At 35.2% G+C, this 556,976-nt stretch overlaps 13 protein-coding genes and 3 long non-coding RNA genes across 31 annotated transcripts; 4 read left to right on the top strand and 12 right to left on the bottom strand.

The window, feature by feature from the left end:
• Positions 1–52,322: 52,322 nt before the first annotated feature.
• On the bottom strand, positions 52,323–77,269 carry LOC102800862 (calpain clp-1-like). 2 transcript variants are annotated; one of them, XM_085491240.1, is made up of 12 exons: positions 77,004–77,269; positions 74,970–75,101; positions 74,187–74,318; positions 73,095–73,291; positions 72,633–72,801; positions 72,050–72,222; positions 71,427–71,504; positions 58,746–58,975; positions 58,506–58,642; positions 57,328–57,536; positions 57,016–57,117; positions 52,323–55,489 (listed from the first exon to the last, which is right to left on the bottom strand). In XM_085491240.1, exons 1-11 carry the CDS (start codon positions 77,166–77,168, stop codon positions 57,048–57,050), a joined length of 1,692 nt encoding a protein of 563 aa, XP_085347366.1. In that variant the 5' UTR covers positions 77,169–77,269; the 3' UTR covers positions 52,323–55,489; positions 57,016–57,047. The 2 variants fall into 2 exon arrangements, with proteins under 2 accessions (XP_085347366.1, XP_085347367.1); XM_085491241.1 differs by lacking the exon at positions 57,016–57,117.
• A 6,021-nt stretch (positions 77,270–83,290) lies between these two features.
• On the bottom strand, positions 83,291–85,018 carry LOC146733762 (uncharacterized). Its single transcript, XM_085490941.1, has 2 exons — positions 84,722–85,018; positions 83,291–83,867 (listed from the first exon to the last, which is right to left on the bottom strand). The coding sequence occupies exons 1-2, from the start codon at positions 85,016–85,018 to the stop codon at positions 83,334–83,336; spliced, it is 831 nt and encodes a 276-aa protein (XP_085347067.1). The 3' UTR covers positions 83,291–83,333.
• A 2,436-nt stretch (positions 85,019–87,454) lies between these two features.
• On the top strand, positions 87,455–114,463 carry LOC100376854 (uncharacterized). Its single transcript, XM_002730919.3, has 5 exons — positions 87,455–88,269; positions 105,451–105,558; positions 105,868–105,958; positions 109,418–109,502; positions 109,751–114,463. The coding sequence occupies exons 1-5, from the start codon at positions 87,643–87,645 to the stop codon at positions 112,497–112,499; spliced, it is 3,660 nt and encodes a 1,219-aa protein (XP_002730965.1). The 5' UTR covers positions 87,455–87,642; the 3' UTR covers positions 112,500–114,463.
• A 3,103-nt stretch (positions 114,464–117,566) lies between these two features.
• On the bottom strand, positions 117,567–132,871 carry LOC100375798 (septin-5-like). Of its 2 annotated transcripts, XM_002730912.4 has the most exons (12): positions 132,593–132,871; positions 132,404–132,429; positions 126,322–126,631; positions 124,876–124,962; positions 123,191–123,314; positions 122,268–122,402; positions 121,489–121,606; positions 121,081–121,182; positions 120,677–120,773; positions 120,490–120,541; positions 120,259–120,375; positions 117,567–120,028 (listed from the first exon to the last, which is right to left on the bottom strand). In XM_002730912.4, exons 1-12 carry the CDS (start codon positions 132,675–132,677, stop codon positions 119,839–119,841), a joined length of 1,443 nt encoding a protein of 480 aa, XP_002730958.2. In that variant the 5' UTR covers positions 132,678–132,871; the 3' UTR covers positions 117,567–119,838. The 2 variants fall into 2 exon arrangements, with proteins under 2 accessions (XP_002730958.2, XP_085347365.1); XM_085491239.1 differs by lacking the exons at positions 132,404–132,429; positions 132,593–132,871 and having other exon boundaries at positions 126,322–126,994.
• A 4,253-nt stretch (positions 132,872–137,124) lies between these two features.
• LOC100376704 (WD repeat and SOCS box-containing protein 1-like) lies at positions 137,125–164,480 on the bottom strand. 3 transcript variants are annotated; one of them, XM_006811734.3, is made up of 8 exons: positions 164,108–164,480; positions 149,047–149,218; positions 146,102–146,346; positions 142,774–143,006; positions 141,844–142,028; positions 140,853–140,966; positions 140,590–140,700; positions 137,125–138,643 (listed from the first exon to the last, which is right to left on the bottom strand). In XM_006811734.3, exons 1-8 carry the CDS (start codon positions 164,142–164,144, stop codon positions 138,481–138,483), a joined length of 1,260 nt encoding a protein of 419 aa, XP_006811797.1. In that variant the 5' UTR covers positions 164,145–164,480; the 3' UTR covers positions 137,125–138,480. The 3 variants fall into 3 exon arrangements, with proteins under 3 accessions (XP_006811797.1, XP_085347363.1, XP_085347362.1); XM_085491237.1 differs by lacking the exon at positions 164,108–164,480 and adding an exon at positions 154,744–154,861; XM_085491236.1 differs by lacking the exon at positions 164,108–164,480 and adding an exon at positions 153,134–153,285.
• Positions 164,481–169,532: 5,052 nt separating this feature from the next.
• Positions 169,533–206,729, top strand: LOC100376553 (synergin gamma-like). Its single transcript, XM_085490940.1, has 17 exons — positions 169,533–169,579; positions 176,076–176,104; positions 178,115–178,287; positions 179,095–179,201; positions 179,605–179,846; positions 183,808–184,191; positions 185,208–185,348; positions 185,617–185,896; positions 186,470–186,692; positions 188,354–188,549; positions 191,158–191,436; positions 193,164–195,164; positions 197,691–197,818; positions 198,861–199,011; positions 200,804–200,860; positions 202,168–202,259; positions 202,594–206,729. The coding sequence occupies exons 1-17, from the start codon at positions 169,569–169,571 to the stop codon at positions 202,831–202,833; spliced, it is 4,734 nt and encodes a 1,577-aa protein (XP_085347066.1). The 5' UTR covers positions 169,533–169,568; the 3' UTR covers positions 202,834–206,729.
• Positions 206,730–209,944: 3,215 nt separating this feature from the next.
• Positions 209,945–262,427, bottom strand: LOC146733761 (uncharacterized). The gene is made up of 3 exons (XR_014926626.1): positions 262,141–262,427; positions 244,397–244,558; positions 209,945–210,607 (listed from the first exon to the last, which is right to left on the bottom strand). It is a non-coding gene; the product is annotated as an uncharacterized LOC146733761 (long non-coding RNA).
• On the top strand, positions 212,588–346,528 carry LOC100376400 (RIMS-binding protein 2-like). 10 transcript variants are annotated; one of them, XM_085491229.1, is made up of 34 exons: positions 212,588–213,960; positions 252,159–252,278; positions 253,701–253,847; positions 259,018–259,203; positions 259,584–259,685; positions 282,408–282,533; positions 288,185–288,268; positions 290,541–290,630; positions 304,040–304,162; positions 304,620–304,724; positions 309,471–309,798; positions 310,769–310,885; positions 312,753–312,844; positions 319,013–319,237; positions 319,361–319,436; positions 320,526–320,555; positions 323,369–323,410; positions 324,281–324,517; positions 328,096–328,170; positions 328,497–328,670; positions 329,331–329,603; positions 330,555–330,716; positions 331,624–331,746; positions 332,249–332,425; positions 332,822–332,988; positions 334,070–334,114; positions 336,072–336,233; positions 337,270–337,440; positions 337,656–337,842; positions 339,224–339,633; positions 340,029–340,445; positions 341,146–341,277; positions 342,306–342,322; positions 343,418–346,528. In XM_085491229.1, the coding sequence occupies exons 1-34, from the start codon at positions 213,085–213,087 to the stop codon at positions 343,488–343,490; spliced, it is 5,871 nt and encodes a 1,956-aa protein (XP_085347355.1). In that variant the 5' UTR covers positions 212,588–213,084; the 3' UTR covers positions 343,491–346,528. The 10 variants fall into 10 exon arrangements, with proteins under 10 accessions (XP_085347355.1, XP_085347352.1, XP_085347357.1 ...); XM_085491226.1 differs by lacking the exon at positions 342,306–342,322 and having other exon boundaries at positions 212,591–213,960; XM_085491234.1 differs by lacking the exons at positions 212,588–213,960; positions 342,306–342,322 and adding an exon at positions 245,422–245,785.
• Positions 346,529–347,525: 997 nt separating this feature from the next.
• LOC100376246 (uncharacterized) lies at positions 347,526–380,355 on the bottom strand. Of its 2 annotated transcripts, XM_085491225.1 has the most exons (25): positions 379,931–380,354; positions 378,883–379,038; positions 373,875–374,090; positions 371,763–371,901; positions 370,976–371,195; positions 370,186–370,309; positions 369,448–369,613; positions 366,712–366,890; positions 365,879–366,022; positions 364,713–364,874; positions 363,931–364,046; positions 362,751–362,979; positions 359,889–360,171; positions 358,903–359,151; positions 357,929–358,085; positions 357,027–357,177; positions 356,182–356,415; positions 355,748–355,891; positions 355,101–355,281; positions 352,682–352,843; positions 351,577–351,740; positions 351,200–351,439; positions 350,507–350,659; positions 349,600–349,791; positions 347,526–348,801 (listed from the first exon to the last, which is right to left on the bottom strand). In XM_085491225.1, exons 1-25 carry the CDS (start codon positions 380,063–380,065, stop codon positions 348,763–348,765), a joined length of 4,335 nt encoding a protein of 1,444 aa, XP_085347351.1. In that variant the 5' UTR covers positions 380,066–380,354; the 3' UTR covers positions 347,526–348,762. The 2 variants fall into 2 exon arrangements, with proteins under 2 accessions (XP_085347351.1, XP_006811802.3); XM_006811739.3 differs by lacking the exon at positions 347,526–348,801 and having other exon boundaries at positions 349,427–349,791; positions 379,931–380,355.
• On the bottom strand, positions 380,197–384,035 carry LOC100376093 (SREBP regulating gene protein-like). The gene is made up of 5 exons (XM_078009685.1): positions 383,937–384,035; positions 383,675–383,831; positions 381,937–382,088; positions 381,343–381,456; positions 380,197–380,476 (listed from the first exon to the last, which is right to left on the bottom strand). Exons 1-5 carry the CDS (start codon positions 384,027–384,029, stop codon positions 380,390–380,392), a joined length of 603 nt encoding a protein of 200 aa, XP_077865811.1. The 5' UTR covers positions 384,030–384,035; the 3' UTR covers positions 380,197–380,389.
• Positions 384,036–384,259: 224 nt separating this feature from the next.
• LOC100375947 (E3 ubiquitin-protein ligase RNFT2-like) lies at positions 384,260–393,199 on the top strand. 2 transcript variants are annotated; one of them, XM_085491224.1, is made up of 9 exons: positions 384,260–384,334; positions 384,479–384,863; positions 386,447–386,523; positions 387,030–387,130; positions 387,729–387,882; positions 388,397–388,543; positions 389,395–389,460; positions 391,260–391,364; positions 391,573–393,199. In XM_085491224.1, the coding sequence occupies exons 2-9, from the start codon at positions 384,548–384,550 to the stop codon at positions 391,702–391,704; spliced, it is 1,098 nt and encodes a 365-aa protein (XP_085347350.1). In that variant the 5' UTR covers positions 384,260–384,334; positions 384,479–384,547; the 3' UTR covers positions 391,705–393,199. The 2 variants fall into 2 exon arrangements, with proteins under 2 accessions (XP_085347350.1, XP_006811800.2); XM_006811737.3 differs by having other exon boundaries at positions 384,275–384,863.
• Positions 393,200–396,092: 2,893 nt separating this feature from the next.
• On the bottom strand, positions 396,093–419,916 carry LOC102810183 (protein regulator of cytokinesis 1-like). Its single transcript, XM_085491223.1, has 13 exons — positions 419,722–419,916; positions 417,871–418,126; positions 415,034–415,267; positions 414,386–414,556; positions 409,026–409,175; positions 408,585–408,732; positions 407,593–407,729; positions 405,555–405,650; positions 399,771–399,917; positions 399,194–399,316; positions 398,403–398,516; positions 397,904–398,095; positions 396,093–396,555 (listed from the first exon to the last, which is right to left on the bottom strand). The coding sequence occupies exons 1-13, from the start codon at positions 419,733–419,735 to the stop codon at positions 396,481–396,483; spliced, it is 1,857 nt and encodes a 618-aa protein (XP_085347349.1). The 5' UTR covers positions 419,736–419,916; the 3' UTR covers positions 396,093–396,480.
• A 41,353-nt stretch (positions 419,917–461,269) lies between these two features.
• LOC146733760 (uncharacterized) lies at positions 461,270–462,197 on the bottom strand. Its single transcript, XR_014926709.1, has 2 exons — positions 461,991–462,197; positions 461,270–461,483 (listed from the first exon to the last, which is right to left on the bottom strand). It is a non-coding gene; the product is annotated as an uncharacterized LOC146733760 (long non-coding RNA).
• Positions 462,198–474,639: 12,442 nt separating this feature from the next.
• LOC102806746 (protein regulator of cytokinesis 1-like) lies at positions 474,640–486,804 on the bottom strand. The gene is made up of 10 exons (XM_085490939.1): positions 486,677–486,804; positions 485,029–485,284; positions 484,315–484,548; positions 480,984–481,154; positions 479,678–479,827; positions 479,237–479,384; positions 478,039–478,175; positions 476,112–476,207; positions 475,109–475,250; positions 474,640–474,650 (listed from the first exon to the last, which is right to left on the bottom strand). Exons 1-10 carry the CDS (start codon positions 486,688–486,690, stop codon positions 474,640–474,642), a joined length of 1,359 nt encoding a protein of 452 aa, XP_085347065.1. The 5' UTR covers positions 486,691–486,804.
• Positions 486,805–499,222: 12,418 nt separating this feature from the next.
• LOC146733759 (uncharacterized) lies at positions 499,223–538,178 on the bottom strand. Its single transcript, XM_085491222.1, has 8 exons — positions 538,079–538,178; positions 533,638–533,736; positions 529,537–529,635; positions 529,297–529,398; positions 521,045–521,143; positions 511,552–511,650; positions 510,411–510,467; positions 499,223–503,637 (listed from the first exon to the last, which is right to left on the bottom strand). The coding sequence occupies exons 3-8, from the start codon at positions 529,627–529,629 to the stop codon at positions 500,557–500,559; spliced, it is 3,531 nt and encodes a 1,176-aa protein (XP_085347348.1). The 5' UTR covers positions 529,630–529,635; positions 533,638–533,736; positions 538,079–538,178; the 3' UTR covers positions 499,223–500,556.
• A 1,617-nt stretch (positions 538,179–539,795) lies between these two features.
• LOC146733758 (uncharacterized) lies at positions 539,796–555,977 on the bottom strand. The gene is made up of 3 exons (XR_014926625.1): positions 555,876–555,977; positions 552,610–552,691; positions 539,796–539,929 (listed from the first exon to the last, which is right to left on the bottom strand). It is a non-coding gene; the product is annotated as an uncharacterized LOC146733758 (long non-coding RNA).
• Positions 555,978–556,976: the final 999 nt, after the last annotated feature.

Below are 556,976 nucleotides of genomic sequence, written 5' to 3'. Positions count from 1 at the left end.
GGACGACCATGAGGGCGCTGTTCGTATGACGTCATCGCATCCGATTATGAACAGCGCCCTCATGGTCGTCCCTATAGTCCATACTAAACTACTTACTGGCAATAAGAGAAGAACCTTATCATTAACTTGAAACTGTCTATTCTTCTTAGTTTTATTAAAGTGATGTCTATATATATCACTAGATTTATGCAGCTCTTTTAAAGCCATTTCGCAAGTTTGTTCTAATCTGTTTCTGAGGTCCAGAACATAAGTATATGTAAGTTTAGTTTCAGGTTCTACATTCTCATTAGTCCAGAGCTCGCGCAAGATTGCCATGGGGCCTCGAACAGTACGGCCATACAAAAGTTCAAATGGCGAAAACCCTAAGCTAGCTTGAGGGGCTTCCCTATACGCAAACAGGAGGGGGCTTATATAACGATCCCAGTCATTGGGCCTTTCTTCGCACATCCGGGTTAACATTCGTTTTAGAACCCCATTAAATTTCTCAACCAATCCATTAGTTTGCGGATGGTAGGGTGATGTCGTCATCTGACGCACGGACAACAGTCGGGATACTTCCCTCATGACATCAGAAATAAACTGTTTCCCCTGATCTGTCAAAATTTCTTTAGGGATTCCAACCCGACTATACATATTGACTAACTCCTCAGCGACAGTTTCAGCACGTATATTTTTGAGTGGAGAAGCCTCGGGATATCGAGTGGCATAATCCACGAGTACCAAAATATACCGATATTTTCGGGGATTATCAGACATAATGGGACCCACCAGATCTACGCCTACGCGCTGGAATGGTATGCTGATTAATGGCATGTGTCCTAAAGGGACCTTGCCTACCCTTCCCCGGGGCGTAGTTTTCTGACATACGTCACAAGATTGACAGTAAAGTTTTACATCAGCATGGAGGTTGGGCCAAAAAAACTGCGACATAATACGATCTAACGTTTTCCGGTGTCCCAAATGTCCTCCCATAATCGAGTCATGCGCAACTTTCATAACTTGTTGTCTATGTTTTTCAGGGACTATAAGTTGACTTGTTTCTTGGCCAAAATTGACTCGAGGAGATTTATAATAACGGTATAGTAATTTCTCTTTCATTCTAAATTGAACTGTAGCGAGTCCACCCTTTCCATTTCGTTGAATTTGGTTCGACTTGCATAATTTAAAAATTCTATCTAACGTTCTATCTTCCTGTTGGGCAGCTAAAAGCGTATCAGTATTAATTAGATTATCAAATTCATCAGTTTTAGCTACGACGAGAGGGCTCCGTTTCCGCTTTTGAGCAAAAATCTGGGCACGAGTTTCTACTGCACCAGCCTCGATTATACGAGAGCTCGATTCACGAGGGGTCTCATCGGGGTCCATTTGTTCAGACTGATTAATATTTTCTTGTGGCAACGAGTCACAAGGGCGAGTCGAGCCTCTTTCAGTTGTAAACGAGTTAACAACTGGTATCATTTGATCTACACTCTTTGAACGGTGAGGGCGTTCCGTACCTTTCTGCGTGTTTTCGCAGGTCAGGAGGGCTTCTGACCCTTGAGGCGCGATGGAGGAGACTCAGGATTTTGAATGTCTACATTCTTTTGGGAAGTGTCGGAGTCGTTTTCACCGGCACAAGCTTCATTGATAACATCCGTCTCAATGGCCAAATTGTTATCGTACTCCACTGCGTCGTTTTCACAGGTAGATTTATTTATTGGAATTGCACCAGTGTCATTAGTTTTTTTTCTAGGAATCGTGCCAAGTTGAGCTGAAATCTTCGAAGGACTACTCTCATTTTGGGTTATAATCTTTTTTCCAGACTTTAGACTACCCAATTTATTATTTTGCATAAAAATCCTTCTGGGACTATGCACGCTAGTTTTAGCGCGATTGTTACCAAAACTAGTCTTGACTGTAACCGGGGTATTACCACCATGAAAGTCTGCTTTTAAGACATACGCTTCCATCTCACACTTACAAGGAAATTTAGCACCTGGGATTTGACCAATAACCAAATCACACACAGGTGTTTTAAGACACAACGCATTAACATCGCCAGAATAAAAAGGGGTGTCGACATATAATTTAGCCATTTTATTTTGTTCGCCTGTAGAACGATTCATAAACATACAGGACTTTTTCTCATCGGTTAATTGGTGGGGCTTAACCAAACTTTCACGAATTATCACACCATCGCAACCCGTATCTCTAAGGGTTCTAACCACGTGACCATTCACCTTGCCGATAGCTATAGGCATTCGGCTATTTCCAATTACCGGGTCGGCGGTAGTTACAGAAACCAGCGACGTAACAGGTACCATTTCATACAATTGAGTATCCTGCGTACAGGTCACCTCTTGGGGGAGGTCACTGTCCGACGCTTCGGGAACTAAAGACTCGCTACTAGACTCGGGTTCCTGAAGTTCATCCCCTACTTTTACTAGACAACTATTGCTCATGAGGGGTTTTCCCGTAACGGAATGACGTGACGCATGGCATGCTTTTATATCATGCCCACGGCGTCCACACCGTCGGCATTGGGCTACACTCGGAACTTTGTTCGCAAATTGATTCTGATTCGCATTGCAACTATTTTGTTTCTGAGAATTAGATCGGGAAAAATTATTGGAATTTTTATTAAACGAAGAATCATATTTTCTTGCTTCTTCGTACATATCAACCTTTTTTACAAGATCCAAAATTGGAAGTTTATGGTTCTCGCGAAGCAAAACGCGGATCTCGGGGGGACGACAATTAAGCAACTGCTCTTTTAACAACAACTCGCGGAGGTTGTCGTACGTCTTTCCGATAAGTGACATTTCTACCCATCTATTAATATAGTTCTCTAACCTAACTAAAAATTGTGCACACGTCTCAGAAATGCCGCGTTTTGCAAAGCGCAATTTAGAACGATATCCCTCTTCCGTAAGATTGTATGCATTTTGCATAGTTCGTTTTACTACTTCCCAATCTTGAATTTGTTCCAAGCTCAACGAATTGTAAATAGAAAGGAATCTCCCAGATAAATAACAGCTAAAATTGCTCCCCCATTCGTTGCCTTCCCACTTGTTTTGGTTCGCATAAATTTCAAAGCGTCTCATATAGGAATCAAGATCTTCCCCCTCTTTGTATTCAGGTAAATTAGGGCGTTTTCCCGGGACATTATTGCGTCCGTCCCCCTGCAATTCGGCTTGTTTATTTATGCGTTCCATGTCGAAATTATGTTTTTCGCGCTGTTCTCTCACTCTCGCTTCCACGTCTCTGCGTAAGGCTCTATTTTCACGGTCTACTTTCTTCCACTCTTTTACCTCCTCTCTAACATACCGATTTAAGTCCTCCCCCTCATAACCCATAGCCTTCGCTTCGCCAGTGAACCTGTCAATAGCTTCCAAAGCAGTTTTGGGTTCATCCCAAGTACAGGCGACAGATCTCCCAGGGGACTTAGGTTTTATTTCTGAAGTCATATTGGCAACTACGATATCAACCCAAAGTGGAAATGACCAGAACACGGGATTGAAGGCCGCAAGGGGGAAATGGACAAAGCAAAAAGATTGAATTAGACCAGCGATGGCAACTTAAATAGTACTTAAAACTAGACAATACAAATTGTTTTAAAACAGAACCAAAGTGCAATTCAATAACCTGACGTAATAACGTTTTCAGAAACAGTGTATAACACGTGTTGTACATACGTATGATAAAGTGTTCGTTATACAAGGGTAGTATGATTTGTGGATATTGTTTTTTTTAACAATATCCCACCGCTGCCACCAATGTCAAGAGGTCTATATATATGTTTGTATTAAATCTGAAATAATTCATACGAAGCGAATGGGAATGCCAAACGGTGATTCGTATAACTTAAACTATATAGATCACACTTGTTGTGGGTTCTTTTCACGGGCCATAAAGGCTTGTAATTACTAGTAACTCAACTCGAACGCAATATTCATCACTGTAAAAGTGTATAAATTCGAACAAGCCAGCTCATGACCGGAGACGCCCGGTCGTCTTCGTTGATAACTCGCCAATTCACCACAATCGTGGTGGTAAACAGTTTAGCTGATTTTTCAAAAGATGGATATTAAATTCATATTCATCCCAACTTATTTGAATATTCTTTCTGAAATTTGAGACATTGTTAAAAAAAATCCTGTACAGGGATATGTCTGATGTTAACTAATAATACGCAATTATCCAGGCAATACTAGAAATTATTGCTGATACTAATTATGTTTTTTAGTTGGAAGTTGGATACTTGAACGTGTAGTTCCCGGGCGTGTAGATGTAGTAGACGAGCATAATCTTACTGTGTCATATGTTTTTCGTCTTAACCGTCACAGTCTGCTTCATTGAATGTTTAGTTTAATAATTGATAAACATACATTCAGCGTGACACTGTTGTTTAAAGTTGTGTTAATATAGAGATGATTTAAACTTCTCCTTCCGTTGCCAACGTATTTGATGTACGGGAATAGCATGTGTGTGCGTTTGCGTGAGTGAAAGATGCAGGTGAGATTTCTCGTAGCAACGTGTTCTATTTATTTCCAACGCGCGTGGTCGGCGCCTTTGATTGCGTTTATTTTGTTCTTTCATTCGCGAAATCTATCACTGGCACCGTTTATTTTGTCATGTCTCACAACTGAATGTTCAAGCTGACTTTGTTTGGGCTGTAACAATAGGCAGGATGGCTGCAACTTCAGTATGTTTTCCGTACCTCTGTTTTCAGTGAAAAAAACTATAAAAAAAAACAATTTTCGAGAGAAACACGCAAACACTTCTCTAGTTTGAGAAGAAAACAAAATATTTCCACACACAACTGGAAATAACTATGAAAAAAAATTATCGTTTTGAATAGGAATAGACAAGAAATCACTTTTATGCAAATTTGCCGTTTTAGAGCCTTCCATTTTGGCTTTATGCGCATTACTTTAATAAACGTCTGACAAACACTGGATCTATTTCAATTTTGTCACAGAATATTCTCATCTAGTATACCAATAACTGTATGTATCGCATTATTCGATGAGTACAATAAAAACAAACGGTAATTTATTCGCAAATTGAAAAGTTTTCACTTTTGACTCCCATTTCAAGAAAACAAAGGCTCGCATTGTACTGTCCGGAAACGGTCCGACCCCCAGCCAGCTGACCAGTTTATAACAATAGACAGGATGGCCGCAACTTCAGCATGTTTTCCGTACGTCTGTTTCCAGTGAAAATCCTTAAAAAAAACAAAAACAAAAAAACAATTTTTGAGATAAACACGCATACACTTCTCTAGTTTGAAAAGAAAAAATATATTTTCACACACAACTGGAAACACAGAGCTAACTAAAAATATACAACAGGTGTTCAAATGCCAACTTCATTGTTAAATACAGGTTTGAATATAAGCGCCCACGAGCCTGGGTCTCATCCTTAATTTCACACTACCTATAGCGTTAAAATGACAGGCACATTCATCTTTAACACCGTTTAGTGAGCCTCAATCGAGGAATCGTACAAAGACACTAGAAAAGTGTTTCTGATTCATCTTATATTTACACACATATGTTTAGGTAGTGTGTTTATTTATAAGTCTAGGCACAGACAATGTTGGCTTTGTTTCGTTGGTTAATTTAGCACAAAAAGGCAGATAGTATCTGAAGTATTGATGACGTCCGTAGAAGTGGATGAGCGCTGCCCGTGATTCCAAATCAGGCCATCGACTTTAGTAATTAGCATATAGCGTACTGGTGACATCCGGTAAAAGTCGGTGGCCGCGTCTCGTGAACCGCAAATGATCATTTGTCGTTGGTAATCAACGTATTACCCAACATAAAATGCCGTCCTAATACTTCGACTATTTTTGTTTTTAATTACGACGAGATAATCACACCAAAGAAATCTTTCCTTCTGAATTGCGTAAGTAAAATATGTGTTTGTGTACCATTACTGTTGTCCCTAGGCTTCGGTTATTATTTTTTTTTTTTTTTTGGCCACACACAGTGTATTTGTGTTCTAACCCACTCCAGCACCCACAGGCAACTTTTAGACCGGAATGTACGTCCCGGGAGGCCCCGGGAGGCCCCGGGCTGTGTTTAGTGGGTCCGGATTGGAACTACTGAGAGATATCAGCATATTGCGTAAAGCATACAATAGCAATGTCAATAGTTTGCCAACCCAGGACAGCCCACAAACAGACAGAACAGAATTTCTACTTGCTTTAAAGAAACAATCAGCAGAATTTTCCGGAGTGCAGAACGCACCTGATAGTTGCGAAGTTGTATATGGACTGCTAAAAGGTGAGCCACCCAATATTTTAATAATTATATTCATGAGTATACACATTCTTTTTTACACCCTGTAACCACAGGGATCCCAGGAACTATAATCAACTGTAATACGCAGTCTCTATGAGCGGGGGGGGGGGGGTTATCGGCTGGTATCTAGTGTAAGAAATAGACAAGGGATGAAGGCTCCAGCCAGCTCACATTTTTTAAACTCGAAAAAACAGACGAAAGGAATGAAAAATAAAATATAAAAAAATACCAGGTTGAAAAATATTAGTTGCTTCTTCAAATTTCGCCAAAGCCCTACCTACATTTTACCGATATCTGCAGAATAAATCGAGAAAACTACACAAATTGACTCCATTTATGAATTCCTAACGATTAGTCCGAACGCACGACACCGTTGGAGGCGTGGCCTGTCAGCATTTGTCAACAACCAATCACAAGACTGGTTGTTGTTACCGTCATTATGCTATACTCTTGGTGAAAATAAAAAAAACTTCTTCATAATACACTTTATTGTACTATGTGTGCTGGATAACCACTAATATGTGTATTTTTATGGCGGAGATTCCATGTTTTTCATGGTTCTCGATGGCTTCGTTTCAGTGCCAAAGTTTAACGCAAGCCATATTTATATGACGTGTATTTCAGGATTGAAATACTACCAACTAGACGTTGCATGTGAACCGAACAAAAACTAATTCATGACATGTAATAATTTGTTTTGTCATTTATTCAGGATTTAATAATATTTTGAGCGCGCCCAAGCAACTCTCTAAATTTCAATGACATTTCGCATTTTGTTGACCAAGCAGATGAAGTGTCGCTGCTTCTTTTTCAACTCGGTCAGGTCACGGTGCTGTTGTTGCTGTTAAAGATCCATTTTGCTTAAATATTACTTATCTGAGTGAGCGTACTTTCATGGCCACTAAAATTATATATACATATCTACATGTAGCCGAAGAACAACAAAAAATACAAATTGTGCAAAAACTGGGTGATATTATGATTGAATAAGCCACACAAACAGTAAAACACACTTTAATTTTAAAAGATTGATGATTATTTGAAACTCCAGGGAAACGAATTGTTTTGAAAACAAAATAATCAACAATGATCTAACCTCAAACTAAGTAAAGAATTTAAATAATTTCATCTCTCCATCCAGTGTTTCTATTGGTCAACCCTAACCCTGTAACAGTTAATTTTAGTGGCAGACCTACCCCATACGCAACTCATATAAAAAAATAATCGACAACATTTTCGAAGAAAAAACATGTTTATTTATCAATTTACAATTTCCAGTAAGTTTTGTGATAAAGCTCCACCAGCAAAATTTAGTATGTTTTTTAATGTTATCTAGTCTATGGCAATTCCACTAAAACGAAAGAAATTGCGCGACATCAAGGGCGTTATTGATGCAAGTCCGTCAATAATAGCAGTCTCGGTAAACAACACGGCAAACATATCATTTTCTCGTAATTTTCTCTTCACTTGACGAAAACACATTTCACATGAATTAAATTCAGGTGAGTATGGTGGTTGAAAAAGTAGCGTAACATTTCTTGTTGCCAACATTTCACGAAGCGCTGGCTCAGTTATTCGGACATGGTGAAAACCACAATTATCCATTATTACTGTATCGCCTGGTGACAATACATGTTGCCCATTCTCGTCGAATAACTCCATGGTCTCTTCAAAAAAATTAAGCATTTCGAGTCCATTGGAAGGACCGTCTAAAATGTTGAAGTCACTTACACCTCGGGCGTTGAGTAAGAGATTCACTGTAAAATTGACGTCAGAAGCATAGCGTTGAAACTCGACAGCTCTTTGACCGCGTAAACTGTGACCATAATTGCGATTTGGAGTCGTTCTCTTCACACCAGTTTCGTCGAAAAAGTGCAAAGTTTGTGGATCAAGCCTGAGCTGAGAAACAGTGTCTATATATTGTAATATTCGTTCCATATTTCTTTCAGTAACTTGCTCAGTAGGAGTTTGACTTATTTTTTTGAACGATGTACCATACGCACCGAAGGCAAATTTTCCTGTACGCAAATATTTTCCCTCAAGAGAGACATGCGTATTTCCTTTGCCGTTAGGGATGGTTTCTGTAAGAGACGAAATTCCATAAACTCAACGATTTCCTGTGTAGATTTCAGTCGACGACGGCCGCTACTCTTGTCGGAACGTATCCAACCGGTGCGACGGAAATGCCTCACAATCCCTTGGACCGTTGCCCTCGCTAGTCCAACTTCCTTGGCGATCATTCGCAAACTATTTCCATCAAAGAAAAGACGAATAATCTCCTTCCGAGTGTTTTCGTCTACACGCTTTCGCATAATAGCAATAATTTTATAGTCAGCGAGCAATTCAAACTTGAATCCAGAAACTACACTGAAAAAAACTAAACTGTTCTCGCGATGGTAATTCCATTATATGTTAGGGGTGTTGTATTACATGTTTGTATTAACAAGGTTTATTATATTAACAAGTAACCTGTAGAATACTGTGTGGGTAATATTTTTTATATTGATTTTTGTTGCATTTGCAGCAAATAGTTACCAAACAATGAGAAATCTATAGGATTGAATATAACCCACAGCTGGCTTCACATGCATAGTTCATAGTTCATATGGTGCTTACACCAGGATTTAATTACAGCACCTAGGCGGTGTGTGGTTACAGCTTAATGTTCCGAGTAATCGCAAGAAATTGACATGACAATAGAAATTCATTAAAGACTGGCACTCCCATGCAATTAACAGCGAGTGAAATTCCTGGGATTGAAACATATATTTTGAAGTCACTGATGTAGGCAACGAATAACTGCAAGTTGACATAAAGACGAGGTAGTTTATTTAATCAGTGGTCAACTAGAGGCTGAAATTATAATTAATTTGTTTATTTCAATTTCTCCTGACGTCAAATAGAATACACTGGTGAAACACGGTAGTAACTGTGGGTGAAAGGATGTTTTGGGGTGTAGTTTACATTGTATATGGAGTGGTAGGATCGGGTGTAATATGTTCATTTCCAACTATTATGAAGTCACGTAGAATTTCACTTAATTTATTTTTGCTGACATGTTTTCAAGCATTACATGTGAATCCAATTTTCACTGCGCTGTGTCTCAATAGAGTATGAGGGAAATGGCATATTCACTGGAATTTATTTCAGGGGAAAAATGTTTTCAGTGATAATGAAGTATTATGACAGATACCCTCCCCGTGGCTTTCATTGCGTATGGAAGTTATTTTCACGAGTGATGCGGTGTATCCTGCTGCCGTACTTTCACGAGCGAAGCCACGGGGAGGGTGTGGGGTTCTGTTATTATACATATGTCCCATATTTGATTATTTCACATTAAAAAAAGAACGTGCAACAAACCGGGATAGAAATTTAGATCGGGGAACCCAATTGCCCATTAATATGCTCCAAGACAGTGCTGCGACATAGCAACGCTTGTCAGTGTAGAACGCGTGTCGCTGTACGTGTGACAATAAAATAATCGGACGTCTAATTTGAGTCATTGTCCGAATAAATAACTCGTGGATGTTTAAGCGCGGTGGTCGTAGCGCAGCACGTGTTCGAATATCATGTAAATAAACAATGTATTTTACACGCGTTGTATACGTGGCTATGAGTCCCATATCGAACAGGACGCGACACGACGACTGTCGCCCTTTAGTTGGGACCACGACAGAACCAGAACTTAAACTGGGCGACTACGATACACGGTTGATGTTGAAGTTAAAAGTTCCTCCACAGATCTGTGCATTGGCAAACATGCCGTGCAACTGCGGTACTCCACTGACGGAATGACTTTCGTTGAAATCGGTCGTCGCTGACTCGTGAGCTGCACACTACAACCTCGTTTGTGATGTTGCTTGCTGGTCGTGGATAGACTGAGTCTTGGTTACCGGTTAAATTTTGCTAATTTGGCGTTGGTAATCTTTATTTGGAACTGGGTAACACCGCAACGTCGCCAGCAGAAACCTCATGGTATATCGATGTTGATGGTTGCGGCTCCATATTAATCGGAGATTTTACTGCGGGTCCAGGCAGCGGGTGGATCTTCCGAGAGCCCTTCAAGATTTATAAAACTTAGTTTCCAGGTGGTCAACAAACATTAAGTTCTCCCAATCCTAGTATTCTATGTGATGTACATCTAACATGCCAAAAATGCTGGTGAACGATTTGAACCTGACAAAAATACTTGAAATAGATACCAGGAAGGGGAGGGGGGTAAAAGAAAAGTTATATAACATTTTATTATTCAATAATTTATTAAAATACATAAGTTTGTCCAACTCCCTGTGATACAACACCTCAGACATAGCTCATTGTACTCGGCTTGAGTGTGGGCAAAAAGTTACTATTTGAATTTTTGATATCTTTTTTCATTAATGAGAAAGTTGACCCCGAAGTTAGAGTAACTGTTCAGCAGGAATGGCTTTTTAACTCTTCTGTGATTTTTTTTGGCTTGGCTGATTTTGTTCATACTTGACAGGCAGGTCGTACCATCACTAATTGGAAAAACAATCCTGATCCACCGCTACCATGGCAACAGCCAAAATCTGTTTTTTGAATACTTTCGCCAAATTTATTGCCTCCTACCAGTCTTGTAATAGCAGTGCCCAAATGATCATGCCTTTTATTTTGGCTACGTTGCGCACTGGTAAGAGATCACCGGCGCCGACATTGTTACCACTGTCAACGTATTATCCCAACGCAGCTTTGAACTTTGAATAAAATGTAAATGCTGCCTCCAATCTAGAAAATACTATCGCAAAACGGTTGGAAATAATACATTTAACGGCTGCATACGTCCTAACAATAAAATAAAGTGACTTCTAATGACTGCCATGTTATTTTGCGAACCTCGTATAAGATGCCCGGTTTTAGTTATAAACAGACGTTAGCTTCACGTTCATGTCCTTCCATGATAACAGCCGAAAACATATTGCTTGTTTTATTACCGGTTTTCATTGGCAACCGAAGTATTTTTATTTTGTAAACAAATTTTCGTCTGCTATTTTTATTCAGTTCAAATCGTTCAGCAAAATTTTTGGCATATTAGGTGTACATCACATGGAATACTACGATTGTGAGAACTTGATGTATGTTGACTGATTTTTATCATAGTACGCAGTACCAGGAAGTTACTCAGATCCAAATAAAGATTACCAACGTCAAATGAGCAACATTTGACTGGTAATCAAGATTCATGTAATCCATGGCTAACAAGCAACATCACAAGCGAAGTTGTAGCATGCAGTACTAGTAAGTCAGTGGAGTACCGCAGTAACACGGCATGTTTGCCATCAGCATTGTATTCAAACGAATCACGTGGTGTGCCGTTCTCGTTCAAACCCGGGATTCGATCAATAGGGGAGTCCCAGTAAAAAAAAACACATTGCAAATTATGCAAGTTCAACATTTTCAAACCAATATACTAAAACAGAAATGCTCAGCGATGCAAAAAGGGATAGATATTACTTTTCAGTATACACATCTCTGATTATACAATCCCTCTCATATTCTACTCCCAATTATTCCTGCGTAAAATGGAATAGCCACTTTCCATGTTGACATTCTCAGTAAAATCATGTGATAGGCTGCTACAATTGGCTGTTACATACTATTTCGCCGGTCTGGAAAATGTGTTTAATTAGCTCTCATTCAAGCGACAATGCACATTTTCCAGTGGGAGTGAACCTAGCTCGAATCTGCCATTAAAAAATAGGGGTGTTTTCAGCAAAAAACGAATAATCCTGGAATACACACAATATACTGAATTTTGGAACAAATCGTGCATTACTTACAGCAGCAGAATACCACGGAAATATCAGACGAAACATGAAAACACTATATATTGCATTTCAGCCTGAACCCTCTATATTGCAATTCAAGGATTTAACCCCATATGTGCATCCATTTCCCACCTTGGTATCATCCACCCCTGAAAACAAACTCTTAATACCACGCTGAAGCGTTTGGTAATGAAACGTTCAAAATAGAATTTATTTATTAGTAAATAAACGAGCATATCTATGCATGACATAATAAAGTGTCCGACAACAATAATGAATAAAACATTGTTTGACAAATGTTTGACTGGGCGCTTACACGTTGTAATAGTTGAACCCATCTGAAACCCCGGACCGTTGTTTTGATTGAACATGAACATGTGCTTTCCATCTAAATCACCTGAGCGTGCTCAAAACCAAAATATAGCAAGTACGCATGTATTTAACCTATTGACCCAGAAAAAGTTAGGACAGCTCATTATCTGCCTCATGCATATTTATGAGGGAAAAATACATAGCTGGGTAGGGAAGTGCCCCTGAGTGCTCAAAAGTGTGGCCAATTTTATAACTGGATAGTGGCAAAATCTATACCCATATTTATACCAAAGTACCATTTCTGTCCTCACTGTTTATTTCGAATAAAACAGTTACCTAAGGATATGAGGCCGGGATCTGAGGTGGAGATATTCGCTCAAATACGGACCCATAAATACACCAAATTGGGAAAATACTACCGATATTCATACCTATCTTGACCAGAAATAAGACCGATACTTATTTCTAATATTCTAAAAACGAGAACCACTTCAGGGGCACGTAAAATATGCCGCCACTCGAAAATCAAGCTGAAACCTTTTGTGTCAGCACAATTTGCCCCTCAAAATGAAGGAAATAGGTTGTAGAGGGTCTAGATTTCAAAATTCAAGGAAGAGTATGCCCCTGGGTCCTCTTAGTAAGCGAGGGGTGATGAGCAGATCTCGCCCCTCCATGGAAAACTTAAATTTCGTTCCGCCGCCTCTGTAAATCATAATAGCGACTGATTTGAATATCTCGGCAAAATGTATCCTTGTTTATATTACTGTGACCCCCCCCCCCCCCAATACGAGACCACAAAATCTTTGTGCGTGTGTGTTCTCTAGAAAAGTTTGTTCTAAATGATTGGATATAAATTGTATTATCTGATGAAATGTTGAAACCTGTCCACACAAATGTAACTTCCAGCCATATGCGCTAATTGTTGTAATCTTTCATTTTTGTTCGCAGTGCTGCGAAAACAGCACGGACAAGTAATATTAAAATTTACTGTTTTGTCTATTATGTTTCTTTAAGGTTTATGCACACTACGAATTGTTTCCATAAAATGTTAAGAAAATATTGTCGTAACTAATAAGCTTTTGTTGTGTGATAAGTAACTGCGATTTTTGATCAACATGAAACCTCAACCGCAGCCTTTCAAATAGAGTCTGCGATGAACCTCACACCAATGGTCTGACATTTACAGATAAATATCACAACTAGGTCTGTTTTTGGTTGTCTTTAAACTATTAGCCATTGTAATTTGATTACTTTTTTTTCTGTAATTTTTGTTGTTGTTGTAACCTTTAACCTCCTTCAGTAGGTTGTTATGAGTTAATAAATTGTACTGTATTGCATCTTTAGAAATACGCAATTTTCTATCAGTACCGGTATATAGCAATAACTCCAAATGTATTAGAACAGTGTACAGAACAGTGTTGGGTGCTTCCGCAGTAAGCTATTTTGGGGGTTATGTATTGCATGGAGTTTCATGTGTAGCCAGCTGACAATGAATGTTTGTTAGTTCATGGTATTATCAGCACTTTTAATATGAAAAACATTTAAATATCTGAAACAATTTCTTTTCATTGTAATGTTTCAGTGTCACTTTATTTAACCCATCGAGGGAAGGGAAATATTTCCTGGACTCGAGACTCAAGTTAACAAATGAAAATAGCTTATAAGATGATTATCAAAAAAATATTTTCATTATAAACTGAAATAATCTGGCAAAATATCTGTCCTGACGTTGCACCCACATCTATACAATGTTGAAAATTCCAGGTTAGCCAGCATTAATTTATATTATATCCAGTATACAGTGCAGTAATGTTGGTTTCCATACAGCTTGTTCTAAAGAATATAAAGGAAAAAATATGGCATTCTTTATCAGCATCCTCAGTTATATTATACAGGTTCTCTAATAAAACACAATTTGTTTTATAATAATTGTAAATGGTTGCAGTGTTATTCCTTACTAAATAAACTTGGTTCTGAATGTCCATATGATTTGTGTGACATATTAGACGCAAAACTGACAATTGAGATTTGTGTCCACAAAATATAAATACCGGTAACTGTACATCCACAATTATGAGCAACTAATTTAAAGGGCCAGTGAAAATTTGCACCACAAATTTCATCAAGTATCTTATATAGGTAAAGATAATTTTCCAAAAAAATTGAAAACAGTAAATGTGCTGCCTTCTAGATGACTAATATGGCAAGTGTCAGTTCTGCAGTAGCAATAATTAGCTATTTAAATTTGAAGTGACATACTTTCGCCAAATTTATTGCCTCCTACCAGTCTTGTAATAGCAGTGCCCAAATGATCATGCCTTTTATTTTGGCTACGTTGCGCACTGGTAAGAGATCACCGGCGCCGACATTGTTACCACTGTCAACGTATTATCCCAACGCAGCTTTGAACTTTGAATAAAATGTAAATGCTGCCACCAATCTAGAAAATACTATCGCAAAACGGTTGGAAATAATACATTTAACGGCTGCATACGTCCTAACAATAAAATAAAGTGACTTCTAATGACTGCCATGTTATTTTGCGAACCTCGTATAAGATGCCCGGTTTTAGTTATAAACAGACGTTAGCTTCACGTTCATGTCCTTCCATGATAACAGCCGAAAACATATTGCTTGTTTTTTTACCGGTTTTCATTGGCAACCGAAGTATTTTTATTTTGTAAACAAATTTTCGTCTGCTATTTTTATTCAGTTCAAATCGTTCAGCAAAATTTTTGGCATATTAGGTGTACATCACATGGAATACTACGATTGTGAGAACTTGATGTATGTTGACTGATTTTTATCATAGTACGCAGTACCAGGAAGTTACTCAGATCCAAATAAAGATTACCAACGTCAAATGAGCAACATTTGACTGGTAATCAAGATTCATGTAATCCATGGCTAACAAGCAACATCACAAGCGAAGTTGTAGCATGCAGTACTAGTAAGTCAGTGGAGTACCGCAGTAACACGGCATGTTTGCCATCAGCACTGTATTCAAACGAATCACGTGGTGTGCCGTTCTCGTTCAAACCCGGGATTCGATCAATAGGGGAGTCCCAGTAAAAAAAACACATTGCAAATCATGCAAGTTCAACATTTTCAAACCAATATACTAAAACAGAAATGCTCAGCGATGCAAAAAGGGATAGATATTACTTTTTAGTATACACATCTCTGATTATACAATCCCTCACATATTCTACTCCCAATTATTCCTGCGTAAAATGGAATAGCCACTTTCCATGTTGACATTCTCAGTAAAATCATGTGATAGGCTGCTACAATTGGCTGTTACATACTATTTCGCCGGTCTGGAAAATGTGTTTAATTAGCTCTCATTCAAGCGACAATGCACATTTTCCAGTGGGAGTGAACCTAGCTCGAATCTGCCATTAAAAAATAGGGGTGTTTTCAGCAAAAAACGAATAATCCTGGAATACACACAATATACTGAATTTTGGAACAAATCGTGCATTACTTACAGCAGCAGAATACCACGGAAATATCAGACGAAACATGAAAACACTATATATTGCATTTCAGCCTGAACCCTCTATATTGCAATTCAAAGATTTAACCCCATATGTGCATCCATTTCCCACCTTGGTATCACCCACCCCTGAAAACAAACTCTTAATACCACGCTGAAGCGTTTGGTAATGAAACGTTCAAAATAGAATTTATTTATTAGTAAATAAACGAGCATATCTATGCATGACATAATAAAGTGTCCGACAACAATAATGAATAAAACATTGTTTGATAAATGTTTGACTGGGCGCTTACACGTTGTAATAGTTGAACCCATCTGAAACCCCGGACCGTTGTTTTGATTGAACATGAACATGTGCTTTCCATCTAAATCACCTGAGCGTGCTCAAAACCAAAATATAGCAAGTACGCATGTATTTAACCTATTGACCCAGAAAAAGTTAGGACAGCTCATTATCTGCCTCATGCATATTTATGAGGGAAAAATACATAGCTGGGTAGGGAAGTGCCCCTGAGTGCTCAAAAGTGTGGCCAATTTTATAACTGGATAGTGGCAAAATCTATACCCATATTTATACCAAAGTACCATTTCTGTCCTCACTGTTTATTTCGAATAAAACAGTTACCTAGGGATATGAGGCCGGGATCTGAGGTGGAGATATTCGCTCAAATACGGACCCATAAATACACCAAATTGGGAAAATACTACCGATATTCATACCTATCTTGACCAGAAATAAGACCGATACTTATTTCTAATATTCTAAAAACGAGAACCACTTCAGGGGCACGTAAAATATGCCGCCACTCGAAAATCAAGCTGAAACCTTTTGTGTCAGCACAATTTGCCCCTCAAAATGAAGGAAATAGGTTGTAGAGGGTCTAGATTTCAAAATTCAAGGAAGAGTATGCCCCTGGGTCCTCTTAGTAAGCGAGGGGTGATGAGCAGATCTTGCCCCTCCATGGAAAACTTAAATTTCGTTCCGCCGCCTATGTAAATCATAATAGCGACTGATTTGAATATCTCGGCAAAATGTATCCTTGTTTATATTACTGTGACCCCCCCCCCCAATACGAGACCACAAAATCTTTGTGCGTGTGTTCTCTAGAAAAGTTTGTTCTAAATGATTGGATATCAATTGTATTATCTGATGAAATGTTGAAACCTGTCCACACAAATGTAATTTCCAGCCATATGCGCTAATTGTTGTAATCTTTCATTTTCGTTCGCAGTGCTGCAAAACAGCACGAACAAGTAATATTAAAATTTACTGTTTTGTTTATTATGTTTCTTTAAGGTTTATGCACACTACGAATTGTTTCCATAAAATGTTAAGAAAATATTGTCGTAACTAATAAGTTTTTGTTGTGTGATTAGTAACTGCGATTTTTGATCAACATGAAACCTCAACCGCAGCCTTTCAAATAGAGTCTGCGATGAACCTCAGACCAATGGTCTGACATTTACAGATAAATATCACAACTAGGACGAAACGAAACGTTGGCATGGCGACATCGATACACATACTGTATATGGCGCATTACGTGTGAAATGCGAGAAAGTTGTAAATATGCACAATGCTTTCAAAACCTTATGCTTTCACAAAGCTTAGAAGACAGGATGCCCATGCACGATTATTTGTTCAAATACAAATCTGCAATATATGACCCTGATTTAGAGCTTGTGCTGCTGGGTGTAATCAGACCAGACGTCACAAACATGATTTATTGGTTGTCATCGTGGGTGGGAAAGTCCAATAACGTGTCGGCAGATGAACATTTGTAGACGGAGTACAGTTCATATAGCTGACGGCCGTACGTGGCTACATGGGGTCGAAAGTTTTTTTGATAGTGGTTTGTCATCAGCTAGGTCAGTTTACCAGCTACCCAAGTTACAGTTGGTTTTCCAGTTCTCATCATGAATAACGGTTACTTTTGTTTGAAGTAGATATAAGACGCATAATAATAACTGTATTTAAATCTACAAATACAACACTATCAGATATTGACAACAATGAGCTAAAATCGTCACAAATGTCACGGATATACGATAAAATAAAAAATGTATTTATAAAGCATTGGATTAACTCAATTAATGATGATAACAGACAAAACACTAATACAAAAAACAAACTGAGGACTTACAAAAAATTTAAAACAAACTTCATTTTGGAAAACTACTTAATTAAGCTAAAAAATAAAGAACTGAAAAGTACCCTAACTAAATTCAGACTGAGCAATCACAGTTTAGAAATTGAAAAAGGAAGACACAACAGAATCAAAAGTAGCGACAGAATCTGCAAATTGTGTAATAAAAATGATATTGAAGATGAACATCACTTCCTCATAATATGCCCAGTATATAGTAAAGAGAGGGTCGTTTTATACAATGAAGCTGAACAGATTATTCCTGACTTTACTAATCTCACACCTGAAAATAAATTCATAAAAATAATGTCAAATAATAACTTAGCCATTCCTCTGGCACAATATCTGAAATACAGCTTTGCTATTAGACAACAGCACCTACCCCCGGTACTTAGTCATTGGCTTTTTTTTAATTTTTTTTTACACCTATTCATTGGGTTTTGTTTTTATATTCAGTTTATAGTTTTTTGTTGGTGTTTCATTTTACTTTATTATATATTTCCGTTACTAACTTTTATTCTGTTTTTAGTCTGATTTTGGTTGTCTTTAAACTATTAGCCATTGTAATTTGATTACTTTTTTTTCTGTAATTGTTGTTGTTGTTGTAACCTTTAACCTCCTTCAGTAGGTTGTTATGAGTTAATAAATTGTACTGTATTGCATCTTTAGAAATACGCAATTTTCTATCAGTACCGGTATATAGCAATAACTCCAAATGTATTAGAACAGTGTACAGAACAGTGTTGGGTGCTTCCGCAGTAAGCTATTTTGGGGGTTATGTATTGCATGGAGTTTCATGTGTAGCCAGCTGACAATGAATGTTTGTTAGTTCATGGTATTATCAGCACTTTTAATATGAAAAACATCATCTGAAACAATTTCTTTTCATTGTAATGTTTCAGTGTCACTTTATTTAACCCATCGAGGGAAGGGAAATATTTCCTGGACTCGAGACTCAAGTTAACAAATGAAAATAGCTTATAAGATGATTATCAAAAAAATATTTTCATTATAAACTGAAATAATCTGGCAAAATATCTGTCCTGACGTTGCACCCACATCTATACAATGTTGATAATTCCAGGTTAGCCAGCATTAATTTATATTATATCCAGTATACAGTGCAGTAATGTTGGTTTCCATACAGCTTGTTCTAAAGAATATAAAGGAAAAAATATGGCATTCTTTATCAGCATCCTCAGTTATATTATACAGGTTCTCTAATAAAACACAATTTGTTTTATAATAATTGTAAATGGTTGCAGTGTTATTCCATACTAAATAAACTTGGTTCTGAATGTCCATATGATTTGTGTGACATATTAGACGCAAAACTGACAATTGAGATTTGTGTCCACAAAATATAAATATCGGTAACTGTACATCCACAATTATGAGCAACTGATTTAAAGGGCCAGTGAAAATTTGCACCACAAATTTCATCAAGTATCTTATATAGGTAAAGATAATTTTCCAAAAAAATTGAAAACAGTAAATGTGCTGCCTTCTAGATGACTAATATGGCAAGTGTCAGTTCTGCAGTAGCAATAATTAGCTATTTAAATTTGAAGTGACATCCATGAAAATCAGTTGTCACTAATATCCTCATAATTGTATTAAAGTTGCCTACAGTGCATGTAAGTAATATACTGGAATGTGGTGGATACTTATGTCATCGTCATCTCAACATTTTATTACAAACTATGGAATTATAAACTTGTTAAATAGGTTAATCAGGTCTAGTGTGCAATGTCTTCATTATAACACTGTGTGACTATCTCTATATGCACTAGTGCTCCTGACAGGACTCTGTACGAACCTGTGAAAATAGGGCATCAAGGGACACCAACTACTTTCTGCATTTTCCTATACTAATGTAACATGCAAACTAGAAAAGCATGCACTCAGAATGTCAAATACACATGATATATACAAGGATGATTTATCTGTGGTTCCACAGAATTTCTGTTTTCTTAGCCATGTTTTTTTAGATTTATATATAGTTTAAGCTCAACAAAACAAAATAATGTTTCAGATCACCATGCACATCAGTCAAAGATTACATGTCAAATGTTTTTTTTGTAGTTGGCCATGGTAGTAAAGAAATGCATCAATTTTGAAAAAAATCATTTGGCCAGAAACAGTGTACAATGTGAGTGTACAATGTCACCTTTGACTTATTGTGGTACAATTAAACTGCTATAAATAGATAAAACCCAAGTTTTACTGTATTGCCTGCCCAAAAATACTATTAATAAGTTATACAGTCCTCATTGGTTATGAAGTTTAAGTCATTGCATAAAAAACAAAATCCATCCAAGAAGGGGCCTTCTGCAGTCATCTTAATAATATTTATTAGATGCATAAAATCCTCAGGGAAGAATAAAAAGGGTCTTACAAAAAGAAATTTAAAAACTATAATTTAAAAGAAAACAAAAAAGAAAACACACTATTCTAAAAATAAAAAACAAATCAAAAACAAATATGAATAAAAAATATGCATCCCGAGTTGTGTGCATGTTTAAAGTTTCAGGTTAACTATCAAAGTACTTTCAAGATGTGGAACCAGAATTATATTTGTTAAATCAAAAGGAAAGGACGCGCATCAAGGTTCAATATTAGTTTAGAAAGGCCAATTTGAATATGTTTAACGCATTTTTAGTACTAAATCTTGAATCAAGTAGTAGCACATGTTGTATGGTGTTTGAATTTGACCATTCCAGTGTTTCCAAGATAGAAACTTGTATTTGGTAAAACTGTATTTGGTAAAACAAAATGGCCACCAGTAAGCCATTTTTAATTATATCTGCATGTCTCGTGCATCAAGGTCCCATTCGTTTTCATTGTACCAAGTTTGAATGTAATCAGTCTATGCATTACCAAGATCTGTTTCTGAAATGGCCAAAACAGGGAATTTTGATGTATTTTTAGCACTAAAATTGCCAGTTTGTCCATGTTAAATAAGTCTGTATCACAAATGGATGTTCATATGTAAGTCTTATGTACAAGCCTATATAACAATTTTGTAAAAGTCTGGAAAACAACCAAATTTGAGGTGAAATCAGTGAATAAATTCATTTGCACAGAAATTAAGGGTGACCAATACATTTTCAAGACTGTATTCAGAAATGGCTAAATAAAATGGTTCATTACTATACACCCTTTTTCAGTTTACATGGTGGTCTATGGGGAAAACTGCAAACATTTAATGTGATGGTCAATTTTGTAAAAAAAAAATACCAGTTTTCTTTATACTCCAAAAAAATTAGAGAAAAGAAATAGAGAACAACAATTTTAATGCACCAATAGAGAAAAACTGTATTGATTATATATTTTAATATCAGTGACATTTTCCATCAACTGTAAATTCTGCATTACTGGTAGTAGCATTGGAAATGATGGGAAATGTTCTTAAGAAATATGTTGCTAACATAAACACTGTATTTGCTGTTTAATCTGTTTATGAAAATGATTGTTCAAACTACTACTTGTCCTGTTCAATATGGAACTCATGACATACACAATACGTGTAAAATACACATTTGTTTACAGGGAATGCGCAGCGACGCTTTAATGACCATGAATACATTAAATACAATTATTTAATTGGAAGTATGGCACTGCCAAACTGTGGTTATATTTATTCCCACTTTTAAGAAACTTTGTGCATGCAAATTTATGGGATCTTCGTTGATTTTATTATCAGGAACAACATAATGTAATTTTCAAGATCAAATAGTAAAATAATAAAAAAAACATAAATCAACAAGCATGCAACACAAGCTATTATATATTATTCCCTATTTTGAGTGACGTATCACTAGGAGTCCACAAACTTCAGATCTTCTGTGCAAATCAAAGACTCAGATTCCTATATTTCACATGGATGTTACCCTAATATTCAAAACTTGTAATGGTTGTCGTTTATAGATTGCATATGTGATTTGATAGCATACCATGTACACAGTGATGATTTGTGCTGTGAAATAAATCATTAATCTACTGAAAAACAAGCGACTTGACGGTCGAAATAGGTCCGCTGTCTTCATTATCATGGAACAAGAATCAGTGAAGTGGCATTGTGGTTGTAATATTCATAGTCAGTCATTTAGAAAACAATGCAGTTGCAGTTTCTTGCAGTTGCAATTATGAACTTTTATAGTGTTCATAAGGATAGTGCATTTCATTGGACAAACATCATTGAGGCTAAACTTAAGAAATCATGGATGTGCAAAAACCTGAGAAATAGTCGAGAAAAAAAAAATATGTTTTTGTTTGAAAATTGTGGTCATGTTTTTGAAATGTTATCTTTCCTGATATGTTATACATATATGTAATTGTTTTGTTACACCCAAGAACAAATGTTCAATAAATCTGTGCAGTAATAATCTTATGATCAGGTATAAAAGAGTCAATTACAAATGTACTCCAGTTTTACATAAGACATTGCTGAATGCAAGATCAATTGTTGTGCCATATATGTGGTGGCTTCTGAAATAAGCTGAGAAGATCTAAAAGTTGTTTCTAATGACTGTATCAATGATCTATTTATAATGACCGTCCAAATTATTATGTGTGCAATTTAAGGGACCTGATATAAGCAGAATAATCATCGCATTTTTCATCAAAAATACCAGTTACTTAACTCACTTGTGCTATTACATATTCAAAGTATAATTAAAGCTGTATTATGTTTTATATTTAGTTGAAAGCTCTCTGTAAATAGGGCTTACGGTTTTGAACCAGTAGTCAAAAATAACATTTTTTACCAAAAATGAGAAAAATGTTCACTAAAAATCCAAATTTGCTTATTTTGATACCAGTTTAACAAATCTGACCATCCAACGTATCATTGCTGGAAATATGAAAGCATTTGGACTTACGGTTTCGAACTAGTTGTCGAAAATAACATTTTTTACCAAAAATGACAAAAATATTCACTTAAAATCTAAATTTCCATATTTTTACACGAATTTAACAAATCTGACAGATGTATATATATAACAATTTTTTTTAGATGATGCCGAGCATTTTTTTTCAATTCTGACACCTCTTAAGGTAGAGATGCAGTTTATTTTGCAAATTTTGACAAATTTCACTTTTTTTTCATTTTTTATGGCATTGTATGAACATCTGTATTCTGTGAAAATTTGAAATTAAAATCATTAGTGGAACTCTGTTAAATCCAATAGCGATGTAAATCAGCATATATTTTTACTTAACTATAAAATATACATATTAGCAATTATCTCTTATAAACTTTATGCTTTGACCTTTTGTTTTGAAATTTTCACAAATGATTGACAATGTGTTTATCTTCAAAACGCCGCCGTCGGGGCATTGTTTTTGGTTGAACAGTGTTACAACAATCGTACAGACAACTAGCCTGGGTGTTAATTTATGCATAAACTTGAATTAGTGAAATTTGAGCTGCTTCCCAGGTAGACAGTTTTCAAGACGAAACTTTCTTCATAGTAAACAGATGTACCCGTAAACCAATTTTGACAGGAAACAGAGACATGGTTTAGAAGCGAATTTGTTTTAAATCACTTTTGACCAAAAAAAAAACATTTTTGTGCATATTTCAAACTACAATGTCCATAAAAAAAAAAACTTACAAAATTTTAAAATTCATACAATAAGCTTTCTAAAAATATATAGTTATGTGGACAAGGGAGGTCATCTTGGTTGCCTAATTAACTAATTAAAATACCTGTCTGGTAAACTGCATCTCTACCTTAAATATCAATTGGCCCAAACCTAATATTCCCCTTATATAGCTACAATGGTATGTTAATGATTTGTAAACACAATCACTTTTCTATTTCAAAACAATATTCCTTCCATGAGAAATCTCAACCCAGGCATTTGGGATGGGGGATTCAATTAGTCTCAAAAATTGAATAATGCTGCCTAGCACAAAGGGATGGCTGGACAAATGTGAACAATAAGATACAGTATTGTATTTATATATGCAATATGCAATATTATGCAATATTCAAATGCTGCACCTTTCACAATATGAATGATTAAAATATTAAATAAATGAATTTTCAGGACAGCTGATTCCAAAACTGTGGTGCACACAATATATTAAAGCATGCCTGAAAAATGATATTCTTCACTTCATGATTTTAAATGGTGGAATTTGAACAAGGTGGAACTACATTTACAATTATCAGACATTAATCTTTCTTGAACTTCTAGAAAACTAACAATTGATATGCAATCTTCAATTTTAATTAGTTCAAATTATTTTGTATCTTTCTCCAAGCAACCCATAGAGGGCACTGTGTATTTAAAAAACATTCACTGGTTTGAATTCCAGTGGATACTAAATAGAAATATTCATTAGGTTAAAAATTCACTTGTTTGAGAAAGGAAACTATACATTCTACTGTTAAATCATGGACCATTTTATTAGGTTCATACTGTTTATCAGCCATCCAAATCAGCTACTGGTAATAATTTAATCTGATTTATTATGTACATGCAGCATTTTATTTATTATAAGTAATAGAGATGACATCTATTAGTAAAATAATTTGATTTTTAATAAACACAAATTAGAAACATACATTGATCATTATTGAGAAAAAAATTGTAGCACCTGATGGTTACCAAAAGAAAGTTGTTGTAAAATACATTGCAGTAATTAGCCTGTAGTAAGCACACCAATCACTGTCTTTCTTTTATTTTAAGGAACTATTCAACATCATGAAAGATGTTTATTCCAATCACAGTTTTGAAATATAGGTTCTGTCTTGTGTATGGGAATGGGATTGAATGTTTTGATCACTGAAGCAATTTAGACCAAACATGCTAAAACAGAAACATGTTATGTTCTAAGATATCAAATTTATACTGCTCCTTATACCGGGGTATAAACCACTACTATACCAAGATAATAATGTTTAAAAATTACAAAGGTATGAAGTGTTGTTTTAACGACAACAATAATACACAGTCACCTGAGTTAGCCAGTGAAATTTGTTTACGTCTATATGTGGAAAGAATATTACCCAGTTCTTTAATGCTGTGTTCCCCAATCTTAGAAAAAAAAATTACCCCAAAACACTCAGGTCTAGAACAAGTAATATCAGGATAACCTTACATTTATTGAAACATGTCAAATTCCTGGAGAGGAATTAAACTGGTTTTATACAATTGTACCAGTTAAATGCTACACGCTAACATACTAGATGTTAAATAGTACATTGGAACAGTACATGCTTCAATGCCCCCAGACATCACTACCTAAACAAGGATTAGCTGAATTAAAAAAATAATTAATTTGTCAAATAATTTATTTATTCAACACTAAAACAAACTACAGTGAGTTGTTCTATGATCATATAACAATAAAAATAGATAAGATAAAATAACAGAATGCTAAATAATATTACAAACACGCAAAAGATCATAATAAACTTATACGGTACAATACAATACACTAGCTAATATTATTAAGAGGTAAAAATCACATTAGAGTCATAATTATGGTGGAAAGAATATTTTTAATTTTGGTGGAGCTGCTCACATCTCATTTGCATACATTTTTGTATGTATTGTGCAGTTCTTATTCCTGAACAATATTTCATGATTGCATTGAATTTTTCTAGTTCATTTAACTTCCTAAAATTTTGTATAATTTCCTTACAATACTTGAATAATTCAATTCTGTGTGTATTGTACAGACTGCAGTCCATAAGGAAATGTATCTCATCTTCAATCTGCTTTTTAGCACAGTGTTTACAGACCCTTTCATTCCTTGGAGTTCTGCAATGCCTGCCAGTTTCAATATGAAGTTTGTGATCAGAGATTCTTAACTGGCATAGGGCGTGTCTCAGTTTAATATTACTCATCGTTATTAAACATTTTTCCATTTTAAACTGTGTTTTGAATGTTCTATAATTTTCCGATTTGTTTGTTCCACCAATTGCTCTGTTGTCATCAAATAGAGCTTCTTTCCATTTTATTTTATAATTTTCTTTCAGTAAAGCAGAGATAGTCTTGGTTTGGTGCGGTTTCTTTTTTTTATTTGTTGTTTTATTGCCTTATCAAGACTGTTGTCACTGATTATTTTGTCGACATTTCTTGTCCACCTAGTTTTTACTGTATTGACCTCATCAAAGGTGCTTTTTATTAACTTGGGCGTCTATGGAAGTTTTGATCTGAACCAGAATTTAATTATTTGTGTGATAATTTTTATGGCAAGAGGGTATCTTCCCAATTCCCCTAAGATTGCAAGCTTAGTAGCATTCTTTTTAATCCTCAGGAGTAATCAGAAGAAAGAATAGTTAACAGTTTCAATAATATCGCTATTTTTAGTGACTTCCTCTCCCCATACTTCACACCCATAGCTAATGATGGGTGCTATCAATTTATCAAATAGGTTTAGAGCTATGCTTATTTTGAGGTTTGAGACAGAATTGAGTGTTTGTTTTAGTACGAACTTGTACTATTGTACGTTTGTTTCAGTAATAAGCCTTCTTCCCTATACGCCCTCTAGATAACTATAGGTGTCCTTAGAAGGGACATGCGCAATTAAATTGGGCTAGGAGTGGTATGGGGTGATGGTTTTGGTACAAGAGGACCCCCCCCCCCTCCCCCCGTGTTGGAGCACAGGAACTATGATCAAATTTGAAATTTTAAACAGCAACCAATATTCTTCAAGCTGGTATTTTTTTTAGATTTTATTTTTCATTCCGTTTGACTGTTTTTTCGAGTTTAAAAAATATGGGCTGGCTGGAGCCTTCATCCCTTATTTCTTAAACTAGATACCAGTCGATACCCCCCCCCCCCCTGCTCATAGGGATTGCGTACAGTTGATCATAGTTCCTGGGCTCCGACTGGTTGGAGGGTCACAAGTGTTCATAGCAAGAATGTCTGGAGAGCATTTATAAAATAAAAACGATTAAATAATGTTGGGCTTAAGTTACAGCTCTGTTTTACTCCTGAAGAGTATGGAAATCTATTTGTTATTCTTCCGTTTAACAAGCTGTCGAAGATTCGGGTCAACGCAACGAGTCCGATGCCAATAAATATTCCAATAAATGTCAATAAATCCTACGTTCATAAACATGAATAAAAATGCAAATTGAATCGCTATCTCGCGAGGCGATATTGGTTCAAATACTGCGTCAGGAAAACGTACGATTACTGGTAAACGCAAAACATCGAGTACACACTGCGAAGAAACCGAAAAAAACTAACAACTAACCTACCAGCCATTTTGTATAATGCAATATGGGTAATATGTAAAGTAGGTCGTATTCGTGAGGTCCTATTTGAGAGCTCCCAGATACGACCCAATGTGGCGTGCGCATACGAGGCGCGGAATGTAAATTTATTATTTTTTGTATACTAGAAGAAAACATACTACTAATTCAAAATTACGTACGTATTGGAGGCCGTGGCATGTGTGTTTTAAAATGATGTGTGCATTTAAAAAAAACGGCGTGACTGTGCGTTTTAATGGTATGTGCTTTAAAAAAAATCATGTGTGTATATTAAATGGCGTGGGTGTTTTAAAAAACGTGTTTTAAAAATGACGTGTGTGTTTTTAAAAATGGCGTGTGTTTTTAAAAACGACGCGTGTTTTTAAAAATGGCGTGTGTTTAAAAACGACGTGTGTGTTTTTAAAAATGACGTGTGTGTTTTTAAAAATGGCGTGTGATAAAAATAACTGTGTTTTTAAAAATGGCGTGTACTTAAAAACGACATGTGTGTTAAAAAATGGCGTGTGTGTTTTTAAAAATGGCGTGTGTTTAAAAATGACGTGTGTGTCTAAAACAACGTGTGTATTAAAAAATTACGTGTGTTTTTAAAAATGGCGTGTGTGGGGTCGAATGAAAATTTCGTGTGTGTAAAAAGAAAAAAACGCGTGCATTAACTTATTTATGCCTGTGGGGGCGCTGTTTTGAATGATTTTTTTTTTCGTGTGTGTGCAAAAAAAACGCGTGCGTTAACCTTTTTACGCCTGTGGGGGTGCTATTTGAGAGATTTATTTCATGTGTGTGTTAAAAAAATCGCGTGCATTAACCTATTCACGCCTGTGGAGACGTCGTCTCAAGTGGTAGCCATTTTCGTTTGTGGATTTCTATAACGTCAATAAGATACGTAAAAAGGAACTTGTCCAGCACGAACGTTTTATTCATTTTGCCCTATAAATTTACCGACACTGTGTATACCTCAGAGACCTGGTGATTTATTCGTGTGGTTGGTTGCTGAAGACAATGTGTGGACGTCTGGTACAATTGGGCAGAACAAAGTACTCATACTGGTCTCACTGATTTACCAGCATTTTCTTTCAGCATTAATAAATTCAATCTTCTCATCCTGAAAATAGCTGGACTGATTGATTTGATATTCCTTTCTCATTATGCATCTGAAAGAGTGGAGCTATATCAGATGACAGAAAGACTGTGAACATGACTTTTTGACAGCAATTAATATTGTTAAATGCGTGATAAGTGAAGCAAGTCGCAATAGAATAACTTCCTTTCCAGATATGACCTCTAAAAATTGCTGTAATAGTTCCAGATTCTGGCTTTACATCACACTAGACACTGCCTGGTAGAGTGTAGTTATTGTACATACTTCGGCAGTCAAATTTAAACAGCATGATTGACCAAGTAAGATATGTCATCTGACATGTTCATTATAAGACATTTTTAAATTACATTTTTTTTTACTCATTTATGCTTTTGCTAGGAATTCTTTGGTGACTTTGTTCTTCAGAAAGTAGTATTTGAGAAAGACAAGGAAGTTGATCAAAGTGAAATATCTGACATCAACGAGACTGAACTTCAAGCAAGATATGATGATGGCTGGGATGTATCAATCAGTGTTTATCATGAATGATCAACAAGCATTTCAGAAGACTACTGAATTATTCAGAGATCGAAAGATAAAGAACTTTATCTTGGGTAACATCGATGTTAAGAGAACCGAAAAACTAACAGTTAGTAGAAGCTTAATACTGATAAACGTTGCATCATTTAGTGCAAAGAAGGTAATTTCATTATTGTCACCAAATACCACAATGTTAGCTTTTATTGGGTTAAATCTACCAGCACCATGCTATATTGACTTCCCTCACCCAGTCCAAACCTTTTGTATACGTAAGTGTGAGTTTATGAAAGCAGATACTTCAATGTGTGATTTTAATATGGAATGTAAAATGATTTGTTCTCTGTATATTATGGAGAGTAGAGTCACACGCCTACAGGAGAATATTGGCATGATTCCAGGGTTGTCAAAGTTTGATATTGAGGATAATAATATAAGACGCCTACCACCATCTCTTAGTGCAGTGGCTGAATATGAACATTTCAATGTTAAAAGAAACCCTGTCAGTAATGTACCAAGGGAAGTCTTAAAAGAAGGAAAGGATGAAATATTATCTTATTTGAAAGATTTCTATGATGATGAAATGATCCCGAATAGCCAGGTTAAGTTAATACTTGTCGGTCATGAAGGTGTTGGTAAGACCACACTTGTGAAGGCCTTGGGTGGGAAGTTCCGGCAGGTCAAAAAAACTTATGGAATTGGAATTTCAGAGATTAAGCTGACAAAGAAATGTACTTTGCGTTCTTTTGATTTTGCTGGTGATGTGGATATTTTGGAATCTCACTCATTATTCATGACAGATGACGCAAGCTGTCTTGTTGTTTTCGACCTCAGTATATTTGGTGCAGGAAGTTCTCCAACATCTGACAGTCAGCTAGGCAGGGCATCACTCTGGCTTGAAACAATTCATTTGTTTGCCCCATATTCACGATGCATACTGGTTGGTACTCATGCAGATAATGATAAGCTAACTCCAGATATGTTAGATAATATATGGTATCAGTTTCGTGAGTTGTTGAATAAGGCTCGCAGGTCTCATACTGAATACCATGAACACAGTCATTTGCAAAATTGCTTAGTATGTCAGTCTGTCAGTAATCTGAAGAGAGAAAGTAAGTACAAAAAACTTGCTGGATATGTTGAAGTGACTCCCCAGAAAACAGTTGAATCAGGAAAGCAGAACAGAATTGATCATGTTTTAGCTGTACAAGATACATGTCCATCTCATGTAGTTCCTCATATAACTGGTTATTATGAAGTATCTGGTACTAAGGATTTTCCTGAGAAGGTAAATGGGGAAAGTGTATGCATTTCCCAACTGAAGGAATCAATCAGTAAAACTGCATTAGAAATTATAAATGATATTTATCCCGAGATTCCAGAAAGATGGCAGGATTTTAGAAATGAGTTGTATTCAGTGAGAGAGGAAAAAAATATGCTAGAATTTCATGAGTATAAGGAAATTGCATCAAGGGTAGGTATTACATCAGTCTATAATGTCACTCAGTTCCTATGTAGTCAGGGAGATATAGTGTACAGATACAGAGGTAAGTCAAATACTGATGGCACACTGGTTGTACTTGACCCACAATGATTAGCAGACCAACTGAGAACACTAATATCATTCAATGCAAGGGATGTAGCAACTGAAGGCATTCTAACAGAAAAGGAATTGAAGGATATTATTAGTACCGGTAAGTTTAATTATTCATTGATGTCATTATTTAAAGAAATGAAGATTTGTGTACCATATCAAGATACTTGGTCTGATTCAACTACCAAGGAGACTTGGCTCTTGCCTGCAAAATTGCCTGTCGGTGATCCAAGCAGACAGGTAAGCTATATGTATAAATTCAATTTTTTACCACCGGTACTTTTTTGTGATGTCATAATAAATGTTTTCAATAGTGGAACCAGAATACATGAGCCTTTTGTAGCACGTAACAATCTCATTTTTCATGCATCAATTCCTTTAAAACAGTGTTCAAATTGTGTTCGAGTTGACAAATCTGATGATTGGTGTTATGTACGGTTTGAGCTGATCTATCATTTGAATAGTATAATTTTAACTGTAAGAGGTGACCATCCTTGTTGCACTGTATATACTTTTCAATCCAAGATTGACAGTGTGATAAATGATTCAATGTATGGGGCTTTGAGTTCAGTGAGTTTGCCCACCTGCCCATATTGCCTCATTGATAGTAAGTATGACCCGGGTTACATGAAAAAGTCACATGGAGCTTATGTCTGTAGTAAGAGGTATCAAGGGCATATGTTTAGAAATCATGATGAATTATTACGATGTGTAGGAGTGGATAAACTTCAAGACACAAATCCTGGTTACACAATTGTCAAAACAATTGCAGACATGGAATGCCCAACTATGTTTGTTATTTTACCTATCAAGGAAATCAGTCTTGGTTGCAGAAGTTGAAGTCGCGCGTTTTTTCACATTTACGTGATGGCTATGCCGTCCATTTACTTTGTGAGAATTATGGAAAGCCTCATTTCCTATGCTCACCAGGCTATAGGATTCATAATGTTAAACCTTTTGTGAGAAAGTATGGGAAACATTTAGTGAGAGTCTTGCGATTATTTGGAAAGTTGTTACCACTGGTGCCAGAAGCTACACCAGTGGTGGAAGCAGTGTCAATGGCAGTTGAAGAATCATCAAAACTTCTGTCAGCTTTTTTGGAAGATTTTCAAATAATCTGTCCAGACCTAGCTGATGTCATAGATGAACCAGGACAAATGAAAGTTCTGGACTTAAAATCAAAGGAGCATCAACATAGTCGTAGTCAGTTTTCGAAGTTTCTTCATGTCAAGGCTGGCATGGATGATAATTTTGGTGCGTTGCGTGCTGTCCCATGTGGTGACAGAATATAGTGGTGTTGTAATGATCATTGTCAGAAAGTTCTTGCTTAAACATCAGTGTTTGACATTTATCAAACATTTTGCACCAGACAAGAGGGTGGGTAAAGTTGCCAATCCTGCTGAACGTGACAACAAATTTTCATTGTTTTTTTTGTCGTTATTTTTATCTTATGCATATCATCGTAGGTAAAAGTAAAGGCGTATGAGGGGGGAAATATTTGTCCTTTGTTGTTGTTCTTTTCATCGTTTTCCATTGTTTTCTGTTCTGGTTACAATAAGTTTTTATTCCATTTCTTCTTGTGATGTCAATAACTCGCCTTCAAATATTATCATTAGCTATGAAAAATTCATTCCAATTTTGGTTTAACTATCAAGTGCAATTTTCAAGATATAGGGTAAAATCTGCCTGAAATAAAACACAAAGATGTATAATTAAGTGAACGATGTGAAGGCATTTAACTACAGATAACAGATGTTAATGATATCAGCTCCAACATCTGTCAATTAGATATCATTTTATTAATTGAAAAACACGCCAATTCTTAGTTTTGTCGCTATATATTATTTGTACAATTCATGCTATATTAGTCCATCAGATAATTGGGATTTTAATACAGTACAGTATTTAAGGAAATTTTATTTAATTTTTTGCCAGTATTTCCATGCTCAATTTTTAGTTTTATTATTGCACTTTTTCAGGACTTTTATACTCACTTTTGCCATGCAAACAAGATATTGCATTGTTAGTTTGTATCCATCCATTTGTTATTTAATCTAGGTTCACTAGCATTATCCAATCACTATGAGCATCATTGTGAGTAAGTGGGTGGTGACAGTAATTATGTCACGTGACGTGCCCTTCACTGTAAACAAATGTAAACATCAACATTATGGCATGTCATCGACCGTTTTTCGGCGGACTGATTGGGCGGCCATTTTGTTTTGTTTTACTCATTTCTCACATACACTTTGTTTCAGGTTGTTTCAATTAATAGTACAAAAGCAAAACATAGTGGGTTGAAAGTTGAATTTTCCAATTGTCATGTAATTTAACAGGTTGACTATCATTTTCATTAAAAATACAATTGCCAATTACACAATAATCCAAAGCAACATTTCATCAACAGTTTCTCAGACATACCTAGGCTGATTTATTTTTTAAACTTGGTATCATCGTTACATATGAGAAGTTGCTGATGAACGTTATTTTGTTTTGTGATCTGGTTCAAAGTAGCTTCAAAGACAGGATTCATATGCAAATTTGTGTCAACCGTTTCTCTGGTCTGGTTTTATTTAAAGCAGGGGAATCGTCACCTGCGCATGCGTCAGATGGCCATAGTGTGTCATTGTTTACAAACAAGCATCTACCCATGAGCCTTTGCGTTTTTAGCATGTGGTGTTATCGTCGCTTGGGACGAAATTCTCGCGCGTGCGCAGGTGACCCTCTCGCTTTAATCTTTGTGTTGTCGTTTTATTTAGTTTCTCTAGATACACTTTCACTGATGTTGTCTCTACAAAATATAAAGGTGTGAATATTTATGTAGGTTCATTCAATATATCAATATACTTTATTCACAACCAGTCTCACATGTTGACTAGGCAAGTTTCATATAACCACTTTCATATGTGGTACTGTAATAATTTTCCCTTTCAGTTTAACTGAATTAAAGGTAGAATCTGTGACAAATGCTAAAAAAACTACTTTTTCAACTCATCATCATTTTGAGCACATTAAACATTTGACAGAATTGCGAGCGTCTACTACTACACACGCGCACACACACACACACACCTGTTACTAATCTTATGGTAATTAAGTATCTGTACTACCATGACAGAAAAATGAATCCATAAATCATAATAAAGTTCAATTGTATTTCGTTCACGTGTTCCTATTTTCAAATATTGCCATTCAATTCACGACACCAACTTTTCAATTTTGATACATTATTGTAGTTATATATGCCATGATGTTAGTAGATTTCCTTTACATATATATATATACTGATTCCTTTTCAAAACATTTGTATCATTTCCTACTGTAATTAACAAGAATCTGGTCATATTAATGTAGTCATGTAATTTTTATATTATTTATGATATCTGATAAATTATTGTATTTTGACTAGTATTCATCATATTTTTCACGAAACATATCAAATAATAATTTTCACTGCGAGATCCCACATTATGCGTGAAATCGAACGTAAAAACAGAATGAACAAAGCTAATTCGTCGCAGAGACGTCAAAACTTCGTGCAAGAGTATTTCCATGTTTAATAATGTGATAAACACATTTGATGATGGTTACTTTTGATGAAGTAAGTGTTTCTAAATGCTCTGAAAGCTTGGTATTTCAAACTATAAAAAAGTCAAAATCAAATCTGGCGTCTTTCACGCATTATGTCAAATCTTGCCGTGACAGGTAAATAATCAATTGAATACATGTATGTCCAAACATCTATGTTCCGTACATGTATATGGATACCTCTCCAATCAAATTAAAAGCCTACTCATGATTTCAAATACTCAGAATTTTCCAATAAATTGTGTACTTCCGAGCAATATAAGGATATTGACTTAAAAAAGTTGGGGTCACCAGCTTAATTTTTGATTAAATGATTGTTGTATTCTAGTGGATAGTTGCCATTTTGGCACTAATATAACTATTTTACCACAGGTTTCTATGGCATATCTTAAATTGTAGGCAGGTGACCTAGGCTGAAAAATATGTATCGTAAATTATTTTTGTTACAATGTGCTTTATAGAAGTGTTCTAAAAATAGCATTTTTTGAGTTTCTCAAAATACTTCACTGTAACACAAAAAATGCTATTTCATGGTTCCATATGACAATAGATTTAGGATGTCTCATAATAAACCAATGAACATTGTCATATGATTTATGAACAACTTTCACAAACATGAGTAGGCTTCTACCTTAATTGAGCATATTAAAAAAAATAAGTGTTTTACCGAGTTTTTCTTTTTTGTGATTTTAGTGTCATCAATCATTCTTTTGAAATTGTTATAGTTTTTAGTACATTCAGTTTAATATTAACATGGACAAATGTACAACCACAAAAAAAAATCTTGTTTTCTTTTGTAGCAGTGAAAATGTCTTTGAAAATGTAATGATCCATTGTCAAGTTTAGTACTAACTTTTTGAATTCCTGCTAAAAAACTTGGACCAAATTGTCATGTCATAATGATCTATATTAGTTACAGAATTTGGTAAATTTTGTTTCAATAAATATTAAAACTGAATGTTTGCCTCGAAATAATTTCATGAATTAAGAAATAATTCCTTATTCTTTGCAGCATTTGTTTAGATAGCAGCTGAATTAGATGTAGAATAATCTCTATGTAAAAAAATCTCCATACAATGCTTGAAGTTCAGAAATATTTATGTATTTTTGCTCACCTTTTTCCATTTGATGAATTTACTACAGATGTCGTAAATTCAAATCTTTTGGGAATGCATAAAGACTTACGTGATCGCTGTGTGTGTGTTGCTACACCCGCCGACAACGCAGCGTTTCCCCATAACGATTGTAGTAGCTTGTTGTATATGTAGGTTTACTAAACGCTTGTGTATGGAAAATTTAAAACAATCTCTGCTAGCTATCTCCTGCTTTATAGTCCCGTTGGTGGCGCCATTTCGGCAACACTTGAATGCTAAAAAAACTTGAAGGTGATGGTAGAGGGCGGGGGGGGGGGGCAATTTTGGAATATCATTGATTGTTTACCCAATTCAGTTACACTTTAATGGCAGGGAATATTGTACATTAGCCAGTTATCTTTAGCCAGATATCTAACAGCTTTCTCCTGTTTTTAGCCTTACATCCTATCATTAGATCCTTCTTTAGCCAGATATCCAACAGCTATCTCCTGTTTTTTGCCTTACACTCTATCATTAGATCCTTCTTTAGCCAGATATCCAACAGCTATCTCCTGTTTTTAGCCTTACATCCTATCATTAGATCCTTCTCTAGCCAGATATCCAACAGCTATCTCTTGTTTTAGCCTTACATCCTATCATTAGATCCTTCTTTAGCCAGATATCCAACAGCTATCTCCTGTTTTTAGCCTTACACCCTATCATTAGATCTTTCTTTAGCCAGATATCCAACTGCTATCTCCTGTTTTAGCCTTACATCCTATCATTAGATCTTTCTTTAGCCAGATATCCAACAGCTATCTCCTGTTTTTAGCCTTACACCCTATCATTAGATCCTTCTTTAGCCAGATATCCAACAGCTATTTCCTGTTTTAGCCTTACACCCTATCATTAGATCTTTCTTTAGCCAGATATCCAACTGCTATCTCCTGTTTTTGCCTTACATCCTATCATTAGATCTTTCTTTAGCCAGATATCCAACAGCTATCTCCTGTTTTTAGCCTTACACTCTATCATTAGATCCTTCTTTAGCCAGATATCCAACAGATATCTCCTGTTTTTTGCCTTACACCCTATCCTTAGATCCTTCTTTGGCCTGATATCCAACAGCTATCTCCTGTTTTTAGCCTTACACCCTATCATTAGATCCTTCTTTAGCCAGATATCCAACAGCTATCTCTTGTTTTAGCCTTACATCCTATCATTAGATCCTTCTTTAGCCAGATATTCAACAGCTATCTCCTGTTTTTAGCCTTACACCCTATCATTAGATCTTTCTTTAGCCAGATATCCAACTGCTATCTCCTGTTTTAGCCTTACATCCCATCATTAGATCCTTCTTTAGCCAGATATCCAACAGCTATCTCCTGTTTTTAGCCTTACACCCTATCATTAGATCCTTCTTTAGCCAGATATCCAACAGCTATCTCCTGTTTTAGCCTTACACCCTATCATTAGATCTTTCTTTAGCCAGATATCCAACTGCTATATCCTGTTTTAGCCTTACATCCGATCATTAGATCCTTCTTTAGCCAGATATCCAACAGCTATCTCCTGTTTTTTGCCTTACACTCTATCATTAGATCCTTCTTTAGCCAGATATCCAACAGATATCTCCTGTTTTTTGCCTTATACCCTATCATTAGATCCTTCTTTGGCCTGATATCCAACAGCTATCTCCTGTTTTTAGCCTTACACCCTATCATTAGATCCTTCTTTAGCCAGATATCCAACAGCTATCTCCTGTTTTAGCCTTACACCCTATCATTAGATCTTTCTTTAGCCAGATATCCAACTGCTATCTCCTGTTTTAGCCTTACATCCTATCATTATATCTTTCTTTAGCCAGATATCCAACAGCTATCTCCTGTTTTTAGCCTTACACCCTATCATTAGATCCTTCTTTAGCCAGATATCCAACAGCTGTCTCCTGTTTTAGCCTTACACCCTATCATTAGATCTTTCTTTAGCCAGATATCCAACTGCTATCTCCTGTTTTAGCCTTACATCCTATCATTAGATCTTTCTTTAGCCAGATATCCAACAGCTATCTCCTGTTTTTAGCCTTACACCCTATCATTAGATCCTTCTTTAGCCAGATATCCAACAGCTATCTCCTGTTTTAGCCTTACACCCTATCATTAGATCTTTCTTTAGCCAGATATCCAACTGCTATATCCTGTTTTAGCCTTACATCCGATCATTAGATCCTTCTTTAGTCAGATATCCAACAGCTATCTCCTGTTTTTTGCCTTACACTCTATCATTAGATCCTTCTTTAGCCAGATATCCAACAAATATCTCCTGTTTTTTGCCTTATACCCTATCATTAGATCCTTCTTTGGCCTGATATCCAACAGCTATCTCCTGTTTTTAGCCTTACACCCTATCATTAGATCCTTCTTTAGCCAGATATCCAACAGCTATCTCTTGTTTTAGCCTTACATCCTATCATTAGATCCTTCTTTAGCCAGATATCCAACAGCTATCTCCTGTTTTTAGCCTTACACCCTATCATTAGATCTTTCTTTAGCCAGATATCCAACTGCTATCTCCTGTTTTAGCCTTACATCCGATCATTAGATCCTTCTTTAGCCAGATATCCAACATCTATCTCCTGTTTTTTGCCTTACACTCTATCATTAGATCCTTCTTTAGCCAGATATCCAACAGATATCTCCTGTTTTTTGCCTTACACCCTATCCTTAGATCCTTCTTTGGCCTGATATCCAACAGCTATCTCCTGTTTTTAGCCTTACACCCTATCATTAGAATCCTCCTTTAGCCAGATATCCAACAGCTATCTCTTGTTTTAGCCTTACATCCTATCATTAGATCCTTCTTTAGCCAGATATCCAACAGCTATCTCCTGTTTTTAGCCTTACACCCTATCATTAGATCTTTCTTTAGCCAGATATCCAACTGCTATCTCCTGTTTTAGCCTTACATCCTATCATTAGATCTTTCTTTAGCCAGATATCCAACAGCTATCTCCTGTTTTTAGCCTTACACCCTATCATTAGATCCTTCTTTAGCCAGATATCCAACAGCTATCTCCTGTTTTAGCCTTACACCCTATCATTAGATCTTTCTTTAGCCAGATATCCAACTGCTATATCCTGTTTTAGCCTTACATCCGATCATTAGATCCTTCTTTAGCCATATATCCAACAGCTATCTCCTGTTTTTTGCCTTATACCCTATCATTAGATCCTTCTTTGGCCTGATATCCAACAGCTATCTCCTGTTTTTAGCCTTACACCCTATCATTAGATCCTTCTTTAGCCAGATATCCAACAGCTATCTCCTGTTTTTAGCCTTACACCCTATCATTAGATCCTTCTTTAGCCAGATATCCAACAGATATCTCCTGTTTTTAGCCTTACACCCTATCATTAGATCCTTCTTTAACCAGATATCCAACAGCTATCTCCTGTTTTTAGCCTTACACTCTATCATTAGATCCTTCTTTAGCCAGATATCCAACAGCTATCTCCTGTTTTTAGCCTTACACCCTATCATTAGATCCTTCTTTAGCCAGATATCCAACAGCTATCTCTTGTTTTAGCCTTACATCCTATCATTAGATCCTTCTTTAGCCAGATATCCAACAGCTATCTCCTGTTTTTAGCCTTACACCCTATCATTAGATCTTTCTTTAGCCAGATATCCAACTGCTATCTCCTGTTTTAGCCTTACATCCGATCATTAGATCCTTCTTTAGCCAGATATCCAACAGCTATCTCCTGTTTTAGCCTTACATCCGATCATTAGATCCTTCTTTAGCCAGATATCCAACAGCTATCTCCTGTTTTTAGCCTTACACCCTATCATTAGATCCTTCTTTAGCCAGATATCCAACAGCTATCTCTTGTTTTAGCCTTACATCCTATCATTAGATCCTTCTTTAGCCAGATATCCAACAGCTATCTCCTGTTTTTAGCCTTACACCCTATCATTAGATCTTTCTTTAGCCAGATATCCAACAGCTATCTCCTGTTTTTAGCCTTACATCCTATCCTTAGATCCTTCTTTAGCCAGATATCCAACAACTATCTCCTGTTTTTAGCCTTACACCCTATCATTAGATCCTTCTTTAGCCAGATGTCCAACAGCTATCTCCTGTTTTTAGTCTTACATCCTATCATTAGATCCTTCTTTAGCCAGATATCCAACAGCTATCTCCTGTTTTAGCCTTACACCCTATCATTAGGTCTTTCTTTAGCCAGATATCCAACTGCTATATCCTGTTTTAGCCTTACATCCGATCATTAGATCCTTCTTTAGCCAGATATCCAACAGCTATCTCCTGTTTTTTGCCTTACACTCTATCATTAGATCCTTCTTTAGCCAGATATCCAACAGATATCTCCTGTTTTTTGCCTTATACCCTATCATTAGATCCTTCTTTGGTCTGATATCCAACAGCTATCTCCTGTTTTTAGCCTTACACCCTATCATTAGATCCTTCTTTAGCCAGATATCCAACAGCTATCTCCTGTTTTTAGCCTTACACCCTATCATTAGATCCTTCTTTAGCCAGATATCCAACAGATATCTCATGTTTTTAGCCTTACACCCTATCATTAGATCCTTCTTTAACCAGATATCCAACAGCAATCTCCTGTTTTTAGCCTTACACTCTATCATTAGATCCTTCTTTAGCCAGATATCCAACAGCTATCTCCTGTTTTTAGCCTTACACCCTATCATTAGATCCTTCTTTAGCCAGATATCCAACAGATATCTCATGTTTTTAGCCTTACACCCTATCATTAGATCCTTCTTTAGCCAGATATCCAACAGCTATCTCCTGTTTTAGCCTTACACCCTATCATTAGATCTTTCTTTAGCCAGATATCCAACTGCTATATCCTGTTTTAGCCTTACATCCGATCATTAGATCCTTCTTTAGCCAGATATCCAACAGCTATCTCCTGTTTTTTGCCTTACACTCTATCATTAGATCCTTCTTTAGCCAGATATCCAACAGATATCTCCTGTTTTTAGCCTTACACCCTATCATTAGATCCTTCTTTAGCCAGATATCCAACAGCTATCTCCTGTTTTAGCCTTACACCCTATCATTAGATCTTTCTTTAGCCAGATATCCAACTGCTATATCCTGTTTTAGCCTTACATCCGATCATTAGATCCTTCTTTAGTCAGATATCCAACAGCTATCTCCTGTTTTTTGCCTTACACTCTATCATTAGATCCTTCTTTAGCCAGATATCCAACAAATATCTCCTGTTTTTTGCCTTATACCCTATCATTAGATCCTTCTTTGGCCTGATATCCAACAGCTATCTCCTGTTTTTAGCCTTACACCCTATCATTAGATCCTTCTTTAGCCAGATATCCAACAGCTATCTCTTGTTTTAGCCTTACATCCTATCATTAGATCCTTCTTTAGCCAGATATCCAACAGCTATCTCCTGTTTTTTGCCTTACACTCTATCATTAGATCCTTCTTTAGCCAGATATCCAACAGATATCTCCTGTTTTTTGCCTTATACCCTATCATTAGATCCTTCTTTAGCCAGATATCCAACATCTATCTCCTGTTTTTTGCCTTACACTCTATCATTAGATCCTTCTTTAGCCAGATATCCAACAGATATCTCCTGTTTTTTGCCTTACACCCTATCCTTAGATCCTTCTTTGGCCTGATATCCAACAGCTATCTCCTGTTTTTAGCCTTACACCCTATCATTAGAATCCTCCTTTAGCCAGATATCCAACAGCTATCTCTTGTTTTAGCCTTACATCCTATCATTAGATCCTTCTTTAGCCAGATATCCAACAGCTATCTCCTGTTTTTAGCCTTACAACCTATCATTAGATCTTTCTTTAGCCAGATATCCAACTGCTATCTCCTGTTTTAGCCTTACATCCTATCATTAGATCTTTCTTTAGCCAGATATCCAACAGCTATCTCCTGTTTTTAGCCTTACACCCTATCATTAGATCCTTCTTTAGCCAGATATCCAACAGCTATCTCCTGTTTTAGCCTTACACCCTATCATTAGATCTTTCTTTAGCCAGATATCCAACTGCTATATCCTGTTTTAGCCTTACATCCGATCATTAGATCCTTCTTTAGCCAGATATCCAACAGCTATCTCCTGTTTTTTGCCTTATACCCTATCATTAGATCCTTCTTTGGCCTGATATCCAACAGCTATCTCCTGTTTTTAGCCTTACACCCTATCATTAGATCCTTCTTTAGCCAGATATCCAACAGCTATCTCCTGTTTTTAGCCTTACACCCTATCATTAGATCCTTCTTTAGCCAGATATCCAACAGATATCTCCTGTTTTTAGCCTTACACCCTATCATTAGATCCTTCTTTAACCAGATATCCAACAGCTATCTCCTGTTTTTAGCCTTACACTCTATCATTAGATCCTTCTTTAGCCAGATATCCAACAGCTATCTCCTGTTTTTAGCCTTACACCCTATCATTAGATCCTTCTTTAGCCAGATATCCAACAGCTATCTCTTGTTTTAGCCTTACATCCTATCATTAGATCCTTCTTTAGCCAGATATCCAACAGCTATCTCCTGTTTTTAGCCTTACACCCTATCATTAGATCTTTCTTTAGCCAGATATCCAACTGCTATCTCCTGTTTTAGCCTTACATCCGATCATTAGATCCTTCTTTAGCCAGATATCCAACAGCTATCTCCTGTTTTAGCCTTACATCCGATCATTAGATCCTTCTTTAGCCAGATATCCAACAGCTATCTCCTGTTTTTAGCCTTACACCCTATCATTAGATCCTTCTTTAGCCAGATATCCAACAGCTATCTCTTGTTTTAGCCTTACATCCTATCATTAGATCCTTCTTTAGCCAGATATCCAACAGCTATCTCCTGTTTTTAGCCTTACACCCTATCATTAGATCTTTCTTTAGCCAGATATCCAACAGCTATCTCCTGTTTTTAGCCTTACATCCTATCCTTAGATCCTTCTTTAGCCAGATATCCAACAACTATCTCCTGTTTTTAGCCTTACACCCTATCATTAGATCCTTCTTTAGCCAGATGTCCAACAGCTATCTCCTGTTTTTAGTCTTACATCCTATCATTAGATCCTTCTTTAGCCAGATATCCAACAGCTATCTCCTGTTTTAGCCTTACACCCTATCATTAGGTCTTTCTTTAGCCAGATATCCAACTGCTATATCCTGTTTTAGCCTTACATCCGATCATTAGATCCTTCTTTAGCCAGATATCCAACAGCTATCTCCTGTTTTTTGCCTTACACTCTATCATTAGATCCTTCTTTAGCCAGATATCCAACAGATATCTCCTGTTTTTTGCCTTATACCCTATCATTAGATCCTTCTTTGGTCTGATATCCAACAGCTATCTCCTGTTTTTAGCCTTACACCCTATCATTAGATCCTTCTTTAGCCAGATATCCAACAGCTATCTCCTGTTTTTAGCCTTACACCCTATCATTAGATCCTTCTTTAGCCAGATATCCAACAGATATCTCATGTTTTTAGCCTTACACCCTATCATTAGATCCTTCTTTAACCAGATATCCAACAGCAATCTCCTGTTTTTAGCCTTACACTCTATCATTAGATCCTTCTTTAGCCAGATATCCAACAGCTATCTCCTGTTTTTAGCCTTACACCCTATCATTAGATCCTTCTTTAGCCAGATATCCAACAGCTATCTCTTGTTTTAGCCTTACATCCTATCATTAGATCCTTCTTTAGCCAGATATCCAACAGCTATCTCCTGTTTTTAGCCTTACACCCTATCATTAGATCTTTCTTTAGCCAGATATCCAACTGCTATCTCCTGTTTTAGCCTTACATCCTATCATTAGATCTTTCTTTAGCCAGATATCCAACAGCTATCTCCTGTTTTTAGCCTTACACCCTATCATTAGATCCTTCTTTAGCCAGATATCCAACAGCTATCTCCTGTTTTAGCCTTACACCCTATCATTAGATCTTTCTTTAGCCAGATATCCAACTGCTATATCCTGTTTTAGCCTTACATCCGATCATTAGATCCTTCTTTAGCCAGATATCCAACAGCTATCTCCTGTTTTTTGCCTTACACTCTATCATTAGATCCTTCTTTAGCCAGATATCCAACAGATATCTCCTGTTTTTTGCCTTATACCCTATCATTAGATCCTTCTTTGGCCTGATATCCAACAGCTATCTCCTGTTTTTAGCCTTACACCCTATCATTAGATCTTTCTTTAGCCAGATATCCAACAGCTATCTCTTGTTTTAGCCTTACATCCTATCATTAGATCCTTCTTTAGCCAGATATCCAACAGCTATCTCCTGTTTTTAGCCTTACACCCTATCATTAGATCTTTCTTTAGCCAGATATCCAACTGCTATCTCCTGTTTTAGCCTTACATCCGATCATTAGATCCTTCTTTAGCCAGATATCCAACAGCTATCTCCTGTTTTTTGCCTTACACTCTATCATTAGATCCTTCTTTAGCCAGATATCCAACAGATATCTCCTGTTTTTTGCCTTACACCCTATCCTTAGATCCTTCTTTGGCCTGATATCCAACAGCTATCTCCCGTTTTTAACCTTACACCCTATCATTAGATCCTTCTTTAGCCAGATATCCAACAGCTATCTCTTGTTTTAGCCTTACATCCTATCATTAGATCCTTCTTTAGCCAGATATCCAACAGCTATCTCCTGTTTTTAGCCTTACACCCTATCATTAGATCTTTCTTTAGCCAGATATCCAACTGCTATCTCCTGTTTTAGCCTTACATCCTATCATTAGATCCTTCTTTAGCCAGATATCCAACAGCTATCTCCTGTTTTTAGCCTTACACCCTATCATTAGATCCTTCTTTAGCCAGATATCCAACAGCTATCTCCTGTTTTAGCCTTACACCCTATCATTAGATCTTTCTTTAGCCAGATATCCAACTGCTATCTCCTGTTTTAGCCTTACATCCTATCATTAGATCCTTCTTTAGCCAGATATCCAACAGCTATCTCCTGTTTTTAGCCTTACACCCTATCATTAGATCCTTCTTTAGCCAGATATCCAACAGCTATCTCCTGTTTTAGCCTTACACCCTATCATTAGATCTTTCTTTAGCCAGATATCCAACTGCTATATCCTGTTTTAGCCTTACACCCTATCATTAGGTCTTTCTTTAGCCAGATATCCAACTGCTATATCCTGTTTTAGCCTTACATCCGATCATTAGATCCTTCTTTAGCCAGATATCCAACAGCTATCTCCTGTTTTTTGCCTTACACTCTATCATTAGATCCTTCTTTAGCCAGATATCCAACAGATATCTCCTGTTTTTTGCCTTATACCCTATCATTAGATCCTTTTTTGGTCTGATATCCAACAGCTATCTCCTGTTTTTAGCCTTACACCCTATCATTAGATCCTTCTTTAGCCAGATATCCAACAGCTATCTCCTGTTTTTAGCCTTACACCCTATCATTAGATCCTTCTTTAGCCAGATATCCAACAGATATCTCATGTTTTTAGCCTTACACCCTATCATTAGATCCTTCTTTAACCAGATATCCAACAGCAATCTCCTGTTTTTAGCCTTACACTCTATCATTAGATCCTTCTTTAGCCAGATATCCAACAGCTATCTCCTGTTTTTAGCCTTACACCCTATCATTAGATCCTTCTTTAGCCAGATATCCAACAGCTATCTCTTGTTTTAGCCTTACATCCTATCATTAGATCCTTCTTTAGCCAGATATCCAACAGCTATCTCCTGTTTTTAGCCTTACACCCTATCATTAGATCTTTCTTTAGCCAGATATCCAACTGCTATCTCCTGTTTTAGCCTTACATCCTATCATTATATCTTTCTTTAGCCAGATATCCAACAGCTATCTCCTGTTTTTAGCCTTACACCCTATCATTAGATCCTTCTTTAGCCAGATATCCAACAGCTATCTCCTGTTTTTTGCCTTACACTCTATCATTAGATCCTTCTTTAGCCAGATATCCAACAGATATCTCCTGTTTTTTGCCTTATACCCTATCATTAGATCCTTCTTTGGCCTGATATCCAACAGCTATCTCCTGTTTTTAGCCTTACACCCTATCATTAGATCTTTCTTTAGCCAGATATCCAACAGCTATCTCTTGTTTTAGCCTTACATCCTATCATTAGATCCTTCTTTAGCCAGATATCCAACAGCTATCTCCTGTTTTTAGCCTTACACCCTATCATTAGATCTTTCTTTAGCCAGATATCCAACTGCTATCTCCTGTTTTAGCCTTACATCCGATCATTAGATCCTTCTTTAGCCAGATATCCAACAGCTATCTCCTGTTTTTTGCCTTACACTCTATCATTAGATCCTTCTTTAGCCAGATATCCAACAGATATCTCCTGTTTTTTGCCTTACACCCTATCCTTAGATCCTTCTTTGGCCTGATATCCAACAGCTATCTCCCGTTTTTAACCTTACACCCTATCATTAGATCCTTCTTTAGCCAGATATCCAACAGCTATCTCTTGTTTTAGCCTTACATCCTATCATTAGATCCTTCTTTAGCCAGATATCCAACAGCTATCTCCTGTTTTTAGCCTTACACCCTATCATTAGATCTTTCTTTAGCCAGATATCCAACTGCTATCTCCTGTTTTAGCCTTACATCCTATCATTAGATCCTTCTTTAGCCAGATATCCAACAGCTATCTCCTGTTTTTAGCCTTACACCCTATCATTAGATCCTTCTTTAGCCAGATATCCAACAGCTATCTCCTGTTTTAGCCTTACACCCTATCATTAGATCTTTCTTTAGCCAGATATCCAACTGCTATCTCCTGTTTTAGCCTTACATCCTATCATTAGATCCTTCTTTAGCCAGATATCCAACAGCTATCTCCTGTTTTTAGCCTTACACCCTATCATTAGATCCTTCTTTAGCCAGATATCCAACAGCTATCTCCTGTTTTAGCCTTACACCCTATCATTAGATCTTTCTTTAGCCAGATATCCAACTGCTATATCCTGTTTTAGCCTTACACTCTATCATTAGATCCTTCTTCAGCCAGATATCCAACAGATATCTCCTGTTTTTTGCCTTATACCCTATCATTAGATCCTTCTTTGGCCTGATATCCAACAGCTATCTCCTGTTTTTAGCCTTACACCCTATCATTAGATCCTTCTTTAGCCAGATATCCAACAGCTATCTCCTGTTTTTAGCCTTACACCCTATCATTAGATCCTTCTTTAGCCAGATATCCAACAGATATCTCCTGTTTTTAGCCTTACACCCTATCATTAGATCCTTCTTTAACCAGATATCCAACAGCTATCTCCTGTTTTTAGCCTTACACTCTATCATTAGATCCTTCTTTAGCCAGATATCCAACAGCTATCTCTTGTTTTTAGCCTTACACCCTATCATTAGATCCTTCTTTAGCCAGATATCCAACAGCTATCTCTTGTTTTAGCCTTACATCCTATCATTAGATCCTTCTTTAGCCAGATATCCAACAGCTATCTCCTGTTTTTAGCCTTACACCCTATCATTAGATCTTTCTTTAGCCAGATATCCAACTGCTATCTCCTGTTTTAGCCTTACATCCGATCATTAGATCCTTCTTTAGCCAGATATCCAACAGCTATCTCCTGTTTTTAGCCTTACACCCTATCATTAGATCCTTCTTTAGCCAGATATCCAACAGCTATCTCTTGTTTTAGCCTTACATCCTATCATTAGATCTTTCTTTAGCCAGATATCCAACAGCTATCTCCTGTTTTTAGCCTTACACCCTATCATTAGATCTTTCTTTAGCCAGATATCCAACAGCTATCTCCTGTTTTTAGCCTTACATCCTATCCTTAGATCCTTCTTTAGCCAGATATCCAACAACTATCTCCTGTTTTTAGCCTTACACCCTATCATTAGATCCTTCTTTAGCCAGATGTCCAACAGCTATCTCCTGTTTTTAGTCTTACATCCTATCATTAGATCCTTCTTTAGCCAGATATCCAACAGCTATCTCCTGTTTTAGCCTTACACCCTATCATTAGATCTTTCTTTAGCCAGATATCCAACTGCTATATCCTGTTTTAGCCTTACATCCGATCATTAGATCCTTCTTTAGCCAGATATCCAACAGCTATCTCCTGTTTTTTGCCTTACACTCTATCATTAGATCCTTCTTTAGCCAGATATCCAACAGATATCTCCTGTTTTTTGCCTTATACCCTATCATTAGATCCTTCTTTGGCCTGATATCCAACAGCTATCTCCTGTTTTTAGCCTTACACCCTATCATTAGATCCTTCTTTAGCCAGATATCCAACAGCTATCTCCTGTTTTTAGCCTTACACCCTATCATTAGATCCTTCTTTAGCCAGATATCCAACAGATATCTCCTGTTTTTAGCCTTACACCCTATCATTAGATCCTTCTTTAACCAGATATCCAACAGCTATCTCCTGTTTTTAGCCTTACACTCTATCATTAGATCCTTCTTTAGCCGGATATCCAACAGCTATCTCCTGTTTTTAGCCTTACACCCTATCATTAGATCCTTCTTTAGCCAGATATCCAACAGCTATCTCTTGTTTTAGCCTTACATCCTATCATTAGATCCTTCTTTAGCCAGATATCCAACAGCTATCTCCTGTTTTTAGCCTTACACCCTATCATTAGATCTTTCTTTAGCCAGATATCCAACTGCTATCTCCTGTTTTAGCCTTACATCCTATCATTAGATCTTTCTTTAGCCAGATATCCAACAGCTATCTCCTGTTTTTAGCCTTACACCCTATCATTAGATCCTACTTTAGCCAGATATCCAACAGCTATCTCCTGTTTTAGCCTTACACCCTATCATTAGATCTTTCTTTAGCCAGATATCCAAATGCTATATCCTGTTTTAGCCTTACATCCGATCATTAGATCCTTCTTTAGCCAGATATCCAACAGCTATCTCCTGTTTTTTGCCTTACACTCTATCATTAGATCCTTCTTTAGCCAGATATCCAACAGATATCTCCTGTTTTTTGCCTTATACCCTATCATTAGATCCTTCTTTGGCCTGATATCCAACAGCTATCTCCTGTTTTTAGCCTTACACCCTATCATTAGATCCTTCTTTAGCCAGATATCCAACAGCTATCTCTTGTTTTAGCCTTACATCCTATCATTAGATCCTTCTTTAGCCAGATATCCAACAGCTATCTCCTGTTTTTAGCCTTACACCCTATCATTAGATCTTTCTTTAGCCAGATATCCAACTGCTATCTCCTGTTTTAGCCTTACATCCTATCATTAGATCCTTCTTTAGCCAGATATCCAACAGCTATCTCTTGTTTTTAGCCTTACACCCTATCATTAGATCCTTCTTTAACCAGATATCCAACAGCTATCTCCTGTTTTTAGCCTTACACTCTATCATTAGATCCTTCTTTAGCCAGATATCCAACAGCTATCTCCTGTTTTTAGCCTTACACCCTATCATTAGATCCTTCTTTAGCCAGATATCCAACAGCTATCTCTTGTTTTAGCCTTACATCCTATCATTAGATCCTTCTTTAGCCAGATATCCAACAGCTATCTCCTGTTTTTAGCCTTACACCCTATCATTAGATCTTTCTTTAGCCAGATATCCAACTGCTATCTCCTGTTTTAGCCTTACATCCGATCATTAGATCCTTCTTTAGCCAGATATCCAACAGCTATCTCCTGTTTTAGCCTTACATCCGATCATTAGATCCTTCTTTAGCCAGATATCCAACAGCTATCTCCTGTTTTTAGCCTTACACCCTATCATTAGATCCTTCTTTAGCCAGATATCCAACAGCTATCTCTTGTTTTAGCCTTACATCCTATCATTAGATCCTTCTTTAGCCAGATATCCAACAGCTATCTCCTGTTTTTAGCCTTACACCCTATCATTAGATCTTTCTTTAGCCAGATATCCAACAGCTATCTCCTGTTTTTAGCCTTACATCCTATCCTTAGATCCTTCTTTAGCCAGATATCCAACAACTATCTCCTGTTTTTAGCCTTACACCCTATCATTAGATCCTTCTTTAGCCAGATGTCCAACAGCTATCTCCTGTTTTTAGTCTTACATCCTATCATTAGATCCTTCTTTAGCCAGATATCCAACAGCTATCTCCTGTTTTAGCCTTACACCCTATCATTAGATCTTTCTTTAGCCAGATATCCAACTGCTATATCCTGTTTTAGCCTTACATCCGATCATTAGATCCTTCTTTAGCCAGATATCCAACAGCTATCTCCTGTTTTTTGCCTTACACTCTATCATTAGATCCTTCTTTAGCCAGATATCCAACAGATATCTCCTGTTTTTAGCCTTATACCCTATCATTAGATCCTTCTTTGGCCTGATATCCAACAGCTATCTCCTGTTTTTAGCCTTACACCCTATCATTAGATCCTTCTTTAGCCAGATATCCAACAGCTATCTCCTGTTTTTAGCCTTACACCCTATCATTAGATCCTTCTTTAGCCAGATATCCAACAGATATCTCATGTTTTTAGCCTTACACCCTATCATTAGATCCTTCTTTAACCAGATATCCAACAGCAATCTCCTGTTTTTAGCCTTACACTCTATCATTAGATCCTTCTTTAGCCAGATATCCAACAGCTATCTCCTGTTTTTAGCCTTACACCCTATCATTAGATCCTTCTTTAGCCAGATATCCAACAGCTATCTCTTGTTTTAGCCTTACATCCTATCATTAGATCCTTCTTTAGCCAGATATCCAACAGCTATCTCCTGTTTTTAGCCTTACACCCTATCATTAGATCTTTCTTTAGCCAGATATCCAACTGCTATCTCCTGTTTTAGCCTTACATCCTATCATTAGATCTTTCTTTAGCCAGATATCCAACAGCTATCTCCTGTTTTTAGCCTTACACCCTATCATTAGATCCTTCTTTAGCCAGATATCCAACAGATATCTCCTGTTTTTTGCCTTATACCCTATCATTAGATCCTTCTTTGGCCTGATATCCAACAGCTATCTCCTGTTTTTAGCCTTACACCCTATCATTAGATCTTTCTTTAGCCAGATATCCAACAGCTATCTCTTGTTTTAGCCTTACATCCTATCATTAGATCCTTCTTTAGCCAGATATCCAACAGCTATCTCCTGTTTTTAGCCTTACACCCTATCATTAGATCTTTCTTTAGCCAGATATCCAACTGCTATCTCCTGTTTTAGCCTTACATCCGATCATTAGATCCTTCTTTAGCCAGATATCCAACAGCTATCTCCTGTTTTTTGCCTTACACTCTATCATTAGATCCTTCTTTAGCCAGATATCCAACAGATATCTCCTGTTTTTTGCCTTACACCCTATCCTTAGATCCTTCTTTGGCCTGATATCCAACAGCTATCTACCGTTTTTAACCTTACACCCTATCATTAGATCCTTCTTTAGCCAGATATCCAACAGCTATCTCTTGTTTTAGCCTTACATCCTATCATTAGATCCTTCTTTAGCCAGATATCCAACAGCTATCTCCTGTTTTTAGCCTTACACCCTATCATTAGATCTTTCTTTAGCCAGATATCCAACTGCTATCTCCTGTTTTAGCCTTACATCCTATCATTAGATCCTTCTTTAGCCAGATATCCAACAGCTATCTCCTGTTTTTAGCCTTACACCCTATCATTAGATCCTTCTTTAGCCAGATATCCAACAGCTATCTCCTGTTTTAGCCTTACACCCTATCATTAGATCTTTCTTTAGCCAGATATCCAACTGCTATCTCCTGTTTTAGCCTTACATCCTATCATTAGATCCTTCTTTAGCCAGATATCCAACAGCTATCTCCTGTTTTTAGCCTTACACCCTATCATTAGATCCTTCTTTAGCCAGATATACAACAGCTATCTCCTGTTTTAGCCTTACACCCTATCATTAGATCTTTCTTTAGCCAGATATCCAACTGCTATATCCTGTTTTAGCCTTACATCCGATCATTAGATCCTTCTTTAGCCAGATATCCAACAGCTATCTCCTGTTTTTTGCCTTACACTCTATCATTAGATCCTTCTTCAGCCAGATATCCAACAGATATCTCCTGTTTTTTGCCTTATACCCTATCATTAGATCCTTCTTTGGCCTGATATCCAACAGCTATCTCCTGTTTTTAGCCTTACACCCTATCATTAGATCCTTCTTTAGCCAGATATCCAACAGCTATCTCCTGTTTTTAGCCTTACACCCTATCATTAGATCCTTCTTTAGCCAGATATCCAACAGATATCTCCTGTTTTTAGCCTTACACCCTATCATTAGATCCTTCTTTAACCAGATATCCAACAGCTATCTCCTGTTTTTAGCCTTACACTCTATCATTAGATCCTTCTTTAGCCAGATATCCAACAGCTATCTCCTGTTTTTAGCCTTACACCCTATCATTAGATCCTTCTTTAGCCAGATATCCAACAGCTATCTCTTGTTTTAGCCTTACATCCTATCATTAGATCCTTCTTTAGCCAGATATCCAACAGCTATCTCCTGTTTTTAGCCTTACAACCTATCATTAGATCCTTCTTTAGCCAGATATCCAACAGCTATCTCCTGTTTTTAGCCTTACATCCTATCCTTAGATCCTTCTTTAGGCAGATATCCAACAACTATCTCCTGTTTTTAGCCTTACACCCTATCATTAGATCCTTCTTTAGCCAGATGTCCAACAGCTATCTCCTGTTTTTAGTCTTACATCCTATCCTTAGATCCTTCTTTAGCCAGATATCCAACAGCTATCTCCTCTTTTTAGTACCATTGTTCTAGCCGGTTTAAACTGCTTGATCCCATTTTCAGATATACACCCAATGCTTGTTCTTTTGTTTAACAAAATACCCCATCACTAGTTTCTTTTAAGCATGACTTTATAGAAAACACCCGACTGCTAGCTCCTTTTTTCAACCTATCTGCCTTTCAAAGATGTTATCTGCAATGATATGACTACTAGCAAAAAAAGATGTATAATTTGACTAGGTATGTGTATAGGACAGTACAGGAATGCATAAACATGTGTTTATACCGGGTAATTATGAATGTTACTTTGGGTATACTTTGCAGTATTTATTATTTCATCATTGTTATTTATGTATTCACATGATTGATGCTGGTATAACAGAACACAGTTAGAATTTCATATTTCTGTTTATTTATAAAAGTATCAAAAACACAAATTCATACAGATACTGTAAAAATTGAGACACTTGAAAATATAAAATGTGTTTTTTTGTAAAAAATTTTCCAAAGTCCAAGCACATTTTGTTTTGCACATTCAATATTAAAACTATTTTCAAAAAAAGTACCATTAAATAATAATATCTCTAATAAGTACCCTGTTAGTAAAGTAATTTGGCAATTTTTTAATTCATTTAAACATATTTTTAATTGTGAGTCATTATTTACATAATAAAAGTAGCATGAAAAATAAAAATATGTATATACAAAGTATCTTGATATAATACAATTCATGTTAAAATTATCATTACTGTATTTGCTGTTTTAGTAAATGTATTTAACATAAATATATTTACAGAGGGCACAGTCAGAGTTTGTACGGATAGTTAGCAAACTTCCTAGGAATATCCTTATGAACATTGCAATATAGAGAGGGACTTTCTAATTGGCACTATCTAATGTTATGAAAACAATTTGCAAAATTTTGTGATAATCTCATTGCCCCTGGCACCACTTGATTTTGGAATTTTTGTTTAGGTATGTACTCTGGCTATGTAGTTTTCTTTTTCATAATGCAACATTGTTGTGACTGTACAAGAAAGTTATAAATTATCCGAACAAATCTTATTTACAGACGTTTCAACCGTTGGGGGGGGGGGGGTGTTTGGTTATTGGAACACTATTAAGGACTTTCCCATGAAAATTTACCCATACAAATCTTGGTTGCGCGGCTTGTGCCCATGGTAACATAAATGATCTGTAAAAGTCAACATGCTGCATTTTTGATATGGACCCTGTGCATGTGAGATAGAGCAAATATCGTACTACAAATTACTAAGTGAGATCTTTAGTTTATGACATTAGGAAGAAAGTTATCCCAAAAAATACAAAATACTAGAGATACTTAATTTGTACGTAAGGATCAAAGCATGCATGGAAGAAGCAAGATGTATTTGTATGATGATCACAGACTGAGTGGCTTTGTGTCATGCAATTGTGATAACAATACAGTCTGGTACAATACAGGAATACCTCAGTATGTATAACAATACAGTCTGGTACAATACAGGAATATCTCAGTATGTATAACAATACAATCTGGTACAATACAGGAATACCTCAGTATGTATAACAATACAGTCTGGTACAATACAGGAATATCTCAGTATGTATAACAATACAGTCTGGTACAATACAGGAATACCTCAGTATGTATAACAATACAGTCTGGTACAATACAGGAATACCTCAGTATGTATAACAATACAGTCTGGTACAATACAGGAATACCTCAGTATGTATAACAATACAGTCTTGTACAATACAGGAATATCTCAGTATGTATAACAATACAGTCTTGTACAATACAGGAATATCTCAGTATGTATAACAATACAGTTTGGTACAATACAGGAATACCTCAGTATGTATAACAATACAGTCTTGTACAATACAGGAATATCTCAGTATGTATAACAATACAGTCTGGTACAATACAGGAATATCTCAGTATGTATAACAATACAGTCTTGTACAATACAGGAATATCTCAGTATGTATAACAATACAGTCTGGTACAATACAGGAATATCTCAGTATGTATAACAATACAGTCTGGTACAATACAGGAATACCTCAGTATGTATAACAATACAGTCTTGTACAATACAGGAATATCTCAATATGTATAACAATACAGTCTGGTACAATACAGTCTGGTACAATACAGGAATACCTCAGTATGTATAACAATACAGTCTGGTACAATACAGGAATATCTCAGTATGTATAACAATACAGTCTGGTACAATACAGGAATACCTCAGTATGTATAACAATACAGTCTGGTACAATACAGGAATACCTCAGTATGTATAACAATACAGTTTTGTACAATACAGGAATATCTCAGTATGTATAACAATACAGTCTGGTACAATACAGGAATACCTCAGTATGTATAACAATACATAGTGTTCTATAAATGCACTATACATCATCATTGCACTCAGTACCTTGCTGTTAGAGAATACTATTATGGCAATTTTAATAAAGAACAATAGTGAACAATTTAACAATATTTGAGTATTTCCCGATGGTTTTTTTTTAAATCGTACCAATTAGGGTTTCAGATCTAAAAGAACAGTGGTAACCAGACTTTTTGTGACTTTAGTCAATAGCAACAAAGACCAACTGTTATGTACTGAAATGTCTGCCATTTTGTTCAAAAGTAGGTCAAAATATTGCAAATTTCCATGTCCACTATATATTCATTTGTCATCCCCCTTCTCAACACAATACTTATTACTATGGCAACATGTACATGTAGATCATAATGATTTTGCCATTGTATTCAATGTATATGTGTATAATTTAAATTACACTGTGTTGCTATGGACGACTCGTTCGTTCGTTTGTAAAATTCTAATGTCATACATATACAGGATACAAGTCACCTGACTTTAAATTTAGTTGTTTGTAATTGAGCTCGATCTTCCTGTTGTAGAATCACTGAATGCTTATTAGATCTTCCTGTTGTAGAATCACTGAATGCTTATTAGATCTTCCTGTTGTAGAATCACTGAATGCTTATTAGATCTTCCTGTTGTAGAATCACTGAATGCTTATTAGATCTTCCTGTTGTAGAATCACTGAATGCTTATTAGATCTTCCTGTTGTAGAATCACTGAATGCTTATTAGATCTTCCTGTTGTAGAATCACTGAATGCTTATTAGATCTTCCTGTTGTAGAATCACTGAATGCTTATTAGATCTTCCTGTTGTAGAATCACTGAATGCTTATTAGATCTTCCTGTTGTAGAATCACTGAATGCTTATTAGATCTTCCTGTTGTAGAATCACTGAATGCTTATTAGATCTTCCTGTTGTAGAATCACTGAATGCTTATTAGATCTTCCTGTTGTAGAATCACTGAATGCTTATTAGATCTTCCTGTTGTAGAATCACTGAATGCTTATTAGATCTTCCTGTTGTAGAATCACTGAATGCTTATTAGATCTTCCTGTTGTAGAATCACTAAATGCTTATTAGATCTTCCTGTTGTAGAATCACTGAATGCTTATTTTCATCAGCTTCACATCAGTCTGTCTATATTTGTCTGAAAATAAAAACAAAAAGAGACTTGTAATATACAATAACAGACATTCATTTCACATAGTCTGGTATTGTCATAAATAGGCAGATATTTTATTTAGTATGAATAAAAAACATACAATAAATCAATGGTCATGAAAACTAACAAAAAACTGACTAAACTAAATCTTAGAAATAAAATAAATAAGTTATCCCAAACAGTTGACAATGAAGCTATCTTTAGTGCCTAGCAAGCACTTACATTTTTTGAGAGTTTGTAACTTGCAATATCTTATTTCAAAATGACAAAACTATACCATTCAGGGTCAAAGTTCATGTAAACTGTGAATATATGTGGAATTGATACATAATAATAGCCCATTAGAGGGCAACTACATCTCTACACCTATCTTTTTACCTATAGTCATTTTTCAAAAAAAAAACACAGAGGTTGAAATTTAAAAAAAATAATACATGGTTGTCCTTATAAAAATAAAGTTTTCTAATGAAGTTTTTAAAACTTTGGAAAACCAAAGATATCTTTTGTCACCTTTCACAAAATATTTTTTTGCGGTTACTAAGTCAGTCAGATTCATGTCATGTTGCTTTCTAAATAACTTTTCAAAAAGTGTTAGTAATTATACTATGTCAGAACTATTTGTAGAACAAGAAATTTGTGAAAGTACCTCCTGGTAGTCAGTTGCTCAAGTTTGTGTAAAAAAAAGTGTTGTTTTTTTTAATTATCACATTTTACAGTAAGTATGGTAGATGGCTGAAATGAGAACTAATATTATTTCCTTGATTTTGAGTATCTTTTCAGTTTATGATTTTGTTCACAAAACCCAGTTAAAATACTGTAAAATCTGTATTAAAAGCTGTGGCTTCTATTAAAATGGTACAATGCAGCAGAGGGGATGCAGCTTCTATTAGAGAATCTACACATATGACAAATGATGAATATTTTGGTTCTCAATTGTTCAAAAAGAATGGGTGAGGCTTCTATTGTGGATGTGGCTTCTAATACAGATTTTACAGTAATATGGTCACTGAAATAATTTTTTCTCAAAAGAGTCAAATATCAATGAACATGGTGATATATAGTTTCAAAAAGCATGTGGTGAAAAAATGATATGCCGGTACTAAGATGGTACTCATGACTGAATTATGATGACTACTGTAAAACCATTTATTTTCACATTTAACCATTTTGAACAATTTCACTGTTTTAAGATCACAAACTGATGTTATTGTACACATGGGTTTAATTTAGAGAATTTTATTTATCTGCAAATATAATTAAATTAAAAACCAGCAAATACTTGATACATTTATGGTATTTATTTGTTTGTGAATTAATGCTTTAACATAAAATCACACCAAAAAACAAACATTTTTTTTACAGTTCTTCTTAAAAACTGTGTGTCTGAAATACTAAATTGGAATAATTTTCTTGTCCCTATTTATTATGTTGAATGTTCATGAATGATTTTAATTATTAATGAATAGCTTTTGATGGTGAAAACATTGGAAATCAGAAACGCCAAAACTGACCTGGCAGTCAATACTTAGAAAGAAAATGAACTTCAGTTAAAAATATGCAGCACACCACAACAACCTGTGCTCTCTGTGCTTCCTGTCCACGGAGGTAGCTCCCTTAAGACAGAATAACATTTGTTATATAAGTAAGTGGAGTTTGTGAAATGAGAGAAGAAAAACTGAGAGCAAAGTGACTTAAATCGTAAAGACCTTCTCGAGGAGCTATGGTTTGTTATTGTGCTTATCACTTTTTGCACTCACCATAATTTTTAGTAAAAACTCACAAATGCAGAAATCTTTGACAAAAATATATGTTTATATACTCACTTGCAATCAAATCGTTTTTCAGCAAATATCCTTATAAGGAATGAAGCAACACAATCTGGGTCAAAGGTCGATGGAATCAATACATAATGCCCAGGATCCAATGAGAGTCGTTTATTTACTTCACGATAATTAATATAAACACCTGACTTTGCTGTAGCGTAGTTGTACATGAAATGTTCTTTTGTTAATCGTTCATTGGGATTGTCAGTCTGTGGGAAAGGAGAATATGTAATCAGAGAAACTTGGTGAAATATGCATGGCATATTAAATACTGCAGAAGCATTTGTTGTCACTGGTATTAAATTTCAATATTATGATAACTCCAGTATATTTCACAGATTGGCCAGTGAAATATTAGGCTCTATTGCATTTTTACATGTTCATGCAGATTTATTTTACAAGATTCAACAAAGATTCAGCAGAGATGGCAAAATTAAAATAAAGACATTAACAGTATATACATATCAATATATTTATGCTTGATACGAGTCCCATGCTCAGTGTATGTATGGGCTGTACAATAACTGTATCATTATGAATTATCAAATTCCTGAATATTTCAGCTTTCAGAAAATATATAGTTTGCCTTAAATATGTTTTGATTTGAATTGCTCAGATCATTTTAACTAAGCGATAGGATTTCCCCTGCTGCTATCTTTATAGAAATATTACACAATCCAAATCTTGATCTGCTGCCAACATTATCAGCAATTTGTTTATTACCAGTGATACATACATGTATACTTAATATAAACAACAACAAACAACACTGTTATCTTATTGTCCAAAGTAAATGACTTGTTCTTGTCAACAAGTTACTGCAATTGTGATATGTTAACAAATGTGCCAGCTTACATTTCTGTACAAATGTTTAATACTTTAGATGTGCATTTCTATAAGTGCATATGCAACGACAAATGCATTTGATGAGTGCGGGATTATTCAAATATGGCTTATACAGATTATTACTCTAATAGTAATCTTATTTAATTGTGTAGAAATCAACAGACTTAGTATTGACTATTCTCGTTCAGAATTACAACATTAATTTGGTATTTTAATTTCAGGGTAAACCAATTGAACTTTAAACAATGATTGTATTTTATCAAAGGTTTGTTTGTCATAAATGTTTTTACACTTTGCATGTCACGTACTTTATTCAACAATGCTTAACATACCTTATAAAGAATGAATCCAATTTGGTGATATTTATTTGCTAAATGTTTGTGTTTTCGTCTATATTCTTGCATCAGAGCAACCACTATGGAACATTTACCCTGTTCTTCAATCTCATCAGTTTCTGGATTCCAGTCATCTGAGGTGAGAGTAAACAAACAATCAAACAATACTGTAGAATACTTTATTTAATATGGAATTTATTTCACTGACTAGATAACACCGAGACTAAACCTGCGTACCTGGCTCTGTCAGCGTAATGACAAATTGTGGATTTGTCACAAATTTGTCAATATTATTTCTACAGCCTCCAGCATTGACACCTTTAATCCAGGCACCTCGCAACGTTTTCAGGTAATACTTTTCTCCTTGGTTTTCGACAATGTCTGCAACGCCATCGCCGTCAAAGTCTGGACCAACAGTACATATTGTAACCTCATTAAAATGTTCACAGAAGTCTTCGTAAGAAATCCTGTAATAAATTGAAAATTTCTGTCATGAGTTAACCAATCAACTATTGCCCTTCGATGCATTCAATCAACTATTGCCCTACAATGTATTCAATCAACTAGTGACCTACCATGCAGTCAATCAACTATTGCCCTACCATGTATTCAATCAACTATTGTTCTACCATGTATTCAATCAACTATTGCCCTACCATGTACTCACTCAACTATTGCTCTACTGTGTATTCACTCAGCTATTGCCCTACCATGAATTCAATGAACTATTGCCCTACCATGTACTCAATCAACTATTGTCCTACCATGTATTCAATCAACTATTGCCCTACCATGCAGTCAATCAACTATTGCCCTACCATGTATTCAATCAACTATTGCCCTACCATGTACTCACACAACTATTGCCCTACCGTGTATTCACTCAGCTATTGCCCTACCATGAATTCAATAAACTATTGCCCTACCATGTACTCAATCAACTATTGTCCTACCATGTATTCAATCAACTATTGCCCTTCCATGTATTCAATCAACTATTGCCCTATCATGTATTCACTCAACTATTGCCCTATCATGTATTCACTCAACTATTGCCCTACCATGAATTCAATAAACTATTGCCCTACCATTAATTCAATAAACTATTGCCCTACCATGTATTCAATCAACTATTGCCCAACCATGTATTCAATCAACTATTGCCCGACCATGAATTCAATAAACTATTGCCCTACCATGTATTCAATCAACTATTGCCATATCATGTACTCAATCAACTATTGCTCTACCATGTATTCAATCAATTATTGCTCTACCATGAATTCAATCAACTATTGTCCTACCATGTACTTAATCAACTATTGCCCTACCATGTACTCAACTAACTATTGCCCTTCAATGCATTCAATCAACTATTGCCCTATCATGTACTCAATCAACTATTGCCCTATCATGTATTCAATCAACTATTGCCCTACCATGCATTCAATCAACTATTGCCCTACCGTGTATTCACTCAGCTATTGCGCTACCATGAATTCAATAAACTATTGCCCTATCATGCACTCAATCAACTATTGCCCTACCATGTATTCAATCAACTATTGCCCTACCGCGTATTTACTCAATATTGCCCTGCCATGTATTTACTCAATATTGCCTTACCAAGTATTTACTCAATATTGCCCTACCATGTACTCAATCAACTATTGCCCTACCATGTATTCAATCAAATATTGCCCTACCGTGTACTCAATTAACTATTGCCCTACCATGTATTCACTCAACTATTGCCCTACCATGTACTCAATTAACTATTGCCCTACTATGTACTCGATTAACTATTGCCCTACCATGTATTCAATCAACTATTGCCCTACAATGAATTCAATCAACTATTGCTCTACTGTGTACTCAATAAGCTATTGTCCTACCACGTACTCAATCAACTATTGCCCTACCATGTACTCAATCAACTATTGCCCTACTATGTATTCAATCAACTATTGCCCTACAATGAATTCAATCAACTATTGCCCTCCTGTGTACTCAATAAGCTATTGTCCTACCATGTACTCAATTAACTATTGCCTACCGTGTATTTACTCAATATTGCCCTACCATGTATTTACTCAATATTGCCCTACCATGTACTCAATCAACTATTGCCCTACCATGTATTCAATCAACTATTGCCCTACAATGAATTCAATCAACTATTGCCCTACTGTGTACTCAATAAGCTATTGTCCTACCATGTACTCAATTAACTATTGCCCTACCATGTACTCAATCAACTATTGCCCTACCATGTACTCAATCAACTATTGCCCTACCATGTATTCAATCAACTATTGCCCTATAATGAATTCAATCAACTATTGCCCTACTGTGTACTCAATAAGCTATTGTCCTACCATGTACTCAATTAACTATTGCCCTACCATGTACTCAATCAACTATTGCCCTACCATGTACTCAATCAACTATTGCCCTACCATGTATTCAATCAACTATTGCCCTACCATGCAGTCAATCAACTATTGCCCTACCATGTATTCAATCAACTATTGCCCTACCATGTACTCACACAACTATTGCCCTACCGTGTATTCACTCAGCTATTGCCCTACCATGAATTCAATAAACTATTGCCCTACCATGTACTCAATCAACTATTGTCCTACCATGTATTCAATCAACTATTGCCCTTCCATGTATTCAATCAACTATTGCCCTATCATGTATTCACTCAACTATTGCCCTATCATGTATTCACTCAACTATTGCCCTACCATGAATTCAATAAACTATTGCCCTACCATTAATTCAATAAACTATTGCCCTATCATGTATTCAATCAACTATTGCCCAACCATGTATTCAATCAACTATTGCCCGACCATGAATTCAATAAACTATTGCCCTACCATGTATTCAATCAACTATTGCCATATCATGTACTCAATCAACTATTGCCCTACCATGTATTCAATCAATTATTGCTCTACCATGAATTCAATCAACTATTGTCCTACCATGTACTTAATCAACTATTGCCCTACCATGTACTCGATTAACTATTGCCCTTCAATGCATTCAATCAACTATTGCCCTATTATGTACTCAATCAACTATTGCCCTATCATGTATTCAATCAACTATTGCCCCTAGGCCTACCATGTATTCAATCAACTATTGCCCTACAATAAATTCAATCAACTAATGCCCTACCATGCACGCAATCAAGTATTGCCCTACCATGTATTCAATCAACTATATCCCTTCGATGCATTCAATCAACTATTGCCCTACCGTGTATTCACTCAGCTATTGCGCTACCATGAATTCAATAAACTATTGCCCTACCATGCACTCAATCAACTATTGCCCTACCATGTATTCAATCAACTATTGCCCTACCGTGTATTTACTCAATATTGCCCTGCCATGTATTTACTCAATATTGCCTTACCAAGTATTTACTCAATATTGCCCTACCATGTACTCAATCAACTATTGCCCTACCATGTATTCAATCAAATATTGCCCTACCGTGTACTCAATTAACTATTGCCCTACCATGTATTCACTCAACTATTGTCCTACCATGTACTTAATCAACTATTGCCCTACCATGTATTCAATCAACTATTGCCCTACCATGTACTCAATTAACTATTGCCCTACTATGTACTCGATTAACTATTGCCCTACCATGTATTCAATCAACTATTGCCCTACAATGAATTCAATCAACTATTGCCCTACTGTGTACTCAATAAGCTATTGTCCTACCATGTACTCAATCAACTATTGCCCTACCATGTACTCAATCAACTATTGCCCTACTATGTATTCAATCAACTATTGCCCTACAATAAATTCAATCAACTATTGCCCTCCTGTGTACTCAATAAGCTATTGTCCTACCATGTACTCAATTAACTATTGCCTACCGTGTATTTACTCAATATTGCCCTACCATGTATTTACTCAATATTGCCCTACCATGTACTCAATCAACTATTGCCCTACCATGTATTCAATCAACTATTGCCCTACAATGAATTCAATCAACTATTGCTCTACTGTGTACTCAATAAGCTATTGTCCTACCATGTACTCAATTAACTATTGCCCTACCATGTATTCAATCAACTATTGTCCTACCATGTACTCAATCAACTATTGCCCTACCATGTATTCAATTAACTATTGCCCTACCATGTACTCAATCAACTATTGCCCTACCATGTACTCAATCAACTATTGCCCTACCATGTATTCAATCAACTATTGCCCTATAATGAATTCAATCAACTATTGCCCTACCATGTATTCAATCAACTATTGCCTTACCGTGTATTTACTCAATATTGCCCTGCCATGTATTTACTCAATATTGCCTTACCAAGTATTTACTCAATATTGCCCTACCATGTACTCAATCAACTATTGCCCTACCATGTATTCAATCAAATATTGCCCTACCGTGTACTCAATTAACTATTGCCCTCCCATGTATTCACTCAACTATTGTCCTACCATGTACTTAATCAACTATTGCCCTACCATGTATTCAATCAACTATTGCCCTACCATGTACTCAATTAACTATTGCCCTACTATGTACTCGATTAACTATTGCCCTACCATGTATTCAATCAACTATTGCCCTACAATGAATTCAATCAACTATTGCCCTACTGTGTACTCAATAAGCTATTGTCCTACCATGTACTCAATCAACTATTGCCCTACCATGTACTCAATCAACTATTGCCCTACTATGTATTCAATCAACTATTGCCCTGCAATGAATTCAATCAACTATTGCCCTCCTGTGTACTCAATAAGCTATTGTCCTACCATGTACTCAATTAACTATTGCCTACCGTGTATTTACTCAATATTGCCCTACCATGTATTTACTCAATATTGCCCTACCGTGTACTCAATCAACTATTGCCCTACCATGTATTCAATCAACTATTGCGCTACAATGAATTCAATCAACTATTGCCCTACTGTGTACTCAATAAGCTATTGTCCTACCATGTACTCAATTAACTATTGCCCTACCATGTACTCAATCAACTATTGCCCTACCATGTACTCAATCAACTATTGCCCTACCATGTACTCAATCAACTATTGCCCTACCATGTATTCAATCAACTATTGCCCTATAATGAATTCAATCAACTAATGCCCTACTGTGTACTCAATAAGCTATTGTCCTACCATGTACTCAATTAACTATTGCCCTACCATGTACTCAATCAACTATTGCCCTACCATGTACTCAATCAACTATTGCCCTACCATGTATTCAATCAACTATTGCCCTATAATGAATTCAATCAACTATTGCCCTACTGTGTACTCAATAAGCTATTGTCCTACCATGTACTCAATCAACTATTGCCCTACCATGTACTCAATCAACTATTGCCCTACTATGTATTCAATCAACTATTGCCCTACAATGAATTCAATCAACTATTGCCCTCCTGTGTACTCAATAAGCTATTGTCCTACCATGTACTCAATTAACTATTGCCTACCGTGTATTTACTCAATATTGCCCTACCATGTATTTACTCAATATTGCCCTACCGTGTACTCAATCAACTATTGCCCTACCATGTATTCAATCAACTATTGCCCTACAATGAATTCAATCAACTATTGCCCTACTGTGTACTCAATAAGCTATTGTCCTACCATGTACTCAATTAACTATTGCCCTACCATGTACTCAATCAACTATTGCCCTACCATGTACTCAATCAACTATTGCCCTACCATGTATTCAATCAACTATTGCCCTATAATGAATTCAATCAACTATTGCCCTACTGTGTACTCAATAAGCTATTGTCCTACCATGTACTCAATTAACTATTGCCCTACCATGTACTCAATCAACTATTGCCCTACCATGTACTCAATCAACTATTGCCCTACCATGTATTCAATCAACTATTGCCCTACCATGTACTCAATCAACTATTGCCCTACCATGTACTCAATCAACTATTGCCCTACCATGTATTCAATCAACTATTGCCCTACAATGAATTCAATCAACTATTGCCTACTGTGTACTCAATAAGCTATTGTCCTACCATGTACTCAATTAACTATTGCCCTACCATGTACTCAATTAACTATTGCCCTACCGTGTATTTACTCAATATTGCCCTGCCGTGTATTTACTCAATATTGCCCTACCAGGTATTTACTCAATATTGCCCTTCCATGTATTCAATCAACTATTGCCCTATCATGTATTCAATAAACTATTGCCCTACCATGTATTCAATCAACTATTGCCATATCATGTACTCAATCAACTATTGCCCTACCATGTATTCAATCAATTATTGCTCTACCATGAATTCAATCAACTATTGCCCTACCATGTATTCAATCAACTATTGCCCTACCATTTACTTAATCAACTATTGCCCTACCATGTATTCACTCAACTATTGTCCTACCATGTACTTAATCAACTATTGCCCTACCATGTATTCAATCAACTATTGCCCTACCATGTACTCAATTAACTATTGCCCCACTATGTACTCGATTAACTATTTCCCTACCATGTATTCAATCAACTATTGCCCTATCATGTATTCAATCAACTATTGCCCTTCCATGTATTCAATCAACTATTGCCCTATCATGTATTCAATCAACTATTGCCCTACTGTGTATTCACTCAACTATTGCCCTACTATGAATTCAATAAGCTATTGCCCTACCATGTACTCAATAGGCTATTGTCCTACCATGTACTCAATAAGCTATTGCCCTACCATGTACTCAATTAACTATTGCCCTACCGTGTATTTACTCAATATTGCCCTACCATGTATTTACTCAATATTGCCCTACCATGTACTCAATCAACTATTGCCCTACCATGTATTCAGTCAACTATTGCCCTACAATGAATTCAATCAACTATTGCCCTACTGTGTACTCAATAAGCTATTGTCCTACCATGTACTCAATTAACTATTGCCCTACCATGTACTCAATCAACTATTGCCCTACCATGTACTCAATCAACTATTGCCCTACCATGTATTCAATCAACTATTGCCCTACAATGAATTCAATCAACTATTGCCTACTGTGTACTCAATAAGCTATTGTCCTACCATGTACTCAATTAACTATTGCCCTACCATGTACTCAATTAACTATTGCCCTACCGTGTATTTACTCAATATTGCCCTGCCGTGTATTTACTCAATATTGCCCTACCATGTATTTACTCAATATTGCCCTACCATGTACTCAATAAACTATTGCCCTACCATATATTCAATCAACTATTGACCTACCATGCAGTCAATCAACTATTGCCCTACCATGTATTCAATCAACTATTGCCCTACCATGTATTCAATCGACTATTGCCCTACCATGTACTTACTAAACTATTGCCCTACCATGTATTCAATCAACTATATCCCTTCTATGCATTCAATCAACTATTGCCCTACCATGTATTCAATCAACTATTGCCCTATAATGAATTCAATCAACTATTGCCCTACTGTGTACTCAATAAGCTATTGTCCTACCATGTACTCAATTAACTATTGCCCTACCATGTACTCAATCAACTATTGCCCTACCATGTACTCAATCAACTATTGCCCTACCATGTATTCAATCAACTATTGCCCTACCATGCAGTCAATCAACTATTGCCCTACCATGTATTCAATCAACTATTGCCCTACCATGTACTCACACAACTATTGCCCTACCGTGTATTCACTCAGCTATTGCCCTACCATGAATTCAATAAACTATTGCCCTACCATGTACTCAATCAACTATTGTCCTACCATGTATTCAATCAACTATTGCCCTTCCATGTATTCAATCAACTATTGCCCTATCATGTATTCACTCAACTATTGCCCTATCATGTATTCACTCAACTATTGCCCTACCATGAATTCAATAAACTATTGCCCTACCATTAATTCAATAAACTATTGCCCTATCATGTATTCAATCAACTATTGCCCAACCATGTATTCAATCAACTATTGCCCGACCATGAATTCAATAAACTATTGCCCTACCATGTATTCAATCAACTATTGCCATATCATGTACTCAATCAACTATTGCCCTACCATGTATTCAATCAATTATTGCTCTACCATGAATTCAATCAACTATTGTCCTACCATGTACTTAATCAACTATTGCCCTACCATGTACTCGATTAACTATTGCCCTTCAATGCATTCAATCAACTATTGCCCTATTATGTACTCAATCAACTATTGCCCTATCATGTATTCAATCAACTATTGCCCCTAGGCCTACCATGTATTCAATCAACTATTGCCCTACAATAAATTCAATCAACTAATGCCCTACCATGCACGCAATCAAGTATTGCCCTACCATGTATTCAATCAACTATATCCCTTCGATGCATTCAATCAACTATTGCCCTACCGTGTATTCACTCAGCTATTGCGCTACCATGAATTCAATAAACTATTGCCCTACCATGCACTCAATCAACTATTGCCCTACCATGTATTCAATCAACTATTGCCCTACCGTGTATTTACTCAATATTGCCCTGCCATGTATTTACTCAATATTGCCTTACCAAGTATTTACTCAATATTGCCCTACCATGTACTCAATCAACTATTGCCCTACCATGTATTCAATCAAATATTGCCCTACCGTGTACTCAATTAACTATTGCCCTACCATGTATTCACTCAACTATTGTCCTACCATGTACTTAATCAACTATTGCCCTACCATGTATTCAATCAACTATTGCCCTACCATGTACTCAATTAACTATTGCCCTACTATGTACTCGATTAACTATTGCCCTATCATGTATTCAATCAACTATTGCCCTACAATGAATTCAATCAACTATTGCCCTACTGTGTACTCAATAAGCTATTGTCCTACCATGTACTCAATCAACTATTGCCCTACCATGTACTCAATCAACTATTGCCCTACTATGTATTCAATCAACTATTGCCCTACAATGAATTCAATCAACTATTGCCCTCCTGTGTACTCAATAAGCTATTGTCCTACCATGTACTCAATTAACTATTGCCTACCGTGTATTTACTCAATATTGCCCTACCATGTATTTACTCAATATTGCCCTACCATGTACTCAATCAACTATTGCCCTACCATGTATTCAATCAACTATTGCCCTACAATGAATTCAATCAACTATTGCTCTACTGTGTACTCAATAAGCTATTGTCCTACCATGTACTCAATTAACTATTGCCCTACCATGTATTCAATCAACTATTGTCCTACCATGTACTCAATCAACTATTGCCCTACCATGTATTCAATTAACTATTGCCCTACCATGTACTCAATCAACTATTGCCCTACCATGTACTCAATCAACTATTGCCCTACCATGTATTCAATCAACTATTGCCCTATAATGAATTCAATCAACTATTGCCCTACCATGTATTCAATCAACTATTGCCTTACCGTGTATTTACTCAATATTGCCCTGCCATGTATTTACTCAATATTGCCTTACCAAGTATTTACTCAATATTGCCCTACCATGTACTCAATCAACTATTGCCCTACCATGTATTCAATCAAATATTGCCCTACCGTGTACTCAATTAACTATTGCCCTCCCATGTATTCACTCAACTATTGCCCTACTATGTACTCGATTAACTATTGCCCTACCATGTATTCAATCAACTATTGCCCTACCATGTACTCAATTAACTATTGCCCTACTATGTACTCGATTAACTATTGCCCTACCATGTATTCAATCAACTATTGCCCTACAATGAATTCAATCAACTATTGCCCTACTGTGTACTCAATAAGCTATTGTCCTACCATGTACTCAATCAACTATTGCCCTACCATGTACTCAATCAACTATTGCCCTACTATGTATTCAATCAACTATTGCCCTGCAATGAATTCAATCAACTATTGCCCTCCTGTGTACTCAATAAGCTATTGTCCTACCATGTACTCAATTAACTATTGCCTACCGTGTATTTACTCAATATTGCCCTACCATGTATTTACTCAATATTGCCCTACCGTGTACTCAATCAACTATTGCCCTACCATGTATTCAATCAACTATTGCGCTACAATGAATTCAATCAACTATTGCCCTACTGTGTACTCAATAAGCTATTGTCCTACCATGTACTCAATTAACTATTGCCCTACCATGTACTCAATCAACTATTGCCCTACCATGTACTCAATCAACTATTGCCCTACCATGTACTCAATCAACTATTGCCCTACCATGTACTCAATCAACTATTGCCCTACCATGTATTCAATCAACTATTGCCCTATAATGAATTCAATCAACTAATGCCCTACTGTGTACTCAATAAGCTATTGTCCTACCATGTACTCAATTAACTATTGCCCTACCATGTACTCAATCAACTATTGCCCTACCATGTACTCAATCAACTATTGCCCTACCATGTATTCAATCAACTATTGCCCTATAATGAATTCAATCAACTATTGCCCTACTGTGTACTCAATAAGCTATTGTCCTACCATGTACTCAATCAACTATTGCCCTACCATGTACTCAATCAACTATTGCCCTACTATGTATTCAATCAACTATTGCCCTACAATGAATTCAATCAACTATTGCCCTCCTGTGTACTCAATAAGCTATTGTCCTACCATGTACTCAATTAACTATTGCCTACCGTGTATTTACTCAATATTGCCCTACCATGTATTTACTCAATATTGCCCTACCGTGTACTCAATCAACTATTGCCCTACCATGTATTCAATCAACTATTGCCCTACAATGAATTCAATCAACTATTGCCCTACTGTGTACTCAATAAGCTATTGTCCTACCATGTACTCAATTAACTATTGCCCTACCATGTACTCAATCAACTATTGCCCTACCATGTACTCAATCAACTATTGCCCTACCATGTATTCAATCAACTATTGCCCTATAATGAATTCAATCAACTATTGCCCTACTGTGTACTCAATAAGCTATTGTCCTACCATGTACTCAATTAACTATTGCCCTACCATGTACTCAATCAACTATTGCCCTACCATGTACTCAATCAACTATTGCCCTACCATGTATTCAATCAACTATTGCCCTACCATGTACTCAATCAACTATTGCCCTACCATGTACTCAATCAACTATTGCCCTACCATGTATTCAATCAACTATTGCCCTACAATGAATTCAATCAACTATTGCCTACTGTGTACTCAATAAGCTATTGTCCTACCATGTACTCAATTAACTATTGCCCTACCATGTACTCAATTAACTATTGCCCTACCGTGTATTTACTCAATATTGCCCTGCCGTGTATTTACTCAATATTGCCCTACCAGGTATTTACTCAATATTGCCCTTCCATGTATTCAATCAACTATTGCCCTATCATGTATTCAATAAACTATTGCCCTACCATGTATTCAATCAACTATTGCCATATCATGTACTCAATCAACTATTGCCCTACCATGTATTCAATCAATTATTGCTCTACCATGAATTCAATCAACTATTGCCCTACCATGTATTCAATCAACTATTGCCCTACCATTTACTTAATCAACTATTGCCCTACCATGTATTCACTCAACTATTGTCCTACCATGTACTTAATCAACTATTGCCCTACCATGTATTCAATCAACTATTGCCCTACCATGTACTCAATTAACTATTGCCCTACTATGTACTCGATTAACTATTTCCCTACCATGTATTCAATCAACTATTGCCCTATCATGTATTCAATCAACTATTGCCCTTCCATGTATTCAATCAACTATTGCCCTATCATGTATTCAATCAACTATTGCCCTACTGTGTATTCACTCAACTATTGCCCTACTATGAATTCAATAAGCTATTGCCCTACCATGTACTCAATAGGCTATTGTCCTACCATGTACTCAATAAGCTATTGCCCTACCATGTACTCAATTAACTATTGCCCTACCGTGTATTTACTCAATATTGCCCTACCATGTATTTACTCAATATTGCCCTACCATGTACTCAATCAACTATTGCCCTACCATGTATTCAGTCAACTATTGCCCTACAATGAATTCAATCAACTATTGCCCTACTGTGTACTCAATAAGCTATTGTCCTACCATGTACTCAATTAACTATTGCCCTACCATGTACTCAATCAACTATTGCCCTACCATGTACTCAATCAACTATTGCCCTACCATGTATTCAATCAACTATTGCCCTACAATGAATTCAATCAACTATTGCCTACTGTGTACTCAATAAGCTATTGTCCTACCATGTACTCAATTAACTATTGCCCTACCATGTACTCAATTAACTATTGCCCTACCGTGTATTTACTCAATATTGCCCTGCCGTGTATTTACTCAATATTGCCCTACCATGTATTTACTCAATATTGCCCTACCATGTACTCAATAAACTATTGCCCTACCATATATTCAATCAACTATTGACCTACCATGCAGTCAATCAACTATTGCCCTACCATGTATTCAATCAACTATTGCCCTACCATGTATTCAATCGACTATTGCCCTACCATGTACTTACTAAACTATTGCCCTACCATGTATTCAATCAACTATATCCCTTCTATGCATTCAATCAACTATTGCCCTACCATGTATTCAATCAACAATTGCCATACCATGTACTCACTAAACTATTGCCCTACCATGTACTCGATCAACTATTGCCCGACCATGCACGCAATCAACTAGTGCCCTACCATGTACTCAATCAACTTTTGCCCTATCTTGTATCCAATCAACTATTGCCCTACCACGTATTCAATCAACTATTGCCCTACCACGTAACACCGTACATACCAGAACTCTCCGTCATCTTTGTCCTTTAATTCCAATTGACCTTTGACCTCATCACTCACAAGGTCCCAAGTTGCAGATCTGTAAACATAATGATTTCATCAATACCATAAGTGTTTTATTAGTAGCACATGCACTTACATAAATAACAGAGGTGTCATATTGCGCTAAGATAAGATTTTTGGTTTACACAATATGTGCTTTTATAGAGTCGCGTTTAAAACAAATACATGAGTGGTAAAAAAGTACGTTCTCTCAGCTTACAACTATCGCTGATTTTTATGATTTCGTGGTCTGCAGTTTAAACAATTATGTGTTGGTATGGGCCAGTCAAAATCTTTCAAGAAGGAGGTGGCATGGGAGATTTGAGGGGGAAAGATTTAAAGCTGTTGTTCGTGTAAAAAAATCTACATTGAACATCATTGTACAGCAATCATTGTCACACAGTGTGCGTTTGAATTTTATGTGGATTATGTGTCTTTACATGCATTGTGAAGGTCATGTGACTTCAAATATAAGACGTTGCTATGACTGTGACACTTTAAAATGAAAGAAAATAAATAATATCATAAAATTATAATAATAACCCAAATTCAAGGCGTTGGTCTATTAATTACAAAACTTACTCATCACTCCAATTGCCATTCCATTCTGTGGCGTTACCCCATGGATTACGAACTCGTAATAGATTGACATAATCGCCATGTCTTGTCTGGACCCTTCTCACCGATGTCACTGTATATGCATGACCCGACACAAGTCCATGTTCATCTGCCTCGTCAGCTGCTCTCCAATCACCCTATAGTAGACATACATTCAAATATACATAGTGCTTTTAATTTAACATCATGTGGAACAAAATACTGCTGTCTACTAAACACATACATAAAATGTGAGGGTCATTTACCATGATAATGGACACCATATTTTTTTTTTCTGTGAACATTTTGCTGCATTGTTTTGCACATTTTTATGTATTTTTCGATAATTTAGTTACGAATACTGTAAATGCATTAATTATTCACTGAGTTTTAATTTCACTATTTTCACTGATAAGTAAAAACCAATAAAGTAACTCATTAATTACAGATGCTGATAAAAATTTTCACACTCTGAGAAATCATACTTCATACATTTCTATGGTTCTATGGTTAATGTGGTTTGACATGAATTTACTATATCAAACTTCTATATTAATAATTGAATTACCTTTTTATTGCAAGTGAGAAAGGAACCGTATTTGAAATTTCGTAATAATTGCCTGAATAATCCGGCACGCGGTTCTTTGAGATCACATCGTTCTGTTAGACCGCCAGTCATATCAATTAGTGCATCGGATGCCTGTCCACCAGCCAGACCTTCATATGAACCATGCAACCTGCAAAAAAACAAAAAACGATTACCAGTATTACTGACTGCTTTGATTCCAGTGGCTAGCCATGGAGAGATTAGTAGAAATAATGCTAGGTCATTAGTTTTTAAGTATGAGCTACTTAAGGGGCTACCAAGTATAATAAAATAAAATGAAATAAATTATAGATAAAGATAATATGGTTCTGTTCCTGGCTCACTGCTACAAAGTTATAAAGTATTCATCCTACGTCTATTGAGCTCAACAAAAACATTCCACAAATAAGCCATCAAGTATAATATTTACAACATAAAACTTACTTGGCATATGCTTTCTCTAGTAATGACACCCAGAATTCTTTAGAATTACTAGATTTGGCAAATATTACTTGGTCGCGTCTAACTGGTATCCGGTCGTCGATAATAACATCGACCCATTTACCAAAACGCCAAAAACGAAAATGAAATAAGCCGCAGTATTTTCCAGATGACCATAAGTACTGATCTGTGGGTACAACCTGCAAGTACAGAGATTGGTTTATAAATTATATTACAGTGAATTTCATAAAGGCATGAATGTTTATAGAACTTATTTATAGAACATCTACCCTGGAAGACCCACATGCTTCATTTGAATTGAAAAAATACAGTTTCATTGACTTTATCAAAATTGCATGCATTATTGTAACCAAAAGAAACAGAGTTAATGACGGGGACGACAACGACGAGAAAGACATTTTCCTCTCATATACCTTTCCCTACATTAACATTACGGGCAAGCTAAGAATTCTAGACTGAAGTCAACAAAGGCATATAAGTAAAATTATTTTTTATAAACTCAAATGACAGTTATATATTGTATAAGAATATGCAGTGACTTCAGCTGTTCTAATTCATGTATGATTGATTTTGTAGAGCTAATATTCATCAGAATTTATTTTCAAATAAATTTTAGTGACCTAAATGTTGCATTTTAAGATGACTGCTGCAGGAACTGCATTTTCTAATTCAATTACTGTCATCATAAGAATAATCCGCTGGATAATGTTTTAATTAACATCGTTATTTTACTAGCAATACAGCTATACAAATGCCTTATCAATTAATCACACTAAAAAGATACAGTTGTCAAATTGATTAGAGGTCGATATATTTGTATTTCTAACATCAATAATGAGATCATTTATCAAAAAATTAATATGCCCTGGCACTCACAAATCACATAAAAAAAAGGGCATGAGCCAATCAGAAATTGATTATCATGTAAGATGAAGTATGATTGGCTGAATCAGATACTATCCTTCGGCATCTACAATATTGCTGATTTCAACCAATTCCAATCATTTATCACTATGACAACCCTGGAACAGAAACTTAATACATTAAAAATTATTAAAAATATTCATAACTTACCTTTTCCATAAATCGTTTGTGTTGTGCGATTGATGCGCAAGATGACAGAAACCAACAATCTCCCAGAATGCCCTGTACTACATCATCTCGGCTGATACCATCGACTAAAAGTGAAGGGCTGTCTGAAATTTCCTGCAAAAACAATTATCAGCAATTTATGGCTTGGTCAATTTTTTTTTAAATTTCTGACTTTTGTGAAAAAATTATTGAGAAGTAAAATACCACATCTCCAGAATACATTATATTAATTGACACTGCAGACAGAGATGTGCATTTGGTGAATCTAAAGATGTCTCAACATTTACCAATTGTTATAGGATGACAACAAGGATGCTAACAGTAGTTCACAGATGGTTTTGTGTCTCAGTTCTTGTGAACGTTTATGCCTTGAATTAATTAAGATCCCAAACAAGCTGGGAACTATCGTTGCCGAAATTAAATATGTGAGTGTTTTGAATATTGTGTGAATAATATGGTATATACATTTGAATGCCATATATATATATATACACACCATGAAATAACACTGACACAAAATAGTTTCAAATTTGACCTAAAACAATTTCGCACCAAAATACCGACAAAGTTTTAGGTGTTTTTCCTGTAGCCCCATCACAGGTTGCATACGTGTGTTACATCAAATCATGTTTGCTATGGGTCCCATGCAACATATACAACACATGTATTATACTTTGTGTGTTTACATGAAGTTTAAACGCATGACGTGAGACGACTATGAGGGCGCTTTAATGTTAAAACTGGTTAACAACAATATGACAATACCTTTGGTCTTTTCCACACTATCCCATCAGCAGATTCATCACTGAAAAACAGTGAGTTTTCAATTGCAGGGAATTCGTCGTCTTCATACAACTCTCCCTTTTTCAGAACTTCATCAGCAATTTCCTTCCAATTCTTCCAAAAAACACACCAATTAAAATATATTTTACTTCTAGACTGATTATTAATGGCAGCAAATTTACCAATATGAATAATTAAAAAATTATGTATTATACAGCTTATTTATTACATATATCTTATATTATGTCATTTTAATTACTGCCACATACATTACAGTGAATTTCATGAAGGCATGAATGTTTTTTTTATGAAAATTTATAAAATATTTATAGAGCATATACCCTGGAATAAATCCTAAAAATATGCTTTAATTTTCTTAGAAGCCATTTGATAAAATTAAAAACAAGGTTTCATACAAGCATAAATATTTTAAACAACATTTGAAAAAAACTTTACCAATCACAATGTCCTAGCATTTGCACTTCCTCTATAGAATAACTTTCATATGAACAGCAGTAAATCGGCCAATGATTGGAGGAAAACTACAAAGACAATTAGCCAATGAAAGTGCTTCTTATGAACTTGAATGTTGTTTTATAAATATTTTATAAATTCCCATACACAAAAAAATGTTCATGCCTATGGAGTGCAATGAATATCATATACATGTATTTGTCAAATATATTTTCACTGATTAGTTTTAATCCAGTGTACAGTGAACAGCAGAAACCTGGGGACGTTATAAATATTTTTTAACTCAAAACGTCTGTTAAAATCCTATTGACAAATCCAACCATAGCTGTCTCAAAATGTTTTTACAAACAAAATAGTGACTGGAAATAGTGACTGTCAAATATTGAAATATATTCTTATGAACCTTTGCCTAGTAAAATTTACTTGGTGTATTCCTAGAATAGAGTAATGGCAGAAAGAAAAATTCACTGTCAAAGATCGTTATCCTTCTACCATAATTTTAATTTGAAGAAATGTGCTAATGACAGAATAAAAATAACGTAATGTGTAAATAACCAAGAATGAATTTGAGGCAGCTATTTCCTCGTTAATATTGCCATCATCCAATCAGCAACTTTCATTTTGAATACACTACATCACATTCATATATGATTGGATAAAGGCACGTCCAGTTATGGGCATAGATGATGTTAAGCTTTTGAGCCAATCACAATTACATATTAAAATTTGAATGAAATCTGAGGTTTGAATACTGAGGGTACAAATATTTACTTAGGCATTTGTAAAATATAGTACAGGTTTCTGAAATACACTGTAAATAAATTTCAGGCTTTTGGTTTGTGAATTTATTGTATTTTCAATGACTCATTACACAGATATTTTTACACAGACAATGAGAAACAGCTGAGAACCAATGGCCAACTTGAAAATGAATCTGAACTTTATCCAAATATATCATTGCCGTCCCAAGGTGGAATTTGTCAGGTTATCATCAAATCACACATTTCTCTAGTAGTAACTTAATATTTAAAACTTTTTTTGTTTTTTCATCTTCCAAAATAACTTTAGACCACAGTCACTCTAATTCAGTGACTGTGGTGTAAAGTTATTTTGGAAGATGAAAAAACAAAAACAAAAAACAAAAAACACTCTACTGGAGTGACTGTGGTCTAAAGTTATTTTGGAAGATGAAAAAACAAAAAAAGTTTTAAATACTTGTCATACTACTATTATACTAAACACCAAGTTGGTATATATTGCTTTGGTTATTTCAAAGATTTTAATTGTGTAGTAGATTACTATAGTAGTCGCTGTATTCGTCTACACGACAGCCCAGCTCCTATCCGGACCCAATACGATACGAAACCACGGCTATTGAAGCGAAGGTCGCTGTTGTGTTGTGTCACTTTCGCTTTCGAAGATTCGTAAGACAGCCTGAGTTTTAAACTTATAAATTGTAATATAAATCGGGAAAACATATTTAGACAACTACTAATACTTACGCACATATTTATCATACATAATAATATTATTGTCACATACCACAGCCACACCAAGGGCAAGATCGTCATCACCGTACGGTTCGGCGCGATCGGGGTTGTCGACAGGTTGTTCCTTGCCAGGAGGTACCTCATCGCTGCGCCAAGTATCTGTGGTGTCCTTGTCTGCCGCTAGCTTCCCTCCCGATGTACTGCCGCTACACCCCATAGCTAACTACACACGAACGGAGATAAATGTACAGTTACTCAAGCAATCAGATGTCAACGACTTCACGCTATGTGGTATATGTTTGTTCGTTGTAAAGCTGCTGGTTTCTAGGCTGCACGTAAATAGCTGTCGCGTAAATATACTTCCTTTCAATTAGCATATCAATGGTAACGTGACCCCGACGTGACCTCAAGAGTACCCCCATCAGGGCCGACTGGCGTTGTATCACACCAGTGTATCGCGTAGGCCTTGGAGAGTCATTAAAATCTGACTTTTTACACCCTTTCAGGCATAGTAAAGCTTAAAAAGTAATGCTTGAAACCTTAAGCAAATAACTTTATTATATGTGTATTTTTGAAATGCCGGCCATATCTGGGTGGTGTTTATAGTTTTTCACTAACTTTCTCAATGACATCATCACGTGACGAGGATAACATCGATCAACCCCTGTAACTAAAAATCATTAGATATGGCTGTAATAAAATTAGGCCGTGAAATTGTAAGGATGCACGCCCTTGAAGTTACATTGAATGAGGTTATTTGTCGATTATTTTGCAACAGTTTGCTTTAGATTGAATAACAACAACAATACCCATGAAAATACAAGGATGGCGTACACGATGTCATTTAAATTGACTTTTTGATAATAGATTCTGACTTTTCTAGCCAAAGCCCAGTTTCAAAACTTGAATTTATTAAGAATGCCAGAAGCAACGCGAATTTAGACTAACCTCATAAAAAACGTGATCTATCTTTTGGGCTTTTTAATTTTTTTGTTTTACTTTTACTACCGTTTTTGCCATTTTGTTTTATTGTGAAAACCGCAAAAACACACTCGTGCAATAACCTTGTTTTCAACCAGGTTGATTTTATATCAACTTTGAATCACAGTGTATTTTCAAGTTATTTGTAATACTTCCAAGTTCTGTGTAGTGTATATTGGAAAGATCAACTTAAATTAGAATGCTACTCAATGGTAAAATTACGGTCACTTTCTTTCATTTTTACATATATGTAATTTCCTTTCACATACAGACAAAGAAACTGAAATAAAAATATGAAGTCACTGTACTCGCCCTTAATTGTCATGGTAACAATGTATCTCAATATCTCACCATTTTGTTCAGTGACAATATAATGATGATGAATTATATCATAGTGATTTACAGTGTATTTGTTCGCGTAATAAAAAGCATAATTACTGGGTTTTGAATGACGAAATGTGTTTTTATTGTGTTCTAAGAAAACCGATACTGAATTTTCATTTTATGCATATTGACAAAAAACGGATTGACAGTGAATCAAAAACGTCAACATTGTTGCTAACAATAAAACAATTAATTGTAGACGGATATTAACTCGAAGTATTGTTACTGCTATAAGTCTAAAAGTCTGTACCAAATTCAATTAGTTCGACAGGTGTTGACACAGGCGGCGCTCTTCAATAGTTTGATACAGGTGACAGATGCATTAGTCTGTGTGAATTTATTTAATGTGAATTTCTAAAATACATAACAACTATACATGAATGAGAACCAGCTTTACATAGAAACACAAAAGCACGATAAATATATTTATGACGTCATTAAAATAGTATACGCCATACACATATATACATAAGTAATAATTTGTTTTGATGATTGGAGCGATATGCTAATTAGCTGAAATACACAATACAACGCCAGACGACGCACACAAGTCAATAAAATATTGAAATAGTACAAGGTCTATTTAATGCCTTAGGTTGCTGAGGGTCATAAACTGACTAATATAATGCGTATTCGGGTGTGCCTATTTTCACTTTATACCTCAAACCAAAATTTAATATCGTTCGTATGCTCTCATACTTGTCGCTGAAAAAATGTATTTCTAATTAATAACCTTAAAACTAAATGCCAATCTGAATATTTAAAGTAAATAAATATGCCATTATACTTGTGTCATTGATCGTAAACATCGCATATTGCGCCCTCTACCGACCGCAATTTGGAGGTCCATTGAGTTTCTGTTGTCCGATATTGTTTCCATGATAATGAATGTTTCACTATTGTCATATATTAAACATCTGAAAATAGCGATGTGTGTGAGTATAAATGTAGACCAACAAATGGAGGTGAATTTGAATGTTCCATGCAATTTATATTCATAACTAACCATTCTCGGTAGGCGTACAAGAATTTCCACGTTTCCCATATCTTTTTATAAAAAATAAAAAATGAGATTGAACATATTTATAACAATTTTGCCAGTAACCATTTTGTATTCAAAAATATTGTACTCAGCTTTAAATCATCCTTACCGCGTATCAATGCCTATAGTTTTGGGGGAAAGGTATATTTTCTTATATATTTGAAAGAAACATTTTTACTAAAAATCCTCCGAGTATATAAACTGCGTCACTAGACAACAACAACAACAACAACAACAACAACAAACACGTACACTCTTGTTATGAACGCGGTCAGTGACCTTTTTTTATTGCTAATATATATGAAATAGAACATAATATGAAATTTACAGGTTTTTATGTATCCATGGCAACCACATTAGAGTAATTCACATCGTAGCTTGTTTTTGACTTTTAGGTGAGGCCACAGGATATACAACAAAGGAGTTTATTTTCAACAAAAGAACCATATGTACTTCCGCCCTCGTGTCAAATGGCAAACAACACACGTGTTTTCAATTCGACTCGATATGTCCACAAACTATCGACATTGCTGTAGACATTACAACTAGTGACGGTATGTTTTTACGTTGCATTCCCGTTGTCATACGCAATTGTCACTGATTATTGAGATCACCATGACAAATGTTTAAGTTGGCATGGCAACAAATCCTAAAATATAAAAAATCCAGGCAATGTTACAAATGGCAAGATATATTCAATATATGGGTATTATAGAATATAATAATAATAATATTTATTCAATGTACAGAGGCGCGTCTTTTTAATATAAATAAAGTGAAAACGTCTAATAAATAGAGGGCTAATTGCTTGCCCGACAAGTGTAAATACAGTATTGGAGAACTGGAACTAGTCTGCGCATGATAGAAACATCGTGATGTCGGATCACCAAATTAATAAACATAATTTAGTTTCGTTGTTGTAATCACTCCAGTGATCAGTGATCACGTGATTTATATTCATGTTCATTTAAACCATGGTTTATAGGTCCATGCTTCATTTTTATTTGATACCATATATCAGAATTCAGCTGCAAATCAGACAACATGGAAACGCAAATTTAAGAAGATTTGTGGGGTACAGAGAACATACTCTCAGAAGTGTTCCATAACTATGAGTTAATTTACATGTGCAAAAACACGTTGTGATTTATTGGTGAATTTAACGAACATATTACTTGCTTACAAGTGAAAAAAAAATAGCATTGCGAACGTGGGAGAAAGCATTTCCAGGCCGTAAATACAAATCAGTGTCTGCGTGTGAAGAAATTGACACAACGACGAAGATGATTCGTGAAAAGTAACTTAGCTCTCATTGGCTGAAATTAAAGGATTCTCATTGAACTAGCGTTATTCAGTATAATCTTTCCTACGAATATATAACACGAAGTAATTATAGAGAAATGACATGCAATTAAAAATAGTAATATTAAACAAATACAAATATATATTGTAATTTCCGACAAGATTAAGACCAAATTGAAAATAAAATCTCATGTTATCAATAAAACGGGTTCATTGCCAATAATTTGTCACGAGTCGCTGGATATTTTTTTGTGAAGTTGCGAGATCTTTTACACTGGTTTCTTTGTGAACCTATTATTTCATATCAATAAATTTTACTCAGTAACTTCGGTTAAAAAAAACACATGTTATTATTAATTAATAATATTTGTATAGTGTCTTAATATATTCATTTTGAATTCCCAAAATGGATTGCACACATGCTCAGTGGAGCAACACTATTTAAATTCAACTGCAACTCCCTTAAACTAACAGGTTTAGAGCAGACGGGTTTCTATGAATTACGTTTGGTTAGAATTGAACTTTGACAAGCTATGCTTGGTATGCATATAACTGTTTCCAGTGTAGCATATAGAAATCAAATCTACAAAAATCGAATGCTAGCAATATATCACAATGTGTGCGCATGTGTATTATAAAATTTCAAATTTTCATTGAACGAATACTCAGAACAAGGGTCACGTTTTAAATCTATTGGCATCGTACCTAGGCTTTAGTTTAGTGGCGTAGTGAGTGGAACGCCACATATATTCTAGTCTATAATAAGCAGATTGCTAGTAAGCAGATTAGGCAAAGACTTAACATACACCAACTGAAATCAGGTGATGTCAAGAATCAGTTCATTCTGGAATTATTAAATTGGTTTAGTACCCTAGAAGACTTTAATCTACAAGATGTAAAATCAAAATGGGATAACATTAAGAACATTTACGTTGAAACTGGAAAAAAAGTTCTTGGTGTCAAAACCAGCAAATCCAAGGAAACTCATTGATGAGAGGAAGGAAATTCAGAAGAGGGGGCAAGAGGGTATCTGGTACAGTTTCACGGGAAATAAAAAGGGCTTTTTACAATTTACAAGGAAAAAAAGACGTTTTTACAGTTTACAGTGAAAATTGAATGTTTACAGTTTACAGAGAAAATAAACATTATTTTACATTTTACGGAATTCTCCGCCATTGCTGCGCTGTGTGTAGAGACTCATGCGCATATTACCCTCGTAAAGCTCTTCATTCGGTTAGAGAGCCTTTTACGTCTTGACATTCAATTTTGCAGTGAATTGTGTTATCTAGTCGTTTTACAGTTTCGAAAATGTAATTTTCCTGGATTATTCTTCACGACTTTTTTTATTTGGATGTAAATTCTTGTACGTACCGAGAAAAATGACACATTTTTACAGTATACGAAAAAAATATTTGATTGATTACGTTGTACGTCTAGCCTGTGATTACAGAATTACGGAATTTATTTTTTCTATTTACGTTGTACGAACAAAAAAATATTGCAATTATATTGAACGAAAATAACCCCCCTCTAAGAATAAACTGCTTAACACCAAATCTCAGAGACTTCAGGATCAGCTAAATGAATTGTACCGAAATAAAAACAAATAAGTTAAGGAATCCGCTAAAAAAGACAGAAGGAATTTTTTCAACAAAAAGACAGCTCGAGCAGAGCAGGCAGCAAAGGGAGGCTAAAAACACATGTAGAAGAACCATTTCCGCAGAACTTGCCCAAGCGAACCTGACCTGGAGTAGAGCAGAGATGGTGGCCAAGGATAGACAGGAATGGAAGAACCTGATTGCAGCCTTATGTCTCGGTGTGGGATGAAAAGAACCACACATAGAATGGAATATTTCTAGCATCGCATCTAGTAAAATGAAGTGGTGGGTGAAACACCGCGTAGAGTCTATATTAATGAGATCTTGGCATCGCCTCGTTTTCGTTAACAACTATCCTCGGGGCGGATATCCGGGCATTTTCACCGCCTGGCAACCCTCGCGGTGAAAACAAAGGCCCAAAACTCGCAGAAAACGGTACTTTGGGATGATTGTTGAGACTCCTCTGAACAGTGTAACAAGATTAGCCCTACGTGTGTAACATATATAAATTTGGTTGTTCAGGATTACTTCAAAGTTGAGTTTGTGTTGTTTTCTCGATTTTCACCGGCTCGACCGGCGTTCCACAGCAGCGCGCACAGAGCCCATAGAAATGCATGTACAGTGATGCGCGTCGTAGCAACGTGGAACGTCTTGTGACGTAGCTCCGCCCCGAGGATATTCGCATTGTGCTCTCACGTTTTCGTAACACAGTCTTTTCTCAGATATGTACTCCAGTAAAGAATTTCTAACCAATTCTTCTTTTCTTTAATCATGCAGAAGAGAAACAACTATTATTTTCAAAAAACAAAATAATATAAGATAAAGAATTGATTACTTTCTAACAAAATTTAGAAATGTTATAATTTGCAGCATATACATAAGAGCAGTCCGCGCACTGAATTTAGTTAATGAAATTAGGAAGTTGAATTGTTTTTAACGATCAAGCCTATAACAATAGGGACTATGTAGTTACATTTTAATATTGTAAATATTAATAAATTAAATATATTAATAAATAACGTTTATAATTTCTCTCCCTTCCGAGATGAAAAGATATCAAAATATACAATAAAGTTTATTTTGAGAATGAAAAAAATCCTTTGTTTGCCGTTGGTGGCGGTGGTTGTGGCGGCGGCTCTTCCGTGCCTTCCTTTTTGTCGGGACCTATCGTGGGCAAGGTGTCGCGAATTGTGTGCAGTATTCTATCAAAGAAACCTTCCTCCTCCGGCGATGCTCTTCCGTCAGCTTCGTCTTCGCGAATTACCAACGGTGAAGACGTTGTGCCTACATTGGTCGTCCGACTTACAGGTGGCGTCGACAACCCTGCGTTCGTTGGATCTTTGCGGTTTTCGATCGGTGACGCCTTGGTCGATGATGTCGTCGTCTTGCTTCCAGGGAGTGTGGTCGCCTGTTTTTGCTGCGGCGTTGTTCGCTCTTCGTGGTATTCCTGCGCAATATTTGTATATTGTGATTTCATTGTCAATACTTTATCTTTCACTTCCTCTGTGACCACGACTTGTTTGATGTAGATCCACTCCCACAACAGGATCTCAGTGTCTCGCATAGGCGTGTCCAGCGACTTACCATCTTTGTCTGTATCGTACATGTACTGTAATATAATGATTATATATTAAAATGGCGGTGGCCATCACGTCTCGGCGAGTTCAGTATGGGTCTCACGCGATGTACACAACGCGAGTAAAATACATTGTTCACACAAGATTTGAACTCCCGCTATATATTCTAATTTTGAATATTTCACACAAAAAACAACAGTGCGCGTGCGTCAATACTTGCACGTAATTAGGTAGTGCAGGTAGTGTTTACTGTCAAATTAATGTTTATATTTAACGATAAATCATACCCTGTTGTTTTTACCAATACGCAATATCAAACAAAATTATTTAAATATGCTAAAAAATTAGGTTACTAATATATAACAGTGACGCCCTTCATCACCTCCCAACCCCGCCGCGAAACGCCATACACCATGTCAGCAATTAGACCGTACGTGGTAATGCACGAAAACATGATGTAGACGTACGAGGCAAAGTCTCTGAGCTACATTGACATATCACTCACATAATTACATATAATTTGACATCGTGTGTATATATTGGTAATTTAACATCTAACATTTGCGTAGCAATTCGAGCTGAGACTCGCATTCTTATGAATACAAAAATTGCGCACGTTTTGAAACAATAATACCCGTATGTATACATAAAAGGTCCCAACGCTACATCGGGTTTTCGTTCAAGCGTGTGCTTTCATCGAAATTAAATTATGTAATGAGCATGTTTGCGTTATAGGGTCGGGTTGTCGATACAAGCTTCAATCGTAGAATCGAATATGTGGTAATTATATTAACCTAGTATCCACTAAGTTTCCATGGAAAAAACAAAATAAATAGTCAAATAATAATTCAATTTGGGCGGAATTAATAATGTCATATTGTCTCACCTCCATGTCCGTACTTCGTAACACCCGTATCAACTGTGGAAATACCAAGTTTTTAGCTTGTTTGACGACCGCCTCGTCTTGTCGTACGAACACGACGCCCACTTTACCGATATCTTGCGGGTAACTGGCGTAGCATAATGCCAGGTTTAGCTGTATGAACGGCACAGACGGTATAATGTACGGAACTTCAATGTTGGAGTCGATATCGTGGATTATCAAGTACGGATAGGATTCGAAAACGTTGGCGTTCTGCGGAATAATCTCGATAGCAGCGAACGTGTCGGAGTTATTCGCCATTGTTGTACTCAAAGAGCTAACCGCCGTCACACGTTCGTTGTAACTTTATGAGGCAGTACGCTGGTATATATACATATAAAACAATGTTTATGTTGCCAGCACAACACCTGTTGGCTATTATGAAATTAATATCGTCAATGTATTGCCTTAACTATGTCCCCAAAGACAATTTGCCTCGAGTAACACCATTTCTGACCTAAATTAAAAGTTAAATTAAATTATGGTATTAAAATAATTCTATGTCGTCAATGTTCCGATAAAATGTTGAGCTTGGTAAACCACGCGTGTACGCCTGCAACTGTCGTGGCATTGAGAAGGAGCAATGGTGGTGGTGGTGGTTGTAAAGATAGTTTGCTGTGACAACCATGGCATGGAGAAGGAGCGATAGTGGTGGTTGTAAAGATAGTTTGCCGTGACAGTCGTGGCATTGAGAAGGAGCGATGATGGTCGTGGTTGTGAAGATAGTTTGCCATGACAACCATGGCATGGAGAAGGAGCGATGGTGGTGGTTGTAAAGATAGTTTGCCGTGACAGTCGTGGCATAAAGGAGGAGCAATGATGGTGGTGGTTGTAAAGATAAGTTGCCACGATAGTCGTGGCATGGAGAAGGAGCGATGGTAGTGGTTGTGAAGATGAGTTGCCGTGACAGTCATGGCATAGGGAAGGAGCGATTGTGGTGGTTGTAAAGCTAAGTTTCCGTGGCTGTCATGGCGTGGAGAAGAGACGATGGTGGTGGTTATGAAGATAAGTTGCCGTAACGTACATGACATGGAGAAGGAGTGGTGGTGGTGGTGATGGTTATTGTTGTTGTCAAGATAAGTTGCCGTGACTGCTATGGCATGGAGGAAGAGCGATGGTGGTGGTGGTTGTAACGATAAGTTGCCATGACAGTCGTGGCATGGAGAAGGAGCGATGGTGGTGGTGATTGTAAAGATATGTTGCCATGACAGTCGTGGCATAAAGAAGGAGCGATGGTGGTGGATGTAAAGATAAGTTGCAATGACAGATTGAGAACCACATGTTGAGAAATATACAGGTCTCTCCATAGACGACATTGTGAATACTAGAGGTGGAACTAATTTGCATGTAGAGACGAAAAAGATGAAAATGGCGATTTATAGTATCTAGTATTTTGTTTTAAATCAAATAATGTATCCTGGCAATAATGGAAAAGTTGATCCAGTTGAGCGCTCACTGTATGTGCAGATACGCACTTTCGAATCCGGGACACGGTGTTTTCGCTAAAATTCAAATCCAAAGCTTTGTTACTCTGTGATACACTACTATGCAAGCATGGCATCAATTGTACGTTTTGAAAATAAAAAGAATAATGTGATGTCGCACATGGATGCACATGGATCAAGCCACGTCGAAGGCATACCTTAATTATTCAAAAAACAGTTTTTGAGATATCGCGATAAAGTCGTTCAAACTGACATTGCATATAGTAACCGCGTGAGGGCGGGATACATTGTGTGACGCATACATAATTTGTCTCAAGTGAGTCTAGTTAGAATGTAACGAATTACAACACGTCACATGATATCTACTAACTAGAAGTTATATGATGTACAAAAAAAAATTCAAAAATATAATGCCTTACAAAAAAACACTTTTTTTGTTTGACTTCGTGCAAAATACTAAATTACTGCGTTCTCTTTTAGTTCAAAGTTCAATAATCTGACACATTCCTTCTCCTTAACCTCCTGTATTAACCACTGACCTCATCATAGACTAGAATGGTAATCATCCATATCCGGTAATGAATGGACAAATACGAAGTGTGTATCATTAAAAGCGAGCTTTGAGATTAAAACATTGTGTGCTTCTTTTTTTTTTTCAAATCAGAAAAAAAAATCCAATGTTGAAAAAATAGTTGCAGCTCACTCGCCACACGGTTGTGTTCGATATCGGTTCCATATGACATGTACGCGCGATGCTTCCATGGGATATGGAGTATTTTATTTGTAAATAAATCATATGTTGCCTGTGTGATGGCGCATTTGATGGTAACGCGATATTGTGGTGACGGTAGCCACAAATATTAATGTGAAATGCATTGTCATCTGATCATCCTCCGTGGAATTTTAATATACAGATGTACATTGATTCACTCCACATCACGTCTAGCTTAACAAACTTGGTGTGTTGTGTAGCGCCCCCACATATCCGTGGGTGTCCAGGAAGAGAATTCATGACCCTGCCGGATATCAGCCCACACGATGCACCTAAATATATCTCCTGCATTTGAAAAAACAGCAAAGTATATTTCATATTATGTTATTCGATTTTTTTAGATAAAATAAAATAATAATATAAAGTATATTTATAGCCCAAAAGCTCAATTAAAATCTTGTACGGGTTACTATTGGTATGCAAAACGCGTACGTCACATGACTTGAATACCCTGTTACTCACAGAGATTCCCCAGTCTCCGGTCACGTGATCCAAGAGTACACATACTATTACAGCCGCTACCTGAGTACACGAACGGGGGTAGATTCGGAGTTAGGTATCCCAAATGACGTGATACGGCGTACAGTGCAAGCGAACGAAAGACAACATCGTACTTTGATGTCCTTCAAATCAACTCTGATTTCTTAATCGTAGTCGCTGCTAGCACCATGGCGGACCCGGATACAGAGGAGATCGTTGATCCGTACAGCGTGAAGTTCAATACGAAGTGGGAAGCCACGCCGATACGCGGCTTTAAATCTAATGTGGACTATATCTACGCTATGAAAGAAGACTTGGCAGAGTGGTTTAACGATATGTATAACTTGGACCTTACCGTCGAGACCTTTCTAGAGAAACTGGAGTCCGGTATCGTTCTCTGTCAACACGCGAATAATGTGCACAAAGCTGCCGTCGAGTACCGGAGACAGTTCGCCGAGTTAGCGGCGAGGAATGGGTTACAAATCCCGGAGACGGAAATAAGGTACAAGCCGTTAGCGCCCCCCGGAACGTTCATGGCTAGGGATAATATCAGCAATTTTATAACATGGTGTCGACATTCTCTTGGTGTAAAGGACGTGTTGTTATTCGAGACCGACGATTTAGTTTTACGGAAAAACGAGAAAAGTTTTGTGTTGTGCTTGCTTGAAGTTGCCCGGCGCGGGGCAAAGTTCGGCATGGAGTCTCCGACGATTATTCAGATGGAGGCCGAAATCGACGCCGAAATTTCGGGTGGTCCGAAATCGGAAATATGTGTGCAGAAGAAGAACTTTGATCTCATGTCGCTGGATGAATTGGTAGGTGAAAATATATTAAAATTTGTTGTTAGTAGTATTACGCCATTGCTTGTATACAGCTTTGTTATGATGTTAACGGTTTTGCACACCTTGTGCCAAGCTAATCGATCGTCACACGCCATTGTGAAACGGACACTGTACCTATTTTAAAAAAACAGCGTCACAAACGTATTCGAATTGAAATATACAATTAAATGTTTATGAGAAAATAAATCAATATAATTCGTAATACAAAAAGTCATTATTAAATGGCCGTGTTTACAGGGTTTTGTCATAATGACAATGGTTCTCGATACTTATTGTTTAAAAACGCTGGGCTTCACCTTGCGATAAGTCAACTGACTACACATTAACATGGCGTCCCCAGTAACTGGACTCTGTGTTGACAGATATACAAGCATTCTTTAAAGTTGAGTTGTACTGATATATTTTTATCGACATCAAATGAGTAATATTCACATCCGGTAATCCGATTTAAAACTTAAAACTTGTCCAGTTTACTCGGTTTCAGACCGGGGTCCTTGTTCGCGAATGTGATACAGTGATTTCCAGAAAGGTGCAACAATCAATGCAACGTATAAATGCAATTCAATACTAGCTGCACCGTGCGCTGTTTAAAGGCCCAGATATACTATAAATACGCTCCTAAACAATAGGGATTATTGCCTTGCTTGTCACGCTGTAGTAAACAGTTCAAGCCAAGCTCCAGTAAAAACGTGTTTTCTCGAACTTACAGGTCTATTATGTCGTGCCAAAGTGGATGCATGTGACTATGAATATCACAGCAGTGACTGTGTGTAATATTTATGACAATAAATTGTGTACGAGCTGAGATTTTGGCGGATAAAAGTAAAAAACATGAACCGGGGAAAGGGATGCGCGACTAATCTTGAATCTGCGTTACATCATCGCGAAACTCAATACGGGAAAGAAACGTTGTTGTTCGTGTTTTGGGTTGACTGGTAAATCACACTGGCATTAAGGGTGGATTAGGTAACATGATCGTGTTGTTTCATTATTTCATGGCCCGGTCTGTACGAACAACCAAATTACGTCATAACCCCCCCCCCCTCCCCAGATTACACGCCCCTATCTCATACTAACACGACGTCCGGACATTGTATATATTTTTTCGCCTGTACAGTTCTAAATGGATACTTTTGTTTGCAGCTGATTTTACTGTATGTTGTTCATACTTTGGTGGGAGCAATCAAACAAACAGCTGGAAGAGCCAAGTCGAGTTTAAATCAAAATAATCACATGATTTCAATCACGTGACCGGTCATTTAAAACCTATAAACGCATGTCAGGCTCAGCTCTCACGCCTTCTCTGTGGGCAATCAAATAATTTAAACCCGGCTAAAATCAACAACGTGTCGGTTACATCGCATGTACCAAGAAATACGATATCGTTGATATTGTTTTCATTTTCGTAGACAGCGCAGTAAACAAAGTTATAACAAAATCACACTCCTAGTCGCAGGCTTCGAGCGAAGTGTGATTGCTCATCACACAACGATTGTTAAAACGTTGATTACAGTGGGGTATTGTCTTGCATGGTATTGTTCATATTTACCTACTACCGTCCCTAGCACAATATAATAATATCGCATGTGTATGGTTCTCTTTATCGTGTTCTTTTATTCCAAACTATTATTTTTTTTTATTTGAGCGCTAATGTAATAATAAAAATAGGTCGGCAGCAATGAAAGCTCGGAAGTGGTCGGATCAGCCCTCCAGTCAGATTCAGCGAAGCAAACCCGGAGCGTTCATGCCTGAGGCGGTTCTAATACACCGGTGTTACTAAATAACTCCACAATAGAAGAACTCGAGGACAAAGCTAAAAGCAAACAACAGCCACTGATGGATCGCAAGTGAACTTTCCCAACTCAACGTGTAAAGTGTTACACCTACACTCGCGGAGATCACTTTCCTTGTAAAAGTAGTTCGCATTTGAATGATCGCAGTGAAAATGTTTTCCCGAAACACTAAAAAGGCAGATTTGACAGCTGCTGTCAACAACGCCGTTGCTAAGCAATGGCAACAGGACGCTGACTGGCCTCCATTATTTTACACTCAGTCCTGAACGTGTCGAAGCTTGTGCTTGCCCATATTCAGTAACTCAAGCAGCCGCTACTCTTTAATCACGTTAATCACGTTATACATGTGTAGTGCCGAAATGTTCTTATTTTAAAATTGGACCAGGCATCAGACGCTTTGATTACAAATAAAAAGCCCGGATGTTATTGCTGGCCGGAGAAATGCACATTCAAGTTAGCAACACCTTTCCGAATGTGACAACAAATAGTTCGTATGATGGTGCGAACAATCCATAAAGGCAACCTTTCGTGACCAGTCGGTGAATGGGCACAGACACGACGTGCAATTGACATAATGAGTGTTGGTACAGAGCCAAAAGATCACCCGTCAACTGCGGTACTGTACCAACGCCATGACCGAGAATAGGAATGATTTACGATAGACGCATAGCTACTTCAAATACGCAAGCATTCAGTGATCAGAAGTAAACTTTAAAATGACAATGTTTATTGAGATGTCATGGACATGTTGTAAGCGAAATCGTCAAAAGAATGACGCGTTTTTGTTGAAAAATATTTGTTTTACAATCATTCGTCGCGTAGTAACGACTGTATTTCATGGATGAATCGGCGTTTAAGGCAGGGTCGTAATAAAAAGTGGCAAACAGCCCTGTGACGTCACCAAACTTAGATGGCCATAACGTGAGTTAATATAACAATTTATATTAACACTTTGTAAAAGTGTACATCAAACAACTTTAAAATGTCGTCGAACAGACGAGCGTTGGCTAACGAGTGGGAGCAGACAAACAGCCATGTCCAGTCAAACGCCAACTCTAAATAAGTGTTCAATCATTCCAAGTGTACACACTGTTCATTGAAGACTCCATGAACTGACATCGGTGTAGCTGGGTTCGACGAATCCTCGTCCGTTGAGTCGGGATTAGTAGATAAAAAATGCTGTAACAGGAAAAAGAGGGACAGTAATGTAAACAATGACGGCGTGGAACCTTTTACAGGTGTTATTATATTCAATAAAAACAACACTGTCGTAGTTGTTTGTTTTGGTCACTTTTGAAAGAATGGTACAATTTTAAACAACAAGTTGCATTGAAGTCTGTTCATTTCGTAAATGAAAAAAAGTTTATACCCGGCGCCCCACGGAGTCTGCAAACAAACAGACTTTCAATCTTTTCACAACATTAACCAGGATAGGATTGTCAGATGTGGGTTCTATTGTGGGTGGGTTTGACTGAAGGGTGATTTCTACCAGACGTGTTTATAGAAGAAATTCATTGACAGTATACGTGTGGACCATGTATGACGTCATTTCGAGGTACCTACATCGTATTCATCGAAGAAGGTCTTTTAGGTTCTACCAATAACCAGTTTGACCTAGTGGCCTGACTATCGTCACGGTTTTAGTCAAACAAGGATTTATACTATGGAGCAGTTCTGACAGTCTATATTACGGTAAATTGAACAAATGCCAAGTAACGTTTAATGGTGTAGACGAGATAATAAAAACACACTAGGTTGTTTTCTTTTTAAATCGTTAATAAAGACCGTGACTCTATGAAACAGTGAGGCAAGTGTTTAAAACCCCCCTCTTCAGTTTACCAGGTTGTTGTCATTGGAATGCCGGGATATTCCTAGTACTAGTATTCTGAAAGCCATCCCTATAGGCAGATTTGCACTTTACATCTTGCGATTCTTCTTCTAACTGGATAATACAACCATTGTACGAGTATTACAATCACTAACAATTTAATGAAAAAAGAAGGATTTCTCTTTTAAAATGGATTTACACGAGCCTTGACGCCGAATACGTGTTAAATACAAGTGCTCGGTCGTGTTCGTCGTGTGCCCGAAGTCACTAGCCAGTTGATTGGCAACGTAGTCGATGCGACACATGAAGGACATAGAGTGTGCGTGAGTTATGGCATACCTCTGATAAAATATCGATAAGATTAATTTTAATCTGGTTTACACTCATAAGTTATTGATCATTTTATGGAGTTGGGCGTCTCCATGGTTACATGTGAAATCAAACTCAGTTATATATATATATAACCTTGGCAAATCATATGTCTGATTAATTAATTTACAAGATTAATAGGAAAAAAATGCAAATATGTTAAGATAGCGATTATGGATGATGGGAAACGATATGACAGGTTCAATATTAGTTTTTTGGCAATGAGAGATATCTACATTCGTAAATTGGTTACCGGTATGTATATATCGCAAAGTAAACACCAATTCAGCGCGTAAATCGGAGTTTTCATTTACAAGTCTTCTGGGGAAAGCAGTCAATCGTTGGAAATTTTCAAAACCCTTTTTGCACGTCATCAATTTTGAACACATATCTAATGATATAAATACAAACTGTATTTAAAAGATTTAAAATGGGAGGCCACGAACGTGGGTCGCTACCTTAAACACGACAGTGATGCTTAATGCCAGTCATATAGACTGCAAATTCCCTTTAAACGCTGTGAAAATAATGACAAATGAGTAAATCATAATGAAAATGTGAAGACAATCAAATCATTGTTTGTAAAGTTGTACAGTACGGGTTATCGGACATACTGTGCGTAGTTTGACAAGCTTTGAGATAAACATCATATTAGTTACAAACTACCTTTGCCCCTTAGATGTATGAAGGTGGTGAAAACGTCACATTGTCGTTGTATCCATGAATGGTTCGACCGGAGTCATTTTATTATTTCTTTGCAAAGTCGCTGTAGTGGAAAATAACGTTCTAGACGAAATCTGTATCTGTCTGTCTGCCTGTTTACGTGGCTGTGCGAATTGTTTGTTTTTTCCAGACGCGTATCATATGTGTTGTCTTGTGGTTAAACAGTTGGAAGCAAGTCTTCGATAATTTCGCTATGTTTATTCTTGTAAAATCTTAGAGGAGTGTACCATGGCAAAATGGAGGTGGTTCGCATTGTAAATAAATAACTTCGCGCCGTGTTAACGGTGTCGTGTCAAAGGTCATCTGAGAAGTGGCCGATCTCCGTGCATACGTGTTTATTCAGTAGGGAATAAATAAGAATGACTGCGGGAATTTGTTGTTGATTTAGGTGAACGAACTTACAAGGCAACTCTAAGATGACAATCGATAGAGATAACAGATAGTGCAGTAATTTGGCGCCTACTAAATGTTCGGTTCCCTAACGAGGGTATGTACGAAAGTAAAAAAAGAGTCCATTTACATAGCGCTAAGGGCTCTCGTCATTAGAAGCGTCGGGTAATTGCAGAAAAACAGTGCCAAATATATAGCCTTTTTTTTCAATGATGATTTCGCTGTGATTTTTTCATTTCCTCTGAGTATATTTTTCTCTAAGAAATAGGATTTTTTCCTGTGCAATTCCATCCCTAAGGGGCAGTTGCAGATCCAAATTTATTGCACCGGAATGTCCTTCACTGTATCTTAAGTTTCCTACTTCAGTTCAGCTACTTTAAATATGTTTTTTATATATATTCGTTTTTTTCCATAGAGACCAACAAAATTAAAAAAAAATATTTCCGATAAACCAGAGAGGTGAATAAACGTTCTGACGTGATTGTAGCACTTGTCTGAAGTTGCTAGACAGGATATACGGCCTATAACAAGGGCACATTAACAGTAGAGGGTGTATATCAATACATGTGAAGTGTTCGATATAATTTGTTATTCTACCAATAAATCACGCGTAAAAATGACAAAACCTTCGACATTCTTCCACGGATCGTAGTGTTATTTTTACAGTGCATGCTTCGCCACACTATGGTTCCTTTGCGCAGTTTATATAAATGTTGTTGACAAAAAAACTGATTCTTCTTATCAATCGGCCTATTTCACATTTGGCTGATCGTATTGTATTTATTTTTACCTTTTTATGGTGTTATATTCAGGGCTGTTCTCGGCGAGACACTCCAGACTCCGAGTGTTGAAGAGGTATAGTACGTGCCCATGTCGCTATTTCGCACCCTCCAAATCAAGTTTGAAGTCGTTTAGTGGATATTTTTAGTTTAAGGGCATAAACTTCATAAATCAACGTCTAGCGGCGTCGACATATATATGCCGTTGGGACGGCTATGTTAGATTCCCCCTAGAACGCAAAAACAAAAACACGAAGATAAGACGTGGTGCATCATGGGAGTAAATATGGCAGCCTTTTTGAATATGCAAAGCTTTATTTAAAAGGGTTTTAACTCGAAAACTGAATGTAATTCTTTGCAGGCATCTTCAATTTGTCCAATCATCTAGACATGCAAACGAAAAAGAACAGGACAACACATTTTGTTTTAACCCTGTACGCGAGATGGTGTTACCATCGCAACCAACGGTAACACAATTTTAGGACTAGCATTATGGCCGCCATTATTATTTCTAATTTACATATACCAAAAAGGTATAGGTTACACACAACTATTTAATTTTGCTTTAATGTTTTTTTGTTTGTTTATTTGTTGGACAAATGCTAGGTATTTTTCAATAGGCTCCTATCTTTAGTTTTTTTTTTATTTATTTAAAATGGTAGGAGTTTGACAACTTTGACAACATACCACATTGGTTGCTCTGACAACCTCGCGTAGATCGATTATTTCACCCATTGTGAAATATAAAACCCGACCGGCCCAGACTTTGTCTAGAATCTTAGACATTCTATCGTTATCAGAATGGTAGCTAGGACGGTTCTCGAGGACTGGGTATTGAGTTCAACTACCACACTCCATAGATGTCGCAGGTGTTGAGTGTCAGCCTGAGGTGTCAGCTACACAGACACCACAATATGACGTAGTACAATTGACTGCGTTGTTTACAGCTTTTGTATAATATAATAATAAATCGAACAAAGCCTTCGTCATTTAAACTGTGAATATTCCCTAAGACATGAATTAAATAATACTGAACACACCCGTCATACCCTAAGTTGCAAGAGCTGGAAAATCAGTTCCTGATATTTTGAAATAAAAATAAGTTAAAAGGCGGTGGTCGTCGTGCAGCTCGTGTTCGAAATTTCATGCAAACAAATAATGCATTTTACGCACGTTGTGTACGTCGCCACGTCTCCCACGTTGAACGGGACGCGGCGTAACCGTGATGACGACCATATAAAGCTGGAAAGTCTTCACCTGCGCATGCGCAGACGGCCCATGAGCTTTTGCGTTTTATTGTGCATCGCATAGGACTCAATTTCCGTGCCATTCTCCTTCCCAGAGTTCCTTGCGGTTAGATCACCGAAAGTATATTCGTAGAAATAGAACACTGCCTGGGAGATTGTTCCCGTGCATGTGCAGGTGAAGACCCATCCGATCTAAAATAATATAACAATTAAAAGATATCTGGAATGTTTCGGATCTTTCATTTACAATAAGACTATTTTCAGGGACTTAGTTAGCTCTAATATAGATACATTTAGAAAAATGTTACGATACGAGCACACGGTTGTAAGTTAATTGATACTATTTCGACAACTTGCTCTAATCATAAAGCAAGGTAACACAGTAAGTTAAAACTATGGACAGATGAGAAGACTTCACATTTCCTACTGCAGCAACAACTGAAATGGCCTAGTTCTTCATATCACGCCAGGAACACCAATGACGAGTAGTAATACATTTATAGTTAAAGCGGGAGGGTCGTCGCCTGCGCACGCGCGAGAATTGAGTCCCAAGCGATGATAACAACACACGCTAAAAACGCAAAGGCTCATGGATAGACGCTTGTTTGTAAACAATGACACGCTATGGCCATCTGACGCATGCGCAGGTGACGACTGCCCCGCTTCGTCGTTTTCGATTCGCGTAACATTTGATAAGGATCACATACAAAGCTTGTGCGGTGCTATATTTATCGACAGTCCCTTTATCATATAGTTAGAGGGTCTTTAATTACCTAGTTCATTGAAAAGGAAATAATCACTCTAAGTGATGTACCTATTTGCTTTTGAACTTGACGTTTTACTGTTTATGCATGAACTGGTGATGTTTTGCTGCCCCACTGCATTGTGGTCAATATATCCCGGAACAGCCATTCATATATTGTGTGTCTAAAGTTGTTTAACGTTCGCTGTAATAGTAAATAACGCATATTGATTAAAGTTCTTGGCGTAACCCTGTCGTTAGTATTACATTTGCGCGTTGGCCAGATGATGTTGACGTTGCTTTACTTTAATTTTTATTTATTTATTTCCTCCTTTCTGAATTAAGTGCAAAAATTGTAGACATACTTACTTTGTATCAAGTCAATTAGATAAATCAAGTAAAAAATTACATTACACAAATTACCGTAAACCCTACATGAATATCATACAAACAAGACATTTAGTTTAAAATATGCAGATAGTACTGTCTGAATGCGATAGCATGAATAAATTATATAAATTTCTTTTATAAAAATGCAAAGATGGAGAGTTTCAAGGTTGCTAGGAAGAGCGATCCTTTCAACTACTGTGCTAATGAATATTTCAAAATGTCCTAACACTAGGTAACTGTAGGTGCTGTCCATCCTGGGTCAGAATTCCTGTTCAGCATATTTATCAAGACGTATTTATGAAAGCTGATATGTGCTTGTATTTATACAATACATATATACATATGAGAAACTCCACAAAACTGATGACGAAACCATACATGGGTTTGAAACGACGCAAATGTAATATAGTCTATGCATTTATAGACTCCGTTTCGTGATGACGTTCACTCATGTGATCATACGAATAATGACACTAAAACAATACCACTACAATATATCTAATATATAGTACTTAAACTCAAATTCTCCCATGCATGGCACATATGCTAGTATCCAATACCCCATAACTCATTCATTATCACCAACATTCGATTCACTAAAACGGAGGCTAATTTGAATAGTGGGATTGACTGGAGTACATCCGGGCAATTCAGTCTCTGCAATGGGAGAAGAATGTGGCGTACATTGCAACTTCAAAATTTGCATTCAGTCACGGTCACTTGAACAACATGTTGAACACTAGTAAGACGATTATTGGTGTAAACACACAATCTTGATTGACTGGCTGTGTGTCTGATACTTACAGTATTAGTTTTTGTGATTGACATCATTATTTCGGATATATATGAATAGGTAACCCCTAAATTCAACCTTACTTATTGCATTTAATTACAGAGTTTCATCCTGTCACATATTCATATAATTCACCATGGCAACTGCGCTGAGTTTTCCCAATAGATGAACTCACCGGATACAGTAAATAGCTGTTGTTATTACACCAACATATGACATTGAGATAGAATGCCTCGCTATAAAGACCTGTTTGAATCCCCAGTGGTCGAACAATGGCGTTGACTTTTCAATTTTCGAAATCCAAGGTTTGCCACAAATACTTCTGCCCGTGTCTAACGATCTGTAAAATAGTATTAACTCTATGAGTGTGTTATAATTAATGTTGACAATAGATCAGTTTCTGTTCACTGCGATTTCTCGCGTTTTACGTGAAATCGAGCGTAACAACATGACAAACAAAGGTCATATCTTCGTAGTGGCGTCCAAACATCGCGTGAGATTCGACAAACGCGAAAGTATTTTCCACGCTATATAATGTGCTCTACAAATAGATGAAGGAATGGTATCTTAACGCAGTATTTCCCTCACAATGATCGGTATTTTGACATTGAGCTATAAAAATTCAAGTCCAAAATCAATTCATTCGATTTTTGCGGCAGACGCAATACGCAAGATTTCACAGTGAACGGGAAATGCCTAAGGTCGACGCCCTAGGCTATAAAACAAAGTGTTCGTACTGCATCTCGTGAAATCGTCACAAGGAAATAATATATTCCACAATACCTATAGATACATTTATTTCTATATTGAGAATCAAAATGTTGGATATTCTTGTAGTATGCGTGCTCCATTTACTATGTCAATACTGTTTTCAATACTCTCTTATACATACTACGATTTAAGGAGTCTAACGATATCCAGCAACTTGAGTCGAATATAAATGATGTATGCGATGGATACCTGAAACTACCGCAATTGTTGAAAAATGTGAACCGTTGTGATCGTGACTCATTTTTTGTTGAGCGATGCTTTCCAAACACAATTCTGAACTGAAATGAAAAAAGAAAATGAACAATGCCGATAAACAGTCATGCCAACTCTACATATACATTACATCAGTAGTGTCGAAATCATTACTGAGAAAAATAGCTCGGAAGTGTGAAAACGATTCGTACTCACAAAGCTCGAGTACTGATCAAATCGAAAATATATAAGAATTCGGGCATGACAGGAAATAACAGTTAAAACCCTGATAAGTGTTGACATGGGTCACATCCTTAATTTGTTATTGTCCGCGTAAACTGTTTGTAGCCATTGTTAATGAACCAGTAGACCGCACTATAAGAACGGACTATATTGTTATGACAAACATGTTAAACCAATTCGCTATATTTGAGCTTGTATACTTCGAGTGTATACTTATTCATTCATTCATTCATTCAATTGAGAAATAGATTCGTGAGAATGAAAATTAAATTTGAAGGGAAATGTAGCAATGCTAACATAATTTGGTATTCTAACAACGTGTCCAACGTTGCATCCGGGAAACACGCCCGACTTTAACCATGCTCTATTCGAAAAACTAATAAAAACATACACACGTTTGGTAAACATCACACATTATGAAATGACTTACGTTACAATTCACTTCTATGATGTATTGAATAGTTCGACTCTCCTCATCAGCTCGGCATGACTGATCTTATGTGTTTGTGCAGGCGAATGTCCGATATATTACGTCCGGATAGCCTCGCATTACCGAGACTATACATCATGAACACGTGCTGACGTGTTGCATAGCATTTGCCTGATTGTGCAATATATACCTAGCCGTATTAATATATGTTACACCTAAGCACAGTGGCAAAATAACCAACACACACCAAACCACCACTGCAATTAGTTACCAAAACATGTCTACTAATAGGAAGTGTATCATCAACGCATGTTTGTCGACACTTAGTTAAACACTTTAACGTAATCCCCAAAACAAGGAAAGCATACATAGTATACAACACAGGAATGAATGTAGAAATATGTATATAATTTAAAGAATATCAACGATACAAGCAAACATGGACGAGAGCATTCATATTTGAATGTCGTTATTCTCTACCGAATGTTGTTGAACATATTTATTATAAAAAATTTGTTTTTTGCAAAACCGTCACCCAATTACGCATGCGTAGTGATTGTTTTGGTACACACAATAAATCTACACTCTTCTTGTCTTTCAATAGTCAGCCTGAGCTACCAGTAATCAATTATAATACCACCACCTTGAAATGAAACGGTGTCATTGTCACTGGCACACCTTGTCATGTAGCATATCCCCATTAAAACCAACTAAGCGTCTTTTTGTCCTGAGTTCATTCACAACGTTGACTAAAGAACTTGAATGATGATAGAGCAGTCATTGAAACCAGTATTCCTCTTTAAATTATAATGTTTTCGTTGATTACCATGCGCAGGAGGTAATTCCCTTTGTGTATATAAAGTCTGTCTGTCTGTCTGTCAATGTCAGGCTTGTTTTGGAAGATTGCATTTGACGTGAAACGAACAAACGATTACATTGTACGAGAAAACACAATAGATGGCGTGCTACCACTGCCATCCACACAATAGCTATCAGGATGCTGGTATGAAACAATGATAACACAGCTATACCGGAAATGACGTATTTAATTTGAAGCAACAATGACAAACTTTTAGGCGTGGTTCTATGTGTTTCTATTGTGTTTGGTTCATTGATCATATTTGTTTACGTAAGCACTAACCACCACATAAGCATATTTACATATGCAAACAACATGTAATGCGAATTATACATAATTTATATTCAATTAAAATTTCCCAATTAGCTAAATTGGTAAATGACTCGATTATCATTCGCATCCAATTATTATTTTATGAAAGCCAGCCTCTAGATTTGACAACTCGGAGTGAAAAATAAAAATGTAAATAAAGATATACATTATATTGGCAGAGGTCGAGATTCGAGGAGTTTTGTAAACCTGTGTAAATTGGAAGGGAAATGTTTCGAATTCCACAAATCTCTCAAAATAACGTACACTGGTATGACAAGGTATAGTGTGTAGCACTGGCGTAGTGGTGACTGAAAGGCCTAGCACGACAAGTGTGCGTAATTAGCCAAATAACAATAGAATTTAACCTTGGGGGCTGCCAGTACAAGCGCCCCATACCTGACACACGGAACGAAAAACCACGGTAACTAAATAATACAACAACCCACCTCAATGAACTAAGGATACGTGCCGGGTTTTACAACTTCAAAGATGTTTCCACTTTAATATTTGTAATTACATCGGTCATATTAGATTGTGCATATCGCTAACACGTACAACCGGAATGTAACTTAACTAATGTGGGAACATAAACGGTATATTAATGGTATTGCATGTATGGCTTATCTGATGTCATGCAATGATGAGCCCACGGCTGAGGTCACATCCCTTTGTTGAAAATAGACTCTCTTCAACAATTCACGTCAATACGCCAATATTGACATTTTGTGTGTTATTTCATCTGCTACTTACCACGACATCGTGACAATTTGAAAATAATGAACGTCTAACGATAATCTGTATTTAGACTTTGTCCCGACTGGTTTCACGATAAACGCACAACAGATGATGCCATTGTACTAGTATGTCATTGTAGTTTTTCAACAACAATTGCAGCATTTTTGTTGATGTCATCGGCGTTGTTGGAGTCGAACAAAAATACTCCTGTCACGAAGTGTTTACGATAGTTTGGAGAATCCGTTTTTCTATTTAACAACTAAATGTGTGAAGTAGACAAAGGGGGCATGACGAACCCCTAGGCGTTTTTTCCGGCAATACTGAACATGAACCATGACGGGTCTATGTATGAATTCACTGTCAGTCCTTGTTTATCCAGCTCTCAATAGTGATGGGGTACATTCACGTCCTCTACCCTACACCGTCGTAATTTGGTTCTACAAACAAAACACATCGGAGGGCACTCGATTTCAAGGACAAAATGTTTAGTAATGATTGTCATTTTGAAGGTAATATTTGAAGGAAATCAAGGTGGGTCATCTTAGCTATCGCCTTTCAAACCTCAAGGTTCTGTGCACATATGTCTATCTCCTTTCATGTAGATTGTATTTTAACACAATGGCGCTGTTTTTTTAGGGAATCGGGGAAATACAGTTACATTTCTTACGGTTGTACATCATAGCCACGCACCAGTCTGATACTTTGGTAATACCAGTATACTATAGTAGAAATTACATCATACCTAAACAATATCTAATAAATTCATAATTGTAAAAAAAAAGAATTTACAAATCAAAGAAAACAAGTACAATACAATGGACTGATACTCATTACAACATGTCGAGTAAATAATACATCGGAGTACATTGAGAGAAAGATACAGTCAAGAAGTGATGCCATGTGTCTTGAAACTTGTCAGTCTTCGGCATAATCTACTGCATAAAGTAGTTTCTGTTAGAAACTGATTGTGTATGTCAGACACGTGGCGATGATGATATTTTTGAATCAGAGTTAGCATAGTTACAAGCCCATTATGTGTGCCAGCAAACCTTTTGAATATTAAGGCCTGTCGGTCTCTAGAAAATCATTGGGTCATTTGAAAGAGGGTTGACAGTGTTTCTTTAACCGTTCTGTATATCTACTAGTAACTGATATAGCGGATGATTTGCGAAATTTATATCTTAGATTTGTTTGAAAATGGATTTTATTACTGTAATCGAGCGGAATATATATGATGGTAATGTTATATATACATATATATATCACTTAAAGGTGTTTGTATTGCGAATGATGTTTCAAGTGTATTCTCTCCATTGGTTTATTTCAATAAATTAATGTCAAAGTGACAATTCATGTTTCAGTTAACTTCAGTCAAAACTCGTTATTTTGTAACATGTAGTGTGGAAGATTATTAGGAAAAACATAGGTTTGAATTACTGGCAATGAACTTTATAAATACAGCCACGCAAAACGGATGCAAATTGTGATCTCCTGGGACACGGAACATATTTTTCGTATTATAAGTCGACCAGCTGCGAGAACACAGGATTTAAATGTTTGTTTCGAAAATAACACATTTGATTGAGGGCAGCATATAGAAACATATATAGTAAGTGATTTCATGAAAGGAAACTATGAGTAAGATGCTATAATCAAAACAGAAATAAGCATATGCTGATTTTGGACACATTATCGACTTATCATAATAATAATTATTATTATATGCAGTACGTGTTGGGTTAAAATATTTCACGGAATGAGAATTTCAACTGTTTTATCAAGTGTGTAGACGACGGGAAACATGTTGTATCATTAAATGTTAAACCTGTTCATCTGGACAAATTGAGATGTAATTGTTGAAAGGACCCGCCATCAACCAGTAAAACCGTCTATTTAACTTTTATGGAGTGCAAGCCAACCTCATAAAATTACAAGAATGGCAAAACATGAATGAAACATTTTACTTCCATCGGCGTCTCTTGATATCGACGTTAATTGATATTGATCGCGCGCTTGAATCAAAAGACGACTTTACTAATAAGAAAACGCTGCCATTAAACAATGCAACAGTGTGCGAAAAGATACGTTGTTTATTTCCCCAACGATGTCTCGTTCATCTAGGTCAATCGGTCATTGGAGAAAAATACCCAGAGTCGGCAAGTGTATTTCCAAATGTAAGTTGAAGATTCCCCTGATGTACTAATATATTAATTTGATGTGTGGTTGTTTGGAACGTGAGGCAATACTGTCAGCTGTTAGCGTCTTGTGTGAAACAAACAATAAATTGATTACGCTCAATTGTCGTTGGTGGCGCTATTGTGACCAGCATGTCTCAATATCACCAAAGCTTACTTAGGCCATGGACACATCGTTTAGTCGATTCCAGTATCTTTGTTGCATTGACATCTTTGGATATACTTGAATGAATGATGCTCCGTGAAAAGCATGATATATCATGTAATCGGTCATAAAACGTGTCGAGGTTTTTATGAGTTTTTCTGTCCATATAATTTGTTCTACGCAAGGTAGTAAAATTGACATCTTTTAGGGGGCGGCCTTCAAACAAAGAATGGATATCGGACAGATTAAAGGCGGTGAAATGTAAAATACGATGTCTATGCAAATGTTACTTCTGTGTTTTATGGAACATCCAGGATCTTACCACGACGCCAAAATGTACCCTGGAAATATTTAGCGTGGAGTAAACCCCGAAAACGTACAATATACCACGCAAAGTGTTAACAGTTTCCTTGTAAGTCTCCGAAGACGACATTTTTCTAAAACAAACCAAAATATCTGCAGCTTTTTAGAGAATAGTTCACCGTCTCGTAACGTTATGTAACTCAAATCCCCTTTCACAAAATAAAATAATCAATCCCGAACACGCCGTGTACACGTCAGGTGTATATTCAACTATTACAGTTTGTCATGTAGAAATATCAAATCTCTCAAAAACATTTTTATTGATCGACGATAAACAAGTCTACTCTAATCATTCACTGATGAACTTTTACTCATATACGTCACAGACACGCTTCGTCGCTTGAGGGCGCAAATTAGTGCACGCTGTCCATAACTTTGATTCCAGAACGATTTTCCATTTTACATAGATAGAGAAAGTGATATTAAAAATATGTGATCATCGTAAAAATTTCCAAGAAAACTCTTAGGCACAATGCATTTTGTCAGTTTAATAACATATTTCTGTTTCCCGATACCTGTGTTTATTTCGGGGTTGGATGAACACATTGTATATGGAATTGACCAAGGAAATATAAACGTAATAGTATTAAAGTCACTCTGGTTTTCTGAAAGCTTAGATATATACCACAAACGTGTCATGGGGCATTGTATGCTTAGTGGAGTATATATTGACTATAGTAAAAAGAGAAATGAATTCAGCAGCGAAATGACTTGTGTTACATCATCTGTTTCAACCGTATTTGGTTCATGTTAAGTACTGTAGAATACTTTATTTTCGCTGAAGGAATGAGTCAGTGAAAATAAAATCCAGCGAATAAACACTTTTTCCTATATTTTACATTTAACTTGTCAAAAATCAGTGAAAATAAAATTTCATACAAAATACCCAAAATGCCTTTTCTGCGAAAATTAATTCCAGTGAAAATAAAGTATTCTACAGTAATGCAGAAACTGGTTTAATTAAAACGAGACTCCTTATGAGATGTGCCTGGACGCTATCTCACAATTTTAAAACACATGGCGATGTATCCAGCGTATGCAAAAATACAAAAATAATTATTGTTGTCATTGAATTTTCCGAGTAACGCAATAAGTACATGGTAACATTGCGCATGACTGAATACTTGACCGGAGTTGATGACCAGCACAAGAAATTTGGCAAACTGACACCGAAACGTATTGCAGAATTAAGGTGTACGATATGAAAGCAGTACATGTAACTTTATACCGTTGTTTAAAGAAAGTATTGTAACAATATCTAAAGTAACAAATCTATCTACAAATGCTGCTGCTCGATCTGGGATCGATGTTTGTAAAGTAGGGTGTCCTTTGAGATCGACACGCCTACTCGTCTCTCTATCCACTTTAGAAATCTCCCAGAGCCACAATATAACGTATCAATATTGGTGTCGTTTTTGTTCTACTATTGTGGCCGCGAACATGAAATGTAAACAAATAGATGTAGAGACATGCTTACAGAGCCAATATAGCGGGAGCACCGGGAAAACATGCTATTTAAAACATCATGCGTATAAAGACTGAGAAATAACACCTGGTAACATATTTCTACTTCTTTGCCGGAGCGGGGTTGGAAACACACTTTTGTACGATTCCTATCCAATTTCGTATCTTTTCGGGTCTGCCAATAATAGTAGCTGTGTAATGCCTACCGACTCATGATGAAATAGACTACACTGGGTTCCCGGATGAAAAGAACAAGTCTACCATGAATTTTCAACTCAAATTAATGGTATTCATGATACTCGGATATTTGGCAGATGTGATGTACGTGTCTGGAAACCAGAAATACTAGTAGTTAATTGTGTATTATTTATTTGTTATTTATTTACTCCAGGTGCGTGACCTAGTTAATCGATGTACGTGTCCAGTCCAGTTTCGAATGATTGAGGTGTCTCAGGGCAAATACAGAATAGGCGACTTCAATACACTTATATTTGTCAGGGTGAGTACGTTCACAGAATATTAAATGTCAATTTGAAGGTTTCAGTACCACGCGACTTTTTGTCTGATTTTTCATCAAATCAGCAACTCGCTAACGAAATCCTCGAAGCATCTCACACGACTTGAAAGACTTTTTATTGACGTTGCGCTCTTTTTACGTTGTAATACAGGTTTTAAAATGTTTAATGTAGTCTTATATATTCAGTCAGTCAGTCATTCACTCGAAGGGCAGATAATTCAACAGGTGGTTCTGGGGGATTTGTTGTGCTATAGCGCCACCTAAGGTCACTCGTTTGTTGTTTATTTTCAGATTCTTCGTAGTCACGTGATGGTCCGTGTAGGTGGCGGCTGGGATACCTTAGAACACTATCTTGACAAGCATGACCCATGCCGTTGTGCAGGTATGTACATTTCAAACTACACACACATTCCACGCGAAGTTCGACCAGACAAAACTCTAGAACTGGAAAAACAGTTGAGACAGTGTCCGCCGCGATTTTAATATTTTAGTAGTCTCATTCGTGACAGCACGAAAACGGATTACCATGGATCGAGTTTCACGTCGGGTCGACACAAGGGCACCAATACAGGGTCTATTTGCTGGGCTGGGCAACCGTTAATGACTCTTTACCTATGCGTGTTGTCCTGTAGAAGTATACAGCGTCTTTGGGGTATTTAAGCACACTGTACTGCAAGGTATATATATGTATTATTTGTATTAGTGTATTATATAAGTTTTACACATTGACATACCAGTGCTTATAAAGCTGTGATATATAAGCCGATGGTAACAATCATGACCCATTTAGAACACGCGTTGCTTAGCAACGATTTACAGAAGCCATTTTGTTATTTCTTGTGCACAAACACGTTTGGTATTTAGCACCGACAATATAAGACATTTGTAAACAAATGCGATTGGGGGTCAATGCCGACAGCATACGATAATGTCCTCCCTATCGACGTCCATTTAAACAAATAATATAGTTTTTTTTTTAAGTCGGTGTCTCATTTAAACAGAACTATTCAGTCAAATTAACTCTGTAGTTGATTGTTTGCTTTAATAACGTGTATTAATCGTCATAGTTCCATATTCCGATGGCAATTTAATGGCGTCTGCTTCCAGTTAAAAATTGGTTATACAAATGATTATGAACACGTCGCTCGATTTTGTTAATTAGAAATTGTAATAAATTAAAAATACGCAATTCATGTACAATTAGTCAGTTTTCCAAAGTTCACGTTTTACTGTTGAAATCTGTTCCATACTTTGTTCAGGTGCGTTTTTTTTTTGTCAATACAAAAAAATGTTTGGCTCGCGTCCAACATGTCGCATTCTTTCTCCTCATTATACCCGCCTGGCGCTGAGAGTCGTTACTTTTGTTGAGAAACAACGTGTAATTGTTCCTTTTAAGTGACCTGGAAATTTTAGACTTGGCACAAAAAGAACTGTTGGTCGTTGGGCATTACGTAACTAGACTCACGACGAGCCTCACAAACCGAGAGTTACTGAGTCTGGCGTACTGAGGCAACACAGAACTTCGCACTTGGTCCTACGTGTCCCGTCAAAGGGTCGTATATCAAGCTGTCAAAGCCATTAAGCACAGCCGCTGACAATGCCAACAATACCCTCTATATAACGTATACTATTATTTCGACAATAAATAGTTTAACGTTTCCTCAATCTCGAATTTCAGTGAATGTTTGTAGTAGACTTGTTTTAAAAGCTTGCCATGATTCCTTATGCAACGCAATCCAACATGGCCGAACTTTGTCTTATATTAGTATACTTAATATAAAGAAGCGAATTGAATATAAGTAAACAAGCAGCGTTTAGATTAAAATTTATTTACTGAATTTAAACGCAAAACAACTTTCTCCAATACATGTGGTTTTAGATACTTACTCAACTGATGCGATTAAAATCGTTTTCAACAACAAAACACACACACATGCACGAGAAATAACTCGGTAAACATACACACAAATTCAATAGATTGACCAGGCGTTTGACAATGACATTTCAGTGATTTATATAGTTTCCCATTCATGATTGTTCTCGTAATAAAAGTATCTTTGTAAAAAGCGTTTTGTTAAAAAGTAAGGGTAAATCATGTGACCCAGTTTGCGTCGATTGGCTACCATAATGATACATCTAGTCACAGTCCCTCACAGACGAAAATTTCGAGAATATGTATTCCAAGGTACCATGAATATTTCATTATGCTATTCAAGTCATTTCTTATTTAAGTAAGAAACTAATTAATTAATTAATCAAATGTCACATTGTCGCTATGAAATGTGTATTAACGCATAAGTAAAGCGTGCCATTGGTTGCGTTGACCTCCACGGTCAGGATCGAGGTGTATATATCCTTGGTTATTGTTATAAACACTTGACCCGTGTATGGCCATGATCTAATTAGAATAGCAAATCAATATATTCGACAATGTCTATATTCCATAGCGGAACGAACACATATATATTTTTGTGACAAAGGGAATGACAGGCATCACACACTTTTGTGTACTGAAAAAAAAAGTACATGGTGATCTGGCCTGATGTGTTTTATTTATGAATGCCCGCTTTCGTTTCAATTCTGTTCTTATGTGTGTTCACACAATCTAGAATAATTTGACAAAATGTAGATTTTGTTTCATTCCTTGACCGCATTTCAAAACATTAAATCTGCAGACATACCGATAAACAAATCGAGGCAATCAAATTACTGCCATCCACTCCCGATCACTATGGCATCGACCGCTTTATTCATTGTCTGCGTCAATTTGTCCCAAGACAGTCGTCATGAGATAGAATCTGTTGGCTGTAAAATAAGGCATATAAACTGCATGCTACTTTGCACACGGCAAAAGTCAAAAGGAAGACAAAGAAACTCGGTGGTGGTAGTAGTGGAAATGCTTGAGTGCGTCTTTTCGTGTTGCTTTGTTGTTTCATATGAGACATTGGATGATAAGTATAACCACTGAAGCAAAAACGAGAAACGCTGAACAAACAATCGCCACTGTTGTGTTGTGCCAGTCCTTGATATGTCAAAGGTCACTTATGACGAAATGAACGTCCCGAAGTGACCTGTATTGAATGTTATATATTCAACCAATCTTTATTAAGTCATAAAATAAGTTGCACATTATACACAGAATAGTTCACTCTTAAAATTAATCCAGTATGTACGATTGTAATCTATGTCAATCATATACAGTGTGATCCACATTTGTAATTTATGCGAAATGACAGTATTAATTTTACTTCCCACCCAGAACTGAATCACTGTGGTAAACAAAATTAAACAATTACTAAACAAATATAAACTATACTCAATATAATAATATTAATATTCATAACTTGGAAATGTGTGGTCCAGGTTCTAGATCTTACTGAGTAAGAAATTACAATGGGGATACACTTTCAATAAAATTATATTTGCTATGTTGGAATATTCTTCTAGATATATTAATTAATCTTTCTACCGAAAAATTAATGTCTACCTTCACTTTATATGATCTATAACTAGTACAATTACAATAAAAATATATATTTGTATCCAATGACACAAACAAACGATATAGTTGAGTTAAGTAGCTTAATTTAAATAAAATTCATTAGGTGAATTGATGTGGGTAACTCCGAAACCATGGTGCCTAGTGTTCCATTGGAATGACCGCCATAACAACAGGTCACCAGAGACCTAACTTGTAAACTATCCACTGTGTCAATATTTACTGTTCCATTTTATAGTAGCTACTGTCTATTCATAATACACTGCGCTGAAACACTACTTATTTATCTTCTATTGAATTGGGTTTGCCGTCCTAATTTTTGTTTCTTATTCTTATTCATAGGTCATAAAGCAGCTAGATTACATGACAATTTACGACGACAACCCTCACCATCAGGCTCAGATATGAGGTCATCCAGACAGCCTAGGCAAGTAATTATTATATTTAGGTCAAGCGATGTGTCTGAAATATTTGAATTGTTCTACTTTATTGATGGAGTGCATGGGTAAATTGTGAAATTTCAACATTATGCTTATATAATAGTTTGACTTCTTTAAATAAAGATATTTATAGCTACTTGCTCCTTCTCCTCACATCATTGTTTATATTTGTCCATTTATGTCCATCACATCATGTTTTAAAATAGGTTAATTTCTCCTGTTTGTCTCTCAACAGGACCACCCAAGAATGCGACCAAAGCAATAACAAAGTTCACCATCATTTTCATAGTACTGGCGATGTCAATGTTCAAAATGGTGATACTCAGAGAAGACCTTCTGGTGAAAAAAGCTACAGGAGTCCAAGAAGTTATCGATCAACATCACCGGCACCCTCATATGGATCCTCATCATCAACTCCGATGAGAAGATCAGGAAGTGTTGGAAGACTCAGTGATGAAAGGAGAACAACTTCAGAAGATTCATACAACAGACCGTCTGCGTACACAACTAATTATACTCATGATAGTGGAAGTCAGTCAATGAACTCAAGTTTAGGGTCTAGCCTACGCAATGGACTTTCAGATTCCACAGAATTTTATTCAAAATCAAATTCTGTTACTACAAAGCCACCACGTGCCCCGTCACCCAGAAATGTTACAAACAATGTAGACAATGCCACCAGGAGAGGCAGATCTAGCCCTGTACCAAATCTCTTGAGTCCTGACAGCTCAGACAGTGAAGGAAAAAGACAACATTACTGTCATTCATCTTCTCTTGACTGGAATCCAAGTGTTAGTTTGAATTTGTCACCATACGAAGTCTCTGGTAATAATACATTATCATGGACACGGCGAAACGAGGCTGCAAGAACATTGCCAGAAACACCAGCAAGAACATCGGGAAGATCAAGTCCTTCACCCGTTGCAGCATATATTAGGTCAGGACGATCAAGTCCAGCACCATCACATCGTTCTGGACGACAAAGTCCAAGCCGGATAGAAAATGACAGAGCAATGGAATCACCTAGAAGGGTCTCAGGTAGATCAAGTCCAAGTATGGTTGAAAGGAACAGGGAAAGTGGTAGAGGGAGTCCAGCTCCTATTGAACAAGAGCTCAGTGAAACTGTTCAGGGGAGATCAACAGGTAGATTAAGTCAAACTTCTTTTGACAGAGAACGAGACAGAGGACATGCCAGGACACGATCAACAGGTAGATCGAGTCCATCCCTCTTTGACAAGGAAAGAAACAATCAGACAGGACGTTCAAGTCCAATTTCAATGCAGGAATCCAAAACATTTTCAGGAAGAACAAGTCCTGGTCCATCATCTAGAGAAAGGCCAGTGCGATCAAGTTCAGCTACTCGAACAGGTAGTAGTTTTGTGGAACGACAAAGAGAGCGGAAAGAACAAATAGCAAATGCCAGATCAAGCCCAGCTCCTTCCTCGTCAATGTCCAGATCTGGAAGGAGCAGTCCTAGCCCTGTGGAATCACGCCGAGTTGTTAGATCATCAAGCCCAGCTCCATCAAGATCATCAATTACTAGCCGTTCTAGTTCTGTTCCAAGATCTTCCTCCCCAGCTCCAAGACCTGCTTCACCAAGTCGTTCTTCATCATATTCCAGGACAGCCCACAAACAAGATGTAAATGGTATGACATTCACCATATCAAGAACAGATGATGGTAATCACCAGGTCAACAGAGAAGGATATGGCGAGCATGAAAGATTCAACACAGCACCTTCAACGAGACATTCACGCTCCGTGAGATCACAAGAAGAGAGACAGATAGAACCATCAGCAACCAGTCGAAGAGCTAAGGAGAGAGAAGAGCGAGAACTTCAACGTAGAAGATGTCGGTCTGTATCCCCGGAAAGAGCACGTCGTAGAGAGAAGGAAATGTCACGAATGTCCGAAAGTCGAGATAAGGAAGATAAAACACAATATAGATATCGTTCAAAAACACCCCAGCCAAGAGATTTAGAAAAAAGGCAACTGTCACGATCACATGGTATTGAGGATGGGATAGCTTCTCATGAACGGCAGAAAAGTAAACAGCGAATGCATGAATCAATGAGACGATTAATCACAGGGTCCAAAACAAATAATGATGCTTATGATTCCGACGATGAAGCAGACGACAGTTCAAATTCTTCTGATCAACGACGATCACGAGTTCAATTTAATGACGGGTTGAATAAGAGCATCCGACATTCTGCTTTAAGACCATGTTCCCCGATTCCTAATTTTCATAAATTGGAACCAAGATTTTATATGCCTCCGAGGGCTGACCCTTTTCAAAGCAAACGCCCAACAAAAATACCGAAACCAGTTTTCCACGAAAAAGGTTATAAGGTTAAACATAGTCCAAGTGTGAACAATAGCCTTAGCAAACTCAGAAGTCGTGCCTCGGCACATCAGCAAAAACAGCAGCAGCAACCGCGAGCACGTTCCATTACAAGGACAAATAACAGTAGGTCAACAGAGACTGAGAGGAATACACAGCCTAGCAGTAAATCTGAAATCGGTCAACAATATACAGGAAAGTACAGCATGCATAGTGATAAAAAAGACACGGCACAACAGAAACCAGAGTCAATTAACCCCGTCTCCAGTGGGACAAATGCAGGCTTGAACACAGCTTTTGAAAAAGACCATGATGCATTTATCGAGGAAATTATGAATAAATATTCCATATTCACAAATGGGTACCATGACTCAGGATTCGAGGATTCGGTTAATCACAACAACACAGTTGCTAACAACAACAATGTTCAGTCTCCTGAACGTAAACATGCACCTATCAACATGGCTCCAGCACTGGTAACCGGTCGGTCGACCATTGTCAGGTCCACATCCTCGTCCTCTACAATCTCTGTGCCCGAACCAGTACGACCCATCACGCCCACACTGGAACGTCAGCAACGAGTGAATTTTGACGAGTTAGGTGTGTATGACAGTGATTCAACTGACACTGAATATTTCTGAATTTGAATATTCATTAGAATGAGTTTTGGTGTGCTCGCTGGATGTGTCAAGTCATAATAATATGCGTTGTCTGACTATGACGTCATTGACGGCATAACGGGAACAGCGTCTGCGTCGAAATTCACAATGTTATTGTACACGGTTGTCTAAATGTGATATTGTTTACAACCGATTAAAAACACCGTTTCAGTGAATAACCATGTGATATTGGCAGGCATATTTAATTTCGCACTTCATAGCATTTCAAATTTTATTAATTTTAATTCATATATTTTTTTTTATTTTTGCAACTGCTTTAAAAAAGTGTTGTTATGTCAGTTTCACAACAATAAGATGATAAGTGGATTGTCACGTGCGGGGAATATGCTAAGATTTGCCGACCATTCTTTTCAAAATTTCAAGGTGAACATAAAGTTGTGGAAAGAACAAATATGAAATGTGATTATGTGGTGTCAAACTATGATAGCTCTGTTTAGACATTCCGTCCCACGATAATCACATATCGTCCATTGTACCGTCCTTGGTTCGCGAATAAGAGTACTGCAAAATATGGATTTATTTTATTTACGAATAACAAACCTAGAAATTCTTGTATAATTTAATTCCACCCATTTTATGATGAGCATTGCCATTCGAAATGATTTGAAGTTTGAAACAACAAAACCACGTGACACGAATAGTAGCTTACCTTATGAAATATGACCTAGTCTCATAATTTAACACAGCAACCAGGTTCAATGTTTCCATATAATAAGAAAATGAATCTCTCCCTTTCAGGTGGTGAACTGAAAAGTGGTTGTTCATTAAACTTTTGAATGTCAGTCATAACGTTTAAATTACGTCCATTTGTTTTGAAATTAACAACTAAGTTTTAGAAAAAAAAACGCATAAATGCATAAACAATTATAAAATGTTACAGCAAAACTTTGGCGGAAATAACTGAAAATGAAACAGATCATGTTCTGGTTATTGACGCCCGCCATACATGCATGCACGCACGCACGCACGCAGGCTGAACTTAATATTCACAGTGCCGCCCAAAAGATGAATTCACTCACAAAGTTACACCTGCTTAAAAAATATCCGCAATTTCAGTACGGTGTCATATTTATTTTTTACTTTTCAACGGGAAGTTACTAAAAAAGTGAAATTCATCACAGGACTTTAAAAGCCAACTTCATGGTTTTATTTACTAAAATCGCTTGTGATTTTGCTATTATTTTTCACTTTGAATTTGAAATGTTGAGCCCAAAAATGTACAACCGGGCGTAAATTGAAATAATAGCCTTTGATCTGCCTTCCCTTGACAGTCACGGTGCATTGCACGTACCAAGTCATCAAGAGACGGTATTATAGTGATATATAATGAAGATATATACAAGGATTATATACTTGATATTTGTATTTATTTATTTGAATTCCTTGTAAAACAATGATAAATCAAAACAATATGTTTGGTTTCATTATCCCTCCATCACTATGGTTTGCGTTTTCCGGGTCAGTGAAAGCAGCAGTCCCAAATATGCAAATGAGTTATGCAAATAATAACATATATGTAAATTAGTTAATGTTTATTACTTTTTTCCCCGTTTTTGTGGGCACAAACATTATAAAATTGGTTATTTCGTTGTCAGTTTTTCTGCCATGTTATATTTGTTTACGATGGGATATGTACATATGCGCATGCGTGAACTATTTACAGTATTGCTCTGTTGTTTTATCTGTATATATATTAGCCATCGACTTTCCAACTCTTATAAAACTTATTTTGTTATCCGTCTCTATTACTTTGTACATTATTGCAAAATTATTTTAATACGTTCGCTCATTTTCTGTGCTATTTATGTATATTTTGAAGTGTTGATTATTTTGTATATATTTGATATCTAATGCAAACCAGTTTTATTCTGAGCGTGAACATATTTCTGATTGTGAAACAAATAAAAATTCCATTCCTACAAAGATTCTGAACGTGATTTGTTTTTGTATTCTGCTACATCCGGGGAATGGCCACGCTCTGGAGCCTGTCACCTAATCGGAGTAGACAACTATACCCTCGACGACGAACTCGCATACACTTGCTACGTTTTTAATTTATACCATTTTTATTCCCCTGAGCATGTTGGTAGGTCCTGACTCCATGTCCTAAGCATGTTGGTAGGTCCTGACTCCATGCCCTAAGCATGTTGGTAGGTCCTGACTCCATGCCCTAAGCATGTTGGTAGGTCCTGACTCCATGTCCTAAGCATGTTGGTAGGTCCTGACTCCATGCCCTAAGCATGTTGGTAGGTCCTGACTCCATGCCCTAAGCATGTTGGTAGGTCCTGACTCCATGTCCTAAGCATGTTGGTAGGTCCTGACTCCATGTCCTAAGCATGTTGGTAGGTCCTGACTCCATGCCCTAAGCATGTTGGTAGGTCCTGACTCCATGTCCTAAGCATGTTGGTAGGTCCTGACTCCATGTCCTAAGCATGTTGGTAGGTCCTGACTCCATGCCCTAAGCATGTTGGTAGGTCCTGACTCCATGCCCTAAGCATGTTGGTAGGTCCTGACTCCATGTCCTAAGCATGTTGGTAGGTCCTGACTCCATGTCCTAAGCATGTTGGTAGGTCCTGACTCCATGCCCTAAGCATGTTGGTAGGTCCTGACTCCATGTCCTAAGCATGTTGGTAGGTCCTGACTCCATGCCCTAAGCATGTTGGTAGGTCCTGACTCCATGCCCTAAGCATGTTGGTAGGTCCTGACTCCATGCCCTAAGCATGTTGGTAGGTCCTGACTCCATGTCCTAAGCATGTTGGTAGGTCCTGACTCCATGCCCTAAGCATGTTGGTAGGTCCTGACTCCATGCCCTAAGCATGTTGGTAGGTCCTGACTCCATGCCCTAAGCATGTTGGTAGGTCCTGACTCCATGTCCTAAGCATGTTGGTAGGTCCTGACTCCATGCCCTAAGCATGTTGGTAGGTCCTGACTCCATGCCCTAAGCATGTTGGTAGGTCCTGACTCCATGCCCTAAGCATGTTGGTAGGTCCTGACTCCATGTCCTAAGCATGTTGGTAGATTCTGACTCCATGTCCTAAGCATGTTGGTAGGTCCTGACTCCATGCCCTAAGCATGTTGGTAGGTCCTGACTCCATGTCCTAAGCATGTTGGTAGGTCCTGACTCCATGCCCTAAGCATGTTGGTAGGTCCTGACTCCATGTCCTAAGCATGTTGGTAGGTCCTGACTCCATGCCCTAAGCATGTTGGTAGGTCCTGACTCCATGCCCTAAGCATGTTGGTAGGTCCTGACTCCATGCCCTAAGCATGTTGGTAGGTCCTGACTCCATGTCCTAAGCATGTTGGTAGATTCTGACTCCATGTCCTAAGCATGTTGGTAGGTCCTGACTCCATGCCCTAAGCATGTTGGTAGGTCCTGACTCCATGTCCTAAGCATGTTGGTAGGTCCTGACTCCATGCCCTAAGCATGTTGGTAGGTCCTGACTCCATGCCCTAAGCATGTTGGTAGGTCCTGACTCCATGTCCTAAGCATGTTGGTAGGTTCTGACTCCATGTCCTAAGCATGTTGGTAGGTCCTGACTCCATGTCCTAAGCATGTTGGTAGGTTCTGACTCCATGTCCTAAGCATGTTGGTAGGTCCTGACTCCATGCCCTAAGCATGTTGGTAGGTCCTGACTCCATGTCCTAAGCATGTTGGTAGGTCCTGACTCCATGTCCTAAGCATGTTGGTAGGTCCTGACTCCATGTCCTAAGCATGTTGGTAGGTCCTGACTCCATGCCCTAAGCATGTTGGTAGGTCCTGACTCCATGTCCTAAGCATGTTGGTAGGTCCTGACTCCATGCCCTAAGCATGTTGGTAGGTCCTGACTCCATGCCCTAAGCATGTTGGTAGGTCCTGACTCCATGCCCTAAGCATCTACTAAAAACAATACATCATTATCTGGCATTGCTTCCTGAATATAAAAAAGGTGTAAGTTGATACCGCTCTTGTGACAGGCAATGTCCTTTGATGGCTCAGTTTTGAAGGCGTTTGGAAATTTGCACTCTGTTCATTGCGCGAGCGTCATTACATTACGTTACATTACATTACATTACATTACATTACATTACATTCACGAATCAAAAAAAATCAACATGATGAATTTTCGAATCTCAACAAGTCCGATGCCAATCTGACTGCAATTGTAGTGGGCACGCATGGTCGTTGCTGTAAAGTGGCGCCCTCTAGCGACAAACTACTCTGTTACATAAATTGGAGGATGGGAAGACAGTCAGAACGTATGTAGTTTGTAACAACAAAACCAAACAGAATTGTCTATTCAAACTACATTGCTCACACCCACATGCGTCATTTTTACTTCACGGTAGTGCTTCCTCGCTAGAGGGCGACTTATTGAAAAAATGTAATGTATGCATTAATGTGTGTCAGTTATTCTTGTTTATTTCTGGAAGTGTTGTTGTACTAGTACTTGGTATTCAATTGACCTTATTCGGAAATGGCCGTCGATGTCTCGTTGAGAGCAAGAGAGTCGTGTGACTTGGTCTTGCTGCCCAAACAATGTTCAATACTATAATGCTGACCTGTGTAACCATGGTACATGTATTTAGTACATTGGACGCGATAGTAACGGGGAACGCTACGCTCTCTCGCTCTCAAACGAGATTTCGACGGTCATTCGTGTTCTTTGCTCTGATTGGCAGTGTTTATGTTTACGCTAAACCGCTATTATACTACAGTATGGCAATCACAATTATATTTGCATACCTTGAATGAAGATCCAATGTAAGTTCATTACGACTACCACGTGATTTGCACTGAAATTAAACGTACCGTAACGATCCAGTTCTTGTCTCGGTCATCGTTATTGCGCAGTCTCATCTAAGCAACCTAGTCCATCACATAACAACCAATGTACTGCTAATATAGTGTACTGTATCAGCTGAACGCATATGTTATATAACCATAGCTACGCTGTATGACCAACTGAATGCCCCAGACCTGCTGACACAGCCTGAGACACGCACATTACGTCATTACCTGTCACCACGTTGTAAAGATAACACTGACTCTTCAATTGTAGTTTAGATGTATTTTTGTCAATTCATTGAAAATGTTACATAGCATAAAGAATAACTTTTAAAAGGTATTTATTTTATAAATTAACATATTTGCACTCACTGTCCAGTGTATGACCTACATTTCGCTAGAGCCGTCGGCTTTACCTAGGTGCACATACACACAAACTATGGGCATCATACAAAACAAGTACATCGCTTAAAGTAACAAATTGGTCATCATAACATAATAAAATCTAGCCCTACACAATTTGAATCAAGGTGGTCGTCGATCAGCACGCTTTCGAATTTCATGCTGACAAGAAATGTAGTTTACACGAGTTGTACACGTCGCATGGGACCCACATTGAACACGACGCGTCGCGACGACCTTCGACCTTTAAAATAATATTACGTTTGGAAACACACGGGCGAAAAAGGCAGTGAGCAATGCAGTGATATGCGAGTATTCTCGTTATAAATAAAACACAAACAATTACGTATATAGACATAAACTTTCTTCTTACGGGTTTAAATATAACCCTTATAATTTTACTGGCTCCATCCCGATTCGATTGCCATAGCAACAGAATAACAAAAAATTGTAAAAAAAAGTGAAAAAAAATCAACAACCTGTCGCAGGGTTTCCTGCGAATGTCGATAAGAGTTAAGACATTTATAATAGACACAAGCAATATATCTTTTTAATAAATGTGTGTCAGATTGTGAAGTCGTTCGTCATTTATTACATACCAAAATTTAAGAAACTACTTTTAGTGTGAACGACTACAAATCAAGACATAGCGGCACTGTGAACGGCGACCCTTTCACCCCTATATGTCACGGAAGCGCTTCGTCGCCGGAGGGCGCGAATCATAGAAATGATGTACTAATAGTGAAATCTGTAACCGGTGAAACGAGGCAGGAAATTTGATCGCACAGAATGTGACAACATTAAAAACAAGAATCCGTATCAAAATAAAACAGTATACTAAAAAATAAATATATCGATGATTTTGAATTTGGACGTTCCGACGTCATTGTGATGCAAACGGTAAATAACAATATAAAATAAAATAAGATAAGATTCTGCTTCAATCATTTGAAAAACTAAGGTAATATATATATATATATGTTTATGGAATAAATATGTATTTTCATGTTCGACATCCCTATTGCAAATGACGGTTGCTAAGGGTTAATAGTAGACAGTCATTACGACTTTCTTAATATGATCAGAGGTGCACATTTGATTCAAACGACCTCTAGCGAAGAAGTGATTAAGAAAGACTTTCAAAATTAAAGTCTCTAAACTAAATAAGATGCTGCAAATGTATTGATAGTAGTTTGATTATCGTACACTGTATGTATTATATAGAGAAATATCAACACGAGGTGTTGTAGAATATTATATATTTCATAGTTTGCAAAATACGTGCGTCTTTTTTTTGGTAGAATTATATGCATCGTATTATCACCTTATTTGATTTCTTAGAATAACTTAAACTATCACATGAATTTGGGAATTACTAGTATGTTAAAGCGGAGGAGTTGTCACCTTCGCATGCTCCAGATGGTCATAGCATGACATTGTTTACAAACAAGCGTCTACCCATGAGCCTTTGCGTTTTAGCGTGTGTTGTTATTGTCGCTTGGGACTCAATTCCCGCGCGTGCGCAGGTGACGACCCTCCCGCTTTAATTTACATCCAATGTTCATAGCTGGAATAACGACTTTGATCGCTGGTGGCGGTATAAGAGCTGAATATTTGGGAAGAACGTTTTCAGGGATAGTATTATGGCGAGACTTCATGTTCTGAATTATTTTAATAAAACATTTCCTATTCGCAGCGAGATCTCACGTTATGCGCGAAATCTGACGTAAAAGCTGAACAAACAAAGGTCGCATCGTAGTAATGACGTTAAACATCGCGTGGGATTCAACAAACATAAAAGTATGTTGGGGTATATCTACAGTACAATATCCCCTTTTTCAGAAATCGGCATTTTGATACTGAGCTATAAAAACGAAACTTAAATTCAAAATCAAATCGTTCGGCGCGCGCCTTTCACACAATACGCGAGATCTCGCATTGAATGGAAAATCCCCTATTCCAAAAACGTTGGAGTTTTACTCAAGTCACAAATTGGTGACGATTTGTTTCAGTTTCTAAAAATCGAAAGCACTACAAGAGTCACGTGATTATTGCGAAACTTAGAGATTGCCGAATATGGAAAACTGCCCGTTACGTCAGAGTATGTAAGCTGTGCGCGCATAGTTGACTGATTTATAGGTCCCTGGATGACACTCTGCCGTTTGGTTTTCTGTTGTTATTGTTGTTGTTCATTCCTTGTGATTTCATTTGATCCTGCATTCGCTGTAACATGTCTTGCATTCTCTTGATTTCTTCGTCTTTTTCTAACAATAAACGGTCCGTCTCTCCATCGTAACTTGCAGCAGAGTCTCTCTTGAGTTTACTGAGAAAAAAAATCACAATGCGATGTACGGTTACCATCAACCACGAAAAAGCAGTGCGATATGTTTATGATATACTATATACTAGTAATATATAATATGATATCATATATTAATGCTGATATATTGAAATAATATACATTTAATATCGATAATATTCTATCAATACGATATAAGATACTAGTACAAGATATATGTGATGTAATGTGATCACGTGATATAAATAACATACTTCCTGTCACGTGCGTTAACCGGATTAAATGGGTGACCAGTTGTCTTTATACGCTGGAGTCGATAATTCTCGTAATGTATATCACACGTCACTTCCTTTAAATCGTGCATATGAGTTCTGAAAATATACGAAAGTTTAGTCAGTGCTATCAAGTGAGGGCGCACTTGCAAAGACGAGAGCTATCACAGTGCGTGAAGATATGTGTCCAAAATAAATCCTGACGATAAATACCTTATAAGCATATTACGTAACTTCACGAAATCGCAGTGTTTTGGATTTTCAACTAAAATATAAAAAGAAAACAGATTTATCATTTCAATTACGAACAAATAACATGTTGTTTTTCAATCAATAACTATGTATTCCGTCAGCTCAGTGCTGGTTTGACAATGTATGTGATGTCATATTTATGACCTACCTTCTACTATGCCCCATGGGTAAAGTCTGCCTCGGACTCGTTTACCATTGGCTTCTACTATAGTATTGCTACCAATCACAGCAAAGGGTGTACTCGCCTGTAAATCAACAGATCAGACCCAGATAAACTCACAAAACATTTAAACATTCGATTGACTGATTGATTGATTGGTTGGTTGGTTGGTTGATTGATTGACTACAGGTTGTTATAAGTGTATAAGAAGTACCATGTCGGTTGTCGCATAGAAACAACAGTCTCAGCATGACAAGGGCAGGCTGACTCAACTGGAGAACCGCACATGCTAGCTGACTGTGGTTACCAGTTACGAGTAACCACGTGGCAGTCAAGGATGAAGAGAAAGCGAGAAAGGGACATTTATAAATTGAAAATGACAGACTATTGACCTTGAGTTCTTTGTCTTGTTGTTTGAAATCTTCATCTTCGTCTGAATCACAGTCTGGAAATTCATAGATCTGAATCCCGTGAACATCGAGATCGTCCAGAATCTAGTGCAACAAAAATAACAGGATATCCATTAATTATAGTTTATGTAGATTTTACGTCACGTGATGGACTTCGAAGTGCGCGTAGAGATGTTTTCACGTGAGAATACATTCCCATCATTAATATACACAACATTTAAACACTACACTCTATATGTTATATTATAATCATGTCTCGAACTTCGAACTACATATATTTGAGCGTTTTTTTAAATAAACATATCTTTTTCGGTCATGAAACTTTCGTTTTATGTTGAACATTTTTAATGTGTTTGCTAAACAAACAGAGCCGTGGCGATCATATCTTACCCTTCTCTTCAGCGTCTGCACTTCCAGTGGCGTCAAACAGTCTGCTTTAGCGATGACTGGGACTATATTCACTTTGGTGTGTAGCTGTTTCATGAATTCTACATCGATGGGTCGTAACCTGTAACAACATTCAAATTATATAAACACGGTGCATAGATAGGGTATTCACCAAAATAACCGTTAATAATTCTCTCGTTGCGCATCTTTTTAGTTTGGAACTGCTTTTTTTTCAATATTGGTATTTGGTATACCTATGAGCCTTGGTAACAACTGACTTATTTGTAGCTGGTTCATACCGGATTGAACTGGTTTACAGAACTTTTATTATATCAGCTATGCTATAGACATCTGTGATTCACAATGCCGCTTCCAAATTATTTCTTAGTTTTTATAACTAAAAAAGAAACAATTTGATTCATGGAAAGACTTCAGCCAGATTAAACACCTTGACCTCTTGATCCAGTTGTTAGTTTGCGTCACGATGACTCATAGCACGAATGGGTGACTCATAACAGGTGACGAGAAGAGCGCCCCATACGGTCATCATCAGTGCTTCACTGCCATACATACCCACAATCCACTGCGTTCTATTTTTGAATTTGGACTGCCATCACCTTGCATGTTGTGTATCAATGTGTTATCGGTAAAACAACTTGCAAAATTGTTGAAGCGGATATCCGTTTATTTATATGGAAATCAGTTTCCTTACTTTTATAGTGCGCATGCGCGCACAGGATTCTAATCATTATTAAAAAGACACGAGAAAAATCTTCACTCACCCTCTTCCATATGGCGATATAAAATACAAACAGCAATGTACTCTGTTGTCTACGATATTCTTACGATTCAAACCACTCTCGTCTTGAAAATATTGTTCATATTGTTTATCAATGTAGTCTTTTATAGGCTTCCATCTGAAAGATTCGGCACATAGTTCATTACATATATACCCACAATGCACCGCAAGCACGTGGCATACATTTGCATGGTGGAAAAGTGAAAAAACAAATTAATTAATTATCGTCTGTGATTGAAGATTTAATTAATTAATAAATTAAGTTTAACTTTAATTAATAAATAAACAAAAAAGCAAAACCAGCTGAGAGCTTAGCATACATGGCAATTATTCTAATTAGGAAAAGTGGTTTACAGTTACGAGATATACTAGTATATAGAAACATCCTGTATCTGGTGATTGAACAGAATACTATCACGTGACAACATTTTTTCTGTGAATACATTGTCACACATGCAACACAGTAACAAAATTGATGGATTGTAAAGCTGAGATATATCCCAATTGTGTTTCCCATGAAACTAAACATAGTAGTTATGCTGTACGTACATTTTATACCTTGTTCGCAATACTACGCACGATGATATAAAAAACGATTTAATCAATTAATTAAATTGGTTAATTATATATTAGCCTGACAAGGTCATGTGAGTTGCGCGGTACTCCAAACCCAACACGGTAGGGTTAGTAGGGTCTACTCACACCTACATGTTAGGCTAATTTATTAAGGGCGATGACTGAGCGTTATGATGCGGCTCGACGACCCCTAAATTACATCATACACATGTACAAAAGATACGCTTTTTAAAACTCAACAACAGACGATGCATGTTTGATAAATACACCTAGGTGTATGTACATTTCCACTTAAAACGCGACTGGTTAGATAACTACTAGTATACTCACGATTCAGACCCATCGACGGTATCGCCAAAACCCGGAGTGTCGACAACATTCAATCTTAATTTGATTCCTTGTTCCTCTATCTCTACTGTTGACTTCTGTATGAGTACGGTTTTACTGATGCGTTCTGTAGAATGGAGAATGCTTAATTAAATATCATTAAAAAAACGTGACGTTGCGATATGCATTATAATTGCTTCACTGAATACATGACTCATTCGTTAGATGACATTATTTGATGTATACACGTTATGGTGTATAGAGACATGTAGTGATTTAAGGTAGAGATGCAGTTTACCTGACAGGTATTTTAATTAGTTAATTAGGAAACCAAGAAGACCTCCTTGTCCACAAAACTATATATTTTCGGACACTGTAGTTTGAAATGTGCACAAAAATGTGCTTTTTTGGTCAAAAGTGATTTTTAAAAATTAGCTTCTAAACCATGCTTCTGTTTATTGGTTTATGGGTATATATGTTTACTATGAAGAAAGTGCCGTCTTGAAATCTGTCTACCAGTTGTCAATTTTGCAGGACAGCAGCTCAAATTTTACTACTTCAAGTTTATGCATAAATTAACACCAAGGCTAGTTGTCTGTACGATTGTTGTAACACTGTTCAACCAAAAACAATGCCCCGACGGCGTTTTGAAGATTGACAAAAAGAAGCTGAGATAATTGCTAATTTGCATAACAATTCACTCAGTAAGAAGTTTGCTAATACTCATAATTAAAATGGCTGTAACAGTTCCAAATTTAAATGTATTATCGTTTTGTTAAAAGTTAAATATAGTGCATAATATGGAGATCCCGTCATTTCTTTTTTCACCATGTTTCTTTTTTATTTTGTATGTACAGCCTTGCTAAATCTTGCCTTGCATTCAAAAGAGAGAATGTTTGCAGCTGTTATCTATATTTTAAAATCGTTTTTGAGTATGTTCCACTATTCACAATTCTACAAAATTTTAACAGTCTATAGCCAAGAATGTTTGGATAATAAAAAGCAAAAAAAAAGATTTCACTCCCAAGTGCCCACGAACCTGCATCTCTACCTTAAATACGTGTGTTTGTACACATATATACATCTACCATAATCTGTGTTTTAAGGATGATACTTTTGTTCGTGTGATATTATTGATCAAAATTTACCTATTCTGCTTTTCTGAAACTATATAGTATACCCCTTTTTATTTTGTACAATTTTGATATCCTATTTAATATCTCATATACAAATGTTTTTGCTGTTATCTGAGCTCGTATAGAACCCATTAAAATGCGTCTAAATTAGCCAAACTGAGGAAATATTTTTGTTTGGATGGCTTGATTCATGCATTTCTCTGCAATTTGCATAATTACTGAATTATTCAAAAAGTGTCCACATACATTGTGCAAGAGTCCACATCAGTCTGCACATATGACTTTTCAGAGATTTTGCGATACGCGTTATTTTTCTGAATTTGATGTTGATAGACAGTACTTACTTTCTATTATTTTAGTAAAACTTTAAGTGAGAACAAATAAAAAAAAATGCATGTTTTAAACTAATCAAACAAAAACATGATTTTATTCGAGAATAAGTAACAGTAACTTATACACATTTAAGATGTAAAATGTGATCTTTAATGAGAAACATAGGTAAATGAATATAAGTGGCAATAAACATGATTCCTTATCCTTAATTCTGCTTACCTTCTGCGCTGGGCAAAATTCTGTCTTTGTAGAGATCTGTAAGAAACAGACTGTTTACCAGTGTCGATTTTCCTAGACCAGATTCACCTGTGAAAATGAGAAGAATAACAAATTATTACGAGATGATGGTCATTTCAAATTAATAGTACTATACAACTGACTAGGGTAGCCATATTCGTCGTACAACGCGTTTTTGATTTTCCCACAATCCAATGCACTCTTCTAATGAAAATCACAAGTATGAGGTTTGACCTGGGCGCGACTTTCACTCAGTACAGCCGGTGACTCCTTCGATACCTTCCAATCAACTAAAAAATACCTAATGTGAGACCCATATATCTCGCGCATGCGTGGCACGACAACTACCGCCTTTTAATACGTCACATTGGACCTATATCGTACATGACGCGGTGTGGCGACTGCGTCTCTTTTAAATAATTTAAAATGCAACAAATCAGTCAGTCCTGTGTATTTATTGCATTTCCAAGTGTGTCGTTAACGCGAAAATGGGTCACGTATCTATTACATCGGGAGAGGTCAAAGGTTAACAAAGGTATGCGTGTTTTTTACTCAGCTATTGTTTTTTTTACTGTGATTTAGTTATTTCAAATATTGCTGCAATTCGCAAACCAGTGAGTGTATCGTTATTCCAAGCTCGACGGGTTTCTACTGTAGATACAGTAACAATTGAATAGAGGAGTTTAAGTAAAAATTTAAGTTAAAGAACGCAGAACAACTGTTCTAAAGACAATACGAGAAACCAACTTTGTTTTCGGGGGAGGGCACAGACATGTCAAGTGTTATTTAGAGCAATTCGCGTCTCAACGCTTTTCACCGAATCGTGAAAGTGCATTATTCAGGGGTTTACGGAATAAAGAGCGCAGTCATTTTAAAACGCTGTTAAAGCTTGATAATATGCGTTCGTCACGTCGGTTTTTATACTATATAACGACTAACTGGTAGCAAATCAATGGATTTCCTGTTGTTTTTCAAGTTTAATGCAATATGATTTCCGGCATGTTGTTTATTTGATGTGGAACGAAAAAAAAAATACTTCGCTATCTGATTTGAAAACATGTATATTAAAGAATATCAGCTCGATGTGACCGGCGATTTGTTGGTACTGGTAGAAATATACAAGAACAGTAAAGGCAGTGTCAAAATACATGTACATATATTAGAGGATTTCTCATTGTATTATTGTACTGCTTTGGAGGACAAGTATTTGATATATTGCCAATGTTTGCTACGCCGCCCGTTGAGTTGTTTAGTCTGCTTGAACCCGACAATATAATGTGAACGGGGAAAGTGCTACGGTTATATATTGTGATTTATTTTAAAATGTAGTTGGCGCAGTTATTTGTTTATACTAAGTGGAAATAACTACCCAGCTGTGACTCTAGGTGTAGACTTGTTTACATGAATTTAATATAACTACATACGTACCTACTACCATTAACGTAAACTCGAATCCTTTTTTCACCGATTTGCGGTGAACTTGATCGGGTAGCGTTGCGAAGCCGACGTACTCTCTTGAATCTTTGTCTGCCAATGACGACATCGATGACGACACAGATGTAGTCGAGCTGGATCGGCCGTGATTGTTTAGATCGCGAGTAGCGGTGCCGAGATCGCCGACGCGGCTGGAATACTCGCTTCTGCTGCTAGATAACTCGGTAGACCGGCTGGTGTAATCGGTAGACCTGCCCGATGAGCGGAAGTCCCGGTCTCTGGAAAGTGGCGAGGCAGACGGCTCCTGCGAAAGAAATGATACAGGTTGTGAACGTGATAACTTCAGCACTGTCGGGTTGAACTTCAACTTGTCTCCGAGAATAGAGTAAGATGTACTATCGTCTTCCTGGGAAGAGATGCCACTTTCGTCGGTAACATCTTCCATTTTGACTAGCCCCTTTGAGATACAGCAGTGATATGGGACACAACAGGTGACCTCCGTATCCACCCGCCTTTAAAGCATGTGATCACGTGACTGGTGAATCTCAACTCGGACTGGTCTGAATATCAGACTAACGATGGTAATTACGTCATTGAGAGGGAAATAGGAAGTGTACTCATGATTCACTGGCCGTAGAATGTACGCCCCACATACTGGTTTGTGTTGTCTACACCCCCGGCTCGCGTCGGTTCGTCCCGGGACGCCACGTCCTTGGCTTTGTTTTTGTGACAAACCGTATCTCTGATAAGTCATAAACATTCAATATATATGACCTTTAACTTCTCCTCAGCGACGAGATACGTTCAAGTATGTTGCTAGAGTCAGATCATGGAGTCATGATTGTTTTACACAAATACCCCCACCCCCGTCAATCGTTCAGTCTGCGTCCCGTACGTTTATACACAGTCCCGCAACACCTTGTATTGGTTTTGGTGGCGTTGAGGGACTGTGATTGAAACTAGCATGGAGGTATATGTTTATGATACTAGTTAGCATAACGTGAATGTCCCATTTCCGTATTCATGTTAAGTGCCCCCGTTATTTCGCAAATTCAATATGCATTTAAATATTTAAACAGAAAGTCGTCGTCGTAAATCTCCGACCGCTTTGTGAACTTTGGAGTATGGCAAAGTTACTATAAAAGCAGAAAGTTTATTCTCAATATATCGTTATAAATGTTGGAGTTTACATGATATAACCAACCATGTATGCATTTACCGAATCTTATACATGTTGTTGTTTTTAGCATTTTTCGATATAATTTGTATTTGTCATTATAACATCGCTAATTTTATTTCAAGGCTTTTATATTTAATTTACGTAATTTTTTTGGTAAATTTACCTAATTTTCTTCAGAATAAAATACGATATCATACAATGTTACTAGAAAGCATTTGGAAACCCAGATATTGTCACGTGATCCGGATTTTTCAGGTCCAACCGTGACGTCCTTCTTGTGGCCCTTTGCATTGTGGTACTTTCATCAACAGACCGCATGCGGAAAACTAATAACCACCGGCTCATCCCCTTCAATACGAAATTATGTGCCCGGCTTATAAAAAACGGGAAATTAAATGTATCATTCACCTCTCATAAATTAATAATAATTAATGATTAATGATTAATACTGAGGCATTAAATGATATATTGTTTTTGTTATTTATATTCAATACTTGTACACATATCGTACATTGTACTGTTGTGACACTGTACATTATATGTGAATGTTTTGTATTGGCGGTACGTACTATTAATGCAAAGCGCATGTACATTAGTATAGCTCATATCCATGTGTATTGAATACGGATTATCGAACACAAATGTAGACCTAATTGTCAATAATATCTAAATATTTTAATGCTTTAGTTTTCATTGTTATTTAACTTACTTTGTGTTGATATTTTGAGCATATGCTCTATGTTTTAACTTGAAATGAACTAGTAATGATTTCACATGTTCACGTGGATTTAATTTAGCGGATTTTACTTTCAGCGAAAATCGTGGAATTAAAAATTTTGAAAATAATTTATGCGTTTTAATATTTCTGTATTCTATTTTGACAATTATTCCCTGTGGATGATCTCAAAGGAGAACAAGACGTTAAAATTGAGATACACGCTTATTATTGAATTCAGCGTGAGAACAAATAATACGATTGCAAGTGTTGCTTATTTCCTTACATTTTACCCACAATCCAGCCGCGGGGATAGTTCCGGCCGTTTCCCAATCCAAATAAACTGTGGTTTCAATGACAACTTCCCGTGAAAGGCATCATTATTACAATTACGTTCGGTATAACGCTCGGAATCTAGTATCATGCTGATTTCCTCGCAGTTTACAAATGTCGTATAATATCTCACGTACTCCATCTTTTACGCTAAACATTCCTATCATTCTAATCATAGCCGAGTGACCAAGAAAATACGATACTAATGATTTTAATTCAAGCTTTGAAATCCAGACCATGTGACGAAAGCTTCAACAGCGATGCAGTATGGCAGTAGCAAGCCCTTTAATCCTGGAATCAATTCGTTTCCATGGATACCACACGCCATTCATAACTCCATAGACGGATGTGTCTCTGCAATTGTTATACCCATGAACAATATCCGACAATTTGAAAATTATCTGCGATGTTTATTGCACAAAATAAACACCGAAATTGGGGTAATTGGCGACGAGTTCGATAACACTATAGACTCAAAAATAAGCTAAAAGCATCATGCATGTTTAGTGCTCTCCCCTGAGAGACGGGAACGCCAGACGCGCGTGCATGTAGAAATTGATAGACCCCCTTGTTTAATACCGTTTATTTATAACCATAATACTACCTCTATTTCCAATCGACCTAAATGTATTCACATTATTCGATGCGTGCTGTACTAGTATATGGTTGCAATTTCCGGCGGCTTTCAAATGAGCCACAATCAACTTTAAATCTTAATTTATTACGCACGCCGACTTGAGAAATTCATGATGCATTCAAATGTTAGTGAATACAGATCCTATTTTAATTGATCTACTGTTAATTTACAATTATTCACAATTATTTACAATTATACAAATACTTTGTTTACGTGGTGTTCACATTCACATCTAGCAACAACAATCGCACAATATTATTATAGTATTTATTTTCCTGTTTAATTTTGTTTTACAGTAGTTAAAATTGTCGCATTTTTATTCCAATAAATTAATATGTACACTATTTCTCTTTATTGTCTTGCTACACACGTAGTGCCGTGGCCAGGGTTATAAACAATGCATTGTCACTTAAATGCACGGTAACAATTAATTAGTATGTTCTTCCACGGTTCATTATTTAGTATGAAATAAACAAATCGAACACAGTAATTTATTGTTTATTTTGATTAATTTTCGTTTTACATAAAAACAATATGCCCATAGTAATTATGTCTAGTTTGCGTTAGATATATTAATGTACACGTGTAAAGTATTTAGATTATTTTATTCAATTTACTGTTGTTTTATTATATTACATCGCATTTATGGTGAGATGTACATTCATATAAATTATACATGCATTCGCCGTCAAAACAAATTAGTAACGTGGAACGGTTCTTGCGATCACGCATGCGTCAGTGAGCAGCGTAATTACAGATGTCCCCGATGAACAGAGTCGGGAAGAATCATAATAAATACAGCCTGTCGTTAAATTGAGTTTGTGTCTCGCCGTAAACTCTATAAAGTCCGTGATTCGGCATTTAATACATCTGAAACACTTCGTGATATTTCCCTCCAATAAAAAAATGACATATTTAACCGTTTTGTTTATTTTTTGAGCTGTAAAATCGGACAAGCTCAGCGAAAAAGTGAAACAAGTCCATCGGGATTTGGGCCTCTTTGACATAACAACAGGATTTATTTCGCCATTTTTCCCACCCTTTAATGGTTTACTTTTCTGTCAGATAAAATGACCTGGCACTTTGAGCAGTAATAGTCATGCATACAGTTGGCTAGGACGCAGCACAGCCGTTGTGATTACTTTAACAGCTGATGGCGAATCAAAGACCTCTATTAATATACGGTGGGAAAGCTCACAGGGGTTCGGTGATACCGTACACGTATGCTAAGACAGAATCTATTAGGGAATATTAAACCGTGAAATTAATAGTTGAACTTACAAGTAAACAGTTACAGTCCCCTCTGGCGGCTGACGTTTATCACATAGTCCTGACTTGGAGTGATGCTGAGAAATGTGGTAATTTAAATCGGATCGCCCGCCGGAACGTCCTGAGGCAGAGGCGAGGTAAAATAAATCTACCACCAAATAAATGTGACTCTACTGGTTACAGTGTCGTCCACATATCAGTATTACTGGAGAGGGTACTAGTAGTTCATAAGTTTGTTTTGATTACTAGTTCATAAGTTTATTTTGAGTACTTCTCCAAATTAACGTACAATACTCAACGATGTGAATCGCACGCCGAGGTCTCCTTTAGGGGGGTTACGTGTTTATGTAGCTGCCTCGGCAATGTTATGATATGCTGCTTTATTAGCATAGAACTCAGTAATCCTAACCTGGGATATCCCTTACAGGAAGTGTAGATATCAGATATATATAAACGATACAGTACAGTATGTCTACTACACACACAGAGTTAATAATTTAATGAGTCGAAATCAAAACACAGTCATAGGACGTGGCGAGAAAAACACGCGCGACATAGACATGGACAGCTTATCTCGCTGTTTCTGGGGTCTGAGATACAAATCAATGAACGTATTCTTCATAGGAGATAAACTGAATCTAAATAATTATAATTATGTGACCACCAACTTACTTCAAGGGAAGCTTCGTATAGACTTTATATAAGAAAGACATACAAATGAGACAAACTTCAATTCAAATCAATGTGTGTTTTGAGTAAGCCAAGTTGGAATAAATGTATATTATTTATAATTGAATTAAAAGTACAGTCAATGCTCTAGCCACTCAGTGGACCATAAACAATACGGAATTTAAGTTTTGACAATTGACATATGTTGGTCTTTTGTCCAACTACAGCAATTATTTTACAACTAGGTTAAACGTGTATAATGGCATACGTGTATTTCGCGGAGACGGGGATTGTTATTCCACGGTTTTATAGTAGATGTCAGAATGAGATGACCTCAATAAACACACAGGTACATCTCTCGCGTGATATTGTCATAATTTGCCCTAAATAGATAGCGCATGCGCACCTGCTCCAAACACTGCGACAACAAAGCCCTTAACTCAGTATCCTATACTAGCAAGTGAAATGATCATTAAAACGATGTCACACTTACACCGGTCTTGCACATGTAATTATTTTGACGAATCCATATAGCACACAAGACGTTGACTAATTGGCAGATGTAGTACGTGACCTCAAAAACGGTTGAGATGAACCAGGGTATTTCAATGAAATTTATCACGTTATGAACTAGTGTCGCATTTCACGCGCATGTGTCAGATCAAGCTCCTTTTTAGCTCCATGGTCAGACATATCTTTACGGCTTCCTTTATGATTTGAGGGCCATCAGATTTTATTACCGCCAATATCCACCAAGTTCAAAAGTTCGCAGTCTTAGATGTGATAATGATAACAAAACAAAAATAAGATGAACTCAGCCCTTTAAGTCACGTGTCATTGACGCATCATGTTTTATTCATCATTCATCATTTCGGGAATGGAAACAAAAAAATAACATATTCCGGCTGCAAGCATGACGTCATATAAGAAATCCGTGACCCATTTTACCTACACGATGCTCCATCATAAATTCAATTTAATAATCTGACGTAACGACATGGACAAGTGAAAATAACCGTGCATGGTAATAACAAAGAAGTCGGGCGTGGATTTTTTAAAATGAAAAAAAAAAATAGAAAACGGGATCAAAATTTAATTAAGCCGTTTCTATGGAAATGAGATTAGGAGATTGTTAATAGCGGATCTTTAATATGATTATTTGGGGCCAAATAAAAGGTAATATGATAAATGTATGGAGTTCGTCATGCCGTAATAGTAATGGAAGAGAGTAAAACCGATTGAAAAAAAAACTAAAAATTAATCGAGAACTTACCTCTTTTTCTGTAGTCCTGTCATATCCTGATTTTAAAGCGTGAAATTCGGCATCCCCGACAACAAAGGAAAAGAAAGAGAGGACGGTTCCGATTATAAAAACAGTCGCTGTCAGAGCGTATGGCAAGACAAATAAGATATCTACTCAGAAAGTCGTGAGAAATGTCCCCACAGGTTAACTAACACTTACCGTTGCGTGTATATCCTGCGAATTTTGGCGATCCCGAGCTATTCCGACCCAGTCGGCCGCTGCTGTACGATGACCAGGAGTTCATATCGAAATCGCCGGAACAATAAGATTGTGAACGAATGAACAGACGCAGCAGGGCAGTAATGTATACAGGCTACCCACTTAATAATCAATCAGCTTGTGAGGAAACAGCGCCACCATTTACACACCGAGAATACTATGATCGTGGAGTGTCTCAGTGTCTACGGTTCACGTTGGTAGAAATCCTCGCAGTGAAACAGAAATAGAGGAGAGATTTGTTTGTGGACTGACAGATAACGTAATATCCGTGTTTTTGTTCTAATTTGTTTACGATTTCTGGTCAAGTCCTGACAACGGCAGTATTCAGAAATTCGTTGGCTGGTACGATACTCTGAAAAGCTGGACAGGATGTGAGTGAGTCAGCCGCCAAGTTGCGCTCAACTTGAAGTACGTGTTTATCATTTATGACGGGAAATCTATTACTCTGTTATTGTGGTGCCGTGTAGGTCACCGTGAATGGGTCAGCGACCACAGTGGGATTGAAAGTGATGGCAGTGAACCGGTTCTTATACAGGTGAAACAGTGCTTAAAAAAGTAAACCACACTAAACAATCATATCTCACCGACACATGTTTTAAATCCTAAACTAAACGAGTGTTGTCAAACACGCGAATCGGTGTACGTGATTGGGGGCTGACGAATGATGCGTTGTGAAAAGAACCAATCACAACAACTGTTATGACATCTCGTTCAGAGCTGACAGATGGAGTCTGTAATCACAGTGGTAACAATTACTTTTGATAATGGGTTTGTATACTTATTGTCATAACGGCTTGTCCGCAATGTGTGTTGTCAATAAACAATATATTCAAGTTACAATAACAACAATATACAACGGAACAATGTTCCCTTCAAGGGGCAGCTGCATACATCCCTAAAAGCAGTTTTATGTCACCTTCGCATGAGCGCGAATGTAGTTTTAAAGACAAATCAAATCAGCCTCTCAAGTTATAATGAAAAGTCTTTTAGGGACTGTTGATGGACTGTGGTCTTAAAACATTTTTTTTTGGAGTTTATACATAAAAGTCCAGCATTGTGTTTCAGTTGCGAGAGTTCAGAGGCGAGATACTTGATGCACGTTTTTCCATTGTTGGCCCGTCGAATAAATAATTTTAAAGCCGGGGAGTCGGCACTTGCGCATGCGTCAGATGGACATAGCGTGTCATTGTTCACAAACAAATATATACCCATGAGCCTTTGCGTTTTTAGCACGGGGTCGTGGGGTGAAGTTCCACATCCAAATAGGCCGCATAACTAGTATTCTTATTACCTCCATGGTCTTACTAACTGGAGCCGGTCTAACGTCAAATGTTAGTTATACCGCGACTCGGCGCCCTTTAGTCTGGTCACCTCCGACATAAAATTTAATCGGTATAATAAACAAACTATGAAAGAAACAAGAAATGTTAAAGCAATATTGGTTGTCTGAGGTTAAATGGCGGTGGTAATCGTGCTACGCATGTGTGGCATTTGTGTTGATAAACATTGATTTTCCCACAATCCAATGCGCTCTTATAATGGAAATCACAAGTACGAGTATGGACCTTGGCGCTACATTAGCTAAATACCACCCGTGACACTTCGATGCCTTCCAAACACCGAATAAATTACATAGTTAAAGCGCGGTGGTCGTCGCGCAGCCCGTGTTCGAATTTCATGTAAATAAACAATGCATTTTACACGCGTTGTGTACGTCGCTATGAGTCCCATATCGAACAGAACGCGGCGTGACGACTGCCGCCCTTTAAAGCTTGGTAACGCTTCAGTTTATACTCCAGAACAGTAAAAGTCGCCATCTTTGCTCATATACTGGTATGAGACTAGTTTGAAACCCATATCTCGCGCATGCGTAGCGCGACGATTACCGCTCTTTAAGATCAGAAATACTATCTACTAGTATTTTGAGTTTTGTGTAATCATTCATTGTGTAGATTTCTTTTAGTTTAAAACCATTCTAGTCCAATGAATATGGCTGGAAAATTTAATTAGTGAAACAAATGGATTTAATCATTATTTGCTGTTATGGTTTTCTCAATTCAATTTTGAAAGACAATACTAATGGACACAACCCAAGAGTGTTTATTTCCATTATGTTAAGACTGTGTAAATATGTTCATTGTCAGTGCCGTCAGTCCATGCTATTAAAAAGAGTTCACCGTCGTATCATGATTCGGGAGGGTCAGATTGCCGTAAATTTTAGTGAGAATATAATTTGTCAGCTGTTTCTAAAAAGCCAAATCTTACCCAACGAAAATAATCGTGTCACCAAGGCAGGTTGACATTGACAGCTAAGATTGCATTCCGAAAACAGCCTCACTAATAATTAATTATTTGTAGATTTAAAAAGTGTCACGTGAGATCATAGAATTATAGTCTACAGTTAAGTCTTGTTGGATTTGCTCACTATCTTCATGACGCAGAGGTGGAAATACTAGTATAGCCTAATAATTTTATTAAAAACGTTGCCATGACGTGACCGGGGAGTTGCCCTATCTAATATAATACGGGAACGTTCTAGTATATAGTACGCAAGCTTAAAAGTCCATGTAATAAATGACACGACTTCCGATTGGAAGTTGTGTCACGTGACGAGCATTTGACCCGTGGTTACTTTAGGTCACAGGAACTGTGCTTGGGTAGACCATGGAGCTAGATGAACTAACAATCGTGGGTACTAACATACTGTCCACATCTGTTTATGCTCAGATAATAATAAAACACTGGTTGGGAACGTTGAACTATTTTCTAAGCGATGTCTGCCACAGGTGAAAATAAACAATCAGCTATAGCCGAACGTTTTTTTTTTACTGGATCATTGCTTCCAAAATTTCAAAGGAGACTGAAAAGTATTTATTTAAATCTTCATAATATTGAAAATTTTGTCAAAGATTTATACGTCAGTTACAGCCTTCGAAGAGACGCAAGTTGTACTTATGAATTTATAATGAGGCAAATAAAATTATTTAACAATGTTGCTTTCCTGCATTTTCTACAGGTTTATCCCTTGATAGCGATACTCTGTAATTATAGTAGATGGTGTGGTTTGAATTCAGTCATTTTATCCACACTTAGTATGAATGTACGTTACTTCGCTTCGTAAACACATAATTCCAGGGAGTTGGGCTGAAGAGGCAAACCTTCATGTATTGTCGTAAACAAATCTTATTGTAGTTTTTTTGGTAAAATCGAGTCAACGCGTTAATAGTTTCAGAGATCGCACGTTTTAAACCGGGCTTAAACGCTGTCACTCGGCAACTATTCGCAATAGGGTTGTAAGTGGACTGGGAGCCTCAAATTAGTCGGCGCCATTGTGCGCGTCATCCTTTGACGCCATACACCAAAAAAACGTCAATGTGAACACAAGATTTTGAGATCTTTGTTTTTCCAATGAGTTAGCGAGACCATACACTAATATACAGTACTTTTTATAGCCATACATAAAAGTGTACAGTATAGAAGATTGCGTGCTTTTTTTTGCGGGGGGGGGGACACCATACAGGACAAGATAGAGATGTACTGGTATTATCTCCATGTATAAATAATATTAATATTATATTCTATCAGCATTTTCAATAACTCTAAGTACAGGGAGTTAGAATAACTTTATATCACTATGTATGAATGTTGACATGCATTTCTTTTTTCCAAATAAAAGTTTTCTATCAAACTGGAATAACAGTCAGTTAATTTCTCCTCCCTACACAACCAGTTTGTGATTGGTAATCAACAAATTGTGCATAAAATTACAATCCACCCAACTTTTGTCACCTGCCATGAAAACAACTTGCATCATTTTTTACAATGTTTATCGCAAAAATAGGAAACTTTGGTCAACAAATAATGAAATTCAAAATGTTGCACCATAATTTTGGCAAGGAAAAATATGGCACTCCACAGACCCCTCCCTAATAATAGAGTAACCCAGTGACAGAAACGTGCATCTCACATGAACTCTGGCAAAATCTTGGTGATATGTGGGTCACCTGACCATGCTTGTACTGACAAGGATGATAGTAAAGCAACAACACAAATAGTGAATACTGATAGCCGATGTATCTTAAAATAAAGTTTACTTTTTTTCTTTGCTGAGACATAAAGAAGTGCATTTTGCTGATTTGCATGAAGGACTAAATTACAGGAATAGATGCAAAGTAATTAGTGGGTTATGTCAGTTCCATGTGTTTATGATGTACAGGAAAATGTAGGTCTGTTTATGCTCTTAGCATGACTTGTTCCCAGCATGCCTTGCACTTGACTGTTGCCACAGTGACAATGATTGAAGGCCCACAGTCCCCATGCTGCATCAGTGTGCTATGTATACAATGCCTGTAAAAAAAACATTGCATATACTAAATTTGAATCTCGTGACTACTGTGGTGGATTGTATCACTGTGACCTGCACACCTACTGATAAACATCAATAAAACAAAAAAAACTACAATAACAGCATATTTTGATTTTAATAAATAGCATTTATTTATATGTAAGTTGCTGAAAAGATCCACTGAACAGCAACATCCGCTCTTTTTCTCCATCTTCTTTCTGTACAAAAAAAAACCTTAGCGGGAAACTTTCAATATGTTTTCCTTGCAAGCACTTCTCACCATATATTTACACGTCCACAAGTCTGCGGCCAATACACGTAATGAAGATAATAAAAAAAAAAATCCCCCTGGCAAGTACTCGTTTACTCTGACCCTAGAAGTGTATGACTATTTAAAACTTGAAATATTCATGATGTATTGTTATCTTGCTAACCCTAAGAAATTCCATCTGAGAAAAAATTAAAAGATATGGATACTGAAATCATGTGCAGTTCATGCATTATTAATCACAATTCAGTGAGTGTAGATCACACAAAGTTGTTCCAGAATTAAATGTTTGTTTAGTAATACGGTAAGTACAAATGTACTTTGGAATTTGTGGTCTATTTTATCTTCTGTTTATTTTTAACAATCGATATTTACTTATCAGGAAACACAAATCTGGACAAACTGTCTGAATTTCTTTAGACATCACCTTTTTTCACTTAAATTTTGGTGTTATATTTTTTCTATAGTTGTAGTTCATAATTGTCCAATGGACATGATTTCCTACTAGCTATAGATCTGTGAAAAGTGGCACCAGTTGAAATTGGTCAAAAGTCAAAGGTTGCACTCTGAGATGATACGTGTATTCTGAAAACCAATATACGATATATTTGATAGTGTACATATGCAATGAATTGTGGGAAATATCCAAATAGAAAGATCATGCTTGTCGGAAAATAACCGGAATAATTAGGACACGTTAATAATCACAGTAATTTGACATCTTAAAACATATTTCCCACAATTCCTGCACATGACATCATATGACTCCCTCCTAAAGGTCACACATCCTGGCACTTTCTATACCCTCATGATGTACCAGGATGTGTGACCTTTGACAGTCACACTGTCAACTGAAGGCATAAAATAAAGACCATCTAGCAAACAAAGAATACTGGTGACAAACATTTGAACTACTGCTCGATCTGCAATGCAATGTCTAACTAGAATTTCAGTAAATAAAATCACTCCCCCCTAAATTCATTTTACAAATTGCATTAAATGCCAACCCATATATAAAAAAAACGTACATTGCATGGAAATTTGTTTCCATGTCTTCTTGTTAAATGCTGTAAACTTAAAATATTACTAAAAAATGTAAATCGCAGTGAATCCTGCGAGAGTCAAGTCACTTATGCATGTTTAGTAAAATATGACTGCACATCACTGTGAGTCCAAGCAGTCCTCCCTATAGTTCAGAATGGTTTGATCCACCGTTCATTCTTTATATCTCAGGTAACATCTCAGACTTTTGGGTATGAACAGTTTTTCAATTTTATTCGTGTCATGGATCATTTTCCTGATGACGATCCGGCACAAGTGTTGAAGGGTTTGTACTTTCATCGGAGCAGCAAAGAAAAATACATTCCCATTTCTTGTTCTGAAAAAAAACCCATAAATACAAGATTAGAGAAATCATACACAGAAAATAACAAAATAAAACTTTAATTGTTAAAAAAATAAAAAATGAACACAAGTATTTGATAGAAAAAATCAACAATTCTTTTTTTAATGCAACTTCATCTTTAAAAAAAATCAGCTCAAACTAGATGAATAAAATTGTTATGACAAACCTCCTCCCCCATCTAAATGCATGATATTGGTCATTTGCATGTTATGCTATTTATTTATTGTCAGTGATGACGGACATGCTGTTTTCATAGTTGCCCAGCTTAAAGCAGAAAATAAAGGAATTTATATAGTTTTGTTAATTTTCAGATATATTGCCTACATGACTCCCATTCAGCATTTTTGATAATCGAATAAGCTTGTTTACTTTTAGGCTGCTATTTTGTTTTTACCCATGATGCAATGGAAGGTCAACGGTTACTACCGTAATACCCCTGAACATACAAAATCGGGAAAAATTGGGGGTGAGCGCTTACCCGAGGACCACCCCAAAAAAGATTTTAAAAAGTTGTTTTTGTGATCGTATGATAAGGTCAAATAAAGGAATGCTTTCGTACACTTTGTACACATACTTGTTTCTTGATTTATGCGAGGTTTCAATAAACGTGAGCACTCAGTCAAGAACTGTGGGAACACTAAGACACAGGGTCGAATTTCAAGAATAAAACCTGTTTTACTAGTATGTCAGCGAATGAAGTTGTATTACTCACTGAAATTGGCTACAAAGTATGGTAAGTATTGTAATCAATGCACGGATACTTTTTTAGTAATCGTGATCAGTGCAAGTCGAAACGGCCGGGAAAAACTACCGCTTGTAATCCAAGATGGCGATGACCTCATTAACATAATTTTGTTCACGCATGTATTGATACATCGCATCGTAATTACTGAAGAATAGCAGACAGGGTTATGAAACAAATAAACCTTTTATTACTGATGTGAAATGTTTACAAACTATTGTAAATACATAAACATATCCAAACGGCGATACATAAAAAAACAGACTGAAAATAAACTCTGGTGGACCTCATTAACATGGTTTATTCACGCACCCACACACATGACAAAATTACAAAAATAACGATGATGCAACATGTTCCTATCGTCGGCATGCCTCATTATGGTTATCGTAATGGACTTGAGGTCAGCAAAATGTTTTTTCTTCAGCGACAGAAAAATAATCCACATGACCGTAATGCCATAGCTGTGATGAAGGATGGAAAGAAAGTAGCAAGTTTACGACGTGATGTCTCAAAAGTGCTAGCTCCCGTTATGGATTCACAGTCAGCGAAATGCTACGTTTTGAAACCAAAGCTAAGTGCTTCAAACCACTCACCAAGGTAAGGATTATTGCAATATTGGATTCATCGTGAATGAAGAGAAAGCAGAACGTGTGCACCACATGCTGCGTGGTTCATCTTACGTCGTTAAGTTCCAATGAGTTTTTACGTAAAAACACAAACAAAGCGTCCCTTTCAGGGCCATCACACACTCCAAAAAGAGAACTACTGTAACAAACACACTATTTAAATAAATCAAATGCGTCCGTGTTTTTGACAAATAAAACTTTATTGTTGACCCCATTCTTGGCTAAAAATCACCCTGGGCGTTTAACCGAGGATGTCCCCAACATGTAACTTTTGTGAAAACAGGGGGGTGGGCACTTGCCCAGGAAGGGCACGTGCACGGGGTAATACGGTAAAAGTACACACTTTCAATACTGTTTTGTTTTTTTGCAACTGTTTATTATTTTACTGAATCACTGTAATTCAAGTAATTTCTTTTAAATTATAGTGAGATCTTGCACAATAATATTAACGGGACAATCCTCTATAAAACATTTAGTCAGAACTATCGAACCAATCAATATGCATGAATCTTAAGTAAAAGTATTATCTCGTCAATGGTATTACTTACCCAGTAGCAAGTACTCCACCGCCCGGTGAATAGGCACAGCATAAACCGTTTGGCACAATCGCTATTTGCTCTGGTATCTGCGTATCAAATAGCGACCAGAATCTCACGTACCTACAAAACAATAACATCCCAAAATTAACACATCATGAACATTACACATCTACTTGTGATCACAATGAATCAGACTCAGAAAACAATGAATTGGATATTGTCAATTCAGATACGCCTGGAGCGACAACTCAGACCAAGTGTCGGGTACTTACTTGTCATCGGCAATGGAAGCGACATGACTACCATCGGGGGAGAATGACACATCTCGTACCCATGTATCATTAGCACCACCAGCAAATATAGGCGAAGGAGGAGGGAATACATGTCTGCAACAAACAAACAAACAACTTGTTATTCATACATTGTGGATCTTGCAGTTTGACGATGGATTTCTGGTTTCCTCATCACATGGTGTATTGGGACAAGCACATATGATCTGATTTGATGTCTTATTTATGCAATATTCATCAAAATCATCCTCCAAATAAGCTATAATATATCAGCATGTTTTACATAAAACCAATATTAGAAGCTATATCCCTAGTAAAAGCTGCAGCCGTTCTTTTTGAAAAATTGCGACTAAAAAATCATCACTTCTTGTATGTCTAGATGTTCTAACAAAGACCATATCCCCTCTGTCATTTTACTAGAAGTTGCAGCTTTCGGCGATATTGTAATTGTTATTCTAAGTAACTATTAAAAATTGCTGGACATTTCAGGCAATGGCCCTTTATCATTAAGCACATAGCTATATGTATATATCATACATATCAGTACCGTAAAATCTGGATTAGAAGCCGGATCCCTAATGCGCATCGCATCCATTATTTTTGAACAATTGAAAACTAAAAAATCACAATTTCTCATATGTGTAGATAGAAGCTGCATGCATCCTTTCTGTTGCATTGTACTATGTTGATAGAAACCGCGGTTTCTAATACAGATTTTACAGTAGTAGCGGTTTAGTTTATCTGTTTACCTTTCACATCAGATCCAAGTTTGATTTGAAACAATGCTTATAATGCTGACCATGCATATATCACAAACCGAGTGAACCAAACAAAGCTACAATTTGCTAATTAATCAGATATCCTACACACCAAAAAACCTGAAAATGGTGCATTGAAATACTCTACACCGACATTACAGATTTCACTATGTAGAGAAAATATCAATACTGAATGATAATGATGCTCTACTTACCCAAATATTTTAAGTTTTTCACCGGTATAGGGATCCCATACAATAACTCGGGTATCCCATGATGCCGTTGCAAGCAGTGCGCCATCTGGAGAAAATCTACATGCTACTACGTCATTGTAATGACCGTCCAATCTCTTCCATAACACTAAGTCTTTTGGTAAATTTAAAACTTTCCATAAAATTATCTACAAATAAAGAAAACGCACAATAGCAATTAGATATATGATGTGATGTTGGTTAATGCTACATAAATGAAGTAAAGCAGATTAGGTTTTATCAGACTTTGCGACAGTTTATAAAAACAAATTCAGTTAGCTCTCTGAATACACTTGTAGTCATTTTTTGTACTAACTAATTTTTTCATATTTTTCTATAATTGCATTTTAAATTTTACACAAAATTGACATAATTTTCTATTGCCTACTGGTTATTATCAACATTTGTGAAAACAAAATGGAGGTTTATTCATAAAAAGATGACAAAAGTTGACTCTGGAGCTTCAAAGAGTCCATGACCTGAAGTGTATGTCTGAAACATGAACTTTTTGTATTCCACTTAAAGTGAGATCATATCAAATTCTGTATATCAAAATTAGGCAATCCTGCAAAACATTGTGCAGAATTTTGGAAGAACAGCACATTTTATCTTCATTTTTTTACCGCCCGTCGCATAACAAATCCAAGTTGCATTTTCGTGGGAGTATCATGATCAAAGTACCGAAGTCTCGCGCAGATGAGAAACAAGATTATACATGGAATAAATATTTATTTCATTTCTTCTCTTCGATCAATGATCTCACTTACAATTCTTTGAGAATCACACAAATCTCATGGGGAAAAAAGAATTAATTTTATTTTTTTCCCCGCCCTCCTCAAAAAAATTTCCTTATAAAAACTTGAGAAACAAGGAATAAAAAAAAGTCGGCCTTACCGATTTCCCACTCCCGACAGAGACTAACAGTTTGGTGTCTGGTGAAAAACAACATCCAAACACCCACTTGGGATGTCCTTTCAGTGTTATCGCCATGTTACCATCGTCATTGAGGTCCCATACTTTCAAGGTTTTATCTCTAGACGCCGAGACTAGCATCAGACTACCATCGGGTGCGAACGCCAAATCTCGTATCACTTCTTTGTGGTCTATGAGGTAATGTAAGATTTCACCTGTAAAAAATGAGATAAAAATTACAACCAGGATTTTAACAGGACTATATTGTTATGTCAAAAATTACAATACATACTGTACTATAAAAAGATGGAGTGGACTGGTTGCTGATCAAGCATGATTATAGTTTTAACTGCAGTTTTAATTTGTTCACAGCAAGCGAATAAAATACCAATACTATCAGTTATGATACGACTGCAAGCCCACAGCTACGCCAATAGACTGACCAACAAGCTCTAAGTATAAGATAGCTAGAATCCAGGGACAACACATGACATTGAAGCGTTATCAAGTATTTTTTTTGTTATCATCAAATGAATATGAAAACAGTGTTTTTGAAAACTGAAATATTCAATGTATTTTAGCCAAACAATGAAATGAATTCATGTGTCATTTACAATTTAATAAACAAATCCTCCACAACATACACCTTAAGTCCACAACAGCTGTGTTCTAGTGATCCAAACAAGCTAACTGAACATTTACATCATGTTCAAAATACAATGCTGAAATCCAACTATAAATTCTGTCTTTCTGACAGTCGATATGACCTGATTTGCTTTTTAAATGATGTGAATGATAAACAGATAGATATCACAGGCTGATTGGTCGGCATAAAATATTAAAAAAATGTTTCGGAATTTTCGAAATTTTTGAAAGCCAATGTTACCTTCCACAAAATAAAATCCACATAATTTTTTTTCAAAAATTTTGGTTAAGACTAATGTAGCTAATGGGAAATAACCTTCATTTGGTCCAAAAATAATTGAGAATTATAGAAAAAAACACAAAAATATGCAAAATTTTGGCGAGTAAAATCATAATGTTCAAAGGGTTGAGAATCTGAATGATAAAGAAAAATTTCACATTTTAGCCCCCCCCCCTCCCCAAATATTTGTTTTAGGTCTGTGAACACTTCATTTCAAAAGAAAATACTTGATACCTTATTAGGGCCAAAATATTATTAAATTGAAGGAACAAATAAAAATTCGCAAAAAGGCATGTCATCCACCATTTTCTTAATATTTCTGTACCAGAATTTTTATTCAGCCTTGCATAATAATGAAATATATTGGTTCGAAAAAATACAGTAATCCACTAACTGGCAGTGTCAGCAGCACTCACATAATTTATTTGGTTTAATTTAATTTACTTTAAAATTGAAAAGCTAGGAATACATTTTTATTTTTAACATTTATTTGACTATGGTGTATCTATGTCTACCATCAACATTCTGTTAAATAAATTAGACCTGATTGAGCTGTTACAGTGTGTCTTTAATTCTACCCCTAACCATTCAATAGGTTATCAAAACAACACATTGAGAGTGGATGCACGTCTGTCTTGAAATACTTCATTTAATCTAAGATGACGATTGCATCATCTGTTTAAACGGAACCATGGAACGTTGTTCAGCATTGTGAAACAGATCAAATGTGAACAACATATGTAGGCAATCAAATAATTTCAACTACAACACAAATTATCTTTCATAATTTTTTGCGTCTTCCGAATGATTTGTCGTGAATTAAAAAGAAATTCAATGTCTGAACAACACACTGATTATTTCAAAACCAAAACTTTCACTTGTTATTTCAAATCAAAAATTCCATGAATAATTAATCTCAATATGTACCGGTAATGCTTAGTGATGTCATCTGTGAATTATGCTACATTGTATAATATGATATTAATAATATTAATTTAGAAGCGGACGTGATCAGTGAATGTTCAATCTACTGAAGGCAGGTACCGTAGTCCTTGAATTTGAGAGGCAGGGGAGATTGTGATTGCAGTTTTTAAACACGGTCTCCGCTGATGATATGATTCTTGTAACGCAGCTCGAATGACACTTGCCAAGTGCTACGGGACAGCTCAAATGACACTGAGGGACAGCTCAAATGACATTTGTCACTACGGGACCTCACAAAGTGACATTTAGGCATCAGACTCTCCTCGCTATGTGTTAATCACGATAGAATTCCAGCTAATATAGTCTAGAATTGTCTGATTTCACCTGATGAAACAAAATTCTGGATACTGGGAAATGACTAATTTTCACTGGGTTTAAATTTCGCTGATTTAGCATTTTAAGCATATTCAGTTGGTTTTAAATTCACGGTTTTATCATTTAGATAATGTGTTCTATGCTAAATTTTACATTTTCACTGGGTTCTAATTTGGCTCATTTTCCAGTCAGCGAAATAAGCAGAATTAAAACTCAGTGAATAATTAATCCTTTTACAGTATTCTTTTATGGTACAAAGTTATGTATTGAAAACAAATAACATGTTATAAGTTAATGTTGAGTTATTACATGCTTTAATTTTAGTTAAATATTTATTTTACACTGTTAATTGTTATACCCCCCCCCCCCCCCCCCCGTAGTCCTGTTTATCCCATTGTCATGCAGCTTTGATGGGACACAGTGCCAGTAAAGTATTTTATAACCTGTAACCTGTGCAAGGATTCCTATAAAAACTTTTCTTAAGGCCGTTTGGTTATAAAATAAATATTATACATTGGCAGATAAACCAACATGACTGATACTACACGGTACATAAATAATATTGTTAGTATGTAGAAGTCATGTCTTTAGTCAGCCACCTGTTCATCTGCTATTTTAGATTGCCAATTTTTTTCTCACGAAAATAGACTACAAATATGTAGCTACACTATCACGTTGGATACAAATATATATATTGTATACGGGCAATTTTCTGACTATAAACCTGGTGGGAATGTCATACAATAAACATACATGTGCATTATCCACTTCTTATGTATCACATGACAATTCCTGACAATGCTAAACAACTGGGGTTTGCTTCACAGCCATTGATTTTATTATAGGCAGACTACTGTAAATGTATTAATTATTCACTGGGTTTTATTTTCGCTATTTTTGCTGATATAAAGTGAAATCCACTAAATTTAATCTACATGAACATGTAAAATAACAATAGAAATCATTGTTTCCTTTGTGAAATTAAAACACAGTGAATATGCTCAAAACATTAAAATAGGGAAATTAAATGTTAGTGAAAATAAATGATTGTACGGCATAAACTTGCGGAGAAGGAGGGCATCTTACCTTTGTGAATGTCCCATGTCTTAATTCTACCACTATGCAAACCAGTTGCAAGTACTAACTCTTCTTTTTTACCAACATTGAATCTGGTATAGTGAATATTAATGTTTTTCCTGGCTCGTTCTGGTACCGATGATCCAAACGCCATGGCCCAGACGATCTCGCCACAGTCAATAGTCCGGACATGCTGCATATAGTTGTTATTGTCTTCATCATTGTGGCGGTGTTCAGCTTTCAACGGAATACCACTGCAATTGAGTAAATCAATATCATGAAGTGGGAAATACTATAATACCAATAATTAGCTATGAAGCATTTAGCTGTTGTAAACGGCTATTGTCATATCAAATTTTCTTTTATTTTTAAGTTACTATGTATACACATGTATGTAGCCCAATTGAGAAAAGGGCTATGAAATTTACAGCCGGACTATAATTACGGAAACATTTTTTTGGATAGTTGGCTGGGTTACCAGTTTTAAGAGCTGGTAGTCCAACAGTAATATTGGGTAGTCTATCAGGTTTTATAGTAGGAATTTAGCAATGCGGAAAATCACCAATATGAATAAATAAATGTAATTTTTCTTAATTTATGTTGGACAAATTCATTTTTTTAATATTTTGTAAATTTTTAGTAGTTCAGGTGGACAACTAATTTTGAAAAAATGGTAGCCCTAGAACAAGATTTAGGTAGTGTATGCCTTGAACTACTGTTGATTTTGAGCCCTGTTACAGTATGCCACAATTCTGACAATAAATTGCATTTGTGTTGAGATTTTATCAAACTAAATGTAAGAAAACAAGAACTGAAACAAACAATGAATAACCACTGCCAATTAATGTCACATGACCAGGACGTGTAATCATGTGCATAGCGACATAATATGCATAGCAACAGATTCAATATAAACAAAGGCCTATATTATATTATTTGGGCATATCACCAAACTCAGGCCTTATTAAGTGTACACAAGTTGTTGTACTTGTGGTATTTCCATTATTCATAGTGAATCAACAGTGATTTTATTTTAAACATAAAATGTTTCTCTTGTGAACGTTCTTTAATCACAAAGCCGATTTCATGCTATTTTTGTTTAGTTTTATCATAATCTGTATTGTGTGACCACATACATCATATTTTGTCAGAATTTTGTAAATTTTGAAAAAAATCTCATGTTAGGACCAAAACCAAATCTTTTTATTTTGTTTTCCTGAGCATGACATGTCATGCCAGCTGATGCCAGTACTGTCATCAATTTACAATTTTCTAATAAACAAGGTACTATGAATTGATTTACATTAATTCACAAATTCCATATATTTACTATTTTACACTAAAGTCAACTTTTTGTCATCTTTCACAAAATTAACCTACATATTTTTGTCCATAATATTTCCAAAATCTGTATCTAAGCTTATAGACAATGTGAAATGACATTCATTTGATCAAAAATAAATGAAAATACATACTTCATATTAAATATAAATACAAAATTTAAGTCAGTTAATGGAGATAGTGTTCCACAATTGATGGAGATCAAACACCACAAATACATTTTTTTATTGTGTTGGCCTATAATACTGAAAAACTATTCTGAATAAATTATTTGTCAATGTATTCTTTTGTCCAACCAAAATAACACAAAAACTACTGTAAAACATGTTGAAAAAGCGGCATGCAATTTTAGCGAATTGTGGTAAAATGACGTAATAGCGAAATGTTGATTTAGCGAATCTCTCTTGTCATTGTTGATTTCTTTGTTTGGTGGCCATTTTGAATTGATAATAAAGTCATTAGCGACATCTTGAATTAGCGAATCAGTTCTCTTGCTACATTCGCGAAAAAGACATGCTTTTACAGTACATCACTACTCTTTCTGTGGTATCAGAAAAGTTGTTTTACTTATTATACACCTTGTAATGTTATTTCAGATTTTTTGACTGATCCAAGTATGAAAACAAGTTAAACACATGTAGTATGAAATAAGTTCAATACTTTAAAGATACTGGTTATTAGTTTAGCTTAGAGTCAGAAGGCTGGTCTTGAACAGAGTTATAACAATGCCATATAACAGTGACCCACTGGTAGATGAAGGTGTAGAAGAGTCTGAATATCAAGTTAAATGTAAACCAGTTTGATGCATGATCAACAGCAGGGATTTTTTAAACAAGGAAACAGGGGCGCAGTGCCCTCATGCCATGGCCATGCGCCTCCTTACCCTAGGAAGCAGATCGTCTAGCAACCATAAAATTCTGATTGACCAGGGATCACATGTGGCCACAGTATTCAACCCTATCTCCCAAACTTGGTGGTCGCACTGAACTGCAGTGCTCCCTCTTGCAGTTTTTTTCTAGAAAAACGGGTTTAGCCCACTGATAAGAAACATAATTACAAAGTGATCTAGCCCTTCCTAGGTCAGCAAGTGTGAACGTGGCTATAGTTGCTCTATTAGAAATGTAAGCCATGCACAACTAATACAGCAAATAGGTTTGACTGATGATGATGATGTGAAATAGTGAAGGTAGACATTTTGAATTTTGAGAAATATTTAATTTAATTTTTATTGGATTTAATGTTGCACACATACCTTCTAGGATTTTAAATAAATTTTGTTTATGATACATATAAATAAGTGGGCATAGCAGTGAACTATTGGGACATTCTAGGCTGCAATCAGAAAACAAGTTCTATGATCTGTATTCAGAGAGTGGCTAATATACAGACTGTTTAAATATGGACTGATATATTATATGTTCATGTATAATATTTGGAAGTTAAATCCAGGCAAAATGATTTCAAAAGTGTATTTGCATGTGTATTGAAACACGTCACTGACATACGATTGGATTCTGGCACATGGACCCTGATGACCACAGACCAAATATTAATAAAACTATCAAGACGATCACACTGGTTGACAAATTTGAATGAAAAATCTTGCAACTTACACTGTATTTCTGTACGGATCCCATGGTACAAGCCTCACTAGTCTATTCCCACATGACCAGGCAAAGTATGACCTATCTGGTGCAAACGTACACGTCCAAGACTCACTCCCAGCTTTGTGAGTTTGTCCTACATGAGCCTGGTTCTTTAAATCTGCTATCAAAGGGGCTTTTTCTGTAAAGCAATAAAACACATTGATTACTCAGTGATATTCAGCATTCTGAGTTGAGTACAACTCATCATCTTGATGTGAAACACTTTAATTTGTTGTGAAATTTTATTATTATTTATTCTTGATAACCTTGTTAGTAGCCAGTATTATTTTCATAGTCAAGTAAGCAACTGATTCTGCAAATTCACTGACCTTCACAACTTTACAACTACAGTGCTGTGACCCACTTTACTTTATTTTCGCTTTGAATTAATTTTCGCTAATTTTGCTGAAAGGATGATTCAGTGAAACTAACATCTAGCGAATATAAATTTTTCCCTATATATTTTACATTCAACGTCAAAAAGTAGTGAAAATAATCCCCATACAAAACACCCAAAAACCTTCTCAGTAAGTATTTTACAGTAATTAATTAGTATTATACTTTCTACACAAGTAATATAAAAAAGCTGTTTACAATAAACTAATTCATACATGTATTATGCGGGATATTTATACAACAAATTTATAATCATGTGTTGTGTTGTGATAAATTGTAGGTGTGGTGGTTTATTTATGCTTTGTATCAATGAACTAGTCTTGAATACTTCAAAACCTTGTTTTGTTTTTTATCAATATATTTGTGTGACTGTGTTAACAATAGGTCTTTTCAGTTCTACTGTAAATCAATACCAGTGTGCCCTCTAAGCTGATATGATGCAACACTGATTTACAGAGACATGCTGTGACACCATTGGTTATACTAATACATGTACCCTTTCTAGCTTCATGATCATACATTGATATAGCCTTTTTGATAAACACCTTACTATAGTTACAGAATTTGTTATTTAGTTGAAAGAAATTCACATTTTATAAACAATGTGAGTATAAATAGAACAAAATCAGCAGCCACAACAACTTCATTTGTGTCTCAAGTCACCTACTCTCTCTACTAGTCAACAAACTGGTTTGGAAGATTCCATTTTGACTTTGGAGTTAAAATCCCTACAAAATTGTTACTGTTACGAGGACACACTGACCACAGTGATTCCAGGATTGGCCGAGCCTCCAAATGAGGAATAAATACCCATGTTTAAGTTTTAGCGCAATGCACATTAATATAGAGTGAAATAGATACACAGTGATCTCACCATGAAATAAATATGATGGGCAGAAACATTGCATCAGTTTAAAACCCATGAAATAATTACTCATCCATGTGTGACTTGAGACAGGAAGTATTTTGTTTCCTTTAAAGTGAAAATAGTACTGTAAAATCCTTATTAGAAGCTTTGACTTCTATTTAAATAGTACAATGCAACAGATAGGATGCGGCTTCTATTAGAGCATCTACACATATGAGAAACAATGAATTTTTGGTTCTCAATTGTTTAAAAAGAATAGGTGCGACTTACATTAGGGATGCGACTACTAATACAGATTTTACGGTAATATGAAAACAAGTTTCAATTGTCACTTCAATTTTCTTACATTTTTGTGAGACAATTTGATCCAACGGGAGTAAAAAACCTGGGACAAAAAATGAAACCATGAGACAAATGTTTCATGTCTGGTGAGAACACTTGACACAGGAAGATGACACAAGTCATAATACAGGTGTCCTTGAACTATGCCTGATTATAATATAACCGCCATCTACCTACACTAGGATAAACTTTAAACATTTTATAACAGGAATGGTGACCCGTACTTTCAACTATGTAATCAGCAAACTAAAATCCTCTATACTGTCAACAAACCATCATACAAAATACAAATTAAGGTACTGTAAATACTCTATTAACTTGCGGTAGTAAAAATAATTATTTTTTTCAAGAACGTGAAATATCAAGATGCAAATAGAAATTATTTTGTTTTTGCACGAATTAATTATTGGTTGATATATTAAATAGTGATTTGTTGTTTTGTTTTTTCGGATGAAAATACGGTAAGCACAGACAGTTGTAACATTTGCCATTATATGATCAAGGTTTAGCAAATTTTGTGTTGTCGGATGGAGCTTTGTAGAAAGTATGCTAATCTGCCAAAAAGTAATGCTAATACATGTATATTAAACTTATGTCCAAGATAGACAATGAAAAAATCTAGGTACCGCGACTCTTGTTTTTAAAAAAAAATCACAAATGCAAGTTCATTGTTGAAATAATTTAGTTGAAATTAGAAACTACCGGTATGCAACTGGTCAGAGCTTTGTCAATTTGGTGGGCTTATACTGACACATATCCAAGCAGTTATCAGATTAAAGATGTGAATTGACTGAGGATATATTACGATCTATAATTCTTTAAAAATGTCAAAAGACCAAGAACTAAATTAAGATGCAACACATAGATGTACTCTAAAATTTGTGATAAAGCAGTACATGTTATTGTAAATTACTAGCTTCATGTGAGAGGCAGAAATCTTGACCATAATACATTTACACTTGTTGTTCCCAACAATGCATGGCTGTATGTATGAAAACTGCACACTCATTCTTCCTGCTTTGTGCTTTATTTATATTCTCTGCTGTCACCAAAAATAGTTGTCATGTGACTATCTTACTGCATCTATCAAATTTACATGAACAATTTCATTTGAAAATCTTGATTTTCTCTGGGAGAAATTAACAAAAATTTGATAATATTGGCTGTTTGAAAAACAACTAAAGTTTACAAAATTGTTTGCCTTTAATGAATCTCTAAAATTTCACTGACATGAAGTTAACCCCATTCCTTCCATCTCCCCCAAAGTATTACAAATTGCGTTCACATCAAATTAGAGTTGTTTACAAAATACTACAATGTCAATTGTCCAGTCTTAGGGGTTGACATTTTTTCCTTTTAAAAAGAGTAGATTAGAAGAACGCATATATTTACCAACTGCTGATGTGATTTCGGATAAAATGGCTGATTAAACACAAAATATGAGTACACTGCCCCTCGGTGTTGACTGTTGAGGGTCGATAATGAGATACGAATTCAGTCAAGGGTAATATTCCCATGATGACATGGTAAAATCCCGGGGATTAATTGCTGGTCCTTGAAACACAACAGCAGATAAAGCAATGTAGAAACAAACACAAATGTTATTTGACTTTGAATAGAGAAAATTACTGAATTGTCAATTGATTTTTATTTTCAAAGATATCCACAACTCAACAATTAAATGCAACAGTGTTAAACACCATACATGAACTCATTTTAACCTGATGGTATTTATATTTAGTTTTTGAGAAATTTGATAATGATATGACTATCTTGGCCACGTCAGTACAGAACAACAACAGAACAACATAAGGAGTATGACACTGAATAAAATGCAACAGTGTTAAACACCATACATGAACTCATTTTAACCTGATGGTATTTATATTTAGTTTTTGAGAAATTTGATAGTGATATGACTATCTTGGCCACATCAGTACAGAACAACAACAGAACAACATAAGGAGTATGACACTGAATAAACTTTGACCTAAATAACTAAGAACAGTTGATGTTTTCCTGAGGAATAGTATTTCACAAACGTCATCAGTATCAATAGAATTTAGTTTAATATCTAACCTGGTATTGCAAAACAACTTCAGGTTCCTTACTTACTGCCAAACCCATAAAAGTGTAGGATTAGTTATTAAAAGAAAAAGGGGCACACAAAAGGATAATAACTGAAACGGATATCTTGAGAAAACATGATATAAAATATTGAATGATTTAAAATACGGTGATGTTCATGACACTGCTGTTATTTAAAAAAAAAATGGACGAAAAACAACAAAGAGGACACATAAAAACAACACCAAATATACCTTAATGTCGGAACCACCATTACAGGCATTTAAACTTGAGTAGTGCTTTGTTCGGATTTACTGTAGCAGGAATTACAAACGACAAACCCCATCCACAGCTATAAAATAGTGAAAATCAAAACGATACCTTGTCCAATTCCAACGGCAACATTGTTTTTTCCATAGCCGGTAGTCATATATTCAAAATTTTGAAAACAGCAACAACAACTACTGCTTTATCCACATACTGTCACAGTCTGACGCAGCTGTGGCTAACAAACAAAGACTACACCATTATACAATGGGTAAGGCAATGTGGGGATCGCAGGGGCAACTCTGTGGTGAATTTACTAAAATTAACCAGATTTGTGATCAAGAATGCATGTTTTGTTAAGTTATTAAACAAGAAATAGATTTCTGAATCTGAGTGAGCTGATTTTAGTTCAAGCTCAGTTTAGAAACGATCTGAGGCTATCCATTGATTATCAGATTGTAAACACTATTCATATTTAAATGTCACACGCCTATAGAAACCAGCCAATCAGAACGGTTGACCTTCACACACACCCCCTTTTGCGTTGACATCACACTGGAACCACACACGTACTAAACCTTTAAGGCTTCAAACAACCTTCGTACAATAGAGATGTTTTCGAAAAAAACATCAATTTTTTTTTTTTACATACTCCATATTATGGAAATAATTTCTGAATTTCAAATCAATGAAAAAAAAAATAAAGATATATTTCTTGAACAACTGGAAACTGAAAAAAAAAATGCTCACTCAATATTATTATGACAGTGTTTATAAAAGGCACTTTGTAATTAGACTAGCAGCATTGTAGACAAATGGTGTTCTGTGGATCCCTGATGGAGTCTCAATGATTGATTGCTTCTCTTTTAAAGTAGCAGAAGTGGTAACGAAATTCAAATGGGGCACAACATTGCTAATTTAAGCAAAGCTGGCGCATGATACAATCTGTGACAAGGTAAGACACAGTAAGTATGAGCCATCCTGTGGCCATCACAACACATATGACCTTCCCCAAATACATACAAATGACATCTGAACCTTTTTTCAGTCGTCATCTCTGCCACAAAAAAAAAAAACCACCGTCCTCCATAACTTATTATAGGACACCACCCAGTCGGCCATCATTAGTGCAGAACATCCAACCACCTATTGTCTTGTCTCAAATCAAACACTCATACAAAAAACAATTCAGTAATTATAATTACTAAACCACACACTGCTCAAAATTACTTTGAATAAAATGCAACTTCGATATAAATAAAGTATAGACTGGCAGTTAATTCTCTCACGTTATATATTAAACACAGCAATTGCATCATCCAGCGCTTTGACTGGTTCAATCACCGACCCAAGAATGCATGGTTCAAATCAATGGGGTGTTTAAACTCTTACAAAGGCTCAGTATAGTAATATACACTGCAAGCACAATAACCAAGGTCACCTTCCACCATAAACCTGAACTGCCAAAAGTACACATACAAGAAAGTGCACAGCAACTGAGCACATTAGACATTAAAACACATTACTGAACTAAAAATCAACCAGAAACAAACAGGAAATTATGAGACATTCACATGATACCAGTGAATAACAGACCTTACGGTACACAACCAATGAAGTCAAATGCATATAAAAAATGTGTCGATGACTTAACTTAACTCAGCTGAAAGAGGCGCAGTACTAGACCGATAAAAAAAAAGTCAAATATAAATTGTTGACGTTACCTTGATGAACACCTATTAATTCCTGAGACTGATTCATCCGCATTTGCAATGTAAGAAAATTAATGGTAGCCAAATCGGACTAAAAATGATTACATTACACTTAAACAACAGGCCAAAACAGGATACCAGTGTTTAGACTGTTCCATTCTATAATAGGGATGGAAATGGAGAGGGGGACACTACCATAATTATAAACAGGCATATCACTTCTCTAGAAGGTTGTAACGATAGAGTGAAACAAGTTTGTTGTGAAACAAGTTTATCTGAAGTTCTGGTAAATATGGGAACAAATTTGTAACAAAACCAACACTAACTCTTGAACACATTAAAAGGTATTTCATAAATGTAGGAACTGACTGAGTAATAAAGTTTAATTAATCACTAAAAATGCTCTCACTGGTGTAGATTATTACCCTGCCCACAGTAATGCTCACCCCTAAATTATCCAGTGACAAGTTCATTCATTGTACTATAAATGCTTGAAATTAATGACATTTCCAATTCAGTCGTCATTGAGAGTGTACAGACAGATGTTGTGACTATTGGCATCGGGTTATATTTACACCATAGACTGGGTTGTCGAAATAAAAAAAAACAGCAAAAACCTGTTTAATATGAATACTACAAAAAAGTATAATTATACATATAGAATGTGGAACAATTGAATGTGGAATGGAGACAGATGGTGAAATTAGATCAGGTTATGTCAAGACTCAAGGTTATGTCAATAGTGACCAGGTTTTACTGGGGGGGGGGGGATAAACATGTTACCGTATTTAATCCGGGTATAAGCCCAGGGTCTTGAACATGGAAAATCGCCAAAAAGAAGGGGTGGGCATTTGTCCGGATATCCCCGGCAAAAAAAAAACGAAAAATCGCGAAAATTGGCAACACGCAGATCGAACTGCGACAGGTAGCAAAACGGCAAATAAAAACATGCAACAAAAATAAATGAACAATATGCAGCATTAGAAGTGTAACAAGAACTAATTTATTGCTTAGAATGTGACAAATATTAAAACCAGAAATAATAAAAATCGACAGTGAGGATTCATTTGAATTAGAATATCCCCGTTGACAAACACGCTGCCCCATACGCGTGAATTATTTCCGGTTTCGACAATTACCGGATCAACAGCCATACAAGATCAATAATAATTTACGCAGTAAAATTACGAAAGTTCATAGTTGTTAGAAAACAAAACCTTCTAAGATCTCTATTTGTACGTTCATTGCTATCTTCATAAAAGTCAAAACCCTGAAATTCCACTGTCGCGATTGAACTAAAATCCCTATAGCTTCGTCTTGAAGTTTGTTGATGTCGTCCCACACAATTTGGACTTATCACATTTAATCCACGGATTTCGCTGTCTGGTAGCTTGGCACTCTTAATTCACGTCTAATCAGAATAAAGAGACAAGAAAAATGGGGTCGCGGCAAACGACTCACACAATGCTTTTGTTTACCGTCTGGCAATCATCTTTGGCCTTTAAGCATCCGCTTTACCGATTGGCTAAGAATGACATCACTACTTGTGTTTCGTCATGGAGGTAAATTCAACATCGCTTTTTTATCAGACTAGGCGTTCGTTCATCAATCACAAATATTTAATAAAGCCAAAACAACGTGCTTTAAACCACTCTCCCAGGTACGGGTTGCTACAATATTGCAACATTGGTTTCATTGTCGGCGTCGCTAACTACCAAAACAGTGGTGAACGGGCTGCTCTATTTATGTCACAGCTATTTCGCGTTCACTCCTCGTTTTACGCAATTGACATTTATTTTTCAAATTTTGTTATCAGAATCAAAACAAACTGCAAGAAGTACACTGTTAATACAACGAACAAAAATAGGTTTTGTTTTTTTAATTTTATTACAGGTGTAGAAAAAACACCCCTGGGCGTTTGCTAGGATATGACCTCAACTCCTTTATTTTATCAAAAGTGGGGGGTGGGCGTTTGTCCGGGCATGGGCTCTTAGCCGGATAATTACGGTAAAATAATAAATTTTTTTAACCGATCCTAGAACTAGTAGCTAGCTCCTCCTTTGGACTACATTTGTATGTTATTTACTGGTATATTATATTATTATATCAGCTCAGATGAACTTATCTTAAAATAAGATTCTTAAATATGGAGCTACATCATGATCCCCAAACGCTGCCAGGACCAATTACAAATAAGGATATACAATGAATTTTCGAATCAACAATTCTGCTTTCTCCAATGCCAACGAACAAAACTTTTGTCTTCGACTGGCTTCCTGTTCCTGTCTTATATTTATATATTGACCATGCGGCTACTAGAAAATTTTAAAACTTTTTTTTTTTTTAAACTGGCTTTAGCGATCCTCAGGGATGGAGCTACATCACACGATGTTCCACGTTGCTAAGACGCGCACCACTGTACATGCATTTCTATGGACTCTGGGCGCGCTGCTGTGGAACGCCGTTCGAGGTGGTGAAAATTCGAGAAAACAACACAAACTCAACTTTGAAGTAATCCAGAACAACCAAATTTATATATGTTACACGCGTAGGGCTAATCCTGTTACACTGTTCAGAGGAGTCTCAACAGTCATCCCAAAGTACTGTTTTCTGCGAGTTTTGGGCCTTTGTTTTCACCGCCGTGGGTTGCCAGGCGGTGAAAATGCCCGGATGTCCGCCCTGAGGATTGTAGCTTTCTTGTATGCATTTCTTTCAATCCTATGTTAATGTCTTGCTTGTTATGCAAAGGGTTATCTCCCATCTTTAGTAGAGAAGCTGGCTTTAACCACAGTCTCTCTAGAGGGACTGTGCTTTAACCTTTAAGACCAGTTATGTGTAACTGATTCTAAAGGTCATATTACATGCCCAAATGTTATCTTTTGATTCAGACGAATCAAAAGCTATTGAATGTTTTCAATTTAAAGTAATTTTGATCAGATAAAATCAATTTAATGATTTTTATATAATTTGCCATTGCAGGTGTAAGTAATGATAACATATTTGCACTGTATAAGGAGCAATATAGATGTGCATATACCCTTGTTGTATACTGAATTATTGAAATTACTTATTTTGATCATAGAAATACACTTGAAATTACCTAATTGCATGTACTACTAATAGAGCAAATTAGGTAGTACATTCGGGCACAGAAATTCTATTCAACGTTTGGGACTATGTCAGATGGCTGTGTTGACCATTGCAAATCTGACACAACCACCATCATATAGCTGATGAGCTGTTATGATACTTGTTATAGTGGATATCAATTTTTTTTAAATTCTACAGTAAAAAGAAGGGAATTACTACGTGATTTATATTAGCCCAATACAAACTCTGTACATTGTATATCCTAAATAAAGGTAATATGCAGACATTAATTATGCATGCCTGGCTATACAAGTGATTTATTTTAGAATATTTTTAGAATACATGATTTACTAAATTATACTTATCACAATCAGACAAGACAACTGATAATTACAAGAATATTTAAACATTTAGTTTTTTTTTTCAGTTATTTATATATTTTGTTATTCTGTTTGTATTATCTAGTTTTATAGTTATTTGCAATTGTTTATAATATAATTTTCAGTTATTTGAATATTTTTGCCATGAGGTTATTTAGTTCTATTTATTTATATATTTTGCGATCTTTCTTAACTATTCAGTTATTTGTATATTTTGCAAATTTGTTTTTTATATTATTTAATTGTGAATTAATTTGATTGTAGACAATTTATTCATTCATTCATTCATCATTTATTTATTTATTTATTTATTTATTTATTTATTTATTTATTTATTTATTTATGCACAATGCAAAAATAACACAATTCAGAGAATGAGAGATAGCATCATCATTACATAATTTGAGAACAAACACAAGGGTCCAATAAGTGGAAAGGAAGGTTTCTTACAGGTCATATGTACTTTCAAACTGTGAGGGCGCTATCACACTTCTAAAAAAATCATGACATAACATGACATCATATCATCAAATAAGGAAGTTCATATCAATGGGCAATGGAATAATGGTAACATCAACATGAAAATTTGTACTACACTGTAATCTCAATATAATAAACACCTTTATAATGAATTTCCTGATATAATGAACACATACCATGTCTCCAAGTCGGCTCAAAACAAACCCTAAAATATGCTCTAGTTTGCAATTTTGTATCATACTAATTAAACAAGCATTTTGCGATGCAGTCCCTGGTGTGTTATAATATTACAGATCATAAGCATATAAATTATTGATAAAATTATTGTATGTGTGTATATGCACTATGATGTACTATCTATGTACATATAGTTTCAAGTTAATTGCTCAAAGCAAGTAAGATTTATGTGTCTAGAATAAACTAGGTCTCATGCCACTGGCTGCTCGTAGCCAATTTAAATTTAATTTAATTCAATTTAAATGCCTTGCAAGAACCAATGAAATTTTTTAAATATTTTTTTTCTCAGATGCTGCCAACATGTGGTCTTTTGTTTACTACTTAGCGGCTGTGTACCTGTGGGTTTATTTTGTGTGTATTTGGATGTTCTAATCTTGGTGTTTTTCCAGTGATTTCTCAAAGTGCAATCTAAATACAGTAGGTGTGTCTTGTTTACCTGAGATTTGTAAGAGTTTGAGCTGGCCAACATGTTAGTTTTTTTCATATGGTTGATTATTGGCATGTTGATTTCCCATTTTTGAGCCATGTTTTTAACTTTCTTCATCATTTTCATATAACAATCTTGTCATATGTTAACATAGTCATCTATGGAAATTAAATTAGTTGTATGAGCCCAATGGTGCTAGTTAGTCATTTTGAGTGGAATTCACATAACAAAGTGACATGCATAAATTACCCACCAAATTTGAAAAAGAAACACATGGCGGGATCTGGTTCCAGATTTGTCATAATACCTTGATTTTTTAACAACTAAAATAGTCAGCAGTCATTAGTGTTTTATCTGTCTGTGTCTGAAGAGAAGTGCTCATAGCACTTACATGTTATGTATGAGATTTATGTCTAAAACAGAAAACTAAATGGCCACCAGTCGACTATCTTAGACCTAATCACAAAATCATCGCATGTGCGTATGTATCTCTTTAGAGGTGTAAGGTTTTATGTGCAAGGTTGGAAGAGAATTGACGATGGTGTGTCTGAGACACAGTTTCGGACACACAGACGAACATACAGTGACTAAAACATAGTTCCCTGTTTCATCCAAACAGGAATGAAAAAGATACCGTATGTACAAGATTCTATGTATGTACCAAGTGAATTACATTCATGACAGAGACGTGGTTCTGGAGATGCAAAATTATTGATATTGATGCATTTTGGCATTAAAATGTTTGCTACTCAGCAATTATGAATCACAACACAAAACTAATGCATGTGGTTGACACAATGTATGATGAAATGTTGGAGATATCACTCAAGAAGAATTACAAGTATGAGAATTACAGAAATGCCCTACTTTGAAGATTTTTTAACACTAAAATGGCTGCTTTTCAATCATTTTAATGTGGATCACTAAACGAGAACACTGTTTGATGTGTAAAGTTTGAACATGATTGGCCCAAAGATGTCAGTCGCATGGTTGCATATCTGTTCAAAAATTCCTCTCACTATGAACCCGTAAGGTTACTCAACATCTTATATTACACATATATTAGAGGTTGTATATGATTGGGAACCACAGCAAAGTTATCAACCAATATTTTTTTTTTTTTTACAAATATTAAGATATTAAATTGTAGGTCATCTGCTTTGGTCAAAACAAAAGTATCGTAGATGCGCATTATGAAACTATGGTCATCACACGGAATGTCATATTCTTACATCCTTAACCACTAATGGTTTGATCACCTGGCCATGAGTACAAGATCACCAGTGTGGGATAAAATCGATCACACACTAGATGTATGTGCTTGTATTAAAACAAAACGAATTGATAATAGTAACAGAGGTTTTTCTAGAAAAAAACTGCAAGAGGGAGCACTGCAATTCAGCAGCGCCACCAAGTGGGGGAGATAGAGTTCTCCCTACCAGGTTAGGAAGTTTTTGATAATTCCATTGCTTCCTTGGGGCCAAAATTACCGTAAAAACTCGATTAATTCGCGGTAGTAAAAATCATTTTTTCAAGTGCGTGAATTAATAGCGTAAAAACGGAAATTATTGGTTTTTGGTGCGCGAATTAAAAGAGTACTTTTAGATCGATTCAAAAAAGAGCTGTTTTTATAAATTTATTAGTGATTTGGGTTGTTTTCCAATGAACACGATTACAGGGCATTTTTTTACTGCCTCTGAGACTCATGGCTAGTGACGTTCATGGCGTATAGTCTGGCAGAGAACACGCATTGCGTCAAGGACCACGCACGATGTTACACTTAAAATGAAACAGTGAAATGGCAAAGGTCACTCTGTACACAAACAAACAATGAACACGTGGCTACAAAGTAGCCGTCTGGCTGCACTACTTTTTTTTATTATTCTAGGCATCGCCCGGGAAATGTTATGGCAGATATTACGAAGCCCATCTTGTCTGGAAAAATAACCCTGCGTTGATAAAAATAGTCTCAGAAAATGTTTAGAAAAAATAATGTTTCGCGTTGACCAAATATAATCATGCAAAGTATAAAGTGTTTTAATACATTGGTGAAAGGTCGCACTTTACGTGAACAAGAACATGCACTAAGAAGGAAAAGCATGCCAAAGTCGAAACGGGTGCATCATGGACATGACACAACACACGCTGCGACAACTGAGTGACCAGCGACATCATTTTGGGACGCAATTGAACTTCAAGTACTTCTTTGCGAAACTTGCTGTGCGGCGATGCTGACATCAAGTGTGTGTTGACCGAAGTTTGATCCCAATTCACACACTGAAATGGCGCGTTACCTTAGCAACCTTTTTCTTTCATGTCCCGTGCGTCAATCTAGTAAAATTACTACTATATCCGAATGTACTGTAATTACGCAACTTGTGTGCAACTCTGTACTGGCTTTGAATATATCAACGTCGTTTACTTAGTGCACTGCTTTTATAATTACTCAAATTTGTTTACAATATTGTATCGGCTCTGAATATTTCAACTTCGTAATGTATTGCTTTCATGGTAATTAGTTTTTTTTAACTATTGTTAGGGCACTGACCTGGGGTATTGGGTCGGTGAATATTTCAATATCACCGACTTGATAATGCGTTGCATTCGTAATAATAATTACGCAAACATAAACATACCATACGTCAAATTAAATTTTACTACAATATAATAAACTCTGGGCAGCGCACTTCGATCGCATTATTCATGTACATTTGGGCTGAGCTCTAATAACCACACGTTTGAATTATGTGCGGCATTGGGCAATGACCTCTAGAGTTCATACACTGATATTTAAATTCGGGCCACCCAGCTTGACGCAAATCAATATAGTTTCATTTGTTCAAAAAATCTTTCAACTCTCACAAATACCATGGACGCGAAGACTTAACTGGGGGTTAAATGAAAGGGAGTGTTAGATTTATAGAATGTACATGACCGCTTAACTCTGTGTTTTTTACTGAATCCAGTATAATGAAAATGTGACACGAGGTCAATCGCCCGACCAATCAAAAACGTCAATTTACGCACCATAGGACGGTTCACTTAAATGACGTAATAGAATAATGTTGGACACATAGTCGATGCAACCCTGTGGACCAGCGACGAAAAAGCCCTGTACTAAGCTTTCCATCACGAAAATTCGTAATCAATGTGCTGACCGATGGATATTTATCGACTAAGTAATAATCTTGCCCAACATCTGTAGTGTCGTGGGGGAATGAAATCTTTACCAAACCTAAACTGCTTGCTAACTGAAAGGCTGTGTTGACGGAGATCATCTGCGATTGCGGCTACACTAAGTACTGACAACATAAAAACTCAAACAATGTCTTCATGCAATTTATCCACTTTATTCTGGCCTGCGAATTGATAGGATACAATTTAAACATGTTTTTGATCGCCGCAAATTAAAAGGATATATTTAAAAATCAGCGTTCGAAAATAAAATGGGTGCGCGAATTAAAGAGACCGCAAATTAATCGAGTTTTTACGGTACTATCAGACAGGTCACAGTTGAAGAATGTGGCCACATGTGATCCCTGGTCAATCAGAATTTTATGGTTGCCAGAGGGTAAGGGGGCACATGGCCATGGCATGAGGGCGCTGCACCAATGTTTCCTTGTTTAATAAAAAAATCCCTGAGTAATATCGACTGCATAAAATTTATTATTTACTAAATATATCATTATCTGTTTTGCTTGACAGACGTATATTCAGCAGATGATGGGGTTTTGGGATGCAGAATAATAAATCTGATAACTTGAACAGGTATGCATCTACTCTAAACATGTATCAAGCATGTGACACAAGAAAAAAAACCCACACACAAAATACCTAGTATGGTATGAGTGAGACAAAAAATACCAAACTTATGTCAAAGTTTGTTAAAAACGAAAGATATTTAGTTTGGGGCAACAGTGTCAAAGTGATATTTTGTTTTGGTGGAGAACACAGATTTTTAATATTCGTACTTGAAGAAGCATGGGCATCATCACATACCCGCTTTGCTTTTGTCAGCCATTATCATAAATAAAAAAACACAAAAATATGTAATTTGTTGTCAAATTTCATCAAAACATGAAAGATATCTAGTTTTGTGAGCAGGTGGCAAAAGCGCTCTTTCATGTTGTGGCGAAAACAAATTGTTATTATACATAGTTTGATGGGTTGTTTTTGCTCTTTCAGTCTCTCTCTCTCAAAAAAAACACACCTTCTTGTACAGCGGAGAGAGGTGTGTGATCTTATTTTTTTTTTCTTTGAACTTTGCCAATTTGAGAAGACCCCTTACTCATATGCTGGTTGTTCATATATAAATATAGCACAAGGACTGTAATTTAAGAGTCATTCAGTCAGAAGAGAGTGTCAAAGGCCTTAATTTTGTTGACACTATAAAATTATTAGATATTCCAGTGAGTATCAGTGGACTAATCGATAGTGAAATTCCCATATTAACAACATAACATCGCCCAGGGATATTGCGTCATGCGATGACTTTAAGAACCAGATTGGTAGTTAGAGGTTAAACAAGAGATGGTTGGAACATGGAACTTCGAGGTAAAACACTCTCAAATGTGATTGCTAAAGTAGTTCGCGACGTTCATGCAGTATCTTCCTGTCATTATGCATTTACATTAGCCCCAGTGCAGTGCTGATGAGAGTTTTCGTTCACAAGCGACAGTATAATATTGATATGAAAGAGCAGGCTTCGTAACAGTACTCCGGTACGATATAAAACACATGAACTACATGAAATATTGCTTACCTATTTCCCCTCGTGTGACATATTGAAAACTTGCCATGGTCCTTTATAGAATATAAATGTCACTGGTAGATGTCTCGAGTAGTTTTCCTTAAAATGTGTAAGATATGTCAACACTCATTCATTGACGAAGGACTGAATCGAATGCACACATGATTCGAGGATGAATGAGATTGGCTTGTGTTCCACTACAGTCTTTCTTGAAATCACACAAATTATCAAAATCTTCCGATGCTGCCTATTAGAAATATCCACATAGAGTTATGTTTAAACAAAATCGGCGTGAAAATTACGAACTAAAATGAACCTTTTCGTTCCTGGGTGTGTGTTACATCAGCACCGTACGTTGCCGCTCTCATGATCAGCATTGAACCAGATCGCAATGTCCTCTAGAGGGCGCATGAACTATAACATTACCAACAACGTGAATAAAGGAACACGTCGTGTAATAAAGTTAATATTTACTTTCCTTGTTAAAAAAACCACGCACAAAAAAAACATTCTGAATCAAACTGTACAATGTAGAAAAAAAATCTGTTTAAAAAAAGGCTGAGGTACTTTTTCTCTTTTGCTGTTTTTATTGAAGAGATGTACGGTAGCAATCTCTGGGATCGCGTGATGTCTCGGGACACCTCGGGAACACCACTGTTTATACTAACGTTTTTCATTGTTATTTAAATCGATTGCGTAAATTTTCCGTGAGGCAAGCAACAAAAAATGACACATGCAACTGTCGATAGCTGTTACTTCGTTGGGGAATTTCAATTCTAATTGATACAGCTATTATGAAAATCGTTCAAATGGAAAGAGAGGTCATTTTTACTGCCAACATGTCATCTGTTTTTTTATTTCAACGTACGATTGCACAAACAAGAGTATGCTAGAAAACATTTGTTCTGTGCTTTTTCTTGCACCTTTTACAGGATGTCAACCATTTAAAAATCGAAAGCAAATGTCTAGTTGTATTTCACAAGCAGTCTGACCAATACGTACGTTGTTTTCATAATTAGTAGTCAATGGGAAAATGTGAATATTTGGACCAAAATTGAGAAATAAATACCGACGAAAGGTGACCACCGAACTCGGCCAGATTTCTACTCGGCCAATGACCGATCACGGCCAGTGACCGTACTCGGCCAGCATATGTGCATAAGGGTGTCAATGATGCAACAGCGAGCGCTGTGTTACAGACTGTCAGAGTCATATCACAACAAAATATAAAAAATGTATGGGCGTCAAAGGGTGTCGATTTCAGTGATGCCTATCGTGCTTTGTTAATAAAAAAAGGGATGTCGATTTCAGTGACGAAACAGCCAGCGCTGTGTCTTTTGTCATATCACAGTAAAATGTAAAAAAAAATAGACGGTCGCCGCCGATATGATGTCTGTGATTCAATGTAATGTCTGTGTTTTTCCTTTGAAAAGAAAATTTGCGTCACTGAAATCGACAATGTTCAGCCAATGTTGAAATCAACAACATGTCGGAGAACCAGTAGCGTTTGTGTGTGTGTGTTTGTAAACTTGCGTTGTTGAAATCGACAACAAAATAGTCACGGGAATTGGCGACTGGCCGAGTTGTGCATTTTTTTCCTGGCCGAGTTGAAATCTGGCCGAGTTCGGTTGTATTCCGACGAAATGCACAACAAATATGGCAAATGTTAAAACATAGTTTGGCGGGGAAAATGTGACGTTTCATAAAAGTATTCGTCTTCGAATACTCAGTAAAGCCTGTTATTCATGTGTAGAGCAAAGTCGCTTGCTACAGTTACTGTGATGAAATCAAACAAAATAATAATAATAATAATAATACAGATCAGGGATTATACCAAACCGTTATATGCTTGACAAAAAGTATAATTTATCCTTACATACCCATGATCAATCGAAAGCCTTGCGAAAGACAATGGTTCTTATCTACAATGAATAACGACTGCGCAATATCAACAAAGAGGTTCCATCTAAACCGTGGTAACTTACCTGTATCTTAATATTTTATCGACACAGATTCTACAACAGACGATGATGCAGGGTGATATTTAGTACCAATATACAGAGTTTGAACACTGCCTCTCGTATGACTTGCAAACTTCACTGTGAGCCCTCGATCTGGTCTGTTGTTTGGAGAGCTATAAGCGTGATATCAGGAGATTACGTGACATTCGTGTGTGAACTTGTGAATTGTTTTTATTGTATTTTATCATTATGATAGACCCTCTGTTCTATCGTGCATTCTTATCCATACATACATTGTCTACGCTTTGAGGGACACAGTGAGAGGTTGACTCTTTTTTTTTTTCTTTTTTTTTTTTAAATGGCTATCTCATCCGACCGCATTTCAATGCCCGGATTGGACACATTACACGTTGCGTGGGTATCCAACATATACCATACAATACCCCAGACCATTCGTCCCGGTGTTATCGCTATCGTGTGGCGATAGCGATAACACCGGGACGAATGGTCTGGGGTAACCATACAAGTAGTTTTGGTGGTAATTTTTGTTTCTCCTGCATGCATACTGCGGGGCATATAGTTCGACAAATTTGTGATAGGTAGTATGCAACATTATTCGAGAAGGCATCCAGAAAGAATGAACCAAGTTTGACTTTAATTTTAACCGGGAATTTGAAATTTAGTAAAATATTTGTATTATTACAAACACCACGACCCATTGTTAATTCAAAATACCCGTTACTGTGTATACATGTACTAGAAATCAACGAAATCAACGATTTCTAGTCCCCTCATAGTCGACAGGCAAATTAGTTCAGATTATTTCTTTTTTAGTCTTTTGTTCTCTGCAACAGTATTTACATTTCCGCGCATGTATTTTTCTCTAACATGCTCTAAAACTATGTCTGATAAGTGATTAAGCTAGTTTTCAAAGACTAAACTGTCCTTAACTTTTTTTTTTTTTACTCTCATTGTTTTAATTACAGTTATAACAATGTTTTTCAATATTGTTATGTTTAGGATTTGTTTTATTCTATACTTTGACACCGAGACGCTGGAGTTAGACCTGTTTGCTAGACTCTTCATTGTCATTTCAAATATGGTTGTCTGTACTTTGACGCCGTGCCGCCAGACCGGAAAGTGTGTACGGCCTTTGCATTGTGCTAAAATGTAAGTGTTAATTGGTCGCATTCTTTCCACGAACTCCGAAAAGTCCTACAAAAGACGAAAAATAAGTCGTGAATAAGATAGTCATACATTCGTTGTGCATTTAATATATTAACGTTTATTACGCGACAAACCACAAATGTGCATTCAAACCCTGACTAAAACAGATTGTATTAGACGTTTATTATATGTCTGCGACCCGTACAGATTCACGGGCGGCGGCGGGTAAATGAACAAACATCTGTCGCACTGTGTCAAACACGGTGTTATATCGCGAAAAATACCCTGCAAAAGACGAAAAATAAGTTGTGAACATAGTCATACATTTGTATGCACCAGGGCCAGATCGTCTTTTTTTACCAGGGCCGCAAGCGACCAGGGCCGGATCGTCTAGAAATCATTTGTTCTCTGCAACAGTAATTACATTTCCGGGCATGTATTTTTCTCTAACCACGGAGGTATAACAGTTTCTACCTCCATGCTCTAACACTATGTCTGATATGAGATTGAGCTAGTTTTTAAAGACTAAACTGTCTTTAACTTAAGCTATGTTGTTTTACTCTCATTGTTTTATTGACAGTCACGTTATAACAATGTTTTTCAATAATGTTGTGTTTAGAATTTGTTTTATTCTGTACTAAAATTCTTTATTGAATCGTATCCTTGTTTGCATCTTGATAAAGTTGAACAATAAAGAAAGCAGGGAGAAACCATACACTTACACACACTTGAAAAACAATGAAAGACAATAAATCCATACAAACATATACATGTATGACAATTTTATAGTTAGTTTGTGTTCAAAAGGACGTGCAATGTTTGATACTCTGTTGTCAACTTGTTAATTTATAGTATAACAAAATCACGGAGTCAAACATTTTTAGTATATTTTTATCTGAATTAATGTTTCTCAATAGAGTAGTAGCACGCCTACGTTTTAGGTCTTGTTGCGTGACGTCAAATTTTCTTGTTCAACCCTAGTTGTGTACAATATTTTTGACCACACCAAACAACACGCTAAGTAAACAAGACATAAACAAAACCAAGTCATCTGTATGTAAACATAGAAGCATTGGAGATCATTTTTGTCTGGGTCTAGAAATGTTTTTATATCGTTTAGAAATAGATCAAAAAGTGGAGGGTTAGGCAATTCTCTTGTCTGATATATCTTTCCACGGGGAATGTGTTTGTCATGCCATTTTTTAACAACTCTAGTTTAGATTTTGTAAATAGCTTTAACTACTTTATAGAATTTACCAGTGATGTCAATTCCTGATATTTTGTTTAGCAAACCTTGGCGCCAAACTGAGTCGAAGTCTATAAAACAGACACAAATATATTTTCTATTTTGAAGGTATTTTGTTAATAGTTGTATCAGTACAGAAATGTAGTCACTGGTGCTAAATTTATGCATAAATCCATTTTTTTTTCGATTATAGTATTTATTTGTTTCAAAATTTATGTGAACAGTTTTCTTAGTGCATTGAGAAAGGTCATATCTTTATAATAGTTGTCTGGATCTGTTTTATCGATTTTTCCGTGAATAAATGTGATAATTTATGTTATCATTCTCTAAAATTAAATGGAAGAGTTTTTGTAAATGATTGTTTGGAACACTTCGCCATGTTTTTAACTTTTAATTACTAGTATTTTATTCTGCCTATACCCATATCTTTACCATCTGTAAGTTTATAATTGGCATTTGAATTTCCGTAACTGAGTTACTCAGAAATTGGGAAATCTAGATTTTATATAAAGGAAGCCATGGATTCTAGAAGGTAAAATTCATTGTTAATTCATCTTAAAAACGTTTTTTCTGCTATATTATCACACATTCCGTGAATAAATGAAATAAACATGGACAAAATAATTTCATTTTGAAAAAAATACAGTGTTATTACCAAATTCTTGAAATTAGAAATAACTAGATCAAAAACAAATAAATGAATGAATATAGGTAAAATAAAATGGTTATTTGTTTTTAATAACTGACATTAAGTCCAAGTAACTGAAAGATAATGTCTCATATTGCCCAACAAATTCATTACCATATTCTGCTCCGCTGTATGATTACTTATGTGTGTACAGGTACAGCTAATGTCAATGGGAAAACTCCCCCTGGGTCAGCCAAAATTGTCAGGAATACTTTAGATTCAGTCAACATATTTTAATTTTCTGTATTTATTTAGATTATTGATAATCCAGTAAAAGGTTAGCATGTTATGACTTAATGTACCGTTATTATTGTAAATATTGTAATTTACTTTATTAATCCGACACGTTCTTGACGAATATTTTTCTTTGTCAGAGGAAAGCATCAACGAACAGCCAAATATAATTTCAATATGGCGTACAGGTAGGATGTTCTTTCGTTTCCAGACTTATTTTAGCGTGCATTCGATTTGTTTCGCTGACAACTACTTTTATTGTAAAGTGTCTAATGTATGCTAATATAACAGTGGGGAGAATATTCGGACAATCGGTAAAATGACGACCTGGCTTGTTGTACGTAGTCTTTCTGGTCACCGGCGTCTCGTCTAATATAAATTATGGAAATCATTATTGACAAAAAAGGGAATATTTTAATATTTGTATGGGGATAATGTTCGAAGTATGTGACATCGATATTGTCATGTTTATTTTCCGCACAGTTTACCGAACAAATCGTTTCACTAGAGATTTATTGTAAATAGACTGCAATGGTTAATATTAACTTCCGGATTTAAAAATATCAGTAGCTTCTGTGCTTACAAAATACAAAATACTGCTTTGTTTTCGAATGACGTCATTAATAATTACGTAATATGATCACTTATTTGAGTTTTTTTTAAATTTGTTGAAAAATGATATAGTCCTTGATAAAGCACCAGGTCTGTTTTGTAAATATACCACCGTCCCTCAACATGGGGACGGTGCATATACCTTGTATCGCCGGGCCTCGTAAAGCTATGAGAAACCCGATGAGTGAGCTCTGTTTGGCCATATTTAACCATATTCCTTTTATAGATTTTTAGTTACGCACACTTTAAGGTAGAGATGCAGTTTATTTGTGAATTTCAATCAAAAATAGTTTTTTTCGTTTTTTATATAGATTTTTATCTAAAGAACATTCTGTGAAAATTTGACCAATGAATTCTTATTGGAACACCGTTAAAATTGCTGTTTATTTTCTGGTTAAAAATAAAAAAACACTCACACGTGGCAATGTTTATGTCCAATTGCCTAATTTGCATGAGTAACCAAATAACAGGACCTTTGATTGACAATATGCAAATCGAAATTGTACGGGTCATAGTTCATTCAATTCACGCGCATGTGCAATTATTCTCAAATCAGTTCTCGCTCGCTAGCAAACCAAACATTATATTTCCTCAGCGTTTTTTCCTAATTTTTATCAATACATTATGCGTGGTGTGAAAAGAAAGAGAGTTAGAAAGAAGATTCAGATGATTTGTATGTCGGAAGAGGCAAAAGCTACACTGAAGGCATCAGCCCACCGAACGAAAAACAAAATCGATGTGAGCGTCCAAACATGGCTTTCCCTGAAGGCATGAATCCGAGTTTCTGATTGACTGAGAGATTTTATTTTTAAATAATTGTTCTCAAAAAATAAACTGAGCATGTGAAGAATAATTTAACATTGTTTACAGTGATAACTGCTCATTGTCGAAACGAAGCTTACCCATTCACGCTAGTCACAATAAACATCATACTCTTGAATAGGCGTCAATGACTACGGTAAAACTTAGACTCTATTTTAGGCATCAGAAATGATTGAAATGTCCGAAAATGACGCCAAAATACACCTTAAAAGTCCCATTTTATTTATTTTTCTAAATCTCATCCCGACTTTACGGCAGAATCTGGTCCCTCAAATAAGGGACACGTGAGCTTTGATTCTAACCGGATATATTGCACTGGGTCGGGGAGATACAAACTTTTGTGTATCTTTTGTCCAATGGGTACCTGTACTTCGATCATTCGCAAGTTTTGCTAGGTGGTGCGAGACAGCTTTGTTTGCAACCGGACGAACTCCGTTTAATTCAATGAAGCAAACAACTGACAATGCTAAAATAAATTGCAGAGGTACGCTAAAATTAATTGAAAACAACCAAATAATTTCAATGAAAAATAAATCACAGAGAGAGGTAACTTGATACATTACGGTAACAACTCTTTTGACGCGCTGACCGCTTCTCCGCGTCTGATGTTTTGTTTTCCTTGTCATAATACTGATTGATGAAGTTGTTTTGATTTTTGAGTTTTTTAGCCTGCAACTCGGCCACGACCTTTGCTTTTTCCGTGAAAAATGGGGGTAAGTTTACGTCAATTTGACCATGGAACTATAGTTCCATGATTTGACGGACATTCCATTTTTGTTAAACTAACAAAGCACACTGTTTCACACTCCTATTTTTTTCATTTGCCGATTTCTATTCAGAAAAATTCGACCGCTCGAAAATGCACCTTAATTTTGCACTCTTAAAACATGTCAGATTTCCAACACTAATTATTTAAAACCGGTCGAAATTTTAAAAACTTGTACATTAGGAGCTGGAGCTCTCTTCTTGCAGGCGACCGTCGCCGGTAGTACAACAGCATGTTTTGTACGTACATCCGTGCGCTGATTGTCTGCGACTGTCTTAGAAAATCCCTGAATAAGGCGTTGCCAAAATCGGAAAAAATAAAAAAGTGCCTCCTTAAAAAACGAACAGAATTCAAATATTTCTTTTAACAAATATGTTGCACTGGGAAAAATGGGATTGGAAACGATGAACAAAACTTCTGTGCCTCGTGTTTCGATTCTAGGATTACGCGATTATTCATTATTTGCGTTCGCTTCCTGGAGTTGGTTCTCAATACTACATAAAAATCATCAAGGATAAATAATTTAATATCCCACTTTGTACTCTTCACGGTAAACCATAGGCTCTGAAATACTCGTAGATTTTTTATTGAAAATACATCGAAGAGAAGCCATGATGTTTTGATCGTGATAAAAGGTCACCTTCCTAGGACCGCCCCCTGTTTAATAATTCATGAGATTACCTCATATTTACTGGGCATTGCCACGTGTTTTTACCGACCCCATCAAAACACTGGTATGAATGACGTGTTTCTGATTTATAAATTCAAGAGCAGTTGTTCTGGTCCAACGATTTTACATAAAATGTCTATGTCTATAGGTTAACTTTCAATTTCAATAGTCTAGAAAGTATGACAAAGTATGACAAAGCAGTAATTCCTGGTTTAACGCTCAAATATGCAAATTAGCCTTTTTCTCGTCTTCTATTTTTGGTGAATTCTTGGGTTTTAAATTAAAATAGCTGATAGACGCTTTGGCCATTTGCCTCGAAATTTTCACACATTATTGAGAAGGTGTTCCCCCTTCAAAATGCGTCCGGACAGTTTATTACGGCGAGTGGAACAAAATTAACAAGTCCGCAATTAACATGGATATATAAATTATGCAAAAATAGAAAAGAGTGAACTTTGAGGTCATGCTGTGCGACTTTGAAAGCCGTTAGAGAGATGAGTGGACGCATTTGAATTAGTAGTATACCAAGGTATCCAGTGATGTAATTTTACCCACAAACGGACTTGAAGTTTTTAAGCTAATTTTTTTTAAACCACTTTTGTCCAAAAAAGCATATTTTTGACCCAAAATCAAAAACGCATTCTGGATATTTAAAATAAAAACAAGTTTTACAAAGTTTGTATAATAAGCTTTCAGAAAATATACGACATGTTGGATATATAATACCATCTTCATTGTCTAATTACTCAATTAAAAAGCAAGCCAAATAAACTGCATCTCTACCTTAAACTGGTTACAGCCAGTTGCCTTTATAAAACATTGATCACATTAGCTACAGGTAGCTGTAGAACACAGTAAGATAATTAGGGCTGAAATCTAACCACTTTCAAGAGATTACGAATCAAGATTCGCGGGAGGGGTTTTCGCTCCAAAAATTTGCAATAGTTACGAGCATGACCAAATGTTAGGATGCTCATTCGTCTTGTTGATATTGTGATGTCAGACACAGAAATATCAATCTGCACTATGAAAGTTTGAATATTGGTAAAAATAATGATGGTTAAATTAATGACCATTAATAACACTTTTATTTATTTTTAATGAACCCTATACAGTGACAAGCAGAAAGCTCTTTATAAACATATTTATATTAATTTGTAAATACCAACCATTAGCTTTTATTTAAATTCAAATATTCAATAATTATTTGCCTGAGGGTGCCATAATGCGTGCCCAAGCCTTCAAGTGATGTAGCAAATGTGAACTCCTAATTACTCAAAAATGAAAGGCTGATTGGATGATACTGGCTTATTAATGTTAATTGAACTTGCCATGATGTTGCCATAATATATTCTGGATGGGTCAATTTGGATTCTACCAGTCATTTTGATTTATAAAAAAATATATTTATATAATGTGTATAACATCTCCACTTTATGCTTTTGACTTTGAGGTATATTGGATTGGATATGGCTTTTATAGCCCTTGGACATACAGCAAACTCAATTATACAAGCATAGTCTTTGCCGTAGGACCTCAGATCTCAAAATCTATTGACCTTTAAAATAACTGTTTTGTCTACTCACATTGTACACTATGGTTCGTTGTTTGTTATTTTCTAAATGTGAATCTATAGAATGTACTCTTGACTGAATTTGTTATACTAATAATTTGCTTCAAACAGTAACAAAAATATATACTCGTGGGCACCTTGGATTCAGATTCTGATTTATTTTCGAATTCAAGTTTTAGTACCTCGTACTACATTCCCAGATAGCATTGTATATACTGTATTTGCTCTATTAGTAATGCATGTTCTTTCATATATGACAGAGGTTTGTTTATGGTCAAAATAAGTAATATTGGCATGCAATTTTGGGTTTACTTCTATTAAATATGCACTTCTAGGAGAGTAAATACAGTATTTATTGCAAGTGGGTTTCGAAAATGTTATTGTTTCATCAGTGGTTCCCTTATTCATCAAATTCTTACTGAAGTTTTGCTTGATAACATGTTATTTATTAATGTTCATTGTAAAAATGAATTTTTTGAAAAATTAAAATGAAAAATGAATAAGTTTTCTCTGAAAAATCTCCTAAAACAAGACTGGAAATTGTCTGACTACTAATTTGTAATACTAGTACCGATATATTGGTGGAAACTATGAGGTCTTTCTCACTAGAACCTACAAGTTTTATTTAAGTAATTTAAAGTTTGAGATAATATTAAATGTATTGATGGTTTTGTCTAGAGTACAATTCAGGTTCTGGGGTAAGAAAGAACAGAAAAAAAATACCATCATGAGGCGTGGCAAGAAATATCTACCCTGTAAAGTTTTAGTATTTGAATATAAAGCTTGTTTGTAGATTGCATACAAATGTAGTAATGTTGTATTATTTCCAAAAATAACACACAGCTATGAACGAGGAAGAGTGGGGCGGAGTGCTAATATGTATCCGGCTCCCATTCAGGTGATGTTTCATCTAAGGGGGAGGTAGGGAACATACTCAATCAAGGAGTGTGTCATCTCTCAGATAAAATAGCGTAATAAAGCTAATTTACATATGATGTTAGTTATGTCACACATTTATGCACATTGCTTCATAAAGCCATGCTTTTCAGCACTGAAATTAGGTTAATAAAACCATTATTTCAAGCTAATTATCATAAAGTAAATCATTAACGTTATCATGAATGTCATGTCATGAATTGTTTTCAGTCAACAATTTTCAAACTGAAATTGAAATTGGAACTCGAACTATTTTGCTTTTCGTAGAAGTTCTGATTTTTCACCTATGTTGGCAGACTGATATGTTAAAGGGCTTTAGTATCTTGGTTCTGCTTTTCAATGTGGATCTTGCTCAGCTGGTATTGTTAATTGTAGCTATGGACTTCTCAACATTTTTACGAACATGTCCTCCTTGTATGGGTCTTAAGCTTCTTGACAACACCCTTTAATAATCTTTGAAGCCGGGTTATGACTCAGTGTCATCGTCTACTGATGTTACTCAAAGATATTTCCTGACGAAGAATGATCAAAACCAAGACCTGTTTAGCTTTCCTAAGACAGCCAGGCTGTAACTGCTCCATGACAGGTTGTTCAGGGATGGGATTCTAGTCTATGTTTGTTTCATTGTTGTGGTGTATAATGTAAACAAATTAACATATTTATTATTAGAATTTCATTCACATGATGCAACTTATCCAAATATGGAGTTGTTAGTGAAAAACATGTGTGCAGTCATTTAGGGACATTTAAATTCTCTTGTTTTTGTCATAACTTATTTAAAAACTGAAGCACATCAAAAGATTTTGAAATATATATTTCTGACCATGTGTGAATCTGATGTTGAAGCAGATTTAAGAATGATAGAACTATGCAATCCCATGTGTCTGTTGAAGCAGCATTTAGGTTACATTGAATTCTCCATGTACATATTTCCATTTATTGAATAATCAATATTTTTAAAACAATAATTATTAACTCATATATCTACATTAAATTGAAGGCAATAATTATCACACAGCGAAGAATTAAAAAATTCTGTGTTAACAAGCATTGTTTAAGTCATTCTGGGTCATATATCAAGCATTATGTGACAACCTCAATCCTTTATAGTATCACAGTGGTCACATGCTTTCAAAATGTGCGTTATATCAAGCATATCACAGCTTGATGATTGTAGTGCTTTAAGTTTCAGTGAATAAGTTTACATTCTCACATGTCATGTGTGATAATTAATATTGTTTACTCAATTGAATACAAAAACATTAATAACACTGATCAGTTTTACCTTTTTTAATTTATTTTCAGACCCCAAATGTCTGGGCCAGGGCAACCTGGTAAGTGTTATGGTAATTTCTCTGCTTTCTTTCATCATACTGTAAATGCATTTCTGTAAAACCATTTATTTTCACTGACATTTAATTTTGCTATTTTGATGTTTTTATTATATTCACTGTGTTTTAATTGCACAAATTTGTCAAGGAAATAACAAGTTTTATTGTTATTTTACTTGTTCACGTAGATTGAATTTAGTAGATTTTACTTATCGATGATAATAGCAAAACTATAACAGTGAATAAGTAATGCATTTACAGTAATTCTTCACTAGGTTTTAATTTTCCGATGATAAGGCAAATTCGCTAATAGCTCAAGAAAATCATGTGAACATGTGAAATATATTAATTCACTTCCAATTTTGTGAACTTAAAATCCAGTGAATATGCTCAAAAATTAAATACCAGTGAAAATGAAAGTTTTACAGTATTTATGACAAACAATCGAAGATAAAGATGCGTTGAAATTTGAGTTCAATCTAAAGATATATGTTAATAAGTAGTTTCTCTGAACACACAATTTTTATTAGTCCTTTAGTCAAAGTTCTGCATTTTCTGACAGGAAAAGGCATTAAATGTTTATGTAATTCATTATGTGGCTAAAGTTGAGATAAAGAGATTTTTCCCTCGTATTTTCTGTGGAGGATGATTCAAATCATACACTTGTTACAGTATGTGTCTTAAAGCGAGAGGGTCGTCACCTGCGCACGCGCGGAAATTGAGTCCCAAGCGACGATAACAACACACGCTAAAAACGCAAAGGCTCATGGGTGGATGCTTGTTTGCAAACAATGACACGCTATGGCCATCTGACGCATGCGCAAGTGACGACTCCCCCGCTTTAACTGTATGATTGTTATGATTTTTCTTGCCAGACATTTGGTACAACATTTTGCCTAATATTTCAGATAATTTTTGACCAAATGGACGTAATTACCTTTTGGCTACAGGTCTTAATAAAAATTTTGGAAAATATTTTGCGAAAGGTGATGAAAGTTGACTTTGACTGTTAAATACAGTTGGGACATAATCAGTGGAATTGATTACTTTTGTTTCTGTGTGTATGTGTGTAGGTGGCATTCAAGTATTAAATTTTACAATACAATTAAATTTATTCCATGTTGGGTAAAATTTAAATCCATCATTTGCCTAAAGATAATACCAGATAACATACATATGTACAAGTATATCAATTAGTTTTCTTACTACTTGACCTATCATTACAAGATTTTTGACCCCTTGAATGGCAGATTCAAATTATACCCATGTATAATTATAAATGTATAAACATGCATAATTAAAAAAGAATTGATCATGATATGTAGGCAAAGGAAAATTATCCGTTAGGTTTAAAATTATTTAACATCAAAACTAAAATTTTAGAAAAAAATTATGATGAATATAATTACTGTAAAATTCTTTATTTGCGCTTAAAATTAATTTTCGCTATATTCACTGAAGGAATGATTCAGTGAAAATAAAATCCAGCGAATATACTTTTTTTCCTATATTTTACATTAAATCGTCAAAAATCCGAAAATAAAAACCATACAAAACATCCAAAAGGTCTCGTCACTGAAAATTAATTCTAGCTAAAATAAAGTATTTCACAGTATTTGGACCTGTCTGGAATTATTTCTCAGTGTTTAACCTTTTGAGTACCATCTAACTTTTGTTTTCATTTATAAAGAAAAACATGCCTATTTTTGTCATATTTGTTCCAAATTTTGATTAGGACAAGTAGACTATGGGAAATCATGTCCATGTGATTCAAAATTAATAAAGAAATTATAGAAAAAAATTTTGATGTGAAAAATTATGGTGTTGGGTGGGTTAACATAAATTAAAAATGGATTGCCAAGTCAGCTGTGACAAATCTACGTACATGTCATTTGAACTCTGACATTCTGATGATAGATCAAATCGCTTGGTGGATAATACAAGGAAATATGTCCTATTTGATGTCATATCGGAATTGATTTTTATTTTGATGTTTTGATTTGATTTTATAAGGTATGAATGTCGTAGGACATGGTAGACAACCGGTTGGAATGATACCAGGGGGTGCAACACCATACATGCAACAGCCCAGACCAGGCATGATGCCAATGATGTCATCGCTACCACCGCAGCAACAAATGACGGGGTATAGTCCTCATATGATGCCAGCACAAATGCAGCCACAGGTAAACACAGTCCGGATTTATCTCGTATTACTTCACTCCATGTGACTTACATGTATCAGGAACCTGTTAGGTCATCAGTTTATTAACTGTAATCATCAGATATAGTACGGCTTGGGCATAAATTAACGTTTACCTGGCTTAAAGCTGGCTTAAAGCGAGCTTTGTTTGCTCTCAAAACCGCAGCCTACATATGCTATGCAGTGTAATCAGTCTAAATATCTCTCATAGTAGTAATAAATTAATTATTAATAAAAATAATACTTACTTAAAAAAAAAATTATAAGTTATCTCTGAAAAGTCAGCTGGTAGCAAGCTTGGAAGTAACACTGGGGTTACAGTGTATGTTAAATACCATCCAATGTATTGTAGTATTTTCAAAATATTCTCATTTTTACTAGTTAGCCACGTTCAACATTCATATTTTTTTCTTCAAATTTTTAGTGCAACATTTTCCTAACTTTTATGTATTTTTCTATGAATATTTTTTGTAGCAAAAATTTACCCTTTTTTATTTTCATCACAGATAAACAAAATATTCTCATTCATAGTCTGTACTTTCCTTCAAAGTGTGGGACAAAAATAGCTGGATTTTTTTAGTAAAAGGTGAAAATTGATTAAAATTTTGTGTGTTGGCTCCAAAATTAGAGTTCATTTTCAGAAATATTAAAGAATATAAGAAAAATGTGAAGAAAAATTTGGCCGAGAAAGTCTAGTGGTGAAAAGTTTAAGGATTGATATGACTAACTTTATTTTAAAAAGCGTTGGTTATTTCTGGTAGATAAATTATTGTAAATTCTGGTTATCTAGGGTTACTACGTGCCACAGCAGGGTAATATTCAGATGCCACGATATCCGTATCCACAGCAACAGATTCCAGCTTACACGATGCATCAAAATATGCCAGTTAATCAGATGTAAGTAACAATCTCTTTTTGTTTTACTTTTATTGAGGTTGTCACTCTATTGGGTGTGCATAATTATGAAATAAAAACAAAAAAAAACAAACGTAATTTCATTGTATGTGTTACGAGGTGAGTCGTCATTTCGGTTTCTATGTTTAAAATTGATTTGTGGTTGTTTTACAGATATCCAGTATTTTTATCCTATGCGATCATAAATCATGTTAAGACCCAGAAGAGCTAATTATCACTTCCTCAATTCATACCATTTCAAAGAGGTTTTACCAGTAAAGCTTCTCTAATCACTCACATTGCTGTGTTCAGGAAAGCTCTTTCTAGGTTTCAGGCAATTTTAAATGGGGCAAGGCCTGATCGTGTACACTTACTTCCCTTTTTTCTCTGCTTTTTACTGGTCTAGGCCAATATTAGAACAAAATTTGACTGAAGAACAACGAAAACAGCTAGAGCAGGAGAGAAAGAATCGTTTCTTTCAAGAACAGAAAGAAAAATTGAAGGCTTTTGGTCAGATAGGTCAAGTTGGACTTCCAACGACTAATATGGCATCGCTCGAAGGCATGATGTCAATGTTTGGGAAAAAAAATAACAAACCTGCTGCCAACAATGTCATTGCTGACAACAGCATTGGACAGGAAAGGAAAAGTAAGTTTTATTTTGTATTCCCTAATCATTTCCCCAAATATGTAGTTTTTTTTTAATCTACAACTTGACTTTGAAAATACATACACAAACAAATTTGTAATTAGTGAAATAAAAATGTAAAAAGTAAAAATTCTAATATTATAATAAAAGTTATCATAGATGACGTCATTGTTATTTTTGTCATCTTTAAGAATGTGGAATTAAAATTTATGTATTATTATGTCCCACCATAAAATATTGGCCAGGTTTGATTTCAACCACTAGTTACATCAGAGCTTGAAATTAACCTTTCTTGGAAGGCTGGTGGGCTACCAATCTCAAAACTTGGTAGTCCTGTGGCAATATTGGGTAGTCTAATTCAATCTTAAGACTTGGTAGTCCTGTGGTAATATTGGGTAGTCTATTCCAATCTTAAGACTTGGTAGTCCTGTGGTAATATTGGGTAGTCTATTCCAATCTAAAGACTTGGTAGTCCTGTGGTAATATCTGGTAGTCTATTCCAATCTAAAGACTTGGTAGTCCTGTGGTAATATCTGGTAGTCTATTCCAATCTTAAGACTTGGTAGTCCTGTGGTAATATTGGGTAGTCTATTCCAATCTTAAGACTTGGTAGTCCTGTGGTAATATTGGGTAGTCTATTCCAATCTTAAGACTTGGTAGTCCTGTGGTAATATTGGGTAGTCTATTCCAATCTTAAGACTTGGTAGTCCTGTGGTAATATTGGGTAGTCTATTCCAATCTTAAGACTTGGTAGTCCTGTGGTAATATTGGGTAGTCTATTCCAATCTAAAGACTTGGTAGTCCTGTGGTAATATCTGGTAGTCTATTCCAATCTAAAGACTTGGTAGTCCTGTGGTAATATCTGGTAGTCTATTCCAATCTTAAGACTTGGTAGTCCTGTGGTAATATTGGGTAGTCTATTCCAATCTTAAGACTTGGTAGTCCTTTGGTAATATTGGGTAGTCTATTCCAATCTTAAGACTTGGTAGTCCTTTGGTAATATTGGGTAGTCTATTCCAATCTTAAGACTTGGTAGTCCTGTGGTAATATTGGGTAGTCTATTCCAATCTTAAGACTTGGTAGTCCTGTGGTAATATTGGGTAGTCTATTCCAATCTTAAGACTTGGTAGTCCTTTGGTAATATTGGGTAGTCTATTCCAATCTTAAGACTTGGTAGTCCTGTGGTAATATTGGGTAGTCTAATTCAATCTTAAGACTTGATAGTCCTGTGGTAATATTGGGTAGTCTATTCCAATCTTAAGACTTGATAGTCCTGTGGTAATATTGGGTAGTCTATTCCAATCTTAAGACTTGGTAGTCCTTTGGTAATATTGGGTAGTCTATTCCAATCTTAAGACTTGGTAGTCCTTTGGTAATATTGGGTAGTCTATTCCAATCTTAAGACTTGGTAGTCCTGTGGTAATATTGGGTAGTCTATTCCAATCTTAAGACTTGGTAGTCCTGTGGTAATATTGGGTAGTCTATTCCAATCTTAAGACTTGGTAGTCCTGTGGTAATATCTGGTAGTCTATTCCAATCTAAAGACTTGGTAGTCCTGTGGTAATATCTGGTAGTCTATTCCAATCTTAAGACTTGGTAGTCCTGTGGTAATATCTGGTAGTCTATTCCAATCTTAAGACTTGGTAGTCCTGTGGTAATATTGGGTAGTCTATTCCAATCTTAAGACTTGGTAGTCCTGTGGTAATATCTGGTAGTCTATTCCAATCTTAAGACTTGGTAGTCCTGTGGTAATATCTGGTAGTCTATTCCAATCTTAAGACTTGGTAGTCCTGTGGTAATATTGGGTAGTCTATTCCAATCTTAAGACTTGGTAGTCCTGTGGTAATATTGGGTAGTCTATTCCAATCTTAAGACTTGGTAGTCCTGTGGTAATATTGGGTAGTCTATTCCAATCTTAAGACTTGGTAGTCCTGTGGTAATATTGGGTAGTCTATTCCAATCTTAAGACTTGGTAGTCCTGTGGTAATATTGGGTAGTCTATTCCAATCTTAAGACTTGGTAGTCCTGTGGTAATATCTGGTAGTCTATTCCAATCTTAAGACTTGGTAGTCCTGTGGTAATATTGGGTAGTCTATTCCAATCTTAAGACTTGGTAGTCCTGTGGTAATATTGGGTAGTCTATTCCAATCTTAAGACTTGGTAGTCCTGTGGTAATATTGGGTAGTCTATTCCAATCTAAAGACTTGGTAGTCCTGTGGTAATATCTGGTAGTCTATTCCAATCTTAAGACTTGGTAGTCCTGTGGTAATATTGGGTAGTCTATTCCAATCTTAAGACTTGGTAGTCCTGTGGTAATATTGGGTAGTCTATTCCAATCTTAAGACTTGGTAGTCCTGTGGTAATATTGGGTAGTCTATTCCAATCTAAAGACTTGGTAGTCCTGTGGTAATATCTGGTAGTCTATTCCAATCTTAAGACTTGGTAGTCCTGTGGTAATATTGGGTAGTCTATTCCAATCTTAAGACTTGGTAGTCCTGTGGTAATATCTGGTAGTCTATTCCAATCTTAAGACTTGGTAGTCCTGTGGTAATATCTGGTAGTCTATTCCAATCTTAAGACTTGGTAGTCCTGTGGTAATATTGGGTAGTCTATTCCAATCTTAAGACTTGGTAGTCCTGTGGTAATATTGGGTAGTCTATTCCAATCTTAAGACTTGGTAGTCCTGTGGTAATATTGGGTAGTCTATTCCAATCTAAAGACTTGGTAGTCCTGTGGTAATATCTGGTAGTCTATTCCAATCTTAAGACTTGGTAGTCCTGTGGTAATATTGGGTAGTCTATTCCAATCTTAAGACTTGGTAGTCCTGTGGTAATATTGGGTAGTCTATTCCAATCTTAAGACTTGGTAGTCCTGTGGTAATATTGGGTAGTCTATTCCAATCTTAAGACTTGGTAGTCCTGTGGTAATATTGGGTAGTCTATTCCAATCTTAAGACTTGGTAGTCCTTTGGTAATATTGGGTAGTCTATTCCAATCTTAAGACTTGGTAGTCCTTTGGTAATATTGGGTAGTCTATTCCAATCTTAAGACTTGGTAGTCCTGTGGTAATATTGGGTAGTCTATTCCAATCTTAAGACTTGGTAGTCCTTTGGTAATATTGGGTAGTCTATTCCAATCTTAAGACTTGGTAGTCCTGTGGTAATATTGGGTAGTCTATTCCAATCTTAAGACTTGGTAGTCCTGTGGTAATATTGGGTAGTCTATTCCAATCTTAAGACTTGGTAGTCCTTTGGTAATATTGGGTAGTCTATTCCAATCTAAAGACTTGGTAGTCCTGTGGTAATATTGGGTAGTCTATTCCAATCTTAAGACTTGGTAGTCCTGTGGTAATATTGGGTAGTCTATTCCAATCTTAAGACTTGGTAGTCCTGTGGTAATATTGGGTAGTCTATTCCAATCTTAAGACTTGGTAGTCCTGTGGTAATATTGGGTAGTCTATTCCAATCTTAAGACTTGGTAGTCCTGTGGTAATATTGGGTAGTCTATTCCAATCTTAAGACTTGGTAGTCCTGTGGTAATATTGGGTAGTCTATTCCAATCTTAAGACTTGGTAGTCCTGTGGTAATATTGGGTAGTCTATTCCAATCTTAAGACTTGGTAGTCCTGTGGTAATATTGGGTAGTCTATTCCAATCTTAAGACTTGGTAGTCCTGTGGTAATATTGGGTAGTCTATTCCAATCTTAAGACTTGGTAGTCCTGTGGTAATATTGGGTAGTCTATTCCAATCTTACGACTTGGTAGTCCTGTGGTAATATTCAGGTTTATTAGGAATTTAAAGTCATGCCCAAAAAGTGTAATAATAAATAAATGTAACATTGCTCACATTTGGATGGGGTATAAATTCATCTTCTTATCGGTATAAGTGTTGTGTTGCTGGGAAGTGATTTATATGCGGATTGTAACTATGGGGTCTAATGTGTTATATTTTATTTTAAATCAGATGTGAGTTCTCTCTCTGCCACAATGGCTGAAGATGATGATTTCGGTGATTTCAAGACAGGACCCACTGTGGTGTCTAATACCTCATCCCACAACTCCATGCTTCAACAATCATTTATTGCTCCAGTATCTGGTAGTCCGGTGCAGCCATCTTTACCTACAGTAGTATCCTGTAGTCCAGCGCAGCCATCTTTACCTACAGCTGTATCCGATAGTTCAGCGCAGCCATCTTTACCTACAGCTGTATCTGGTAGTCTGGTGCAGCCATCTTTACCTACAGCAGTATCTGGTAGTCTGGCACAGCTGTCAGAAGATAACATGTCAGAGACTTCATCACATGCCAGCTCACAACTTAGTACTTCATCAAAAGCTGATGATAAAAAAAGTAATACATAGATCTTGTCTATTGAAATAAGCTGAAGGTGGGTATACCATGAGATTTTGCGAGTCTTAAATCGAGTGGTATACCCAACTTTGACAGCAGTTTATTGCCATTATATTTTACCAACTTCATTTTAAAGATAATTCTGAGACACAGAAATAAATTTAAAGCACTAAAAACCATGTACAAATGTGATACAACACCCAAAACGTTCTACTTGCTACTGTGGTAAAAAAAAATGAATGGGTTCTGGAACTAGCATAGATTGGAACGAATTCTCACCTGTATTTCGGCCTTGCGAGGTTTATTCATATATATTCCTGTTAGTGACAATGTTGATATATGTAAAAGAGTCATGATGTGCTTCATTGTGCTCCATGGGCGTATTGAAATTTTAAAATATTATTTTTGCTAATTTCAGTCGATAGCAGGATTTAATGTGTTTTATTCAGGTTTGGGGCCTTCTTCTAAACATGAAAAACCGTGATATTCGGTGTATTTCCCCTACGGCTTGCATAATTAAAAACATGTTCTCGCCAAATCAGAACAACATATTCGTACAATTAAATTGCTGGTATATTATAATGTGTATTTGTGTGATGCTGTTTTGCATTTTCTATCATCATACTATCATATTTAAAAGGTTAACTTCCTATATAAGACATCTGCACTTGCTGACTTGTGACCTCACCCCTGCTGTGGACAGTCATGTAGAGATATTTTCACATTTCAGATAGACTGCGCCAATATTACTTTTATATTTGGATTTCTTCTTTGAAACTACTAGCCGGATTGTTTTGACATTATATATACATTCTGTGATGATAACCATTATTCATCTATTTTGTTTTTGTCATTTTGGGTAAAAACTGTTTGTTCTTTTCTTGTTGACAACCCCAAATTTTTTTTTTTTTTTTTGGTGGGGGGATCCATTATTGTGGAGTATGTATTTGTTTAATTGTGGAGTTCATATTACCATTAAGATGTACATTTCACCAATTGTGTTCTGTTGTCCTCAGATTTAGATTCATTGATGTTGGAACACATTACTGATATGTCGTCAGGACAACAAAAAACTAAGAAGACATTCCATCAAAAGACAGCTCTGAAAGATGCACCAACAGTCAAAAAGTCTCAGACTACTAGTACTTCATTTTCAGGTAAGGAAGGTTAATAAGGTTAACAATATATTAACTATTAGTCTTTTTTGCTCTGGTAATGTTTATAAGAACATGTCTCATCAACACTTTGAATGGAAAATTCAAATTTTATGTTTGACTGAATAAAACCGGAATAATTTTTGTCAATTTCGTCTGACATAGAGTAATACATGAAAAATCAAAATTATGCCTGGAATAATTATGGTGCTGGAAGTTTTAAAGTATGGATCAATGTAACAATATCACCTGTATTATTTTTGATTCATAGAAAGTAACAAATCTAGGAAATGGGATAATTCTGAAGAGCTGTCCGACATGTTTGTAATACCCCAACCAGCCCCTGCAGTACCAGCAGCAACAGAACCATCATCTACAGCAACAGGTCCACCAGCAGTGGCTCCTGTGCCAGCAACAACAATAATAACAACAGCAGATGTTCACAATACGCAATTGTCAACACACAGTAATACTACTATTAGTCAACCAACATCAGCCGCAAACCTTGCTAGCATGCCGAGTACACAGTCAGTATTTACTCCACCGAAATGGTAAGCTCTCAGTGCCACCATTTATCAAACTTGTGTGTATCGAAAATAGTATTTAGATGCAATTGGCTACTGAGCTTTTATTGAGAGTGTGAGAAAGTGAGAGTTTCCCTGATTCTTATGTAGCCATGGTATTTGGAATTATAGCATGTCAATAACTTGTTTCATGGCTCTCTTGCCCAGAACAAGATCTTAGTGCCTGGTTGTGTTAAAGAAATCTTAGTGTTCATTTATATCTGAGATCTGTTATCCTCATCATATTAAAGCGGGAGGGGTGTCGCCTGTGACATGCGGGAATTGAGTCCCAAGTGTTGATAAAAACATACGCAAAAACGCAAAGGCTCATGGGTAGACACGTGTTTGTAAACAATAACATGCTATGACCATCTGATGCATGTACAGGTGACGACTTCCCTGCTTTAAAGTCCCTAACGACTTGCAAACTTGAACAACATTTTGGGCAATTTTTTTGACCAAATTTAGTGCATATCTGATAAAATGTGGTAAAAGTTCATTTGTTACTGATACTCTGATATACACAGAATAATTCTTCTCCTTTTCTTGTTATATGTAAAGGTGTGAAAATGAAATGAATTTACCAATTGTTTACCGACACGTACTGGAAGCCACGTTACGTAATGGTAGAATTGAAACGGAACTGTTATATCCAATCTTCTTATTTTCGGGACTGGAGAAACAAGTCCTTGGTCATATTTGGAGTCTGTGTAATAATACCACGCCTGGTATGCTGACGAAACAAGAAGCGTTTATGGCTTTAGCGTTGATTGCTGTGGCACAGGTAACGATCGTTTATTTCATGCCGTTCATGCAAATGTGTTACTTGTTTTAGAATAGGGACAACTGATCATTTTGCCATTCAGTGATCTTTGTAAATCAAGTTGTTCAAGATGGCAATAGTCATCAAATTGTGAAAGGATTTTGTTTACTGTAGTGATTGGAAAGTAAAAGTGACAAAAATGTATGTAAAGGAATGTAAAGCAATGTAAATTACATAGCAAAAACGTACACACACACACACATAAACAAGGAGAAGATGATGTCATTACAGTAATTTTGATGGAATATTTCAGTATTGTTTGAAACTCTTAGCTATAACATTGCATGTTATGGCTTTGTATAGATTTTCTTGTATAGATATTTGTTTCTGAGTATGCAGAGATTAAATTACACACACACAAAAGTGTGATCTCAGAACATGTTTTGAATCTTGCATGTAAAAAACCTTTGCTAACAAAAAAATATAATTCAAACTTTCTGAAGCTTTAGTATTTCGTTAAGACTTTTTGCACCATAAAACATATTTTGGATGTACCGGTAATCATTATGCTGTTTGTAATTTTCCAGAAATTCAAACCTTGCTTACATTAATGTTTTTTGCACAATCTAATTTTGGGCAAGTACTTGTCTGAGTGAGGACGCAAATTTCTACATTTGAAAAGTAATATATAACATTCCATGACAATTAGTTTACTGTATTTCCTATTTTTATTGACAAATAACTCTTAAATGTCACATAATAGTAATGTATTTTTGTCATGAAATCATTACATTTGAGAAAAATAAATCAAGTAATGTTTGTAGTTAAATTATTGCATCAGAATGGCAATTAATGTTTTGGTGATGAGAAATGAGTTTAAACACAAATCCACATCGGATGATTTTTAATTTTCAAAATATTATATTGATCTATGCATATTGTGACATGTTTAACAAGCTGTGCAGTATGTTCATATCTACCGGTAGTCCTTTATGAGTAAATTTAGCACTAGTGTAACATATGCTACTAGAAGAGTAGTTCAGTAGTAGTAGTAATTTTTGCTGATATTAATTATATAATCTTGGCTTGTGACAGCAATTTGGACACATACCATATTTGCTGAATTTGCTGTACTGTAAAATCTGTATTAGAAACCGTGGCTTCTATTAAAATGGTACAATACAATGCAATGGAAGGGATGCGATTATAATAGAGCATCTACACATATGAGAAATGATGAATTTTTTGGTTCTCAATTATTCAAAAAGAATGGGTGCGACTTCTATTAGGGATGCAGCTTCTAATGCAGATTTTACGATACATGTGCATATGTAACTGACATGTCCAACAAGTCATATCTTAATAATCCACTATACAATTAGGCCATTGAAATCCATTCTGTGTTTCCAGGGAAAAAGAAAGTTTATTTCACACAGATGAGCCAAAATTATATATTTTATGCAAATGTCATCTACCAATGTTACTTACTACTATTTTTGCATCTGCAGTTATAGAACCAAACTTGGCTTCTAACTAATTTCACAAAAAAAGGCTTAGAATGGAACACTGTTCATGTCTCTGTAAATACTTCCAGAGTGGCCAACTTCAGAACCAAACTTGGCTTCCCACTAATTTCACACAAAAAAAAGGCTTAGAAAGATACACTGTTCATGTCTTTTCAGAGTGGCCAGCTTCAGAACGTTAACCTTAAGACCCTGTACGAGATGTCACAACCGCCTATACCAATATTGATGCCATCAGGGGGTTCCACTCCTAGTGGTGATGTGACACCCGTAAACAAGACTCCTGTAGAACCCACAGGCTCCACTGAAGATGATGATTTTGCGCCGTTTAAAGAAGCGCCTATGCCAGTTAAAGGTAGGGACTTTTCTAATTCAAATTGAGTAGTAACAGATCATGTGCATGATGAACTTTTAACAATTTATTTGTTTGATATTTTAAAATGTATTCTGCTTGTATTCCTGAAAATGTTAGAGAACAGGATGATAAAATCTGATATAATATCAGCATTAAATTAATAAGATTACGATTCAACTTGACCTAAGCCAACCCACTATGACCTGCTGTTACCCAACCCACCATAACCTGCTTTGACCGACTGTTACCCAACCCACCATGACCTGCTTTGACCTACTGTTACCCAACCCACCATGACATGCTATTACCAAATGTGATCTAACCATCTTTGATCTATAACCTGACCCACCATGATCTAATCTATTGTAAATGATCCCCCCCATGAGTATGACTTGTGACCTGACTCCCTATGACCTGCTGCGCCCTCACCTGACTCCCTATGACCTGCTGTGCCCTCACCTGACTCACTATGACCTGCTGCGCCCTCACCTGACTCCCTATGACCTGCTGCGCCTTCACCTGACTCGCTATGACCTGCTGCGCCCTCACCTGACTCCCTATGACCTGCTGTGCCCTCACCTGACTCCCTATGACCTGCTGCGCCCTCACCTGACTCCCTATGACCTGCTGTGCCCTCACCTGACTCACTATGATCTGCTGCGCCCTCTCCTAACTCACTATGACCTGCTGCGCCCTCACCTGACTCACTATGACCTGCTGCTCCCTCACCTGACTCGCTATGACCTGCTGCGCCCTCACCTGACTCGCTATGACCTGCTGTGCCCTCACCTGACTTGCTATGACCTGCTGCTCCCTCACCTGACACGCTATGACCTGCTGCGCCCTCACCTGACTCGCTATGACCTGTTGCGCTCTCACCTGACTCGCTATGACCTGCTGCGCCCTCAATTGATTTGCTATGACCTGTTGCGCTCTCACCTGACTCGCTATGACCTGCTGCACCCTCACCTGACTCGCTATGACCTGCTGTGCCCTCGCCTGACTCGCTATGACCTGCTGCGCCCTCGCCTGACTCACTATGACCTGCTGCACCCTCAGCTGACTCACTATGACCTGCTGTGACCTCACATGACCTGCTGTGACCTCACATGACCTGTTACTATTATATCAGTTTTCATTTTTTTATTAGTTACATCAATAAGTATGTATAGTTGTTAACACATGGACATTCATAGGAGCAGTATACTGTTGATAATCTATGGAGTATATCTCTCAATGTGTTAGCACATCATATATATATATGGTTGCTCTCTGTGGAGACTTTAAGCCAGTGATGTGTTAACATGTCTTTGAGATATCATTATCCATGCGTATTATCATCAAATGCTTTCTGTATGTGTTTTGTGTGCTCTCATGTCATGTTCACTCACCTGTTTACACAATGCACGTTTTCTTCCATGTGTGTTATCGTGGCATGCCAACTCACCTGCATGCATTATTGTCTAGTATCTCTGCTGATCCCATGATGCACCTGTATAGTTTAGCAGTCTCTGTCTAGCAATATAGATTACCATAGTATATGATTGATGTGGTGATATTCACCTTGTAATCCTAGTTTAGTCTATTTTAGTTCTCTCTTGTATCCCACCTTCCCCATTGTCATGTTTTGCACTAACAATCAGCTTTTTTTTTCTCACTCATTTTGACCTGGGACAAAATGACATTGATATCAGAGATGATTACCCAACATTAGAGTAAAAGCATATTTAGCCTTACTCCATCCTAAACATGACTTAACAGTTAAGCATTCTTGCAGAGTGAGTCCTTCAAGCAGTCATGAATTGGCTTTGATTGAGTTGAGTGTTTACTTACTTAACAACATTCATAAAATGCGATTGCTTTTTTGTTTTGTACTTGTACATCAGTCAGTGTGCAATATCAGTGTTCTTCCAAATTATTCCCACTGGGGTGGTAACAATTTGCATACTAATTTGCATAATATTTACAAATAAAAATTGTGATGATTAATATACTCATAAAAACATGCACTTAATAAACAGAAATAAACCTGTTTGGCTGTAAACCAGTGTGGTTGTGAAACAAAGCACTGTGGAGATACCATCATGATGTTTGTATTCTTGGAGAATACTGCACATCATCCAATACCTTGCTGAGAGTACAGCTTTCCTTCAGAAAGTCTGGAAATTGATTTCAAATTTGAGGCCTTTTCGGTGACATTAGTGATTGCTTTATCTTTTCTGCTTTGGTTGAATTGAACTTTCTAAATTTGTTGTTTAATAAAAACAGAAAACCGAAATAAACACACATTTTTTAACCCTGTGTAAAATCAACAAAATATTGGCTGATATTATATGCCAGACTTTTCAAAGTCTGTGTGGCTTGCATGCCAGCTGTATTGCCAATTGTGCTTGCTGTGTTGAAATATGCAACAAATTTACGATCTCAGCAATATTCAATCTTTGTAATCTTGTCTGTGGACTCTTTTTGGACTGTATTAGAATTAGTTACAATTCGAATGACAAATCCCAATGTGTTCCACAAACAATTTATTGCAATTTAAAAAGTCATGAACCTGATGCTGGATTTTTTTTCTTTTTTTCTTTTCATATAATCTGCCAAATTTCAGGTTCTCCAATCAATATACAGCCCATAATATCACAACCACCTCCACCACCTGCTTCCTCATCTTTCATTTTACCGCCTCCTCCTTTACCCGCTCCCTCATCACAGTATACCATCCCGCCATGCGAGCGAGAATTGTCATCATCCCCGCCGCCTCGCGATGTGCTGAATGCATCACCCACCCCATCAATTGACAGTCTAGGATCAGCAGATCTACCAGACCCAATCATGGATAAGTTTTCAACATTTCAGTCCGCTTCTGAAGACAGCTCTGTGCCGTCAGGTCTGTTGAATATACCATATTACTTTTTCCTTTCATCTTCTCTTCTTCTTCATTTCTCTGAGTTTAGAATTCTAAAATGTGATTTTAGAATTCTGAATTTCCGTAACAATTGCTTTTATATGTACTGTAAATACTAAGTAGTTTAATATCACTGGGAATAAGGTTTAGTAGTTTAGATAAATGTATATGTCTGTCTGTCTGTCTGCTTGTTCGTTCGTTTGTCTGTCTGTCTGTCTGTCTGTCTGTCTGTCTGTCTGTCTGTCTGTCTGTCTGTCTGTCTGTATGTGTAGTTTTGTGGTATATATATATACCATACTGGACTGTGTTAGTGCCCAGTGTCAACTCAGAAAAACATGATTTTTTAGCGATGGGTGCTTACCCAAGCACCACCTCAGAAAAGAGAGTGAAAATGACAATTTTAATTCACCATGTGACAGATTGAGAGGGATATTACGTCTTTGAGGGAAAATAAAATTACGAAATTAGTTGCGTCGTCATTGATTTTTACAATGAAGAAACAGAAATGGTCACAACAAATTTGTACATTTTATTACAATATTTAATTACGTACCACCAGAATTTACGAGATTAAAAATTTTAGAGTCTGTTGGGACACAGTCAAAGTCAAAATCTTCATCATTATCTCCACTGATAATGGGTCAAGTCTTTTATTAACCAATCAGAATGCTGTGTTGTACCGATGCAATTCTTCGGAAATTCCTGAAGGCTTTCTGATAATGCAATGAGGAAGTGATGTTTGGCGAATAAATGGCATGTTTTTTCTCCAAAAACTGGTAACTAAAAATTTTTGATAGGTAAACTGAGTATGGCATGAGCCGCATTTTACTTTTATTAACAGGTAAATGTTGAAGTGTAGTTTACGCACGGTTACCGTGTTCTACACATTCATACCAGTATTCATTAAGCAATGGTCAAGGACCAAGTTTTAAATTAGTGGCATTTTGAAGGGGTGGGCGCTTTGTCGAATGTGACCTGAAAAGGGGGGGGGGGGCACTTGACTGGGCATGGGTGCTAACACGGTCCAGTACGGTATGTAGGATGAGCTCGGTGTAAATATGACTTCAGGAGTCAGGGCAAGAGTGTATTTACAAAGCACACAATGCCGGATATCAAACCAGGGATGCTCAAATGCCAGAGGAATGGAGCTGTACGATTGAGGCCTATACTTAGATGTTGGCTACTGTAAATTCCTGTCACCTTAAACTAATTATTCCAACAGCTTTGTTGTGTCATGTTTGTTTTTATTACCAGTAATGCAATCTGGTCTACAGATACAATTGGACCCATGGTTCCTGTGTTCAAATGTTCTTTCTGAACAAGGTTGTACTCTAGTAGGCCCTCTAGTAGTATGTGAGTGCCCTCTAGTGGCCAACATTTTAAAACCTTTTTATTTTAACATTGCAACTTAAATAATGAAACTAACCAAATAACAAACCCCTTGTTTCATGAGAGGATACAAAAATTTGGTGTAATGCAACATTTCCTATGAATCAACAATATTTATAACCTGTTAAACAAATAGGCACTTTTAGTTCCGTTGATGCCATTTATTCTTTCTCAAGATTTTCAGTGAATGATTACAAAAACAAATATTATTATTACATATGGTTTCTTTGATTGAATGCCAGCTGTGTAGCAATTTGCTTTTATTTTCACGTCTGAATTGGAAACTAGTGTAACTAGTTTTTCTGACTTTCATTTCACAGAGTCAATGTATCCTCCATTGTCCAGTGAGGATGAGTACGCTGATTTCAAATCGGCTGATAGCGATACCAGCAGTAGTATGTCTAGTTCAAGAGCATCATCTCGAACTTCTAGCAGTCACAATACCGATCCTGAATTAGTCGGTTACCCGCAGTCTCCAGTCGATCCTGATTTCCCGACAAGTGCATCCTCATCTCCAGCATCTCTGAAATATCAAAGAAGCTACAAGAGGTCAACGACGAGGTCAACTACAAAGTCAACAATGAAGCTGACTAAGGATTCTTTTACATCAGCTAAAATTTCACCTCCTAAAAATTTGAAATTAAATCAACCAGTTCAGTCAGTCAATTTAAATCCCTCTAAGTTTGGAACAGTGCGAGAGTGTGAGAGTGATGATTTTGCTGAATTTAAACAAGCTGCTCATACTAGGGGAACATTTTCAAATGCACCATCTGTAATAGCACCACCAGGTCAGCCACTAACATTTCCTATTAAACCTCCGGTGCAGGATGAGTTTGCAGATTTTCAGCAGGCGCCTCTGCCAACCAGGCAAAACAGTGATTTGTTTAAGTTTAATGAATCTGCTGATGACAAGTATGCCGCTTTGCGAGATTTAATCGCACCGCAAACAAACGAACCCGATGACGAGTTTACAGATTTTCAAACTGGCTCTTGTGACCAAGACGAATTCGCTGATTTCAAAAAAGTTCAACCCAGTTCAGGTTTTGAAGAGAGTAATGAATTTTCTGATTTTCAAGGACCAAAAGAGCCAACCAGTGCAATAGATGAATTTTCAGATTTCAAAGGTCCTACGGAATCAGACATTGTTGAGGATGAATTCGGTCAATTTAAAGATGCTGCTAAAATAGATAACATTGATGAGTTTGGTGATTTCAAGCAAGAAGCGCTGCCACCTGAAGAACCACTAGGATTTAGAGGAGGAATGGCCGGTGGATTTTTCCAGTCCGATGTTGTGGAAAGCGAAACCATAACACTGCCACCTTCTGACATGTTTTCTGCGATCAAAGATCTGTATAACAAAGACGATGCTGTTATCACTTCAAAAATACAAACTAATTTTAAAGAAGAAGACAAAGAAGAGACTCACAATCTCTTCAACAGAGAACCACCAAGAGTACGTGCTATTTCCATGAATGATGACGATGATGACTTTTTCGGTCGGAGGCCACCAGGATTGCCAGATTTTGATGATGAGGATGATGAATTTAATAATTATAATACTCCTCCTGTTGTACATGATGACCTTTTTACACCAGTTGCTACTGATAAACCAACTAATAAACCTGCAAACAAGTTTGATATGTTCGGGGGACAGGAATTTACAGCAAAAGTCGATAAATCAAGTGAATTTTCAAATGCCAATGACGTTATTACCTTGAACAATCACGAGACGATTGGAAAGAAAACATTACCAGATCTTGCCACTGATGATAAATTTGATGCATTTAAAGCAAGTACTCTAAGTGATGACAAATACAGTGTTTTCAGGGACTTAACCCCCCTGGATACTACAAACAAAAACAAGGAAATCGATACGGAACAAAACTCAAACTGCACTCTAGTTACTGAAAAACATGAAGGTTCATCTACGGAAGAAAATTGGAAGGCAGTCAATGAACAAAAATTGAAAGTTCTCCCCCCGAGTGGTGATGAAGATGACTTATTCGGGAACTTAGGGCCTGAACCACCTGGTTACCATGGTAACATAAATAAGGATAACAACTATGGAGATTTTAGCACTACCAGTGGCAGCAGCAGAACCCTTGATAGTGTCTCACTAAATTCTAAGGAATCAGACAGCATAAGCATAGACAATGTGACAATGAGGAAATCTCTTCCAAAGTTAGACTCCTTGCCCAGTTTAGATCTGAAAAGGTTTGAGAGCGATGATGACAGTGACTTTGGGGATTTTAATACTGCAGCTACTGATACTACCAGTACCAATGGAATAGAAATTACAGCAAAAGAAGACAAATCTTTAGGTAAGTCAACTGTATTCAGCATAGCATAATGAATAATATAGTATTTTCTAAATGTGAACTTTTTTATTCCATCTTTCTATCCTCGGGACGGAGCTACGTCACAAGAAGTTCCACGTTGCTATGCCTCACCACTGTACATGTATTTCTATGGGCTCTGTACATGCTGCTGTGGAACGCCGGTCGAGTCGGTGAAAATTCGAGAAAACAACCAAATTTATATATATTATACACGTAGGGCTAATCTTGTTACACTGTTCAGAGGAGTTCCAACAATCATCCCAAAGTACTGTTTTCTGCGAGTTTTTGGCTTTTGTTTTCACCACAAGGGTTGCCAGGCAAATGTGCCCTCCATTTTCATAGTGATCTTGAGTCAAAATGAAATCCCAAAAATCATGCTGAGTCAGCTTGTTGATTGCTGAGGAAAATGGTCTTCACAAAAATTCTGTGTATATCAGTGACGCATCATATTGGCTTATAAGGAGCATACTAATCATCTTAGTGTTACCCTTAACCTGCATAATATTTGGGGAGATAATTCTATACCTGAAGTGAAGGGGTCGTCACCTGCACATGTGCAAGAATTGAGTTCCAAGCTGTTGTTTGTAAACAACAACGCGTTATGGCCGTTTGTCGCATGCGCAGGTGACGACATTCTCTCTTTAATAATGCGAAACACATTTGATGATGGTCAATTTTTGATGCAGTAAGGGTATCTCAATGCCATATTCCCCTTTGAAAGACCAGAACTTTGACATTGACCTATAAAAAAAATAAACTTAAGTTCAAAATCAAATCATTTGATTTTTGCTGCAGGCATTCGGTGGTCAGCACCTTTCATGCAATATGTGAAATCTCGCAATGAGCGATGAATTTTGGCTTTGAAAATGTGTGCCCTTTCTAAATTGAAGTAACTAGCCCTGGTGTTATTTGTCTACAGTGTTATATTGGATATCCAATTCCTTACTTAGACATCATTGGACCTAGTCTGAAATGTGGACTTCTGTTTTGAGTTCTTTCTATCTGTCTGTCTGTTGTCATTTCCTGGACAGCATATTCTGAAAGCATAAGCTTTGGCAATGTAACAATAAGGAAATTTCTTCTAAAGTTAGCTCAGTTTACCTGTAGTTCTTTGGGGATTTCAAATACTCCTTTGACTATTTGTTTAAATTTGGTGAAAAGACATACCGGTTTGCAAGTTTTCTATGTTTTGTTGGTTTCAACAAACTTGTATTGATCAGCGGCCATTTTTACCCAAAAAACTGTTATCAAATGTTTCTAAGGTAAGCCTGAACTAATTTTATTCTTAATTGGTATGAACATCACAGGCACTACATCTCACATGGTAGGTTCTTGGGCATTTTTCTAACACAGTTGACCAAAATTGTTTAAATCTGTGTCATATTCATTTTCTGTAAACTGCTTTAATTTTCGTGAGAGAGACCATATTTCATAAATTTTGAAAGTTAGTGAAAAACATGGAGTCATGGAGATTTTTTCTAAATTATGAAGTCCTCTTGGTGACAATTAAACTGATTTCAGCAATTTTTCTAATCTTACTCTTAAATATATTGCTTGTTTGTAAAAGCACACAACACAAGAAATTCAGGGCAACTATATTTAATACACTAAAGCACTAAATTACAAAGATACGATACTGATCAAAAACTATACATGATAAAAAAAAAAAAAAATACTAAGTTAGTTCAGGAAGTCTCCATGCTCAGAATGAAAGTTTCCCTATCAAAGGAGGTCCTGTATCATGTCACTGTTCTGCATCACTTAAGCATACTGTTGTAAATATCCAAATTCATTCATGTAACTTTCATCAATTTTCGATAATCACACGTAATCACAACGTCACAGACACATGTCAGCATATATGTACATGTATAATAGCAGATAATGGAGAATTGTTGTGTTTATAGTGTGAATCTAAAAATAACTCAAACACTGGGATGTGTTCTATATTCAGAAATTTTGTTAGCTAATACTGGTAGATGCTACATCATACCATTACAGTGTGGGACACATTAGCTTGGTGGATATTTTATGACTATAATCATTGCTTGTGGTTGTATGATAACTTTATACTTATGAATTTCATGAAATCATCATATTTGTATAGAAAATTTAGTAAAGCAGGTAAGTGGTGATTTAACTGTGTGTACAAGACCAGCATATATCTACTGATGACATGGTGTCAGTGAGGTCCACTATATAATGACACATTAGACTGGGTCACTGTGTTATGGGGACAACGTATACTGTAAACCATTTATTTTCACTCGCATTTAATTTCACTATTTTGACGCTTTGACACTGGGTTTTAATTTCCCAAACTTGGCGGGAAATCAAAGAGTTCTATTGTCATTTTATACATTGTATGTTCACATAGATTTAATTTGCAAATTTTATTTATCTGTGGAAATAATTAAAAACTAGTGAATAATAAATGTGTCTACAGTATTACTGATGATATGGTGTCAACAGAGTACAATGATCTACTGTTTATTTTGTTTCTTGCAGACCATAGAATTGGTGCTATGGTTTTGTCTACAGGTCCACCTCCTGGACCACCTCCAAATCTGAACCAAGCTGCCACTGTACCGTGGCTTGTTGCTGATAGATATGCCAACATTGTTGGGGATATTGAGGTAGGTTGACAAGTGAATTTATTAGATAGGTGCTATGTAACAAAGAACAATATTAGGATGCGTCCAGCATCCAGGAATGACATAGGTGCCTATGGTTACTCTTTCTGTTTGTGTTATGAAAACAGTAATACATTTTAGTGTATTAACGATTTTGAAGGTTAGTTTCCTCATCCAAGATTCAGTGCAAATATTTTCACATTTTGTAAAATTATCACTAAATTTCATCCTCTGGACCATACAGATATTTTCAGATATTGCTTTTAGTTTTTGATCAAAATGTTTGTCAATTTATATCAACATTTCATATGGGAAGGAACAGACTTCACATAATCATTTTGTAGATGGTGCCAAAAGTTGAAAATGGAGCTCAAGGAAGATGAATGCTGAATATTTGAGTTACGTTAAAGCATTTTCTCACTGAGCAACAAGAAATTTTGATCTATTAATCCTGAACCCATATTGCAATATTTTTTTGTGGATTTTGTAATGTATCATAGATCTTATAATGGTACTCTGAGATAATTCTTAAAGTTGTATTATGTGAAATTGTAGAAGATTGCATCTGATTGTTTGAATTAAATGTGCTTTTGAAATAGTGTTCCAGTATTCCTGAACTTCATGAAGATTCTTGATTATGGTGGACTGTGATAATTTCAAACAAGGATGAATCCAAAGAAAGCATCAGATATTCCTATAATTTGTGCATATTCACACCATTAAATTGTTCAAAGACTCTACTTTATATGCATTAATTATTCACATGATTTTAATTTGGCTATTTTCATTAACAACTGAAATTGGATAAATCGAATCCATGTGAACCTGTAAAATAAAAATAGAATTCAAATTTGTGAATTTAAAACCCAGTGAAATTGCTCAAAACATAAAAATATTGAAATTAAATGTTAGTAAAAATAAATGGTTTTACAGGGTACAATTTGATCTCAAGAGAGCAACTTCAAACATTTTTTCATGTCCTGAAATGTTAATTTGTCAAAATATCCCCAAAATTTGACAATATTGTACTGATATTGTTCAACAGGATAATGAACGTCATACATATGAGTGGCAACGATGTTTACAGAGTTGTTACGATAACGTTAAAAAGGCTAATGATATATTTAACAGTATAAGTTGCTCGTCTGTTTGTCTACAAGTAACCAAGTCTGAAGAAGGTTCCAATTACTTACAAGGTATGGTTTATCATGTTATCTGAATCACTAAAAATATTATTTTCATCTGTTTGGTCTTTTATAATTTAATCTTTACTTGTGATTTGTTTGAAAATGTCATTTATGTGACACCTTGCAGCCATTTCAGATTTTGGTAGTGCGCCCTCTAGTGGCATATTGATTATTTCAATGATTTTGGGTGATTGTGGTCACATTTTCAATACTGTAAAATGCTTTATTTTAGCTAGAATTAATTTTTGTTGAAAAGACTTTTTGTATGTAATTTAATTTCACTGATTTTTGATGAGCTGAATATAAAATACAGGTAAAAATATATTCACTAGATTATTTTTACTAAATCATCCCCTCAGTGAAAACTGCAAAAATAAATTTAAAGCAAATATTAAGTACTTTACAATAAGCAAAGGATATGTTGGGTTTTTTTTGAATGAAAATTTTGTTGTGCATTGAATCTTGGCATATTAAGATTTTCAAAAAAATTTGGTTGGGAAAAGAAAATGGGTTTGTGTACATGGGTCTGTTGAATGTGTTGTTAATGTAGTATGGACATATGCACACTGTCCATGACTTCTTTACCGAATTTGTTTTCCTATTTTTATGGGGGGGGGGGGGCTATATGAAATATATTTAATTTTTCAGCAAACAATACCAATTTGAAAACAATCCTTATAAATATGTGCAACAGCCGTTTTCAAAACCCATGGATGAATTATGATACTTCCTATTTGAAATGCATAAAGTGTTTTTAAATCATTGTATAAAATTGAATTTAATTGAAACTGAATTGTTATGCGATTGTTGTTTGATCACAATTGTTAACTAAAAGTACTCATTATTCCTACTTTGGATCTCACCTTTAACAAAAGATCACAATGCTATTTGTTCAATTGTTGTGAATCTCATTTTACAAAATGCCTTCTATTGTTTGCCAAATGCTACCCTGTCACCTTAGTGTTAGCACACCAGTTGATTCATGTATTTAATGCCGTCTATGGATTATAAAATTCGCTCAAGTTTATTTCCCTTGACAACTATTATTAATACTAAATCAAGACCAAGTCCATGGTCAGTTGTCACATTAGCATGACAGTCTAACTTTAATAGAAATACCTGTATGTTTATAATACGGTGTTGATTATTCACACAGTGCTGCATTGAACACAATGACATTTGTATAATTTATTGGCCTTATTATAAAACATTATCAGTTATTATCAGTGTTCTTCATTACCACAATTTTGAAATCAGAGACTTCCCCTCTGATTAACGGAGCCAATTTTTATCACTTTTTCTAAATATGGTTTTAATTTAATTATTTTTGCTGATAATTGAAATCCGCTAAATTAAATTCATGTGAGTATGTGAAATAACAGTTGGTCCGAAATGATAAAAAAAATATAAAAATACAATTGGTTGCATTAAAAATTGACCAAAAACATTTTGCACAAACTACAATTTTTCTTTGAAATACCGGTAATAAAATTAGAACTGACTATAATTGTCATTCTTCAATCCCTCACACACACAAAGAAATATGCCACTGCTTCTATTTTGGATAAAACAAAATGACTAAAAAGATTAACCTGTCTGTCAACAATCATTTGTGAACTTGTACAGACATTGACATGTCCTCTTAATTACAGGACATGCTCATATTCCTGGTGCGGCAAATGTACCAGTAGTCGGTACATAAAATGCACTGTAACTCTGTGGCAAGTCTTGACAAAATTATTTTATGTAATTGCGCTCTTCAAATGTTATTATCCATTGTTCTCTGTCTATTGTTCCTCAGCTGTTGTAGAGATTTATAGAGTTGCATGTCGAGTACGTACATCCATCAAGTCATCAGGTAAGTACATTGTATTTGTTACCTTTCTCATTTATGCATGCTTTGGTGAGACTTGTACCATATGTTGATGACTTTCTGTCAACAATTCTCAGCATCATATATATGTAATCAATCTACTGTAAAATGACTAATTTTCATTGGGTTTAAATTTCGCTGATTTACCATTTCAGGCATATTCAGTGGGTTTCAAATTCACGGTTTTATCATTTAGATAATGTGTTCTATGCTAAATTTTACATATTTACTGGGTTTTAAATTTAGCGCATTTTCTAGTCAGCGAAATAAGCAAAAAAAGCAAATGGCTGCTGAGATTTTGTAGAGAGAGAAAGAACCACATGACTTGTTTTTTTTTTCCTTCAAATAGTATTCCATTCTCTCCTATTCACCATGTTTTTTGAAGCAGTTGACATAGTCGACAAGAGAAAATCAAACACAAATTGAGAAGCCAAAGGTTGTGGCTTTTTACCTCCTAACCTTTTCACCACCAGTTTCCTCTTTTCATCACAAATAGTTGTGTTTATAGTCTGCCGAAGATTATGACAAAAATAGCCAAATACATTGAGTCAAAACTGAAAATTGACTCAATTTTTTTTCTGTTGGCTACAAAATTAGTTTTTTTTTACAGAAATATTGTAGAATATAAGAAAAGTGCAGACAAATTTGGGCGAGAAAATCTGGTGGTTTGTGTCAAAAGTCTTCTCAGCTGGACTATGACTATGACACAATCCAAAATACAATTGCTTGTGTAGGCCTTATGTAATTTCATGGAAATGTAATAATCACATTTAGCTGAGACCTGTAAAAACCCTAAACAAAGAACTTAAATACTGTTACTGTACTGAGAAATGATTGTTAACTCATAGTAGCTGCTGACATAGAAAGTAAAGCAAGTAAATACAAACACTGATAAAACGGCAGGGTAAATACCATGTCATATCAAAGTACCAGATAAACATGTTACTACGTGCATGACTCAAACCGACAACACCTAATTGCCTTGCGTCACATCATGGCTTGTTTGGTTGTTATTTACTGGAATATTGTTATGGATGACTCATACAGAAAATATGAATGAATGAGTTGAATTTCGAATAAAATACTGTATTTTTGTATAAACCAAAAATTGCATTTATTATATGCTTGATTGAAATGTCCTGTAGAAACACTCGGTCACGCAAGTGTATTGCGCTTTCAATAGCACATTTACGATAGTTACATGGTGTTTCCCTTGGGGTGGGGCCTTACAAATACACAACAGTCTGAATCAATTATAAAAATGGACATTATTGATATTATTGATTGTACAGGTTTTGAGAATGCTGGAATTCTAAAGCTTTTGAAAGACATTGATCTAATATGGAATAATCTGGCTGCGTTCCTTGCGGGCAGCTCTTTTCTGGTGAGTATGGGCTACAGCATTTTTTCCCCAAATACGTCTGCAAGTAAGTTGCGATGAAGTGCCACTATAATGAAAGAATGGTTATTGAGTCTGCCATGTTTTTATTCGTTTCTCAATCCACAGATTGGATTCTCAAACCATAATGGAAAACTAATTGGTTGTTCAAGAACTATTCTGTTATTTCCTTTTTTTTTATTTAAAACATAACATTTTTCCACCTATTAACTGTCTATTGTGAATTGATTAGGCACCCTGTATGATCTACCGCTCCCTTAGAAATCTTCCAGTTCGATCATGATTGTCTGTAACAGTTAACTCTGTTTTCACATTGCAGCCAGATGACAGTTACTTTGTGTTCAAAGGTGCTATCTTGAAATGTGATCCAGAGAACGCTCCCAAGGCGTGTGGTGTGTGTCTTCTCAGTGTGGATTCAAGGAGCAAAGCGTTCGACAAATCAAAAGATAACCATAAATTGACGTATGGTGGTCGGCAATACCATTCAACATGTGCTAATCTGTGGGTGAACCTCGTTGACTCCATACTGCCATCACTTCCACTACCATCGTTACTCTAATGAAAATGAATAAGAAAAGAGGAAAAATTAAACTATTTTATGCCGCTTGTGCAAATGTGTGAAATGCAGTCTCTTCAAGCAGTGTTACAAATTTGAGCTCATTCCTACACGCCAAAAAATGTGTATATTTTGAACTTTTGGTACAGAATTATTTATTTTTATCGGAGAAATATTGATTCAATTTGGGATGTAGTCATATCAATGAGATAATGTCTTTGATAGCGTGTGAGCATAAAGACAAATTTGAAAGCTAGTTTGTTTGGCTGCCACATTATCGCTAAAATCAATAATATAGTTATACAAGATTTTTATTTTTATTTTGTTTTTAGTTTTACATTCTTTTAAATGCTGATGTCTGATTTAAATCTTTTTTTTTTCTCAAGTGTAGGGTTGAAGTGCTTGCTATTGTAAGATATATGTCAAGTATTTTATCCTTTCTTTTATTGTTATTTTAACATGTACATGTGTTGTTGTTTTTTACAGTACAAGTCAATGAAAACTCTGTGCAATATCTGTGTAGAAGTGAAAGTTTAGACTCAAAACCAAAGACACAAATAAAAAATTGTACCTTATAAGCTTTTCAAGTTTTAGTCAAACCATACCCTTATTTACGACTGTATTCAGTGGGGTTTATGTTTTTGAGAGTCAAAAATAAACTACCCTAATTAAAAATAAAGTACAACCTTAGCGAGGTGCATCAGTAGCCAGTTCCTACCAGCTGTACTGTATATAATATGTCCGATTCAGTCACACTGACTCTCACATTATCTATTAAAATCATCAACACACAATTATTGGCTTTTGCAAATATATTTCAGGATAGTCTTGTGTTACTGTGTACTACTACCGGTAAGTTCTTTTGGAGCCCATCTCCTATTTACCTCAAAAATGCTGTATATAGCATTGTGAATGGGTATTACCCATGTCATTTACAGTAGTTGCACCCTTGCTCTTCCATTGAGAAAATCCTGTATAAACAATACTGTATTTTGCTTCATCAGAAACACATCTTTGAAAGAAGCATGTGAGCCTAAAATAATTTGTTTTAGTGAGATTTTAAGTGTACCAATATTGGATGTTTTTTATTTTCATTTAAGCCCACATTTCCCATACATTGAGCAAATACTGTACATGTGTTTATACATGGTAACTTTCCTAGCTTTGATAATTACCATAATTTTACTTCTAAACATTGCCCTTATTGTGATAAAACATTCAAGAGATTGATCAACACTGAGAGAAAATGTTATATTTTTCCTAGTACAAGCTCTTCTCTTCCAATCCCCACACGTGCCTTTCCTTACTGTAGGCTGTTCTGTTACTTACGATTATTTTTGCTGAATTGGTTTGTGTCAAATAAAGTAATATCCAGTTTCTATACTTGTACCTTTTTTTTTTGGGGGGGGGGGGGTAATGGTTTGAATATCAGTATGAAAAATTAAAATTAATTCCTTGAAGTCAAAATTTCTTTAATGAGCTGACCAATTGTGAAAGTTTGCCAGATGGCAGTGTATCAACATTGAGAGTCACTTTATTTTCTCATTCCATGCTGACAAACTAGCAAATTTTTAATTTTTAAATATAATAAAAATACTTTTGGTTAATGGATAAACCATTTGTTAATTGGGGGTGGGGTGGAGTTTAAATATGGATCTGAAAAACAAAAAAAGCTCCTCACTTTATATTATTTTGCCAGTGTCCCTGTTTTGTGCCTATACATTATATCTTCAAAATTATCTGAGCCTTCATGCTTCGTTTCAAATGATTCACCCTTTACTGTGTGTTCATAGGGTTTGGGTTTTTTTTTAATCTGTGGTTTTCATTGAATCAGCAAGCAGTAAAATTTCAATTTGATTGATATTATCTCTACTTAAAATGCTAATAAAACTATTTACAAAATTCTCATCATGCCCAAATTTATGTGTTGGCTGGTTCTGCTGGATAATTATCCCACTTGTATATATACTGCCCTTGATCTTGTCATGCTTTGTGTATTCATCACTGAAATTACATTGGTTATGAATACAATTGTGTTATTTCTAACACTTTTAGTTAGCTCAGTATAGTGTAGTGTAGTGAACATGTTGATAGACCTTCCAATATATACGGTAAACAAGTTTTTTTTTTTTCAGTGGATAGTTGGTTATGAGAAGTCATGACAGCTTCAAATTTTTTCAATTTAATTCACAGTCATTTTGAATATTTCACACTATCTATTTTACACAGCAACTAAAGGAGTATTATAAGTCATCTGTGGAAATTATCATGGTGTGGTTATTTATATGCCCTTATATAAATATACACTACAGGTGACATTTTCATTTTTTGTTGTTGCAATTTTTTTTCTGCATTGTTTATATATTTAATGACCTTTCTGAGGTTTTGACAATAATGCATAGGCACAGTGGTCGTGCAATGCAGTGACCGTAAATTTGATTGGTTGATGCAGTATCTCATCTTGGTCAGCTATTGACTGTAGATTTGATTGGTTGATTAAAAATGCCAAAACTATGCCTAGGTATGATGCTAGATTGGTTAAATGAAAATGACATCAATTACCAGTATGCTATGCTAGGTACATTGCTACTATAATATCATGGTCAATTCCCCAAAAGCAACATTGAATACATTTGCATTGCTAATAAGATAAAATGACCTGCCTTCCATGCATGTACAAGCTAATGTGATATACATTTATGATATCTGTATATAGTGATAATGCTAAATATATGGAACTAATTGCAGAAAAAAACTTGAATCACCAGTTGTCGTTCCATAAAATGTTGCTATGGTAATAGCTAATATTTGGCATTGTGTGTAACTACTGTTAAATAAGAGTTGGCATGTTACAATTACGTGGTACATAATGCATGACAAACTTCACTGGAAAATTTATACTCATTTTGTAAACCCACTCTGGAATAAATTTAATCAATACACATAGTATTTCCTTTCAATAATTTGTTTTTTTCCACACTTTTCCCTTTTCTTACATTGTCATTTTTCTAGCTATGTAAATTTACATTTTCTTAATGGTAGTTATCATGCCACACCACACATGAACACTTTCAATTTATAAACTCTTGGTAACAAACCAGAAGGTTTAAGACTTTGTGAAGAGTATTCTTTTCAGTTGATCGTCTCACTGCCATAATCAAAATTCCTTCCAGGAAATGTTTCTACTTTCATTCTTGTTTTTCACCAGAATTGTCAGCAGACTAGATAACTGGATAAGATGGTTCTGGATAACTTAAAATGTTTCAGAAATTATAAAAAAAAATATTGTTTTTAATAATTAATTGACTGTCTGGGAAAGTGTAATTACAAAACCAGTTTTGCAGCTCATCTTAGTTTATTATTTCTGAATATAATTGTCAAAATTTTCTGTAACTCTGTTAATATGTAAATTAGAATTGCATGATGTCATATCTTTTGCGCTGGATAGATTACACAGCCATCTTATCTCATTCAGTTTGTGAGTGCTGTTACAGCAATGTAAATTGCATAATTCTTAAATGATTGCTTGCATATTATTCTATCTTTCTGGAAAAGTGAGCTTTAATTAAACTAGATATTCATCATATGTCAGTTACTGTAATCAGTTGAAAACTCTGCTTGTCTGAATGTGGAAGTTTTGTGCAAAACACTTTTCTTGTGATTTCAGTTTCTTTATATTAATTTTAATGGTAATCATGTAAAAAATTTGTAAACACTTGTAACTGCCCGTATTTTGTGCTAGTTTTATTTTACTGGGATTTTGATTGAGGAAAGGTGAGCTTGTTAGAAAAGAGGGGTGGGGGATAAAATTGGTCAACACTCAACCGTTATTCTCCAATATATGATTAAAAAAGGTCTGCAAATTTAGATTAATAAAGTATATGATTATTGTATTGTAATCTATGTGAATCACTTATTTTTCTCACTCTCTTCCACTTGGTACTCACTCGCAATTTGCCATCCACCTATTACTGCAATCGCTCACTGGCTTGCTACTCACTACCACAGTCACTTCACCCCTTCAATCAAACATTCTCCTCTCAGTTACCATCCACCCAGTATCTACACAGACTCCATTCACTTACCACCCACACATGTCACTCACTCATCACTTGCATATTCCACCCGCATGCATTTACTCCACTCATCCACCGTCACACACTCACACCCACCATACACCCACTAGATCACTCTTACTTGGCACTCACCCACCGTCACACACTTGCACCCACCGTCCACCCACTAGATCAGTCTTACTTGGCACTCGCCCACCGTCATACACTCACACCCACCGTCCACCCACTAGATCACTCTTACTTGGCACTCACCCACCGTCACACACTCACCATCCACCCATCAATCACACACTCGACCGCTCTATTCTCTAATTCGGCCTCTATTCCACCCACTCCTCAGTAGGTGACCTAGTGGGAAATTATACATGTTATCATCCAGCTGGATCCAGTTTGGTTGATTATTGTGTATGTACTAAAAGCATGTATAAATACATACAGCATTTCAAAGTGAATGACTTTGACTACATGTCAGATCACTGTTCAATTGAAATGACATTGGCAATTAAGGGAGAAAGTAACAATGAAAAGACGGATAGGTTAAACCCACTCCCTCCCAAATACATATGGGATGAAGACTCAAAAAATAAGTTCAAAAATATTTTACAAAATCAAAATGTTGAAAAGAGTCTTTATACATTTCTTAATTGTAATACAGTGAATGTGAACGAAACGGATCAATTAAAAAACATTCTACTAAATATTGGTGACAATAGCTTAAAAAAGGTCAAACAAGGTAAAAATAAAAAAATAAATATAAAATATAAAACAAATTACGGTAACAGTTGCAGGAAATGGGTGACAACAATCACACAGAGTATTGGTCAGTACTAAAACGTTTGAGGAATGCAGAAAATAGAAAATCTGATGCCATTATAACAAGTGACAATTTTATGGATCAATTTAATAAGCTATATAATAATAATAACATAAATAATAATAAAATTGACCAAGACTTATTAGCAAAGGAGAACTTAAAAAACTACAATGCAGTGTTGAACGAAGAGATTAAAAAGTCTGAAGTAATTAATGCAATAAAAAAATAACAAGTCTGCAGGGGAAGATGGCATTACAAATGAAATGCTTAAAATTGATAATAATTTAATTAACACATCTTTACTAAAAGCATTTAATCATATTCTAATGAGTGGAGAATTCCCCAATAGCTGGAAATCTACTATGTTGGTGCCATTACATAAATCTCGTGACAAATCAGATCCAAATAACTACAGAGCAGTTGCCTTGTCTAGTTGTATGGCCAAATTATTTACCAGCATATTAAGTAAAAGGCTGACATCTTATTTGGAAAAAAAATGATTTACTGACACAAGTACAGTTTGGTTTCAGAAAACAAAGACGCACAACAGATTCTATATTTTTACTTAAAACAGCTATAGATAAAACATTGTACAGCAGTCAAGGAAAAAATTCCGATAAACCAAAACGCATGTACTCATGTTTTATAGATTTCAGAAAAGCTTTTGACAGCGTCTGGAGGAAAGCATTATCTCTAAAATTACAAAATTTAGGAATTAATGGTCACTTCTATGAAATCTTTAAATCCATGTACAATAAACTACAAGGTAAAGATGTCAAATGGTTTAACAGAAGGTTTTCAGTCCACATGTGGTGTGAAACAGGGTTGTAATATCTCACCCATCCTTTTTAACATATTCATCAATGATCTTCCAGGTCATTTTGGTAAAAGTGGTGATACACCAATCATGATTGATGATAAACCCTTAAACTCTATTTTATATGCAGACGATCTTGTTTTGTTTTCACAGACTGCAGAGGGTTTACAAAATTGTCTGAATAAATTAGCAGACTATTGTAAAACCTGGAATCTTGATGTGAATGTTAAGAAAACCAAAGTGATGATATTCAACACAAGTAACAGAGTACTGAAAAACCAAACTTTTATTATAGATGGTAAAAACATAACACCAGTCAAGGAGTTCTGTTATTTGGGTATGATATTCACTTGGAATGGAAAATTTAAAACAAACCATTGTATGCTAAAAAATAAAGCAATGAAGACATTATTTGCCATTAGACAAACTATACTTAGTCATAAAATGATTTCAACTTCATTGTGTTTAAAATTATTTGATCAGTTGGTTACAGAAATTTGGGCAGGTGAACTAACAAATGACACAAATAACCTAGAGCAAGTTTGTAATAATTATTATCGTTTTATTCTTGGTGTTAGTAAATTTACACCATTAGCTGGTATAAGGGGTGAACTAGGTAGATTACCAGTAAGAATAAATGCAATGGTTTCAAAGGTTAAATACTGGTACAGAATAAATTTGCTTCCTGAAAATCACATATTAAAATGTGCATTAAAGGAAATACAAAATAATTCTACCTGGATTACTCAAATAAAAACAATTTTTGGAGAAAAAAACTTGTCTAAAATAAAAGAAACTAACAAGATGAACAATATTAATCAACTAACCAATGTTGTAAAAACAAAGCTATCAAATGAATTTATTCAATCATGGAGAAAACAATTAAATAAAAAAGAGGGGAACAAATTTGAATTAGAAAACTATCTAAATGAAATGAAAAACTTCAGCCAACGTAGAGTGTTAGCAAAGTTCAGGCTCGGTGACCACAACCTTGAAATTGAATTGGGAAGGATGAGTAAACCAAAAACCCCAGAAAATGAAAGAACTTGCAAAAAATGCAATTCAGATCATAAATTGAAGATGAAATGCATTTCATCTTAGATTGCAATTTCTATGAAGTAGAGAGAAAACATGTCTTGAAGTATTTTAAAATAAAAATTAATGACTTGTCCAGAATGGAAAGCTTTATGAAAATAATGGGAAATAATATGGCTTTGTCATATTATTTAAAAAGAAATACAATTTTCTAAAAGATAAATATGTAACTGTGGTCTGGGAGAACCTTGCTGCTGTTTAATCATTTTTTCCCCAGAGATTTTCTAATTTGTATTTCTTTCTATGTTGAATTTCAGTGCATTTTAATTTTAGTGTTTTAGTGTGTCTTATTTTATTTGTCTTTTGTAATCATTTTTTTACCTTACTAAACCCACAGATGGTTAAGTTGTGTAATAAAGTTATTATTGTTATTATAATATAACCTTCAATATTTGTGAATAGTTATTTTTTACATTTTAACAGAATGTATTTAAATAGTAAAAGTTATTATTTATTTGTCTGAACATGTAAAATAACAATAAAACTCATTGTTGGACATGAAATTAAATATCAGTGAAAATAAATGGTTTTACAGCATTTACATCAAGACAATATAGTTCACCCCAAAAATAGAATGTTCCTCAAAAAAATGGTGATTTACAGTTGATATTATATTGATACTACCCAGAACTTATGTGTTGTCTGAACAGAACCATTCATCGTCCGGTTCGCACGGTTTTGCTGAAGCCGCGGCGAGGCGACGACTGAATGACTGAGAATGAAGCTTGAAATTGAAATTGAAATCAACAACAACTGAATGTTTGGGTACAATCACAGTTCACATATGCCGACCGTCAATCTTTCTTGTCGTGCGACCTCTGTATTCCTTGTCCTGAATATGACAGACGGGGATGCACGTCGTTTTCCTGCTGCTTGGAGTGACTCGTGAATGCATGTGCATATCAAGGCAAAAACAAATTGCATTCGTCAATGGTAACTATGATAATATCCTCTCCAAACTATAAAATACTAGCACTGAAAAACAAAACAGAAGATGCCATGCTCATTGAGTGAAATTAGCGGCGGGACGGTCACGAGTTATTAGTAGTAAACGTATTATTATTTATCCATTGACTTGACCCGGGAACTTGACCCGCAGTACTACTACTATGTTAGCCCAGAAACCGCGTTTACTCACAACTTCATAAAATATGAATGTCAAAGTTGCATTTTTTTAATCATACTGTTATAGTAGGAAAACCACTGAACTTCTTTTTGCACAGTAGTTTTGGAGAAAAAAGTTCACATTCTTTACGATTTTAAGGCAAATAAAATAAGCATAGCGCCGTCTGTGGTAGAATATGTAACTGCGGTCGTTTTTATATCTATCCTGCAGCGCCACCAACGCCCAATGTGAATAATATTTTTGTATTCATTTTGCCTATCCTGTTACTGCGCCATCAGCGCCCAATACTTAAATTGCATTCGTTTATCAGCCTTTCGTCGCCGCGCCACCAACGTTAACTAATTAAAATCTATTCGTTTATCTTTCAATGTCAGACAGTGTAATAGCGCCGCCAATGGTCGTATTGTGAACTCCCTTTGTTTTGTAATGAAATACTTCGCTGGTTCCCGGCGTCTTTTGCAAAGGGCGCCGGGGACCAGCGAAAAAATATATCCTGCAAGCTATTCGTGTTCCTATAAATCGCGCCCTCAAGTGATGGAATGCTTCAGTGACGTCAACATGACGTATATGGATGAAGTCAATGTTGTTCAATTCGACTACTGACTTTGGTTGTGTAGTCGTTCGTAGTTTAGAATACAGTCTAATCTCTCAAACAGATAAACTTCATTTATGGACGACTGCAGATAAAAACAACCTTTGTATGTCCAATTTCACGTCATAGAAGCGACTCGTCCTAGAGGGCGCGCTTTATAGGAAAGATGTATACAAATGATACGCTAACCTGAAACATGGACCCGCAAGGATCACCCATACGGGCTTGCTCATAACCAATTTTCTATTCACTTTTTCCCAATTATTTTACATTAAAGAAGATTTGTTATTTTTCTTCACTCTTTATTAACGACAATTTATTTTTCTCATAAAATCCGCCACTTGCTCATTTTTCAAAAGCAGAATCTCTGAAGCGTGACACTCTAGACAGAAGTACAATAACTTCGGTATAACAACCCAGAGTTTCGTGCTCGCTTTAGGGGCTTCGCCGTGAATTGACAACCCTAGTAGAAAATCACATAAGCCGTTTTGCTCCGGAAACTCCATTATATAGTCATTAGACATTTCTCAATAGATTGATTAAGGATACTAAGTTCATTGCACCGGGAACGAATAAATATGCGTTTGAGTATATAAGCCTGAAACCACGTCTTCAGTACAATTTAAAGTGTTCCGAACCACATCTAACTTTTTAATTGAATAACCATATGTGGTTGAACATGGAGAGGGGTAGATTTAGAATAAAATCTGCACAGAGAAACTTACAGAGACATATTTTGCTACCTCTCCCGCTCAAACGATTTCGAACCCGCTTATCCGTAGTTCCTCATATCACTGTTGTTCATCCCTATCTTCGCGCGGAAAACATTATACCTTGAAATTCTATATATGTTTTTTTTTATATAAATGTGGTGTTTCATTTCTGTAATTTTCTCTGTCTGGTTTTTGTTTTCATTTTTTTTTGTGTCTAAATGTATCACCTCGAGTATGATGATTGCAATAAGCTTTCTCTAGTTTGTCCCTTCCAAGTTGCCATTAGGTGCCCTTCACTATTAATTAATCTAAATGTTAACAACGTGGCTTCATAAATTTATTTGTTTACGTGTGGTATCTAATAATAGTCAGTCTACGAATAGATTTCAAATACGCCGCAGTTGTAAACGCAAATTTAAAACAATGTACCACCGCGGTATCAGCCTGTGGTTGCTGGTAGCGCACCGTACAAACTAGTATTATGCAAATTAGTTTAATGTCGTCATCAGGTCAAAGTGCAAGCCCAGTGAAGTAATTGCACTCAATGGCGTCCAACTTTGCCTGTTGCCGTTCAACTTTCGAGTTTGGATTTACGCTTTATGTATTGTCATCCTAGCTCTGCAGCATCGGAACTCGGTACTGTTCAGCCATTGGATAGCGGCACCACGTACATGCTGTGGCTCAGTCACCGCAATTCGTTGAAATCGGCGATCTAGAACGCCGAAAGTCACCGTGCCGTTGTTTGCATGTCACCGGTCATTGAGTTTTCAGTTGATTTTGGCTCGAAGTATGTGCCCAGGTGATTGGATGTTTGTGTATCCCTCCACTATACAGTGTATTTTCGAAATGGCTTTCAACGATACCAATATGGGGTGAACACTGTATAATTTGCAACGCACAATTTCGCCGATGTGATTGTATATATGTTACTAATAGAATCTGTTGTAGGTAGGTAGTGTACGTACACGTTCCAGTCTGTTGTTGTTAGTCTTGTTTATGTTCGTGACCATCCGTTTAAGAAATGTCACATTCCGTGTCATCCAAATCTTTGGAGAATGGCCATTACAGTACTCCGACAAGGGGATCCCCGTCCAGTGTCAACATGAAAAAGGCCAACGAGGATTTAAAAAGGAGGTTGAACAAAATGCGGTTGGAGCTAGAGTCCGAAAGAACTAGGAATAAAATGGTGTATAAGGAAAAAGTGGAAGCAGTAAAAGCCGTGCGAGACCAGTTAGAGAAAGAGAAGGACAAAGCTGTTGAGGCGACTAGTATAAAACTGCTTTCTGAAAAACATGTGGAGTTACAAAAACTCAGGGAAAAAATGGCACAGGAAAAAGACAGTGCATTGAGGCAAGTATTGCAATACAAGGAGGAAGAGTTAAGGTTACTAAAGTTGAAATTCCAACAGGAGAAGGAGGATAGCGTCCGTGTTGTCCAGGAAACGACCAGGGAGCAGTTGGCCAATCAGCTGCAAGGTGCAACTAGTGATTTAGAGAAGAGGTTGATGAAGGAACTAAAATCTTTAAAAGTAGCAAAGGAAAAAGCGGAGGAACAGTACGAGATAAAATGTCAGAGTGAGCAGGAAAAGATTGAGGATATACGTCGCTTGTGTGTGCACCATGAAGCAGAAAAGGAACGGATATTAAAAGCTAAAAAAGATGAAATTAAAATCGTTAACGATCTCCAAAGTGTGCGGGATATGCTACGGAGAAAGGACCAGGAAATTGAGGAGCGAGAACAACTTGCCAAAAAAATTCAAATTGAAAAAGATTTACTGGAGGCAGAGCTCCATCGGTATAAACAAATGGAAAAAAATGACAAACTTAATTATTCGTTAACTTCCACGCCAAAACGTGCCTTACATACGTCTGGTGATGAAACCTACATTGATCCAACGGTAAGTGTCATTTAATTATCATTTCAACATTGCATTTTTCATTTGTCACAATATTAACAGTAGCCCAAGACACACAAACTATAAAGTCTTGTCCGAGGGCTATAATTTTTTCAAATGTAGTAACTACCGGGTAGTTGCCCAAATTAATAATAACTAGAAATGTAAAAAAAAAATGACATTTTGTTGTTTTTACATAAACCATTATGTGGTCAAAGTTTTGAACAAATTGAACAAATTGGCATGGTGATAATTACTAGTAAACCTGATGAACTACCCAATATTACCACAGGCCTACCAACTCTTAGAATAGGCATGAAAGGTATTAACGTTAATACCTTCCATGGAATAGGTAGCCCGTTAGATGTTTAGGGGATAATGTTAATTTTGAGTCCTGAGCATAGACAATTAATCAGTAGATCCAGGCATTAGATTTGGTGTCATGTCTCAGGAAAAATTGGCAAATTAAAAACACCCAGGTGCTGTAAATACTAATATGCTGATTATTATGACACCTGTGAAATTACAACTGGCTGGTTCAACCAATAGGAAGGATTTAACACCCTTTTCTCTTTCTAGCTGTATTTTCTCTTCAAAGGTGACAGGTGGTTTATAATTTGAACATACCAAAATGACAGTTTTTACCACATTTTTTTTCATACATTTGAACCCCAACTGAATATTTTAGAAAAAAACTTGCTCCTGGCTTCTGACCATGGGTTTAATAGTACCTGTATAGAAATGCACACCAGGTTCATTTGGAGATGTTTCACATATTTATAGAGAGCATCATGGTCAACATCACATGTGGCTATAAGGTAAATATCGGCAAATGCTTAGGGTTCAATGTGACAGCGATGAGTTGGGCAACAAACTTGTTGATGACCTTGATGTCATTCTTTTATGGCAGGACTGTACTATGACCTTTTATGTCAATTTCATATATAAATAGAAAACTACCTTTGATCAAAGATCCTAGAGAAAGACGAGTGCTTTTAATACTAATGTTCCAATGATAATCCAACATCCTCTGAATACTCTGCAAACATTTATTTGACCCCCATTATTTCATGAGCTTTTTAGCCGCAGAGATCTACTGGTACTTTACAATACACTCTTAGAGTAACTCAAGAAGTTTTAACAACAAAGAAATAAAACCTATAAGCTAGTGGTGGTCGCACAGGAATGAGGTTTCAATTACGTGCATACCTGGTATATATATTTAGATTTTATACTATTCCATGCAACTGTGCTGGTAGTTTAGATGAGTCAGAATTTAGTATTAAATGTTATATTCAAATAGTAAACTTGCAAACACTCAGTGCTGTTCTTGGTGGGTGTGGGGGATCTGTCATTGTTTAGTTTTTTTGCTTGAACTGCTATTGTACTCGTGTTGTCTTTCAGAAACTGAGATACTGAATTTCCTTATTTCGTAGCGTGTGCGCTTTTGTACATGACCAATGTGTCTGTGTTTAAAATAAGTTGTTTTTAATAGACTAGTTACAATATGTGCAACTTTTGGTTTATACACGGTTACTAAAAAAGAAGTAACAATGGTTTATAGATAGATAACTAGATATTTTATTTGACACAAAATTTAGTTTGAATGAAATAACATACAATAAATCATTATGGTCAAGAAAAAAAAAGACTAAGGAGTAGAAATAAAATAAATAAATTTTCCCAAGCAATTGACAATGAAGCTATCTTTACTGCCTTGAATTTCTCAAGAGTTGATAACTTGCAAATGTTGTCATCATAAATTGCTAATTCAGCTTCAAATTTAGTACGAGCTTGTACAAACTGACTATTTTTACATGTGAGTACGGTAATACATGAAATTCATCTTCAATATTGTGTTACTTTGTAGGTATGCACTATTATTGGAGTTGTGCGTTAAAAAAAAGCAAATACGATGTACATATACTAGCAGATAGTGCTATAAACTATTACCATCAACAGTTACTATATTTTCTGTCTAATTTTGTGTTTTAAATTAAAGAACTGCATAGAAAGGGGATAAAAAAAAAGTTCATAGTTTTGTTTTAGGTGAGACTTGTCTTGTTGTTGTCTTGAAAGTCATGTTTTTTTTTTATTGACGGCATATATTGGTCGGTTACTACTAAGAGTAAGGGCTGATTTATTCTGCAGTGTTAATTCATTAGGAGTAGCTATTCAAAAATAAGGTTATTTACTGAAACTTCAAAAGGCTTGGTGCCTAATCCAGATTGTTAAAGATTGTTTCTTTTTATGAATGGTTAGATATACATGGCGTTGAAAAAAAGGCATCACCAAAACGTATTCAATTCCACGTCCACTATTTGTACACTGTATTTGGCAGTTGGACGATAATAGGAGATTGTTTGCAACTAAACAAAAGATTGTTGATGCGTTGATTATTGTCACTTTCTTTGGTTGAAGTATAACAATAGGGAATTGTTTGTAAGAAGAAAAAACAATAGCTCAGTGGCATGTTGATTTTGAGTGAACTATAGACTATATAACTGTAGACCTATATTGGTATTTGAGTGAACTGAACCATTTGATACCTTGATAAGAATTTGTAGGCTGTATGTTCACGACTTATACACTGGTATTTTCTATTATTTTATTTGAGTAAACACGGCATTGTGTTCATGATTATGCTTTTCAGTCGGTAGATTCATAGACAGGGCAAGCGTTTTTAATGATAGCATTGGGTGCAACTTACTGAAGGGAAAATACCAACCGCTCTGTCTGTGATAATAAAGATTTCAAATGAAGTCACTGAACAGTGTGGACTTATTAACGATATGTCAACCGGAACTTTGCCAAGCATAATACATCCAACTGTTTTTTTTTTTAATCAAAACCGTCATCCAGTTCATCGTGATACGTTTTCTTTACTTGTGTAAGTCTTACAATAAAACTGTTTGGTTTCTGTAAACACTACGAGACTCGCTTCTGAATGCTTTGAGTTTTTTTTTTCAGTAGCTCGCATTTCCTGTCGTTACATGCTGTTTAATCGTTAGTTCCGCAGTTGTGCTCTCAATAGAAGGCATAGATATTATAATTGTGAATCTGAATTAAAGTTTTAGGTTGATCTAATTATGAATTTATTTGTACATGTAAAGAATCAAGGTTAAACTACTAGTGGTGGTCTAGTATGTAGCACAGCATGCCCACCGTCCTGTTCATTAAAGGTAGGCTAGGTAGCAACATTGTAGCAATGTGGTACTGTCCAATACATTTTAAAGACTACGTATGAACATATTATCAAAATTAACACAGCTAATATTGTTAATGAGTACTCCATAAAATGAGAGACGAAGAATTATAGTGCCGTATATATGTCATATTGTTGAAAAGGAGATATGTTAATCGGATGATGTAATGGTGGTAGTATATTTTGCACATACATGTATTTCTATAATTTCGTTATTAATTTTGAATTGAAATTGGTTCACATCGCTTCCAGGTCTAAATATGGGAAAACTGATGTGGATTTATTTGTTAAATTAATTTTGATTAATAAGATGACAGATGCATAATGGGGTGAAGAGGTGCACAATTTGGCGATGGGTGCATAATGGGGTGACATGTACATAATGAGGGTGAAGGTACATAGTGAGCGTAATGTGCATAATGGGATCGATGAAGAGGTGCATAATAAGGTGCAGGGTTCAATATGGAGTTGAGAGTTGTAATGAGGTGATGGGACAGGGTGCAAAATGGCTGTCATGTGTTTTGCCATGGATAACTTTGTAGTTACAACACATGTGACGGAATATTTTGTCAACTCCTGATAAAGATCATTGGGGCAGTTAACGTTTTGTGCCATAGTTCACGTAATCAATTAGTGGTCTTTTATGTATAGATGGCAGCTAGTACAGCTGTTCAACTTCTGTTGATTATCTTAATTTACTGATACATGTAATATGAAAACAAATTAGGTTAGAGTATCGGCATTACATCGTGTGTATATATCATGTGCCCTCTTAAGCGTGATCTGAATAGTGGTAATAAATATCTGTATGTTTATGGGGAGTTATGAATATTATTTTCAATATTTTTGATACATGTACTGTAGTAAAACACGTATAATGAATAATAGCATAAACAAAATTGTTTTTGCAGTATCATTCCACATGAATTAATAGTATCAAAAGGATCCTGTATATACCATTTAAGTTTTTGCTATAGGATCAAATTTTGCTGTAATCACTCTGTCTTCGTTCAACATTTTTTCACCAAAGTTTGGTGTAATATTTTGTTTTTTTTTAATGAAAAATTAATGTAAATGCATTAATTTTTCCCTGGGTTTAATCCATTTTGCTATTTTTCTGATACATGAAATGTACTTAATGTTAAATTCTTCTGGACATTTAAACTTACAATAAAACTCATTGCTTTACTTGCAAATTGATGAAAAAAAAACAATGAAACGTAAGATGAAAAATGAAATAATTAACATTTTTACAGTACAGTATAGTACTGTTCATGTCTACATTTGTACCCCTGTAAGTAGCACATGGGCTTTCTAATTTTAGAAATTGAAAAAATAATTAAATTAAAGATCCATTCTGAAACAATTGGTTGATTGGTTTATGATAGACTTACTGATATGTGGGAGGAGTGCATATTTTTAGAATTGTCGCTCAATACAATAGATTTAGGCATCTAAATTTAAATACACATGTTGAACACAACTACCGAAGGTGTTGCAATAAATGTCACTGAACCCACTTAATAACAATTAGTGTTGTAGTTGCAAATAGTCTTGTTGTTAGGTGGATATGATCTCATTGTCCGGTACTATGCGGTGATATTTTGTGGACAATGGTTCAAAGTCGCATAATGCCAGGTTTTGTGGATATAGATACAATGTACGAGTTCTAAGTAAAGTGATAAGAAGTTATTTTATTGTCAATTAACTCCATTTTCACTTTATTTTTAGTTGTTTGAATTTATTTATTTTTACATTATAATTTGCATGCAACTCAGTGAAAATAAAATATACATAACAAACTTTATTCGTCTATGTTGAGAAATCTATATAATTGAATTCCCTATTTTAAACTGCTTGTTTTTCCAATCAAACTGAGTGTTTGATCTACTTTAAAGGTGAATATCACCCACACACACTGACCTGACCCGACCCTGGAAAATGTACCTTTAATTTAGCTGAATTTCACTTTCACATATAAGTTACGATGTACTGTAAAACCATTTATTTTCACTGACATTTAATTTCACTATCTATGTTTTGAGCATGCTGGGTATTTACTTTGTTTCAATTGCACAAATTTGTCAAGGAAACAACAAGTTTTATTGTTATTTTACATGTTCATGAAGATTTAATTTAGCGGATTTTTCTTGTCAGCGAAAATAGCAAAATTGAAACCCAGCGAATTGTTAATGCATTTACAGTAGTTGCGTTCACGCACAGCTCCTTAGCACGGGCTAAGATATCAAATTCCTTAGCCCGTGCTAAGAAAACGTGCGTGAACGCTTAGCACGGGCTAAGGAATGCTAAGTACGGGTTAAATCTGATCCGAATTTAAGACGCGGTCTAGACCTTAGCTCGGGCTAACGAAGTATGCGCGAACGCTTAGCCCAGGGCTAAGCGCCCTCTGCGACGACCTTTGGGTGTGAAAATTGTCCCATGTTCGTATAACGACACTATTCCACCAGTCATTACTCCGCGCTCACTTCCACACTAATCGAATCACTGTAGTAGAGCGTACAGCAGCTCCAATCGTAGACAAAATAAATTTGGTTCGCTGTCTACGACATGCATTAATAAAATGCTGTATTCTGTTACGCCCGTTGTATACTGTTTATGTGCATCCAAATAAGTGGTCCGTCTTCTCTCGCGTTCCTGTGCACGTCGCTTCAAAATTAGAACGAAACATGCCAGCAGCAGAAATAGAACCTCGCGCGTGTCATCCATTTTTCGTTCGTAAATAGCGGCTTACCAAAGGTCACCGACTAATGGCAGCCCTTAGCCCGTGCTAACAACTGGACCTCCCTGTGCGTGGACGCAATTGGGTCTAGCCGAAATGCAAATATGCTAGATAAGCCTAAATCAGCTTAAATCTTAGCCTGTATTTCGTGTAACGTGAACACAACTAGTAATAGTGCAAATAAATCTAATGCAAAAGTAGATTACTGTAGAAAACTTTATTTTAGTTGGAATTATTGCCCTATGACAGGGATAATTTTCAATTTTACACATAAATTTTTGCAATTTTGCAATGTTTTTGAACTTTAATGACAACTGGTTACTTTTTGGGGGGTAATAAATGAAATTCTCATATATAGCGAGTGAATTGTACCCCCAGAAAGTACCAGGATGTGTGACCTTTATGAGGTCAAATACGAGGCTTGATCATCTGGCAAACCATCAGGGCATAAAATGAATGTAGAATACTGTAAAATACTTATTTTCGCTTGGAAATGTCTTTTCAGCGAAGATTATTTCACAGTATTATACTATGATTTACCATTGCATACAAGACTTGATCAAAATATTTGCATAAAATATGAAGAAAATATGTAAGTTTATTTTATGAAATGGTGAATCACCAACAACTTCAAAGATCGTTTATATATCCATCCTTGATTATTGGTTTTACGAATGTAATCTTGCATATCGTGGCAGATTAATTTCAGTGATTCAATTATTGCACAGCCTGTTTTGAAAATTTATGAATCAATAAATACTACCGATATATTTGATGTTGAAAATTGGTATCAGATTTTGGACCAGACTTGTTCACACGAGTACTTGCAATTAGCAGAAAAAAATGTCAGGAAAGACTACAGCTACAAAGACCCTCTTGCTAAAAAAAAGTCATTAGTAGTACGGGGGTAGTTGTTTGGTGGAAGCTTTTGATTAAAACTATATTTTGATGTATGGTGTGAGTTGCAGCTACAGGTGTGAGTTTATCAATAGGTGCATTCCCAGATATGGAAATAGACTACTGGTATGTACATTACAGTACTGTGAAATAATTTATTTTAGCTGGAATTAATTTTTGCTGAAAAGACATTTTGGGTGTTTTGTATGGAATTTATTTTCACTGATTTTTGGGGAGTTGAATGTGAAATATAAGAAAAAAGGTATATTCGCTAGATTTTATTTTCACGGAAGCATCCCTTCAGTGAAAATCAATTCTAAGTGAAAATAAAGTATTCTACAGTACATTACAGTACTTGAAATTTACACAGTACATGTATCTCAACAAGCACAGGAGGACTGCAGTGCTAAATTTGTTACCAAATTTAGTAGTAGCCAAGCTGAACTACCGTATTATAGAAATTTACAAAAAAATTACAATTTTATTTTACATAAACCTGTGTCTTCAAAGCTAAGGATGTCTTACACGAATAGAACAATACAATATTTATTTTTCACATTTCTTACATGGATACTAAACCTGATCGACTACCAAATACTAACTATCAACTCTTAAAGGGGAGCCTTCCAAGCCCAGGGACACTATTGTTTATGTTATTTACAAAGTTAATCTTTCTTTTGTTATCCATTGTAATTTTAATCCAGAAAGTAAATTTGTTGTGAGATTAGGCTCACCTGGAAGTGCTCCTTTAATATTGTATAACAAGCTTATAAAAAAATGTTTAACTTTTTCAATACCAGACTTGCTCGCCTAAATTTTTCTACAATTTTTTTTTTATTTTATTCAAAATTTCTGGACATGAATCTAAATTTTGGAGCCAACAGACACAATTGGAGTAAATTTTCAGTTTTTACTCACAAAAATTTTTGTCCTAATCTTCTGAAAAAAAGTGCAGACTATAAACTGGACATTTTGTGATCAAAAGAGAAAACTGGTGGTTAAAAGGTTCAATGGAAAGCCCAAATCCAAAGTGTACACAACACAGACAGTATAGATCCATGATGACACTTCGCAAAGAGCTTATCAAAAATCTGAATGCATTGTGTTATATAAGATGACATAAAACACACTCTATTGAATATTAAGTGATTATTTGGGTGAATTGCTGAGCAGACACTAACTTGAAATAATCAGTTGTTGTGTCAGCAAGGTCAACACAGATGACAATAATCTATTGTTGTAAGGCTCATGGCCATTCAAAAGAACTAGCTTTCAGATTCTCACTGGTTAATAAAGTCAGTGTTTTTTTTAACCAATAATACTTATGTATAATTAATTTAATATATTTGATTTGGAGGTATAGCTATATCTATTTTAGCTTGCTCAGAAATTTATGTTGTATTTATTTTTTAATAAACATGAAATTCTAAAATGCAAAGTACTGTAAATACTTTATTTTCGCTTGGAATTATAAATTTTCGCTGAAGAAATGATTCAGTGAAAATAAAATTCAGCGAATATATCTTTTTTTCCATATTTTACATTCAACTTGTCAAAAATCAGTGAAAAATAAATTCCATACAAAACACTCAAAATGTCTTTTCAGCGAAAATTAATTCCAGCTAAAATAAAGTATTTTACAGTATGACAAATTTGTAATAGTAAATCATCTTTACTTAATAGGTGACTAATCATATTAATATGTCAGGTTCTGAATTACCACCAAAATGACTTACATGTACATGTTTACCTGAAAGCAATACCTTCACATACAATACTCTGAAAGTGTACTTTTAGCAAACATGCTATTATAAAGTAAAATAAATTAGCCCAAAGCAAATTTTAGTGATGAGCATTGCTATACGGCAGTAGGAGTATGACCTGACTGTGTTCAAATTTATTCTGTGAACATCATTTGCATTTGTAATATGTTTATTTCTTCTTAAGATATCATTAATCAGAATTAAGGGCTGACCACCTGTCCTAGCTGCACAGGTGATTGTCAGAATTGATCGTCTGTACTTGTATGTAGACAAACAATTAATGTTTCAACTCACTTGTCAAGAATGGAGTTTCACAGGTTACAAGTTTTGAGAACAAATTGTTTTTAATTATTTTTATTGCAGTGAAATTAACCATGAAATAACTAATGTGGTATTTTTTGTAATCAGAAATGGACCAGTAATTGCATTGTTGATACTATCGGTACTTTAAATCTTTGTGCGTTTAAAAATGTTTTCCAGGATGAAATGTCATGGAAGTTACTGGGATGTCCAACTACATGTACAAATAAAAATTGTTAACAGTCTGCATCTTCCATGGAATTCCTTAGCCTGAAACTGTATCACTTTTTTTTTGTGCTCACTTCTATTTATTGCTTAGAATATTAAGGATTTTTAAAACTTTTGATATCTTGTTTTGTGGATCATATTTTAAACTGACACACATTTTATTTGTGTTACCGCAGTGTGTTCTTAGAAGTAAAAAATTATATGACCTAAAAAACAATGAAGGAAATCTTTATGCAGTGAATCCAGGGGTCGAAATTAAGGACCGTCCATTTGTCCTAGACTAGACTGTCCTAGTCTTTACCTGCGACAGGTAACTAAACAAATTTCCTGTCCCTGTGGATAAACGAATAAAATACCAAATTTGTACCTAATGGGAAAGTTCCAAGTTACTAATGTCCAGATAATTTCTGAGTACCTTTAACTTATAAGATGATTATGAGCCATAAATTAAAATTCTATTTTAAATAAATATACATGTATATTTCAATTTATCTTACTAGGGACAGGTACATGTACATTATCAATTAGGACAGGCACTTTTATTCACCAACCTGTTCAATGGACAGGCATCTTTAATTTCAAACTTAGGAATCTATTAACTAACACCATATCAGACTTGACGTGGATGTGACCTACAATTAAACATGCAATGTCAATCATGAGAAATAATGCATTTCATGTACTAACATGTTTTACAAATGCCAATAGACATTTTCTATTCAAATTTAGAGGCATAACGTTTCTGCAGATTGTCTTGCATTACCTCCAGAACGTGCTGGCAAGCTGTCACACCATATCCTTATCGTAACTTTCGTCAAATTTGAATTACGAAATTAGCATATTATTTTCATTTCTGTTTGACAGCAAGTTTGATGACTGACGTAATTTCAAATGTCTTTCAACTCGAGTAAATCATATTATTTTATCAATGAATAGAAATATTGAAATAAAAATTTCCATTTTTGACTCCGACTACATCACTTGGGGGTCTGTGGCTCAATTTCCTCTTTTCTTTGTTCCGGCATATTAGCAGGGAAAATAAGGTTGTTATGGATCATTGTAAAGTTATTACAGGGATGCCTACAAGACCAGAAAGTACTTATGCAGAAATTATATTACCCCTCAACTCAATGATGTACGGGAAAAATACCTCATCCATGTCCTGATTTGAGAATTGCTAGAAGTAAATATGTACTCTAGTTTTAATAGGTCCACTGTTTACTCTTTCACATGCTTCAGTAGAATTGGGCGAAGAACAGATTTTTAATTTTTTATGGTAAAATCATGACATTTTTTGCAGTAAAAATTTTATTGTAGATCTTTATGCTTTGACTTTGTATAATTTATTCTTCCTTGAATAGCAACAAATTCTAATAATAGCAAAAGATTTACCTGTACAGTATCTGCAAGCTCTTTTAGAAGTTCATTTCAATCATTATATAGCTGCATGTGAGCCAAAACAAATATATAAAGTACCAAACATGTACTGATTTATTTTTTGTTATTTTTTTTATTTGGAGACTACCTGTACATGTAGTACATATACTAGTACATAAATATGTACCCGTAAAATCTGTATTAGAAGTCGCATCTCTGATAGAAGTCGCACCCATTTTTTTGAATAATTGATAACCAAAAATTCATCTTTTCTCATAAGTGTAGATGCTCTAGTAGAAACCATATCCCCTCTGTTGCATTGTACTATTTTAATAGAAACCGCGGCTTCTTATACAGATTTTACAGTATATGTACTTGTATGTTGGAGACATTGTTAATGGTCTTCCTGCTATGTGTTGCTCCCCCTTTTAGATAAGACTGAATCTGACTCGTTTTGTGCTGTATGTACCGCATGTCACTATCGCCTTTTATCTGACATTCCATATTTGATTCCTGCTTCCCAGTTTTAACTTGCTAGATATAAATTTCACTCTCTCCTCTATGTGTAACGCCACATCCTAAGAACTAGATTACTAGTTCATTGCCCTAGTTTCAATTTTCCCTGATTACCCTGCAAGCGGCTCAGATGCCTATGAACATGATGCAGTCTCTCCATGCAACGGCATCATTGTCCTCAGTGTCTATTTGTTAGATGGTTAGGAAAACACTACATTATTTGTGAGACCGATTGTGTATTGCTTTTTATAAGGTCATGTGATTTGCCCAATGTTCAGGCCCCCAATCTCAATGTGTAATTATACTCAATGAAAATAGCTGAGAGAATCGGTTGCCTGTAGCTGATTATCGCTGATTACTCATAACATTCCATTATATCTACTTTAGTGCTTAGTTACATTGTACCTGTAATTATAAGCCATTTTTTGTAGCTAACCTCATTTCTGTAATTCACCTTTTATACTTTCAAAGGGTAGATGAGTACAAAAGGTTTGTAATCCCTTTATGATGTGTACAGATCTCTGTTTCAAACTTATTCAGAAAAAAGACACTCAAATATGATCTAATATCGTAAAGGACAGTACCTTATTTCTATTCACCATTCAGAATTGCGTCAGAAACCTACGATAGCTACCTTTAGAATCTTAAAACTCATATTTACTAGAGCCTTTGACAACAACTAATTGTACAGCGCCTTTGAACAATATGTCGTATTGATTGATTGATGCATAGAGGTAAAAGACTGTCTTTTACCTCCATAATTGATGTATAGGGTGGATAAATACAAGGAGTTTGTAACCACTTTGTAATATATGCAGATCTCATTTGAAATCGCACCTTGTGAAATCATATTTGCTCTATTAGTAGCACATGCTCTTATGTAAATGGCAGAGGTGTGTCTATGGTCATAATAAGTTATATGTTGATAAGCCAGTAAACATAAAATGCAACTGTTGGTTTACATGCGCTTTTATTCTTGGGGCAGGAGCTACGTCACAGAACGTTCTACGTTGCTAGGACGCACACTGCTGTACCATGTATTACTATGAGGTCTGTGCAAGCTGCTGTGAAACGACAGTCAAAGAGCCGATGAAAACGGCTAGAGTCAAGGAAACGGCACAAACTCAACTTTGAAGTATAGTAATCGCTGTTCAGGAGAGTCTTTGTTTTCACCGACTATGGTTGCCAGGCAGTGAAAATGCACAGATGTCTATCCCCAAAAATAGAGAAAATATAGCACAATGTATTTGCTTTTATTAGAAGAACATCTTCAAAAAAGTACACATAAACCAAAAATTTTATTTTGTTTTAATAAGACTAGATCATTAAATGTATAGACACACCTCTGTCATTTAAGTATGTGCGTAATGCACTAATGGAACAAATATAGTGTTTTATCGTGTCACAAATCCCTTGTGTGCCGTTTTACCGAGCCAAGTAGACATGTCGCAGGCAGCCATTAGTGTTCACATTTGTATCATTAGCAGTCATACATACATACAGTTAGAGTGCATATTAATCTCAACTGCATGTTTATTATGCTACATTTCTATCTAAATTGACTTTTAAATTAAATTTTCGTTGCTATGGAGACTCATGCTCATCTTATTTTGAGACATCATTCTTTTCTTTGCTCATTTGAATATTTTAACCTGCTTTAATCTCTTCACTACCAGACTTTCTCGCCAAATTATTTCACACTTTTTTCTCATATTCTTCAACATTTCTGAAAATGAACCCTTATTTTGCGGCCAAAAGACAAAACTTGAGTCAAATCTCAGTTTTTATTAAAAAAATTTGACTATTTTTGTCCCAATCTTCTGAAGGAAAGTGCAGACTATAAACAGAACTATTTTGTGAATTTGTGATGAAAAGAGGAAACTGGTGGTGAAAGTTTAGTTTCGCAAATGACAAATTTTTCACAAAATTCACAAAAATGGCATAAAATTGCATACTCCTTAGTTTGTGAGTGATGCATTTTGGCAAATCTGTCTGAGAAAATTTGATAGCAGAAAACATTACTCTTGGATCTTACAACGCAGCGACTTTCAAAATGTTGTTGCGCTGCTCAGAAATTGATCTGCACTTGGTTAGCATGCATTTTTATTTGCAGTTGATTTATACAGTAGTCATTCACATTGTGTATCTTTTCCTCCAAAAGATGGAAGTGTGAAAGTTGTATGTCATTTTTTTTTAAATTTAATAATGCCAAGTATGAAGAGAAAAACTAGATAAATATACTGAAGTCCTCCATGCACGTATGATATATTGATGTGAACCAAACATATGCAGTTGATTTGTAGTTTTTCACATTGTGTATCTTTTCGTCCAGAAGTGTGGTTTGAAATTTAATCCTTTTTCATAAATTGTCATCGCATTAAAATATGGCGCAGAATTTTGTGTGTTTAATTAATAAGTTTTATGTATTTTTGTTACTTTTGGACCAAATATATATCTTTCATTACTAACTCGCTCACACATATATATGTGTTGAAAGTTCTTTTTTTAAATGTGGCTTGACTTACTTACATAAGGCCTCCAATGATTTATTTCTAGTCAGCATGTGTCAGTTCAAAATGAGCTTCTCATAACTTGTTTTTTTTTCTGGTTTTTGCCAAAATATCTTTTTTATAGCTGCTAAAGACCAGAAACAAAACATTTTCCTAGTTCTAAGCCTTATTGAATTTTTACTTTACTGTCTTTCAATTGAAATCCACAGCATTAAATGCATTATAAACAGTTACATCGGAAATTATAATTGTTTTTCCAGCAAATCCTCAAATTTAAGACCCAACGAATATGCTCAAAATATCAAAATAGCGAAATGAAATGCCAATGAAATAAGACGATAATTGAAATGCCATTTACATATGTTATTGGTAATTCCATTGTATAATAAAAATGTTGCAATAAGTTATAGAGTTGAATTCATTAACCTGTTCAGGCATCTACCGTACATCCCGGCTATCTCTCATCCATTCATTCATCATTGTGTTCTGACGATAAACTGGGTTTTTTCGAAAACAAGCCTTTACCTCCATGTACTCCTTCGACAGTCAGGATTTTATGAACAGAATGTAAACTGTGTTCCTAATAAATTTACAACATTATGCAAATTTAACTAACCCACTTTTATGCTAAGTGGGGGGGGGACACTACTAAAACCTCAATGTATACTTGTAATCATACCCAGAATACTTTATTTTAAAATGCCATGAACACGATCTGTTACGCCATTAAGTAATCTGTATGCCTAGGAGTCTGGTAACAGGTGGTGGTGTAACAATCTTGGAATGATGTCCCCTAGGTCTTTATCACTAGTTGAAGTACAGCAATGTTATTTTAATTATCGATCTGTCCTCTTTATCACGTATCAAGGGCATGTTGGCCGTGCTTTCATGCGCAGACTGATGAAATGCATCATATACGTTGTATCAGTTGAATTCAGATGTATGAAAATTCATATCTGGCAGATAGATATCGTCCTCGTTCTAAAAAAAAATGGATACTGATACTTGTTGATTGTTACATTGTTACATATGTGTCGCCAATATCGAACATTATACTCCTGGATGGACATCCAAGAAATTTGATTTGCTGTTACGTAAAGTGATGTTACAGTTTCCAGCATGACACACAGGAACTGTAGTTGTGCTCCCAGGGTGGAATATTTTGATAGTTTGCAACTAGTAGGTATAGATTTACATGTGATTTTGCAAGAATGATTATTAGTGCTTTATCTTTCAGGGCTCATGATATAGTTTTGTTTCATATTTTCTTGAGTAGAAGTGTCGGTCCAATTAGTAGCATACAGTAAATCAAGTATGACCTGTCTCTATATGCTGTACACACACTCGTGCTATACAAATACGACACTGCTATGATTTACGCAAATTTCACATGGCAGTTTGTCTTCGTCTTTGTGTTGTTAATTGATTTTTCTGAAAATTTATGCCAAGTGGAACCAGTTATTGATATTAATTATTCTATAATTATTTGACAGATGTTAATATTACATTACAGTGTACAGTCAGTCACATTACAGTGTACAGTCAGTCGCATTACAGTGTACAGTCAGTCACATTACAGTGTACAGTCAGTCACATTACAGTGTACAGTCAGTCACATTACAGTGTACAGTCAGTCACATTACAGTGTACAGTCAGTCGCATTACAGTGTACAGTCAGTCGCATTACAGTGTACAGTCAGTCACATTACAGTGTACAGTCAGTCACATTACAGTGTACAGTCAGTCACATTACAGTGTACAGTCAGTCACATTACAGTGTACAGTCAGTCACATTACAGTGTACAGTCAGTCACATTACAGTGTACAGTCAGTCACATTACAGTGTACAGTCTGTCACATTACAGTGTACAGTCAGTCACATTACAGTGTACAGTCAGTCACATTACAGTGTACAGTCAGTCACATTACAGTGTACAGTCAGCCACATTACAGTGTACAGTCAGTCACATTACAGTGTACAGTCAGTCACATTACAGTGTACAGTCAGTCACATTACAGTGTACAGTCAGTCACATTACAGTGTACAGTCAGTCACATTACAGTGTACAGTCAGTCACATTACAGTGTACAGTCAGTCACATTACAGTGTACAGTCAGTCACATTACAGTGTACAGTCAGTCACATTACAGTGTACAGTCTGTCACATTACAGTGTACAGTCAGTCACATTACAGTGTACAGTCAGTCACATTACAGTGTACAGTCAGTCACATTACAGTGTACAGTCAGTCACATTACAGTGTACAGTCAGCCACATTACAGTGTACAGTCAGCCACATTACAGTGTACAGTCAGTCACATTACAGTGTACAGTCAGTCACATTACAGTGTACAGTCAGTCACATTACAGTGTACAGTCAGCCACATTACAGTGTACAGTCAGTCACATTACAGTGTACAGTCAGTCACATTACAGTGTACAGTCAGCCACATTACAGTGTACAGTCAGTCACATTACAGTGTACAGTCAGCCACATTACAGTGTACAGTCAGTCACATTACAGTGTACAGTCAGTCACATTACAGTGTACAGTCAGTCACATTACAGTGTACAGTCAGTCACATTACAGTGTACAGTCAGTCACATTACAGTGTACAGTCAGTCACATTACAGTGTACAGTCAGTCACATTACAGTGTACAGTCAGTCGCATTACAGTGTACAGTCAGTCACATTACAGTGTACAGTCAGTCACATTACAGTGTACAGTCAGTCACATTACAGTGTACAGTCTGTCACATTACAGTGTACAGTCAGTCGCATTACAGTGTACAGTCAGTCGCATTACAGTGTACAGTCAGTCACATTACAGTGTACAGTCTGTCACATTACAGTGTACAGTCAGTCACATTACAGTGTACAGTCTGTCACATTACAGTGTACAGTCAGTCACATTACAGTGTACAGTCAGTCACATTACAGTGTACAGTCTGTCACATTACAGTGTACAGTCAGTCACATTACAGTGTACAGTCAGTCACATTACAGTGTACAGTCAGTCACATTACAGTGTACAGTCAGTCACATTACAGTGTACAGTCTGTCACATTACAGTGTACAGTCAGTCACATTACAGTGTACAGTCAGTCACATTACAGTGTACAGTCAGTCACATTACAGTGTACAGTCTGTCACATTACAGTGTACAGTCAGTCACATTACAGTGTACAGTCAGTCACATTACAGTGTACAGTCAGTCACATTACAGTGTACAGTCAGTCACATTACAGTGTACAGTCAGTCACATTACAGTGTACAGTCAGTCACATTACAGTGTACAGTCAGTCACATTACAGTGTACAGTCAGTCACATTACAGTGTACAGTCAGTCACATTACAGTGTACAGTCAGTCACATTACAGTGTACAGTCTGTCACATTACAGTGTACAGTCAGTCACATTACAGTGTACAGTCAGTCACATTACAGTGTACAGTCAGTCACATTACAGTGTACAGTCAGTCACATTACAGTGTACAGTCAGTCACATTACAGTGTACAGTCTGTCACATTACAGTGTACAGTCAGTCACATTACAGTGTACAGTCAGTCACATTACAGTGTACAGTCAGTCACATTACAGTGTACAGTCAGTCACATTACAGTGTACAGTCAGTCACATTACAGTGTACAGTCAGTCACATTACAGTGTACAGTCAGTCACATTACAGTGTACAGTCAGCCACATTACAGTGTACAGTCAGTCACATTACAGTGTACAGTCAGTCACATTACAGTGTACAGTCAGTCACATTACAGTGTACAGTCTGTCACATTACAGTGTACAGTCTGTCACATTACAGTGTACAGTCAGTCACATTACAGTGTACAGTCAGTCACATTACAGTGTACAGTCAGTCACATTACAGTGTACAGTCTGTCACATTACAGTGTACAGTCAGTCACATTACAGTGTACAGTCAGTCACATTACAGTGTACAGTCAGTCACATTACAGTGTACAGTCAGTCACATTACAGTGTACAGTCAGTCACATTACAGTGTACAGTCAGTCACATTACAGTGTACAGTCAGTCACATTACAGTGTACAGTCAGTCACATTACAGTGTACAGTCTGTCACATTACAGTGTACAGTCAGTCACATTACAGTGTACAGTCAGTCACATTACAGTGTACAGTCAGTCACATTACAGTGTACAGTCAGTCACATTACAGTGTACAGTCAGTCACATTACAGTGTACAGTCAGTCACATTACAGTGTACAGTCAGTCACATTACAGTGTACAGTCAGTCACATTACAGTGTACAGTCAGTCACATTACAGTGTACAGTCAGTCACATTACAGTGTACAGTCAGTCACATTACAGTGTACAGTCAGCCACATTACAGTGTACAGTCAGTCACATTACAGTGTACAGTCAGTCGCATTACAGTGTACAGTCAGTCACATTACAGTGTACAGTCAGTCACATTACAGTGTACAGTCAGTCACATTACAGTGTACAGTCAGTCACATTACAGTGTACAGTCAGTCACATTACAGTGTACAGTCAGTCACATTACAGTGTACAGTCAGTCACATTACAGTGTACAGTCAGTCACATTACAGTGTACAGTCAGTCACATTATAGTGTACAGTCAGTCACATTACAGTGTACAGTCAGTCACATTACAGTGTACAGTCAGTCACATTACAGTGTACAGTCAGTCACATTACAGTGTACAGTCAGTCACATTACAGTGTACAGTCAGTCACATTACAGTGTACAGTCAGTCACATTACAGTGTACAGTCAGTCACATTACAGTGTACAGTCAGTCGCATTACAGTGTACAGTCAGTCACATTACAGTGTACAGTCAGTCACATTACAGTGTACAGTCAGTCACATTACAGTGTACAGTCAGTCACATTACAGTGTACAGTCAGTCACATTACAGTGTACAGTCAGTCACATTACAGTGTACAGTCAGTCACATTATAGTGTACAGTCAGTCACATTACAGTGTACAGTCAGTCACATTACAGTGTACAGTCAGTCACATTACAGTGTACAGTCAGTCACATTACAGTGTACAGTCAGTCACATTACAGTGTACAGTCAGTCACATTACAGTGTACAGTCAGTCACATTACAGTGTACAGTCAGTCACATTACAGTGTACAGTCAGTCGCATTACAGTGTACAGTCAGTCACATTACAGTGTACAGTCAGTCACATTACAGTGTACAGTCAGTCACATTACAGTGTACAGTCAGTCACATTACAGTGTACAGTCAGTCACATTACAGTGTACAGTCAGCCACATTACAGTGTACAGTCTGTCACATTACAGTGTACAGTCAGTCACATTACAGTGTACAGTCAGTCACATTACAGTGTACAGTCAGTCACATTACAGTGTACAGTCAGTCACATTACAGTGTACAGTCAGTCACATTACAGTGTACAGTCAGTCACATTACAGTGTACAGTCAGTCACATTACAGTGTACAGTCAGTCACATTACAGTGTACAGTCAGTCACATTACAGTGTACAGTCAGTCACATTACAGTGTACAGTCTGTCACATTACAGTGTACAGTCAGTCACATTACAGTGTACAGTCAGTCACATTACAGTGTACAGTCAGTCACATTACAGTGTACAGTCAGTCACATTACAGTGTACAGTCAGTCACATTACAGTGTACAGTCAGTCACATTACAGTGTACAGTCAGTCACATTACAGTGTACAGTCAGTCACATTACAGTGTACAGTCAGTCACATTACAGTGTACAGTCAGTCACATTACAGTGTACAGTCAGTCACATTACAGTGTACAGTCAGTCACATTACAGTGTACAGTCAGTCACATTACAGTGTACAGTCAGTCACATTACAGTGTACAGTCAGTCACATTACAGTGTACAGTCAGTCACATTACAGTGTACAGTCAGTCACATTACAGTGTACAGTCAGTCACATTACAGTGTACAGTCAGTCACATTACAGTGTACAGTCAGTCACATTACAGTGTACAGTCAGTCACATTACAGTGTACAGTCAGCCACATTACAGTGTACAGTCAGTCACATTACAGTGTACAGTCAGTCACATTACAGTGTACAGTCAGTCACATTACAGTGTACAGTCAGTCACATTACAGTGTACAGTCAGCCACATTACAGTGTACAGTCAGTCACATTACAGTGTACAGTCAGTCGCATTACAGTGTACAGTCAGTCGCATTACAGTGTACAGTCAGTCACATTACAGTGTACAGTCAGTCACATTACAGTGTACAGTCAGTCACATTACAGTGTACAGTCAGTCACATTACAGTGTACAGTCAGTCACATTACAGTGTACAGTCAGTCACATTACAGTGTACAGTCAGTCACATTACAGTGTACAGTCAGTCACATTACAGTGTACAGTCAGCCACATTACAGTGTACAGTCAGTCACATTACAGTGTACAGTCAGCCACATTACAGTGTACAGTCAGTCACATTACAGTGTACAGTCAGTCACATTACAGTGTACAGTCAGTCACATTACAGTGTACAGTCAGTCACATTACAGTGTACAGTCAGTCACATTACAGTGTACAGTCAGTCACATTACAGTGTACAGTCAGTCACATTACAGTGTACAGTCAGTCACATTACAGTGTACAGTCAGTCACATTACAGTGTACAGTCAGTCACATTACAGTGTACAGTCAGCCACATTACAGTGTACAGTCAGCCACATTACAGTGTACAGTCAGTCACATTACAGTGTACAGTCAGTCACATTACAGTGTACAGTCAGTCACATTACAGTGTACAGTCAGTCACATTACAGTGTACAGTCAGTCACATTACAGTGTACAGTCAGTCACATTACAGTGTACAGTCAGTCACATTACAGTGTACAGTCAGTCACATTACAGTGTACAGTCAGTCACATTACAGTGTACAGTCAGTCACATTACAGTGTACAGTCAGTCACATTACAGTGTACAGTCAGTCACATTACAGTGTACAGTCAGTCACATTACAGTGTACAGTCAGTCACATTACAGTGTACAGTCAGTCACATTACAGTGTACAGTCAGTCGCATTACAGTGTACAGTCAGTCGCATTACAGTGTACAGTCAGTCGCATTACAGTGTACAGTCAGCCACATTACAGTGTACAGTCAGCCACATTACAGTGTACAGTCAGTCACATTACAGTGTACAGTCAGTCACATTACAGTGTACAGTCAGTCACATTACAGTGTACAGTCAGTCACATTATAGTGTACAGTCAGTCACATTACAGTGTACAGTCAGTCACATTACAGTGTACAGTCAGTCACATTACAGTGTACAGTCAGTCACATTACAGTGTACAGTCAGTCACATTACAGTGTACAGTCAGTCACATTACAGTGTACAGTCAGCCACATTACAGTGTACAGTCAGTCACATTACAGTGTACAGTCAGTCACATTACAGTGTACAGTCAGTCACATTACAGTGTACAGTCAGTCACATTACAGTGTACAGTCAGTCACATTACAGTGTACAGTCAGTCACATTACAGTGTACAGTCAGTCACATTACAGTGTACAGTCAGTCACATTATAGTGTACAGTCAGTCACATTACAGTGTACAGTCAGTCACATTACAGTGTACAGTCAGTCACATTACAGTGTACAGTCAGTCACATTACAGTGTACAGTCAGTCACATTACAGTGTACAGTCAGTCACATTACAGTGTACAGTCAGTCACATTACAGTGTACAGTCAGTCACATTACAGTGTACAGTCAGTCAGTCGCGTGTTATGTTTCTAAGAAGCTCACTTTGCAGCTAAATTTGTCATCATATATTATTACCGGTAACCTTTCACCACCAGTTCTCTCTTTTCATCACAAATTCACAAAATAGTCTTGTTTATAGTCTGCACTTTCCTTCAGAAGATTGGGAGAAAAATAGCCCAATTTTTTGAGTGAAACTGTCTCCAAAATTAGGATTCATTTCGAGAAATGAAGAATATAATAAAAATGTGCAGTCAAATTTAGCTGAGAAAGTCTGGTGATGAAAAGGTTAAGGAACCACAGTAGTGTGTACATGTTTCACAGGATTCGATTGAACATGACGTGGTGCAACGATGAACAAAGAATGAATACAGACAGCGAATTTGAGAATTTGGGAAATTGTAGAGGGTGGAGAAAAAAACATGAATAATGTCCAGACTGGGCTGCATTATGTGCATGTAAATAAAATGAGAAATGTTTATAACTTGATGTCAAACATATGTATGTGAAGAAAATATTTGTGAAATTTTAAATTCTTCTTTTCTTGATTTCTCGACAACATGATAATATACAACTCTTGAGTGATAATACTAGGAATAATTTCATGTAACAAGCCATCCATTAAAGTACATTAACCACATAATCCGTAATTTTGGTGTAACATATTCCTGTTTTTATGTATTTTTCTATAAAATTTATGACCATTTTGAACCAGATGAACATAATTTTTTATTGGCTACAAGTATTATTCAAAATTTTGCAATAATTATAAAAAAAAATTATGTAGATTTTAAAATTGTGAGTGTGAGGAAAGTTGACTTTAGGCTTCAAAGGGTTAATTGTTTCGCTGCATTGTTCTGCAACTTTGAACTGAAATGGTTTGTAACTCTGTGTCTGTTACATGATGGCTAGATTCAGATATGGATTATTGTACTCGTTCTAACACGTCTCTAGTAGAGGAAGCTCCAGAAATATGTTTAGATTTTATTTAAAGTGAGTCACGGTCATACTGTCCTCTGTTCTTACACCATGTATATGTAGCATTCATGTAAACAACAAAACAAATATAATACAATGTGTGTTAAACTGAAAATATTATGAAATTTTGTTTTGTCTTATGACTAAAAGAATTGTTATCAGCACATGACATCTAAAAAACAACCTCTTTTTTTCCAACCCTATGAGTCATAAATAAATATTGTATATATTAAAATTAATGTAAAGACAGACAGCTGTGCTAATTCATTTCAATGGAAGTTAACATATGCTATATACAATGATATTTTGACTCTATTTACTTTTGATATTAAGTGCTGAAGTACAAAAATGTGGTTTGAATTCGTTGTAAGCTATTTTTAGATCCCTAGCTTGTTATAATTAGAGCCTCCTTGCAGGGCATACCCCCTAACTTGTCAAATGATTTAAATAATTGGAATATGGATCCAAGTTCATGACCCTCTAGCTTGTTATACAATTTTAACCTTGTAATAGGTACTACCTAGTTTGATTGGATATAATTAGAACATGGCTTCTGCTTTATGACCCCCTAGCTTTTTATATGGTTGCAGCCTTCTTGTAGGTACACCCTCTAGCTTTTTAATTTATTCATTAATTGGAACCTGGATCCAAGTTGATGACCCCCTAGCTTGTTATATAATTGCAGTCTTGTAGTAGATAACACCTAGTCTGTCAACTGATTTGATACAATTAGAACATGGCTTCTGCTTTCTGACCCCCTAACTTGTTATACAATTGCAGTCTTGTAGTAGATAACACCTAGTCTGTCAACTGATTTGATACAATTAGAACATGGCTTCTGCTTTATGACCCCCTAGCTTGTTATACAATTGCAGTCTTGTAGTAGATAACACCTAGTCTGTCAACTGATTTGATACAATTAGAACATAGCTTCTGCTTTATGACCTCCTAGCTTGTTATATGATTGCAACAATTTTGTTTGCTACACCCCTTAGCTTTTCAACTTATTCATTAATTAGAACCTGGATCCAAGTTGATGATCCCCTAGCTTGTCAAATATTTTGATTAGGGCCTTGAAGCCAAATGTAAATAATTTAGTTTTCTATTTAATAAGTTATATTTCAGTAGACAACTTTTATTTTATTTTTTTATCTGAATACACATGTTGCCAGTATACTTATTTAACAAAAACTAAAATCTGTTTTTAATGAAATTATATCATAATCAGTCTTGGGATGTTACAATGTACATTAAAATGTAATCTGCTTCCATGAGGACCTAGTTTTGTCAAAACCTCTGTCTTAATACGTACCCCAGTAAAATATTCACAGCTACAAATATTTGAGAGATTTCTCAAAGTTCTCAAACCACAATAAAATTCCCAGTAGATGACAATTTAAAAGCTAGAAAAGCTATGCTAATTCATAAAAATATAAAAAAATAATCATATAGTGAAGTTCTAATGAAACTACATGTACACTGGTATTGTAGGTACTGTAAAATACTTTATATTAACATGGAGTTAATTTACGCTGTAGGAATGATTTAGTGAAAATAAAATCTAGCGAATATACCTTTTTTTTTTTTTTATATTTTACATTCAACTTGTCAAGAATCAGTGAAAATAAATTCCATACAATACACCCAAAAAGTCATTTCAGCGAAAATTAATTCCAGCTAAAATTCCAGTTGAAAATATCAACCCAGCTGTTTGCTCACTTTAAATTCATCGTCTGTCATTTCAAAACCAGTTGTTATTCATTAAATTCCAATCACAAATCTAAGGTTTGCATATCCTAGTAACATATTAAATAAAACTGTTTGAAATACAAGCATGCCATCCCTTGGACAGATTAGTTTTTAAAAAAGAGTAGACTAATTATAATTGTGGTGTGAAACCTATAGCTGTTTTACAGTATTTAGACAGACTGGTGGTTAAGTTGATGGATTACCCAAATACACTGAGTACCATGAAACTGGGAAAAGTTAATTAATTTTCTGTCATTTTTTATGCAAAATAAATCCACTCAAATAATTTGTCAAGACTTAGTCAAGAAAATAGAAAGTTGTGTCCATTTTGGTTTAAAATAAACACACTGTAGAATACTTTATTTTCGCGCTTGGAATTTATTTTCGCTATTTTTGCTGAAGGGATGATTCCGTGAAAATAAAATCCAGCAAATATACTTTGTTTCCTATATTTCACATTAAACTCATCAAAAATTAGTGAAAATAAATTCCATACAAAAAGCCCAAAATGCCTTTTCAGTATTCCACAGTAGTTGTCATAAAAAAATGTTGCATCAAAATTTGGCAGGATAAAATACAACTTATAAATCTTTCGTTATAACTATTCTCAATCAAGAATTTTTCTGAAAAATATCACAATTTACTCATCAAATCTATGGATTCTATAAAAAACATGGTTTATTTCCGATAAAACTGACATTCCAATACAATATGTATGTTTGTCTTGCCACGTTCTTTATTTTAATAGTCAGCATGTGTAGGATAAAAACATGACTTGTTATTAAAACGCTACATCCGGTAAATTTGACACATCCTGTCAATTCTGACTGTACAGTATCATTCAACAGGAAGTAATAGATTTCTTTCTTGCAACCAGTCTGGTTGTCATGGGTAACCCAAGGTCTTGAAATACATGTTGTAACGACATATATCATTTCATACATATTTGTTCGAAACTGCGATAAATTTCTGCATGCACATAATGTGTATGTTTTGATTTTGTGAATTTTTTGAGGCTGGAAAAACATAACATTTTTTGACAGTGAATGTTTTACAGGGGGCTGATATCACAGCAAGTTTTGCGAGATTTAGTCCCAACTGTCATCATAAAATTGCAAACATTTTAACTCTTATCTTAGTTTGATGCTTGTGTTGGCATTGTATTTGTTTTCAGGGGATTCATATTTGAGAAGCACCACCCGGCTAAATAGCTGTCTGCTCGAATTGTTCAGATGTCTACTTTGTATTTTTAAGATTCGCAATTCGCAACAATAGAAAAGTGATGCGTACTCCAGAACTGGTTTCGTCTGAAGCGCATCACCAATAGAAGTACAGATAAAACAAAAATTGGCTTTGTTGTACACTCGATCATTAAAATATGACTTATTTCAACAATAGACACTCTTCTGTAATATACCGGTACATAAGTATGGTATTACATGAATCACTCAGCAAGTTTATGTTTTGTGTATTTTGACACATACGGTATATAAAAATTCTTTAATTCTGCTATTAAAATCAGAGGACATGTTTGTTTGAATACATCGAGATATCAAACGGGAGTGTTAGTATATTTATAACTTAATAAATGTTAACACTGTCAGTAAAAGAACTGAATATCCGGTCTAATTTTGTGAAGGAAATCCTCTTAAATTATATCTTTTGGCTGCCAAGAAGCAAGGGTAAGTCACATTCTCATGCTTGTCTGTACATGTAGTGACAGGTTTTGTCTATGGTGCCGTAAAGCTATAAAATCTTCTCAAGCATGTCGTTTGTATCTTGCAGTCATCCATTTGTATTTTTTTCAGATGTAGTTTCCGTTGTCCCATTAAAGTATGTCATTTGGACAAGTTGATATAATTAATTGAGTGCTGTTCAGGCAGTGTCCCATGTACATTCAGTTGATATGCCGAGGTCCCAGAATGCACCAGTTCAATTTCTGCCTATGATATTTTTGCCCCTGCTTTATGTTCAAAGCATGATGATTAAGTTGCAGATGAGTAACGGTAGTACCTAATTTGCATATAAAGAATGGCTAATTTATATATAATTATATTGTTTCCATCATGTTTTAATCTGCAAGATTAAGTCTTGCTGCTAGAGGATTGCAGTAGTATAGTATGTATTTCTCTAAAAGTTAGCGACAATTATCTTGCTTTGCACATCATGAGTTAAAACACCTTCAGTATAAGTGCAGATTTTTTACGTTTGAATTGTTTTTAAACTATCGTATTGGCTTATATTTAAGCTTTCACATAATGTGTAGCATGCTCCCATGTAGGAACCTTTAATGAATGTCTGAATCACACATTGACATGTTTTTACCCCTGTTGCTATATTAACTATAAATGCTTCAAACTATTGCTTAAAGCGGGGGTGTCGTCACCTGCGCATGCGTCAGATGGCCATAGCGTGTCATTGTTTACAAACAAGTGTCTACCCATGAGCCTTTGTGTTTTTAGCGTGTGTTGCTATCGTCGCTCGGTTGATATGAATGATTATCAATGTTTAATATTATTTTATTGTGAATACCCAGTGAAAATCAAGTTATATCTACGCCATTATCACTTGTTGCTCTAACTTGAAATCAACAATCTCATTATTTTGCTCGCTGTTTGGGAATTGATTACATTTGTGGAATAGAATAGAATAGAATAGAATACAACATTCAAGGTCAATTAAAGGTACGATACACTGACAGATAAAACCTAAGTTTAGTAAAACATAAAAATTTCTTTCACAAATTCCTTTCACAAATCAGTTTTTCAAATTTGTTATGTTTTCGTAATTGTAGAATAGTCAATGTGTATCATAGAACTAAGAACATGCATCTGATATGCCTTGATGGTTACATTCTAGTAATGCATGTACTTATCACCAGTACAGTAGCTCCGGTATTACAATGAATACACTTCTTTGCCTCAGGATGTTTTCCTATGTTTCTTAGCTCTTCAGTTAGTTGAACATGTGCTTGCTGATATTCTGAACTTTGTGATGCTGATTCTATGATTGATATTTTTATAGTGTCATTTTTTAACCTTAGAGTACTTTTTCACACATATGTTATCTGTGGATTTGTCGTGGGGAACTCTGGGTATAACCCAGCCTTTTGAATCTAAATTAAACTAGTCTGGGTTTGCATTGAATTAATCTGTTCACATGCGAGGATTTTTCAATTAATCGAACCCATCATTTTCGTACATATGTTAATACTGAATTAAACATATATTGACATACTGTGTATGTACACGTACTCTTAGATGAGGTGATAACAATAAATTATATCTTGATGTCTAGGTAGTAAAAATATTGATGACGTGGCCGTTTATTTTCACTTTGTTTGCCGTATATTCATACATGTATCAACATGGTGAGAGTGCACTGGTTCATGGGCTAGTTCTTTTTAAATTATGGTTGGGGGGTGGAGGTGGGGGCGGTGGGGGTGGAACAGTCTGACCAGTGCCTTATCTGCACATTTTTATTTTATTTTTTAATGTGCCTTTTTTTCTTCCTCCAACGCTTTTTTATTTCTCTCAGTGTCAAGCCTGCAAATTTGTTTTCCAACAAATCTTTCAGCCATATATCCACCCCTCCATTATTTTAAATGGTTGTCCCTTAACCTTACAGGCAAAATAAAATATTGAATAGAGAATGAAAAAGGTTCACAATTTATCTCAATTTCATTCTACATTTATGTATAGAATCCACCTTGTCCACTTATTTTATTCTTTCGACTAAATTTTGGTTGTCTTTGCGTTCAATGTGTCAAACGCCAATGGTAAAATGTTCATTAACTTCGTCTGTAAGGGATTAGAGTTGAAAAGATAAATTCTACAATCATATAAATAGAGAAAAGCAAGAAAAAAACACACAACTTTGTGAAAATGAAGGAAACACATTATTAATTGCAAAGTTTTTCTATCATCTCTCTCTTCCGAGAGTCTTAAGTGGTCAACCTCTATACACACAACCTAGATGTACATGTATATACTGTTGTGTATTATTTCGATGATACCAGCCAATTTTTTTTGAAAACTAGCTATAAATCAATCTACCCCCAGGCAATGAGACAAGTATCGACAGCAACCCTCCAGTTTACCTATGTCTATTTCTATCATTTAATTAATCATGACGGTTCTGAACCGCTGACACTTCGTTCAAATGAATTAACACAGAGTATGTACATTGAAATGGACAATTTTGTTTCTGCTTTGGTAAAACTGTTGGAAATCTTGTTTAGCTTTGTGTAAAGTGCCACATTCATCATGCAGTACAGTACATTGATTTTGTGTAAACAAATAATTTATTTTGTGCACATTCGTTCGTCTCACGTGGGACCCATATTAAACACAACATGACGCAATGACTGTGACGTCTTAACATAAAGTGGAAAGCGAAAACCTATATTTGTAAACAAGTACAACTCTTTTAATTTGGTATCAATCTCATTCAAATTTGCCATAAATGAGATGATTGACTTTGCTTATCTGTACCGCTTTCCTTTCTCTGCAAAACACCCGCATGGTATGACGTGTTCTATTGCTTTGTTTACGGTGATGTCACTTCATGAGCTTCATAGCTATGTATTTATGGTGAACAAATTTTCATTTCACTTTTTTTTTTCTAGATCTGCAAAATTCTTGAAATTAAAACTAACTGTTTCTGAAAATTTCATGAAATAAGGTGTGTCAGGAAAATAAAAATTTGATCATCAAGCTATCAGTAAATGATAAGTCTTGACAGTTTGTTGATTTACTGATAACTGTACAACTGGTGGTGAAACTTATGGAAGTTCTTTCGAATACACAATGCATTCCAGTTTCTAATTTCTGTAATGGAAATAATAAGTGTCCTTGAATGTAGCTTGAGTTAAACACAATTGTTTGATTCAAAATAGACACCTAATGGTAAAATTATCAAGCGTTGTCAAAATACCATGTTCTAAAAATATTTTGCAAAAGTCATGACAGTTTGTAGCAATGAACATTTAGATGTAACTGGTTCTTAATGAACAAGGAAGTCAGCGGTATCAACGTTGGTATTTGTAAAACCATGACATGGTCATAACTGAAGGAACAAAAATAGTTGCTTCTTATGAATACACAATGACTTAATTTCTATAGTTAGAAATATAAACTTCATCAGAAAGCAGCTACTGGAGTCATACAATACTGTTTGTGCGGTTTATACGGTTAACTCGGTGGTAGGTCTGGGTGTTGTTGCTACGGGGATAGAAGTAGTTGACAGGGAATGTGAGGACTTTGATATAAATTTCATATAAACCCCAGCTGTGATGATGCATGCTGGGTAATTATTGTGTGTATATTGTTTGCCTTGTCTTGGATAAAATGAATATAGAAGTAACTTTAGTAATATCTGCTCTCACAGTTTATATGGATCATTAGTGTTTACATTGTTCATTGTCCACTTTGTGTATAGACTTTTGAACTCTTGACATTTTGAATAATAAAGCCGTATTATAAAATATGAAAATTACAGTATACATAAGATATCTTGTATTCATTTGGGATATTTCTATCAGGGATTTGATTATGATATTTACTGCAAAGCATTCCCCTTTCCTTTCTGCCTGTTATTGGGTGCCTTCTTTTTGCAAATTTCAACCAAATTTAAGTACTTCCTACAACACAACACATAATTGTAACAATTGTTTGAATTTACTAGCATTTTGTCTGTAAATGTGCAACTGACTTTTTAGTGATCTTAACCTTTTGAGCGCCAGTAACAACTTTTGGCGCCATCTACAAAATAATTTAGTACAGTCTGTTCCAACTGAAAAGTTTATAAAAATTGACACACTTTTGATCTAAAACCAAAAGCAATATCTGAACCTGTCAGTATGGTCTAAAATGATGAAGAAATTTAACAATTTTATAAAATATTTTCGCTGAAAGTGACTTTGTTTAGTCACTGCTTGATCTAAATCTGTTAAAAAAAACACAAAAAAAACAGAACTTTTATTAAATACTTTTTATAAAAGAATATAACAGAAAGTTTTAACCTTTTCACCACCAGTTCTTTCTTTTCATCACAAATTCACAAAATACTAGTAGTTCTGTTTATAGTCTGCAATTTCCTACAGAAGATTGGAACAAAAATAACCAAATTTGTTGAGTAAAAACTGAAAATTGACTCAAATTTTGTCTGCTGGCTCCAAAATTAGGGTTCGTTTCCAAAAATATTTAAGAATACAAGAATACAAGAAAAAAGTACAGAAAAATTTGGGCCAGAAAGTCTGTTTAATGTTTTCTTACGATTATGTGAGTGAAATGTCTACAGATTTATTCCAAATTTATCTCTGTGGTTGAAGAATGTGAATGTTGAAGGTATACGTAACTGTTTAAAACAGTTAACCCTGTAAGAAATAAAAGCCAATTGTGTATTTGCTATATATACCTTGCATGTATCTACAATGAAGCTGTCCATCTTACAAGAATTGAGGGTTTCTTTTTACTTGGTAACTCACTGTATTTCAAATTAGCTTCATTATCTTTTCATCCATTGCATTGACGAGAATATCTTTGAAAGCTCCAGGGTAAATGTCTGGATGGGAAAACCCTGAAATCATATAAATGAGATAATATGATTATTACAGTGAAACCTGTCTATAGTGAACAGCATTGTGCAGTTCCTCTAATTACACCTCGCTAAAAGGAACATCTCTGTAAACTGAACTATTACCTCTGTTTGGTTAAACAGCTGGATCATGTTAGTACATCAACTTATTTTAACAAACAGTTCTCTTTTTTTATTAAATTGCTTAAAAAATGTTTCAATTCTTCACCATGTGTATTTGTAGTTCTCATATTGTCAATGAAAGAAGGAATCACTAAGTTTTGCCTGTAGGGGGCACTCTTTCGTTATTTTTTTCAAATCTGTGAATTAGGTGACATCAGTGTTGATATTTCTTTTTAGAATTAAATTGATTCTGCAGATAATAAGTAGATTTGAAGATTAAATAAATTTAATTTATTTTGATTAAAAGACTAAACATTTAATAGATATTGTTGTGCATTTAATAATAATATCAAACTGATCAAAAACTGCTTTAAATGCTTTAATTAAAATATATTCAAATAAAAAAATGCTTTATGTGAATATTCTCTTAGAATTTAACAAGATTTACGAAAATGTATGTGTTAATGACGACAGTGATGCTATCTATAGCTCTATTCCATGCTTACATTCCATAGGCCATTGTTATGCAAATTGCCATGACAATACAGTAAAAAAGAGCACATTTAACATATTTTCTTTTCATTTTATGTTTTTCCACGATAGAAAATATTTAAATTGTATCATAAAATTTGTTTTTCTGCGGCAAACTAGTAACTGGGTTTGGGAGAGATAATCCACCAGTGATGCTTGTGAGGTCAGGGTGAGAGTGTACAGTGTAATGAGAGCAGCTTCCAATACCAGTATATATGTACTGGCGTCAAATGTGGTCGTCTAATTTCGGAACATATGCTACACTATCTGCATGTATTATAAATAGTAGCAACCGTCACAGCAGCTCGTCTGCGTAAAATGTCCACTGCGATGTCGCGTACAACCGTGTGATGCTGTACTTTTCACCATGCCGCCCTGAATTTCGTGGTTTTTATCGCTAAAAACAAGTAGATGTAGATTAACAAGTAGGATTCAATTTGTAGTGTCGTAGTTGGATTAATAACCGCAGCCCTTAATTTGACTCTGATGTACGTGCATGGTCGCCATGGACTAACCCTAGAGATGCAGAATTACAAGGACATTGATAGATTCTATCAAAACTTACAACTCTTCCAGGTGCGTTGGTTGCAGTTTTGTTGTTGTTGTTGTTTTTATTTACGCTCTGCAGTCAGTGGGCACTGCTACTAAAATATAACCATTTGTGACAACAAGTCTTTTGGAAATACAGCAGAATTATCACTTTTTGGTTATTTTTATTTTTTGCTACAGATTCCAATTTGTTTTTTAATCCTGTGACATATTTATTAGTCCTTTTTCCAGTCCATCGTTGTGATGCCATTGTGGGAAGGTCACCCTGCACCATATGGCTGTGGTGCTGGTGCTTGTATTCATGCATATTCGACCTGTTGCTGTGGGCTGTCAAAATTTATTAAATTTTAACAAAACAACAATTTGCCACCTGAGTAACCTTGTGCAAACTATAAACACACAAACAAATAAACAAACATCGATGTTCCCTTCTGCTATTTTTAAACTGTTTTTGTTTTATTTTTAAATCGTACAGTCTAATCCTTGGTCTAGGGTTGTGTGGTGTACTTAGCACCCTGTTTAAACCAAAGTTAATTAGTGTGAAATGTGATAGTGTATTTTTAAATCCAGTTTTTTTCTTCTTCAGTTTTTGGTTTAAAATTTAATTAAAATAGAAAGAACCTTCAAAATCTAGTTTTAAATAAAAAGAGGTCGAGCATGACAAACATATGAATCATAATTTTGGCACAATTCACCACTAATTTTTATGCAATAATTTTAATTTTTCTGTAAATTCTTACTTAATTTTGGATCAAATAGACATAATTTCCTATTTCGTACCGATGTTGATCAAAATATTTGTAGAAATCTGGAAAAAATTACAAAGGCTTATTTTGTAAAAGACAACAAAAGTTGACTTCAGTGCTGAAAAGGTTAAATAGAATTTTAAAAAAAAATATCAAAGTTTTTCCATGATAAAAAGCAATTTTAATTCAAACTAAATTTCACGTTTAGGTTTGAATCTAGATTTCGTAGCAGATATTACATGTACTATTCATACTCCAGTTAAATTACTGTCGGTGAACCTAAGGCATTTTATTGTCATTTTCATAAACGTCAATAGAAAAACCAAATTGTTTCATTGTACAGCTGTTTTATATTGTGATACAATCGTCATCACCTCGAACCATTCAATTTTATCATACGTCTGCTTTGCTCTACATGTACCACACACCTAAACTAATATTGACTATATTTTAACCAATTTCTCTGATGTTTATAAAATTTAGTTGTATTAAAAATTTTTATTGTCACGGTAACACATGTTGTTTAAATGTCATATGCAAATGACCCTCATTTGGAATGCTGTATAGCTACATGCTTCCTTTTAATGGGTTCTCACATTCTGAAAACTCACATTTTTGTTAATAATAATTTTTGTTTGATATTTTAAAGGCATTGGTGACAGCAAAGTTGCATTTTGCAAAGTTTAGTGATTTTTTTCTCAGCTGGTAAAAATCAATTTTTCATCAAATAAAAGTATTTTTTACTTTCTTTTTCAATTATAAATACATCTGAAATAAGATTTTACTTCTCTGTGATTTAGTTCGCAGCAATGCTTTGTGGATTACGCAATATTAAACCATTGTTATTGCAATCAAGAAAAAAATACTTTTCAAATTAATTCATTTGTCAACTGTTGTTGTCCAAGTTTTAACATTTTTTTTTTGTGTGACTCAAATTCTGGAAATTATAGACTCTAGAAATTCAGTTAGTGATTTATAAATGAAATGCACCTGTAAACAATTGCAGTATGTAAAGGTTTCAATGTTCTTTCTCTCAAGTAATGGTTTTGTGCATATCTGACACATCTAGGAGTACCACCAATTTAGCTAAAGTGTCAACAGTCTCATTGTGAGAATATTACGAATTAGCTAAAATAACATGCTATTTAAAAAAAAACATTTTTCAAATTTATCATATAAAAAATGGAGGATTTAGAACATTTAGGTTGTGGCATAATAAGTGTTGATTATGACATCATAGATGTTGATTATGACATTGATAGTGATTATGACATCATAGATGTTGATTATGACATAGATAGTGATTATGACATCATAGATGTTGATTATGACATAGATAGTGATTATGACATCATAGATGTTGATTATGACATCATAGATGTTGATTATGACAAATGCTAATAATGACTAAATAGATGGTGATTATGACATCATAAATTCTGATTATGACTTCATAGTCAGTGATTATGACATAAATGCAGTTAATAGATGGTTAGAAACTGTTAATAAGTATTTTTATGGATATACTAGTACTGTCCTACACAAACTACAGTATTGTAAACCACATTAGATTCGCTGTTACATGGCGTAAAGTTCTAAAGTTCTAAAATTATTTTAATAAAGTTAATACTACAGACAAATACATAAAGACAGATGTGTCAAACAAATGAGTAAACCCCCCTCCCCTCCCCCAGCTTGTTACACAAATGATATTTAAAATAATATGTACTGCCACTGTGTTTCAAATTTCTCAAGAGAAACTGACATAGTACATACTGTATAATACTTTATTTTAGTTGGGATTAATTTTTGTTGAAAAAGACATTTGGATAATTTTGTATGAAGTTTATTTTCACTGATTTTTGATGAGTAGTTTAGTTAAAAGGTATTTTCACTCATGACTGGACATTATTTTTACCTATTTTTCTGTTCAGTGAATATTCACTTTCTTCCTATTAAAATTGAATGAGCTAATGAATAAATCACACTTAAATTTGTTTGTTTGTTAGTTGTTCTCTTCTGAATGTGATCTGTTTTGTACATCATTCAACTTACTGTAATTGTTGTCCTCTCTAATATTAATTTTAAAATCAATAAAGTCAAACAAACACAGTACATATAATTTTATAATTCAATTTCTGGGAATTCCCATTCTAAAATTGTTTAGTATGCAAGCTTATTTTTATTTTTAACAGCTTATATAGAATTATAAACTTATTCATAAATAGAACAGCGTATTGTATTGTACTTCGTATGTAAATATAGATAAATAGACAGGTTTCAACTTACGGCACCGTCAGTTGGTTTCAAACGTTAGGGGGGGAGGGATTTCCAGCTCGTATATTTTATACAATGGTTTTCCTGGTTCCTGGCGCTCTGATGAGCTATCAAACAGGTTTGCGACGAAGTCAACTCAAAACTTTCCTATTGAAATGTGACACATCTCAAAATAACATGTTGCTTAAACATTTTTTTGATGTCACATAAAAAGTTATACAATAATTTATTTTATGAAGAATGTTTGTGAGACTTAGTATTTGACCTCCAAAGGTCACATATCCTGGTACTTTTGAGGGTATTGTAATCTTGTAAAACTTGATAATTTGCAAACATGATACATGTACATACATGCCATATTACACTGTCTTTAATGTACTTGCAATGTAAAAAAAATAACTGAGGGAGTCTTACAGACCCTGAAATTCTTCTCCAGAAAGTACCAGGATGTGTGACACATAAAGGTCGTAGGTCATAGGGCATACTTTAAACTACTTTAATCTGGGGAATGACACATTTTTTGTAAATTTCATGAGTAAGTAAGAATTGCAAAATTTTGTAGCATTGAAAATTCTCTTCACAAATGCCATAAAAAATGGAATAGTTAAAAAAGTGAAATTTGTTTCAAAACTGCTTTGATTAAGAATTTTCATTATTATGCTAAGTTAATATTTAAAAAATAAAGTATTAAATTGTATCATATCATTCAAGGCATTTTAGTATTCCATGTCTAGCACATACGATGTTTAATTCAATATAATGCTAGTCACTTTGAGTTTCACTGTTTCACCAGTATTGTCAACTTCGTAATCAAGTCAAATTCTTTCAATAGCATTGGGTGTTTGTTATCAAAATAATAATCTGTATTTTCATTTTATTTTGCGTCAAAACGCAACAAACATGTATTTTTGAAAAGCTAGGTCAGGGTCAACACGCTTTCTATATTCAAATCTGTTTTTAAATAGCTGATCATTATCATTGATTCTACATATGTTACATGTAATATAATCATTTGTTCAGTTTTCTGTCGTATAATAATTTAACAATATTGCACTTATTGTGCGAGTACATGTATCAGAACCCAACCTTATTAGGAATTTGAATTACCAAATGGGGGTACACATGCTTTTATTTCAAATATTATACATGACACTAACTGTTGTTCCAGGAAAAACCACTTGAAATAGTGCGTATTGAACACAGGGCAGGGCCGCATTGACCTAATTGTTACCCATTCGGCCGAGGCTCGTAATCTTGTATCATTGCATGATAAAGGTCAGATTTGACGTAAATGACCTCCTGCAGATGACGCATGTGACGTCTGAATCACTGAATATTTATTTGTACAAACAGTCACATGTGACGTAAACACAGGTGGACGTTGTTACTCTCATAATAGATTGAACTGTGATAGCGGAGGATCTCTTGTTACCAAGGCAACAAGATGACATAATATTTGTAGTTAGGGTTGTTTATTGTATGTGTGTGATTGCAATCGATTCTTTCCATGCTGGAAACTGTGCGTACTATGTTACTGTGTCAGTCGGTATTATCAAGATAACTGAATTTAAAATTAATGTCAAAATACTTACATCCTGCTAGTACAGCTTCATTAAAATTATCTGTCTTCTGACTCTGTAATTTTTTTATTAAAAATTTGTGTATATTTACTCCATAAAATTGAATGAAATAAGCAGCAGAGTGGGTAAATACATTGTTTTGTTTATGTTCTGTACACTTTACAAACATGTCACAACTTAATTGTTGGAGTGACCATCATGCAATGCAATTACTAGGCTCATACCTATACCCATATGTGAATTTTCAAACGTTACTTGTCGTGGTTTAGTGGTAGAATGTCAAAAACAATTGTTCACTAATATCATGAAGCTTAGTCCATTTTGAATACAAACATGTTAATTTACTCGAATATCATCTGTTATCACCACCATACAAATGTATTTTTTTATTTTTGAAAATTTTTATTGGAGCTTCATTATGAAAGATACATTTCAGATGTTATGTAATATGGAAATTGTTAAATGTTAATACATTACAAATGTATTTTACTATATCTATTGACATTTTGGTTGACTTTATTTTCCAAATTTCCATGCAACCGACATTGCTATAATTAAAAAAACCAGATAGTTATTATCATTTTGAATAGAAACTAGCAGAACTGAAATGTTTTCTTGAAAAAAAAGTTTAATATGTGCATTCGTAGATTGGTCATAAAAATGTAAACAACTGTTGATAAATTTGATTGGATATGACAGGTGTGAATCATCGAATATAATTAGAATATTATTTGAGGTGTGCAATATGCTTGTAGTCACATGATGAGTCACCTGTTTTATAGTCACTTGACTCTTGATCACCGCGAGCCACACACCCTGATATTTGTTTCTTTATGTTTATAGCTTGGAAAAATGAAATTAATATTAAATATGGTATTTGATTCAATATTGTATAATATATTGCTGTCAATTGCATGTCTTCTTTAGGGATTTGATTGAATGGAACTCTGACTCACAAATTTTTAATTCAAATCCTAACTTAGGCTGAACAGAAAGAAAAGTTGACTTACCCTGTGAGACTGTACCACAGACTCAATGGGAAGGCCAATTCTACTGTACTCTGTGAGAGTGTACCACAGACTCAATGGGAAGGCCAATTCTACTGTACCCTGTGAGAGTGTACCATAGACTCAATGGGAAGGCCAATTCTACTGGCTGAAATTCATTCACTAACTTATTCGACTTTGGGGGAACCTTGCTTAAGGTCCGCTGGTGCTTGTGTTCGGCCAGCATATTAAATTGCCATTTGATAGGGAGATGGCCGCACAGCCCTTTCATGTAGTCCCAAACATTAATATGACTTCTGTGGCAAAAATGCACTGTGTCAGCACTAGCACTTGCAATTTGCATATGAAAAAAAAAAAAACGTCGGGAGAGACAACAGTGACATTTAATGTTCGAAACTGTCAACTGGCACAAAAATATTTAGAATTTTTTTTTTAATTTTTATTACAACCTTATAATGTTTTCGTGCTCTGTCTTTATAATAATGTCCTCATATAGACCTCATAAAGTCCTTATAATAATGTCCTATATATTGTCTTTGTGTTTTCATGTCCTATAATGTCCATATAATGTTCTGATAATGACCCCATAATGTTCTTATACATGTAATAATGTCCTTATAATGTTCTGGTAATGTACTGGTACAATTCTCAAATTTTCAACACCTGCAAATCACAAAAATTTTCAGCTATATTCACCACGAATTCTTTTGTTCTTTAAAATAAATATTAAAACAAAGAACGCTATTAAATATGTTATTTTGACATTGCTGTTTGTTTTAAAATTTTTCAGACTAAGAAATTATATGAAGAGAAAGAAAAAAGTCTCCTTCGTAAGAACAGTGAACTCCAGTCTCAGCTCCACAGGTTGGAAAAGCGGGTAACAGTGTTAAAAACCGACAATGATACGCTGGTAAGTCGTGGTTCGACAAGCATTCTATGTAAATATAATTTATGTATGTACAGACCAAAAGTATTACCATAGGTGAGAGAATGAAATATGCGACGTAATTTTAGTCGTTTTCTAATTCGTTGTTTGGTCGACATGGTAGATGTTCTCACTTCCCTTTACTATATGTGTCTGATTTCCTGGAATGAATGGATCTTTCCATTCAAGCAGCGGGGGTGAAGGGTTTTCGCTTTCAACTTTTATCGGTTATTTATCGGGATATTCTATTTTTGCGCATGAATTTTGTTGTTATTTACACATTCTATTTTTCAGCATTTACTGAACCAAGCACCGTAGCATGATTTTGAGTGCATGGTTTGCTGGTTTTGCAGCTTGTTAACTGTATCCAGGGTTTGCTTATAATGGAGAGACACGCCTTTAGACCTCTGTGCACAGCATGTTTGCCATCTGTCCATCTATGTTTAATGCATGTTCTAATAACTGTAGTCTATATATATATAATGTCATGTATGCATGTTATTGTAAAATTATTTCAATAGTGTGTTTCTCCTATTTTAATTCATAGCATTTAATTCAAAGATTTCCGTGGCGATTAAGTTGTTTAGTAAATAGTGTTTGAGCTTTAAAACACGTTTTTTTATTACCAAGTTGTTGGTGAACATTTTACTCTGTTTTTCGTTGCAAGTAATAACATGCAAAATTTACCTTTTGCTGACAATTGTGGTCATCATCTACGTATGCAAACAACAAATTTTTACAAAACAAAAAAAAATTACGAAAAGTTTTCTTTAACACCTCCTGTATGCATTGGCATTTCTGACAAAGCTGACAGAATTCATATTTTTTTTGATAGAGAAAATTTGCTTTCCTTTTTTTTCTATCAAATTTATCCTACAGAAAAGTGTCGTTTTGTCAGAACAAGTCAAAATCCTTTATTGCATTTGGTTTCTTTGATGTGTTTTATATTTCTCATAATTGCATAACTTGACATGTAGCTGATACCCAGGTGTTGAATGAAGCTAATATGCTAATTAGTAAGCACACCTGCTCAGATGATATCGGAGCCAAAATCAAATACCTTAATGATTTCCTTGTTTAATATACCAAATAAAAATTCATGTTAAAGGCCATATTAGAAAAACATATTACAAACATACCTAATGCATGCTCGCTTACTGTAAACCATCATTAAAAAATAAAGCTATAATTATTACATCAGCTTTCATCACAATGCTCATGAACATGCTGATGCATCTTTCCATGCATGTTATACTGCCCTCACAGGTAGAACCATCCATGCACCAAACAACCTAGGAGACGTAGTGAAAATAAAAAAACTAGCTGTAGCAAACATTAGTTAAAAATTTAAAAAATGAAGAGAAAAGCAGCGTTGCTATGGATATTCATAATATATGTTCCTCTCAGAAAAAGAAACAACTGAAGTTAGAGCTTGATCAAAAACCGGCCGAGGAAAAAGTGACGAGGCTAAAGAAACGAAACGCAGAGCTCGCTACCATAGCCAGACAACTTGAGGAGAAAGCAAAAGCCTTACAACATCAAAACATGCGAGTGGTAAGCGCTGTGTGTTGCCAAGCCTGTCACAAATTACACACTAATGTCAGTGTCTTCATCCTAGATTTAGTATACATGTATGCTGTGCATCATTGCTATATTTCTAGTCCATGTATTCGTCCTTATTTGTTCAGCCTTTCATACGTGCTTCAGTCTTGCCGTACACTAAATACACCACATGCCTTGGTGTCTCCATGACAACCTTATAAACTGTACTCCACATATGACTCAAGTTCTCATCCCTTGTTCTTCTTGTATCTGATCTGACTTTGAATAAATCCATATTATCACATTACCCATACTTGTTTATATGTAAAACAATTTTTTTTTATTCTGGAGAATGACAGTTTGTTGATTTACTTTTAAAGCCAATATTGTTAATTATTAACTCTTTGAACAACACTCTATAAATAATACTTTCACTCAGAATTTATTTTCGATGTAGGGATGATTCAGTGAAAATAAAACCCAGTGAATATACAATTTTTTCTGTATTTTACACTCAAGACATTAATAATCTGTGAAAATAATCCCCATACAAAACACCCAAAAAGTCTTTTCAGAGAAAATTAATTCCTGCTATTAAAATAAAAGTATTTTACAATTATTACCTACCATGGTATTGGGTACGAATAACGATCAAATTCTTCCAAAAAAAAATTAAATATGAAAGTACCGGTAAAGCAAAAAATCTGTTTCATAATATAAGTTGATGTGTCAGTATATTTTTGTTTCCCATTTCGTTATGATAGTTTGACGGATTTCGCTACGAAATGTACGCTACGCTACGCAACTGTGAAGTGCACAAATCAAAACAAAACAGTTTACAGTACTTCAATACCTTGATCACAAATTGGAGTACAGGCTTTGTCCCAAAATGAAATCCCCTCTTTTCATATTTGGAGTCTGAGAAGCAGTATTTGAAATTTGCGTTTATTCAAATTGCTGTCACATGCGGTTTATCATGCGTGTATTATTAGTTGTACACCAGACAGCTGATAACACTGTAATGATAATAAAAAACAACTGATCATTGGATTATACTTTAACTGGAGACACATTTTAAACACATGTCAAATTACAGCTAAAGACTCCATGTTTCGAGTATATTTTAGAACACTCCTATAAGTACATGCTGCCTTGTTTTCATGCATGACCTCAAAAGATCACACATTCTGGCACTGAGGGTGGGGATTCTTGGTAGTTGTTGCAATTTTTTTTCAAATATTATAACTCAGTAAAATTGTTTTTTATTGACAACTGCTTGTATTTGGGGGGGGGGGGTAATATTTGAGAAATACCAGGATGTGTGCAAAAGGAAATTGTAGTAATAATTTCATTGTTTATTTTATTATACTGATCTGATCGATTAATCTATACAAGATACAATATAGTTATTGTTGATAAGTATGAAAAAGATCAATATATTCAATGAGTGTGATACCAATACACTACTTTCTCTGAAATCATCCCTGTATGGAACAAACTAAAACTACCCTGGTGTCAGCTGCAATTCGAAATTGACACTCTTGAACGTCAAATTCAGTTCTCCCTGCATGTGTTTAATGCTTCACACTAAAATAAATTTGAAGTTTACAGAATTAGAACAGAATGTTCACTGTTTAGTTAATTGGAACTGATATGTTTAATTTAGTACTTAATCTGCCATCTACTTTATTGGTTTATGTCCGCGTGCCTCGGTTTCCTATATTTTAAAACTGATTTTTGAGTATGTTCCAACAATGACAATGCTCTGAAATTTTAACACTATCTAGCCAAGACTGTCTGGGTGAGAAAAAGCAAAAAAAAAAAAGAATTCACGAAAAATGCCCATGAACCTGCATCTCTACCTTAAGTATAAGTTGCAGAGGATGACAACTGAAATGTGGTGTTTTTTTCAAATAGAATATTTGCAATGATGGCATTTCACAGAAGTCGCCTTAATCTGAACAGCTATTTTTTTTAGTTGTGGTTGTATTGATAATTGTTGCTTTTATGCCACTTCAAGTGACCTTGGTATTACTACTGAATGGTGATAATTCCAATAATCAATTAATCTTTCAACAGCGTCCTTATTATAAACTATAATACTGCTATGATACGTAGTTCTACGCATATACATTGGGAATTGGGCAAGCAAAATGTTTCGCAATCGCTAAGATGTCTGAATTACTTCAATATTCAAGTTAATTAGTCATGGATTATATTTTACAGTTATTCCAAGGCACCACACAACCGGGGTCTGTCAGCGAGGTAGCGTACTGTTTACAAGCAATATATTGTATATACGTCAGTAAGGTGTTAGTTTATGTATTGTGTTGTTCTGACGTAATATATTGTATGCGTCATGTTTCGTATGTTGAACAATTCCAATCCTGTCAAATCCTTATGGTCATCTGTCACTCGGCACATATGGGAATGACGTTTTAATGGTTTGGGTCATCATACTGTACTTTTGGAAGCAAGGACATGAAACATTCGCCCTGAGGGATTCCTTTGCCACACATGAATTACTGATTAATGGATAGTCTGAGTATACTACTAGTATAAACTGCCACGAATTTACGTGGCAAAGCATTTAGATTTGATAATCGTCATGGCATTCATGAGTATGCGATCACGGTTATAGGGTTTAAACTACTTTGTAGTGATGTCATCGATCTTTAAATTTTACATCGTAGTAGAATATCAATTTTTATACAATTTAGGCAAATTTGAGAAACTCAAGCAAAATTTTATTTTGATATCTTCCCATGGTATAGCTAACACATGCTGACATTGTTTAATTTCATTAAAAAGGGAACTAGGCTTTTGTGATATGGTTGTTAGCGAATGCATTGGACGAATCGTATCAAGTTCAGTTGTGAGAATACGGTCATTTCTATAGCACGTATTGATATCTGATCTGACACTATAGATTGTGTTCCATCTGTGTTTTGTTCACACCTGTATCACAGACATCTTTGCGCTGATATCTATCAAACTTGGCCCAAGATCAAGTCTATGTTGGTGGTCCTATTTGTTGTAAACATCCAATATATTCAGCCCAAGTGAAAGGGGAACACCTTGAGGTCGCTTTTAGGACACATAGCGATTTGATTCAGACTTGGAATCTAAATAGAAAATCATTGGTTCAGTGTTTCCTCTGAGTAAACTAGATATTTTCAGCAACCCCCCTCTAACATTTTCATTTTTTCAGTTGTCTATCAGTTTCACAACGGCATTGGTTGTCATGACATGTGACCGTTATGAGTCCCATAAAGCATGTACAACATTGTAAAATTGTTTGTTTCATGAAACTCATATTTATTAATTCATCTAGCTGGGTATTTAGGAGATGACAAGGAAACCATGATAGTAAAAATTTGAGATGGGGTGGGGGTGTCACCAAATCTCTCGCTTGGTACTACGGTTATATCTGTGCATAGTATTAGTATGCAGCCTGCCATGCATTGTTATTGACCTTTGACCCATATATTCACATAAATTGCTCATGTGATGACTTTTTGGAGGGCAATAAAGTATTTCTCATTATTGACAGAAACAAAATACATTCCTAAAAATTTTGCAGGCAAGGTAGAGTGTCCGTTGTGAAGTAAATTTCACAATTTAGATAAATTGGTGAAATAAACATGAATGTTCTCCAGAATTTTTTTATATTTTTCTCAAACAATTTCAAATGATCATAAATTTCCTTTTAAAACTATCCTAATTGCGTCATCCAAATCTGCTTTTTAATTTTTTTACAATCTGTAAACTGGAACTAGTTTATCTGCTGCCCTCTAGTGGTAGCCTTTGATACACTGTCTGCTTTATGTCATTTATGTTGTAGCGTTTGTCATTCTGTTGTATTTCATCATTGCTTAGTGTCGTCATTTGTCATGCAGTGAATTATTTCTGTTTTACAGACCACCGGAGAGTCAGAAGAAGAATTATTATTATATTTGTTTGTAGTCTTTGTAATTATTAATAATATTTTTTACCGGAGGATATTTGGTTTATTTTCTGTGTCTTGCCAAGCTGCTAGAATTATATTGGGAATGATTAGGTGACACATTGAAATATTCTACATTTATATTATGGATTTTAGATCAGAACTCGCACTATTTTTTTCAGCCTCTTTACTCTTTAAAGTTATACTGTTGGTAAAATTTGTTTTGAAGCCGTGAACAGGTCAAGTTATATGTGTACTGTAATAAATGCAACTTTGGTATTTGCGGGATTTCTGAATGAAAAGTGTCTTGCCATTAGCTGAACATCACCAACCAGTTCTGTAGCTTCCATTGTGATTAAGTTTACAGTGTCTTAAGGTGTCATCCATTCATCAAATCTCACATAGGATTCTTTGTTTGACAACTAAAGATGACTTAATTTCAAAATCAGTATTCTACGGAAGTATTTTCTATTAGGATTTTAACAAAAAATAATAAATACTTAAAATTGAAATGGCTTTTAACTAAGTTTTACCAACAATACAACTAAGCCTTTAATATAGAGGGTGAATACAGCATTTATGATTTCTGTTTTAAGTTACACCATGCTATTTGTATGATATGGTAGCAATATTGGAAAGATAAAATGAGATAAACTGAAATAAAGAGTTGGGAACAAAATACATGCCCAACAAGTTTTATTTATTTATTTATTTTATTCTTTCCCTTTAATTGTGTTTAGTATATTGTACATTTTTTCTGTTTGACTTTTATATAAATTGTGTTCTAGATTGTTCTGTTTCGTTTTGGAAAAATTTGAAACAAGAAATCCTGTGTTTTGAAATTAACTAGGGTAACCTAGGTACTTGGATTATGTTCAATTGATTTTAGAAGATGCAACTTTAAATAAAAAAATAAATAAAATGATTTAAGGTTCTAATATTTCTTTGTTCCCATCGTAATGTGCTTCTAGTTTATTTTTTAGACCCAGTACACTGAATCCTTCATCACATAAAAGTTTGCATTAAAAGTTTTGTGAATTTCCACAAATGATAGTTTCATGAAATTTATTATACGTTGGGTTGCAATTAGATTGTGAATATTATTTTTGTGCAAAATCTAAGAACTTTATAGTCGCGTCATCACTGATAACAAATCATGTCAGATGAAAGACTTACCCATAGGATCGCTCACATAAGGTCATTGTATCTAATATACAAGTTTTCTTTTTAAATTAGAAACTTAAGGACGGTACTAGTGGGGGTGCACAGGATATTGACCATTACAAGAAAGTATTTGCAAGACAGAGAGCTAAAGACTTGGCAGATAATGCCCAGAAGATTCTTGCCAAAGATAAAGAGGTCAATCAGTTGAGGAAAGAACTGGAGAAACTTAAACACAAACAACTAGATCCATCCTTAGAGGTATGACATCATTATTGAATGAAGCACTCTGATTGGTGGATGGGTTTGAATGTAGTTTTTGAATTTATTAGTTTTGTAAACTAATAAATTCATAGATGTATACTTTAACTTTAATTGATAAACCTTTTTTTTTAAAAGAAAAGGTTAAGTTAATTTTCAAATATACAGAGTAAATTTCAAAAGTCAATAATGTGAGTTTGAAGACCCTAATGGCTGTATTTAAAATGATGGTCACACATTCACTTATGCATTTACATATGTACCTCCAACTTGGTAATTAGCTGAGATTAAAACATTATTGGAAAAAATGTATTTCTTATATTATATAATCTACATTTTATAATATATTTATTAATGTAATTCATCTTTTTTTTCAACAGAATAGTAATTTATTCGGCGAAAAAGATGAACTGCAGCGAATTGTTAAAGAGAATGCCAAAGAACAACTCAGACTTCAAAGACAGATATCTACAAGTATTGGGGTAAGTAATATGCTGCCCTCACACACCCATGTTTGGAAATGTATTTCTTGACTAAACCTTTTCATTCCCTCAGATTGCACTATGAAGTTGCTCAGCAACGTTTTCATTATTTACGCTGTTTCCCACAGTAATGAAAATCACTTTAGATAACAGGTTTCATCGGTAGATGCCTCTGTAATTCAGAAAGATATGTCAACTCAAATACAGTTTAGCCATCTGTTATCAAACTCCCTGGGGGCTGAGCTAAACTTGTGAAGATAATTGATTAAGTTGTTAGGATGGAATGTATCCAGTAGGTAATCAGAAATCCAGATTGTCATTGTCTAGATAATTGATGTTCGGCTGTGTTTGTTGCAGGTTAATACTTTCCTCCAATGAAACATGTAGATGCTTATAATTTCGCTAAATCATGATTGCACTCTTTTAACGATTTTTACATGCTTCATCTTTGTTGTGTTGAAATTTGATAAGGTGAACAGTAGTTAGTTTCATAAAAGCATAAAACCTTGAGGCTGCTCTGCCAATGGGAATATAAAATAGTGATTACGTTCTTTCATAGATGAATAAAATTGTCACATTAGTTTAAAACAAAATAACTTCTTTGATTCTACGCCATTTGCATACAATTTATTACATGAATCTGCATAATATATGGTCACTTACTGTTGTAAGTTAAATGGAACGGAACTTGCAAATTGAGCTTTTGTTGCATATGATGGAGTAGTCTAGTAAAACCACTCTTGTTAGTTGCAAGATTTATTGCTGTCTCTTGTATTGAAATATTATATTCATTGCATGTTGTGTAAAAGCGGAATTTCAAGTCATAATAAGATTGCCTACTACCTAGTTGAGTAGTTTTATAAAAGATGTAAAGTGTGGTTAAATTTATTGGTTAGCATTGGCTCTTTAACCACATCTTTCTACCCGACCACCTGAGGGCGCCTTGTCTCATCAATAATTCTTTTTTTCACTGCTTAGTGATTGAAGTGATATTTTTTTTCAAGTGAAGCAAGTATTCTGTAGTTTGTATTTTGCTCGTTTTGATGCAGGATTGTCATTCAATTAGATTTTTTTAATTGAGGAGCTTTTGCAGGATTGTTAATGTACTTGAATTGTCATGCTTTCTGACAGCTGATTAATTTTTATAGTAAATACTAGTATAAATGTAAGTATCTAGTTTCAGTATTTTCATGTCCTTTGTGCTACACCCTGTTTACTAAAATCATTGCATCGAAAATGTTAGCTTCTAGCAAAGTTTTAACTAGTACATTGTAACATATAACTAGCATATTCAAATATTTATTACCAGTACCTAAAATATACTTCAACCCTGAATAATTGTTTAATATCAACCTATAACCTCTTTGTTAGTAATATATATAAGGGCGGTAGTCATCACGCCACACATGTGCGACATTTCTGTTGACGAACCTTCATTTTCTCAAAATCAAATGCGTTTTATAATGAAATCATGAGTAAGAGTTTTGGCCTGGGCACCACTTGACTAACTACCATCAGCGACTCCTTCGATACCTCGCAAACACCAACAAAATGTCTAATTAAAGCTTGGTAACCTCTCATTTTGTACTAGTTGGGGCACGCAACAGTCAATCTTTGTTTATATGAGACCCATATCTCACGCATGCACGGCGCGACGACTACTGTCCTTTAACTACAACCAGCAGCTAGCAACAAATATGTAATGTTTTACCAAACAACATATTAACTAGCAACCTGGTAACTAGTAATTTATTGTTATGTAATGTACATTGTATCACATAGCAACCTGCTTTCTTAAATATATCGACTATAACCTATTAATTAAAACTAAAAAACTTATAACAAAATGAACTATTATAAACATTATTTTTTAGCACCCTGCTATAATTATTAATTATTAATAATCCATTACCCAGCAATACCATCTAGCAACATATCAAACACTCTTATCAGCTCACAAAAGTAATATCTAGCAACCTCTTGACAGATGAGAATTGACGACTATACCACTGTGGAAGTAGATATGAACGCGTACATGTTTGTATTTATTGTTAGTTTTTCTACTACTCCACCATTGCCATTAAAATTCATAATATACAAGTAATTATGGTGATCATACTACATAAACACTAGCTGACGTAAAGACGCCATGGCCACTTCATCTAACGGCAATATCATTAGTATGCATATAAGACTACAAATATGAAAGCTGATTTCAAATATAAAGTACTCACTCCCTAAATACATAAAACTGTTGTAAATCCTCCTCATTAACTTATAGTTTGTCAGTTTTAAAGCCTGCAATCAATTCGTTCATTAATTAGGGGAACTTATAGGTCTTTGTATTGAGTCTTGTCGTCTTTTAACTCTCTGCCCACCCCCAAATTGCCATAAATCATTCTTGATAAACCATACCATAGAAAATGGAATTCAGTAAATTAATCGATGAGCTCACCTGCTCTCTGCATGCCTGCCATTCAATAGTACTACCGTCTCTGGAGATCTGAATCTAACAATGAATCCCCGCCAACTGTGCATGGTCGCCATATTTCTTGCTCTTTTCTTGAAAACATTCTGTTGATGCCTGCCTTCTTTTGCTCTTGACGTTCATTTATCCATGAAGATATTTCCTCATTCCCGATTTGTCGTCAGCAACGGATGAGTATGGGATGTTAGTGTAAATCATTAATATATTTACGCTCGTAGTATAAAAAGGATACTGGCTAAGAATATAATGAGGCCACCAGAATAAATTATGCAGTATGTAAATAAATAGGTCAGTCGCTAAATTGTCTACCATGACCTTTGACTATTTCTTTAATATTGAATACAGAATATGATGTAGTAGAATATTGAAATTATAATGTTTTCTTTACGCACATAAATGAATTAATATTGATTATTTTGTATTAGTATTTAAGATATCTTTACTGATATAACGGGTGTACCAGTACGTGGTTAAGTACATGCTATTCTAATATAGATATTCTTGATATCTTGGAAACATATTTTTTTTTTTATATATATAATTCTGAATCGAGATTCATCTAAAAAATCTCTCACTGGTTAACCTTTTGAATACCATTATTTTTCCTGCCAAAATTTTGTGAGTAACATTTTGATTTTTTTTCTCTATAATTTCTTTAATTTTTTACCAAATGGGCTTGATTTTACATTGGTTACAGATCTTTTCTAAATTTCTTAGGAAATATAGAAAATATGTAAAAAGTACAGTAACAAAAGATGGCTTGGCACACAAAAGGGGAATGTGCTGATGTTTTTCCAGTGAGTCAAGTGACTTGGAATTTATTTTTTGTCAAAATTTCACTGAACGAAAATTAAAAATGAGAAAATACTAGCTTAAGCAAATTTGTAAAAATAAGTTACATGCAAAAAGTTTTTATCGTAAAATTGAATTTCAGCTGAAATAAAATATTCTACAGTTATCGATAATGGCTATTAATTGCTTCGATGAATAATTAATTATTTTTCATTGTAATCATTATCTTGTCCCTGTGGTAGGTCGTCATTGGATGATTATTCATCATCATCATCTAACATTAGAATAGCAGCTTTTCCAGACAAGTCCCTAAGCTAAGAATTGATATGCTCCATCCGATACCTACCTCACCTTTCAGCTGTCTGTGATCACAAACTTACCTATACTGCTGGACTGATATTATTTATATGCTCCGTCTGTCTCTCGCCTGTCTCACCTTTCAGCTGTCTTCATTCATGGCTTCACTAACACCACTGGATTGATATTTATTGATACTATGTAAATAAATTCAAATTAGAAAACAATTTAAAGTTGCTTTTATAAAGTTGAAACCATATTGTACTAATAAATGAGTTTGACTTTGTATTTTAGTCTTGTTGTATAGGGGTCACAATTAGTTCAAAGGATTAAACATAATTTCTCATTTTGAGGGATGAACCATGATTTCTCGTTTTGAGGGATGAACAATTATTTTTCATTTTGAGGGATGAACCATTATTTCTCATTTTGAGAGATGAACCAATATTTCTCATTTGTTCACTATTTTGAGGGGTGAAACATTACCTCTGCTATTGGGGGGTAACAATTTTTTTCTGTATGAGTAGTTAATCAGCATTTCTCATTTGAATGGGGTGGATAGAAAAACGGAGGATCATTGTGTGATAAAAAACAAAAACAACATATACATGTAATTAATAATTAATTTTGTAATTAATTAATTAAAACCACTTATCAAAATAGTGGCACTTATAATACAAAATATTGACTTATTTTAGACCACAGACATGAGTCTTTCATAAACATAAATACATGTGCTACTAATAGAGCGATTATGGTACAAAAAAAACACTCTGATTACCAGTAAAACCCGTTTAAGCTATATTAACTATAATCCTATATTACCTTCAAAAAAACATCAACAGTGTCAGTTAGTCAGCCATTTTTAGCTGTCTCATCTCATAATTTGTCTATGGTTTGCACAATTTTCATGTATGTAAAAAATTTAATGTACATAAGTTGTTTAGTGCTTCTTTATTGTAATTACAAGTATAATAAAAATGTATCAATAATGTCAAATTGTCCTCACTTTGTCCAATGTATTACTGTGTTTTTAGACAGACTATACCTAGGATGTTTTTACCCTTTGGGTTGCTAGATACTTTTCCCTCCCAGAATCGAATTCAAATATTTTCACATTTTGCAAAATTTTCAATTAAATTCATCATTATTTTGGACCATACAAACAGTTTCAGATATTGCTTTTTCGTTTTTGATCAAAAAGCAACAAAATTGTTAATTTTTATCCACATTTCATGTTGGGGGGAACACAAAATCATTTTGTAGTTAGTGCCGAAAGTTGAATATAGCTCTCAAAAGGTTAAAAATGAGTGTTTGCATTATATTTATCAGACATTTGAATTTGCACAAAAAAACCAATAGAGAAAATGATTTATTTAATTATTAATAATTTTCAGAATAGGTGTCTTCTGCATGATAATATAACAAATTAAAATTAATTTAAACTGCCTCTTCCAGAATAATATTCCCATATTTATTTCCACGATGTTTACATTGTCGGCACCTTCCCACCAACATTCAAGTCATCTTTTATTTCCCTTTTTATTTATTTTGCGCAAATGTTTTCGATAATTTTAGTCTCAATTGTTGGAATATCATTGCGTACAAATCATTATTTGAGCAATAATGTCGGATTTTAAACTCTATACACAAAATTAAACATATTTTTCCCCCAACAGTTTCTGTCAAGACCGGTAGGGACTGTTGAATTATGTCCATTTGAGCCAAAAATAACATAAAAATGAAAAAATTGTTTCATCGATTTTGTGGTGGTAAAATTATTACATTAATGTATGAAAGGTGACAAACGTTGACTTTCACACGTTGAAAGAATTGTTACTGCTCTATAATAATGTGAAAAATATTTTAATTGAAATTTTATTTAGATTTCAAATCAAAGTATGTATATACTATCTATATAAATTGCTGTAACAAAAATTGAAACCTTACCTGCCCCACAAGTGGTTTTTTTTTTCAATCTTAAGTTGTTTTTTCTGTTATTCCAGGAGTCATCAACAAGAAGGAAAAAAAGTCAGGCTATATTCTTTTAAGGCAATTAAGATAGCGTAGGAGCTGTCTACATTGATAATTATTATCAAGCACATTCCTGGTTAATCAGGAAGTATGGGGCAGATTTTAATAAAATAAACACTGCCTAAGTGACCGTAGTGATTAATTCCAAGCCTTAACAGTGTTTGTGTTCGAACTCTCCTGTGTCTGCTTTTTTTTTTCTCTTGCTACATTTTTTTTACAGTAAATTGATTTGTAATGGTAACTGTTTAGCTCTGTATGTTGGCATGGCACTCGCGTTAAAAGCTTTCGGTTTTTAAATTGATGCCTTTCTTCACAGCAACTCTACCTACTTCTTCCTTACATTAACATTACGAAAAATTATTGGTGGACTTGCCATTATGGGAGAGTCCATTAAGATTGCACAGGGGAGACAGCTATACACAGTGGGTAGGGTTGTCTTAAACCATAAGAAAATAAAAATTTGACAATTTTCTAATTACATTTTGTGCTACACTATTCTCATCTTTTTTTTGTCTTCATTGTTACAATCTATCATCACTTTTCGACCAGTTTTTTCAGAAAAATTTTTCCTTTTTCAATCAACCATTGATGTCTTTTTATTTCTTCCTGAAAATGAAAATTTAATGAGCATAAAACTTCGGCACATGCTTTGAAGCTTAACATTTTGATGCTTAAATTTATTTCGCGTTTACTGGCTACTTATTTCATTTATTGACGTTGCGTTTTATACACATTTATCAAAATGAACATAATTTTAATCGAACCACTCTAAATAAAAAGTCTTTGAACTGAAACAATAAGGCTAAAGATATATTATAAAGTATCTGCATGCTATACTGACCGGCCACACCTGAATGCACTGGTGTTAACTTCCATCTGCCCTCCTTCCTATTCCCCTGAGACACCCCTCTCTTAATTAAAATGGTTGAGTCGACAAGCTATTCGGCAGCTTTCTCACAAATATTGCTTTGTGGTTACAGTCGACACCATGGATAATTGGCACACAAAAATTGAATGAAAAACATGACTGCAGTATAGCTATATTAACCTTGCGTTTACGGTGTACATACCCACGCGTCTATTACACGGCAGAGTCATATGTTCGTGTATTGACTTATACTGAGTCACTGGATACAGCCTTCGATGCCGGTGTGGCATTTATACCTGGGGACATATTAAAAAAAACAAGATACAAGGTAACGTTATTATTGAAGTGTCATTCGTCAATTTATCAATATTATACTCTGCATCGGTTAATGCATTTTGTATGTACATATAGGACATTTTAATGCCGACCCGTTTGTCGATTTAATTTTTTCAATGCGCCGTAAATATTAGTATTTAATATATATATCTACTTGAGGTTTGAATGTTAGGTAGGTGTAACCCTGCGAGATATCACTATACATGGATTCTGTGTTGGTATATTACCGGTAGTCCTGATTTTTCTCAGTTATGAGTTTGTACGTGTGAAGCTGATCTGGTATTGCTTGTTCGTTTTTTCCTCATATAATTTTTGTTGAATTGCATGCAAAAATATTACGTTATCAGGTATTCCTAGTTTCAGATATTGTAATACATCCAAAAAATAGCGCGAGTTCAGTTGTATAAATCTTAAATTGATATTTTGGAATGATGTTAGGTTTCTCATTTCTTATTTTCTCATTTTTATTTGTGAGTTGTATTTATTTGAAAAAAATGCTGATTTTACACAAATTATTCGTACTTCTTTGTTCCCTTTCTTTGGGGAATATGGAAAACAATTTTATGGTGTACAAACCTGAATGCATAGACATGTTAAAAGTCGTCAGCCAATTGATGGTGAGGTGTACCTTCAATTCGTCAGCATTTACACACATATAGCGACTTAACTCTCACACGTGCCAAGCTTCAGTGAAACCTGACAGTATAGAATAAATTGATTCTTTAGAATTCGTTTTAGATAATTTTTGAGTAGTCTGCCTTTCAATCGTTATACAGGTTATATTTCTCAACATTTTAACCGATATTCGTTTCTGGTCACGTTCTAACGTATAGAATTTTTTTAGCGCTACAATTAAACCACATCAGAGTATAATGGAAAACGTAGAATTTTGTCAAACCCTAATTTGTTCCCACTCATTACAAGCCAAACTAATTTTGCTTTTCTAAACTGGCAAAGTCATTTCCTGTTTGCTTTTTTCCATCCCAAAAAAAAAAAAAAAAAAAAAAAAATTGATACATATTAAAGTTGTTTCACCTGAAATAGTGACAAGGTCGTTGGATTTCAAATGAAGACGGCACTTTAAACCTTTACTCTTTCTGAGTTAAATATTTGTTTTCGTGAAAACATAATCTGACACACAAGATTAGGCATGTCTTATTGGAGCATTGGTTTTAATGTTTTAATACAATCCAGCGTAAAACACAGCTGGCCGGGTATATTATTTTTTTTCGAGATTAGTCCCTTTAAATGGCTTCTCAGTATCTGCAGATGCCAAATTACACCAGTAAATCGATGGACAGCATCATTTCCTCATTACGGTTTAAGACTGAGAAAATTGACCTATATATAATCGTTTATTATTTTTACTTCAGTGAGTAAGCGGGGTTTTTTGAAGATTCATTGAACAAATCATTTTTTTGTTCCGATAATATGTTCTGTCAACATCTCGTTTGTTGTTAATGATGTCATGAATTATGAATGATCTTTAAAAATTTGTTCATCGATCGATCAATTTGGACAGATATTTTATCAATTGGTGCTTGGAATATCTGGCTGATTTCTGACACTGCAGATTTTATTTATCATATTGGTTCTATTAGAAATGCACACCAGAAATTGTATTTTATTGTATTTTGGATTATTAAAATATGAATTATTATGACAAATAGACACATTTATGTAAGTACAGTAATAGAAAAAATACTATATCCCTTAAAAATTACAGTAAGTAATTTTTTATTGTTTACCGGTAGTATATAACCAATGCAATTTTGGGCTTGTATGTGCTTCTTATTGGAGATGTGCTTCAAATAAGATATTTTATCATTTTTACATTATTTTAATCTTAAAAATTTTATTTTAATCTTTAATAATATATATTGAAGGTAATATTCCAGCAATTCCTCATCTATGACACTTTCCGCACTCTAACTTTTATTTTCAATTAATGACAAGAGATTTCATGTTGCAAAGGAAGGATCACACATTTCATTCAATAGAATATAATGATAATTATAAAATAGAGAATAGAATAGAATAGAATAGAATAGAATAGATAATAGAAATTTAGATCAAACAGTAAGGAGTTTTAATACGATTCATAAGAGTCCAAGCTTCTATTTCCTGACTTTTTGAGGACAATTGATAAAAATAATCATATGAATTCCTAGTTCAATTACAAGCAAATAATTTCAATGTAGTTATGGTAGTTTGAGCAATTTCAATCACATTGTACACGCATATAATATAGTAAGCTAGATTTTCAAACCTAATTTCAGCGTGCGGCTGCAGATTTACCATTTCAATGCACGTCGATGCATTGACATTTGCAGTATCTAAATTGAACAATTTTCCCATTAACTTTTATTACGACAAAATGCGAGCAATAATTTTTCATTTCACCTTCTTCGCATATGTTCACATTATATTTCACCAATATTTTGCTTCATTTTAATTTAAAAAAAAACAACTGTCTAATAAGACTGCATCCTCATATTAACAAGTAAATAAATAAATTGAATGTCACGAATTTTAATAATTCTGTGATATGCTACCGTTTTTTCATTATTGAAACAGTTGTATTGCAAAGTTTGTGTCTCCACCTGTTTCTATTAAATAGTTGCCTCATATTTTGATACAAATTCACTAAAAACTATATATACAAATTGATACAAATTTTCAAAGTAATATTAATCAAATACCACAGATTTTTAATTAAATTGAAAGGATTACTTAAGTTTCTCGGCATTCCATCTGATTAAACTACGCTTATAACTGACAACATTAAGCCAAAAAATATCAAAACATTAAAACTTACAATAATTGAAAGAAAACATATATTACTTATTGTTACTTGATAATTCTGTGTTTGCTGTATAATTTGTCAATATTGAAATTTCAGGAATAAAAGACCCTAATCAGCTTAATATTTTACAATACATTGATTTAAAAAAAATTCACAGAAACTCCTTATCTCGGAATGTTAATTTATCATAAATACCCAATTTTATACGATGTACTAAAATTTGTAGGTAATCCACGTTATGCTTTGTGTGAGGCACACAATGGAAAGCCGTATGCGAATAATGTGCTCTGACCTTTGATTCTGATGAACGCAGTAGTAGAAAACTGGTCTATGTTCAGTGAGTATCTGATTTCATGAGAGAATCAATAGATGGCCTGGTATCTATTACCTAAAGGTAATTGTAATGAATCAATTCAGTGGCTGTGCTAGTGTTTAATTTATTCTTTCTTGGAACGCATTGTATTGGAAATGCAGCAAGTTCAAGAAAATGGAGGAATTTTTGCACACAAAATTAGTTACTCTTTACTTCAAATATTATCTAATATATATCATATTTATCGATCCAAGCAGCGTTTATTTATTTAGTTTTTACTTTACCTGTTTCTTATCTCTTTAGGCTTGAGTATTATTAAATAACATTTACCTTTTCACCACAGTTCCATCTTTTCATCACAAATTCACTACATAGTACCATTTATAGTCTGCACTTTCCTTCAGAAGATTGGGACAAAAATAGCCCAAATTTTTTTTTTAGGCAAAAACTGATATTTGACTTTATTTAAATTTTGTTTATTGGCTCCAAAATCAGGATATATTGAGTGAATATAAGGAAAAAAGTGCAGAAAAAATTGGGTGAGAAAGTCTGGTTGGGAAACAGTTAATAGCACTAGTACAGTGAATCTCGAGAAGGCATGAATGTTTGTTTTATATGTAAAATATTACAAAATGTTTTATAAATTTTGAATGACAGTTGAAAACAACTCAACCAATCATGATGCATTTATGGATGCATGACGGTAAAACGACTAATAATGATCAAAGTAAACCTGCAAAGTCTCATGGGTAATTGCCATTACCAAACAGCCTCTATCGCCAATTATATCATATTTTCTAGATTAGAATGAAATGGAGTATTCTTCCAGGATAAATTGTTTTCATTAAATATTTTATAAATTTTCATTCTCATGTCTTCATGAATTTCATTGTACTAATAATAATAAAACTTAATTTAATATAATTCAGTATAAATTAGTATTTTGAAATTCTGAAACATTTTTTTGGGATATGTTGAGCGACTTAACTATTTTTTCTCAGTCCTTTGAACACATTTGAAGTGATTTGGTAGTGGCTTTGCATCTTTGGAACCAATCTATTTTTATATCACAACTCTTTTTTACTGAATACAGTTACAGCAATGACAAGTTAAATATCAAAGTTCATTTATTTTAAAATTTCTATAGTAAGAAACAAATTTTTCCTCGATTGTGGAAAGCTTTGAATAGGAATTGTGATGTGTGATTGACGTGTGGTTTATCAAGTACACATGTAGTATGTGTTTAATAATCCTAGAATTTTTTTCGCAGTTAATTTGTGAGTGTAATTTGTGGGGTATGCTATTTCTGTAGGCAAGTACAAAACAGTAATGATTATGGTGCTATACTGTCTCTTCCAAACTGTCAGTGAAATTAGGAAAAAAAATGCATGCAATTACAAATTTGTTTTGCATGCTCTGTGAAAATGAGCATTATATTGCTGTTCCAAAAGCATAGATTGAACAACTAATGCAAACTGTGCACCATTTGTGTTTTTTAAGCCATTCCCGCGTTCTGGATGCTACAATACTTTGCAATACAACAGTTTAGATCTACATTATTTGTAAATTCTAGGTACCGTATTTGTTAGTAATTAACCTGTCGAGGTCATCGCTGCGTTCAAGCGACTGAACCTGCTGACACATTTCCTGTTCTTTTAGTAAGGGGAAAGTAAATTGCCTTTTAACGTAAATGTTTCTATATTTTAAGGGTTGACCATTGACTTGTTAAAATAAATAACAATAGCGAGGTTACTCCCTTATTATATCTCATGTAGAATCAATGTAATGTATTTTGGATATGTCTTTGTATTTCATTTTTCCTGGCTTTATTGATTTTTTGTGCGTGTCATGTATGGAGTCATTATACACGGCCGTCATGTGTTGTTATTATCTCACTTCTGATATGCACGTGATTCCTGAATGCGTTATTACACCTGTGTGGATTCGGCCATATGTGCTGTAATGGATTATATTCTCGTCATTTTCACTAGATATTGGTGAACAAAATATAAGTTCAGTAAAAAAAGGTTTTTGCCGATGTTTTAATAGCCCATTTTGTTTCCCAGATTCAATATGGTTAAATAGGAAATTTAAAAAAAAAAAAAAAACCAGAGTGCCCACAACTCTGACAATAAAGATTAATTTCTGCCAACAGTTCTAGAGCTTTAAAAATACCCCTGAGACACCCCTCTCTTAATTAAAATGGTATCACCTGAAACTGCATGTAAAAAAGTCATACATGTGACTATCAACGGGTTCACTTTTTGTTTTTTGTGTCCCTTTACACTGGCGTAATTAATGTTAACTGAAAAATAGGTGTGAACATGTTACGCTGGCTTAAAAAAGCTTAAAAATGATGTACCCGTAGTTCAAACCTCTTCCATGATGGGAGTAGGGGGAACATGGGCAACAATGTACTAGTAACTATTACCTATAACATATGTGAACACGTTTCCATGGTTAAATTCTGTCACTATTGGCATGTAAGTTATTGGAGCCCTAAAGTGCATTTGAATGCCATGGTCAACTGTATTCATCGTTAACTTATTTTAGGAATAATAAGGTGCTCATATTTTATGTTTATCGTTCTTTAGACCTGTACATGCATACAGTTGTTAAACTTTGGTCCATTCAGATTATCAAAAACTATTGATGATCACGAACTATGTTTATTTGCCTTGTTCAGTAAACATGAACGTTATGTACGCAAACTATTTTGGACAGGAATTTAACATATCAGTATGCAAGATGTATGGTATTCATAAACGCATCTAACTTTAATGGCGGAAACACCGTACTGTGCAACTTTCAAACACTGAATCAATCAATTCTGAGTTTTTTTTGTCATGTAAATTTCAATTTAAAGATGTTCATTATTCTCTTTGTTCATTGATGACATCACTCTTTACTGGTAATCATTGAAATCTGACAATAGAAAGACGTTGATTGGCTTCAAATCTCTCAATGATTAAATACTAATAACAAGAAGAAGAAGAAAAAAAAACTGTTCAAGTGGGCTAAATTAGCTAAATTTGAAAAAATGTTTCTTGGCGTCTAATTTAAATTCGCTATTTCACGATGGTATTGTGGAGAGTCAGTATGTGGTAGTTATTGATACAATGTAACATTATTTTGATAATTACACTCTGTTGATATCACAATTGTGTTCAATTCTGACTTTTGATTCTATGATCAGTTCCACAAGAGTATGGTATTAGTACCGGTATATTCACATTGATAAAGTTTTTTTTTTTTAAAACGAGCAATTATAATTATTGACATATGACAACTTCAAGGCTGGTCTTGTTTTTGTATGTAATTTTTACCTGATCTGTGGCAGGTTCAAATTCAGAGAAGATTGTAGCTATCAGGGAGTAAAAAAAAACTGGGTTTCCCTAGCTCATTTTCAAGGCAATAGTAGTTTAAGGTTAAAAGTCAATGTTGCGATGACCTAAATCTTTGTAGCTTGTTATGAAATTATATGCCACAGCAAAAGTTAAGAAAAAAAAAGTGATGAAGGCAAACTGCATGATCACCATGGTAACAGAGGATCTTTTGATTGTCATTTGTACAGTGTTTGTTTTAACTGGAGAGCAGATCAATAATTCAATTGACAGTATTTGTGTTTGAGAAAGCGAGAAGTAAATTTTGTGGTCAGTGAGCAAGGGAGTCAGGATGTAATTGAGCGTAGTGTTTGGTAGCTGGAGCTGTCAGAAACATCGTACAATCAGCCATCTTGTTCAAATATCACTTTGACAAAATAATTGGAGTGGAAGAGATTATTACTAAAATATTATTAATAATGAAGTGACTTGTCAGAATGTGTTTAAGAAAATTAATGGTTGACAAAAAAAGTCAATTTTAGAAGTAATTTAAACAACCTCCAACTGCGTTAGTGTTCTGCTTCCAATGTGAAGTTTTGCTGTTGAGTCTGAATATTCGAAACATGAATTTGTAGTAAACTCTTCTCTGATTGGTTTGCTAGTTACCTATTATTGTTGGTATAGCCAATCAAAGTTCTTCTCATGACTGATGAAAATGAAAGGATTCTTAAAAATATAACTGGCATTCTGGCATGGTAACAATTATGTAAATTCAGTAAAAAATAAAGCGGAATCTTAAAAAAAGAATTAAATATGGAAATATAAAGATTTGTTTATTTATTATTTAAATTGATTCCTGAGTGAAGACGCACTTAATACCCGATATATTTCATGTTTAATGAATGATGTATTTGTTCTGATAAATGATGTTCACTTTCAGTGGTTAGGAAATAAGTTTTATTCCTTCTCATCTCAAATGTGAAGAGAAAAAATGAGAAAACATCTACAGATGGAAGTGACTTATACGTTCACTACCAGCGAGTCTTTCTGTGAAGCTTTAATACACATTTCACTTTGCTTCTTGTACTGGAGAATACTTTATTTTCGCTGGAATTAATTTTCACTGAAAAGGCTTTTTGGACGTTGTGTATGGAATTTATTTTCACTGATTTTTGATGAGTTTAATGTGAAATATAGGGAAAAAAAGTATATTCGCTGGATTTTATTTTCACGGAATCATCCCTTCAGCGAAAATTCCAAGCGAAAATAAAGTATTCTACAGTATTAAATATATAGCAGCTGCCAGGTGAAAGGTCAGCTGCATATGGACTTTTTCTGGTATTGATTGTAATACTGTTGTATTTGTTGGAAATCGTTGCTTTCTAAAAATAGAATGATAGTGTTTTCGTGGTGTGAAGGCAAATGCAGGGGATTATGCAAAGATGATTTTTGAAATCATTATCTTGTCATCTTATTTGTCAGTGGATCAGTTATTTTCTCTTGTATACATAGTCGGGTATTTAAATCGGGAGAGAATCGTCGTGTACAAGAGAGTCCTGCTTCTACTTTGTAGCTGATAACGTAACTCTTCTGTTCATTTTTTTTTTGTCTCAATCCACACTGATTTAGTTTGTCATGCATGGATGCATGCATGTACTAGCCTTAAAAATTCTTTTCAAGTTCCAGATTTGAGTGAATATGAGGATTTTGGCTATTGCCCAACCCTGACACCAGTCAGACCAATCAGAGAGCAGCTTGTTTATTGACAGGTGTTTTTGACCTATTAAATCCTGCCTTATATCTGCTTCAACTCAACTATTGGATTTCTTTGAATCTTATTTTGGATTGTCGATAACTTGGAAAAAGATAAATTTCCTTCAATGTGGCAGTTATTACCCTGATACATGTATTGATGTTCGAGTATGTCGCCCGATTGATTCCGACTCTAGTGATATTCACCAAAGTTAGCAAAATAAAGTTGTGAATTGTGTTGTGATTTTCTTTTTGTCAATGGCTCAATTGAGTTTGCAAATGGCTACAGGTTGGTAGTCATTCGGTCTTTATTACTTAGGCTGTCCATTTTGGATCAGCTCATCCACTTCGTAGGTTGTTGATTTTGTTTCTATATTCTGGACCCAAACCTCCTTTGTTATTATAATCATGTTTCTCATTATACAATTCTGAATGAAATGAAACCAAACAGAAAACTATAATTACTGTAAGCTTGAAAAATTGTCAATTTCAAGGATGAGGTTTGAAAGGCATTTCTCGTCTGAAAATGTGTTGCACTATCATGTTCATTGCTGCAAACTTTTTGACTTATGAAAATTCATTTTGTGCGAAATTAAAGCATCACTATTGTTGTGTAAAACACATTTTTAATGTATTTTTCTTACATTCTATATGTTGCATGGGTCCCATATCAAAGAATGCATGTTCTGACCACTACGCATTTTATGATATAATGAAAATTTTAGAGATTGGATACAAATTTGAAGTTACGTAAAGAATAATAGTCAATGTGTTTATGCCCATTTATTACACTAGTATAATTTCAAAAGATTTTTCCGCCAAAATGATGACACAAATTTTCTCATTTTCAGTATTATTCCCCAATTTCAATATTCATTTTGGACCAAACAGACAAAACTTAATATTTTAAAAAGATTTTGGCCAAAGATTTTTGAATTTTAGGTAAAAAGCAGATTATATTCAGTGAATTGTAATTTTTGTGAAAGACAGTTAAAAAAAGCTAAAATGACAGGTGTCATATGATTGAAACCTCTCATGTTAATCATTCTGTTTATCACTGTCCTCACAATGCACTTCCAACACAACACCTGTTCACTGTGATTAGCAACTATTATATTTAAGACGCTTTTTTTTGCAGTTCTGCTGATTTCAATTTCTTGTAACCAACAAATTTAGCAGACAGACATTGTACATGTGTACTGTTAATATTGATAGACACACAGGAAACGAAATATATGTAACAGTATATGAATATTTAACATTATTTGATTGCGTTATTGAAATATTGAATTATAAAATCGTTATTAAAGAACAATGATAACAATAAAAGGCGTTTCATTTTCATAAATTTTTTATCGTCAAATGTATAATTGTCGACAGTCGTCCTCTTTTCAGCGACTTTATTTGTTCTGTTAGGAACGTAGGAATGCCTCACAAAATGACACAAAATTTCACTAACATGGGCACCAGAGAAATATTCACTACTTCAAAATTCACGAAGATTTGTCTCATGAAATTGAAGAGGTTAAATCTTAAATCTTTTTTCTTGTTATTCGTATTTAATCATTGAGAGATTTGATTTGTATTCTATTTTAGGAGGATATGATGTGCCTCTGTTAAAGCAAATATTGTTTTTCACCTAAATTTTTTTTATTGTTAAAAAAGACATTTCTGCTGTTTTGTTTGCAGTTTATTTCCAGTGATTTTTGATTAGTTTAATGTAAAATACAAGACAAATGGTATTTTCACTGTATTTTATTTTCACTGATTCAGTCCTTATGGAAAAATAAGGCAAAAATTAATTCCAAGTGCAGATAAATTATTTTACATTATTAACTGAATCCATTTTTGTTGTTTTAAAAATACATCTCCAATAGAGCATATTTGTATTCTGAAAATCTCACTGTGCATACTTTAAATTGTTTAATTTCTGTGATTTGATAATTTAAGTTCCTACATGATGAAATACTATGTTGTCATATCATACTATATGAGCACATTTATTATTCGCTTGTTTTAAATTTTTCTATTTTTGTCGATAAAACCGATTGAAATTGCTCAAAACATCAAAATGGTGAAATTGAATTCCTGTAAAAATAAATGCTTTGACAGTATTTGGTATTTTTAATCATTTTCATTCCTAACAGCCCGTTGTACGAAAGAAATTTCTCTCTTGTAAAATTGTATTCATATCGCCATCACCTGCTGTAGACAAGACACTTACGTAAACACAACGAAGATACATCAAATACAGTATTGCTATGTTGGTTACAGCGCAGCTTGATAGCATGATGCATTCTGGGAAAGATGTTTTGACTCGTCAACTGGTTAGTTGAATAAAAATACCGTTAATCTCGTTTTCGTAACTTGTAATAAACACTCCCTGAATTTAAATAATCGATCTAATTAGTACATGTATTAAATCAAAATTGTGTTTCCATGTACCACACCGTAATATTGAATTGAAGAACATATCACGTTTCATCAAGGTGGGCTATTTTTTACACTAGATCAACACGTTCATTGATTGTGATGCGCTTTATTCCATTCTTCAGTTTATTTCAAATTCGAAGATGAGTTTATCAATGCTGCATGCTGACAAGAATCATGTCAGCTGATTTGAACCACGTTGGCTGATTCGAATCATGTTGGCTGAATTTGAATCATGTTGGCTGAATTTTAATCATGTCAGCTGATTTGAATTATGTTGGCTGATTTGGGTCACGTTGACTGATTTGAATGAGGTTGGCTGATTTGGATCATGTTGGCTGATTTGGATCACGTCGGCTGATTTGAATCACGTCGGCTGATTTGGATCACGTCGGCTGATTTGAATCATGTCGACTTATTTGGATCATGTGGCTGATTTGCATCATGTCAGCTGATTTGCTGCGGCTTTTATTCTACTGAATTAGAAAATGATTAGTGACTGGGCACTGAAGTTGATTTTGCTAGCTTGCACAATTAATTGCTTGTTTAACATCAGAAACAGTTTTGTTCCATTCTGAAAAAGAGTTAAGACTTTGCATTTATTCCTATGACGTAGTTTTTTACTGCTAACAGGAATATATGGCTATTGAAACACCTGATTGACGTAATTCCAGTAAATCCCTTACCGATTATCTGCTACTATCTAAAGGGTATACACGTGTCTGTGATGTAACTGCCGCAAGACAGACTTGTTTTCATCTGAAAAAAGATTTTATAGATTGCTGACATGGATCAAAAATCAGATCTACCGGGTAGTCATAATTTGTCAACATTGACAAGAATTACGGTATGGTAGCCCTATTGTCATATGATAGTGCCCCACATGTAGTTATACCAAACTCAGAAGGTGTTGTAGCACCCCAAAATGTGTCAAGGTTTTTTCCTTCAAAGAAACAACCAGAATGTGATAAAAATATACCGGGTACTAAAAACGTATTATTGAGAATTTTTTTTGTAATAAACAGTGGTTAACCTTTTAAACAACACAGTCGACTTTCGTCAATATTTATAGAATAAACTTGCATAATTTTTTTTCCAAGATTTTGATTTACAACCAATGACAAATTATAATTGTTTGGTCCAAAATTAACAATTAAAATATAGAAAAATACCTTAAAGGTACAAAATGTCTCCCCAAAATTTAGTCGGGGGAAAAATAATAGCATTCAACGGGTTAAATGGTACATTGAAAATAGCAGTTATTAAATCTGAATTACTTTGTTAGGTGAATTTACTTTGTAACCAATGCTATACCCTGCAGGGAATGGACCCACGTGAGTATTTTGACGCACTCGCCTTTGAAAGCAGCATAAAAGTGTTAAGTGATTGGTATTTTGCTGACGTTCACAGCATGGTAAATATAGTCAAGCTGTCAGAAACCATGTCTGTTTATATGTATTGCCGAATGGATTATATAAATAAAAAAAAATCTGCTGCATGAAAGAGATATTTTTGTCATTATTTTAATGTAATCATTTCAGTCTGCGCTGAGAGTGATTTAAAAAAAGGTATGTAAATCTTGAAAATCGTTATCATCAGTAACAAATGGCCGATGGGAGTCCGAACTGCTGTTGTGTTGTATTTTAATTCAATATTCATTATCGCAGACCCTGTTTGCTTGTCAAGCTATAACTCGTTTTCCTTTTATTAAATTAATGAAATTTGATTTTGTTTTATGGTCTAGGCCTTGTTTTTTTATATTACCTTTTGGTGTGTGAATTTAACTCAAGATTATTTCGTTATAGAATTAACTATTTAAACAACCAACATAGTTCAGTTTGCATATTTTTGTGTATTTTGGTGCAAAATAATTTTTTTTTTTACTGTAGTCAGCATATTTTGTATTTTGGTGAAAAGTACAGAAAAACACAATTCTTGGAAGATAAAATGAGTTGTGCCTTGTGGCAATAAAACGCTCTGTGGTCAGCATGTTTTTTTTATGGGAAACGTTTTAAAGGCATAATTTTTTCATTGGATTCTAAAGTGTATACGCTAAAGATACGTTTACATTATGACAAACATGGCCATATTATGTCATAACCAGTCCCATACTACGTCTAGCTTGTATGTTGTGAAATTCGAATGCACTAGGTCATGATGCCCACTGCTTACATAATACAAAAAAAACACTCAAGAAAATTACCTGGACAAAAACAAAATTCGCGAGTGTTCCTTGACTAACAGAGCAGTATAATCATGTTTATAAATTAAGGATATATGGCTTATATGGATTTATTATTTATCCTATAATATATTTCAGTAATCTTAAAGCTGTCACAACACTCATGAAATTTATTTTGTTCGATTATCCCAAAGGAATCATGATCATAAGTTCTTATTTTAAGGTTTTTTCATCATAAATGGTTTTGAATATTATTAAGATCCTATTTTATTTTATTACTAAGATAGTGGTATTAGTTTATTATTGATAGGAGTTTGACTCTCCTTTCTTTACACTTGGTTAACATGGGTTCGTGGTGCGATATCACCCTTTGATTGGTCACACTGTGGCCCCCTTTGATTTCTATTTGCATTCCAGCAGTTAACACCCAAGACACGTTGGTTTGAAAACTTGCATTCTGCACATCACTCATCAGATGCGTTCCCTGTTATGCTCGACAATTCTTGTAGTCGTGGATTCCCGTCGTAACACGCAAATGGATTTCACCTGCACAATTTGTCTACGTTGTATGGGCATGTTACGTTTTGTGCTTTGATGAAACAGACTTCTTATAGTTTTCACATCAAATTTGATGTTTCTTTTTTGTTGCTGGGGAGAAAAAAAATCGGCGGTATCCATAGATGTATGGAAAATGACTCATCGTTTGTGACTTGAGTAATGATTGAGTGTTATGTAAACCGATACTGATGGGTTCTTTGTCTGTCTCGACCATTATGTAACTAAAGTCATGTTTTATATTCCGGGCTTTGTCAGGAAAGCCGATACTAAGCAGGTAGCGTAACTTATCTCTCCTACTTATCCAATTACTACTGATATGCAAATTTTAAAATTGATGATAGGTTTGGGTATCACAAGAATGTACTTACCTGTACTGCTTCATTCCACATCTGGTGAACTTTGAACTCTTTGATATTTTTCTTCTAAGAACTTGACGATTTTGAGTGATATTTCTTGAAAATGTTTCAAAATGAATTATTTAACAATAACAAATCGACATAATGATTTTGAGTGCAGCATTTTGCACATTTTATGTCATTTTTCTATAATTGCTTTGTGAATTTTAAACTATTTGACAAAATATTGTGCTGCTCTAGTTTGTGAAAAGTGACAGAAAAAGTGAATTTGGCAACCAAAGGATTTACCACTTTTGAACATCATAATTTTCCCTCCAAATTTGTATTAATTTTTATGCATTTTTTTCCATTAATTTTGGACCAACATGAACAGAATTTTTCATTGGCTTCAGGTCTTCAACGAAATAAAAAAAAAAAATAGAAAAAATTGTGTATGTTTTTTGATTTGTAATAGATGACAATACATGTAATTGACTTTGGCGATCAAAGGGTTAAAGGTCACAAGGTTGAAGGGGTACATGTATCATGGATACCATAATATGATTCCTGTATTTGCAGATGTTATTAAAAAGTTGCAAGCTGATTGGCCAGACTAGTAGGTTTTCCTGTCAGCTAGCCAGTGAGAATCAGTCAACAATTTTCTGGAATTGTATGCATCAGTCTGAATCAATCACCTGATATAGATAACTTGAATATAGATCATTTTCCCGACTTCAGGATGTTTCTCTCAGATGATTATGAATTACACTCTTTAAAACAATCACACATACCGTATTTGGACTATTGGTAGCACATGCGCTTATGTAAATAATATAATCATGTCTATGGTTAAAATAAGTAATATTTGAAGAAGCCGGAATACAATTAATGCAATTGATGTTTTACATACGCTTCCGATAGAGTAAATGCGGTAACGTAGACGTGAAACTTTTTTTTAGTGTCACGCATGAAAGACTCTCTCGTTACTTTTGTTTTACAACAGCAGCAATTTCGTAATCTAATGATTCCTAATTATTTTTCCAGACGACTCATAATGCAAATTTTGTGCCAAGTGAATTCAATTAGCAGAATGCGATAGCATTTTTGAAATTTGATAAATTATTAATAGAAATTTTGTTAGTTTTGACAGTAGATTTAGACAACACTAATATATTCAATCTTGATTGAAAAAAAGGTAAAAAAATATCCCAAAACACATCTTTGAGTTTCATCATGATTCAACACTTTTTACCTATTATTTCATGTTTAACTGTATTTGCATAAAATAAAATAATTACTATAAAATTCAGATCCAATAAAAATAGTAGCTTTATGAGAACTAGTAAAATTTGATGTAAACCCATAATTATGTACTTATTCAAAAATATTAATTTGTGAAGAGTTAGATTAATACAAATTTTGAAGTGATGTAGTATATATGAACATGTATCAAATGCAAAAGTTACAGTACGGTATTAGCCGTATTAGCAAAATGTATTAATCTGAAGTTGTTTATAAAGTGCCAAACATTGCTGAGAATTTATATATGTAGATTCTGTTGTGATTAAGTTTTCAGCATCTTTGGGTGTCATAATTTTTTTTGACAACATTTTTCGACTTAATAAATAAAAAAATCGTGAATTTCAACAATTCTTGGATACACTGCGTTGGTTCCCTTGGGATTGTTGTGGTCACACCATAACATTTTATATTATCAGCCATAAAATTGTACAGATGTTTTATGTCGTTTTACTCAGCTTTCATGAAAATTTGATATTTACTTTGAGCTTGACAGTTATTGGTAGTTTTTCCTTCATATTCTGCAGTTTTTGTGAAATTCTGTGAAAGTTCTTTGAAATCCAACACTTGATATTCATCAGGAATTCTATTGGAGTCTAATAAAGTTGATTTCTTGATTAGGAAATCCTGTGAAAATATCATAATTTTACACCAGAAAATCAAATTTTATCATCCAGAAAACTGTTTTTGTACCTTCATCTGTTGAATCTAGAAGTTATCAAAAATGTGAAAATGCTGCTTCAATTATCATGTCTTTTCGTTATTTCATCTATGCATTTCATCTTGACGATTACAATCCTCGCTAAATGAAAATGAATGATGCAGTCATCTTTGGAATAAAAAAACAAATGACTTGGCTTTTTCTGAGGATTCTGTCAATTAATAGTTTTGTAATTTCATGTTTTCCAGGATAGGCGCTCGGCCGATTTGGACTCGGTTACACTTCAGGAATACCGGGCGTTGGAAGAGACTAATCAAGTACTTCAAGAGCAACTCAGGAATTTAAAATTAGATAAAGAAGAAAAAGAAAAACTAGTAAGTGGTTTTATTATTTATTATAAGAATCGTGATATGTAGATATATATTGTTGGAAGTGACAGTGATGACTACTTTATCAAAAGTATCTGTAGTACACGCTGTCTTTTGTTGTCAGCATCAAGCAGTACTGGTGTACTACATTTATTAGTATTGGAAATGTTTATAGATAAAATCATTTTCGCAATTTCTGACAACATATTCTATGTCGTATTTTACCCATAATCCTTTGCTTGAGAATCAAGATGGCTGACTACATAATACTGATGGAAACTTGAATATCTAGAGACTGAAAAGTGATATAAAAAAACTGTAAATTGCATTCTCCTACATTTGTGGAGCTTTTTCTTGAGGGGTCATTATGTTGTTTGGCTTGACTTTCCCTTTAACCTTTAACCTTTTGAGTTAGCTTTTTTTCGCCATTCACAAATATAAAATCCTTACGATTTTTCGTAATTTTTCTGAATTTTTTTTTATCAAGACTTGTAGCCGATAGAAAATTACGTCCATTTGGTTCAAAATTATCAAAAACATTTTAGAAAAATGCAGAAAAATTGTTGTACCAAAATTCTGTCTTGAAAAATCACGGTGCTCAAAGGGTTAGTATACGTACTATCAAAATGAGGTTTTTATACTACTGAAAACAGCTAAAATGAAAATTCATTATAATTCGCTTGGCCTGGACTTGTTCATTAAACCACAAGGGATTTTCTTCTGAAAGTCTTAAATTTCACTCGCTGTATTTCAGGTACACCCCTGTGAATAGCTCAGTCCTTGAATGGTATCTTCCAAGATGTGCTTGTACTAGAGCAAATACAAATATCAGCCAAATCAAAGCCCTCTGTGTATGACACTCACCAGGAATCAAAATTTTAACATTTTAGGGATTAGTCATCTGAAAATATGTGTATGTGAAAATAAACAAAATTAAAATATTCATGAAGACCCAACAATGTTTAATGTAAATAAAACGGGGGGAAAAAATGTGAATACAAAATTATTTGTCTGGCATAAATAAATAAAATATTTGCCATGACACAAATTTCTCAAGCCCCTGTAGAATTAAATAGGGAAACCCCTTACAACTTATATCCAACAAAGATTACACCCTAACATGATATATATTTTCTGAAAGCTTATAAAAATCCTAAAATTGTTATTATCATATTAAATAGTCTTTTAATAAAAATAAAATTATTGGAATAAAGGAAGAATATGTGGCATCGTTTTTTAATTAATTGTTTCCATTAGTGAACATTCTTGACAGGATTTGTTGGGTATTCTGCAGTTATTTTTAATCTCACGGCACACCATAACTTTCTACTAATTAAAACTATGCAAGATATACACATCTGCTCTGAAAGTCCCCAAGGCTGTCAGGTGAGAGCATCTAATGCAATTAATTCATGGCCTCTGTGAATGTCAGACACATTGATATAGTGTGCTTACCTGAGTGTTGTACGACGATTTGTGTGTTCACCTGACTTAACTTTTAGGAGTTTAATTAAATAGAGTACATGCTGTACAATTAAACCACCAAACATTTAGTTTTGATGACTCATTGCTTCCTATCGGATGGGAACGATTACAGTGTATGTGTGTGTTTGTTCCATATGCTTGTGTCAAAATAGTGGTGGATCTCCATTGATGACCAGCTTGTCATTTCTCATGTCAGCCCTGTGACAGGGTAAGATGGGGTTTCCCAGTTCACTGTTCTTTTTTCCATTGATCTGAGGAATTAATGATTCATTCAGTAAATCAAATCTATCCTTCCGAGAGGCTGCGTATTTGACCTTGGTAGAACTCATAGATCTGATTGGATGCGCCTCTAAAAGATTCATCTGAACAAAGTTAGCGTAGTGTATGTGAAAGTCTTAAACGCTTGTTTGTGAACAATGGCCATCTGACGCATGTGCAGTTTTTCCACTGTTTTCTCTGCCCGGTTTGTCTTTCGTATGTGGCCCAGTAGTGGAAAAGTAACAAAAAAACCATAGCTGGTTGAACTACAATGTATGTAACAGTGCCTATTTGATACAGACACCTCACTAAACTAAGCTCAGTTTTTGTTCCATTCAAATCTTATCAGTTTATACTGCAGAGACCTGTTATAAACATATGATGGTTGAAAATCTATGTTTATGCACAGTTCCTCCATTGACTATAGAGGGACTGTGGTTCATATTACTATGAACAGAACAACTTGCATCATGTACCTGAATATTACCATGTATGGAGGCTGTGTTTCACAACTGTGAGTAGTATGTGCATAATAGGGAAAACATTTATTAGAGTGAACTGATCTGACTGTTTCGATTTTCAGACATCAACTAACCAATTCTGTAATGTCAACTCAATCTCAGACTCTCAAATCTTCTACTATACTAGACATCTACATGTATTTTGTCTGTGATTTAGCGATAATGAGCAATTTGGTTGGACAATGCATTGAAGAATATATCTTTAGTATTGCCAATGTTGGCTGAATTGAATTTGCCAAGGTATAGTCATGTGACGGTGGTTGAACCTTGGCTACCAAAGATGTTACCCACCAAGTTATTTATCTTCTAAAAGCTCATTTTTTGTTTTCTGTATTGCTTTTCAGTACCAGTAGCAATGTCAGCTTCTATACCATTAAAATATACTAATTAATTATCATTTTACAACATATTTCCTTTCTCAACAACCTACAGTCTTTTCTAGTAATATTTCTTAGTTTCTCTGCTCTGTAGGAGGTCTTTATTTCAACATGTATAGGTATCTCATCATATCCTTCTTTGTTAAAAAAAACGGTGGGGTTGTTGCTCTCCCATGGAGAAAACTACAGGCAACTGTTTTATTGATACATATCATCTTCGAGCGTTGCCATGGTGATAGTAACGGGAGTGATTTTATGGACGAAATGAGGTTCATGGTGATCGACGTCTATTCTCGTCTTCTTGTAATTGTGATAAAGGGGTCACCATTCAGATGCCCTATTTCTGAAACTTGTCGACAAAATCTTTTCAACGACAAATATGTACTTTTCTGTCAACATTTTGTAATTTTTAATATTCTTGATTTCGAACCAAATATACAGTACCTACTTTTTCAATGCCTACAAGTCCTGATAAAAATGATTGTCAATACAGAAAAAAAAATACGAGTTTTTTTTTCAAAAGTCATTCTTTGTTGTTCAAAGATTTAATAAAGTACGTAACCAAAAACAATTAGCAATTTATGCAAATTAGCATCTATTTTTCAAAATATTTCGAAATTTTTTGTGATTCAAACAGGCAGTCTGTAGTTATTTCGACATAAGAAATCACTTCTTGGTATTAAACTACCTTATTAGATTTATAACTATTGATTACATATGTATAGACTAAATAAGCTTGCAATGATTCCAAATTTGGGGTTTATTTACGCTTCTAGAGATACTGTATATCTATTTTCTAACTGCTAATGCTGAATTACAGCTGAGACTAGCACGCTATGTTACCGCACACATACATCAAACGAATTTTTTTTTTTTTTTTTTTTTTTTTTTTTTTTTTAAAGCTGCCCTTATAAGAGTCATTATTGTGTAAATCAAATCAGACTCTTGAATAATGCCCACTTATAATGACCTTTCTAAAGGTCAACGACACGTGTAGGTATTTATTGCATCAATCTAATTAAAATTATTGGTTAGGGTCACCCAAGGGTTACATCTTGTGGAAATATTGAGGTTTACATTTTTACTGAATGGGTTAAGGATTCTCTGGATTTATTATAATTTCCAAATCATCTTTTTTTATTAACCTTAATATATAACGTGCACATTTATTTGATTGACATGGAAGATTGCCAGAAACCCGAATTTTATTTTCATGACCAAAAATGAAATTAAAAATAATAATTCAAAGTAAATCTTTTTAAATTGAATGGTAGAACTTTAGATTATATTCCGTAGTCTCATATGCTATATATTGTACAAGATATTTCCTTGTGTGTGGTCTGAAAACAAGTGCAATCCGAATAATAATGAAAAAAAACATGATTGCCGTTTGTCGATATCAGTAGAATTTCTAAATAGGATTGCTGTTGATTGCCGTAATATTTCACGGTCATTCTTATATGTGGTCGGAAGTTATTGCACTGATTAGTCTGAATTATTTCTGCTGTGTCTGTTTGATTACATTCTGCTTGCCCCAATCAAGGTAACATTATGTAATTTAAATAACACTCTGACTTTGTAACAATCAATGTGCGTTTAATTTTCCCGACGTTTACAGACAAATAAGGACGTGCTTCGTTTACGATGTACAGTAAAAAGTCAAACATACGATCATTAACGACATTTATTCCAGCATGTTCATGATTGCTAATTGGTTGTCCTCTATTGCAATCGACGATGAGCTTACGTAAGCTTCCTTCGGGTTGGATAACTATCAGTCCCTGGTTGACTATCATGAATTTAGTGCGCAAAACACCTTGCCAGAGGAAAGCAATCGATATTATCATTGATTCATGTGGTATAATCGGTGCAGTAGCGTGTACGTACACGTCGCAGATTATGATCTAGCTGGAGAAAACAAGACATTGAAGATGTTTTTGTTACCAGGATAAATCTTGTATTATCTCATCACAACAGTACATGCATAGCAAATATTGACCATCGTAAGATGTGGCGCTCTCTTGCGCAACCAAATGTTGTATAATGTACATGCTGATTAGATCTAAAAGATGTCGCATCCTCAAATATTCATGAAACTATCTTTTTGAGAAAATTGACTATTTATAGCTTTTCTTATTAATCTTGTACTTTTTGTTTTTATTTGAAAATGATCAAAAAAATAATATATCAACAAACTTGTTACATTGTATCATGAAAATTTCATTTCTATATTATCATACCCTTGTAGCTTTACAGTCGCCATTTTGCATTAGAATTGGTAAAATCGGTGACATTTGTGAAGCTCTAATTTGATAAAAAAAAATTGTTTGACGATCTTAAATTTGTGCCTTTAATGAAATCGATCAATGTTGTTGAAATCATATACTGGTTTGTAATAATTTACATATAAAGACACTGGTTGGATTACTGTTCTGTGATTGTTCCATTTGACTTTGATACACAAGGGAGTCATGGGATTAGTAGATAACATGAGGAACAAATTTCTCCGCTTTAGTTCGTATTAAATCAGACATGACATTAGATTTGGTGGACATCCTCCTACATATAGTTGGCAATTCTCATTATTTGTACGTCAGGATATTTCTCCGCAGGGACCGAGTAAATCATCAGGATTATTCCGAGTATACCTCAACGTCCATAATTCATAACAAATAAATGAACACCTTGTATATATCATGATCTGTCAGTGGACCAATTTGTAATTTATTACGACACGTTCATTGCTACACGTACATACATTTTAATTGCACTGTAAAAAAACCCACTTTTTTATGATTCTGAGTTTGTAGCATTCACCAATATACCGGTACTCAATAAATTAGATTAATAATAAAATAAATGAGTTTATTCTCGTATTGTTTATAGAATTCATTATGTTAATTCCCCCAATTATTAACACAGAATGAATGACCAAGTACAATTAATTTCACGGTTCTATAATTCTGTATTTAATTGGTAATTAACGAGTTATCATTTTCTGTTTCCTGTCTTACAGGAAGTAGACCTTGCGTCCAAGAGGATAGAATGTAACAATTTACAAGCAGAGTCTGAGAGAAGACAGCAGCAGTGTTCTGAATTTGTAAGTACTGCAGAGTTGTTTTTATTTTTTATATTTGCCAATGTTGTGTTTTTTGTGTGTAATTTATCAAAAATGACTGATTGATTCAATTTTGTATCATATTAAGTTCAAGTTAATTTTCATTAGGTTTGACGTTAAATTCACTGGTTTGTTGAGGCGACAATTCTTTCTGATGTTTAATGCGAGAGGGTCGTCACCTGCGCACGCACGGGAATTGAGTCCCAAGCGACGATAACAACACACGCTAAAAAACACAAAGGCTCATTGGTTGATGCTTGTTTGTAAACAATGACATGCTATGGCCACCTGACGCATGCGACTCCCTCGCTTTAAATTTGAATATTGGCATGTATGGGCAGTCAGAATATAAGCTAGCAAATAAGCCATATATATATACAGTTGTAGGATATATTTTATCATCCCTGTTTATCCAATGTTTTCAACTTTCGATATCCACTCTCTGCTTCATATTGCGTAAAATATATTGATTGTAATTTCAATTTTTCAATATTTATTTTTAAATCTTTGAACAAAATTCAATTATTAAATATATTCAATGTTGAGTATAAATTTGAATGTTGAGTATAAATTCAAATGTTGAGTATGACTTCAAATGTTGAGTAAAATTCTAATATTATAAGTATGACTTCAAATGTTGAGTATGACTTCAAATGTTATAAGTATAAATTCAAATGTTGAGTATAAATTCAAATGTTGAGTATGACTTCAAATGTTGAGTATAATTCTAATGTTGAGTATGACTTCAAATGTTATAAGTATAAATTCAAATGTTGAGTATAAATTCAAATGTTATAAGTATAAATTCAAATGTTGAGTATAAATTCAAATGTTGAGTATGACTTCAAATGTTGAGTATAATTCTAATGTTGAGTATGACTTCAAATGTTATAAGTATAAATTCAAATGTTGAGTATAAATTCAAATGTTGAGTATAAATTCAAATGTTGAGTATGACCTCAAATGTTGAGTATAATTCTAATGTTGAGTATGACTTCAAATGTTATAAGTATAAATTCAAATGTTGAGTATAAATTCAAATGTTGAGTATGACTTCAAATGTTGAGTATGACTTCAAATGTTGAGTATGACTTCAAATGTTGAGTATAATTCTAATGTTGAGTATGAATTCAAATGTTGAGTATGAATTATGACTAAAGTCTGTAAGCAGTATTGTTTTTTGTCAATATAGTTTATTAAAATTTCAATGTTGAATTTGTGAAAAGTTTTTAGCAATTTTTGGGAAGAAAATTAGACTGGGATTGGGATTGGTTATGTAAAATAATGAAAATTAATTATACTATATTGTTTAGAGATCGTATCTTGTATTACCCACATAAATGTGTATTCAAGTCAGCTTCAGCATCAATAATGAAACTAACTGAGATCAGTTCTTACTGATGATTTGATGGGTTATCGATAGTAAATATTTTAAGTGCTCAAATCTTGATTGATTTATTATTGCGAGTGAGTTATAAAAGGTTGCTGTTAATGGACGTGTGGGTTGACCAGAATGCAATATTGCTATAATTAACGCAATATATGCTGTGTGAAATTCTAGATTTAGTATGCGATCTATAAACAAATCATATTACTTTATTGTTTCCGGTAGGAAATGAATTTTTAATTAAAATATCATTAATAGATCAAAAAATTGTCATATGTTTGGAGGCAAATTCTAGTGTCGATATACAATGCAACTAAAATTCCTGTTTCCATGAAAACAATTAGGTCAGCCAATTTTTTTTTTTTCAAAACCTAATAATCAAAAAAAAAAGTTAATTTTGTTAAGTTGTTCACGAAAACACAGAAGTAGTTCAGCCAATTACCCGTTAAGCTTCGTCGACATCGTGGAATTAAATAATAAATTATGTAGTAGATGGTTGAGATTAAAATAGCTACAGATATAAATGAGTTATTATACTTTTATCGTTATTGCTAGATTCACATTACCATTTGATGGTAAATAGTCGATAGACTGACATTTAAGATCGGTGGTAGCTGCATGTGCCCATCTTGAAGTTGGTGTGTATGACATACGTCTTTGTTTTACTGTTTAATGTTGAGTCATTAATCAGGGGTGAATTTATCGCTGATGCCAGTGCTGTCGTCCTCTTTGTATACCCGTAGGGTGGAGTTGCATTCATGGACCTGATTACCTGTCGTGGAAATCTCGAGTGACATTTTAAACTCATTTTGCTGATTTGCTTGAAGCAGTAACGTCTGATGTCTGTGTTTCTTTGTTTTGTTGCAGGCTACCGAGTTACAGAATGCTATACAACAGAACACTGTTCTAACTCGAAAAAACACTGAACTACAGCAAGAAATTTCGCATTTAGATAAAGTAAGTATTTTCTTTAATAGCGAGATTAATTTCTACTTTCTGGTGAACTATAACAATAGTTAGTCTAGTCCCCCCCCCCCCCAGTTCCCTTTTTACATCACAAAATAGTCCCTTTAATAGTACCGGTATGCGTTTTCCTCCAGAAGATTGAGGCAAAAACATTTTTTGGGTAAAAACTGAAAATTGACTGAGATTTTGTCTGTTGGCTCCAAAATTAGGACTCATTTCCAGAAATATTGAAGAATATGAGAAAAAAGTGCAAAATTTGGGCGGAGAAAGTCTGGTGGTGAAAAGGTTAAAAGTTCTCCTAATATTGTGTCTTGTTTGTTTCATAATTTATACTTCAGCACGAACAGCAAACAAAAATATGATTTTTTTAGTTGATTAGTGATTGTTCCTTGTTGTCGTCGTCCCATGTCAACTTATCCATAAAACCTTTTACTCTATTATTGCCTTTTTACTTGTAAATATGTTCAATTGGTGAACCTCCATGAAATTTAGTTTGGTAAATTTATGTTCAGCAAGCTAATGTTTCGCAACCACTTCTTCCACCTCGAAAAAATATTTCTGTATTTTTAAGCAATTGAAGCATTTCATTTGGTAGGATGTTGATGTTAGATAATACTATCAGTGTTAGTGCTGCAATAATTTATGCTACACATGGATGCCTGTTAGGGCTGTCTAACAGAATTTGGATAAAGGTACATGGCTTGTTAGCTTTTTTTGAAAACTATACTCTATCACTATTTATTAGGTTATCATAGGTTTGTTTATTGTGACATTCGGCTTGTTTAGTGTTGATTAGATTTCTAACTATTTTCATTGATGTTAACACACAACAGGACAGGAAAACATGAACTTATATTTGCTTTAATTTCTTTCAGTGGATATATATACAAAATTAAGGCTATTTTATACATATGAATATTTATGCCCAAGCTTGGAAACACAAAAACAACAAAATCAAAACTTGTTGAGTTTAATAATCAGCCCACAAGGATACACAGACATTCAGTTTTATCATTTCTGAGTCTTATTTGATTGTGAGAATTTTTTTTTGAAAAAGGAGAGGTTGCGCAACACTTTAATGATGTAATAGCTCACATGTGTTGCAGTTGATAATGTAATTGATGGGAAATTTATTTATATCACCTGCTATCGTGAAGATACTTTATTAATGAGGCCCTGTGTGAATTATAGTGCTCCCATGATGCATTGTGGTACTCCCATGGTGCATTTTACTTTATGTGTGAACAATTTGGTCACATGGCAGTATAAGTGACGTCAACATTAAATTTGTTGCACAACTGAGTGAATTGCATCATGGGAGTACCGCAGCTTGTATATCTCCAGGTTGTTAAACTACCACTGTGATAACATGCGATACTTAATTTTCCCACCAATCATCTTTTCAATCTTGATATAACATCATTGCAATGTTGCAGGACTTGCTGTTATTTTGCTTCTCCAGGAAAAAAACACACTGAGAAGTATATTTGACAAATTGAGTGACAGTTTTCCATCATATAACATTTTATCATTAAAAACTCATTAAAAATGAGTCAGTTTGTCAGTAGTTGTCAGTTTTTGTTACTGTAAACGTCTGCAACGGATATCCTTTTTAATAAGATTATTTTACCTCATGCAAAGAATAACCTAATAATGGAGAGCAAAATGAACTGAAGAGTTTTTTTTTAGGTTTTTTTCAGACAGGCAATTAGTGTTGAAGGTGCTTGGCAATTGTGTTCAGTTTTGGTAGGTTTTCAGTTTGCATAGTGTTGGTTGGTTTCTAGTTTACACAGTGTTCAGTTTAGACAGGTTTTCAGTTTGCATAGTGTTGGTAGGTTTCTAGTTTACACAGTGTTCAGTTTTGGTAGGTTTTCAGTTTGCATAGTGTTGGTAGGTTTCTAGTTTACACAGTGTTCAGTTTTGGTAGGTTTTCAGTTTGCATAGTGTTGGTAGGTTTCTAGTTTACATAGTGTTCAGTTTTGGTAGGTTTCTATTTTACACAGTATTCAGTTTTGGTAGGTTTCTAGTTTACACAGTGTTCAGTTTTGGTAGGTTTCTAGTTTACACAGTGTTCAGTTTTGGTAGGTTTCTAGTTTACACAGTGTTCAGTTTTGGTAGGTTTTCTTGTTTAAACATTATCAATATTTCCTGTTTTATTATGTAGGGTTCAGTTTAGACAGAATTTTTCTACATATATACACCCCAAAAAGTAATCATACTGACAATATTTGATTTTTTTTTTCAAATTCTTGTAAATCCCATTTTAATACTCAGTATTATACATAACAACACAGTGACTGTATTTTCGTTTCACTATCCGTATTCAAGTAGCATGGATTACTCTCTCGTAAAAAAGGGCATTATTTGTAATTTGGAGTAGCGTACCTCCTCTATATTTTATAAGTGTCTACTTTTTAAAAGCGAAACTCCTTTACTTAACGATGAAATTGGTGATAGATGCCTGTTACAAATTACCCGACTACGTGAATATGTCGTCATTTATCATGATACTCGCATATTTTTGTAAGAGAATGGATTTCATAAATCTCTTGATTTTAAATTGTTAATTAAGTTATTTAATTGATGTGAGTACAAGCCATTTGTATTACTGATTTTTATTTTAAAGTCATTTGTTAAGTTCTACATGCATCAACTAAATTGTGTACAATGTTAATATGATCGTTCTTTATTACCTGGTAGTGTTTTCCTGCTTAAATTTGGTTATTATTTCCTTCAGATCTATCTTAGAGCGAATCAGCAGCTTGCCAATGTGTGTCGTTCTCTATCCAAATTACGAGGTCGCTTAACCATATGTAAAACACTTTGACGTACCTGCAAGCCATTTGTGGGAATTTTATTTTTCCCTCGGCTTGATTTAATTCTTAGTTTTTGGGGTTAAATAAGTGATCTTTCGCAGCGAACTATTCCATTTGGGAATTTTTTCTTACTACGTAATAAGTCTTCTCTACGGACCTATTCCATCTTCTGTAAAACCTTAATGCAAGTAGTTTGTCCCGCTGCTATTTGAATCGCTGTTACGGAATCGCAGATTGGGCGTCGCAATTCTCTTCCCATTTCTCATCCCAACTGAGTCGTCCATATCTATTAATTTTAAGTGGCTTGTACGGAACAGTGAATAACATTGTCAAAGTAATTACATTCTTGTGATGTACCAGCGGGATGTGTCTACCGCTTTGTTGTTGCCATGCCAATTATCAGTAAATGCATTCTCTGGTGTATTAGCACACTTAACATGCACAGATCCAAAAACTGAGGTGCATCTGTACGGTTTAGTGATATATCTCTGTTGTAAATTTTGTGAAATTAATCAAAGTGTTCAGAGTTATGACACAACACACATTTTCAGCCATTTCTGACCAAAAATGCCACTTTTTGACTCAAAAAACAAACTTAAATAACTTATGAATAATAATTTATGAACAAAATCCAAAGTGTATTGGGTGGCTTTGTGATTGACTTGGTGATTTGTATCTGTAGTCACCAAAAATAATCTTTCTCAAATCTTCACCCTAAAATCAATGTTCAACCTTTGAGTCTTAGCTTTAAACCAATGCAATTTTTTTCCATATTTTGTCAGAAATGTTAAACCTAATGGCAAATTATGTCCATTTGGTTCAAAATTATCAAAGAAAATATAAATAAAAAAGTGTTATAAATGTGAAATAGCACTGAAAAATAGAGAAACAAGACATTGATAGTTTTGCTATGTTTTTAATGTTTAATTTTGCACAAAAAAAAGTCAGAATCATCCTTGTAATCATCACGAATACATGTATTACCGGGTAATTTATACATTGTACTGTAACATCTGTATTAGAAGCCGCATCCTTAATGGAGGTCTCACCTATTCTTTTTGAACAATTGAGACCCCGAAATTTACCATTTCTCATATGTGTTGTAGATGCTTTAATAGAAGCTGCACCCCTTCTGTTGCATTTTACCATTTCAATAGAAGTCGTGTCTTCTAAATACAAATTTTACAGTACGTCTTTACTTTTTTCCAGCTTACTATGAAATAAGCAATAATTTACAATTATTAAGGTATTCCGGGGGTATTAATAAAAATTTTATTTCATGATAATAAATATTATTATTAAGTAATAATAATAAAATTACAATATTCATTTTTAAAACATTAACTTAATTAACCAACCACCGGAAGTGTAGTATTTTAATGGAGTGATATATTAGTTCTATAAGTTGAATCAAATTACACTATTCATCATTAAAACATGAACATGATTAACCAACCAGGTTCTGGTATTTTGATGTATTCCCAAATGTAATATTTGGTAGAGGACGAGAGACTTGTAGTTTACATGTGGTAATTGTGTAGTGTTTAATGGATATCTACGATACTAAATCAACTGATTGACCTTTTCAGATAAAAGATGTTTCGTTTGAGGTGTGCTTCATAAGCTGGCTCAGTTTTAATAAATGTCAAACCACCAATAGATGGTCTGCTTGCTTTTCTTGATGTTGTCCGTCTGTCAGTACTTTTTATTTTTGAGTGAAAAAAAAAAAGTATTCTCGCACAACCATGAACTTAGATGTGTGATAGATGATCCGGATTGGCCAAATTAGTTGACATGATTTGATCAGGAGATGAGTTTCCAGTTCTCCAGTTGCTAGGTTACTGAGTGTGAGCAGTGTCAAGAGAGAGAAGGAATAGTTGAATAGACATCTTTGAATGTTGTATCTCAGGCTATCTTACAATGTGTTTACAGATACACGCACTAAGACGTCCCGGATTACCCGGTATGTCATGCTTTATTCATCTTTATGAAGATGTTTCTCTCATTTTTACAAACATTTCGTGAGTGCAGCTTAGATGCCTACATTACAAGCACATTAAAAAATCTTTTGATTTAATTCTGCGCAGTCTTGATTGTGATTTCTAGTACGTGTTCCGCATCCCGAGATCAGATCTGTGTCACGCCAAGCAATGCATCCATTGAAGAACCAGGTACTAAGCTTATTACGCACACATAGGAAGGGAAAAAAAAAAAAAATCTTTTTAGGTTTTTTTCGATAGCACTATTTCACTATTCATAGAATTCCCTCCATGCTTTTGATGCATTTTCATGCCCAGGGTACTATGAGGGATTAGTCGGCATCATGAAGAGATTGATAAATTCTCTGTAGGTATGGCTTTTCTCTTTTGTATCTATCACGTACAGACAATTTATGTTCAACAAAAATAACGTTCATGTTTCTGGATATTGCTTTAGGGTTTGAAAATCAAATTTTCATAAACTAAAATTAAGAGAACAGTTTTTATGACAAATTAAAATAAAAAATAATGTGAGCCTACAACGATTTTTGGAAAATGGCCATCAGAAATGGTTTTATTTTGAGTACCTGTCATAACGATCCCAATACTATACAGAATACAAACTTTTTAGATTGTCTCTTATTTTTGAAGTTCATGAAAATTTGTTTTTCAAAACTGAAAGCGGTTTACAATATCTGGCCTCTGAAGTGAGAAGTCGAGTTTTATTTTGCAGAAACAATATGCATTAAGTTTGTTTGCATTTTTCTCATCCATTATGATCTAAATCTATGTGCAATTAGACAAGTTTTTAGTAGGGAAGATGGGATAATGTGATATGAGGCAGTATGAAGTTTGCTTTTTTTTTTTTTGGCTGGCTTAAGTTTGTGTGTTGAAGATTCAGAATGTTGCCATAGTGATTAGGATTAGGCCAAAAATAAATGAGTGCTGCTTTTCATCTTTGCGCGCATCAGTTTGAAACCTGTGCCTCACCCATTTTTTTTGGGGGGGGGGCAATTTTGCAGACCGGAAAAGTGTACCACATATGGTAGAATGAGGAAATGTTTGGCCCTCTGCTTTACAATTGTTTTTTTTTATCCAAATAAACCTTTACTGCGTGCATTTGAAAACATTTAAGGAACCATATCTTGTTGTCATAGTAATAAATAATCTTAATACCCCCCAAGAGATTAAAAAAAGCAAAAAAAAAAAAAAAAAAAAAAAAGATTTTTGCTTAGGGGGGAGTTCACCAAAAGTCCAAATTTATTTTCTCATTCCTACACACTATAAGCCATAAAAACAGGACTATAAATTTCAGAACTGGTTTTCGTTTGCTATCAATATATTATGTTCCAATTAAAGATGTCTTTTAAGAAATGGAAATCTGAAAAATAGCTGTACACACCCCTTTCTCGCTTGTATCTGAAATAGACACATTTTATCCAAAAGCATAAAACCCAAAGGATTTAATTTTCTTTTTGTTTGGTTTTATAGTTAAAAAAACAGAAAAATTAAAAATGCTGATTTAGGTCGGAATAGTTGTGAAAGAAAATTTCATCTTGGCGCTTTTTGTTGAGTAATTTCATCATCAGGTCATTAAACTCCCGCGTTTGATAGCGGCTTGATCCGGGATTTCTAACTTCCCAAATGTGTGCATGTGGCTCACTATTTAAATTAAATTTTCGCTTCCATTCACACACATTTGTGAGGTAGATTCATTTCGGTTTAACGAAATAATAAATGTCACTCATTTACATGCACCGTTTTGTTAACTTCATTCACACTTGACGTGCAAATTATTCCGAGTGCGACTGTGGTTCATTTAATAAATTAGACTGCCTTTCAGCGTATAGTAAGGTTGGAGCACCGCAGGGCAAAAATAACATGAAGACAGGTTTCCCAAATGGCCCCAAGTGTTTTATTCAACTAAGTATAATTACTTGTTTGTTTTTAAATGGATTTTGCCATCAGGAGATTAAGGTATGATGTACGAATGTCATGCGAAAGGTGAACTTTTTCTGATTCTGTATAGAATTTACAAAATTACTCTGGTGAAAAAATAAAAATTGCCAAATATTAATCTGCAAATATATTGATCTGTCAGTCGCAAAAATCCTTATGTCTTAATTATTTTATGATTTTTTGTTTTAGCAAAAGAAAAATATTATAATTATTATATTCTACAGTCAATAATTGAATAAAAAAAATAGTTGCATAATAAATACCTAATTTGCATAATTTAAACCATGTAAATGTATTTCCATAATTATTCATTTAATTATTCAAGAATAAAGTCAGCATTCTTTCATGGTATGACATTTAAAAAACAAAATATTTCTCCTCACATTCTGTAGTCTATGGTATCAAAATGTGAAAAAGTGGTTGCCATAGTTTCCGTGATGAAAACAAATATTTATCCATGTATGTAAACAAAATAATAAATCCTTCATCTGATAGTGTCGTTAACACCAAACTGTGAAAAATGATCTATTTTGGGAGGGATTTGATATTATGGACATCTTTTATGAAGTAAACCTGTTTAAGCTCACCAAACTTGGAAGTTGTTAAGATTTATATGCTGTAAAATCTGTATTAGAAGCCACGGTTTCTATTAAAGCAAGGGAATCACATGACATTACCCATGAATCTTTGTTTTGTTAGAGTGTGTTGTTATCGTCGCTTGGGACTCAATTCCTGCATATGCGTAGGTGACGACCCTCCCACTTTAAAATGATACAATGAAACAGGTGAATTTTTGGTTTTCAATTGCTTAAAAAGAATGGGTGTGACTTCTATTTGGGATGTGACTTCTAAAACAGATTTAACGCAGGTGATGGGTTTTACAGTGAAACTTCCAAAACCGAAGAACTCAGTTAATAGAGGTCTTTCATACAAACCAGTTACTTGATGTTAAGGGCTGGAAAATTGTTTTGGGTTTTGACAGGTTTTCGACTATATATTCTCAGAAGTAAGATTTGACAACAATTCCTTGAAAAAATGTAATTATATCATAATTTTGAAATCCTAAATTTTTATTTAATAATTGAGAAGCTGTTAAAGATTCTTTTTTATAGTTTTCTATACTGGTAATAATGGCCTATCCATCATACTTGTCAGAGTCAGTCTATCTGTCTCTACAAGCAGCCGTACTATTACACTTATTGCTAAAGGTTAACCTGCTAAAAAGGTACCCAATTAAAACTCTTAAACAGTTCCTTTTGGCTTTATTAGTGGCTCACTGTGATCAGCTATATTCAGAATCAGAATATCAGTAACTGTCTGGTTAATACCGTTTAGCATTTATTTAACATTCATTAAATTGAAGATGAGTTTTTATCACAGATATTTTGGAATTTTGAAACTGGGGGATGAGGAGATATAATCGGATATCAGATTAAATAATGATAATCTTGATCAAGTATTTTTTTTGAATTAAAGACGTTCAGCATTGGCTGTGTGCGATTTCAATCTATCGTTGTCTGGCTTCAGTAGTACTTTTAGTTTGTGATTGATTTAATGTAAGATTGGGATAGATAATTAAAAAACTTGTATAAATGCAAATAAAAATTCATATGTACAACTAGGGTATTCTGATTTTCAGAAAAGACGGGTCTCCTGTTGTGACGAAACAAATTTAATATGACCGTTTGTCGTCAGCTATATAGCATATCATGATAAATGCCTATAATTGACTGTATGAGAATTAATTTAAGATGTGGTGGGGGTGGCGATAACAACAATTTTTATATTACTCGAAGTCTACACGCCAAAACAAGGCATTTAAGCATTTCGCAGCTATAATTTCAAACAGAGAAGAAACATTCTAAATGAAAGCGCTAACCTCAATTGTTTATATTTTTATTTCCAAAAAAAACAACGTGTTCCTTGCGAAAATTAATCCCGATTTTCACGCTATATGGAGTTTGAATAAGATTGATTTTCGGAATAGCCTACGAATTTGAATCGTAATCTGATAACGTATGCAAAGTATGGCTTGGAAATAATATGCTAAGCAATTTACTTATCAACGTAGTGATTGTAGAGTGGTGTTAAAGGCTAATTCAGGTGAGATTGGAAAGTGGATTGAATATAAGTCGTGTAATAATATGAAAATAATGCATGGTTTTCTGATATACAAATACCCAAGAGAAAGTAGTTTGTGAGTACTTTGTGCTAAATTTTCAGAAGTATGCTACTAATGGAAATGTTGTAAGTTCAATAGCGCTATATGTATTCCTAATTTGTCTCAATACATAATCTCAAGAAAGCTGCTAAATCAGGGTGGGGTTGCAGGGTTGCTGCCCTTTTTTTAGGTCATTTTAAATCATAAAATACTCAAACAACTACCGGTATAAATAATCGTCTTCTGCACACACACGGTAATTGATTCCTAAGCGACGATAATACTGCAAACTGAAAATGCAAAGGCACATGGGTAGATGCTTGTTTGTAAACAACAACACACTATGGCCGTCTGTCGTATACACTTTAGAGAAAATTCAGCTTTTTCTACAGAAGTTTGAATAGCCTTCTTTGCAAAAATACAGTTTTTTTTTAGTTTTTTTTTCTCTCTTGCTATAATTAGATTTTATTGATTATTCAATCATTACTTCACAATGCAGCTATGGTGGTTGATGGAAAAGTGAAAAAAATATATCTAAGTTTGGTAAAAGTAAATGTCTTGTGATTTCCCCTGAATTCAACTTAAGGCCCCAGGTGCAAAGTGACTATGGTGTTTCCAGTATGGCAGTTACATTTCCTCTTATCTAAATTTTCAACTTTTCAGATAAGAACCAGATGAGTTGTTTTTTTAGTCCCTGTATGAAAATAGAAAAAATTTATGTTGAGTCCATCTGTGTGTGCATTTGGATGATATTATTTCTTGGACATGTGTAAACGGACTAAAATACCAGTTGCTTTTTGTTTCTTTATTTATTTCAAAATAGCTGACATGTTTTTGAATAATATTAAAGCAAATAATCTGCATTCTGTTTCAAGTGTGTTAAGAGAAATTACACAGAAATTTGACGAACATATGTATGAATATGAAGTATCATGTGTCATACATGTACCTCGATGAATGTTGCTATTACATTATACTGACATTATGAACATTTTTTTGTTGGATCAAACCCTTTTATTCAAAATGATCATGTTGATGTTTTTCGTACTTAATACTTTAGATTTTTGTTATAAAATAATGGGAGAATGGGGTAACATTTTGATTTTTTTTAATCATCAACAAAAACATTATTCAAACAAGTATACAAATAAGGCAGTGGATAAAATAAAATTTACTATTAGATTACTATTATTTCTTTACTATAACTTATCATCTTCTTCATGTCAGTTATATTTAAAGCATTCAATTACCTGTGCAGTATACAGTTTTGTTTCACAGAGTTCTTGTTTTCAATTTTTCTGAATGACATTACTCATGTTGCTATGGCAATATATGATGTTTCCTCCTTCATTTCCTGGAATATCAAGATTAATGTTTATTTGATACATTCATCGCTATGCGCCACTACATCATCTCGTTTAAGTTTGTAATCAAATTATCCGGCATGTACGATAGTTTGTCATACAGGGTAAAGTTTAAAGGTTAAAGGTGATCCTTAAAAAAGAAAATCATTGCTTTGCAGGAAATGCATTTGTGATGTCTGGATTTGTTCTATTTACATGTAGAAGCACATGACCCTAGATGATCTCTTCGGCATAAAGCCTAATTTTTGACGGTGTGCGGTCAAAAAGTTTTTTTTTTTTGAAGTTCACACAGAATTAAAAATTGTGCTCAACAAGACTGGCACGACGACGACGACACTTCCCTCAGTTCCTATCACAATTTTAAGTCATCGTTTTATCAAGAAAAATATTTGTCTTAAAATTTACTACTGCGTTATTGAGGTTATGATGTTCTCACAATTCTGAATTGAAAAGGGATGACCTTCTTGATAATAGATTTTGCGAATACTGTGTTGAACCCAATCAATTTGATATTGAAGACGAATATATTTTTCTGGCTATTTGCCCTCTCTATCACTGTATGCATTAGAACAGATTTTCTGCCTCTGTGGTTTTGCACTAACCCCTACAAATTTAGTTTAAGTTTTAGTTTTAGTTCAAGAAATGAGTTCAAAAGCAGAGTATGAATGTATTTCATCATTACCATTTGATAAACTTAATAAAATGAAAAAATATTTGCGTTTTGGGCCAATGGCTTTTTATTTTGCAATAAACTTAGTCACAAACTGTATTCTCTCTCAAGTTTATGAAAGTGAAAACATTTATTAAGCGTTAAGACTTTAATAACAGTTTATAAATTTTTTAATTTTTTGCATTATGGAAATTTTATGGTATTTGTGAACTGTTGTGAAAAATCTTTTCGTTGTTTTCCCTGATGAAATTCGCAGAAAGTTATTTCTCTCGATAATTAAACATGTTGCAATCATTTTATAAAATATAAATAACATAAATGTAGTACGTGCCTGACATTTATATCCTAGTAACATCAAGTATGTACTTTTATGCAAGTGTCTGATATGCACGACATCTTGTTTTCCCCACGGTGTACATTATACAAGTATCAAGACAGAATTATTTCCACTACTGGTATCGGCTAAGGTCAGGGTTCAACTTACTGTTTGAAGAGTGAGGCAGATAGAAAGATCAATAACCTTCTGCTGGTTGTTTAAACTTAGCTGTCAGAAAACTTATTGATGGGGATTCTTTGAAATAAAAGTATTTGTCTTCTTATGAATTTTTAGAGAGTGATATGTTTTTTTTTTATTTTGAGGAAGTCTAACAGATGAACAGTTCTTGCCCTGGTTGTGGTGTTTGCATCAATGAACAGTTCTCACCCTGGTTGCGGTGTTTGTATCAATGAACAGTTTTTGCCCTGGTTGTGGTGTTTGCATCAATGAACAGTTCTCACCCTGGTTGCGGTGTTTGCATCAATGAACAGTTCTTGCCCTGCTTGTGGTGTTTGCATCAATGAACAGTTCTCACCCTGATTGGGGTGTTTGCATCAATGAACAGTTCTCACTCTGGTTGCGGTGTTTGCACCAATGAACAGTTCTTGCCCTGGTTAGGGTGTTTGCATCAATGAACAGTTCTCACCCTGGTTGCAGTGTTTGCATCAATGAACAGTTCTTGCCCTGGTTGTGGTGTTTGCATCAATGAACAGTTCTCACCCTGGTTGCGGTGTTTGCGACAATGAACAGTTCTTGCCCTGGTTGTGGTGTTTGCATCAATGAACAGTTCTCACCCTGGTTGCGGTGTTTGCGACAATGAACAGTTCTTGCCCTGGTTGCGGCGTTTGCATCAATGAACAGTTCTCACCCTGATTGCGGTGTTTGCATCAATGAACAGTTCTCACTCTGGTTGCGGTGTTTGCATCAATGAACAGTTCTTGCACTGGTTGTGGTGTTTGCATCAATGAACAGTTCTCACCCTGGTTGAGGTGTTTGCATCAATGAACAGTTCTTGCCCTGGTTGCGGCGTTTGCATCAATGAACAGTTCTCACCCTGATTGCGGTGTTTGTATCAATGAACAGTTCTCACCTGGCTGCGGTGTTTGCATCAATGAACAGTTCTTGCCCTGGTTGTGGTGTTTGCATCAATGAACAGTTCTCACCCTGGTTGTGGTGTTTGTATCAATGAACAGTTCTTGCCCTGGTTGCAGTGTTTGCATCAATGAACAGTTCTCGCCTTGGTTGCGGTGTTTGCAACAACGAACAGTTCTCACCCTGGTTGCAGTGTTTTGCATCAATGAACAGTTCTCGCCCTGGTTGTGGTGTTTGCATCAATGAACAGTTCTCACTCTGGTTGCGGTGTTTGCATAAATGAACAGTTCTTGCCCTGGTTGAGGTGTTTGCATCAATGAACAGTTCTCACCCTGGTTGTGGTGTTTGCATCAATGAACAGTTCTCGCCCTGGTTGTGGTGTTTGCATCAATGAACAGTTCTCACTCTGGTTGAGGTGTTTGCATCAATGAACAGTTCTCACCCTGGTTGTGGTGTTTGCATCAATGAACAGTTCTCACCCTGATTGCGGTGTTTGTATCAATGAACAGTTCTTGCCCTGGTTGCGGTGTTTGCATCAATGAACAGTTCTCACCCTGGTTGTGGTGTTTGCATCAATGAACAGTTCTCACTCTGGTTGAGGTGTTTGCATCAATGAACAGTTCTCACCCTGGTTGTGGTGTTTGCATCAATGAACAGTTCTCACCCTGATTGCGGTGTTTGTATCAATGAACAGTTCTTGCCCTGGTTGCGGTGTTTGCATCAATGAACAGTTCTCGCCCTGGTTGCGGTGTTTGCGGCAATGAACAGTTCTTGCCCTGGTTGCAGTGTTTACTTCAATAAACTGTTCTTGTGATGAAAATACAGACTATAAATCATTAAGTTTTGCTTGCCAGAATTGTTTGTGATTCGATTCAGATAAATTGAACAAATATCACACATTTCCAACACTACATGCTTTTGAGTTTATCACCCACTTATGACTTTACTTGTCTCTCTAAAACAGTTTTCAGCATAGCAGCCATTTTGTACCTCTATGACATACCATTTATGTCTGACAAGGGAATTGGGTTGTTTTTTTACAGATAAATGAAGATCGCAGACGTTTACAAGAACAAGTGATAGAGATTGAAGTCAAAAATCAGACTTTATCTAACGACCGCGATAACCTGAAAGATACAGTCGACAAACTGGAGGCAGCCATCAAGGTATGCTACCTATCATCAGTACTGTAGTAGTCATGTGGTACAAAAAATAAAATTCTGCTGCTATTTTTTGTAGTTGTGTACCAAAATTTTTGAAGAATAATTTGTTCATTTTTTAAATCAGCTGTTACAAGAAATGTAGAAGGGCTTTCCTGATTGGCTAGTCACTTTTGGTGATTTAGAATAAATGAATAATTATAGCTTGGCATTTCTAATTGGTTAATTTAACTACCCCCCTCTCTCTGCTTTATTCTAAACCCTCTCTCTACTCTACACATCCCTCCTGCTTTTTGCAATCTTCTACTTTTTAATAAAATTATGCTTTTCTGTTTTTTACATGTCAATTTTATCATCTTTTCACTACTTCTGGCGTCATGGTATTAAAAATAAATGAAAAACAAAACAAAAACATTTGCTCACTTGGCTCTATCAAAATTACTGGACTGAATTTTCTTTGTAGCATATGCAAGACGCCGCTGAGAAGCGGAAACAACTTGAGGCTGAGTACCAGGAAGCTCGGAATAGTCTTCAGTCCAAGCAGGACGAAATCCGGCAGCTACAACAGGTTGGTTTAAAATGGCAACTCTATGCTGGCATCTCAAATTATTATATTATATATATATAGGTCATCATTTGCACAAAAAAGGATGAATTTGCGTTCAGTGGATCCAAAGCTCAAACTCAAACAGTGTTCTCATCAGACACAAGACATGAAATATTTGCCTTATGGTGTAATTTTTTGTCCCAGGTTTTTTACTCAAATTTGTCTCATGAAAATGTTAGAAAATACAACTGACAATTCATAAATGTTTCACAAATAATTTGACTACACCCTCTACCATAAGAAGAATTAAATACTTTATGTCGCAGTCTCATGTTCCTCATGTACGGGTAATTGTCTCATAATTTCTAACTTGATGGAACAATTACGCTCCATGGTGATAACACTGCAAACGTGCATTAAGCAATTGCAGCCAACAATGTACAAAGAGAAATCTATTGAAAAAAAATTCTTGAACGAAACAAAGTATGTTTTAAAATGGGGTGCGTTGGCACCGTTGTTGGAATGATTATCTCCTGTACTAAATGTTTTTATAATGTTCTATATGTCGTGTCTGTGACGTTTTTACTGTTATGTGAACATTGTAATTATTATTAGAAAAATGTATGCTATATTTATACATTACATACATCTATGATGAATCATGGCCGACTGGTGGCCATTTTTTACTTCATATAGGCTTTATAATTTTTGTGATACATATTGGGATATCTATGTCAATATCAGTTTCTCAGGCTTGCATTGACCAATTATGTTGATACACATGCAGTGTACATTGCATCTTGCAAATTGTGTGTACCTACTATCTGGTCAATAGAACTAGTTCACAGTAAAACCTATCATAAACTATAACAGAATAGCTGGAACAGTCCTTTCCTTGCACCCATATTAAACTAATTTGAGAAAAAAAAAATTAAACTCTTTATTTAGTTTACATAATAATTAATTATCAATAATAATTTAAATAATTAAATTACTTTAAAGAAAAAAAAGTTTGGACTGATCCCACGTGACTTCTTGTCGCATAGGTGCTTGTCACATCATGTGTGTTCCCTATAGCTTGCATTCATGCGTAGTGCTCACATCTCAGAGCATATCCAATGTTATTATCATCGTAATACTCTTGAACTTGACATGTTGAATGCAAATTAAGTTGGAAGCTATAAACCCTCGGTAATGACTGATTTCTATGCTTAAAGTAAATCTTTATGTTCATGTCTTGTCAGTTTCGCTGTCTTTGTGATGTGGTATATTGCACTCCAGAGACTGACTTGGCATTCAGTTCATCTTTGATAAATTAGTCGTGGATTATATTTTTAAACTTGGAATGGATCAAATAGATATTTGTGTGTTGTATAGTCAGGGTTTGAGGGGATTGGAGTTGGGTCAGCGCAAGTGGTCAGAGTGGGTTAAGAATCGTTGTCGTGACTACATGCTTTATAGTGTAGATGGCTACAGTAACATTGAGACAGTAGAACTCATAGTTGTTGATGCATACTTAATGGGGCATGTTTATTGATGAGGAACAATTCACCCTCCTATCAATTGGGACAAAGCCCACTGGCTGGAGATAAATAACAACCAATTGATGCAAAGTTGCCTACTTGTCAGTGTAAATTAACTAGCCTTCTAATTGGTACTAAGTAAAACATTTTGGATTGGTTCAAAGGAACACAAATTTTGATTAGTGCAAAGTAACACAAATTTTGATTAGTGCAAAGTGACACAAATTTTGTTTGGTGCAAAGTAACACACATTTTGATTGGTGCAGGGTATAAACCCATATTTGTATTGGTGCAAAGTAAAACACCATGTGATTGGGTGACGCACCTTCTTATTTGTGCATAGAAATTGATTGGTGTGAAGCAGCATCATTTCTATACAAGCAAAATACCCCTATTAAAATTTGTCGTTTGCTGTAGGTGATAAAATCATTCTAATAAGTAGTGTAAAAAAGCTATGATTCCAAATCTGTTGTGGTCACAATTTATGGTAATTTTGGTTTTATGTTGTGTTGGTTAGTACTCTACTTTAAGTTTAATGGATTAAACGATTTCTTGTTTCATTTTCTTTGCGTCATGAATATTTATTTATCATTTTAAGAGCAGGATGTCATATTACAGTATCCAGTGCTACTGTCTTTTTATTTCCGCCGCAATAAGGACTGAAAATTACGAAAGAATTTACTGATACTAAATTTTATAGAATTTTTAAAATTCCATTCCTATTTTGCGAATCTATGAGAAACATACTTGTTAAGATTGTGGATAAGTAATGAGAAATTAACTGCAGAATATGAAATTGGCTGAGTTAGAGGGCTTTATTTCTCCTGAAATGTCAGTTAGGTGGCTTTATTTCTCCTGAAATGTCAGTTAGGTGGCTTTATTTCTCCTGAAATGTCAGTTACATTGTAGGTACATGCATGTTTGTCTGAAAGGATAAGAACTTCAAGTACTCTCAAAATGAAATGTCTGGAAACGTCAGGGTGAGATTTTAATTTTTAGTGAAAACAACTGTTTTATGTTTTTAAGCTTGTTCTGGGAGTAATAATACACATATTTTGTGAAATAGGAATGAAACTTTAAAGCCTGAATATTGACCATTTATAATAAAATAAGGAGAAATCTGGGATGATTGTGATTGATTTTGTAATTTTTCAAAAATTTGATAAGATGCAAATTCAAACACTATTCCACCTTAACCCGTTTGCTAACTTATTTCAACTATGACAAAATTAAAAAACTCAATATTAAGAAGATACTTTCAGATTCAACTGTGATATTTTATTGAAACTGCAACACCTGAGCAAAATGTAATCCATGTATTTGAATAGCAAACAAAAGCGTGAAAGTTCATCTGTACTTCTTGTATTTCTAATCAAAAACTCCATCATGAATAATTCCCCAGTTATGACAGTTCTATTATTAATAAACACAATGGTATTAAATGATATTGCAGTCACTAACAGTTCAAGGTCCTGGTACTGGTTTTCAAGCTTAATTTTCAAAATGAGTCGTGCATCTGAGTCAATGTTTGTCATTTATTTATTGCTTACAAGCCCTAAATTTGTTGCTGCAAATTGTGGCCTTAATTGGCATTATGCTTTCGTATATGCATCAATGATCTACGCACAAAAGAATGTGTGCGTCTGCAAATGATAGCCGTTTTTTTTTCTTCCTTTCATTTTAATCTAAATTTGTTTTTTGTTGACATCTCTTGCCTTTTTGTGATTGTTGCTGACGACATTAAAAAAATTAACTGAGAAAGTACACATAGAAATTGAAGCGTACCTTCTATTAAATAAGTTGATTAGTTTTTGCGTATGGTAATCCCAACTCTGAATCCATTCTTGCTTTCATCATGGTTGAAATATCACCCTATTGTACAGAGACAAATGTCATAGTTCCAGTGAATTCTTTGACAACAAATCAATCCTATCTTCACGTTGTGTTTGACGATCATCTCATGGCCCTGGGGACACAAAGCAATTGCATTTATTTCCTTTTTGTAAAGTTAAAATTTATTTTTGGGATTTGAGAAATGTCAATTATTCTCTGCATGCTGGAGGCAAATGTCTGTTCTGTCGTCTTGTTTCATCAAGTGCATATTTGTTTGTACAATATAACATCAATAGTGACAAATCAGAAAAATATACTGCCCTCAGAAATGAATACTGCCCTCTATCATCAGAGGGGAGTACTGCCCCCTTACCAGATGTGAATTCTGCTCCAGAAATGAATACTGCCCTCTATCATCAGAGGGGAGTACTGCTCCCTCACCAGATGTGAATTCTGCTCCAGAAATGAATACTGCCCTCTATAATCAAAAGGGAGTACTGCCCTCTCACCAGATGTAAATTCTGCCCTCAGAGATGAATACTGCCCTCTATCATCTGAGATGAATAATTCTCTCAGATGAATACTGCCCTCAGAAATGAATACTGCCCTCTAACATCAGATTATTTACTGTCTCTTAAAAAAGTTTAAGATGAATACTATACTTTTTCCTTGTATTTTTCAATATTTCTGTAAATGAACACTAATTTTTGAGCCAACAGACAAAATTTTAGTAAATTTTCAGTTTTTACTCAAAAAATGTGGCTACTTTTCTCCAAGTCTTCTGAAGGAAAGTGCAGACTATCAACAGGACTATTTTGTGATGAAAAAAAGAGAAGGTAAAAACCACACACCAAATAAAAATTAAATCAATGAACAGTTTTAGCATACATTTTTATCTTCAGCAAATCTGATCACTGGTTTTTAACTTTGTCATTTTTGTTGATAAGTGAAATTCGCTAAATTTAATCCATGTAGAATAACAATAAAACTCATTATTACTCCAGCCAAATTCATGAAAATCCAGTGGAATTGCTCAAAACATCAAAATAGTGAAAATTAGTTTTACATTAATTTAAGAGGGGATTGGTTCAGGTGCTTGTCTCCAAACACTGATATGAATTACAGGGTGGTTAAGTACACTGTATCTACTACCTATCGCTAATATTACACGACTACTTTGAAATACTTTCACAACAATTCCCCAACATAAATATTTTCCCTGATTGGCAGATTTAGTGAAATATAAAATCTGGCGAATATACTTTTCTGTTTTTATATTTTCACATTTAACTCATCAAAAATCAGTGAAATAAGTTTCATATAAAACTCCCAAAATAAGTTCTAAAATAAAGAATTACATATTCTTACATATTTATACAAATGTTGTAAACCTACTTTAAATTAATTTCAGGAGCAGGAAGCGGCAAAGAAGACACACAGACATGCTGTAGATCAGCTGGAACACAAAGTGCAGGAACTCGAACGCAAATGTGGCGAACAAACAGAAACATTTAGCAAGCTTTCTCAGGAGCTGAGCTCTTTGAGACATGATGCCACTAGCCGGAGAGCTGGCTCTCCCAAAGTGGAAATTGCGATCCAGACATCCCCAGAAAGCCTCTCAGATGAAGGGTTTGGTGACAATGGTAGCATGACGCCACGGAAACAAGACGAGAAACGGAAAGCTAGTTCTGTGTCTGCTTCGTTGGCTGCTGAAGGGGTACTAGATGACGTTTCTAGAGGTAACGTGTGACACTGTATGAAACATAAGGGGGAGAGGGTATTAAGGAAGACAATTTTAACCTTTTAGAAGAATGTTAAGGGGGTGTTAAATTGCATGAGGAATTGCTTGTAATCATTGGAACGATGTCGCTTCTTTTTAAGAGTTCACTCATGATATAACTAACACTCATATTGTATGTCTGCCACTAATTCTAATAATGTTAATCGTGGTGTCGCATCTTAATATCACTGCATTTCATATTTTTGTTTCTGTTTCTTTTTTGTATTCTGTATTGTTTTTTGCATTCATTTACTGTATTAGTTGATGATTTTCTTGAGGGTTTTTCACTGGATTATGCTGTTCGAAAACTTAAAAAACCCTCGGAATCGGTCAAGTCAGTTGACACAGGTAGGTCTTGCGTGAAGACCATGATTCCATCTGTCCCTCATAACCCAACAATTGCTGTATTAATATCCACATATTTTTTATTTAATTGTTTTATTTGACATGTTGTCATGGTAACTGCATGCTGCATGGTAGTTGCATGTTGTTTATTTGTCAGTTATAAAAATGTGCGTGTCCACTAACTGTCGGCGTTCATCTTGGTTACCACCATTGGGTCAATTTGTCCTCTGGCTGACCTCAATCCAGACACTATTTGGTCAACCTATACTCTCTTGTCCTTGCACACTTCGGTCACTCTGGTCAATTGTGGTTTATAGCACAGTCTCTGGTCACTGCTACCCCTACTGACTTGGTTGTCACCTGTATCAAATTTCTTCTCTTGTCATCCTCAAGTCGCATTCTCTGGTCACTTCTACGTCAATTTCCATACCTCTTGGTACTTGATTGGTCATTGTGGTGTTCGTTGTTGCTCGTCTTTCAATCCACCATGCAAGTTCTTCAAATGACTCTCTTGTGCAAGCATGAGACGTACCATGTCTCGTATGTTCGATAGTTGTTCCTTTATTTGGGTATTTTTTACGCAGGATATATAGAAGGGGATGACGATTTGTTCGAACAGTTTTGGGATGCCGTTGTAGTTGGTGTTGAGGATCTTTCTTATAGCGCCGAGATTAAACGACTAACTATGTCAGAAAGTGAAGGTGAGAGTGCCATTAGAGACAATGAGGGCATCTATGCATGGTTTCCATGGTCAGTTATGTGCTATGTACTGGGTTACCTCTCGACAACAGGTTATTCTGTTCTGTATAACACATAACTCAATTCACAACATGAATATTACATAAACATCTATCACAATATACTATGAACATAATGCTTACATAACAATATGCAAATCAAAACATGTTTGACAACACGGTCATATATATGTGTGAAACATAACATTCAACATATTTTTTTATATAGTGCATATATTTGAAACATGTAACAAAGGTAATGCATGTTTATAAGGATGATTTGTATACAGTTAGATGTATCTTTTACTGGTTACATAAATTCAGCTGATGTTTGTATGCATGATAGCTGCCTTGATTTAAGCTGTATATAATTGTTACATTGTATCATTTTTAATTTATTTATTTTCATTTTAGTTAATTAATTAATTAATTAGTTATGTACATACTTACTCAAATAGCTTTAGATATTTTTTTATTTAGTTAGTTTAAAATATTTAGTATTTATATATAACTGTGCATAAAATTCATGAAATAGTAGAATAAATAATGATTTTAATTAATTAATTATTATGCATCATATGCCAATTGATTCTCATTGTGAAGCATAATCAATACATGACGTTAAGAAAATCAGAGATTGCTTATTTGTTGTTCGTAAATGACATTTCAAACTTATTTTCGGTTACAGACATAAATGGGCTTGTTTTAAACCGTAATATTAATCTTTTCCTCACCAGTTCCCTCTTTTCATCACAAATTCACAAATTAGTCTTGTTTATAGTACGCACTTTCTTTCAGAAAATTGGGACAAAAAAACAAACACTGATGAAAGACTGGAAATTGACTCAAATTTTGTTGTTTGACTCAAAATATCATTTCCAGAAATATGAAAGAATATAAAAACAAGTGCAGTCAAATTTGGGCCTGAAAGTCTGGTGGTGAAAACATACATAGTTTCCAAATACATGATTTTCAGTCCACAGCCCCCATGTTTTTAGATGTTTCGGCCCTTACATATATCTTAGTATTTGGATGGAAAGCCTCAACGAGGAGGAGAGATGGAAAATTTATATTACTGTGATTTAGTTAAAAAAATCAACTAGACATACTTTGTCTTGATATATAAAAAAACAAAAAAAAAGAATTTAGCATATCTATTCAATCTAACCAGATTAAATTGATCAATAATTGAACATATTAAAAACATCCGCATTGAGATAGAATTGTGACACGTAGTGGGAAAAGAATACTGTAACTACTGTGTATATAATCACATCTTTTAAAATCTGATAAATAGTTCAACATAAATATGAACACTGTATTTTCTCTATTAGTTGTGCATTACCTATAATGTGATCCGGCATACAATAAATACAATTTTTTAATTTACGAGGGCTTGTATTACAGATGAGTGTTGAGAGCAAGATAATGTTACAAACTTTGATAGGACGATTTTAATTTTCATTCTTTTTATTTTCAAGGGGTGTATTAGTAAATAAATCTGTTCTTTCATTAACACCGAACAGTGAAGATGTTTTCAAGTTTGATTTTGGTTATTAGCTGTCCATCTGTCAGAGTAGTAGTCAAAGCATTCACATTCCTACGTATTAGTTGATAGAATCTGTGAGATTATGAGCCCTCTGTGATGTTTGTGTATATGTATTAAAGTTTACGAGCCCTCTGTGATGTTCAGGCCTGAATTTGGATGTTTTTGCATTAATAGATTACGCGGGAAAGACCATATTAAGGTCAATCTTTGGTATGTCTTCAGGCACGTCAAATTTACTCTATGTTGCCTGCCGTATTTATTGTTTTCTTTATGTTTTTGTAGATGATTCTGCGTCTGTCCGATCACATCGTAGTGCCAAAGATGACAGCCGATCATCAAAGTCAAAACCAACAAAGGAACTAGAAAATGGAAAGGTAGATTATTGATTTGAATTGTTTATGTGTTTTGTTATTGGAATGATTTGCATGAGAATGAAAGAGATATTACTTTGTTGATGTGAGTGTGCCCTCTTGGGTTGAATATGAGATATGTTTCATTAATCTTCCTACTTCATTTAAATTTTTTTATTTAAAAGACTTGTTATTAAATCATTTAAATCTGATAAAAACTGATTTTAATTATTTGGAAAGCCTTTTATAATTATTTCATTATTTTAACATTTAGTTAATCTGGATTGAATCATTTTTAACAAAACAAAGCAACATGCAATTTTGTAAATTTATTTAAAGTAATTTTCAAAACCAAAAAAAAAAAAATTAATAATAATATCAAATCAAAAATGTAATTAATATTTTATTTTATTTAATAAATATATTAATATACAACTTTCGGGGCAAGAAACTTGAAAATTTAATTTATACATTTTAAGGATATACTTAGTATTTTTGTTACATGTATTGTCAACATAATATAATATTCATGATTGTATGGGTATTCCCTATGGAAATTACTTAGTCACTGCATGCCCTGCATAGCTGTTTTAACTTGACTGACTGCACGGGGAGGTAGCTGTCATGCTGGCTCGCTATATAACAGTGTACTGCAGGAATATTTGCCATGGATGTGTTAGGAAATTCAGTTAGTATGGTTTAAGAGCATTTACAAGTGGTAGTTCGGTAAGAGCTTATTTCTTTTTTAAAAAAGCGTTGAAATCTATCTACATCAGCTGCTGGCCTTATATTAACATATACAAATTTACCATTGAATTCTCGGTTTTCAGATACCTTCTTTTAGATTTGTTTGTTTATATTTTTTTTTTAGCATTTCTAGATTTTTAAATTATTTGATTTTTTCATTTAAGTGAGTGATTATGGTTTCATTTTATCGTCTATTATTATATATATACCTTTTGTTACGCAGAGTACCGATCAGTGCTGCCATTGTTATGCATTAGTGATGACAAGGTATTCTAGTATGAATCCATTATGAGAGATCGTCTAATTTTCTCACTGTCTTGGGAGTCCCCTCATAACCAACCGATTCCCCCCTTGTATATTTGGAGGAATTAAAAATAGTAATATACACAGTGTGTGTCTATTAATATATCTACAATTTAATGAGTTTATTTATTACGCCACTGCGGTATCGTACATCTCATAAGAAGTCCTTGCTATGTATAGATCCGTCAAGGTCACATGACTAAACACACCTTTTCTGTATGTCACTGTCCTATTCTTGTCGCCAATCACTGTCTTCAAAATGGATACCAAGCACTGAATTTATTTTTAGCTTAATTCTTGGAACATGGCGTCCTCTGAGGGTTGGTTTTCTCAATGGAGCCATTAAAACAAGAAACTAATACTATGTGAGAACCGCAAGAATGAATTTGTACATTCCCTTACTGAATGAAATTTCTAGTTGTCAAAATCTAGTTGCATTTATTGTGTTTCATTTTATGGTTTAGATTTTATCGGGTTAGGCACAAAATAAAAGTACATTTTCCTCATTATATCATAAACAGTATTTGTATAAATTAATTCCTATCAGCCAAAAATACCTAAAAAATATTGATTTTTATGAGATAAATATATGTTCACCGTTTTTTTGCTTGTAGCAATTAAGAATCCCCCATTGATGGTTAAATAATTTTATTTTTTCTTCAACCGACCATCTCGCTTTCGCTACCCGTCTGCTCACCGTATTATCAGATAATCAAATGTGTCCTTTTGCTCATTAACTGACGTACATCGTTAATATCGGTAATCACAATTCAGTGAACTGAGGCTGCCTATAAATTTAATTAAATAATTTTATTTATTTTTTTTCTCCAATTGTTAGCATTTTTCATTCACGCACGATCATGCTTGAATTGAGGAACCCCACAATGATAAACATTTCCCCAAGAAACATAAAAATGTTGTTCAATGTAGTCAAATTGGATCAATCTTGTTTTAATTTTGTACAACTTCATTTCAGGCCAACATTTTCCATATTTTTTTATGTATTTTTCTATAATCTATATTTTTATGTATTTTTCTGTAATTTTTTTCCCCAAACATATTTTATCATTGGCTTCAGGTCTTAATAAAAAAAACTGATTAGATAAAAACAAATTATGCAACTTTTTTTTTTATCTATGATGCATCAACAATGGCTTCCTTGCAGCCATATATTATCTGCTATGAATAGATAATTATTATATTATCTGTGTTATCTCTTGATAGATAATGATATAATATTAATGTGTTAAAACAAGATAATGATCATGTTGATTTACTGATGTAAATTTTATTTGTTCAAGTCTTTCTCTGTGTTTTTGAACCTTTCATAGATAAAATCTCCATTGTTGTCAAAATTATGGCATTCATATAGTCACATATATCCAATTTGGCACTATGTAGGTGACCTAGAATTTCACAAATTACAATTCGACCAGAGTTTGATGTGAGTTGTTTACATCAGCTTGAATTGAAACTAACTGAGCATGACCTTTGTCAGGCTGCATTATAAACCTTAACATCGGCCTTTAATACTCATTTAAAATACCAGTATGTGTTGGTTTTAATTATATTTCTCAGTCAAGTTCAACTCATTTGTTGTGTTCCTGAGATAAGTATGTTAATTCTGAATAAAAATATATCATATTTCGTCAAAATACAATGTACATATTTTGATTTGGAGACATTACACTAATCTTTATGTCATCTTAACCATGGAGGTATAGTATCTCCATGTCTTAACCATGGAGGTATAGTATCTCCATGTCTTAACCATGGAGGTATAGTATCTCCATGTCTTAACCATGGAGGTATAGTATCTCCATGTCTTAACTATGGAGGTATAGTATCTCCATGTCTTGACTATGGAGGTATAGTATCTCCATGTCTTGACCATGGAGGTATAGTATCTCCATGTCTTAACTATGGAGGTATAGTATCTCCATGTCTTGACTATGGAGGTATAGTATCTCCATGTCTTGACCATGGAGGTATAGTATCTCCATGTCTTAACCATGGAGGTATAGTATCTCCATGTCTTAACCATGGAGGTATAGTATCTCCATGTCTTGACTATGGAGGTATAGTATCTCCATGTCTTGACTATGGAGGTATAGTATCTCCATGTCTTAACCATGGAGGTATAGTATCTCCATGTCTTAACCATGGAGGTATAGTATCTCCATGTCTTAACTATGGAGGTATAGTATCTCCATGTCTTGACTATGGAGGTATAGTATCTCCATGTCTTGACTAAGTGTCTTCCACGCTTTTAACGAAAGTCACATAGTTTTTTGTCATTTAGCGGCAAACAAAATTGACTGTGTATGTTATCGATGGTTATAAGGCCCCGATTAGAATATCAATATGTAATTAAAAATAATCTCAGAAAACTTCCGCAGGTAACCTGCTCTGTGTCTATATTTACTTAAATTTCATGTCGGTTACAGCAGAGCTTTTGAACGTAAAGTGTCGCCTTTAAATTTCATTATTTTCTGTAATTAGTTTCAAACTTATTAAACTAGTATATTTTAAAAACAAATTTGCTCCAACTGTTTTCAGTTTTGCAACATTGAAAAGAAAACCATTATTTTGGTATCACCAATAAATTCAACATGATCAAGGTTTGAGGCAACATTCTGAAGTGAACACTATTGTTTCGCAATTTGTTTCCAAATTCTGTGCATAATAATCTCTTTATAATGGCAAGTAAACTTGTAGTCTCTGAAATTTGTATTAATAGTTCTATTTAAAATTTCTGAAATAATCTTGAAAAAAACAAACCCAAACATACAGGAAATGACATTGTATTATTTATCGGTATAGTGTTCATGTTAATACCGTCGTGGCGTATGTTATACCAATAAAGACGTTCATTGAATAACTATTTGTCTAGTTTGTTTTTACAGAAATCCCCTGGTTTGTTGTCTCGATATAAACTCGTTATTTCCTTTCCCTTTGCAATTCCCTTTTAATGGCCTCCATTAAAGTAGGCAAGATTCAAGTAATTATTATTCAAAGAGAAGACTAATTGTTTATTTGTAAATCATTAGTACACTCACTTCATGATTGCAAGTATATTGATAATTTTCATCCAGGCCATTAGAAAATTTCATAGGTTTTGGGTTAGCGGTTCCAGTTCATGTTCGTATGTTGGATATAACTTTTCACTGACATTGTCAACTTTCATCTCTGTAAAACCTTTTCAAATTTGTGGGAAGTATCTTGTATTTTTCTCAAGATTTTCAGTATATTTCACAGGGGTTCTAGGGAGACATAATAATTTTCACTAGGGTCCGAGGGAGTCACAGTAACTTTCACTGTGGTCCTAGGGAATTACAGTAGTTTTCACTGGGGTCCTTGGGGGGCACAGTCACTTTCATTACAGGCCTAGGGAGTCACAGTACGACAACCACCAGGGTAATGAATGGTACAGTGGCTAGTATGTCTGCCTAACTTCAGGAAGATTGTTAAATTCCTGGTGTAGGCTGTTTACAATACAAATCAGAGTACAGTTATTTTTGCCTTCCAAAGACATGATATTATTCAAATTGAATTAAAAATGAAAAAGCCAACATCCTCGTTGTGACAATAGATTTTTCGGTTGAAATAGTGAAAACACAAGCTAGGTAAAAAAACTTGCAAGATATGTTTTATCATGTTCATACAATCCAACAGTTCAGTAAACATGTTTATAAAATGCTAACATATCACTAAAGCACTAGCATGACTGTAAACATACATTTTTGAAGATACGGCTTTGCGTTGAGCTGTATCAATAGATTAAATCTGAGAATACAATACGAGTATACGACAACTAGTTGCATAATCATAATGATGCGCCAGACAAAAAAAGTCTATTCAGTCAATCTACAAACTGACAATCGCATCAATCTTTTTGAATTTGAATTGACGAGGACAATTTATACTGATAATACCAATTACTGGATGTCATTATTTGTTCTCATTTTTGCATAATTTGATCATAATGGAAGATGACAGACATTTTTAATAAATTCAGTAAAACTCAGTAAAAGTTAACTCCCGTCAACTTTCACAAAAATAGTAAATTTTTTTTAAAGACCTGTGCTAATGAAAAAATTTGTCAAAAATTAATCAGAAAATTTTAGATAAATACATAAAAAGGTGTCAAATGTTGCACCAAAAGAATAAAATTATGGCGTTCATTTAAGATGATTACAGTGCAATATGATTTCGAATTCGGAATACAATAAATATTAGTTTGTGCATATTTGCTTTATAAGAAATTATGAATAATTACAAGTTAGAGATAGGAAGAATTGAAATTCTCAATCTAATTTAAAAGTTACACTATTTCCTTAATAAAATTTAATGTGTTTCAGTGTGTACCTGGTGGTGTCACTTTATTAGGAAACTTCAGGAAATAAAATTTGATTACATTATCATTGGCATCCCCTACACTACTTCTACTGGTGTTAATATATATATTAATATAATGGCTGTACTTATGGATGAATGTCACAAAACATTGCTTGAAGTGCAGTGTGTGTGTGCGAGTGCAGTGCATTGGGATGGATAAGGATTGGAGTGCAGTGCAGTGCAGTGCAGTGCAGTGTAGTGCAGTGCAGTGTAGTGTAGTGTAGTGGGTGTGAGTACAGTGCATTGAGGTGGATAAGGATTGGATTGGAATGGAATGCAGTGCAGTGTGTAGTGTAGTGTAGTGTAGTGTAGTGTAGTGTAGTGTAACGTACCGGGTAGCGTTTGGAAGCCACATCTGGATTGATACAGTATATTTTTCTCAATTCAAACATTTCCAGATATATAGTTAATATTTTGGAGAGTACACAGCTAATTAATTAGTCACTCTATTCCACTCATGATCACAATTATTGTACACTTTAGAGTATTAATGCATGAAATATATTACAAAAAAATAAGTGTACATTTAGATGTAATGCTGATGAAATGAGTAATATCATCTTTTACTTTAAGTGTGATTTACAGAGTTTTTGTGATTAATGTTATAACTGGAGATGGCTAGTATTATGACTCAACTGAACATGTATCATGAATGTCTAATGATGACTGTCTCCATTGGCAACTGAATAGGCAGTTTCCTTTTTTTACTAATCCGTGTTTTCATTTTTGTTCTCTTCCCCGTAGGCGGATGATAGTGGGAGCGAAGCCGATGACATAATCGAAGAGATTAGCGAAAAGATTGACATGAACGTTCTCAGGCATACTGTTATTCCTAAACGTGAAAAATTAGCCGTTTTTATCGCCCGATATAGTTATGATCCATTACTATACTCTCCAAATGAAAACCCTGAAGCGGAATTGGCTCTCAATGCTGGTGAATACATCTATGTGTATGGAGATATGGATGAGGTAAGGTTATAGGTCACAGATCAAAGGACATACATGACGTCTTTATCGTTTTGTGTTTTCTTCTAATTCTATGTTTAGTGAAAAATAAAGAAAGAGAGTAAAATTAATGATTTCCTTTTTCAGGATGGATTTTATGAAGGAGAGCTGATGGACGGAAGAAGAGGTTTGGTGCCTTCAAATTTTATTGAGCGAGTTGCAGGTAAGTCTAATCCACCGCAAAAAAAAAAATGTTTTTCTCCTCATTCATTGGTACTTGTAGATGTTGTAAAAGCATGTATATTTTTTAAAAAAAAGTTCCAGTTTTATTTTATTAATTTGCACTTTTTCCATGGAAAGTCTTGAGTTGGCCCATTGTTAGTCACTATATTTGGGTAACCAGGCAGCCATCTTGTTTTGTTGTTGCAGACATAACCCTGTAAGAATGGCCAATAGCTAGTTGGCCCTTGGTTACCAGGTTGCCATATTGAGGTTACTGGACAGCCATCTTGATTTGTTGTGGACATACTGCAAGAATGGAAATGCATGGCTAGTTAGCTCCAGATTATCCTGGGGGTTGGGGTTACTAGGCAGCTATTGTTTTGTCATTGGATTTTTAGAAATTATTATTGTTACTTCTTTTTAATTACTGGTTTGTTTGATTTTATTATGAATAAGTATTTATTGGTGGAAACTACGGAAGAAAATAATAATTGATTTGACTTGATTTTTATTTAATTCATGTCATAACATAATAATTTTTAAATTATTTAAATTTATAATTAAAAAAAAAACAAAAAAAATTTGTTTATGAGTGTTATCATGTAAGAATTATTGGAAAGTTTGATCCAAAAAATGTTCACAACAGAAACAGTAGTCACTACAAAGATTGAACAGACTTTTGTAATCTGCAATTTTCGCCAAAACTTAAGCTCAGGACCACAAGTTCAAAGAATTGAAACAACAGGCGCATCAGCTTAAATCCATTTTACCTCCCTAGGTCACCTGTGTTTAATACCAAGTACCTCCCTAGCTCATTTGCTTAATAATTTAATGCAGCCATATTATAAAAAAAAAAAACAATTGCTTTTTTTTAAATCTCCCATTTGACCTTTGCTTTGTTTTTGTTGTTTGCTTTACACATTTAAAGAAGGTCTTCTAATCAAGCATCTAATTAAAAATAATATTAATAACACATTGTGTAATATAAACTCCAGCTTGCAGTTTTCTGATTTCAATTCTTTTTTTTCATTTTTGTTCATTTGCTTTTTTTTCTTTTCTTAAAATTATTTTTATCATTTTTGTTTGTAAGATGAAGATGATGTTACAATGATCACAGAAGGTAACAATGCACCGTTGTCTTCATATACTAATACATTCATAGCATGTAATTGGTGTGCTAGCTTCTTTCTCTCTCTTTTTCTCTCTCATAAATATATTTTTTGTATCTCTGCTGTTGGTGGTGGGATTTGGTACTTTAATAGGTTTTCCTTCCCAGTCACCATTTATTCCTTCGTTTCCAGCCTTGTTGGTTTTGGTGTCATTTCTTCCAATCTTGGCCCTGATGGTTTTGTCGCCAGCCCGAAAAGTTTTGTTATTAGTCCTGATGGTTTTGGTGCAATTTTTTCCAATCTTGGCTCTGATAGTTTTGGTGCCATTTCTTCCAATCTTGGCTCTGATGGTTTTAGTGCCATTTCTTCCAATCTTGGCCCTGATAGTTTTGTTGCCATCCTGAATTGTTTTTGTCACAAGCCCCGGTGGTTTAGCTCCACTAAATCTTATCACTGTTGACTATGATGCTATAGTCTTCCATTTATCTGTAGCCATGATAATATTAATGCCATTCCTTCTCATAAAGTTAGCCAGAATATAGTTTTGATGCCTTTCTTCATTGTTATGGTTACCATGGGTACCATGTATGTCCTTCATGGCTTTGAAGGTACTTTTTCCATGAATGCCCGTCATCACAAATCGTTTTTATAGTTGCTGTGGCTTGGAAATAATTTAGCAAGGGGTTTATTCAAACAATAAACTTCCTTTAGATTCATAACAAATTACTGAAAAGCTACAGCAAAATATCATATATTGGGTTGAAAATGTTGTTAACGACTGCCAACATTGTGTAAATCTGATCTGTTTCATGCTGGGCAACGTTCAATTGCTCTTTTTTTGAACAAGATCACTACATCACTATCTGTCACAAATCCCAAAAGTAAAAGAAGTCGTCATCTGAGTTAAGAAAATGTAAATTATGTAACAATACTTCTGAATCGTAGAATTGTATTAAATATTGTATGTTATCCCAGCCAATGTTACTACCGTTTCAACATGAACTAAGTTATCTTGAATATCTAAGCTATAATAATATAATATACTGAACAAATTTAAAGATATGTGTTATAATAGATAGACACTTCATCAGACATCGTTTGTTACATGATCTATGAAATGCGTTGGTTCAGATATCATGTGACACTAATGATTTACTGATATACATGTACAATCAAATTATATAGTTTCTGAAAGCTTGTGTTTTAATGTGTTTTCTGAATGCTAGTATTTGAATGTGCTTTCTAAATGCTTGTGTTTGAATGTGTTTTCTGAATATTTGTGTTTGAATGTGTTTTCTAAATGCTTGTGTTTGAATGTGTTTTCTGAATGCTAGGGTTTGAATGTGCTTTTTGAATGTTTGTGTTTGAATGTGTTTTCTGAATGTTTGAATGTGTTTTTTGAATGCTTGTATTTGAATATGTTTTCTAAATGCTTGTATTTGAATGTGTTTTCTGAATGTGTTTGAATGTGTTTTTTGAATGCTAGTGTTTGAATGTGTTTTCTGAATGCTTGTATTTGAATGTGTTTTCTGAATGTTTGTGTTTGAATGTGTTTTCTGAATGTTTGTGTTTGAATGTGCTTTTTGAATGCTTGTATTTGAATGTGTTTTCTGAATGCTAGTATTTGAATGTGTTTTCTAAATGCTTGTATTTGAATGTGTTTTCTGAATGCTAGGGTTTGAATGTGCTTTTTGAATGTTTGTGTTTGAATGTGTTTTCTGAATGTTTGTGTTTGAATGTGCTTTTTGAATGCTTGTATTTGAATGTGTTTTCTGAATGCTAGTATTTGAATGTGTTTTCTAAATGCTTGTATTTGAATGTGTTTTCTGAATGCTAGGGTTTGAATGTGCTTTTTGAATGTTTGTGTTTGAATGTGTTTTCTGAATGTTTGAATGTGTTTTTTGAATGATTGTATTTGAATATGTTTTCTAAATGCTTGTATTTGAATGTGTTTTCTGAATGTGTTTGAATGTGTTTTTTGAATGCTAGTGTTTGAATGTGTTTTCTGAATGTTTGTATTTGAATGTGTTTTCTGAATGCTAGTATTTGAATGTGTTTTCTGAATACTAGTATGTGATTGTGTTTTCTGAATGCTTGTATTTGAATGTGTTTTACTGAAAGCAAGTGTTTGAATGTGTTTTCTGAAGGCTTGTGTTTGAATGTGTTTTCCAAATGCTGTTTGAATGTGTTCTCAGAAACGTAGAATTTGAATATGTTTTCTGAAAGGTAGAATTTAGTCTGTCTGTTTTGCGAAAGTCAGTGTTTGAATGCAAATACCAGTGTTTCCATCTTTTTTAAAGCCATATTTGAATCTAAATTCTGAAAGGTAGTGTTTGTAACAGTTATTTTCAAAGCCAATGTTTTCCATGGCAAATAATTGCTTAGTGACGACATGTCCTATAAAATTCAAATATTTATTGCATAGAGTTCTTAATCAGATAGTTAATTTTTTATTATTTTTTACCAAATTTTTGTTTCTGAATAATTTTTATATATTTATATTTGAGCTCGCCTTGTGAGTGCAGTATGGTATCCCTTGTTTACCCTCCCACCATTTGGTGCATGTTATGCCTGTCTATACAGTGTACGTACAAACTATTCGTAGTTAGCGATGTAACGTCCACTCCCCATTATTCTATTTATAGTTGACCAACTCGTTCAATATATATATCTGCTCGGTACAGCGTTCTGTAGTTGGGTGTTATGCCGATAAATAGTCTTCCTACTTCAACCGAGTTCACAAAAGGTGAACCTCCAATCATAGCTTGTTTGACAACCATGAGACTGGGTAATTGACAGGATGTTTTTCCATTCTTTCTTCCAGATGAAGACATGCCAGAATTCCTGCAGGACACAGATGGAGAAGGTAAGCGGATTTAAATAATAATAAAAAAAAAATTGATCATGGATTGAAGTTATGTTGCACTTTTGCGTGATGTCCATAATTTGCAATGCTGTGTACAAATATCGATTATTAATATTTACACGTTAAGTTCTATTTATAATCAACTCACGTGGGAATCAGTCTCTAGGGTAATTTTAATGCAATTTTGATTCTAACCCAATATGTGTAATCAACAAGATCTAATCAATAAATTAACACTTGCAAGCCTGTGCAAATATTTTGACAGCTTTCTAGAATTTTTAGCAAGATTTTGTTTGTGTTTGTAACTCAAAATAATTGCATGCAGTTAGCTTCAACAATTCATATAATCTTGTTTTCTCTTAAAAAGTGTGCTTTGTAATTGAAAAAAAAATAATTTTTTAAGATGTGATTGAAGGTGGAATATTGTGAAAAGATGCAACAAATTTAATAAATTTCCATGACAACATATTGATTTGTTGTTTGCTTTCTCAAAATAGTCCCAAATTACGATTACCATATTTTTACAAAAAATGTAGACCAGACATATAGGCAGTGGAGAATTATTTCTATTTCCTCTAAAATTAATGAAGAAATTATAGAATAATAAATAAAAATGTGCAAAATATTGCATTGAAAATTGGGCGTGAAAATTTCTTGATGGTTCAGATAATTTTCCAAATAGCATAATAGATTAAAATACTAAATTGAATCACGAAAGTAAGCTTCCAGGGATCAAACGTTAATCAATGTCAGCTTTTATACATCATTTCGAAAATTGCATACTCTAATAAATAATCCATCTTTGATGTACATCACATGACTAGATTTTACGTCAATTTTCTTCATATGTTCTCTGTGACCGTTTTCTAGATAAAGTTCAGAAACCTCCAGATAGGGTTACTGATAAAAAAGAAAAACACACGTCATTGCTGCTGCCGACTCTGCCTGTCAGCGCCGTTGCCGTCACTGTTGCTGAACCACAGCCGATATCACCATTATTGTTATCATCATCATCTCCTTCCTCGGCCTCCACCACCATAGACACTTTAACACAATCTACGAAAGCAGAGGCGTTCCTCACTGCCATTGAGGAGGCTAAAATTAAAGGTTTTAGATCTCTCTCATCATCTGTGTTCTGTCACACAAATATCCGTCTCTTCTTCTTTTTTTTAAAACATCTCATTTCAATTGTCACAAAAATGGAACTATTTTTACTTTCTTTACCTCATTTATTGATCTCTAGAGCACTGGAATTATCACTGACATGCTTATTTATTGTTTGAGAAAAAAAATCTAAATTTCAATCTAAAAAAATAATAATTAAAATGAGAAAAAATCTACTTCTGAAATAATTGCACTGATTTAAAAATATTCTTTTATTTGAATTTAATTAAATCTCTAAACTACATTATGAATATTTGCCAATCCCACTAAAATAGTCATATTATCATATTAGATATAATCAAGATAATAACATAAAAAAGGAAATAATTTCCGATAAGATAGTAGGGCCAATTAGTTCCCCCAGTAACCTGTTATTAGCCACTTAAATGTGTGCTGTGAAAGTTTGATATAGAAAATCAATTTGAGATGAAACAAACAGTATTCTGATGTCTCTCCGTATATTTGTTTTTCCCAAACATAATTTATTCTTGATAGTCCCATAGTAGACTATTTGGATAATTTTAAATGTAAGCTTCCCTAAGTTATTACTTTAATGCTCAAATTAAAACCTCCCTAGATGCCTTTATAATTTTCACTCTTGAGTCTCTTTCTTTTAATGTGTTTATTCAAAATCTCTCTAGGTGCTTGTATAATATTCAGTTTAAAGCCTCCCTAGGTGCTTGTATAATGTATAATATTCAAAGCCTCCCTAGATTCATAAATAATGCTCACTCCTGAGTCTCTTACTTCTTATTTTGATTCTCAAGCCTCCCTAGGTGGTTGTACAATGTATAATATTCAGCTTAAAGCCTCCCTAGATACCTATATAATGTTACCTACATATGCATATATGTCTGTATGCATTGCTTATTTAAAGGTTTTTCATTAAGCCCCCCTATGTACCTAAATATTAGCCCTAATCTTGTCAGCCCCATGTCTTTTTACATTGACTTGACCACACATGAGTTAAATGTAAGTGCATATACTTAAAAGCCTTCGCAGATGTTTTCATAATGTAACTTGAGACTCCTTAGTTAGTTTAATAGACTAATGCATAGTATTAAGTTAATTTATAATCGTGCACACTTTTAAATACTAGGAGTGCATAATAAATCTCTGGCAACAATTTTTTTTTTTTTCATAACAGCAATGTGATATTGAAATGAGATAATGTTTTTTCCCTCACCTCCATACGTGTCTGTGCTGGTTTGTATGTCCTGTCCGCATTGCATGCTGGGATATCGGTGTTTCTTAATGGTGTTTAACTATTAATTCTGGAATGACTTTATATATATAGTGGTGTTTTGAAATTCAGTCTTTTTTGTGAGCATCCTTCCTTCAAATCTTTTTTAACTTCTTTTTTCCTAACTTTAAATTTAATGTCTATAATGCTGATCTATATTTCCGTTATCTTTTCCTCCTTTTTTCTTGGCATCAGAATTGGCTGCAGAAATAGAAAACGTTTTATCAAAAGAATCGGCGGAATCGCCCGAGGACACTTCCTTAACAGGTTTCTTATAGTCTTAACACTCCATGTTTTGAAGTGCACTTTCAACATTTCATTTTCTTGCATGTTTCTCACTTGATAAATATTAAATGGACTTTCTAGGTGTTAATTGCTCTTTTTTGTGGTGTTTGTTTGTGTTGTAATTCTAGTAATTGTTCTTGGTATTGTTTTTCTTGTTGTCTAGTGCTTTTTTAATGTTTGTCTTTTAAACGCATTGTTTCTGTTTTTTCAGAAATGCATACATTTCTACACACATGACGTTGTATCATAGCTGCGTTACAACTGTTTACTCATTTACCGTCGAGATGCTGCTTTTACATTTTGCCCTAATTAAGCATTAATTTTTTAACAAATTTTGAGAATTTTGGATAAAAAGATTAAAATTTGCTATTCTTTACAGGTTTTCACCAAAATTTTTCCAAAATCATCCAAATTTATTTTAGAATTATAGTTTTGAGAAGTCATGATAAGCAGCATATATCTCTTGGTGTTGGAAGAGTTTTCAGTCTGATTTCACTTTCTTCTTTTCTCACTTAATTCAGAGTTTATAACCAGGGAGTTTTCTTCTAGCACTGATGGATTTAACACCAAATTTAAACAAAAATAATCGCGGTGGTTGGTTTTTTACGGAGCACATTTTTTCCTGCTTGCACAGCTTTTTGCTCAATTTTGCAGTTTTGCTGATTGGCGTTCCTAAAGGAACATGTAAAGGGTGGTGTGACTTTTTAAGTTAATGTTTTGCTGTTGTTTAACCTTACTTTAATTAAAAGTTTGCATGAATACTTTACAGGGTGGCTGACTAACCATGACTTCAAGATTAACACATCTTCTTACTCTTCAGCCAAGCACACACGAACACAAAAATATTTACATCATTTATTTCCAGAAACTCAATCACTGACAGTATGCTTTATGCATGACCTCTAAAGGTCACACATCCTGGTACTTTTATGGGTATTGTTGTCCTGTGACAGCAGTAATTCCAACATTATACATTACATTTTTGCAATGCAATGAGTTTTGAACTTTAATGACAAATACTTGATTTTTTGGGGTAAATAATTGAGAAATTCTCATTGATAATAAATTTATATCCTCAGAAAGTACCAGGATGTGTGACCTTTTAGAGGTCGTGCATAGAGAGTCCATTACTTTAGGATTGTTCAATTCACTACCATTTCTCTACCAGTTTTTTTCCTGCCAGAATTATGATACAAATATTTTTAATTAAATGTGTGTGTAAATTTCTCTAATTGCAATGTCAAGTTGGACATGAAAGACAGAACTTAATATTGCTTTCAAGATCTGATGCAAATTAAAAAAAAAAATACTGTCTCCCATGGAAACAAGACAATTTATGATCAGTAGTCAAGAGTTGACACTGAATGGAATGAGGTGGGCACCTCAATTTGGCCTGCGCTCTCACAGACCCTTTGTATTTGGTTAATAAAGTATGTTCATTAATTATCTTAACTCCTCAAAGGATGTAATGGTTAATAATTACTTAACTCTATTAACTACCTAGGACCTATTTCTGCAAAAAAATTCATCCAGTGAAAAGACTGGTGGCTTAAGGAGCTCTCATAGGACAAAGGAGTGGCAATCTAAGGAGCTCTCAACTTTTTTTTGTGTGTGTGAAATTTGAAATTATGTTTGTTTTTACCATCTGTTTGGTGTGAATTGTTTTATGAAATATTTAATCTAATTGCATTCACAAAAACAACATGAATGTTATTGAATGTTTTCAGTGGAGAGATATTTTCCTACTGTATTAAGTTGTCTCATTGTTGAATGTACTAAAATTTCCCACAATGCATTATTATCTTTCTAGCATATCATGTGATGTATTTTAGCCAATCAGTGAGGCAGATACTAAAAATGTTTCTGACATTATTGAACAGTTTAAGCAAATGGAATGTTAGAACTTTGCATTAGGAAAATTATCTCCACTCTATCATATAATAATGAAATTAGAACTCGGTGTAATTTAATGATTCTTTTTCTCTAATCAAAGGTGATAATCTTGATCTTGAAATTGACAGCAGTGATGAAGATGATGCACTTTTACTACAGAAACACACTTTTACAAGTAAGCAATTCTCACTGATTTGGACTGTATCACTAAGTTATCAACTAACAACAGACTACCATTCCTAAAAATGATTATCAACTACACACAACTAGCAACGGTTGATACTTTCTACCAGGATTGACAGTTGTCACTATAAACTTGCCCAGACTAACATTCCTAAAATTGTAGTTAACTACACACAACTAGCAGTTGTTGATACTTTCTACCAGGACTCACAGTTGTCACTGAAAACTGAACCAGAACACTATGGCTACACTGAACAAAACAAACAGTCATGCTGCATCTCTGTCACTAACCATTTCAATTTAATACTGTGTTTTCAGATGAATTCCAACAGCCACATTATCGCCGTGCTGGTGACCACACCGTCAGCGATTTAGAAGACATTCCGGAGGTAGAGGAGGATAATTTATCGCTCTCGGACAGTAAACATTCCTGCCTCGTAAACACTGATAGTTTAACATCCATTAGTGAAATCGACGACTTTTCATCCGGAGGTAATGCGACCCTATACTGTGCATGATATTAATGTGAATAAGAATATAATTTTTTTTTTTTGTCATTGAAAAACCAGCTGTGAATTTCCAGGCAAGCAAGTAAATTCAGGGTTTTTTGTGACGATGAATACTACTTATGACTGTTGAGATATGTTTATTGTGTTTGATGTGTGTGTGTGACATAAGTGAAGACCAACCAGAGAACAGGAAAACACCAATTGAACTGAATAGAATAGGCACATGTGCACTTTTAGCTCTACCTCCCATTGTTGGTAAAAAAAAAAAAAAACTGTTTATCTTGAGTTTGAACTTGACACTGATGTGAGAAAAAGCTTTGGTTTGAGCAGTCCTTATTATACATGGAAGAGTATGTCACTTCATGTCTATCACATTTTAACCAGTTACTTTATTTGAACTGCATATAACAGTTTCATTTCCGTCGTACTATTTTTTATGATTGCACAGCTGTAATTGGGTGGGTTGGTGGGCGTACTATCCTTCAAGCATTTTTTGTGTGGCATACCACAGTGCCACAATATCTTATACTGTAGAAAGTAGTTGTATTCAAGTAGTTAATTAAAAAATTCCAATTAGACTTCATAGTAGAGTAGTAAACAATCTGAAAAAAAATTGTTTATTTCCTAGTGTATGTCATTACAGAAATACCTGCACCTAAGAAATTAGAACTCGAACGTCAGATGTCTGATAGTATTATATTACAGTGGATCGCTCCTGATACGATCGCATTAAAAGACATCAAGGAGTTTCGTGTGTTTGTAGATAGTCAGCTAAAAGCATCCATAAGAGGGGATGCCAAAACAAGGGCTTTAATAGACCGGGTTAACCCCAGTGAGTCCCACCGAATATCAGTTAGAACAGTCACGCACAGAGGCCAATCGCACGACGCAGCATGTACAATTACGATCGGGAAAGGTAGGTGTACCGGTCGGTGTAACTCAATGTGAATTTGTAGCCGCTTGCCTGCCTTAAAAGTCTAACTTTAAACGCTTTGCTTTTTAAAATCTAACAACTAATAACAGATTTATTTTAGTTTATTTGTAGATTATTTTATACCTTGTTACAAAGGACTCAACTTTGTGTGCTACATACATTGTCACATTCATGCCAGGATTGACGGTGTTAAATTATGCAGCAATTATTATTTTTCTGAATGTTCTTGCAGCTTGTGATTGTCTCGTTCGCCAAAAATGATAAAAAAGTAGCACATGAACTTGATCTCATTATTCTCATGTTTGTGTAACCAAGGTTACATGTACTGTGTTTCATATTTTAGTAATGTGCTTTTTTGACATACTTCGTGCATTCTAAGATATGAAACTCAGTATAATATGCATATTCTTAAGGTTGTCATATATTAACAATGCTATAACTAAATATTATTTTTTTAATTTAATTACTTAACACCTGTAGTTTTAAAAATTAAATGTGCTTTTTAATATCTTGCTTCTAACCACTGTTTTCTGTGCATAATACTTTTGATTTTGTCAGTCAATGAAAGCAGCAGCATGTTAGAAGTTGTTTATCCAGACAACCCCCCCCCCCCCTCCCAAACCACCACCATTGTGAATGATTAATTGTAGGATTTATTCACACGTCCAAGATGGCCGCATTTTTCTGGATGGAGCAATACAACTCTTGAGTTTCTGCCTCTAGTGTGTACCGCTAATATTCATAAAGGCTGTTAAACTGAATAACTTCAACCTGGTATATTCCAGTTTTCTGTGTGCGAGTGAAATCAACAAATCTACAAGATACCTTAACTAAATGCTTTTGCTGCTTTCACTGAATACTATCAAACTTTGTCTGACTTACAAATTCATGCAAACTCCATTTTTACCGCTTTATTCTCATTTATCAACACAGAATCGACAGCGGCTCCAAGCAATCTAAAAGCAGCCAATGTAGCTCCCACATCAGCTGAGATTATGTGGTTGCCTGGCAACAGTAACCTAGCACATGTGATCTCAGTCAATAATCTTGAAGTGAGAACAGTCAAACCTGGCATTTACAAATATGTTCTTACTGGTAAGTTGTTTGATAGGGTCAATCATCGTTATTGTGCACGCATCTCTAAACTTGTTTCTTGTCATAGTTTTGTACCTGTATCAAAAAACTTAACGTCTTGGTACTTGTACAATTAATACAACAGAATTGCAAATGACCTGGAGGTCACATGTCATGTTGTAGATTTTTGCATCTTTATATGAATTCTATTGAAACACATACGATCAATATATTTCAACACAAGAGCAAATATAGTGACCCCCTCACTAAGTCACAGGTGTCAGGATCTGAGGAAAAAACGAGCTATATCAGGGATTATGACTCAAGGACAAACAGTCTCAATAACTGTTGCTCAGTTGAAAACTAGAGATCAGAGTGATGGATTCTGATCATTGCAGTGAGTTTTTATAAGGCTTTATCAAAACTATACTGACTGAGAAATGTGCAAAGTAGCGAGGTTACACCTTAAATCAAACTGCTGATGTTTTTTGTAAGTTATTGATTGGGCAATTAGCGTTAAATGCCAATGACATCAACACGATTTGAAAAACACCAGCATCGTTTGTCTCACTAGTGGCTTATTAAATACTCTTTAGTGACTAGTTAAATATATAAGGCAATGAATTATTAGCTAATTTATGTATTTTTTTTAACGTTAATTGCCAATATCACGATTTACTGAGGCACCACTTAACGTGAGGTCACAGTACTACAGTACCGGTAATACAGTGATATGGTATGAGGACATAATGTGTTCTTGACAAAAACACATTTTTTCCATTTCCCACCTTATTGTAGTGGGATTGTGGTGTATTCTTACAGGGATATTGACTACTGTTTGAATCGATTCATGATACTGTACTATTTGTAACCCTGATGCAAGTAATTTTTCGTAAAATGTAGTAACGGCAGTGCTGCTTACTTTCAGGTCTGTCGCCATCATCGGTATATCGAGTGAACGTTAGAGCAAAGGGTAGAAAATTGTCATGGGACGATAATCGGAATAAGAGAGGAATATCAACAGAAATAGAGTTTAAAACGATTCCAGGTGGTGAGTATACAAACAATTACCAAAGTCACTTCTCCAAATGATAAGGTTGGGGGTGCTCTCCTTCCATAGCAATATAATAGTCATTGTTCAGAACAATTCACCCACAATGCATTGCATGCAACAAACCACACCTAAGCTCCTATTTGACTCAATTCTGAACCTAGAGCAGCCGGAAATAATCATCTCACAGAAATGATTTCATTGGATTGAAATTTGGTCAGTTAGTATTCCTAGACATGACTCGCAACTATGTCAACAAAGGAGATATTTTGACAGGTTATTAACTATCACTTCAGGTCAGTATTTTGACAGGTCATTATATCTCATTTGAGGTCAACATTTTGACTGAGCATTATTTCTCATTTGAATTCTCATTTAACAGTGCATTATCCATTAATTGTTCCAGGCCTAAGTAAACCTCATTTGAAATCAACTTTTTGACTGAGCATTATTGCTCATTTGGGGTCTCATTTGACAGGGCATTATTCATTTATTGTTCCAGGCCTTCCTGATCCACCCTTAGATGTACAAGTAGAAGATGGTCCTTACAGTGGGTCATTATTAGTCACATGGTTGCCAGTGACTATTACAATATCAGGTACTTCCAATGGTGCTATGGTAACAGGATACGCTGTCTATGTAGATGAGCAGGAATTAGGAATCACAGACTCGCCAACAGGTACCTGGGTTTTTATTACCAATATACACCTCATAATTGTCATACTGTTGTAGCATTAATTATTCTCTATTTTTGCCCATAAGTGAAAATCATTTTTTCCTGCCAAGTTTATGAACTTTAAACCTTAGTAGTGAAAATTGCGCAAAGCATTAAAATACTAAAATTAAATTTCAGTAACAATAAATGGTTTTACAGTATTTTCATCACCCAAAATGCAACACAAACTATGCTGTTGATTTAATTAATTTTATCTTTGTCTATTATAATTTAGTAAAAATTTTCTTATATTTATTCTCTTCGTGACCCTCTGGATTTAATGTCCTTTTAAACATGTAATGTTATTTAATAGTTGGAATTTTTAATTAAAAATTAACTTAATACCATTCACTTCATTAGCTGATCGATTGGTAGTTAACACCAGTAAAATCAAGAGTACACCATTCCGGTATCTCACTGTCCGAACACTTTCAAGTAATGGGCCGTCGGCAGATTCACGTGGTCTGCGTATTCCAAAAGAAATGGTTCGAGTGAAGAAGCCAGAAACACTACCTGATGGCTCCAGAGTGAGTATTGATACAGATATTCTATTATTTACAATTTCTTGTTTTTCCTGTTTGTGCTCCAGTATGCATATTTATACCTCTATCGGCAGAGTACAAGCTTGCCTATAGAGGGCGCTGCTTTAAACTAATGTTTGCACTGCATTCTGGTAGTACAAGTTAGGTGCATCACAGATTTCAGGTACAATGTTTGTTTGTATAAGTTCATATTCTGACATATATATAAACCTCATAAACACGCACTTAGAATTTCTGTTTGTTGCATGATTTTAACACCCACTACAGTTAATGTTTGCTTTTTGATGAATGAAGAATCATTTCAAACTTTCAAATCCCGATTTCTTTCTTGAAATCATTTCTTACATGTTGTCATCTCATATGTCTATTTTGACACACTCTACTTTCTTTCTAAATTGATTGAATTTATATCCCATTTGTATTCTATCCCGGATTTACAATGATTCAATTTGGCAGGAAATTTTTCAGTCAGTGAAAATAAAGAAAAAAATTGTGTAGAATTGAAGGTTTTTCAGGGTCGTACAACAAAGAGTTTCAGTGATTTTCTCAAAATTTTGACTTCATGAATCCCTAAAAATGTGAAAATTCCACACAGCAGAACGATTTTCGGTACTTTTCTCTGTGTACTAAATATAGTCTTTTGGTGTTTCTGATTTGTTATTTGTAATTTACATCAAACCAAAACAAAGACTTTTTGATATTATTCTTAAAACTTCAACCAATTGTTATCCAGGATCGAATAAATGGTCTTATCTCCCAGATTGATGACATCATAGTCATGTGACTGTCAAAAAATCAAATCATAAATTACTTTTCAGTCGGCAAAGTAAATGACAAGGATATTTCTTTGGCTAAATTTCTTTTGTTCTGAGATGTTCATGTCAGTAGACTGTACAATGCTTGGTAAAGTTGTTTGATTTTTGTTTTGTTCATTTTTGGGATGCAAAGCAATCCTTTTTGGGGGGTATTCACTTCATAGCTACCATCACGTGGCAGTGATGATGTTATCAATCTTGTCCCGAAGTGCTCCTTATCCTTAGACTAATACTTTCCTGTCTATTGTCAGCATCACCACAAACCTAGGGACCATCAACGTATTAAACGCCTACTTGTAAGTACATGTACATGCGTTACTATGGCATTTTAGTCACCATGGCAACACAAACTCTGACGTTCTTTTCTTCCCTACACTTGCAGTGCACCTAACTTTCCATCTACTTATTATTATGGGATATCGGTGTCTGATCAGTAACTATGATAAAGTCAGTATTAACCCTTTGAATGCCAATGTGAATGTTTGTGTAACCTTTCACAAAATACGACTTTCAGATTTGATTTTTTTTATCATTTTGATCAAGTAGGCAATAGGAAATTATGCTGATCTGGTATAGAATTATCAAAAAAATTAAATGAAAATAGGCACTGTGCTACACCAACATTTTGGCAGGAAAAATGTTGTGCTCAATGTTTACATTATTAACAAAACAAAACAAAAGTATAGTCAGTTTGAGTAAACTTCCCATCTTGGCAGCTACAGTGTTTCTTTAGTAGTAGAACGATACCTGATACAGATAGTAATATTTTATGGTCCACCCACTCACCACTCCTATTCAGTTCATCAATGGTTTGATATTTGAAATAATCCCAGATTACCGACTTAACAGATGTATCCTAAATTAGAACCGAAATACGTCATGGATTATTTAGTGCTGGTAATAGGTTAGATCGATCTGTAAGTCTTTCACAATTACCGCTTTCCATACACCACGAATGACAAGTGTTATCAAAATTTCTGAACTGCTAGTTCCTCATATTGGTGAGTTTTATAGTTTAATATTATGAAATTCTGGTGTATGTACAAATTTGTGTTTAATTATTGACCATTCGGTGCATTAAAGCTTACTATATTGCAATATTACTTTATATTGTTCATTCTACAGTACTTGGTATACTAAATTGCTCACATTGATCCAAATCTGTGCCAAATGAGATAGATGTTCATTAGGTCATAAATTAACAGCGAAATTATAGAAAAATTTCATAAAAATGTCTAATAGAGAGTTGGTAGTCTGATGACTAGCAGTAAATGTGCTAGGGCTGTAGAGTATTAAGTTTCCCATCGATGTTTACAAAAATGGTCACTTTTCTGTCTTTTGCTCAAAATAGGGAATATGTCTGCCGATATTGATCTCATTTTGCATCATTAACAAAAAGTCATGAGTGAGAACGCCAGGGTATTGTCATGGTTAGATGGGATTTGATTTGACACAAGTTAACCCCCTTCTTTGTATTGCATACAAATCTATGAGAGATTTTTTGTATTTGCATGTTGTCACCTGTTTCCCCCCTTTCCTACAGCAACTGTCACAACTGTTTACAATATGTGTGTATATCTTTTACATGTGAAATGTTGAATTATTCTGTGTTATTATCTCTTTCATTATGCGATATCCCACAATTCCAAACTTACTAGCATTCAAGATGGCAGTGCATAGAAATAGGAAATAATTACATTCTTAAACATTTTGTGTTTAACTGACACCTTTTGTAATATATGCATGAAATTTTTCTATTGAACAATTGAGACCGATCTACATGTCAACTTTTGTCAGTTTTCACAAACTGAAAACCGACTTTCTTTTGTTCTCTTACATTTTACTAAAGCCAGTAAAAACTAGAACATTCCATTAAATTTGTGTAAAATTGATATCACAATAGTGCATTACAATGTTGGAGAAAAAAATTTGATGTAAATTTTTTCTATTTTATTTGTTTTTAAACCAAATGTGTAAAATTTGTTGCTGCCTTCGGGTTTTTGAGTAAAATTTATTAATAATATTCAAAACAAGATGATGCAGGAATGTTATATGAATGGTGACCATAGTTGACAATCTTAGGACAATTTTTTTTTTTTTTTTTAAAAGTATTTGAATGTCATACAATACCCTCCTTTGTAATAATTCCCACCTTCTCTCTACTTCTCTTTCTCTTTAATCTCCGTCTTTGTATGCTGACTCCTCTTCATCATCCTTGCTCTCCTCCTTATCATGGAATGTTACCTTATATAGCCTGGTGGAGGGATGTATGAGAATGTGTCACCCGATGACTCAACAAGCACGCTATCCGAAGAAATTGTAGAAACTTTTAGAAAAGACAGCATGTCTCCAGTTAGTGCCAATCTAGAGGATAGACTAGATCAAGTACCAATAGACGATATAGCTCTCATAAAGGTGGGTGGTAACTGGTAACGGAAGAATGTAGCGATGTGTTCGCTGTTGTTTTGGGTTGTAAGATTTCATATATTGCATGGCATGCCACTTATAAAAATACCTGCATGCGTTTTCATTACCATTCCCATCTGTATTTCCATTTTTTTTATCATGACTTTAAAGATTTATTTTTAATCCAATAATTATTTACGATGTGTCGAAGATACCTAACAAGATTTCATTTTCAAATTATTTATAGACGTATTTGTGTTTTAGAGTTGAGTCTCTTTTTGCTCTAAAATAGTCAAATGTTGCAGAATTCTTACAACTTTTTGTGAGTTGTTCTATTTTTAATTAGCAACTGCCAATGACTGGTGCAAACTGGTTTTGCATTTTGTTGTTTGTTTTGCATTTTGTTGTTTGTTGTTATGCATTATTATGCTGACAAACAAGGATGGTGTAAGCTGTACCGTACAACACTGCTCTTGTCGCCATTTCTTGTCGACTGTGTGATGGCAGTTATGTAGGATGCCACAATTGTTTTGCTCATGTGTGCTTGTGCAGTAACTGGTAGGCAAATACCTGTTATTCGCACCCAAGGATAGAATAACTGCAATTGTGCACTAGTGTTGCATTTAAATATATATGTTCGTGTTCCTGCTAATAAAACAGCGTATGGAAAGCAATGTCACAGCGGTTTGTGAGCTGGTTCTTATCGGTGTGCAACATTTCTTATCATGCTGGTTGGCATAAATGGTGTCACAGTGCGACAGTCTATAGTACATGCATTAAAACCAAAAGTTATAAATAAATGTTTCAGATGAAATTTATCATGCAGTTAGGTGGCCTTTCTCAGTGCTGCAGTTGAGGGGTCTTGTTCAATGTTGTAATAAATATCAGTACATATAGCTATTCATGATTCTTTGATGCAAGTAATCATTAGCATATCATGTGATACATGTGTAGCCATACACAATCAACAATTTGTTTTACAGGTTTTCCTGTATTGGAGGCGGGGTTCTGATCCTAACTGGTAAACTTGTTCTTTGTTTTATAGAAACCTGAAATCCGTCCTAGTTTCCGTGAAGAATTACATTCTGAGGATAGCAGTGATCGTTCTGAGCTTTCTGATATAGCAGAAGAAGTTGAAGAGGAGTTGACGGACACTGACGACATGGCAGCAAATAATAATAATGAGTTCAAAGGCATGCAGCCGAAAAATGTCAAGGTACATTAAGTTTTCTTACTTATAATACCCATATCTTTAATAAAATGACATTGTTGTCGTCACGGTCATCATTCATGGTGTTGTCATTGTCCTCGTTGATGGTGTTGTCAGTGTCCTTGTTGACAGTGTTGTCATCATCATTGTTTTCATCAATGTGTTATCATTGTCATAGTTCATAATTATTTTCCTTGTTGACAACTTTTTTTTATTTTCAGAGTAATCATGAATTAGAATTTGACACTGATCCTGAAATGGAGCAGTTTAGTCGTGAAGATTTAACAGTGCCTATACCTGTCATTAGACAACAAACTGACTATGATCGGGAGACTGAACAGTCACCAGACCACCATGTGCAGGAACCAGTACCTCTTAAACCGAAACCTATCACTGTACCACAAATAGGTAAATACATTAGGGTCTAGCATCTCTGTAACTATGGTTACCATCTGAAACTTTGTTGTTACTTTTCATCCAATACAAAATTTATTCAATAATTTTTGTTATTAGTCTGTTTATTATTTATCAATCTTTATTTAATTATTCATTATTTTCATTTATTTTCATTTGGATTTATGACATTTTTTATTTTTAATCGTTTTAGGTGTTGCAGGTAATAATTATATTTATTTGATTTATCTGAAACTTGTCAATTAACTTCTTTTCTTAATTTGTGATTCTTACTTTCTTTTTCATTAGGCTTTGCATCCATGCATTGCATTATATAATTATTTTCCCAGAATGCATTGTGTGATTATCTGGCACTGCACACATGCACACATCACATTGAGCATTTTTTTTTCTCGCAATAGATTTATTTTTAAATGATGGCTTGATGCAGTAAATAGTGTACAATTAAATTAATCTCATAAACGCTGGCAGATATAAAGTTATAAAGACACAGCTATTGCTAGAGTATATTTTACTCTCAACTGGCTATAATTTTCTACATAGAAAGAAATATTGTAACAATTCAGCAGCTTACACTCTGGTTTCGACATCAGGGAAAAACATGTATCTGTGATATCAGCGTTATTTACTCATGAATGCTTCCCTTGTCAATATTACAAAATCCCACCAAAAATAGAACTGATGTAGACACAGAAAGTCATTTAACATGTGGACAACATTTGAACAACGTGTGAACAAAAAGTTGAACATGTTGGACAACATGTGCAGATGATATGTATAATTTCAATCTAATCTGTTTACTGGAAATATTTTGCTTTGTTTTTTTTTTTGGTGATTTGTTCTGAATCCCAAGGAAGTTTATTGCCTGAAAGAAAACCCTACCAAATTTCAATGCCACACAAGTATTAATATGTCGTTATTTTAATTTTTGTTTACTTAGTTTGGTTGTCCAAATTGAACATCAATAATTATAACATTAGATAATTATTCACACTGTATTGATATTTTAAGTAATATTCACTGGATTTTAAATTCTTGCATTTGCCAAGAAAAATGAGTTCTGTAAAAAATTATTTTAATTTCACAAGTTCATGCAGATTTAAAAATTGATTTTCACATATCAATGAAATTAAAACCCAGTGAATAATTAATATGTTTACAGTAACTTGATGTTTCTTGACACTGTACATTGGTTGAATAATAACACTGTTGTCTATGTGCATTCTGTCTGGAACTCTGCTAGTGCTTGCAAAAACTTACTAATTTTTTCATTTATATTTATCATAATATAGTGTGATTTGACTACTAATATATTTTTGACTTTATAAATATTATATTCTAAATAAATGACAAATGTTTTTTTAATGATTTTCAGAGATTACAAAAGACAGTAACAGCGAGGGTCTAGGAACCGGATCAACTATATCTGACCATTACGGGTCTGATCAAGAATTTGACAGTCATGGACAACAAAGGTACTCTCCAGGCAAAGAAAAAAATTACCGCCAAGATCAGTACAATAACAGATATGAACGTTACCAAGAAAGAAAGGAGACGTACGGGAGCCCTGTGGAACAAGAACGGCGGAATCACAACTACAGGGATTCTCTATCGCCAAACGACATAGAAGGTGAAAGTACAGGAAGTGAACCACCAGAGGAATTATACGATGATAGCACTGTCAGATACTTTGTGGCATTGTTTACTTACGACCCTTCTATCATGTCGCCTAACGAGGACGCTATTGATGAAGAATTACCTTTTACTGAAGGACAGTTGATTAAGGTGAATTACTCCCCTGAAAATATTATTGTACTGTACTCGCAACGTATGCAGGCAGAAGTACAGTGACAGTTCAGTGTATCAGCCAGCCTATGGTCACATACTGAGTGCAAACTTTGCAGTGGCCTCCTATTAACATTATTAGTAATGTCCCTATTTATTACTGTAATTCATAGGCCCAGGACTGGATACAGTGGTAACAAATAGTGATACTTTCCCCGTGTACTCTGTGAACTGCTTTTTAAAATTCAATTGCCTTCTTGGAAATACAGCATTAATCTACATGTATTTGGAGTTGTATAAGGATTCAGTTATCATGTTTGATACTACAAAATTATAGCAGATACAAAAAAAATGGAGGGCTGTTTCACTTTGTACATACTTGTATTCTTTTATAGGTTTACGGAGATAAAGACTCTGATGGGTTCTTCCATGGCGAGGCCAATGGTAGAACAGGTTTTGTACCTTGTAACATGGTCGTGGAGGCACAGTTGGATGAAAAGTCTGCAGAAGAACGATTTGTGAGGGAATCACTGGGTAACTCTCCAAGAAGTAGATCTCCCAGAAGTGCAACAATCAGCCCAAGTAGCTCCAATAGTGTATCTTACAGCCCGAGGGGGGAAGTCCAGAAGTCGGCCAATGGGAAAGCACATATACCCGTTGAAGGACCGATACACTTGAGAAAGATGGTGGCGCTGTTCGACTATGATCCCAGGCAGGCATCTCCTAATGTAGATTCTGACGTAGAGTTGGCGTTTAAAACCGGAGATATTATCTTGGTGGATGGCGAGATGGACGATGATGGCTTCTTTCTAGTAAGTGTTAACATCCTCTTTAGTCATCCCCCTATTAGAACAACTACACACATCACACTTCTTGTTATGTTTAATTTCTCATTTTTCTGAAATGATGCAACATGAAATGTTCAATATCTATAGTGCATTCACGAGTGCATAAAGTAATGTTGCAGCGATCACTCATGGTAACAAAGGGAAATTGTATGAAGCGAATGTAATCAAGGTCATTAGATTGTCCCATGATTTATCGGTATGCTGCTATGGAATTGAAACTCTTGGAAAAAATATGTAATTTATCATAAAGTTGAAAAATTAACTTGTCAAAATCAGCAGTATAACTCAAATCAACTTTTTACCTGCGATGATTTCATTGTCGTCCACTGTCTTTACTTGGATCTACACTGCTCAGTGGCATCCAAGGTGTGACATCACATAATAGTGGAGCTTGAGTTATTAGGGATCATCTTGATGCAGTGCAGCGAATACACTCCAAGATAAAGTAATGCTGATTGTCTGTTGATTCACCTCCAGGAGGCGCTCTTCTGTTTTTTTACATTAAAGTCTTGCAGGTCATCACTCAGCATGTTTGAAGTTTGTGTAAATAAACAGTTTTGTTTACACATGTTTTATTGATCACATTGAATGTTTATAGAACACTAAATGATGCAATCTGGTGTGCAATAACTGGTGTTTTAACATTATGATTGTTTCCTCACAGGCTGAAATTCGTGGGGAGAGAGGATTAGTCCCATCTAATTTTCTGGAGGAAGTACCCTTAACACCGTCACCAGTGCCAAGCCCTACACCGTCTAGAAATTCAAATGACAAAACATCCGCAATGAGTAATAAGGTAAGGGTAGTATGTTGAAGTATCTGTCATTTGTGTCATGTCAGGGGGGGGGGGGGGGTTACTTCTCAAAATGTTGTTTACATAGCAACAGGTTTTCTTGTTTTGCCCAGCGTGATAATGCTGTATTCATTGTGTTGCATTTCCTGTATATAAAAACTGTCAGATTGATTGCATTACTGTCAGGAGCTGATGCATGTAAAGTGGTGCAGACTAACTAGTTGGTCTTGTACATGACTGTGTGAGTTTTGGCACTGTTCACATGGGTATACTGTGGGCCTAGATTCAGATGGAGAACACCTGCATAAAACCCAACAATTTTTCTTTGTAGTTGCTAAGCAAAGCCATTGCAAATTTTGTAGTGTGTTGTTTGTCACTCAATATGTAAGGTACTTGCTATGTCCCATCTGCAAAATAACAATATATTTCTATCACGAAAAAACTGACCTCAATTTTTTTTATAATCAATATCGATTTGCTTTTATTGTCTGCATATTGTTACAATGTAGAATTGAAGCACAACAGATGACAACATTCAAGCAAAGAAGAAAGTCATATTTAGTCTGTTTTTTAGCCTGTCAATTTTCACTGCCTTATTTTTCTAATACTCTAATTTTTCTTGTCCCATTAAGCCACCTCCAATTCTCCATTCTTTCTCTCTCCTCCAATTCCTTGTATCCATGTAATTTATGAATATGGCGCCCTCTATTGGTCATAACAAAGTTTAAAGATGATGCTTCCATTTTCCAAAAATGGCAATTCTTTTTCTGCCCATCTCTATAAAACAAATTCACAAAGTTGTTGTTCTCTCCTCATAAGTGTGGTGGTGGTGATCAATAAAAACTTCAAAAACTTATTTAAATCCGGTTTCATTTATACTAATTTACTTCAAGCATGTTTGTCATTGCTTATTCTAACTCTCCCTTTCTTTCTCTCTATGTCACATGGTTATAACTCTGGTTTTTCATTCACTCACATAGTTTCATCGTCTTTTATCTTTGTCTGCATTGCTTCCTTCCATTCCCTTCCAGGTGGGCTCTTCACAAGGGTAAGCATGACATGGGATCGGTGGCATCCTGCTCACTCAGTGTGGTTTAAGTGCTTTTAATTGTGTTACGCAACTTCTCTCATTCATTCACTCAAGTTTTCCCATGATTCATTGTATTAAACACATGTTTCCCATGATGCATTGCATTTATATATATTACCCTTGATGCACTGTATCATATTTCCCACAATGCACAGCATCATATATTCCCATAATACACTGCATTTCCCCCAAGATCCATTAAATTAATTCCCATTATACACAATTCAGTTCATGCCTGGCTCTTGATTTGTTTTATTGTAATCTTTGTTCCTGTGACTTGTTCCTTGTATTTCCCATGATGCATTGTGGTCATCAAGGTCAAGTTCTGACAATTTCATTGGTTTTTAATGTTAGTTGACAGATATTAGATCTGGACCATATTGTATTACACAATGTTTATAAATCGTTACAGTACAATGCATCATGGGTATTTTGTTTACTTTTTGTCAGTTGTGATTTGTTGTTTATGTCATGTTTGATGTGATTTTCACTCTGTTGCTATAAATCAACAAATTTACAAACACTTTGTGTATCATATCATGATACACCCAAATTTTCTTTTTTCATTTTTTTTTACCATAATTTTTATTGGCATTTAATTGAATTGCTAATAGGTTATTCTACCATTTTTACTTTTCACAATATTTTGCATGATTGTGCTCTCGCAAAAAAGAATCCTGTTTTCAAGAATTTCAACTTTCTATAACTGACTGAATTCAAACTAAAGTAATATTTCTCATGAAAATTTCTCTTCATATTAAATCAGCATGGTATTTTAAAACATTCTAGTGTCTGTTGAAATGAAAACTTCCAAACAATAAAAACTGAGATTTATTTTCGCATGATTATCAACTTCATATTTGTCACAAAATGTCATTTTTCATGTAAATTTTTTAAATTTGCAAAAGAATTCAAAATTATGTATAAATTTTGTTGACACATTTGTTTTATCTATCTGTAATGCACACTACTAGTATATGTTTTTTGTGAAATTCAAATTGCTATGTTCTTTAATTAATGACACCAATAATATCAATCCACTTCATGTTCTAGAATTCGAGTACCACCAAAAGCCTTGACAAGGAGAAGGCCAAGGCCACAGACATTGAATCCAGCAAACCGGTAGCAAACAACACCAATACCATCGACAAGAAAAAAAATAAAGGCATCTTCTCCAAGGGGAAAGCACTGTTCAAGAAGTTTGGCACAAGTGACAATGCTACTGGCAAGTCGAAAAGATAAAATACCTTCTGGTGTGTTGTTAGTTGATGCCAGGTGTGCCAATAACAAATATCTTACAGTTTTTTGGCAACTCAGCTACGGAATCTCGGGAATAAACGATGGATTGCTTATAATGGAGTCTGGTAATGACATTGATGTCTGTGTCATTATTAGCGTCAAGTGCTTAACCCGACACATCAACCAACTTTATATAATGATAATACCGATGTTTTAAATATCAGCCTTCTTTGATTGTCTGTATATCCCATATCTACATTGTCATGGTTACCAACCAAGACTATGATTGGTTGAAAATTTATACATGCTTTGCATAATGTAAAGTCAAAATTAAAATCCTATTTTTTATTCCTAACAAATTTACATAGAGCAGTAATATGCAATGCATTTTAGTTAAAAACTGTTTTACTCTAAACAATATTGGACAAGTCCATTTAAACAAATAGGGTGGAACCTGCCCTAGTAAATGAGGGGTATTCGGTACATGGTATTTTCTGTACAGGTGCTATCTTACAATTGTTGATCATTCGATATTTACCATGTTACTTGACCACCTAGGTAGCCGACATAATTCTGTTATACGGCTAACGTGATCCCCTAGCCAGATGAACATTTATGCATCAATGTTTGGACATATTGTCTTGGAATATTGAGTCTTTTTTATTATAACCTAAGGGGGGATTTGGTAATTAAATTTCAGCCTAGGGAGCCTTCATATGACCTTTTCCAGATTTAACAGTATTACCAACCCGCTAGGTTTTGTGTGTGTTTGTTTGGTTTTTAATCTCTCCATCTAGTCTTCCATTTTTGGTTTATGGTGTTTTTTTAAATATGAATATTTCAACCATTGCCTTATCACAGATTATTAGAAGTAGTGAATATAGGCGCCCTTTGTTATCAAATTTTACCATGTTTTTTCCGCCCTCATTTTTAATATAAAATGATTTATTGTGTAATGTTTTGTACATATTGTTTTTTTGTCTTTGTAAATATTCAATGATGTTGCAGCATTCCAAAATCCATGGTGCGCTTTCAAGTTCACTCCAACAAAATGCAATTATTTGAAATCTTTTTAAAATCGTCCAGAAAGGAAACAGAATCATACTTTTGGACTTAAAATGTTTTTCGCAGTGTCATTGTGATTGGACAACACAAAAGTTTATGAGATGAACACTGCATGTAAAAGCTGCCCAGCACTGCATTGTGGGAAACATAGATTTGCAAAGTGATTGGTGCAGACTTAGTGACATTTGACCTCAATGCACAATAATTTGATATGGGCAGCAATGCAATGCAATGCTACAATTGGTTTTAATAGTGAACCTAACTGCTTTATTTAGCAAACAAGTACGAGTGTTGCCTGGTAACCAGTACGTTTTCCCTGTGACTAGGATGACTGCAATAAGTGTAACCTTTATTACAACATGTAGACTGTGGTCCAGTATATTCATCATTGTTTCTGCTTGATCATTCCAATTTTTGCACCGTTTTGTATTTTATATTGTCAGTTGTAATTATTATTCCGTCATTCTTGGCCTTGATTCATCATGCGCCTCTGCCAAATATGGCAAAACATTTATGGATGTCAAATGAGATGTAAATATTATTAGATTGTTTCAATTATTCATGACTATCTGTATATGGAAAATATGAATATTCATGATATATGGTTATATGAATATTCATCATTTCCTATATATGGTAATATTAATATTCATGACTTGCCATATATAGACATGAATGTTCAGACTTTCCTTATATGGATCTTCATTAGTATTCATCATTTTCCATATATGGGTATATGATGTTCTGATCATCTTAGACGGTAGACAATTGTCAAATTTAACTTTTTATTTTAAATAAATTATTTAACTTGTTGGGTTAAACTTTAACCGGGAATGTTTGTTTTTTTGTGTACAGTTGAACAAATTATTTGGATTGTATTTTATTTTTTTTAATAATCATCATACATTGGTATCTTTTGCGTTTATATGATTTTGTAAAAAAAAAAACAAATTTTGAAATTACTATTGTATGTTTTTTACGGGAGGTATTTTGTATTTATGTAGTGTCTCTCTTCATATTTGTGCAACATTTTTTTATGGTAAGATTTTGTGATGTATATATAATGGTAACCTCAAGTATCAACATATATTGTATATTGTTTGTTATATTACCAATTATGTAAGCAGATTCTGCCCCATGTTTAATTGTTAGGCACCCCTAACTTAGTGGTTTATCACAGAGCTATCTTTTATCATGGTGTCCTTTTTGATCATTTTCTAAGGGGTCTTAGGTAATTGGAACATGAATAAACCACCATTAATTTTGTGTAAACAATGTATTCAAATGCAGATTGTGACACTTTTACTTGGCCTTCTTGTATCATACATTGTTTGAGCATTTTTTTCGTTTTTAGTAAGAGTTAAAAAATACGCCATGAACTTTCGACATGCTTGTAATCAAATTGTCTATGAAGTCTGTAAAGATAGACTGCCCTCAACGTTACTTGCTAATTGAAATTAAAGCTATCATTTTTGAGATAGAAACAACATTGTAATAATTTGTTGTTCCAACCATTTCCACTTATCTAAATCACATCTGTTGTTGTGCTGTGAAACGAGTCCCATGCATGGTAAAGTGTATATGCATATTGTTTACTCAAAATACAAACGTACACGCGTCACGATGGTGGCGCTTTAATCAAAAAGAAACCCTGTGATAAAACATAGTGATGTACATATTGCTGAGTATTTGGTATTAATTTGGGGCAGATTTGAGCATTTTTTGTGTTCTATGTATTTCAAAGCGTCCATGTGATCAATGTTCTAACACAGCTCTGAATATTAATTAACACTTCAGTATTTGAATATGTACATAAATTAATTGATAAAGCATGGCTATATTTTTAATTACAATAAACAACAGTGTCTGTCTCATTATTTTCTCATTGAGGTGGGGGGGGTGTACAGAATTACATGGGGTTTAATGTCATTAAGATTCAGATCCAACTTAAAATTGGGGCAAATATGCATGGATGAAATTTCTTGATCGTGACAGTTTACAAGATTTTACCCAGTGTGGTTTGTAAATTGAATTTGATGGTGTACAAATACTTAATTCAATTCCACAGCTCATTAAAGAGGAATTGCGGTACACTGTTGACAGCACCCTCAGCGCATTGCCTTTTCAAAATCTTAAGACCATTAATCCAATCCAACACTAATAGCATATTACCTTGCATGCGACTTGATATCAATGTGTTACCAGTAATAAAATTTCATTATAAATCACAAGAAAAAAAGTTTTCACAGAAGACATTAACAGTCATTTTCCCTTTGTATAAATTCCTTTTCTAATAATCAAGCAAGGTAAAAAAAACATGAGAACAATAATTTTTTTTATAAATTAATTTATTTTGTAATTATTTTAGTGATATACAAAATTACTCAGTATAGAAGCACTACAATTAAAGGGACACACTCTGTATTAAACTCTGCATTTCAGCCCAGTTGGTACACTCCGCACAAAAACTTTAATATTTCGATATTAAGCCACATCACAAGTTGCGGAATTTGTCCCTTCAACATACCAACGTTCTCAACATATTTTTAGGTATTTGTAGGCTTGGGAACTAAACAAGTAATCATTTCATTACCAAATTAGATTACCACCCAGTCTGTGATTCTTCTTTGATATTAATCATAAATTATTTAAAAACATTTATTATACACAGCATGTTAACAGCATATACTGATACATATCTTCTAGATATTTATGATGAGGCTATATGGTTGAACTTGCTTTCCCACTTTGTATTCTACTGATTACCGTGAAAATCAGTTGGCTTGGCAACAAATCCTGAAATATGGGAGCATTGAAAGCTAGCCTTTCCTGAAGGTTATGGTCTCGCCAAATCATGTAAATTTTCACTCACTCCAGGCTTCCCCATAAAGTGGGAATGAAAGTATTGGTCACCGTGGCTAAATTGATATTACCACCACGAGCAGAAGCCCTATGTTTTAGGCATAAATAGTTACTTTACAATAAAGACTGGAGTTTTGTCTCCCATAACATATTGCCACATCAATGTTACTTATAGTTTTTTATCAAATAAATTTGAGTTTGATATTTTAAAAAGGTGCATGATTACATTCTCTGTATGTACAACACCTTTGCAAGTTACAGTCATGTCACAGTATTGATTGTTACTTGTAAAATGTTGATTTACAAAAGTATTTTGATAAGGTGTGCGAGATTATGATTTATTTATCAGTAAAAATGACTAAATCTGACCCAATACACAATGTTACTTACATCATATTAGTAAGATTTTCTCTCTAGAATAGCTCCGAACAAATCAAATTCGTAATTATCACACGGCTAATTTTCTAAATAATCTAATAATTTAACCCCCCCCCCCCCTCTCCCATACACACTTAAAAATCTATATACAAAAATATACATTTCTGCACTTTATGATCTGACACTCACCAAAGCTTTGAAAAAAACAACTGTGATACTGATATATACATGTAGTTTGATGTACCATATCATCTTTAACAGAGGTTCTCATGTTAAATCAAAATGCATAATACCAGGGATTACATAAACCCTTATCCAGCCAACTCCATGTACTTTTTACATTGACTTGACCAGATGAGGGTACCGATAATCTCCAAGTTCTGCTTCCCGGATATGCTCAATTTGTAAAGAACACTACTGTAAAATGACTAATCTTCACTGGGTTTAAATTTCGCTGATTTACCATTTCAGGCATATTCAGTGGGTTTTAAATTCACGGTTTTATCATTTAGATAATGTGTTTTATGCTAAATTTTACATATTCACTGGGTTTTAATTTAGCGCATTTCCCAGTCAGCGAAATAAGCAAAATTAAAACCCAGTGAATAATTAACCCTTTTACAGTATTTTGAGACTATGGTAGTGTGGGACCTAACTGTGATCTAAGTGCTATTGAGCACACACTTTTCTAATATCACAAATACTATATTTAAATAATAACAGCCATGATTCTGAATAGGTTAAAACATGGCCTGCTTTAAGCCTCCATGAATGGTCAACAGGCAATATGTCACCCAAATATTATTTTGGAATGAGCGTAGTCCAGTTTGCAGGCACCAGGTGACAGCATTCAATCACAATGGTCCATACCCAGCATTCATCAGTGCACTCTCCTGTTGAAACAAATAATATGTACGGTACATCATGTGATCTGCAAATTTTGAATATATATGTATTCTCAGGAATGAATAGCCAGGAAAACATGCAAAAACAACGTTAAAAAACATTCTTGGAACAGTGTAACAAGATTATCCTCTACATGTGCAACAAATGTTAATTTGGTTGTTCAGGATTAATCAAAGTTGAGTTTCTGATTTTTTCTAAACTTTAGCTGATTTTATCTGCTATTTGTCTGGTGTTTCACAGCAGCTCTTGCATAGCCAATGGAAAACGCGTCTGAGCAACTTAGAACATTATGACGTAGTTTCACCTAAAGAATAGTGTGGTCCTTCAAATCAGTAATCTCTAACTACTGTAGAATACTTTATTTTCGCTTGAAATTTATTTTCGCTATTTTCGCTGAAGGGATGATTCCATGAAAATAAAGTCCAGCGAATATACTGTTTTTCCTATATTTCACATTAAACTCATCAGAAATCAGTGAAAATAAATTCCATACAAAACGCCCAAAAAGCCTTTTCAGCGAAAATAAATTCCAGCGAAAATAAAGTATTCTACAGTATATGTAGCAGGAAGCAAGCTTTTCGTTCAATAAAGTATGTGTGTATTTTATTTTATTTTTTTTTTTATGAGAATCAGTCTCCATAATAGTAGTTCTTCAAATATGGATTTCTCAAATTACAGACTAGTTTAGTTTTTCATTAATGTCAAGAACAGTATGAAATAATGTACATAACATTGTTATCAACAAAGACTGAACAAACAAAAATAATAAAATCTGCCATACTTACCATGAGTTCATAGAACGTTTTAGACATAGACTCTTCAAAATATTCTATCTCTCGCTTGACTAAGCTTTCATTCTGAACATCTTCTGGTGACATGGTTTTCGTGACGAGCTCAGACATCAATTTTCCCTTTCTGTTGTTTGCAGTTTTGTTGAATTTGTCTGGTTTGTCCACAGTCAAGTATTCATCAATTCTCTGTTTAGAATAAGTGCAATTACACATATATTAAATACACTTCCTAAGTCGTTTAATCATTCCATTCGCCTGATTCAAGACCCAAAAATGAAGACCCCAAAAAGCTATTTACCCTTCTACCAATTTATACCATTTTGTAGAGATCTTAACAGCACAGCTCCCCTAACCAATAGTGTTAAGATGTTCAGAAGGGCCATTTATAGCTCCCAGGCAATTTTTGACAGCCTGGCTAGACGGTTTTGATTAATACTTGAATGAATCAACACACTGGAGTGTGGATTCCCTCTTTTAATAGATGCATATCTTTATAGCAATAGGAACACTGATTTATTCATTTCAAAAGAGTCCAACACAAGCAGGCCTCCATGCTCCATCTGAGAATTCCCATTCAAATCAACCACTCATTGCAACAAGGATACTGTTATTATGGACCAAGAACGGAACAAAAGAATTACAACTTTATGCCCACATTGGGACAGGACACCATTTCCTTCCAAACTTTGAATTCCACAAGCTTTACAAGTGGGCAAAGTACATTTCTTTTTCTAATGCTAAGTAGGCTGTTGACGATGGGAGTAAAATTTAGAGTGGGTGTGGCAGGAATAGATAATGGAAAGATGACAACCATATTTAGAAAGTAGCGTAGAAACGGGACTATATTATGAATATTGATGAAAAAAGGGAACTGGTGGTGAAAACGTTGAAACATACTTACAGGTTGAGGTACAGTCTCATCTTTATCATAGTGTCCATCCCATGTGTGCACCACCATAGAGGCAAAGTTACTATCCAATGTGATAGTTTTATCTTGGATACATGCTTTGAATGTATCCAACACCGGTGTGGTCAATGCCATTTGAAGGAATTCCTAGTTGGATCACAGTAACATATAATTATCAGAAATGCATGGTTTGAACCAGAGCCACTAAAGATTGAAAGTGTGCTAAATGGGTTATCATATTAATAACAGAATGCTATACTGCAAGACATGTTGAAAAACCGGTAGATACATAACATTTAATGAATTTCACTCAAAGTATTAACTATACTTAATTAAACTCAAATTTATTTCAAAATAGCGACAACATCAATTAATGAAATTAGCTAAAATTTGCTGGCAAAAAATTGCATTTCTACTGAAGCAAACACGCAAAAACAAGATTTCTGTAAAACATTTTAAAATACATTATTGTTTATTTAACCAAAATGCTGTCATGTCATCAATCTTATTGTAAATATACAATAATGAAAATTCAGACAAGTCAGAGCAATGAAAGCTGGACCAAATATGTAGAGACAGCCTCCTTCAATAAAATAATTGTTGTGGAAATCAAAACAGCTTTTATATGAAGGCTCTTGATTGTAAAAGATTTCAATATGGTACTTATAATACAAACAAAATACCTACCCTGGAGGGAGTTCCTACAAAGATCGGCAATACATGAACACCTTGCATAACGTATGGGCCATTAAATATCGGTAAAGCTGTCCAGCCGAGCTGACTATCTACACCAAGTTTGGGATCCTCACCGTCCTTACCGGTGACAACACCTGGACCCGATCCATCTGCAGTTGGTTTGTACACTGCATCCAGACTAAATATCTGGATTAATAGAATAGAATTGACATCGTGGTGGGGATGCAATATCTGGAAAAAATAATTTTAACAAAAAACGTTAACAACGATGATGACCTCGACATGACACACAGAAGAATTAGGTCTTCTACACTTTGTACGTCCATGAGATTAAACAACAGTCTACTGCTCTCTATTGGTGAACTTACTGATGCCATATCCAGCCATCTTGGAGATTTCTGAAGACTTCCATAGTCGTGTTTGCTAGTTAAAAATTTTTCTTCACCGCCATATCCTTCTGGAGTTCTTTCTAAATCAATGGCTTCATTCCCAGGTGACACTCTCACAAAACCATTACAGTAGAGACCTTCAACTGAAATAAACATATTTTGATTATTTACAATTATTTTTTAGGATAGGCAATTTATTTACTTACTTACTGGATGCAATTCAGTATTATCTTTTTCAGTGCAAAAATAAACTATAAATGCTAATCAAGACCACTCAGAAATAAAAACAATTATGTCTGCTTTATAGAATTATTAGAAAAGTACTACAAAAGTGAAAATATTCCTCCAAGCATTTGTTGGAAAAAATTATAGCAGGTTTTATTTTTGCCAATTTCATTATGATCTGCTACAATATCAATTCAAATTTTTTTCAACAAATTAGCTGTGACTCTGAGCATTTTTTTTTTTTTTAAATATAACCAGATAAAAATATCAGTAAATTTTACTGTGATATTGCATGGACAAAAGTGACTCTACACATGGCTAATGTCAAATGAAATGTAATTGTGATGTAAAAACTAACGCTCAAGTAGTCATCTCTGTAAATCGTTCACATGATGGGGGCTGTAGAAAAAAAGGTGTTGTCATCTTCTGTAATCTCTGCGGTTCCCTTGACAAAACTGGATTTCAATAGATGGCGCCCTCTGGAGACCTGGGCGCAACTCAGTGGCCATCTTTTTTCACAAGTGATTTCATGTACAACATGTCTAGTTTCAGTGTCCACTTTTCAACAATAACTGTATAAATTATACTAATGACTCATAATTATCATCTTCTAAATCCAATAAATCGCTTATGAATAAACCACATGACTGGGCAAGGTAGTCACAAATAGTAATACTTTCTCGGTATAAACCTTTTTTTAAACAGGCCCACTGGAAATATTACTTTAAACACTCCATATGTGGAATTCACATTTCCTAATGATGTTACATGCAGATAACCCAAGCAATAGTGAAATATTATGTGGAACTCTGTAATTAATAACAACATGGTAAAAGATGCATAATATTATACAACTTACTATTAAGTCCATAAGCAGATTGTACCTGGATGTCAACACCACGCGATATATCATAATTAATCAGTCTGGTTAAATCTAAATCCTTTGGAGGTGCTTTAGGTGCTAAGTGCTTCTTATCCAGTCGGTCTTTTAATAATTGCACCAGTTGATTCTCATCTTGTTCTGTAAAGTGAATAACAATTATAATATTTATTTATTACCAAATAAAAATTCTCAAAACCTCAGCTCCTATGAAGGATGTTATTAGTGAAATGAACTACCACCCCATGGGGTCTGAAAACTTTGCAATATGTCTATGCACATTTTGAGGCTGAGACCTCTGCAATACACCTATGCATATTTTGAGGTCTGAGAACTTTGCAATATGTCTATGCACATTTTGAGGTCTGAGAATTTTGCAATACAACTATGCACATTTTGAGGTCTGAGAACTTTGCAATATGTCTATGCACATTTTGAAGTCTGAGAATTTTGCAATACGCCTATGCACATTTTGAGGTCTGAGAACTCTGCAATATGTCTATGCACATTTTGAGGTCTGAGAACTTTGCGATACAACTATGCACATTTTGAGGTCTGAGAACTTTACAATATGACTATGCACATTTTGAGGTCTGAGAACTTTGCAATATGTCTATACACATTTTGAGGTCTGAGAACTTTGCAATATGTCTATGCACATTTTGAGGTCTGAGAACTGTGCAATATGTCTATGCACATTTTGAGGTCTGAGAACTGTGCAATATGTCTATGCACATTTTGAGGTCTGAGAACTCTGCAATATGCCTATGCACATTTTGAGGTCTGAGAACTCTGCAATATGCCTATGCACATTTTGAGGTCTGAGAACTGTGCAATATGTCTATGCACATTTTGAGGTCTGAGAACTCTGCAATATGCCTATGCACATTTTGAGGTCGGAGAACTGTGCAATATGTCTATGCACATTTTGAGGTCTGAGAACTGTGCAATATGTCTATGCACATTTTGAGGTCTGAGAACTGTGCAATATGTCTATGCACATTTTGAGGTCTGAGAACTTTGCAATATGTCTATGCACATTTTGAGGTCTGAGAACTCTGCAATATGTCTATGCACATTTTGAGGTCTGAGAACTTTGCAATATGTCTATGCACATTTTGAGGTCTGAGAACTTTGCAATATGTCTATGCACATTTTGAGGTCTGAGAACTCTGCAATATGTCTATGCACATTTTGAGGTCTGAGAACTTTGCAATATGACTATGCACATTTTGAGGTCTGAGAACTTTGCAATATGTCTATACACATTTTGAGGTCTGAGAACTCTGCAATATGCCTATGCATATTTTGAGGTCTGAGAACTCTGCAATATGTCTATGCACATTTTGAGGTCTGAGAACTTTGCAATATGACTATGCACATTTTGAGGTCTGAGAACTTTGCAATATGTCTATGCACATTTTGAGGCCTGAGAACTTTGCAATATGTCTATGCACATTTTGAGGTCTGAGAACTTTGCAATATGTCTATACACATTTTGAGGTCTGAGAACTTTGCAATATGTCTATGCACATTTTGAGGTCTGAGAACTCTGCAATATGCCTATGCACATTTTGAGGTCTGAGAACTCTGCAATATGTCTATGCACATTTTGAGGTCTGAGAACTCTGCAATATGTCTATGCACATTTTGAGGTCTGAGAACTCTGCAATATGCCTATGCACATTTTGAGGTCTGAGAACTCTGCAATATGCCTATGCACATTTTGAGGTCTGAGAACTCTCTAATATGTCTATGCACATTTTGAGGTCTGAGAACTTTGCAATATGACTATGCACATTTTGAGGTCTGAGAACTTTGCATTAAGTCTATACACATTTTGAGGTCTGAGAACTCTGCAATATGCCTATGCACATTTTGAGGTCTGAGAACTCTGCAATATGCCTATGCACATTTTGAGGTCTGAGAACTCTGCAAATATGCCTATGCACATTTTAAGGTCTGAGAACTGTGCAATATGTCTATGCACATTTTGAGGTCTGAGAACTCTGCAATACGCCTATGCATATTTTGAGGTCTGAGAACTCTGCAATATGTCTATGCACATTTTGAGGTCTGAGAACTTTGCAATATGCCGATGCACATTTTGAGGTCTGAGAACTTTGCAATATGTCTATGCACATTTTGAGGTCTGAGAACTTTGCAATATGTCTATGCACATTTTGAGGTCTGAGAACTTTGCAATATGTCTATGCACATTTTGAGGTCTGAGAACTTTACAATACGCCTATGCACATTTTGAGGTCTGAGAACTCTGCAATATGCCTATGCATATTTTGAGGTCTGAGAACTTTGCAATACGCAAATGTACATCCTGTGGTCTGAGAATTTTGCAATATGCCTATGACATTTTGAGGTCTGAGACAAAAATACTCACCTAATGTACCAACTGTTGCTTTCTTTTCATCAATCTGTAACCTATGTATAGCTTCCGTCACTGAGAGTGGAAACTTATCATCTTTGACATAATGCTCTAATATTCTGACCTCTGAGATGTACGGTTCACATTGCTGACTCCTGTAGTATCCACTCTTGTAATCCTCAGCTTCAATATAAGTCTGTAATGTGATAATGTAATACTTGTGCTCATTGAATGTATAAAACAGAATATGTAAGATTTTTTCTGATTGGCTACTAATTTTGGAGATATCAAACCACTATGCAACGATCATTTCTATTGGCTAATAATCTAAATGTTTTAGTTTCATGAGACAAATTTTCACAAATTCAGGAAAAATCTAAAAATATTATGGCAGTATATGTATACAGTTCAATAGGTTTTATGCATGACCTCCAAAAGGTCACACATCCTGGTACTAAAAATGCCAGGATGTGGGTCATCTATAAGCCATATCCATACTGTTGCATGAATCCATACTGTTGCATGAATCCAGGATGACACAAGATGTCACCATCCAAAGTCCTAATTATGTCCATGATAAAAATTGCTCTTTTAGTGAAATTCAGCTTTAGCTCTTGAAAGAATCTGACTGATAGAATAACAGTAATTGAAACTATCATTACCTCACTTCTGGGTAGTATTCTGATGAGAATAGAGCATCCTGGTACATTGGGTAATGCATCCATTGAGTTACCATTCAGTGGTTTACTGGTATCCGGTAATCCTGATTTAATCCGCAGTTGAAATCCTCCAACATTCAACTTGTACTAAAAATCACAATAAAATCACAAATATTATAGATTCACCAAGTCATTTAAATTAGCTGCCATCCTTAACCAAAATCCTGGGGAGAACACTGTAGGTTGCTTGCTGCATATGAACTCCCTAGCTATTAGACAAATAGATTGCTACACAATACCTCCAAACGTATATGATATATTGTTAAAAAGTGTCACACATGAACCCCCTAGCTCGCTCCAAAAATTATAAGTAACACACGATTTGTTATTCGTTTTAATAACACTTTATAGAGAAGGAATAAATCGATAATCCTGACCTGGTCTCCTTGCTTAGTAAACAATTGCATCATACAAGATCCAATTACAACCAATTCCTTAGTATCTTTATCTACTGTATAAACCCTTAATATGACTAGATTAGATTCTACTAATCCCTCCTTTACTGGGTACTTGTACTTGAACACAGGACAACGTGCTGGACCTTTGACACTGGGATATGCAGCTATATCTTCTAAAGACTTGACTGCTGGGGTCATCAGACGACCAGTGACCTGAGAGTAAAATCATTGTGATTATGATTACAGTTATACACATACTAACAGTTTGAGGAAGTACATATTCCTATGCTCTATAGGAAGATTTGATAATGGGTGTCTTATAAATTTTAAATTGTAAGCCCTGCTTCAGTGGTTCTGAGACTTTTAAATCCATAACTACTCGGTAGATGAAATTGAGGTGATAACATCAGTCTATTTCACAGGCTCCTAATCACTCAGAGATCACAATAATCATTGCATAATGAGACACACATATGAATACAAATTAGATGTTTCTTATTATCATGTAGTTAGGACCAATACAATTATATCATACAATATAATACTAGTGGTTTCCTGGTCAATTCTGGATCGAGAATTCAGTTTATGACTCATTTTAGTCAAATTAACATCTACGATAATCATCATCAAAGAATTTTGTGTATTTGTAGACAACTTATTGTTAATAATAATATTAAATACGACTTATTATGATCATTGGTTTAGGCTTATGTGATGATAGGCCTCTGTATTATACTTTGATGATAGGCCTCTGTATTATACTGTGATGTACCCATATTATATCTCTATTATACATGAAGTAAATGAATACCTTGTATACTCACCTTTATAATGGTGGCATTATCTGGAATGTACTGAACACCATCAATGTAGAGATCCAAACCATCTTTAGGATCAGTAGGAGATGGTAACACTGCAACACTGGGTTTATGTGCCACCCATGGATCACCTTCTAAACGGGGATTGAAATCCTCACTGCATGTGCAAAGAAATCAAAATCAAAACAATAATATTTTACATTTGTTTACAGAAAAATATAGTATGAGAATTTGTTATATAATGTATCGGTATTGTAGTGTAATGTAGTATGGTATAATGCATTGTGATATACTGTAGAATAATTTATTTTAGTTGGAATTAATTTTCGCTGAAAGGACTTTTTGGGTGTTTTGTATGGAATTTAATTTCACTGATTTTTGACGAGTTGAATGTAAAAGATAGGAAAAATGGTATATTCACTGGATTTTATTTTCACTGAATCATTCATTCCTTCAGCAAAAATAGGGAAAATTAATTCCAAGCAAAAATAAAGTATTTTACAGTAATTGTAAAGCACTCTAGTATAATGTAGGATGGTATAAGATATTGGAATTTATGCATGTTGTAATGTGTATGCAAGGTAGCATAAGGTATTATGCTTACATGTATTGTGATGTAATGCAGTGTGGTGTAACATAGAGTGGTATATGGTATCGAGACGTAATGTTTGCAGTGAAGTGACTACACTGTAATACATTAATATCAATGTATTACAGTGTAGTGTAGAATTAGTGGGGAAAGAAGACCCTGTTGAGCTTGTCAAACCTTATCAAACATAACATCGTAATGCATATGGTATAAAGGGAATGTGATGTAGTATTTTGACCTCATGCATTGTAAGGGATAGTGGTGTATCATGTAATCATGTGATGCATAACATATCTATGTATTATTGCATATCTCTCACCTTGGAGAGGGACTTATAGGTCTTTGAGCTGGTTGTTGCGGTTCACCTGGTCTAGCTGGTGGGGGCGGTGGTGGTGGTGTTGGTGATTTTATTGTTGGTGGTTCCACCTCCAAATCAAACACTCTGAATTCTAAATCAGATCCTTTCTGTAGAAAATCTGCAATGCAGGAAGGGAGTATTATTTATACAGCAAAATACCTAAAATATTGTTGCCCAGCTAGACTTGCGATGGATATTGTCAATTTCCACTGCTAGAATTAATGTGATTCAATAATTTTAGGGCATTTAGGAGGGCAAAATTTTGTGAAAGTCACTTTAACTCCCTAAGACTACAATGAAAGTCACCATGACTCCCTAAGACCCCAGTAAAAGTCACTGTGACTCACAGAACTCAAGTATAAGTAACTGACTCTCTAGGACCCCAGTCAAAAACAGTGTGACTCTCTAGGACCCCAGTCAAAAACAGTGTGACTTCCTAGAACCCCAGTAAAAAGCACTGTGACTCCCTATAACTTCAGTGAAAATCACTGTTACTCACTCTCCAATTCTGATCTATCACTGCCAGAAATTGCTATGTGAAAAAGCACTGAGTTGCAACAAGCCCTACCTACAGTAGGTCTCCCTAACATGTGTTTCCTACAATCTGCAACAAATTTTTTGGCCAATATGCCAAAATTCATCTTTCCACAATCAAACATGAGAATAGTCTGACATTGTCTTTATGCTGTTTTTTGTTGTATATAAATTTATTTTTGATTTGTCAAATGATATAAAATGATGATTGACTCATTCTCACAGTATATTTAATCAAAGATGCACATAATAAGTATTAAAAGTATAATTCTGAATGAATATTTACTAGCGACTGAGTTTTGAGATGAGCTGCTGTCATAACATGAGTAGATCAAACCCGATAAGGCAGAATAAACCCTGACGTTTCAGACTCAAAATAATTGTTTTTTTCTGTTACATACCATCTTGTGTATAAGTAACTTCAGGGTCTACTATTTCAAGCTGTTGGTCCGGCGCAGCTCCAGGTCTGATTGAATGCTTCTTATCGCCTGCCAAGATAACCCATGTCGAGGAGGGCTGTTCATCAACAGTCTGTTTTTGTTGTTGTTGATCTACATTCTGCTGTTGTTGTTGTTGATCTACAGTCTGTTGTTGTTGTTCATACAAGGGCAGCTGAACCCAGCCAAGGTTCACAGTTTGTATTTGACCATCTATATCAAAACATTATAAACTCATTATGAAAGCAGAATTGATACTGTGTAATATCGAAGCAGAATAAATGAGATACGATAGACCCTCTCACAATGGGTTCTACATGACTCACTATGTATCATAAGTCATAAAATACATCACAGTTAGGTATGCAGTATGTGACCTCTTGAGTATAAACACTTTTGTAAATGTTACCACCCTGAACATGAGGCAGTATTGTCTACCTTCATGCTCAGACTTACTTTAATTGTTCAAGGGGTACTATTAGTAACAGAAGAAGACGACTAGAAATTAACAAAGAATGATATACAAGTGTGAGTGATAATATATTGTGCATTTTGCACCAGAAATCCCATACTGTGGGATCATCATAATGGCCTAACAGCAATGTAATGTGCTTTACAAGCACCAAGAGGCCTTGCTGGACCTTAATCAAGGTTATCCCAAAGATAGTGAATGAATCTCCACCAGTGGATTCAACCAATCACGAGTCTGGTTGTACAGCCACTAGGCCACCAGCGATCAGTATTTGTATTCAAATCTACAACTATTCTTATATTTGACTATACAGACTTTTTCAGATATTGCTTTTAGTTTTTGATCAAAAGGTTGCCAATTTTATCAACCTTTTAGTGGGTAGAAGCAGACTGTACAAAAATATTTTGTAGATGGTGTCAAAATGTAACTAAATATGTGATTCATATCTAAATACTGGTTGTAATAATGACACACTAACCTTTCCCAGGTGGTATCTGATATAAGACCTTGATAATAGCATAGGGATGGCTATGTTTACCACGGGCGCCATGGAAACCTGATGGGTCTAAATTATAAAAAATCATCTCTTCTTCAGGTATCTCCACATAATAAGTCTTTTGGTTAGCCTGAGTGACTGATTGATTGGCATGCCTGGCTTTCACATTGGAATGAGTGGTTCGCAGCTTTATTTTACCGTAGAATACTGACACCGCTACCTTGACATGGTCTGGTTCGAAGTAGGACAGAGCACGAAACTGTTCCTGTAAGGGAGTATCAAAATAAAACATCTATTCTTGCTGTACTGATGTGTTAATTGTATACTCAGTATGTAAAAGTCTGTTATATCATCAAAATTATTATAATGAAAATGAATTTCTGTCTACAGTGCATATTGATTGAGGAGTTGATTCAATGTGGCATTTTGTGTTAAACAGAAAATTTAATGTTATGTGATGTGATGCAGTGCAATATAATGTACCATGATGTAATGATATGTAATGTAATGTGATGCAGTGCAATATAATGTACCATGATGTAATGATGTGTAATGTAATGTGATGCAGTGCAATATAATGTACTATGATGTAATATGTAATGTAATGTGATGCAGTGCAATATAATGTACTATGATGTAATGATATGTAATGTAATGTGATGCAGTGCAATATAATGTACTATGATGTAATATGTAATGTAATGTGATGCAGTGCAATATAATGTACTATGATGTAATGATATGTAATGTAATGTGATGCAGTGCAATATAATGTACCATGATGTAATGATGTGTAATGTAATGTGATGCAGTGCAATATAATGTACTATGATGTAATATGTAATGTAATGTGATGCAGTGCAATATAATGTACCATGATGTAATGATATGTAATGTAATGTGATGCAGTGCAATATAATGTACTATGATGTAATGATATGTAATGTAATGTGATGCAGTGCAATATAATGTACTATGATGTAATATGTAATGTAATGTGATGCAGTGCAATATAATGTACCATGATGTAATGATATGTAATGTAATGTGATGCAGTGCAATATCATGTGCTATGATGTAATGATATGTAATGTAATGTGATGCAGTGCAATATAATGTACTATGATGTAATGATATGTAATGTAATGTGATGCAGTGCAACATAATGTACTATGATGTAATGATATGTGATGTGATGCAGTGCAATATATTGTACCATGATGTAATGATATGTAATGTAATGTGATGCAGTGCAACATAATGTACTATGATGTAATGATGTGTAATGTAATGTGATGCAGTGCAATATAATGTACCATGATGTAATAATATGTAATGTAATGTGATGCAGTGCAATATAATGTACTATGATGTAATATGTAATGTAATGTGATGCAGTGCAATATAATGTACCATGATGTAATGATATGTAATGTAATGTGATGCAGTGCAATATCATGTGCTATGATGTAATGATATGTAATGTAATGTGATGCAGTGCAATATAATGTACTATGATGTAATGATATGTAATGTAATGTGATGCAGTGCAACATAATGTACTATGATGTAATGATATGTGATGTGATGCAGTGCAATATATTGTACCATGATGTAATGATATGTAATGTAATGTGATGCAGTGCAACATAATGTACTATGATGTAATGATGTGTAATGTAATGTGATGCAGTGCAATATAATGTACCATGATGTAATGATATGTAATGTAATGTGATGCAGTGCAATATAATGTACCATGATGTAATGATATGTAATGTAATGTGATGCAGTGCAATATCATGTGCTATGATGTAATGATATGTAATGTAATGTGATGCAGTGCAATATAATGTACTATGATGTAATGATATGTAATGTAATGTGATGCAGTGCAACATAATGTACTATGATGTAATGATATGTGATGTGATGCAGTGCAATATATTGTACCATGATGTGATTTTTGATTTACGGGTATGTAAAACAAAATTACATTAACGGATGTAACTGATAACTTTTCCAATGAAATCCTTAGCACCCCGTTGGCAGGCCAGTCACACTGGTTCTCACCACAAGAGGTTACGATCCCCCCTGCCAAATGCTAAGTACAACTGAAACTAATATCTACATATTTACATGAAAAATTGTCCACCTGTGCGGATCTATTTGTGCAGGAGTTTTACGACCGTATGCCCTTACTGACGTCAACCGAACTTGTTATGTGGGAAGTTGGCACCCAAGGCTCACAGGTGCTACACCTTGCCCAAGGATGACCTGGAGGTAGTTGCGGCAAAGGGTAACCTCATTCTCCCGAGTACAAAAACTCCGCAACCGGATGCAATTTTAACGTCGTACCCAGGACATAAAAAATATGTTTTAAAGCTGAAAACCGACACTACTAAGCCATGAGGCCAAACCTGTAACAAACCGGGAGCGCTGAAAAGCACCGTGTTCACCCGCGCGATCAGTGTGTTGAGGAAAATGACAAGCCAAGAGGGTGGCAAATCAGTGTTTGTGTGTGTAGACTGATATCCACCATGAGAACAAAATCCTCTGACACGACTAATGTCACGAAACCAGGGAGTACCACAACAATTACCAAAGCGGAGCGAAGGTTCTTAAATTTGGCAGGTCTGGAGGTAGGCATTGACAGACAGTATAGTGGTGGAAATGAGCAGCTGACCTTGATTCTTATGTTACAGCCGATTGTAATGATTACAGATAATGATATAATCTGGTACTAGGGCGAGTACAGTTAACAATTAACATAGTCACCTTGCATTAGAGAGGTTTGATGACTTTCAGCAGCATGATAGAATTCGACACTTGTACAAAACTTACTTTTTTCCATTTTTCAGCTGTATTGAGTCGACTAGTGTCATCTACAGCAGGAGGTTGTAATATTACCAACGTCATTTTGAATTTCTTCACACCGATTGGTTTCAATTCTGCAGGTTCTATGTTGTCACTGATCGTAGAAACTCGGCTAGGCACTGGTACATCTGGTGATTTGGACACTACTGGACTTGCAGCTGCTTTAGGAGTTGGCTTCCTTGAAAATAATCCAGCCCTATCGATATATTAAACAAAGGTATTCACATTTGTTGTTGTTTAATTGTAATTGTTATTTTTCATTTGTATTTAGTTTATATCGATAAACAATGACTTTCTGTATTGGTTCGTTTTCATTTCATTCGATTCCAAGCATTATTCACTGAGATGAATCAGTTTCATGCTTGATTTCACCTCATAATGCATGTATGTCTATTACAAAGAAACACAAATCAGTTTATGTAAACCATTCATGTAATGATCACAAATATGCTCTTATCACAGCGAGCGCAAGAGAAGTCGCAACTTTGTAGCAGATTAAGTCGCAATGTATAATCAATAGTAAACTTCTCACATGGCAAACCAATCACAGTGTTTCCCTCCAATTTTAAAATCCGAGATGTAAATCCGATTAATCCACATAAAGGGTGTTTCAGTGTTTCACTTTACACCTATAAATTAGAATGATGACTAAATTAGAGTGTTTACAGTACTCAAATTCCTGTTTTCATTAATATTTATATAAAAAGTTTTGTTTTTTTTGAGTGTTCTTTGTCTTGGGATGAGTGTAATCCGTGGTCAGATTAAATTATTTTGATGTTGACGATGTTTAGACCATGTAAAATAACATCCAAGATGTGCCGTGCATACAATCAATGCTGATTATTGTTTTATTTTCTACCATGGTCCATATTTTGAGATGGTGGGGAAACAGTCACTATGTATTTGCAAATAATAAGTGAATTTTGAATGAGTGATACAGGACAAAACATTAAAAATGTCAACTATGGGAATTGTGTTACTGGTCTGTGCCAACTTGTCAAGTCCTATTTTGAAAGATGTACATTTGCAGGATTAGTTTTAAAATTGGACTTCAAAGTTGTTTTAGACTGTTTTCCCCTTACACATAATAATGAAGTGGCAAAATATAGTGTGCGTAAACTAATTCACTAATTATGACAGTACTCACTGAGGTCTGTATCTATTTAGTGGAGGTACCTCTGACACTGGTCCTCCTTTGGATAAATGTAAATATGCTCTCTGGATATCTGCAGTGTACAATCTGGCCGGCTGTTGCAGAAACACCTGATAAAACACAATAAAGTTGAACAAATCAAACAAAGTCACATTATCTGAAGAGTATTTATCATTTTTCAATCAATAAAAACAAACCTCAAACAACACACTCAACGCAAGATATGAGAGCCTTTATAGATGTATGGTAGAATTAATAAATTCTATGCATATACCACAAATCAATGGGTATTGTATTTCACATCATACTAAATAAAATTAAAACTAAGAACAAAACAAATCTAGAATAAATACCAGCTCTATGCTGAACTGGTATGTGCAATTCTTAATATCCTGGATTAATGAGCTCAAACATTCTTTTCCCTTTCTTGCAGGACATTCTGTTACAAGCTAATTTTAATATCAACTGTACAATGACAATGCACAGAAAATATATGCACTGTTTTTGAATGCATGGCTTGAGCAACAGAAACATTTTGTGAATTTTTAATTCACAACCAATTTTGTTTAAACAATTTAGAACCAAAAATTCACCATTTCTCATATGTGTACATGTAGATGTTCTATTAGAAGTCGTGTCCACTATGATACATTGTACCTTTTTAATAGAAGTAGCTGCTTTCAATATAGAATATTTAAATCACATATAAGATTTAGATGTGAGCGTCTTTTATTAGATTCACCCATGCTAATATGCTTGAAAAAATTTGGACAAACCTGTTTCATTTCATGGTAGTCTGTTGTTTCCAGGAACATCTCTCTTAATAACAATATGATAGCAAGGCAGACGTTTTCTATGACTTCATGTTTCCATTTATTCATAAAACATTGATCCCACACATACAGAACAGCTTGGCCATCAAGAACGCCTACAAAACCCTGACATAACAAAGCCAAGTAAACATTGAAAAAAATAAGATGCAGCAAGGAAGACATACAAGAGCTCGAACCACCATTTTGCCCAACAAAATGTTGGTGCCACATTTTCATGTACTTTTCTATGTTGCTGTAAAATACTTTATTCTAGCTGGAATTAATTTTTGCTGAAAAGTGTTTTTAGGTGTTTTGTATGGAATTATTTTCACTGATTTCTGACAAGTTGAATGTGAAATATAGGAAAAAAGGTATATTCGCTGGATTTTATTTTCACTGAATCATTCCTTCAGCGAAAATAGGAAAAATTAATTCCAAGCGAAAATAAAGTATTTCACAGTAATATTGAACAAGATGGGAAAAAAAATTGTTTGGCCAAAGGTCTTGATCATAACTTTTCAACAAGCAACCTGTTGGCTGATATAGCTTGGCTGTATAGTTAGATGGTTTAAAATAGCATTACCAATAATATAACAAAAATATAACTTATTATCACCAATCAGTCACAGGTCCATCCAATATATCTACAAATAACATATCAAAGCAACTGGGCTAGCCACAATAAAGAATATGTCAAAAATAGCATTTTTTACAAAAAAGTATTATCACAAAATGAACAAATTTGACTCAGGTCCAGGAGTCTGCATATAAAATATTGAAGGAATTGGATTTTGTGGAGTGGAGCTAAAAGTATGAAAACCATCGTGTCGGTTGACTTTATGAAAAGTAACTGAAATGACTTTGGCACTCTGATAGCAATAATTGTTAATTATTTCTTCAATTATAAATTCTTCTATATAAAAGCATTAATTCTCCTTTAGAGTATAGATTACTAGAATAGTGTTTGTCACAATTACATATTCCTACTAAAAATAGAATTGTCGTAATCATAAAACTGTTATAAAAATTATGCATGCTGCAAATTTTGATTTCATTTTTCATTTGTTTATTTGAATCAAATGCCTCCATGAATAACTTTTCACATGACGCTATTGAGTTACTCAACTCACCTCTCCAATCCATTTTCTAATGAATATAACAGGGTCTGCCAATAATTCCTTAGACATCATGATAGATTTCTCAGATCCAGGAGTTGCTCTGCCCAGTGCTAAGGCTTTATCTTTCTCAATATGAATAAGATGAACAAGGAATTGCTAAAATGAATAATAAAAAAAAAGACACTCTGAAAATTATTTGGGATGCAATGGGCAGTTATCGTCATAAAATAAAATCGGACACAGTGCTATCCAAGGTACCAACATCTCATATACCGGGTATTATAAAAATAGCATTTATGAGACGTTTTTACCAACAAAATTAGACAATATCAACAATAAATTATGTAAATTGCTTTAATTTTCAAAGAGACAAATTTTCATGAATTTCGTAAGTCAGTGACTTTCATAAAATTTTGACTTCACAAATTCAATAAATTCATCAAAATCGTGAAAATTTCACATTGAAAATTAAGCAGAATACAGTAAACAAAGCAATCAGACTGATAGTTTTAAAGATGAGTATCACTTTTTTTCACCAAAAATTCACAAAAAAAAATTCAACAGAAATTTGAGAGTTGAAGATATCAGCACATAATAAACAAATCGGATAGTAGTCCAGCAACAGTACTCACATATCGATTATCTTGTGTATGATATTATTTTGTTGGAAATATAAATCGTCAGAAAACAAATACCATTCAAAAAAAAAAGAAGGAAGATGAAGGACAAACCAACTGGCAAGAGTGGATATTTTTTTTCAGGTATAATTTTTCCAATTGGTTTTCCAGTTGGTTTCGTATGGTAATGTGTTACACTGACTGACTGACTGACTAAGGACACATTACCTTTGCGTCCAGGTCTATATTCTTCAATGCACAATCTTGTAAATGATCTGCCAAGTCAGTATCTTCCTGGATTATCTTATTCATTGTACGATCTGCCATAGCAAATATCTCAGGCCATTTTGGAAACACATTGGACATGAATAAATCCAAATACATTGCCAACTCATATGGTTTCTCCTCTGAAAAGTAAGTGAATAGAAAATCCATAAAAATGTAACTGCCATGTGGGGAAAGAGGCATTTCACTGCATAAGTCCTACATACCAGGTTAGTAGGAGGGCTATAACTTCTATGATGGCATAAAGCGATTGTAATGTAAATAATTATTTAGTTGACCCAAATTGATTGACAGTTACATTATATACGCATAATTTTTGTGAGAAATGAACCACAGTACTGTTTTGAACAAATGATTAGTGCAAGTCATATCACACCATCCACTTTCAAACTGTTTCATTAGCCTAAACACAATTCAAAATCTGACCTGGAAAGACTTTTAGAATCAACCTCCTCCAATTTATAACAGAACAAAATCTAGAACTTGATTAGTGATCTTGTTCCAAATTTGATGCCTTGTACATATTGAAACTTAAAGATCTAACACTAAAACTTACAACATGCAATAAAATTCCCTTGTACCGTACTTATCCGGGTAAGAGCCCATGCCTTGGAAAACGCCCACCCCCCACTTTTGACACAATAAAGGAGTTAAGGTCATCCGGGCACACGCCCAGGGGGTCTTTTTCTACACAAAAAAAAACAAACTATTATCTATTCGTTGACTGTGGTTGTATTAACAGTTGACTTTCTTGAAGACTGTCGTGATACTTATAAAAAATGTTAATTGCGTAAAACAAGGGGTGAACGCAAAATAGCTGTGACAGCTTTCTGCCTTCAGGGCAGCGCGTTCACCGCTGATTTTTTTCAGAATCATAACAGTCAGCAAGTCTATAAAAATAAATATAAAAGCAGAAACGGTAGTTCTCTTTTTGAAATATGTCGTAGCCCTAAAAAGGGCCGGCCGTTTGGTTTGTGCTTCTTTAGAAACGATTCAAGCAAATCGCATAAGGAGAGCCGGTAAGCAAGTGTCGCACTCGTCCGGCTTTAGCGTCATCGACAATGAAACCAATGTTGCAATATTGTAGCAACCTGTACCTTGGAGAATGATTGAAATCACGTTATGTTGGCTTTATAAACGCAAAATAACTGTGCCAGCTTTCTGCCTTCAGGGCAGCGCGTTCTGAATCATAACAGTCAGCAAGTCTATAAAAATGTATATTAAAGCAGAAACGGTAGTTCTCTTTTTAAAATATGTCGTGGCCCTAAAAATGGCCGGCCGTTTGGTTTGTGCTTCCTTAGTAACTTAGAAACGATTCAGGCAAATCGTAAAAGGAGAGCCGCAAGTGGCGCACTCGATCGGCTTTAGCGCCGTCGACAATGAAACCAATGTTGCAATATTGTAGCAACCCGTACCTGGGAGAGTGGTTGAAATCACGTTATTTTGGCTTTATAAAATATTTTGTAGCAGCTTGCGAATCCGTAACTGGGGTCAAAAATTTTGCAATGTCACGCCGAAGACTGCCAACTTTTTTACCATTTTTCATCACCCTCATGAAAAGATTCTTCTGTCGTTGGATAAAAAAAAACTTCCTATTTCAAGTCCACCGCGATATCCATATAGTGAGACATTCCAACCGCCGGAACTTGCTGAATGATAACTTTCACCGTGATTAATAAGCGTTGAGTCTGATAAAAAAGCAATGTCATGATTTGACCTTTATGATGAAATACTAGTAGTGATGTCATTATTAGCCAATCAGTAAAGCAGATGCATAAAGGGTCAAAGACGATTGCTAGACTGTAAACAAAAGCATCGTGTGCCATCGCAGCAGAGCGACCCCATTTTTCTTGTCTCTTTATTATGATTAGACATGAATGAAAAGTGCCAAGCTGACAGACTGCGAAATCCGTGGATTAAAAGTGCTAAGTCCAAATTGTGTGGGACGATATCGACGAACTTCAGGAATAAGTTGTAGGGATTTTGTTCGACGGCTACAGTGACGCTGACTTGGACTTTGAGGGTTTTGAGTTTGACGAAGATGGCAATGAACGTACAAATAAAGATCTGAGAAGTTATTTCAAACAGCTATGAATTTTTATAATTTTTACTGTGTAAATTTGTAAATTATTATTGATCTTGTATGACGGTTGATTTGTAATTTGTTGAGACCGGAAATCATTTTACGCAGTTTAACCCCTGACATTTTAATTAATTTTGAGTTCACGCGTGTTTGTCGGCGGGAAAATCCTAATTAAATGATTCCTCACTGTCGATTTTTATTATTTCTGTTTTTTTGTCACATTATAAGCAATACATTATTTTTGTTCTACTTCTAGTGTTGCATATTGTTCATTTATTTCCGTTGCATGTTTTCATTTGCCGTTCTATTCCCTGCCGCAGTTCGATCGAACTGCGTGTTGCCGATTTTCGCGAATTTTCGTTTTTTTTGCCGGGGATCTCCTGGCAAACGCCCACCCCTTCTTTTTGGCAATTTTCCATGTTCAAGACCCTGGGCTTATACCCGGATAAATACGGTACATTAACATCTCTGAAAGTCATTCACTGATATTACTGTCAGCACTACATCATGTGCCATCTGGCAACCATGATATATATGCAACACATTTACATTTGCTACATTTACTAATAAGTACAACAAGAAATCTATCAACATACCTTGTTCCTGTCTGCTTGGATATGCTAATTGTAATGGGAACAGCCACTGAATAAGGTAAGGTTCATAACTTCTATTGTATGTATATAGTACATTCAATGCATTGGCACATTCCTTCATGTAAAGTCTTGTTTGGTAAGGCTGCATGCTTGGAATGCTGTCATACATCTTGAGTGGAAAAATAACAAAAATTGTATTACTGTTCACAACCACTAGGTACATACATGTAGTCTACAAATCAGGTATACAAACAGTAATACAATAAACATACAGTAAGTAATAAAAAAAAGAACAAACAAGAATTTTATAGCAATCAAAATAAAATTTTATAAAATTTTGTTGTGATCAAGCCATGAGACTTGTTTTTAGCAACTTTGCTTAATGTTCCAATCTCTATCAACACTGTATCAACTGTACATATGTAACCATGGAATTTAAAACAGTGAATGCAATGATAGCAACGAATAAACCAATATTTAGAGGGGCAAAAACAAGTCATGTGACATCGTCAGTCTCAACAAGATCTTGAGTATCTATACGAGTCTAAGGCATAAAAATCATATATTTTCACTGGCATTTTATTTCGTTGTTATAATGGTTTGAGCTATTTCACCTGGTTTTATTAAAGTTCATAAACTTGGCAGGGAAGCAATGAGTTCAATGAATGTTCACATAGATTTAATTTAGCATATTTTACTTATTGGCAGAAACAGCAAATTAAAATTATTGAGTTTACATACCTCCACAACTGAATTCCATATTAGACCATGTATTGGTGTATATGTAGCTTTCTTCAACTTTAAATCAATCTTTCCCATTGAAACTTTTTTAGCAAATCGATTCCTTAATATTTTCTCAATATTTCTTTCGAAAAATAAACAAAACCAAAATGTTAGGAGATATGATGAACTGTAAATGGAGAAATTAAAAGGCAGGGCTAACTGTTTTCTCTGAGAGCATTCTCCAAACATTAGCTGAATGAGTTGTATCAACAATTTCAGGTTCCTCAAGCTAACAACAACAGTAATCAGTCAAAGCTTGGAAAATGCATTTCATTTTACAGGCACCATTATAACACAATATACATGTACAGTAGAACAAAATAGGATGTGAGAAAAGTTCTTTACATATTCAATATATCTCTTCTTCTAATATTCATGATCCAGGTCAACGTATGTAAAAATACTTTTACATTTATTACAATTACAAGAAATTCCACAAATATAGAAATTCTCCTGATTATGTATCAGTGGTCAAAAAACAAATCATATTTGAATGATCCAGTATATAATAAATGCATTAGGAATGAGAAATTCATTTTGACAGTTCTCCCACTAAATGAATGAGTTCTGTAGAAATTATAAGAATTTTATTAGTATTTACTAGGATAATTAATGACATGATACACTCTATGGTTGGCATTTATACTAGGTTTTATTTTTTTACATACTATGGTTTTAATTTAATAAGAAATTTATCCTCAATCATTCAATGAGGTGAAAGCAAGCATATTTAAACAAGTCAACTTACCCCTCTTTACTGACCAGACTTCTATCACTTGTAAATAGTAGTTCAGTCCATACATACTGCCTCAGATTACTAGGTATTTGCTTGCCTGATAATTTTCTACATACATCACTCATTCGATATGGATCTCTTCTCAATATTGCCACTATTGAGTCACCTAGTTTTTCACTTACAGGACTCCAAGAGTTGGGTGGTTTGTCACCGTGACTTAGAGCATGGCGATCTAAAACAGGAGAAATTGAAATGCGTTTATGTTTATGTGTAGCAAAGGCTATGGAAGATAATTGACTAGTTAAGTGACTAAAAACCTGATGCACTAGTAAATTTTAATTTCCAAACAGTTGTAAAAAGCACAATAATATACCACTTGGGCATGTGTAAAAAAATTAAGCTGCTAACATCCAACTCAGTTGCAGACTTTTTTCACATTTTGTTTCTAAGGGTCCAGTGATGCAGACACCCCCTCACTGGGAAATTTCTCCTAGCTACATTGTACATCAGCTTAAAATCAGGTGTATTTGAATAAAAAATACTTAATTTTTGAAGCTTTTACTGTATTTGTGAAAAAAAAATTTGAGAAAATCAATGACACTGCAGAGAAAACGTCACTCACAAAATTAAAATTGTTTACAATTTCTCATATTGTCTCATTTTACTGAGAAACACGATGACCTAAGAAAATTTCATGAAAATAGAGCTTAAAGAAGATTAACTACAAATCTCGATAAACATAATCAAAGTTGATATATCATATTCTGATTACAGTAATTGCGGTTTATAATATACTTACCCATTCTTTTGGATCCTCTTGTTAACAGTGGTAAAGTACCAGGTGTAGCTGTACTTTTATCATCTATGATAGGTCTTATGAATCCTGGTAACACATTATTCAACCCGGCTTCCATCTCTGCAGTATTTACCCTAGATTGCTATAGAAAAAGAGAAAAACAAACATTATTGGAACATGCTTTGTTAAAGTGCCTGTGCAATGCCCACCCTCACGTTTCCCATTTTAGATCTGTGTCCCACTGAAATGGGCAGTTATTGATTTTTTTGCTGAAAATGATTACTCGTATCCAAGTAAATTTGGGATATTTCTCGTGTTGTAGCCACGCCCACCTATCCTGAAACGGTCGACTGTTTCCGGATTTCCGACTCTCGCCGAAAGTGCGCCACCAAATGCCAACATGTGAGAGGACGTCATACCCCTGAGCCGTAATAACACTGGTCATTCAGTATACTTTTAAACCATATACATTTTTTCAGTCATTTTTTTTTGTCTATTTTCTTTGTTTTTGAGAGGGAGTTTTTAGATGTTGTGACAACAACAGTTGTGGTGTGGGCAGTTGCAGTGAAACGTATAGTCATATTGTAAGTATTCACACGTTTCTAATCGATCCGAAGGTGCGACATCAGGGTACGAAAGCCACTTAACCTCAGATTCCTTTTTTTGGAAAAACTGTCCTCGTCCATGAAAAAAAAAAACTAGGTTTAAAGAGAAACGCGTACAACGTATACCTGGCGCAACACTTTTGAAAGAAATAGATTCTGGACCATGATCACCGAGGCGGATTTTAGAAGAGAGAGAGACGTCTGGCAAGTGTTTCAAATGAGTTGACTTTTTTTGTGATCCTGATTATCGTTTTATAGAGACCATTTAGTCCCTGTTAAGTAAAAGGTAGCAATAATTTTGACAGTGACACGAAAACGAAGCGTCGGACAAACAGGAAATTACACAGCTCTTAAACACTGCTAATTGTTTTCATTTTCGAAGGCTAAAAGTTTCTGAATAGTTGGTGATTGGTGTTGAATATCGAATTCACACCTCTGTTCTTTTTTTACCTCCATGCTTGCAGCTTGATCTGCGTAATAATTTATGAAATAAGAATCAGGGCTTGGTCAATGTGTTTCCACCAAATAAAGTTTTAATATGACAATCACGCCATGGACCACGCTAACTCGAATCCACTCTGAATTTATCTGTATGTGTGTCGATCTCGATTATTTTTGTTATCCAATTAAACGCCGCTTTTAACGCACTTGCCCTCATCGTGACCCGACGCGTTCACCTATTTCAACAAAATTTCAATTTATTTCCACGCAGCTGTCATTTATTTAGTAACTGTGATTTGACGTTTTTTTTTTATTATTTTATAGTGATCACTATAGTCTAATGTTTAGAATGTCAAAATATGTTCTCTTTTATTTTAATTTTGAAAGTTTTACTCAGACAATCGATGAAATAAAACAGTGTAGTGACGTGCCTAATAACCTGCTAAATAACGAGATAATTCAGACGTCAAATTCTATTTTGTCCAACGACAGTGTACAAACGTGTGCCGCTGATGATCACGGTGACCAGCTACACCAGAACGGACATATTTCGCATCTAACTCAACCCCATGCAACAAAAATTGATTCTATGTGTTCATTATGGTCCATTCCTCCTCGATGAACAAGTACATAAGTGAAAATTTAGTCAAAGACGAGAAAACTGCAGAAGAAATTTGCCTTATTTACACGCATCGGCAATGCAAGCCGCCATGCGACTTCCCCTTCTGACGTCACAAGGGGAATTTCTGTATGCAAATAAGAAGCTAATGAGGAGCCTCGTTTTAAAATACACAAAAATAAAGTTGCCGTAGATTGAGTTTAAAACACATTTTTTCACTTAAAAAAAGTAATTCATGCTTAGAAACATAAAAATTAATAATATTTATGTATCAATGGATAATTTTAGGCGTGAAAATAGCAGCCATTTTACGGGCACTTTAAAGTTCAGTTTATATAGTCATTAGGCCTAAAAAAACAAAACAATTTTTGTGTTTATATTTTTCAGTTCTTTTGAGCATAGAGCAAACACATGCACAATGATTATTGGAATTCACAAAATGTACCGTACCAGCTGCTCTTGTTTTTCCTTTAGCAATAAATGTCTATCGAGTCCTGTATTGAACACATCAAAGGTGTGCTGTATGAAATCTTTCATTTCTTGACAGGCTTCTTCATTGTATTGACATTTCTCTTCTTTGACCACTTCCTCTACCTGCCTGTCAAGCCAATATTCCATCTCCTGTTCATACACCTGTCTCTGCTGCAGTGGAATATTAGGTGGACTCTACAGAACAAACATAGCAAAACTGATAGAACCTTGTTACTTTATGTGAAAGTAAAATAGAATTACATGCAACTGATCATGTTGTTAGAACTGCACATATGCACATCCTACTGTACTGATTTTGTTCTTCAGCTATCTGGTCAAACATCTGGCTTCTTTGTTTTTGGTACCTATTGCAAGTGAAAACCAATCTCACAAATCTAATACTTTGGAAGGTATGGCAGTCTGTACTGCTTAGTAAACAGTTGGCTTCGTGGATAAAACCCATAACTACCATGGTGTGAGGCAAACACACTAACCACTGTACGTCTTGATTGGACTTTACCAACTATGTGATATACATAGCTCATTTAAATACAATAAACATAAACATAGTTATAATTATAACATATATTGAACAATCCCATCCCCAAAAAAAAACTAACATTAGATCACATGACATAAGTTTGACAACTGGTTAAAGATGCTAGCTTACATGTAAATGCACAACTGGCTTTTAGCACATGTCTACAAACTGATATCTGTAAACATTGTGTTGCAAGTCCCCCAACTCACATGTGCCGACAATGATGCTGTTTTAAATTCATACAGTACAAGTAACCTGTAGAATGCTGAGTGGGTAATATTTTTATATTGATTTTTGTTGCATTTGCAGCAAATAGTTACCAAACAATAAGAAATCTATTGGATTGGATTTACCTCTCAGCTGGCTTCACATGCATAGTTCAAGACTGCCTAACCGGTGCTTATACAAGGATTTAATTACAGCACCTAGACGGTCTGTGGTTACAGCTGCATGTAATCGCAAGAAATTGACATTACAATAAAAATTAAAAGACTGGCACTCCAATGCAATTAATAGCAAGTGAAATTCCTCGAATTGAAACATAGACTTTGAAGTCACTGATGTAGGCAATGAATAACTTCAAGTTGGCATAAAGACGAGGTAGTTTATTTAACCAGTGCTGAACTAGAAGCTGAAATTATAATTAAGTTCGTTGTCATATAATTTGTTTATTTCAATTTCTCCTGAAGTCAAATAGAATACACTGGTGAAAGGATGTTTTGGGGGTGCAGTTTACATTGTGTATGGAGTGGTAGGGTTGGATTTCATATAATTTGTTCATTTCCAACTCTCATGAAGTCACATAGAATTTCACTTAATTTATTTTCGTTTTCAAGCATTACATGTGAATCCAATTTTCACTGTGCTGTGTCTCAATATGAGGGAAATGGCATTTTCACTGGAATTTATTTTATGGAAAAATGTTTACAGTGAAAATGAAGTATTTCACATTATTACATATGTACTGCAGTTTATTTTGATTCTTACCTGAAATCAAAATCGGTATTTCCACACCACATATGCAAACAAATTAGTCCTTTCAAAAGTAGCGTTTTTCGAAACAGCAAAAAAAACTATATTTAGAAGTGCGATATTTTACCATTGGGTACATGAATATACTTGCCAACTGAAATAAATTTTGAACAAAAGTAATGGTACTTCTAGGCAGTCACTTATTTTGACTAAAACTAATTTGCATATCACCCATGCAATAAGGTTTTTGGTATTTTCACGGTCAATATGCAAATGAACATGGTATTGGCGTTCCGCTCCACTGGGATTGCTCTTGCAATTACTTTTGGGTGTCTTGGCTTGGTCGCTTTTGCTCAAACTTCACACCTTCATCAGAAAAAAATCTGGAGAAAAAATTTGCCCACCGTTGCCATAGCAACAGCCAAAAAACTGATTTTTTGATAGCTTCGCGCTAAATGTATCTCCTCCAACAAATTTAGGATACAACATCTCAGACATAGCTCATTTTACTCAGCTTGAGTGTGGGCACAAAGTTACTTTTTGTAAAATCCTAAAACAAATTCTGACCACCGTTTCCATGGCAACAGCCAAAAACTGATTATTTTAATACCTTCACGCCAAATGTATCACACCCTACATTTCCATGATTGAAAAGCACAGACGTAGCTCATTCCACTCAGCTTGAATGTGGGCAACAATTTACTGTTTTTGTATGTCTATTTTCATTACCGAGAAAATGGACCCCAACATTGGGGTAACTTTTCACCAGCAACAGCTTTTAACTCCTCTCTTGGCTAATTTTGTTCATACATGACAGGCAGGTCGTACCGTCACTAATCCTGGCCCACAGCTACCATGGCAACAGCCAGAAACTGTTTTTTTGAATACTTTCGCGCCAACTTTACTGCTCAAATTGTTATAGTAATATCGTCTGTTGCCTTTGCTTGCTCTGCATAATAATACACTTCCATATTTTGCGGATCTCCTTGTCGGTGAAACGAAACTTTTCTGCTAATTCACGAAAAGAAGAAAAATGAACAGTGTTCAGATTACCGCCACACAATATAATTTTGTTAACAATCATATTTTCAACCTCTGATGTTTTTGACCGTCTCTTCAATATTTTACCGATGGCAGTAACGGTATTAGCCATATTTCTGGTCGGATATCGTGAGAAGCAACGCAGATAAACTTATTTATTCTGTGGGCGTGGTTTAGAGTGGAGACGGTTGGCGGGTTGACTTTTATTTTTCGTGCGTCAACCTTTTCACTTTGGCACGTAGATGTTTTGACTTGACAAGTTGTTTGACAGCTAGCAAAAAGATTGTGCGACGCGCACCGTCGGCGGCGTCTTTTTTATGACGTTCTGAACACTTAGTCATTTTGAGCAGTACCGGTAATACCAGTCTTGTAATAGCAGTGTTTAAATGATTATGCCTTTTTTTTTTGGCTACGTTGCACACCGGCGCCGACATTGTTACAGTCAACATAATCTCAACGCAACTTTGAACTTTGAATGAAATGTAAATGCTGCCTCCAATCTAGAAAATACTATCGCAAAACGATTGGAAATAATACATTTAACGGCAGAATACGTTCTAGCAATAAAATTAAGTGACTTCTAAAGACTGAATGTTTTTTGCGAACTTCGTATACGGTGCCCGGTTTTAGTTATAAACCGGCGTTAGCTTCACGTTCATGTCCTAGCATCGCCAACCAGCCTATCGGCTTGTTTTCATTGGCAACCGGACTACTTTTATTTTGTATACAAATTTTCGTCTGCTATTTTTATCCAGTTCAAATCGCTCAGCAACATGTTTGGCATATCAAGTGTACATCACATGGAATACTACGATTGAGAGAACTTGGTGTATGTTGAGTTTTATAAACCCTGAAGGGCTCTCGGAAGACCCCCCCCCCCCCCCCCGAAGTAAAATTAGCGATTGCCATGGAGGCGCAACCATCAAGATCAAAGTACCAGGAGGTTTCTGCTGGCGACGTTGCGACGTTACCCTATTCCAAATAAAGATTACCAACGCCAAATGAGCAACATTTTAACCAGTAATCAAGATTCATTCAATCCACGGCTAACAAGTTACATCACAAGCGAAGTTGTAGCGTGCAGCTCAGCGACAAAAGTCATCCCACCAGTGGAATACCGCAGTAGCATGGCATGTTTGCCAATGCAAAATTCTGTGGAGAAACTTTTAACTTCAACAGAAATGTGTGTCAACCCTTCACCATTGTATTCAAACGAATCACGTGGTGTGCCGTTCTTCTTCAAACCCGGCATTCAATCAATAGGGGAGTTTCAGTTAAGAAAAAAAATCATGCAAATTCAACATTTTCAAACCAGTATACTAAAACAGAAATGTTCAGCGATGGAAAAGAAGGATAGATGTTACTTTTCACTATACACATCTCTGTTGATACTATCCCTCACATATTCTACTCCCAATTACTCCTGCGTAAAATGGACTAGTTACTTTTTATGTTGACATTCAGAGTAAAATCATGTGACAGGCTGTTAAAATTGGCTGTTGCATACACTTTCGCTGGTCTGGAAAATGTGTTTAATTAGCTCTCATTCAAGCAACAATGCAGATTTCCCAGTGGGAGTGAAACTATTCGACTCTGCCATTAAAAAATAGGGGTGTTTTGAGCAAAAAACGAATAACTCTGGAGTGTACACAACACACTGAATTTCGGAACAAATTTTGCATTATTTACAGCAGCAGAATACCACAGAAATATCAGACGAAACATGGAAACACTATATATTGTATTTCGACCTGAACCCTCTCTATTGCAATTCCAGGAATTACACCCATATGTGCATCCATTTTCCACCTTGGTATTACCCACCCCTGAAAACAAACTCTTAATACCACGCTGAAGCGTTTGGTAATAAGAGAACAGTTAGTAACTAAACATCTGATTGGTTGGTGATCCTTAAACACTATTTGTATTGAAAAATTACGAGAGGTACATTTACTTTGTGTTAAGATATGCAGCCATAGATTAAATGTGACTCTACCAACATCCAATTGCAATCAAATTCAGTTATTAATTTTCACTGAAACGTGTTTTTAGGTGTTTTGTATGGAATTTTTTTTTCACTGATTTCTGACAAGTTGAATGTGAATTATAGGAAAAAAGTATATTTGCTGGATCACTCCTTCAGCGAAAATAGCTAAAAATAATTCCAAGCGAAAATAAAGTATTTCACAGTATTAACTGAGACATTACATTTACCCTTTGAGTGCCAACATTTTTCCAGCCGAAACTTTAGTGAAACATTTTGCCTATTTTTGAGCATTTTTGAATAATTATTTTGATCATTTTGGACTAAATGGCTGTAATTTTCTTGTAGCTACTGGTCTTGATTGAAATTGTGGAGAAATACTGAAAAATTTAGCAAATTTTATTTTGTGAATGATGACGAAACTCAGATAGTTAATATAACATACATACCAGAAGAGCAGGGTCATATGGGTACTGACTGAGGTATTTCTTCACATACTGGTGTCCAAGAACTCGGAAAAGAGCTTCTCGTTTTTCACCACTATTTTCTTTATATATTTCGGCTTCCACTCTCTTTGCCAATGCTACATTAATTTTATCTTGTACCTGTGATAGCATACACACAAATATACAGTGTTACAATTTAGTTAGCATGCCATCAAGAGAAACTAAGTGCCATAGCCCATATTGCATTAGTGACCACTTCTATATTATGACCACCTGTCTACGGGACAGAAATGTGATTCCAAAGTATTAGATTTTGCAAAGGATTATTGGTTGAAAATTAAATCACAGAGGGTGCAGATTTTTACAGTTTTTGGCTCCAAGCTGTCTATCTGTAAAATCCTTGAAGATAAGTATGTGTATTCAATTTTCATTCATTCTAAGTTATGTTTTCATTATTTTCCAGTGGGTTCACAGTTGGTGTTAGCACTGGGGTTTATGGAAAATATATGAGATACCCTGCTTCAAAGCACCCACTATGGTTCATTTGTCAACCTATAATCCTTCACAAAATCCAATATGGTGGACATTTCTGTCCTATAGTACGGTAACCAATTTTTTGGTAGTCCCAAAGATAATGTATGAGCGACTTCTGAATAATGACCACCCCATCAGCAATATATTTTGTTTAGAGTCAGTAATATAAATGTCAATAGTTAGAGGGAGGTGGTTGATGCACTACATATGCATCAGATATGGGAAATAAACAAGTTTTATCACAATGCAATACACACACATCTGCAGAAAGTTAGAGTGTTGCATGGAGCAGAGTGTACAAAAAAGAGAGAATATCAAAGTTTATATAGGGAAACTGCTGCATTTTCTCTGACCGCCAAGAGCACTGTGTTCCGTTTGTTCAGATCAAAACTCGCATGCGTACTTGTCGCCATATTGTTAGTAAAGCGCAGTGGGTTATGGGAAAACCTTTACGTTTATCAACACAAATCTGGCGCAACGACCAACATCTTTTAAGCTTGATTATGAAAACTCTTACCTGATGCCACGGTGAATCTGGCAGCAATGTTTCCTGCACTGCCGTATCCATCCACTGCGGACCAAATGGTCTATAGTGACTGATGTCATCATTCCTAGATGGTGGTACCTTGTAGTGTGACTGAAAACTAGCCATTATCCAGCAGAATTATTTTAGTTATATGCAAAATACAACACTTAAAACGTGTTGTTAAAATTTCAGAATGCCTCTCTCTAGATCAATCACAGCCTCAGAATTGTCCTATTTACAAGTGAGATCTCTGTGACTCTGTCTCAATAATATATTATTCTTTAGAAACAAATATTTACAACTTTTTAAAAAATTAATCACCACAAATGAAGCTGTACATCATATCAAAAAACGTCCAGTGGAGATTAATTTCCAATTCTTTTCAGAAATTGTACTTTTGTTTTGAGGTGGCTAAATAATTTATTCTATATCAGTTAAATAAATGATTAATTAATTTGCTGGTTGTAAATCCGGTGGGTTATCTCCGTAACAGTACTTGGCTTCAGGATCTCGGTAGGTGTTCTCATGTTGTACACTCTGTGCAGAAATAAAAACATAGCAACACTGTTTGTAATGGTACATGTATACTGCGACCAATCTTGAAAATTACAACACTGAAATATATTGGATGATCAATTGCATTTGCACCACCAACTACATGCTAAAATGTACCTAGCTATGTAATCTATGGCATTGAGCGCTACAATAATTGTTATTGTACTCATGTTTGACCCTTGACCTCTTCAACCTGATCAATGAAAACACAAAGCAAATAATCACAGAGCATATATGTCAAAACATCTGAGGTATTCAGTTAATAATCATATTATTGTACATTATTTTTTTTAAATGCTAGAAAGAAAGGTCGGCTAAAATATCATTTTCGCTTTTAGAACTAGCTTACTACCAGGCACTGTCAGTGATATATTCAAAATTTGCATAATCGAACATACCACTTACAGACACTCCAATGATGCAAATTGTGAGCACTCCATTCTCATTCAATCAGACCATAAGAAAAACAGTAACTGTTCTCTTATAAATTCATAAAAGCTATAAAAACTGTATAATAAATATTAGCTCCAATAATTCAAAATACTGTAAGCCAAAAAATTGAATACTAAATCATTAAAATAAAACTTATTTTTACCATGAAAATAATTCATATAAACAATTGTGCTACTAATAAAATAAATGCAGTATAATTCAGCGAACAGCCATCCCCAAAATAACTATAAGTGAAAACTTACTATGTAACTCTAGTTAAATAAAATTATTATTATTAATTGTGAATTTGTCGTTATCATTTGTAAGTGTTGACAAATTACAGAAATATAGAAAATACAATATGCACATTTTCAGCAGAAAAGTATTTGATGCAGTTGTAATAAATGTCTACTTACTTCAGATGACGTACGACACTTTGCTAGACAAAGTTCAAAGTGATCAGTGACTGACGAAAACAATATCTGAAAGGCTTTACTTGCTCTGCCTAAAACTCCCTGCAATAGTTGTTGCTGAAAACCGTAATCAGGTAAAAAACAATGTGTTAGGTCAGATATAGATAGGAGCAGTATTTGTTGTTTTACAGGATAGTTTTGGAACCATTACAAATGTAACTGAAATTGTTAATAGTCTGTTAATGGGCCATTTAAAAGTCTGGGAGTAAATTTGGACAAGAAAGAATCAATATAGAGAAAATTATGAAATAAAATTACAAAAACAAAATATATTTAAAAAAAAATCACACATGCATTTGATAGAGGAAAGTAAAACATCATCCCGAAAAATATGTGGCTATTTAATGAAACCTTTTAAAGAAACTATATATTGGGAATTTCATGTACATTCAAACAAGATTTTTGATGAGTTGAATTGCAACGATTTCAGGAGAACGAAAGTCATTAAAGAAGATTATTGATAGTCATTTCACGAATTGGTCTTTGGCAAAATGTCATTTAATCCAAATTAAACATACAAACACATGATGTACTCACTTTTTGAGGTTGTAAACAACACGATACACAATGTTCATAAATACTACAGCAACCGTTATCTAGACATTTATCACAACAATGCAGGACTGTTTTCTCAGCAGTGATATCACAGCAACCATTCCCTAATACATCAGATCGTTCACACAAATACCCTAAATAGAAAATAGGAAAAATACAAGGGTCATCCTCTAGCCAGAATTAGCAAAGTTTGATTAGATTTATCCTTATCACACTCAATCTAAAATATCATCAGCAAGAATGTTTGACACAGTCACAACTATATAATGGTCTTGAAATAGAAATTGTTTGAGGTGTGATCTTATATAAAATGCCAAGTACTGCTACTTTGAAGTGCGCAAGTTGTACAAAAGACAAGCATGGTGATCAAAATGTAGTCCCATTTCTTGATCAATTATTAAAAGTGTAATCCTTAAATCAATGTTTTGGATAGAATGGATTCATGTAGGTTTAATATGGTGAGCTAATTCAAGATGGATTCCAATTTTTAGGATTATGAAGTTCACTCTCAATGGTTGATTGCTGTGTACCAACTGGTACTTGTTTTGTGTAGTGTGAATAATATGCATGCATAGTGTCTAAAAGGTGCGACTTGTTTATTTATCCACCACAAGCACTTACTTTTTCATGTACAAACATTCATTTATTTTTTTTATAAAATTCGTTTTCCTAATTTTGAGTATTTGTACATCAGGTAATAATGTCTCACAAACTGTAAGATCACACATATATTCTACATAATATAAAATTAAAATAATTTTTTTAGCGGGAATAAATTTTCGCTGAAAAGACTTTTTGGGTGTTTTGTATGGAGTTTATTTTCACTGATTTTTGATGAGTTGAATGTAAAATGAAGAAAAAAAGGCATCTTCGCTGGATTTTATATTCACTGAATTAGGTACATGTACCTGTACTTTGCTTTAAATAAGAACATGACAAAATGACAAGCTGTATAATTTTAGCACAGAAAGTGAAATAGTGTGTAAACAGTTATAATAGGATTCTAAGAGGGACTGTGATTTATCTCCTATCTCTGTGCACAACTTCCTGTAAGACAAAACAATACTGTTATGTGCAAATATTCCTTTGGTATTCTAAAGTAGGGAGAAAATCTCTCCATTGTCCATGTAATACTGAGGTGCTCCAAGTCTATGAATGTACATAAGATGTCATCAGTGATAGCTTCAGATCAGAATTATATTTATAAAAATCTAACTCAATATCATGAACATCAACATGGCGCAACTGGTGGTGACGTCATTATTGATATACCGGTACCCTGAAAATTATTTAATAAATTGGGCTTTCTGTGATCACCTCTAAACACAAGCTAAGTAACACAACAGTGTTGACTACTTTACTCAAGTTTGCAAGTTTTTGCTAGTTTCTGCATACAAATGTGAATGAAGCCACCACCACCCCTTACTAAGTATGTTATCTAGTACCCACAATTGTAACAATCACTAGTATACATAGAATACAACAAGTAATTGTATAAAATAAGTGTTTTTGTTTTTTTAATCTGAGTTTTCTACAATCTATACTGTTTGAGTTGAACCTGGCTCGGTTGGCTAAATTCCAGTGATAGAAGAGAGGTGACGATCTGCTTGACAAGTTTCATTTATTTGGTTTCGATACGGTGTGAAATGGACACAGCTATACACTACGATACGAATCGGAATACCTGAAAATAAACAAACAACTACTAAATTCTACTTACCCTTCTCGTCCGCAATAAGTACCTTCCCCTGGACAGAATTACGACACGTACTTAGAAGCGATGAATTGCGTGGATCATACTGTAATTTCCAGCGAAATATTCGTCTCTCGTTTGATTTGATCACGCTATCGTCGTCCAAAATGAAAGGATCAGCTGCCTGTGTCAGAACAAAATAACCAGCACACGACTTAGATTTATGGGCCCACAATACCACATTTTGAAAATAAAGCAACAACAATTAGTACAGACGTGTTTAAATTACCTGGTAAAATGTACTGCTTATAAAATAAATAAACGAAAGTAGAAAAATAACAGTCAAAACCCAACGTTTTCGAAGCACCCGCGTTGGAAACATCACATCAACAAAAAAAGATGAAAAGAATTAAACGTTTAGTGTTTTATTAACAGTTCCCGATTCTACAAAACATTATAGCGTATAAACTACACTTCTCATCTGAAATAAAATATTTGCGCTATAATATAATGTTTCAATAATTACAATATATAATAAATACCGACAATTCTGGGGCAAGCACTATAGTTGTGTTTTTGTCGAACCCACGGTCTGGTAAAACTGGTAAGCTATCGTTGTCGTATAAATCAAAATGGCTACCGGGTCGTATGTATTCATGGTTTCCAGATGTATCAAAGATTACATACGTATGTTAGCCGCTGGATTAGTGTAACGATAAGCCGACGGACTCTTGTAACAATCCATTGGTGTTGTTTGATTGTTTAACAGGCGCGATATTATTTAATTCTTGCTTGGCGTGAAAGCCTGAACGAGTTGTTTTATTTTTTAAGGCAGGTGCTGTCATGATCTTGCACTAGGAGATGTTGTTATAGCCGTGGTTTAATTGTATCTGATGAAAAATGGCTACAGAACAATCCACAGCAAGTAGAAACTTTAGCGGGTACGTGAGAGGGGTGATGCCCACTGTAGATTCCACGCTACACGCATTAAACCATGGACATCAACATGGCGCAACTGGTGGTGACGTCATTATCGATATACCCGGAAATACTGCGCAAGATGAAAATGAAAACACCGGAGGCGGGACTCAGAATGGTGGTATTGGCAATGCAACAGCCAGTCTGGCAGATTTACGAATTGCCGGTACCTGGGTGGAAAAGATTATCCCGTTTGTAATTGTTGTTTTATTAAAAACATTAGTCGACCATAGGCTAGGTGAGTGTTTTCTTATGTTTCTTTACAACTGGTGAAAACCGTGACTCACTTTGCTCTTATCGATCAATCAATCATAAACATTTATAAAGCGCCTGGATCCAAAACTTAGTTCTGTTCAAAGGTTCTGGGGAGTTATTCTATGCTGTAGGCTTTGTTGATAAATATGTTTTCAGTCTTTTTCTGAATAAGTTGACATCGGTTACTTGAGCAGCATGCCCATCATATGTTTTTAATTTATATTTTATGATGAAAAGAAGGTTCTTATTGGAAGAACGAAGCGTGCAACCCGGTGTATACTGTGAAATACTTTATTTTAGCTGGAATTAATTTTCGCTGAAAAGTGTTTTTGGGTGTTTGTATGGAATTTTGTTTTCACTGATTTCTGACGAGTTGAATGTGAAATATAGGAAAAAGGTATATTCGCTGGATTTTATTTTCACTGAATCACTCCTTCAGCAAAAATAGCTAAAATTAATTCCAAGCGAAAATAAAGTATTTCACAGTATAAATGAAGATCACAGAGGTAGTTTGGAACAAATTTTTGTAGAACTGGAATTACCCGGTACTTTCTAGTACAGGTGATGATACGAGCAGCCGTGTTTTTGAAGTACCAGTAGATTAATGCTATTTTCAAGTCCAAATAAATGGAACAACAACATTGCAAAAAGACTGGAAACAAAATATCATAAATCACTACACTTGCATCCACAACCAGAGACTTTTCATTTTGTTAGTGATACAGTAGAGCAAAGACAGATGTTTTAGTAGAGCAAATGCAGTATTAATATGGAAATGTATACCTAACTGGTGCTACAGTTTACTAGCTTTATTTGGCCTGTGTACATTTGGTGCCTTTACATATTACATTTAAATTTGCAAACTGTTTGGTACCATACTATACATGTATTTATAGATCAGTCTAGCTTCATTCAAGTTTTTATTTTGAAAATTCAAAATCAGAGAAATGTATATTTATCCTATTAGTAGTGCATGTGATTATATATTTTGTCTTTGGGCAAAATAAGTCATAATTCTTTGATCCAGTATACAACAGAGTTGAAATTAAAAATTAAATTTGCCTGTTCATTGGACAGGTTTGCGAATAGTGTCTGTCCTAATTGATGATGTACCTGTTCCTAGCAAGATAAAATAAGACATATAATTATTTAAAATACAATTTTAATTATTGGCTGATCATTTCAAGTCTTAAAAATTCTAAAAGCACTTTTCTGGATATTAGCAACATTGTACTACCCAATTTGGTCATTTAGTAAAACTTGATATCTTTATTCGCCTGTCCATTAAGACAGACAATTTGAAATTTGCCTGTCTGGGACAGGTGTCCTTAATTTCGACCCCTGTACAATACATGTGCTTCTACTGCATATGAGCTTCTAATAGGGCAAATACGGTATCGTAGGCAAAAAGTATATTTTCTGAGTTTATGTAATATCTGCAGAGACTGCTGTATAGCAATGTCTCATATACATGTACATAACTCCATAGAATTTTATGACACTTTTTCATGGTTATATTTGTTTCATAAATTCTCAATTCAACTTTTAATTTCTGTTTATTTTCAGGTTTGATTGTTTTAATTGGCATGTTTGGAACTTTCCTTCATTTCAATGGAAGCTTGAAGAGGCAGGTTGCTCTAAAGGTAATGTTGTTTTTATATATATATACATCCTCATGGAAAGCTAATTTAATTTGAGCAAGGTGAGTGAATGAATAAATACATGATGGACGTGAATAAGTACTGTAAAATCTGTATTAGAAACCACGGCTTCTATTGAAATTGTACAATGCAACATGTGGCTTCTATTAGAGCATCTACACATATGAGAAATTTTTGGTTCTCAATTATTCAAGAAGAATGAGTGTAACTTTTATCAGGGACGAGGCTTCTAATACAGATTTTACGGGAGTACAAAACATTTCAGGAAGCCATGAATGTCTTATATAAAATATAAACTTTTTATTCAAATGAAAGTTAAAAACAAATGCCTTGAAAATTAGTGCCTGTTATATAATTTTTCATTGGCTAGTGTGGCCCATCACAAAAATGTACCTGTTACCTGAAAGTTAATTTTTAATAATTCAAACTTCATGATGACAACACTTACCAGATGCATTCAGCTGTAACATAATTCTTTTCTTCTGTAGGAAAAAAGAAACTTTTTCACTTTGTTGGTAACCATGACATTCATGCCACTAAATATGTTATTTATATATTACGTTTTCACTGAACATCAACTCCAAAACTGGTAAGAACCATATTTGATTGTTTTACGAGGTTTTGTGATGTGACAATAACCCTTTGCATTGTGAATCTCGAAATATATTATTTAAAATAAAAAACTACCAGTATATGTAACATGGCCAGTATTTCAAGTATTAAACCTTCGTTCTGGATGTACTACCGAGACAATATTTCAAATGCAAGTCCCACTCTATGATATATCTCGTCCATGTACTCCATGAAATCTCACTTTTTTGATAATCAGAATGCATGAAATCCTGATACTTTATTTTTCTGTTGTATGCCATCATCACTATTATTACATTTTCTTTTGAAGATCATAATTTTTCCAGCTAAATCATGTACTGTAGAATACTTTATTTCCGCTTGGAATTTATTTTCGCTATTTCCGCTGAAGGGATGCTTCAGTGAAAATAAAATCCAGCGAATATACTTTTTCTTCTATGTCTTACATTTAATTCATCAATAATCAGTGAAAATAATGTGTTCATACAAAACACCCAAAAATCTTTTTCAGCGAAAAAATTTATTTCACAGTATTTTTATTGGACGTAATTTCCTATTTTTTTTAATACTGAAATAGCAACTCTAATATCTTTCAGTTTGATATTGATGAAGCCAAACTTTGACCAGATTGATATATGGAATCTATTTTGGATTGTGGGAATTACTGATTTCATTATCAAGTTTATTACTATAGCAGCAAAATGCTTAGTAACACTTTTACCCAAATCATGGTTGGGCTACAAGGTCAGAGTAAGTATCATAACTTTATTAAAATACAATAACACAATACTAAATACTGTGAAGAGAAAGCTGTATCTGTTATAAACGCTTTATGAATATAAATTTTTATAAATCAAAATGACTGGTAGAATCTAAATTGACCAATCCAGAAACAACATGGTGACATCATCACAAATTATGATTAATTACCGTAGTTATGCTAAATCCTTGGTATTGACATTAAAAAGTTATCGGTACCTCGAAATTTTTTTTTTTTACTTGAAGATTTCTTCCCAGCAGTCAACAAGATAAACCAACTTTATTTTTTGGGATTCCATTTTTGACTCAAGATTGCTACAAAATCAGTCCTGTTCGAGGTTTAGTCTGTACCGAAATGCATGTACTAAAAATCTGAAAGTAGCAATTTCGAGGTCACATGTAATGTACGAACATACGTCAAGTAATATATAGAAAACTGCACTGTCTCACATTCAATAATGATGAATACAACTACAGTGTATGTTTTTTATTTTTTTTTTTGCAGGGAAAATATTACCTGTTTATTGAACAGTGTTCCCAGTTTTACAGGTTATTGCCCCCTGTTCCTGTTTGGTGTTCTTATTTAAGCGATGACACATATTCTCATTGGATACTGACATATTGTCTAGTATTTATTTACCTGATAGCAAAGGTATGGTAACCCTTTAAACAATCATTTACCAGAACTTAAATATATTAATTAATATATTCATTATTAAAAATATTAATTAATTTTTATTAATGATTTATGTGTATTACAGTTGAAGGTATAGTGTACAAAGATTCATGTCATGAACATCAAAAGGTGTTCAATGAACACTGTCTGAACATTATATTTGTTGAACACCAACAGCTAAACATCAATTAGTGTTTGATGAACAGCATCAACATGTACTCAATAAACACTTCCTGAACACCAAATTATTCAATGAAATATAGCTAAACACCAAGAAATCTTTACACAAACGTGAACAGGTATTTATTTGAACACTGCCTGAACATCAAATTATTAAATTTCAATAAACACAACTAAACACCAACGAGTGTTTGATGGACACTACTTTAACCTTTATTCTGTCAGCCCCATGTACTTTCACATTGATTTGACCAGATAAGAATTAACATCAACAGGTACATGTATTCACACAACGCTGCCTGAACCTCAAATTTGTCGATGAACATCAATTCCATCAGTTGCTTTTATGAACACTACCCAAATATCAACATGTATTCAGTGAATCCCACTAAAGCATCAAATACTAAATGATCACTTGGTGAACAAAAACGCTGAACACAAGACTAGTGTTCTGTGGACAAAAATCAGTGTTTTATGAACACCTGCAACACTTTCATTGAACATTTACAAAATAGCATATTCCGGAATATAATGCTGGTGAGATTTGTAAAAAATCATTCAACATATCAACATTGTGTGCGTTATCTCGTTTCTCCAATTAATGATTAAATCATTCATGTTGACATTATGTGCTATTTTTTCACTAGGCTCGTACAGTTTTTGACAGAACGCTGGATGTGAGAAAAGCATGGAAGAACTTATTTTCAGATGTGGTGGGTAGCAGTATATTATTACACAATGGTTGTAGTCTAGATAATCAGTAACCCTGGACTCCATTTTCTCATTTGCATAATATGCAAATTAATCTTGACAGTGCAGGAAGGTGGTGTTGTTGAATAAAATGGATCATTCATGATTGCATCAAAATTTAAGTGTCTCTTGTCAAGATTGATTCATATTATTTTATTTCTTGCCAGGTGGTTGAATAACTAAACTAATAACAAAATTGTGGCTATTGGGAAACAATTCAACTGACAAGTAGTTTTGTGCTACTAGTTTCTTGCGGTAGTGAGTTCTACGCATGATTTTATTGCGTTCAAGATTATTAAAAGTGTGCACACACACTTGAAATGCATATTAATTAGGTAACTTGTCACTGGTAAAAGTTATTGAAAATATTGTGTGCAATAGTACTAGATATATTTGAGCAATAGTACTAGAGTGAAATATCAACGAGCCTCTGCAAAAAAAAAAAAAAACTTTTGCACCATTTTTTGCAACTCATAACGATAGAATTGGTCGATTTAGAACTGTCATGTTGGCTACTGGAAAGCATTTCAGAACAGTTTTACTGAAAAGACGAATTTTTCATGAATATTAATTTATCAAATGAGACAATTTGTTTTTTTCAGGCAATTGTGTCATGCACCCCCCACGAATGTAGTTATGTATCTGACAATCCTACACTTGAAAATCAATCCTTTGACTCCATTCATTTGCCAAATGCATGCTCCAAACATCAGACTTGTATTGATTGAAAGGCTCACCAACTATGCCAGAAATCTGCCATTGACTCATTGATTGGAAAAATCTACAAACTCGCATGTTCACTTGTACAACGTACTCATTATACAGCACCACTAAACAATACATCATATAGGATTCTGGTACCGGGGTACTTTATAATTTCATTTGATTGATTAATATGTTAATTATCGATGCAAAAAGTATATTCTTAGTATGTGGATAATAGTTTATAATTATGCATTCATTATTATTTATAGGAAACAATTTTGATTTAGTTTTACAAGATTTAAGTATCAAATCTGAAGGCATGTTTTTAAACAGTCATGCAAGTTTTCAAAATGAATGTCAATCACAGGGTAATGCAAAGTGTTATTGACAGTATGTCTTTTTTCAAGTGAGTCACATGTATAGATAAGATGTTAGGACACAAGATAACACACCTGCTAACGTTTGTATACAGAGTAAATGATGGTTGGGCCATTCAAATTAATTTCCCATCATGCACTGGTGTGATCCAGGAATTGTAGAGCTATGCTTAATTAAGTACTAGGTTTTCCTTTGAGTTAGTTATTCCTAATTACTATTACTTATGTTGCATTCATGGTCTGTGTACGAGTCACTGTACAATTAAGCTAATTCATGGCAACGATTAAAAAACGTGTAATATCTAAGGGACAACATCAAAAGTTCAATTTAGCATAAAAAACTTAATTCCTTTCGTTTTTTCCAAACCCCCCACTGAAACTGTTATTTCTGTTATTTTTGTCCATGATTGAATAGAAAAAATGAACCACAAATACAAAGACTTCATCAAAAAATAAAATCGTTTTTGTAGGATGGAAACTTTGAGGTCAAACCCCCAACCCCCACCCCCAAACTAAACCAACATCGATCATTTGACGTCGTCCTTAACTGAACACTTATTTTTTTATTTGTTTCAAAGTTTACATTTGATTTTAACTTGATGAACTAGTGAAACATGAAAATGCAGCATGACAGTTTGTTGTCACTGCTTATTCGCATATCTGTTTTCTTTTATCTCAAGCAATACGGTGATATTCCAAATAAAGAAGAGATGTTAGCAGCTGGTAGTTCATGTCCAATCTGTCAAGAAGACTACGATGATCCTATCATGCTTCACTCGTGCAAAGTAAGTCATCGAGATAGTTAGTCATTGTTACTTTGTATCCCAATTCAAATTCTACGAAAAACATTTATTTATGTTACTGTGTTAATTTCTTGTATTTATTTGTTTTTGCGACATCAAAAGATCCATGTGTTAAAGCATTGCTCGTGGGCAGCCTTTCACAGTGGGTGATTATTTAGATAAATACGGTTATTATTTTCATTCATTGCAGCATATATTCTGTGAAGAGTGCGTGTCCATCTGGTTTGACCGGGAACGAACCTGCCCTATGTGTCGGGCGAAAATAGCTGATGATCCTTCCTGGAAAGATGGATCTACCGCTGCATACCTCCAGTTTTTTTGAAATACATGTAGCTATGTTCACACTGAATGGAGTCTGGCTTGGGTTACAAAGAGATGGTGACCATGCAGTACACATTTCATTTTCTTGTAAACAATGTATTTCACACATGCTTATACATAATATGGAATACAACTTGTCATAACAACCATTAACCACCACCAGTTCCATCTTTTAATCACAAATTCACAAAATCGTCTTTTTTTTAGTCTATGTAATTTCCTTCAGAGATTGGGGCAATAATAGCCAAATTTTTTGAATGAAAACTGATTCAAATTTTGTATTTTGGCCAAAATTAGGGTTCATTTCAAGAAATATTGAAGAATATAAGTGCAGATAAATTCAGGCGAGAAAGTCTGGTGATGAAAAGGTTAAATCAGTCTTCATCCAGAAAAAGCACTAGCGATGTTCATACTACAGGGATATGGGGACTGACTTGTGCCAGAAAAAATCACTAGCTTTGTTCATGCTAGTTGGAGGCCAAACAATCCTTGACATTACTGGTCTCATAATGACAGCTGTGTAAAACATTTTATTTACCCAGTACATCATTAAGTTACTATTACTTGAACAGTAATTACCGGTAATATATCCTTACAATATTAATTTTTGTTTCCCCTGTTAACAATTTTGTTCAAAAACATGGACCAATCAGATGACAGCAGTGTTTTTATATGTGAATGCACAACTTTTAGTGTTTTATCATATTTTTGCATTTCAATAATGCACTGATAAATATTTGCTGCCGGAAATGTTTTGATCAAAGGAAAATGTTGCATGATTTGTCTTGTCATGCCTTGCTCTGTTACACAAACATTCAGTTCTCGTAGATGCTGATTTTATCCATTTATTTGTTAGATTGGTTCTATTACAGCATTTTCTAACTTGTTCACTTGGATTGTGCATCAATTTTACAACAGAAAATGAAATTTTGGAAAATATGCTGCATCATAATGCTTTATGTTCTACTATTCATATTCTGTTATATTTAGTTTTTATTGAAAATTCCTCCTTGAAACATGCTTATTTTGTGAACAAACGTCTCAAATGACTTTAAAGTTACTCGTTCTATTCTTTTCTCAATTATTCGTATTGGGAAATGTGAGCGACCAAATTATGGTAACTGTTCTGGTGTGCAAATAGCTTAACTGATTTCACATTTACAGATACAACATCTGTGCATTTGATTTTTTGGTTGCTTGTTTGAAGGGATCTGGGAATTATAATTGTGACATCTTTAAAGATGTTTTTTTTTTTGCTGTGTCTTGTACATTCATTGGGAGGTCTCATCAATTATTGATATTTCACAACATGCCAATCTCTCAATTAAGAATTGTACAACTGTATTATAAAATTAATAAATATGCTATAATTTGAAAAATCATGGTAAATAAAACTGTATTCCATATTTTTTAATGAAAGAAAGTGGGATCTAGTTATTTTACTGCGTTTTCATTTGAATAAATGTGCGATGGAGATTGCAAAAAAATTAGAAAAAGTTTTTATTCATTGTGTATGACCACATTTTCTAATTTTAATATGTAAATACTTTCAGTGTTAACAAATTATGCTTATTGGGAGGGGGGATTTGCAGGCTTATTGTAACAGCCATCAGTGATGCATTGGAAGTGGAGGCACCAGACCAGTTGGAATATCGTACAACTTGTTTTAATTTGATCTCATAAAAAAATCTTTGACCAACTGAGAGGGCAGCGATTGTGCTATAAGGTTTACACGTGATGACCATCTAGCCAATTCCTACCTGGTAGTACATACACAGGTTGTGCTGATCCTAAGGTCCACAAATCTTGCAGCACTTGAGTAAATATGTTGTCTTAGCGATCAAGTTTTCTGGAAGCGCATGCTTGGCCGCTAAACATGTTAGATATTTTGAAAAGTTAGGAAAAAACGATCCAAGAACTTTCCTGAACCATATGATGCTGGGTTTTCTGACAATACCAGCTCGCTAATCACAAGATTGGTAAACAAGAAAATTGTCTATAGGATAATCTAATGCCCTCAAACATGTTTTGACTGAGCTAATCAATTATTCTAAAATTGGTCACTTTGGGACCTGTTAAATGAACATTGTTGCGGTCTGTCCTGTCACTTTAAAGCCGGGGAGTTGTCACCTGCGCATGCGTCAGATGGCCATAGTGTGTCATTGTTTACAAACAAGCTTCTACGCATGAGCCTGTGCGTTTTTAGCATGCGTTATCATTGCTTGGGACTTATTTCCGCACGTGCACAGGAGACTACCTTCTCACTTTGAGGGTAAGTATAGATTTCTCATAAAGAATGGTTGTGGTGTATCTGAATCGGCAAGATTACGGTACTTAAATAAAAATAACTAGGAGCTACCGCCTCTATCTAAATCTGATTGAGTCTTTTGTATACTTGTTACAACACCATGGGAACACACAAAAAAACGCATCCAGATGAGACTATTGCATTTATTTATCTTTCTGAAAAATCTATACCTATTACATACGCATGCAAAAATAGAGAAAATAAAGGTGACAGATAAAAGCCGAGTGGTAAAGTGGATGAAATAATTTACACAGATGTATTATAGTGACAAATTACACAACAGCACAACTTTCTTCAAAACCTATGTAGTACACCTTTTGACCAATCAGAATGCTCCATTGCATTAAATGTCCAGTTTTACAGTCACTTGTTTTCTTGTGTAAAAAATTTTCTTTTAAACAAGTATTAATATATCCCTTTGTTCTCATAAACTGTCGTAGGACTTTTATACACATAACACAAAGGCTGGGGCAAACCCAGATCTCGCTCAAACAGTGATGCGACCGGCACGCTGCATATTAAGCTATCCGGAACACATGGTTGGTCATTGGCTTTCGATTTAGATCATGAATATTCATAAGCAGATCATTATGCACTTCTGCTACAATTTTAGTTTACAAATTTTGAGAACAATGACCGCAAATTCTAAAAGTTACACAACGCTTATACATACATACGAATATACTGCATTCAGACATTGCATAGTAAAAATTCTTCGATTATAGTATATTTCATCGAAAATAAGGGCATGATTTTGCCGATATTATTAATTAAATTACCAAAGAATTCACTAAAAAATTGATTGAAAAGAACAAATCCACCACTTAAAACACACCATGTGTTTTTTGACCAATAAGAATGCTTCATTCCAGGAATTTATATACACTAAATGTTCAATTTCTGAGTTTTCTCAAGTAAACTTTTTGTTCTCATTGTTTTTTGGATTATGTGGCAACAAAGAGCAAGTTCTACTGTGCTAATAAGAAGAAACTATAAAAGCTGGGTTTAAACAACCGGCGATGTGACAAACCCACTGTCCATTTAGCTATCTATATTGATTGTTTCGACTTTTGGGCCATTTAAGTTAGATCATGAACATTTACGATTACAAATTCCCTGCAGAAATGTTGATAAGAGTCACTAAATGTCTTCAAAAGAAAATTTCCCCCAAAATATTTATCTATTGATCTGTGATGATGGGTTCTAAGTCAGATTAAATCCTCGTACATACTCATCTTCATACAAAGTCCTTTCCACAATAAAATGTGTTGGCCTGCAGCCTCAACATTTTTTTCTCTAATTAGACTTTATATCCGAGAAGAGTCATCTTATGAAGGTTTCATGTTAAACATAAAACAAAGCAAATGGATGAGACTTTATAAAGAAAAGTCAAAAACACCATTTATATCTGATATTTCCAATAAAATTATAGAATTCAAGTTACCTTACATCTAAATATGCTCAAAGTAAAAATATATTCAGAGGAAAAAGTTAAGATGGAAATTATAAAATATAATAAAATCTAAATGTTTATGCCTCAGTTGTACTGATGGTGATAAGATATAACAACTTTAAAATACGAGATGTCATCAATCGCCAAACTCGTGACCCTCCCCAAGCAAATATATACACACCATTCAGTTGAAAAAGAAAAAATGTTCAATGCCAATATTGGTTACATCGCAAATAATAAATCTCAATTCCGTGAAAGGAATTTGAAAAAATAATATGTAAACTTAAAAAATTACTTCTAAAAAATGCTACTAATAAAACACACGACTGAAAATTGAACGTAAAAAAACTTATATACTTTCAATATACTTGTATATGAATCGAAAAAAAATATGTATACTGTACTTTCTCTATCATGAATTACAGGAACCTTGTTGAACAGAAAACTGTCAACCATATTTGCTCTATTTGAAGTACCGGTACGTGCACATAATGTACAAAATGCCATAGCAAGTGATAGAGGCACGCTTTTAATACTCAAAACATAAACATTTGGCTTTTAATACATGTACACATACCGATATATGGTAAAATTTACATACCGTAATTATGGACACCGACCAGTACACTTCTCATGGAGGAAATATTGTAATTGGCTATGGTGTAATTTATTTATACAACTATGTAACATACAAAACTGATAAATGTATTTTCGCAAATAGAACAGATACCACCGTGTGTAGTCACTTCGTTGTTGGCAGTTTTGTGAGCTCCAATATGGTCGCACCACTATGTACCGTAAGTGGCTTTTGGACTGGTAGTGATGGGTGGGGTTATGAGCTCCCCTTGTACTGTGCTATTGTGTGTATAACTATGTATCCTTTTGCTGGAAGTTATTGATTACTGGGTTATGAGCTACCCTGGTGCTTTGACTACCGGTACTGTGTGTGTGTTTGCAGGCAGTTATTGCATTAACATAAATTAATATTATATACAACGTAAGGAGCGGTTACTGCTTCATACTCTGCCATTTGTAGGACTTGGCAAGGCACTACTTCTGTAATTTTTACGCCCTTCAACATTTAAACCATGCTGTGAAATAGATTAAAAACAGATCCATGTTAATACATTTGATGATTTGGATGAATGTGTATTTCTGCATACAATACAAATTGCCTGGACAATACATGAAAGTTACAACGATATTCATATTTGGGTGATCAAAATATTCTCATGGTTACTCGCGTCTAAATGTTAAGTGGCAACATTTACAAAGCTTTTGACTATGATGAGTTGAAATATTTGATAGTATGAATTAGTGCAAGTGTTTTCAGCACATGCAAATGTTGGAAACTGCCTTGGTCTCTTTTTGATTGCGTGTTTGAAAGTAATTTTTAGCTCCGCTGTCGACTTTGTCGAGCGGAGCTTATCATATGAGTGATTGTCCGTCGTTGACAGTCGTCCGTGTCAATGTTTTACTTTTTTGACTTCTTGAAAACTATAAGCCTGAATGCTTTGATACTTGGTGTATATGTACCTTGGGTAAACCTCTCTCAGATTTGTTCATTTTGTAATGATATCTTTAGTTCTCTAATTTTGGTGAATATTTTTGTCATTTTTGGTAAAAAGTGATATTTTCGACTTTTTGTTAAAAACTGCAAGTGCAATTGCTTTGATATTACATATATAAATACTACATGTGGACCTCTCTCAGATTTGTTCATTTTGTAATGATGTCTTTAATTCTATAATTTTGGTGAATATTTTTGTAATTTTTGGTAAAAAGTGATATTTTCGACTTCTTGTTAAAAAACGCAAGACCAATTGCTTTGATATTACATATATACCGTAGGTACTACATGTGGACCTCTCTCAGATTTGTTCATTTTGTAATGATATCTTTAATTCTATAATTTTGGTGAATATTTTTGTAATTTTTGGTAAAAAGTGATATTTTCGACTTTTTGTTAAAAACCACTAGTCTGATTGCTTTTATATTACATATATAGGTACTACATGTGAACCTCTTTCAGATTTGTTACTTTCGTGGTAATATCTTCAATTATCTAATTTTGATGATTATTTTTGTCATTTTTGGTGAAAAGTGATATTTTTGAATTCTTGTTGAAAACAGCAAGTCTATATATTGTTCATTTTCTAATGATATCTTCTGTTCTTTAATTGAAATGTGCATTGCTAACGACAGGCTGCTTGTCTAATGTTTTTGAATAGCGTTTTAGTGCTCATGAATTCATATAGAATCACACCTGATTCAAATTACTAGGGACAAGTAAATAAATAACAAGTCCTAAAACTACAGGAACGATCTCAGAGATACAATAAACACAGTAAATTTGCACACTGATCCTAGCACATTCACTGTGCGTCCAAGACCACACGTTTTAAGGTGGATTATTCCAATATGAAAGATTTGACTTACTGAGAAATCAGTGTATGACATGCAGGTAGTAGAAGCAAGAGACATGGTGCTAATGTTACTGGCAGTGGTGGACGACGCCCCACTCAGTGTGGTTGTACTAAATGGTGACGCAGACTCAGTGTCTTGGTTATGATCGGCTAGCGCTCTACGAGTACGCTTCACTGGAGTGGCAATCTTAGGACGAGCAGGAGTCTATCAAGATTAATAAAATAAACGCATTATTAAATTAACATTTATAATGACATCTGTAAATGAGAATTAATGAACCACAATTCATTTTATCGCTTTGGACTACATCAAATGTGTTGAGAAAAAGTTCCTTTTGCACCCCCATTCCTAACCCCAAATCTTATCCTACCCCTACCCTCCAGTGCTTCAGCAGTTGAATTCTGTGTGTTGTATTTTGTTTTGTGCATATGCAAGTCAATTTTTATCACGCATTCCACTTCAATAAATGACAGATTCTAAACTAAAAGATTAAACTAGAATCATGACTAACTTTGGTTTTCATAGATCTTGGTGGTCTTCCTGATATGGCAGGTGATGGACACACACTGCTGTTCTTGGTACCGATTCTGCCGACTGCAGGTGATGGAGCTGCACTTCCATTTAGCTAAGCAATAAAATGCCCAATATCATAGGTTAGATCTCTGGAGTTCAAAGGAGTATTGGGGGGGGGGGGGGGGTTCTAGAGGGTATATCACTAGAGCTACTAACATGTCATAGCAGAGAATTCAACTTTTTTGGCTGAGCCTGAAGCAGGTGTCAACTTTGAGATAGAAAGATGGTTCATACCCAGTTAGTAAAATAACTTTTATGAGTCATGTTAATAAAATTATCAGTTCATCAAATCATATGATTGGGTTTATTAAAATTAATTAACTGTTGCAATACTGATATATTGAAAGTTGCTATACATTAGTGAAGTGCATATAAAGTTGGAATATGGTAGCATAATATGCAATAGGTCAAACACATAATATAGTAGAAGTATAGTATACCAAGTCTACCTATGGTTGAGTTGAGGCGACTAAGAATAGATTCTCAAATAGAATAGCTAATTTTTATAATTCAAATTAGTGATGGCAATCATTTCATTAAATAGTGATCATTTTACCATGAGTCTGTACTCTTTTAAAAGTTATCTTGAGTCTGTTATTTCATAAATATACTGATTGTGTTGATATTTTCGAAATCTAACAGATGTAACTAACAGACCACTGTTATTGGCTGTTGCCGATAAAATATAATAAACAGAATCAAGAGTATTTTTTGGATGTGTATACTTACAGCCTTCCTTCGTTTTGGTGTTTTGGTTGGTGTAGTTGTTCCGATAAACCTCCTTTTTACTGGCGTAGTTGGTTTACTTCCCCATTTCATTTCTTGCTCCATTTCCTTAGCTCTAGCTTTCACCTGAAACAAAAGAAATACATTTAATACCATTCAGATACATTCAATTGCCAACGACACGTTTATTTTAGTTTGCCATCAGCTGTACACATGCACAAAAAACAATTGTCTTCTTATACAAAATATTAAATTCTTTTGATCTTAAAAAAACAGTTCTTTGGTTCCAGGTATTTCCAAGTAGCAACAAAGCCAAGTACTAACTTAGTTTTGGCTGATATATGCTGTTATAATGCAAACTGTTTTACTGCTAGAAATGTTTGCGTATTTAGGATTTCATGAAATTTCGCAAACGTCACAAATTTTTTACTGCTACAAAATTTTACAATTTTCACTCACAAAATTTGTCTTTCAGGAAATTTAAACAGTTTACAGTACACACACTATGATTTCATCAATCTAAGATAAAACAAAACGTGTGGTTTGACAGAATATACAACAGGCATTAAATTGGTCATACCCTCTGATCTTTGGCAACTTTCTTCTCAGTTTCATGAGCTGCCCACTGTGCCTGTACATAGTCCATGAAAGGGCAACCATCAACCAAGAAGTTTTTACACTTCTCTTGTTCCCACTGTGATATCCTGGCACCAAGTTCTTTTTCAACCTGTTAAGGCATATACATATTATACAGCTGTAATACTGCACACCAAAACCAGGTTTGTAAATTATATGTGAAATGTATATAAAGAGAAGTATGAATGTCTAATTACTGTGAAAACCGTTGAATAAGAGCTACTCTATGAAAATGTGTGACATTTGATTGTTGATTAAGGTAGAAGCCTATTTCATAATTTTTGAAAAAGTTGGTCATAAATAACATGACACTGTTTATTTGTTTAAAGTCACGAAGCTAATGTTCCATGGAACCATGAAATCACATTTTGTGTCCTAATATTTTTTAAAAATCATTGTTTTTAGAACAATTTCACAGATCACCCTGTTGAAGAAAAATTGCATTTTTTTTTACATTTTTAAAACAAGAAGTACCCCTTCATCGAAAATATATAATTTTTTCAGCCTATGTTGCCAAAATGGAAATGGCATATTATTTATGTGATAGAACCCTATGAAAAAAGCAATATACCGGATTCAGCTGATACCCCGCCCATCCTAAACCCCGCCCATGGGCGATGTTTCAAATAGTGGGCGATGTTTTGGTCCACACATTGCCTGACTTAACCTACAAACATTTTTACAGACCCAATTTTCCTGTCCGACATCTTGTATCGAGCGCGCTATTTCAAATATGACGCTAAAAATAATTTACTGTGAAGTCGAAAAGCATAAAACTCCAATTAAACCAATGCTGTATACGAATTGTTGTTGCTTATTATTACTCGTTAAAATACATTTCACTTACGTTTATTAGACTCGAATAAAGTCTACGCTTTGAAAAGAATGTTATTTACGAAGTTTAAAATAGCCAAGCTTTCCTTATTCGAGCTTCTTAGTTGTTATCGGTAATGTTTAATCTTTGTCTGTATCGCATTCCAAACAAAAAGTTCAAGATCGGTAAACAAGAAATGGGCGAACTAAAATGTCTCCTGCGCTTCACATGCGACATGATTATTAAAAAAAACACAGAGTTAAGCTGTCATGTACGTTCACAAATCTAACCTTGCACACATGATCTTGTAATGACGTGTTTTTTGTCAAAAAAAGACGTTCCCTTTCAGTTAACCCCCAGTTAACTCTTTGCGTTCATGGTATTTGTGAGTTGAAAGATTTTTTTAACAAATGAAAAGTAACTATATTGATTTGCGTCAAGCTGGATGGCCTGAATTTAAATATCAGTGCGTGAACTCTGGAGGTCATTGCCCAATGCTGCACGTAATTCAAACGCGTGGTTATTAGAGTTCAGACTAAATGTACTTGAATATTGCGATCGAAGTGCACTGTCCATAGCTTATTATATTATAGTAAAATTTAACTTGATGCATGGTATGGTTTATATTACCTGTTCTCTTCATGTCGAATAAAATAATTCACCATTGGAACATCGATGAATCACAAGTATTTAAAATATTTTCTTGACTTTCCGTAGACACCTAACTACTATCCCTTTCAATGATTTAAATGCGCCCATGTTTATGTTTGCGTAATTATTACGAATTCAACGCATTATCAAGTCGGTAATATTGAATTATTCACAGACCCAATACCCCGGGTCAGAATCCTAACAATTATAGTAAAAAATAACTTTGCGTAATTATCATGAAAGCAATACATAACACAGTTGAACTATTCAGAGCCCGTGCAATATTGTAAACACATTTGCGAAATTAAAAAAGCAGTGAACTAAGTAAACGACGTTGATATATTCAAAGCCAGTACAGAGTTGCATACAAGTTGCGTAATTACAGTACCTTCGGATATAATAACAATTTTACTAGATCGACGCGCGGACAACAAAAGAAAAAGGTTGCTAAGGTAACGCGCCAGTTCAGTGCGTGACTGAGAGTTAAAAATCGGTCAACACACACTTGATGTCAGCATCGCCACGCAGCAAGTTTTGCAAAGAAGTTCTTGAAGTTCAATTGCGTCCCAAAATGATGTCGCTGATCACTCAGTTGTCGCAGCGTATGTTGTGTTATGTCTATGGTGCACCCCGTTTCGACTTTGGCTTGCTTTTCCTTCTTAGTGCATGTTCTTGTTCACGTAAAATGCGACCTTTCACCAATGTATTAAAACACTTTGAATTTATACTTTGCGTGATTATATTTGGTCAACGCGAAACATTATTTTTTCTTACCAATTTCTGAGACTATGTTTATCAACGCAGGGTTATTTTTCCAGACAAGATGAACCTCGTAATATCTGCCAAAACATCGCCCGGGCGATCTTTTGGTCCACATTTTTCTTAAAAAAAATTGAATCCTCCATAAGATCGCCCAGGGCGGGGTATCCGGTAATACTACCAAAATGGCCATTATCAACTAAAATATAACCATCATTTTCTCTAAAATTATGCCGATGACCCCCAACTTTTTTTAAAGTCAATAGTCTTGTATTGTCCGGAAGTACAACTTATTGAAAATTCTGGGTATTTGCATTCATGAGTAGGCTTCTACCTTAATAGCAATCTGATTAAAATCTGATGTAGTGTACAGGCTTTAATTATTTTGGCTATAAACTTATTTTAATTTTATTTTTTATTACTTTTCTTATTAATGCCCTTTTATTTTATTTTATTTTATTATTTTACTTTGATTTTGATTTTGTGATTTTTTTAATTCCGCCCTACCTACATCTGAGCCGATGCCTATGTAACGAGATTTCAACGAGACCCACTATCGACGATTTTAGTCAACGAATCACATACCTCCTTCTATAGCGCACATGATGACGTCACCGGGCGGAGTCGGGTGGCAAACACACTCAAATAAAATGGCGGATTATACCGACATTAGCGACCGAGAATAACACAGCTTTTCGGTAAGTTTATCATTGTCAAATGCAACGAAAGTCATTTTTATGTTAATACTGTGGCTCGAATGGTTCGACTTTAGATCGTTATTTTGCATAGTTATTCTGGGAGCGACGATTTTGTTTCCGCCGTTTCGACCGAACACCAGTGTCTTTTTCCAGTCGCCTGCCCTGGAGACGGGTGAGGTTTTGTTGAAGACTGGGCCAACATCGTCTACGGTATTGAAACCGTAGCTGTAACTATTCATCAAATTGTATCATCATTTTGTACATTATACAATAACTCTTTATTAAAGTAATTGAGCTGATTTGGACTGGAATAAAATATTTTTTATTGGAACACATCGCAATTGATCAGGAAATATTTTTTTGCTCCAATTTTCTGCGTCAATGCCGTGGGCCGGTGACCGTTATACAATTTAAAATCAGTTTGCATTGTTTACTATAGTTGTTTACAGTGTTCTAATCATTACGATTTACTTATTTTTTTGCTTCCATTCTAGATAATTATGCTCAGTGATGTAAAATTGAAGCGATGACTGAATGAACCAACCTTGGCTGGCGAAGATGTATCTGGAAGTATACACATTTGTTGGAAGTGAAAAAAATATTCAATGTAATGACAAAAATTGTAAAATGCTGTGGAATTTCTTTTGCAAATAAAAATATACTAGCAATTTTCTATTAATGGTTTATTCAAGTGGGCAAAATATAATGTACAGAAAGATTGCCCATATACACTGAAAAGTAAGCAACCGACAGCCTGTATAAAAGGGGGGCTGTGATTGGCTGTTACTTATGCGAGATTTGAACGGGACTTACATAGGCGTTCAGATGTAGGTAGGGCAGAATTAAAAAAAAAAATCACAAAATCAAAGTAAAATAATAAAATAAAAGGGCATTAATAACAAAAGTAATAAAAAATAAAATTAAAATAAGTTTATAGCCACAATAATTAAAGCCTGTACAATACATCAGATTATAATCAGATTGCCTTAATAGCTACCACAAACTAAATGGTTTTGAGGTGAATCTATGGTCAAAATAAATTTACTTTCGAGGTAGCTGGCATCACACCATCATATAAATATTGCATTGAGGAAGAGAGGGCTTATGCGTAAGCATTTATTTTGTACATCTTGTTAAATTGAACTACAGTCAAACCTGTGTTAATGACCACCTGCTCATAGCGACCACCTCAGTACAGTCCCTTCGCAATTTACACGTTAAAGACACTGGATATAGCGACCACCTGTCCAACGCGACCAGCGACCACCCTATTGTAGACCTATTCACACTTTAACCTTTGTATAACGACCACCAACATGTCCATCAGACTGTCTCAGCAAAAAGACAATAGCTACTTGCGAATCGCTAAAAGGAAAGTGGCCATGTGTTACGTTCAGATTACCGAGTACGCAATCTTTAGGGCTAACAGGGGTACCATCGCAACTTGGTTTGTGAAGTTGCGAAAAAGTAAAAAAAAAAAGTTGAATATCATCTGAATGTAACGTCTAGAGACTGGAAAGATTTTAACAACAAATTAAAATAGTTTCATTCAAAGTTTGAAATGAAAAACTAGCTTGTTTCCGATCGGTACTACCCCCGGTATACTATCGATCCCCAGCCGGCCAGTGGCACTTCTGTGGACTGTCTCGCACATGAAGAGCAAATTCCCCCCCCCCCTGTCTCGAAAACAAAAAAAATGAACCAGTTTTATTAAATGAGAGATGTTTTATTTACCTTGTCGACATGAAATATCCAATCAAAATAATAAAACATTCGTTTATTTCGTTTTCATCGCGGGATTGCAAAATCCGACCTATTTTGGCCATGTTGTTTGTTGTTGATCGTTATAAATTATGCTAATGAAGCTAGCGCATGGGCAAAACGTATTGTTACTGAGGGGTCATCTCGGGGTTATTCTCAACAAAAGATGTTTTCTATTTTGATCCTCTTTTTTTATAAACGGTAATATCAATATTTCGCAATCGAGAAAATTTGTTTCGGCAGTTTTGACACGTCGATGCTTGCAACAAATAACTGTAAAATTGCGTGTACGATCACCGTGTTTCATTTCCGGTTCGTTTGACTTTCTGATTCAACACCGAGAGTTGGAGCAATCGTTATGAGTTTCGTCAATTTTGTTTATTACCAATGCTTCTTCATTTTTAATGCTTGTTTGTTTTTTCAATCACGGCAACTTTGCCTGTGCATTTTGTCACAGTGTACAATCGACAATACTAACGATGGGACTGATTACCGCCTGTGATGGAATGTGTAAGAGACTGGGGAATAAGACTGCTTGGCGAGAGTGTGAAAGTCTAAGCTGAAACGCCAATGCGGCCGATCGTTGACAATCGTTCTTATGCATTAAATACACCAATGAATCCATGGGCAGAATCACTTGGCTTCAGTGAATTTACATGATATAATTTGTAGTAAAAAAGTAAAGCTGTAATTATCCAGATGAAAATGAGTGACTTTTATTAAAAAAGACATATTCATTGTAGGTTTGTTTTTATGTATTGCTTATGATCTCCCTTAAAATTCCGATCCTAATTAATATTCATGATTAAATGAATAAATTAGGCCACCTCCATATAAAGACCACCTGTCTATAAAGGACAGTTTGGCTCAGTCCACTGACTGTCCTTTATAGACAGGTTTGACTGTATATGCTTGGGCAGAATGTATGATGATGGTCAGTGAGGTATTTTCATTCTTTACCGATGATATCATGAATTTGAGAAGAGGAGAAAGTTTATACTAGGACAGGTAGAATACAATATAATAAAAGAAAGAACTAACTCACTTTTGGTAACTCTTTCTGGAGTCTCTTCCTGGTTTTCTCCTCCTGTAGTAAATTACCTCCTCTGTTTGCAAAGCGGTTTGGGTCGTTGGCTTTCTTCTACATTTATCACATAAGGTGGAAATAGTGGTATAACAAATATGTTTAATATCACGATAAAAGATAAAGTGAGACATCGAGCCGATATCAATTAGTATCACCTGTAACTACAGTATAGCAGCCCTTTCTTCTCCAGCTATAACTAGATGTCGTATTTGCCCTATTATTGATAGTAGCACTTACGTTTACATACATTACAAATTTGTTTCTATAGCCAAAATAAGTTGTATTTTAATGGTTCAGTATACACCAAATGCAATTTAAGTTCATATACACTCCTAATAGAGCAAATCTGATTTATATGCAACTTGCAAAATGTTAACGCAAGTAAAACTTAATACACAAAACTATCTTGCATATGTAATCAGTTTTACATCAAGACATTTAAGATAATTATTAGTAGTTTGTTGATATTTACTAGTATTTGTGGTGAGAGATACAATAACAGATACAGACACAACTAATTTATATAATCATGTTTACTACTTATAGAGCAAATATATGAATTGTAAAAAAAAACAAACAATCTAAACATTATGCCAGTAAGCATTTTTAAAATTAGACATCACAAAACAGGTGATGCACTGTAATCATACCCGATACTAACACTATGACACTACAAATATAGTCATGGCTATCGCCAGCAGCAATCTACACAACTACACTAATCTATTTAAGCATTTACTCTACCTACCTACCTACCTACCTACCTACCCACCTGTCTAACTACCGTAAAATCTGTATTAGAAGCCGCATCCATTCTATTTGAATAATTGAGAACCAAAAATTCATCATTTCTCATATGTGTAGATGCTCTAATAGAAGCCGCATCCCCTCTGTTGCATTGTACCATTTTAATAGAAGCCGCGGCTTCTAATACAGATTTTACAGTACTACCTACCTGTCTAATCAATAAAGAGAGAGAGAGGTAGACTGGCTAGCTTCCTACAAGACTATGTATTAACTAAATCTGATATTCCATGATATAAATACTATCAATCTTATCTTATACTTGGAAATGCTAAATGGAGATTATGGCAAGTTTTGATGACAGTGTGCATTCTTATTTACACAGTTAATATAAGGTTATTATGAGAATACGACAAATTATGCACGAAGGCAGTACAGTACTGTGATCGCATCGATAAACTCTTGCGAACATACTTTGTGGTATACTTGTGATAACCTTATTATACAAAACCTGAAATGGCAATGAAAATCATTTCATGAAAGTGGTGTCTTTTCTTACTACAGATGGATGAGTGATGATTTGTTTCATCGGGATTTGAGCATTATGTAAATGGAGATAATTTAATCGGCATGATTTCAAAGATGCTATGTTTTGGTAATGAATGTCATCTGTTGGATCACACAAATACAAAACTATCAATCTAAGTAGTCTTTATATTACAAACATGTGCTTATAAAGCTACCGAGTTAAAAAGATCAGCTTGGCTATAACCTAAGAGCTTCCTTGTATGGCGACTGAAATGCCATTCTTAAATTATCAAGATTGATTCGTTAATTTTAACAAAATGAATTTGAAAATTAGTTGCCACAATTAGAACATTTAGCTATTATTTTAATATGTACAAAATTCTAGAATATAAAATGTAATGAAAAATGGATCAATTTGAATGGATCTATAATGAAACAATGATTTCGAACTGAATATAATGAGTGTATGTGTGTAAAAATGCAAACTGAGTACATGTTATAAGAAGGTAGATGATAGTTTCAGTAAATAAGCAGGCATTAATTTATCATGCAAAGACAAGGATGATGGTGCCTTACATCATGGAATGGTGACGATTAATTATGTGCAGTCTTCTATAAAGCATGCCATCATTGGCAAAAACACTGGAATTTCAAGTAGACACATGCAACTGTGAATTGATATCACAGTGTCATGTACTTCACCAGTACAATAAACTGTGTTTACCTCAAATTCCACCATCTTTTTCCACATGTCCTCTCTCCTTTTTACTAGCTCTAGCATCTCTTTGTTTTCATCATAGTAGGCTTTCATTTTCTGAACTTCCTGGTCGTGAAGTTCCAGCAACTCCTCAGTAAATTCATCTGAAAAAATAGGAAAATTACAGTGGAAAAAAAATGTACACAGTTTATAGTAACTGTTCTCAATATTATCATATCTGAAGTGCCTTTTTCTTAGCATATTTATTCTTACCAGGTACATGTATGTCAAAAGAACATACAAGTAGAAATCCACTATATACATATGCAGGACTGTGAGCAGTTCACTTCCAACTAAATGCACCTTCAACTTGAGATACTATTTTTGACTTAGCATTCAAACCAGCATTAATTGTATCACTATGTTTTGAAGTTTTAGCTGTACAATGCTAACAGTTACAGTTGTAACTACTGTTTTAACAATAGGGTTCACACTTTTATACGCAACATACACTAAGCACAAATACCGAACTTCCCTTGTCATAAAGTTCTCCCTGGTTTATTTTTAGACATTTAACGAGTTGAAAGCATCCCAAGTAATAAGCCTAGGGTGTTTTTTCCAGGCATCGATTATGGTTAAAATTTGATCAAATGTGTGTGTAAAAAGTGTGTTTCATTGCATAAAAATGGTGATTGGTACAGTAGTTCTCTCTATTCGACAAGGGTTGTTTGGTTCATGCTTTTAAAACAAAACTCGCATAATATATAATATCACAGTTCATGGTGAACAACAACATGGTTCACACTCTTTCTGGTCTGTTATTACTCACGATGAACCCAATGTTGCAATACTGAAGACAAAATCTGGGGCATATGTATGGACCAAATTTAAAGAAAACAATGGTCCATTACCTGAGATAATGAGACGGATAGATGAATGAATCCAATCCATGCACCCACAAACTAAGTATCCAGTCAATGAGGTGAAAAACACTGTAGTTTATGAAAAGATTAATTTACCCTCATAAGCGGCTGTGAAGTCGTGCCTTTGTTGGCGACTAAAGTAACACTTATCCCACCATATCAACAACTCCTGACGAATTCCTTCAATAACCTTTTGTATGTTCTGTCTCTTCAACTCTTCTAAGCGAGCAATTTCAGCTCGGAGCTGTAAAAAAAGATTTCACAATTTTTCCTCTGACTCTTGTTGAAATAACAGTAGAATTATTAGTATGACAGTAACATTTACCTTGAGTAATAGTTAAAACGAATAGAACTTAAAAGTTTGTGAAAAATGGAATAGATGGTGAGAAGACAACCTCATTTTTAATATTAGGTGATACAATATTAATGATAGTCTTTTTTGCCAAACTAAGACCAAATGTCAATATGGCAATGTCATCAGATTACACTTTAGTAATATTCAAGTAAACATTGATGTCAAGAAATGCAAATACATACAGCTTCAATGACTTTGGGTTTATATCCTACAGCTTCTGTGAAAAATTTATTCTGTTCCAATTTATCAACCAATAGCCGATCATATAACGTCTGTATTCTGTCTCTCAGTCTGTCGGCCAGATAATACGTCTCCTTCTTCTTGTCTTGGAGCTATCATAGAAAGTAAATACTAAATATGACAAGTCTGAACCATTCTGAACCAGTTTTAAAAATTAATCTACTTAAAGTGATCAACAACCTTAAACTAAGGATAAGGAAACACTCACTGTGCCTCAATCACTAAATCCTTTCAAACCTAATTATTATTTGAGATTCAGTTCAAGGTACAAGTTCATTGTGTGCAAAAGGGAATAATCTTGAAGAAATCTGAGACAAAACATTTAAGATTAAAAGAAAAATTCCAAAATGTATAACCAGTCAATATTTTGTGCTTGTAGACATCAGACATTTATAGAAGACAGGTGCTCATACTGTCATGTGTTTAGTGATTACCGGTACCAGCACCTGATAGTTACATTATGTCAGGGTTTATTGCCAATCTATAAATCAACAAATAATTTAAAATAAAATTGTTCTGATACAACTTACTTATCAAGTTACTAAATCCAAAATATAATTTTATCCAACATTGTTGATGTCTCCCATTACTTACAAGCACACACTGTAGACATATTATTATTACTGTGGATGTGAATTTCTTTCTGGTGAAATAATATTCATTCATAATAGTGAAAAGTTTAAGGTAGCAGGATAGTTTTTTTGCAAGAAAAATGTAAACACCTATAATCGGAATAAATTTTACAAGAAACCATACAATCTATATATGTTTAGAAAGCTCTTGACTTGTATTTCCCTACTATTAATATTTTGTGAACATTGTGTTTGTTTTAGCGTCACGTGATTCTGAAAATCAGCGGGGCTGATAATTTAACTAACGTGAATAAAATTTTAATTGTCATCTCTACAGTCATTCATGCGATCAAAAACTTTACACTGTTTTGAAGCAAAGGTCATGAAGTTTAAATCCGTATTTCTATTTTTTGCATTAAGTTGTTTTTTTCTTTCCGAAAATCACAAATTTCAAGCACGTTTTTTGGTGTTAAAGTTAGAGTATACCGGTGGTTTGCACGAGGTTTGTGAAAAAAAGCAATAGAATTTTGCAAATATGCAAATACGGATATGAAGCCAACATATCCAAGCGTAAGAAAAGTTAAACAGCGACATCGTAGCGCTATTCACTGAAACGCCATTTAAAATTAGGTCAACGGTAATTGCCAAAAACCGAACACCGAGAAATCGGCACTTTTATGATTTCAAACTTCAATCAACGTTAACTCCCGTTTTAGGAGCAAAATTTACATGGCCTAATTGTAAATGAAATGCTTTGAAAGTTGTTTTCGGGAAAAATCATGAACCGACATTTATATCTGTGAAAAACTTTGTTTTTTGGCCGTTTTCTTTCACGCTATGGAGTTTGTTGACGGTCTGTGCTGATAACGAACGGTGACGTCATTCATTAAAGCTTGGATTATGCAAAGTGGGCGGTTCTGTTTGCGAGTAACAAACAATACAGACACTACACTTGGCAGTTGAAGTGTTTGCAAATACAGTGTATTTATTTTTGGGCCGTTGTGTTTGTAAACTTATTAGTTCAAGCATGATGCCACGAGTTTCGAGGTCTCCTGGAGGCAGCTCGTACATACTGGCGAAAGGGTGTACCCGTTACTGGTTGAGGTAACCCCTAATAGCTTGACAGTTTCACCAGAGCGCGCCGTCCCTTTCCAGTCGCTCGCATTCCAATGGCAGCCTTTCTATTTATTTCGAAAACTGCCTCCTTCTTTCGGGATGACGGGAAGCTAGGCTGGCTCAGTTGCGATCGAATACAATCTCCTTGCGTGCAAAGAAATTCAAACTGACTGCCTAGACCGTGACGCTTGCGCTCCACTATTGAGATATTGCCTACTTTGCAAAATTTACAAATCTCTTTTTCTAGGGCGCCATTCAACAGTGACACGTCAACGAGTCGAATCTCGCCGTCTTCAAACGATCGGCCGTGACATTCACTCTCACTTTCTTCTTCTACGTCGGAAGGTAACAATATTTTCCTGCGAGATACAGACATCTCTCGAACGTTTTGAACAGGACTATCACCAACTATATCGAAGTCTGATTCATCGGACTCTCAGTGTCACGGTAAAACTTTCTTCGCCCACTTCATGGCTGACACTGGTTTCGACGGGGAAATCCGTTCTGTACAAACCCAGCATCGTCTCTTTCAACATCTTTTTTGACAGGGGTGATCATTCTTTTGACGTTTTTTCTTCTTTCTTTTTCTTGGAAATTTTCGCGTGCTTACTATCTCGTCCATAATTAGTGAATGACAACTAAACTAAAGAATTACTAACAACCCTCTCCTTCTTTGCATATTTTGCACATTAATGAAGGAAGCTGCCCTGTTTTTTAATTGGTGTGAATAGAATAATTGTAAAATGTGACCCAGTGATGTATGCCGGCATGTAGCATTTCCTGTGCTATTAAAAATCAAATCCCGCAAAACAGAGTTTTACCGTCGCAGTAACCTCCGGTCTTATACTTGTAGATGAATCTCTTCAAAATTTAATTGTAACCGGACTCACTGTTATCATCTATAAAAACTACCTAGATTTTAGATGATACTTTTATTTTTTACCGAAGTCGTACGAAAAAGTCAACCCTTGCCTTGCGTGAAACACTGCCCACTATCCGATGTCAAAACGTCGGCCGGTAAGGGGGGGGGGGGGCACGCTACTATTTCGTTGCCGTGCATTTTGTTCGCATGAGCACATTAGATAAAACAACCAAGAATTTATCAGACAGATTTATTACATGTAACATAATTTACGAATTTAGAAAAACCTAAGCATGCAAGTATGCCTACTTGGTGAAAACTCCTCTGAAAAATTGATTATATAAACCAGGTCCAAGCATATTCTTATCATTGATCAACCTTTACATGTTGTTTGTGGCCTGTTACCAGAATTTTCATGCAATGCATAGCCACCACAGATGACCGTATTTTATTGTTTGCAACCATATTTTGTAAATGTAACTGCATTACTTCTGGACTAGGAAAGTAACCCCGTGGTCAGACACCTTTCAATGACAAAGCCAAGAAAAAATATTACAGAAATTTATTGTAAGTTTTTATTCTGTTAACATATAATTACATTGAAGTGGTACATTCATGTACTTTTTTGTTTATTCAAAATTTGTTGTTCAAAAGCGATTGTTTTGTCTTTGCTATACTTCCTGTCTAGAAAAGCAGCAGTGCACATGTCTTATCAGCTGTGTGTAAACTACAAACAGATATCTTATCAGTTGTTTGTAAATAGCAAATAAAGAAAGTGGCTCAACTTAAAACTATTTACCCTCAGTTCAGTTATGTTTGTAAACCATGCATATTAATGAGATGCACTAGTTTGGTGTACACTGGATAAACAAAAACTTGGCCATTTGTTTGCACACAAGAAAAAAATCAGTTTACTTGTACAAGATATTTTTTTTTCAATAAAATAAAAACACCAATGTATGTAGCATGCCTTAGGGAGCTATTCGTGTGATTTTCAAAAAAAAATGTGAAAAGTGCACAAAAAACTACTCTGCTACCTTAAGGTAGAAGCCTACTCATAAATTAAAAAACGCAGAATTTATTTATTTTGCAATAAATTGTACTCCAAGGCAATATAAGGATTTTGACCTAAAACAAGCAGCCTATCGGCTGAGATAGCTCCGCTGTTAGCAATACACATTTCAATTAAAGAACTGAAGACATCATTAGAAAATGAACAATATGAATAGTATCAAAGCAATTGGACTTACAGTTTTTAACAAGAAGTCGAAAATATCACTTTTTACCAAAAATTACAAAAATATTCACCAAAATAAATTAATTAGAGAATTGAAGATATCATCACAAAATGAACAAATCTGAGAGAGGTCCACATGTAGTACCTATATATGTAATATCAAAGCAATCGGACTTGCAGTTTTCAACAAGAAGTCGAAAATATCACTTTTTACCAAAAATATTCACCAAAATTAGAGAACTGAAGATATCATCACACAATGAACAAATCTAAGAAAGGTCTACATGTAGTATCTATATATGTAATATCAAAGCAATTGAACTATTGGTTTTTAACAAGAAGTCGAAAATATCACTTTTTACCAAAAATGACAAAAATATTCACCAAAATTAGAGAATTGAAGATATCATCACGAAATGAACAAATCTGAGAGAGGTTCACATGTAGTACCTATATATGTAGTATCAAAGCAATTGGACTTGCGGTTTTTAACAAGTCGAAAATATCACTTTTTACCAAAAATGACAAAAATATTCACCAAAATTAGAGAATTAAAGATATCATTACAAAATGAACAAATCTGAGAGAGGTCCACATGTAGTACCTATATATGTAATATCAAAGCAATTGCACTTGCGGTTTTTAACAAGAAGTCGAAAATATCACTTTTTACCAAAAATGACAAAAATATTCACCAAAATTAGAGAATTAAAGATATCAACATGAAATGAACAAACCTAAGAGAGGTCTACCCAAGGTACATATACACCAAGTATCAAAGCATTCAGGCTTGTAGTTTTCAAGAAGAAGTTGAAAAAGTAAAACATTGACACGGACGACGGACAATCACTTATATGATAAGCTCCGCTCGACAAAGTCGACAGCGGAGCTAAAAAGTTGGGGGTCACCAGCTTTTTTTTCGAGAAATTGATGGTTGTATTTTAGTGGAAAGTCGCCATTTTGACACTATTATAACACTTTTACCACAGGTTCCTATGGCAGAGGTATTATGCAATATCTCAAAATCCATTCTGGTGACATAGGCTGCAAAAATCATATAATGGAGTACTTTTTGTTGTTCTGAATTATTTGAAAAAATCTCGGTTTTAAAAAGTGTCAAAAAATGCAATTTTTCTTTAACATTGTGTTCTATGGAATTGTTCTAAAAATAGCAATTTTTAAGAAATATTAGGACACGTTTCTCAAAATCTTAACTGTAACACACAAAAATGCTATTTCGTTGTACCATAGGACATTAGCTTCATAATTGTACATAATAAACTAATGAACATTGTCACGCAATTTATGAACAATTTAGTCAAAAATTATGACTAGGCTTCTACCTTAAAGCGAGAGGGTTGTCACCTGCGCACACAAGAGAATTGAGTCCCAAGCGAGAATAGCAACACGCGCTAAAAACGCTTGTTTGTAAACAATGACACGCTATGACCATCTGACACATGCGCAGGTGATGACTCCCCTTGCTTTAACAGAAAACAGAATGTCTTTTCTTACCTCTGTATGGAGTGATTTTAAAGCATCCATATTCTCAGCAGATAGCAGAAATGAGTCTTCTTCCTCACAAACTATGTCACGTTCAAATGAAGTATTGGGACTTTGTTCCAAGTCTTCCAAAATGTCTAAGATATCTTGTTTCGTCTTAGTAAAAATATTGTACCTAGAATCCTACAATAGAAATTACCATAAATAAATAATAAGGAATGTTTTTTTTTCTTTCCAATAATTTTATGTGCTGGATGCTTTATTTTTTTATATTTCTTGGTGTAAACTATTACAGGTAAATTTATTTTAACTAGCGAGTCCATGCTATGATGTATTTTCATCCGTGATGACTACACCCTGAACCACTCATAAAAACAGGGTTAGGCCATGGGGTTATGAGAGTGATGTGACATGTTTATAATAAATGTACATGGAAAATGGATGCCAAAAGTGTGAAAACAGCACAAAATACTTTGTGTGAACATTCCTTCATGCATTATAGTACTTCTGAAAGTTTTTTACAAGAATGTTGACATTCTGACAATGTGAAATGCAATTAGTGATGAGAGAACTTCAATACATAAATTTGTTTAATACAGTGTTTTAAGAACACTAACAACCATGTCAGGGAACTCAGGGAGTCAATAATATTATAATTACCTTTTCTGTTCTCAGTGAATTGATATGTTCTTGTAACGTGTCAAGTTGTTCATTGCTTGGAATGCTACCAGTCGGTACGTAATACGGCGTAGCGCATAAAATATCGCATAAATGTTGTTCTCTACTTTTCAATTCTGACAATTTCTTCAATCGTTCATGTTTCTCCTTATTTAGAACATCAACCCGTGTTCGTAGTTCTTTCTCCAACTGTAAAATGGTGAAGTGTTCTGGTGCCTGTTTGTATAAAAATATTATCAACTTTTCCATAATGTTGTAAAGTTTTATATTAAGATAGGCTTGTGCTCTAAGCTCTATGGTTATGTAATCACCCAATCACAGACAAAATAATGTTGCAGGCAATAAGAAAATGAACAAGAACTATTAAACTACATGATATGTTGGTAGGATGCAGCATAACTGATCATTGCGAAAACATTAAGGATGCTGTACACGTTTTTAGTATTGATTTTCTAAACTGATATTTTCATATAAAATATTTACTGAACAACACAAAGCTATATATTGATGGAAAGCTTATTTCACACTGGATATGAAATAGACAAGATAGTGTGTGTATGGACGTGTATAGTCATGTGATCTCTGTGTAAACACAGAAAGGCATTTTCGGTAAAAAAATAATTGAACCAATGAATAAACAAATTTAGTGGAACATTGGCAACAAAACAGTTTTTCAGACGACGCTCACCACCATTCCGTGTTAATTGTGATATATATCTACATGATAGTTGGAGAAGAAATAATAATTTAGCTATCTTGAAAAAACAATGCGATCTGGTTCTTTCCGGTATTCAGAAATTAGAATGTAATTTCGAAACAAATAGGAAAATAGAAAAATCCCAGTGTGGCTTGAGAGGGAACATATCGAAGAGTGTCTGTGCAAAAAATTAGTATAATGCGTCCACTAAAACTCGAGATCAAAGGCCTGCAGTTGCCGTGAATCGCTGTTTTGTTTAACCGAGAAAATGGCAAAAACAACTTAGCAGCAACGTATCGTCGGCTAACTCAAAATCAGTTTGTCCCATGGATCAAAACAAACTCATAATGAATAGTCATGGTATCTGTCATAATCATGCAGATGTGTGGATATGCGTGGTCGCAATTGGTTATAAAGTACGAAATTATGCTCCCGAATCCAATAGGAAACACTGTTTCACGGCGACGGACTGCGTGACAAAGCTACGCCAAAATGACGTCATGATTTACATATTCATTAATACGTTGTGGGAGGAGACACTTCTTTTCTGGAAGACTCATTACCATACATTGCCCTCTATGGAAGGTCATTCTCTTGCTCAGCTGCTGAACCAATAACCGTGGCTGAACGCACCACCAGAGTCAACTACATGTAGTTTTCTTTCCAAGATTTATTTTTTACTGCGCGAGATGTCTCGACGAAGATCTGTATTATCTGATTTGAATGGCAATGAGGGGGAGAGAAGTCACAGCGAGCGCTGAACTGAATCGGGAGATGCGATCTCTTAGGTTTAAAGTTGTCTGTCGATCGCGCGGTGAATTTTCAGTTTGTTTGCTCTGTTATTATTTTGTTGATTTGTAAAATAACCTGTTCGCCATAAATCGTGTTTTCCGTTTTTTAGTTCCCAAAACTGTTGTGACAAAATTAGTGTGATGATTCTTTTTCCATCTTCAATGCGTAATACATAGTACCGGAACAACTGCTGGCGGGGACTACTGCCGGTATCTTACATTCAGTTCACTTTCTATATCATGTATAACAAATCTAACTTCATTGAATCCGTCAAATTATTTATTGAGAATGTGAAGATTAAGAAAAATAAAACAGGTAAAACAAGGATGCTCACACACACGCTTTTACAGCTGCTTGTCTCATGCTTTACGTGTAGCCATGGTGTAGCCAAGTCCGGGCCCAAGTGTTTCACTTCCGACTCGTTGTGGTCGGAGTCCATGACACGTAATTTGGCCACGAAAACTAAGTCTGCCATGTGCTCAAATTTTCTACCTTCTGTTTATACCTCCATGGTCTGATCAATTAAATCATGGAAGGTACCTTCCATGATTAAATTTTCATAATAATCGCTTTACATACTGTTGACGTTCTTCTCCAAATTTCCTTTCATTCGTTTTCTTTCGTCACTGTCATAGTCGACCTCAAGACGGTTTCATAGTCGACTGCTTGAAGAGCGAGAAATTCAATGATATTAAATTTGTGGACGATCGTAAATGGAATGCGTGTAACTTGTACCTCGGACTACTAATACTTGTATTACTAGTCTGAGCTTGTACTGAATGCAAGAGACTGTTTATATTTGCTATGGGTGGTGACTATTATGCAAATTATCTGTGTATTATGTCTTTGGCTGATTAATTAAAACATAGCTTTCAAAACAATGACATGTGCTTTTGTTTTTAATTAACAAAAATTGATTTTTACACCCTATAAAAACATCCAATTCACTTGTTTTCCTACCGAGTGTTTGCTCCTTGTAGTCCAGCATTGAAAAATACAAAAAAGTAGAATTTTGGGTTTCAAAGCAAAAAAAGGAGTACAGCATCCTTAAGACATTGTTTTTTAATTCAAGAGCTAATATATTACAATCTAACTGCATAAGAGTATAATATTATATACAAGATACAAAGTGATATCAAAAAATAACTTTTTTCATACAAGAATCTTCTAGACAGTAGCATACATGTATAACTTTCACTACATTTGATTTCCGTGACCGGAAACTGAACTGACGTACTGACACGTAGACCAAATCAGTCACACTATTAAATATATTGGAAAAGACCATACTTGGTTTAACAATGTCAGTACAATTTATTTATTTTCTTACCTCATATAACGGTAAAGCCAATTCATGAGTTAGACTTGCTAATTCTTTACTGCATGATTCAACACTCTTTAGCAGCCTTTGTCTCATCTCTTCCTCCTCGTTAACCATCTCTTCTAGCAGTGCTCTTAAGTGATGGAGCACTACTTTTTGTCTCTCCTCTTGTTGTGCAATGCCAATTCCAATTTCTTCCCATATACCATGTAGCTTTCCTAGGGTGTCTTCCAATAAATCTGAGATGCCTGCACATTCTAGAGATCTGTAACAAGAAAATGATGTACTACTAAAATGAAATCATACAACCACCATCAGTCTTGAAAAGGTAGCTAAATTGAAGTTGGGGTCTATACAAAATGTTTTGATTAATCTGCATGATGACATGTTATCTTTGGGGTATTTTAAAATTGATTTATGCAAATTAGCAAATAGAAAAAAAAATGTTGATTGAAACACAGGGAGCCCAGGAACTATAATCAACTGTAATACGCAGTCTCTATGAGCGGTGTGTGTGTGTGTGTGTGGGGGGGGGGGGTTTATCGGCTGGTATCTAGTGTAAGAAATAGACAAGGGATGAAGGCTCCAGTCAGCTCACATTATTTAAACTCGAAAAAACAGACGAGAAGAATGACAAATAAAATATAAAAAAAATACCAGGTTGAAGAATATTAGTTGCTTCTTCAAATTTCGCCAAAGCCCTACCTACATTTTACCGATATCTGCAGAATAAATCAAGAAAACTACACAAATTTACTCCATTTAGGAATTCCTAACGGTTTGCCCGAACGCATGGCACAGTTGGAGGCGTGGCCTGTTCAGCATTTGTCAACAACCAATCACAAGACTGGTTAGGAACCACATCGTGGTCACGACTCGGTTAGCCTTGCTCAACTGGTTCGTAACCAGTCTTGTGATTGGTTGTTGACAAATGCTGACCAGACCACGCCTCCAACGGTGTCGCGCGTTCGGACTAACCGTTAGGAATTCCTAAATTGAGTCAATTTGTGTAGTTTTCTTGATTTATTCTGCAGATATCGGTAAAATGTAGGTAAACCTTTGGCGAAATTCAAAGGAGCAACTAATATTCTTCAACCTGGTATTTTTTTTAGATTTAATTTTTTATTTTTTTCGTCTGTTTTTTTGAGTTTAAAAAATGTGAGCTGGCTGGAGCATTCATCCCTTGTCTATTTCTTACACTAGATACCAGATGTCATGGTGTCGACGCTTTCCTACCTTGTGTCATTATATGAGTGGTAGGGGAATGTACCATCGACTGATTAACTATGCCAACCCTACTTTAGGTAATTTTTATTATCCAAGAAACGTTCCGAGCGCCTGTGACTGCAATAACTGGTCGAAGATATAATGCGAAATACTGTTAAATGGACCCATGTAACTCCACCTCTAAACTGGCATAAAACGATATGCCTTGCATATACTCAAACACACGTTGTCATTGAATAGTGCTGTGGATCATATGTAATTATTATTTCCCTGAACTAGCTGCAAATCCTCATACGCACACAACAATGTAACAGAAGTGTAGGACTTTCCTCCCAGTGAGTTTTCCAAAAAGTACAATTTACGCAGGTTTTTTTTTTCAGATTAACATTTCAAGATGGCGACACAATTTATCTGCATAAGCTGGAGGCGTATGTCGACATTCATTTCCAATTTAATTAAATTTCGTAACTTTTCGGTATTGTGTATGAACTGGAAAAATATGTACATGTATTGTGTTGGTTGGCTCATTCAAAGTTTAACAAGACAACAGGTTCTGGGTGTCATCGCATCACCAACGATGAACGTCTACTTTCGCACACATAAAGCATCCAAGATGAATAGAAATGTTCTTACCTGCTGGTTGCCATGATATTCGTGTACAGGTTACGTTACTTTTGACAAATATGATATTAATTTTCAGGGAGAAGCACCTGGCAATTTTTCCTAGACACTCTAACAACACTTCATTCGAAACGACCTCCCGTTTTTAAAACTCGTACTGAAATGCTGCCTTGTGATTGGCTGTTTGCACTTCCGCTACCGTCATACATTGCGTTCTTACATGTAAACAAAGGCCTAAGTTATATCAACCATTGGTGGCGCTTCTACCGTCGAATAAAACATTTCAAGCTTCACCTTCCAAGTGTATACCTTCTAACCACAGTCCTATCTCGTAGAGGGACTGTGCTTCTAACTTTTTTTTAGACTGAGGAGTGAGAACTATTTCTAACTCATTTACGAAAACAATGTCACGTTTAAATGGAATGATGAATTTAGAAGTTGACTTTCAGATCAAAAGTAGATCAGGGGAAACTTAATCACAGATCACCGATACTGGAAAAGAATAATACCTCAAGCAATAATGCAAATTATTTTCAGCACACTCGCTCTCATTATTATGTAAATATGCAAACAAAATTCTTACATTACGGTTCTACAATATTCACTGACAGTTTATGAATAATCATTTGAATAATTTAAATGCTACAGAGCACAGCCAGATATACCTGCTTGTTTTTTGTTTTTTTTTTGTTTTTTTCTAACAACCTTTATGGTAGCATTTCTCAAAATGGATTCATCTTGATGTCAAGAAACGTTTATTATGCCTTCTCGTTACATCTAGAAATTAGTTTTATCTCTGGTTTTACTCGTATAAAAACGATGTACATGTATTTTGAAACATCTTCGAGGGGGAAGCGGACTAATCATCCCGATTGGACGTCACGGTAAATGCTCATTATAGTTGCTCCAATAAATACCAAACACGCAACTCATGATGCCGGTGATGCGTTTACAGCCTAGGCAAAAATCGAATGATTTAATTTTGTAGTTACATTTTTTTTTAATAGTTCACTGTCCGAAATGCAGAGCTACCAGAGGGAAATATGTCGTTCAGATGAGCTTCTGCAAAATGTATTACCATCAAATGCGTATATCACATTACACATGTAAGCGAGGAAATGCCTGAAAATCGTTTCACAGTTGTCGAATACTAGTTTTGTCACTATGATCCTATGACGTTTGCTGGTCATGTTTTCCTGCAACCCATAACTACAAAATGATTAATAATAAACGCGTGGATGAAATTTGCAAATTAAATTCAACTGAATTAAGCGGTATTTATATGTGACGAGAAATTGCGTTCTGTTTTGTACCAACGTGCCTGCTATGGAGTCTAAAATGTTGTTTAAACATACAAATTGTTAATTCTTTTGGGGAAACAATTTATAACATATATATATATAAATAAAGAACCACTCATTTCTGCATTTTGACCGTTTTGAATAATAATAATTGTATTTATTTATTTATTTATTTATTAAGTAACTGACAATCTCTCGGAGAACATCAATCGTCATTGTAGATCGCTCTCCGCCAGAATTTCGTTTGTTCCCATTCTCTTATGTCCAAATGTAACATCCTATTGTCTTTGTGAATTGATTGCTGTTGTAGCCAAAATATACTGTCTCGAAATAGACAGAGGATAGTTGATTTTTTCTGTAGAAACGCAAACAGTTCCTTTTTAGAAGGACTATGTTTGATTGTTGATGAACTCTAAATTATGATACAAAAATAATTACAATCACACCAAACCGACGCCGTTTTTGTTTACTTTTCACAACTGTTACAAAGTATTTCATTTCTGGTGGTTAAAATACCAGCTGTTCGATCTTAGACTACAAGTTTGGATTCCGTTTATGATTTAAACGAAGGCAGACGACTGTTGTCATGGCAAAACGTTGCACATCGTGAATGATTTTTTTCACTGCATGCAAATTATTTTCCTTGATGCACTCAACCACAGTCCCTCGACTCAACAAAGTCAAAGCTGACGTACAACTTTCGTTGCAGAACGCGTGAAAAGTACTTCGCGACTTCGCATAGTCGTCGGGACGAAGCCTTACAACTCCAAGATGGCGATAACGTTACACCGTAAATAGGCAGTCAAAACCAACGTCCACGTTACACTATTTAATTGTTCTAGCCAGCGGTGTGATGTGTCTAATCACCGTAAACCATGTGTCATTTGTTTGGTCCCACAATTTGTCTTCCATGTGCTTGCCGATCACCGAACAGCATGTCGCCGGTACATAGTGTTTACACACTTTTTTTTACAGTACCATTTTACTATTTAAAACTTGATTTTTTATAAGGCATTCGGTGAACCCCACTGTAAATGAGAAGTAATATTACGGGCATCGACCATTGGGATTCGCGCTTTTCGACCAACCAGCCAATGGGAATCGTGCTCTTCGCAGAGTGACACTGCGATCCTTTCGCCGAGTGCAATAATCGACATTCGACGAGTCGCACAATCGCGTCGCAGAGTTAGTTTTTAGGGTTTGACCATTTGATTTTTGAGGGGGAGGTCAGAATAAAAAAAAAATTGCAAAGTGAAAGGTTCTTCAAAAAAAAAAAAAATTGTTGCTTCACAAGTGTAAAAAAAAAAAAAATTGTCACTATATGACTTAGCGAAAAAAATGTTTCCATCAGCTGTTGTCGTGTCATCTCTGAACACAGTTGATTCACTTGAATTACTGCGTCATAAGAATATGCCAATTCTTCCTGCCAAGATAATACATTGATTGTATACTGATTTAGTACCTTCCATGATAAGAGCATGCGCTACTAATAGAGCAAATGTGGTATTGCATGCAACATCTCTGACAATTTAGCTAAACAGAAACATTGTTAGAAAAGTTGCTTGCAATATTGCCGACTACTGTAAAATACTTTATTTTCTCTTTATTTTTGCTGAAAACAGTTTTCTGGCATAGTGTAGATCTAATTTTCACTCAATGCAACGTATAGAGAAAGCTGCACTTTCACTGGAATTTATTTTTGCTGAAAACAGTTTTCTGGCATAGTGTGGATCTAATTTTCACTCAATGCAACATATAGAGAAAGCTGCATTTTCACTGGAATTTATTTTTGTTGAAAACAGTTTTCTGGCATAGTGTGGATTTAATTTTCACTCAATGCAACGTATAGAGAAAGCTGCATTTTCACTGGAATTTATTTAGCAGAAAATTGACTTCAGGTAAAACAGGGAAAATAAAATGCCAGTGCAAATAAAGCATTCCACGGTATGTTATGTGACCACAATAATAGACAAGATACATTCATGATTGTATTGAACCATGTTTTATTAAACAAGTAATAAATAAAATAAATATCAAAGAAAGCTTCGAAAGAACTCCTGTGTGCTGAGAGTATTGGAGATACATTAAATTTAATTCAAAATTTAAGATTTGTTTTTCAAACAAGAAGCTTGGCAACTAATTTTTGTCTGCTATTTGAGATGCAAAACATGAAAAAAATGTGATTCACATTATCAAAATTTATAATACATACAGAAAATACATTTGATGTTTCATTCATGGTTTTTAGTCTAATTAGTTCTAGAGCACCTCTGCGATAAATTTAATTTAAATCTGATTTTTTTTTAATATCAGAAATGGGCTAATAATAGATAATCAACATTAAACTAATCATGTCTGTGGATTACCTCAATGAACCAAATGAATTATTATACAAATTAAGCAATTATTATGCATAGATATAGGTCTGTATATTGTTTCAGGGTGCACATGTACAAAGTTTCAATATAATGTGATGATTAATCCTAACTAAATTAGTGGAAAGCTGAAAAGTAAATTATTATGCAAATTGGGTAATTATTATAGATGAATATAAACCTAAATTTAATTTGATCATCGCATTGTGTTAGAGTATATATGTACCAAGATTCATTAAATTAAGATAAGTACTGTCAGAGACCATCTATGTACGAAGTTTCATTGAAATGTGATTATAACCAAAAATTAACTAATTATGCCAAATAGTTGATTAATATGCACACATTTTTACTTAAAATTAATCAGGTCTTTGGATTGTTCTAGAGCATCTATGTACCAAGTTTCATTGAAAAGTAATGAAGTAATAGTACTTGAAATATCAAAAGCTGACAATTGATTAATTATGCAAATTAGGTAATCAATATTTCACACATCTGTCTGTGCACTGTCATATGTATCTATCAAGTTTCATTAACATGTGATGATCAGTACCTGAGATATCAGTGGAAAAGCCGAAAACTTACAAATCATTATGCAAATTAGGTTACTTATATGCATGGATTTTTACCTAAAACTAATCACGTCTGTGCATTAGTCCGGAGCATCTATGTACCAAGTTTCATCAAAATTTAATGAATGGCTCTTTAGATATCAGCGGAATAGTCAAGGAACAGCTAGAAATTAGCTAATTATCATGCAAATCAGGTAATTAATATGTATGGATTTCAACCAAAACCTAATCAAATCTGCGCATTAGCCCAGAGCATCTTTACACCAAGTTTCATTAAAAACCAACATACGGTTCTTGAGATATCAGTGGAACGGACAGACACACACCTACTGCCTCAAAATTAAAACACATATCATCAAATCTATTAAGGATACGCCCTGTTTACGCATTGAGTATTGAGTATCTCAATATTTTGCTGACCTGGTTTTTCCTATGCCACAGAGGACAAAATTCCGAGGACTGTGATTTTTTTTGTGAGGACACGGAAATTTCAGGGGGTTTCACTCATAATCTTGTTGCAAGTCCTCGGAAAACATGCAAATAAACAAGATATTTCACTGCTTATCTAAAACAGAGGTAACTGTTTCAAACATAAATCATTCAAGGCGATGACTTTTGGATTGTTTTTTTCTAAAACAGAAATAATTACACGATACTCATTTTTGATTAGAAATGATTATTGCAAGACAATCCTTTTATATTCCATGTAATGAAGTGACTGTATGTATTGTTGCCACTATTCATTGATATTCTATGGAATGAAGTGACTTCATTTATTGATGCCAAAATATTCATTGATATTCAATTCAATGAAATGCCTGCATTCACTGATGCCAAAATATTCATCGATACTCCATTCAATGAAGTGACTTCATTTATTGATGCCAAAATATTCATTGATATTCCATTCAATGAAACGCCTGCATTCACTGATGCCAAAATATTCATTGATACTCCATTCAATGAAGTGACTTCATTTATTGATGCCGAAATATTCATTGATATTCCATTCAATGAAATGCCTGCATTCACTGATTCCAAAATATTCATTGATACTCCATTAAATGAAGTGACTTCATTTATTGATGCCAAAATATTCATTGATATTCCATTCAAAGAAGTGACTTCATTTATTGACACCAAAATCAGGGGCGGATAGAGGATTTTTTATGGGGGGATCCAAACTTTGAAATCGCCAGACTGAGTTAATGATTTTTTTATATTATACAAAAACAAATTGAATAAATTTTTCAACCGGGGGGCGGGAGTTGGGGTGTCCCAGACCCCAAGAACCCCCCTCTAGATCCGCCACTGAAAATATTCATTCATATTCTCCATGCAATGAAGTGACTGTATATATTGATTCCACAATATTTATTGATATTCTATGCAATGAAATGACTATTTATTGTTCACAAAATATTCATTGATATTCTGTTATGTAGTGACTGAATTCAATGATGCCAAAATATTCATTGATATTCCATTCAATGAAGTGACTTCATTTATTGACACCAAAATATTCATTCATATTCTCCATGCAATGAAGTGACTGTATATATTGATTCCACAATATTTATTGATATTCTATGCAATGAAATGACTGTATTTATTGTTCACAAAATATTCATTGATATTCTGTTATGAAGTGACTGTATTTATTGATGTTAACTATTGATAATCAGTGTAATTGAGCGACTTTATTTTATTTGTTTTTATTTTATTGGTATTCCATGCAATAAAGTGCCTGTATTATTGTTAAAAATATTCCAAGTAATGAAGGGACTGTATTTATTGTGTTGTGTATTGTATTGTGTTTAACTGTTCACTGATATTCCATACAAGGAAGTGACTGCATTTATTGCAGCTAACATATTCATTACAGAGAGGGTAACCTCATACTCACTTTATTACATGCTTCACACAGAAGTCAATACTGTTGTTTTTTTAGCATATTACCAAGGCTGAAGTCATTCTCAAATTTCCAAATTATACACCTATAAAGTGAATGTTTCAATCTAAAACATAATCTCTACATAATAAATTATTACTGAACATAAAATTTGGTTGAATACTTTTTTTTTAATTTTTAATGGTACACACTGAATACATGTACATTTAAAAAATCAGCAATAGTTACATAAAGTAAATGATGTCTTCACAGCAAATGTCAATGGTGGATAGGGGGCGGGGCGACAACAAATTTTCAAATATTCAGGTTTTAATATACATGTATGAGGGGCACACAATGAAACCATCTGTACTTAAACACTAAAAATATGGCAATGCTGCCTGATGGGATGGGTTGTTGTGTGCCCAACAAGTGTTGAACAAGATGTGATACAGGTTTGTGAAACTGATATAACCATCTTTTAGAGCCCTTGTTTCATCATATTGTGAAGCTTTGAAATTATGTTCATAGTTCATCTATTCATATGCAAACAAGTCTGATGTTATTACCTATAATTGACAATTTATCTGCTCTATTTGAAGTGCATCTAGACAAGCACATAAACCAAAATTAATTTATACTGGATCAATATAAATTGACTTGTTTTGACCATAACCATATATGAAAGCACATGATAACAGAAGCATTCAAGACACATGTAAGAAAGATGAAACTCACTCTTGCATGTATTACATATTTGATAACCCAACCCAACCAACTAAATGGCATACAGAAGACCTGTAGCAAGAGTTAAGAATAATTTAGTTTTGACTTTGATTGCTTTTTACATGTTGTTATCAGATTGTACACACAATACTTTATGTTTTTCCATGACCTGCTGGCCAGTACTTGATTCTCTTTCAGACAGTTAGTACATTCAATCTTTCCAGAAACTTTTAACATTCTGATATTTCTCATAAAATAGTTTTTGACTACTGTCCGTTCTTCTGTGGTCCACATCTTTTTCCCATCACTCACACCTAAGCACAAGAGAAAATGTAATTAAACCAAAAGAGGTCCCAAAAGAACTTAGTGCATGAAAATAAAACTGTCTAGTATTTAAGACTTAATGATAGCAGCAATGGAGAAACCACAAGACAAGTTCATTTTTAACTGAGAGCAAAATGTATATGACTTCTTGTTTAGAAAGGGAATACAATCAATCAATTATAATACCTTTATCAGGTTGCCTCTGTAAATAAGCTTTCTTAGTCTCTGACTGAACAGGGATATCTGTGGAAGTTCTCTTGTTATACAGTGATGACATGCTTACATCTGGAATAAAAATAACACAAATCAAGGCAGTTGGTAAATGAAGCTGAAATCACAAGTAATGGAGCACTGAAAACAGACCAAAAAGAATGACACCCTTGAAAGTTTCGCACACCATACTTTGTCTACATTCACTAGGAAAGTACTTTTTTGTTGCGAGCAGTTCAAATTTATGAGTTAGACGTTATTCAGGAAATTTCTCCCAATGATCTTGGGACTTACAAGCATGGATACTCTACTACTATAAGCAGCAGATTTGTGATGGAATGCAATAACTAATGATACTTTCTGCAGAAAACCCATTTACCAGACATTATTGAGCAATAAGAGGTCAAGTACTAGTACAGGGATGTGTTCAATGGGCGAGATGCAGAAAAAACACATTATTTAAGAGGCCATTTCCATCCATTATGGCAGCGAGGAATCCATTATTTCAATTATAATGCCCAAAATGTAGTGGTGTGCTCAAGAAAAAGGACAACGACTTTGTTGTTATTGCGTCCTGACTTTAACAAGTTCACAAACAAATGGCATACAAAAACATGTTTATAAGTAATTTTGCGATTAAAAAGACCAGGATTTTCTAACGTAAACGACTAGTAATGAATTTGTTGTTTAAACAATCTTCACAAATGTGGACAATTTGGTATATTGCTGATCTTTTTTGTGCATTGTCCTTAAGCACTACCCTGTTATTGTCTAATAATGTTACAGCATCTGGTACTGATCAACCAATGAAACCACACGATAACTAATAAGAGATAAAATAAAAACAATACCTTCCGCTGATTTTTTCTTTTTTTTTTGGTGAGGAATCACTGGTAGAATATGTGGAGGTTCTTTTATTAGAAACTTGTGTCTTGTTCACAGCAAGATCTAGATTTGAATTAATTGATATAAAATATAATTAAAGAAAATTTAATGCTGTTTAATATTAATTGTCATTTTATCATTTCCCATGATAAATATTGTGGTGGAATACAATTTCTGTAGGTATGGGATGAGAAAATACTGATATAGAGATAACAAGCAAAGCAGTGACCGTAGACTTGAACAGAACATAAACAAAGTTGCCCAAGTACTTTATGACAAGTGTGTAGTGTAACTTGCTGAAAACTTGGTCAGAATAAGTGATGACATTGCAAAGACTAAAAATTACGTGACCAACTAGGACTGAGTAGGAGAAATTGCCTGTACAGTTGTGCTGACTAGAGTGATATTTAACACATTTTATAGCAAGTCACCGTTGGTAGTTTATAATAAAATGCTAGGAAATATTTCTTGGACTAGTAGTTTCAAGTTAAAATTGAAACTGAGAACACAAATTAGTTACAGTTAAAAATAAGTTTAGTCTTACGCTAGGGGAAATAAAATTACCTTCAGCAGATTTCTTAATAGGTAAAAGGAAATCTGTCTTCTTAAGTTCTAGGGACGGAGTATGCACGGAAGCTCTCTTTGACATGTGCATCTTAGATTCTTCTGAAGCTAAAAATAAAAAAAAAGTACCATTTTATCAGAACAATCAATATAGTAAATGCAATTAATTTTTAACAATTTGAACAAAATTATACCATGCATGTCTGGAAAACAGTAAAACAGATAAATTGATGTTATATTCAGTTGTTATTTCAAGTACTGTCTTTGTCCCAAATATCAATGAATCAAATCACGTTCAAGAATTCAGTAAGCTCACTTCAGAAATAAAACTGTTGCCAGTCAGACAATGTTAATCACATCATGAAAAAAAAACTTTGTGCGATGATCATACAGAATTTGAGTGAAATAAGTACAGGCATGACTGGGAACTGAAAAAAAGGGCTCTCATTATGTCATGCTCCACGAACAAAAATGGTTGATGCATGTGTTGGGCATTATCAATGCAAAGAAAATTGACGTCTGGACAATGGAACTAATTAAACTAATACAGTAATCTTTGTCAAGTTGAATCCAAGACTGAATCTGAATCTGAAACAATTTGATATGTTAATATTTTTTAGGGTGTTTTGGGAATCATCAACACACTATCAATGATGTTACTATTAATTTCTATGATATGGTCAAAGACATGTTGAGCTTTTTCTTTAGGTCAAAACTGTCAGCCAGTCTGTCAAAGAAATAAAAAGTATATTTCTTTGTCATAGACATGTTATGTCTGGACTGTATACTATTGTACATTAAACAAAAAATAAAACAAACGTGGCCACCAGTTGGCCATTTTAAAAATTCAAACAAACTGACTTGCATTAGTAACCATCATCAGTTGAGTTTTGCTTTGACACTGTTGAAGAGTTGCATTAAAAATGTCTGTCCTTTCTAACTCCTACAGTATTTTACCATTTCCCCGCTGGTGAATGGCAGCTTACCTGCTTCTACAATACAACGTGATATATCTTCTCTAAAATGAACTATATTGTCCATGTCATACATTAATTTTGTAGACTGTCCATTAGCAAACTGCTTTGCAAACTGAAAAGTATTATGACATTATCAGCAATAAAATAAACATTGCTGTCGATACAACGGCCTGATAAATGATTTTCAGTGTCTATAGAGAATACATACATTGAGAAATTACTGTAAAACCATTTATTTTCACTGACATTTTATATCACTATCATGATTTTTAATTAATTAATTTTAAATGCAGCTGAAAGTCCATAATTACCTTGATGACTAACACACCACATGGTACAGCATCATCATGCATTGTATGATCCACTTTCAATATAGTATAAGTACTGACTTCACCCTTCTTACTTGCATAATTACTTAAAGATAACAGATATTTTAGTTGTTGAAAATGAAAAAATCTTGTGCAAGAGTTAGGTGCATGCATGTAGGTGGCACAGGATCCTACTGATAGTCCTGCTTTCACCAACAGAAAATAATTTATAGCAAACACTTGTATCAAGAATAATACTTCAAGCAGGAGTGCATATGGATCCAACCTTATCCAATTCTCAGTAATTTGATCCACAACTACAGGTACGTCACACTTTGTTATAGCAACCAAACACTCCTGGGGACATAGTTATGTTCAAACAATAACTACCTATTTCTCATATTACAGTATAGAATTTTGAGTTAAATTAAATATCTACAAAATTATGCAAAAACAGAAAAAAATAAATTATAATTGAATTCTTCCTACTTACTTCCAATTCCACTGAATTGTCACCATTGTCTCTTTACTTTCACCAGTAGAATTAAGATATATTATTTCATGACTTTTTTGCTTAACCACCTGTGAAGCAATACAAAAATCAATTCTCATACTGGACAGAAAAAAATAAAATTGTTCAGTACTGATGGATATTTGCAAAGCAAATGGAAAACAATTATACAAGAATTTTAGAGTCAACTGTAAATTTGAAAATGATGTCTGAATTATTTACAGTATTTTACAACTTACCACAAGTGTGCAGTGTCCATTTATTATGCAAGAATTTGTTGTTTCTCCACCTTCAAACATAGCACCTATTACCATCTCATACTTGGAAAGATTTATCTGTAAATACATTGTATGCATTAATAATAATACACATGACTAGTAACAATTGTTGCTAAATGGAAGAAACAAATTTCCACTGGCTGACTAGTCTGGAAAATATTAAAAAGTAATTACCTTTTTCGGTTTGGCCATTTCACCCTTCAAACAAACAGATGTCATTAAATTGTGGTCAAAAAAAGAATGGCCTGAAAACAATATAAAATTACATTGTCAGCAATGAAATTATGTTTAACAAGTCATTGTCAATGACACGTCCCCGTTCCGTTCATATTTGAGTGACATATACATTCAAAGCAGATCATGACCGAAATGCACCTGCATATGTACAACACATTGTACTAAATCTGAACAAAATCCATCCATGCATGACTGAGATCTGGTTCCGGAATTGTGAAAATACGTGATTTTAATGCATTTTCGGTCTTAAAATGGCCATCTTTCAGCTATTGTTAAGCGGATCATGAAACAAATGCACATATCTATTTGTGACATGATGCACCATGTGTGTGTGAAGTTTGAACTTGATCAATCCAGACATGTCTTGGATACGGATCCAGAACTGAATTCTTTAAGAAAATGGCCGCCAGTCAGCCATTTCGAACTTGATCCGGGAAAAAAAATGACGTGCATCAAGGTCCTATTATGTTTAATGTATGTACCAAATTTGAATGAAATCCGTCCATGCATAACTGAGATCTGGGTCCGGAATGGTGAAAATGTGCGATTTCAATGCATTTTCGGCCTTAAAGCGGCCGCCATTTGGCTATCGTTAATTGGATCATGAAACAAATGCACATACATATTTGTGACATGATGTACCTTGTGTGTGTGAAGTTTGAACTTGATCAATCCAGACATGTCTCGGATACGGATCCAGAACTGAATTCTTTAAAACAAAATGGCCGCCAGTCAGCCATTTCGAACTTGATCCGAAAAAAAAAAATGACGTGCATCAAGGTCCTATTATGTTTAATGTATGTACCAAATTTGAACGAAATCCGTCCATGCATAACTGAGATCCGGGTCCGGAATGGTGAAAATGTGCGATTTTGATGCATTTTCGGCCTTAAAATGGCCGCTATTCGGCTATCGTTAATCGAATCATGAAAAAAATGCATGTGCATATGTCCCATATAATGTGTGATGTATGAGTGAAGTTTGAACATAATCGGTCCATGCATGTTCGAGATACAGGTGATCATGGACGGACGCACGCACACAGGGCAAAACATAAGTCCCCGTTTTCGGACTCCGTCCGAACGGGGACTAATAATAAGCATTAAATAAACTGTGGCAACAAGGCATAACAGCAGATACCAATGGAGGAAATAAGTACTAAAAAAATGTTGATGTGCCCTACACTTTGGATAGTATGCACAAATGAGAAAAAATATATTTCAATACATATACACTGTATTTTACATAATATTCACATCAGATAGCATCAGAAAGTGATGAACAGTGCATGAATAACTCAATCTAAATAAATAAAATTCATTTTGTCCGATTGTGAATGCTCAACACAGACCTGACAAACTTTCATAGAGAATGGTCAATCAGAATGCATCTTTAAATAGTAGCACAAATTATTAACAGATTCTAGTATAGTTACTCAAGTGACTTATAAATGAATGAGTGTCAAATGTTAAACACTTTTTTTAATTGATGATCATTATATATCTAAGGCATTCCCATTGAGGTCAGGTCAACAATGAAAGTTGTGAATCAGAGACCCCCCTCCCCTCCCCTCCATTAATCTGTCATGCTGTTATGTTGACAGAAAAGAAAATCAGAGAGACCCACACTCCACAATCATCATAAACAAAAACAGACTAAATAACACAAATACCAATGGTAACCAGTCAAATATCAAATTACAAAAGCAATATTGGGAAAAATACAACCAAATATGTTATCATACCAATTTAAGTTTCATTAAAAGTGACATTGAAAGTGAACAAAGTCTATCAATTTTGAACAAATTATCACTGTCAGGGTCAGGAATACCCTGTACCAGAATATCTATAAAAAAACAAGATTTCTTTCCATTGAGCAGCAATAAGTAAAAGTTTACCAAAATCTTTATCATTCAATATGCAATTAAATCTTAAACGCAGCTTCCCAATTCAGCCATAAAATAAATACTTTCAACATAAACATAAACATAAACATAAACCTTTCAACATAAAATAAATACCTTTTTCTCTCTTGTGGCAATATAAATAGCAGAGTTCACAATATCATCTGACAGCTGTTTTTTATGGCCCAGGTCCAATATACTGTTCTTCATTATCGAGTAGGGCCCTACTTTCATTGTATCTACATCACCTGTAAAACAACATAAACCATTCAAAAACCCTATCACAATAAATACTTTTCCTATCAGTTGATACACATATAGATATAAAACAAACCCAATGACCTTATAGTCCCTTTATGCTGAACACCAAGTGCCTTAGGAAATGGTGAATTAAACTGAACACTAAATATATGAACAAACCTTTAGAAACATCTTCATCATCAATATGCATACATTTGTCTTGTAGTTTTCCATTTATATCTGTATTATTATTATTCATTTCTTGAAATTCCTCATCTTCAATGATATTACCAGTATTCAGTAGGTCTTCATTCTCACATTCATCTATAATTCACACAATTTTGAAAAGTTAGTAAGCCAAATGACAAATATCATACGACTTATTTCAATTCTCGTCCTAAGACAGTGCTCAAAGAGATTACAGCATAACTACTGCAAAGATTGTTCAGTGTCATTGAGCCTAGCCTAATATCAATACACAATAGACTGTTCATTCTATCAGTCATTCAGGTTTTTCTGCTGGCACATCATGTACAAGGGGGCATTTTTTTGTTATCTTTAACAGTGTCAGCAAATACTGATAATCTTTGGCTAGTGTATATTTGATACTAGTAGCAATTCCCCATAATCATTGATTGAAATTCCATCAACAAATTCAGGCATTTCAATTTAGAGAAAGATGACCAGCCTATATGCTAGTTCCATATTTGACATACAACTAAAGAGGGTGACAATGATTGAGTAAAAGCAATAGTTGGAGTGTCATAGGAGTGAAACGCAGAATTTATCATGGGATAAAACACTACTCACCATCTATGTTGATTTCTATTTCATCAAGTCCTTTGTTTTTGAATTCTCCAATATTTCCTTTCTCAAATGCCATCAGAATTCTGTTGACCTTTGCAATTTGTAATGTATTCTGTGGAAGTCTGTAAAACTCTCGATGGACTCTTATGTCATGTCCCAAAATTCCAGCAAGGATGTCTTGCTCATTGTCCTTCAAATTGAAGATCTGTAACATTGTAGCAATTTGTTTCCTTAAATTTGTAGAGGTGAACCGTTCAGCATGTTCAATGCCACATTTTCTCACAAACTTTCTCAGGCATACTGTTGCACGTACTGGGCGCAGTGAGTTTTGTAAACGCGCAAAAATGTATGGATTTGCCACATTGACTTTAACATCTTTTCTCTTTTCGATAAGTAATTTTATCCGATTACAGAGATCCTTGGTTAATAGAACAGGCACATTTCTTCCTCTTTTGCCTTTTATTTCAACTCTATCAATCAAGCGACACAGATTTTGCTCCCAACTTGTCAAAGATGAACCAGCTTCTTGATTGACTCCTCGTACTTCTCTAAAATCTTCTAGAAGCATTCTTTCCATTTCCCCACTCCTCCTCCTATTGAATAAAATCAATTGGGCTAATGTTATCTCACTCAAATTCTTCCAGGTTGATGTGGTTGTATCTTCTTGTAGATCTTTATAAGCATCAGTGGCAGTCTTTTTCAGATACATGTTTACCTTCACAACATCTTCAACTAATGGAAGAAATTTTGGCATGTTCCTCTTCTTTTTATTCATAGTATTAAGTGCATGTGAACTCATCGACTGTGCCCACTGTATCTCACACAATTTAAGGAATTTTTTAGCTGCTAATTCATTGATAGAGTCTTCATTTTTGATTGCCTCAGCCATGCAGATTGTAGTACATTTCTTTAGAGAGTGGCCCAGCTTTAATGCAAGAGAAGGTTTTCCAAGAACTCTATCGTCAAGGTTATAGTCTGCCAACTGCTGTGTTGCCTGGATTACGATTTCAAACTTTGAAGGATGAATATATTCTTTTAGGGAGGATGCATTTTTCTTACTGATCTTTCTAAGTTCTATTAGAAGTTTTGCAAGTTCTCTCATTTTCTGCTTCACATACTGGATCTTTGCAGATTCTGTACCAACTTTCATATATTCCCTGGATCCAAATTCTATGATAAGATAATCATTTCTTGCAATTACTGTCACTTCATCCTGAGTCATTCTAGAGAGCACTCTGTCCGCCATACCCTCTGTAACATTATCACTATGTGGTAATAACATTCCTGCTACTTGTTGTATTCTTCGGTGAATTAATTTTGGTGTTGCATTTTCAAACAGTTTGACAGGACATATCTTGTTGTGTTTATACAGTTCTGCTCTGATGAACCAACCCAAACATTCAGGACAAGGGAGATACTGCGATACAGGAACTGTAAATGATGGTCTTCTGTATGGTATGATATAGCCATATCCATCTTTAAGTATTTCAACATTATGAGCATGGTTGCCTTTATTTGCCAGTTTCTGCCATAAAATTTTCCTTTCAGTACTTCCCTTTCTGAAACTTAATGCATAGACAACATCTTTCTCTGTACTGTGTTTATTCTCAAAATGCCTTGGTAACTTTGGATATTTGTTCATGCAGTAAACACAGTAAGGAAATTTGTCCCATTTTCTTTTCCTATTGGAATTATTTGTTGTTTGAACCTGCACCGAGAAAGGATTCACAGAACTGATTTGGATGTCATTCTTAGGATTATTTGTAGTACATGATGTACTAGGCAGATTTCTTTTTCCTGAAGACTTTACAAACTCTATGCTCATTTCACCTGCAGAAGTATTTTGATGACTCCTGTTTTCTTTCCCATGAAATTTTGATGGACAATGGTGACACAGTATTGAATTCAACGGACTCACAATCTGACAGATCAGGGAACAATGATACTATTGGGACAATTATCAATACTTTGACAGATAGCAGCTGATTGGCAAATTTTATCTTTGGAGCTTATGCTAGATTTCATCCATGGTTTGTCATTTCCTGTAGTTTTCACATCACTGATACAATGCATATCTAATTCACAAGAAGAAGCCTCACAATCTGAATTTGGTTCATAAGTAGGGTCAGCATCAGAATCGTCATAGTCATCTTCAAAGTTTTCGCTATCATTTTCATCTTCATCATTTTCATCTTCATTGTCATGAGTAGCTGCAGTTTTTACTTCCATTGAAGGGTGTGTTTTAACCTTAGTTTGTACAGGTGTGAGAGGTCTAATTTTAACAACATTTTTACTTCTATCCCATTTAGATTGCAGAAATGGAAAAAGGAATTTCAGAATCAGAAATATCAGATGCACAGTCTGATTCTAAAACAATGTCTGAATCATATTTTGTAAACAAGGTTGATGATTTACGTACATTTCTACAGGAATTAGTATAACCTGGGGTGAGAAATTCTTCTGGTGAGGTTATAAATGGCAAAATGACTCTTCTTTTTAATGATTTTGTCTTGCCTCTATCTGGCCCACCATTGGCATCATTATGTACCAAACATGATTCTGGTTTCAAGTTGCCACCATCTGGTTCACTTCTGACAGGTAAAATACTGTTCTGTAAGATGAATGATCCTGAATTCAAATTGCCACCATCTGGCTCAGTCCTGACAGGTACAATGTAGCACACTATTCTGTATTATACACGATTTTGGTCTCACGTAGCCACCATCCGAACCATGTGCAATATACGATTCAAGATTCACGATATCACCATCTGGCTCAAACCTGGCAGGCAACATACATGATTCTGGTTCTGAGTTGCAGCCATCTGGTTCACTTCTGTCAATCTGCGTGAAATGTGATTCTGGTTCTGAGTTGCAACCATCTGGTTCACATCTGTAAATCTGCGTGAAATGTAATTCTGGTTCAGTATTGCAACCATCTGGTTCACAACTCGCATTGTAGGTAACATGTGATTCTGCTTCAGTGTTGCAGTCAACAGGTTCACAACTGGCTTTGTGGGTGACATGTGATTCTGGTTCTATATTGCAACCATTTGGTTCACAACTCGCATTGTAGGTAACATGTGATTCTGGTTCAGTGTTGAAGTCAACAGGTTCACTACTGGCATTGTGGGTAACATGTGATTCTGGTTCAGTGTTGTAGTCAACAGGTTCACTACTGGCATTGTGGGTGACATGTGATTCTGGTTCAGTGTTGCAGTCAACAGGTTTACTACTAGCATTGTGGGTGACATGTGATTCTGGTTCTATATTGCAACCATCTGGTTCACAACTCGCATTGTAGGTAACATGTGATTCTGGTTCAGTGTTGCAGTCAACAGGTTCACTACTGGCATTGTGGGTAACATGTGATTCTGGTTCAGTGTTGAAGTCAACAGGTTGACTACTGGCATTGTGGGTAACATGTGATTCTGGTTCAGTGTTGAAGTCAACAGGTTCACTACTGGCATTGTGGGTAACATGTGATTCTGGTTCAGTGTTGTAGTCAACAGGTTCACTACTGGCATTGTGGGTGACATGTGATTCTGGTTCTATATTGCAACCATCTGGTTCACAACTCGCATTGTAGGTAACATGTGATTCTGGTTCAGTGTTGAAGTCAAAAGGTTCACAACTGGCTTTGTGGGTGACATGTGATTCTGGTTCTATATTGCAACCATCTGGTTCACAACTCGCATTGTAGGTGACATGTGATTCTGGTTCAGTGTTGTAGTCAACAGGTTCACCACTGGCATTGTAGGTGACATGTGATTCTGGTTCGGTAGTGCAACCATCTGGTTTACAATTCGCATTGTAGGTGACATGTGATTCTGGTTCAGTGTTGCAACCATCTGGTTCACAACTCGCATTGTAGGTGCCGTGTGATTCTGGTTCAATGTTGCAGTCAACAGGTTCACTACTGGCATTGCGGGTGACATGTGATTCTGGTTCAGTGTTGAAGTCAAAAGGTTCACAACTGGCTTTGTGGGCGACATGTGATTCTGGTTCAATGTTGCAGTCAACAGGTTTACTACTGGCATTGTGGGTGACATGTGATTCTGGTTCAGTGTTGTAGTCAACAGGTTTACTACTGGCATTGTGGGCGACATGTGATTCTGGTTCAGTGTTGTAGTCAACAGGTTCACTACTGGCATTGTGGGTAACATGTGATTCTGGTTCAGTGTTGTAGTCAACAGGTTCACTACTGGCATTGTGGGTAACATGTGATTCTGGTTCAGTGTTGTAGTCAACAGGTTCACTACTGGCATTGTGGGTGACATGTGATTCTGGTTCAGGGTTGCAGTCAACAGGTTCACTACTGGCATTGTGGGTAACATGTGATTCTGGTTCAGTGTTGTAGTCAACAGGTTCACTACTGGCATTGTGGGTAACATGTGATTCTGGTTCAGTGTTGTAGTCAACAGGTTCACTACTGGCATTGTGGGTAACATGTGATTCTGGTTCAGTGTTGTAGTCAACAAGTTCACTACTGGCAATGTAGGTGACATGTGATTCTGGTTCAGTATTGTAACCATCTGGTTTACAATTCGCATTGTAGGTGACATGTGATTCTGGTTCAATGTTGCAGTCAACAGGTTCACTACAGGCATTGTGGGTGACATATGATTCTGGTACAGTTGCAACCATCTGGTTCACAACTCACATTGTGGGTGACATGTGATTCTGGTTCAGTGTTGCAGTCAACAGTTTCACAACTGGCTTTGTGGTTAACATGTGATTCTGGTTCTATATTACAACCATCTGGTTCACAACTCACATTGTGGGTGACATGTGATTCTGGTTCAGTGTTGCAGTCAACAGGTTTACTACTAGCATTGTGGGTGATATGTGATTCTGGTTCTATATTGCAACCATCTGGTTCACAACTCGCATTGTAGGTAACATGTGATTCTGGTTCAGTGTTGCAGTCAACAGGTTCACTACTGGCATTGTGGGTAACATGTGATTCTGGTTCAGTGTTGAAGTCAACAGGTTGACTACTGGCATTGTGGGTAACATGTGATTCTGGTTCAGTGTTGAAGTCAACAGGTTCACTACTGGCATTGTGGGTAACATGTGATTCTGGTTCAGTGTTGTAGTCAACAGGTTCACTACTGGCATTGTGGGTGACATGTGATTCTGGTTCAGTGTTGCAGTCAACAGGTTTACTACTAGCATTGTGGGTGACATGTGATTCTGGTTCTATATTGCAACCATCTGGTTCACAACTCGCATTGTAGGTAACATGTGATTCTGGTTCAGTGTTGCAGTCAAAAGGTTCACAACTGGCTTTGTGGGTGACATGTGATTCTGGTTCTATATTGCAACCATTTGGTTCACAACTCGCATTGTAGGTAACATGTGATTCTGGTTCAGTGTTGAAGTCAAAAGGTTCACAACTGGCTTTGTGGGTGACATGTGATTCTGGTTCTATATTGCAACCATCTGGTTCACAACTCGCATTGTAGGTGACATGTGATTCTGGTTCAGTGTTGTAGTCAACAGGTTCACCACTGGCATTGTAGGTGACATGTGATTCTGGTTCGGTAGTGCAACCATCTGGTTTACAATTCGCATTGTAGGTGACATGTGATTCTGGTTCAGTGTTGCAACCATCTGGTTCACAACTCGCATTGTAGGTGTCGTGTGATTCTGGTTCAATGTTGCAGTCAACAGGTTCACTACTGGCATTGCGGGTGACATGTGATTCTGGTTCAGTGTTGAAGTCAAAAGGTTCACAACTGGCTTTGTGGGCGACATGTGATTCTGGTTCAATGTTGCAGTCAACAGGTTTACTACTGGCATTGTGGGTGACATGTGATTCTGGTTCAGTGTTGTAGTCAACAGGTTTACTACTGGCATTGTGGGCGACATGTGATTCTGGTTCAGTGTTGTAGTCAACAGGTTCACTACTGGCATTGTGGGTAACATGTGATTCTGGTTCAGTGTTGTAGTCAACAGGTTCACTACTGGCATTGTGGGTAACATGTGATTCTGGTTCAGTGTTGTAGTCAACAGGTTCACTACTGGCATTGTGGGTAGCATGTGATTCTGGTTCAGTGTTGTAGTCAACAGGTTCACTACTGGCATTGTGGGTGACATGTGATTCTGGTTCAGGGTTGCAGTCAACAGGTTCACTACTGGCATTGTGGGTAACATGTGATTCTGGTTCAGTGTTGTAGTCAACAGGTTCACTACTGGCATTGTGGGTGACATGTGATTCTGGTTCAGTGTTGTAGTCAACAGGTTCACTACTGGCATTGTGGGTAACATGTGATTCTGGTTCAGTGTTGTAGTCAACAAGTTCACTACTGGCAATGTAGGTGACATGTGATTCTGGTTCAGTATTGTAACCATCTGGTTTACAATTCGCATTGTAGGTGACATGTGATTCTGGTTCAATGTTGCAGTCAACAGGTTCACTACAGGCATTGTGGGTGACATATGATTCTGGTACAGTTGCAACCATCTGGTTCACAACTCACCTTGTGGGTGACATGTGATTCTGGTTCAGTGTTGCAGTCAACAGTTTCACAACTGGCTTTGTGGTTAACATGTGATTCTGGTTCTATATTACAACCATCTGGTTCACAACTCACATTGTGGGTGACATGTGATTCTGGTTCAGTGTTGAAGTCAACAGGTTCACTACTGGCATTGTGGGTAACATGTGATTCTGGTTCAGTGTTGCAGTCAACAGGTTCACAACCGGATTTGTGGGTGACATCTGATTCTGGTTCCTTGTTGCAGTTAACAGGTTCACTACTGGCATTGTAGTTAACATGTGATTCTGGTTCAGTGTTGCAGTCAACATGTTTACTACTGGCATTGTGGGTGACATGTGATTCTGTTTCAGTGTTGTAGTCAACAGGTTCACTACTGGCATTGCAGGTGACATATGATTCTGGTTCAGTGTTGCAACCATCTGGCTCAACACGAGCAAGTAAGGCATTACTGTTTATGACACATGATTCTGATTGTTTGTTTCCACCACCAGGAACTTTTTCCTATAGATAAAGAAATAATCCAATGTGATTCAGGTTAAGTATACATCTTGCATTGATAATTATAACTGTACACCAGGAACTAAGTTTATTGCAAATATTACCTAGAGACTTGTTTTTCCCAATTTATTCAGGGAGACTACAAAAGCATATGCTAATGTTGTACTTTTTAAATACTAATTAGATGCATGATATTTATGTTTGTCACTTCTCTCAGGTACAGACACATGTGCTTTCTGTGTTACTGCTGACGCTAATCTACACCAGCTGATATGAATACTATTTTGTACATTATTCTCAAAACAACAAGACATGAAATGTCACAGTCCCCGTTATTTGATTATAAAATACAGGTAGTACAAGGAACATCTGCAAACAGGTGAATAAATATGTACTCTTTGTGGGTACAACTCATCATCAAGTGATTTCCCATAATCTAGTTTTGTACTGACAACTAAAAACTTCCACTGACCCATGTTCAGAATCTCAGAGTACACAAGTGCAACAAAACTATTTGTCATACATGTATACTTGCTCAAGAAACTGCATTCATAAATCTGAGTGAACCTTGATGTACATGACTTCTTTGTTAATCAGGTCTTAGTATATTACCAGGACCTGGGTTTGTTTCAACATCACCACTGGGCATCAGATTCATTCTCATGTTGTCAAATACAATTTGTTAACACAGTAAGGTTTATTATTTAAAATGTATTCATTGTACATAGAACAACATCTGTTAATTTAAACAATTGTAAAAGCTATGTTTTCAGAGCAAGTACATGTAATAATTAAGAAAGCCAGTAGTGATAAAAGTTGGTCTGCTCATAACCTTCAATGGAGAAGTAACAATAATTGTTCGAAGTCTTTTTAGTGCAGTGATATTATTGCATTTCAATCATTATTAATGGGTATAAAATACTGTAAACCATTTAATTTTCACTTCTAGATATATTCAGGATTTTATGAAATTTGTGTACAACATTTCAATAAAGTCCCTGACACTCCATGTTGTAGGAACCCAGAAAAAATTGCCTTGCGAAATTGAAGCAGTTCACAGCACCACTGTAAAAAAAAAAAAAAAAAGTTTAAAATGAGTATTGTCCAAGATATACACATGTGAGTTCATAAGACATATGAACCAATCTGAGTGGTTCTAGAGATTAGTATCACAAGATTTTACTCTCCGTGATTCAATATCAGCCCTATGTATAACGCTGTGTTGATCAGGCGAACTAATTGACAATGGCCCTACAGGTATTGCTATGCAATCACAGTAGTTTTGTATTCTTCTTGCATTTCGACCATGGAAAAATATTTGTTTTTGAGAGTGGCCGAGTTATTAGAAGAAAAACAGAAACTATTTTTTTAGTATGAATTCTAGTAACTGAAATGCAGGATTGAAAAAGAACAAGACAATACGCAAGATTGATAAACCTTCAGCGAGCACTCCTAAAATTTCAGATCATTGGTACCATGTTTTTGGATACATTCAATAACCTGATACATAAAACCACATTTTTTATTGCTCAATCACTTGACCCTGTATGGCACAAGATCGCAAGCTTCTGTCATAAAATTGGGTTATTTATTTGATGCAATGAAACATGCATTCACAGCAGACAGAAATTCGTTTGAGATGTTCCTGGATTTTTGTATTCAGTTTTCCATTTCAACCACCATCATCATCACTTAGTAAGCTGAGATCGCGCATTGGGATACTGACTGTGCATAAATGCGCAGTGTAGTGCCACCAGAAGACCGATTGTTTGAGAATATTTTGATCCATTACGCCATTTCAAATATTATATTAATTCACAGACAACAAAATAAAGATTTTCAATAACATACAAGTTTTTCCACAAATGATGATTGTATGGCAATTACATGCCTTTGCCAGTTTTACTTTGGAAGAAGTTGGAAACAGATAACAGAAAGGGGCTACATCTTTTTTTTTTGAATTTTAATCAAGCATGATTTTTAAATTTTTTTTTTTACAAAAGTCTATTTCAGAAACAAAAAATATAAATGTGTAGGTAGGCATTTTAACAATTGCACAATTAATATCGGATGAAAACGTCATTACCGATATAAATCATTCTGTTCAAACAATTTAAAATAAGATCACATTTAATTTAGTCAGTTTTCATAATGAAATACATAATAACATGTATTTATAAATTTGAATAAGGTTCAACGGCCTTTTCATTTAGTGCCAGTTTATAAACCATAAAACCTCTGGTTTAGGTGTCACACTCAGAGAAGAGTGAAAGGCCTTTGGTTTATAGGCACCGCGAAATGTTGGAATTGAATCCCCCCCCCCCAAAAAAAATCACATAATGTAATATGCATTATTTTTTTTATAATTTTGTTGATAACGAAAAGAAAAGTATGTTCTAAAAGAAGTTTCGAATAAATACAAACACGAATACATTGCTTAGTGTTTAGTACCGGTAGCAAATGATCACGGTAGCACAATCTGGTCATTCTGTGTTTCGCAAGTGAATAACTTACTTGTTTTCGAAGTATTGCAATTGTTGATTATTATTCAGTAATGATTATAATAATGCACAAAAAATTAATTCGTTGAATTTTTATGAATTTGAAGTAATATTCAACTTAGTTTCATCGTAAACGAATGATTTCGGTCGAATGTAAATGCTCGATACGGTTCAATATCCGCCATGTTTCCATTTACACGTGGCTCATTTAAATATGTTAATGACGGTTCAGTGACCTCGTGGTGAACGCAACGCGGTACTGTAGAGATTCACCGATGTTGTAGCAAGATCTTTATGCTATTTTGACTGGGAAAACGTCATGATTTTTTTTTAATCCAAAAATTAGTTGTTTAAAAAAAAAACTGAGCATTCAAAGAATTATTAAACATTGTTCACAGAAATAACACAGCTCATTGTCGAAACGAAGCTTACCAATTCAGGCTACTAGTATTCACAATAAACATCATACTCTTGAATAGGTGTCGATGACTACGGTACAATATAAATTAGACTCTTTTAGGCGTTAGGAGTGAATGAAATATCCAAAATATTAAAAAGAAAACTGCCGAAAAAACGCCGGGCGATTTCATGGTCCGTTGCAGACTACTCGACCGACCATCCATACACGTGTTGTCACTGTACATCCGCCATGTTGAATCGCAGGAGATCGGCAAAATCTTCATTTCAACTAACAGTTTAATGCTAACAACATAAAAAATACGAATATAATCATAGGCAACCTACTATTATATAATGAATAAATTGATCGATACAGCCCCCCCCCCCCCGAGTTGTGGATATTTGGGAAATCGCGACACAAGCAAAAGACCGGCTGTCGATTTAGTTGAAAGCTAAGTCCCCATGTACAATAATTTGACAGTTTACGAACTAGTTTCGTAGATTGGAGACAATTGTTTGCTTTTTTGGCTTTTCACAAGAATATAAAGCTGGCAATCATCATAATATTCACGTCCGTACGTCACGGAATGTACACCAATCGTACCCCAATAAACATTCAATTATGCTGAAACTGGAGAACTTACCTTTGCAAACACGTTTCTTATGCCGCCTTCTTGAAGTTCTTGAAATCAAATAAAGTTACTAGTTCTTCTAGTAACTAGTGAATGAGACCACTGAGCCGAACAGAATACATGTATAAACAGTACTATAATAAATTGCACGCAATGGAGAAATCACGTGCCGTAATAACAGCAGCATTACTCACAGATCTAATCTACTGTAAAATATTTTATTTCAGCTGGATTATCATTCGCTGAAAAGACTTTTTCTGGGTGTTTTGTATTGAATTTATTTTCATTGATTTTTGACAAGTTGACTGTAAAATATAAGAAAAGGGTATATTCGCTGGATTTTATTTTTAACTGAAACATTCCTTCAGCGAAAATAGCAAAAAAATGTTGCAAGCAAAAATAAAGTATTTTACAGTAATTAATTTATTCTGAGCATGCGCAGACGTTCTGTCAATGTTGCCGGGAGAGGTAATTTTTGATGAAATCGTGAAAAAGACCCACTTGGGATTTTCAGATCTGGAAAAAAAAATTACGTGCATACTCATCAGAGACTTTTTCATCAACCTGCCAAGTTTCACTGATATCTGCTGTAGAATTTCTGAGAAAATGTTGGAGACGGAAAAATGGACATAACCTGAATTATAAAGTCATCTTTTCAGGCTGTGCCTGAACGGGGACTAAAAAGCTACCCAAAAGCCGAAACATAAAAAATCCAACTGTGTACATGTAGATATAATACAAATTAAATATTTAATAATATTCAAAGAATAGGAAAAATGGGCAGTTTTGGCCAAATATTGAGAATGGTCAATGAAGGCAAAGAATTATAGACACCATCATGCAAAGAAAGACAAGGAGGAACCAGATCAGAAAATTACCTAAAACTTCAAGGAAAAATCACCAATAATGCTCTGAAAACAACAAAACATTTTGATGTTTTGATATGACAAACAAGTCAAAATACCACCACTGTCAAGCAAATGACAAATTTACAAAAACAAGTCACTGTCAATGCCCTAGTCCCTGCTCGGTTTTTAGTGACCGCATCAAATATAAACAATGAAAATGTAGAGAAATTACAATAAATGTTGGGAGATTATTCAGCATGTTAAAATATGGTGTTACATCAAATGGCATCATATTCATGTTTTGTTCAGTCAAAGTGACACCTCCTATGATAAAGATCATTCTCATATCTTAAAAAATTGTATAATCTACACATAAACCAGTTGGACATTTTGAATCAAATAGCAAAACAAAACATATGTTTTACATAAAGCATGTTTGAAAAATGAAACTATAAAAAATACCAACATGGCTGCCAGTTTGAATCAAATCAAACAGATTCACACGTAATAATGTCATGTTCTCAAGTTTGAATGAAATTGACCCAGGCATGCCTGAGAAACGGTTTACGAGTGTGTGAGGGAACAAAAATATCCACTAGTCTCTCAAAAGTCATTGAAACAATAACAAAATAAATCAACTTGTCAATGTATTGTCTTTGTACTGATTTTCAACAAAATTGGTTTAAGCAAGTCCAAGAAATCGATACAAAAAAATAATACCAAATCGGTCCAAACATGCCAGATAAACTGTTGATGACAAAGTTCAAATGTAGATTTTTGGTGTGTTATTGGACTAAAATGATCACCAGTTGGCCATTTTGAATCAACAAAACAAAATGAAGTGTGATGATCATGCAAGGAGTAAATGAAATCAGCAAAGACATTCCTGAGAAACAATGGCAGGCACAAATTGTTGAGATTTTATTGTTTTTGGAAAAGGATGCTAGTCAGTCAAAATTTCAAAAGACAACATTCAAACCCGCCTTGCGTTTGTACTAAATTTGAACAAAATTTGTAAAAATATCTTGGAGAAATGAAGACCAGTCAGCCATTTGAATCAAACCGTGAAACTATCATAATGTGCATCAGTAACCTGATGTTCATACCAAGTTTGAACAAAATCAACACAGGCATGTCTGAGTAACATAACATTTCCCAGTCAATATATATGTACAAATATGTACAAACTATCAAGTAAACAAAAACTTTCATTGTAGCCAATAGTTGCGTTCACGCACAGCTCCTTAGCACGGGCTAAGAGGTCAAATTCCTTAGCCCGTGCTAAGCAAACGTGCGTGAACGCTTAGCACGGGCTAAGGAATGCTAAGTACGGGTTAAATCTGATCCGAATTTAAGATGCGGTCTAGACCTTTAGCACGGGCTAACGAAGTGTGCGCGAACGCTTAGCCCAGCCCAGGGCTAAGCGCCCTCTGCAGCGACCTTTGGGTGTGAACATTATGCACGTGATCAAATATATCCAACTTTCTCATTCCCAAAATGGCAACCGAGCTCAGTGTACACGCTTCCATACTGATCGCATCGCTGTAGTAGAGTGTACAGCAGCTCCAATCGTAGACAAAATAAATTTGGTTCGCTGTCTACGACATGCATTAACAAAACTCTGTATTGTGTTACGCCGTTGTATACTGTTTCTGTGCATCCAAATAAGTTGGGTCCGTCTTCTCTCGCGTTTCTGTGCACGTCGCTTCAAAATTAGAACGAAACATGTCAGCAGCAGAAATAGAACCTCGCGCTTGTCATCCATTTTTCGTTCGTAAATAGCGGCTTACCAAAGGTCACCGACTAATGACACCCCTTAGCCCGTGCTAACGACTGGCCCTCCCTGTGCGTGGACGCAATTGGGTCTAGCCGAAATGCAAATATGCTAGATAAGCCTAAATCAGCTTAAATCTTAGCCCGTACTTCGTGTAACGTGAACACAACTATAATCATCTACAATATGTGATTGTTTAACTATATCTCAACAGTAGTTAATTACAGTACCACTGCAACACCTTTTACGATATTTACCTTAACTTCCCAAGGTAATCTAGTTGGTCCATAATTATAAAGAATCTCTTCATCAACGTCAATGTCTTTGATTGCAAACAATGCTAGGTATGGGCGACTCCTTAGTTCTATTACTTGCATTCTTGAATTTGGGTGTTTTCTTTCATGATTAACCAATCGTCCATATATAGTACCTTTTCAAGGTTCATCAGTTGCATCAACACTAAAAAACAATTTTTAACCAAGTTTGAGTTTATATAACCTTTCAAGCCTATATAGTGCTTTACAAACTTATTCTTGTAGTCAGCTTTACATACAGGATTATGATTAATAACAGCGGAATAATACATCATTAATCATTCTTAAACTTTAAAACAAAATGGACATGGTCATATGAAAAATAAAACATGGGGTCAGTGGCAAAATTTGAAAGAGAAAAAAATAGTTTACATTCCCTAAAGTTAATACAAAAGATAATAATAATAATACCTGGTAATAATGTAATAATAGTAATAATAAGGGTAATAATGTTTTTGAGCGGTCATGAATGGTTTTAAAAATTTATTGGAACTTTCATCAATTTTACTATTTATAGACAGTACATACCAATACTTCTTTTGTCAGGTAGAAACAAACAGTATTGCCCATTGTTAAAAACAAATTACATCGCTCTAATCAAAGTTAAACTGTAAATAGCTCCCGTGTGATCAGAGCATGTATTATAAAGGTATAGACTTTGCCTAATAAGTGAATGTAATTGCATGTAGGTCAATCCACCAATAAAATTGATCAAGATGTCCGAGAATCTATGACCTACTGTATATGGAAACACATGATTTTGATATGGGCATTTTGAAAAACATGCAAGGACACTATACTTGTAAACAAAAGGGCACTAATGAGGCACTCTATGAATGAGGAATTTCTAGAGGTCGGGGTTTGTCTCGTCTGCAGTTGAATAATTTTTGCTTTGATTTTCTTATGGGCTTGAAAGTAAGTGATCCAGCCCTTACATACGCCAACGATTGAAATTTGTTTAATTGCTATCAAATTATTGCTCGAATTATTGCTTTTGATACAAACCGAAGATCGCGATCGACCCTACACAAAACTACCGCCATTTTGTCTTCCTTGTCCTCGTTCGGCAAAAACAAAAAACTCACATAATTACTATTTGTTTAATGAGTGCATTTTTGTTTAAAAATATCAACCAAGAATAAACACTAAGTAAAATAGGAATCAACTGCTTCGTTTTATTTGAGTAAGATGGAAACCATACGAAAACAAATGTGAAACATTACTGTATGCTCGAGGAGAAGACACTGGGAGTCGTGTGCAAAGAGATTGTTTACAAACTAGATCACATTGGAAGTCACGTTGTGTAGCTCCAATGCGTAAAATAGAAAATTTATATCTTGAATAAAACTGACAAACTTCCTTGTTGTTGCTGTCGGGTGTCTGCCTTATACATGGATTAAGTGTAGACGTGGGGATTCAGCTTTCCTTTTCTCTGCTTGTGGCGTCGCAATAGCGGTGAAGGTCAGTTCTGGGTTGAACCGACAGCCATGGCCACTATATTTTGAATGATCATAAATAATTTTTGAACCCAATAGTAGTGATCACTGTGATTATTATATAAATATCTTGCAAAGTCTGGAACGATACTGAAAAAAATCGTTGATTTCCTACTACATTTGTATATTCATGCTTGAAAGTAGGCCGAAGTATCCGCAGACCCGCAGGTGAATACGAGTATCCAGATAATAAGTTAGGATCGATCAGTTCACACAATTTGTTCTGTTCTGATTCATCATTGCAAAGCAATGGCCTGGAAATGGCCCAGCTTGAGGGAAACAGTATCATGGAAAGAAAGAACAGTATCGGACCCAATACCCTTAAAAAACCTGATGAGAACACTGCAGAATCGCGGGCGAAACGAAAGTTACGCGGCTATTGTCTAAGCAACGCAGGCCTGAGGAGAACACTGTACATGTAACCAGCACATTTACGAATCAAGATTGGCAGAAAGTTGTACGGCATCTGTCTTCGATTTTGTCTATTGATGAATATGACGCACAAAGTGAAATTGAACTTGCGTTCATGAAAATCGGAAAAGGTACTGCTTTTTCGTCAAACTGAAAAAATGGCCGCGTCACTCTTGTAACTGCGCATGCGTACTCCCCATACTCGCATACATTTGAAGTTTTTAGTCGCTGTATCTGCTCAAATAACATCCATCATGATATAATAAATCATTTTATACTAAAATTCGCAAATTTGCAGACATTCCAATGAAATATTACAAGTTTTTTTTGCGACAGAATACGTTATTGCAATATGCAAATTAGGCTACTCACCCTAGTCAAATATTTGTTAAGAAATGCATGGAATTGCACCAAAATCTAATCAGCACATCTACTCATCATATATTAGCTGTGTGCCAAATTTCATTTTAATTGAAATTGTAGATCTTGAGTTATCAGTGGAACAAATTTTAGTCACAGAGTCACAGAGTCACAGAGTCACAGACACCGGTACTACATAAGCTCCGTTTCACGGGAGCTAAAAATGTACATCTTACTCTGATGTTAATACCAATTCTTTATAACCAACAGTATTTATTATGTAAAGGGGCTGTCAGATTAAATTACCATTCATAATGTATATTGGCTTATAGATATACTCAGAAATCTTCCATCATGCTCAAGCTCCAACCCAAGAGAGCTGCAGTTGGTAAATTTTCCAGAAAAATATTTATTTTCATGGAAATTCTATATGAAACAAGGTATTCCAAAACTAACAAAAAATTATCAAATTTTGCATCACTTGTCACTACAAATACCAGTCTAAGATGCAAGGAAACTTGAGACTGATAGACAAAATGATGTGAACATTTATGGGTCATCTCTATGAATTTTCAATGCATGAATTACAAATGCTACTGCATCAACGGCAGCAGACAGGCAAAAAGCATTCTGGGTAGTAATTTCAACAAATGGATAGAAGAAACCTTAGTTAAAAAAAAAAAATGTCAAACGTGCCAAAATATTAATAGATAATACTAACCAATAGCTTTTTCCTTTATGCTTGAAAAAGTAACGAAATACGGTACACTATCCTTGCGGTCTTCACGTCTTTCACCCTCCCTTCCAGTTAATAGCTCACCATGATACTCTAAAAGGAAATCACCTTTTGTAAAATTCTTTGCAGCAAATACACCTCTTCCTGAAAATAAAACAGTCAAAATACATCACATTGCATTTCGACAGCTTTTATATTTCCAGTAAGGCAATTGAATTGCATGTTCAATTATTCAGCGACTGATATTATATTATATGAGTTGTCTCAATTAAACGCGAAGTCGGTACAACACCAGAGTATTATTAAACTTGCTGCCAACTTGCAGTGCAACGTGTGGGCATGGCTACTGAAAATGATCAATTCAAGTAATAAAGCGACACTACTGAAACCACACTGCAGTTACCCAGAAAATCAGCGCCACAAATCACACGAGAAGACATTTTGAATATAATCACCTTTCCACAAAACCATGTGTTTGTAAAACCCAGGCTGGTCTATTCCTTTTAGGATATACTCTTCGGCCACATTAAAACGGTTAATTCAGCCTTGATCTGTCTGACAACGACTTCTTAGTCTACCAGCAACCAGTTTACAACTCGCACTCGACACCGCCATTTTAAAAGCTTAACAACTATGCGCATGCGCGACCTCGATTAAAAGAAATACAGCGCCACAAAAATGTTAATCAACGTCCAGTATCACTTTACCAAACACATAATTTTTGTCATGCTTTACATTTTATTTGTAAATACAAAAACAGGGGAGGCACTCGAATTGGAGTACCTATGCTCAATAGTGGTTTTTGAAAAAATAACTCTTAATGCATACAAACATTTACAAAAAATAAGCCATTCCATTGCATGTTCATACTAATCAAAAGTAAAACCTCTATTTGCGAAGGAGGTCGGAACGTATGATTGGATACTAATTCATATCGGGAATTCACCTGGGAGATTCACATAAGAATTAAGACATTGCGATTGGAAAATAATCATTCTTTGCGTTTATCTTATCATTTTAGAAAAACAAATATACTCTTTTAAAAAGTTTGTTGTTTTGTTTTGTTTTGTACGCAGACATGACTTTCTGTTTGAAAACCACTCATAATACGCATTTTTTTGTATTGCAGCATGCGTACATAAAGGCGGCGGCACGGAATTTTACTTGGAGGGGCGAGATCTGCTCACTAGCTTCGCGCATGCTCCCCTTTAAAATTTTGAAATCTAGACACTCTGAAACGCTATATATTTGAGGGGCAAATTTTGCTGACACAAATGGTTTCAGCTTGATTTTGGAGAAGCCTCCCCCCCCATTTTTTAGGCAATACATAGACCGCCGATTAACAAAACAGGGAACAGGTATTACAGCTACACACCTTCAACTACTAACAAATAATAAGTCAATAACGGGGGATGTTTTACTGTAAACTAGAGCAATAATAATGTAATAACCACGAGATGACATTCAAATATAACCACAAATACTACTATGCACCAATCACGTCGAATCCCTGTTTCTCAAGCTACAGTCACCCTATCACAGGGACTGTGCTTAAGCCCAGGACTTTGCTGGGACAGTACCCACAATGATACGCACAGCCCGGGCACAATACCTGCTCTAAGTTGATTACAGTGACACCCCGGCGTTTGCTTAGATTTGCCCAATACCAAGTCTCAATCTTGTTTTCATCTACATACTGGATTTAACAGAACAATTCATTGCCCGCTTGTTTTGGACAAAGTTACAATCTCAAAAAGTTTATTGAGCCGCCACAAAATGCATATTTGCATTCTCAAGTGTTCAGTATAATGCGAATTCACACTATCCAGATCCAGAACAGAATGATATTTCATTTTCAAAATGAAATGAGAACTAAAGCGGCTATGTGAATGTTGTCACCCTATAATAATACGACCCATCATGGTGTAGTACATAACACAAACAAGTCATTGTCAATGACACGTCCCCGTTCCGTTCATATTTGAGTGACATATACATTCAAAGCAGATCATGACCGAAATGCACCTGCATATGTACAACACATTGTACTAAATCTGAACAAAATCCATCCAAGCATGACTGAGATCTGGTTCCGGAATTGTGAAAATACGTGATTTTAATGCATTTTCGGTCTTAAAATGGCCATCATTCAGCTATTGTTAAGCGGATCATGAAACAAATGCACATATCTATTTGTGACATGATGCACCATGTGTGTGTGTGTGAAGTTTGAACTTGATCAATCCAGACATGTCTTGGATACGGATCCAGAACTGAATTCTTTAAGAAAATGGCCGCCAGTCGGCCATTTCGAACTTGATCCGGAAAAAAAAAATGACGTGCATCAAGGTCTTATTATGTTTAATGTAAGTACCAAATTTGAATGAAATCCGTCCATGCATAACTGAGATCCGGGTTCGGAATCGTGAAAATACGTGATTTTAATGCATTTTCGGCCTTAAAGCGGCCGCCATTTGGCTATCGTTAATGGGATCATGAAACAAATGCACATACATTTTTGTGACATGATGTACCTTGTGTGTGTGAAGTTTGAACTTGATCAATCCAGACATGTCTCGGATACGGATCCAGAACTGAATTCTTTAAAACAAAATGGCCGCCAGTCGGCCATTTCGAACTTGATTTGAAAAAAAAAATGACGTGCATCAAGGTCCTATTATGTTTAATGTATGTACCAAATTTGAACGAAATCCGTCCATGCATAACTGAGATCCGGGTCCGGAATGGTGAAAATGTGCGATTTTGATGCATTTTCGGCCTTAAAATGGCCGCTATTCGGCTATCGTTAATCGGATCATGAAAAAAATGCATGTGCATATGTCCCATATAATGTGTGATGTATGTGTGAAGTTTGAACATAATCGGTCCATGCATGTTCGAGATACAGGTGATCACGGACGCACGGACGGACGCACACAGGGCAAAACATAAGTCCCCGTTTTCGGACTCCGTCCGAACGGGGACTAATAACTTCAATTAGTATTCCGTTCAGTAGTGGGAATCTCCCCCGTTTCATAGGCAAAGTATAAGTATTCACTAGCTGTGACACACACAATCCTATTATCACATGTAAAACATAACTTAAATTTAGTACGGATTGCTCCAGTCCGAATCAAGTGGGATACTCGCCTTAAAAGTGACTGTTTTATAGTATACCCACTTTATTTCGAAGGTAGTTCTGAGACGCATAAATCATCTGAAATGCTATATTTGCAACCATGAATAAATGTAATGAAACCTAGTCCTGGAACTAGCATACATCGATTGTAAATACATTGAAAACTAGCACCTGTTTTTCGGCATTACAAGTTCAAATAGTTTCTTGTTAAGAGAAAATGTGGATGTAAAATCGTCTTTTAAGAAAAATCACGTTCGACGGTTAGCGCTGGTATAATATATTAACAAATGATCGCATTACATAGTCCTCGTGAGTTACAAGTTTATGGAAGTTTGAAAGTTCAGAGTACTAGTATGTCATAGATAAGGAATGGTCCCATAATGTTCAACGTACATACTTGTATGTTTTTTGAACGGAATTCTTAATTTGGCTATCACCCGACCAAATACATATCTCGTCAAATGAACACATATCCACATGTGTGACACTATGTATATATAAAGTTGAACATAAATGGTCAGGGAAAGTCAGAGATATTACAACATAGCAGCATTCGTTAAAACAAAATGACCACGAGTCTGAAATGAGCCTGAGGTAATGAATAGCCTGAATTATAATGTCTAATGTATGTGCTAAATTTGAACTAAATCAAACATGACCAAGATATGGTCACACATGGCAGAAATTCTTGATTTATATGAATTATCAACATACTATGGCCACTATTCTGGCATCTTAAATCATATCGCAACTCAATATGATGAATGCCATATATATGAAGTTTAAACATGACTTGTCAGCACAGGTTAAAGATATATCCCATCTATTCACAACTGAAAAACGGTACCAGAATGGCAGTGATGGTTAAATTTAATGATTTTTTAATATTAAATTAGCTGCCATTCGACATTCTTGAATTGGATCACCAATGAATAAATGTTCATATGTGCGACGTGATGTATGTACGAGATCTGTACATGGTCAGTCAGGACGTGTTGAAGACAAAGCTATGAACAACATTCATTGCAAACAAAATGGCCGCCAGTCGACCAGTTTGAATCTGATTTGAAAAACAAAATGATGTGCTTGAAATTGGACTGTTGAGAAAACTATATGGTGCAAATTCACGAAATAATGAACTCTGGAGAATGCAAATGTGTATATTGTGGTCAGTCGCATCCTGCAGGAAATACTACATTGAAGTTTGCATGTTCCCAGATGATCAGATAGTGTGCAATAACGCATCTCAATTCATTCAAAAGTGCAATTTTGTACCTCTCAATTAATATAAAAGTACTAATTTGCACATTCATCGGCACTTTCCAGATTTAGGTATATCTTGCTGTAATATCTGTGCATATCAATTTTCATTGTAGCTTATGATATTTTCTTTTACTCTGGGATATTTGGACAAACGCCAATTTGCTGTTAGTATTGCATCCCGTGTGTGGATTGCAAGTAGAGAATCAGCATGTTCCGGGACTAACAAACACACTACCATTGCGAGAACAAATAGTCCCAATTAATATTTGGAAAAAAAGACAGTTTGTTGTAATACATCATGTGTGTGGATTGCAAGTAGAAAATCAGCATGTTCCGGGGACTAACAAACACACTACCATTGCGAGTACAAATAGTCCCAATATTGGGCAAAAGCCAGTTTGTTGTAATACATCATGTGTGTGGATTGCAAGTAGAGAATCAGCATGTACCGAGGACTAACAAACACACTACCATTGCGAGGACAAATAGTCCCAATATTTGAAAAAAAGCCAGTTTGTTGTAATACATCATGTGTGTGGATTGCAAGTAGAAAATCAGCATGTACCGAGGAATAACAAACACACTACCATTGCGAGGACAAATAGTTTCAATATTTGGAAACAAGCAGCCTCTCGGCTGAGATAGCTCCGCTGTTAGCAATGCACATTTCAATTAAAGAACAGAAGATATATTAGAAAATGAACAATACATGTATGCATAGTATCAATGCAATGGGACTTGCTGTTTTCAACAAGAATTCAAAATATCATTTTTCACCATAAATGATTGTGGTTTTTAACAAGAAGAAAATATCACTTTTTACCAAAAATGACAAAAATATTCACCAAAATTAGAAAATTAAAGATATCATCATGAAATGAACAAATTTGAGAGTGGTCCACATGTAGTACCTATATATGTAATATCAAAGCAATTGGACTTGTGGTTTTTTAACGAGAAGTCAAAATTATCACTTTTTACCAAAAATGACAAAAATATTCATCAAAATTAGAGAATTAAAGATATCATTACAAAATGAACAAATCTGAGAGAGATCCACATGTAGTACCTATATATGAAATATCAAAGCAATTGACCTTGCGGTTTTTAACAAGAAGTCTAAAATATCACTTTTTACCAAAAATGACAAAAATATTCACCAAAATTAGAGAATTGAAGATATGATTATGAAATGAACAAATCTGAGAGAGGTCTACCCAAGGTACATATACACCAAGTATCAAAGCATTCAGGCTTGTAGTTTTCAAGAAGAAGTCGAATAAGTAAAACATTGACACTAACGATGACGGACAATCACTCATATGATAAGCTCCGCTCGACAAAGTCAACAGCGGAGCTAAAAAGCCAGTTTGCCGAATTACATCATGTGTGTGGATTGCAAGTTGAAAATCAGCGTGTACCGAGGACTAACAAACACACTACCATTGTGAGGACAAATAGTCCCAATATTTAAAAATAAGCAGCCTGTCGGCTGAGATAGCTCCGCTGTTAACAATGCACATGGCAATTAAAGAACAGAAGATATCATTTGAAAATGAACAAATCTGAGAGAGGTCTACCCAAGGTACATATACACCAAGTATCAAAGCATTCAGGCTTGTAGTTTTCAAGAAGAAGTCGAAAAAGTAAAACATTGTAATGGACGACGACGGACGACGGACAATCACTCATATGATAAGCTCCACTCGACAAAGTCGACAGCGGAGCTAAAAAGCCAGTTCGTTGTAATACATCATGTGTGTGGATTGCAAGTAGAAAATCAGCATGTACCGAGGACTAACAAACACACTACCATTGCGAGGACAAATAGCCCCAATATTTGGAAAAAAGACAGTCTGTTGTAATACATCATGTGTGTGGATTGCAAGTAGAGAATCAGCGTGTACCGAGGACTAACAAACACACTACCATTGTGAGGACAAATAGTCCAAATATTTAGACAAACTTTTTAATTATTAATATAATACAGAACAAGCCATGCATGGCACAGTCCCCGTTAGTTATCAAATTTAAGACAAAGTTTTGTTTATAGTAATATAGCTGGAATATAAACATGTCAGGAATATGATGATTGTTTAACATTTAAATGATTGACATTTGTATCTGATCGTCAAACGAGTATTGAGAGATATTGCTCTGGAACAGCATTAATTAAAACAAAATCAGCCATTATGAATATATGTATAATGAATATATGAAATTTGAACATAGTCAGTCAAAGCATGTCAGAGATATGGCTCTAAAAGCCCATTCATTAAAACAAAATGGCCACGAGTCAGCCATTCAGAATCCGATCTAAAAAATTAAACAAGTTTTTTAGCACAAAAATAGCCACCATTAGGCCACTTTGAAAAGGATCGTCAAACCAATATATCTGTATATCTGTGACATGATGTATAATGAATATTAAAAAATTTAACATAATCAGTCAAAACAAGTCATATGGGTCTGGAAACCCATGCATTAAAACAAAATGGCCACCAGTCGGCCATTTTGAATGTTATCTGAAAAACAAAATTATTTGCATCAAGGTCGCATAATGTATATATCAAGTTTGAACAAAATCCATCTGTAAACAGCCGAGAAATGCTTGATTTTTAGGATTTTTTAGCACAAAAATGGCCGCCATTCGGCCATCCTGAATCAGATCGTAAAACAAAATGATGTTCATCAAGGTCCTATAATGTCCAACGTATATACAAGGTTTGAACAACATCCATCTGTAAACAGCCGGGAAATGCTTGATTTTGATGATTTTTAGTACAAAAATGGCCGCCATTCAGACATCTTGAATCAGATCGTGAAACAAATTGACATGCATATGTATGATATCATGTATGATGTATGTGTGAAGATTGATTGTGATTGGTCCAGGCATTTCTAAGATACAGGTCCGGACGCACGCACAGACGCACGCACGCAGGTCAAAACATAAGTCCCAGTTTTCGGACTTCGTCCGAACAGGGACTAATAAACAGGCTGGACACAGTTAATTAGTAAGCTACTAAGCTAATTAACTAAGTTTCAATCTGTTGGAAAAAGCTTTTGCTATGAAACTGAATAAACAAGCTAAACAATTTAATTCGTATGCAAATTAGCTAATTCATTTGCACATATTAATTATTAGATATTAATCTATACAAACACTGCATGTTCTAAGTTTCAATCCACTAAAGGAAAATGTAAAAAAAGTAAATTAGTATATATGGATTAATTACAACACTATTATCAGGCAATCAACATACACATTTCGTATTTCAGCCCACTTCTTACCAATTGAAATAGGCCGTCACAGGGGAATAAATGAAATTGACAGGGTATGTAACAAGTGTGACTCTTATGATGTGAGTGATGAAAAACACTACTTTTTTCGTTGTGACAGTTTTTCAGAACACAGGGAAAAAAATGCTCTATACACTGTTCAAATACTCATCTGATTATCAAACCTTACCAAATGGAGAATTGTTTATTAATGTTTTCTCTAGTGTAGACAAATGTGTTTATAGTATTTTACCTAATTTTGTTTTTCAGATTTTAAAATTATTTTAGATTAGTTGTGTTACTGTATGTTTCTTATGTTGGACTTTACTCAAGCATTGTTTTTGTGTACGTTCCAAATAAAAAATCCTATCCTATCCACATGTTATGGTGAGGAATAAACAAGCTGAAATAATTAATTAGTATGGAAATTAGCTAATTAATTTACACATATTAATTAGAAGCTGTTATTATATATTGATCTACACAATCAGTGATCATGGACCAAGTTTCAATGAATTTGTGCAAACAGATGCAAAGATACACATGCTAAAACAACTATTATGCTAATTATCTAAACCATGCATGGGTTTGTATTAAAATATAATCAAGTATATGCATTGGTTCAAGCAGAATATAGTAACCTTTAGACTGGCACAGTCGGGGCGATTAATTTGTTTTTGTAGTTTAAATAAAAATTTTAAAAAATCGCGAAATGGAGGTGTTAGCGCGAAATCACCCCGACTGGTTTATTCTGCAGGAAATTCATTGCTATTAAATATTTATGATGCACATATTATAATGAGGTGGGCGCGGAAATACGTGCATAATGAGGTCAACATGGTAAAGGTCACACTGCAGACCCAACATGGCGGCACGTTGAAATTCGAGTTTGTGGTAGTCGTCGTTTCTAATTCATCACAATGTGTAAAAAAGTAACTCGTACTAGTCCTAGAATTAAAAAAATATCAACTGCTACAATCAGCCGACGTCTTCTCGGTCAGAGGTCAGTTGAAGAGACGCTGTGATTGGCTCAGATGATTGTCAATTAGAACACTCATTAACATACGACACTGCAGGAACCCGTCGATTACTTAATTACTTATTACTAGTAATTACTAGTAATTACCCGTTGAAAAATCGACGGGTTCCTGCAGTGTCGATAGAGGGCCATGCAGAATAAACCAGTCGGGGTGATTTCGCAGTTACAAGGGATTTTGTGCTAACACCTCCATTTCGCAATTTATTTAATTTTATTTAAACTACAAAAACAAATTAATCGCCCCGACTGCGCCAGTCTAAGTAACCCTGTGCCAAGTTTAATTTCAATCTAGCCAGGGGTTCTTGAGATCAGTGGAACACGATTTGAAACACAAACTGATGGAAGATTGACGGACAGACATATTTGCAACATTGGCTTCTGTTTGTGCTCTGCAAATAATCTTTATAATGCTGTAATCCTGTGTGTTAAATAATTAACATTTGTTCAAATGATTTGCTGATGTCAGAATGAAATGACAATACAAGATGCTCTCGAAATAGACCAGTATAGGTATAACTTATTAGGGACACATTTACCAGATATCTGGTAGGTCACAGTCTCAGTGCACAGCAAGAAAGTCAACCAGTCATATTATTTCATTATTTAATATTATTTCATTAAAAATGGACATATTAGAGCTCACAATTTACAGTACCCCAAGGCACACATACTACCATATCTTGCCTGGGGCTATCATTTTTTTGGAAATTAGTAACCCAACCAGACTACTAAAGTTTTTCAAAATCTTATTTTATAAAAATAGTAATATCTATTGACACAACACTGACTTTGGAAAGTACAGTAGTAAACAAAACAAAATAAAAGCAATCATAGAGTAATAGTATGATAGTGATTGAGTAAAATCATGTCTAACACTGTGCAGAAAAACACACAACACTTAATGGCGTGACTATCACAAATGGAAGTTATACCGCTAATATTACTCGCAATATGTTATCACGTACATCATGAATCGCCATGGTTATATAATCGAACTGTTTGTTGCCCAAAAAAGGTCTCGACCTAAGTTTATTTTTATATAGATTATTTAATATCATAAAAACAAATTATATATTCAATGTTTAATTAATATAAATATGCTTTCGAATACATGGCTAAATGCCACAAATTCATACTATTCTATATCATGGAGGCGGCCATGTTAGTTTTTCAATCGCAATGCATTATGGGGCGTTCACTATGACGAATTCTTGAAATCAGGGCATGTAAAATGTAACAACCAGATTCATCATACTAGTTTCATTTTCAAATGATTTGTACTTTTTAGGACTGTGGTTTAAATTAACATACCCTTACGAAAATATTCTATAGAAGTCTATAGAACTTTTAATAGACTTTCAATAGATGTCTATAGAACTATTTGATAGATGTTTTATAGAAATCTTATAGAGAAAGTCTATAGAAGTTTTATAGCATTTTCGTCACTTCGTCTATAAAAGTTCTATAGAAATTCTATAGATTTTACATAGATATTTTATAGACATTTTATAGAAAATCTATAGAAATTCTATTGAACTTTTATAGAAGGTTTATAGAAATTCTAGACCTATTATAGAAATTCTGTATAACTTTTATAGACATTCTATAGCTCTTTCATAAAAATTCTATAGAACTTTTATAGACATTCTATAAAACTTCTATAAACACTTTATAGTTCTTTCATACAAATTTTATAGAAAATCTATAGAAATTATATAGAACTTTTATAGAAATTCTATAGTTCTTTCATAGAAGTTTTATAGAACTTTTATAGACCTATTATAGAAATTTTGTAGAACTTTTATGGACATTCTATAGTTCTTTCATAGAACCTTTATAGAACTTTTATAAAATTTCTATAGAATTATATTGAAACTCTATAGAACTTTTATAGAAGTTTTGTAGAAAATCTATAGACCTTTCATAGAAAATCTATAGACGTTCTATAGAACTTTTGTTAAAAGTTTATAGAAATTCTGTATAACTTTTATAGACATTCTATAGTTCTTTTATAGAACTTCTGTAGATATTCAATACTTCTTTTACAGAAATTCCAAATAACTTTTATAGAAAATCTACAAAGAATCTATTTTTTTCCATAGAAATTTTATGGTTTTGGCATAGGACCCCCCCCCCAAAATTGACCCCCCCCCCCCAAACAAGTGCGATTATAGTTAATGAATGAGGCCAAATTTCTGGACTTTAGTCTGACAGGGTTCCTGCACAACATGGATATACAACATGACAACACATATCTTTTTTTTACAAAATGTATTAAAAACAATGTGAAATTATTACAATAAATGAAAAAATAATGGCATCATAAATTTAATTCTTGAGAAAAGAAAAATCTCAGTCTTCTCCTGGTAATTTCTTGGCATTGTAGAGTTTATCCTCAATATTTAACTTGCTTCGTATAGCTGAAACTACTTCTGTATCTGCAACACCAAACTTTGTGACAACGAAGTCTGCAACAGAAATGATAAAAAAGAAATGTTAAGCCTGGTTTTAGATGATTTGGTCTTTATTAGCTTGAAAGGAACACATTTCAGTCTTTGGATGGCATCTGAAATTTATTTTTATGGGGCGTGGTAGTTTTTGTTTATTATAATATAAACTTTGAGATAAATCTGGTTAAAAACATCCCATACTTTAATAAAGATTGACACAAGACATGAACACACAGTGGGTGAATTGTGGCATGTTTATAATGCTTGGAACTAACAACCAGCTAAATAATTCATGTCAGATAGCTTTTACTGGTACAGTGCTGATTATCTGATTTATTTTGCTTTCAACACTGTGCATAAACCTTTTCTTCTTGGAAATATCTAAAGGATAATTTTTATTAATATTAAACTGCAAACACTGGTAAACATCTGGCAGGAATATTACATTATAAACAAGACAATTTATTCACTTGAATTAGCTAACTAGGGTAGATGCAATAAACTAAATCAGTAAATGTTCCTTACCTTTGATTGCTTGAACCTTTTTAGGATCAAGCTGTGGTTTTACCACACTACAGCCTTTCTTAGCATTTGGAGCTTTCTCTGAGTAGGAATGTGTTGCCAATTCTTTTCTGGTAAATAAAGCACTAAGCAACTCCCTTGAACACTTCTTAAAATCCTTTGAAGATATTCTGTTTAATATAACTTGTTTAATCCTCACCCCGTCACCAATATTTACCTGCAGAGTGAAAAAAAAACTTTTGTAAAACAATATGGTAGGTAAACTACATTTAATGTACATGCATCTTTTAAAATACATAACACCTTATTTTATCAAAAATGGTTTAATTTAATGGAAATAGTGAAGCATTACATTGGTTACAGAGTAATGTGTTACATGCAATTTTTCTGTCTACATAAAACTTTTGGTCAGTAAACAGTCTGTCACAAGGAAATTTTCACTGGGATTTTTATTTACACTATTTTTACTGAAGGCATTTCTCCACTAAAATAAATTCCAGTGAAAATGCTGTTTTCCCTATACTTTACCATTGCGTCTTGACACAACACAGTGAAAATTAGATCCACACATAATCATCAAAATCATCATAATGCCTGAAAGCTGTTTTCAGCGAAAATAAATTCCAGTGAAAATAAGTTATTTTACAGTAGTTTGGCAGGTTGAACAGTTCACCTCCAATATATACCATCGATGGAAGGCCCAGGTAAATTTCTTTTAAAACTGCAAGTAAAATCAATAATCCCTACTGTATTTTATTGAAATAATCTTTTTTGTACCAGTTAATGCAGCTTACCTCTCTCTCTCTTTTGGGGGTTAGCACTTGAATGCTTTTCTTCTACCTCACTACAACCCAGTGGCAACTGACACTCAGAGTTTTTTATATGAATACTAGTAATCTAAATAGAAGAAACAACCAAACATGAGAGACTTTGCACAGATGCATAATGACATGTAAAAATCTTAAGTGAATAATGGTCATGATGGTTCTCTATATTAATACTTACAATTGAGTGCTTTAAGTGCATTTTTGAGAGCATCCCTTTCTCTTCTGCATTCTTCCAGCTCCAAAGTGAATTTTTTGAGCTCATCTACTTCATTGGTTTTACACGTCTTTGGTGTACTGGGCTAAATAGAAAATAAAAGATAGTTATTACCATAAGACAATTGCCCACTTGATCAATAGTTATGTAATATATATTATTATACACCTAACAGCATAACTTAAGGCGTTTTGCTGTGCGATAATTTACGGTATCTGCACCCAACCTTATTAGGAAATAAATTTTCCAAATAAGGAATACATGCAGTTAAGATTTCTAGCTGTGCGCGTTCTAAATTAAGAACATCAACCAGAGAAACAAATTTGACATTCTTCGCAAATTTTAACACCAAAAGTTTGACGTTAAAGATGTATAATAATAAGGTTATCACGAGAATATCGCAAAGTATGCACTCACACAGTACATGTCGCATCTACACGCCTTCGTGCTATAATAAGTAATAACTACTTGCCACACCTTTTATTACATTTACTAGTAGGACTGTGCGACTTCAGATAATGTTGTGAAACTAAATTAACTTTTTACACGCACAAGTAAATCTGAACCTGTTTTTTTAATTTTGCTGGTAAACTTTACCTTTCATTTTTAACTGTTGTCGTTACACACATTCTTTGAAAATAGTCATTTCACAAATGTACATGTGTTGCCCATTTATTTATTTTTTTATTATTTTTTTTTTCACCAGTATACAAAAAATATTTACATGTTCAAGTACAGGACAAAATTGTATAATACTGGTGAGGACCATGGAAATAGTCCATTTGGACTAGTCTAGTCCATGGTCCTAACTTTTATACTCTAAAATTGCTCTGTTCGTTACATCTTTTAAAAGATTCTTTGTTAAAGAATGGATGCAGCTTCCAATACAGGTTTTATGGTAGCATACATTTTCCTTAAATATAACTGAGGGGCCAGAAGCCTATAAAATAAACATAAATATATTAATGATGTTTGTCAAAAAAAAATGTGTATTTCATGATTGCCAGAAAAATTCTCTCCTTCCGTTCACCTCAAGTTATTTTTTATCTAAAACGTTTTTATTGTACATGTATATGGGTCACTATTTAAGTGATTTGTATTATGCAAGAATAGATAACCTAAATTCACACACATGTATTAATACATTTCACCAACTTCTCCCACTCTAGCTTGGTGCTAAGTTCTGGCAATAGTTAAAAAAATAACTCTCTATCCAAATTTGAAATTGTAGTGAAACAATTAAAAGAATTTTATTTTTCTGGCATGTAATCTTTTAAAACTAAAAGAAATATTTTGATTTGAATGAATAACTGTTTATAATTTGCTTGCATAAGGCACAACATTTCTGTTTGCTCATTGTTATGTATTTTACTACATTGTCAGTAGAAAAAAAAAAGGATATTGGACTTGCCTCAACATTCTCTTCGTCACTGTCACTCTCAAAAATTCTGTTTGATTTTCTCTTTCGCTTTCTTCTACCATAACTTGGTGTTTTTGATTTCTCACCATTTTTTTCATGGTGTTCTCTGAAAGGAATCAAATCTTCTCTTTTATCTGCAAGAATAAACAATAGCATGTATAAAAATTTTATGTGAACACAATAAGCTGTATTTTATTATATAAAAGAATCTCACTGCACACATTTTTGCCACATAAAATAATAAATTTACTTTGTTGATTTACACACATTTTATGTGAATAAATAATCAAAACACGACAGTCTACAAACTTTGCAAGACTGCTGAAAGGCAACGGAATGAGGTATTAATTGTCAACTGCCCAGAACATGAAGGACACCGCAGTGCCAACATCCAACCAGGTGCCACTATTGGAGATGAACGCAGTGCATCCATCAAATGCATGGAAGGACAGAAATTTACTGTCAGCCATTTCACTTCCGATGGGGACAGTAAAGGTCACCATGGCTTTGAAATGACACAGCATGAACCAGTTGATCACCTGATAGACATTAGACACCTGTGTGGTGGACTGAAGAAAAAAATAGGCAATACCGCCTTCTCTGCTACTATGTTTCCTGGGAAGACAAGAGCATCTAAGGATAAACTTAAAAATCGCTTTGCCCATAATTTGGTTGCCAGATGCAATACAGAACACACAAAAGCTTTCAAGCAGTATTGCAGATGTCTGGAAATTATAAAAAATAAATTATCATTCACTGTTGATGCCATCGTTGAATGTTATAGAGGGAACTGTGGAGAAATGTGCAGAAAATATTCATCTATTTGCACTGGTAGGAAACGCAATAAATGGAACAAATCATTTTTACCACTTGACACTGAACTGAATATGTCTGAGACAGACAAAGAACAATTACGAGGAATAATTTGGATGCGACTTGGTCCAAGTGCACTAGAAAAAACAAAATTTATGACAAGCACACAAAAAACTGAAGCTGTGCACCGTAGTTATTCAAAAACAAATCCAAGGAGCATTACTTGGAGTAGAAATTTTGCACCTAGAATTCATAGCGCTATTCATGATCTGAACACTGGAAGTGCAAATTCTGTACTTAAAAATGTGAGGCTATTGGCGCCCCGTTGAATTTAATGAAGTCATTAGAGCGAGAACAAATTAACAATGAGAGACATGCAAAAAGACAGAAATCTAAAAAATTTAAAATAAATAGAGGAAAACTCAGAAAAACTAGATTTGATTTATACGATAAAGTAAAGAACTCAGAAAAACAAAATACTTATGTTAAAGGGATGTATTTAAATGTACAGTCCTGTAAAAAAAATTAATATAAATGTAAAATAATTGACCATACTTACAGCAAGACCATGAAAAAATAAAATGCAGTTATTAGAGCACAACAATTTTCGACTATTGTTAACCCCTCGAGGTTCCAGTGAGATGTGAGATGTGAGTTGGGGCCACGCACAGGCTATTGTGACACAGATGTGATACATTTCTCCCACCACAGCATGTATTGCAGTCTGTGGACATGCACAGTACTCCACTTTCTAGAGGCAGGAAATCTCACTCTTATGGTGCCATATTGTGTCCCCCTGCTTGATTTTATATACCCTCTCCAAATGATGCAGCCCAATAAGTTTTCAACTTGCCTAGAGTTCAAATTAACTTTGTCAGAATAGTGCTTTCGCCAAATGTCATCCATGATTAATAGAGGTCAATGGGGTCAAATGAGATCAAATAATGTAAAAATAAATCACAAATTATTAAACATTATTTCAACCAAAAAAGTTTCAATTCCAACAAAAATTACAAATTTAGGGGAGATACAAGTCAAGCAGGTGGTTCCACATCAAATATTGGTTCAGAAGGGCTCATACCACTAATTGAAACTCCATAGACGACAATGTTAACATATGACGAGATTGCTATATGAAAATAATAAACAAAGTTGAAAACATAGCTCTAAAATGGGAAATCAACATGTTGGCCAGCTCAAACTCTTGCAAAACTCAGGTAAACAAGACACACCTACTGTATTTGGACTGCACCTAGAGAAATCACTGGGAAAACACCAAGAATAGAACATCCAAATACATACAGAATAATCCCACAGGTACACAGCCGCTAAGTAGTAAACAAAAGACCACATGTTAGTCTCACCTCTGACCCAGGTGATCGCGCCCTCAAACAGGGAACAACTGAGAAAAAAAATATTAAAAAAATTTCATTGGTTCTTGCTAGGCATTTAAATTGAGAGGCTACGAGCAGCCATTGGTTGATTAGTGGCATGAGACCTTATTAAGAGAAATAAGAAGGTTAGACAATTTGCTCATGCCTCCTGCGGGTGATAGAACAACTTCAGGTGATCAACACTTGATAATTAAAATTTATGCAAATTCACAGAATTCGGAGATATGAAGGAAAGTTGGACTCATAGTGGCACTATACATTTCACATACTACAGCCCCAAGTGAAGAGATTTACCATCTGGCCAAGTGTCCTTGTACCTAAAATTGTCTCCCAAGTGCTAATTTCAATGCTATTTTACTAAATAAAACCAGGAATACTATGTGTTTCTAAAACATTGTGACTGCAGCGCACATAGTATTATTCGTCAGTGTACTGAAACCATCAGACTGACTTCTAATAAAATGTCTATAGACATTCTATAGTGTTGGTATATATTAGAAATTAAATTGTCTCCAAAGTCCTAATTTCAATGCTATTTTACTAAATAAAACCAGGAATACTATGTGTTTCTAAAACATTGTGACTGCAGTGCGCATAGTATTATTCATCAGTGTACTGAAACCATCAGACTGACTTCTTTGGACTTTCTATAAAATGTCTATAGAAATTCTAGTGTTGTTATAGTAGAAAACTATATACAAATATTATAATTGCGATTTTCCTAAACATACATGAGTATAGCTTGCTTGTGTAATGTTAGAAATATTATAAAACATTACAGTATCAAGCAAAGGATTTCTATAGAAAATCTATAAAAAGTCTATTCAAAATTCTACATAATGTTACCTTAGAAGAAAATTACATTGTGTGATAATTTTAGGAAAAAAAAATTCAAATTCTGTTTATTTGTTTTGGGAATTGTGATTTTTAAATCTTTAAAGTGATTTCAGGTGGGTTCTTAGAAATTCCATAAAAGTCTATCCAATGTCTATAGAATTATAACTACCGAAAGTCTATTGAAAACTTCAACTCTATCAAAATTCTATAAGACTTCTATAGAAGTATATAGAAGTTCTATAGAACATTTTCGTAAAGGTATGTTTGTTATTTGACTGTATTTGTAAGCTTACATACATCAAATTGCCAAATAAAAGTTACGTAGGGCAATCCGGGGGGGGGGGGGTCTAGGTCGATAATCTGCTGTATGCGTTCACAGGCTGTGAGCAACTTTCAATCACTGAAATATGGTAACAGCATAGATTTATTTTTCCGTAATGAGTCTTTTTTTCTGTAATGAGTCTTTTTTTCCGTAATGAGTCTTGTAACTGCAAAGACTCCCATTGTGTGCTTCACACACAGGAGTAAAAAATGACAAGGAAAATGGTCAGGGAACAATAAGTGATTATTTCCAGACTAAAGACTGTATTTAATAAATTTGACATTGAAAATGTTGATGATTTTTTCAAAGTGATCTTATATGAGTGAAACCAGTTATCTTTAAAAAGTAGTATGATGGTAGATTACCATTTGTTGTATAATAATTCATGTCTTTACTATTTATTATGAATGACACTCATGACAGATATGCCACAAACAGGAGCCAGTTTATTTGTGCATATTTGTCTTGAAGCAGGAGGGTCGTCACCTGTGCACGCGCAAGAATCGAGTCCCAACTGACGATAACAACACACACTTGAAACGCAAAGTCTCATGACGCTTGACACGCTATGGCCGCCTGACGCATGCACAGGTGACGACTCCCTCGCTTTGAATGAGATCAGTCAAGACATGTGCCAAATTGTCTGCACGAAACAGTATAGTTGTTAATGAGATAGCATTCACATCTTTATGTCATTGTACATAGCATAGGGTATGGCAGGCAACTAGTAAAAACAGCCTTGTTTACCAATATCATTTATTTTGTGTGAACCTTTCTTTGTAGATGTGAAACATGTACAACCAGAACATGCAACTTTCTTTTGATGAAGGCAGGGATATGTTCACATGACTTGGCTTAATACATGTACTACTGGGGTATATTAAAATAACCCAATTACCCATCTCATAAACAAGCACTAACCTGATTAGCCACAATTCTACCATCGATATTACGGTATCTACAGTCAATTTAATAGCTTTCCAAGAACCGAAGGTCTAAAACTACTCCAAGTCCACTTAGTTTACCCATCTCATTCATCATAATATTTTTGCTCAACTCTGGAATACTCAGATTCAATCCACTAAATAAATTCAGCAACTGAAATAAATGATGAAACTTAAAGTTAAATGCCGTGCAGACGAGTACTATTTACAAAATGAATAGGCCAACTAACATATCAGTCAACAGTTTTTGCCAAAAAAGAATGGCATTTTATTTGGGAGTAGAATAGTGTGACACACTACTTTCCCAATCATAAGCCCAGGGGCCTAAAACATGTAAAATCAGGGAAAGTAAGGTTGGGCTTATACTCAAGGACCACCTCAAAAAAGATGATTTTGTTTTTGGTTTACCATTGTAATCATCTTACCACCTACAACAAATTATCCGATATTATGTCTTTTTTAAGAAAAAAAAGCAAAACGAGTCGTCATTGACTTTTACAATGAACATGTTCATAAAGATACACACATTTTATTATAATACAATTGACATGCCATCTGAATTGACAGTGTAACAAGCAGCCTGTCAGCTGAGATAGCTCCGCTGTTAGCAATGCACATTTCAATTAAAGAACAGAAGATATCATTAGAAATATCAAAGCAACGGGACTTGATGTTTTCAACAAGAATTTAAAAATATCACTTTTCACCAAAAATGACAAAAATAATTAATTGAAGATATCACCACGAAATTAACAAATCTGAAAGAGGTCCACATGTAGTACCTATATATGTATCGCAATAACTCGAATAATTCGCAGTCTCTATTAATTCGCTCACCCATTTTATTAACAAGCGCTAATTTTTAAATGTATACTTTTAATTCGCGGCGTTCAAAAACATGTTTAAAATTGTATCCTATTAATTCGCGGGCAAGAATAAAGTGGATTTATTTTGTTTGAGTTTTTATGTTATCAGTACTTGGTGTAGCTAGCCACAATCGCAGACGATCTCCGTCATCACAGCCTTTCAGTTAGCAAGTAGTTTAGGTTTGGTCAAGATTTGACCTGAAAAAAATCATTCTCCCACGACACCACAGATGTTGGGCAAGATTATTACTTAGTCGATAAATATCCATCGGTCAGCACATCGATTACGAATTTCCGTGATGGAAAGCTTAGTACAGGGCTTTTCGTCGCTGGCAGGGTTGCATCGACCATGTGTCTGCCGATTTGAAAAGTGATTTTATTCTATGACATCATTTAAGTGAATCGGTGCGTAAATTGACGTTTTTTATTGGTCGGGCGATTGACCTCGTGTCACATTTCATTATAGATGAAAGTGCTTGACAAAGAAAAAAAAAACAATCATGTAAACAATGAACACATGACTACAAAAATGCGATCAATGGGGCAGAAGACAACCTTATCCGAAGCAACACTGAAATAGCAGAAATCATTGCCGATCTACTTTTAGACGACCACAACAACTTAGATGGTGATTGGTTTGACGGCTTCACTGCCGACGACCTGTCAAACAATTAATATTTTGTGTCTGACGGTACTGCCTAGAAAAATATAAAAAGGCAGTGCAGCCAGACGGCTACTTTGTAGCCACGTGTTCATTGTTTGTGTACAGAGTGACCTTTGCCATTTCACTGCTCCATTTCAAGTGTAACATGGTGCGTGGTCCTTAACGCAGTGCGTGTTCTCTGCCCGACTATACGCCATGAATGTCGCTAGCCACGAGTCTGAGGCACTAAAACAACGTCCTGTAATCGTGTTCATTGGAAAACAAAACAAATCACTAATAAATTTATGAAAACAGCTCCTTTTTGAATCGATCTAAAAATCGCGCACCAAAAACCAATAATTTCTGTTTTTGCGCTATTAATTCGCGCACTTGAAAAAATAATTATTTTTACTATCGCGAATTAATCCAGTTTTTACGGTTATATAAAAGCAATCAGACTTGTGGTTTTCAACAAGAAGTCGAAAATATCACTTTTACCAAAAAAGACAAAAATATTCACTAAAATTAGAGAATTGAAGATATCATGAAATCAACAAACCTAAGAGGTCTACCCAAGGTACATATACACCAAGTATCAAAGCATTCAGGCTTGTAGTTTTCAAGAATAAGTCAAAAAAGTAAAACATTGACACGGACGGCTGCGGACAATCACTCATATGATAAGCTCCGTGAAAATAGCGTGTTTTACCAAAAATTACAAAAGTATTCACTAAAAATTGAGAAGTGAAGATATGGTCACAGGATGAACAAATCTGACAGATGCCAACCCAATGCATGTGCACTATCACTACTGTGGGCCAAATTGCTACATAGTAGATATTATTAAATATTATAGTTTTTTGTAGGTACTGTATTTATCCGGCTAAGAGCCCATGCCCGGACAAACGCCCACCCATCACTTTTGATAAAATAAAGAACTTGAGGTCATATCCTAGCAAACGCCCAGGAGGTTTTTTTTACACCTGAAATAAAATAAAATAACAAAAACCTGTTGTGATTCTGATAAAAAAACTTGATAAATAAATGTCAATTGTGTAAAACTAGGAGTGAACGCGAAATAGCTGTGACATAAATAGAGCGCGGTCACCACTGTTTACATTTATTTTTTCAAGATTTTTTATCAGAAACATAACAGCCAGCAAGTCAACAAAAATGTATATTAGTAAAGGAGAAATGGTAGTTAGATCTTTTTGAAATATGTCGTGGCCCTGAAAAGGACCAATAAGTTTGTGTTTCCTTATACCGGATTCTGCCATAAATTCACCCAGGGTCGTTAAACGGCAGTTCGGGTTTAAAAAAAAATAAAATGGGACCAAGAAACTGCCCAGGGCGATTTTTCGGCAGTTTTTTAAGGTGTTATTTTAATCTTTGCTGATGCCTAAAAGTTTCGTCGTAGTCATTGACGCCTATTCCAGAGTATTGATGTTTATTGCGACTAGCGTGAATGGGTTAGCTTCATTTCGACAATGAGTTGTTATCACTGTAAATAATGTTAAATTATTCTTCAAAAGTTCAGTTTATCTTTTGAAAACAAATCATGCCGCTTTCCCTCAAAATCCAAGCCAAAAGATCGTACAACAACATCGGCAATCTCTTCCGTGCCGGGTTCAATAACATTAACATATTTAAATGTACTATGGTAATTTGAACTTGTTGGCATCATCCATCGTTTTCATTGGTTAATTATCGATTTGACCTGTCAGGTCAAAGAACACCATCTCAGGTCAAAACGTGGTGGATATTTATTTCTACAGCATTGAGCGTTGAAAATGCGATCGGAATCATTCGCCTACAATGAAATAAGTTAAAATTTATTTGCATTTCATAACATCTCAACAAATTTATTTTTTGCACGTTATTATAATCATTACGAGGTAATAATCAACAATTTATGGTGTAAAATTCTTACGGTCTGTGAGGAAAACGGTCGAAGTCATGATATTCATCATTATTTTCGATGAATGTTTCCATGATTCAGACAGTAGATTTTGACTGTCAGTCATTAGTTTATGCAAATGCAAGGTGTTAATTCCAAGTTGTTTGTTAAATATCTGGATATGTTTATATAATTAAGGAGTTGATGTAGAATTTAGAATTTTTTGTAATTGATGTACATGTAAGTGATATCATGGAGCTAAGCAGAAATGATATGTGTGAGCTGTTTGTCCTGTCACTTCAGAGGTGTCGCCAATGCTCCACAAAGTGGTCCGGCCCGAGCGAGTGCGGTGGCACGAGCTGAGATGTGCACGAAAAGAGAGGGACTGTGTGTAAACATTCCAATAACTTCCTTAGTGTATGTGCGCAAAAAAAAGACGTTGTAAACTTGCTCTATTCTTAGGTGAACTAGGTCAGTTACGAGAAGGGAAAAGAGATGGTTTTGACCCTATTGTCGATGACACGACGAACCAAGCTGTGATTACTGCCCTAGAATAGTTTATTGGCGAATGTGACGGGCATGGCTGGTCATGATAATAGTGGGGTTTGTTTGAGGGGCTCATCAACAAATAATTCCCTGACAATATGCTTTGAATATGCCACTGCATAAAAGTACAAATGTGTCTCGAAATAAATAAATAGAATGATCATGCAAAAAATGTTATGTTCCCTGAACTATATCCCTGCAATGAAATGATTGTTGACCGACAACATTACATAAATAAATGTATGTGTGTCCGTGTTTGGTAACGTATGAGTTGCACATATATTTGTGTATATTTGGCGTTGGGCAACTGGGTATGCCATGCCACACAGCCATATCATGATTTTTTTTTATTTGTTAGTGCCTTTTTCTATGTCGCATAACGTCATTATTGCCAAGTCGACAAGACACGTTATGGCACACGATGTAATACGCGCTACTAAACATTGTGCATGTCATTCAAGCACGGAACTAAATAAGGAGCTCTATGATGCAAGTAAAAAAACAGCTTTAAAATTGCGGGTCCCGCGAGCGTTGAACGCGATTCAACAAGTCCTTTCAAATCAGATAATAGTGTAACGCATGATGTTAGCTTATGGAATTAACACCTTCAGTTGAAATTATAACAGCTATGTATCAAGTAAATAACTGGGCAGACCATGCAAATTACATTTCCCATGATGCACTGGTGCAATCCCTGGGATTGTGAAGCCATGCTTTAAAGGCATTCTGGTATCGGACGGGCAGACAGATGCACAGAACCCAAAACGTAAGTCCCTGTTTTGGCCTACGTCAGACAGGGACTAATAAATGACAGGTTGTAAAATGAAAGATTAAACTAGAATCATGACTAACCATGGTTTTCATAGATCTTCTTGATATGGCAGGTGATGTGTACATACTGCTGTTCTTGGTACTGACTCTGCTGATTACAGGTGATGGGTACACACTGCTGTTCTTGGTACTGACTCTGCTGATTACAGGTGATGGGTACACACTGCTGTTCTTGGTACTGACTCTGCTGATTACAGGTGTTGGAGCTGCACTTCTATTAAAGCTAAGCAATAAAATACACAACATTATAGGTTAGATCTCTAGATTTCAGAGTAACACCAAGTATGGGGTGTGGGTGTGTGACAAAAGGTATATTGATCTAGCTACTGACATGCCGTAGCATGTTGAGCTTTCAAGTTCTCTGGTTGAGCGTAAAGCCAGTATCGACTTTGAGATAGAAAGGTGGTTCATAATAAGTTAATAAACTATCTTTTTCTAATCATGTTAATAAAATTATCAGTTCATCAAATCATATGATTGGGTTTATTAAAATGAATTATCTGTTGCAATATTGATACGTATAAAGTTGCTTTATATTAATGGAGTGTGTATAAAGTTGGAATATGAGCGTATATTTGTAATACCGGTAGTATAAGTACAGTATAGGTAAAAACACATAGCATAAAGATTGAAAAGGTGCAGCACAATTTCTGTATAGACTGGATGGGATACTGAGGTACCATACCAAGTGTAAAACTCATGGTTGTGTTAAGGCGACTAAGAATGGATTTTAAAATAATATTATAGCTAATTTTTAGAATTCAAATTAGGATAGTTTTCCTTTTACCACAAGTCTGTAGTCTTGTTTGTCATTTATAAATATGTTGCTAGCATTGCTGTTTTTTTGTGATCTTTATAGTTGATGTAACTAACACACCACTGTTATTTGACAGTGATGGCTGTTGTTGGTAAATAAAATAAATAAAATCAAGAGCACCTTTTGGATGCATTATAGAGACATTATACACTTACAGCCTTCCTTTGTTTTGGTGTTTTGGTTGGTCTTGTTCCAATAAACCTCCTTTTCACTGGCGTAGTTGGTTTACTTCCCCATTTGGTTTACTTCCCCATTTCATTTCTTGTTCCATTTCCTTAGCTCTAGCTTTTACCTGAAACAAAAGAAATACATTTAATACCATTCAGATACATTCAATTGCCAACGACACGTTTATTTTAGTTTGCCATCAGCTGTACACATGCACTAAAAAAAATTGTCTTTTTATACAAAATATTAAATTCTTTTGATTTAAAAAACAGTTCTTTGGTTGCAAGCATTTCCAAGTAGCAACAAACCCAAGTACTAACTTAGTTTTGGCTGATATATGCTGTTATAATGCAAACTGTTTTACTGCTAGAAATGTTTGCGTTTTTAGGATTTCATGACATTTCGCGAAAGTCACAAATTTGTTACTGCTAGAAAATTTTACAATTTTCACGCACAAAATTTGTCTTTCAGGAAATTAAAACAGTTTACAGTACACACACTATGATTTCATCAATCTAAGATAAAAAAAAACAAAAACGTGTGGTTCGACAGAATATACAACAGGCATTAAATTGGTCATACTCTCTTTGGTTACTTTCTTCTTAGTTTTATGGGCTGCCCACTGTGCCTGTACATAGTCCATGAAAGGGCAACCATGAACCAAGAAATTTTTACACTTCTCTTGTTCCCACTGTGATATCCTGGCACCTAGTTCTTTTTCAACCTGTTAAGGCATATACATATTATACAGTTGTAATACTGGACACCATAACCAATTATATGTGAAATGTATATAAAGAGAAGTATGAATGTCTAATTACTGTGAAAAGCATTGAATAAGAGCTACTCTATGAAAATGTGCAACATTTGATTGTTGATTACGGTAGAAGCCTATTTCATAATTTTTGAAAAAGTTGGTCATAAATCACATGACACTGTTTATTTGTTTATAGTGTAAAATCACAAAGCTAATGTTCCATGGAATCATGAAATCACATTTTGTGTCCTAATATTTTTTAACAATCATTGTTTTTAGAACAATTTCACAGATCACAATGTTGAAGAAAAATTGCATTGACATTTTTTAAAACAAGAAGTACTCCTTCATTCAAAATATATAATTTGTTCAGCCTAAGTCACCAATTAAAATTTTTGGAAATGGCGTAATATCTCTGCCATACAAACCTATGAAAAAAGCAATATAATACTACCAAAATGGCCATTATCAACTAAAATACAACTATCATTTTCTTGAAAATTAAGCTGATGACCCCTAACTTTTTTTAAAGTCAATAGTCTTGTATTGTCCGGAAGTACAACTTATTGAAAATTCTGGGTATTTGCATTAATGAGTAGGCTTCTACCTTAATAGCTACCACAAACTAAATGTTGCATTGAGGAAGAGAGGGATTATGCGTAAGCATTCATTTTGTAGAAGTTGTTAACCTGAACTATAAGCTGGGCAGAAAGTACGATGAATGTCAGTCAGGTATTTTCATTCTTTAACGATGATGTCATGCATTTGAGAAGAGGAGAAAGTTTATATTAGGACAGCTAGGATACAATAAAAAAAGAACTAACTCACTTTTGGTAACTCTTTCTGTAGTCTCTTTCTGGTTTTCTCCTCCTGTAGTAAATTACCTCCTCTGTTTGCAAAGCGGTTTGGGTCGTTGGCTTTCTTCTACATTTATCACATAAGGTGGAAATAGTGGTATAACAAATATGTTTAATATCACGATAAAAGATAAAGTGAGACATCGAGCCGATATCAATTAGTATCACCTGTAACTACAGTATAGCAGCCCTTTCTTCTCCAGCTATAACTAGATGTCGTATTTGCCCTATTATTGATAGTAGCACTTACGTTTACATACATTACAAATTTGTTTCTATAGCCAAAATAAGTTGTATTTTAATGGTTCAGTATACACCAAAAGCAATTTAAGTTCATATGCACTCCTAATAGAGCAAATTTGATTTATATGCAACATGCAAAAGGTTAACGCAAGTAAAACTTAATACACAAAACTATCTGTAATCAGTTTTACATCAAGACAATTCAAGATAATTATTAGTAGTTTGTTGATATTTACTAGTATTTGTGGTGAGAGATACAATAACAGAGATACAGGCAGTTATAAATAAAAAATATTTTGACCAGACACAACCAATGTTGTTTATATAATCATGTTCACTACTTATAGAGCAAATATATGAATTGTAAAAAAAAAAAGATCTAAACATTATGCCAGTAGGCATTTTTAAAATTAGATATTACAAAACATGTGATGCACTGTAATCTAACCCTTACATACCCGATACTACACTAATCTATTTAAGCATTTACTCTACCTACCCACTACTTACCTACCTGTCTAACTACTACCTATCTACCTACCTGTCTAACTACATGTACTACCTATCTACCTACCTGTCTAACTACTACCTACCTACCTACCTGTCTAACTACTACCTACCTGTCTAATCAATAAAGAGAGAGAGAGGTAGACTGGCTAAGCTTCCTACAAGACTATGTATTAACTAAATCTGATATTCCATGATATGAATACTATCAATCTTGTCTTATACTTGGAAATGCTAAATGGAGATTATGGCAAGTTTTGATGACAGTGTGCATTCTTATTTACACAGTTAATATAAGGTTATTATGAGAATACGACAAATTATGCACGAAGGCAGTACGGTGATCGCATCGATAAACTCTCGCGAACATACTTTGTGGTATACTTGTGATAACTTTTTATTATACAAAGCCTGAAATGGCAACAAAAATCATTTCATGAAAGTGGTGTCTTTTCTTACTACAGATGGATGAGTGATGATTTGTTTCATCGGGATTTGAGCATTATGTAAATGGAGATAATTTAATCGGCATGATTTCAAAGATGCTACGTTTTGGTATTGAATGTCATGTTGGATCACACAAATACAAAACTATCAATCTATGTAGTCTTTATATTATAAACATGTGCTTATAAAGCTATCAAGTTAAAAAGATCAGCTTTGCTATAACCTAAGAGCTTCCTTGTATGGTGACTGAAATGCTATTCTTAAATTATCAAGATTGATTCGTTAATTTTAACAAAATGAATTTCAAAATTAGTTGCCACACGTAGAACATTTAGCTATTATTTTAATATGTACAAAATTCTAGAATATAAAATGTTATGAAAAATGGATCAATTTGGATGGATCTATAATGAAACAATGATTTCAAACTGAATATAATGAGTGTATGTGTGCAAAAATGCTAACTGAGTACATGTTATAACAAAGTAGATGATAGTTTCAATAAATAAGCAGGCATTAATTTATCATGCAAAGACAAGGATGATGGTGCCTTACATCATGGAATGGCGACGTTTAATTATGTGCAGTCTTCTATAAAGCATGCCATCATTGGCAAAAACACTGGAATTTCAAGTAGACACATGCAACTGTGAATTGATATCACAGTGTCATGTACTTCACCAGTACAATAAACTGTTTACCTCAAATTCCACCATCTTTTTCCACATGTCCTCTCTCATTTTTACTAGCCTTAGCATCTCTTTGTTTTCATCATAGTAGGCTTTCATTTTCTGAACTTCCTGGTCGTGAAGTTCCAGCAACTCCTCAGTAAATTCATCTGAAAAAATAGAAAATTACAGTGGAAAAAATGCACAGTTTATAGTAACTGTTCTCAATATTATCATATCTGAAGTGTCTTTTTCTTAGCACTTTTATTCTCACCAGGCACATACTGTAAAGGGGGTAATTATTCACTGGGTTTTAATTTAGCTTATTTCGCTGACTGGAAAAATGCGCTAAATTAAAACACAGTGAATATGTAAAATTTAGCATAGAACACATTATCTAAATGACGAAACCGTGAATTTAAAACCCGCTGAATATGCCTGAAATGCTAAATCAGTGAAATTTAAACCCAGGGAAAATTAGTCATTTTACAGTATATGTCAAAAGAACATACAAGCAGAAATCCACTATATACATATGCAGGACTGTGAGCAGTTCACTTCCAACTAAATGCACCTTCAACTTGAGATACTATTTTTGACTTAGCATTCAAACCAGCATTAATTGTATCACTATGTTTTGAAGTTTTAGCTGTACAATGCTAACAGTTACAGCTGTAACTACTGTATTAACAATAGGGTTCACACTTTTATACGCAACATACACTAAAGCACAAATACCGAACTTCCCTTGTCATAAAGTTCTCCCTGGTTTATTTTTAGACATTTAACGAGTTGAGAGCATCCCAAGTAATAAGCCTAGGGTGTTTTTTCCAGGCATCGATTATGGTTAAAATTTGATCAAATGTGTGTGTAAAAAGTGTGTTTCATTGCATAAAAATGGTGATTGGTACAGTAGTTCTCTCTATTCGACAAGGGTTGTTTGGTTCATGCTTTTAAGACAAAACTCGCATAATATATAATATCACAGTTCATGGTGAACAACGCAACATGGTTCACACTCTTTCTGGTCTGTTATTACTCACGATGAACCCAATGTTGCAATACTGAAGACAAAATCTGGGGCATATGTATGGACCAAATTTAAAGAAAACAATGGTCCATTAACTGAGATAATGAGACGGATAGATGAATGAATCAAATCCATGCACCCACAAACTAAGTATCCAGTCAATGAGGTGAAAAACACTAGTTTATGAAAAGATTAATTTACCCTCATAAGCGGCTGTGAAGTCGTGTCTTTGTTGGCGACTAAAGTAACACTTATCCCACCATATCAACAACTCCTGACGAATTCCTTCAATAACCTTATGTATGTTCTGTCTCTTCAACTCTTCTAAGCGAGCAATTTCAGCTCGGAGCTGTAAAAAAAGATTTCACAATTTTTCCTCTGACTCTTGTTGAAATAACAGTAGAATTATTATTATGACAGTAACATTTACTTTGAGTAATAGTTAAAACGAATAGAACTTAAAAGTTTGTGAAGAATGGAATAAACAGTGAGAAGACAACCTCATTTTTAATATTAGGTGATACAATATTAATGATAGTCTTTTTTGCCAAACTAGGACCAAATGTCAATATGGCAATGTCATCAGATTACACTTTAGTAATATTCAAGTAAACATTGATGTCAAGAAATGCAAATACATACAGCTTCAATGACTTTGGGTTTATATCCTACAGCTTCTGTGAAAAATTTATTCTGTTCCAATTTATCAACCAATAGCCGATCATATAACGTCTGTATTCTGTCTCTCAGTCTGTCTCTCAGATAATACGTCTCCTTCTTCTTGTCTTGGAGCTATCATAGAAAGGAAATACTAAATATTACAAGTCTGAACCATTCTGAACCAGTTTTAAAAATTAATTTACTTAAGTTATCAACAACCTTAAACTAAGGATAAGGAAACGCTCACTGTGCCTCAATCACTAAATTTACGAGATTCCTTTCAAACCTAATTATTATTTGAGATTCAGTTCAAGGTACAAGTTCATTGTGTGCAAAAGGGAATAATCTTGAAGAAATCTGATACAAAACACTTAAGATTAAAAGAAAAATTCCAAAATGTATAACCAGTCAATATTTTGTGCATGTAGACATCAGACATTTATAGAAGACAAGTGCTCATGCTGTCATGTGTTTGTTGATTACCAGCACCCGATAGTTACATTATGTCAGGGTTTATTGCCAATCTATAAATCAACAAATAATATAAAATAAAATTGTTCTGATACAACTTACTTATCAAGTTACTAAATCCAAAATATAATTTTATCCAACATTGTTGATGTCTCCCGTTACTTACAAGCACACACTGTAGACATACTATTATTACTGTGAATATGAATTTCTTTCTGGTGGAATAATATTCATTCATAATAGTGAAAAGTTTAAGGTAGAAGCCTACTCATAAATTAAAAAACCCAGAATTTATTTATTTTGCAATAAATTGTACTCCAAGGCAATATAAGGATTTTGACCTAAAAAAAGTTGGGGGTCACCAGCTTTTTTTTCCAGAAATTGATAATTGTATTTTACTGGAAAGTCGCCATTTTGACACTATTATAACACTTTTACCACAGGTTTCTATGGCAGAGGTATTATGCAATATCTCAAAATCCATTCTGGTGACATTCTGTAACACACAAAAATGCTATTTCATTGTACCATAGGACATTAGCTTCATGATTGTACATAATAAACTAATGAACATTGTCATGTGATTTATGACCAATTTTATCAAAAATTATGATTTGGCTTCTACCTTAAAGCGGGAGGGTTGTCACCTGCGCACACAAGAGAATTGAGTCCCAAGCAAGAATAGCAACACGCGCTAAAAAGGAAAAGTCTTGTGGGTAGACACTTGTTTATGAACAATGACATGCTATGACCATCTGACACATGCGCAGGTGACGATTCCCCTTGCTTTAACAGAAAACAGAATGTCTTTTCTTACCTCTGTATGGAGTGATTTTAAAGCATCCATATTCTCAGCAGATAGCAGAAATGAGTCTTCTTCCTCACAAACTATGTCACGTTCAAATGAAGTATTGGGACTTTGTTCCAAGTCTTCCAAAATGTCTAAGATGTCTTGTTTCGTCTTAGTAAAAATATTGTACCCAGAATTCTACAATAGAAATTACCATAAATAAATAATAAGGAATGTTTTTTCCTTCCAATAATTTTATGTGCTGGATGCTTTATTTTTTATATTTCTTGGTGTAAAGTATTACAGGTAAATTTATTTTAACTAGTGAATCCATGCTATGATGTATTTTCATTCGTGATGGCTACACCCTGAACCACTCCTAAAAACAGGGTTAGGCCATGGGGTTACGAGAGTGATGTGACATGTTTATAATAAATGTACATGGAAAATAGATGCCAAAAGTGTGAAAACAGCACAAAATACTTTGTGTGAACATTCCTTCATGCATTATAGTACTTCTGAAAGTTTTTTACAAGAATGTTGACATTCTGACAATGTGAAATGCAATTAGTGATGTAACTGATCTTAAGGTAGAGATGCAGTTTATTTGTGAATTTCAATCAAAAATAGTTTTTTTCGTTATTTATATAGATTTTTATCTAAAGAACATTCTGTGAAAATTTGACCAATGAATTCTTATTAGAACACCGTTAAAATTGCTGGTTATTTTCTGATTAAAAATAAAAACACTCTCACGTGGCAATGTTTATGTCCAATTGCCTAATTTGCATGAGTAATCAAATAACAGGACCTTTGATTGACAATATGCAAATCGAGATTGTACGGGTCATAGTTCATTCAATTCACGCGCATGTGCAATTATTCTCAAATTAGTTATCGCTCGCTAGCAAACCAAACATTATATTTCCTCAGCGTTTTTTTCCTAATTTTTATCATTACATTATGCGTGGTGTGAAAAGAAAGAGAGGTAGAAAAAAGATTCAGATGATTTCTATGTCGGAAGAGGCAAAAGCTACACTGAAGGCATCAGCCCGCCGAACGAAAAACAAAATCGATGTGAGCGTCCAAACGTGACTTTCCCTGAAGGCGTGAATCCGAGTTTCTGATTGACTGAGAGATTTTATTTTTAAATAATTGTTCACAAAAAATAAACTGAGCATGTGAAGAATAATTTAACATTGTTTACAGTGATAACAGCTCATTGTCGAAACGAAGCTTACCCATTCACGCTAGTCACAATAAACATCATACTCTTGAATAGGCGTCAATGACTACGGTACAACTTAGACTCTATTTTAGGCATCAGGAATGATTGAAATGTCCGAAAATGACGCCAAAATACACCTTAAAAGTCCTATTTTATTTTTTTCTAAATCCCATCCCGAATTTACGGCAGAATCTGGTCCCTAAAATAAGGGACACGTGAGCTTTGATTCTAACCGGATATATTGCACTGGGTCGGGGAGATACAAACTTTCCGATCATTCGCAAGTTTTGCTAGGTGGTGCGAGACAGCTTTGTTTGCAACCGGACAAACTCCGTTTAATTCAATGAAGCAAACAACTGACAAAATTAAAAATTAAAATTAATTGAAAACAAGCAAATAATTTCAATGAAAAATAAATCACAGAGAGAGGTAACTTGATACATTAACAACTCTTTTGACGCGCTGACCGCTTCTCCGCGTCTGATGTTTTGTTTTCCTTGTCATAATACTTACTGATTGATGATTTTGTTTTGATTTTTGAGTTTTTTAGCCTGCAACTCGGCCACGACCTTTGCTTTTTCCGTGAAAAATGGGGAAGTTTACGTCAATTTGACGGACATTCCATTTTTTTTAAACTAACGAACACACTGTTTAGCACTCTTAAAACATGTAAGATTTCCAACACTAATTATTTAAAACTGGTCGAAATTTTTAAACTTTTACGTTAGGAGCTGGAGCTCTCTTCTTGCAGGCGACCGTCGCCGGTAGTACAAAAGCATGTTTTGTACGTACATCCGTGCGCTGATTGTCTGCGACTGTCTTAGAAAATCCCTGAATAAGGCGTTACCAAAATCGTAAAAAATAAAAAATTGCCTCCTTAAAAATCGAACAGAATTCAAATATTTCTTTTAGCAAATATGTTGCAGTGGGGAAAATGGGATTGGAAACGCTGAACAAAACTTCTGTGCCTCGCGTTTCGATTCTGGGATTACGCGATTATTCATTATTGTGTGTTCGCTTCCTGGAGTTGGTTCTCAATACTACATAAAAATCATCGAGGATAAATAATTTAATATCCCACTTTGTACTCTTCACGGTAAACCATAGGCTCTGAAATACTCGTAGATTTTTTATTGAAAATACATCGAAGAGAAGCCATGATGTTTTGATCGTGATAAAAGGTCACCTTCCTAGGACCGCCCCCTGTTTAATAATTCATGAGATGACTTAATGTTTACTGGGCATTGACACGTGTTTTTACCGACCCCACCAAAACACTGGTATGAATGACGTGTTTCTGATTTATATATTCAAGAGCAGTTGTTCTGGTCCAACGATTTTACATAAAATGTCTATGTCTATACGTTAACTTTCAATTTCAATAGTCTAGAAAGTATGACAAAGTATGACAAAGCAGTAATTCCCGGTTTAACGCGCAAATATGCAAATTAGCCTTTTTCTCGTCTTCTATTTTTGGTGAATTCTTGGGTTTTAAATTAAAATAGCTGATAGACGCTTTGGCCATTTGCCTCGAAATTTTCACACATTATTGACAAGGTGTTCCCCCTTCAAAATGCGTCCGGACAGTTTATTACGGCGAGTGGAACAAAAATAACAAGTCCGCAATTAACATGGATATATAAATTATGCAAAAATAGAAAAGAGTGAACTTTTGAGGTCATGCTGTGCGACTTTGAAAGCCGTTAGAGAGATGAGTGGATGCATTTGAATTAGTAGTATACCAAGGTATCCAGTAATGTAATTTTACCCACAAACGGACTTGAAGTTTTTAAGCTAATTTTTTTAAAACCACTTTTGTCCAAAAAAGCATTATTTTGACCCAAAATCAAAAACGCATTCTGGATATTTAAAATAAAGACAAGTTTTACAAAGTTTGTATAATAAGCTTTCAGAAAATATATAACATGTTGGATATATAATACCATCTTCATTGTCTAATTACTCAATTAAAAAGCAAGCCAAATAAACTGCATCTCTACCTTAAATACGAGAACTTCAATATATAAATTTGTTTAATACAGTGTCTTAAGGAACTGTATTGTTTTTGCTGCTAGATGAACACTAACAACCATATCAGGGAACTCAGGGAGTCAATAATATTATAATTACCTTTTCTGTTCTCAGTGAATTGATATGTTCTTGTAACGTGTCAAGTTGTTCATTGCTTGGAATGCTACCAGTCGGTACGTAATACGGCGTAGCGCATAAAATATCGCATAAATGTTGTTCTCTACTTTTCAATTCTGACAATTTCTTCAATCGTTCATGTTTCTCCTTATTTAGAACATCAACCCGTGTTCGTAGTTCTTTCTCCAACTGTAAAATGGTCAAGTGTTCTGGTGCCTGTTTGTATAAAAATATTATCAACTTTTCGATAATGTTGTAAAGTTTTATATTAAGATAGGCTTGTGCTCTAAGCTCTATGGTTATGTAATCACCCAATCACAGACAAAATAATGTTGCAGGCAATAAGAAAATGAACAAGAACTATTAAACTACATGATATGTTGGTAGGATGCAGCATAACTGATCATTGCGAAAACATTAAGACATTGTTTTTTTAAATTCAAGAGCTAATATATTTCAATCTAACTGCATGAGAGTATAATATTATATACAAGACACAAAGTGATATAAAAAAAATAACTTTTTTCATACATGAATCTCCTAGCATACATGTATAACTTTCACTACATTTGATTTCCGTGACCGGAAACTGAACTGACGTACTGACACGTAGACCAAATCAGTCACACTATTAAATATATTGGAAAAGACCATACTTGGTTTAACAATGTCAGTACAATTTATTTATTTTCTCACCTCATATAAGGGTAAAGCTAATTCATGAGTTAGACTTGCTAATTCTTTACTGCATGATTCAACACTTTTTAGCAGCCTTTGCCTCATCTCTTCCTCCTCGTTAACCATCTCTTCTAACAGTGCTCTTAAGTGATGGAGCACTACTTTTTGTCTCTCCTCTTGTTGTGCAATGCCAATTCCAATTTCTTCCCATATACCATGTAGCTTTCCTAGGGTGTCTTCCAATAAATCTGAGATGCCTGCACATTCTAGAGATCTGTAACAAGAAAATGATGTACTACTAAAATGAGATCATACAACCACCATCAGTCTTGAAGTCTGGCAGAAAAGGTAGCAAAGTTGAAGTTGGGGTTTATACAAAATGTTTTGATTAACCTGCATGATGACATGTCATCTTTGGGGTATTTTAAAATTGATTTATGCAAATTAGCAAATAGAAAAAAAAATGTTGGTTGAAATTGAAAAGAAACCTATGCAGATTAACACTTGTAAAGTTCTGTATTTATTTTTTATGATTATGATAGCTCCAAGACAAGAAAGAAATTTATTTACTGAAAGACAAAATACAGAAGTTGTAAGATTGGCTACAGCACTGGTTGATAAATTGGAACAGAATAAATTCTCAACAGAAGCTGAAGGATATAAAACCTATGGTCATTGAAGCTGTATGCAAATCCCATTTGGCTGCCAGACTATTTCCAAAACCTACAGCAAGCGCAAGATATTTACATACACCTAACTCTCGCACAGGGGAAGGCAATCACCGAAGGACAATATCCTCGTAGATGGATTTGTCTTTTTGCTCTGGTGTTTTGATTTTCACAGGATTTAACCCGTTTTAGTTCGAATAAAAGTAATGTAAGTCGATCGATAGTTTCTACCGATACCATGCTTGAGTTGTATGAAGCGGATCAAAATATAAGTTGGAAAATCATGTAATGTTATTTTCGAGAAATTTAGATGTCATGGTGTCTACCCTTTCTTACATTGTGTTATTATACGAGTGGTAGGAGAATTTACCGGTCATTTTTATTATCCAAGAAACGTTTCGAGCGCCTGTGGCTGCGATAACTGGTCGAAGAAATAATGCGAAATACTGTGAAATGGACCCATGTAACTCCACCTCTGAACTGGCATAAAACGATATGCCTTGCATATACTCAAACACACATTGTCATTGAATAGTGCTGTGGATCATATGTAATTATTGCTGCAGTTTATGCAGCTCTCTTGGTCGTGGTATACGTTGGCCGCAACGTAATACCAAAATAGCTTAAGCGGCCAATAAGAGCTGCTAAACTGCAGCAAATGTAATTATTATTTCCCTGAATTAGCTGCAAATCATTATACGCACACAACAATGTAACAGAAGTGTATGACTTTCCTCCCAGTGAGTTTTTCAAAAAGTACAATTTACGCAGGTTTTTTTTCAGATTAACATTTCAAGATGGCGACACAATTTATCTGCATAAGCTGGAGGCGTATGTCTACATTCATTTCCAATTTAATTAAATTTCGTAACTTTTCGGTATTGTGTTGGTTGGCTCATTCAAAGTTCAACAAGAGTCCTGGGTGTCATCGCTTCACCAACGATGAACGTCTACTTTCGCACACATAAAGCATCCAAAATGACTAGAAATGTTCTTACCTGCTGGTTGCCATGATATTCGTGTACAGGTTACGTTACTTTTGACAAATATAATATTAATTTTCAGGGAAAAGCACCTTGCAATTTTTCCTAGACCTCCCGTTTTTAAAACTCGTACTGAAATGCTGCCTTATGATTGGCTGTTTGCACTTCCGCTACCGTCATACACTGTGTTCTTACATGTAAACAAAGGCCTAAGTTACATCAACCACTGGTGGCGCTTCTCCTGTCGAATAAAACATTTCAAGCTTTACCTTCCAAGTTAGACTTGCGCAGTCGGGGCGATTAATTTGTTTTCGTAGTTTAAATAAAATAAAAAAAAATCGCAAAATGAAAATTAAAAAAATCATGAAATGAAGGTATTAGCGCAAAATCACCCCACAGTCGGGCGATTAATTTGTTTTCGTAGTTTAAATAAAATAACAAAAATCGCGAAATGAAGGTGTTAGAGCGAAATCACCCGCAGTTACAGGGGATTTCGCGCATTTTGTATTTTATTTAAACTACAAAAACAAATTAATCGCCCGACTGCGCCAGTCTACTTCCAAGTGTATACCTTCTAATAACCACAGTCCTTCTATCTCATAAAGGGACTGTGTTTCTAACTTTTTTTTTCAGACTGAGGAGTGAGAACTATTTCTTAGCACAGTCCCTCTGTGGAGGGACTGTGTTCTGAGTCAGAAATTTACGAAAACAATGTCACGTTTAAATGGAATGATATTTTATAAGTTGACTTTTAGATCAAAAGTAGATCGGGGGAAACTTCACAGATCACCGATACTGGAAAAGAATAATATCTCACGCAATGATGCAAATTATTTTCAACACACTCGCTCTCATTGTTATGTAAATGCAACCAAAATTCTTACATTACGGTTCTACAATATTCACTGACAGTTTATGAATAATCATTTGAATAATTTAAATGCCACAGAGCACAGCCATATATGCCTGCTTGTTTTTTCTTTTGTTTTTTTCTAACAACCTTTATGGTAGCATTTCAAAATGGATTCATCTTGATGTCAAGTAACGTTTACCATGCCTTCTCGTTACATCTAGAAATTAGTTTTATGTCTGGTTTTTCTCGTAAAAGCGATGTATTTTGAAACATTTCGAGGGGGTCCCGATTGAACGTAAATGCTCATTATAGTTGCTCCAACAAATATCAAACACGCAACTCATGATGATGGACTCATACTTTAAAACCATTCATTTTCAGTGGCATTTAATTATAATATTTACTTGTTTTGAGCAATTTCACTTGATTTGAAGTTTTTGAACTTGGCAAAGAAACAATGAGTTTTAATCAAATTTTGCGAATGTTACCAATCAACAAAAATAGCGAAACAAAAACCAGTAGTTAATGCGTTTACAGCCTAGGCAAAAATCGAATGATTTAATTTTGTAATTCATTTTTTTTATAGTTCACTGTCCTAAATGCAGAGCTACCAGAGGGAAATATGTCGATGAGATGAGCTTCTGCAAAATGTATTACCATCAAATGCGTATATCACATTACACATGTAAGCGCGGAAATGCCTGAAAATCGTTTCACAGTTGTCGAATACTAGTTTTGACGTCACTATGATGCTATGACGTTTGCGTGTCATGTTTTCCTGCAACCCATAACTACAAAATGATTAATAATAAACGCGTGGATGAAATTTGCAAATTAAATTCAACTGAAAGCTGTATTTATATGTGACGAGAAATTGCGTTCTGTTTTGTACCTCAGACTAGTTGTACCAACGGGCCTGCTATGGAGTCTAAAATGGTGTTTAAACATACAAATTGTTAGTTCTGTTGGGGAAACAACTCATAACATATCATAATCTCTCGGAGAACATCAATCGTCAATGTAAATTGGTCTCCGCCAGAATTTCGTTTGTTCTCATTCTCTTACGTCCAAATGTAACATCCTATAGTCGTGAGTTGATTTCTGTTGTAGCCAAAATATACTGTCTCAAAATAGACAGAGGATAGTTGATTTTTTTCTGTAGAAACGCAAGGTTGATTCACAGTTTCTTTTTAGAAGGACTATGTTTGATTGTCAATGAACTCTAAATTTTAAAGAGTACTCGGGTCAGATAAATAATAATAGTTTATTACGCAACTGTAATCTGCTGTGGATACAGTAAGGTAAAAATAGTGTAAAATAAAGCAACTAAAAATAACTACAAATTTAAAAGTTCTAATAACTACAAAAATCAGAAAGTAATAAAAATACAGTAAGTAAATCAAAATAAAGGTTCTCCCTACCCAGGGGTTTACACAGGCGGTGCTTTATATATGGTATTTTTAAGATATAGAGACAGAGCAATGTTATTTTTCATAATTTTTAAGAGCATTACGTCTTTGTTCTTTTCACTCGAGGTAATTTCGCAGTTTTTCAGGAGTTTTTTTTATTTCATTTTCAAAATGTGAGCAGCTCAAAAAAAATGTTTTTCATCTTCAATATCGCCTTGATCACATTTTTTACAGACTCTTTCTGTTGCTGGTAGTTTTGGTTTTCTCCATCTCCCCAGTTCAATTTCCAAAATGTGATCACTAAGCCTGAATTTTGATAACATTCTACTTCTAAAGTTATTTATTTCATTTAGATAATTTTCAAGTTCATAGCCTTCATTTTTGTCTCTACTACGAGTGGATGAGTTTAGCTTCTCCTTCCAATACTGTATTGGTCTCTTAATTTCACTTTCATGGTGTTTGATAACTGGCTAATATTATCTACATTGTGCTGTTCTTTTGCTTTATCCAGTTCCTCGTGACCAATAATATTTTCAATATGTTTTATCCACTTTGATTTAATTGCTTTGTTTTCATTTAATGCACATTTTAGAATATTATTGTCAGCAAACATGCTAAGTCTATACCAATATTTAATTTTTGCTAGAGTTATTTTTATTCTATTTAGAAATCTTCCTAACATTTACTTTGTATTTGCATTTTTATGAGACCTATACAAATCAATACTGACCTCCGTTGATTCCCAGGCTTTCCATGGTCATTTGCTGGCAATCACATTTTGGTTGTCAAATTGTAATGTATCTCTGAATTCGTAAATACAAATCATAGGAGAGAGTTTTGCTGCATGGGAGAGGTATTATATTTTGGATGGCATGCCCCACCATCACTTAATATATAATTTGGACCAGGCATTAATTGACAAACAATCTTTACAAATCATAGGAGAGAGTTGTGCTGTATGGGAGAGATATTATAGTTTGAAGGGCATGCCCCACCATTACTTAATTTATAATTTGGACCAGGCATTGATTAACAAACAGTGTTTACAAATCATAGGAGAGAGTTGTGCTGTATGGAAGAGGTATTATATTTTGGATGGCATGCCCACCATCACTTAATATATAATTTGGACCAGGCATTGATTGACAAACAATCTTTACAAATCATAGGAGAGAGTTGTGCTGTATGGGAGAGGTACTATATTTTGGATGGCATGCCCACCATCACTTAATATATAATTTGGACCAAGCATTGATTAACAAACAGTGTTTACAAATCATAGGAGAGAGTTGTGCTGTATGGGAGAGGTATTATATTTTGGATGGCATGCCCACCATCACTTAATATATAATATGGACCAGGCATTGATTGACAAACAATCTTTACAAATCATAGGAGAGAGTTGTGCTGTATGGGAGAGGTACTATATTTTGGATGGCATGCCCACCATCACTTAATATATAATTTGGACCAGGCATTGATTGACAAACAATCTTTACAAATCATAGGAGAGAGTTGTGCTGTATGGGAGAGGTACTATATTTTGGATGGCATGCCCACCATCACTTAATATATAATTTGGACCAGGCATTGATTAACAAACAGTGTTTACAAATCATAGGAGAGAGTTGTGCTGTATGGAAGAGGTATTATATTTTGGATGGCATGCCCACCATCACTTAATATATAATTTGGACCAGGCATTGATTGACAAACAATCTTTACAAATCATAGGAGAGAGTTGTGCTGTATGGGAGAGGTATTATATTTTGGGTGGCATGCCCACCATCACTTAATATATAATTTGGACCAGGCATTGATTAACAAACAGTGTTTACAAATCATAGGAGAGAGTTGTGCTGTATGGGAGAGGTATTATATTTTGGATAGCATGCCCACCATCACTTAATATATAATTTGGACCAAGCATTGATTAACAAACAGTGTTTACAAATCATAGGAGAGAGTTGTGCTGTATGGAAGAGGTATTATATTTTGGATGGCATGCCCACCATCACTTAATATATAATTTGGACCAGGCATTGATTGACAAACAATCTTTACAAATCATAGGAGAGAGTTGTGCTGTATGGGAGAGGTATTATATTTTGGATGGCATGCCCACCATCACTTAATATATAATTTGGACCAGGCATTGATTAACAAACAGTGTTTACAAATCATAGGAGAGAGTTGTGCTGTATGGGAGAGGTATTATTATATTTTGGATAGCATGCCCACCATCACTTAATTTATAATTTGGACCAGGCATTGATTGACAAACAATCTTTACAAATCATAGGAGAGAGTTGTGCTGTATGGGAGAGGTATTATATTTTGGATGGCATGCCCCACCATCACTTAATACATAATTTGGACCAGGCATTGAATGACAAACAGTCTTTACAAATCATAGGAGAGAGTTGTGCTGTATGGAAGAGATATTATATTTTGGATGGCATGCCCACCATCACTTAATATATAATTTGGACCAGGCATTGATTGACAAACAGTCTTTACAAATCATAGGAGAGAGTTGTGCTGTATGGAAGAGATATTATATTTTGAAGGGCATGCCCCACCATCACTTAATATATAATTTGGACCAGGCATTGATTGATAAACAGTCTTTACAAATCATAGGAGAGAGTTGTGCTGTATGGGAGAGATATTATATTTTGAAGGGCATGCCCCACCATCACTTAATATATAATTTGGACCAGGCATTAATTGACAAACAATCTTTACAAATCATAGGAGAGAGTTGTGTTGTATGGGAGAGGTATTATATTTTGAAGGGCATGCCCCACCATCACTTAATATATAATTTGGACCAGGCATTGATTGACAAAAAGTCTTTAAAAATCATAGGAGAGAGTTGTGCTGTATGGGAGAGATATTATATTTTGAAGGGCATGCCCCACCATCACTTAATATATAATTGGGACCAAGCATTAATTGACAAACAATCTTTACAAATCATAGGAGAGAGTTGTGCTGTATGAGAGAGATATTATATTTTGGATGGCATGCCCACCATCACTTAATTTATAATTTGGACCAGGCATTGATTGACAAACAGTCTTTACAAATCATAGGAGAGAGTTGTGCTGTATGGGAGAGGTATTATATTTTGAAGGGCATGCCCCACCATCACTTAATACATGTATATAATTTGGACCAGGCATTAATTGACAAACAGTCTTTACAAATCATAGGAGAGAGTTGTGCTGTCTGAGAGAGATATTATATTTTGGATGGCATGCCCACCATCACTTAATATATAATTTGGACCAGGCATTGAATGACAAACAGTCTTTACAAATCATAGGAGAGAGTTGTGCTGTATGGGAGAGGTATTATATTTTGGATGGCATGCCCACCATCACTTAATATATAATTTGGACCAGGCATTGAATGACAAACAGTCTTTACAAATCATAGGAGAGAGTTGTGCTGTATGGGAGAGGTATTATATTTTGAAGGGCATGCCCCACCATCACTTAATATATAATTTGGACCAGGCATTGATTAACAAACAGTGTTTACAAATCATAGGAGAGAGTTGTGCTGTATGGGAGAGGTATTATTATATTTTGGATAGCATGCCCACCATCACTTAATTTATAATTTGGACCAGGCATTGATTGACAAACAATCTTTACAAATCATAGGAGAGAGTTGTGCTGTGTGGGAGAGGTATTATATTTTGGATGGCATGCCCACCATCACTTAATATATAATTTGGACCAGGCATTGATTAACAAACAGTGTTTACAAATCATAGGAGAGAGTTGTGCTGTATGGGAGAGGTATTATTATATTTTGGATAGCATGCCCACCATCACTTAATTTATAATTTGGACCAGGCATTGATTGACAAACAATCTTTACAAATCATAGGAGAGAGTTGTGCTGTATGGGAGAGGTATTATATTTTGGATGGCATGCCCCACCATCACTTAATGCATAATTTGGACCAGGCATTGAATGACAAACAGTCTTTACAAATCATAGGAGAGAGTTGTGCTGTATGGAAGAGGTATTATATTTTGGATGGCATGCCCACCATCACTTAATATATAATTTGGACCAGGCATTGATTGACAAACAGTCTTTACGAATCATAGGAGAGAGTTGTGCTGTATGGAAGAGATATTATATTTTGAAGGGCATGCCCCACCATCACTTAATATATAATTTGGACCAGGCATTGATTGATAAACAGTCTTTACAAATCATAGGAGAGAGTTGTGCTGTATGGGAGAGATATTATATTTTGAAGGGCATGCCCCACCATCACTTAATATATAATTTGGACCAGGCATTAATTGACAAACAATCTTTACAAATCATAGGAGAGAGTTGTGTTGTATGGGAGAGGTATTATATTTTGAAGGGCATGCCCCACCATCACTTAATATATAATTTGGACCAGGCATTGATTGACAAAAAGTCTTTAAAAATCATAGGAGAGAGTTGTGCTGTATGGGAGAGATATTATATTTTGAAGGGCATGCCCCACCATCACTTAATATATAATTTGGACCAGGCATTAATTGACAAACAATCTTTACAAATCATAGGAGAGAGTTGTGCTGTATGAGAGAGATATTATATTTTGGATGGCATGCCCACCATCACTTAATTTATAATTTGGACCAGGCATTGATTGACAAACAGTCTTTACAAATCATAGGAGAGAGTTGTGCTGTATGGAAGAGGTATTATATTTTGAAGGGCATGCCTCACCATCACTTAATATATAATTTGGACCAGGTATTGATTGACAAACAGTCTTTACAAATCATAGGAGAGAGTTGTGCTGTGTGGGAGAGGTATTATATTTTGAAGGGCATGCCCACCATCACTTAATATATAATTTGGACCAGGCATTGATTGACAAACAATCTTTACAAATCATAGGAGAGAGTTGTGCTGTATGGGAGAGGTATTATATTTTGGATGGCATGCCCACCATCACTTAATATATAATTTGGACCAGGCATTGATTAACAAACAGTGTTTACAAATCATAGGAGAGAGTTGTGCTGTATGGGAGAGGTATTATTATATTTTGGATAGCATGCCCACCATCACTTAATTTATAATTTGGACCAGGCATTGATTGACAAACAATCTTTACAAATCATAGGAGAGAGTTGTGCTGTATGGGAGAGGTATTATATTTTGGATGGCATGCCCCACCATCACTTAATACATAATTTGGACCAGGCATTGAATGACAAACAGTCTTTACAAATCATAGGAGAGAGTTGTGCTGTATGGAAGAGATATTATATTTTGGATGGCATGCCCACCATCACTTAATATATAATTTGGACCAGGCATTGATTGACAAACAGTCTTTACAAATCATAGGAGAGAGTTGTGCTGTATGGAAGAGATATTATATTTTGAAGGGCATGCCCCACCATCACTTAATATATAATTTGGACCAGGCATTGATTGATAAACAGTCTTTACAAATCATAGGAGAGAGTTGTGCTGTATGGGAGAGATATTATATTTTGAAGGGCATGCCCCACTATCACTTAATATATAATTTGGACCAGGCATTAATTGACAAACAATCTTTACAAATCATAGGAGAGAGTTGTGTTGTATGGGAGAGGTATTATATTTTGAAGGGCATGCCCCACCATCACTTAATATATAATTTGGACCAGGCATTGATTGACAAAAAGTCTTTAAAAATCATAGGAGAGAGTTGTGCTGTATGGGAGAGATATTATATTTTGAAGGGCATGCCCCACCATCACTTAATATATAATTGGGACCAAGCATTAATTGACAAACAATCTTTACAAATCATAGGAGAGAGTTGTGCTGTATGAGAGAGATATTATATTTTGGATGGCATGCCCACCATCACTTAATTTATAATTTGGACCAGGCATTGATTGATAAACAGTCTTTACAAATCATAGGAGAGAGTTGTGCTGTATGGGAGAGATATTATATTTTGAAGGGCATGCCCCACCATCACTTAATATATAATTTGGACCAGGCATTGATTAACAAACAGTGTTTACAAATCATAGGAGAGAGTTGTGCTGTATGGAAGAGGTATTATATTTTGGATAGCATGCCCACCATCACTTAATATATAATTTGGACCAGGCATTGATTGACAAACAATCTTTACAAATCATAGGAGAGAGTTGTGCTGTATGGGAGAGGTATTATATTTTGGATGGCATGCCCCACCATCACTTAATATATAATTTGGACCAGGCATTGATTAACAAACAGTGTTTACAAATCATAGGAGAGAGTTGTGCTGTATGGAAGAAGTATTATATTTTGGATGGCATGCCCACCATCACTTAATATATAATTTGGACCAGGCATTAATTGACAAACAATCTTTACAAATCATAGGAGAGAGTTGTGCTGTATGGGAGAGGTATTATATTTTGGATGGCATGCCCCACCATCACTTAATATATAATTTGGACCAGGCATTGATTAACAAACAGTGTTTACAAATCATAGGAGAGAGTTGTGCTGTATGGGAGAGGTATTATTATATTTTGGATAGCATGCCCACCATCACTTAATTTATAATTTGGACCAGGCATTGATTGACAAACAATCTTTACAAATCATAGGAGAGAGTTGTGCTGTGTGGGAGAGGTATTATATTTTGAAGGGCATGCCCCACCATCACTTAATATATAATTTGGACCAGGCATTGATTAACAAACAGTGTTTACAAATCATAGGAGAGAGTTGTGCTGTATGGGAGAGGTATTATTATATTTTGGATAGCATGCCCACCATCACTTAATTTATAATTTGGACCAGGCATTGATTGACAAACAATCTTTACAAATCATAGGAGAGAGTTGTGCTGTATGGGAGAGGTATTATATTTTGGATGGCATGCCCCACCATCACTTAATACATAATTTGGACCAGGCATTGAATGACAAACAGTCTTTACAAATCATAGCAGAGAGTTGTGCTGTATGGAAGAGGTATTATATTTTGGATGGCATGCCCCACCATCACTTAATATATAATTTGGACCAGGCATTGATTGACAAACAGTCTTTACGAATCATAGGAGAGAGTTGTGCTGTATGGAAGAGATATTATATTTTGAAGGGCATGCCCCACCATCACTTAATATATAATTTGGACCAGGCATTGATTGATAAACAGTCTTTACAAATCATAGGAGAGAGTTGTGCTGTATGGGAGAGATATTATATTTTGAAGGGCATGCCCCACCATCACATAATATATAATTTGGACCAGGCATTAATTGACACAAAGTCTTTAAAAATCATAGGAGAGAGTTGTGCTGTATGGGAGAGATATTATATTTTGAAGGGCATGCCCCACCATCACTTAATATATAATTTGGACCAGGCATTAATTGACAAACAATCTTTACAAATCATAGGAGAGAGTTGTGCTGTATGAGAGAGATATTATATTTTGGATGGCATGCCCACCATCACTTAATTTATAATTTGGACCAGGCATTGATTGACAAACAGTCTTTACAAATCATAGGAGAGAGTTGTGCTGTATGGAAGAGGTATTATATTTTGAAGGGCATGCCCCACCATCACTTAATATATAATTTGGACCAGGTATTGATTGACAAACAGTCTTTACAAATCATAGGAGAGAGTTGTGCTGTGTGGGAGAGGTATTATATTTTGAAGGGCATGCCCACCATCACTTAATATATAATTTGGACCAGGCATTGATTAACAAACAGTGTTTACAAATCATAGGAGAGAGTTGTGCTGTATGGAAGAGGTATTATATTTTGGATGGCATGCCCACCATCACTTAATATATAATTTGGACCAGGCATTGATTAACAAACAGTCTTTACAAATCATAGGAGAGAGTTGTGCTGTATGGGAGAGGTATTATATTTTGGATGGCATGCCCACCATCACTTAATATATAATTTGGACCAGGCATTGATTAACAAACAGTTTACAAATCATAGGAGAGAGTTGTGCTGTATGGGAGAGGTATTATTATATTTTGGATAGCATGCCCACCATCACTTAATTTATAATTTGGACCAGGCATTGATTGACAAACAATCTTTACAAATCATAGGAGAGAGTTGTGCTGTATGGGAGAGGTATTATATTTTGGATGGCATGCCCCACCATCACTTAATACATAATTTTGACCAGGCATTGAATGACAAACAGTCTTTACAAATCATAGGAGAGAGTTGTGCTGTATGGAAGAGATATTATATTTTGGATGGCATGCCCACCATCACTTAATATATAATTTGGACCAGGCATTGATTGACAAACAGTCTTTACAAATCATAGGAGAGAGTTGTGCTGTATGGAAGAGATATTATATTTTGAAGGGCATGCCCCACCATCACTTAATATATAATTTGGACCAGGCATTGATTGATAAACAGTCTTTACAAATCATAGGAGAGAGTTGTGCTGTATGGGAGAGATATTATATTTTGAAGGGCATGCCCCACCATCACTTAATATATAATTTGGACCAGGCATTAATTGACAAACAATCTTTACAAATCATAGGAGAGAGTTGTGTTGTATGGGAGAGGTATTATATTTTGAAGGGCATGCCCCACCATCACTTAATATATAATTTGGACCAGGCATTGATTGACAAAAAGTCTTTAAAAATCATAGGAGAGAGTTGTGCTGTATGGGAGAGATATTATATTTTGAAGGGCATGCCCCACCATCACTTAATATATAATTTGGACCAGGCATTAATTGACAAACAATCTTTACAAATCATAGGAGAGAGTTGTGCTGTATGAGAGAGATATTATATTTTGGATGGCATGCCCACCATCACTTAATTTATAATTTGGACCAGGCATTGATTGACAAACAGTCTTTACAAATCATAGGAGAGAGTTGTGCTGTATGGAAGAGGTATTATATTTTGAATGGCATGCCCCACCATCACTTAATATATAATTTGGACCAGGTATTGATTGACAAACAGTCTTTACAAATCATAGGAGAGAGTTGTGCTGCATGGGAGGGGAGGGGGTATTATATTTTGGAGGGCATGCCCACCATCACTTAATATATAATTTGGACCAGGCATTGATTGACAAACAGTCTTTACAAATCATAGGAGAGAGTTGTGCTGTGTGGGAGAGGTATTATATTTTGAAGGGCATGCCCCACCATCACTTAATATATAATTTGGACCAGGCATTGATTAACAAACAGTGTTTACAAATCATAGGAGAGAGTTGTGCTGTATGGAAGAGGTATTATATTTTGGATGGCATGCCCACCATCACTTAATATATAATTTGGACCAGGCATTGATTAACAAACAGTGTTTACAAATCATAGGAGAGAGTTGTGCTGTATGGGAGAGGTATTATATTTTGGAGGGCATGCCCACCATCACTTAATATATAATTTGGACCAGGCATTGATTGACAAACAGTCTTTACAAATCATAGGAGAGAGTTGTGCTGTGTGGGAGAGGTATTATATTTTGAAGGGCATGCCCCACCATCACTTAATATATAATTTGGACCAGGCATTGATTAACAAACAGTGTTTACAAATCATAGGAGAGAGTTGTGCTGTATGGAAGAGGTATTATATTTTGGATGGCATGCCCACCATCACTTAATATATAATTTGGACCAGGCATTGATTAACAAACAGTGTTTACAAATCATAGGAGAGAGTTGTGCTGTATGGGAGAGGTATTATTATATTTTGGAGGGCATGCCCACCATCACTTAATATATAATTTGGACCAGGCATTGATTGACAAACAGTCTTTACAAATCATAGGAGAGAGTTGTGCTGTGTGGGAGAGGTATTATATTTTGAAGGGCATGCCCCACCATCGAGCCTCCACCATCACTTAATATATAATTTGGACCAGGCATTGATTAACAAACAGTGTTTACAAATCATAGGAGAGAGTTGTGCTGTATGGGAGAGGTATTATTATAATTTGGATAGCATGCCCACCATCACTTAATATATAATTTGGACCGAGCATTGATTGACAAACAATCTTTACATTCATAACAATATTGCTGAAACCGGATTTGTGGAAAGTATTCTGTTTCATATGATCTACTCCATCTTAAAGGAAATTGGGCAAGATTTTATGTTTCGTCATCTACTGATGGCAAAGTTGCCAATTTACCCTGAGTGAGGTATAAATGTATAATGTCATTAAATGGTGGTAAATCACACTGAGAGACTGTTCATCTGATGCACTAGTGTACAAGCACTGCAAATTCAATCAAAATCCAACAATTACATTTTTTTTTATTTCTGAACTTCAAATAGTTGCATTGTACAGAAAATTTATTTGTTAATACATTCATTAATCTACACACATGCAGCAATTATCTGAGAAATGGATACAAAAGTGATTCCTAATTTAAAGATTTGCTGACAAGTTGAAACCCTTACAAGTTGCATCATTTATCTACAGAGTACTTTGACATAAATGAGTACAAGAAATGCTGGCCACATTGACCTGGATATTGTCTTGATATGTCTACCAAATTACAGTTTGTTATATTCAAGATTATGCACAAGTACACGCAAACAATCATAGTTTTGAATAACATTGCTTTCACCATCTACATCATTGGTGTAATAATCACACAGGTTAATACTAAACTGGATATGAAATTGTTGACATAAATGCTGAAAAATAAGCAATATCTGGAATTCACAAAATAGTAATGCTTCTCATGGTTGTACACTTTTTGTTATTAATATTAAAGTGGATATGGAATAGTTGACATGCTGAAAAATAAGTGACATTTGTAATTCAAAATAGTAATGTTACACCTGTTCATGTCAACACAATACCTGCTGGAATCTCCACAGCTGGCCAACATGAATGAGGGGAGCATATTAAAATTTGTATATTCTTTGTAATATTTCAAAAACAAACTATATTGTGCAAAAAATAATGAAAAAAGGCTATTTAAAATGACTTTTGTGATATTTCAAAAGTAAACACAGGATTCTGTTATATTATTCACAAGTATTTGTAAGAAATGATTAGTTTGTTGTTTACAAGTAGATCCAAATTTAGTCAAAGTATTAGTATTGCATGCAATAACAATCTAATGCTCTTAAACCTTGTGGATGTTCAATGATATACATGCTTACATTTTTTGGATATACTTTACTTGTACATTTCTTTCTTAAATGTTATCAAAAATTGAGGTCTGCATCCAGAGGTATTATGACCAACATTAACAAGAGAACAAGTGACATAAAATATTCAAATTCAAAATGTTCAAAAATATTCCAGAAACAATTTGATGAACATCGATCAAAATACACTTTTAACAATAACATAAAATACAATAATTGATCAAAATATCATATAATTACATTGAAATGAAAAGATTTTTTTTTGTGATGTAAATTAAAATTTTCTAGCACCATGGCTTATGTGATAATCCACCAACCCACTAACCCATGATAGATACGACGCACGCACGCACACACGCACGCACGCACACACAATAGGAATCAGTTTATCAATTTCATACAGAACATTAATACACAATTTTCATACAAGTGCATTGGTCATGAAATACAAACACAAATTACAGGCTTTCAAGGAGCAGGGAATTTTTTACAATGTTCTTCACAACACCACCATATTCTATCACCACATGGGACAGGATATAATGCACCAAATCTATCATTTTCATCAGCCTTACCAAGAAACTTTGAAAATTCACGTCGACTATGTCGATGCTTCTTTGATTTTAAGTCAATAACTCTGATTAGTTTCGGTTCAACCATATCAGCTAGGTTTGGACAGATTTTTTTTAAATCTTTTTGAAAGGCTGACAAAAGTTGTGATAATTCCTTAGCAGCCATTTCAGCCACTGGTTTAGCTTCCATTGGCAGCAATGAAGTCCCCAAATGTAACAACTTTTCAATTAATTGTCGGACTCTCACTATGTGTTTCCCATACTTTTTGATGAATGATTTTACATTATGAATCCTATAGCCTGGTGAGCTTAAGAAATGAGGATTACCGTAATTCTCGCAAAGTAAATGGACTGCATAACCATCACTAAGATACAAATGAATTTTGCATTTGACCTGGTCTAACAAAGACTGATTTCCTTTATTGATAGGTAAAATAACAAACATACTTGGGCATTCCATGTCTTCAAATGCTTTAGCAATTGTGTAACCAGGATTTGTATCTTGAGGTTGAGACACTCCTACACAGCGTAATAATTCATCATAATTTGTAAACATGTGCTCTTGATTATCCTTACTACAGAAATAAGCTCCATCTGACTTTTCCATGTAACCCGGGTCATACTTACTATCAATGAGGCAAAATGGGCAGGTGAGGAAACTTTCTGAACTCAAAGCCTGATACATTGAATCATTTCTTGCACTGTCAATCATGGATTTGAAAGTAGGTACAGTGCAACAAGGATGATCACCCCTTACTGTTAAAAGTATACTATTCAAATGATAGACAAGCTGAAACCGAACATGACAGACCTCTTCAGATTTGTCAGCTCTGTTACACTTGCCACATGGTGTGAAAGCAGTCGACGCATAGAAAGTTATATTGTTACGCGTAACGTAACGCTTCTCTATAGTTCCGTTACTGACAACATTTACTATGATATCACAGAACAGCGAAGGTGGTAACCTTCGAAATTTATACATGTAGCTGATTTGATTTTCTTTAGCGAGTGGGAATAGTGGCCAGGTGTTGTGGCCTGAACTTCCGATTTTCAGTTTTGCTGGTAAAAGCCAATTCTTCATTTCTGCCTCCTTGGCAGTTGATGCAGACTGAATCGGAATACAAATCTTCATTTCAGTAAATAAAGACATCAGTGAATCATGATACTTACTATCAATATTCTTCCATGCACCAGACCGTTCCTTTTCTGTAAGAATCCCTTCAAATGCTATATTCCTTGCATTGAATGATATCAGCTTTTGCAGTTGGTCTGCTAACCATTGTGGGTCAAGTACAACCATTGTGCCATCAGTATTTGACTTATCTCCGTATCTGTACACTATATCTCCCTGACTACATAGGAACTGAGTGACATTATAGATTGATGTACCGGTAATACCTATATTTGATGCAATTTCTTCATACTTATTAAATTCTAGTACTGGGATGTTTTTTTCAGTTCTCATTGAGTACAATTTTTTACGAAGCTGCTGCCATTTTTTTGGAATCTTGGGGTAACTATCATTTATAATTTCTAATGCAGTTTTACTGATCGAATCCTTCAGTTGGGAAATGCATACACTTTCCCCATTTTCCTGCTTAGGAAAACTTCTGGTACCAGACACTTCATAATAACCAACTATATGAGGAATTCTGTTGTGCCTTTCTGACTCAACAGATGCAACTGTTTTCTGGGGAGTCACTTCAACATATCCAGCAAGTCCTTCATACTTACTTTCTCTCTTCAGATTACTGACAGATTGACATACTAAGCAATTTTTCAAATATGCGTGTACATGGTATTCAGTATGATGCCCGTGAGCCTTATTCAACAACTCACTAAACTGATGCCATATATTATTCAACACAACCGGAGTTAGCTTATCATTATCTGCATGAGTACCAACCAGTATGCATCGTGAATGTGGAGCAATCGTATGAATTGTTTCAATCAAGAGTGATGCTCTGCCAACTTCACTGTCAGATGTTAGAATACCTCCTACACCAAATGTACTGAGGTCGAAAACAACAAGACAACAAGTGTCATCTGTCATGAACAATGAGTGAGATTCCAAGTAATCTACATCACCAGCAAAATCAAAAGAACGCAAGGTACATTTATTTGTCAGCTTAATCTCCGAAACCTGAATTCCATCGGTTTTCTCAACCCTGCTGATCATTCCAACCAAGGCCTTCACAAGAGTAGTCTTACCAACACCTTCATGACCAACAAGCATTAACTTAACCTGGCTATTTGGGATCATATTATCATCATAGAAATCTTTCAAATATGATAATATTTCATCCTTTCCTTTTTTTAAGATTTCCCTTGGTACATTACTGACAGGGTTTCTATCTACATTGAAATGTTTATATTCAGCCACTGCACTAAGAGATGGTGGTAGGCGTTTTATATTATTATCCTCAATATCAAACTTTGACAACCCTGGAATCATGCCAATATTCTCCTGTAGGCGTGTGACTCCACTCTCCATAATATATAGAGAACAAATTTTTTCACATTTTATATCAAAATCATACTTTGAACTATCTTTCACAAACTTACACTTACGTATACAAAAGGTTTGGATTGGGTGAGGGAAGTCAATATGCCATGGTGCTGGTAGATTTAACTCAATACATGCTAACATTGTGGCATTTGGAGACAAAAATGAAATTACTTTGTTTGCGCTAAATGATGCAATGTTTATCAGTATCAAGCTTCTACTAACTGTTATTCTTTCGATTCCCCTAATATTGATGTTACCTAAGATGAAGCTTTTTATTTTTTGACCTCTGAATAATTTAGTAGTCTTCTGAAATGCTTGTTGATCATTCATGATAAACACTGATGCATCCCAGCCATCATGATATCTTGCTTGAAGTTCAGTCTCATTGATGTCAGATATTTCACTTTGGTCAACTTTCTCATCTTTCTCAAATATTATTCTCTGAAGAACAACATCTCCACGTAATTCCTAACAAATGCATAAATGAATGAAATAATGTCATTTATTTTATATTTACTTCAATAATTATTCAATGGCAAAGAAAAAACATGATGCAAGCGAATTGGCTGCAAAAGAAAATAGAAAGTTAGTTTTATTTTTATTCTGTTGAATCTAAAATTTACATTTCTGGCATACAGCAAAAAAACAGCACTAAACGGCAAAAATCTTGAGTGAAAAAACAAAATAAATGAATCTAAAATAGAACTGACAAAACGATTAAGATCTCTTATATATAAAAAAAAAAAAAAAAAAAAAAAAAAAAAAAAACGCGATGCTAAAACTAAACGATGGAAAAGAGCAAGCATGACCACGAGAAAAAAATGGTGGCTGGTCGTTTGAAAAATAACCTAAACAGAAATGACTGGTCACAAACACCGTGCGATGTGAACAGTGCATATAAACAGAATGAAGCAAATGGCCTACAATAATCATGCGCAGTGGAGAAATGAAACAAACGAACAAAGCTTATGCAAATGAATAATTAACAATTTTGAACTGCTTACAAAATACAACCATGCTGTTTAATTTGACTGCCCCATTATGTACAAAAGCTACCATATGTCAGGTATAAAATTCTAAACAATTACAATTTTTGTGTCATATTTGGAAAGGAAGTTTAATATTCTATTGTGACTTGCTTCATCTGGCATACATTTAACATTTTTAATGGCCGTCAAAACGTCATGTCCACAGTCTTTCAGTCAGCTAATATAGCTCCACTAATTCAGGAATATTAAATCAATCAGTCAAGCTATTTTCAAAATGAGAAGATTGAAGTTATCTATGTTATGTACATCTGATTTATCAGAAATAGTGATTTAACAAGTCATTGTTAATGATGCAGTCCCCGTCCAAAATGTGATCTCATGAAAAAAACAAAATGGCCACCAGTCACCCATATTAGTTTGAATCCCAGAAAAAATATGACATGCAACTATAACCCAATATGCATGATCACTATACCAACTTTGATCCAAATTGGCCTAGTCATCTATGAGAAACAGCTCCGAACATGTAAAAAAAGACAATAGTGCTTTTACATGAAAATTAGGCGTCGGCCAGCCATATTGAATTGAATCACAAAAATAATGTTGGTACAAATGTATCCCTTGGTATACTATCTTTGTACAAAATTTAAAGAGAAACGTTCATTGCATTCAAGAAAAAGTAGCATGAGTACCATGAAAAACAAGATGGCCGCCAGTCTGCCATATTTAATAGAATCACAGTAAAAATATGACATGCACCTTTAACCCAATATGTATGATCACCATACCAACTTTGATCCAAATCGGCCTAGACATCTGAGAAACTGCTGCGAACACGTTTAAATATCAGAAATAGAAAATTTTACATCAAAAATGGCCGCCTGTCGGCCATTCTTGCTCCGATCATAAAATAATTTGACGAGCATATGCAAGACATTATGTATTGTCTTCATGTAAAGTTTGATTGAAATACGTCAATGGGTGTCCGAGATATAGCTCCGGACGTACAGGCGGACGGAACGAACCTAAAATAATATTCCCTGGTTTCGAACTTCGTCCAAATGGGGACTGAAAACAATTTACATGTACACAAGCAGCCTGTCTGCTAAGACGGCTCCGCTGTTAGCAAGGCACATTTCAATTAAAGAACTGAAGACATCATTAGAAAATGAAGAATATGTATAGAATCAAAGCAATCGGCCATGCTGTTTTCAACAAGAAGTCGAAAATATCACTTTTTACCAAAAATTACAAACATATTCACCAAAATTAGAGAATTAAAGATATCATTAGAAAATGAACAATATGTATAGTATTAAAACAATAGGACTTGCTGTTTTTAACAAGAGGTCGAAAATATCACTTTTTACCGAAAATTACAAACATATTCACCAAAATTAGAGAATTAAAGATATTAGAAAATGAACAATATGTATAGTATCAATGCAATAGGACTTGCTGTTTTCAACAAGAAGTTGAAAATATAACTTTATCAAAAATTATAAACATATTCACCAAAATAAGAGAATTTAAGATATCAACATGAAATGAACAAACCTAAGAGAGGTCTACCCAAGGTACATATACACCAAGTATCAAAGCATTCAGGCTTGTAGTTTTCAAGAAGAAGTCGAAAAAGTAAAACATTGACACGGACGACGACGGACAATCACTCGTATGATAAGCTCCGCTCGACAAAGTCGACAGCGGAGCTAAAAATTGTTTTGTATTCTAACCTGTGCAATAGAAAAATTGGAACGGTAAACAAATTAATGAATAGTGCATTGGAAATGTATGAAGTACCTCCGTGCAGGGGTACATATACTTTTAGGGTTCCCTTTTTAATAGTCATTTTTGTAGGTGTCAGAACATTTATGCATGCGAAATACTTTAATATTCATCAGTAAATAATTTAAAATGCACCAGAAATACTGCAGTGAGACAGTTAACTCAAAGAGACAAGTAACGAAATATGCCTTTAAAGTTTTTGAAGTAAATAATCTAACTAATAATCACCATGATAATGCATCATTTATATTTTAGGAGGTCATTGTTGACGTAACAAGCACAAAGCGTAGTTAAACTGCACATTGCTTGCCTTGTATATGTAAGGGTAGAGAACACCACAGCATATGGTTGGAATATCATAGACTGATATTTTGTTGAAGGGTTTAACCCTAATTAATACCACCACTGTCCAGTCACCAAAAGGTTTCTAGCATGAAATTTCAACATTTAACCAGAAATAACAATGCTAATTGTGAAATATCTGTCAACTATTTTGACAAGCCAAAGCACACATTGCATACCATGTGCTTTATTAAACGTGCAGCTGACCACATGCACGCAATGTGTTTGGGCACAAAAAATGGGTGGCAAATAGTATAAATAACAAAACAATTTTCAAGAAATAAGTCTTAACAAATACTAACATTTACAGACTTGCAATAACAAGTCATTGTCAATGACACGTCCCCGTTCCGTTCATATTTGAGTGACATATACATTCAAAGCAGATCATGACCGAAATACACTTGCATATGTACAACACATTGTGCTAAATCTGAACAAAATCCATCCATGCATGACTGAGATCCGGTTCTGGAATTGTGAAAATATGTGATTTTAATGCATTTTCGGCCTTAAAATGGCCATCATTCCGCTATTGTTAAGCAGATCATGAAACAAATGCACATATCTATTTGTGACATGATGTACCATGTGTGTGTGAAGTTTGAACTTGATCAATCCAGACATGTCTTGGATACGGATCCAGAACTGAATTCTTTAACAAAATGGCCGCCAGCCGGCCATTTCGAACTTGATCCGAAAAAAAAAAGACGTGCATCAAGGTCCTATTATGTTTAATGTATGTACCAAATTTGAACAAAATCCATCCATGCATAACTGAGATACGGGTCCGGAATGGTGAAAATGTGCGATTTCAATGCATTTTCGGCCTTAAAGCGGCCCCCATTTGGCTATCGTTAATGAGATCATGAAACAAATGCACATACATATTTGTGACATGATGTACCTTGTGTGTGTGAAGTTTGAACTTGATCAATCCAGACATGTCTCGGATACGGATCCAGAACTGAATTCTTTAAAACAAAATGGCCGCCAGTCGGCTATTTCGAACTTGATCCGAAAAAAAAATGACGTGCATCAAGGTCCTATTATGTTTAATGTATGTACCAAATTTGAATGAAATCCGTCCATGCATAACTGAGATCCGGGTCCGGAATGGTGAAAATGTGCGATTTCAATGCATTTTCGGCCTTAAAGCGGCCGCCATTTGGTTATCGTTAATGAGATCATGAAACAAATGCACATACATATTTGTGACATGATGTACCTTGTGTGTGTGAAGTTTGAACTCGATCAATCCAAGCATGTCTCAGATACGGATCCAGAACTGAATTCTTTAAAACAAAATGGTCGCCAGTCGGCCATTTCGAACCCGATCAAAAAAAAAAAATGACGTGCATCAAGGTCCTATTATGTTTAATGTATGTACCAAATTTGAACAAAATCCGTCCATGCATAACTGAGATCCGGGTCCGGAATGATGAAAATGTGCGATTTTGATGCATTTTCGGCCTTAAAATGGCCGCTATTCGGCTATCGTTAATGAGATCATGAAACAAATGCACATACATATTTGTGACATGATGTACCTTGTGTGTGTGAAGTTTGAACTCGATCAATCCAGACATGTCTCGGATACGGATCCAGAACTGAATTCTTTAAAACAAAATGGCCGCCAGTCGGCTATTTCGAACTTGATCCGAAAAAAAAAAATGACGTGCATCAAGGTCCTATTATGTTTAATGTATGTACCAAATTTGAATGAAATCCGTCCATGCATAACTGAGATCCGGGTCCGGAATGGTGAAAATGTGCGATTTCAATGCATTTTCGGCCTTAAAATGGCCGCTATTCGGCTATCGTTAATCGGATCATGAAAAAAATGCATGTGCATATGTCCCATATAAGGTGTGATGTATGAGTGAAGTTTGAACTTAATCGGTCCATGCATGTTCGAGATACAGGTGATCACGGACGCACGGACGCACACAGGGCAAAACATAAGTCCCCGTTTTCGGACTGCGTCCGAACGGGGACTAATAACCCAAAGTAAGAGTGATAAAATCTGAGTTCCTTCGAGTACTCAAACTTGTAACAAATTACTGTAAATAATTTCATGCTGATGAAGCCAACAATGATAAAACCTTCCTTACCTTGTTTAGTGGCACCTTCCCGGACCAGTGTACAAGCGTTAGCAAACCTAGCAAAATTTACAGAAAACTCAACAGGACAATTCAGAGCAGGCACAAAGACACGTCTTCACTCTTCAGAACCACATGCAGAACTGAAGACAATAGCCTGCCTGGCCCTTAGTTCACCACAGGTCAAACAGGTGAAACAAAGGAATCCAACTATGTAATCAATAACCAATCAGAGGAGAGGTTTGCACAACTTACAACCACACTATGATGTTCAGAGGATAACACTGTCGAAAGTTTTGAAATTTGTCAGCTTTTGAATAGTTGTCACACTGGATTATGACACTGTTGATGGAAAACTAAGTTCTGTACAACTTACTTACTTGAAATGACATAGACACTATTACACAAATATGTACAGCAACACATTGACAAAACAAGTTTGCATTGAATAAATGGGTAATGCCATTATTGGCCACAGATAATTCTGCAACACTGCTGTGGGAAACATTTGTTTGATTGTCTCGTCTATTTCAATAGTTACATTTTTGAGCCAAACATTTGACAATTCCAGCTGAATATAGTCTCACAACGAGACGATAAACAGAATAAACAAAACAAGCAGCCTGTCGGCTGAGATAGCTATGCTGTTAGCAATGCACATTTCAATTAAAGAACAGAAGATATCATTAGAAAATGAACAATATGTATAGTATTAAAACAATAGGACTTGCTGTTTTCAACAAGAGGTCGAAAATATCACTTTTTACCAAAAATTACAAACATATTCACCAAAATTAGAGAATTAAAGATATCATTAGAAAATGAACAATATGTATAGTATCAAAGCAATCAGACTTGCTGTTTTCAACAAGAGGTCGAAAATATCACTTTTTACCAAAAATTACAAACATATTCACCAAAATTTGAGAATTAAAGATATCATCACAAAATTAACAAATCTGAGAGAGGTCCACATGTAGTACCTATATATGTAATATCAAAACAGTCAGACTGAAGGTTTTCAACAAGAAGTCGAAAATATCACTTTTTACCAAAAATGACAAAATAATCACCAAAATTAATAGAGAATTGAAGATATCATCACAAAATGAACAAATCTGAGAGAGGTCTACCAAGGTACATATACATCAAGTATCAAAGCATTCAAGCTTGCAGTTTTCAATAAGAAGTCGAAAAAGTAAAACATTGACACGGATGATGGATGGCGACGAACGACAACAACGGACAATCACTCATATGATAAGCCCTGCACAACAAAGTCGACAGCAGATCTAAAAAAGGCTATTTCTGAAATCATATGTCAAGTAAATGTAAATATCATAAACAGCGCATAAGCAGGAGAAAAACTAGACAGCAGGAATTCTGGGAACAGAAACAAATATGATGCATGGATTTTTACAGAACATTTTGCTAAATTTAAAGAAAGAACAGTACCAACAAGACTTCAATGCTGAATAATTATGCACATATTAGTAACAAGAACAAGAGGCAATGCATGAACATTCAATCAGTAATATAAGCTTTGCTCGACTGACAAAAGTGATGGCTGCAATGGATGCTGGTTAATGCCATTCTCAATGTGGGTCAGTCGGTTCTCAGTGAGAAAATTAGTGATGAAAGCGAGGAGCAGCCACTCAGAACCTCCTGCAGTAAAACTGTGGGCGAAATGCGTTTTTGCAAAAGCATGATGGCATAAGGTAAGTTGTAATAAGGTCATAAAAAGGTCATTTACAGAGGTCACTTTAAGTGGTTAAAAAGTAGTCAGTTTCTTCAAATTCATCAGAACTTTTTAAATATTTTCAAATAAATAGTAGTTATGAAATTATAATATTTGTATAAAGGTTGTCAATCTCACACAGTACTCTATTCAACTTAATTTATATGAAGGGACTACTTCTTCAAAGTGGGACAGAGATTTTTTACTGGAGCAGTGACTTGTATACCTGGCATAAATTAATACTTAATTTTGCCAGCTAAAAATAAAACAAATTAAACTTACCTCTCTACTTTTACTGCTTATGGTTTTAGAAAACAATTCAAATGGTGAATCAGCGTCCTGTAACGAGACATCATTATAACACCTCATCTGTTATGGATATTATATATAATTGGTAAAAACTGTCACATACAATAGGGATGTAGTGCTTACACTACATGAATGATGTATCTAAAACTGCTACATATAATTCACAATGTTCTTCTGCTATACATCAGTCACCAGCTTGTTGTGCCACATGATTCAGAGGGGTTCTGAAGACATTCTGTTACGCATATGCAAATGCTGATAAGAGAGCTCCAAGCTAACTTCCATGCATTTTGTTTGTTTCCAGATCATGTTCTGGCAGCAGGGTACAATAAGTTTCGTCACGCAATCATTTTTCACAACCTCAAACACTTTTGACAAGATACAGACTGAGTGAGTGATCATTGCAGAACAGAAAAAACATGAACAACATTAACACTTACTACTGGACCTACTGTTTTGTTTTTTTGCCTTATGGATTTACCAGGGTTCTTGCAGGCACCTTTAACCTTTACCCAGGTCCCCTCTAGCTTCCCAGATGCAAGTTATGTTGTAATTGTCTTGTTTTTCATTTGCAATAAAATATGGTCATTCAAATTATGTCTGTTTCTTGCAATATTACTCAGTGTGTAAGCATTTATATACCTTCACTATTGTGTATCAATGTTTTACCTGGGGTATGAAGCCGACTGCAGTGCCTATGCTCCTAAAATTCAGACTCAACCCACTATGTCTAAATTAGACAAAATTCTAATTTACCCTGTAGTGGCAGTAATTAGCTGTAAGTGTGACATAAACTAGTCTAGAAGAGTGATTGAGTGATTCTAGCTAGGCCACTTGTTCATTAGTCACTGCCAATTACTTACTCATCTACCTCTCCAGAAGCCTGTGCATTTGTACACCTGGTGGGTGATACTATTATTACTTCCAGGTAGCTGAGTAGAGTATAACCTACTTTGTCCAAGTTCAACAAATATCCAACTTATCCAACAGTGTGTAATGGGCAGTGACTAGTAAACAAGTGGACTGGCTGGAAGCAGTCACTCTAGTTGACTTTAGTGTCACTTGTGTCGTATGGATTAAAAATGCGAAAATGAATAATTATTATTTCACTTACTGAGTTTACAGCACATAAATTAGAACCTCCATTTATCAGAACTTTTGCTACAGATATATTCCCTTTACTGAATGCTATGTGCAGTGCTGTATTACCATGCTGAAAAGGAAACAAAACAGAAATGAGTCGGCATTACCATTTCATGATGTATAATGTAGTTGTAAAGTTTAATTGCAATCAGTCAATGTACATGTCATAATGGCTCTAGAACAGCATTTGCAGTCGATCATTTTGAATCCAATCTGAAAAAAAAATTATGGTCATTGTGTGTACCAAGATGGACAATACATGTAGCTGTCCATGTATAACCAAGATCTGGGTGAAACAAATAAATGTCCATATGTGTGATTGATCAAGGCATGTCAGAGATATTGCTCCAGAAGAGCATTTTTTGAATCTGATAAAAACAAGTCATTAAAAATGACACAGTCCCCATTAAATTTTTGAAAGTCACTTTGTGCTCGTCATATTAAAGCGGAGGGGTTGTCATGAGCATGTCCTTGAAACTTGAGTCCCAAGTGGCGTATACAACAGATTGTTTATTGTTGTATTTTGTAGGTAGTTCAAAATTGTTAATTATTCATTTGCATACTTTTCATTTGCATAGCTTCGTTTGTTTGTTTAGTTCCTCTACTGCGCATGATTCTTGTAGCCAGTTCGCTTCGTTCTGTTTACTTGCACTGTTTATATCGCACGCTGTTCGTGCCCAGTCATTTCTGTTCGGGTTATTTTCAATTTACTTTCTCGCTATGCCAAGAAGTAAGCGGCGCTCAACATGCTCTGGCTGCAAGCTCGATGTGGAAGCTCACACCTGGGGCAAGCACGGAAAATTCTGCACCGGTCCACCGCCGGAGGAAGAGAACTGCCGTTCACCGAACAGCTCAACTGCCGTCCCTAAGTCATCCCCTTCCACCTCGAAGCACCGACGTCACTCGCCCACAGTCTCACACGCGGAACCACATAGATATTTTGACGAGTTTTCAGACGGGGATGAAGACGACCATGCCGAGTTAGCTATTTTGCAACGCCGGAAACAATCCTTGTTGGCGAGAATCGCGAAGCAAAAATTACTGGCGGAAATCTCCCAGCTAGAAACGGAATTCAAAAGTTGTTCCTTGAACGCACATCCACCAACCACAGGCCTATCATCCACGCGCCAACAGGGCACATCGCCTTCTGATCACCAAATCTCTGACATTTCACTAGCGGAACTTCGCAAAATGACGAATCTCCGATCGCAGGTTGACCACGATTTGTCACCATACTTCGACGCCATTGGAGCGAACAAAGGACACGAGGCTGAGTACAAAGAACCAGCGGGTGAGTACATTATTCGTGACAGTCTCATTAATTCCCCCGGGCGTCACGCCGGGAAAAAGTTGCCTGGTTTGAAATCTCCAGAACAGTTTGTTCCATCATTCTTTTCTTCACATGAACTGAAATACGACGACTTATCACTTGAACAATTTCTACAGGGCTACACGCTCTTACTGCAGGATCCATCCATGCCCAAAGCAGAACAAAAGGGCCGGTTACGTCTCCTGCACGATTTGTTTGTTAAACTACCATTGTACAAATGGCCCATTGTCCGGAGCTATCACGCGGCAGTGGCTCGTTTAATCGATGATAACAGACGTACATGGGACAGCGATTACTCAGACGTGAAAGAACTGTTTTTCGATTTCTCAGCCGACAAGTTGAAATCAGTCACCCAGAAATGGACAACAAACAGCGGCAACAGAAATACCTCCAACCCGGACGGTTCGCCCGTATTAGTGTGCACAGCTTTCAACGAGAAAGGTTCTTGCTCATTTGATCCATGCAAATTTAAACACATTTGCAATCATTGCTATGTCACTCGCAATCGCTTTAATAATCACAGCGAAAAGGACTGCAAACAGAAGTCAGGCACGTCCATGTCATCTCTGCACCGCGACAAACCAATCTCCTCGTGACTCCATGCGCAGCCCTCAGACATCACGTCAACGACCTGTAACCTCCCCGTTAGATCAACGCCTATACACGTATCTCCGGACGATAGTGTTATCTCGCTCGATTCGGTTAGCAACAACATCACCGGGTCTGACCCAACACTTTCAGTCATCACAAGCGTCTCAGGGGGGCTCCACACCTACGCCACCAGCAGCTACATCACCGTTGTCACTTACGCACACAGCATTACGCAAGCTCAGCACCACAGTCTTCATCGATAATAACAAGTTCGAATCCCTCACTCTCGCCGGTCAGTCAACAACCACACTGACATCAAGCATGATCAAAGCGCCAACATCGCAGGCGGTCCTCAGCGACACGAACTTCGTCCCCGCACTTCATCACAACACAAGCAGGTCGAGGGCTACACACTCGTCATTGACATCATCAACTACAACAACAACAACAACTTCTCCATCATCAGCTGATCATTTGTCACTGTCGCCCAGAAACTCTGTGCCGCCAGATCATATTATTTCTAACATGGATGGCAGTATTGCACAGCATTACATTGATTTACATCGCAGAATCTCCACTTCAGGCCTTTATAACTTTCAAGGTTGTCGCATCCCGGTCTCTTCCGGTCTGAACATTCAGTCTTGGCGCCATCTACTACGCAATTACGACGATGACATCTGCGACTTCTTAGAATTTGGTTGGCCCATCAACTACTCGCGCGACTTTCTTCCTACTTCGCACACAACAAATCACACCTTGGCTTTACATTTCGCTGAGCACGTGGACAGTTTTCTGGAATCAGAGCTATCTCTCGGCGCATCTGTTGGACCGTTCGACACTCCGCCATTGTCACACCCGCTCATTACCTCACCATTAATGACCGTGACTAAGAAGGGCTCATCTTCCCGTCGCGTGGTCGTGGACTTAAGTTTTCCAGAAGGCTACTCGGTCAACGACGGCATCCCAGGGGATAGTTACATCGGGGATGATTATAAGCTCAGATATCCTACAGTTGACTCCATGTTAGATCGCATCCGTACACTTGGTTCCGGTTGCCTCCTTTACAAACGCGACCTCAGCAGGGCATACCGTCAACTTCGCGTGGATCCGAGAGACTACCACCTTCTCGGCTATTCCTGGAAAGGGAAATACTACTTTGACGTTTCACCACCTTTCGGGTTACGCACAGCGGCCTTAATGTGTCAACGGTCAACCAACGCAGTGCGTCACATCCTACGCAACCAAGGGCACGAGGTGATCAATTATATCGACGATTTTGGCGGAGCAGAGTTACCAATCAACGCTACTGCGGCTTTTGAGAGTCTAGGGAATCTGCTAAACGAGCTCGGCCTTCAAGAATCCGTGGCTAAAGCATGTGCTCCTGCTACTAGTATGACTTTTCTCGGTTCTGAATTTGACACAGTCAACATGACCATTGCCGTACCCGCCGCGAAACTCACTCAAATTCATGAAGAACTATCCAACTGGGACAATCGCTCCTCTTGTTCCCGCACAGAATTACAAAGTCTCATCGGTCTCTTGTCCTATGTCTCAAATTGCGTTCGCCCGGGTCACTTGTTTATTTCCCGCATGCTGTCCACGCTTCGCACATTCTCTGCTAAACATCCCCGCACCCGTATCGATGCAGAGTTTCGCAAAGACCTCTTATGGTGGAAGACGTTTTTACAGGACTATAATGGCGTTTCTATCATACACACCCAACCTTGGTCCCCGCCAGATACTGTCGTGTGTACAGACGCATGCCTTTCAGGCTGCGGCGGCGTCTCAGTTACCCAGTTCTTTCGCTCTCCTTTCCCACAACACATCATCAACATGGGTTTGTCTATCAATGCATTGGAATTGCTTGCAGTCGTGGTCGTACTCAAGCTCTGGTCCCATACTTGGCGCGGGCTTCGCTTGCAAATAACCTCTGACAACACTACAACGGTTGCATTGATCAACTCTCATCGCACCCATTCAGATTTCGAACTCAGCTGTTTGCGGGAGATTGCATACTTCCAAGCACGTTTCGAATTCAATCTCTGGGCTGTACACATCCCCGGTCGGAGCAACGTTGCCGACGCTCCAAGCCGTTCACATTTATCTGGCATTTACAAGTCTCGTGTGGAAGAGCTACAGTCAAACTTTGGCATCTCAGAAGTCGTTGTACCTCAGGAAACGTTCCAGTTTATTCATCCTTGGTAACTTGTAGCATTTTCTTTTTCGCTCCTGCAGATTGTCAAGCTCCGCTCGCCGATCTGGACCGCCAGGCGTCCCGCTCACTCCACTCAGCTTTTGCTTCTGGTTCATTGCGCAACATTACAACTCAATGGCGTGCATTCTTCCTCTTCTGCCGTTTCTTTTGCATCCAGCCAGTTCCGGCCACAACACGAACGATTATTCGCTACACACAGTTCCTCGCCCGCTCGTTTTCATGCACGGCATCAATCCGCAACTACCTCAACGGCGTTTGGCTGCTGCATTTATTCGTCTCCGAGACCCCACCTTCACTCGACTCATTCGAACTGCGCCTTGTCCTCCGGGGAATACAGCGTATATCAGCGCACCAGCCTCGCCGCAAGTTGCCTATCACACCGGATATCCTTCTTCGAATTCATCGTCTCTTGGACTTTACACGCCCGCTTCACGTTACGCTGTGGTCCGCTTTCCTCATCGCATTTTTTTTCGTTCCTGCGCAAGTCCAACCTGGTGCCCCCTTCAGATACAGCTTATGACGCCCGCATTCATCTCTCGCGAGGCAGCGTCGGATACAACACCACAGGTTTGATCATCCGTATCACATGGTCCAAAACCATACAGTTCGGCGAACGGGTTCTGCACATTCCCATCCTGGCTATCCCTGGCTCCGCCCTCTGCCCAGTATCAGCCTACAAGCAGATGGTGGACATGTTGCCAGCACCTTCAGAAGCTCCCCTGTTCCTTGCGCCGTCATCTACCGGCAGACTGCATCCTTTGACCTACCAGTCTTTTGTTCGACATCTGCGATCATTGCTCAGCTCCACAGGGCTGGACCCAAACAGTTACTCCGGTCACAGCTTTCATCGCGGTTGTGCCTCCTTCGCATTTCAGTCAGGCGCAGACCCTGAAGCAATTAAAGCGCAAGGCGACTGGCGCTCACAAGCTTACCTGCTCTACATGGAATCTTCATTCGGTCGTCGCCTCAGGACGGCATCATGCATTCGCGCTGCTATCAAGTCTGGCCAAGTCGATCTGACACTTTGAACATTTGCTTTTGGCGGCTTTCATTTTTTTGGCCTTTTAATGCTGTATTTCACTGTATGCCAGAAATGTAATTTTAGATTCAGCAGAATTAAACTAACTTTTTATTTCCTTTTGCCGCCAATTCGCTTGAGTCGGGTTCGTTCTTTGCCAGTCAATAATTGTTGTATTTTGTAGGTAGTTCAAAATTGTTAATTATTCATTTGCATACTTTTCATTTGCATAGCTTCGTTTGTTTGTTTAGTTCCTCTACTGCGCATGATTCTTGTAGCCAGTTCGCTTCGTTCTGTTTACTTGCACTGTTTATATCGCACGCTGTTCGTGCCCAGTCATTTCTGTTCGGTTTATTTTCACCCACCCACCCACCCATTTTTTCTCGCGGTCATGCCAGCTCGCTTTTCTATCATTTTGTATTAGTATCACGCTTTGTTTTCTTTCGTTCTTGTTTTTGAGTGCTTTTTATCATTTTGTCACAGTTCTGTTTTTGCCTTTTAATGCTGTATTTCACTGTATGCCAGAAATGTAATTTTAGATTCAGCAGAATTAAACTAACTTTTTATTTCCTTTTGCCGCCAATTCGCTTGAGTCGGGTTCGTTCTTTGCCAGTGAAATTCGAACATATGTTGCAAGAGGACCCCTCTGGTTTAAGACATAGCAAAGAAAAACATACATGTAGATCACAAGTAAAACCATGTCCAAGTTATCACATTTTAAACAAACAAGATGGCCACCAGTCGGCCAAATTTGATCAAATTGCAAATTGAATTGACATGTACATGTATTCATTTATGACATGCTAAATATCAATGAAAACGATACATGGGTGACAGAGATATAATAGTAATATGGCCACAAATAAAAACAGCCATTATTCTGATTATGAAACAAAGTGACATGTATGATGTATGTGCCAAATATGAATTAAAATGGTACATAAATCTTGGAAATATAGTAGTAAGGCCAAAAAGTCAGATGGCTGTCAATCAGCCATCCTTTTGAAACAAATTGTCATGGACATGTATCCTAACATGTATAAAGTATGTGCCAAATTTGAATGAAAACTGACAAAGCATGTCCAAGATACCACATTTAAAAAAACAAAACAAGATGCCTGCCAGTCGGCCATCTTTGATCCAATTGCGAAAGAAATTGTCATAGACATGTATTCTAACATGTATAATCTATGTACCAAGTTTGAATGAAAACTGACAAAGCATGTTCAAAATACAACATTTTCAAAAAACAAGATGGCTGTCAGTTGGCCATTTTGAATTGAATCGCTAAACCACTGCATGTGCATATGTCCCACATAAAGTACTAGGCACATGCAAAGAATGAAAGGAATCGGTCCAAAGGATTCTGAAATATGACTCTGGATGCACGGACGGAGACCGAATTATATGTCCTCGTTTTCGGTCTTCGTTCGAACGGGGACTAAAAACAAAATGATGTGTACCAAGTTTGAACAAAATGCATCAATACGCAACCAAAACCTGGTTCAAAAATGACAAATGCTTGATTTTGATTACTAGTAATATTAAACATAAAATGGCCACCATTCAGCAATCTTGAATCAGATCGTGAAACAAATAGACATGCATGCATTACAAAGCTGTATGATGCAAGTTTGAATGTGATCAGCCCTGGCATGTCAGAGATGGATATTCACAGACGCACTCTCCAAACAGGAACTAAAAATAGTACTATATTATGTCATCTTGGTTGGCATATTGATTGCAGTCACTAACAATGGTATACTCGTAGTTAACAAGCATTCATTGAAATGTTGCCGGGGGAGATACATGGTTTGTTTAACTCTACAAGACACACATGGCACCTTCATGCGTCAGAAATGTGTTTTTTTTCATGGGTTATGTTTATGTCAGTCATAGCATGTCTGAGAAATTACTTCAGACATAGACGGATGGAACCCCTAACTGACATACAGTGATGGGTGAATTATGCTTTTGGTTCAATATGATTTTACAATTTTCCCAAAGTCCTCGCCCTGTTTTCAAATGGAAAATTATGTTAAAGAAAATATTCAGACAAAATATGCAAAATATTTGTTAAAACAGCATCGATTTTCGATCCCCTGACGAAATAAAACTTCGCCAACTTTATGCTATGGGACAAATTTAATAACAAGGAGAGATTTTACACCAAAAACATTCAAAGCATCAAGTTGTGATTTATTTTCGTTAATTGATTCATTGATATTAATTTCTATGTTATTACTCAATGTTTCACAAAAAGGATGTTTGACTAAAAACTTTGTGAAGTACCTGTATCTCGGTCATTCTTTGGAATCCACTGGATCATTTTGTTTAATTGGGCACGTTTCATCAATTTCTCAAAATACTTTCCAAAATTCAAATTGTTCACCTACTGAATCCTCAAGGTTTGATAATTGTGAAAGTTTTCAATTATTTTTTTGTTAATTTCTTCTTCTTTTTTTTAAAGTTTAGGTCTAATCTTTTTGACGGTTTTAGTTGCTAAATTCTGTAACTGCTAAATCACAGCTATTATCATTAATTGTAATAATTAAATCTCTAATTTCATCATTTTCTGCCATCTGTAGATATAAATGTTCAGTTTGCCTTGATGTGTGTTTGTAATGACTTGAGTTTTTTAATTTGCATTTTTAATTTTGGTTAGTCATAACTAGTAGCATTTGCATTCAGGGATAAAATGACAGCTATCAAAAATACAGGTCATGAACTTCGAAGTATTGCATGCTGTTATGTATTTCTTTGAAAATCATCTATACTACTGTAAGTATAACAAGAGAATTTCCTGACTGCGTCTCCAATAGTACACTCATTAAAGATAGTTTAGTTCATCTTTTAAGAATATTAAGAGAAATGAAATCATAAACACACAAACCACATTCAGAGGTTTATTTTCAAACACTTCAGCACTCAGTTTGATTCTATGAAAAGGAAATGCATATATTGACATTACCGTTTGAATGCTGAAGTCAAGTTTTGTCTTGTTATGTCTATTTGGTTCAAAATGAATAAAAGAATTATAAAAAAAAATACTGGTACAAACTTTAAATATTTGAAATCAAAGAAATCTTAGAAAGAACTCTCGTGTGCTGAGAGTATTGAAGACACATTAAAATTTATTCAAAATTTAAGATTTGCTTTTCAAACGAGAAGCTTGGCAACTGATTTTTGTCTGCTATTTGAGATGCATAACATGAAAAAAATGTGATTCACATTATCAAAATTTATAATACATACAGAAAATACATTTGATTTTTCATCCATGGTTTTTAGTCTAATTTATTCCACCTCTGCGATGAATTCAATTTAAATCTGATTTTTTTAGATGGGCTAATAATAGATAATCATTATGCATGTTTATCAACATTAAACTAATCATGTCTGTGGATTACCTCAATAAACCAAATAAATTATTACCAGTATACAAATTAAGCAATTATTATATATAGATTTAGGTTTGTATATTGTTTCAGGGTGCACATGTACAAAGTTTCATTAATGTGATGATTAATCCTAACTAAATTAGTAGAAAGCTGAAAAGTAAATTATTATGCAAATTAGGTAATTATTATAGATGTATATAAACCTAAAACTAATTAGATCATCACATTGTGTTAGAGTACATATGCACCAAGATTCATTTATTGTGCAAATTAGGTAATTAATATGATCTGATTATAATTGAAAACTGAGCGGGTCTGTGCATTGTTCTGAAGCATCAATGTACAATGTACCAAGTTTCATTGAAATGGAATAATTAGTACTTGCAATATCAGTGTGAAAGTCAAAAATTAACTAATTATGCGAAACACATTTTTACTTAAAATTAATCAGGTCCAAGTTTCATTGAAAAGTAATGAAGTAATAGTACCGGTAATTGAAATATCAAAAGCTGAAAATTTATTAATATTTCACATATCTGTCTGTGCATCGTCCAATGTATATATGTAAGTTTCATTGAAATGTGATGATTAGTATCTGAGATATCGGTGGAAAAGCCAAAAAATTGACTAATTATTATGCAAATTAGGTTAATTATAAGCATGGATTTTTACTCAAAACTAATCACATCTGTACATTAGTCCAGAGCATTAAAAACCAACATACGGTTCTTGAGATATCAGGGGAATGGATGGACACACACACACATACAGACAGGGTAACTGCAAAGACTCCCATTGTGTGCTTCGCACACGGGAGTCAAAAAGTGACATCAAAATTTTGACGAAGAAATGATGGCATTCAAAAAGTTAATGAATGAAATTTAATTATTACATGTATAGAAGACTTACCTTATCCTTGATATCCAGATCTGCTTTACTTTTTACCAACAATTTAGCAATCTCCACTGTGCCACACTTTGCACTCCAATGTAGTGCAGTCTTTTTATCCTGAATATTAAGGGAATTGAAATCATAAACAAACAAACAACATTCAGAGGTTTATTTTCAAACAGTTCAGCACTCAGTTTGATTCTTTCTATGAAAAGGAAATGCATATATTGACATTACTATTTGAATGCTGAAGTCAAGTTTTGTCACCTTCCACAAAATCAAGCTGCATAATTGTTTCTCCAAAACAAAGAGTCAATCACAACATGCAGAAAATGTGAGATGTCCATTTCATTCATAATTAACCAAAAATAATTTTGAAACATTTGTAAACAAATTTGCAATCAAAGTTAAACTGTAAATAGTTCCTGTGTGATCAGAGCAAGTTTTATAGTAAAAACCGCAATTAACCGCAGTGTAGCAAATCTGGACAGATCTTCCTGGCACAATGGGCAAATTATTACTTTGCAGGCCCTGATTCCTTTGAAAGACTTCTTGTAGACCTCCATTTTATAAACAATGTATTTTACATGCGTTGTATACATCGCTACGAGTCCCATATCGAACAGGACGCGGCACGACGACTGTCGCCCTTTAAGCATCGCAAACAGAATTTCAAGAAATTCCAGTGTTCTTCCCAGGATTAACATTACACAAATGTACTAACATTTATAATTTACAATATAATTAGAATAATAAAGCTATGCAAATTTAATTTTCAAATACTATTGTTATACTAATCAGGGATGAGGGTATGAATTCACATATACATCATATTTATGTAATGAAGACAACTGTAATGTAGTTTCAGGTTATTTTGTATTATTATATCATGGTTATCATCATCATAATTATAAATTAAATAAATAAAATTATAAATTTATGCTTAAAAACAAATTCATTAAATTAATAGTATTTTCTGTTTATTTAATGGAGGACATTATGTGTCCTTGCCTAACAAGTTGGCATGAGTGGCGACCTGGACTGCTGCGAACCCCACCCTTGTCAGGCTATATGTGTCCATAAGTCAAAATTACTCACAGATTTGATTTTGCTGTCAAGTAAAATCTCCTAAATTAAACCTACATAAACATGTAAAATAACAACATATTGTTTCCTTGACAAATTCTTGAAATAAAAACACAGTGAATATGCTTAAAACATCAAATTAGTGAAATTAATTAAATTTCATACAACTACCATGAAGTCTATACAACATACCTAGAAAAAGTAAATAAAAACATTGCAGTTTAATATTTAACTCAAATAACACCCATCATGACATATTAAATCATTATATACTAAAACTCGCTCAAATTTCAGACCTTCCAATGAAATATTACCAGTATTTTGCGACAGAATACATTATTGCAATATGCAAATTAAGCTACTCACCCAAATCAAGTATTTGTTCAGAAACTTCAAAGACCAATAAGTTAATTAATGCAATAATTACCTAATTAATATGCATGGAATTTCACCAAAATCTAATCAGCACATCTACTCATCATAAATTAGCTGTGTGCTAAATTTCATTTTAATTGAAATTGTAGATCTTGAGTTATCAGAGGAACAAATTTTGATCACAGAGTAACAGAGTCAAAGACATCGCTAAAAAATAAGCTCCGTTTCATGGGAGCTAATAAATGACATAAAAATTTTTTGAGGAAAATTATAGCATTCAAAAAGTTAATGATTAATATAAGGTTATTTCGAAAATAACTCAAAGTATGCAGGAAGAAAGGACAGCGGTAGTATCGGCCGACGCGCAGCCGAAATCCAAAAAGTTTAGAACAGAATCAGCGAACTTCTTTGTATGCAGTCAGGTCAAAACCTGGTGGCAGCCATGTTTGTTTTTATTATTAAGAGGACGCTTACGCGCGTAATCATTCCAATCCATTTGGAATTCATATTTTCTAATGATATGGTAGGATGAAAATACCTTGTAAAATATCTCACAATTACAGCCTGCTGTAACTAATGGCGTTATGGTGACAGATAATATATTACGAAGCCCATCTTGTCCGGAAAAATAACCCTGCACTGATAAAAATGGTCTCAGAAAATGTTTAGAAAAAATAATGTTTCTTGTTGACCAAATATAATCATGCAAAGTATAAATTCAAAGTGTTTTAATACATTTGTGAGAGATCGCATTACGTGAACAAGAAGGAAAAGCACGCCAAAGTCGAAACGGGGTGCATCATGGTTGTATTTTGTACGCAGTTCAAAATTGTTAATTATTCATTTGCATACTTTTCATTTGCATAACTTCGTTTGTTTGTTTAATTTCTCCACTGCGCATGTTTCTTGTAGCCAATTCGCTTCGTTCTGTTTACATGCACTGTTTACATCGCACGCTGTTCGTGCCCAGTCATTTCTGTTCGGGTTATTTTCAATTTACTTTCTCGCTATGCCAAGAAGTAAGTGCCGCTCAACATGCTCTGGCTGCAAGCTCGATGTGGAAGCTCACACCTGAGGCAAGCACGGAAAATTCTGCACCGGTCCACCGCCGGAGGAAGAGAATTGCCGTTCACCGAACAGCTCAACTGCCGTCCCTAAGTCGTCTCCTTCCACCTCGACGCACCGACGTCACTCGCCCACAGTCTCACACGCGGAACCACATGGATATTTTGACCAGTTTTCAGACGGGGATGAAGACGACCAAGCCGAGTTAGCTATTTTGCAGCGCCGGAAACAATCCTTGTTGGCGAGAATCGCGAAGCAAAAATTACAGGCGGAAATCTCCCAGCTAGAAACGGAATTCAAAAGTTGTTCCTTGAACGCACATCCACCAACCACAGGCCTATCATCCACGTGCCAACAGGGCATATCGTCTTCTGATCACCAAATCTCTGACATTTCACTAGCGGGACTTCGCAAAATGACTAATCTCCAATCGCAGGTTGATCACGTTTCGTCACCATACTTCGACGCCATTGGAGCGAACAAAGGACACGAGGCTGAGAACAAAGGACCAGCCGGTGAGTACATTATTCGCGACAGTCTCGTTAATTCCCCCGGGCATCACGCCGGGAAAAAGTTGCCTGGTTTGAAATCTCCAAAACAGTTTGTTCCATCATTCTTTTCTTCACATGAACTGAAATACGACGACTTATCACTTGAACAATTTCTACAGGGCTACACGCTCTTACTGCAGGACCCATCCATGCCCAAAGCATAACAAAAGGGCCGGTTACGTCTCCTGCACGATTTGTTTGTTAAACTACCATTGTACAAATGGCCCATTGTCCGGAGCTATCACGCGGCAGTGGCTCGTTTAATCGATGATAACAGACGTACATGGGACAGCGATTACTCAGACGTGAAAGATCTGTTTTTCGATTTCTCAGCCGACAAGTTGAAATCAGTCACCCAGAAACGGACGACAAACAACGGCAACAGAAATACCCCCAACCCGGACGATTCGCCCGTATTAGTGTGCACAGCTTTCAACGAGAAAGGTTCTTGCTCATTTGATCCATGCAAATTTAAACACATTTGCAATCATTGCTATGTCACCCGCAATCGTTTTTATAATCACAGCAAAAAGGACCCAACACTTTCAGTCATCACAAGCGTGTCAGGGGGCTCCACACCTACGCCACCAGCAGCTACATCACCGTTGTCACTTACCCACACGGCATTACCCAAGCTCAGCACCACAGTCTTCATCGATAATAACAAGTTCGAATCCCTCGCTCTCGCCGGTCAGTCAACAACCACACTGACATCAAGCATGATCAAAGCGCCAACATCGCAGGCGGTCCTCAGCGACATCAACTTCAACCCCACACCTCATCACAACACAAGCAGGTCGAGGGCTACACACTCGCCATTGACATCATCATCAACTACAACAACAACAACAACTTCTCCATCATCAGCTGATCATTCGTCACCGTCGCCCAGAAACTCTGTGCCGCCAGATCACATTATTTCTATCATTGATGGCAGTATTGCACAACATTACATTGATTTACATTGCAGAATCTCCGCTTCAGGCCTTTATAACTTTCAAGGTTGTCGCATCCCGGTCTCTTCCGGTCTGAACATTCAGTCTTGGTGCCATCTTCTACGCAATTACGACGATGACATCTGCGACTTCTTAGAATTTAGTTGGCCCATCTACTACTCGCGCGACTTTCTTCCTACTTCGCATGCAACGAATCACACCTCGGCTTTACAGTTTGCTGAGCACGCGGACAGTTTTCTGGAATCAGAGCTACCTCTCGGCGCATCTGTTGGACCGTTCGACACTCCGCCATTGTCACACCCGCTCATTACCTCACCATTAACGACCGTGGCTAAGAAGGGCTCATCTTCCCGTTGCGTGGCGTGGCCGTGAACTTAAGTTTTCCAGAAGGCTACTCGGTCAACAACGGCATCCCAGGCGACAGTTACATCTGGGATCATTACAAGCTCAGATATCCTACAGTTGACTCCACGTTAGATCGCATCCGTACACTTGGTTCTGGTTGCCTCCTTTACAAACGAGACCTCAGCAGGGCATACCGTCAACTTCGCGTGGATCCGAGAGACTACCACCTTCTCGGCTATTCTTGGAAAGGGAAATACTACTTTGACGTTTCACCACCTTTCGGGTTACGCACAGCGGCCTTAATGTGTGAACGGTCAACCAACGCAGTGCGTCACATCCTACGCAACCAAGGGCACGAGGTGATCAATTATATCAACGATTTCGGCGAAGCCCGCTCACTCCACTCAGCTTTTGCTTCTGGTTCATCGCGCAACATTACAACTCAATGGCGTGCATTTTTTCCTCTTCTGCAGTTTCTTTTGCATCCAGCCAGTTCCGGCCACAACACGATCGATCATTCGCTACACACAGTTCCTCGCCCGCTCATTTTCAAGCACGGCATCTATCCGCCACTACCTCAACGGTGTTCGGCTGCTGCATCTTTTCGTCACCGAGACCCCATCTTCACTCGACTCATTCGAACTGCGCCTTGTCCTCCGGGGAATACAGCGTATAACAGCGCACCAGCCTCGCCGCAAGTTGTCTATCACACCGAATATCCTTCTTCGAATTCATCGTCTCTTGGACTTTACACGCGCGCTGCACGCTACGCTGTGGTCCGCTTTCCTCATCGCATTTTTTTCGTTCCTGCGTAAGTCCAACATGGTGCCCCCTTCAGATACAGCTTATGTCGCCCGCATTCATCTCTCGCGGGGCAGCGTCGGATACAACACCACAGGTTTGATCATTCGTATCACATGGTCCAAGACCATACAGTTCGGCAAACGGGTTCTGCACATTCCCATCCTGGCTATCCCTGGCTCCGCCCTCTGCCCAGTATCAGCCTACAAGCAGATGGTGGACATGTTGCCAGCACCTTCAGAAGCTCCCCTGTTCCTTGCGCCGTCATCTACCAGCAGACTGCATCCTTTGACCTACCAGTCTCTTGTTCGACATCTGCGATCATTGCTCAACTCCACAGGGCTGGACCCAAACAGCTACTCCGGTCACAGCTTTCGTCGCGGCGGTGCCTCCTTCGCATTTCAGCCGGGTGCCGACCCTGAAGCAATTCAAGTCTGGCCAAGTCGATCTGACACTTTGAACATTTGCTTTTGGCGGCTTTCATTTTTGGCCTTTTAATGCTGTATTTCACTGTATGCCAGAAATGTAATTTTAGATTCAACAGAATTAAACTAACTTTTTATTTTCTTTTGCCGCCAATTCGCTTGAGTCGGGTTCGTTCTTTGCCAGTGAATAATTGACAAGACACAACACACACTGCGACAACCGAGTAATCAGCAAAATCATTTTGGGCGCAATTGAACTTGAAGTACTTCTTTACAAACTGTTGCTGCGCGGCGACACTGCTGACATCAAGTGTGTGTTGACCGAAGTTTGAACTGGCGCATTATCGTAGCAACCTTTTTCTTTCGTGCTCCGCGCGTCGGTCTAGTAAAATTGTTATTATATCCGACAACACTATAATCACATAACTTGTCTGCAACTCTGGCTTTGAATATATCAACATCGTTTACTTGGTGCGCTGCTTTTCTAATGACGCAAATTTGTTTACAATATTGTACCGGCTCTGAATATTTCAACTTTGTAATGCTTTCATAATAATTACGCAAACTCAAGTAATTTATATTACCGACTTTATGATGCGTTGCACTCGTAATAATTGCGAAAACATAAACATGGGTGCATTTAAATCATAGTAGTCAGGTGTCTTGTGATTCATCGATGTTCCCAATGGTGAATTATTTTATTTGAAATGAAGTGAATATGTAATATAATAAACTCATTCAAGTACATTTCGACTGAACTCTACTAACCATGTGTTTGAATTACGTGCGGCATTGGGCAATGACCTCCAGAATTCACGCACTGATACTTAAATTCAGGTCACCCAGCTTCACCCAAATTAATATAGTTACCTATCATTTGTTGAAAACAATTTTCAACTCTCACAAATACCACGAACGCGAAGAGTTTACTGAAAGGGAACGTATTTTTTGGACAAAAAAAACACGTCAAATACAAGATTATGTGTGCAAGGTTAGATTTCTAGAACGTACACAACCGCTTAACTCTGTGTTTTTTAATAATCATGTCGCAAGTGAAATGCAGGGGACATTTTAGTTCGCCAATTTCCTGTTTACCGATCTTGAACTTTTTGTCAGGAATGCGATGCAGACAAAGATTTAATATTAATGATACCTACCGTTGTCAAATCAACCAAGAGGCTCGAATCAGAAAGGCTTGGAAATTTCAAACTTCGTAAATGGCATTCATTCCAAGCGCAGACTTTATTTGAGTGTAATAAACGTAAGTGAAATGTATTCACGAGCTATAATACTCGTACCTTCTAAAGTTGCGACTTTTACTCTTGAAATTGGTGATAAATACTTGCATAAAATACAAACATATACCATTTTTCATGCAACAACAATTCGTATATAGCATTGGATTTATTGGATTTTTACGCGTTTCGACTTCACAGTGAATTATTTTTAGCATCAAATTTGAAATACCGCACTCGATGCAAGATGTCGGACGGGAAAATTGGGGTCTGTAAAAATGTTTGTTGGTTCAGTCAGGCAATGTGTGGACCAAAACATCGCCCACTATTTGAAACATCGCCCATGGACGGGGTTTAGGATGGGCTGGGTATCAGCCGAATCCGGTAATAATACCATACTCGACCGCGTTAGCGCCCAGGGGCCTCAACTCAGAAAATCACGACTTTTTAGGGGTGGGCGCTTACTCGAGCACCCCCCTCGAAAAAGAGTGCAAATGAAAAATTTGATTCATTAAGTAATAATAATTTAATAATTTTATTAACACTTACACATTCCCCGGAGGGATTGGCAATGGTTACAAAAGTTTAAAAAGGAATAAAAGGTTACAAAACAGAAAATAGATAAGAAAAAAAAAAAAATCTAAGCTAAGTAAGTAACAGATTACGTCTTTGAAGGAAAATCAAATTACGTCATTGGTTTTCACAATGAAGAAACAGATATGATCACGAAAAATATGCACATTTTATTACAATATTAATTACGTACCACCAGAATTTACGAAATTAAACACATTTGAGTCTGTTGAAACACAATCAAAGTCAAAATTGTCATATTATCTCCATTGACAAAGGTGTTGGATCGTACGCAAACTCTCGATGAAAATCACATTCCGCCATGATGCATTTATAGATTTGACCTGCGTTCTTTGACCTAATGGGTCAAGTTGGTTATTAACCAATCAGAATGCTTTGTTGTACTGACGCAATTCCTGAACACTTTCCGGTAACGCAATGCAGAAGTGAATTATCGATGTCGAAGTACGATCTGTTGGAATTGAATTCAGCGAATAAACGACATGGTTTTTTCAAAAAACTAGTAACTAGCCATTTTTGAGAGGTAAACTGAATATAGCATCAAATTTTTACCGCATTTTATTTGTATTAACAGGTCATTGTCGACGCGTAGTTTAGGCACGGTTGCCGTGTTCTACGCATTCACAACATGTTCACAGCGGTCGATATCCACGCTGTATCATATACAAACGATTACCAAGCTTCGTTACGCAAGACCAAGTTTACAATTAGTTGCATTTTGAAGGGGTGGGCGCTTTGCCGAATATGACCCCAAATATAAAAATTGCTCAAAAGGGGGGGGGGGGCGCTTGCCCGGGCATGGGCGCTAACTAAATATTACATGTATAGAAGACTTACCTTAGTATCCTGGATATTCAGATCTGCTTTACTTTCTACCAACAATCTAGCAATCTCCACTCTACCATGCTGTACACTCCAATGTAGTGCAGTCATTCCATCCTAAATATGAAGAGCAATGAAATCAAAAACAAACAAACTCCATTCGGAGGTTTATTTCCAAACACTCCAGCACTCAGTTTGATTCTTTCTATGAAAAAGAAATGCATATATTAATTAATACATGTATAGAAGACTTACCATATCTTGGATATCCAGAACTGCTTTGCTTTCTACCAACAATCTAGCAATCTCCATTTCGTCATAAGCTACACTCAAATGTAATGCAGTCATGTGAAACTGAATATTAAGAGGAATGAAATCATATACAACAAGTTGTGAATGACATAGCCTTCGCTAGTTGTGATTCTAAAGTTTCATGGACATAAATTGACAAACATGATTTCTATGGCATTTTCAAGTTTATAGCACTCTCCATCCAGGTCAGCATTATTCTCAGCAAGGAAACCAGATAGCACCAAACCAGTACAACAGGTAAAATGACAAGGAAGTATACAAATCAGATCTGCAAATATGTAGAGTCAGTGTTGTGTCTGTTTGGATAAACTAGTTTGTGGCCCTGGATCAGTTTCAATATCTCTAATAAGGACAAGATTACTTCTCATACGACAATGATACAAATAAAGTGCAAAAATACAGAAAAATATTTTCAAGTTTTTATTATCATACATTAATATTAACAAATCGTGTGAAATTTTATGTACAGAGAAACACATATTTATGCCTTTGTTGACAGAAAAGGACCTGCGAAACTTTATACAATTGTCAGACACGCAGTGAATAGTACCGGTATGTTTTTGTAGTACATGCAGTTCCAGTGGCTTTGCTCTGCACCTGAAAAAAAGAAAGAAAAAAAGAACATTTAGTCTAAAGTATGCAGAGGTTGTAGCATATGTGCTCCCATTGGCTGTTAGATTTAATTAAAAAAGATATTCGAGTCTTTTTAGTACGAAAAAATATTACTTAATGAATTAAGTTTACCGAGTCGATTTACCAATAAACTTCAACACTGGTAGGTACCGGCATGGAAGTTCCGGTCTCGAGTGTAGTAACGCACTCGGGTATCATATTTACTTAAAAGTGATGATAGAGATTCATTGATATTGAATTACAGTACTTCTCAATTTCATCATTGCTTTCAAGCAGTCACGGTTGGCCAAACTTGACTTGTGTTTTCTCGATAATTCTAGTCTAATATGTCGTCACGAAACCAATGAACACCGGAAATAGCAATCGTACATAACAGAATCACGATCAGCGTGTTCTAAACTTTTACGTTTTTATCATTATTCCAGTATTTTATATGCCAAACATAATTCCCAGGCCTCTTAAATGACGAGATAAACTTTCGATTTACACGTTTCATAACCAGTTCTTACAATAATAGCAGGACTGTTTTTTTTCTGGCAAAGTGTAACCAGCACTGCACGATCGCTAGTTTCTCACCAAAGTCAGGACACAAAAGGATAAATCAAAGTTCACAATAAATACCATAAGCACAGTATCTTACCTTTGAAACTGACAAGATAGAATTTAATCTATATAAGCCTTGTGCAAAGAAATGATACATTCCCGGAATACAATATCCTCAGACGAAAACGACGCTGATTTTCTCAGCAGTTAGACTGGCGTATGCGCAATACGTTATGCCAGTTCTCTTGGGAAATTCGTTAAAACTCGGATTTTTCCGGCAAATTTCGGCATTTTTACTAGTAAAGATGAACGCACGCACAAGCGAACGAACGGACGAAAGCCAATCTAGAAGCCTTCGTCAGACTTTGTCTGCGAAGGCTAAAAAAAACACATTCAGTATGAAGACTGCTTTTGTGTCAATTCGCGTACGATCCACGAACAATTGAAATCCACTGATTGTATTTCCGTTGAAATATATACAAGTCACTCAAATATTGATATATAGCAATTTAGGCTAATTTAACAATATTTTTGTGCGGATAAAATAGATCAAATTAGTATTTTCTGTGGAAATCAAGGTTATAAATACTTTCATAGTGTGCATGACAGTTCCTTGGAAATTCAAAGGGCAATGATTATAAACAAGTCGTTGTCAATGACACGTCCCCGTTCCGTTCATATTTGAGTGACATATACATTCAAAGCAGATCATGACCGAAATCTCAGACCACTTTCAGTGGTCTGATCCGAAATGCACCTGCATATGTACAACACATTGTATGATGTGTGTGAAGTGTGGTCTTGATCGGTTCAGGCATGCCTGAGATATGGATGCTGAACTGTATTCAGTTAAAACCCGATTTGGAAAACAATGTACAATGTATGCATGAAGTGTGAACTAAATTCACCCATGGTGAATATGTGCAATTTTGACAAATTTGTTACCTTAAAAGGACTGGCCCAAATGCACAGGCATATGTATGATATAATGTATGATGTGTATGTGAAGTTTGAACTTGATCTGTCCAGGCATGTCCGAGCGAGATATGGATCGAAAACTAAATTCTTTAAAACAAAATGGCCGCCAGTCGGCCATTTTGAACTGGATCCGAAGAAAAATTGGTGTGCATCAATCTTATATTATGTTTAATATATGCACTAAATCTGAACAAAATCCATCCATGCATGTCTGAGATCCGGTTCCGGAATTGTGAAAATACATGATTTTGATGCATTTTCGGCCTTAAAATGGCCATCATTCAGCTACATGATGTACCATGTGTGTGTGAAGTTTGAACTTGATCAATCCAGACATGTCTCGGATACAGATCCAGAACTGAATTCTTTAAAACAAAATGGCCGCCAGTTGGCCATTTCGAACTTGATCCAGACAAAAAAATGACGTGCATCAAGGTCCTATTATGTTTAATGTATGTACCAAATTTGAACAAAATCCGTCCATGCATAACTGAGATCCGGGTCCGGAATGGTGAAAATGTGCGATTTCAATGCATTTTCGGCCTTAAAATGGCCGCTATTCGGCTATCGTTAATCGGATCATGAAAAAAATGCATGTGCATATGTCCCATATAATGTGTGATGTGTGAGTGAAGTTTGAACTTAATCGGTCCATGCATGTTCGAGATACAGGTGATCACGGACGCACGGACGCACAGACACACACAGGGCAAACCATAAGTCCCTGTTTTTGGACTACGTCCGAACGGGGACTAACAAGCAGCCAGTCGCCTGAGATAGCTCTGTTGTTAGCAATGCACATTTCAATTAAAGAACAGAAGATATCATTAGAACATGAACAATATGTGGAATTGCTGTCAAAAATATTACTTTTCACCAAAAATGACAAAAATAATCATCAAAATTAGATAATTGAAGATATCATCACAAAATGAACAAATCTGAGAGAGGTCCACATGTAGTACTTATATATGTAATATCAAAGCAATTGGACTTGCGGTTTTTAACAAGAAGTCGAAAATATCATTTTTACCAAAAATGATAAAAATATTCACCAAAATCAGAGAATAAAAGATATCACCACGAAATGAACAAATCTGAGAGAGGTCCACATGTAGTACCTATATATGTAATATCAAAGCAATTGGACTTGCGGTTTTTAACAAGAAGTCTAAAATATCACTTTTCATCAAAATGACAAAAATATTCACCAAAATTAGAGAATTAAAGATATCATTACAAAATGAACAAATCCGAGAGAGGTCCACATGTAGTACCTATATATGTAATGTCAAAGCAACTGGGCTTGTGGTTTTTAAGAAGAAGTCGAAAAAGTAAAACATTGACACGGACGACGACGAACAATCACTCATATGATGAGCTCCGCTCGACGAAGTAATAAAGATTTTATTTGTTTTTTAAATTGAGTGGCGATAATATGAGACTTATGTATTTTTTTTACATACGATTCATGTTCTTACATATTTATGCTTTTCTCGTCTGGTTCTAGGGCTATTTTATACTATATAGCCCAAGTGACTTTTGATGTGAGCGAGACTGTAGGACTATTTATAACCATTTTCTCGAAAAGTAATAGGGCGATCCCTATTTTTCCTACACAAAATATGCTATATATAAACTTTTGTGTAAATTATAGGTATTTCAATTTGTATATCAATCGAACACGAATCGTATGTGAATCAAATTTTAATAAAATGCGAATAGAATCATACACTGTCTTCACACTCATTATTTTCAAACACTCAAGTTTAATTCTTTCTATGAAAAGCAAATGTATACATTGACATTACTATGTGAATGCTGAAGTCAATGATGACATTCAAAAGGTTAATGAATGAATATTAATTACTACATGTATAGAAGACTTACCTTATCCTGGATATTCAGACCTGCTTTACTTTCTACCAACAATCTAGCAATCTCCACTGTGCCATACTGTGCACTCCAATGTAGTGAAGTGTTTTTCTCCTGAATATTAAGAGGAATGAAATCATAAACAAACAAGTCATTGTTAATGACACAGTCCCCGTCCAAAATTTTGTGATCTGACATATCAATTTGATGCTGATGAAGTCATTGAGATTAGATTGAAACTATTTCTGTTGAAAATTACGATTTTCACATTTTTTATTAATTGATGAAATGCACTATAAATTTTCATATGATGAAGTAAACATAACATAGAATGTGATGTAAGTTAGTTAAAATGTTGATTTTCTGAAGGGAAGCAAGGCAGCCTCAGTAATGTTTTCCAAAATCAACAACACAGGTTTAATCTGTGTGCCTATAAGTTTCAAAGATTAACTCAAGACAAAGCAATGTTAGGATGTGTTATCAGTAGCTATCTGACACACAATTAGTGTTTCCAAACACTTGAATGGTTTTACTCCGCCCCTGTTTGTTTCACAGATTAGTCATTTGCATACGAATGTGTCAGACACAAGGTCACACAGCCACTGAAAAAAATCATTGATTTTGGTGTTCTCATCTGCCAATTTTATCGAATTATAACTATCCCATTCCTTTATTTTTTTGGTTTCCAATAGCCTTACACATTTGGATGCCCCTACACATGTTAAAACAGACCTTGAAGGGAAAACAAATCGATTGTGCCGATAAACAAGCTTGAAAATCTTTGCTGTGACTTCATGAACATTTTGTAGGAGTTTATGTTTTTCAAAATACAAGGTCTTTAACAAAAAATAACGTATACTTATTGTCATCGGATTAACACCAAATTTTCACAGCTTTAAGGTGACAATAAGAAGAACTTGAATGTGTCCAGACAAACTATTTCGTGGATTATTTATCAACGTGTTGTGGTTTCAGTTAGGGGCAATGCGACTAAAACGAAAATTAAAATTCAGCACATTACTATTTAAAATGTATTGCTTAAATAAAACTGACAAGACACATTCAATTTACCAAACTATTGAACAACTAGGAAAAGTGAAAAAAAATTCTTGTCACCAGCATAAATGCAAATAATACTCTCGCTACTTTAATAGGAGATGGATTCAAATTATGATTTAGTGTTTTTACACGAGAATTAGACATTGGGCAGTCATATTGAATCGAATCACAAAAATAATGTTGGTGTGCATGTATCCCTTGGTATACTATTTTTGTACAAAATTTAAACAGAAAAATTCATGGCATTCAAGAGAAAGTAGCATGGGTACAATGAAAAACAAGATGGTCGCCAGTCAGTCAGTCACGAAAAAAAATGACGTGCACCTACAACTCAATCTGTATGATCATCATACCAACTTTGATCCAAATCGGCCCAGTCATCTTCGATAAACTGCTGCGGACAAGTTTTAGGTATCAGAAACAGCATATTTTACATCCAAAATGGCCGCCGGTCGACCATTTTTGCTCTGATCATAAAGTAACTTGACGCGCATATGTAAGGCATTATGTATTGTCTTCAAGTGAAGTTTGAATGATACCCGTCACTGGGTGTCTGAGATATAGCTCCGGGCGTTAATTAATTAATAGTCCCCGTTTTGGTTCGAACCGGGACTAACAAACCCCAGACAGCGTTCGGTTTGATTCGCGGTCAATTCACGTTTGATTCATGTTGGTTTCATGTTCGATTGATGTAAGTTTCGCGTTCGATTGACGTACAAATTGAAATATCTATAATTTACACGAAAGTTTATATATATAGCATATTTTGTATAGGAAAAATGGGGATCAACCTATTTATTTTGGAGAAAATCATGGCTATAAATAGTTCTACAGTCTCGCTCACATCGGAAGTCACATGGGCTCAAATAAGTATAAAATAATCCTAGAAACAAGACGAGAAATTCATAAATATGTTTAAAGAAAATGAATCTTTTGTAAAAATCGAACTGAACACTGTCTTCACACTCGTTATTTTCAAACACTTCAGCACTCAGTTTGATGCTTTCTATGAAAAGTAAACACATATATTGACATTACTATTTGAATGCTGAAGTGAAGTTTTGTCACCTTCCACAAAATCAAGCTGATTGTTTATTATTTTTCAAAGAATAAATTCAATCACAGCCTGCAGCAAATGTGAGATTATGTCCATTTGGTTCAAAATGAACAAAAGAATTATAAACAAATTACAGAAAAATGTTTCACCAAAATTTTGGCGGGAAAAATGATGGCGTTCAAAGGAGTAAGGGACAGACCAGTTGATATCCTAGGGTGGGGGCAGGAAGATTGAAATTAAGACTACTTTTTTCCCCTAACTGAAATGAAATTTTGTTTTCAGAAGACCTTGCCCCCCCCTTTTTTTTGCACTCAACAGCTGTTTTTAATTATTTTTTCAGTATTTTAAGGCGGGAGGGTCGTCACCTGCGCACGCACGGGAATTCCAAGTGATGATAACAACACACACTAAACACGCAAAGGCTCATGGGCAGGCGCTTGTTTGTAAACAATGACACACTATGGCCATCTGACGCATGCGCAGGTGACGACTCCCACGCTTTAAGTAAAGTAGATGACTTGTATAATAGCTCTCTTTAACATCATGAAAGGGTTTTGCTATCAGTCCACCTCCTGGATGTTTTCTCTCTTCCAAACCAGGCTTCTAAACAGTTCACTAAACTACCGGTACTTGACATTTATTTACCGACCCACCTAAAATATTCCAGACCATTCTGGTAAAGGGGGAAGAAGGACACGTTTGCAGATATCAAATGCCTGGCCGGAAAAGAACATCAGGCTCTGGCTGTTGAAAAACTAAGGCAATTCCTGGAACAAGCGAGGAAAAGAGTGCAGGACCCCCGAAGAGGCAGGAATCGCACTTCTAGCCTTAAATAACCAGTGCTTCGGCACACAAACCAAACAGTCCTTTTCAGGGCCACCACATCATCCCAAAAGGGTACTAGTATTATTACTATGGACTCTGCCTATACAATCATTAACACAAAATGCAATAGGCAATTCTCACGTAAGAAACACATTGCACGATGCAAACGAATAAAGAAATACAATGCAAAACTGGCTAAAAATAAACGGTTGGCTGATCAAGATCAGTTGGTTTCAAATTTTATTCAGAATTTTTCTAACCCCAACAGAGGTCATTGTCCTTGACAACGGACTCAAATTTATACCAACCCCACCTAAGCCAACCTATCACACTTTGCTCAGAAATATGTCTATGCTATTTAGGAGAATGCGTATCAAATATATAATGCGTAATAAACAGTCTCAACAACATCCTTTCAAAAAGAAATCAACATGAACCCACCAGACTCGCATAACAGTAGCCTCGAAAATCACATTGAGGCAACCAAAGTTGAGATATCCAAAATTACTACAAATAAACCCAAACAAAACATGAATTTTGTCGAAAGAGCAGCAATAAATGATTACACAATTGTAATAAAACCATTCGAGAAAAGTCGTGGCATTGCAATCATGAATACAACTGACCATATAAATGAAAGCCTTCGTCCACAAAACAATGAGCAATACTATACTAAAATTAGTGGTATCTATACCATAGTTACAACGAATTTGATCCATGAGCTTGTTACAGAAATGCACAATCTGGAATTAATCGATTTTTATACTAAATTGTATAATGAAAGTAATAACCTTGAACATTCTGAAAGCTAAATAAATCGAACGATTCGGTCAAGTACTGTTCCGACTGATGAAGCGTTCAACAAAGAACCCGAAACAGCACCATCACACTAGTGAATAATCCAATTATGGATAAATTTGAGTGTTGTATCGACATAGGCTTTTTTTGTATTCACATTCGTGTTCTAATATTATTTCCGTGTTTACTTCTATCAGGATCACACCTGAAATATTTTAACACAAAATAATACGTCTGTTACATATTTAGTTAGCTAGTGCAATACTGCCCTCAGTTGGTAAGATGTTCGTCAATCCACCACCCCCATTGATAATAAATGAATTGTTAGACAGTTTATACAGAAATACAGCAGAAAGTCATTGTGAACGAACTGTTAAGCAACATGGTTGTCATTCATTCTTTAAAAAATTAATTTTTTGTCCCGTCCTGTCTTGATTTTTTTTCGGGGAGTCTGAAAGTTTCAGATTTTTTTTTAAATATATAGTGTAGGATTTTTTTTGTCAAGCATAGTCATACCGGTACAATTTTTTTTCACAACCCCCCCCCCCCCCAGGATATCAAATGGTCCTCCCCTAATGAATCAATATTACCTTAGGTGCAACCACAGGGCCATCCAGTGATACAGGTCGCAAAACAGAAAGGCACTAACTGGAAGGCCGACTTATAGAGGTATGCAGAGATGCTGCGCCCAGTTTAGCACATGTATAGAAGACTTACCTCATGCAAGATTTATTAAAATCTACCAACAATCTAGCAACGTCTACTATGTCATGCACTGACAACACGAATGAACCCAGTCGTTACTACGCATGAGTATGATCAGAATTAAATCATAAACAAACAAACCACACTCAAAAATCTATTTCCCAACACTTGAGGGCGCATTTCTAAATATGATGAAAAAATTATAAGCACGCACTGCTCATCCTATACGTGTAACACAATATAAGATTGTTGGACACATACAGAACCTGAGTAAATACAACCAGTATATGTTTGGGTTTTATAATAGTTTTTTTTTCGTTACAAGTGAATGTGGTTCAACATTCTAAACGATAATCAGAGATTTCTTTTCTTGTACTTAAGAGTTTTTAAATTTGTGGTTGTCTATAAAATGTAGAACCAGAATCAGAATCAGAATTGCGTAACTGAAATATTAAGTATTAGATTTAGATCTTTGGTTGAACATACATTAATCTTAATGCCAAGACATATTTAATTAAATTTAACTCGAGTTTAGATCCAATGAATTTAAGTTATTTTAACTACCGGTAGATTCCTACGTAGGATTTCAATTAAAGTGCACTCTCATTTAGAATCTTAGTTTAATTAGGTTGAATTGAATTGTAATTAATTTGCACTCCTAATTGCGTTCCTGACAATTAGGGGTAAACCATTAAAAAGCGTGGGGGTGACATTGGAAATTTGTTTGTTTTTTCACTGATCAATGAAAACACACTTGAATCATGGGAAAATACAGTGACAGTATACTCGTATTATGATACAATCAGTGCCAGTGACATAAGACAGCAACTATATGTCCAGTAAAAATGCGGAAAATTTAAATGCACTTCAAATCCATCTTCTGATTGAAAGATTCAATCATACTGATAACAAAGAACGAATAAAAAAAGAGTACCCGTTTTTTTTCATGAAAACTTATTTTCACATAGCATTAAACGCCAAATAAAACTGATGTTCATAAATTACCCTAACAGTTACCCCAACACTATCTTTGGACAACTAACCAGTCACAAGCAAAAACTGCTCAGAATTCCAGAAATAGCCATGTCAAAAGTGCGTCAACCTCGTCCACCCTAATAGTTGAAGTTTAATCTCTAAGAATGTACAAAAAATGCACACATTTTAAGAGAAAGAAACAAATATTTACAACAGCAACATTCTTAGATAATATTTAGCTCAAAACTGTTCGAATGACAAAAGTTTCTAATGGCCAATCCCTAAAAGTCTTCGAACATTGGATACATGCGATAGGCAAAGAGAATCACCAAGTCACAAAATCTTCAAATATAAGTACAGGCAGATTATGAACATAAAAACACGCACACACTAGATTCAAACTCATGACCACGGCAAAGGTCTTCAGAAGACGCGCGCCATAGAACGCTACATTACAAACACTTGCAATATGAATGAAAACATATATGTTAAATAATATTGTTTGTAACTGCATTTGATGAACAAAATGAAATAAAATGTCTTGTAAAATAAAAATGTACCTTTTGCATCACATGCAACAGTGTTCTTTCGATGACACTAATACGCATGTGCAGTGATTTTTATTGTACACACGAGGACAATCAGTGCATGTGCGTATTAGAGATTTTTAGATCCAACTTTTTTAGTCCGTGATTATTCATAAGATGCATTCAGCAACATATAGTTGTCATAGAAATCCTAACAATTACAAGTTGTCATCTTATATTACAGTGAAGATGATATCAACGAAGTATCCAATGTGACTAAATCACTTACCTCATCCTGTTCATTAACACGACCAGCTGCTACATAATTTCTAATGTCGTCCAGATTTCCACTCCTAACAATCTTTCAAAAGAAAAAAATAATTTAATTATATTTTGAATCAGTGAATACTAACATCCGCAAACCGAAATGTCGACTTGCAAAATTATCAACTATATAAACAGCTATAGAAAATAAAGAAGAAGTTAGTTAATTTCAAAGTTTCAATATCAAATATATTTGATTTTATTGATTCAAAATTGGCTCGGAATCCATTACAACACATATAATTGGTTTCTCGTGTTCGGTATCCTTATCGCATGATCCAATAATAATAGAAATATAATCTTTAATTCGATTATTGACTCACATCACTTCGAAAACGCAATAGCACTGATGTGAGATTATGTGTTTGATTCTGTGCTCATGTTTTCGAGAATGACAACTTTTATTTCATTTTGATACTAGTCATCTTACTATTTCTTAATTAACCCATCAACAGGTCATTATTCTGAAACAAACCATTTACGATTACTAATTAACCCATCAACAGGTCATTATTCTGAAACAAACCATTTACTATTACTAATTAACCCATCAACAGGTCATTATTCTGAAACAAACTATTTACGATTACTAATTGCCCCATTAACAGGCCATTATTCTGAAACAAACCATTTACGATTAATAATTGCCCCATTAACAGGTCATTATTCTGAAACAAACCATTTACGATTAATAATTGCCCCATTAACAGGTCATTATTCTGAAACAAACCATTTTACTATTACTAATTAACCCTTTAACAGGTCATTATTCTGAAAGAAACAATTTACTATTACTAATTGACGCCTCAACAGGTCATTATTCTGAAACAAACCATTTACTATTACTAATTAACCCATTACAGGTCATTATTCTGAAACAAACCATTTACTATTACTAATTGCCCCCTCAACAGGTCATTATTCTGAAACAAACCATTTACTATTACAATTGACTCCTTAACAGGTCATTATTCTGAAACAAACCATTTACTATCACTAATTAACCCATTAACAGGTCATTATTCTGATAAATCATTCATGCCATAACCAGTAAACTCAGAAAATAGGCATTTGTTATGTAACAAGCCATTTATCATCAGTGATTGTCTCCTTAACAGATCATAGTCAGATCATTGAGGTTTATCTCCATGGTCAGTTCAAAGCAATTAGTAGTTAACAGGTCAGTTATTCTGTAACAAAGTACTAGTATTTACCATTAATTGGGTTCTTATTGTCAGAAGTGAGTGTCTGTTTAATTTGATCACATGCCTATCTGATTATACATGCAGACGTCTTTTAAATTTTGCATAACAATGAGAAGATAATTATAAAGTGGTTCTGATGCAAGTTACCAAAATATGTCGCATACAGTTTAAATTTCAAAAACAGGAAAATTAGGTTTCATTTTAAAAATACAGTCTGATTATAGGGTTATTTCGTTGTTTCTTTGCATTCGCGTTATTTTTGATGTAACTAAATTCCTCCCACTAACCGCAGACTCCCCACAAGACCAAACAATGAATACAAATATTACTATAACCACAATTTGTGACTACGCTGAATTCAAAATATTAAGTTATGACAGACATTGCTGATATTGATAGTTATTAGTCGTGTCAAGGCGCCGCCAAGCACAGGCTGAGATTTAGGTTGTACTTCGACTAAACCAAATTGCGTTCACGCACGGGATAAGGAACATCTAAACTTGTTATGAATATATGAATCTGTCGTCTTTCGAATTATGATTACTCAGTACAGTAACCAAGAAGGTATATATTTTTTTAATTTTTTTTTTATTTTTTTTATTAGACGCATAAAATCCTTAGGAAAGGATAAAAAGGGTCTTACAGAAAGAAATTAAAAAAAACTACAATCTAAAAAAGAAAACAAAAAATAAAAACTTTTCTAAAAAAAATAAAACAAGTCAAAAACAAAAAAAGACAATTTGCAGCCAATGGTGAATACAGAATACAGAATATAGAATGAACACAAAATGTGGCCTAATACACTGATAGTTGTTGCTGTTTTGTTCCATAGCTGTTTTTTAAGAAGACAGCTAAGGCTGGTGCTAGAGTATGGTTTGCCATAATCAAAATGAATTTATTTTGACTATTTTCTTTATCAAAATTTGGAATTTTATTTTGTGCAGTCAGGAATAATTTGTCCCTATGGTGACTGTAAGCTGGACATTTCATTACAACTATATTTTGGCTGCACATATCACATGTTCTTTTATCTTTTATCTTTTATTATGTCTGCCTTTCTCAATTTTAAGGTCATGGTTGCTTGTCCTGAATTTTGCAATTAACCTTCTAAGACCATGGTTCTGCATATTAATTAGGTAATTTTCAATTTTTAAATCTTGTTTGAAAAGTCTGTATGTTCTTAGTTTGTTTTTAGCCAAGGTTTGTTTTCTATTATCATTATGCATGTCTAAGATTCATTGGTTCTCAAATGATTTGTTTATTTTTTTATGAATAAAGTCTAAATTTTTCTTAATTATTTTTTCACTTGAGTTTACAATGGTGACAACATCTAAATCTTGCATGAGGGTTTCTACACTTGTAAACCATTTACTTTTTACATTCTTATTTACTAAGTAGGCTTCTCTTAGTAATGTGTTATCAGAGTTTGTTACCCGGTTGAAATATTTAAGTTGTTGTTTCTTGATAAAACAGTCAATGGGGTACCTTCCTAGCTCACCATAAACAGCCATTTTTGGTGTGAATTTTGAGAGACCAAGAATGAACCGACAAAATGAAAGATGGACATCCTCAATTGCAGACTTAGTTGTGCTTTCATCACCCCAAACATCACTACCATATACAATAATTGGTCTTATCAGTTTGTCAAATAAAGATAGTTGGAGGGGTATGTTTAGTGAGTTGTCATAACCGAGTTTGCATTTCAAAGCAAAAAGAGCTTTCATCTCTTTATTTTTGACTCCCATGTGCGAAGCACAAAATGGGAGTCTTTGCAGTTAGTGTGCCTGTATGTGTGTGTGTATGTGTGTGTGTCTACCTATCCAAGTGACGCCATATCCATAGACTCACACTCACAAAGTGAGCCCATTGGTGAATAGTGAGACCCCTTCACTTCGCAAACATTTCTATGTTCAGTCACGGGATATTGAACTCTAGTTTAATTAAACTTAATTAAAGTGCAATTCTCCATTGTATTGCATTGTAATTGAGTTTAATTAAACTCCAATTAAAACGCAACCCTATATAGGAACGCGTTTTAATCGAGTTCATATCGCAACTATATTAAAAGTTAATTCAACTATATTAAAAGTTAATCCAATGTGTGGCGTCACAACGATAGTAAGACATGTACGCGTGTGTATGTGTGTGTATGTGTGTATGTGTGTCCGACTGTTCCACTGCTATCTCAAGAACCATACATCGGTTTTTGATGAAACTTGGTGCATAGATGCTCTGGGCCAATGCGCAGATTTGATTAGGTTTTGGTAAAAATCCATGCTCGTTAATTACCTAATTTGCATGATAATTAGCTAATTTTTAGCTGTTCTATGACTGTTCCACTGATATCTAAAGAACCACTCATTGGATTTTAATGAAACTTGGTACATAGATGCTCTGAACATATGCGCAGATTTGATTAATTTTTGGTAAAAATCCGTGCATATTAATTATCTAATTTGCATGATAATTAGCTATTTTTTAGTGGTTCCATGACTGTTCCACTGATATCTAAACAACCACTCATTGGATTTTGATGAAACTTGGTACATAGATGCTCTGAACTAATGCTAGGTTTTGATTAGTTTTTGGTAATAATCCGTGGATACTAATTACCTAATTTGCATAATGATTAGTCAATTTTCGGTTTTTCCACTGATATCTCAAGTACTAATCATCACATTTCAATGAAACTTGGTACATAGATGTCATACGACACTGCACAGACCTGATAGTTTTTATGGTAATATCAGTACATATTAATTACCTAATTTGCATAATTAATTAATTTTCAGCATTTGATATAAGTAGTTAGCATTACATTTCAATGAAACTTGGTACTTACATACTCAAGGACTATGCAGAGATTGATCGTTTTCGATAAATATTTGTGCATATTAATCACCTAATTTGCATAATTAGTTAATTTTCAGCTTTTCCACGGGTATCTCAAGTACTAATCATCGCATTTCAATGAAACTTGGTACATAGATCCTTTAGGACTATGCAGAGACCTGATTAGTTTTAGGGTAAATAATTGTGCATATTAATTACCTAATTTGCATAATTAATTTTCAGCTTTTCTACTGATATCTAAAGTACTAATCATCACATTTCAATGAATCTAGAATTATGCAGACCCAATTAGTTTCCGGTAAATATTTGTGCATAGGGGGCTACAAAACTTTTTACCCCAAACTAATTAGATTTGTACATTGTCCTAGAGCATCTTTGTACTAAGTTTCATTGAAATGGAATAATTAGTACCGTGAAAACTCCAAAATTTCGACCCCTCTAAAAATTCGAACGCCTATTTATTTGCCGGGTTTCGGTGTTTTATTTACCTCCAAATTTTCGACTCCACTAAAAATTGCCGACTCATTCTTATTCGAAAATTGCGACCAGTTTTAGTTTTCCCCCAAACGAAAAAAAAAACGGTGTGAGCGTTCAAACGGGACCTTCCTCGAAGGCATGAATCCGGGTTTCTGATTGACTGAGAGATTTTTATTTTATTGGTAACGAAAATATATTCTAAATAAACGAAGTTTCAAATAAAAACGAACACAAAAATCTCGGCATGCTGCGTTTCTGAATTGTTGATTATTACTGTACTCAGTAGTGATTATAATAATGTACACAAAATAAATTTGTTGAATGGTTATGAAATACAAATAAAAGTCAACTTAGTTTCATTGTAAGCGAATGATTCCGGTCTCGTATAAACGTTTGATGCTGTAGGATATCCGCCATGTTCTCTTAGGTCAAATAGGTCAAATCGCTAATTAACCAATCAAAAAGCTGGATGATGCCAACGTGTTCAAATTACCATAGCTTATTTAAATATGTTAATGTTATTGAACGCAATGCGGAAGAGATTGATGTTGTAGTACGATATTTTGGCTTGGATTTTGATGCGAAAACGGCATGATTTTTTTTAAATAAAAAAATTAGTTGTTTTTAAAAAATAAACTGGTCATCTGAAGAATAATTTAACATTGTTCACAGTGATAACAGCTCATTCTCGAAAGGAAGCTTACCCGCTCACGCTAGTCACGATAAAAATCATACACGTGTACTCTTGAATAGACAGACGTCAATGACTACGGTAAAACTTACTCTATTTTAGCCGGCAGGATTGATTGAAATGTCCGAAAAATGACGCCAAAATACACCTTAAAAGTCCCATTTTATTTTCTTAAATCCCATTTTATTTTTTAATCCAAGGGCGAATTTACGTCAGAATTTGGTCCCTCAAATAAGGGACACGTGAGCTTTGATTCTAACCGGATACATTGCACTGGGTCGGGGAGATAGTTTGCTAAACTTCCATGTATCTTTTGTCCAATGGGTACCTGTACTTCGAACATTCGCAAGTTTTCCTAGGTAGTGCGAGACAGCTTTGTCTTTTGACCTATTAGTTTTGTGCTGACCTCTTCTCTGCGTCTTAATGTTTTGTTTTGCTTGTCATAATACTCACTGATTGATGACTTTGTTTAGATTTTGAGTTTCAACTCGGCCACGACCTTTGCTTTTACCGTGAAACATGAGGAAGTTTACGTCAATTGACGGACATTGCATTTTTTAAAAACTAATGAAGCACACTGTCTATCATCCCCATTTTTTCATTTGCTGATTTCTATTCTGAAAAATTCGACCGTTCGAAAATGCACCTTAATTTTGACTCTAAAAACACGTCACATTTCTAACACCAATTATTTAAAACCGGTCGAAATTTTGGAGTTTTTACGGTTCTTTAGATATCAGTGTGAAAGCTTAAAATTGGTTAATTATGCAAATTAGGTAATTAATATGTACAGATTTTAACCCACAATTATTCAGGTCTGTCTATTGTCCTACAGCATCCATGTACATTCATTGATATGTGATGTATAGTACCTGAGATATCAGTGTGAAAGTTGGTTAATTATGCAAATTAGGTGATTAATATGCACAAATATTTACCGGAAACTAATTGGGTCTGCATAATTCTAGATTCATTGAAATGTGATGATTAGTACTTTAGATATCAATAGAAAAGCTGAAAATTAATTATGCAAATTAGGTAATTAATATGCACAATTATTTACCCTAAAACTAATCAGGTCTCTGCATAGTCCTAAAGGATCTATGTACCAAGTTTCATTGAAATGCGATGATTAGTACTTGAGATACCCGTGGAAAAGCTGAAAATTAACTAATTATGCAAATTAGGTGATTAATATGCACAAATATTTATCGAAAACAATCAATCTCTGCATAGTCCTTGAGTATGTAAGTACCAAGTTTCATTGAAATGTAATGCTAACTACTTATATCAAATGCTGAAAATTAATTAATTATGCAAATTAGGTAATTAATATGTACTGATATTACCATAAAAACTATCAGGTCTGTGCAGTGTCGTATGACATCTATGTACCAAGTTTCATTGAAATGTGATGATTAGTACTTGAGATATCAGTGGAAAAACCGAAAATTGACTAATCATTATGCAAATTAGGTAATTAGTATCCACGGATTATTACCAAAAACTAATCAAAACCTAGCATTAGTTCAGAGCATCTATGTACCAAGTTTCATCAAAATCCAATGAGTGGTTGTTTAGATATCAGTGGAACAGTCATGGAACCACTAAAAAATAGCTAATTATCATGCAAATTAGGTAATTAATATGCACGGATTTTTACCAAAAATTAATCAAATCTGCGCATATGTTCAGAGCATCTATGTACCAAGTTTCATCAAAATCCAATGAGTGGTTCTTTAGATATCAGTGGAACAGTCATAGAACAGCTAAAAATTAGCTAATTATCATGCAAATTAGGTAATTAACGAGCATGGATTTTTACCAAAACCTAATCAAATCTGCGCATTGGCCCAGAGCATCTATGCACCAAGTTTCATCAAAAACCGATGTATGGTTCTTGAGATAGCAGTGGAACAGTCGGACACACATACACACATACACACACACATACACACATACACACATACAGACACACTAACTGCAAAGACTCCCATTTTGTGCTTCGCACATGGGAGTCAAACAGAGAGATTGAACAATTACAAGCTGAACATAAACATAATCAAAAAAAGCCAAATATTGGACAAAAGGAAGTAGAAAACATGACTACATCAATAACAAAATCTATAGCAAACGAGTTCCAACAAATTAATGAAAAGATAGACGTACTGGGAATAAATAACACACAAGAACAGGAATGGTCATTGGTATCAAACAGGAAAAACAAAGAAGTCCCACCAAGAGACCCACTTCAAAATAAAACCAAATATAGTGATATTGTAAAGGGAAAATCAGAGAAGCAAAATAACAAGCCTACAAGTAATTCTAGTGAAAAAGGACACATTCTTAAACAACGTAATATACCACAACAACTAGAGCATTTGATAATCAGTGACTCTCAATCTAAACACACCTATAACAGTGATCTTGCAAAGAACCAGATGGTTCTCACTTATAGTGGTGCAAAGATTGAAACATTCCAACAAGTTATTAAAAGTAATCATTTCCCACAAAGTCTAAAAAGTATAACAATAAATATTGGTGGAAATGACATAGATGAAGAGACAGACTCTGAATCAATCAAGAATGAACTCAATGTACTGATAAATATAACACACAAGAAATATCCGTCAACAGAAATTTTTCTGTGTGAAATGATACCACGTCAACACTGGAAGGGAAAGGAAACAAATATAATGGACAAAAACTCTTACATTAGGAGTAAAGAAACTAAAGATATACATGTTATACCAATGGGCAATATCACAACACAGTTATTAAGCAGAGATGGAATACACATCAATAAATATAACGCAACCACCATGTTTATTACAAATATAAACAATGAGGTAAATAAATACACCTTTCTAGAAGCTAGACCAAGAAGTGTACACTATCACCAACAAAGACACAAAGAAGAATATAAAAAAACAGAATTATCAACCAAGATTTAATGATAAATATCTAGAGATGCATTCTTCTACGCACAGAGGCTATACAACACCATGGAAGAGCTACTATGATACTAAATGGCAAACATCACAGAATTACAGACACTGTCAGGACAGCAACACAAACAACGAAAATATAAATAATTACCAATAATGACAGTGACGATAAAGAAAAAAAAGAGACAATGTATATACAATGAAATGACACCAAATTACATCAATATTGGTCACTGGAATACAGCAGGCCTAAGATATAACTACAAACCAACTCGTCAAACATTGGATAGCAAAACAGAAAGAACATTAGACATAGAACATCACATAAAAAACTACCACTTTTATGCAATGACTGAGACCTGGCTTGACAAGGAAAGTAAAGGACTGATACCAAAACCAATGGGATATTATGTGTATCATAAAATTAGAACAAAAAATAAGAAAGCATGGAGATCATCAGGTGGTATCAGCATTTTTATCAGAAATAGTATAAAAGAAGGAATCCAGATCATACCAACAAGAAATAGCTATACAATATGGTGTAAATTAAGAAAAAAGTTTTTCCATTTAGAAAAGATGTTTACATTGGGACAACATACATACCACCAAAAAATTCAAGTTATTACAACCAAAATAACAATGACCCATATGAAGAACTGCACAATGAAATACAAGAATTCAAAATGAAAGGAAATATAATCATACAAGGTGACTTCAATGCAAGAACCAAAGAACTTGAAGATATTATTATAGATGATGAAGACAAGTTACAAAAAAACCTCCCAATACCAGATACATACATTTATGATACAAACATCAAGAAAAGGAGAAACGCAGACACATGGAAAAATGAATTTGGAGAAGAACTTGTTAGATTATGTAAGACAAACCACTTGAGAATAATAAATGGAAGAACTCCCGGTGACTGGTCAGGAAAACTGACATGTTATAGTTACCATGGTGCAAGTACTGTTGATTACAGCATAGCTAGTGAAGAACTTCTTAAGAGTATCATTCATTTTGAAGTACAAGAACTACATACAACCAGTGACCACTGCCCAATCAGAACAATTCTAAAAACACAAAGTAGTTATAAAGAGAACATGGATATAAATAAAAACCTACAGGCGCAGGCACCATCAAAATACCAATGGAACACAATAAATAAAGAACTGTATAAAATCTACATGAAAACAAAGGAGAGCGAAGACATTGCAAATACATTCTTAAAAAATTACAAAAACAGCAAAGAAAGTGATGAGATCGCTCATGAATTTCAAACATTAATGGACAAATTTGCAAATAAATGCTCCATACATAAGAAAGTAAAGAAGAAAATACAACAAAACAAAGTAAAATTCACTGATAGACAATGTAATATGATGAAAAAGGAATTACAAACACTTTCAAAAATGTTACAAAAAAATCCAACAGATGGTAAACTAAGAATAATGTACTACACTAAGAAGAAGAAATTCAAAAAATATGTAAAGAAACTACAGAAAGAGAAACAACAAAAATTATTATCAAACATTGAACAAGCAGATGAGAACGATGAAATACAAACTTTTTGGAAGAAGATAAACTTATTAATACAGACAAAAGAAAACAGTTCAATAAAAGAAATTCCATATACAGCATGGATTGAACATTTTCAGAAAATCAGTAGAAATGATACAACTCCCATTGAGAGAATAAAAGAAATCGAAGACAGGCTTTTGCAGCTAGAGAAAGAAATGGACAACAATCATGAACTAAACAAACCTATAACATTACAGGAAATTATTCATGCAACAAGAAAACTGAAAAACAATAAAGCAACTGGACCAGACGGAATACCAGGAGAACTGTTGAAATATAGCAACAAAATAGTGAAACAAGCTTTACAACAAATGTATAACCACATCTTGGAAACTGGCATTTATCCACAGTCATGGAACACAAATGTTATAACACCAGTACACAAAACAGGTGATAAAATGGATGTTAATAACTACCGTGGTATATCTGTTAGCAACATCATTGCTAAAATATTTAGTAGTATTATTAACAAAAGAATATCCAGCTATTTAGAAAGTAACTTCACCATACATCCAAACCAAGCAGGTTTTCGTAACAAACATCGCACTACTGACCATATATTGACACTCCACACCATTATTAAAAAATATCAATTAAGAAAGGAAAAAATATTCTGCTGCTTTGTGGATTTAAGAAAATGTTTTGATACAGTGTGGAGAACAGCACTGCAATATAAACTACTGAAAAATAACATCAACGGTCAAGTATATAACATTATGAAAATGATGTACAAAAACATGGACTTTGTTATAAAATTAGGAGATGTTATAACACCACATTTCAAGCTAGATAATGGTGTTAAACAGGGCTGTATTTTAAGCCCAACATTGTTTAACATCTTTATGAATGACTTTATTGAAGGACTGTCAAATACTGAAATGCCAGCACCAGACTTAGATGGTAAACATATTAACTGTCTACAATATGCAGATGACATTGCATTATTGTCTACTACAAAGGTAGGGCTACAAAATGCACTAAATTACCTTCATACATATACAGTTAGTTGGGGGCTACAAGTCAACACATCAAAAACAAAAATTGTCATATTCAGGAAAAACTGGTGTAAAATATTATCACAAAAATTCACCTATGGAAAAGAAGAAATAGAAGTCAAAGAACAATACACGTACCTAGGAGTAATTTTTAAGTCAAATAGTAATATTGTAACTACAGCTGATAGACTAGCAGACAAAGCATACAAAGCACAATGTATACAATCACAACTATATTTACATAATACAAATAATATTAATATTAAATTAAAGCTGTTAAATATGACCCAATTACCAATCCTAACATATGCAGGAGAAATTTGGGGTGTCCTTCTCAAACCTGCTACATGGGATAAGACAGAAACTGAAAAGTATCACATCCGTTTCTGCAGACAAATTTTAAATTTAAATAATAAGACAAACAAAATAGCCTGTAGGATGGAAATGGGACGGGAACCCCTTATCTCCAAAATATACTGCCAAGCAGTTAGGTATTATAAACACCTAATAACTCTTGACTACAACAACTTGGCATACTATGCACTGAAGGAAATGAAGAAAAATAATTACCCGGGGTCATGGTTGAAGTCATTAGAAGACAACTTAGAAATATATACTAAATGTAATATAGATAATATAACAATACAAGAAGTGATAATTTCAATTAGAGAATATTACACTAACACATGGAACAATGACAATAAAAGAGATGATGCAAAACTGCGCACTTACAGTACATACAAAACCACACTAGACATGGAACATTACATAAAACACATAGATAACAGACATTACATCAAAATACTAGCACAATTTAGAACAAGTAGTCACAAACTAGCTGTAGAAACAGGAAGGTACACAAAACCAAAAACACTGATAAAAGACAGATTATGCACCCACTGTAAAGAGATAGAAGATGAATTACATCATTTACTAGAATGTAAACTGTACACAGAACACAGAGATGACATATATAATATCCTTAAAGAAATTAACAGTGATTACCAAAACTTAAACAAAAAAGAACAATTTAAACTTGTACTACAGTCACCAAATACAAACCATCTTATCACTCTCTGCAAATATTTAGTTAAATCTAAACAAGACTAATTCTTTTATTTTGTCATGTTCTTCTATATTTTTTACATATTCTATGCTACATACAGTGATACTTACATATCACAGTATTTTAATATTTCTTATATTATTAATATTTGTCTGTAGTATTCTTGTCGTTCACTAATGTTGAATTGTTCACTAATGTTGAAATCTTTTTAAATCAATTTTTATATTTCATGTACTTTTATTATTTACTTTATTAATCTGAAAACCTAAAAGGAAATGTTAACTCTTTCTTTACGGTATTAATAAAGCATTATTCTATTCTATTCTATTCATCTGCATATAGGAGACAACTTACTTTTAAATTATCAAGAACCGAGGAGTCACAGTTTTCAGAGTTGAAACAGTCAGGTAGATCATTTAAGAAAATGTTAAAAAGAGTAGGGCTAAGATTGCACCCTTGTCTGACTCCAACTGTTGATTTAAAGCTCTCAGTTAAACCCTCTTTTGTTTTAATTCTGTACCTGTTGTTTTCGTACATGTTTTTTATTATATCAAACATTTTACCTGATATGCCATTTTTATGGAGTTTGAAATAGAGACCTTTATGCCACACACTGTCATATATGTATATGTTAATTCTATAGATAAAAAACGCACAATAACAATGCAAACAAATGGAAATTGAATACAATGGTATTTTGGGCGCTTAGCCTGAGCTAACAAACAAAGAAGTCACCAATCGAAAAACAAAAACTAAACATTGCTTACGTATATTAAGTACGGCAATCACATAATTACGTTGTCATACGAGTATTTAACATAGCCCCAATAAATATTGTCAAAATTTGAGCAACACATGCATCTCAGATTGCAGCCAGTCAAGAATTTTAAATAAATGTTACCTCTCTTATTGATCTTTCCCGGTTCTCTAGTCGCACGCGTGTATCATCCATACTGTGTCTTTGTTCCTAATTAAGGAGACCACTGAAAACAAGAACAGATTTCAGAAGTGACAACGATTGCTGAAATAACTCCATTAGATTTATCGTAGCTTGAATGTTTTAAATCATTTTTGCTTGGTTGTGATCTCCAGTCATTTCAACCTGTGTCCAAGAGTGACATCATAATTGTTATGAAAATATCTCAATGTCAAGATCACGAGACGCACTTGTCAATGTTCTGTTTTCTTTCTTGGTGTCCGTGACAAAACACTGAACTGAAACTTATCCTGCCATTAGGAATATCTGAAACACTGAATTAACTATACAATTTTTCGCAGTTTATTATTTTCCCCATATGTATCCTTATGCAGATTGCAGGGCCGACGGCAGCAAAAACCTTTTTTTTTTCATTTTGGTGCTTTCTCTTCATTTATAAACGTGGCTAAAACACTGGTATTGGTAACGCCAATGTCGGATCCAGCAAAGTGTATTGGGGGAGGGGGGGGGGGTCAAGCTTCGCTTAAAATTACAGAGCGTAAATCGCAGAGAAGCTATGCATACTAATCCAGATGATATGAATCGTCATGCATGCCCCCCCCCCCCCCCTCTGGATCCGCCACTGGGTAACGTTACACTAAAACCAAACACATTTCTTGTCCTATACATGTGCTTAGCCAGGGCGCTTAGCTTAAACCTCTCACATTAATGACGCATAACATTATGTGTATGTGGTAGCTCCAGTATATTACCACGTGGTTATGAATCGTATTTCCATACCTAACCACAACTACACACTTTTTAAACCATTTTCATTCCTTGGTACTGAAGTCATTGCAGTTTTAGTCTTATAGAATATATTGATATTTTATTAAATTTGTATACTCTTTTACTGGAAATGGTTGTTTTCGGAACCCAAAACGAGTAACATAGCTCTGAGTACTTGATTTTCGCCGATCAATCGAAATTAAGGGGTGGTTATCGCGACACGCATGCGCGAGATATGGGGCTCATATAAAAGATGGCAGAGTACAAACTGAGACGTTAGGTAATTACATAGGTAATTGGGAGGTATCGAAAGAGTCACCGGCGGTAATTAGTGCAAGTAGCGCCCAAATCTAAACTTATACTTGTGATTATCAATATAGAATAGTGCATTGGATTGTGGGAAATCAATGTTTATTGACACAAATCTCGCACATGCGCGGCGCGACGATCGCCGCCCTTTAAACATCCCTAACGCACATGCTCTCCTACCCTTGGACCGAGTGACCCACTTCTAATTCCTTCCACAATTCAAAGTAGCAAAACTGGAGATTCTCCTATTTATGACACACATATGCCTTTGCGTTCGCATGCTGAATGGACGAGAAACTCTAGATAGGTTTTAAAGACGCAAATCAGAAAATCGTATAAACGTAAAACACGATATTCAAACTTGCAACCCGGCAAACGCGCCTCACTACTGATGCATTCCCATAACGACTTGAAGTACTGACCCCCAACAAAGACAGCGTATAGCGAACACAGAAACAATTTGAGATTCTACACACAAACAGTATGATAACACTCGGAAAGCGTAGACCATTGCCTAATAGCTCTTTCCTCCACATAGTGTGACACAAAATAATTACCCCTACATTCATTTCATCTGCATTATTGGATTCCCTTACCATGAAAAATATACTTAGTATTTGAAATTATAAATATATCAATATTACGTTAATTGCTGTTTCAATGGCAACCGGATTCACATCACTATCGACATTCAATGGATTGCTTATTGCATAACAGGAAATCTATGTAGAAAATTTGAGGAAATTCGTTTATAATATTTCCGAAATCTTTGTTTTCTTGGCAACTATATCTAAATATCCACCGAAATCTAATCGATTGATATGAAGAACGACCCTTTCTAAAAATTGTATAAATGAGACCCCATTTCCGAAATTACTGTTTCTACTCAACCAGACACACCTAGGATCTAGATGAAACAACAACTTCCAAAATTTCTCTGTTGGTGGACAATTATTTTGTTCTCAGGTCACAAGAAAAAAAGCTTGTAAATTTAGTCACTAACCAAGTCATATTGCTAAAAGTTAAAAAAAAAAAAAAAAAAAAAAAAAACGGATAGCGGAGGACTTTAAATATCGATTAGTCGATTTCTGGAGAAGATGAATGTGGATTAACCAAAGAAATCAGAGAAAAGTTAAAAAGCCGTTTCCGACCAAAAAATATCCCTAACTTCTGGGTCGACTTAACTAAGAGGGACGGACGTCCCGCGACTGTTGTTCCAAACAGATGGCATGCAAGTCGCATCATAAGAGCGTAAAGACAGGTTAAACGACTAGTATCAGTGTGTACAAGCATGGAGCTAGGAATAAGGAACAACAGTTCAGAGTATTCGGTCATCGCTGCATAATTGGTTGCAATGTATTCAGTAACTATGGTGATAAAACACAAACGAGGCTAGTCGACGTCTTGACTTGGTTCCGTGGACAACGATGGCATGAACTACTGTTTATTCTGTATGAATTATTTACTGACAGTTAAAGTACGGCTCAAAAAGTTAACGGTAGTTACAACGGGCGCAAAATAGTTGCACAAACCCAACCTCAGAGCATGGTAAGCAGTTACAGAGAGCGGGGCTTTGCAACATCCCTAGACACTTTTCTGAGAACTTGATGTACCGATTATCAAGACGGCGAACGCGGTATGTCCTTGACGTGTGGTCGCATAGAACGACATGTTTTGGACTATTCCATTGCATTGTAGGTACACAATCTAAACTGTCATGATAGTAATGTAAAAGCTTTCTGCTATCGAAGGTTAGTGGCTTTTAGAACAAAAGCGAAGAGCCAAAGAGTAAATAAAAAGTACAAACACTCGGCATTTATTTAACTATTGTGAATTTTAAACTTTTTTTAGTCGACTCCAAATGACTAGTGTTCACAGCTCCAAATCTTCTCATAAATGGTCTTTTTTAATTTTATTTCCACGTGTATATGAATTACTGTATTTATTAGATTGCGTTTATGAAATTCCAAAAATATAAACACCATTATGAAAGCCATTGACTTGGATTCGAACGAAATGCAAATAGAGAACGCAAATCTCAATACATTGTACTTCAATTCAGTTACATGATATCGAATACAGTGGAGACGAAAGCTACAGATGAGGCATAGTTTACGGAATGTTCAGAACTACAGTAGTAAAACAATACTTACATATATACGTACTTCTACTACTCAGTAGAACATAGTCTTCCCATGGTGTTCAAACGATATGAAAAAAGTCTTTCGATTCAGACAACTGGCTTCATGATATGTCGACCTAGTCTAACGAGTGATCTGTTTGTTTGTCCCTTTTATAGGTAACCAAATTATTTATTGTAATGAGTAATGTATTATTTGATTAGCATAGCCTTCAAATACGCGCAGCTGATTAGAGGAGAGCTAGTCAGTTTATATTTTTATGTAGGTACTAGTACATTGTTCTAGTACGTATTCATCGCCACATTGCCAAATTTTTATTGACGTAAACACGTGACAATATATTATAAATTTAAAGGAATGATATACGAGTAATTGCATGATTGTAAAATGTCGGTGAGATTTTAAGATCCCCAAAAAATCAATTCACGACAGGCATATTATGGTCACTAGCCGGTACATTGGTCGCTGGAGGGTCAGTGTTTTCGTCGAAAACTGGTGTGAACTCGTCCTACATGCAAAACAAAGGAGTTCAAAGACGAGGAGAATTTTTCATCACACGCAAACATTATGAAAATAATTTATTTAATAAGCTAAGTATGAAAAATGATTAGATAGACCATGACAGACTGAACACATCAATACAAAATAATAAGATATTCAGAGAAATTTGATAACTGCTTCAAACAAAGGGAAAAATATAAAATTGAGACAACCAGCTGTCTAACAAACAGCATGGAGCTAGATAAAGGGATCCATGCAAACAGTAAGTTCTCATTCAACTTTTTGTGCTCTTCTGATTTTCCCTCTTTTTTATGTATTTCTTTTTCTTTTCTTTTCTTTTCTATTTACAGTAAATAAAACAGTATTTTTATTTTTTTTATTTATTTAAAAATAAAAATGTTTTTGTGCCAGGCGACAGTTTTGGACATTGAATGTCACTGTTGTCTCTCCTGACTTTTTTTGTAAGTGCAAATTGCAGGTGCTAGTGCTGACACATAGTGCATTTTGCCACATAAGTCATTTCCTGTTTGAGACTACATGACAGGGCTGTGTGGCCATCTCCCTATCAAATGGCAGTTTTAATGCACTATCCTGGCGTCAACCATGCCCGGT

Source organism: Saccoglossus kowalevskii, chromosome 16 (genome assembly GCF_978046115.1).
Source record: "Saccoglossus kowalevskii chromosome 16, keSacKowa6.1, whole genome shotgun sequence".
Classification (NCBI taxonomy): Eukaryota; Metazoa; Hemichordata; class Enteropneusta; family Harrimaniidae; genus Saccoglossus; species Saccoglossus kowalevskii.
The sequence above is the reverse complement of the archived record's forward strand: the minus strand, read 5'-3'. Positions and strand labels throughout refer to the sequence as shown.

Bases quoted from the DNA above. Each gene is read 5' to 3' on its own strand.
- LOC100376093 (XM_078009685.1), bottom strand. From the start codon at position 384,029: ATGTTTCCAACGCGGGTGCTTCGAAAACGTTGGGTTTTGACTGTTATT. The intron at 383,832-383,936 runs GTAATTTAAACA...GTTCTGACACAG, and splicing joins TAAGCAGTACATTTTACCAG to GCAGCTGATCCTTTCATTTT. The intron at 381,457-381,936 runs GTGAGTACATCA...TACGGTTTTCAG, and splicing joins GTTGTTTACAACCTCAAAAA to CAACAACTATTGCAGGGAGT.
- LOC100376854 (XM_002730919.3), top strand. From the start codon at position 87,643: ATGGCGGACCCGGATACAGAGGAGATCGTTGATCCGTACAGCGTGAAG. The intron at 105,559-105,867 runs GTGAGTACGTTC...GTTTATTTTCAG, and splicing joins ATACACTTATATTTGTCAGG to ATTCTTCGTAGTCACGTGAT. The intron at 109,503-109,750 runs GCAAGTAATTAT...GTCTCTCAACAG, and splicing joins AGGTCATCCAGACAGCCTAG to GACCACCCAAGAATGCGACC.
- LOC102806746 (XM_085490939.1), bottom strand. The intron at 478,176-479,236 runs GTAAATTAATCT...CTATTTTTTCAG, and splicing joins CTTCACAGCCGCTTATGAGG to ATGAATTTACTGAGGAGTTG. The intron at 475,251-476,111 runs GTGAGTTAGTTC...ATGCCTTAACAG, and splicing joins TACAGAAAGAGTTACCAAAA to GTTGAAAAAGAACTAGGTGC.
- LOC100375947 (XM_085491224.1), top strand. From the start codon at position 384,548: ATGGCTACAGAACAATCCACAGCAAGTAGAAACTTTAGCGGGTACGTG. The intron at 387,131-387,728 runs GTAAGAACCATA...AATATCTTTCAG, and splicing joins GAACATCAACTCCAAAACTG to TTTGATATTGATGAAGCCAA. The intron at 387,883-388,396 runs GTAAGTATCATA...TTTTTTTTGCAG, and splicing joins GGTTGGGCTACAAGGTCAGA to GGAAAATATTACCTGTTTAT.
- LOC100376704 (XM_085491236.1), bottom strand. From the start codon at position 153,182: ATGACTACCGGCTATGGAAAAAACAATGTTGCCGTTGGAATTGGACAA. The intron at 149,219-153,133 runs GTATCGTTTTGA...ATTGCTTTACAG, and splicing joins TGCCGTTGGAATTGGACAAG to AAAAAGCCCCTTTGATAGCA. The intron at 143,007-146,101 runs GTAAGATGCCCT...CATTTTTTACAG, and splicing joins GACATGGGACATTCACAAAG to GTGAAATCTTACATTACCTC.
- LOC146733762 (XM_085490941.1), bottom strand. From the start codon at position 85,018: ATGGCGAATAACTCCGACACGTTCGCTGCTATCGAGATTATTCCGCAG. The intron at 83,868-84,721 runs GTGAGACAATAT...ATTATATTACAG, and splicing joins TACGAAGTACGGACATGGAG to TACATGTACGATACAGACAA.
- LOC102810183 (XM_085491223.1), bottom strand. The intron at 415,268-417,870 runs GTAAGAAAATAA...TTATACAAACAG, and splicing joins TGGCTTTACCGTTATATGAG to GCACCAGAACACTTCACCAT. The intron at 405,651-407,592 runs GTAAACACAGTT...TGATAAATGTAG, and splicing joins AAAAGATGGTGGAATTTGAG to AAGAAAGCCAACGACCCAAA.
- LOC100376246 (XM_006811739.3), bottom strand. From the start codon at position 380,065: ATGGCTAGTTTTCAGTCACACTACAAGGTACCACCATCTAGGAATGAT. The intron at 370,310-370,975 runs GTAAGTTGACTT...ATTTTTCGAAAG, and splicing joins AGTCTGGTCAGTAAAGAGGG to AAATATTGAGAAAATATTAA. The intron at 351,440-351,576 runs GTAAGTTCACCA...TATTTTTTCCAG, and splicing joins GATGGCTGGATATGGCATCA to ATATTGCATCCCCACCACGA.
- LOC100375798 (XM_085491239.1), bottom strand. From the start codon at position 126,772: ATGGAAGATGTTACCGACGAAAGTGGCATCTCTTCCCAGGAAGACGAT. The intron at 120,376-120,489 runs GTATTTATCGTC...GTATATTTTCAG, and splicing joins TTACGTAATATGCTTATAAG to AACTCATATGCACGATTTAA. The intron at 120,029-120,258 runs GTATGTTATTTA...TTTTTTTCTCAG, and splicing joins GTTAACGCACGTGACAGGAA to TAAACTCAAGAGAGACTCTG.
- LOC102800862 (XM_085491240.1), bottom strand. From the start codon at position 77,168: ATGGGGTGTAGCGGCAGTACATCGGGAGGGAAGCTAGCGGCAGACAAG. The intron at 75,102-77,003 runs GTATGTGACAAT...GTTTTTTGGAAG, and splicing joins TTGCCCTTGGTGTGGCTGTG to AATTGGAAGGAAATTGCTGA. The intron at 57,118-57,327 runs GTGAGTATATAA...TTCTGTCTTAAG, and splicing joins GAAAAACGATTTGATTGCAA to GGAGCTACCTCCGTGGACAG.
- LOC146733759 (XM_085491222.1), bottom strand. From the start codon at position 529,629: ATGACTGCATTACATTTGAGTGTAGCTTATGACGAAATGGAGATTGCT. The intron at 529,399-529,536 runs GTAAGTCTTCTA...CTTCATATTTAG, and splicing joins TTCTGGATATCCAAGATATG to GATGGAATGACTGCACTACA. The intron at 510,468-511,551 runs GTAAGTGAAATA...GTCTCGTTACAG, and splicing joins ATTTATGTGCTGTAAACTCA to GACGCTGATTCACCATTTGA.
- LOC100376400 (XM_085491226.1), top strand. From the start codon at position 213,085: ATGTCACATTCCGTGTCATCCAAATCTTTGGAGAATGGCCATTACAGT. The intron at 310,886-312,752 runs GTGAGAGTGCCA...ATGTTTTTGTAG, and splicing joins AACTATGTCAGAAAGTGAAG to ATGATTCTGCGTCTGTCCGA. The intron at 328,171-328,496 runs GTAAGCAATTCT...CTGTGTTTTCAG, and splicing joins ACAGAAACACACTTTTACAA to ATGAATTCCAACAGCCACAT.
- LOC100376553 (XM_085490940.1), top strand. The intron at 185,897-186,469 runs GTAAGCTCTCAG...TTATATGTAAAG, and splicing joins GTATTTACTCCACCGAAATG to GTGTGAAAATGAAATGAATT. The intron at 200,861-202,167 runs GTAAGTACATTG...TTGATTGTACAG, and splicing joins TACATCCATCAAGTCATCAG to GTTTTGAGAATGCTGGAATT.